This window comes from Ascaphus truei, chromosome 4, assembly GCF_040206685.1.
Source record: "Ascaphus truei isolate aAscTru1 chromosome 4, aAscTru1.hap1, whole genome shotgun sequence".
Taxonomy (NCBI): domain Eukaryota; kingdom Metazoa; phylum Chordata; class Amphibia; order Anura; family Ascaphidae; genus Ascaphus; species Ascaphus truei.
Genome location: NC_134486.1, coordinates 71,179,602 through 71,694,650, shown reverse-complemented (window position 1 = coordinate 71,694,650; position 515,049 = coordinate 71,179,602). Strand labels below are relative to the sequence as shown.

The 515,049-nt window shown below is 42.8% G+C and overlaps 1 protein-coding gene across 5 annotated transcripts; it reads right to left on the bottom strand.

The window, feature by feature from the left end:
- Positions 1-28,689: 28,689 nt before the first annotated feature.
- On the bottom strand, positions 28,690-364,132 carry PLCB4 (phospholipase C beta 4). Of its 5 annotated transcripts, XM_075596022.1 has the most exons (41): positions 363,704-364,131; positions 316,777-316,836; positions 285,628-285,734; positions 233,871-233,933; positions 188,289-188,392; positions 183,140-183,220; positions 180,642-180,701; positions 178,758-178,901; positions 167,140-167,219; positions 160,681-160,734; positions 156,606-156,687; positions 154,885-154,985; positions 154,029-154,086; positions 147,094-147,202; positions 145,411-145,621; positions 144,281-144,374; positions 141,343-141,422; positions 137,677-137,761; positions 126,001-126,091; positions 122,669-122,764; positions 121,434-121,531; positions 120,999-121,037; positions 119,041-119,182; positions 116,969-117,053; positions 114,671-114,795; positions 112,703-112,754; positions 111,557-111,659; positions 105,779-105,943; positions 105,450-105,654; positions 101,668-101,756; positions 95,218-95,368; positions 92,404-92,453; positions 91,835-91,900; positions 76,124-76,239; positions 69,276-69,351; positions 56,203-56,378; positions 49,601-49,702; positions 47,225-47,282; positions 45,808-45,894; positions 34,589-34,625; positions 28,690-32,170 (listed from the first exon to the last, which is right to left on the bottom strand). In XM_075596022.1, exons 5-41 carry the CDS (start codon positions 188,370-188,372, stop codon positions 32,082-32,084), a joined length of 3,621 nt encoding a protein of 1,206 aa, XP_075452137.1. In that variant the 5' UTR covers positions 188,373-188,392; positions 233,871-233,933; positions 285,628-285,734; positions 316,777-316,836; positions 363,704-364,131; the 3' UTR covers positions 28,690-32,081. The 5 variants fall into 5 exon arrangements, with proteins under 5 accessions (XP_075452137.1, XP_075452136.1, XP_075452139.1 ...); XM_075596021.1 differs by lacking the exon at positions 285,628-285,734; XM_075596024.1 differs by lacking the exons at positions 34,589-34,625; positions 285,628-285,734 and having other exon boundaries at positions 363,704-364,132.
- Between the last annotated feature and the right edge of the window lie 150,917 nt (positions 364,133-515,049).

The window sequence follows — 515,049 nt, the reverse complement described above, 5'->3', positions numbered from 1 at the left end:
CTTTAAGTAGAAATAATGTAATCGCAAGCCCGTTGGGAGTTATCAATACACCATCGTCAGAAGGAGAGAGTGCCAATGATCATTTTAAACACGCTGCTAAAGAGTAAATCAAAGTTTTATCCTGGTTGGTGTATGGGAAATTTCCTCGAAATGTTCCAACAGTCTATTCAGGAGGATTTTGAGACAATGATTAGGAAACACAGTAGATTCAATGACAATTTGAGTGTATCCGAAAAAAACTAATTGAAACTCCTCAAAAAGATAAAACAATAGTTTTCAAACAGGCAGACGGGGGGGGGGGGGAGGGGGTAGTTATAATGGATGTTGAATAGTATTTGGGTGAGGCAACAGGATTCAGTATGATCAGGTTACATATGAATGCCTAAAGACAGGTCCCGCATCAAAATACAGAGAGGAACTTTTGCTCTTACTAGATAGAGGTAAATCATTGAATATATTAACAGATAAGGAATATGATTACCTTAACAACAAAAATCCGATGACAGCAGTATTTTATTTCCTTATGAAAATTCACAAAAATCTGGAGACCATGGGGGAGACCGATAATGTCTTGAATCTCTCACATCCAATGTATCTGAATATATACTGTAGATGTTTTCGTACAAAAATATGTGGTTAAAATTAGGTCCTATCTGAGAGATACAATGCAGGTAATAAACATGCTGGCAGAGCTTGATTGGCCGCAGGATTATTTTTTAGTCACGTGCGATGTAACCTCGCTCTACACATCGACTGTTCACATTAAAGCTTGTGAGGCAGTGAGGAGGCCCTGGGGGGGGGGGGGGGGGGGGGGGGGGGGGGGATCCTGAGGTGCTGTGAACAGAGAGCATTTTTTTCTCTCATAAGTTTGTATTGTTTTTCCAACAATTGTGGGAGGAGGGTGGGGGGGGGGGGGTGGAGGAATGGTGCATCATTCTCGACGTAGCAATTTCACATAGTAACATTACTTAATACATGACCACTGGCCCAAATGAATAGTTTTACCCTTATATATACACATTTCAACATCATTTCAGATCAATTTTGTTCATAACCCTCTTTATCTTATGTTTTTGGGATGGCCGACCCCCCGAGCAAACAAGAACAGAGAGGGCCTCATTGGAGGATGTTGGACTGATCTATGGATGGGTGTACCTGCATTTTGAGAGTTTCATATATCAGCCACGGCTGTCATACCTTTTGAAACTTTGAGCAGGAATCCCTCACAATCCCAGTGAGTCTCTCAATTTTGAGAGAGTACCATATTCTTGTTCTTATCTGGTTAAGAACCGGCAGACTTGGGCTCATCCCCACCTGTGCTATGGCATAGCGTGTTGCTGTCATTATATGGCTAATACGTTTATTTTGGTACCTATCCATGTTCTCCTGAGGTTTGTTTAGGAGACATACCCATGGGTCGAGAGGCTCCCAGGTCATTCAAACTGGACATTCATATTATTTATAAAATATTTTACCAGGAAGTAATACATTGAGAGTTACCTCTCGTTTGCAAGTATGTCCTGGGCACAGAGTTAAGACAAATTATACATGTTTACAAATACAGTTACATAATGAGCAGGGTATACATTATATACAAGACATTGCATGCACAATTAAAGATAATTTATATTATGGGTGTATGAAACAGTTACAGACCAGATTAAAATGTGTGACAGCCTTAGATTTGAAAGAACTTAGACTGGTGGTGGATGTAAGAGTCTCTGGTAGGTTGTTCCAGTTTTGGGGTGCACGGTAAGAGAAGGAGGAGCGGCCGGATACTTTGTTGAGCCTTGGGACCATGAACAGTCTTTTGGAGTCTGATCTCAGGTGATAGGTGCTGCATGTGGTAGGGGTGAGGAGCTTGATCAGGTAGCTGGGTAGCTTGCCAATAAAGAATTTGAAGGCAAGACAGGAAAGGTGAACTTTGCGCCTAGACTCGAGTGATGACCAATCTAGTTCTTTGAGCATTTCGCAGTGATGTGATGTGTGTTATAGTTGCATTGGAGAACAAAACGACAAATTGAATGTTTTGTAATATATGGTCAATGGTTAGAATTTACTATCCATTATTTTGACTTTTTTTGTAGCTGCCGGAATACATTTTCTGTCTTCAGCTATTAACCTGTGATTGACTGGAGTTTCAGCTAAGTGTCCCTTCTCCTGTACATGTTTCTGTTTGTAGTATATTAATTTGTATACAGCAGGTTATTGAGATTACAGTGAAATAATACCAAGAACAATTATGAATCTTCCACAACAGTTTGTACTGTCAATTTTTGGAAATAACAGGGATCATACAGTGCTCCTCCACTCCATATTGAGTTTCTATCATTCTATGCTTATGCTATTGGCGGCGAAGGGCACTGCTCTGCCTCTCTCTCACCTTCCCAGGCTCCTCTCTCACCCTCGCCTCTATCTGCAAATTGGTGTGCAGATAAGGGGCAGTGGCATTATATAGGTCCAGTTGTACTTTTTAACAACAGATTAATCCGCCGGTGGCATTTAAAAAAAGGACAATGGCAGATTAATCCATCATACATTTTTCTTACAATAAAATGACGTATTAGAAATAAACACATTCAGCGGGATGGATTTACGTTAAACCCGATGACGGATTATTTAAAATCTGTGCAATTGAGCCTCATGGACGGATTTTAAATAATCTGTGCGGATTATAATTGGAACAATCTGCCAAAGGATTTTGACGTGCGGAACGGATTTTGAATGAAAAACCCGGGAAAAAGATTTGGACTGGTTCATCAAGAATGTGTCTTATTTTCCACGAGAGGGTGATGACTTCTCTTGAGCTCTCAGCATAATTAATTTACTACTATTTGTAGTACATTTGTAAATGTAATGGGGTGATTGAATAGGAAAGCGGAAGGCATACAAATGCAGGCGTGGGAACATTGTCTTTGCTGTAGTTACTTTGTACAAATTCTGAAAAGTCTAATATTAATGTATGAGTTGGTTGTTTCAATACTGCAGCGTATAAAATGATGCTAATTTGGTAAGGAATTAAGGTGTTCTATTCTTTGTTATTTACCTTCATCCGGTTTTCTACTAAACAGTGCTATTTTATTCTTTGGTTTTATCATGGCTTATAACTGTACCCAAAAATACTATATGTCACTGCAATAGAACATAGCAGGCATAAAGAATTCAGAATAGGACAATGGCCAGGATAAAAAAAGGGGGGTTTCATCCTTAAAATATAATGTTAAAAAAAAATAAAAAAATCACACACACACTACTGTATACTCTACGTGTTCAACTTTACTCCCGGCCTACCCATAGCAGTGTTAGGCCTCGTTTGTAGTGCATGCTATAGGTAGACGTGACATCACATCATGCACTGCAGGCATCGGGAGGCTACACGTAGGCGTTACCATGACGTCCCGTGAGCGGTTCGCACTCATTGGCTGAACCGCTCATGTGACAAGGCCCGGAAAAAAACAATTTCTGAAATCTGCACATGCGCGCCGCCATTATTATCACGGACTTAAACAGAAAGAGGCTGCAAAGTAGAGACACTGGTTGTTATTGTGTCAGAAAACATTCCATATTGTATCCAAATTTACCATGTATGTACATTCTTGCTCAGTACAACATAACATGGCAGCACAGTCATTAGTGCTGTTGCACGATCTACATGTACTTAGCTTTGCAGTCTTGTTTTGCATTGCAATTCAGTATATGAAGATGGGTGCTCTAATAGTCCAGACATATTGTTTTATATTCACCAAAAATGAGGAAACACATATGACTCAATTATGGAGTGCGTAACCTACTGGGTGAGTGAAATATGCCACTGGAAGCATAAATATCCTGAAGGCAACAGAAGAATTGATGTAAAACACCCTTCGCTGTACCTCATTGGAAATAGCTATATGATAGAGTCCAGAACTCACCCCAACATGTAGTAATGAAGATGATCCATAATAATAAAATATTTGAAGATCTTACCAACTCCTAGAGCCTGTTGTGATCCTAGTGGCGTGTCCAGCGCACTGCCCAGGGACACAGGTGTACAAAAATGAAAAAATATTTTATTGTCAATCAGACATGACAAACAAGGGGGTAAGCACCCTCCAACGCATTTCACACAACAAGGTGCTTTATCAAGGAGCCAGAGGAGAATGCATGAAAGCTCAGTGTCCAAACCAACAGGTCAAATGTCTCTTATCTCACGTCTCTTCCTCTAACTCCTGCTGCCTCCACGTATAGCTGCTGTGTGACACTGAGCTTGCATGCATTCTCCTCTGGCTGTTTACAGGACTCTGACATTTTGAGCTTAAACTCTGTATAGTGATTTCTGGGTGCTGCTTTGGTGGTTGGGGAGACTAGGGACCAGGGAAGTACCTTGAGGTCCTTTAGACCCGATGGAACGGGCCAGAGGAAGCGGTTATTCCCCGAAACTTTGCCCCCCTGATTACCCTCCCCCCATTGGTTTTATTTTCCCTCCACTGTCTTTGTTTATTGTTCACTCTCTATCCCAGTGTTCCCTATCCCCTACCACCCTCACTGTAGGGTTTTTGTCTACCCAGTAATGCCACATCACTCCAGGTTTAACTTTATTATTTTGTGCATTCATTAAATTATTTACTTTGGCATGTACAGTGTTGAATCTATTATTCTCTAGTCAGCGAGTGCTGGAACCTTAGTTTGTATTTACAAGAAGTGAAGCTGTCCACTAGTTTAACTCGTTTAGTGCCTGGATTGCAATGAGACCTGAGGCAGTATCACTGAGACAATAGAAGTGAACAGGCTTTAAGTTTAAGGGGTTAAACATGTTCATTCAGAGTCAGATCTGACTCAAAATCAATAGGCAGACATGGATCAAACTAGAACCGAACAATGTGAGAATCCAGACAATGCATTAGATCAGTACTTGCTGTTATTATAATTCGCCTAGCTCCATTCGTATTGTTCGATGCAGACTTTGTTATATGATGCAACCGGATACATACCTGTAGCATAGCAATGTCCTGCGGGCGACCACAGTAATGGAAGAGTCACATTATACTGTGTGGTGGCCCATTGTGATGGTCACATTGTGTATCAAGCTAACATTTTGCAATTGTGTGAGTTCAACATGTAACATCGAAATAGGTAATTTTTGAATACGTTTTAACATGTTTGGTTGATAGCGAAGAAACCCCACAGATAATCGGAGAATATATACATGGGATGGCCTCAGCATTGCTGTGACTAATAATTATAAGTTAAACATGTATTAATGGGTGTGGGTGAAGGAAGACTGCTGCTGCTGCTGCCTGTGATATTTACTTTGGAGGTGAGATACACAATACAGAATGTCTTAAAAATATGTATCTGCTTAGCTAAGAAAAATGGCCCTGCAGAGGAACCGCTGTCATGTGCAAAAGGAAAAGCAGAAAAAAGGACAACATACTCTTGATTTGTTATCTTCAATGTTACACAATGCCTCTCGGAAAGAAAATACTGTATATCTGAATTAATGTACTTCCCCCGGCTGCAATGTGACCTAAACTTGTAGATCACCGAGAACCCAGCTGTTTGTAGGCTTAATAAATGAAAGCCTGGGATGCATGTTCACATATAGACCACTTCTGTATTTAAACCAATAAAAATAGAAACATTGTGTGGTGCTAAGAGCCATAAACAGATACTAAAATATTGTGTAAAAACACAGTTCCAATATAGATGACCCTTGGAGCATGAATATATATATATTAAAGTGTGGATAGGTACTGTAGGTGAATTGACATGCTTGCCTGGGAACCTCACAGTCACAGTTGTAAAGGTTTATTACATTGAATGTCCAGAATTAACAGTGTGAAATAAAGATCCAACCATACCTTAGATCAGCAAATATGGGGAATATACCATCATCAAACAAACTCACTTGAATAATGCAGCATCCTGATGCTGTTCTGTGTCCTTGAGTTCTGGGTGTGCCTTCCGTATAGGTAGATAGAAACAGTAGAGGTAGAAAAACAGAGCACTACTGCTGGGACAATTTGAAGAAAAAGTTTGCTTGTGTAATCCATACAAATAATTATTTATTGGTAATGAATTAAAAAAAGAGTGATGGTGTAGCCCCACCAACGCGTTTCATGCCGTAGCGCTTTATCAAGGTATACATAATTGTGTGCCAAGAATACATTTATAGGTCTATACTAATTATCATTAACCTTTCCACAATCATATCTGGGAGCCTCCCCGTCGCCCTCAGCGCCTTCCGTGTGATGTCAACGCGTCCTGCGCATGACCCCGGTGTCCGAGCTGCGTCACTAGGTCAGGCTCCATGCGTGATGCCACGCCGCCCGGCAGAGGACAAATGAGCATGTGCAAATCCTCAGTACCAAAGGCACCTGACACCACTGCACTGGATCAGGCCCCACGAATGACGTCTCCACGCCCCATCCAACCGTGGCCGTGCGCGCGACATGCACACTTCCAGGCGCGTGAACTAAATTTGAATCAAGTAAACTTTATATAGACCAAAAGGTTTCTTGCACAACACAGAAAAAGACCCAATAAAAGACCCACAAAGGGCCACAGGGTAAACTGGGGCACCGTTGTGAATATAAAATCAATAACAAGAAATTTATGTATAATGGACACCTTGCTAGAGCAACATGTGGTATAACCCTCAGTTGACAAGATGTCTAGAAAAAGACCATGTTCTTAGGGGAAAAGTATATAATGTACTATATTGTAAATTAATTCACAGAAAATTCTTTGGATAGTTGTTATCCTATTATCAACCCCTGTGGATCACATTATATTAAATCTGTTTAAAATGATTTAATTTGAAAAAAAAAAAAATGTATATAAGTAAGTTTCCTCTGTTATGTCAGCCCAAATCATACTAAAAAGTACAAATTCACATAAATACTAGATTCCGCATCCAGAAAAATTCAATGTACACTCACATGGCCGCCTAGTGTGTTGTATACACTCAGAAGCCACAGTTTAACATCAAGGTGCTGATCTAGAGTATATACTCACTCTGATATAAAACATTATTACCCCTACGAAGGACATGAACACAAACCGGAACAAAATAATGTATAATAATATATCTACTATATGCTCGCAAAGGAAATTTTAAATATAGTATCTCTGAAACATCATAGGGGTAGGTTTATTGGCTCATCTTCTTTACATAGCAGTTACTGAGCCCTACCAATTTTCCAATTAGTGCAGGTATAATACACCCCCAGTGTCAGTCTGGACATCACCCTCCATTGAATGGTGGGTGAAAGTGTAAGGCTGACAGAGAGAAATATGTGTAAGTTTTATTATATTCACAACAGGGAATTTGTGCACCCAGTTTTCTTCTACAGTAAGGTAACTATGATACTGGCTTTAGCCAGATTTTAATTACACTACTCACATAAGCATATGCTTTATTTAACCCCTTCAGGGCTTTCACACTTTTTTCACCAGTCCATGGGACTACTATTACAAATATATATAGTGTAGGTACCTGCATACAGTTGGGTTAGTGGCTCTCAATGTTCATTTTCAGGGCTCTATGCAGTGGTAGATGGGGACTTTTGCCGCGCCCCTTGCGTCTCCGGATGGGTGACTGTCACACGTTTGTGTCTTCAGACGCACTCGCGTTGCGCGTTCAGGCGTGTTGACGTCAGACACTTGTGCCGCGTGACGTACCCAGAAGTGTTGGCGATTGGCGCATACTGCACCCTGGTCCTATTTAAATAGCACTCCAGAGGGTAAGTAGTTATTCACCTTGCTAAAGGGCTATTTATAGTCCGAAACGCGTTGGTGTGTTTTTTGTTTGTACTTGATCCATTAAATTAACTTTATTTTTCATAGTGGGAACGCATCCTTGTTGTTATTTATTTGGCTTTTTTCTCTTCTGTTTTTTCTCTTCCTTCATCATATTATTTTATTTTAGCCTAATTGGTAGGAGCGCAGGAATCGTTCTTTTTGTTTTTCTATATGTAAGGCCTATCTTTTTACCAGCAGCAAACTTCAATAGGGAGGAGCGCGGTATTATGTACAGTTTTTTTTGCCAATCGATCACAGGAGAACAGATCGATCTGCAACTTAGTTAATTACTTATCATTGTGTGGATTGTACTGACGCACATATTAAAGGGGGGGGGGAAATAAAAACGGCAGCTTGGACTGCTGCTTTAAGCCTTGATCTGCAATAATGTAATGTAATGATGTAATCACACTCCTCCATGCTAATTCTTACAGCAGGTAAGCTAATACTGGTACATTACAAGCCTTTATACATTACAGATAAGGCCACGCGTATGGTGCCCGCGACCGGCAACGCGTGACGTCACCTGTCGCCGCTAGTGAAAGTTATATTTTGCTTTGCAACGGTGTCGCAGGCGTACTGGCATTTGATTTGTTCAGGGGCTGTCACATGAGGCGACAGCCTTTGAAAAATCAAATATTGCCAGCTTCCAAAGTTCGCAACGCTGCTTCGTCGCATTGTCGCCGTCGCGCTTACTATAAGCGCACACGGCGGCGACAATGTATTTGTTTTTGGTCGCGTCGCCGTCGCGGCACTATACGCACGGCCTAAAGCCTGTATACATTACAAAACAAATATAATCACTGCGCTTCTCCATGTAAAGAGCATGCAGCTAGTGAAGGAAATGGCCATACAAATGTGCAAAACAGAAAGTGAATCCCTGCGCTTCTCCCATAGGGATAGCAATCAATGGGGAATATATATATATGTATGGTGTAAATATCTATAAGAAAAAAGGAGACTTTTGGTATACATCCTTTGATCAAATAATGCCAAGCCTGCTAACCACGTCAAGGTAAGTCTCTTGAGCAGGTCCCTACGCTAAATGCATACTAGTGTTATGTGAAATAAGCCCAGAAGGGGTTAAAATATCAAAGCATATGCTTGTATAACCTAGTGCAATTAAAAACTGGTATATACCAGTACAGATACTCACATGTAAGTGAAGTGAAATAAGGGGACCTTGCTAGGAGATTATATACCTAGAAGAGGAGGGGCTGGCCTGCCACAAACTGCTCAATAAGCAGTTGCAGGTGATTGGCTAAATATATTCAATTACACCGTAGTAGTGTTGCCCTCTAGGAGCGTGCTGCAAAGGATTAAAATCGGCCCAACAAATAATGTAAAACAAATATAATCACTGCGCTTCTCCATGTAAAGAGCATGCAGCTAGTGAAGGAAATGGCCATACAAATGTGCAAAACAGAAAGTGAATCCCTGCGCTTCTCCCATAGGGATAGCAATCAATGGGGAATATATATATATGTATGGTGTAAATATCTATAAGAAAAAAGGAGACTTTTGGTATACATCCTTTGATCAAATAATGCCAAGCCTGCTAACCACGTCAAGGTAAGTCTCTTGAGCAGGTCCCTACGCTAAATGCATACTAGTGTTATGTGAAATAAGCCCAGAAGGGGTTAAAATATCAAAGCATATGCTTGTATAACCTAGTGCAATTAAAAACTGGTATATACCAGTACAGATACTCACATGTAAGTGAAGTGAAATAAGGGGACCTTGCTAGGAGATTATATACCTAGAAGAGGAGGGGCTGGCCTGCCACAAACTGCTCAATAAGCAGTTGCAGGTGATTGGCTAAATATATTCAATTACACCGTAGTAGTGTTGCCCTCTAGGAGCGTGCTGCAAAGGATTAAAATCGGCCCAACAAATAATGTAAAACAAATATAATCACTGCGCTTCTCCAAGTAAAGAGCATGCAGCTAGTGAAGGAAATGGCCATACAAATGTGCAAAACAGAAAGTGAATCCCTGCGCTTCTCCCATAGGGATAGCAAGCAATGGGGAATATATATATATGTATGGTGTAAATATCTATAAGAAAAAAGGAGACTTTTGGTATACATCCTTTGATCAAATAATGCCAAGCCTGCTAACCACGTCAAGGTAAGTCTCTTGAGCAGGTCCCTACGCTAAATGCATACTAGTGTTATGCGAAATAAGCCCAGAAGGGGTTAAAATATCAAAGCATATGCTTGTATAACCTAGTGCAATTAAAAACTGGTCTATACCAGTACAGATACTCACATGTAAGTGAAGTGAAATAAGGGGACCTTGCTAGGAGATTATATACCTAGAAGAGGAGGGGCTGGCCTGCCACAAACTGCTCAATAAGCAGTTGCAGGTGATTGGCTAAATATATTCAATTACACCGTAGTAGTGTTGCCCTCTAGGAGCGTGCTGCAAAGGATTAAAATCGGCCCAAAAAATAATGTATAACAAATATAATCACTGCGCTTCTCCATGTAAAGAGCATGCAGCTAGTGAAGGAAATGGCCATACAAATGTGCAAAACAGAAAGTGAATCCCTGCGCTTCTCCCATAGGGATAGCAATCAATGGGGAATATATATATATGTATGGTGTAAATATCTATAAGAAAAAAGGAGACTTTTGGTATACATCCTTTGATCAAATAATGCCAAGCCTGCTAACCACGTCAAGGTAAGTCTCTTGAGCAGGTCCCTACGCTAAATGCATACTAGTGTTATGTGAAATAAGCCCAGAAGGGGTTAAAATATCAAAGCATATGCTTGTATAACCTAGTGCAATTAAAAACTGGTATATACCAGTACAGATACTCACATGTAAGTGAAGTGAAATAAGGGGACCTTGCTAGGAGATTATATACCTAGAAGAGGAGGGGCTGGCCTGCCACAAACTGCTCAATAAGCAGTTGCAGGTGATTGGCTAAATATATTCAATTACACCGTAGTAGTGTTGCCCTCTAGGAGCGTGCTGCAAAGGATTAAAATCGGCCCAACAAATTTTAATCCTTTGCAGCACGCTCCTAGAGGGCAACACTACTACGGTGTAATTGAATATATTTAGCCAATCACCTGCAACTGCTTATTGAGCAGTTTGTGGCAGGCCAGCCCCTCCTCTTCTAGGTATATAATCTCCTAGCAAGGTCCCCTTATTTCACTTCACTTACATGTGAGTATCTGTACTGGTATATACCAGTTTTTAATTGCACTAGGTTATACAAGCATATGCTTTGATATTTTAACCCCTTCTGGGCTTATTTCACATAACACTAGTATGCATTTAGCGTAGGGACCTGCTCAAGAGACTTACCTTGACGTGGTTAGCAGGCTTGGCATTATTTGCTTGTATACATTACAAGCCTTTATACCTTACAAGGCTAAACTATGATGCATATATATATAAAATACATATTTTAATATAAGCAGGTGGATATGCTTCTTGTACTGCTTAGCAAAGTGTCAGTGGAGCCCTTCCAAACATATTTCAATACTGTTCGATCTGTCTATTCAGAGTATCCCAGTGACTCAGGATACATGCCTCGGGTCCATAATTACTTTCCAGTTGGTCTCTGACAACGAGACCAATCATGAACAACTGTGGAGCTGTGAATGGCATCATCTTTTACACGCTCCCGACCTATGGCTGAAACATGGAAGACTGGGTGCTGACCAATAAGGAGCTTAGGGAGTCGAGGTCAATGCTCCAGCTTTGGCGTAAGTACTCTCCCATCAGGCGGGTGTCACACTCGGACTCCCTTAACACTCCATCTGGCCTACACAAAGGCAAGACCTCTAACTCAATGGGTGCCTATCACTCAGAAACCAGTCACTTTGCTATCCACACAATTATGAGGCCCCAATCGGTGTGTGATAAGTTAATACATAAACGCAGCTGCTTGAAAAGCATGTTTGGTGCATGTGATGTTTGAAACACCAGTAATAAGTGAAACATGGCCACAGAACATGTACATGAGTGCTAAACATCTTCTAAAGCTGCATATAAAAATGTGTAAGGAGTAGCTCAGTGGTAAAGTTAATGAATATGAAGCGGGTGATTCTGGTTGGGAACCCAGTATTAGCTTCTTGACCTTGGGCAAGTCCCTGTATCTCACTGTTTAAGGACCAAAATTAGATTGTAAGCTCTACAGGGCAGATATTCATTATGCCTGTAAAAGTCTATGTACAGCACTACATTAAACAAACAAATATTAGAATTTTCACAGTTTGGTTTATTTTTATGGTGTTTTCCCTCACTTATTTTACTTGCTTTGATTGATTACCATAGCAACCTCTGTTGGTAGCTGAATCGGGCTTAGGCCCCCGCCTCCGTGATGTGTCTTGTGACGCCCTGGTGATGCGTCTCACGATAAAGATCATGCGCAGGCACCATCCAATTGTTGTCAGGCGAAGGACTTAACCATGAGTTGAAAATGACAGCAGGATAACTACTTCATCTATTTCACCTGTGGTGCTTACTCCGCCACATGACGATCAAGTGGGCTGATGGCAATCAGCATTTACAGCCGTGCAACACGTACAGCGTGGATTGGCTCTTCAATCAAGAGGCAATCAGTACATTCAGCCTTGTACCTTTCTTCTGATTGGCTAACAATCCTTTATATGTTCACCGATCCCTACTCCAACTCGGTTGAGCATAGTAGTCCTTAACCTGCAACGAAGTGCTGCCCACAAGCACCCCGCTTGCTGTGCCCTGCCTTGTGAAATTCTGCTAACGTTGTCTCCTAGTATCCTCGACCTCGGCTTTGTACCTGGACTCCCACCTTCTCTATATCTCGACCACGCACATCGACTATTCTATATCTCCAACCTTAGACCACGGCGAGTATCAACACTAATCATACTTCTCCTATCCTGACCCGGCTACGAGACTATGGATCTGCACACTAGACGCAGTCTCGTGGCTACAGGTTGGTGTATTCCAATCCCCACCTCAGCCTTGCGATTTTGTCCTGTTTGTGGCGAGCACCTGTTACACAGTGGCTGTCACGGTAGACCAGACTTTTACCAGGGATCGCAAACACCAGGTAGAACAAGAGAGTTAAATAACGCAGGTTTATTCGGGCCAAAGCCAACACAGGGCAGAAACTGGGCTATAGCTTACCATAAACTTGGGGTACAGTGGACTCCTGGCTCCCTAAATGCTGGGCGCTGCAATAACTCAGGATACCCGCCTCTGGTCCAAAGTTCACTTTCCAGTTGGTCTCGACACCGAGACCAACTGTGAACAACTGTTGAGATGTGAGCGACATCAGCTTTCATACTTTCCCGGCCTCCATCTGAAACATGGAAGACCGGGTGTTGACCAATCAGGCGCATGTGGGGTGGAGGACAATGATCCAAGTATTCTCCCAGCAAGCGGTGCATCCCACTCCAACTCCCTTAACCCTCCACCTGGCCTACACAAAGGCCTGACCTCTTACTCACTGTGTCCCCTTCACTCAGCCATTTGTTGCTATCCCAGCCACACTGTGTCACACAGACAAGTGCATTTACATAGTAATGATATCGTACATAATTACATTACTTAACATGCTATGACATGGGTGGAGGCCATTTTTGTCACTGCGATGGCTCAGTTAACCCTTGGTTTGGGTAGCCATCTTGATGGGCAAGGGCAGCAAGCTGGCTGTACCCTTATCTGTCTCTGCTGTACTTACCGTCACAGTGGCATTTAACATTTCCAGCGAGTTCTTTTTTTAATGAAATTATATCTGCAGTTTAATTGTAGAATTTACAATAGGCTCCAGCACCAAAGCCAGCAACATATGGTCTCAGTCGTGGTTTTTGTTTCCAGCAAGAGAGATTAGTGCCTTAACCCATTTGCTACCAGAAAGGCTTTTTAAAAAAAAGTGTTATTTACAGAACTGTCAGCTAGAATAACAAATAGACAATTACGATGTAAACTCTGCACAGAACAGTAGTAATCATTGCAGTTGATCTGTCAAAGAAAACATAATTTTATAGACTGGCAGAATATTGGTTGTCGCATAATGGAGTGTTTGCAATAGCTAAGAAACTCACATATTGCTGTGATCGTACATTATGTTCTCAGATTCTTCAAATCCTTCCTTCCTTCAACGGACATCTAAAAAAATTACTTTTGTGCCAAACATGGGAAACCAAACTAAATAAAAACATAATTTAAGGGGAAGAAAAAATAGCTTGTAAGCATAGTCACATTGTGCGATACATAAAATACAGTGACTTCATATTTTATGCTCAAAAGACTGGTTATATCATATAAGGCAGCAACAGAATAGGAGTAGCTACAGTGGACCTAGGGAAATAATATCACCACAGTCTTGATAAGGGCCTACTGATCTTGTGTCCTCTTTAGAGGAAGAATGTTGATTGTCAAACATGGAAATCCCCCATGTCACCCAGAATACAGTAATTTAGACTTTTTTATGGGAAATAACCCCAGTTATTAAAATATATGTATGCTTGGATCCATGCTCAGCTTCTAGAAACTGTGGGCAGTGCTTGAGTACAGTATAAATATTCATAGGTACATCTAATTGTGAATTTAATTGACGACCTTGATGCAGTGTCTTTTCTGTATATTTGCTATAGGTGGTAGAAACTAAAATAAAGAATGGATGCTCACACAAGAGTCCATAGCAAGAGATTTGGTTATTACAACTGGCTCATCTTTTTACTCTTCATAATGTGGCCTTCTCCGAGTCATACAGTGTAATAGTTACTGTGTTTGTGTCTCTTCTGCATGGCAAGACGAGATGTAGCAGTGAATTTAAGTCTGCTCAATGATACAAAGCTATGAAATGTTATATTTATTTATAAAATGTTTTACCAGGAAGTAATACATTGAGAGTTGCCTCTCGTTTGGAAGTATGTCCTGGGCACAGAGTTATGATGACAATACATGGTTACATTAAATTATCAGAGGTTATACGTTATATTTACAGAAATTTCATGGACAGTTAGACAATATATGTTACGGCGTATGTAACTATGTATATTTACTATGAAATGGTAGTGTGGATGCAACTTTTGCACTGATGGTAAAATAACAGGCACCCACTTCTGCTCTCATATATATATCTTGCCTGCTATGGTTTATTTGGTGCTGTAAAGAATTCTGCACAGTCAACATACTTGATACAGAGAAATCACAAAAAATCTGAAATGTAATTTTCAATCTCATTTTATTAATGATACACTTACTATAAAATGGTAGTAAATAAGCAGAACAATTATATTTCTCTTGCTAACTTATTCATCAAACAAATTAAATATAAAACACCAACATAATTCTCCTTCACCATGTAGAACGGTAAAAAATAAAACACATGTAAGGATTTCCATGAAACAGTGCTATAACAAATCTACACTAGTTATGTCAAAAGGTCTTGTGCCAGTCACCCATCAGATAAATACACAATACAGGAGTGTGAGAGTATTAATAAATAAAAAATAATCTATTAAGTACAGTAGTATGTTGACATTGGAATTTGGTTTATAAATGTGGCCCACTACATATATAAATACACCACAGCTGAGAATTGAAGGATCAAAGCTACTGTTGTAAAACGTGTAATTACTGTACTAAATACAGTAGGATTAGGAGCTCACGGGTACAAATTGTAATAGCAGGAACACGTGAATAGTCTATTCCTAACAAATACTTCAATATTAATGTAGAACATAACTTCTGAGCCCTTTAAGTCCACGATATGCTTTTATAAACACACTTTGTATATAAGAATTACTCTTTTACATACATATATACAAAACACCTTATACTGCAATTGATTCATTTAGTTTAAATATTGTACAAATATATTTTAGAACAATGGTTTTGGCAAGACGGGTATACATTGCAAAGAACTCCAAGATCAGAATATCACAAGGAGATGAACAGTGTACTTATTTGGGAATCCGAACCCTCTCTAATAGTGCGTCTGAGATCAGATGCATTGTAAGAAACCCCAACCCTCTCTAATAGTGCGTCTGAGATCAGATGCATTGTAAGAAACCCCAACCCTCTCTAATAGTGCATCTGAGATTAGATGCATTATAAGGAATCCCAACCCTCTCTTATAGAGTGTCTGAGATCGGATGCATTGTAAGGAACCCCAACCCTCTCTAATAGCGCTTCTGAGATCAGATGTATTGTGTATTCTCCTGTATTTGGTACCATTTTCAAATTACCTGAAAATTGCAGGGAACCCTTTAGGGATCCCGGGGGAACCAACGGCTTACATAGGAACCCTGGTTGATCAACACTGGTCTAATGGGTAAACCACCTGGTAACTTATAAAAAGATTGCTATTTTATACTGTTTGATCATTCAACAAAAACGTCTGTAACAACTTACTGAAGTCCTGCATATTTGCAGTTGTCCCATATTGATTTTAATAGTATTAAAGGAGCAATCCAAGCAGCCTTTTTTCTCTCCCTTTTTTACACAGCATTGAAGCAGGGGGGGTCTCTGGAGCTGAACCCATTAATATTTCAGCTCTGGGGACACCCTGCTTCCCAAGATACTTACCTCTGAAGGGGGTGCAGATGTCTCGGCAAAGTTTAAAGCTCCCGCGTCACGTGGGCCAATCGGAAACCGCATGGGATAACGTCACAGCTTCCTATTGGCCCGCAGGGAGCCATTACATCAACCCAGCTAGTGAGTTGGAGCAGCCAACAGCAACTCCCTATCTAGGTATCTCGGGAACCGGGGGGTGCTTGGGCTGAAATTAATGGGGTTCAGCTCCGGAGAGCCCTCGCTTCAATCCAATGTAAAAAGGAAAATAAAACAGCCGCGTGGATTGCTGCATTAATGTGCAGCCCTCATCACATCATTTTGAATTATTTTTTTGCTGTAGTGAGGCAGATCATTTTTTTCCACCGACTGAGCAGTGCAAATGAACAATATTTTACCCTTTTAAATCTTGGCCAGCATGCAATTCTTTTTTTTGCTATTATATCATTGCCGGCCCTTCCAACTCTGAAAAAGGGAACTGATAATTTCATGCCCAATATGTTCCCTGTTGCTGCCCCTTGCGTTTGCTATTTTAAATAAACAGATCTCGTGTTTCAAATCTGATTCTCTTTAGAATCAGAGAGCTCACTTTAAAACAATGTTTTAATTGTTGAATTCATCACCATTTTTGTGTGTTTTGGTAAAGAAAAAGAAACTAGGACTTTGTGACACAATAGAAATGGTGTAAGAAAGCTATGATCTTATGGACTATGTAAACGTACAGTACAATGGTGCAGCACAATAGCATAGGCCTGCTATGATTACAGTAACTGTTTTCTAAGGCCCATGCTCAATATCCTAAAAACTGTCATTTCTGTGCATGGGAAGATTTAAGCCCCATTCCTTTACAGTATGTGAGGTTTAAATCAGTTTGCCCCGTTTTGCAGCCAGAAGATTTTAGCAAATAAACCCAAAGTGACATTACTGGGCTCAATAGGTAACCCCCCTATTGACAGTTAAACTCTGCACAAAATCTGTCCCCAGAATCCAAATTTTCTATTGCGGTTTGAAAAAGGCAACAAGCTGTTAGCTAGGGGCAGAAACTGAGGACCAAGCACTTATAAAGCTTTGAGAAACTCATAAATGCATTTTGTTTTATCTCCAGTCTCCAGGTACAAGCCTTTTTTAGTTAGAATTGTGAGTGATAGTCTGAATGTGCTGCAATGTAGATCAATATGTATTGTCACTGGGACAGTCCTTAGTGTAAATGCATTTATAAAAACTTGGATACTATACCGAATGAGCTGTTGGATCACTAATACAATGTGCCAATAACCTTGCTTCAATAAAAGTCTGTGTGAAATCGTTGCTGAAATTCCACTGTTGCTTTCAAATAAACAACACGTATTCATGAAGAAAGGTCCTTGGTTAGAAGGACACATTGCAATTGAAAGGTATATTTTCAGATTGAGTTTAATGTCATATCATTGAGCGTTTGTTCCCAGTAAATGTAAAAGTGCACTTTAACAAAGTTTAGTACAGGCATACCCCGGTTTAAGGACACTCACTTTAAGTACACTCGCGAGTAAGGACATATCGCCCAATAGGCAAACGGCAGCTCACGCATGCGCCTGTGAGCATGTCTTGAACAGCAACACCGTCTCCCTACCTGTACCGAAGCTGTGCGCAAGCGGGGAGACTATAGAGCCTGTTACAAATACGTTATTTACATCAGTTATGCACGTATATGACGTTTGCAGTACAGTACATGCATCGATAAGTGGGGGAAAAAGGTAATGCTTCACTTTAAGTACATTTTCGCTTTACATACATGCTCTGGACCTATAGTGTATGTTAATGCGGGGTATGCCTGTATCACTCTTTTTCATGGGAAAATGAAATTATCTTTGCACTGTTTGTAGCTTTAGAATAGTATTTGTTGGCATGTTTGTGATTTTTTGTAACACACACACATATATGTGTATATATATATATATATATATATATATATATATATATATATATATATAATCACTAATTAGTTAATATTTGTTTTCTCACAAATCAGCTTTATCCATTAAACAGAACATGTAGAGGAAGACAGAGGAAACGTATGCCATAGAATTTTAGTTCAAATTAAAGCATTAATTACATTAGCAGCAGAATGAGTGAATTATGTATGGTGATTCCAAGATAAGACAATTAGAAATGTATAATGCACAAGGTTACAGTATACTTATTACCTACAGTATAATCTCCACAAATGCACCATAATTTAGTCCCGTTTAGGTGCTATGATTATGAAAGTAGCATTTGTAAACATACACTGCAGTGTATGATACCGAATATCTATACTCTTAACCTCTTCTCTTTAATTTTAATGCACAAACCTTCGCCGTAAGAATTATGACCCATATTTAGCGAGCTATCTTCTGCCATAAGACAACATACAGCCCATTTAGGCAAATGGGCTTTTAGGAGGTCTTATGGCAGAAGACCCTTTGTAGTAAGAGCAGTAATCAGTGCTAAAGCTGGTTTCCGCATTAATGCCAAGAAAGATTAGGAGGTGCAATGGTCATTGAGGAGGATATGAAAATATTGGACATAGCCAATATTGTTCTTCGGGGCTGTTTTTTTTTATTTTTTTAAAGAAGCCCTGGGAAGTTCAGTTACTAAACAACCGCAGCATGTTACATGTACAAATGGTACCACCGCAGCAGGTTACATGTTCAAATTGTGCAACCGCAGCATGTTACATCTACAAATTGTGCAACCGCAGCATGTTACATGTACAAATGGTGTAACCGCAGCAGGTTACATGTTCAAATTGTGCAACCGCAGCATGTTACATGTACAAATGGTACCACCGCAGCAGGTTACATGTTCAAATTGTGCAACCGCAGCATGTTACATCTACAAATTGTGCAACCGCAGCATGTTACATGTACAAATGGTACCACCGCAGCAGGTTACATGTTCAAATTGTGCAACCGCAGCATGTTACATCTACAAATTGTGCAACCGCAGCATGTTACATGTACAAATGGTGTAACCGCAGCAGGTTACATGTTCAAATTGTGCAACCGCGGCATGTTACATGTACAAATTGTGCAACCGCAGCATGTTACATGTACAAATTGTGCAACCGCAGCATGTTACATGTACAAATTGTGCAACTGCAGCATGTTACACGTACAAATTGTGCAACCGCAGCATGTTACATGTACAAATGGTGCAACTGCAGCAGGTTACATGTTCAAATTGTGCAACCGCAGCATGTTACATGTACAAATTGTGCAACCGCGGCATGTTACATGTACAAATGGTACAACCGCAGCATGTTACATGTTCAAATTATGCAACCGCGGCATGTTACATGTACAAATGGTGCAACCGCGGCATGTTACATGTTCAAATTGTGCAACCGCGGCATGTTACATGTACAAATAGTGCAACCGCAGCATGTTACATGTACAAATTGTGCAACCGCGGCATGTTACATGTTCAAATTGTGCAACCGCAGCATGTTACATGTACAAATTGTGCAACCGCGGCATGTTACATGTACAAATTGTGCAACCGCAGCATGTTACATGTACAAATTGTGCAACCGCGGCATGTTACATGTTCAAATTGTGCAACCGCAGCATGTTACATGTACAAATTGTGCAACCGCAGCATGTTACATGTATAAATTGTGCAACCGCAGCATGTTACATGTACAAATTGTGCAACCGCAGCATGTTACATGTACAAATTGTGCAACCGCGGCATGTTACATGTTCAAATTGTGCAACCGCAGCATGTTACATGTACAAATTGTGCAACCGCAGCATGTTACATGTACAAATTGTGCAACCGCAGCATGTTACATGTACAAATTGTGCAACCGCGGCATGTTACATGTTCAAATTGTGCAACCGCAGCATGTTACATGTACAAATTGTGCAACCGCAGCATGTTACATGTATAAATTGTGCAACCGCAGCATGTTACATGTACAAATTGTGCAACCGCAGCATGTTACATGTATAAATTGTGCAACCGCAGCATGTTACATGTACAAATTGTGCAACCGCAGCATGTTACATGTACAAATTGTGCAACCGCAGCATGTTACATGTACAAATTGTGTAACCGCAGCATGTTACATGTACAAATTGTGCAACCGCGGCATGTTACATGTTCAAATTGTGCAACCGCAGCATGTTACATGTACAAATTGTGCAATCGCAGCATGTTACATGTACAAATTGTGCAACCGCGGCATGTTACATGTACAAATGGTGCAACTGCAGCAGGTTACATGTTCAAATTGTGCAACCGCAGCATGTTACATGTACAAATTGTGCAACCGCGGCATGTTACATGTTCAAATTGTGCAACCGCAGCATGTTACATGTACAAATTGTGCAACCGCAGCATGTTACATGTACAAATTGTGCAACCGCGGCATGTTACATGTTCAAATTGTGCAACCGCAGCATGTTACATGTTCAAATTGTGCAACCGCGGCATGTTACATGTTCAAATTGTGCAACCGCGGCATGTTACATGTTCAAATTGTGCAACCGCAGCATGTTACATGTTCAAATTGTGCAACCGCAGCATGTTACATGTTCAAATTGTGCAACCGCAGCATGTTACATGTACAAATTGTGCAACCGCAGCATGTTACATGTACAAATTGTGCAACCGCGGCATGTTACATGTTCAAATTGTGCAACCGCAGCATGTTACATGTTCAAATTGTGCAACCGCGGCATGTTACATGTATAAATGGTACAACCGCAGCATGTTACATGTTCAAATTGTGCAACCGCAGCATGTTACATGTACAAATTGTGCAACCGCAGCATGTTACATGTATAAATGGTACAACCGCAGCATGTTACATGTACAAATTGTGCAACCGCAGCAGGTTACATGTTCAAATTATGCAACCGCGGCATGTTACATGTTCAAATTGTGCAACCGCAGCATGTTACATGTACAAATTGTGCAACCGCAGCATGTTACATGTACAAATTGTGCAACCGCAGCATGTTACATGTACAAATGGTGCAACCGCGGCATGTTACATGTTCAAATTGTGCAACCACGGCATGTTACATGTACAAATGGTGCAACCGCGGCATGTTACATGTACAAATTGTGCAACCGCAGCATGTTACATGTACAAATTGTGCAATCGCGGCATGTTACATGTACAAATGGTGCAACCGCGGCATGTTACATGTACAAATTGTGCAATCGCGGCATGTTACATGTACAAATGGTGCAACCGCAGCATGTTACATGTACAAATTGTGCAATCGCGGCATGTTACATGTACAAATGGTGCAACCGCGGCATGTTACATGTTCAAATTGTGCAACCGCGGCATGTTACATGTACAAATTGTGCCACCGCAGCATGTTACATGTACAAATGGTGCAACCGCGGCATGTTACATGTACAAATTGTGCAATCGCTGCATGTTACATGTACAAATTGTGCAATCGCGGCATGTTACATGTACAAATTGTGCAATCGCGGCATGTTACATGTACAAATGGTGCAACCGCGGCATGTTTAAATATCAGGAAGTGGCCATGAATACCACAAATCCTCCCAAAATAGGTTCGATGTAGCAACGTGCTGCTGCTGCATTGTTAGGCCGCATCCATACTGCGTGTGGCACGAGCAACAGGCCGCACCTCTATGAGGCAGGCCATAGAGCATGCTACCGCGCGCGCAATGGTGGTCGGGTCATGTGAGCGATTCAGCCAATGAGGGCGAGCCAGTTTCGTGACATCACAGCCATGTGTCAGATCGCTTGGCCGATAGGCGTGCGCAACGCCATGCTCCCCGCTGTAGCACGCGCGCCCGCGATCTATGGTGAGATGCAGAGATTGCGACTAGAGGGGTTGGGGGTCGTGGTGGGTGTTTAGCAGGGGCGTGGTCATGACCTTACGCAGCTGGTTCGCCCTCATTGGCTGAACTGCTGGGGGCAGCAAGTTGTAAATACAATTTTGTTGTATTTGGAAAAACTTGTCGTAGAGCGCGGCAGCTAAATGCGCGCCAAGGTACCTAGTGGGCCCAGCCCCATTGAGGGGCGGTATTTGTTCGTGCAGCGTGCGCAGTAGAATGTACTGGGGACATAGCCTTGTGTGCCTTGCTGCTGCTGCTGCATTGTTATGTGTGCCTTGCTGCTGCTGCATTGTTATGTGTGCCTTGCTGCTGCACTGCGGTGTGCTTTGCTTCTGCTGCATTGCTGTGTGCTTTGCTGCTAAATTATTATATGTGATTTGCTGCTGCTGTGGCATTATACTGTATGCTTTGCTGCTGCATTATGTGCTCAGCACAGTATTTTTTATAAACTATAGAGATGAAGTTGGACACTTTAGGTTTTCTGTAATGTTTCTGCTCCTTGTGGGTAAAGATTAGTTCACTGTGTTAAAGAATATTAGTTTATTCCACTTAATTCTACTCTCCATACGTTTTCATTTATATATACCAGAACTTTTCCATTGAAATAACGTGAACATTTGTAAGGTTATGTCTGAATTAATTAATTAGCCTTCCTGACCCAGTAACCTCACCAGTAACCTCACCAAGACTGAAGAGCACCGGACTCGATAGGCTTGTAGAATTTAAGGTAACACTATACTTACTGCAGCCAGAAAGATGCTATAGGCAAGATTATCCCCATAGGGTAATGCAGGAAACTAGCATCAACAACATTAATACTCATATATTGTACAATACTTTCTCTTTACAATGTACATTTTTGATCCCAAGGTTTTTTTTTTCTCAATTAAACTTCATTGTGTAAAAAAGGGATGCAAATGCCATGTTTGCTATATAATTGACACGTATGAGTCATTTAATTAATGCATAGGTAAGGGTACAATGCTATTTTTCCTCTCTTTTGCACAATGTGCAACAATGTGCAGCAATTCGGTATTCCTAACAAGAGGGGTTTACCTGACACATTATGTGACGGATGTATCAAATTCTCTGTCTGGGTCCATTATCCGTCTTCTTTTATGTCAACAATCCATGGCAAGACACTTGCTTAAGAAGTTTCTTTGATTTACCGCACATGAAAGCCAAAAAATACATACTCTAAATAGAGAACCGGACTCATAAGTTATGGTGAGTAAAAAAGTGACAAGAACCTCCCACCGTATGCTAAGAGATAACGGGGAAAAGCAGGGTTGCAGACCTGTCTGAGACATGTGAATGAGCTCACTAGTAATATTTGTATATAGAAAACAAAATCTGTTGGTATCAATCAGGAGATTGAGACTTCGCTACACAAGGAACACAGAATGACCACATTTCAGTGCCAATAACTATTATTTTCTTTGGTTTAATGTTAACTTTTTGGAATGCAAAAATTGCCATGTTAAAGCACTACCAAAGCACATTTGAAAATGTTTTATATAAGTGTAACAGACAGAGCAGATTTACTTAACACATGGTATATCCTTCATTAGGCAGGAGGATGTACATGTACACATCAGAAACAGTTTATTCTGCTGTCTCAAGTCTGAAAGGCTGACTGTTTATCTGCACTGATTAGCATGGTTAATTGGCATCCGTGCAAAGTGTGGCGTTGTAAGACAAGATGGAGATCAGCTGTATACTTGATCTCGCACTACATTTTAGGACTATGTGCCTCATTCTTTTCTTATACCCTTTATTCACATTGTTGTTTTTTTATTAGGAGCAATTTTGTTGCTTTAACAGCTATAAAATACCTTTCGGTTCTTTACATGAAATAGTAGAAGAGAGAGTACATTTATTTCAAATTGTTATCACTTTTCTTTACATTAAAAATAAATAGGTATTTTAAGTAGAATATATATATATATATATATATATATATATATATATATATATATATACAGACTGTATTTAATATTAGGCGTAAAACCTTGCTAAATCACACTTACTGGGTTTAATATAGATGAGGATCTTCAAGTGTTCATGCTAAATTATTTATACAGTTATGTTTGTGCAGTTTTAATAGTATTTATCCCAACACATCACTTTAACATTACACACAGTACAGTACTTTAGGAGCCAATATAAGGAGTCAACAAGGGTTATACCGTATATTATGTGTCACAAGTGGCTGCTAATACAGTAGATTCAATTTCAAGTTGCATCGCTGAACATTATTACACAAAGATGCCGTGTATCAATGTAAGGCTGCTCATGCAGTGAGCATTTTGTGGTCTGATTACAAGAATGGTTACTGGGTGCAGTATCAGAATGTATATTTCCTGGGTTGCATCTCTTCCTGGTTTGCTTTTTATACTGATTAAACCTGCTACACCTGAGAGAAACCATGGAAGAAACCTGACTCCCAGCTTTTTCACAAATTTCACCCTTTTCATGTATTGAAGAGCACCAACCCGCCTCTGTTGTCAGCTTGCTGCATTGTTACAGATGCAAAGAAGAAGTATGAGAGGAAGAAATCATAGTGTAGTGCAGGGGTGGGCAACTCTAGTCCTCAAGGGCCACCAACAGGTCAGGTTTTCAGGATAACCCAGCTTCAGCACAGGTGGCTCAATCAGTGGCTCATTCAAAGCCTGTGCTGTAGCAGGGATATCCTGGAAACCTGACCTCTTGGTGGCTTTGGAGGACTGGCGTTATCCCACCCCTGTGTAGTGGGAGGTATGTTTAGGCAAGGAGACTACATGTAAGTCCTCGTCCAGGGTGAAAGCGAGCACCACGCCGTGACATCAGGCGCTCATGTTGCTCGGCCGATTCCTAGCCTGCTAGTTGCACATGCCCGTGACGTCACGTGAGTGGTTTGCCCTCATTGGCTGAACCGCGCACGTGACTAGGGCAAGTGTGACAAAGTTAAAAAAAATGTCTCTGCATGCATCGTGCCTCCCCGCGTGCGCACTATGTTAGCTACAATTGAGTTTCATTGTTTTGAACACTCACAAGTGAGTGTGCGAGCGCGCTCTCACCCTGGACGAGGCCTAAAAGCCTTTAGCAAAGAGCTTTGTGTAAAGATTAGTATTAACTGAGAATTTAACAAGAAGCCGCTTTGACAAACTGCTTTCAACTCATACTTGTTTGGATGAGAGCTAGCCTTGTGACCCCTGATATTAACAGAATTTGAGGCAGTCGAGAGCAAACCGTCTTTCAGATGTGGAAGAGGGTGACACCAAAGAGATTGTACATGTTTTCATGTGATGGTGAGAAGTACGAGATTAAAGTTACGATGTAAACGTGGACAAGGGAACATACAGTAAGACCTCCAAAGGATAAAGAATATGACTAAAAGAGATGCAGGTTTTTACTATATTCATGTTCATGTAATATAGAGAGAAAAGTTGACATGCTATCATTCAATATACAGTTACAATAATGAAAAGGGTAGGAGTGCATAGGTTTTTATATGCAAGCATAAAATAGGCTTTTGCTTCTATTGCTGGAAGAAACTGCAGGACTTTGTTAACAGCAAAAGCTAAGGAATGTGCCAAGAGTACAAGTCAAAAAGCTGATATGTACAGTTACAGTAGAGATATGGGACATCAGACCTGCAAAGATTTGGAGACCTGTCTTAGTTTACTTACAGTACCAACATTAGAGACAAACACTAAAAGCATATTGCACTAGAATGTGAAAATATTATTGATTATTAAAATAGTAATAGTTCAGATGTGTCCAGCAATATTGGCAATAACAATGTACCACATATGCACTTCTACAAAGTCCCTGATTTATACTCATACCTATGGCCAACAGAAAAGCATTCCTAATGTCATTTTATTTGTAATTGTAGAGGGAGAAATGATGAGAGAAGGAAAAGTATCCCAACAAAAGCACTCTGGTGTACTAAAGGTATCAGCATTTATTAATATTAACATCACAAACATCAATAGATTAAAACAATCCTCAGTATCCTATAAGTAAGGTGATTATAACTAACACCTATGTAAATTCACTATATAATACAACCTCTGCCAGCCCTCCTCATGAATGATCTAATTAGCACACAGTGAATACAGGGTGTGGAGGCAATCCGCCTCCCACCACACTGACCGGCCCCCGCTCTGACACCAGAACCTTATGGAACAGTAAAGCTCCCTATGTGAAGCAGAGCATTAACACAAAATTCTAAGGGTGAGACCAGATATGAGATAAGATCAAAGTTAAACTGCAAGTCTAAAGCTGTAAGTGTCCTATGATTTATATAGGAATGACGACACTTGAACTAAGGTTCCGTGCCTTAGAACACGTTCGCAATATTAAAAACATTGATCGAGACTTACAGGTGGGTCGTAAACTTACCACTGTCGGAAGACATTCTAAATTACGACATAATTCAGACATCAGTCATTTAAAAAGCAGGTGGCGAAACGTGCGTGTCGGTACTCCTCAGTACCCCCATGGCTGCTACACCCTTTCCTCTGCGAGCTGTCTGGTGAATTGATGTCCCGTGATCCTTGTTACGATAGCTTACAGGGTTATAATATACACCAAATTACTGGGTTGAATTGAATACGACTGTGATATGATAAAGAGATTTTATTCCTTCAAATAAGGTGGACACACAATGTTGGACAAATAACAAACGGAATATTTACACTTACTTGGGATGGGGACCATGAAGTAGCCAGAATTCAGGCTAGCAATTTATTCAGCAATACAAGATACAAAACGAAGACCCTGGGTAGAGGGCTTACAGTCTCTTAAATAGATTTTAGCCTCTACTCCTTAACATTGGGACCCAGGTATTGGAGAACAATTATCTGAACCCAATTAACTTTTGCCAGCTCACGTGGGAAGCAAGCCGGTACATGCCCCCTGGTAGGTGGGACATGCGCACACACTGTCAGTCAGAGTCCCATTTAGTGCACCCCACTCTTAAGCCTGGTGCCTCTGAGTCTACCATCTTTATTTCTTCACAGAGTAAAGGCTGACTGGAAGTGTGATTTGTGGCCCTTAAACATAAACAGCCAGGTCCTGCTATCTCTCCCCCCTGCATCCTCAATCTGGGAGGTGAAGCCTTGATCCGGACAAAGCACGCAGACACACCGGCGCCTGATGGCTCATTACAATTCCACAGGGCAGGAACTTTCGTGGGCTAATTGGGTAGCCCTGACTATACAGAAATACATCACAATTTATATATATATATCAAAAATACTCAGTTCGGTTAATCTGAGAGGGCTGAAATCTGCCATGTAATCCTGACTCAGGGGTTTCTGCCTCGTGGCCAAATTTCAGCCCTCCAGGTATTACCAACCCAGAGATAATGTTTTTAGGTCCGAAACCTCATTTCAAAACCAGCAGTAATTGCAACAGCCCTGTAACCTCTGCAAAGAAATACATGGCATTCTGTATGTCACTGCAAATGGTGGCCAAAAAGGCGGGAAGGGGAACAAACGGCCATAAATATTCAAACACAGTTACCCCCTTCCCTCCCGGCCTGATCCCAGTGTAGATGTTTGGTGCAATCACATCACAGGGCGGGAACACATAAAACAAAGGGGAATACATTTTGTGCTGAAGCAGGGGACTGCAGAAATACATGTATACGATTCCATTAACCCCTCGCATCCTGCACGAGTATAGGGGCTAACAACTGGGGGTTGACCCCTTTATTACACGCCTGGCAAGCCTATCATGACAATCCTGTGTTCCTGTGACCCTTACCAGCATTAGCACATGAGTGTCTGACCTAGCTACTGTGCATCCTAATGCTTGGCTTCGGCTAAGTATCTATTTGATTACTTCAACATTTGGTTTATTTCTGGACTGACACCCTATAGACTCTCACCTATGTGAAATATTGCACCTATGTTTTATAGCAGCCTATAGGAGTTCAAAACTACCTAGTTTAGGATACATTGTTTCTTTGATGATACATCTCAAGCTGTAATGCTATTTGATAATATGCATATCTTCCATTCTCACTAATTTTGTGTTAATGCTCTGCTTCACATAGGGAGCTTTACTGTTCCATCAGGCTCTTGTGTCAGAGCTGCGGCCAGTCAGTGAGGTGGGAGGCGGATTGCATGCCTCCACACCATGTATGCTAATTAGATCATTCTTGAGGAGGGCTGGCAGAGGTTGTATTGTATAGTGCATTTACATACAGTAGGTGTAAATTATAATCACCTTACTTATAGGATTCTGAGGATTGTTTTAATCCATTGATGTTGTCTGTGATGTTAATATTAATACATGTTGATACTTTAGTACACCAGGGTACTTTTGTTGGGATACTTTTCCTTCTCTCTTTGTTTCCATTTGTACATTGTCCCTAGCACCGTCAGCAGTTGTACACTTTATACATATATTTAGCAGACTTTCGTACTTACAATCTCAGGGTCTGTTGCAGTCATCCTTTCGTGTTATACACACACATATATATACTGTACACACAACATGACTTTCTTTCTTTAATATACAACCAAAAAGGATAGTTGTAACTAGTTTATTAGTACAATAAAAATGTACATGAGACGCTGAACATTTGCTATGCCTTTTTATTTTTCTATTATTTCTTAGATTACCTTATATTGGCAACTTTTGGAATTGCAATATTGTGGACATATCTGTGCTAGGAGCAAAAAGGAGTTAATTAGGTTACATAGTTAATGTGTAAATTGAGGGAATAGGAAAATACCAGAATTAGTCTTTCAAGACACCACAGTAAAATGTTTTAATAAGGATCCAGACGGGAGACAATTTTAGATAAGGTAATGTCACAGACATGAGCAGAGTGATTGGGCATCGAAGGCAATAGTGAGCTAGAGGAAGACTATAACTTGTAACCAACAGATTTAGGCACAATAAGGTAAATGATTATCTATTGATGTCATTTCTGCAGTTTGGGCAAAGCAGAGGTGAGAAAGAAGAGAACGAAGGAGAAAGAGGAAAATGCGAAAATCCATAATTTGCTAATAATACCAGTCTTGTTAAATACACAAGAAACTATTTTCTATTATTTGATAGCACAATACTGGTACCATTCTGCCAATGAAAAAGCTGCTTGTGAGTGTTTTATCATAGTGCTTACTGAGGAGTTACAAAATAACTGGGAAATGGGACATGCCACTGTCACTTTTTACGTAACGGTTTATTGTATTTAATTTAATTCCTGTACAAGTATTATAACAAACCCCAAATCACCTGTTTTATATTTCTATATTTAAAATGAATCGTTTCCACCCAACTGCTTAAAGGACATGCAGAAAAAGTGTACTAGAGACCCCGTCAACAGTAAGGGAGCTCATAATAGACAAGAACATACAAAAAACTCAACTGGTGTTCAGGATACCAAAATCAGTAAACCGATTTGTTCTACAACTACTAGTTTCGTAACGCAGTCATTTCTGTACTGACAACATGGATATGTTACTAGTAAATTACTAGTACGTGCACTTGTCTGTAATATAAGTACAGCAGGACCATGCAAATTAACACCCTAGCAAACTGTTTGGACAATTACCAAACATAAAACATTAATCTCTTTAGAAATTCTGCATACATATTTAAAAATAAAGTTAAATGCAGTAAGTACAAAATCACCAAACTAGAATGGTCACATAATTGCAATGTTAAAAATAATTAGGTATTTAAATAATATTCTGTGTCTTACATTAAAACAGCATTTACTGAAATACAGCATGGCTATGGTGTTATGCAAGGGTGGCCAACTCCAGCCCTCAAGGGCCACCAACAGGTCAGGCTTTCAGGATTATCCCTGCCTCAGCACAGGCGGCTCAGTCACGACCGAGCCACTGCTTGAGCTAGCTGTGCTGAAGCAGGGATATCCTGAAATCTTAACCTGCTGGTGGCCCTTGAAGATTGGAGTTGGCTACCCCTGGTCTTAGGCATACAAGTTATAACTGGTGTCTGTATTACATGCAAACATCTTCTAATAATAATGTTTACAAATAGTTTCCCCTGTGTTAACATGAATATTCTACAATATTTCAGTACAAGTATATATAAATACTTTATACATCTTCACAGTTACAAACTTTTGCCATTCCCATTTCACAATATTTTAAATAAAATAAACTAACATCTGGAATCTTCAGCATTAAAATTAAAATGCAATTTCTGTACAAGCATTATTTGATGTAAACTTCTCTTAAAGTGCCTAATGCATGATCCTTTTAACATCTGAGCACTGATTGCATTGGGCAGATTTGTGTATACTTATTGCTTAAAACCCTCTTCTCAACTTCCTACAAAATACATTGTTTTATTATGGATTAAATAGGGAAAAAAGTAATCATATATACTTAATGTCAAAGCATTCAGTTATAGGATTGTAATATCTTTGGTGTCAGTTGGGCTTGTGATACAGGAATCCAAAATATCAGAATAATATCCAAACAGACATGACTTCCCAGGCAATTTTGAGACAATTCGAGATATCTTGATAAAGTCCAAAGTGATCTGAATGTGATAGCTTAAAGTCAGAAATTGCTGCTTGGTCAGCAGAGACTCAACTACAGTAGTTACTCTGAAAATGAGAACGCAAAGTGCCACATATGATCATTTGCATCACATGCACTGGGAATTTGTACTTTACCAACCACATGGACAGCAGTTGAACATATTGGCCAGCCAATACTTTGTAAATTAATTCTTATTTTGAGTATGTGAAAATACATTATTGAGAACCTAAATTCTCAAATTAGCATCAACAAAAAAACTGCAATGTTCTGATCATGATGGTAATCCATGGAAAAAGTCAAGAAAAATATCCTACATATTTTCTTGAAGAAGAAAAAAGAGCTGATTTTCTTGCTACCCACGTCAAACAGAACAAACAAATTGCTTAGATCCAGTGGCTCATTTAGATTTGTGGTGCTTTGCACTTAAGTGATCAACAAACACCCTCTGTCACTGTTACTGTTTTATTCTCTACCTTTTTTCTATCTTCAATATACAATGCAGAGTAAATGCTAATGGTTTCCAGGCACCACTTTATAGAGAGGTATTTGGGGACAGTATCCAGATGAGAACACGTTGTGCCCGCCAGGTAATGCAACACAGGGAAATTTTACTTCCCTCATACAGAGCCCTTCTCTGGGTTCTATCTGTGTACTATATATTTACCTCCTCTGCACCTGCTCTTTAATTAAACATAGGACATAATTACATAGGAGAGAAGTCCTTTTCATCTGTTTTTGTATTCCTTCATATATACTCAGTATACATTTCTGTGTGCTACTTGGTGAAATTAGGACTACTGAATGTAGACGCTGTATGCTACTTTTTGTTACAATGCCAATATTATCTTTTTCCAAGTACTAAACAGCACAAACAGAGACCGGCCCATATTTACTAAGCAGTGCTATTCCACAAGACACCCTCTGGTACTGGGAGATACTGTCTGGCCCATTCTAGTGAATGGTGTCTTATGGAATAGCCCCGCTTAGTAAACATGGCGCATAAAATAAACGTTGGTTGCGTTTACGCGAGATGGAAACATAGGGAAAACATAGCTAGCAGTTTTATAATATATTAAAGTCAAATGTGTGTCTCAGTTTGTTTTGGTATCAGTGAAAAGTTGTAAAAAAATAAATAAAAGGCGTGATTAAAAACAGTGTTAATAGATGGTATGCCCCTATTACAAATATCACTTTATCATTGAATAATTATATTTCTTTAGCATAAATATTTCAGTGCTCACAATGTTAAAGGGAAATATGCCAGTCAAAATCTAAAATCACCTCTATTGTTGTCTTGCTGAGACAGAAGGGTAAAACCTATGAGCACACTTTGAATCTTCAGTGTTTGTGGTCTGTATTTTACAGTGTTCTTTGTTTAAAGGACAGGGGATTTCTCAACTTCAATTTGCATTTTGGTGCTTTACACAACTGTTGCTGGCCTGCGGTCCATCTCTGCTTCCAGCTTGACCATCTGCTGCATCTCCTTTGCCTAAGGCCAAACACAAAGAGAAACATGTGACGTTGGCATACAGTAAATGGCATGTACAGTAGGATGGACTAACGATATGTGCTATTGTCTTTCTTGTTGGAAGAGTCTGCAACATATTGCCCTGCAATGATTTCAGTCTCTTCCAGCAAGAAGCTCATTCACTGACCCCAGTCCTTTTCTATGCAGTTTGTTAAAAAGGAAATAGGACACAAGGAAGAGTTCAAAAGGACCAAAAAACGATGTATTATTTGCAAACGCTTTAACCCATATTTGTCTGCATGACTGTGTCAGGTAACAAGCCAGTGATTTTCTTGGAGAAGCTAGAAGTGACTTTATATTTGCCCATCTCTTTCAAGAATTTACAACTGAATTAGTGTTCAATAATCAGGAGACTGGACAATCTAAAGCGAGCTGTTTGGAACATGACTGACGATTGATTGTTTATGTCATTACTAGAACGTGCACTTGACACATTAGATACTTATTAGACCCACTTGTCCTGGAGAAGTAACTCAATGTATTGCAGACCTGTCTAGCAAAGGGTTTGAAGCTTTCCTTTGAGAGAATATTCATATAAAAATATATTTTATAATAAAATATGCAACAGAAGCTAGTGCCCGACTTAATGATTCAGAGTATTGCTTTGCGTTTTGTTGTGGAATGAAACATACAGTAAAATAATGTATATGGAGAAAATATTACTATTTGTCACTTAACGTGTATGGGCTACCTGGTTACGGTTTGAAACAATGAGCGATACCTTTATTCAGTGGTTTTCAACCTTTTTTGAGCACGGGCACCCCATGAGGATATTTAAAAATCCCCATAGCACACTTATCACCTGTCTCTACACTTTCCACATTCATGGCTGGGAGGTTCCGCAGTTCCTCTCTCTCCCCTGTGCCGGGCTGAGAGAGGAAAGTGAGTAGAGGCGAATCAGAGTCTTTCAGTCGCTAGGCAGTGAAATCGAACATTAAGCCGCTGGTATTTGGCCGCCAAGGGACCCTTCACCGCCGCTGCTGGACATTCAGCCACCGGCCGTTTCGCCAATAAGGTAAGTTAATTTAAGGGGTTTTAGCAGTTTGGGTAGGGGGCTTAGGATAGAGGTTTTAGGATAAAGGTTAGCTTTTTAGGGTAGGGGATTAAAGTAAGGGGTTAATGTTTTTAGGGTAGGGGATTAGGGCAAGGTTTTTAGGGCAGGGTATTGTTAGTATTAGGGGGGTTTAGGGTAAATGGTAAGGGTAAGGGGGAAGAGATGTCCCAGTGGTGAGGTAAGTCGCGGCTAAAAGCCGGTGGCTATCTGGTCACGGCAAAAACGGCCATGACCAAATGTCCTAGACTGGTCGGCAGAGTTTTCCCCCAAGGGCACTGGCAGACTTGGCAGAGGGTGGTTGCACCCTGCACCCTGGTTGAGAAGCACTCCCTTCATTTAATGTGTGTTTACATAAGTGACTATGGTTTTCCAAGGTTATTTTATTATTTATACCATTCGTACCATAATTCCAAGGTCCTGTGCAACAAAACATACTTTCTATTTGTGGTTACATCTCCTTTGAACATTTTAAGTTCAGGGGAAATTATTTATAGTCACCTTTAAGGTGAGATACTGAGAATGTCAAAACACTTCCAGCCACCCACAATCTTCTATTGAAGGGTAACTTACACACATTATAGCCTTACTATGGTAGAAAATGATGCATACATGAAATATGAATTCAGTTTCTACACAGGAGTAAAGAATCAGTCACGTTTTATTTCTGATATCACTTATAGCATGTCTAAGATCTTGTATCTTCTTTCTTCTTAATTTCTTGTTTTACTCTGTAACCAGGTACTCTGAAGTGCCAAGCAGCATGTTTATGAAATAATGGGTGCCATGCAAAAAATGGTGGCATTATTCAATGATTTTTAGCCTCTTTGATCATTCTTGTGTCAAATGTATCACAAATTAAACATAGCCGTATCTGGACTCCAGAAATGAAAATTAATTTTTCGGTTTAGTTTGTCATTTTATTTTTAGGAAACAGTTTGAACCGAATGTAGCGAGGATAGAACAGTACATGCTAGTGATGCTATGTTGTTTATATGCTTTCTTCATTCTAACCCACTGAGACAACAAAGCAGAGTCTTCCCCCACAGTAGCAGACTGCTGATCATTGCCAATGTTACTGAAGGCATCGGTGGATGCATAGAGAGCTGGTAGATTTTGGAGCGATAAGGGCGCAGGGTCCTTGCTTTTGGTCATCGGAAGTGTCTTAGCACACAAAGTATACATTTACTTGGCAACATGATTATTTTCAAGGGGGTACTACACACAATTAGTTTTGACAGTAGCTGCATTAGAATAATTCTGCACTAGTAAAATAATGTTTAAGGACTAGCAAATGATAAGAGGAGATGTGAGAAGACCAATCATACCTTGTGAGTGAGACACTGCATGGCAGGATTTCAAAAGCTGCATGTACAAAAACAACAATGTCAACATTATGCAATATGATATGAAGCAAATAAAACAAAGTAAAAAACAACTGAAGAATGTATGAAATAACAAGGTGTTATAGCAGACAACACTTTATGGACACTTAGCAATGTATTGAGTATTGGTACAATACTAACCAGATGAGTATGACAAGTTACCAACAATACTACGCTGTTTATCACAAAATATCACCCAAGACTTGATCTACAGCTAGATTTAGTTGGGAATTTAATGGCAGGTCATAGAAAAAAATATATTCTCCCAGTTAAAGCTATAAACATGCATCGTTCCTCTGACATTGATCTAAATTTGAGTTTTGTTAAGTGGCACAATAACATGTGTTCCCTCATCCAGTTATAATTCCAATTCAGCATAGAGTTTGCACATGAACTACAAATATAGTGTGAGCTAATCATTTTCTTTGACTTCAATAAGTCTACAGAAGATCCCTTTGTAAAGAAAAAAGCTCAGAGGCAAGTTTGGAGGTACGGAAGAGCCGGGCAATTGGTTTCCTATTTCATATATGCAAATAGGATTACCAGGTGTCCTGTATTGAACCAGACTGTCCTGTATTTGTACACTCTGTCCAGTAAAAAATGAGAGTAAATACTGGACATGTATGTGTCTTGTATTACGTCTCTGGACATAGTTATTTGACCGGCTTGGGGACCCGTGGGATTTCCCCGTGCAGGGAGTGAGTAGGGCTGTTGCTCGGGGGCTGGGCAGCGTCCTCCATCCTGATTGGCTGCATTACCCAGCCACAGCCAATCAGGAGGTGGTGTCAGGAGCTTGGTTGGTGGGGCCAAAGAGAGGAGGAAACAGCATGGAGCGGAGAGATGTGTGTGTGTGTCTTGAGCGTGTTGCATCTTTCACCACTGTGTCCAGTATTTTTGGAGAAGCCATATGGCAATCCTGTATGCAAAACCCCCGAGGATTATCTCAAATAATGTATTTGCTGTTTTTGCTATGGATGTTGTAGAAGTAAAGTAAAACATCTGTGTCTGTGTGTGTGTGTGTGCGCGTATGAATATATATATATATATATAGACCATACATATATATATATATATATATAGACCATACGATAACGGTTGCAACACGACATCAAGGGACAGCACGCAGGTAAGTAAATCATGAATTTTCTATATTTGATAGAAGACACAAAAAACGACAATTCGGTCCCCCAGTGGGACCTTTCTCAAGGTGGTGCACCACCTTGAGAAAGGTCCCACTGGGGGACCGAAACGTCGGTTTTTGTGTCTTCTATCAAATATAGAGCTGGCCTAGCCCGCATGGGTGGCTACAGCTATTGACCGGGGGGTGCGCCCACCCCCCCCCCCACCAGCTAGGCTGGTGGTCGCGTGCGCGATCAGGGAAGGCAGTTGGGGCAGTTGGTTTTTTAAATAGAGCCAAGGAACAAGCAACTGCCACTTGTTCCTTGTCGTTCAAACTGTTTGGACACTCTCCTCTCCTCTCCTACATTTTAGTAGGTTAATCGGTTTAATCGCGCAGTGGGCCCCCCTCCCGGGGTGAGGGACCTCCCTCCCCTCCTCGTGGTGAGGGACCCTCCGCCCCCCCTCTCCCTCCGTGTGTTTTTTGCCGGTTTTGCCGGTGCTCGGGTGGGGCGGGGGGGATGCAGGTAGGGCTGGTGTTTTTTCCTGCCTTTCGTTTTGGCCGCGCTGTTTGTTTGGCGGCAGCGGCGGGGGGGAGGAGGCGAGAGACGAGGAGAGTGACTCCTACCTGGGCTGATGCGTGGAGGAAGGCGCATCGGCTTGGAGGAGGTTTTTTCTGGCGCCGCTTGCGAGGGTGGTCCGGCGCTGTGGGCCCTGTTCCTGTCCTCCTATTGTGGACTCTCCCAACCCACGCTTAGCCGTGCGGTTGGGCTAGTGGCAAGGGAAGGTCTGTGTGGTCACATGTGGGTTTGGGCGGAAGCAGCGCATGGGTTTCATGTGGTCCCGCCTCCTGACGATGATCAGGGGGTGGGGGGTGTCAGGGGGGCTGGGGGCAAGGCTGTTGTTACGGCTGGGGGGGGGCAGTTGGTGATTTGGCTGGAATGGTGGGCTTTTGCCCCCTCCTCCCCCCCCCCCATCCTCCCTCCCCCCCATCCTCCCTCCTCCTCGGGGAGATATTGGCCCTCTTCCTTCCCCCCCCCTTTTTTCTTTTCCACTCTTCTACACAGTGGGAGGTGGTCAGGTGGGGCTGTCCATTAAAAATAAATAAATAAATAAATAAATAATTAATTAAATAAATAAAATTAAAAAAAAAAAAAAAGTTTAAAAAAAAAACAAACAAAAAAAATACGCCTTTTAAGGTTGATCTTGGTTGTGGTTATTGGAAGCCAATCCTAAGGTTATTCGTGTCGTGGGTGACATCATACTTTAAAAAAAAATAAAAAAAATGACAGCAATGGTTGGTTGGATGTTAGGGCGCTAAGGGATGGAGGTGGGGGGCGTTAAGGTGCTAAGGATACAAGCATTAATGCGGAATTTTTTGTGTTATTACAGCTTAAGAGCGGTTCTAAGTCTAATTCAAGTGAACTGGTTTTCGTGGAAAGATCAGCTAGGCAAGAGTTCAAGAGTAGTTTGCTGGCAGGATTTAGGTGGTGAAATTAAACCAGTGTTTGACGAGCCATTGGCTAAATTACAGCGCTAATAGCGATGTCCTTTCAGGTCAGCACCATGCAGCTTTTGGCGGAGGCGCACAACCATGAGGAAGGATGGTTTCAGAAGCAGATGTGTGCACTAGTGCTGAAAGCTGGGAGTGATCAAGGAAGTTTGGGCAGTCGTGAAAACGCGAGAGGACAGGGCGGTTCCCATGCTACCTGCGCTGAGGCGTGGCCATCATCAAGTGATGAAGGGGGTCCTAGTAACGGAGCATGGGAAGCGTTGGTGGTGCAGAAGGGTATGTCACGGCGGAGTTTTTGGAAATCACAGCCTATTTGGTTAAAGGCTGGGGGACTTTTGGGAGGAGCCTGGAGATGGGTCCCCCCCCCAAAAAAACAAACAAACAAAAAAAAAAAACGGGTGTTGGACTTGGGTCCCCACAAAAACAGGCGTGGGACATGGGTCCCTGGGAAAAACAAGGGTGGGACATGGGTCTCTGGAAAAACAGGTGTGGGACATGGGTCCCTGGGAAAAACAAGGGTGGGACATGGGTCCCTGGAAAAACAGGGGTGGGACATGGGTCCCAACCTTATATAAAAAAGGAAGAGCCTGGATGGAGGCGAGCAGTAGGCGGCTAAGGGTTCCCTCCCTCCCCCCACAAAAAAAAAAAAAAGAAGGGGGGGAGGTTGGGAGGGGGTCGACATGCTCGCCATTGCCGGTTACTGGTGAAAGGAAGGCTGGCAAAGGATGGTTGGTAAATAAAAAAATAAAAAAAGAGGTTGGGGGGTTTGGTCCCAGCCTGGAAGGGAACGTAAGGTAAAGGATTGGTCCTTTTTTAAAAAAAATAAAAAATAAAGAGTTTATTCAGGAATAAAGGTTAGCCTAATTGGGGGTTTAATATTTGCTTCCTCATTTACAGGTAAATCTGGAACGGCCGGGACGCGGTCGACCTCGCTTCGTGGCGCTGGTACGTCGTCCACGGCTTGCAAGCGGTCCGGGACTCGGGTTGAGCTTGCTGTCAGAGGCTTGGAGGACAAGAGTCTTGGGGCAGGTCCCGACAGGCGGTTTAAATCACCGCCGGGGACTGGGGCATCGAAGGGTAAGCGTAAAAGAGTTGCTTGTTTGGGAAATAAGGGTGTTACCTTGCCGGGCATTGTTAGCTCTCCTGGGCCACAGGTGTTGGATTTGGGGTTAGCGGGCGATGCCGAGGCAAGAATGATTAGTGCGGTGGTTAAGGGCGTTCAGTTAGCATTATTGCCGATGACAACGTTATTATCCACTAAGCAAGCAGTCGGGGCATGCAAGTCAAGCGAATGGCAGGGTGGGTCAGATTCAGTGCTTGACGGGGGGAGCTACCGTGGAACAGTGGGTGGAGAGGTGGCTCAGTTGTCTTTGGGTATGGAGAGTACCGTAGGTTGTACCCTTAGCACAGTGCCGAAAGTTATTCAAGATGAGTTAGCAACGGCCACAGCATTGCAGGTGCAGGTGGCTGGAAAAGGAGCTGATTCAACGGCAGTTGTTAGTTTGTTAGGTGAGCATCCGGTGGTGAATTCAGGTGCTGGGCAGGGGACAGGGCTCGGAAGGCCATTGGCAGGTTCAAAAAGGCTGCCGGATGCGGCCTATGGGGACTCATGTACGACCATATCACGTTCCTTAGGCGTGCATTTGTCAAAGGAAGTAAAGGAAAAAATTTGGGCGGGTGATTATGTTGAGATTTTGTCATTGCTTCCGGGGTACAATGAAGCGGTAGCTAAATCCGAAAAGAAAGGGGAGGCTAAAAAGGAGGATGTGGAAAAGCGTCTTTTTCCACGCACGTTCAGTAATTGGTCGCAGGCATTTGGGATTTTGGCGGGAGTTGCGGGGGAAAAGGATCCGCAATTATGCTCGGCGCTTTTTAAGTATCAGGATACGATTAGAAAAGCGTTTCAGAAACACGGGGGTATGGGATGGTGGGCCTATGATGTGGAGTTTAGGCAGAGTATGGAAGCTAATAAAGGTGTGGTTACATGGAATTGTAAGGATGTGAATTTGTACTTGGAGCACATTTGAGGGAAGAGGGGGGTCGTCCTTTCGCGGGACAAATAGCCTCAAAGGGGTCTGGCGGGAGCATTTTCAGGTGCGCACATCAGGGAGAGGGCGTGCAGGTGGGAAGCAGTCGGGGGTATGTTGGGGTTACAACGAGTTAAGATGCAGATTTGAGAATTGTAGATTCCAGCACACTTGTGCTGGGTGTGGGGGTCAGCATCCCAAATCAAGGTGCTTTAAGAAAGATAGTAAGGGTTTCAAGGGAGCAGGACAGCAGGCTGTTCAGGAAGGCGGGAACGCCAGTTTCAGCAGAGGCAATGGCGCCTTGGCTGGAAAAATACCCCAATAGACGGGCAGCTAGCTTATTACGAGAGGGGTTTAGGGAAGGATTCGGGATCCCCTTTGAGTATCAGGATGGATCGGGGGGCGAGAGGAATTTGAAGTCGGTCAGGTTGAATGGGGATGTGGCAAAAGAAAAAATTGATAAAGAGATTGAGTTGGGCAGAATGGCGGGTCCTTTCCTTTCCCCGCCCCTGAGAAATCTTAGGGTGTCACCGTTGGGGGTGGTTCCGAAAAAGGAGGCGGGGGCATTCAGGTTAATTCAACATCTGTCTTACCCGAAAGGGTCGTCAGTTAATGACGGGATAGATAGGGACTTATGCTCCGTAAGCTATGCCACTGTTGATCAGGCGGCGGCTTTGGTGGGAAGGATGGGGCAGGGGGCATTGATGGCGAAGGCTGACGTTAAGTCAGCTTTCAGACTCTTGCCGGTACATCCAGATTGTTTTCATTTATTGGGCTGTATGTTGGAAGGGCGTTATTTTGTTCACCTTTATTTACCTATGGGTTGTGCATTGTCTTGTTTTTATTTTGAAACATTCAGCACATTTTTGGAGTGGGTGGTCTGCAAAAGGGTGCAGGCAGCAGGGATCATACATTATTTGGATGATTTCCTTTTCGTTGGTCCACAGGGGTCTGATTTGTGCGCAAGGTGGCTTTTTCAATTTTCAGCCATGGCGCGCGAATTTGGGGTTCCTTTGGCGAATGAAAAAACAGTGGCACCCACAACCACTCTCAGTTTTCTGGGCATAGTAATTGATTCAGTGAACAGGGAGTATAGGTTACCTCCTGAGAAGTTAGTTGTTTTGGAGAGTATGATATAGGATTTCATGCTTCTTAGGAAGGCCTCATTAAGACAGTTTCAGGTTTTGATGGGCCATTTGGTGTTTGCAGCCCGCATTATGCCTGTGGGAAGGGTGTTTTCCAGGCGCTTGTCAGCAGCTACAGTGGGGGTAAGGCGTCTCAACCACTTCATTCGGGTCACAACGGAAATCCGGAAGGATTTGGCGGTGTGGCTAAAATTCTTACAGAGTTACAATGGGAGGACGTTGTGGAGGGGGCGTCCAGCGCGGAACGCTGAGCTGCAGCTATTTACGGATGCGGCTGGGTCAGTAGGGTTTGGTGCATATTTTAATGGAGCTTGGTGTGCGGAGGAATGGCCAGAGGATTGGCGAGGGACTCAGCCTATCAGGAATCTGACATTTTTGGAACTTTTCCCTTTACTAGTGGCTGTACATCTTTGGGGGGACAAGTTTGCTAACAGGGAGGTGACGTTTTGGTCCGACAACTTGGGTGTGGTGGAGGCTGTGAATAATTTTGGTTCACGGTCCCCACCAGTGTTGGTTCTGTTGAGGCATTTTGTGTTACAGTGTTTACAGCTTAATATAGGTTTCAAGGCTAGGCACGTTCCTGGGGTGGAGAACAACATTGCTGATGCATTATCACGTTTGCAGATGGAGCTGTTTCGGAGGTTGGCACTGGGGGCGGAGACCCAGGGCGAACGGTGCCCAGCAGTCTTGTGGGATCTGGTGTTGGAGGTGTGATTGATTTAATCAAGGCTTCACTCGCCCCGGGTACGTGGGGTGCTTATGTGGCTGGTTGGCGAGAATTTCGGGAGGCGGAAAGGATGGCGGGAGGAAAGATCTCGGAGGTAGACATTTTTCTGGGTCACATGATGAGTTTGAGGGACAAGGGTTTAGCTGGTGGATCCATAGGGAGAAAGATGGCGGGTATATCGTTCTTCCTTAGGGTGAATGGTAGGGTTGATGTGTCCAAGTGTTTTGTGGTAAGGAAGGTGCTAGCAGGTTTGGTTAAAGGGATAACTAGCAGGGATGGCAGAAGACCAGTGACGCCGGCAATTTTGGAGGGTTTGTTGCGGGCCACAGACGTGGTATGCTCTTCCAGTTTTGAGGCAGTACTTTTTAAGGCCACATTCATCCTAGCATTTTTTGCAGCTCTGCGAGCAGGTGAATTGGTTTGTGTTTCCAAGAAGGGAGGGGGTGGCTTGCAGCGGGCTGACGTAAGTTTAGGAGAAGGTTTGGTGAGGTTGCTGGTACCGAGGTCTAAAACGGATCAGAAAGGAAAGGGAGTGTGGATCTTGTTGAAGGGCTTACCTGGAAGTGTGGTGTGCCCAGTAAAAGCATTGGAAGATTATTTGGCCATTAGGCCAGAACAAGGGGGTCCACTGTTAGTGCACAAGAACGGGGGGGCATTGTCAAGGTTCCAATATTTGCGGGTCTTTCGGATGTGTCTCAAGCAGCAAGGGTTATAAGGGGGGCAGTATGGAACGCATTCTTTTCGCATTGGTGCAGCGACGGAAGCAGCACGCGTAGGGCTCGCGGTAGCAAAGATACGGAGGATTGGGCGCTGGAAGTCAGACAGTTACCGGACATACATCAGGCCGGATTTGGTAGGGGAGAATGTTGCACTAGAGTAGACACTCTGCCGTTGTTTTTCTTTTTGCCCACCATTTCTTTGCCTCCTCAGATTCTGTGGTAATTTGGATCGTGGGAGACTCAATGGTACACTGGGCGGGGAAGAGGGCGAATTCACGCCCCTACGGAAAGAATTTAGGTTTGAGTATGGATCAGGTGGAGGTAACGTGGTGGGGGATGAGAGGGATGCGGTGGGGACGGCTTTTTCCGCTGCTAATTTCTAGGGCCAGGGGTAGGAGGGCACCGGACATTATCATTATTCATGTTGGGGGTAATGATGGGGCAAAATTGCCGTCGATTGATTTATTCCAGCAGATTAAGCAAGATTTGGCGCGCATGTTAACGTTTTGGCCAGGGGTGCAATTAGTTTGGTCCGAGATAATATGCAGGTTGGTTTGGAAAGGTGCGCGTATCCCGGGGAGAGTTAACAAGATGAGGAAGAGGTTAAACAGAAAGGTGGGACATTTCTTGGTTCAATGTGGGGGTTGGGTCATTCGTCACCCGCAGTTTAGTTTTAAATTGGGTGGATGGTTTAGGGAAGATGGGGTACAGTTGTCGGATGTGGGGGTGGACATGTTTAATAATGATTTACAGGAAGGTTTGGAAGAGGTCATTAGGGGTATGGCGGTACGGGTCTGATTTAAGGGGGTTAAACAGGCCCGTTGGTGGTGGCAGTTGGGGGGGGTAGGTGCTTGTCCCCCCAGAAGTGGCTCGGGGCTGGTAATCGGGGGGTTTGAAGCGAGGGGGCAGGTCACCGGGACGTACTTCCGGGTGCCCCCTTTGCGTTGCCCAGCTCTGAGCATTCTGGCGCGGACAGGTGGTACGCTATCCCCATTTGTGTTAATAAATAAGCCGCGGCCTTTTACCTCCATAAATTTGTCCTCTCGTTATTTGTATGTTTTTATGTAGAGGGTTTATAGGAGAGGGGGGGGGGGGGAAGCTCGCGCCTCCTTGGTCATAGAAAATTCATGATTTACTTACCTGCGTGCTGTCCCTTGATGTCGTGTTGCAACCGGTATCGTATGGTCTGTTATTGCTTTATGGGATAAGCACCAAAACTTATTTACTTGCATATGGTGTGCCGGCTGTGCATTGGATTCTATATATATAAATATTTTATATATATATATATATATATATATATATATAAAATACACTATCATGTTTATTTAAAGCTACTATGCTTTCAAAATAGTTTTGTTCTGAATATACAAAATCAAAGTACAAAACTGTTCTGAAGTTTTTTTTTAATTAATTGTCTTTTCAAAGTGTGATCTGGCAAACATATCAATAGGCAGGAATACTGTCCAATATGCTATGAAATGAGCTAGTGAGAGCAAATACACACAACTTCCTAAAATAAATGAAATACAGTACATGGAAGCTTATTGCTGGAGTGCTACAACTGTAGGAAGCATACCGTTTATTCAAAGATTATATAAATAAAAATTGTTTAGTGATGCAGATTTATGCTTTAAATATTGCTAAACAGTATTTTAATTTCTTATTTGCATTAGATTGTAACCTTTTTATTTTTTATTAAAAACTAGTGCCTGGGTAGGAACTTCTCTACTTTTCCTAGTAACTAGGTCAATATTTTAACTACATTTGCATCATGATCTGAAGCATTCACAACGTGTAAAATAAACTGCTGTTTAAAGAAGTACTTATGTTATGAACTACTTTACTATTTAAATAGATCATACTTTTTTTAATATTACTAATCTTTGTTAAGAAGCGGTGCTAACAATTCATGCTAGACTTCCCGCGCTATATATTTGATTCGATCACCAAATTGTCAACATGTTTGCGCATGCCACAGAATGCTCAGAAACGTGTGTGAGCTGTAAGGAACCAATGTATTTTGTGCTCATCAACCAATACAGCAGACCTTTCTCAAAATGATTTTAAGCCCATTATTAATTAGCGACACCTATAGCGAATCACTTTGCTGAATGGAATGAATGAGACAAAAGGCAATATTTAGTAATCAGTACCACTCCATGAGCCATCTTCTGGCACTTTCAAAGTGTCTTCTGGAAAAGCTTACTAAATATGAGGTGTAATCTATTTTTGGTAGAAAATGTCCTGCTGTCTGAAGATATGAGCAGATTTCCTCCTGGCACCGACTTTCTTCCCTCCAACTTCTACTTAACGGTCTCTCAACAGGTTACTCAACTAAACGAACTTCGCATTGATTCTTGGATTTCTCATATTTCTTTCAGTAACTATCTTGTCTGAGTAGTGAGTTTCATACATGTGCTATAGCCTACAGAGCTGCTTTTACAGCTCACTTTTGCTCTGGTGTCAGATTTTCTTCCTATTCACTGTGATATGTCTTGTTAGGCAACAGGTGACCAGCGTTAAATGCATTGTATTTGGTAACATTTATTTCACATCTACCAGTTTCTCTACCCTTTTTCATACTTATTTCATAATCTTAGACAATTTTGATGCCTAAACCTGTAAAACATAAGAAATATCACAAAATATACAGTACTACATTTATAAGGAGCTCATGCCAAACGAAGGAAGGAAAGTGGCAGAATGTTACAAGGAAGTCCATAGAAAATCATTTTAATGACCCAAGACCAAAAATACCCCAATATTTTTTTAAATCTAAAAAGACTACATCATTTACTAATCAAATATATAATGGGGAAGCAAAGGGAGAGAAAAAAAAAGAATTTTGTTCAAATAAATCAATATAGCCTATAAAGACATTGAACCCATAACTGGAAATGTGTCTTAAGTCACTACTGTCAGAAATGAATTCTTCATGGAGCTCGTTTCCAGAGCTGTAGATTAGGGGTTCCCAACTTTTTTTTTACATTGTTCCCCCCCCCCTCCCTTGCTAAAAAAATATTTGTTCCGCGGACCACTCATTAATAAATCTTATTGCCTACTCATCAGACTTTTGCTAATAAAACCGTTTGACCAATCCCAGGCAGTATTGTGTCCTGAGTTTGTGTGGGAAAACATGCATAATAAACTGCGCCTCAGTGTGTGCAGCATGGGTGGTATAGCTGTCAATCATAGTCAGAGCTTCTAAAGTTATGTCCCAGCATGACCGCTATACCACCCATACAAAGGTGCAGTTTGAGGCTTTAATAAGTCTATACTGCCTGAGATTCGCCTTTACCTATTTTCTTTGGCGAACCCCTTGGAGACACCTTACAACACCCCTAGGAACCGCCTGTTGGGAATCACTGCTGTAGATAAATGTCTCAGTACGGGGCACTTTCTGCAACCTGGATCAGGACTTCTACCGCACATGGGATCCTTTTCAGATGTTCACCCTCTAACGTAGATCATATTACATCCAATAATATGTCTTTAAAAAAAAATAAATGTATTGCATTATAGTAAAATATATGTAGTCCTCGCTTGAACTTCACAGACACCATTTTCAAAAGGAGTACAGTAATTTTTCCTGTACTCCTAAAGCTATACTTCGTGGGTATCCCTGTATGTGGTAAAAGCTCTGATCCAGTGAGCAGAGAGTGCCCTGCGGACCTTTCCCAGTTTGGGGAGAGCATATATGCACCGAGAGGTTTAAATCACTGCTGAACATCTTTCAATTCTTTTGCAAATGCAATTTAATAGTAATGTATATTTTTAAGACATAAAATAAAACAGGTAATCTTTCTAAGAATGGTTATACCAGTATCACTACTGTATAAACTCAAAATACTGGTTCTGATTATAAATCTCTATGGGTTAACATTGCATTCTAACTCCTGATGTCACCTATACCTGCTCATTCTGCTTCTCCAAGACTTCTAGATGTTCTAGTTGCGATTTCTTCAGTTGATCCATTTCTTTTGATTGTTTCATTGCCAGCTGAGAAAAGTAGCAACATTACAGCATTGTTAACAAGTGATTGGTCACAACTCACAAACCAGTCAGAATACCCCATTCAGCATCACATGCAGAGGCTATTATTTTGTAGCTTGAGGTGTCACAGGCAAAAAAATGTCAGAAACAGAACACTTTGATGGGCTCAAGCACTTGTCATGGGTACACAAAACCCGTTACTATACTCTGCTGTCCATTCATTCTCATTCTATGATAGAGCTTCATTTACATTCTGAATGCAAAAAATGCATATGTTGGGGGAGAGGTACCCAGCTCTAGAAAAGTGTACTTTGAAGACCACTGTGGTTTATTACACTCTCTGCTTGCAACAAATGTAAATCAAATTGCTAATTAAGTTTGTCTATATTTAACACTGATCTGTATCGAATTTTTTGCAACATCCGATCTCATCCAGTAAGTTTTCTTAATGAAGCAAAATATAGAAATATGACATACAAATTTAAGAGACATGTCACTGGAGAGTAATTACATAGGGCTATGCAGGCGTTATCATAGTATCGCCAACCACTCACCGACCCAAGGCATAGGACCATATTGACTAAGCTGTATGAAGCCATTAGGGAATTTACGGCTTAGTAGTACATATGGCTTAAAATGCTATAATACATTGAAAGACATGTTTGTGATGCTTCTCAGGGCTCCCTATTCAATATAACGAGAATTATGAAGGTTATTCACAGTCAACAGTTAGCTTTAACCATGACATTCAACCTGATTTGCACATGTTTTTAAATGTGGAAGTTGTTTGTAAACTACAAAGGACATTGCTAGACAATTTGTAGTTAAGAGTAATCTCAGCTAATGTTTGGATAGCTTTAAGAAAAGCACGGTGACAGATGTCATAGCAATGTGCTGCTGCGACCTGCTTAATAGCATAGCTATGAATTTATGCATGCAGTTTATTTAACGTTCCTATCGCTTTATCTAGAAATACAGAACAGACGTGAATGCCAACGGTAAAAGGAATTGCCGAGAAACCTGTGCTAAGACATTATGGCACAGATGGGCTCCCTACCACACTAACACTAAATGCAATTTGTTGTGTTCCAGAGCAGAATGTGTAGGGGGTTAGAGCTATATTGGCACATGCAGGGAACTAACAAAGAGGATAATTGTGCAGCCTGTCCATCCAACTGGAGGTAAAATGTGAGGATGACATTTAGTATGGGAGTGAGGAGGAGGATACAATCAGACTACAAGATGGCTCACGCGATGAGTGGGCAACATGCTGCATACACAGTGCCTTGAAATTCACTGTCACAGTAGGACAAGAAAGTGACTCAGTGCTACTTACTCTTTTCCGCTCTTCCAGGAACTTCTTTGTGTTGCTGCTGTTCAACTCCCTCACTCGCCTGCCAATATCAAAACAGCATATATCTACATTGCAACTCAATGTTATGTCACATTTGAAATCTAGAACAATAAGTAGCAAAGCTGCACACCAATAGCATAGAATAATATACTTGCAACAACCGGAGCTCCTGGTTCAGGGAAATCTGCCTGACAATCCTGTATACGTAGAAAAAATGACGATCCAGGGCACAAACGGAATTACAAAAAAAGAAAAAAGAATTCCAAAAAAGAAAAAAAGAAATGATACATTAAAATTCTATTTTGGAATTCCGTTTGTGCCCTGGATTATCATTTTTTCTACATTTGAAATCTTGCCATCAATGCACTGGAACATACAGAGGATCAATCTTAGCATTATATATATATATATATATATATATTTATATTTATTTTTTATCTGAAAGTACCCGGCGTTGCTTGGGAATTTGAAGAAACCAACCACATCTCTCCCCTCCTCTTCTCACCCCCCTAACCCTTACTCTCTTCCCCCCTCACCTCTCTCCTCCTCATCTCTCTCCCCACCCATCACTTTCCTTTAATACCTTATGATGTCCCAAATTCTTTCCTCCTCTGTCTCCTTCTCCAGCATTCTTAAATTTTCCTCATGCGCCAACTGACTTCCTCTCTTTTTTTCTGTGTAAACTTTATAGCTATCTGACTCTCCTTATCTGCCACCAGGCTATGTGCAATATGATGTCAGCAGTATGATATCCCGTGCCAGATACATAGCCTACCAGGTACATCACCCAGTGGCTGACTTGCTTGAGAAATTGAAATAACTCACAGAATGAAAAATAGAATCTATCCAATTGTATCCAAACACGTGCTCCTTGATCTCAGGAACTATCATGCAAAATGTGGTTCTGATATCTTAAGGAGGTGTCCAAATCCATAGCAAACAGACAAAAATCATTCCAAAATATATAGTAGATTATGGGTTACTGACAGAGAATCAAGACATAAAGTTCTGAGGCTTCTCATCCCCTATTATCCTATAATGTGGAATATATTACATGTTATGTAACAACCTTATAGGGGAGTTACGACCAGCCAGCAAGCTTTATGCATGCAATATTATTTCATTCCATTTTGGTGACCCAAAAGGTTAATGTCGTTTTGCAATTATTTCTCCCTGAGCCTGTGCATCCCTCTTTGCAACAAACTCCATAATTTTCCATCAAGCATCTTAAATATGCGTCTGTGTGTGTGTTTAGGGTTAGTTTGCTGCTTTCTTGCCCTTACTTTGAGATCATAAATTACTTGTATGCAACAACATTGAGGCCTATTCATGAAACTGTGATAAGGTCAGTGCAAAATTGCCTGGTAAAAGAAGAGTGCCAGTAGCATAAAATGTGGAGTTCATGCTGTATTCAATTAGATAAAAAAAAACATAGTTAAGAAACTGGGGTGTCCTCTGGCGCTAAATCGTGTCATTCTCAGCTCTAGGAACCCACTGGTTTTAAAGATACAGTTTTCAGTGCTGGTGATTAATGCTCCCACTGGCATACTAATGTTTCCGTCAAGTCTTTCAGGTCCCATGGGCAAAAAGAATGACGCAAAGTCATCAATGCGGCTTCCTATTGCTCAGCACTGGTGCACACGTTGGACTTTACATGAAAGAGAACCGAGACCTAAACCTGTAAGAATCTTTGGAACTGGGGGCTATCAGCAGCTGAAAATAACAAAGTCCAGCACCGGAGGGTTCCAATGATATATAAACACCCAGGACTGCGGCTTTGAAATGATCTTAACATTAAAATTAACTTGTGATAGATTAACCTTCAAATGTTTGTAAAAAATTATAACTTCAAGTTAATGGTGGGTTACATTGTGTAAATTAATAGAATGTACACTCGTTTTAGACAGGCAAGAAGAATGAATAAATATGGCGGGATCTGTTCCCGAGTGATATCGCCCTTTACCTCTCGAAAAATCAGTTCTTGCAGTTTAATGAATAACCCATTGAGTTTTGACAGTGGAACATTGGTATGTAAAATAAATGCCATGTCAATATCAGAGTAGACTTCACAAGCCTCCACACTTAAAAAATATTTGACATACAAAAAAAAGCATTTTTTATTACAAATTTATAGTCTGAAATGTTTGGACTACAAAAGTTATCAAGCAAAATACTACTGAAGTTTGGGAAAGACTTTGTAGCTGGATTGACTAACATTTAACATACATTTAACAATGCAAAATATTATGCATGTTTCATCCAAAGTTTAGTGAAATAAGGTCTATTTTGTGTACTCAATGATCCCAAATTATGACTTGCCCGAGCAATTTGAAAATGTCAAAAATAATGAGCACTCACCTCTCTCGCTCAGCTTTATTTTTGATCGATTTATCCTGGTTTATAGCTTTGCTGTTTTCCATGGAAATTTTGGCTTGGTTGGCCCGCATCTCCTTACTTTCCCTATGGATAGAAAACACAGATGAGACAAGAGCATCTACTGGCAAATTATTATTCTATTCTTTAGCATCCATGTCAAATGTAAGTCAGAAACCTTTAATGCTGTGTCTTCAGGACTAAATGAGAGAAGAACCACAGAAATTGACATGTACAGTATATGACAAGTAACTTTTACTCAAGTAATGACTTCATATATTGCCTGCTGATGCAACTGGAGGAAGCATAAGCTTCAACATTTAAGGTAACACCTCTCTTCACTCCTATAGGAAGCATGACGTTTTAAACTATTATGTATGGTATATTGAGAACATGTATCCAACTATGGGTTGGCATTTATATTCCAGATGACTGTGACCTTTTCCTGGTGGTTGAAACTCAACTCCCCTACACGCAGATGAGCTAATAATCTACTAACCAGCAGGGAGGGTGTGAAGGTGGGTGTTTAAATATACTGTAGAGGTATAAGAAATTTCCCTGTAAGAAAGACAGAGAAGGTAAAGTTTTAAAGTTAATGTCAGAGCTGTCCTTTACTGTTGCATGGCGGGCAGGATTTTTCATTTTAATGCTAAAATGTAACCATAGAACACAATGTTTGAACTAATGAATATGTAGAAGTTAATGAAATGTAAGCTTAATGTACAATGCTTAGTGAAATTTAGACATGAATATGCAGCATTAAATGAAAGAGATGCAAAGTACACTGGCATTGAAATGCATATGCTAAATGATTGATTATCCACAATAAATGTAAACACACACACACACACACACACACACACACACACACACACACACACACACACACACACACACACACACACACACAATAGAAGAGCACACATAACTCAACCTCATAGTGTAGATATTTTTAATTCTTAAAACACATGAGCAAATAACTTAAAATGAATGCACTCACATTTGCACTCTGATACAGGCACATAAAGTCCGGTCTGGCCTGTGATATATGTCCTCCTTGGACCTCCGAAGAGAAGCTGCGCTCAGTGTCCTCTGTCAGGAAGTCCCTTCCTATAGCCTGCTCTGCCCTCTCCTTCACCCATTTCGGATAGGGGATGGCGTCAGTTCCGGGTGGTCTGTCGGAGGGGGGAGGGAGGGGAGGGCTACGATGACACAGCCTTTGTTGTAAATTGTCCTACGCATTTCCTGAGACTCTCACTTCCCCAGGGGATGCAGAGCTGATGCAGTCAGAGTTCATCAGCTCTGCAGCCCCTGAGGAAGTATGTCTCACAAAGCGCGTAGGGCAATTTACCATGGAGACTGTGTTCCCCCGACGGACCACCCGGATGTGACGTAATCTCCCAGACAAAACACGCAGAGAGGACAGTGCTGGTGCAGTGAGAGACATCCAGACAAAGCACACTGGGCGTGGCTCCTCTTTTGGAGGTCCAAGAAGGATATATATATCACAGGTCCCACAGGGCTTGATGTACCTTTATCAGAGTGCAAACATGAGTGTATTGGTTTTAAGTTATGTGTTCATATGTTTTAAGAATTAAAAATATCTACACTGAGGTTGGGTCCTGTGTGCTATTCTATTTTATAGTACAGTTGGAAGCATACAGGAAGCTGGGGGATTCTCCTTGAAGGAGCTGCACCAGGAAACCTGCACCTGATTCTGGGGTGACTCAGCAGAAGTTAAGCCCTGCACCTGGAGACAGTGACATCAGACTGGGCTATAAATAGAAAGGGGGAAGCTTATGGAACTCAGAGTCCAGGAGGAGTTGAAGAAGAGGGATCTCACTGTATATATGTACAGTGCCAAGAAAACGTTTGTTAACCACAATCATAATTATGAAATTCCATAGTTTTTCCATGCTAACCTTTTTTAATCAAAACCGATCTTTTCTTAAATATCCAATAGGGTTTGTATTTACCAATTCTATGTCTTTTGAAACAAAATGATGTATGAATTAGACAAACAATGAGTAATTAAGAGTCAGGGTATGTGCAGAAGTGTAACGTCTCTGAATAGGAAGCGGACCCGCAGGGCTGATGTAAGGGTATAAGATCACCGACAAGAGCCAGGGAATAGAGTCCTGTTAGAGTAGTCTTGATCCAGGCAGAGGTCAAGGCAGGCAGAAAAGGTGCAAGTCCGGGTACAGGCTGGGATCAAGGCAAGTGGCACAGGAGCAGTGGGCAGGGTAACAGGCCTCAGCCTCTGCAACAGGGAATCCAAAAGAACAGGGAGGTTTCAAGAACAGGGCAGGCTCAGGAATCAGAACACAAGGGGTCAGGCACACAAGGAAATGCATACAATGCTGAGGCAGGTGCTTGGAGTCACTGACTGCTATTTTAAACCTTGCAATAGGTGCAGCCAATTCAGGAAGTTCAGGAAGAAGCTTGCCAGGAACCAAGACGGCCACAACAGCCAAGTAAGGGCAAGCTCCAGCAAAACCCTGGACCGGAACCCTTACAGTATCCCCCCCTTCAGGAGAGATCTCTGGGCGATCAGGACCTGGCTTAATTGGAGATCTTGGTGACCTGGAATTATTCCGGTAATGTCTTAGACGGGTAGCAGGTCTGAGGCAAGACCGATTCTTAGTGAGTACCAGCACACAATGCGAGTCAGAATTCTTGGACATGCAGAGTGGCAGCAAAGCTGGTGACTCAGGCACAGGCTGTATAAGCCTATCAGAAGGCTGAATGAAGAATGCAAATTGCTCCATAGTAGTTCCAGAGAACGGAGTTAGAAGCACAATAGATTGTCAGAATCATTAGGCAAAAGTTCCGGTGGAGCAACTATACCACTCCGACCAGCATGCAAAAGTTCACGAGAATTCTCTGCCACCGGCTGAATCTGGTCATAGGACTGCATGGGCAAAGATTGAGGGGAACCACTGAAAGGCAGAGACACAATCCTCCTGCTAAGGTCCAGTCCAGCCACACACCGCAACCCACCCGCGACAGTCGAGGTGATGAAGCAGCTCTCCGCCATTGGACATGCCGACAGAAGGAGGTCAGTACCCATGGGCGGGTGGGCCTCGGAAAGCATCTGCCCAGATGCCAGAAAATTCGCTTGCAGCAAACCCGTCCTGGACGCGGGAGCCCCAGAATCCATCGTAGACACATCAGGCTCCGCAAGATAATCAATGTGCAGGAAACCCGTCTCTGCAGTGGGAGTCACAGTATCAGCAGAGGAATCATCAGACCCCAAAAGGCAACCAGAAAGAAGTACGCCCGTCTTCACAGCGGGTGTATAGGAAACAGGAACGGGGACATCAGGTACTGCAGGGAAATCTAAGAGGGGTGCGTCTGTCCCTGAAATGGGCACCACAAAATCAGCAAAGAGTACATCAGGCGGTGCACAGGAATCATTGAGCAATAAATCCGTCTTTAATGCGGGAGCTTTTGAATCAGTAAGGACTATAACAGGTACTGTAGGAAAGTCAGTAAGACATAAACCTGTCCTTGGAGTGGGAGTCCCAGACTCATGAAGGGTTATACAAGGTACTCTAGGAAAGCCAGTGAGAGGAAAACCAGTCTTTGATGTAGGAATCTTAAGAGTCAGTACAGGCATACCCCGGTTTAAGGACACTTACGAACAAGGACATATCGCCCAAAAGGCAAACGGCAGCTCACGCATGCGCCTGTCAGTATGTCCTGAACAGCAATACCGGCTGCCTACCTGCACCGAAGCTGTGCGCAAGCGGGGAGACTAAAGAGCCTGTTACACATGCGTTATTTACATCAGTTATGCACGTATATGACGATTGCAGTTCAGTACATGCATCGATAAGTGGGGAAAAGGAGTGCTTCACTTTAAGTACATTTTCACTTTACATACTGTACGTGCTCCGGTCCCATTGCGTACGTTAATGTGGGGTATGCATGTAATAGGAACCTTAGACATGGCAGAAAAATCAGTGATATTTAAACTGGTCTTTGAAATGGGAGTCCTAAAGTCATCAAGGGTTATAACAGGTACTTTAGAGGAATCAGTGAAAGGTATACTTGTCTCTGAAGTGGGAGTTTCAGAATCAACAATAGGTATATCAAACACTGCAGGGGAATCAGAGAAAGGGGAACCTGCTTTTATATCTAGGACTTTATAACTAGCAAGGGTTAAAGCAGGTACTGCAGGAGCGTCAGAGAAAGGGGAACTTGACTTTGAAACAGGATCCTGTCGCCTCCCGATGCCTCCAGTGCAGGTTTCGCACGCGCTGCTGGCTCTAATATAAATGAGGCCTTATGGATGACGATGTGCAAAAGCATCAGGATGTAGGGGTGCAACAGAAGCACTGTTCCAAGGCTAATGGATAGTTTGTCATGTTGGAGAAAATGGAGTATCAATTTGCACGTTATGTTATCAAAGTGATATCCAAGCAGCGCTGGAAATTTAGGTTTCTGGAATGTTTAAATATAAATTGATCTTATAGTTTAATTGACCAGGTAACCCCCCCACCCCCCTCCCCAAACATTTTGCTACATCACACAAAGATCCTTCTCTTGAACATCATTCAGTATGTAGCCTACAGGTCTTAGGCGTCTCGGTGTTCACATTCAAATACAGTATGTGCACTGCACAGGCAACCAATATTAAGTCAGATTTCAACTTTACATTTACACTAAGACATGCATAAATTCCCCTCCCCTTTTTTTTTACATACACCTTTCCTACCTGGAGATGATTAAAATAGAGACATAGAAGGCATAAAGGAGACGTTACAAAACACAAATATTTTAATAAGAAGCTTGTGTGCAGTTTATTTTATTGGTGTACATATCAGATGTACGTTGAATGTAAAAACATGATTAACAAGTTAAACCTGCTGTATTATAATGGTGGTAAAGCTGTCAGTGAGAAAATCTCACTGCATCGTCACAAATAATTGACACTTCACAAATGATATCTCTAATCTAAAGAAAGCACCAAATGGCATATCGTTTTTATTTTAATGCACTTCTATAATTAGTTGTACATGTTGAAGCTGCATTCAAATGTGTATACTGTCTTTTAAAAAAAATATGTGTAAAAATGTGTAACCGCCTGTGTATGGCAAGCAACACATGCACACTGCACCCTAGCAGGTTTCTCTCCAAGGGACATGTGACTGTGATAGCCGGTAGAAAGGCTGGTGAAGGAGGAGGGACTGAGAAGGAGCGTGAGCATTAAAAGGGGGCAGCCTTGACAGTTGCGAGTCAGATCTGCGTTGGCCTGGAGGAGTGAGGCTTGATCAAGATTCACCGGTGTAAATCTTACACGTGTCCCACATATGCGAGACTGCAGATCGGCTGAGAACAGAGAGCAGCCTAAAGATCTGGATAACCCAGCCACCGAGATTTGGAAGCGGTACAGAGGAAGACTGCCGATGGAGGGGATACCCATGGTCATAGGATATAGTGGTACCGAAACAAACCTTTGTGAAGTACAGTCCTTGTTTGTGTGTGGTGAAACCGTGTCTAAGGATCACGAGGTTCCTGTTAACCATTGAATACATACATATTTTTCCTCCGCAATATAACTAAGATACGCCCTTTCCTCTGTTGTTCGACTGCTAAAACTCTGACTCAGGCCCTCATTCTCTCCCGTTTTAATTACTGTAACCTCCTGCTGTCTGGCCTTCCTGCCTCTCACTTGTCTCCCCTACAATCTATCCTAAATGCTGCTGCCAGAATCACTCTACTCTTTCCTAGATCTGTCTCAGCATCTCCCCTCATGAAATCCCTCTCCTGGCTTCCTATCTAATCCCGCATGTCACACTCCATTCTTCTCCTCACTTTTAAAGCTTTGCATTCTTCTGCCCCTCCTTACATCTCATCCCTAATTTCTCGGTATGCACCATCCAGACTCTTGCGTTCTTCTCAAGGATGTCTTCTTTCTACCCCCTTTGTATCTAAAGCCCTCTCCCGCCTCAAACCTTTTTCACTGACTGCCCCACACCTCTGGAATGCCCTTCCCCTCAGTACCCGACTAGCACCCTCTCTATCCACCTTTAAGACCCACCTTAAGACACACTTGCTTAAAGAAGCATATGAATAGCACTGTGGATATTCTGAACACGATACATAAAGCTTGGCCCCCTGCAGACGCACTTACCAGAACTCCCTCCTACTGTCTCTGTCCGTTCTCCCTACCTACCAATTAGACTGTAAGCTCCTCGGGGCAGGGACTCCTCTTCCGAAATGTTACTTTTATGTCTAAAGCACTTATTCCCATGATCTGTTATTTATATTATCTGTTATTTATTTGATTACCACATGTATTACTACTGTGAAGCGCAATGTACATTAATGGCGCTATATAAATAAAGACATACAATACAATACAATATATATAAACCTGTTATATATCCAAGTGTTATGTCTCCTTGTTAGCTCCATGCAAGTGGGGTATTTATCATAGGCATAAGGACTCAGGCCCCGACCTCAACACCAGGCGTATAGTCTGAGTTATACAAATGCTAATTATAACGTTCTCTGTAAAAGGACCCATGTTTATAATTGATGTAATTATGGCTATGGGGTTATGGATCCCATTTGCTCACCTGTCATGAGACAGCTTTAGCTGCTGGCTCTGTTGTTCTTGCACACTGATCAGCAGTTTCTTCAGGAGCTCACACTGCTGGCTTAGATGTAAATCCCGCAGTTCTTGCTCTTCAGCGCTGTGTGTGTTGATCATCTCCGACCACTCTTTTGTTTGCTGAGCCACAATATCTTTCACCTAGCATGAGATAAACACACTGCGCTGTTACATTTAACGTGCTGCACCTACTGTATTTACCATACCTTCAATTAACCTCTTTACACTTTAAATGTAATCCTTTCTCTGCTGAGCAATGCATGCAGTGCAGACTAAAATATCTACTTCGTTCCTACCGTGGCACACATGCTGTGCACTTACTTACAAACCAGTGTGAGGCACCAAGTACAGATGTTGCAGACGTTACTGCGTTAACGCTAGCGCGTTTATGTTACAGTAGTGCTATTGAAAACAATGGTTATGTTGATAGAACATGTTATTTAACACATCATTGTGTGTGCAATCACGTCTGCTACATCTGTAAGTGCAAAGAATTGAGCATGAACATGAATTTAAGTACGGAGTGTTAACAAAGTTGCCCTGAAATGCTAGTTAAACTGCAGCTCAGTGAAATCTCTCTCACTCCAGTACACTGATCTCCATTACTTGTTCTAGGAGTGTTATAAAATAAAAAAATAAAACATTTTGGGCATAAAAAAAAAGTCTGTATATACTGTATAGTATAAAAGTCTGTATAACTAATTACAATGGCATTTGAGCACCTTCTTCTGACAAACGTACAATACACATTATATTTTGCTTGCCGTTAATTTGCTTTGTAATACTCAACATCTAAACAAAAAAAGGCCCTTTCTAAAAGACTACTTGATTATTTATCAACTACAAAACTCCTCATAAGCAATAATAACATTATTATTATTAATAATAATGACTGGGAAAAGGTGGTTCTTTATAGTTGGATAACCTTGTACACTCCCAATACTAGTTCTGTGCACCAAAAAAAATAAAAAAACATTATTACAAGACAAACAAATGAAATATCCCCATTGCTGGCGCATCACTCACACATTCATTCTTTAAATTCGTAATGTGCTCAGAATGATTAGTTCCCCAAAAACTCAAATAAATATCAATGCATATTAGTAAAACTCATTACTCCTAAACTGTGAAAATATGGTATTAACGTTGTGGATCATCATCACTGTACGTAGGTCGGGGTACATGGAGTTTTGCATCCAAGATTTTATCAATTAATAATAACGTTCACCCCAACCGTTCAAGATACAAGTGAATTATTTCTTCATCACTCAGAAGTGTAGGTTGCATTGTCAAAATGTCTTTTGCTCAAAAAGACGATATGATCTACAAATCCTACAATTACAATTTCAATGAGATGGGGCAAAAGGGGTTCATTATAAAATTAGCCATACTTATGGAATATTGATATTACCTAGTAAACTACTGTAAATTGACATGATTAGAAACTTATAGTAGATTTTGTAATCTACTTTGCACACATTTCCTTGGACATTAATAGAAATGAAGTACACTATATTAAAACATATGTATCAAACCATACTGGCATTTAAAGTATGCAGCCACAATGTGTAGTAATTACATTAATATTCCTATATCCAATTACTATTATTTGTACAAACAGTGCGAGCATCAGTTCTGCTGAGAGAAATATGTATTCTTAAAAAGATTATGATATTGTATTATATGCATTAATCCAGATGATAGAAAGTACAATAAAGGACTGTATGAAAGACATCACATCCTGATGTTGAACTTGATGGTTATCGGTGATAAGGTCACTTTACAATGTGACAAATTGGTTGACTGGCTTTTGTCTGAGCTGCTACATTGGGTCTCTTCCCTATTAGAAAATGACGCTCAAATACCAAAGGTAACATATTGAGCCTGATGTAACAAAGTCCCCCGACTCAAAACAGGAGCAAAAAAAATGGCACCACCTTTATCGAGCCAAAAATCCCATTGTTTGCAATTGTTAAATCTGGTGTTGTTGTTTGCACCAGTTTTGAAGCTGGGAGACTTTGATACATCAGTCCCATTGTATTAAAAGTTTTTTTTTTAATTTTCCCTGCTTACTGCTGTGGCTAGTCTAGATCCATATGCATTTATGAATCGTATAATGATATATCACCTTCATTACTGGAGGAGCCTGAACTGCAAAAAAAAAAAAAAAAAAACGGTACATCTTATCGACTGGATTCTTGATACAAAACATCAAATACATTAATTGGAACTTGTACAACATTTTCAGACAATTCGCTTGAACTGTTTCAGAGAAATTAAATATTTAAAATGAAAATAAATTGGTAACCATGATAACAAACAACATGTTACAACAACAACCTGTAGCTTTACTTTGGGTCTGAGGAAGGGACACATTAGTCCTGAAACGTTATCTGTACTAAAGCTCTGATGCTGTGAACACCTTATTGAAGTTTTTCAAAACTCAAATCAAGAGGCTTATGCAGAGAGGTTAGAGAATGGAAATAGCGCCATCTTTTGGCGAAAATACGCAGCCGAAAAGCTTGTCCTGGCGAGATTCACAAAATCCGCCAGAACAGGTTCCGTTATTTAAAAATTCGCCAAACACGTGGCGAGAAGCTTCAATTCGCCATGTTTAGATACGGTGGTATGTCAGTAGCATCGATGTGCTTGAACGCGCCATTCAGAGCCATAATATGGCGAGTTCCAGGTCGCCAGGAAAACTTGGCAATTTGCTGCAGTTCGGCGCCGTTACCATACTTCAGTGACATTACATAGACATTGTAATGTGTGCCCTCGCTGGAGGAGGGGTTCTAACCTGTGAACGGTTAATACGTGGCCTGAAAGCTCCATTATTATGAAAGGTACCTGAAGCTGAATTACTGTACAAAATTTTTAATTTGTGACACGTACTGTTTAATATGTTTCAAAATCTATGTGTAATGCAACAGTGCATATTGTATGGTTGCTGAACGTGTGTTGAGCAAGGATGCGTATGTGGCAGTTGTGCGGGGTGGTACTGTACTTGTTTGTGAAGTGTACATGGGCAGGCTAATATCTGCATGAACAGAACAGGTATTGGCAATAATTGTGATGTCACGAATGTACGTTGCTTTGTAAGGAATAGATGTAGTGCAACATGTATGTAACTGTGCTATTCATATGCATATTTTTTGGATTGCAACAGTACATGTAAACCTCACATGTACATTTCAATTTTTTGCTCATCCACACAGCATGGCGAGTTTAACGAGAATCGGAACTCGCCAACATTGACATCATGTGTAAAAGGAGGTAACGCTGTTTTCTGCATACGCCCATAAATAACGCCAATTCTGTGGCTATTTTCTTGACGTTTTACCATTAACTCACGGTCCTCTCTGCATAAGCCCCCAAGTCTCCTGTGTGCTCCTCCTTTCCTTCATTTGTTTACATTAGAAAAGAGGTGTCTAAGAGGGGATAAGATAACTATGGTCATCCTTTTTGGTGGTAGGAAAAGAGATTTCACCAGCAACAGACGAAAGGGTTCTTTACAATACGGGCAGATAAAATGTGGAATTCATTACCAATTGAGACTGTGATGACAGATGTGGCGATGGTGTTTGGCGGGAGATCTGTGGCGTGCGGTGGCCTTCGGAGGAGCTCCGTGCGGGCCGGTGCCGAAGTGAGTACCTAGCATAGTGTGTGTTTGTTTGTTGGGGTGGTTCCGGCGTGGTAGAGGTGTAGTGGAGGGGTGTTGGCAGTGTAGGCCGCGGCCCGTAGAGGGTCTGCGGTAGCGGGAGGCAGATGTGTGGCGTGCGGTGTCCTCCGGAGGAGGAGCGTGTGGGCCGGTGCCGATGGTGTTTGGCGGGAGATCTGTGACGTGCGGTGGGCTTCGGAGGAGCTCCGTGCAGGCCGGGCCGCGGCCCGTAGAGTGTCTGCGGTAGCGGGAGGGAGATGTGTGGTGTGCGGTGTACTCCGGAGGAGGAGCGTGTGGGCCGGTGCCGATGGTGTTTGGCGCGAGATCTGTGGCGTGCCGTGGCCTTCGGAGGAGGTCCGTGCGGGCCGGTGCCGATTGTGTTTTTGGCGCCTAAAGTGAGTACCTAGCGTTCCGGCGTGGTAGAGTTGAAGTGGAGGGGTGTTGGCAGTGTAGGCCGCGGCCCGTAGAGGGTCTGCGGTAGCGGGAGGGAGATGTGTGGCGTGCGGTGTCCTCCGGAGGAGGACCCTGCGGGCCGGTGCCGATGGTGTTTGGCGGGAGATCTGTGGCGTGGACCGGGGGGGGGGGGGGTCGAGGGTGGTGTTTTGAAGAGGCAGTGTGCAGTGTTTGGTGTTGTGTGAATGTCTGTGATCGGCGGGAGATGTGTGGCGTGGACCGGGGGGGTCGAGGGTGGTGTTTTGAAGAGGCAGTGTGCAGTGTTTGGTGTTGTGTGAATGTCTGTGATCGTGCGGTGTGTGTAGGTGATCGTGCGGTGTTGTGTGTAGCTGATTCTGTACCTGATTCCGCAGTTCTGTGGTAGCAGATGGTGAGTGTTTTGTGGTTTGAGAGCTGTGAAGCGTGGCCCCAGAGCAGTGAGGGTTGAGGATTAGGTGCTGCAAATGCAAAGCGTTCCCAAAGCTCAGTGAGGGGTGGGACAGTGTGGCAGTGGTAGCTCAGTGAGGGGTGGGACAGTGTGGCATTGGTGTTGGACGCAGGCCAATGAGAGTCAGTGAGGGGTGGGACAGTGTGGCATTGGTGTTGGACGCAGGCCAATGAGAGTCAGTGAGGGTGGGACAGTGTGGCATTGGTGTTGGACGCAGGCCAATGAGAGGTGTGTGGGGGCGGGCATGGCCTGAGGCGGAGTGACAGGCCAAAGTTGCAATGCGATTGGCCCTAGGGACGCAGACATACAGTGCTTTCAGAAATATATAGTAGATATATATATAATATATATATAAAGTGAATACTTTACTATCAGTGGTGATGATAAAAATAAAGACAGCACTCAGTAGTAAGGTCCAAAAGACTGTGTTCAGCAAAAAATCACACAAATCCAATGTTTCCATCCGTTAGATTTGTGTGATTTATTGCTGAATACAGTATTGTGGACCTTACAACTGAGTGCTGTCTTTATTTTTATCATCACCACTGATGGTAAAGTATTCACTATTGGCAACGGACTCATACCTATTGCTACTTGGAGTGCCAGTGTTCGCCTTCTCATATATATATATATATATATATATATATATATATATATAGCAAATGGAAATATTACTGTATGTTCATTTGCATGTCTTAGACAGGTCTGAAAGACAGGGTTGCAGACCTTTCCAAGACATGCAAATGAACATACAGTAATATTTCCATTTGCTACAGTATATGCTTTACTGTGGAGGATCTTTGTCACTTTTTTTACCCACCATAACCTTAATAATGTGTGGTGTGTATTTTTTATATATATATATATATATATATATATATATATATATATATCCTGTATATATATATATACACTGGCGACACACTTTATTCGAGCTCGGCTAGTCCCACGAATTCGGGTATACCCGGGTGTATTGAGGTTTGTGACTGTTTTCTGCCCGAGTGCATTGAGGTATTTTCCAGGCAGGGATTGAAGCATTTTATTCCCGCTGGCTGCAATACTGCACAGTATATATATATATATACTGCATTACAATTCATGAATTTATGCCATCTGGTAGACACGCGAAGCATTGCAGCCTATTAAATCCTAATCATTATCATTTAACAGATCAGCCGCCCGTCAGCCAGGCATGAACCCAGGCTGGGAAGGCAAACGCAACGGGGCTTGTCAGAGGTGAGGAGCGGTGCATTCCAGGTATCTGCCAGGTACATACTGGGTATTTGCTCGAATAAAGTGTGTCGGTGCAGTATATATCTCCCCTGTATATAAATCCTAGTTGGCAGAATGTGCCTCCCCTTTTCTAAGCCCATCTTGGCTGCTGGCATCTACCGCCCCCCAAAGCCCCTCTACAATCCCTGACTGATATCACCCAGTTTTATGGCTCCATTTCCTCTCTGAATGAGAAGAGTGAGCTGCAGTTCTTGGGGATTCAACTACAATTGGCTCGACCCTAAAAATCACAAAATCCAGATACAACTCAAGTCACTTAACCTAACGGAACTCCTTTCCCAACCCGCACGGACAAACCTGACATCGCACAACCATTCCTTGCTAGACTGGATTCTCTCCTCAAATCCCATCAGAATCCAATCATCTGGCATCCTTCCTGACATTTTCATTGACCACGCAATAGTGTACTGTGTAAGGAAAATGAAAACACACCAATCAAGCCCTAAAGTTCTCCTCACTAGAACATTTAGAAACTTTAATCCAGAACAGTTTCAGGCTGACCTTACCAACTGCCCTTGGTACAGAATCGACTTTATTCCCAACCCTGATTCTGAGCTCGACTATTTCCAATCCGAGTTCTTAAAACTCTGTGATACCCATGCTCCACTATGCAGAATAAGAGAACGGGGGGCCCACCTTCCGTGGGTTACAACTGACCTTATAGCACTCCATCATCTCAGGGATGCCTTGTGCCAAGGATCTTAATAACTACAGATGCCGGCGGAATATGTGCACAAGGCAAACAAGACATGCAAAAGCACAATATTACTCTGACAATCTTTACCAGAATACATCAAACCCAGCTAACTTCTGGAAGGTTATCAACAATATATTCCAGCCTTCTAGCCATCAACAACCAAGTAAAATCACTATGGGGGATATTACTCTGACAAACCCCACTGACATTGCAAATGCAGTCAATGATTACTTTGTGGGGTGTGCTACTAACTTATTAGCGAAACGCAACCCAAACCACAAACATGAACCTCATTCTGAGTACCCATATAGCCCCACCCTCTCCCAACACTGCTCACAATTTTCAATTTGTCCCAGTATCCGAAGAGGAGATTACACAAGCGCTCCTCAAATTAAAACTAAGCAGCCAATGTGGACATGACTTACTAAGCTTACTTACAATCTAAGTTCCTAAGCCATTGCCAAACCAATTGCTTCCATAGTCAACTCTAGTTTGTCTGCAGGCCATATCCCTAAGACCCGGAAAACTGCCAGAATGTCCCAATCTTCAAAAGTGGGAACAAAAACAGGCCAATTTCTCTTCTCTAAATACTATCCAAAGTCATGGGAAAATGTGTTGACTCCCAATTAAGTGATTACTATACCAAGACAAATTTCCCTAGCCAATTCCAATCTGGCTTTTGCCCCAAACACTCCACGGTAACTACCCTGCTAAAAGTTTGCAATTAAATCTATTGTGGAATGGAACTAGGACAACTCACTGGTGCAATATTCCTAGATTTTGCAAAGGCTTTTGAAACTGTTGATCATGTTATCATGCTTAACAAACTCCAGTGCTCTGCAATATGGAAGCATGATTTAAACTAGTTTCATTCCTACCAATCAGACAGATCCCAACATGTGCCTCTCAGGCTCTAACTCCAACCCCTTGGATATAACCTGTGGTGTCCCACAAGGCTCTGTTCTGGAGCTCTTACTCTTTTCAGTGTTCATCAATGATCTTCCCACAGCATGTAAGGAAGCTTCAATACACATGTATGCAGATTACACAATCTTATATGCACACAGCCATAGCCTCTCCGACCATGAATATATACCGTACTTCAATCTGACTTTTTGAGACTTGAAAATTGGGTTTCCCAAAACAAACTATTTTCAAACACTGACAAGACTGTACAATGGTATTTGGGATCAAAGCTACATTTTTAAAGCTTCCAATGACTGAGCTCCAGATCAGAACCAACGCTAATACCACCCAAACTCCTGTTATTAGTTTTAAATACTTGGGTATATGGTTTGACTCCCATTTAACATTTGGGATGCACATTGATACCCTGACATACAAAACCTATGCCAAACTAGGTGTACTTTACAGGAACAAATTCTCCCTACGTCTGCTGGTCAGAAAGTGTATCGCACAGCAGATGCTAATGCCAATTATCAACTATGGGGACATAGAATATGGCTCAGCACCCCAAGCCCACCTTAGCAAACTTGATACCCTCTACAATTCAATATGCCGTTTTGTTCTCCAATGCAACTACAACACACATCACTGTGAAATGCTCAAAGAACTAGATTTTCATCACTTGAATCTAGGCACAAAGTTCATCTTTCCTGTCTTTCCAGTTTACGGGTTTTGTTGCAATGGTGAAAGCAACTTCATCAGGGGTATATATATATATATATTATATATGTAGAGTGGTATCTGTACCGTGTTAGCCAAATGTAATAATCAAAAACAGATAGTCGATACCGTTCTGTGGCTAACAAAATGCTTTTATTTGAGCGAGCTTTCAAGATACAATGATCTTTTCTTCGAGCGATGTTACAATTGATTAAGCCAATAAAGTTTTTTGTGACATCGCTCGAAGAAGAGATCAGTGTATCTCGAAAGCTCGCACAAATAAAAGCATTTCGTTAGCCACAGAACGGTATCGACTTTCTGTTTTTTTTAATTATATATATATATATATATATATATATATATATATATATACACATACACACTGTATATATATATATATATATATATATATATATATATTATACACACACACACACAAATGAACTTGTTATATAGTTTAGTATTTGCCATGAATTTTTTTCTTATGACCGCTTTTATCAATTTCTATTCTATCTATTCTATCCCTCACAGTACCATTTATTAATGGTAATAACTGGCTAACTTGGCCCCTCACATGGTTGGATGTGATTTAAGTCTTAGGGGCCTATTCTAGTAGCTTCGATAACCTTGCTGCCATCTCGAACGATGTGGCATTACCCCACCGAACGGTTTGTCATTTGTGTTATCACGGTGTTCAGAAAAAATCAGAAACCATTAACAGTCACAAACCGTGAGGTAGGAAAAGGCCAATACCGCTCAGGACAGCAGCAATGGTAACTCAGCCGCTCCCTAAGTTCTCGCCTGTGAGATCTGGCAGTAGACGGTTTAATTGCAAGGTATTTTTAGTGCTTGTTTTTTCATGTTGCCCATTGACTGTCATATTGGCAAACCATGCCCATATTATATGGGCATGGTGTACCACTGTGCCAATCAATTTGTTTATTGGCATTTTTTTAATGACATTTTATGTATTTTATTCAGTGCTTGTTTTTTTGTTGGTAGATTGCCCATTCATTGCCATCGTGGCAAAACGTGTTCATATTATGGGCATAGTTTACCACTGTGCCAATCAATGGGTAGAAGGGGGGGGGAGTTAGTTGCACCAGGGAGGGTGGTTAGACACCCCAGGTGGGTAGCAGTGGAGGGGGTTAACCCCTTAATTACTATAGCAGTTGCTAACTGCTAAGGTGAATAAAGGGTTAGTGGCCATTAGTTTGTTTTTTTATTGTTATGTTGCTGCCCACGGAGGACGGAGAGGATGGGGAGGAAGACCAGGATGGCCTTCATCCTGGCAAGGGTAAATGCAACTTTAGTTTACTTAACGCTTGCTGGTTTATGTTTTATTTTTAATGGGCAAAAGCGTTTTTATCCAGATTTGGATAATAGTAATTTTGCCCATTACTGTACTGTATGTGTTGGGAGGGGGGGGGGGGAGGGGGGTGTTGGACATAGAGGCGGTGCCCATTCATTGCCATTTGTGAAATCTTTGCTCCCATTGAGGGCCTAGGTAACCACACTGGCAATCAATGAGTGTATTAGTTAGTATTGTGTTTGTAATTTGTTTTAATGTTTATTTGGGGTAGTGGGGGGTTGGGGGGGTGAAGGTGGTATGTGGCCCGGGGTGGGTGATTATGTCTACTGGGTGTGTAGCGGGAGGGGCTAACCCCTTCATTACCATATCGGTAATAACCGCTAAGATAATAAAGGGGTTAACTTCTCCCACAACTCACGCACTAAGGGCCAAATACCACCTTCACCCACCCCCACAACCCACAATAACCCGGGCACTGGTGTTTAACCCCTTCATTACATTAGCGGTTAGCCGGTATGGTAATGAAGCTGCCGGTAAATGTATTTTTATTGCAATGGATTGAAGCCGGCGGTCTCCGGAGCTGGTATTAATGAATATCAGCTGCAGAGACACCCGGTACTAGGTACTAGAATAGGGTGATTTAATAAAAAATGCGAGTTAAGCGAGACAGCTCGGAGAGATGCACTTCCCGAACTAGTTTGGCAGGTCCTCGGAGCTTTGTAAATAGCAACCTTGCCAAATCATTCGGGAACTGCTCAAAAACCTCGATGAGTTAGTTATCGAAGTTTATAGAATAGACCCCTAATTCTCTGGCTATTTCTGAATAGTGAATAAAAAGGGAGCCACCTAATTCTCATTAGTGGCCCTGAAGGAACTATTATCAATACAAAATTATGTGTCGTAAATAACTTCACCTTAATGGAATGGTGTAAATGTATCTAGTATCCATGAAGCCCACTCCTAGGCTTTCAGTGTGCCTAGAACTTGTAGTCATGCCTAGCTAAGATTCAAGTAGAAAATGAGCTAAAGAATTCTAAAATGTATTGAAGGCATATTGTTCCTTATTGTATTTTTGTGACAAAGAGGCTTCTGGTACAAACCATTGCATGATTCAGCTCATTGTTAATCTCTTTTGAGAACTGTGTGTGACCAAACATTCTGGCTGTTTGAACGGGACCATAAACTGGTTCATTTATTTTGATAATCTCCTGAACTTTAGTGTTAGTGTAAAGCATTGGAACCCAATATTAGATGTATATACGTGAAAACATTATAGTTATGCAATTAGGAGTATCTCATCTTTTTCACAGCAAAAACTATAACTGCGTACAAACGTGATCTTAAAAATCTTAATAGATAAGGTCGTAGGATTATTGTACATTAACAGCTAACAAATATCTCAAAGATATCTCCTCAGGTGTAACACATTGTTTTTCCATTCAATAGTTAAAAAGCAAAGATTTATACACATGCATCTGTGATTTTAGTTGACTCGTCTTATTGTCCACAATCTTACAATATTTTCAGACTCAGGGTTTATTCTTTCAATAAAGTTTTTGTCTATGTTTAACGTTTCCCAATGTAAATAATACTGTATAATAAACTGAATGGTCCTTTCTGTCTGAATAAGGCTGCGTCCATAGGACTGCAGCCGTGCTGAGGCGCGCGGAGGCTGAGGGAAAGTGGGTGCTTTTGGCCTTGGTCCGCGCGCTGTCCGGGGGCGTGTCGGGGGGGGCTTACTAAGACTTACTTACTAAGACTTACGCTTCTGCACGCTTGCGGTAGCGGAAGCGAGCCCCTGCTAAAGCCGCTCTCATTGCGGCTGCAGGGGCTCACTGGTAAGCACCTCAGCACAGGTCAGCGCCTAAGCGCTGACCATGCCCGAGGCCGTACTGCTGGGAGTGACAAGATTCAGAGATAATGGGGATTATTCATTAAAGTGTGCTAGTCCTGACTGTCCAAACAGAAACTCCCATTGACTTCAAAGGAGTTCTATGCAGTAATGTCCATCTGCACACTGTCAGGGCACTAACAGGCTTTAATGAATAAACCACTATGTTACTACATAACATGTCTGCTCACCTGATTTTTATCATTAAATTAAATACCCATGTGAATATATAAATGACAGGAAATAAAATCAGACTGACATCCCTTGAGATCTTACCCTCCCGGTAATAGACTTTAACAAACTTTACTCAGTGAATGACAAACAACAACAGATGCAATATTTCCGAGAATGATTTTAGACATTGGGAGTGAAAATCAATATGTAAAGAATATGGAAATGTTTAAGTATATTGTTCTAATAACGAATGGATCTAGTGAACTAGTATTGGATGTTGTGTTATTAATCCCATAGTATTGGTTTATGTAGATGATAAGATAACACAGACATAATGAAACCATGGCAACAACACTTCTTTCAAATGTGCAAATGTATTCTCAAAAGTACATGCAAAAACAATGCAAATGCATACATTTGAAGTTAAAGCAACTGAAACATTTTCTTTCAAGCACTCATGAAGGCCACAAAAATAGAACAATTTAAAGCAAACTACACTGTTTACAGTACAGCATGTGTTTTATGAAACATATCCATGTCTAATGTTCAGTAAGGGGACATTATGTAATCTCATATACTGATTATCAATAAAATAATAGTACAGTGCAAGATTATATTTATAAAGCCCCATTTGATACAACATGCTTTCAAATTTTACTTGAGAGGCAATCATGCAGCCATCTCTGGGATGGAACTCTGCAGCATATATCTGTAGCTCTGATCTGTATGCCCAGCTTTCATTAAAGGATATGAGAGACGGAAATGATTACTACTACCAAGTGAAATGTGGTAAAGTTAAGTGAAGTGAAACACAGTCATTGTTTCACCATCATACACAGCGAGACCCCGTAATTGATGCCAAAACCTAATGATATGAAGTCCAAAGACAAACCAATCAAGTCACACGACCACCTCCTTTCTGGTGTTAAACAATATAGCCCGCCCAAGAGTTGATGATAGGATACCTTACAAACAGCTTTCAATAAGCAGTATTAGTCTTTGTACATGTTAGTTCCAAAGGTTTAACATACTGTATCTCCTCAAACTCCGAAGAGCATAATGATAACTCCCCATGAATATACACACTGCTTTCTTTGGGAGCTTGCTGGATGTTGCAGTGATTTAAAGTTGCAAGGCTTTGGAGTCCGAGTTATAAAGCGTTTCTTTATATTTTTATTTTAAGGCTGTCCGCAAACATGTTTGACATCCATAATTCTCTGATATTGAAAACTGCTGGAAGGTTTAAGAGTAAAGTAAGTGGCCATGGTAAAAAAGGAAAAGTAAAGACAATTTGTGACATAAAAATGCACTATATAAGTATCATGGATGTGCCCCCTCTTTGTCCCCTTCAAACTGCTGGTGAAATGTAATTTGTTCTTGAAGACGAGATATTTTTAGTGCAACATGCACAGGTCGCTGTGGACACTTAATAACAAGTGATTAAAGTGATTAACGAGAGTGACGTCCGAATGAAAAGCTATGTGAATGAAGGTGGACATTTTCTTACCTTGGATTTATGATCTGAAGTTAATATCTGAATTTTATTTTCTGTTTCTTTCTTCATTTCAAGACAGTTACTTCCTCTAAACAGCAAAATATGTTCCATGGTTAGATATTTTCTCTTTTACTGAGTCATTCATTTCTTTAATATTGCTGATTTTTGGAAAACACACCAACAACCGTCTTAGATTAAAATGTAACACATTAGCTGCCAGATGGACATTCAGCTTCGTTGTCTTGCAGTCCCTTTCACAGCAGTTCAAACTACCCATAAAAGGCACAAGAATTGTGTATTTTCCATAAATCGGGAACTAAAATGGTTTCACTCCAAGGTGACTTACTGATAATTTTATGATAATTCATATATCTTTGTGGTCAATAAGCTCAGAGGTCCATATTCACTAGGCTCTGTGAACCAATTTAACATGACGTTAATCTAAGTTAACGTCCATTAATCATAACACAGTAATCACTGAAGCAAATAACGTGTGACGTTAACCAGGATCTATCCCATATTCAGTAACGCCGGGTAATAAAGCTAAATTACTTAAAGTCACACTCTGGCATTACTCCAATGCACACACTTATATGGAGCTTTTGCTAGAGGGGTATAGAGAAATGGGGAGACGAGGGGGGTTGGGTGGGGAAGACCAATTTAGGAGGATACCCACTGAGTTATTTGCCTCCAAAGAGATTAACCTATACCCAACATGGAGATATAACTGAACACACCTGAGATACTGTACTTTTCTCTCTCTCACACCTTCTCTGCCCATTCACCCTCTCTCTCTCTCTTTAGCAAAAGCAGTATTTTAGGGTCTGGATGGGAGTAACTCCAAGACTTAAATATCATGTTATTTTAAGATATTGCAGCATTTTCCTGAAACGTTTATCAAATATTTTACTAGCAAAAAAATTACATTGAGTATCCTCTCGTTTTCCAGTATGTCCTAACATTGGGTTATCCCTACGCGAATGAGCTCAATTACTGCCCTTTTAATGCATACAATTACCTTAGGGAATAAAGCTTTAACTCAGGGAAAATAATGGCCATTCCTGTTTTTGGTAATGTCACGTTATTTGCCTTGATACAACGGAGCATAGTGAATTTGAGCCTCAGCGTGTAAATGTGACAGGCAACAGAATATGTGCCCCTTCCGTTAGCTTTCTCCTTTACTGTATGCAGTTTGTGAAGCAGATCAAAGGCGCCTATAACTTTGGGACTCTGTAATAGCTCTCTGTGTGAGGTGATCACACTGTTACTCTTTCAATGTTGCAGAATATTGCAGAACTTGTTACTAGCAATTTTTAGTTTAATTTGACCAAGCGGTGTCAGTGTTACGAAGTTTTGCCACAGCAAGGTCTTTGCAATTGAAAAGCAAGTTCGATATGTAAAATGTGCCGTAAATCAATCAATAGCTCCTCACCGCGACCTGTGAATATACTGCAGAGTGTAGCAATGCTAATTATAACCATACAATCACAACTGCAAAGATCTTTTTCCAGCTTCACACTGCAGCCTGCAGCATCCTGGTTACGCTTCTCCTCCCACGGGAGAAGTCATGGTGAACTAACTCTATTGTAGGACTCTTGGGCGTTTGTGTATTTGATGGAAAGTAAGACAATTGTATGTCTGTTTTCTTGAAAGCAAATTGACTACTATGCAAGTATTTTTACATGAATAAAGATGAGGAATCTTTCACTATAGCACTGCAGTATTCAGTGATTCGTTTTACGGGTATTCCTTTTGGTTGTTTGATGCCCGCAGGCTTGTATCTACAGGGGGTCACCAGTGTTTTTTTTTTATATCATATGAAAGTGCACCAGTCCTCTACTCCATCATTCTGTACATGGTGCATGTAAGTATTTGGTGTGTGTGTGATATATATATATATATATATATATATATATATATATATATATATATCTATATACTGTATATAGATATATATATATATATAATAGTGAATGTATAATATGTGTGTATCGTGCATCTATCTTGTACAGTATGTGCATGGTGTGTATACTGGCCCTTTGTGCATGTGTATATGGAGCGTGTATGTAGTGCGTGTGACTATTTATATATTTGTGTGTGGGCCGTCTGACTCCTGGGCCAGTTGGTTGGGTTTGCCCCCTGGCACAACATTTTCCAGCCATCCCCTTAAACCATGTTTCATTGTGATAGCAACATGACAGATGTGTAGAGGAGATCTACATTGTGCGTACTTTTTAAGATTATATTTTGTGGGAATAGGATTTTGAGGTTTCATGGCAGGTATTATTGTTTTATTGTTCTGCTATAAAAAAAAAATCTGCTTGTAAATCAGGTAAATGAAAAAAAAATGAACAGTGAAAGCTTATCGTTCGGGGTGGTACAAATGTCTAAAGGCCTTATTCAGTATAATCTAAAGTGGAACTCAAGTGGCATTTTAGTCAATGGCAGTTTTCTTTGGACCATACCAAATAAGGCCCTAAGAATCTCTCTATTTCAGACTAGTGTTGCCTAGTTAAAAAAAAACTGAGGAACTTCATTTAGGCTCAAATTTCCTTTATGACAATAGCGTGAGAATAAAGAATACATGGGGAGGGGAGAATGTAAAAAACAAAGTGGCTGCCCCGGTATGTATCTTCTTAGAAAGATTCAGGTTTTCTTATTAGTATTAAGCATTGCAGGTGAAACTGTTTGTCAAACAGTGTTGCTTTATATTGGAGCAGGTTTATGTTTTATGGACTGATGCAATAAACATCTAATGTGCTGTTTAACTTAAAAAAAGATGTAAATTCCCTCTTCTATTCTTACTGTTCTACTAAATGCGCAAACGCCCTCAGCTGATGAAGAAATACAGCACTATTTAGGAGCTAAACAGAATCACAGTGTTATGTTAGTACTAAATTAGCTACTTTATTGATCTTTTTTTTGATGCTTGCTGTTGCTTAATTATAGGACTTCACAAGCTAATCACATTGAGGTCATAACCCCTACAATTCCAGGGAGGTTTTACACACCAAGATGTAATGCATGGCAGACCTTTCTGATGCTGTATGGGTTAACAGATCATCTAAAGAATAATGATTGCATTTAAATGGCTGGCGAACCTAATTAAATATCAAAGGGTAGTAAAATATGTAAATCCGAAGAGAAGTGGTATCCAGGGTTACCAAGAAGCTAAACCTAGTTTTGATATAAGCCAAAGCAAATCTCATACATAACGTTCTTGAAGGGACGGACATTTTAACATTGTAAATAGGATTTAAGATTACTTGGTTCCAAAAATGTAGCTCCTAAACCCTCTATTTTCAATTGATGAAGTAGCTCCTGCATATTACCCCTTTCTGATTATTAGAAGAAAAAAATAGGAGTATACCGTTAGCACCATCTTTGGTACTAGTTGAAGAGCAAAATCAGGAGTTATCGTGTCATCAAGAGAAAGAAAAGTTTGGATCACTCCAAGTTTGGAAAGCCAGTTCTCGTATGGTTTTCAGGAATCACTCTTCTAAAATGACTTTTGGTCTAAATTTAAAACTAGAACTGGACCAAACCATCGTAAAATATATCGTTATGAATATGATTAAATTTCTTAGCAATACCAAATATTTTTATGGCAGTTTCTGAAGCCTGTTACTGTTGCGTGGCGCAATCACGAGAATTAGATACCTGCCACTGGTGTTCAGCAAAGGTGGTCCGGCATCATAGTGGACCCCACCTGCAATCCAGAAGAGTAAGAAGTAGGCACTCAAGTGGTCTTGATGAAAAAAGTATCCAAATGATTTATTTAAAGATAGATTGCTTATATATGACCTTAGATATGTGACCTAAGCAACACTCGCTACAAACCTGGAGACTTGCTACTTGACAGAGACTGATGGGATCTCAGACTAAAATATATCCATGGTGAGCTAGTTATATACAACACAGGTTGATAGGGATTAACCTGATGTTATATGCATCCCATAGATATGAGACCCTATACTGCGATGTGTTTGATTTGGATAAACTACATGAGTTTATCCATATAGTATGTATTAGTCCACATTACAACACTAAAATAAAGATATATTTAGAGCAACACATGTTTTAAATATTGTCCCCACATAGTGTTACTGTATATTCTGATTTGACATACTCTGTCACTACCCAGCTACATAGGGTTGATTGAATTATATACTCCTTATAGTAATCAGAATATTATTGTTCATGGCAGAGATCAATCTATGCCAGTGTACTAGTATCTGTTGGATCAGGTGATGAAATACAAGAGCACCAACCGATTCAAAGATATATTTCTTTTTTTGTACTTTATATGTTTTCTATATATAAGAATGTGATACGGTAGTGTAAATTTAACTATTTTATAATAATTATTAGTATAAGTAAACTTTTATAGTAGTGTATGTTGTGTATGTTTACATTTTGCAACACTTAAGTCACTTTACGTTCATGCTGCTTTTGCAGCACTGACATCATAATGCTCTTGGCGACTTATTTCGCTTTGTGATAACCTGTATGGGTATTTATAGCACAACCTTTTGTCGTTTGTGTATCTTGAGAAAGGCCCGCATGCGGACCGAAACGTCGATCTATCTTTAAATAAATCCTCTGGAAACTTTTTTTATCAAAACCACTTTAGTGCCGACTTCTTACATAACGGGTGTGAAGGCTCTGCTTTTCTGAACTGTAAATTGCTATGGTTTCAATAGAAACCTTTTAGTCTGTAAGAAATTAGAATATCTTTTTTATTTTAGATAATGTTTCCAAATAAAATATAGTAAAATAATGTGCAGGTACAGTAATGTTCTGCATGTCTGAGGTTTAAATGTAGAGGCTATAGCGTTGATCAGCGGTGTCCAATACATTTGCCACTCGCCATGTGGCAAATGGCGAATGGGACACAGTGTTGTGGCGAACAGGGCACCGGCAGGGCCGCCAATAGGGAGGGAGAGTGGTAAATCTGCCCTGCGTCTGCGGGGGGCTCGGCTGGTCGATGCTTTAATTTACAGCACCCCCATCCCCCCTGCGCACCGGAAGTTGGTCCAGCTTCCGCATTGGCCATGTAATGGCCATGCTGCACCAGTTTCCTCCCCCCAGGTAAGGTGTAGGGTGGTTATTATGTGTATGTGAGGGGGGTTATAGTGTATTTGGGGGTGGGGGGTGTGCTGGTGTTGTGTATTTGGGGTATGTGGGGGCTTATTATGTGTATTTGGGGTGGGGAGGGTATGTGTATTTGGGGTGTATGTGTTTTTGAGGTGTGGGGGGGGGGTTATGTGTATTGAGGTGGGGAGCTTAGTGTGTGTATTGGGGAGGGGGGTTTACTGGGTGTATTGGGGGAAAGGGAGAGAAGTGGGGGTGTGGGAGAGGTGGAAGAAGAGGAGGAGGGCGAGGTTGGGGTGTAAGAGAGAGTGGGGGCGCAATGCGGTGGGCATCGTGAGTGCAACACTATTGTGACTGACACAAGAATGTGGCGAATATGGAAAGATGGCAATCACAAGTGTGGCTTGCTTTGAATTCCTATTGGACACCGCTGGCTTAGATTCATCAAGCGCTGGTACAGGTTAGCGCACCCGATCTGGCACTAACTTCAAATCAAGTTAATGGGAGTTCACGCTATACCAGACGCGCTAACCCGTACTGGTACATGAATCTGGCTCTGTGTATCCAAAATGGCTGTTTCAGAATAATTTGCGCAAATCATTTAAATACATTCAGAATAATTTATAACATTCATCTGTTTCCCTTAATGGTCTTATTTATTGAACTGTGACAATGTTCTAAATACTGTAGTTAGTAAGTAGCGCAACTGCTCACTGAATTGCTACATGGTTTACTGGGTGAGGCCAAATATTTTAAGGTACTTTGCCTCACTGTTACTACAAATCTTGTATGAAAGCTGCTAAGCATTTGACAGACATTAAAGTACTATTATTTTTTTTCAACCATGCCAGGCATGGAAAAACACCTATTAATTATACAGGTGGTCCTCACTATCCGTCGGTCTGTTCTCCGTTGAACGGATTATCTGACACTCACCGCCACGGATTAGCATTGGATCCGCAATCCGAAGGCGGTTTGCGGGGCGGATTCCGGTGGGTGACCGAGGACTGCCTGCACTCTGTAGCCGTCTTCCGGTGCTGCTGAATATATTAGTTCTATTTGTTTGAATGTTGCTTCAAGCTTTAATGTACGGGGAAGATGGCTTCACAGCTTATTCATTGGGGGACATCAAAGCAGTTTGACGTATTGGGGTAATATAGGTTTCCCAGCTGCAAAACTGGGGCAAACCCGCTGCCAAATACAGGACCATATTTATCAAATGAAAAGGAAACCAATTGAACACAACTGTAAATGTTCCTTTCAGAAATATGGTTCAGTAATTTTGCAGACAATTTGTTTTTGTAAAATACCCCCAATGTCAATGTCAATACCAACAAGGCAGTTTTACACACAAAACTACAATATACATCATTTAATATGTTATGACAAGGGTTGATAAAGGACCAGTAGTGGTATTTTATTTCATACAGTTTGCCTTATGCCATTCTTTATTTGTACATTATCATATGTCCTTGGAAAGATTTATTGAAAAAAATAACTGCAGTGTTTTTACAAAATTCCCAATTTATTTTTAAGGTCAGGTTGGGCAGAGAAATATTTACCCCTCTGCTTATTCCATTGCTAAGACACTGGGGTTATTTAGTTTATATCAATTTGTTTATGCGGAAATCAGATTAGTTTATGTCACACGTCACAGTACAATACCTTGGAAGGATCTCTAGTAATGATGTGGGCTAATGTAGTTATTAAGTTGTGTAAATATTGGTGTCAATATTTTAATCATGTTGAGCTGGTTTTGGTCTTACCCTTTCTTCTTGATTGCTTTCTCTAAGGTCTTCTCATGAGACAACTTTTCTTTATCAAACTGTGCCACTATTTTGTCAACTTGTGTGCAGTGTAACTTCTGCATAGCGCTGTGCTCCTGGAAAACAGTAGCTCTGTTTGATTAGACATTAAGTAAAATTGCTAGGCTTATCATTTGATACTGCTGAACATTCGGTATTTACTGTTATTTTTCGTGGCTCTTCCAAGATGGACCAAAAATCATAACATCATTATTACCAAGTTGCCCTCACAAATCATTTTTTTTTTTTTAAAGAAAAACACAAATCAGGGGGTCAAGTAATGGAATTAGGTATACAACTAGTCACACTTCGTAAAATACAATGAAGATACAATTACAATTAAAGCCCCACTGTATTATAAATCACAAGGTTTATCTAAAAAATTAAACTCTGTGTTGGCTATAAATATATGGAATAAATGCCTACAAAAAGAGGAACAAAGCTTAAGAGTTTGAACTAAACAAAAAACAAATATGGATTTGATTATCATTCACAGCCAAGATGAAACCGTTACTGGGGCATGTGCTGAGTAATATGAGAAGATTCATGGTCAGTGATCCTATTTTGTACAATTTGATTAATATGGCTTCTGGATATGTTGTTCTGCTTTAAGATGTGGCTTTTCTTGGCATTAGGCTATGATAAATTATGTGATCACATTGGAGTGATGTTTTTTTTTTAAAATAAATGACTACTGTAGTATTCGATAACACTTTTTTATTATTCAACTCTTAATGCCATTTTTAATGAGTCTTAAAATAATTAGCATCCTTTGATTTCTATAGCAGGCTTTCCTGTTTGTTGCCAATATTCACTGCGCTATGAGCTGCAAACTGTAACAACAGATAACGTTTCCTTAGTAATATAAGAATACATTATAGCTGCTGAGTTACACTGACTGAAGGATTAATTGCAACTGAAAAGCAGCCATTTGATGAACCCTGGGAAACAGGATCTGTGCTGATCGATCACAGGAAAAAGAATCGATCGACAGCTTAGGTAATCAGTTTTAAATAAAGGTAATAAATCAACAACGTGCAGCTTGGATGGCCTCTTCAAGGCCCTTACCACTATCAGTTCTACAAGGGCCTATAGTATTTAGAAACAATTAGATTAACATCTAACATTAGTGTACGTCCACATTATAATTTCACTTAATCAAAACCTTAGTTATCTCAAAGACCCTGTCTATACTTTCATACTTCGAGATTAAACAAATTTCAACACAGAAGCCTTTTCAGCTAATAAATAATAACTTAAGGCATCAGATTAATTGTAATGCTTTTTTATTCATAACTTACACCTTTCAGATATTAGCGAAGAACAATGCATAATAACAGTAATATTATGATTAAAGGACTAAGCCTGTGAGGGGAGTCATCCCATCACAACAGAGTTGGAAAGACCAAGGAGAGCACTGTAAAGAGACCAAAGATAACCCGCAGACCACAGGGGTTCTGGATCTGCCAGAATCCAGAGAGGAGACACAGCTAGGGGATCACCCCTACTGCCCAGCTGTATCCTTTTCAGTACACGCGATTTGCACCAAGGTCCTCATGCAGTAAAGTCCGATAGAAAAAATCACCAGGGTTTTTAAATCGCCAGTTTTGACAGTGTTGCTATCACGGTATGCAGAAAGCCCCGAATACCAGTGATTGCAAATGTTGCTAACATGGCGAGTAGCCGGCGCTGAGATGATCGGCCCTCCGAAAAGGGCTCACCCGGCGAGTTGATTCTGCTGCAGAGAGAGAGAGACGACACTCTCTGCGCAAATCTCGGCCGAAATAAAAATATTTTATTTTACATTTTCTTACTAGTGTAGATGAGCAGCGGATCTCCGGGGCAGACCCGCGTTGATTTCAGGTCCGGGGAATGTCCACGTCACGTGACGCGGGACATTTACATGCATAGGAGATACCAGCACCCTATAACGGGGTCAGTATCTCGGGAAGCAGGGGGTCCCCGGACCTGAAATCAACGCGGTTCTGCTCCGGAGATCCCCTGCTCATCTACACTAGTAAGACAAATTAAATTAAAATATGTAGTAAAAACCAATACAAAACCCACTCCCTGTGCCCCCACATAAAACCATTATTTAATTTTTTAGACACAGGATTAAAACCACTGGCAGGCAGGGGTGGTCCCCGCGGGTGTCCGTGGGCCACACAGGGCACCCCAGGGGGTTCCCATGGGTGTCTGGGGGCCCTTGGGTGGTCCCCGCTAGGCTCTGTGGGCCTCCAGGTGTTCCCCGCGGGTGTCCATGGGCCCCAACGTGGTCCACAGGTGGTCCCTGCGGGTGCCTGGGGGTCCCCAGGTCATTCCCATGGGTGTCTGGGGGCCCTCGGGTGGTTCCCATGGGTGTCTGTGGGCCCTCAGGTGGTCCCTGCGGGTGTCCGGTGATCCCTGCAGTTATCCGGAGGTCCTTAGGTGGTCCTCGTGAGTCCTCGGTGGTCCCCGTGGAACCCATTCCTGTATTTAAAAAAACATGGCCTACATTTCAATAAATACACCTCCTCCCCCCCCACTAAACACATACAGTACAGTAATGTGCAAGATAACTACTATCCAGATAGGGATAATAGATTATTTGCCCATTATTAAACAAAACATTAGCCAGCCAGCATAAATAAAGTATTTAAAAACCGTTTTTTAAAGTAGGGGTCTACTTACCCCTGCCAACATGAAGGGGGAGGTGTATTTATTGAATTGTTGGCCATGTTTCTGTTTTTTTAAATACAGGAATGGTACCGCAGGCCAACGGGGACCCACAGGGACCACTTGAGGACCCACGAATGCCCACGGAGATCACCCGAGGAGCCCCGGATGTCCACGGAGACCACCTGAGGACTCCCGGACACCTGCGGGGACCACCCGAGGATCCCCGGACATCCGCAGGGACCACCTGAGGGCGCACAGACACCCATAGGAACCACCTGAGGGCCCCCAGACACCCGTGGGAACCACCCGACGGCCCCAAGACACCTGTGGGGACGCCCCGGGGACCCCCAGACACCACCTGTGGACCCCGTTGGGGCCCATGGACACCCGCAGGGCCTAGCGGGGACCACAAGAGGGACCCCAGATACCTGTGGGAACCCCCCGGGGTGCACTGTGGGCCTGCGGACACCCGTGGGGACCACACGGGGACCCCCGCTGGCCTGTGATATTAATCCAGTGTCTAAAAAAAAAAATAATGGTTTTATGTGGGGGCACAGGGGGTGGGTGGTTGTGTATTGTTGTTTATTAAATATTGTAATAGTTTTGGTGGCTACTATGGCTGTTGTGTGTATTTGTTTGTAGGGTAGCAGTGGTGGGTGAAGGGGGTAGTAGCCCCAAGGATGGGTGTCAGGCCTACCGGGTGGGTAGCGGGAGGGGTTAACCACTTCATTACCTTAGTGGTACAGTATTAACTGCTAAGGGAATGAAGGGGTTAAGTCTACCTCCAAAATCTCAGTTCAAAGTTTATTTTTCCATTCAGTCCTTAAATAGTATAGTATTTTCCTTGGAAGCTTAAATAGTATAGGTCAGCGCTGCGCAAAACTTTTTCAGCTGCGGCCCCCTTCCTGGGAGCCGCAGTGTTCGCGCGCCTCCCTCTCCCAATGGCTCGGCTCAATGACGTCGCGGGTCATGGGACATCACGTCACGTGACCCCACAGCGTCATTTGACTCACGTTGCCATGGCGACGCGCAACATCACAGGACCCCACAGCGTCATTTGACGACGCATTGCCATGGCGTCGCGTCGCCGAAGACCCGGCTGGCAGCAGGTAAGTGAGTTACAGAGGCCTCACGCCTCCCCCGGCATTGAATTTAAATGCCGTGGGGAAGAGCGTGGGGCCTCTGTAACCGCCCGTGCCCTCCCCCAGCAAAATCTCCCACCCCCTAGTTTGCGTACCGCTGAGTCATACCTCTGTTTTCTCAAAATCGCAGTGTATATCTTGGAGAACTCTTATCAAATTAGTGTTACAGATTATAGGTAAAGCAAAGAAAACCCTGAAAAGAGATGTGGGGAGATAGGCAGGAAGGCCCCAGATTATGTGCACTCAGTTACGCAAATTGCAACAGTAGTTTAATCAATTATAGATAGGCTGAGTTAAAATATCAGAAATTAGGCTTTATCATGTATTGGGTTGCCCTAGGGCTTGAAAACAGAGTTTCCTGGTGAATGGATAAATAAACAAATATAAAACCAATATTTAATGGTAATTAAGATTAAAATAAATTGGGGACAATCCACAAGATCAGTTCTGTAGATCAGTGATATCAGTGTGTGTGTACGCCGTCTGTGATCAAATCGCGGAGATAGAAGTCAAAATGTGACTGCTTAATGGGCATCTGTGACAATATCCCAAATAGGAGGTCAATGTAGGACTAATATGAAACAGGACGTGGCCATGGGACAAGGTAGTAGTAAAACTACCTTTACGTGGTATGTTGCCCATGGTGCCAAAGAAGGGAGTCTGTGCAAACGGTCCCTAAAACCAACTAAAGGTACAACATCCTGTGACTGCCACAGAATAGTATCTGCACCAGGGGATTATGCAGAGTCCCGCAGAAAAATATTGCTCGAGAGGCACCAGTAAAGTGAGTAATGTCTTTTATTGACACACACGCTACGGGAGATGAGTCTGCTTAGTACTCAGAACGCTGAGTGACAGAGGGATGCAGGGTGTTCTGTAGCTATATATACTGCTCTGTAGGAGCCCCTCAGGGTGTACAGTACCCTGCGGCAGTCCGTGCTCTAGTGGGGGTACCTCCACATAAAGCAATGTGCCGTAATATAAAACCTCAGGTGAGTGTCAGAGACCGACCAATTAAATAAATATACTCTTGCCCAACATACATAATCCTACATTAAAGTGAAGGGAAGGGTATAAGTAACAGCTTTGGCTGATATTTCCCTGACACCGCTGAGTACCTGGTGCTAAAGATACGTGCAGATGGAAGCCAGAGGTGCTGTAGTGAAGCCTCTGTGTATCAGTTCCAGCTACCTGTGTCTACAATCAACGGAGTACACGTCGCCTAGTGTGTGACGTCATGTGACTCCTACCCTGACGTATGCTTTGTCTATCCTTTTGCAGCTTGCATGTCGCAGACAGAGATCATTACGGAAAGCATTATTCCTGTTTTTCACGCGGCACTAATGCTTTAACATGATTTCTTGAGAAAAGAAGAGCCCACAAGTTGATGCAAATTTTCCTTAATACTCTTATAGAGACAGATGTCATATAGGAAATGTGCAATCTATCCAGTCAAGGTTAGTGAAAACATTCCATTTAAACACCATAGATGTGCCACACTCCCCGTAATCTACTTATAGTGAAACTCATTTCCTACAGAACAAAAAGGAATCTGAGTGCTTATGCACAATAGTAACCCTTATTGTTGTGACAATCCGAGGACGAAACAAACGAGCATCTCATACTGAAAGGAAAAGGTGTCACTAACATTCTCCTATGCAGAAGACCAAATAAATTGATCCTCTGCTGCGACATGCAAGCTGCAAAAGGACAGACATTCTGTGATTTAACATTGACGATATACTGAGGTACAGAGTACCATTACCAATCTGGACCGTATTCAATATCTGCCGAAGTATCTGTTCCAGCTGTTTTCTACCAAAAATTCCCACTGTTTTTATTGGGGATTTTTGGACAAAAACTGCCTGAATGGCCACTTTAGTAGATATAGAATAAGGCCCTATGACCCAGATCTATAAATGGGTGCTATGCTTTAGCATACCTCAGGTGGTAAATTGCCTCAGCATGCTTAGCACCCTTTTGTAAATCTGGGCCTATGTGTTTTTTTTTAAAGAAAAGCAAACAACTCTTGATAAGCATAGTTAAAATGGAGTACCCTTTATTTAATAGAAGAAGCTTTCAACTACATTTAACTGCACTGCAATACATGTTGACGTGACAAGCATAGCAGAGATTTTAGAGAGGGAATGCTGGTATCCATGGGAATCTGTGCCATAATTACAGCTATTTGAAACTACACAAGCTTGCTATGTATGAATACAGAATGCTTTTGCAACATTAGATTTCATCCAAAAACTCGCTGTACTGTATGTACTGTATTTAAAACTATGTTGACATAAAAAAAAGTGTTACTTTAAAACACATTCTAACTTCGTGATTTGCATGTTTTTATAGTATAGTATTTCTTTCTTGATGGAAATAATTTGTACCGCATGATTGTCTCACGCACTGCCCTTCTCTGTGATCTAAAATCACTGAGCTATTTAAAGCAATCCAGTGGATCCTGCAAGCTCCAGTATGTTTTGGATAAATGGATTGCAAATACTGTATTACAACACTCACACTATACAGGCATACCCCGCATTAACGTACGCAATGGGACCGGAGCGTGTATGTAATGCGAAAATGTACTTAAAGTGAAGCACTACTTTTTTTTCCACTTATCGATGCATGTACTGTACTGCAAACGTCATACACGTGCATAACTGATGAAAATAACGCATTTGTAACAGACTCTATAGTCTCCCCGCTTGCGCACAGCTTCGGTACAGGTAGGGAGCCGGTATTGCTGTTCAGGACGTGCTGACAGGCGCATGTGTGAGCTGCTGTTTGCCTATTGGGCGATATGTCCTTACTCGTGAGTGTACGTAAAGTGAGTGTTCTTAAACCGGGGTATGCCTGTACTTCTGGATAACACCATGATGGAGATGGAGAGAGAGGGAGAGCGGGAGAGCAGGAGAGAGGGAGATAGGGAGAGACTGATTGTGAGAGAACGTGATGGAGTGAATGTAAGAGTGCATTCGATATTTTATGTCAGAAATCTTTTTGTGATGCACAAAGCTGCTTTATCTGAGTCTATTGAATAGGGGACTAAGTGCTGATTGTGTACAACTATACTCATTTTAACACCACTGACTAACAGTTATTCATTTGATAATAAAACAACAATTTTCATCCCACTACTAATCCTTCTTCTTCACCCATGTGGAAGTTGTGTTTATCCAGGTGATACAGAATAATGCCATCCTATGTTTCTACAGTTGACATGTCAGCATGGTATGTGTATATGGGGAACTCAAATGGCACTCGTCTTATTTATGAAAGACATTTTTCACTTAAAAAAAATAAAATATTAAAATAATTCTCACAGGTCTTAAATGGAACGTATGTGAAGTGATCTCTCTCTCTATAATCCAAAAGTTCATGACACTTGATATGAAGTGATGAACAAAGGAACATAGGGCACAACGGGTTTAAACCTGTTGTGCCCTATGTTCCTTTGTTCATCTGTTCAGGACTGATTGCAGGCTTTCGTGCAAACACTGGAGCACCGGTAACTGTATCATTATTTTTCTTTTTGAGGTGTGCAGCATTTCTCTTATATGGTCTGGACTTGATATGAAGTGACATCTAAGACATATGACAGATGTAAAAGCTTCCAATGTGACTTAAAGCAGCAATACTACAACCCCCCTCCCTTATGTTTTATTTTTTACATGTAAAGCACGTGACAATGTACAATTCCACATTCTTACCTAAGATGGCAATCGTTTGGTGCTCCTGTTAGAATCCTGTAAAAATCCTTATTGTGTGCCTAACGAAATTGCCGCCTTCTAACTTTGTGCTGTAGTCTGTGAAATGCTACAACTAGTATGCAACATTATATTACTTTGTGGCCAAAAGGCAGAGCACACAACATATAGGATTATTCATGTTTTGCTGCTTTAAAAGTTGTACTGAGCCTCAATAGGTGTATTATAAAAAAAACTAAAATTACATTCTCAACGGTAATTTACTTAGATTATTGGTATTCAATACTAGTGAATAGAAAAAAAAACCTGTAAATAGTTATTGTTTAGATTGAAGACAGTTGACCTATATTTAAAACTAAGCTAACATATCTTTTAGTCCAGTAAGTTCCCTGAAGACAAGAACCTTCGGAACTCTCCAGATCCAGACACGTGCATTTCAAGCATGTGCTCTAAAGAAGGGGTGAGCAAACTTTTTATGCCGAGCCCCCCTACTCAACAATGAAATTTCTTGGGCCCCCCCTGCCTTTAAGTGATCAAAGTCACATGACGTCAGCGCCCGTGAGCTGGTTCAGCCAATGAGGGCGAACCAGCTTTGTGACGCGTCCGCCACGCGTCTACAATTTCCTGCAGCCAAGTTCACAAATCGCTTGGGCTGCAGGCGTGCGCGCCGGCAATATACTAGTATTGGATCACTATTTTATTGTTTGCTGGCATCTGGTAATATGTTTTTTACTGGTGCACAAAGGCAATCCATTGGAGGGGGCATTCATCCACCTTTTTGCTACATCCCTTCACTCTCCCCCCCCTTTTTTCCCCCTTCTCCTCGTTTTTTTCCTTCTCCCATTTGCTTTCCCCAGTGTCATCCCCTCCTACCTACCAGTATTATGTATTATTTATTTATTTCCGTTTTAAATGTTGCCCAGGGATAAGGGATCCCCATAACTAAACTCAAGGGGGGTACTGATGGATCTCCCCTGCTGATCAATACTCCCAAGTGACTCCCCTGACCCAAAGAATAACCACAGTCCCCCAAAAGTCATCCTCCTCCCAAGCCGCTCAATTCTGCTATCTCTGCCTGACCTTCATCCCTCTATTTAGCTGGGGGGTGGGGGGGGGGGTTCTCTCTCTCCGTCCAGCCAGCGTGTCTCTTCCTCCCACCAGTATCTCTCCCTCCCCCCAGTGTCTCTCGCTCTCTGCCTCCAGCCAGAGTGTGTCTCTCCATTCCCTCCAGTGTCTCTCTCACCTTCCCCCAAGGTGTCGCCCCTTCCCCCCAGTGTATCTCTCCCCTCCCCCAATATGTCTCACCTGCATGTTGCACTTTCACCCTCCCTCCCCCTCTCCATGTCACTCACACACTCCCCCTCCCTCCCCCGCCACTCACACACTCACTCACTCTTCTTCCCCCCTCTCCATGTCACTCACACACACTCACCCTCCCTCCCCCTCTCCATGTCACTCACACACTCACACTCCCTCCCCATGTCACTCACACACTCACCCTCCCTCCCCTTTCTCCAAGTCACACACTCACCCCGCTCCATGTCACACACACACACTCATCACGCTGCATGCAGCAAGGCAAACGAGGTGCTGCATGAGCTGTGTAGCACAGCGCCTCCCAATGGATGAATGAGAAATTGCAGCTACCGACTGGTTTTGTCTCTGCTCCTGGCAAAATCACTGCCCGCTGCCTGCGCCCCCCTAAACAATCTTGCGCCCCCCCAGTTTGTGCACCGCTGCTCTAAAGTACTCCTATACTGCAGCAATATATATAATTCAGAGCTGCATTAATATTAGAAAGACTTCAAAGGTTACAAGATAAAAGAAATCAGATGGGCCTTATTAAGCTATAATAATTTCCACCCACCGTGGTGACTCATCCGCATAGCATATTGAAGCCAGCACTTATGTTTCCGCAAAACTGTATACATTTACTGTACTGTATGCTATAGACATATTTTTGAGGCAGATTTTTCTAAGTAGGAGGTTAGAGTATTACCACATATTGGAAGCCTGGTGTATCCTGCTACATCTACTGTACCACGGATCAACTGTTCCATCGAGAGATTTATCTCTTAGTCAGTATTTGAACTGTAGCATGTGAGTGGGATACCTCCAATTTTTGCATCTTTTTTCACTTTAGGGTCTCTTATTTTGGATTCTCTGCAATATTATATATATATATATATACACACTGTATATATTCTTTTTTTTTCCCTGGTAGCCTTGCGCTTTGTTTATTCTAAAACCTGTCCTGTTTGATGCCTGAAAACATCATTGCCTTCAGAGCTGCATCTCTACCAGAGGTCATATACAGGTGTTATTTCTTACCGAGCACTCTCACTACATGTATTTGTATTCACATATCACATTTTCCTGACCTTTTATTGAGGTATTTATTCACTAGTACATTTTTGCACTTGTTTCTCTTTTTTCTTCACTTATTCACATAGTAATATCCGAGTGTTGAACTTTCCTTAAATTAGTGAAGGGAGTCAAGAGGGAGTATTGAAATTCCTCACAAAGTTAGAAATTGAGTGGGAGATAGGACAGAGTAAGGCTAAATATAGTCACTGTACTTGCCCTGACTAAAACTCTATCAAGTCTTCAGTAGTAACAAGTCTCCTAAAGAGAGCTTATATATGGAGCTATTAGATGCCCTCTAAATGAACGAATTGTGAGTTAAGAGGAACGGAATGCAGGGTGCAGGAGGCACCAAAGAGAAACATGTGCTATCCTCCCTCAGCTCAAATTGAACCACTCGCAGCTAAAAAAATTCAACAACAAAAAACCTTAGTGCCTAATGGGGGGAGAAACACAAGGTGTTAGAGACACCATCAAGAAACACGCTCTCCTTTCCTGCACTATAATGTCATCTAGAGCAACTACTGATGCGCGTTTCGCATAATCACGCTTCTCCTTAGTTAAGCCTGTACCCCCTAACAGGGAAAAGAAGGGAGTATATAAAGGGTTGAGCACTTAATGGGATAATTTAATATTAACCCTTTCATATCCTTTCCCTTGTGAAGTTGATTGGAGACATGATTGTTCATTAATATTTAACATTACTATTTCTGCAAAATGTCCAATGTTGACAGTAGTATGAAATAGCCCTTTATTATTCTTTGATTTAATTTTTATTTACATCAATGTTTCTGATTCTTCCTAGACCAATGGCAGTACAGTTAATGGTGCAACAATTGAAAGTTATTCTTCTGGATACCAATATCAATACAACCAGTAGTAGAACAGTAAGAATTGAATATATTAAAATGTATATTTACCAATGATATTCAGATAATATATCCATAAGTCTGTATGAGACATTAGAAAAAAGCTATACAGTATAACTGTTTTATCTGAATATGACCAGTAAAAGGCAAAGGAAATATTGATACAATATAACAATGAATTCCATGTAGCTAAATACCTATATTGTGCAAATTTTAGTAATTGGCAAGACCTCACATGAATGCTGCGGGAACATTATGTTCTTAGTGTAGCCATGGCTTGTCCAGGGCTATATTTTCTGCCTCCTGTCACGTAAGTCTTAATAGCTACAGGCAGTGTCAGGCTATCCTGTGGGGTTATGAAATGGGTGGAGGTGAACTGGGTCTGTCAATAGCCAATCGGTGCAGACCTTGTGCCCTCCCCTTCTATACTGGAGAGGAGGCGTTCTAAATTATAGGCAGTTCTAGTTCCTCCTAGCTGGGACATGCTCTCAGCCCCTTAACGGGGTTGAGGTGAAAAGATCTAATAGACAGCAAGGCCTCAATTGAGAGAAGCCAGATACCATCCAGAGCCTGGGACTGATTCTGAAAACCCTATGTATACGCTGTAATAACAGCTGCAGTGGCTGTCTCAATAAATGATCCTGTTTTATATACCTCTGCCTAAGTTACAGTCTATTGGGTAGAGGTATGAGAGAAGACTGTCATGGTGGGGACTGTCTCCAGTACACCTGGAGCCTGCTATGACTGGAGGTGCTGACATCATGAGAAGAGCCTGAAGGATCAACAAAAGCCTGTCCTGTTTCCCCATACCAATGCAGACACTCAGCATCTCCTGGACCCTCACAGGTATTTAGCACCATGACACCTGTAGCAATAGGAAGATCTCCCAGAGGAGGGGGGCGGGGAGGCGAGAAGTGCTACATTAATAATGCACCTATTTAATGTTATTTGTTATTTATGAACATTTCATAAAGAGGACTGTATTATATTTTTATTCATAATAAAATGAGTCAACAGGTTAGTGTAATAGAGGATTGCGTTGTGTCTTCAATTAATCCAATGCCTTTTAAAAGAAGAACTAAAACGTTGAACTTTCTGTTATAATTTGGATGCTTTTTAGTCCAATATTCCTTTTGTCCGCATTCTCTGTCGAAAAATCTAATTACAAAATCGTCTCTTGGTGGCAACTATAATATTCAATGGGAGTGTAGGATATTTTATATCCGATTGAGAAATCAAATTGTATGTGAGGCTATGATGCTCCCTTAGAGGTTCTAAATTGGTTTTTAAACCATATTCCCATTGCATTTGGGTTGTTTTTTCTTTATCTAAAGTATGAAAACATGAATCCGTCATTTAGTCCCTTGGTATAGAGTTTTTGGTGAGTATATATCCATGTGGGTTCCTTTAATAATTAGCAAAATTTAAGTAACAGCTTCTTAATATTCTTTTAATAAAAATTAGTAGAACATACAGAAATATATTTGGTCATGAATACTGTAGTATTGAAACTGCAAGGGCTTAGGCTGCGCTTATAGTGCCGGTGACAGGACGTCGCGTCAAAACAAATGCATTGTTGCCGTCTACGGTGCTTATAGTGGACACGACGGCGATGGCGCGACGGAGTGACAGCGCTGCCAAAAATCTGGTAGTCACTGGTATTTGATTTTTGAAGAGATGGTCTCCACATGTGACTGGCTAAAAGCCAATCAGGGAGCTTCTCCGCCCGTCTGCCTGCCCCCTTGCTGACGTCACTGGCCTTGTAGCCAGCGATGTTTCCCAAACATTACTTATAACTTTCACACTGGCGACGGCTACGGGTGACGTCATTGGTCGCATCGTCGGCTGTATAAGCGCAGCCATAGAGACTACAGTAGGGCCCATATTTACCAAGCATTCTTCTGCCAAAAGACACTTTCCGGCACTTAATGACATCTCACAGCTCACTGACTTGAGAACAGTGCCTTATGGCAGAAGACTACTTAGTAAATAGGGCCCCTGAGTCCCCTAGAAATGTTGTTATGATAAATAACTTGTCTACTTCACTTTGTGCCTATGGAAGGCTTTCCGAAAGCTTCGTATTACAATCTGAGTCGAGCCTGCACTATGCTCCCTGAAAAGGGATTTTGATTGTTTTCAATGGCCGGTGTCAAAAGTTCCCAATTCACACGACTATATATAGTGATACTTACTTGGCCGCCTATCTACACATTTTAGATATTGATTTAAATTAAAAAGGGAAAAGTAGGTCCCAGTGTGGACTGAAACGCCAATCTCTTTAATAAAATGCCTTGGGTCATTTCCAGGACATGTGCGTGCCAATGCCTTTCTATTACATTGGCCATTATCCTTGATGGTGCACCCTAGTAAGTAACTTCAGATCATTGTGAGAACGCCTTTTTCAATACACGTATGCACTTCTCTAAAAAGGGCAGGTCAAGTGTCACGTCTCCTTTTTATTGGACTGCAGCATCCAGGCCACAAAATGAGTAAGAAAAAAGTAGTCATTTTGTTATCTGGTTTGAGATGTATCCCTCGCTGTGAATACTAATAAGGTGAGCCAGGTAGTCTTTAACTGGTAACTGGAAAGGGAAAAAGAGAAGAGTTATAATAGGACAAGTCTGAAATATTTGTGCTCTTACAGTATCTCTGCAGATTGGAAAATACAGAGGTTCAAAGGGCACCGTTACAATACTCACTGCACGGCACTGCTACGGTAAGTGAAATAGCTGCAGTTTTCAAGTGAGATTTGGGGATATTCTGTTGAACCATTTCCCCAAAACACTGTACTTATGTGTACTGTGCTTATCGCGGACTGACGTTGAACAAATGCTTCACCATATAAATCATCACACTGCATACAGTGCGCTGAATAAAGGTAAGGTTTTTCCTATGTAGCGTCTTCACGTAATAAAAGATAAACCCATTTAAATAACTGCTGCATACACTGTATTTCAGAACAAAGGCAAACTGGATTGCTCCCTCTTCATAATCTACAATGAATTAGTCAGTTCTTGCTTCAGTTTTCCCAGGTTAGACGTTGGTGCATGCATGAAAAAAGTTTGTTTCTTCACTTAGCTTCTTAAAAATTTTTTTTGACCGATTTGTATTATTCAGTTTCCAATCTTAATATCAAGAAAATGTGAGTAACTTGTTTTTAACTGAATCAGTGCTAAAACAAAATCCCTGTTAGACATGTCAATCATACAGTATACTGCAATAATAGCAAGGAGTAAAATACCCAAGTAATAGCCACAGAGTACTTAGCAGTTCTCAATCAGTCATGTGCTCATTGCATAACTGCAGCCAGTTACTTGCTATTTTGACATGTTTATATTTTCCTACATTACAACACACTGCTTTTTATTTTTATGCGCCTCAACCAACATTAGTGCCATAGATTACAGCGAGCTGCATTGGGGGGTTGATTGCGGCTTCGCACTGGACTGCCGTTTGAATGCACAAGAGGAAAACTAGGTACTGTATCTAAACCGGTAAGTGTCTCAGAAACTGGGGGTCCCGGAAATAAAAATAGCATAGTTCAGCTCTGGAGGACCCCTTGGATTCAATTCTGTACAACAATCCATAGCAAAACTGGGCAGCATTCCTGCTTTATGCACGCTCTCCATACATTAATATCTAAGATACAAACTAAATTATGAAAAAACCTAATCACATCCACTAATCACCAAGTGCACTAACCAAACTTAGTTTCTTTACAGCTGTATTCCCAATGCAGTTATACTTAATCCCAAGGTTTCTGCTCGTCTCCAGATTCTGTATTCCACTTACACACATGTAGCAAACATTACTGCACCCGCTGGTGAGCTCATGGGTGAAACAGTGCGTTAAACCCTCCCCTCTCGTACACGGCCGAGTCAAAATAATGGCTGCTGTTCATGCATGTGTATGTCCTGCTGCAACGTGCCAGTGAGAATAATAACGCTGGCAACATCTGCAGATTGAAAGATTTTTTTAGTTGTGGATATTGTATTGATTTATTGTTTATTTTTTACTTTCATACCCTAAATTTGACATGTGCTGCTGATGTTGCCGCGTTTGCTGCACTAGCTCTGCCCCCTTCCCATAAGCTTCTAATTAAAAACAATGGCCGCTTCTCCTGCTGGCGTGTTGTGTAGTACGTCCCGCTGAAACGCGCCAGTAGGAGTCATATAGTTTGCGACATCTGCATATATTCATATTGTAAAGTGCTGCCTAAATTGTCCGTACTATATGCTATCGGAAAGATACTATAACAAGTTTTGGAATTTTTTTTACAACAATTTGTTGTGATACTTATTAATAAATGTACATGACGGCTCTTCTTATGTGCCTATGATCTTCCATGATCTAAATAGCCATTTCTTCTGGTTCTTTACAAAGTTTCACCAATACTGTACTTGCATTCCCTACTACCCCACCCCCCCGACCCCCCCACCCCCCTTACCAAATGCCAAACAGGAACATCCCAACAAATGCCAAATGTTATTCTAAGGCTGTCCATAGGGACTTCAGCCGTGCGGAGGGGCGCGGAGGCTGAGGGAAAGCGGGTGCTTTCTCTGGCCTTAGTCTGCACTCCATCCGGGGGCGTGTCTTGGGGCGGGCCAGTGACGTCACAGAGCTCATTGGGCGAACCGCTCACGTGACCGGCCCTCTGCTCCCCTCAGCGCGCAAATTTAAATCTGTCTCATCAGCCTCCGCACGCCTGCGGAAGCGTGCGCGTGCCCCTGCTAAAGCCGCTCTCATTGCGGCTGCAGGGGCTCACTGGTAAGCGCAAGCGCGGCTCAGCGGGTAAGCACTGACCATGCCCGCGGCCTAAGAACTCCACATTTATAATAAAAAGTGACTCTGCTCACGTTGACATGTTAGGAGCTAGAACATCGGTTAATGAGGAGGAATAGCTTCACAGGCACGGACCACACTTACTTTTGCATGCTTCTTCTTTAAAGCATTGAGCTCTTTCTGTTGCTTCTTCAGCTGCTTGAGGTACGCCTAAAAAAAATCCCACGAAATCGGCTTTTAAAGTTCTGACAGTTTATTACTTTAAAGCAAGCGCAGTATTTAACATATTTCATTTTTGGCCGCTGTGCTCTGCTTTTTTTCGCTCAATTGGATCTACTGCCATGTAAAACATCCCTGTTTCCCACTTTCGAGATTTAAAGGCGCAGTCCAAGTGACCTTTTAATTTCTTATTTTTTTTTTTACAAAGGGTTGTTTAGAAAGGGGTCTTATTTCTGCTTCCCAAGATACTTCCCGTAGGGGAAGCCGGTATCTTGGTGGAGTTTAAAGCCCCTGGTCACGCGGGCCAATAGGAAGTCGCACTGGCTGACGTCATGGCTTCCTATTGGCTCACAGGGTGTGGGACCTTTCAGGGGCGGGTGCGGGAGGGCACAGAAGAGAAAAGAAGGGAGCGAACGATAGCATATTTTTATTGAACACATACATGCAAACCCCATTTGGCAAGCACTCACAGTATACACTATTAAGAAACTCACCTTCATTTGTTTCAAATCTTCAACCCTCACTTGAGGAATAAGATCGATAGCTAGAAAAAATGGCCATAATAAGAAGTGTATAATACAAGTAATTACACAATTATGACTGTAAATCTTAATATCAAATTAAAATGGTAGTTATTTTCAATAACAAGATGTTGGTTTTCACTAGTGCCTTCACTCACTTACAATATAATGGTCATACTACAGTAATTACATATAGGAGGCTGTTGCTTATGGAAAATCAATGTCCTTAATGGGATTTATATAGATAAGTACAAATGTGTTCATGTTGGTGAGGCTGAAGTCATGTGAAACAAAAAAATCTCCAGGAATTTTCATCCCCCAATTTTAAACCGTATGTGTTGCTTATTACCGTATAAGTTTGCACTGCTATCAAACATCTTATGAAAGCCGAGGTCTCAAATGGGTACATGGTTTAGTTTGAAGCGGGCTAATGCACACTTGAAGATTTTCACTTCGTAGGAGAGGACAATACAAATGGATAACTGAGAACAAATCCACATCCTCGTCCATCTTTCAAGCGAGGGTCACTCAGAATTGGACCGGGAGAGCAATGGACATCTATACTGGATATATACTCTGTGAGTGGGTTTACTGGCTTTGCATCTCACCCCAGCCTATGCTTAAAAGCTGTGTTTAAGCATGAATTGGCTTAAGGGTTGCTCGTGTAATATGAGCTTGAGACAAAAGGTGGCACTGTGTGCTCATTTGCATGTCATTTCCCAGAATCCCTTGCTGCAGTGGAAGTGCTGTGTGCTGGGCGATAATGGTGAAAGACAGGGCTGCAGACCTGTCTAAGACATGCAAATGAACATACAGTAATATTTACAGTTGCTATATATATATATATAAATATATATATATATATATATATATTTATTAGTGGCTTGCTCTCCAAAGCAAAACATGAAAATGCCAGGAAGAGTAACAATATAATTGTTCAGCTGCTCAATTAATCAAGATAAACCAGTAGCAGCTCAATGGTTTACAATTGGGTGCTGTTTACAGTTTCTCCATGTAAAAGAAGGAGTTTGTCGACTTGTTCCTCTAACTCTCAATTGGTACTTTTAGTTTAACTTTGGCTCTCAAGGTATATTTGCCTTTATATCTCAACAACTGAAATACTCTGCAGACAAATCTACATACCAAAGTTGTACAAAACCACATTGGTTTCTTAAAATCATTTCCGTAACTTCATTTTGACACTCATCTGACCAAGAGTGAGTCTCCTAAAAATATATTCAGCAAAGTTTACCTGGCAATAGGCAGCTGGCACACAGGAAATCAGGGCCATGTTCACTAATCAGCGCTATTCCATTAGACACCTCTGGATACCGAGAGACAACTTACAGCCTATTCATGTCAATTGGCTGTAAAGTGTCTTCTGGTACTGGAAGGTGTCTTATGGAACAGCACAACTTAGTAAATACTGGCCACAATGCTAGTTACTAAGTTAATAAACACAGAGCAGATGGCTATTTTTATGAGACTAGGAATATAGAAGAATCACAAAACCTGCTTAACATTACCAGTCTTCCCTATAATGAATTTCTGAAACGCATCAAACAGCTCTCAGCTGGCAAGACTTTAGCAGTAGGACCTGAAGGGGACCAGCATTTAAATCCAACACGTTTCCCATCACAACTCTCAAAGTTTGACTTGTTTATGGGATCTAGGCATCTAAAACGTATGTGAATACTATTTAAATTGATTTTAAACAAACACATGGTTTTCGGTCTGCTGCTCCTTTTGGATATCTTTTTCGTTGGAAGGTTACAATATGCAGATACATCTGGAGTACTAATTTAATTTCCAGGTTTTACAAATATTGTAATCAAGAAATCTCAAACAAAAAAAATGCTGTGAATAATTGTAGCTGGAAAAAGACATCAAGCTGTGAATATACTGTATGAAATGTTATACAGTACAAGGCTTAAAAAGCAGTAGGGAAAAGCCAGCAGCATGCTACAGTAGCTGTATAGGGATAGGTATTAGCAGCAGAAAGAGTGATGCCACTGTATAGATCATTGATAAGCCCTCATTTAGACCAGCACAAACTGGGGGGCATGGACTGTCGCAGGGTTTACAGAGGCCCTTCGCGATTCCCAAAGGCACTTAAATTAAGTGCCGGGGAAGCTGCGAAGGCCTCTCTAAACCTCACTTACCTTGGCTTCTTAGACGTGATGTCATGACGCCGACATCGGAGCCAAGGTTAGAGGGGGCGGGGGGGAGGGGGGGGCACGAGAGAGGGGAACTGCCAGTAGGGGGCGCAGGGAAAAAAGTTTGCGCTCCCCTGATCAAGACTACTGTATTTAGTTCTGGCGACCATAACTCCAGAAGGACATAAATAAATTAGAGGTTGTCCAAGGAAGGGCATCAACATTGTTGCATGGTGTATATTGTAAAACTTGTCAGGAAAGACTAAAGGACCGCAATAGGTGCAGCTTGGAGAATTGAAGGAAGATGGTGATGTGATTGAAAGGGTTTGAACAGGTTACAGGAGGGAAGCATATTTCAGAGAAAGCGAAGTGTTGGAACGAGAGGTCATGCACTGAAGCAAGCACAGGGAAAATGTGAGGAGATGGTGCTGGGTTCATGGACTTGCCTCCCAACAGAGGTTGTAGAAGGTAACACAAAAAAGGGAATTCAAACAGATAGGACAATGTGCAGACTAGGTGACCCAAGTGGTTATTTTTTGCCATCAAATTCTAGGTTCCTCGGTTTATCTAACTAATGAAGTGCCCGAGGAACCTGACACCCTTACCTCTGCAGTGAAAAGGGCAAGTTTACCTTTTTTAACTTCAGTCCCTGTGCCAGGAGCCGCGGTTGCGGTTGGCCTCAATTCAGAGCTGCTTTGAGGAGTTACATTTGTTTTGGCATTATTGGCCTTCCCTTTCTTGTCATTCTTCGAGGTGTCATTTGGCACATCTGCTATATCACTCTGAAACAGTAATTGTCATTGTTAGTGACCGCAACGACTAGCTCATCTCTATGTGTTTCCTAAAAATATGGCGTACAGAGGAATATTAATTCATAATTGAAAATTGGAATGCAGTTTGCTGTTTACAAAAAAAAAACCCCATACCACTGGGTAGACAAAGAATCGTGGGTTGCCGTATTGGTCCTTTTTTCCACGCAATAAAATAATAAAGTAGGAGAGGGAGGTAACCGTGTGATACCATTTATTTGGACAAAGAGATAGTAGATAATGTACTATTGGGTTTATTTTTGTGAGATTCCCTCATTTTTTACACAATATGTATACTACATGAATTTGCCCTGCAGGAACAAAGCACATAAGTCCTCTCTGCACAGTTTAAGTATGCAACAACTCTTTAATGAATACGGCAAGACGTGTTATTTTCATAGAGCAAAGCCATTCTTGCGGCTTAGTCAATAGGCCTCAATGTCTCACTTTTACATAAAAATACATATACATTTCTCTAAACTAGTAGAATGTTATGATGTATAAGTAAATATACTCGACATATACATGCACTAATACATTAATAAACATATACATTATTATATTTATACACAAACACAATATAAAGCATAAATATACGAGCTTTGAAAAAGCATACAGAACATTTCTATTGCTAGTACAGTATATATATATATATATATATATATATATATATATAGAAACCCTGTCTTCCCATAAGAAAAGGCACAAAAGCAGCAACACTCAGATAAAGCAAAAAGACATGTATTAGCAGTTACAAAACAGCACACTATAAACCCAACGTTTCGGTCCTAGGCAGGACCTTCCTCAGGGGGGTGCTCAGGGAAGGTCCTGCCTAGGACCGAAACGTTGGGTTTATAGTGTGCTGTTTTGTAACTGCTAATACATGTCTTTTTGCTTTATCTGAGTGTTGCTGCTTTTGTGCCTTTTCTTATGGGAAGACAGGGTTTCTATATTGATTTCTATGGAGCATGCACCTTGACTTTACATTTGTTGCTTGGAGTGCTGGCTGCTGCTTTTTGTTATATATATATATATATATATATATATATATATATATATATATATATATATATATATATATATATATATATATATATATATATATATATATATATATATATATATACACACACACACACAGTGGTCGACAAATCACCAAAAAATCTACTCGCCGAACAAAAAAATCTACTCGCCACCTAGTACCAGACGTGTGCTGCTTGGGCCAATAGGAGCTCGCCACGATGTTAAATCCACTCGCCCGGGGCGTGCAAATGTATGTATAGATATAAATATATATATATATATACAGTGTTCGACAATTGTATACATTTACTCGCCCGGGGCGGGTGGATTTAACCCCCGGGCGAGTAAATATTGGCCCAAGCAGCACACGTGTTTTTTTTTTAAATTCCCCCGTTCGCGCTGAAATTTTCCTGCTCGCGCTGAAAAACAAACAAAAAAAAAAAAACTCCCCTACCTGACTCCTGATTGGCGCGCGCTCCAGGCTTTGTGGGCGCGCGGCCAGGCTCTATATGAGCCCGCCCCCAACGAGCGGCCATTCTGCCTGGAGCTCTGTTGGAGGGTAAGTACTCTCCATGCTGCGGCCCCTCTGCTCCTTCCCTGCGATCCCCCTGGTCCCCACATGGCTCCCTACTCCCCACCGCGGAAGCTCTCCTGTCCCCTGCTCCTGTCCCATTCCCCTCCTCCTGTCCCATTCCCCTCCTCCTGTCCCCTGCTCCTGTCCACTCCTCCTGCTCCTGTCCCCTCCTCCTGCTCCCTTCCCCTCTTCCTGCTCCTGTCCCCTTCCCCTCCTCCTGTCCCCTTCCCCTCCTCCTGTCCCCTTCCCCTCCTCCTGTCCCTTTCCCCTCGATCCACCGATCGATGTCAGGGGCGGGAGGTCCCCGCTGCTGCAGCCCGGTTGGCTTGCGGGGGGGGGGGGGGCTCGGCCCTCACCACGTGCCTCCCATGCGTCCCCCACCTTCATGATGGCGCAGCCGCCGCATGAGGTGGGGGGATGTCGGCCTGGCCCCCCCCCCCACGAGCTTCATGCCGCCGCGGGCTGGGGGGGAAGAAGCAGCCTGCAGCTTGGCCGTGCACTGTGACATGCCGGCGAGGGGAGCAGGGCAGTGGCGGCCACGGCGGGGCTGACTGTCACCTGGGGCGCCCAGTGGGGGATACCTCGCCACGTGCCTCCCACCCACCCTGCTGATTGGTGGGGGGGGGGGATGTCGGCCTGCCCCCCACACGAGCGGAAGATGGGCGCGGGTGGGTGGGGGATTTGCGTGGTGCTGGCCGCGGCCTTTCCTCCCCTGTGTGTGTGAGAATGTGTATGTGTATGTGTGTGTGTGTGTGTGTGGGAGAATGTGTGTGTATGTGTGTGTGAATGAATGTATGTGTGTATGGGAGTATGTGTATGTGTGTGACACTAGAGGTCCCCCCAGTTAGTAACCCCCCCCCCAGTCAGTAACCTTCCCCCCAGTCAGTCACCCCCCCTGTCAGTCACCCCCCAGTCAGTGTCAGTCACCCCCCACCCCCAGTCAGTGTCAGTCACCCCCCCACCCCCAGTCAGTGTCAGTCACCCCCCACCCCCAGTCAGTGTCAGTCACCCCCCCACCCCCAGTCAGTGTCAGTCATCCCCCACCCCCAGTCAGTGTCAGTCACCCCCCACCCCAGTCAGTGTCAGTCACCCCCCCACCCCCAGTCAGTGTCAGTCACCCCCCCACCCCCAGTCAGTGTCAGTCACCCCCCCACCCCCAGTCAGTGTCAGTCACCCCCCCACCCCCAGTCAGTGTCAGTCACCCCCCCACCCCCAGTCAGTGTCAGTCACTCACCCACCCAGTCACCCCTGCCCCACCCAGCCACTCACCCAGCAAACCACTCAACCAGCCAGTCACTCACCCAGCCTCTCTCTCTGTGTATCACCCACCCTCTGTGTGTGTCACCCACCGTTTCTCTCCTCTGTCTCCCCCACACTCTCTCTCCCCCCCACACACTCTCTCTCCCCCCCACACACTCTCTCTCCCCCCCACACTCTCTCTCCCCCCCACACACTCTCTCTCCCCCCCACACTCTCTCTCTCCCCCCCACACTCTCTCTCCCCCCCCACACTCTCTCTCTCCCCCCCACACTCTCTCTCTCCCCCCCACACTCTTTCTCTCTCTCCCCCACTCTCTCTCTCTCTCTCCCCCACACTCTCTCTCTCTCCCCCCCACTCTCTCTCTCGCTCTCCCCCCCACAATCTCTCTCTCCCCCCCACACTCTCTCTCCCTCTCTCCCCCACACTCTCTCTCCCTCTCTCCCCCACACTCTCTCTCCCTCTTTCCCCCACACTCTCTCTCCCTCTCTCCCCCACACTATCTCTCCCTCTCTCCCCCACACTCTCTCTCCCTCTCTCCCCCACACTCTCTCTCCCTCTTCCCCACACTCTCTCTCCCTCTTCCCCTCACTCTCTCTCCCCCACACTCTCTCTCTCCCCCACACTCTCTCTCTCTCCCCCCCCCACTCTCTCTCTCTCCCCCCACTCTCTCTCTCTCTCCCCCACACTCTCTCCCCCACACACTCTCTCTCTCTCCCCCACACTCTCTCTCCCCCACACTCTCTCTCCCTCTCTCCCCCACACTCTCTCTCCCCAACTCTCTCTCTCCCTCTCCCCAACACTCTCTCTCCCTCTCCCCAACACTCTCTCTCCCTCTCCCCCACAATCTCTCTCCCTCTCCCCCACAATCTCTCTCCCTCTTCCCCACACTCTCCCCCCCCACACTCTCTCTCTCCCCCACACTCCCTCTCTCTGTCACTCACACTCTGGATCTCTTATTAACCCTATATATCTTAACTGCCTATACTACACCGAACTACACACACACACACACACACACACACACACACACACACACACACGTAACAAGGACTAATTGTAGTATAATGTAATACAATAAATACATTTGTCAAAAACGAATGTTGTTCTGACTAGGAATTTATTAAATGTATTTTATTTATATATTTTATTTTAAAGCGGGGTTGGGGGCGGGACTAGGTGGCGAGTAGATTTTTTGGTTGGGCGAGTAGATTTTTGGGTGATTTGTCGAACACTGTATATATATATATATATATATATATATATATATATATATATATATATATATATATATACACACACACAGTACTAGCAACAGAAATTGTCTGTATGCTTTTTAAAAAAAAATCTCTAGAAAATTCATTTTCTAAATGGTTACTCAGTTATGGAAGTTATTCAGTCTAATGCACAGGTAATTGATGTAGTAACTTTCACAGAAATGGATGAAGTTACAGTACTACGGCCCATTATATTAAATAGGTTTTGGTAACACAGGAATGTCGTAAAATGCACTTACGGTTTCAATACCCATTGCCCTCATCTGGTCTGCTCTTTTTCAGTGATAGAAAGAAATTGTCTATCTATATATATCAGGGTATACCTCCTGACCTCAGGGGGTGCTTAAGCCGTGTCCCCGGTAGTCACAGCGGTGCACACTGCGGCGTGCGCGCCACACACCACAGCCCTCTATGGGGCAGGCCCCAGTGGCAGTGTGCGTGTGGGCAGGGAAGACAAGAATGCGCAGGGAAGACAAGAATTTTGTCTTCCCGTGCCACGACGAGGTGGCGCGCAGCTAATGGCAGGGCAGATATGCCCTGTCATGGCCCCGCCCCCCCTGCACTCCCCTGGAGCTCTCTATAGACTGCCGATCACGGCTGTAGTCGCTGCACACACCGCCATGCTGCTAGGCGCGCGTGCAGCTGGAAGGACCGGGGCCATAGCCTTACTCTGAGGGGACTGTGGTGGCCATGTTGGAGGAGACAGAGTAAGGAGCTATTTATATTTACACTGTAACGAATCACAGTCAGTGTTGGAGGAGCATGCGGAGCGCACAGACTGTCCTGGGATCCAATGAGTTGTCCCAGGATTAGGACAGCGGTGACCAAGCGGAGCGGGACGGACTACAGTGAGGAACTCCTCACTCTTCAGAGACCACGTGTGCGGCTGCCGGTGGTAAGGAGAGAGGGGAGTTGTGTCGGAGGCCTGGCATCGTGGGACACTGCATCTGCCTCCATACAGGGAGTGAGGCCTACATTGCCCGAGAATTAGAGGGAAGGTACCCAACTGTGCACCAACAACACTAAGTGGGGTAGCGCTACCTTTCACACACTATTGTACTGTGTGGATGACACGGACTATCCCAGGCTGTCTGGGGTAGGACTGGAAGGAGGGAGAAGGGGTATTAGTATTCTCGCTGTAATAGGAGAAGGGAGTGTATGGACTGTTATCATTGCTATTGTTCCTCTGTATATTATGTTTATGCCATACCGGTAAAAGTTACTGTGGTTTATATATATTATTGTGTGAGTGATTATTTACCCAGAGTAAGGTGGAGGCGCTGCACCTTGCACCCCAAGCGCGGAGGCTCAGGCCTTCTGTATACCACACAGGTTAGCACCCTAACACCACATACCTACTCTTATCCCTTATGGGGGGTAGGGAGGGGGGAGGATAGGGGTGTTACATATACATATATAAATAAATATATAAAAAGTGCCTACTAAAATTATCCAACAAAAAACAAAAAAGCCCCAATGAGAAGAATAACAGGTAGTGTTTAACTTAATAAATTGTCATGTTGGCTGTAGCATTATTTTCCTTTTTGTCTTTTGTTGTATAGTATACATTAGGGGTGCGCAAACTGGGGGGCGCAAGATTTTCCGGGGGGTGGGAGGGGGCGCCGGTTACAACGGTCCTGTGCTCTTCCCCAAGGCATTTCACTTAAATGCCGGGGGATCGCATGAGGCCTCCGATGTCTTTTTTTATTATAGTTTGTATTATAATGTGGGAATTTTTGAATTACTGTTACAGCAACAAATCTACAATAATGTATACACACCTCCAGGAGCAGGGGGTCCCATGAGCTGAAATGAATGGGGTTCAGCTCCGGAGACCCCCCGCCTCAATCCTGTGTTAACAAAATGAAGAAGAAGAAAAAAAATGGCTGGGATTGCCTCTTTAAAAAGGTATATCAACACGGTCAGTACGCCCTACTACCAATACGTTTGTTGCAAAATATGCTTACCTATTACAATTAATGTTGTCAATTTCATTTTCTAAATGGTTACTCTGAAGCCAGTCAGTCTAATGCACAGGTAATGATGCAGTAACTTTCACAGAAATGGATGAAGTTACAGTACTACGGCCCATTATATTAAATAGGTTTTGGAAACACAGGAATGTCGTAAAATGCACTTACGGTTTCAATACCCATTGCCCTCATCTGGTCTGCTCTTTTTTCAGTGATAGAAAGAAATTTCTTTGGATCTGACAAAGCATCTACAATATCTGAAAAAGAAAAATTGTATTTATTTTAACCAACAAAATGCATGTGTGGGTTGTGGTTCCAGTATTAGAAAAAGGTTTTTTTATCAATCACGTATTGATCGAGAACATGATGCCTGGAAACAATCTGAGTTGTTGAAAAAAAATCTCATTACACACGTAGGTGAAATGCAACCTCCACAAATGTTTTAAGTTTCACCTGTAATACAAGGCGTTGGATGAGAAATGCGGTGTTCAGGTGAGATTTGTTTAGCAGGTTATATGGATTCCTTTCTGGCATCAAGAAAGAATTACAACTGAAAAGGTTAAACATTAAAGATGCAATCCCACTTAGTTGGCCAGAAAACATACTTTAAACAGTCTAATTGGCTTCCTTAAACAAATGTAACCATGCTAATAGTAAAGGTTTAGCTCAGCGGTTTTCAACTTTTTTTTCTTTTTTAATTAACGAACCCTACTTATATTGTGAGATTTGGCAGAGCCCAAACTCTCTCTAATAGCGTGTCTGAGATCTGATGCATTCTAAATTCTTCTATATTTGATACCTTTTCAAATGACCTGAAAATTGCAGGCAACCCCTTTAGGGATGCCCAGGGAACCCAACGCTTCCTAGGAATCCCTGTTGAAAAACACTGGTTCAGCTACTTTCATTTTTTGGGAAACTTGTAACAAGTTGAACTGTTTTTTCTTCATCCTTATCCCACCCTGTCCTTATCAGAGAGCCAATAGAGTTAAATGTACTGTAGGTGGGGATGGGGGATTTTGGCTGTACAAGCACTTGCTGAGCACACAGTAACATCACACAAAGGGAAGGAGTCACATGACAAACAAACCCCTTACAAGTTTATTTAAAAACATAATTAATACAATTCTTCTAGGTGTCAGATTTGGATAACAAAAAAGTGTCAATCACCCAGATGTGACCCCTTAACCATGTCACTGGAATTAATTCACTTTGGTCCTAGGAGAGACCGAGCCTTTAATGTCTCCTGGCTGCAAAATTGGTGCAAACATTGGTACAAAGTTTTGCACCAGATCGATAAAAGGAAAAAAAAACTTAATTAAAAACAATTAATTCTTTTCACTGAAAACTAGAGTATTTGCCACAGATTTGAAGCCGGCAGGCTTTGGTATATAGCTCCCTATGAGAGCAGATTTACTAAACGCTGCATAATCCTTTCAACAGAACTATAAACACTTTCTTTGCTGCTATTCTGCTACAATATTATGAACAAGCAATACATAAAAAATGAAGGACGATTATATTTTTGCACAGTAGAAAGTCCCACAAAGTGTCCTATAAAAGCTCAGGGGCCTATTCTAGTAGCCTCAATAACCAACTCAACGAGGATTTTGAGCTGTTCTCGCAAGGCAGCTATTCAGAAAGCCTCAATGAGTTGGTTAAATCGTGCGGGGAATGCGTTTTGTTGCAATTTCTGGCTCCCGGCCAAACACTTCGTGCGAGAGCCGGTGATAAGCACAAACTCGCAATTTTGATAAAATCGGGCAATTCTAGTAGCCTCGATAATCTAATCGGGGATCTGGAATTGTGATTTTATCAAAGATTCTTCTCGACAGCAAAAGCTGGAGAGATGGGATGTGAGGGACGCATTTTTCCTGCGTCGGATTGATGCCGGGGTCTCAGGAGCTGACAAACATTAATAGGGAGAAGGAGCGGCTCAGTGAGTAAAGACACTGACTGGCACAGAGTTTGGAGCAGGGGAACCTGGTTCAATTCCCGGTTTCGGCTCCTTGTGACCTTAGGCAAATCCCTTTATCTCTTTGCCTCAGGCACCAAAAAAAAACCCATAGATTGCAAGCTCCATGTATGATTCTTGTATTGTTTTGGTGTTAGATTAATTTTATTGATGTGTTGTTTAGGCTTTTTAGTTCTTTTATTCTTCTGGTGTTTACCACCTTCACCCACCCCCGCTACCAACAATAAACGTGACGGGGACATTTAAACGCATAGGAGATACCGGCACCCCATATCTGGGCCTGTATCTCCGGAAGCAAGGGGTCCCGGGACCTGAAATCAACGCGGTTCTGCTCCGGAGACCCCCTGCTCCCTTAAACTAGCATTAACATTTTTATAAAACCCTGCGATCGCTTGCGAAATATGTGCAGGGAGAGGCGCCTCTCTCTGTGCAGCTCGCAGCCAGATTGTACGGGGGAGAACTTTGAGTGAGGCCGAGATCTCATCGCTTCTGTCCCGTGCAGTTTGGGTATTTTCCTGCCGCGCGGCTTGAGAGGAGTTCAGATTCTTGAATACCGTGATAACGCAACTGACAAACCGTTCGGTGTCAAACCTTGCGAGATAGCAGCAAACTCATCGAGGCTACTAGAATAGGCCCCTCAGTCTTTTAAACAAAGCGTTTTGTTTTACAAAGCAGCTTAAAAAATAAAAATAAAATAATAAACTTTATGGGGGTTATATCTTTCATTGCAATAGTGCAGATCGCAGATCCTATTGACGTTAATATAATTTTCTGTGCAATAGTGCCCCCATCAGCACTATCACAGTTTAATGATTACAGTCAAATTGAGATTAAGGATAATTTCTGATGATTATACTTGTAACACACTCCAGAAATGTGGAATCTTCTATTTTGGTGTATATTTGGTATATATTATTTAGTTATTACACGTTTACTCCATTTGATATTAAAAGTAGTCCTCTCAAAATACGTGCGAGGCCTGCAAAACCCTCCAACATCAATGAATTGTGTCTATCTTGATGGGAAATAAAAGATGGCTGCACAATTACCATTACGCACCATGTATTATTCTCTTTTTCTGTACTGCAGTTTGCATAGTAACATTGTAAGATATCGAAGTATAGTTACAATGGACAGTGAGTGTGCAGCAAACACTTACAAATGGTTAAAAGTGTGTTCAAGGAAGGTTAGGAGGTTTTTTAACTGTTAAGAAAATACTGAATGCCTAAAAGACATTCAATATATAACTTATTTCTTGCATTTTGCTGGTCTCTGAAATCCCCGTATTTTTTCAGGGCTCATTTCCTACATACTGTATGTGCCTAAATTGCATAAATAACCTTTATAACTATTATATATTGGTGAGCTCTGTCACTATTGTAATATAAATTGGTAAAACGTGCTGCCTTCCTGTACAATATGGTCAACAGAGCATTGTTCCTTTTCGCAACACTGCAAATTGCCATGTTATAATCTGAAATAGAGGACACTAATCATATTCCAGTGGGTTTCTTACTGTACACTATTTCTGCATATACAGTACTTAAAATAGTAAATACATTTGATTTAACCCACTGCGAGGTATTAATCCCCAGCAGCGACGGCTTTGAAAATCTGGCGTCCCTAGGCACTTGGCTGTGGTGGCTGCCTCCTTGCCGCTGCCCCCTCCTCCTTCTGAACCGCAGCGTCAAATGATGCTGTGGATGTCACCAACGTGACGTCACACGGCGTCGCGTTGTCATGGTAACGCGATGTCATTACGTCATTTGACGCTGCGGTTCAGAAGGAGAAGCAGGGCGGTAGGTAAGGAGGCGGCCGCAACAGATAAGTGACTTCCTATCAGGCCCGATAGGAGCGCGGCAAAAGTATATGGGGGAGGACATTTTTGCCGCCCCCCAAATTTAAGCCCGGGACTAACAGGCCTAATGGGAAATTCGCCACTGGTCCTGAGTGAACTCAGCCTACGTGTAGCTCTTACCTCCAAAACCATCAGGAACATAAGTCTTCAAGACAATGTTACAAAAAATAGTTGGCAGGGAAACCGGCTTGTTGCCTTCATTGCGGAGTGAAATGTGTCGATATCCAGCCTGAAGACCATCAAGTGGTAAAATCCTCTGACCAATCAACTTGTTGTTGTCATCATACACTGCTATCCTTAGCACAGCAAGGTCAGGTAAGATAACCTAATAGCCACACAAAGAGAGCAACATTATGAATGTTTATAGTTGACTACATGCAACTAGCCCGGAGAGGTAACCCCATTCTCATTGTCACCATCGCAAAAGAAATACAAGAAATAATCCTCACCTTCCGGAACACAAATAATTCTTCATTGTAAACGGGATTCAAGCCATTGTTCATCACCATACGTGTCCGGAATTCCTTCCGTATGGTGTCTGTAGGTAGTCCGTACATATCTACTTCTACATATGTTCCAATTTTTTTGTCTGACAAAAACTGCCCAGATATTACCTAAATAAATATAACAATAGCAGTTCAAGTTATTTTACTTGAAATATAACATAAATGGCTACTTAAGGTCTGGGTTTTCAATAATGCATTCTCATTCAGAGATTATTGCAGTAATATTTTTTCTAACACAATACTATAGTGTATGCAGTGCTGAAATGTAGTTTAAAAGGTGGTATTTGTGTAAAAGTCTCTCGGCTGGAAAACAGAGGCAAAAACCGTTCACATTTATTAAAAAAAAAATATCTATTGAAAGTAATGAGACGTCTGTCTTTGATACACTTTGCATCAACTTCTTCACAGTCACAAAGACCTTACAATCAAATATTAAGGCTCCTTTTTAGTAAGCAGTGCTACGCCACACGACTCCTTTCATTGCTGGGAGATACCTTCAGGCTTACTCAAGTGAATAGAAGAAAGGTGTCGTGGTATAAGACCGATTAGTAACTATAGACGTGTCTAAAGTAGAGTGAATCATAGTAACCTGCAGAAACCCCAAAACGGGGCACTGGTGTTGGTGAAAAATATTACAAAATTTATTATAAATACCATTGGTCGAATAAAGACAAAACAAAGCTAAAATAATTTAAAAAACATGTAAACAGTATTCCAGATCATCTAAATATAGTCATGAATAGTTGCAGCAAGCTGGAAGGCTGTTAACAAGTCACACAGCACAAAACAGCAGTCAGACATTCTAATACTAAATATGTCAGTAAGTGAATGATCACAGGAATCACCTCTCCCAAATGAAGGGATGGCTATCCAGCTGGAAAGTGATCCAACAGATAATATAAAGCTATCAAACCCTAGTGGAACAAAAGCAGTGAATTCATGAATAAACTGAACAAATGCTACAGCTCAACCCCGTTATAGCGCAATCCGCTATAATGCGGATCCGCGTATAACGTGGTTTGAGCGTGGACCCCGAATTTAAAAAAAAATATATATTTTTTGCACACAAACTGCACACACTCACTGCACACTGCATACACTCACAGCACACTGCACATACTGCACACACTCACAGCCCACTGCACACACTCACAGCCCACTGCACACACTCAGCCCACTGCACACACTCACAGCACACTGCACACACTCACAGCACACTGCACACACTCACAGCACACTGCACACACTCACAGCACACTGCACACACTCACAGCACACTGCACACACTCACAGCACACACAGCACACTACACACAGGCCCGCTCCCCCTACCTTTGGTGTCAGCTGCTGGGGCATCGTGGGGCTGCTGGCGGGGATCGGTGCAAGGCTGGGAGGGATCTGTGCAAGGCTGGTAGGGGTCGGTGCGGGGATCGGTGCGAGGCTGGGGGGGGGGGAGGGAATCGGTGCGAGGCTGGGGGAGGGGGGAAATCGGTGCGAGGCATCGGTGCGAGCCTGGGGGATTGGTGCGTTTTTATATCTAAGGTAAGTAATAAGTGTGTGCATTTAAGTTGGTGATTATTTGTGGCTTAGTGTTAATATCAGATACATTGGTATTTACCTAAATGGTACTGATATGTCTTTAACATCACAACACAATAAAACTTTGTGGAGAGGCTCTATCTGCCTACACATGCGCTGTATGTCTACTGATTATGTATTATGTCGCGCATGTGCAGCAGTTGCCTCTGATATCAAGTGCAGGAGTTCTATCTGCCAGGACATGTGCAGTTAGGATACGAATTGCTTACTAGGGGGCGTATGCGCAACAGGCACTAATAGCTCTTGGGGAAGATTCAATCTCCTTGCACATGCGCAGGAGCGCTACATGGGTGACTTTGACCCGGTTACATGCGCCGCAGATTGAGGAGCTTTTGGGCAGAAGGAGTCGGACTCTCCAGCAGGTAATCTTTAATGCTAATGCTGCCTGCTATAAAAATATTTTGCTTTTACTCCCAATAAGAATTATTTTATTTATACACACTAATTTGCCATGCGCAATGACAGTTTTTTTGGACAACTAAGCATGCGCTGGGGGGGGGGGGTGATTGGTGCGGGGATTGGTGGGTGCAGAGCTGCTGAGGGGAGTGCGGGGAATGCTGGGATAATTACAGTGGCTGCTAGGGGACATGTAGGGCTTCCGGCACATCACTCCACCTCTTCCCCCCTCCTCCCGATTGGGTGCGCTGCAGCCATTTAAAAAAAAAATTAGTGCGACCCCGGTTATAGCGCGGACGGATCGGGTGGCCCCCGAGGACCACGCTATAACGGGGTTGAGCTGTACTTAAAAAGGCTGACATAGTAGAATAACAATGTTTTAGCAAATTGTGAACATGCCTCATAACATAGTATCAGATGAAGAGTGTAGCATGTAGCAAAAAAGCTATTCCAATGCTGTGAAAAAGTCCTGTGTATGTGCAACCTGATACAATGAATGTTGGGCTAAATGTCCATATGGCCAGATCTGTATGAGGCCTGTTATAAAACACCCCATACGAGTGAGATAAAGATACATGTAATCCAGCTAATATTATAACTTAGGTTCTGCCGAATTTAAACAAAGTGTACCCCGCAGCAATCTATAATGCTGCACCCACGATGGCATCCGTATAGCAGGGGTTAAAGGGGAGTTCCCAGGTACCTTATGTGACTTAGAATATAGCATGAAAAGATCGGCAGGCCCCTGACGAAGCCTGTTGCCGAAACGCCGCGTTGGGCACCTTCTATCTCTGCTATCCATACCATCAGTCAGCAGCCTGCTGTGTCCACTTGAGATCCGGTGCTTCTGTGCATGCAGCCTCTATAGCATTCTGCTATCACCAGATGCCTGTTTGTGTAAAGCAGCCTAAGAATCTGTGTCAGCAACATGGAGCCGGTTATTTGAGTATACCACCTGCCGATCTTTTCATTCTATATTCTAAGTCACATAAGGTACCCAAAAACTGGACAACCTACCAGAGACTCTCATATCCACCACCAACTTAAGTTCTTTCAAATCTAAGGCTGTCTCACACTTTAATCTGGTCTGTAACTGTTTCATACGCTCATAATATATATTTTCATTAACTGTGCACGCAATGTCTTGTATATAATGTATACCTTGTTCATTTATGTAACTGTATTTGTAACCATGTATTATTTTGTTTTACTCTGTGCCCAGGACATACTTGAAAACGAGAGGTAACTCTCAATGTATTACTTCCTGGTAAAATATTTTATAAATAAATAAATAAATAATCTGCCCTTATATTCATTGTATCAGGTTGCACATACACAGGACTTTTTCACAGCATTGAAATAGCTTTTTTGCTTCATGCTACACTTCATCTGATACTATGTTATGAGGCATGTTCACAATTTGCTAAAACATTGTTATTCTACTATGTCAGACTTTTTAAGTAGCATTTGTTCAGTTTATTCATAAATTCACTGCTTTTGTTCCACCAGGGTTTGATAGCTTTACCGTATATTATCTGTTGGATCACTTTCCAGCTGGATAGCCATCCCTTCATTTGGGAGAGGTTTTTTAACCCCTCCTAGATTCCTGTGATTGCTGTGACCATTCACTTACTGACATATTAGTATTAGAATGTCTGACTGCTGTTTTGTGCTGTGTGACGTGTTAACAGCCTCCCAGCTTACTGCAACTATTCATGACTATATTTAGATAATCTGGAACGCTGTTTACATGTTTTTTAAATTATTTTACATTGTTTTATCTTTAAATCGACCTATGGTATTTATAATACATTTAGTTATATTTTTCATCAACCATGAGTGCCCCGTTTCGGAGTTTCTGCAGGTTCTGTCTTTGGGAACTTGCTTTTCCTTCTTTTTGAGCCTCATAATGTTTTGCTCCAGGGTGCACCGCCTTTAATATTTATTTTTAGGTAGGGTTTGGTTTTTGTTATTTATATTTGGTAGTAGAGCTTCTCTCAGCCCCTTTCTTTCTATACATAGTAACCTGCCAGAAGTCAACGTGCTGGCACTAGGATTCAAACTGGGATTTACTACAGAGTTTTTCAAACAGGTTTCCTAGGCAGCCTTGGGTTCCCCGGGCGTCCCTAAAAGGTTCCTGGCATTTTTCAAGTAATTTGAAAATGTTACCAAATACAGAAGAAATTACAATGCATCTGATCTCAGACGCATTATTAGAGAGGGTTGGGGTTCCTTACAATGCATCTGATCTCAGATATGATTAGATAGGGTTGGGCTTCCTTACAATGCATCTGATCTCAGACGCGCTACTAGAGAGGGTTGGGATTCCTTATACATCATCTAATCTCAGGCACCAATAGAGAGGGTTTGGGTTCCTTCCAATGCACCTGATCTCACCCGCTATTATAGAGGGTTGGGGTTCCCCAGAATTTTGCAATATAATGTTAGGGTTTCTTAAACAAGAAAAGGTTGCAAACCATTTATATACCCCTTCAAATCCAGCGTAGTTACCAGCATATTGAATAGGTGCGCTTATATTGTTATTACATACATTCTATATACTCTGCATGAAAACAGTCCACTGCAGAAAAACATCTGCTGCCAAAGAGTTAATTTCCCTATTGAGGCTCCAGCAGGTAAGGCTCTTAATTGTACAGAATCCTTCAAGCCAACTAGAAAGCTGGGCATTTTCAACTGGCATTATTAGAGCAGAATGCATCAATTATCTTTTACATGACCAATATCTTCATTTGCAGAAACTGGAAAATAATATTTGGTGCTTATTTGCTTGAAAACACCCATGTTTTTTGTAAAAAATAAATAAAAGGGGAGCAACTGAAAGAAAGCTAATTAACGAGCAATCCAAGCAATATCCTACGTGTTTATTAATAATAATAATAATAATAAATATATATATATATATATATATACAGTGGTCGACAAATCACCAAAAAATCTCCTCGCCGAACAAAAAAATCTACTCGCCACCTAGTACCACACGTGTGCTGCTTGGGCCAATAGGAGCTCGCCACGATGTTAAATCCACTCGCCCGGGGCGTGCAAATGTATAGGTTTGTCGAACACTGTATATATATATATATATATTGTATATAAATAAATAAATCAGTTCTGTAGTATTAGATAATACTCAATTTTTTTCAACTCAATGCTATTTTTAATGTGTTTTAATAGAATGAGCATCCTGTGATTTCTATAGCAGGTTTTATCACACTTCCCGAACAGCGCAAGATCTTTGCAACGCTTTCATGTTTATGATAATTTGTTGCCAATATTCCCAGCAGTTTGAGCTGTAAACTGTTACAATAGATACTGTTACCTTAGTAATATAAGAATACGTTGTAGCTGCTGAGTTACACTGACTGAAGGACTGATTGAAACTAGAAGGCAGCCATTTAGTGAACCCTGTAAACAGGATCTTTGCTGATTGATTACAGGAGAACTAATTGATCGACTGCTTATGTAATTAGTTTTCAATAAAAGGTAAACAAAGGCTGCATATAGTAAAAAAAAAAATATATATATAATTTATATATTAAGTGCTGCTTGAATTGCTTCTTTAATGAGGTTTATTAAAGTTGCTCTCTTTTTTTGTCACTATACCTCGCAGTGCACTGTATATTACTAGACTCATCTGAATACTTATCAAACGATCTTGATCTTGCACACATACCCCTTTACTTTTGTGATATACAGGTTTTCCATTTACCTGAACTGAACAAGTTGCTGCAATGACTCCATCCACTGGAGTTTCAGAGAAAGGGTCAAATGTCCTATCAGGACGCCGCATAAAATCTGGTTTCAGGAGGTACCTTGTAAGGGATAAAAATGTCTATGTTTTTAAATGAAAAACCACAGCAGTTTCAGAACACTCTCCTCTGCTATCTACTGTTTGTATACATCAATGATACCACTTTGTGTAGTGATGAGAAACAAATTAGGGATCTGACAACATAAACTGCCTGACCTGGTCACAGCTGTTTAGGCGTCTAGAGGTTTTGATTTTAAATGAGAGAGAAAATGCACAATTGATGATTTCCATGGAATTCCCAGCTGTAGACATCTTTGTTGACTCTTCTATCTCTGTAACAGTCTACAAGGAATTCTGAGTTTGTATATCAAATACATAAAATAAAATCCATAATTACCACCTTGTTTACTTTTTTCAATATCGGTGAATTTTAAATTATATAACATCATTGTGTTCATACAGTCATTTTGCAGCTATAGTTTTGTAATGTATACACTCCACAGCCTTGTTTCTTAATGTGCTTCCCTTGCTCTAGAGAAGATACATTTGGCAACTGTACTTTTCCAGTGTTCGAATACAGTATATATGTAGGGTGAATTATGGTGGCCAAGTCATTCATATTGAGCTCTTCTTACCTACGGTACTGTAGCAATACACGATTATCTCATAGTACAGTATTTTGGTATGTGTTGCTATTATTATGTTATTATAATTTACTCCAATTGCATCCAAAATTTTGTGATAACATTAAATTCTGAGGCGGTGTGACTGAGAAAATGGTGACAATTGTGCAGAGGTCAGAGTGCACACATGCTGAATGCTTAGGAACCAAAAAATGCTGCGGCATGCCAGTCTTAAAAAAAGGTGCATTTATTGAAGTGGAATCAACGTTTTGGTGTCTTTTCTTGCACTTTCATCAGGACCCACTAAATGTTCCCACACCAATGAACACTGGGAGATCTTTAGGAATCTGCAATATGCAGGTAAAAAATCATCAGCTTTGATGCATTTTAGATAGTGTTTAAACTGTTATGGAATGCTACTTTTAAAAGCACCACACTTTAGTAACGTCTTCAACATACGTCTACAAACGGCATTTCTTACCCACAAGATCCATTGTATTCCATTTTTCCCTGATTCAGCTGCATCGCTAAATCTGTCAAAAGACAAAATGAATTTCCCATCTTCATTGTTTGGTTCTAGAAAAGCATTGATGACCTTTTCATTAGACAATAGCAAACCTTACTCACTGTAAAATCACAATACTGCCTTTAAAGATGTCATGGAATTATGTGCACATTTGCTTATGCAAAGAGTTTCACTATTCCTTCTGACATTAACACTGATTAACCAATACCTGCTTTTTGTTTCTTTTTTTATTATAGCTTTGCCTGATTTCAGCAAAGATAAAATAACGTGAGCTACTCTGAATTCTGCATCACAGGAAGAGAGACTTTGCTCGGAACATTGTTCATTCGCAGAAAAGTGCCCCTTATCCTATGACAGGCAACACAGACTGAACACACAATTATACTATTTTTCAAACTATACAGGATGCAAACTACAATAACTATTATAATTACACACAAAAAAAAAAACAATAACTCACAACAACATTAGTGTGAATTCATGGCAATATCGGCATGTAACTAATACATTCGTAAGGTAACATTGCCGATTTCCTGACATTGATTGAATATAGCAACTGTATGTCGTTCTCTCCACTGGGGACCATATGATCAATATACAGTAAATCCTATAATCTGCAGTTTTAGGGCTTGGCTGAACACCCTTGGTTAAAACAGTGCTTTTAACGTGATGTTACCTAAAACTGCAACAAACATTATTTTCCTTGAGGTTAACGCATATCCACAAATGTAATTCCATGCAAGAAAAAGTATGTCTTAGCATTGCTCCCATCCAAACCCTGAAATTGTCCTTTTTGAGGAGGGAGAGGGAGAAATGAGGAAGGGGAGAGAAAGAGGAAATATTTTAGTAAAGTACCCACTAACGTATGTATTTCCAAAACACTTCTCCCAACAACCAACACGTGGAGATATCTGTGAACACACCTGATATACCTGGGAAGTATTTTAAGTATATTCAAATGATTTAAAGTGGCATATTTCCCAGGTATATTCAATGGTTTCTCTCCATGTGTTGTACAGTGGAGTGTTTTGGGAGTTACTTTAATAAAACAAACAGTCACTCTTTTTTCCCTCTTGTTAATGCCCTGCACTAACCTTAACGAATTTGAGTGCATATGAGATGTTATGGTAAACATCTCTTATAACTAACGGCCATTAAAGTTAATGCAATGCTGTTTATGGGGAAAACCTCCCAGGGTAGTCACTGGTCATTGAAGATATGCGGTATGGCTTAATATTACATTAAGTCACTTAATGGAGTTTTGTGGAACTGGACCCTACTGTGTAGTTCAAATATACTGTATAGTCAACTATACCCTACAACTTTCCCTGAATAACTATCTGTCGGTAACACCTAATCCCCTTTCCCCAGAGCTATTAGAACTATGACAACAAAGCTGAAACCAAAAGAGACGCTGTCTTTTGAAGGAGCGTGTCCCATTAAGGCTGAGATTATAGTTACTGCGCGCGACGGAGTGTGTGCACATGGCTTCCGCGCGGTCGTGCACACTATGGGCAACTACATTGGGAGCAAGGTATTTTTTTCGCCGGCGCTGTAATCGCGGCCTAACAGTTTTGTAATAGAATGGAACATTCCATTACAACAAACGTAAAGAACACATTTCATTCATTATAATTGAAATCAATGTTAAAAAGAAAAATCCAGTAATCTGCATTAACATAATTTCTTTCCATCCACTATTAGCACTGGTTCACTTGTTAAGTCCCTAATTAGAATGCTTCGTATATTCCTCTCAATACATTGGACACAAATTCCCAGTTGCCTGTAAACATCTTAACATTATTTAGCCATATCCCTGTTTATACATAACTGAACGCCAAAAGCATTTTTGTAGCATCTGTTTTGAAAGTGACACGGCAAACATGTCCTCGGCATTAAGCTTCGCTGGACATCATGGCCTACCTGGGGTCTGATAGTTCAGAGAGACCATCTGGCAGCCAGCGTTCCAGAAAATCTGAGGCATGTAATTACTGGAATCCACCCTACCCCCCTTGGGGTAGATCCGACTCATCTGACGTTTGTTATAACTATGAAACTCGTTAAGGAAAACAAAGAAACAAGCCAGACAGTGAAAAGGCCCTGCCTGATACAGTATCTTCAGCTTTTAGGATTCATTACAATTATTTTAATGTACAGTATACAATTCTCAATAAACAATAAAAGATTCAACCCATCAACTAAAAAAACGTGGTGATAAATATAGGAAACCAATGCACTTCAACGGTATGCTATTTAACACCATCTTTTTGTAAAAATCTTTATTATTAGATGTTATAGTTGGGGGGAGGGGGATATACAGGTTTTTTTATCCTTTATTTAGAAGAGCATTATTATTGGTCTTTGTTAAATGTTAGGCTTCATTGTGGAAACCAAATTGTTTACACTGCATCTTTTTTGCTTTTTGTATTAGTATGTGCTCACTTAATAATGTTTGTATATCATTGTCATCATGCTTTGTATTTCACTACCATTGTACTGTATGTTGGCGTCGTAAAAAAAACCTGCTAATATTACTTTGTGTGACTGTGAGCCTGATAAAATATGGAACACCGCTGCCAGCAGGAGAGTGTATTGAACATTGGGACAAGGGTAATCAATGACCCAGATTCATCAAGCCACAAGGCTGGGTATCGCACCCTGATCCGGCGGTAAGTGCCACTGATGGCACTTACCGCCGGATCAGGGTGCGATACCCAGCCCTGTGGGTGGAGGAATGGCAGTTAATGCTGGCTCGAAGTGTGATACCTCGCATTGCGGCTTCGTGAATCCCAGCCAACAAAAGGTAATCAATACTATGTGCAACGCCACATGTTGAACGATCTAGGACGTTTGGACACGGCTGCTTCGCTACGACCAAGTGACCATCGGTGCTTGGCCGCAACTTACCTTGCCGCGGGGACACTCTGCCACGACTGCTTCACCGCTAAGTTAAGAAACTAACCTTACCCCTTACCCTAATGTAAACCCCTTAATTGTACTAATGCTAGCCCTTACCCTAAAAACCTTAACCTCTTACCCTAATGTAAACCCCTAATACTAATGCTAGCCCTTACCCTAAAAACCTTAACCCCATACCTAATGTAAACCCCTTAATACTAATGCTAGCCCTAACCCTAAAAACCTTAACCCCTTACCCTAATGTAAACCCCTAATACTAATGCTAGCCCTTACCCTAAAAACCTTAACCCCTTACCCTAATGTAAACCCCTTATACTAATGCTAGTCCTTAACCTAAAAACCTTAACCCCTTACCCTAGTGTAAACCCCTAACACTAATGCTAGTCCTTACCCTAAAAACCTTAACCCCTTACCCTAGTGTAAACCCCTAATACTAATGCTAGTCCTTACCCTAAAAACCTTAATCCCTAAAAACCTTAACCCCTTACCCTAATGTAAACCCCTAATACTAATGCTAGTCCTTACCCTAAAAACCTTAACCCCTTACCCTAGTGTAAACCCTAATACTAATGCTAGTCCTTACCCTAAAAACCTTAATCCCTAAAAACCTTAACCTCTTACCCTAATGTAAACCCCTTAATACTAATAACCTTAATAAAACCTTAACCCCTTACCCTAAAATTCTTAACCCCTTACCCTAAAACCCTTTACACTAAGACCTTACTACTAACTACTAACACCCCTTAAGTTAACCCCTACTCAGCTAACCCCCTATTCTAAAACTAACCCCCTACCCTAAAACGTACTTTTTCGTCGAAGCAGCAGGTCCCCCCGTGGCTAAACACCGGCGGGACAGCCTTTACTAAATGTCCCATTCCCATATTAAACTAATGTAATATAACTATCATATAAACAATTTAAGTGGATCACATACTACATATATTACCACCTATACCACATACTCTGTATATATGTAAGAAGAGTAAAACAGAAATGACATACATATTAAATTCATGCATTTTTCCACCTATTCAGGCAGACAAACCCCAACTTTCTATGTGAGTTCAATGGCAGCTACAGTACAAGCAGATATCACTAGAGAGGAAATAATCTATGACAATAACATACAGTAAATAGGCATTAAAAGACAAAACAAAATATGTTTTTACAATTAAATATAACAGATTGCACCGGTTTTCATTTCTTGTGCCCAAAGGAACGCCCACTACCTTGTGCTAGGAAAACAAAAACACCCAAGGACCTAGACTGCGAATCTGGGAACACATCACATTGAAAGGATACTTCACAAACTCAATTGCATGAGTCTTCAAATATCCCAAGCCGACCGATTCATTGAAAGAGGACATGTTGTAGTGAATGCTACGTTCTAGAAAGGCAAAGGTATACAATATTTCTATAAATATTAAGAAATAGTTGAACCACATACAATACATTTATTTTTATTTTTTTACATAAGTTCACATCTTACATTTACATCAGATATCACAAAACTTTATTATTATTATTATTTTTTTAACTTTGACAGTTTTGGCCTTCAGGTGTCTTATGGCAAAACAGTGCTTTGTAATGATGACCCCGTATCTCTCTTGGCCATGTCTAGGGTTGAAGGTTGCTAGGAGCTGTGATACGCAGTGTGAACACAAATGAGGACTTCCTCTTTGGTTCCTTGCTACTGCGAGTGGGCCAGGACCATGCACTAAATAACTGAAAAAGAATAACGGACAACAAATATCACCTGTACAGATTCTTTACAAAATGAATACATGAATATTCTGTGCTAATATCTCAATTTGAAACTATTTACAACTAATTTGCTGAGCAGAATACTAAGCTTTTTTCAGCGAATTTCACTGCAGTGGTCGATAAGGAATCGAGTGCCCAAGAAAGGTTGCTTTTCTTTCGGAAATGCTAATCTGACGCTATCATTGTTTTGCATTTTTTGTGGCATTTTGCCGGACATAACGAGCAATGAAAACCAGTATCTTAAGGTTCAAAATGGCTGCCATGAATTGCACTAAAAACACTCACAGAAAGAAAAATGATCCATCGCTCTTTAACGTTTAGGGATATTTGAAGAAAATGGTTAATTATTATATGAAGGGGAATTACTGCTTTACACAAGGTTATTACTGTACATTCGGTGCAGATAAAATGGAAAACCAGCACATGGGAAACGTGATGTACCCACACCGTGTATGTTTTATGAAACGGTGGAGAATCCTATGCGATGCTGACAACGTTTATACAGTATGCTATGCTTCGGCACTGGGTGCAGTCTAGACATATCTGCTTTTCCCAACCAAAGGTGTCATGTCATCAAAGGGATCCTCAGATTTACCTAAGGGGTCCCCAATGATTTTTTTTTTTATAACTTCAATTTTATTAGGTGGTTCAGTACAGACATGATAACACAACCCATTGGCTTTATTATATCCACCCGTTTCATCTATCAACTTCAGGGGCTTAACATACAGGATATACCAGACATACCGGGGAACGAGACCACAGGGTAACAGGGGAAGGAGGGGAGGGGAGAAAAGGGGGGGAGGGATGAGTGAGGGGCGATCTAGTCGATGGATGGGGGACAGCCGCATCGCCGTCCCATCTTCCTAGCAGATGTTTGGTTCTTACTGGGCTGGGGAATTTATAGCTTATCAACTCGGGGTTTCCCGGGGTCTCTGAGTTCTTGCCTGCCGTCCCCAATGATTTTAATGTATTGTTGCATTATATTTAAAATGTCAGAATAAATAGGGATTTACAATTTACTAATGATGTCATTCTGATAATACTGTGATTGTAAATGCAGAATAGTAATTAGGTAATTAAGCCCAGCTTTTATATGAACGTTATATAACTTCAATATTGATAAAGAGATGGGTTGTGTTAGCAATTGGATCGTATGTATAGATGTTACTTATATGGAAAAAAAAATGTTTTTAACTTCTTGGAAGACACCTTAGTTTTAAATATTGTGTTCCATAACAGGATTTTCTCCTAGCTATTCAGCGCCTCCGCGTGGTTACTTGGTATATCCCTCACCAAACAGATATTACATGTTAATTAAGGTCAGCTTTCAATGAGCATGGACCAAATCTTTAAATAATCCGATCATATATTGTATTAGTAACCACAGCTTATACAGTACATTCAAACTCAAGACACATGTAGGCATACCAAAACAGGATTTGTTTTGCCAAAAAACACGAGTCAATAGGTTATTCAAATATGAGGTTGGCATTATTTTGCATAGTAAAGTGTTGATTTAAACAAGGAACATTCATTTCTTTATTATTGTATGTACAGTACAGTTAAACAGATAATTACTACAGGGGAAACCATTGTGTTTACTTTACCTTCTGCCACTTTGAAGCCTTGGAATTTTACTGGCTGGGCATAGTTGATCATCGTTGATAAATATGGATGAATATTAGTAGTGGCGCCAACATATTTATAAGAGGACATCCAAGCTTGTTCATCTTCAACAGTTATAACACCCTAAAAACAATACATTAAAAATAAAATTAAAAAAATGCTCAATTTACGAACTGCCAACACTACCGACTATTCCGCAAATTATTATAAACATTGGTTAATAAGTACGCTTGCTCAGATCAAGGACTTTCAATAGTTAGTACAAATATTGTATGTAGCTATGCAAATAGGCTATTCTATTCAAGATCAACTTGGACCCCTAGCGGAGCAGGATGTGCTTGCAATAGCAGTACGAAAGGTACAGTGCCGCCAAAAAGGTTTTTAGAGACACAGAAATGAAATGTACATGAACAGATTTCGGTGTTTGTTGTAGGTTACCCCTAAAATTTGTGATATAAACCTAAAGAATAAAAAGGAAAACATCTTTCATTTCACATGGGAAAAAAAAGACATACATGTTCTTCCCCAGAGTTTTTTCCTGCTGCATTACACAGGTAATCCTGAGACAAGGATGTACAGAATCAGTGGAACTAATCAAAGGCCGCCACTTCTTCAGATTGGTGCTCACTCATTTCTCTGTTCCTAGTAATGTAAGGAATTGGGCTAAAAGCCAGGAATCGTTCGTAGACCCCTAATTATGCACTGACATAATATACTGAGCTAGAATGGAGTTACATGAAAGATGATCCATGGAGAGTAACAATGGCGCATGGATGGAGCCCGTGTTATTACCTGCGTTAACGTGGAATAACACACGAAATAACGCTGTAAATATTGAGCGAGATAAGGAGATACAGTCCATGTTATCTTGTTTTCAATAGTACTCGCTGTAAGTGGTAATAGCGCAGTGGCGTTAATGCATCGCGTTTACGGGAGTAATAATGTCTGCTACATCTGTAGATGGTAGACATTTGAATGTTGGGAAATGTAGAAGAGTAACATACTGCACTGTCTGCTGAGTCAACTAGTTACCCTTAATAAGTCCATAAGTCCCTTAATCAGTCCCTGCTTCCTCACAAGTGGCTTATTCAGAGGCTCAGTCTTCGATTGAGCCACCTGTGCTAAAGCTGGGATATCCTGAAAACCTGACCTGTTGGGGGGGCTTGAGGACTAGAGTTGAGCACCCCTGTCCTGAGACATGTACGTACATACTTCTTACAAAAGCAGCAAGTGTTGTTTTATTCATAGTATTAGCCTTGTAGCCTTTCTAAATAATTGCAGACAAATTAATAAATGCTAAATTACTTTATGTAAACTGGGTGAATCTTTCACATTATTGCAACATGAAAACACCTAGCATTCTCATTTCAGGTGCACAGATTAAGATAATGTACGCATGTAAATAAGGCACATTGAACAGTTTATAGTGTGCCTAAAAAGCTGCCTTTTAAGTTCCTTTTGAAAAGCCTAAGGCTAGGTACCTGCGTGCGCGCCTCTCACCAGACCCTTACCTCCTCCCTAGTAGTCCCCGGTGACTCCTCGCTCCCTGGCTCACTGCATACTGTGATGCGTCAGTCAGCAGGGGATACAACTGAATTGTGTTCCCGTGCGGTGACGTGTCACATGGTGCGCCAGGGAGCCAATGAAGAGGGGAGATCTCTGGCAGAGGGGTGGATCCTTCCTCAAGGTTCTCAGCTGTTTGGGTCAAGGGTTTGCCGTCTGGATGCTTTCACAACAATATACATTGGCTGCACTACGTGTCACTGAAGGATAATGAGTTGTCTGGGTGCAGGCCAGAGGGATTTGGTGGCTTGTGCTGTATATAGCTGGACTTTATGGTGTTTATACATAACCATGCTCTTAAGCAACTGCCAAACACATCATTTACATGCTTATCACAAAGGAGATAAAAAACAAAAGATTAAAAAAATCTAATTACCTTTTTATTGTTATTTTCTTGCTCAGCATCTTCAACTGCCTAAAAGAAAAAAGAAACACAATATTAGGTTATACAGTCGCTGGCAGTATGCATACTTATACTTTACATTAGGCATTCTAATTCTACACATATAGTATTTTGTATGTGAATAAAAGAAAATAATACATCAAATAACTTTAAAATGAGAGGGTTTAACGGGATAATTCTCTTATACAGAACATTTAACACAAACCATTATGTACATTGCTTAATTGGACGTTTCTATCACATGTATATGTTTTTTATTGTTTGTTTTTAACCCCCTCCGTCTCATTTTCCATTTTGAAACTGTTAAAAAAAACAAGATGATATGACAACGTTTGTTTACCTTCTATAGTTTCTATGGGCGACACAAGTAATACAACATGCAGTCTACTTATTGGGGGGAATTCATACCTTTTTTGTACTATTTATAGCTTCTTTTTGACTGAGGTCATCTGCTGATAGTTCCGTTCCAAACTTGAATTCAGGATGTGCTTCCTCTTCTTGATCAGCTGAAGAAAAAGAAAAATATCAAGATGCAAACTTCTATTCTATTGAATGTCCATTCACTGAAGTGCAATAAACATTCAGAGAATTAATGGCTATTTGCTTGATTATACAGTACCTTAATGATTAACAATAGACCATTTGGTCTCCATGCTCCATTGCTAAATGTGATGATGTGTGTTTGTGGATATTGTGCACTTATATACACATTTGGTTTAGGTTGTGATACATTTTAATGGACCAAAATAAGAGATCTTCATAGATGAAGCTCAAGTTCACAGACATTCAAAACATAGCAGGTCTTTTCTTATAGACAGAAAAGCATGCAGAAGAGGGTTGTGAGGCTTTGAATGCTCTGTACACTATAAATTCATATACGAAGAGCACAGCCTACAATAAATCTAAATTTCCCTTGAGTCAATATATACTATAACTATGAACAATATGTTTCTAAGAAAGGACCCACGTGGAGTCACTTCTCACACACGCTAGGAACAGTCATATTAGTGGAGGTATAATCATATTTGTGAAGCAAAATAAAGAGTTGTAGTGGTACAGTAGTTACTGTCAAGCCATCACAGAAAAAAGGGCCAAAAATGCACTCATTGGAGGTGTTAAGCACCAATGTGCTGCCATGCTGCAAACAGACTTTGGGACTCATTTGCTCTTAATGCTGTGCTGGGCAGCAGGACAGAATAATCTATACAGTAATCCGAGCTTTGTGTTGGGGGCAGAAAGAGGGAGGTGTCTTGTGTCTCCTCAATTAGGTTGGCAAACACTTTCTAAACGATGACCTTCCATAGTGGCTTGCTATTCTGCACCTGAACTCAAAAGGGAAACATGAAGAAAAATAGCTGTGTTCAAAACATCCAAAGGCGGACGCCAAAACAATGCAATATTTGATTTGGGTACCACTGTTTTTTTTATTTTAATAGACCACAGATCGATAATAAGGCAAGCACATATTCTTCTGCTTGTGAAATAAAGTGACTTGCCCAAGGTCACAAGGAGCCGACACTGAGATTTGTACCAGAATCCTCTACTTCAACGTCAGCGTCAATAAGTCAGTGCCTTTACTCACTGAGCTGCTCCTTCAGCTCTACTTTCTCATCATACCACAGACATTTTAAACTCATAAATACCATTTTCTATTTCTTCTTCAATGTCATCTTCAAGGATACTGACAGGAGCTACTGTTTCTCCAGCTTCCATCATACTTTTTAAAGCTTCAAGCTGTTCTGTTGATACAAAAAAACATTAGTCGTAAAACATATGCATGAAAATAAAGATTGCATAAAACAATCCTGCAGCATGATCTAAATCCTTGATAATGCCTTGGTACCAGTCGACAATGGACATGTGTTTGAATCAAGGCCTTTAGAACAGACGGAGCTTCTGAAGGAGTCTGATTGACTTGTATCTCAACTCCAAGTAGTAAATCTCAGTCAGCATTAAAGACCCAACCATACAGAACTACCAATACTACCAGTACTACCAGTATCCCAAGGCCTAGGAGTTACAGTTGACTCCTCCCTCCCCTTTCCCCACTCATACATTCATCAAATCTTATTACACTTCTACAATATTGCTACAAATCTCCTACTTTAATTCCATAATCAAACACAATTCTAAACCACTCTCTTGTACTGTTGCACCTCAACTACTGTAATATTCTACCATCTGGTCTTCTTCACTTACATCTGTTTTTCTCCATTTAATATGCTGCATTTTAGGCTCATTTATCTCATACACCTCTCTTCGCCTGCCTACCTACTATGCAAATTCCTATACCACCTCCCCGCATGTAAATTCCTAACCATATAATCCAGGATCTAATTTACAATCCTTTCAAACCTGTCCATACTTGTACCCCTCCATACACAACATTACTCTGACAATCTTCACCAGAATATATCAAACCCAGCTAACTTCTGGAAGGTTATCAACAATATATTCCAGCTTTCTAGCCATCAACAACAAGTAATATCACTAAGGAGGATATTACTCTGACAAATCCCATTGACATTGCAAATGCATTCAATGATTACTTTGTGGGGTGTGCTACTAACTTATTAGCGAAACGCAACGCAACCCAAACCACAAACATGAACCTCATTCTGAGAGTATGCCTATAGCCCCACCCCCTCCCAACACTGCTCAAAATTTTCAATGTGTCCCAGTATCCGAAGAGGTGATTACACAAGCACCCTCAAATTAAAACTAAGCAGCCAATTTGGACTTAACTTACTGCAATCTATGTTCCTAAGAATTGGTGCCCCAGTCATTGCCAAACCAATTGCGTCCATAGACTAGAGTTGACTGCCTGCAGGCCATATGCCTAAGACCTGAAAAACTGCCAGAGTTGTCCCAATCTTCAAAAGTGGGGACAAAAACACTGTCTCAAACTACAGTCCAGTCTCTCTTCTCCAAATACTATCCAAAGTCATGGAAAAATGTGTTCACTCCCAATTAAGCGATTACTATACCAAGACAAATTTCCCTAGCCAATTCTAATCAGGCTTTCGCCCCAAACACTCCACCGTAACTACCCTGCTAAAAATTTGCAATGAAATCCAGTGTGGAATGGAACTGGGACAATTCACTGGTGCAATATTTTTGACAGATTTTGCAAAGGCTTTTTATACTGTTGATCATGTTATCTTGCTTAACAAACTCCAGTGCTCTGGAATAGGGAAGCATGCTTTAAACTGATTTCATTCTACAATGGGCATATGGTTAACATTTGGGATGCACATTGATACTCTGACATCCAAAACCTATGCCAAACTAGGTGTACTTAATAGGAACAAATCCTCCCTGGTCAGAAAGCGTATCGCACAGCAGATGCTAATCCCAATGACCGACTATGGGGACATAGTATACGACTCGGCCCCCCCAAACCCACCTTAGCAAACTTGATACTCTCTACAATTCAATATGCCATTTTGTTCTCCAATGCAACTACAACACACATCACTTCGAAATGCTCAGAGCTAGATTGGCCATCACTTGAGTCTAGGCGCAAAGTTCATCTTTCCTTTCTTGGCTTCAAATACTTTTTGGGCAAGCAACCCATCTATCTGAACAAGCTTCTCACCCCTACCACATGCAGCACTTATCATCTGAGATCTGACTCCAAAAGACTGTTCATGGTCCCAAGGTTCAGCTAAGTATCCGGCCGCTCCTCCTTCTCTTACACTGCACCCTACAACTGGAACAACCTACCAGAGACTCTCACAGTCGCCACCAGTCTAAGTTCTTTCAAAACTAAAGCTGTCTCAAATTTTAATCTGGTCTGTAACTGTTACATATGCCTATAATATATATTGTCTCTAACTGTGCATGAAATGTCTTGTATATAATGTATACCCTGTTCACTTATGTAACTATGTATTTGTAACCATGTATTATTTGTCTTAACCCTATGCCCAGGAAAGACTTGAAAACGAGAGGTAACTCTCAATGTATTGCTTCCTAGTAAAACAGTTTATAAATAAAATAAATACACTCCCTGACACAGCCTCTCTAGTCTGCCCATAACGTCCTCATCTTCTCAATCAAACATCTCATATTTTCCAAATCTGCCCCTCTCAACATCAGGCTCCGCCCATTTAAAATTGCGTCGAAGTATTTCTTCTTCAAGGAATCATATTTAACATCCTCCTCTTACACATGTATTGTCCATTGTTTTACTCTTGCGGCTACAATAACACATCCTATCCTCCAATACAAATCAAGAGGATCTCACCTGAAATCTCAGCTCAGCATCACCGAAGCAGCCTTTACAACTACACCCACCTCTTTCCCTGCTTATACCTTGTGCTTCCACTGTCCCCTTCCTTTGAGATGAAAAGCTGGCTCCCTTAAGCTATGTAAACAATGTATGTTAACGCTTTCATTGTATTGCTGTTGTTTTTCACCCCACTGTACTTAACTGCAGAATATGTTGGCATCTTTTAAATACATTTATAAATAAATAATACAATATATAATTAAACAGAAAAAGTTAAAAACAGCAGTTCTGCTCCAGCCAGTTTTTTCCTGGCCGTTGGATATATTTTACTATTGTAATTGTATAGTTGGGGTCTGGGCTTTGATAATTGCAACCTAAGGTTCTTTTGAATATGTAAAGGAACTTGTTTGAGGGCAGCATGGGGCAAAGGCAGAGTGAATGGGCGTAATCTCTATTGAAATACAATAATAACACACATTATATGTTTTGTCAATGGGATGAAGCATTGGCACCCCCTGTCTCTTGTTGTATGAAATACTATAATGATTTTACTTGACAAAGCATCAATTCTACATGAATGGAAATATAACATGCAAAGTTCAATTGTGAAGTACATCTACATTATTATTCTTTTCTGCAGATAACAAATAGACATTTGAATTTGATTAAAAAAAACAAACACAAAAAAAGAGAGAGAAACATTAATTTATTTAAGAAGGTTTGAACAATGATTTCACATACTTTTCTCCACTTCAGGTTTCAGCCGCTTGTTTTTAATGAGTATTTTCCGTTTGAGATCATTAGGAGAAGGCAATGGTCTGCTGGGTTCCAGCTGTAATACAGAAACGTGAAGTGTGCAAAATAAGACAAAGTAGCTATTATTTGACATTAAACATTATATGATGCTTTACATTGACATTTAACCTAACTTGTGCACACATGCTGCTTGCTATCTGTTCTCGGTGACAATTTAATAGGATTGTAAGTATGTGCAACAAACTTTCAACAACAAAAAATCCAAGTGACAAATACAAACCAATCACAATAAAAAAATCTGTAGTTTTGATGCCCCATCTAAAAACATGTTAATGAAAATGATGCATTTAAATCAGCGACCCCCACTTGTCTTTTCTTTTGTCCTCCATTGTTTACTTGATGGGAAGCTGGGGTCCCCCGAGCTGAACTGTGCTATTTACAGCTCCATGGACCCTTTGGTTCCCAAGAAACATACTGGTAAAGGTACAGATCCATGAGTCTCCACCAGAGAAACACAATGGCGGAGTAAACCTCATGGGTCACGCAGGCCAATAGGAAGCCGCAATAGCATCCAATTTGGCCTCCTATTGGATGGCCACTTAAAATCTAGCATGAAAGCAGTAAAGAACGGCAGTACCGTTACCTGTTAGTATCTCGGGAACTGGGGGATTTCTGGAGCTGATAATGACGCAGTTCAGTTCCGGGGACCCCCTTCTCATTCTGTATAAAGAAATGGGGGCTGCGGTAGGAAATTGCTGCTTCAAGAACTTTTATGTCCAATGTTCACCTTTTTGTAAAACCTTCCATACATCAGATTATACTCTTGTAAAAGGAAATGTGTCTAGATATTCACAAGGCAGGAGACAAATTTACTATAGGTCTCTAAGTGGATCATTTATTAAACTGCGATAGAGCAGATAAGGGCATCACCGCACAAAAACTCCCATTGACCTCCATGGTCATTTTGGTGCGATGGTTTCCCCCTCACCTGCACTATTGCAGTTTAATGAATAACCCCCTAAGCCATTACTGATCTGACATCCTCACAGCTCAAGTCAACTCAGTGTTCTGCCATTTAAAGTATTCCTATCAAGTTTAGTCACGTGTCAGCTGCATCAAGAATAACCTACACAATGTTACTTTCTCTGGGGCACGATAACATTATTTTGCCCATTTCATATAACAGACTTTATGTTTGCTACATTGAATACGTCTTACTATAATTAGAGACAGAAAGCCAGGGGAAGGGAAGGGAAGAGAAGGGGGAAAGGGAAGGGATAAGGAGGGCTCCCGCATCAGCTAAATTAGAGAGAGTAATGGATAAATCGTAAGGATCATATACAGGTGCAAAAGGGGACAGAGAATAATGCATACAAACAAACAAAAGATTCCCCCTTGAATGCACTCTGATAGATCAATGTGTAATGATGAGGTATATTAAAATCATTTTAATCAATAATAAAATAGTAGTTGTAAAGAGGGGTGTGGTGCAAAAGTCCAGGGCCACCCCCTAATGACATACCAAACAGATTTCCTAAATAATTAAGAACGGAAGGTGGCTGAAAGAATCACGACATCAAATCACATCGGCATAAATGCCACGGTATACCTTGTAAGATTCCTGCAGAACAAAGTGCTAACCCATAATAAGGGTGCACTTATATCTAAAAAATCACCAGTCTCTAAAAATAAGGCTGCTGATGCTGAATCTGGAGGAAATAAATACCCTGGCACTAATATAAAGTGCCGAATCAGGCTGACTCAAATGATTAATATGTCAAACCTAGTATGATGATGCAGATCAAAAAGAAACAGCGTGAGTATCACACTACAAACACATTCAGATCACTATATATGATTAACATGCTGAAATGGAGAACAAACACCTAGCGTAAGAGTATCTAGTCCTGTAAAAGGGCTAGCACAAAGTGTGCATACAGTAGCGACATCTTTTATTGCACTAAATGCCGGCGGCATGCTGGGATCTACCCCAGCTGCCGCCAGTAAAAACCGCGCGCCGCCGCGTTTCCCCCACGCACTCCCCCTCCATTTCGCGCGCAATTTACCCCCCCTTCCCGACCCCGAACCCGGCTCCTGCTCTGCCCCTCTGCTTCCCCACATCCCCGCTTACCTTAATTTGATCTTCAGGGGTGTCGGGGAAGCCTGGGGAAGCCGGGGAAGACGGGCGCGCATGTTACTGTGACGTCACAGTGCGCCGCCACGCGCCGCGGCTACCCGCTTCCCAGACGCATGCAGCCGGCGGCTTTTACTCGAATAAAAGCTGCCGCTGCTGTATGTAACGCCCGGAGGCACGGTTCACAGACCGTATCAAGTTATAGCCTCATAAACAGAAAACTATATAGACTCTACATAAACATTAACTTTTGTATGAAAAGAAATGTATCAAATATGAACATATATCAAAAACTAGCTGGTGTCCTCCATAAAACTGAACCACTGAGTATGAGTCTCATAGAGAATATATATGTTGGTGGTACCCAGGAGAATAGCATCAAATACTAATCCTGATGAGTCAAAATCAGACTCATGGTGCAGCAGTTAAAGTCAAAGTACTACCTCACCGCACACATGTATACACACAAAGGTCTCAATATGTAGCAACCGCATAGTGAAACACTTGCAAACACAGAGACACTTAAAGTCATAAGTACCCACCTATGGTGCAGCAGTTAAAGTCAACGCACTACCGCACCACACATATATACACAAAGGTCTCGACATGTAGCAACTGCATGGTGTAACACTTGCAAACATAGAGACACTTAAATTCATAAGTACCCCCTCTCAGGGCAGCGCAGCATAATGTCTGCATGAAAAGCTAGGAAGCAGTACACTTAGCTCAATGTCAGATGTATCGGCAGGTACATAATGCAGCCCAGAGGAGTGGGGAGAGCAGGAGACTCAAAGGTTTGAGAAAGATCGAACCCACGCGAAACGTGCATCAGGTGATCACACGGCGTGACGTCACCCTACAGGACGGACGCTATTGATATGCGCTCCAGCGATTCCAGCTGCTCGAGCTATACCTCTGCTGCCCTGCTATTGTAGTCTCCTGCTCTCCCCACTCCACTGGGCTGCATTATGTACCTGCCAATACATCTGACATTGAGCTAAGTGTATTGCTTCCTAGCTTTTCGTGCAGACATTATGCTGCGCTGCCCTGAGAGGGGGTACTTATGAATTTAAGTGTCTCTATGTTTGCAAGTGTTACACCATGCAGTTGCTACATGTCGAGACCTTTGTGTATATATATATGTGTGGTGCGGTAGTGCGTTGACTTTACCTGCTGCACCATAGGTGGGTACTTATGACTTTAAGTGTCTCTGTGTTTGCAAGTGTTTCACTATGCGGTTGCTACATATTGAGACCTTTGTGTGTATACATGTGTGCGGTGAGGTAGTACTTTGACTTTAACTGCTGCACCATGAGTCTGATTTTGACTCATCAGGATTAGTATTTGATGCTATTCTCCTGGGTACCACCAACATATATATTCTCTATGAGACTCATACTCAGTGGTTCAGTTTTATGGAGGACACCAGCTAGTTTTTGATATATGTTCATATTTGATACATTTCGTTTCATACAAAAGTTAATGTTTATGTAGAGTCTATATAGTTTTCTGTTTATGAGGCTATAACTTGATACGGTCTGTGAACCGTGCCTCAGGGCGTTAAATATGCACACTTTGTGCTAGCCCTTTTACAGGACTATATACTCTTACGCTAGGTGTTTGTTCTCCATTTCAGCATGTTAATCATATATAGTAATCTGAATGTGTTTGTAGTGTGATACTCACGCTGTTTCTTTTTGATCTGCATCATCATACTAGGTTTGACATATTAATCATTTGAGTCAGCCTGATTCGGCACTTTATATTAGTGCCAGGGTATTTATTTCCTCCAGATTCAGCATCAGCAGCCTTATTTTTAGAGACTGGTGATTTTTTAGATATAAGTGCATCCTTATTATGGGTTAGCACTTTGTTCTGCAGGAATCTTACAAGGTATACAGTACGTGGCATTTATGCCGATGTGATTTGATGTCGTGATTCTTTCAGCCACCTTCCGTTCTTAATTATTTAGGAAGTCTGTTTGGTATGTCAACAGGGGGTGGCCCTGGACTTTTGCACCACACCCCTCTATACCTGTACAACTACTATTTTATTATTGATTAAAAGGATTTTAATATACCTTATCATTACACATTGATCTATCAGAGTGCATTCAAGGGGGAATCTTTTGTTTATAATTAGAGACAAACTGTACAGCATTGCTGCAAAAGTACCTGACAGATTTGGCTTTTTTTAACAACTTAAACATCAAAATGCCTAATTACATATGAAGATATTTTAAGCTATTGCCGTTAATGAGGTAAAAACAAAACAATATACATGGCTGGATTACTGTCTGTAAAGAGGAGATACTGAGCAAGCAAACATTATTTTCAGTAGCTTTGAATATATGAGATGCGTAATACGTAATGTAAGTTCTTAATATACAATTAACCACTTTCCTGCAATGCAGATATCTCTGGTATCAAGGTACTAATGATGATTATATCCTATTTATGAAATCACAAGACATGTCTACCAATTATAAGGTTCTGGAACCATGCTCGTAAAGACGTGTATACAAAAATAGATACATATAAAAATGATTATGTTATATATGTATTTAAATAAAAAATAATGTTTTTTCTGTCTTGTATAGAGCAGACAGTGTACATAGCGCTGTATATACAATTTTTGCAGACATGGGTCCCTGCCTGTCGAGCTTACAATCTATGTTTTTGTGCCCGAGGCACAGGGAAGTAAAGTTACTTGTCCAAGGTCACAGGGGGCAGGCACAGGGTTTTGAACCAGGCTCCCAGCTTCAAACTCATTGTTTTCCAAAGTCAGTGTCTTTACTCGCTGAGCTGCTCCGTTAGCCCCATTTAAAGTAATGTGCTTGCCATCAATTTTGTTCAATACGTTATGTCTAAAATAAAAAAATAAAATAAATAAAAAAACTGCTCTCTCACATATTTTGGGGCAGATTTACTAAGTGGCAGTCTAGGCTGCGTCAGAAGACACTTTATGGCAAAATGCTCCAATGGAGTCTGGAAAAAGTTATATACTGCTCTCTTACTAAAAAAATAATGGAAGGCGCCTTCTAGCCTCAGCCGGGCCTGTACCGCCCCCGGGGAGGTATCTTCCTGACTGCTCGTTTTAAATGTGGTCTGCGAGAACTACTTTGACATTAATCTGCATTTAAACCCTATGATGGAGGGGTGTCAAACACATGGCTGCCGTGACTGGGAGTACAGCATGGGGCGGCAAAAGTGGCATTGCAGCCCCCCACGCCTGTCTGTGATGGGAATTGAGGTGAGGTGCTGAGGCATGGGGGAGAGCGGCGTGAGGTGGGGGGAAGAGGGGCGGTGTGAGGGAGGGGCAGGGTAATCCCACCCTGTCTGTACTTGTAGTGAGGTGATGGGAGGCGTGTGAGGGGTGGGTGGTTGGCGGGATGCATGGCGCCGGCCCTCGTAGTGAGGGTATGTAATATTTTTCCCTGTGAAATTAAATTAAGAGATTAAGAGAGAGAGATAAAGAGGATAGAGGAGGAGGGGGTAAGGGGGAGTCAGAGAGAGAGCAGGGGAGAGTGTACAGCAGCAGAGAGAGGGAAGTTGGAGAGGAGGGGAGCATGTGGAGAAAAGCTGTTATCACAGTCACGTTGGAGAGAAACTTGCCAAGGGGCACTGTGACAGTGTGTGAGATCACACACAGGGGGTTGCATATGTAATATATATATATATATATATATATATATATATATATATATATATATATATATACAGTTAGGTCCAGAAATAATTGGACACTGACACAAGCTTTGTTATTTCGGCTGTGTACCAAAATAAATTCAAGTTACAGTTAAATAACGAATCTGGGCTTAAAGTGCAGTCTATCACCTTTAATTTGAGGGTTTTCACATCCAAATTGGAGGAGGGGCTTAGGAATTACATCTCTTTAATATGTAGACCCTCTTTTTCAAGGGACCAAAAGTAATTGGACAATTGACTCAAAAGCTGTTTCATGGACAGGTGTGGGCTATTCCTTTGTTATTTCTTCATCAATTAAGCATGTAAAAGGTCTGGAGTTGATTCCAGGTGTGGCATTCACATTTGGAAGCTGTTGCTGTGAACCCACAACATACGGTCAAAGGAGCTCTCAATGCAAGTGAAACAGGGCACCCTTAGGCTGCAGAAAAAAAAAGAAAATCCATCAGAGAGATAGCAGGAACATTAGGAGTGGCCAAATAAACAGTTTGGTACATTCTGAAAAAAAAAGAACGCACTGGTGAGCTCTGCCACACAAAAAGGCCTGGACGTCCACAGAAGACAACAGTGGTGGATGATCGTAGGATCCTTTCCATGGTAAAGAAAAACCCCTTCACAACATCCAGCCAAGTGAAGAACACTCTCCAGAAGGTAGGCATATCATTATCCAAGTCTACCATAAAGAGAAGACTTCACGAGAGCAAACACAGAGGTTTCACCACAAGGTGCAAACCATTCTTAAGCCTCAAGAATAGAAAGGCCAGATTAGACTTTGCCAAACAATATCTAAAAAGCCAGCACAGTTCTGGAACAGCATTCTATGGACAGAGGAAACTAAGATTAACCTGTACCAAAATGATGGGAAGAAAAAAGTATGGAGAAGGGTTGGAACGGCTCATGATCCGAAGCATACCACATCATCTGTAAAACACGGTGGAGGCAGAGTGATGGCATGGGCATGCATGGCTTACAATGTCACTGGGTCACTAGTGTTTACTGATGATGTGACAGAAGACAGAAGCAGCTGGATGAATTCTGAAGTGTATATGGATATATTGTCTGCTCAGATTCAGCCAAATTCAGCGAAGTTGATTGGACGGTGCTTCACTTTACAGATGGACAATTACCCAAAACATACTGCGAAAGCAACCCAGGAGTTTTTAAGGCAAAGAAGTGGAATATTCTGCAATGGCCGAGTCAATCACCTGATCTCAACCCGATCGAACATGCATTTCACTTGCTGAAGACAAAACTTAAGGCAGAAAGACCCACGAACAAACAACAACTGAAGACAGCTGCAGTAAAGGCCTGGCAAAGCATCAGAAAGGAGGAAACCCAGCATTTGGTGATGTCCATGCATTCCAGACTTGAAGCAGTCGTTGCCTGCAAAGGATTCTCGACAAAGTATTAAAAATGAACATTTTATTTATGATTGTGTTAATTTGTCCAATTACATTTGAGCCCCTGAAATAAGAGGACTGTGTATGAAAATGGTTGCAATTCCTAAACGTTTCATAAAATATTCTTGTTCAACCCCTTGAATTAAAGCTGAAAGTTTGCACTTCTATTGCATTTCGGTTGTTTCATTTCAAATCCATTGTGGTGGCGTACAGAGCCAAAATTATGAAAATTGTGTCAATGTCCAATTATTTCCGGACCTAACTGTATATATACATACACACACATTTGTGTGAAAAAGAAATGACACCCTCATTGAATTCTATGGTTTTACATATCAGGACATAATAACAATCATTTGTTCCTTAGCAGGTCTTAAATTAGGTAAATACAACCTCAGATGAACAACAACACATGACATATTACACCGTGCCATGATTTATTTAACAAAAATAAAGCCAAAATGGAGAAGCCATGTGTAAAAAACTAAGTACATGTTATGATTCAATAGCTTGTAGAACCACCTTTAGCATCAATAACTTGAAGTAATCATTTTCTGTATGACTTTATCAGTCTCTCACATTGTTGTGGAGGAATTTTGGCCCACTCTTCTTTACAACGTTGCTTCAGTTCATTGAGGTTTGCGGGCATTTGTTTATGCACAGCTCTCTAAGGTCCCGCCCCAGCATTTCAATCGGGTTGAGGTCTGGACTTTGACTGGGCCATTGCAACACCATGATTCTTTTCTTTTTCAGCCATTCTGTTGTAGATTTGCTGGTGTGCTTGGGATCATTTGTCCTGTTGCATGACCCAATTTCGGCCAAGCTTTAGCTGTCGGACAGATGGCCACACATTTAACTCTAGAATACTTTGGTATACAGAGGAGTTCATGGTCTACTCAATGACTGCAAGGTTCCCAGGTCGTGTGGCTGCAAAACAAGCCCAAATCATCCCCCCTCCACCACCGTGCTTGACAGTTGGTATAAGGTGTTTGTGCTGATATGCTGCGTTTGGTTTTCGCCAAACTTGGCGCTATGCATTATGGCCAAACATCTCCACTTTGGTCTCGTCTGTCCAAAGGACATTGTTCCAGAAGTCTTGTGGTTTGTTCAGATGCAACTTTGCAAACCTAAGCCGTGCTGCCATGTTCTTTTTGGAGAGAAAAGGCTTTCTCCTGGCAACCCTTCCAAACAAACCATACTTGTTCAGTCTTTTTCTAATTGTACTGTCATGAACCTTAACATTTAACATGCTAACTGAGGCCTGTAGAGTCTGAGATGTAACTTGGGTATTTTGCAATTTCTCTGAGCATTGCACGGTCTGACCTTGGGGTGAATTTGCTGGAACGTCCACTCCTGGGAAGATTGGCAACTGTCTTGAATGTTTCCACTTTTGAATAATCTTTCTCACTGTAGAATGATGGACTTTAAACTGTTTGGAAATGGTCTTATAACCCTTCCCAGATTGATGGGCAGCAACAATTGCTTCTCTAAGATCATTGCAGATGTCTTTCCTCCTTGGCATTGTGTTAACACACACCTGAATGCTCCAGACCAGCAAACTGCTAAAACTTCGGCTTTTATAGAGGTGGCCACACTTGCTGATGATCAATTAATCAAGGGCATTTGATTAGCAGCACCTGTTTGCTACTTAGCATCTTAATTCCTATGGAAGCAGTAAGGGTGTACTTAGTTTTTCACACACGGCTCCTCCTTTTTGGCATTATTTTTGTTAAATAAATCATGACACGTGTAATATGTCATGTGTTGTTGTTCATCTGAGGTTGTATTTACTTAATTTTTGTTATTATGTCCGGATATGTAAAACCATAGAATTCAAAGAGGGTGTACTTTCTTTTTCACACAACTTTATATAATTAAAGCAGAAGAGCCTTATTCAAATCATGGTGTCAGCTCCTTAGGAGAGCCTTGTTATAGTGACTTAGCCCCTAATAAAGAACGCTATACGTGCGAAACACGTTGAGATCTCATCACTCACACGTCATCACGTCGGTGCGTCATCACGTGTAGACGCAGGTAAGCAGTTCAGCTATTTTGCCTCCATGGATCCAGTGCTGCGAGTTTGTATAGGGTCCTTGCAAAATTACAACTACGGAGTTTTCCTACTCTCACTGGGAGAACGTGTAGCGGCAGCCTATTCTAACTATCTGCCATTCACTTCCAGTGTGCTGTGTCTTTTGTTTCGATATATATATATATTCACACACACACACAAACATATATATATACAGTATATAGTTTATTAAAACTGTTTAAGCAGTATTTCACTAGGGGAGTGCGCCTTCTCTCTTTATATATATATATATATATATATATATATATATATATATATATATATATATATTATATATATATATATATATAGTTAGTTAAGTTATGGTGGGTAAAATAAGTGACAAACACCATCCACAGCAAAGCATATAGCAAATGTAAATATTACTATATGCTCATTTGCATGTCTTAGTCAGGTCTGCAACCCCGCCTTTCACCATTATCACCAGCACACAGCACTTCCACTGCAGCAAGGGATTCTGGGAAATTACATGCAAATGAGCACACAGTGCCACCTTTTGCTTCAAAACCAGCTGTGACCACGCAGCAAGCTTAAGCCTTTAGGGGAACCATGTTGAATGGTTTTGAAGCAAAAGGTGGCAGTGTGTGCTCATTTGCATGTCATTTCCCAGAATCCCTTGCTGCAGTGAAAGTGCTGTGTGCTGGGTGATAATGATGAAAGGTGGGGTTGCAGACCTGTCTAAGACATGCAAATGAGCATATAGTTATATTTCCATTTGATATTATATATATATATATATATATTTATTGAAAAAAATCTATATATTGTGGAGCTGGATGGTGTGGTGGTCCTGGCTTCATTGCAAGGACCCTGACACAAGCTAAGTTTGAATATCTTTTCTAATTTTCTCTAATGTTGTATTGAGTGTCCTGGACATCTGTATCTCCACACCTAATGGACTAATGGCCCATCGGATTAACACAGCAGGGGTCCCTGGCAGTCCCATTCAGTTTGAAAGTAAACCTTTCTTACAATGGACCACATCTTCTCAGCCGAGTGCCTTCTACCATCAGTTGCAAGACATCTTCCAGATACTCCGTAAACACGGCAGTAGCCAAAAGACACGGTAAAGCTTAGTAAAGCTCACCTATTGTGTCATAAAACAGACATGAATAAAGATGCCTAACGCTACACACATTTTTGAAGGATAATGACGAAATGTATTGAATTTACTCTCGGGTTTGTTGATTCTATGTATACTGTAGATGCAAGAACGTAGCATTTCTAACAGGGTTCAGTGCAAACATCTTTAATATCTTTGCGGTACACATGACATTGGCCCAACAAGTAATGCAACGTCTGCATTGTTTATAAATGTATGTTTCTATACACAAAAAAATCATCTCCAAATTCCCTATAATTAAAGAAGAAAGCAGTGCTTAAAATATATTCTTTAATCAACTCTCCTTCAATCACACTACCAGTCATAGATAAATCACTTCTCTTTACCGAGAAACTGTATGTGGCACACTCCTTCCAATTTTTTTTTATTTTAAACGAGAAATCTCATATATATGGATGTAGACCCTATTATGAAGAACAACTTAGAAGAAGCATTTTTATTCGTTTCTAAGCACCAGAGTGGCAAATACACTCCAGCAGTCTTCATAATTTAATTTGTAAAGATTCTTTTTGCTCACTAGGTGGCAGTAAACTCCAATATTTATACATTAGGTGCATACAGAGGCGGATTTCCTACAAGGTTGAAATACCTAGAGCAGCAATTGTTGTGGGGGCTGTGATTTTTTAATGAGAGAGCCGGGCTTTTCAATGGATCGCCTGATTTCTAACTGGCTCCCCGGACCAGCATGACCACTTCACTCCCCAAGGGTCCCACCGTGACATCATAACGCCGCTACGCTACAGGAGGATGGCGCTCTTCAAGGAGTCGCCAGGGAGGTGATTACTTGATTACTTCCACGGGGGGAGGGGGAGAGGCGGTGGGGGGGCACAAAGACTAAGATCAGCCCTTTATCATTATATCACCCATAGGCTGCAAGCTTATTGGCGCCCCTGAAACTAGGGACCCCAGTTTGTTTTGTAGTTTCGCAATGCCACTGATTTTATATTAAATCAAAAATGGTTAAATAATAAACTAAGGGGCGGCAATAAACTTAGAGCCTACGGGCGGAAAAATGATAAATCCGTGACTGGTGAATATTTTATGTATTTTGCTCTGCTTGTTAAATTCAGTGAGATGTTCATGTGGAAAATGAACAATATTTGTCTGCTTCAGTGCTGGGGAGACCTGAAATGAAGAGCACAGCATTATGTACCAACAGGATCCTGCCCCATGCAGTATAGTAGGGGTTAAGGCAATGGCATACATACTATATGCGTCTCAAGGGGCTGCTTCAACAAGAGATCTCCAAACATTTCTTCACAGTATTTGGACATTTTGTACTGTTGATATTTGCTAAAAAATAAAGAAACAAAATAGAAGAGTCAGAAGATTACGTTTTGCATTTTCAAAGAAATACATCTCAATGTATTAAAATGTAAGGGTAATAATCCTAGTTCTAAGGGGCACTTAGTTCCGCACAGAGAGGCAGGCCCGTCTCTAGGCATACCTTGGGGAAGGCGCCGCTCAGGGGCGGTAGGTCTTAGAGGGCAGCAAGATAGAAAATGTAGCAGCACTGCTGGTTTCTTTTTATAATTACATTTTTTAAAAATACATGTATGATTGAAGCAGGGGGTCTCTGGAGCTGAACCGCATTAATTTAGACTCTGGGGACCCCCTGCTTCCTGAGATACTAACCTTCTTAGGGAGTGCCGGTATCTCCTGCTCAGGTTTAAAGCCCACGGGCACATTGGCCAATCGGAAGCCGCTTATGACATCAGGGCATCCTATTGGAAGAAGCAGACGATACCGGCACCCCCTTAGGAGGTAAGTATCTCAGAAAGCAGGTGGTCCCCGCAGCCAAAATTAATGCGGTTTAGCTCCAGAACCCCTACTTTTTTTATGGGGGGGGGGGGGGGAAGGGGGCGTCGGCATCCTTATTAGTGCTTGCCTAAGTGCGACACATAACCTAGGGATGGGCCAGCAGAGAGGCAAGATACTGTATGTTTGGTAGCCAAATGTCTGCAGTGTGGAGCCAAAAACTGACTAGCAATGCTGCAATCCTTAACCAATATAACAAGGTTTGGGAGATCATGTTTGTGGATAAATGTTGTACACCGGTGGTCTGCAAAACCATTCACATTGTCAAACTTGTCACAGAGTTTTGTTTTTTTCATCCTGAAGAAGGAAAAAGGTTAGACACCAAAATGTGCTAGGGAAGGAAGAGCGTAGGAAGGTGCGGCAGTTTTACAAGAGGAATCTAGGACGGGAAATCTTTACAATGATTAGTGTGGAGATGCCTATTTCTATCCACTTACAGTAATGGCAAGGTTTGGGTGGGTATGATGCAACTGAGGTATTAAACAAATTATTTGCCTCTGTGTTTACCAGGGAAGAATCAAGTTCAATACTAGTGCTGCAGGAGGAAGCCACAACCTCCATATTAATGAACAATTGGTTAACTGAGGAAGAAGTTCATAAGCGACTTGAAAAAATTAAAGTAAATAAGGCACCTGGCCCCGATGGCATACATCCAAGAGTTCTCAAGGAGTTAAGCTCAGTAATAGCAAAACCATTATATTTAATATTGAAGGACTCCATTTCCACAGGCTCAGTACCACAAGATTGGCATAAAGCAGATGTGGTGCCTATATTTAAAAAGGGAGCTAGATCACAACCGGGAAATTACAGACCTGTAAGCCTGACTTCAATAGTAGGGAAACTACTTGAAGGTTTAATACGGGATAATATTCAGGAATACCTAATGGAAAACAAAATTATTAGTAATAGTCAGCATGGATTTATGAAGGATAGATCTTGCCAAACTAACCTTATTTGTTTCTTTGAGGAGGTAAGTAGGAATTTAGACCAGGGTAATGCAGTTGATGTGGTCTACTTAGATTTTGCAAAGGCTTTTGATACGGTTTCACACAAGAGGTTGGTGTACAAAATAAAGAAAATTGGACTCAGTAATAATATATGCACCTGGATTGAAAACTTTCAGGTTGGGCTAAAGTCGTGAGTGGAGTACCTCAGGGATCGGTACTGGGACCCCTGGTTTTTAGCTTGTTTATTAATGACCTTGAGGTTGGGATCGAGAGCAAAGTCTCCATCTTTGCTGATGATACTAAATTGTGTAGGTAATAGAATCAGAGCAAAATGTAATTTCTCTTCAGAAGGACTTGGAGAGACTGGAAACGTGGGCAGGTAAATGGCAGATGAGGTTTAATACAGATAAATGTAAGGTTATGCATTTGGGATGCAAGAATAAAAAGGCGACTTACAAATTAAATGGAGACATATTGGGGGAATCCTTGATGGAGAAGGATTTAGGAGTGCTTGTAGACAGCAGGCTTAGCAATAGTGCCCAATGTCATGCAGTAGCTGCAAAGGCAAACAAGATCTTATCTTGTATCAAACGGGCAATGGATGGAAGGGAAGTAAACATAATTATGCCCCTTTACAAAACATTAGTAAGACCACACCTTGAATATGGAGTACAATTTTGGGCACCAATCCTAAGAAAAGACATTATGGAACTAGAGAGAGTGCAGAGAAGAGCCACCAAATTAATAAAGGGGATGGACATTCTAACTTATGAGGAGAGGCTAGCTAAATTAGATTTATTTACATTAGAAAAGAGGCGTCTAAGAGGGTATATGATAACTATATACAAATATATTCAGGGACAATACAAGGAGCTTTCAAAAGAAGTACAAAGGACTCGGGCCATCCCTTAAGGTTGGAGGAAAGGAAATTTCACCAGCAACAAAGGAAATGGTTCTTTACCGTAAGGGCAGTTAAAATGTGGAATTCATTACCCATGGAGACTGTGATGGCAGATACAATAGATTTGTTCAAAAAAAAGGTTGGACATCTTTTTAGATGGGAAAGGTATACAGGTATATACCAAATAAGTATACATGGAAGGATGTTGATCCAGGGATTAATCCGATTGCCTATTCTTGGAGTCAGGAAGGAATTAATTTTTCCCCTTAATGGGGTTTTTTGTTTGCCTTCCTCTGGATCAATAAATATAGATATAGGATAAAGTATCTGTTGTCTAAATTTAGCATAGGTTGAACTTGATGGACGTACGTCTTTTTTCAACATCATCTACTATGTAACTATGTAACTATGTAATTATGTAACTTTCTCCATTACAGGAGCAAGCATTTTCATTTGCATCAACTAGCACCAGAGGAAATTTAATGTAATTTATTTCATCTGAAGCTAAACTCTGGAACTTAGAAGTTAGTCACCTCAAACCACGTGGATTTTATTGATGCAAAAAGAAAAACAGCACCATTTGCAGATGTAAACTTTGATGCATTCCTTTTTATATTTTGCACAGTATCTCCAATGATCGCTACAAAAATACTCTCAAGGCCGCTGACTGATACAAGTTTGATGCAAAGCACTCTGACATGTTGAAACAAACAATGCTCTAAGCATCAATTTATCCACATAATTCCCATTTACAACCCTTGATAATTATCCCCCATTAGCCTTTTAATCATCAATACAAACATATTTGCTATGTGCTGTTAGCCTTTCCAGTAGCTTAATGACTTGGGGTTATATGAGTAGAAGTATGCTTCCTTAATGTTCCGTAGAAGGCATATCAGATACCACATTACGGAAACCTGTAGTTATTGGATCAAGAAATCCTGCAACTTTTAATGTTGAGTGCTCTCTTTAAAGATGTAATTATGTTCATATCCAGCGGGGATTCAAATAAAACATGGTCTAGAGATGATGAATATATGTGGTTTACAGCTGTGCCTGCTATTAATAGGGTAATTTGTCAGAGGTATACACACATTTAATGGTTATCTTTTTGTAAGGCTGCAATAAATACTGTGACCGCCCCCTGTATTCCAGGTATTTCAGAAAAGGTTAAGTTCAGCTGTAGTGGAGAGATAATGCAATTGTACCTGCAGTGATTCTCGAATGAAAGAATGACAGGATATTCCGACGTGACAAATGCAGTCTCCTTGATGGCTTGAATTACATCCTTCAAAGAGGAGCAGAGAGTGATGCATGTTAATAATTCATTTAACTGGAACATGATGAGGTGAACATGGAAATTTCTGAAAAGCCTTAACATTGTGCAGGTGAATCCAATTATCAGGACTTTTTTTATCTCTTTAAATGGAAATCAGTGACAAAAACATGCAAATCTGAGTGTACAATGTACATATTCTAGCAAAACAGAGCAAAAACTAAAGTAATGGCATATAATTAAAAGTAAGAAATTACCATGTCGTTTCAAAACATATGAAAATGGGTCATTAAAGGATATATATATATGTATTTATATATATATATGCAATACGGTGGAGGTTTCTTGTTGCCTTTTTCACCCACCATAACTTAAAACGTGATGGTAAACCTTGAAATTTGCAAAGCCAGCAGTACAACCAACTTCACACTGATGATACCCATTAAGGTTGAAACATGTCTGTGAATGGTTTCTCTGGCTTTGCATCTGATTCCCATGCTGTGCTTTTAAAGCTGTGTTAACAGCGAGCATTAGCTTATATGGGCTCCATGTAATAATGGTTTTTCGGGCAAAAGGTGACACAGTGTGCTCATTTGCATGTCATTTCCCAGAATCCCTTGCTGAAGTGGAAGCACTGTATACTGGGGATAATGGTGAAAGGCAGGGTTGCAGACCTGCCTAAGACATGTGAATGTGCTCACAAGTGATATTTTTATTTGATATATATATATATATATATATATATATATATATATATATATATATATATATATATATATATATACGTATATATATATATATATATATATATATATATATATATATATAGCAACTGTAAATATTCCTGTATATTCATTTGCATGTCTTAGACAGGTCTGCAACCCTGCCTTTCACCATTATCGCCCAGCACACAACACTTCCACTGCAGCAAGGGATTCTGGGAAATGACATGCAAATGAGCACACAGTGCCACCTTTTATCTCAAGCTCACGTTACATGAACAACCCTTAGCCAATGCATGCTGCTTTAAACACAGCTTTTAAGCAAGGACTTGGGAGATGCAAAGCCAGTTAACCCACTCACAGACATGTTTCAACCTTGATGGGTATCATCAGTGTGAGGTTGGTTGCTGGCATCTCAAATGAGCAAATGACATGTAAATGAATATACAGGAATATTTACAGTTGCTATATGCTATACTGTGGAGGGTTTTTGTCACTTTTTTTACCCACCATAACCTTAATATATATATATATATATATATATATATATATATATATATATATATATAATAGCAAGATACAAACAGCACAAAATCCAAACACTTAGTTAAATGCAGAGTAAATAACAACCACACCTGGCCAATCAGTCAACCGAGAGGTATTAACCCCTAAAACAACTAACCCTACTCAAATGCTGAAATTACCTAGGCGCAAATAAGCCGGGAAAGATAAAAAGAGAAAAATATCATAGGGCAGTATATCCGTACAATTCAGGGTTTAGGTGGTAAGATATACACTTACAATTAATTCAGCAAATAAAAGCGTTTAATCCCCAATGGGACTCAGGAACTCTGCTTCTGGTGGTCTTTATTTTCTCTGTGTGTCTTTTACACTTTTCCTTCACAGGTTACTCCAGACAGCTGCTGCAGAATCACCATCCGTCAGCTGCTAGATGATACCTTTCAAGGATGAATCTCACAAAGGAATAGTATAAAACCTTTTAATAAAATCTATCTAAAAAACAACAAATGGTATTCCACTCACATGCTGTGAATCGAATTCAGCCAGTTCAGAGTTTAGGTGAGTCACGCACACTCATGTCCGTAAGACGCCGGTTCTCTGCACTGCTGCTGTGTGGAATCACTTCCGCATCAAGTGCTCCGGCTCTCGCGAGACTCTGTCTCCCACTGTAGTCAGTACGCTGCCTCTGCTCCGGTGTATAAGACCTGTCCACAGCGCGTCTCCAACTGCTCTGTCAATGCGTTTGCCCTACGCGTTTCTCCACTTGGGCTTCGTCAGGGGCTAATAGATTTTATTAAAAGGTTTTATACTATTCCTTTTTCTATTATTCCTACCCGCTCCCCCCCCCCCCCCCTCCCTGTGAGATTCATCCCTTGAAAGGTATCATCTAGCAGCAGACGGGTGGTGATGCTGCAGCAGCTGTCTGGAGTAACCTGTAAAGCAGAAGTATAGAAGGTACACAAAGAAAATAAAGACCACCAGAAGCAGAGTTCCTGAGTCCCATTGGGGATTAAAGGCTTTTATTTGCTGAATTAATTGTAAGTGTATATCTTACCACCTAAACCCTGAATTGTACGGATATATTGCCCTATGATATTTTTTTTATCTTTCCCGGCTTATTTGCGCCTAGGTCATTGTCATTCTCTCTCTCTCTCTCTCTCTCTCTCTCTCTCTCTCTCTCTCTCTCTCTCTCTCTCTCTCTCTCTCTCTCTGTCTCTCTCTCTCTCTGTCTCTCTCTCTCTCTCTCTCTCTCTCTCTCTCTCTCTCTCTCTCTCTCCTCAAAACTCCTACATCCACCACATCATGAATATATATTTATGCCAAAATGAGTGCTACATATATATATTTATTTATTTACTACTTTTTGCACATACAGATATTACCACTGGTATTGCAACAACTGGCGCGCTGTAGCGGGAAATACACAAGTCACCCAATAGAGAAACGGCCGTACACTATTTCACATAGATGAGCGTCAGCAGGTGCAATAACGCTGGCTTCATCTATATATAGTCATTGCTAGCAAATATAGTTTTCTAGAAATGTAGAAATTACTATAAATGTATAGAATTCTCAATATGCATGTAATAGAAATGAATATAATGAGAATTTGTTGCACAAACTTACTTTAAAAAGGATATCTGTACACATAGCTTTTCCGTGAGTTATTATTGGTTCTTGATCTTCCCCTTTTCCATCCCAGCAATCTAGTTCAACACACCTTACAACACAAAAGGACGTCAAATATTCAAGTACAAAAAATCAACAAACAAGAAACGCACAGTACAGGGGCGGCCAACCTGTGGCCCTTGTTGAATGAGCTCAAGGAGCAAAACAGAAAAATCTACTGAAAAATCTACTGAAAAATCGATTACGGAAAGGAACAATATGAAATCATGAAAATTAAAAAACATGACGGGGAAAATTTATGAATATTAACGTCCATTTAGAAAATTAACCCAATTTTAATAACTTCTTTAACAATGAAATACATAAGATTAAATGTAAGTTATTCCCCATATTTATTTTGTGAGAAGACGTTTTCGACAATGAACTTTGTTACAAATAAGTACAGCTCTGTATGACGGACGCTTAAGTGGGCGTCGTCTGCTCCTGTTATTCACCTTGTAAATAAATCCTAATATTGAGAAACTGTAACCTGAAATTCAAGCTCAGAAATCACTTTGAGATATTTTACATTCAGGTCTTATATATATTTTTATAGATTTTTTTATATATATATTATTATTAGGATTTCAAGATTTTTCTTATTTTCTCAATAAAAAATGTTTGTAATGTTTTTGTTACCATTGTTTACTTTTGGTGTTATTTAGTTAAGGTTTAGCTAATAATTGAAATCGGATTTAGTGAGCAGTAGGACAGCGGCCCGGCAAAAACTGTGTGCCCATTGCCCATTTATTGGCACACCGGGAAAAAAGGTTTGGCCACCCATGGTATAGTACAATAAAAGTGACAATAAAGTCAATGAGAATCTACAACCTCTACGTGGGGATAATGAATATAAATGTTACATATGTCCAACAATATGCTACTAACCCATTTGAAGATGGTGATTTATGAAACGTTTCCTCCTGACTAACTGAATGTCACATTACTTTACGACAGAAAAAGGCTGAGCAATTCTCCACTTAATCTCTTCATGCTAGAGGAACCGTAAACAAGTTTGAAATCTATTTATCAAATAAATAGTAATGTATCAAATAGTCATTGCAACAAGGAAATTCATGGCTGCCAACCTGCATCCAGCCAGAAGGACTTGTCTGTACATCTCTACGGACGATTTCCCCCCAAACTGTCGCCCAGTTAAGTATGTATTATGAGAGGAACTGATGAAGTAGTGGGCCAACGGATGGTCCATTTCCTGGTACAATTCCAAGCGGTCTAGGAAGACAGGGGCATTTTCATCTGACATCAAATATCTGCAAAACCCATCACTTGATATGTGACCTGCAAAAGGGAAAAAGATTTATAGCGCCTCATCTGCAATTTTAAAGATCTGTCTCCTGCTAGCAACCAGGTGCTTTCAAAGAGTTGTTATTTTTCTTTTGTGATATGTTCATACAGATGTAGCCGACGTTACCGCGCTTTTAGTATGTAAAGTCGTGCAATTTAGCGCGTTACCGCTCCATTTGTTTGTGTTGCTAAAAAAGGACATGCAAATCACACGATAATGCGCTATAACACGTGCTACCGGTAATGTGTTATCGTGTAATAACGTCGGCTACATCTGTAAAGCAGATACATTGTGTGAATATGTGTTTTTAATGACTTTGCTCCCTCTGTGTTACTTAGAAATATAGGAACTTTTGGTATGTAACTACAGGAAGGTCAGTCAGAAAAAAAAGCTTTTCAGTAATCTGAGATGGGACAGATTATTTGATAACACACAGAAAATGAATTGAACCTCACAAATATCAAATATCCCTTTGGAGACTGAGGGCCGTTGGCCTGGAGCACTGATGCTCATAAGGAATTAACGCTGTGTTCTAGAGCAGGGGTGCGCAAACCTTTCAGTCTGCGCGCCGCTGGCTGCTCTTCCCCCTGCTCACGCCCCCTCCTTACCTTGTCTTCGGCGTCATGTGACACCGCATTGCCATGGTGATGCGTCACCGAAGACCAGGTAAGGGATGTTGCAGAGGCCCCTGGCATTTAACTTAAATGTTTTGGGGAAGAGCACGGGGCCTCTGCAACCGCTGCTCTGCCCTGGAAAATCTTTTGCCTCCCCTGGGGGGGCACCCCCCCAGTTTGCTCACCCCTGTTCTAGAGGTTCCCAACTGTAGGCCTAACAGTGCAGGTTTTAAGGCTAACATATCATTAGCACAGGTGGCCCAATCAATCATTTTGGCTGAACCACCTGTGCTCAAGCAGGGTTATAATAATCATAATATAATAATAATAGCATGTTCTTGTATAGCGCTGCTAGTTTTATGTAGCACTTTACATGGACATGTTGCAGAGGCACAGGTCCCTGCCCCGTGGAGCTTACAATCAATGTTTTTGGTGCCTGAGGCACAGGGACATAAAGTGACCTGTCCTAGGTCACAAGGATCCAACACCGGGAACAGGTTCCCCTGCTTCAAACTCCGTGCCAGTCAGTATCTTTCCTCACTGAGCCACTCCTTCTCCCTATGCTTAACACTAGCACTGTTAGTGCTGCTAGTGCTCCTGGAGAACTGGAGTTGCAACCTCTGCTATATTCCATAAAACAGAGAGAAGAAGCTTCGGAACTGAAGGAGATAATGACACCGATGCAAGTTGCGCTGATGTAATACATTAGGAGTGGCCAACTCTAGTCCTCGAAGACTGAGCCACCGGTGCTGAAGCAGGGATATCCTGAAAACCTGACCTGTTGGTGGGTCTTGAGGACTGGAGTTGGTCGCCCCTGTAATACAAGATGCTGTACATTCAAATGCTCCCACCTCTTTTGTTCAGTTCTTCATCTGGTTCATATGTTTCAATTATTTGCATGGCCCTTTTTGCATCAAAGAATGGGAACAAAATTTCATTCAGTCGCGGGTCTCGTTGATGCTATATTTGAAAAAAAAAATACAATTTAACAACACTGATTTACAACACTTTCATTTAGCATTTATATTCGAGTTGGTGTATTTTCTTTTATTGGGTATAAAGGTTAAGTCCATAAATGGCAACTTTAATATACTTCCATATTAGTTGTTCCTCACGTTCCTCCTTCACTAATGACGGAGCATGCAATGCATTGTGACATGCCTCTCAGTGAAGTGTTTAGTAGACATGTTCTGATAGTCGGAGTATCTGCTTCCTCAGAGGAGTACAGTACTAATTCTCACGTTTAAAAAAAAATACTGTACAGGTGAGCTACAGTATTGTGTCATTTAGATATGTAGTGGAACTCCAGATTTTCACAAATATTTAGTAATATTAGTAATATTTAGTCATTTCTATCAGTAAGTCAAGCTAGTATCTCGGACCTATAGTTTCTCCTATTCATTTGTATAATAAATATATAACATATTCTTAAAATAAACATTAAAACAAATGTTTTTCAGTGTTTCCCTCACTGATATGAGCTACCTGTACCTGTATAGGACTATATTTACCAAGCAGTGCTATGCCATAAGAAACCTGCTGTTGCCAGAAGACACCAATCACAGGGGTGGCCAACTCCAGTTCTCAAGGGCCACCAACATGCCAGGTATTAGGGACAAAACTGCTTCAGCGCAAGTGACTCAATCAGTGGCTTAGGCATTCTGCCACCTGTGCTGAAGCAGGGACTGGAGTTGGCCACCCCTGCCATTGAGCCAATTCACTTCAATGGGCTGTAAGGTGTCATGGCATAGCATCGCTTAGTAAATATGGGCCGCAATGAGTAAAGGGATATGGGGTCACGTGTGGAGAACTGAAGAGTAACTTTAAAAAACAAAAAAACAAAACCTGCCTATTCTTATTATACAACAAGGTTGTCACTGTTAACGGCTTGTTTAACTATGTACTTAAACCAAAGGAAAACAGGGAAATTCAACACAACCTAAAAGCCCTGAAACCACACAAAATCCGATACAACATGCAAGTTAATTTTAAACTCTTACATTTTAGGAGCAAAGTTGTATTTGAATTGAGTAATTCATAAAGTTATAAAGATATATTACATACATTCATACAATTAATTGAACCCAGCTAAACTACAAGAAAGTTTTAGTAGTGGAGTAAAATGTCCCTACTGTACAATGTGTAATATATTATTGCTTCAAATATAATTAAAAGAGCTGAAATACACACTAATTAATTATGTATTTATTTTAAAGACGCAAACTAAATTAAGAACACCGTAAGAAAAAGTAACAAAAAAAAGTGATGTACAGTATGTGAAAACTGGGGCAAAAAATACATAACTAACATGATATAAACATACTTTACGTTAGATTTTTATTTCGTGGGAGAGTGACAATGACATTGCACCATTTCCCCTGGATGTTCAAAAGGAAACACACTCGATAACAAACACACTTAACTTACACAGAAACACATGATCAATTTTACATGCAAGAGAGGAGGACTAGGTGAGAAGGATCGGGGCTTGAAGGCCAGTAGGTTTGGGAGTAGGATTGGAGGTGGAAAATACCAAAGGGAAAAGAAGCAAATGGATGTAGATGTAAACGTGATTCTTAGTGGTCTGTATCCTTTGCTTCTTCTGCTTCCTAATATTTATCTGGTGTTACCTAAGGGCAGGGACTGCTGGTTCAAAAATTGACAATAGGGTGAACCACTTGAACAGATGGGGAAAGGGCTTCACTCATTAGTTGTTGTCCTGCAATTCAGAGGGTTTCACATTTAGGTAAAGTATGTAACTGAGATAATCTACAGTACAGGAAGCTTTGTCACTGGTAAGGAAAGATCAAGCTGCAAGTGTTTTGATGCTGTAAACTTGTGCTATTATTCCAACTGCAATGAATGGAGCTGTCGCTGCACAAAAGAATAGCATGAATCACTATTAAAATGAGTGACATATTAAAAGAATACAGAATAAATCAGAAAACTATTTTTTCTTAAATATTCAGTGTCAAATATGTGGCCAGGTCTCCCTCTGGTTTTCCCCTTGGCTGCCCCTTACCTCCGCTGCGGCCGGGAAGCTGCGGGAGCGCTGCGGTCAGTCAGGGTGCCTAGAGGGTCGCCGGAGGTCCGCGGCGGCTCCCTTCACAGAGTGCCGCCTTGTTGCTTATAGCCACGCATGCGAAATGATGATCCCGCGCATGCGCAGTACCACCAGTAGTGCGGCGGCAATTACGGGGAGCCGGGCGCATGCACAGTGTAGCGCGAGTGGCGGCCATGATACGTGTAGGGCTCCGCGGGGACTACATACCCCAGCAGTCACTGGGGCTACCGAACATGTGAGGCACAACAGCCAATAGGGCTGCAGCATTCCCCTTCACTAGAGGTGTTACATTTGGCGCACTCTGCACACAACGCGAGTCGGAAGGGGAGCTGAGAAAGGTAGTGTCCAGGGAGCTGTGCTTCCCTGGACTAGAACTAGCTTGCCCCCTTAGGCCCTGAGTACCCATAAGATTGTGGTTACTTAAGGGACAGCCCCTCTAGATAAGGACATTGCCCCTGTAGTGTGTTTAGTGTCAGGGACACAGAAGCAACACGAGGAGTGATTGCAAGACAAAGAGACTCTCTACATGGTGGGACACTCCAGCCGGAGTCCACCCCACGTAGATGCGGACGCCATCGCTGACGGTGATGGCGTGGGACCAGATGGGCCCCTTTCACCAGTTGAAAGGCAGCACCCGGCAGGTATCCCTATCAACAAGTGCCCCAACTGTAATACACACTTCCTGTGGGTAGCGCTACTGCACACTTGGGGTGGGTTGTGGCTTCTGTGGACACTGGGTGGTTAGGTGCGAAGGACACTTCAGTACATTGGGGGAAAGCTCACCAGGGTGTGGACAAAGTGGTTGGACAGTGGGGCACCGTGTGGGGTTAAGGCCGTGTGAGAACTATATATATATATATATATACACACATTAGAGGGTTATAAGTTGCATGTTCAGTAAAACTGTTATACATATACTGCGTGTGTATTTATTGCATTAGGTCCTGTGAAGGGGTTATCTGGCACTGCCAGGATCCCTCCATGTGGAGGCGCTGTCACCGGAACAAATCAGGTATAACTAACGCTCCCTGCAGCAGAGGTTCAGGCCTCCTGTGAGCCATCAGGTAAAGCACCGCACATAGTCACCCTAGACACGGGGAAAGGGGGCTACAAATATAACACAGAAAAGTACAGGACAGGCAACAAGCACCTGCCTGCATTGAATATTTAACGCCATCCAATTTCTCCCATCAAACCGAAATGAAGTGTAAATATACAAAACCAAATTTACATGTTCCAAAATCTGTAAAAAGAATAATCCATTGCATATTGTTCAGTTTATAAAGGAGGTTCAAAAGAGGCCATTCCACATACAGTTTTGCACATACTCAAAATGCAGGATTTTTTTTTAACTTTAAAGAGATAAAAGGTGTATTTTATATTTTTAAAGTCCACAAATTAAACATTTTGAGGATATTCACGTGTAAAAAAAAAAAATCCCATCTATGTCCAACTTCTCAAACATTATTGATTTAAATATGGCAGGTAACACAATATCCCTCATATTTGACCTTGATTTCACTTGAGTGCTGCACTTGTGCTGCATAACATAACCATTCAGTTATAGAAGGGGGTGGGGGCCTCTATAGCAGCATATCCTTAAATATTGGAATGTTACCGAGGGTGCCTCCCCTTGAAACTTACATGGGGACCACAGCCATTAGATAATGTGTAAGGATGCCCTCTGTGAAATCCCAGAATAAGCTGGTGCCCGTTTGTTTTCCTGGTGCTTATCTCTATGGCAGCAACTGTGGCATCGAGTGACGGTAAGTATATTAACGGAATATTCACTTGACTTTATTACATTTGTTAGCATTTGGACTGACTGTACATGTCTTTAATAGGTGAGAAAATAACATTAACATCATGGGGAAAAGATAAGCACACCCAGCGATGATATCAAGCAGTTTATTTTAATCCAATGTTTCGATCCAACCTAGTAGACCTTTCTCATCTTGACTCATCAACTGATTTAGCCACCTGTGCTGAAGCAGGGATATCCTGAAAATCTGACTTGTTGGGGGGCTTGAGCACCCCCTGATCTGTGCATTTTGTTTTGAATGAATGAGCTGACCCTCTTCAGTGTTACCAGAAATAGTAGTGACGAATATAAAAAAAGTCACTCTGTGGTGCTGTATAAAGCAACAGTTATGTCACAGGAGGGGGATACTCATTTAATGCACCTAAAAAAATATTGAAAAGTATGTTACAAATCGTTGCCTCTTGATAAAACTAAAAGGAGGTCAACATCAGCGTTTAGATACTGGGTCGGGTGTCTCCCAGAATTCCTTGGTGTCTGCTTCTTCTGTGGCCTATAAGTCCCTATTTATAGCAGCAACTGTGTTGGGGGTTAAGTTCCTATTCACTTAACTTCATTCCTTTTATTTAAATGCATTTTTCTTTTTTGTAATATGTGTAATATGTGAGAAAATAACCTTAAACTATGGTTAGCATTTTATAATCTACAAGATCTCCCCGGAAAAAAAAGCACACGTGATTTGTCGAAGGTTCATATTAAGAAAATTGTGGTTATTGAGGCCTGAAGATTGTGAACAACAAAAAACATTTCTTCCCTAAGGGGTAAAAACACCTTCAGCACTCAAAGGGCTAAACTGAAGAGCTGAATCATGTTTTTGACTATGTCATTCTGTCTTATGAATAATAGACTCCTCCGGTTTATTAATAGATTTAATTTACCAGGTGCGTTAATTTATAATAGTTCTTGATTTCTCATCCTACGCTGGTTTTTGTAGATTTATCTCACACTCTGAATGTACACAAAAGGATATTTTAGAAAATCTAGTAAAGAACCATTCAAGTGTTTTTTTTGGAACGTTATAATCTAGTTGTCATAACAATGACTAGACATGGTTTTAATATGTGCCCTAGAGCCTTGTATACATAGAAGCAGCGCTATTCAGAGGTCCTGCATTCTCTTATGCCCAAATGCATGCAGGGCCATATTCACTATAGGGGTAGATCCTCAAAAGTCCGTGAACTACTTAACATCTCGTTAAGTGCTAATCGTGATGTTCAAATCTCATTAACGATGCACTAAGTGCCATGTTACTGCAACGACGGCCCACCATTAACTTTAACAGACATTGGTGCTAATGATATGGAAAACAGGTGTGGACCACCTCAACGCTTATCCTCAGTAGTCCGGTAAATTTAAGGCAGGAATTAACTCATTTTTATTTAGGTGATGTTGGAAGCACCTATCGCCAGATAGCATAACATTATTTGGCCTTGTCCAAGGCACTGAAGTGGACCACTTTGGTTTCCTATATTGCCCATTAGTCTATTGGAGGTCGGGTAGGTTTGTTGGAGTAGAGGGGGTGGTTTATGGGGGTAGTTGCCCTGGGAGGGAGGTTAGGCCGCCCGGGGAGGTTACGGGGGGTGGGTTAACCCCCATGTATGCCATAGCGGTTAGACCGCAATGACATACAATGAGCAAAGGCTAATTAGGATCTTTGTATTAACCCCTTGGTTACTTTAGTGGCCATGAAAGCATGCATAATGCCTTCACAGCAACTATGGCATCCAAGGGATTAATGTATGCATTTGTATTGGGAAGGAAGATGCATTGGGAAGGAAGATCTTCCTTAGCATATGGCTAACGCAAGCCAGTGTTACAGACAGTTGGCGCCGGGTTAGTGCTTATCCTGAAGTTAACCGTATGCAAAAATGAGCAAAAATGCGCAGCCCGACAGGCGTTCATCTTCCATAATCAGCTTTGTGCATACCCATTTAAATTGAGGAGCACTAACGGACGTTACTTATTTAGGTAACGTCACGTTGGTGCCCAGATTTAACAGAGCTTTGAGTATCTACCCCATAGAGTGCAATTTTAACTCCGATTCAAGTGAATGCGATCTACAGCTTAGCACACTTTAGTGAAAATACACCATAGAGGGCTTTCTCCCACTGGTCTTCAGGCTTAAGGTTGCAAAACTGTTATAAAGCTAGTTACTGTATGTTTTCGGGGAAAAGATCAATGAAAACTACAGTAGTTAATCCTGGAGTTGTTATCCACATTTGTGATGGTGAATTTAATGAAAGCTTGAATTAAGCAAAAAGATACACAGAAGTCTTCAACCGAGTCCTTTGCTTAATGTTTTTATGTACAGCACTTTTGTGCACTTATTGCTATATGAGCGTGTTAATTTGCCTTGAATTCTTCAGTTGCGTGTGCCTGATGGTCAGTGAATTACACTCCATATCGCCAGCCTTCAACTGAAGGCCCTGATCTTCAACAGACTTCCCGGTACCTACTTTGTCCTTCATTTCTTTCATAACTGACCACTGCAAGCACACCCTTGATTTTACCTGTAGGTAAGAATAAATCTCTATTTTCAGTACGAGTACACTTTTGGGATATCAATAACCAGACTGGAAATGAAAATTGCAGTACACAATTTTCTGTGACATACCGTACACATTTATAATGCAAAAAAACACAGCTATATAAAATCAACAGCAACACGTTAGCACAAAACAGGGTGTAATCACAAAAGCAATTTGGAAAGCAAACATGGAGAAAGCCAAAAGGAAATATGAAGAAGCATTTGATTTGTTGCATCTGGATGTTGCCATAGTAGGAAGATCAGCAGATCAGAGGCAAAAGCAAACTGATTGTATGACACATGCAATGGAAAGGACTGGAAGAGGCAAGCCACGGCAGACAGACTTTTATAGAAGTTAATGTATGAAAAAGCTTACTTCATTTAGAAAGCTCACTAATTGGTCTACCGTTAAATAATCAGATTTGTCTCCATTGCTGAAAAGAAATTTGTTAGAAAAACGTAAGTTCTCATAGAATGTATTAAGTATAATTTACATGTTGACATCTTCATAACTACATTCAATATATATATATATATATATATATACAGTGGTTGACAAATCACCAAAAAATCTACTCGCCACACAAAAAAATCTACTCGCCACCTAGTACTAAACGTGTGCTGCTTGGGCCAATATTTACTCGCCCAGGGGTTAAATCCACTCGCCCAGGGCGAGCAAATGTATAGGTTTGTCGAACACTGTATATATATATATATATATATATATATATAAATATATATTGTAGCTTTGCTTAGTCTTACAGTGTTTTCCAATATATCTGTGTGTGTGTTATCTGTGGCTGTTTTTCAATATGCTCTATTCTGCTATGCTTTTAATAGACATTTATATAACAGACGTTCTACATATTAAAAGATCTAACTTGAATGTGCTTTAGCAAATTATTACTCAAATCTGTTCTTAACATAGTTAATTTAAGAACTTTGTTAATATCTAACCAAGCAAGTTAATCTGTAGACAGTTAGTAAAAGCCAGTGCAAAACAGGAACATTTATCAGATGTACCTGTATTCTTTCACACTGATGTTTTGAGGTACAGTATAAGTGCAAATTTACCGGAATGCTTAATAAATTTATACAAAGCATCAATTAGTAAAAGAAACATTTAACGCAAATATATGTGTAGATTTACATACATTTACAAAGGAAAGAAATGTTAGGGGAAAAAAGCATTGTAAAAGAGATAAAAGTAAAGAAGCTAAATGTAAACTTACATCTTCTTAAATAGCTCTTCTATATCAGTTCGGGGACAAATCTTTTGTGTAAGTTCATAAAACTTATCAAATGTGAAAGCAAGTGGCTCAATTTCATCGTTCTGCAAAGAAGCATAAAGAATGATGCATATTTGGTTAACCTACAGTACATTTGTACGTAAAACTACCATAGTATAAACACAGTAAGAAGTGACAATAATTGGACCATATATAAATAAAACTCAGAGTCACAGCTGTTAAACTTTTCAATAGTAAAGAGAACAAAGCAATGTGAATAAATAACTCTTATTACATTTGTGCTCGTAGGCCTTATTTTCCCTCACATCAAAAACCTTTCCCACATACATAGCTTTAGAACCTCCAGCCCAACATCTCCAAGTCTTGTTTGTAGCCTATACAGATTATGGCCCATATTAACTAAGTTGTGCTATGCCATAAGTCCCTTTTAGGAGTCGAAAAATACTTTATGGCCCATTCACTTGAACGGACTCTAAGGTGTTTTATGGCATAGCACCGCTTAGTAACAATAGCCCTTATTTCTCTCTTTGTTTTGTAATTGATATATTTGAATAGGCACTTGAAACCTTGACATATATATACCATATTTGGAAAAGGCTGCTGTAGTCGCCTAAGGACAAGTTCCAAACAACTTCTCCAATTTTCATGATCATATATGAATCAGTGAATTAATATTTCATACAATGAATTAATGACCATTTCATGCAAGGACCATAGAAGAAAAATCTGCAGGGCTGAATACATGATCCTTTGAATATATACAGTATGCAGGTTGTTGCATTACTAGGAAAGCAGTTGTACTTTCCTACAGGGTGCCTGCCTGACGCAACCGCCTCACTGCTAGAGCGACACATGCATATAGAGACCATAAGAAGGCAGTCATTGTTGGACAGCTACAAGTATTCTACAGACCTAAAGGAATAATCACGTTTTATGAGAAAATATCTAATACCCCTTGAAAGTGTATGTGTTTTATTCTAGAATATTGTTCTATATTTATGTGTTTCCAGCTGCCCATTGCTTCTTCTAAGGCTGCGCTTATAGTGCCGGCGACGCGACGGTCAGGTGACGGTCTCTGGAAAATCAAATAGAGGTGACTTCCAGGGATCGCGACCAATCCGTTGCGCCATCACGTCGCACTTACTATAAGCGCATGCGACGCCGGCAAGGCATTTGTTTTGCCGCGGCGTCGCTGGCGCCGGCACTATAAGTGCAGTCTAAGAGAAAAACGAATATAAAGTTGCAAAGTCTGAAAATTATACACATCTGAAATGTTTCTTCCATTGCCTGTCCTAACTGACCTTGAACCTGCAACATATCTGTTGTTATCATTTAACGCCTACATACGCATGCTATTTAACAGCTCTGGATGCACTGCTTTATAACGGACTGTTTCTGGCCTTTCTCATCTCTTATTCACTAGAGTGGATGCAGCCAATTCTAATGGAAGAGGACCAAATCCACAGTGCAATGCTGGTGCTTGGTTGGCGGCAAAAGTGCAGAGAATCTATAAAGCCAACGTAGAGGAAGAATGAGAAAGAGAGAGAAAGGACAAAAATAGAGAAATTGGGGCTATTAGAGAACAAGAAACATTATGCAGAGAGAAGAAACAAATAAGCAATAGTTTCATTTCTACATCGTACATATTAATACATATGCATAATATTCACTGGGAAACAATTACTCTTAAATTCAATAAATACCTTTCCACTGGGAAGACCCAATTCCTTCAATACTTGAAATATCACTTTTTCTGTTTTTCCGGATGCAAATGTTCTTGTAATACTATAAGAAACAAGGATAGCAATGTGAATACACCAACGCAATGACAGTAAAGACCTTCAGCGCTGTGAGGCCTGCCCTGCACTAGTGATGTCTTGGGCATGAAGGTCGTCCCTTAGCTCCGTTGTAGTCACAACGTGATGCAGAGTTTAAATCCAATGTTTCTTGCATGATGATCATAACGTTCAATATCTCTCATTGAAGATGCACTTCCAAAGCCACACGCTCATTATATGCCTAACAATACAATGCCAATACAACGCCACTGTGATTTCATCGCTGACCAATAGCTAGAAGATTATTAACATTATTTACCCTGCAAAATCTTGCAAGAATCTTGCATTATGCTAGTTATGAACGTGTATTTTAAATGCATGAAGAAATATATTGTTTGTGCATTTTATGCAGTGGTAAAGCAACAATCCCATCTGTTCATTTTCATTCATTTACTATTTTGAGTCCCAGGGACCTGCCAGTTCATGAGACTCTTCCGGAATTCAAAATGGTTGCCACATCCCGTGGTCCAATTGGAAGCCGCAACATTATCAGGGGGATGTAGTTATGGTTTCCTATTGGACAATACTGACTGCTATATTTTTAAATTCACTGCAAGACACCCGGCAACTAAGAACTGTAAGTTTATTGGGAACTGGGGTGTCCCTGGAGAGGAAAATAGGCAATTTAATTCTGGGGCACCCCTCCTCCCCCTTCCTCCCCTCCCTGGTTATAAAACCCAATGCTGAAAATGGTTGGAAATGCTACTTTAAAATAAGCGTGTATATTACTGCTAGCCACCATGCTGATACAACCTCCAGACACTGGCCTGAATGGAGCAAACTGCATACATTTTGCATCTGTGTTCCTCTTCTACCCATAAAAACTAGCAAAGTTTTTTTTTTTTAAATATATTTTTTATTTTGACTACAACAACTATTTAAGGTCATTAATCCAAGTAGATAGTTATAGCTGGCTGAAAAATGATTTAACTGTTTAAAGCAGACACAAAAAAGAAAGCTGGTCTAACTTTTTTTTTTAAAGGTTTTTATGTGTTTGAAAATAATATGTATGAATATATATAATTTTTTCAAATATAGCACCAGTAGTGTATGCAGCGCTTTACGAAAGTACAATACAGGGAAATAAAGTACAAGCAGCCGGGAGAACAGCAGGAAGTAAATTATAACATAAGGCCTGCGTCGAAGAGCTTACAATCTAAATGGTATAATGGGAAACTTTCAGATGCAGTAGGACTAAAAGTGCATTTATTAAAATAAAGGACAGGGGCATTTAAGCAAGCAGGCGAGGAGAGAGCAGACAGCAGAATATTTTTTTTTCTGGCCAAACTTTAATAACAAATCACGAGGCTCTATCAGGCAGCGAGCATGCTGGGAAATGTAGTCTTTGGGTGTCAAAAGCCATAGGGGAAAGGACAGGCAACAAGAGCCCTATTTAAACAAAACGCACACACACACACCACCCTCGCCCGAAGCTAATGAAGCAGATGCGGATAATTCCTTGCGGAACCCCTGATCGTGGCGGCCATTTTGTTTTTAAAAAATATATTTTTTTTAACGCGATCGCTGTTATAACGCGGTCTCATTATGTGGACCCCGAGTACCGCGTTATAACAGGGTTCAGCTGGATATACAAAAACCGATCAAGAGTGATCAGCACAAAGGGACCCGTATTATTGCACTCAACCAAACATAAGTATTATATATATATATATATATATATATATGTGGAAGATATAATATCTAGGCAATGAAAATGAACACTAAACTCAGTGATACACCATGCTGAGAAGGGTAATTGCAGTTAAAATAATACTGGAAAGGAGAACATTATCTATCATAGACTGCAGATCTCAGCACAACACTTTTGCTGCCATGCTGCCACTACTGTTTTTATTTGCTTTGACCTCACTTCTTTTCAAAATACGCACTTCTTTCTACCAGCGTCATTACAGTATGTCTCTAACTCTATTCATATATCTCTATCTCTCCTTCCTTCACCACTTCTCGATTCACATGAACTCCTTTCTTACCTGCGTCCTCTGACACTACACAGCTATATCCCCTGCACTAAAATACACTCCTACAAATCAGCTTCACACATTCTCTTTCTATCCATGATTCTTCTCCTTGCTTCTGGGGATATCTCTCCCAATCCTGGTCCCTCTCTTATTTCTACATGCGCTCGTCCTTGCCTCCCACATGCAACATCTACTCCTTCTGGTGCCAACCCCTCTAACCTCATACCCATCCCCTGTCACCATCTCTCCTCTCTTCCATTCTCCTGTGCCCTTTGGAATGCTCGCTCCCTTTCTAACAAGTTCCTGTCTGTCCATAACATCTTTTTCTCTCACTCTCTGCTCCTATTTGCTATAACTGAGACTTGGCTCACTCAGTCTGACTCTGCTCTGGAAGCTGCCCTCTCTTATGGTGGCATTTCTTTCTCCCACACTTCGCGCCCTGATGGCAGAGGTGGAGGCTTGGGGCTCCTGCTCTCCTCTCTGCAGTTACTGAACCCTTCCTACTTCTCTCTCTCTTGCTCTTCCCTCCTTTGAAGCTCACACTGTCCAGATTTTCTCTCCTCTCCCTGTCCACGTGGCGGTCATCTATCCCCCACCTACCTCTACTCATTCCCCTTCTATCTTTCTCTCTCACTTTGAATCCTGGCTCTCTTTCTTTCTCTCCTCAGACTCCCCTCTTCTTCTCCATGGGGACTTCAACTGCCATATTGATGACCACTCTCTCCCTTGGACTTCCTGCTTTCTCTCTCTAACCTCTTCTTTTGGCCTTCAACAGTGAACTGCAGCCAGCACCCACAAGGATGGCCACTACCTAGACCTGGTTTTCACTAAAAAATGTTTCTCTCTCCGAATTCTCCATTTCCCGTTTTCCTCTCACTGACCATCACCTCATCTCATTTTCTCTCTGTCCTGTTCTCATCTCCTTTTCCCTACCTCGTCTCTGCAGAAACCTGCACTTTATTAACCTACCAACTTTTGAGTCCACTTTATGCTCCTCCCTCTCCTCTCTCAGCTCTGCTTCAGACCACAACAACCTAGTCAGGAACTACAACTCTGCCCTATCCTCATCTCTTGATCTACATGCCCCGTTTTCTCTCTGCCGCTCTCGCCCAAATTCATTTTTTTGTGCTGATACAAACACGCCATTTGTTAATGTCGTACTTCATTAGTGTGGCAGGTCCATGGCACAATTTTGGCCCAGATCTTTAGTGCGCCGTTATTGATTTAACGATGCGCTAACTTAAGTTTACACATCGTTAAGTGGCAACGGGAATCTTCACAGATCAATAACATGGAGTTAAGTGCTTTATCTCTGTTTTAACTTTGATTAAACACCTATTAAGGGTCTGGATGGAAGTAACGCCACTATTGGAGTAAGACCGACTTAACGCCATGTTATTTCAAGTTAACGCAAGGCAGCAATAACTTAACATATTGTTAAGCCTATACTAAAGAGACGGATAACTATTGTTTTGCATATAATTAGCTTTGTGGATTTGTGTTAACCTCAGGGAACATGATGTCTGTTACAGAGTTTGATAACATGAGCCTGGATTTAACATTGCTTTGTGGATCTGGGCCTTACAAGTCTGAAATCAAATATCAGAAATACAGCTCTAAATGGAATAAAAAAAATATTTGAAAACAAGTTACCTTAAAAGGAAAGCAACCTGTTCTGTGGTGGGGGAGGCACGGTTAAACCACCCACCCCACCCCATCCACATTTTTTGTTTAATATATTATTGTTTTACCAGATTTCCCATTTGTTTGGAGCAAGTTTTTATTTATTTTTTCGTGAAATGCAAAATCAAGAACAGTCATTGTGCACCTACGGGCTCATCACGCTGCATTTATGTGTCCGATTCCTCATTGTGAGGCGAGAAGTGAGTTGCAAAGCCAACAAAATAATCTTATGGACCTTCCCACATTTCCCAGACATTATTTCCTTTCAATATTCTTACCTTCTAACTGGGATCTTTCCATTTACATTTGTGAGAAATGTCAGTTTCATCCAGCTAAAAGAAGGGACAAAAAATACTGCAATCACGTATTTACAAATGTATTTCAGTATCCTGTGACACACATATACATCTACATCTGAACACAGACATTCAATGGTCTTACACGGTCACTGGCAAGTACTGTATGACTGGGAAGATATTTCTTGTTAGTGCAAAAAATGGAGCACACGGCTCCACAAAATTGATTACTTTTGCAGATCTAAACATTCTTTAGTATGCAGTATTGAGATATTTAGCTACAAAAGCTGTTTGTTTATATTTGTTTATATAATTTTTGAGCGCCACTCTTTGATATATTTGTTTTTCACTTATACTTTGAAGCAAAAAAGAAAAGAGAATCAGCACAACCTCCGCATAAACCCGGGCAAATACATTTCTGGAGGTTGTGCTGGTCCTCAAGGGTCACCAACTGTTCAGGTTTTAAGGATATCCCTACTTCGGCACAGATGACTCAATTAGTAGCTCAGTCTTCGACTGACCCAGTTGTGCTGAAGCAGGGGTATCCAGAAAACCTGATCTGCTGGTGGCCCTTGAGGACTTCCGTTGGTTTAGTCATTAGCGCTTTTCCTGTTCCTAGTACTTGGAAGCAAAATGCTGCCTTGTAACGCCAATAAGATGTGTTCCGTGCATTCTAATTTTACAACGATGAGTACTCTTTATTTTCCATCACTAGTGTAACGCACTGCAGCATGTGGATTTATTACATTCCTAATAAAAATGTGTGTGCAAAACATACACAGGGACATTTCCATTGGATTTATTTCAATATTTTTTCATCATCATTGCTAAATCTAATACTATTGGTTTCCACTGCAAGCAGTATGATTAGTTTCAATCAGCACAATTAGTACATTGTGTTGATAAGGCTGAAATACTGACTTTGTTTGTGTGCATATTTCCTTTTTTTTCTTTCTTTTTAATCTAGTCAGAATCAATGTAATTTTACACAAGGAACTCCATGGTTATGGAGATATTAAAATGATGTAGCCCTTGTGTCAGAACAAAATATATGTCTGCACTTTCCTTCACAAGGAGTGAACAGTAATGCTAGTGGATCTCACAGTGTAGGCAATATCTATGCATCTTCCTGATCTCCTAGTGTTATAAGCAATATTCACTGAAACGACAATGCTTCCAATTATGTAAAAAGACAGTGTTATGGAAATAAAGTCACACTGATAGTAAAGGGATTTATCTTGCGTATAGTCCCATTAGATCCTATATGTTATGCATGGCTTGCTCACTGCAACATTTTAATTGGAATTACAGTGAAACAACAAAATGACCACAATGTCAATTGATGCCTGCATTAAGACAAAAATAAACTGCTACCAAAACAGCAAAAATATCATCTTTATCTAATGGTCACCATCTTACAAAGAGATCAGGTCAGTTTCTTGAAGCAATCACTATTAATTGTAATCGCATTTCTTTAGATGACCCAAAGCAATCATGTGATAAAATGTTATACAGTAGCATTTGAAAAATGTTTCAGCTACCGCTGATACATACTGCCCTCTCTCACCCATTATTAAATACTGCCCTCTCTCACAAATTATTACATACTGCCCTCTCTCACACATTATTGCATACTGCCTCTCTCACACATTATTACATACTGCCCTCTCTCACACATTATTACATACTGCCCTTTCTCACACATTATTACATACTGCCCTCTCTCACACATTATTACATACTGCCCTCTCTCACACATTATTACATACTGCCCTCTCTCACACATTGTTACATACTGCCCTCTCACACATTGTTACATACTGCCCTCTCACACATTATTAAACACACGTAATCGCACATTAGGTCGCGCATTTTGCCGCAGCCAAATCAATGCTGGCATTCGGTGGCAGAGGAACCCATCACCGCTACCACTCCGCTACTGGACACTCAGCCGCCGGCAGTTTCGCCAATAAGGTAAGTTAATGGGTTTTAGCAGTTAGTGTAGGGGGTTAAGGATAGGGGTTGTAGGGTAAGGGGTTAGGTTTTAAGGGTAGGGGATTAGGGTATGGGTTTAGGTTTCTACGGGTTGGAGATTAGGGTAAGGAGTTTAGGTTTTTAAGGGTTGGGGATTAGGGCTTAAGGTTTTTAGGGTACGGGTAGCATTAGTATTAGGGGTTAAGATTAGGGGTTTTTAGGGTAAGGGATAAGATTAGGGTCTTACCTTGGTGGCGAAGCGGCCAGCGGAGAGATGTACCAGTGGAGAGGTGCATGGGGGCTAAACACTAGCAGCAGTTTGTCCTAGACCATTAAACACAGGCATACAAGCATATTGTATAATTCATTGCTCACTACCTTTATACAGTTAGGTCCAGAAATAATTGGTCAAGTTTTGTTATTTCGGCTGTGTACCAAAATAAATTCAATTTACAGTTAAATAATGAATATGGGCAAAAAGGGCAGTCTATCAGCTTTAATTTGAGTGTTTTCACATCCAAATTGGAGGAAGGGTTTAGGAATTACATCTCTAATATGTAGACCCCTCTTTTTCAAAGGACCAAAAGTAATTGGACAAGTGACTCAAAAGCTGTTTCATGGACAGGTGTGGGCTATTCCTTCGTTATTTCATAATCAATTAAGCAGGTAAAAGGTCTGGAGTTGAACCCACAACATGCGATCAAAGGAGTTCTGAATGCAAGTGAAACAGGGCATCCTTAGGCTCATAAGCCTCAAGAATAGAAAGGCCAGATTAGACTTTCCCAAACAATATCTAAAAAAGCCAGCCCAGTTCTGGAACAGCATTCTTTGGACAGATGAAACTAAGATCAACCTTTACCAGAATGATGGGAAGAAAAAAGTATGGAGAAGGCTTGGAATGGCTCATGATTCGAAGCATACCACATCATCTGTAAAACACAGAGGAGGCAGAGTGATGGCATGGGCATGCATGGCTTACAATGGCACTGGGTCACTAGTGTTTATTGATGATGTGACAGAAGACAGAAGCAGCCGGATGAATTCTGAAGTGTATAGGGATATATTGTCTGCTCAGATTCAGCCAAATTCAGCGAAGTTGATTGGACGGCGCTTCACTTTACAGATGGACAATGACCCAAAATATACTGCGAAAGCAACCCAGGAGTTTTTAAGGCAAAGAAGTGGAATATTCTGCAATGGCCGAGTCAATCACCTGATCTCAACCCGATCGAACATGCATTTCACTTGCTGAAGACAAAACTTAAGGCAGAAAGACCCACGAACAAACAACAACTGAAGACAGCTGCAGTAAAGGCCTGGCAAAGCATCAGAAAGGAGGAAACCCAGCGTTTGGTGATTCCATGCATTCCAGACATCAAGCAGTCATTGCCTGCAAAGGATTCTCGACAAAGTATTAAAAATGAACATTTTATTTATGATTGTGTTAATTTGTCCAATTACATTTGAGTCCCTGAAATAAGGGGACTGTGTATGAAAATGGTTGCAATTCCTAAACGTTTCATACAATATTTTTGTTCAACCCCTTGAATTAAAGCTGAAAGTCTGCACTTCTATTGCATCTCAGTTGTTTCATTTCAAATCCATTGTGGTGGCGTACAAAGCCAAAATTATGAAAATTGTGTCAGTGTCAAATTATTTCCGGACCTAACTGTATATTGTTCTATAATGCAAACCTCTACATTGTTTTTACCCATTTCTTTCTGTATTTTTCCAGCAATGCATTGGTTTGCCCATCTGGTAGCAAATGGGGTTAACACACACTCACACTTAATATCATACATCAATTACTGTATGTCATTTACACACATTCATGCCCTGACCATCTCAGACACGTTCATTTTCTCCTTTTCTTTTTAGGCAGAATTTGAGCATGTCAACAGATGTGAGTAATGTGCAGTATACCTCCTCAATACACATACTCAAATTCTAACAGTGCCCTTCACACATATCAAAAACCTTCAACTATTACTTTATTTTCAACTGTGTGGCCATAATGCACATGCTGTCTTTTTCAAATTACAAAGTCTACTTATCAACTTTACACTTCATAAAGCTTGAAATGTTTGATGTAAATGACACTTTGTAGGAATATTCATATATACAGTTCCGAGAAAAAGTTTGTGAACTCCAATGATAATTACGGAAATTCCATAGTTTTTCCATGATAACCTTCTTGAATCAAAACCAGTCTTTTCTTAAATAACCAATAGGGTTTATATTAACCAATTCCATGTCTTTGACAAACAATGAGTAATTAAGAGTCAGGGCATATGCAAAAGTGAAACCCTGGTTTTAGCAGCTAAATGAAAGGGGATAATTAGAATAAGGTGTTTAAATAATTATGTAGATCTTAGGTGTGAGTTTGGGAGGCAACATCCTATATAATGATCAGAAACTTTGTGACGTTGGTCTTCACCATACAGGTGCTTGGAAACATATCATGCCACGATCAAAATGAATCTCTGAAAACCTCAGAAAAGCAGTTATTTATGCTCATCAGTCGCGAATGGGTTACAAAACAATTTCTAAGGATTTGGGGCTCCACCAATCCACTGTCAGACAGACAGTCTACAAATGGAGAAAGTTCAAGACCACAGACACTCTACCCAGGAGCTGCCATCCTACTAAAATCTCTCCAAGAAAAAACGGCAAATTATCCAGTAAGTCACAAAGAACCACAGAGTAACATCTAAAGATCTGCAGGCCACTCTCGCCTCGGCTAATGTTAGAGTTCATGACTCCTATCAGAAAAAGACTGAAAAAGAATGGTGTTCATGGAATGATAGCCCGGACAAAATCTCTGCTCTCTTAAAATAACATTGCTGATGTTTGCCAAAGAGCACATAGATGATCCAGAAGACTTCTGGAACAATGTTCTCTGGACAGACGAGTCAAAAGTGGAACTTTTGGCCTCAATGAGAAACGTTATATTTGGCAAAAATCAAACAGTGCGCTCGAACAGAAGAACGTTATCCCAAGCGTCAAGCATGGTGGTGGGAGTGTGATGGACCTGGACAGCTTGCCATCATTGACTGAACCATGAATTCTGCACTGTATCAGAGAATTGTAGATGAAAATATGAGGCCATCTGTCCATGAGCTGAACCTGAACCGAATGTTGGTCATGCAGCAAGAGAATTATCCTAAACATACAAGCAGATCTACAAAAGAATGGGTGCAGAAGAAGAAATTCCGCATTTGGGAATGACCTAGTCAAAGTCAGGATCTAAACATCCATCGAAATGTTGTGGAAGGACCAGAAGCGAGCTCTCCATTCAAGGAAGCCCTCAAATGTCACTGAGTTGAAGCAGTTCTGTAAGGAAGAATGTGCCCAAATTCCTCAAAACCGATGTGAGAGACTGACCAGCAGTCACAGGAAATGGTTAGTTTACGTTATTGCTGCTCAAGGGGGTGCAACCAGGTACTGAATCTAAAGGTTCATATACTTTTTCATACATGGATTCTCACAACATTTCAATAAATGTTGAAAAAGTATCATGTTTGTGTGTCATTTGTTTGATCAGGTTATCTTCATCTATTTTTAGAACTTGGATTCACAATGTTTTTCTTGTCACTGTGTGTGTGTGTGTGTGTGTATGTGTGTGTATGTGTGTATGTGTATGTGTGTGTGTATGTGTGTGTGTATGTGTGCATGTGTATATATATATATATATATATATATATATATATATATATATATATATATCACAAATGTCCGCTCACCTAGTCATGTTACAATATACTTTGACGAAAAACTCTGTGCAAGTAATTTCCAGGAATATTGTTATTTTAATTTTTCAAAACTGTGCCCCTTGAAAACTTGCTGAAACTTTTTTAGTCTCCACTCTCCCATCAATGCACTCTATTTACTCCATTTCCCCCTTCAGAGGTTTTATAAATCAAATCTTACAATTTATAACTGACCCTTAACCACCATGAAATTGTATGATGCACAGACCGTTTGTCATTCATATCACTTGCAGTGTTTCTATATTCCAGGGGTGGGCAACTCCAGTCTTAAAGGGTAACCAACAGGTCAGGTTCTCAAGATATCCCTGCTTCAGCACCGGTGGCTCAATCCGTGGCAAAGACAAAGACTGCACATTCTGTGCTGAAGAAGGGATATCCTAAACCCTGTTGGTTACACTTGAGAACTGAAGTTGACTACCCCTATTCTGTAGGGCTGCTGCACCACAATCATGTCATAACCCGTATCTGAGCATAGCGCATCTCCACCTATGATGCCAATGACTATATTTTTATTTACTTTATTCGGCTTAGTCATTGAAATGCAACTGTGAGTTTAAAAACAAAAACGCAAATATATGTAGCTCTGTGTTACCCATCATGTGAATAAATGTAGAAGCCAGTTTCTAGTTTCTAAATAAGGCACATACATTCACATACAATAAACGGGACAGCAAACAGACACATAAAGGACACTTACTGTTTTTTGAGACATGTCATTGGACTGACGTTGTTGGCTCTAAAGTTATGCGTGATAGATCTTAGCCCTTCTACCCATTGCTGAAAGACATACAAACATAGTACAAATAAGGGGAAAAAGCACTACTTTTAGGACATACAACCAAAGCGAGACTGTTTACAGATTACTATGCGGTGGAAATGTTACAGTACAGTTTGTTCATGTACAGTACAGCTTCTTGGGAATCTTACTTCAACCTCTGAGAAAATGGTGGATGCAAACGTAATACAGACACTTCCCTCCCAAAACACATCCTTAACTCCCTTCTAACAGACAGAACACCCCGGGGGAGTGTAACTAAATTCGTCTAAATTGATCTTTGTCATGTGATGAATGTTGCATTTCTGAGGTAATCCCTCTGATGCCTTTTTGTCCAACATGACAATCTGTTGTGATGTGAGCAGTTGTGTAACCATTACCTCGTGTCATGCAGGCCTCTATGAGACTGTAAGAGGCATTACACATGCACCCGGGACCCTCTTTTAGCTTATTTTGGAGCACTAAGCAGGCAGCTTTAGGATGTGTATCTGATAATGCAAAACCAGAAAATCAGGTCTTTGAAAGATCCAAGCATTTCCATTTTCTAAATGGATGTTGAAAGAAACTAGTCATTTAGATGAGTGTGCAGATAGCAAACTGTATTTAAATCTGCTTTGAGAACTAGCTGTACTTTGCTCTTCTGGGAAACCTGCAGTAAAAAAATGTATTCATGTGGTCAGGAAAGCCAGAATTTTAGCATTGTATTATTTCAATGCTGTTTGTGAGTCCCCCCGGCATGGAAGGGAATTCCTGTTCTCTTGTGAGAATAGCTGGAAGTTTGTGTTACTAATGGAACTCGTTTAAATTACGAATTCAATATTGTTCTATTCAACCTTTGGGTAGTTTCAGGCCCTTATAAAATACAGGTTTATTCCAATCCCCTAATCCCTTCACTGCTGGAAAGATTGCTGTATTGTTGGCCATTCTGGCTGCAAAAGGGTGAGAGCATTTACAGGAAAGCATTTATGAGTCAAGTAAACGTTGTACAATATAAAACACGGTGCAATTAAAAAGAACACAAAGAAAACAGTCAACCAAACAACACTGCCTATTTCTTGGAAGAAAAACATAGATACATAAAATGTATTTATAAGATAAGCACAAACAAACAATGACCAATGTACCTGTTGCAACTATTGGCAACCCAGGCTATTTACACATGTACTGTATGTATGTATGTATGTATGTATGTATGTAAATCTTTATTTATAGAGTGCCATCCAGGTACATAGCGCTACACAGCAGTAATACACGTGACAGAATAATGTAACACATAATGGGAATAAGCGCTTCAGATGAAAGTAACATTAGGAAAGGGATTCCCTGCCCCGAAGAGCTTACAATCTAAGTGGTAAGTAAAGAGAATTTACAGAGACAGTAGGAGGGTGTTATAGTGTGTGTGTCTGCAAGGGGTTGAGGTCACTGCATCTGAGATCTAGAGTATCAGCGGAGCTAATCATATGCTTTGTTAAAGAGGTGTGTTTTAAGAAGGACCTAAAGGTGGAGAGAGAGGTGCCAGTCTGATATTGAGGGGAAGGGCATTCCAGAGGCGAGGTGCAGTGAGTGAGAAATGTTTTAGGCAGGAAAGGGATTTAGATACAAAAGGGGTAGAGAGAAGGCATCCTTGAGCAGAACGCAAAAGTCGGACAGGTGTATAATGAGAAATTAGGGCCGAACTGTAAGGAGGGGCAGAAGAGTGTATATATATATATATATACATATAGACTTAAAAGTCAGGAGGAGCATTTTGTAAGCGAAACTGAGTTTAATTGGAAGCCAGGAGAAGGATTTCAGAAGGAGAGACGCTGAGACAGATTTAGGAGAGAGTAAAGATTCTAGCAGCAGTGGTTAGGATAGATTGTAGAGGAAGACAGGTGAGAGACAGGAAGGCCGGACAGCAGGAGGTTACAATAATCGAGACGGGAGAGAATGAGGGCCAAATTAGGGTTTTAGCAGTAGAGGGATAGAGGGACATTAAAAAGGTCCCTAGTGCACCTTAAAAAGAAAATATATCGGACATTAAATTTATAATCCTCATGCATTTATAACGTTGTAAAACAAAATGGGAAAATCTTGCCCCTATTATTTATTTCATTATTTGCCTTCCTCTTGAATTGATAGAAGTATAACTTTGTGTCAGTCTCATCAACGATTCTAATAATTGTGCTTCTCAGACTTGAGGAAGAGGGTGGGGTAGCCTGTCCTTTCCCCCGTGTGGTAATATAACAAAGGCAGGATAAGGAGTAGGTAGTCTGATAGCTTTTATTGGACCAACAGATAGTTGATGAGTTACAAGCTTTTGACTCTTACAGAGTTCATCATCAAGTTTCTCAGATTTGGTAACATTGTGAGGTTTTGATTGGATTGACATTATGTGAGCCACAATAAAGGTTATTTCACAAATATAATAATCTACGGTATTTATTATTTGAGTGCGGTGCTATTTCTATTTTTTGTTAGAAGAAATACATTTGTATGATTGCACAGAAAACTCAACTTAATGGGAATGCAACAATGAAATTAGGAAGAAGTGTAGAAAAGTAGCAAGAATTTGTGAACACTATTAACTTCTCTCCCCTGGGAGCTACGTGAGGGGCTGTATTAAGATACTCAACACTATTATATAAGGGCACCATGTTCATTTTTAGGAGGTGGTAATTCTTTGCATAAGTGGCCAAGCAGCCACCTTTAATCACAACAAAAACAGTATGCGGAAAAGGATCAATCCTCGTTACTCGCGCTATGCTTTACATTTGTATTACTTGAAATGTGGCACTCTTGAAGGACATTTGTCCCGTTCATAGCCCTGGCGCCCTATTTGTAGGAGACCATAGCCCCTGTTACTTCCGCATGTTAAAGAGAATAATATGATAACTGAAATATGAGAAGAATAGGCTCCGCTACTGAGGAAGTTCTGATTGGGGTGTGCTGTTTTTATCAGCCCTCCCCATCGACGTCACGACATCATGTTAAGGTAACCTGTGCTAACTTAATACACTGCTAGCCCAATTCTTATGAGGTAAGTAACGGCCATTCTTTTTGCATATAATAAGCTTAGTGGATACCTGTTAAACTCAGGGGAAACAACATCTGATACCTATTTAGGTAACGTCATGTAATTTGAGTTAGCTCAGAATTAAGAATAGGTATAATCTGCAGATTTGATTTCAATTATGTTCTAAATTAAATAATTGTTGCATGGAGATAATACACGTTTTTATTTTCATAAAATGGTAAAGTCTTTCTTCTCACTCACACTTTAATAAATGTATTTATTTATAAAATGTTTAACAGGAAGTAATACATTGAGAGTTAGCTCTCGTTTTCAAGTATGTCCTGGGCACAGAGTTATGACAAATACATGGTTACACATACATAGTTACATTAAGTGAGCAGGGTTATACATTATATACAGGACATTCCATGCACAGTAAGAGATAATGTTACAGGTGTATGTAACAGTTACAGACCAGATTAAAATGTGAGACAGCTTCATTTTTTAAAGAAAAAAATGAAAATGAAAAAAAAACCTGTGACGCACCATTGAATCAACAGCAGTAAGACCAACATGTTTCAATCAAACTGAGCTTTCTCAAGGTCCCTAATTTAATTTTCCAATATTGGACACCCCCAGGCTAATACCCTCCCATATTTGAAATACAGGATATACAAACTAGGCACTTGATCGGCTTCTTCATTTTATATACAGGCATACCCCGTTTTACGTACACTCGCAAGTACGTACATTTTTTAAAAAATTGCACCTTACCCCGTGTGCGTACGTGTGCTTCGCGAGTACGGACACCAGGGGGCGGCGTGCGCGTGCTGCAGCAGTGTGCACTCTCTTTCTCTCCCCAGCTCTTCCGTTCCCCCGGCTCCCACAGCTCTTCCTTTCCCCGGCTCATCCTCTCTCGGCTCTTCCGATCACCCCCCTCTCTCCCCGGGGGGGGGGGGGTGATCTGAGGGACATGGGGGGGGGGGTGATGTGAGGGACATGCAGGGAGGGGTGATATGAGGGAGATGCAGGGAGGGGGGGTTGATGTGAGGGACATGCAGAGGGGTGTGATGTGAGGGACATGCAGGGGGGGTGATATGAGGAGATGCAGGGGAGGGTGATATGAGAGACATGCAAGGGGGGTGATATGAGGAGATGCAGGGGAGGGTGATATGAGGGACATGCAGGGGGGGTGATATGAGGAGATGCAGGGGAGGGTGATATGAGGGACATGCAGGGGGGGTGATATGAGGAGATGCAGGGGAGGGTGATATGAGGGACATGCAGGGGAGGGTGATATGAGGGAGATGCAGGGGAGGGTGATATGAGGGAGATGCAGGGGGGGTGATATGAGGGAGATGCAGGGGAGGGTGATATGAGGGAGATGCAGGGGGGGTGATATGAGGGAGATGCAGGGGAGGGTGATATGAGGGCGATGCAGGGGAGGGTGATATGAGGGAGATGCAGGGGGGGTGATATGAGGGAGATGCAGGGGAGGGTGATATGAGGGCGATGCAGGGGAGGGTGATATGAGGGAGATGCAGAGGAGGGTGATATGAGGGAGATGCAGGGGAGGGTGATATGAGGGAGATGCAGGGGAGGGTGATATGAGGGAGATGCAGGGGAGGGTGATATGAGGGAGATGCAGGGGAGGGTGATATGAGGGAGATGCAGGGGAGGTGATATGAGGGAGATGCTGGGGGAGGTGATATGAGGGAGATGCAGGGGAGGGTGATATGAGGGAGATGCAGGGGAGGGTGATATGAGGGAGATGCAGGGGAGGGTGATATGAGGGGTGCTGGAGGAGATATGATTAAGTTTTTACCCGTGCGGCCCGATTTTTTTAAAATATGTATTGGGGGGGGGGGGGCTCTTTTAAAAATGTACTGAGGTGGTGGGGGTCTTTTAAAAATGTTGTGGCGGGGGTATTTTTAATATGTATTGGCGGGGTGGTGTTACATGTATTTAGAGGGATGTTTTTTTGATATGTATTTTGTGGGGGCACTAGTAAGAAAAAATCAGCTGACATTAAAGATTTTCTTTCTATAAAGCCTACTGTATTTATTTTGGTTACAAATGCATTATTTACATCAGTTATGCACGTATATGATGTTTGCAGTACAGTACATGCATCGTAAAGTGGGAAAAAAGTAGTACTTCACTTTAAGTACATTTTCACTTTACATACATGCTCCGGTCCCATTGCGAATGTTCAAGCGGGGTATGCCTGTATATATATATATATATATATATATATATATATATATATATACGCGTTAGGACGTTAGGTTGCGCGTGTTGACACCTCACGGAAGTCCTTTGCATAGCCACGAGGAAGCCCTGCCATCTGTATTGGAAATATAGCTCTTAATACATCCAGCCTAATTCAAGGGGACACTCACTGCAGTGTCAAGTAGGATGCCCCTACAGCCTCTCCAGCCCGGTTAGGGCGGTGTGTGTGGTGGAGGTTTACATCTGATTTTCGTCCAGGCTCCATGCGGTTGGATGCGGTTGGATCCCCAAGTGCTGTGAGTGTATCAGGACATCTGCTTTGTGCAACTTTGTTCCATACTGCATTACTTGGTTGGGGGACACTATCCTTATAGCGATGAGGACTTCTGCTGACTTTTGATAGTGATGTCATTACGGTTGAGATTATATCTCATAAACGCCTTTTTATTCAGTCATCTTGTGAGTGTATGTCCAAGTTGGCTTTTTTTTAAAATTTATTGTATTAAAATACCAACAGTATTATGCTATGGAGCTTGCGCTTGACAGAATCCCTTTCTGCAGTGGAAGTGCTGTGTGATAATGGTGAAAGGTGAGGTTGCAGACCTGTCTATGACATGCAAATGAGCATACACTAATATTTCCATTTGCTATGATCAACAGTATCAAAAGCCTTTGCAAAATCTAGGAATACTGCACCAGTGAGTTGTCCCTGTTCCATTCCACACTGGATTTCATTGCAAACTTTTAGCAACGGTGGAGTGTTTGGGGCGAAAGCCAGATTAGAATTGGCTAGGGAAATTTGTCTTGGTATAGTAATTGCTTATTTGGGAGTGGACACATTTTTCCATGACTTTGGATAGTATTGGGAGAAGAGAGATTGGACTGTAGTTTGAGACAGTGTTTTTGTCCCCACTTTTGAAGATTGGGACAACTCTGGCAGTTTTCCAGGTCTTAGGGATATGGCTTGCAGACAGGATAGAGTTGACTATGGAAGCAATTGGTTTGACAATGGCTGGGGCACCAAGTTTTAGGAACTTAGATTGCAGTAAGTCAGGTCCAAATTGGCTGCTTAGTTTTAATTTGAGGAGCGCTTGTGTAATCTCCTCTTCGGATATTGGGACAAATTGAAATTTTCGAGCAGTGTTGGGAGGAGGTGGGGCTATGGGGATACTCACAGAATGAGGTTCATGTTTGTGGTTTGTGTTGCGTTTCGCTAATAAGTTAGTAGCATTCCCCACAAAGTATTACTTGAATGCATTCCTCCTTAATGATATTACATAGTTGTTGATGGCTAAAAGGCTGGAATATATTGTTGATAACCTTCCAGAAGTTAGCTGGGTTTGATGTATTCTGGAGGAGATTATCAGAGTAATATTGTGCTTTTGCGAGTCTTGTTTGCCTTGTGCACATATTCCGCAGGCATCTGTAGTTATTAAGATCCTTGGTAGTGACAGTTACTTTGTAGCTTTGCATGCAGTGTTCAAGTATATACCAACCTGATATTTGACGTTCATAAAATGTAATAGTGTAAAAAAGTTAAAATTTTATATTCAGTAGATCCCACAGTTAGAACTGAAATATACTGTAAATGTGTCTACAGTACATGTCATAACTTAAAGAACCACTAGGGGTCGGTATATATGCAAAGATACCTTAAGGAAAAATGATCTGTGAGGAATACAACAGAATATCCCTATGTAAGAGATTTTTCTCACTTGACAAAGACAACTTTTAGTGATGTTTTCATCAATAAATTGTATTTTCTTTCTTGCCCGGTCGCAAAGCTTGAGAAAAGTATTTAAGCAAGTCAACTTATAATAAAGCCATAGTCATGGTTTCGGTTTTGCAGAAAGGGTATTACCATTAAAGACTTGTTCCTGCCAATCTTATCCTCCCACTATAAAACCCTACTTTGAGAGAGTCAATAAGTAACATATCATTTTCAATCAATTAGAAAATCGACGTTTTCATTATGGAAATATTCAAGGGAGAGACACTGGTTCCAATTACGCTTCCATTTGGTTAAGATTGCAAAGATGAAACGAACGTGTGTTCGGCGGAGTTCCTGAAGAATGAGTTTGGGGACAGGAGGGTGAGCTGCAGAAAATGACTGCAGACTGGCGCAATGCTTGAAATTTGGTCAACTATGGCAGGGTGCACATCTCCAGTCCTTAACCCCCCCAACAGGTTGGGTTTTCAGGATAATCCTGCGTCAGCACAGGTGGCTCAATCAGGCCCTGCTTCAGCACAGGTGGCATCAATCAGAGGCTCAGTTTTTGACTGAGCCTCTGATTGAACCACCTGTGCTGAAGCTGAGGTATCCGGAAAACCTGACCTGTTGAGAAGGGGGGGGGGAACTTGAGGACTATGGCAGGGGTGCGCAAACTTACCATCATGTGCCCCCCTTCCTCCTCTCCCTTCGGCTCACGCCCCCTACCCCCCCCCCCCTTGCACGGCTCCGGCGTCAAACGACGTAACGGGGCTGTGTGATGCCACGTTACCATGGCAATATGATGTCACGTGACCCTATGGCGTCATTTGACGCTGATTGATATGGAGACGCGTCGTTGGAACCAAGGTCAGTTAAGACGTTATAGAGGCCTCACGATCCCCAGCATTTAATTTAAATGCCTTCAGGTAAGTGCGGGGCCTCTGTAACAGCTGCATCCCCCCAGAAAATCTAGCACCTTCGGGGGGGGGGGGGGCGCCCCTCGAAGCTGTGGTACTGTTCTACAGACTCTGTTTGGTATGCTGTACAACTCTCTATGTCGTGTCATCCTTGTATGTAACAACAGCACCAATCACTGGAATGGTTATCCTGCATCAGGATGGTTTCCCCTGAGTTAGACATGGAGTTTACTTTTTCTGCTTAATATGCTAAGTTGCACAGAACTCAGCCTTTGCTGTGTAAAAGTAAGTTCCAGAAAGTAAACCTGTTTACAGACTACAGAAGAAGTGGGGTGCTCTTTAATTTCATGCAGGTCTCACTTCTGGAATGCTCTCCCAGCTTCACTTGAAGTCCCCAAAAGCCTTCAGCACTAGCACACTACAGAATCTATGTCATTATTCATTCCCTCTACTGTCTTTTTTTTTTTATTATTATTATTGGTATCCCAGGAAATGTTTTAAACACAAAAACTCAATGCATCTTTCCTTTTCCTTTTATGTAACAAATATTTTAGATTGATAAAACAGGTATGTATCTTAAGAGCACAGTATAGCTACAGAAAATGTGTGATGGCAGACACACCATATACTTTATGCAATAAAAATAATATGAAGCAAGAGTGCCACTAATCCTCTAATTACATCAACTTTGTGGCTTACACAAAAAAAATCAAGTGAAACACAACTCTCAACATTCCTACTAATTAACAGTAACACATATCTAAAACAAATACAAAATCATAGCATATTAGGTATATATAAACCATTCATAAGGATGCACAGTAGCACAACTTCCGCTGTTATTTCTTTGGTTTGCTTTCCTCTAGATCAATGTGAGTATGGTACGAGTATGTAAACCAGTTAGCAAATTAGCTTTACAAAAAGCCTGTAAACCAAGGGATAAACAATACATTTCCACTGGTCTGTGGTGACCTATGGTGACCTCAAGTAATTGCAGTGTGGTTCTGCTACATTCTACGGCCATCAGAACTTGCTCATGAAGATCAAGTGTACCCTGTCATTGAATCAAATATATATATACATTTTTTTTAACTTAGAAAGAAGCATGCAAGTAAAGAAGCAAAACTGAAAAGCGAGCCATGAGAGCGTCCGATATAAATATGTTTCAGCCCTATAAATCTGTTCTCAATGCTTACCAGATTTCTCGGTTTCATATGAATCTATTCAGCTCATCTCTAAATAATATGGTCCGTAGATGTGACCAGTCTTTTTACGCTATTTCTACAGAGAGGCGACAAAATACTTTGCAGGCGAGATGTGAAATCATTTGGGCCACAAAATGAAATTTATGTTGGAAGTCTTCCATTTCACTGTGGGAATTAAATAAGCAAGTACAGCTGTTGGCAATTCAGTATTGAAAGACGCCCCTTTGCAGTGACTTTAATGACACACATGTAAGCGAGTTGTTGCAGTTACGAAAGGAATGGTAGAAAAATGATCTGGATTTTCAAACTGAGGTCAGTGGCAAGCAATCATGTGACTGAAAAAAAGTGGTGCCCACGTTACCAGTATCACATATCAATAATAAGTATTATTCTTACCAATCCAGGTGGAATGTAAGTAAATGTCTGGAAGCAATAGTTATCCCTTTATTTCCCTTGCAGAACAGTTTTTTCAAGTTTTTGTTAAAATTGGAGAAATGTCTTATTTATATTTTTCCAATTCTGACCATTTCTTTTTCATTGTAATGTTAACTTGGTGGTCACTTCAGTGAGTAAAAGTAATATACAGTTTGACATAAAATAGTCAGTTCGCGGGCATATATGGGGACATATTCATTAAAGGCCAAACTAGAGAGGGACCCCCGCTACAGCTGTAATGGTAATAAGATAAGTAGAACGTAGAGGGGCTGTTTGGGGCAAGTTCCGACTGCAGCCTTGACAAAGCGTTCAGCGAAACGCGCGCGTCGGCACTCCCCCTAACGTGCACGTGCAAGGCTCATACATTGTGTTCGCCGCATAGGGGGCTCCACACGGGAGCATCTGCGCAGCCCTGCTCGTGGCATATTACTAAAGCTGCGGTATATTCAGACGAGAATACGCTGCCCGTGCTTTCAAAGGGGATACGTTTTATAGCACCAGTCTTTAGCTTTAGACCATATTTACTAGGGACAGAATTACCTATTTGCAGTCCTTTGCTATACTAGGATATAAAGTTACTCTGCTGGCTACAGTTACTGTTACTAAGCATCAAGCACACTACTATTATTCTTAGGTCAATGACCCTATCCTGGGGTCACTTAGGTTTGGACTGTCAACTCATACCCTTTAAGGGGGTTCTCACACTATTGATTACTCCCTAGGTGCTTTACCATAACCTGGGTATAACACTGGTATGCTATTTAGTTTAGTGTTTATCAGATAAACACTTTTCTCACTATATCTAATCTAGTGAATCAGTGTGTTGCTGTTTTCCCCTCTGTGCATGGGAACTGCAACAATGCAACTACTATTTCTCAGCTGTCTTAAGGGTTATACAGTAGTGCACGCTTAAGAGCCTTCTGTGTTGCTCTGAGCTAGCACACTGTATCAGGTACTCTACAAGACCATTTGTCAACAGATTAGTTGATTCTTACATATGCAATAGGTATTGCCACAACAGTGATTCACTATAATATACATCAACTTGGCTTACCTTATATTCTACAGACCCAGGATTCGGTGGTTATTATTATACCTACCTATCAACAGGGACTACGAGTTCTCTAATGGAACTCTGTTATACCAGGCAAGCTTTAGGCATTTTATCCAGGGTGTCTAGTCATACCCATTTGTATTTTGTGCTACCTAGGCAGGTGGTCCATCGAAGCCACCCACCTAGGCACAGTATTTATAATTTATACACTGTCAGAGGGATCTATTTCCCTAACCGGAGTTACTTCACTCCCACTGGTTCTACACAGGTGTCACTGAACTGTTTATTTTAAAGCCCATTATTTTATCAGATGCTCTAATAAAGATTATTTTTAATTATCTCATACACCATCCAAGTTTAGCGTTTCGAGTGCTAATGATATTTCCAATGCAAAATTATCGAAAAAAACATAATGCTATTTCACATGGTAAAAATCTGTGATTTTTTTTACTGTATTTCATTAAGAATTAACTATGTATATAAAAAAATCTATTTGACATCTCATTTTCATGCACTTTTTCACCCGATTTGATACAATATCGCCTGGAAAAGTCAAAGCCTCCCTGAGACATGCAAATGTGGGATTTGCTGCAGACGGAAGGAGAAAGAGGGAGACCAATTTAGGAGTGGCTCAAACATATGTGTAATTATTATCAATATAGAATGTTATATGTTAATGTAGAAATAGGATATCCTATACTATGTAAGTGTCAAAGCAGTTTAAGCACTATCATTGTGCACACATGGTTCTCTGGTGATTTGCAATGTGTTGCAAGGGACATTGTTGACTAAAATCGAAGGGTCTATTTCCTTTTTGTATGTTTTATTTCATGTACTCAGTGTATGTGTTTGTTGTCCCTTTGTGGGTTGTTAATATTACAGTAATCTCTTCCTGCCAAGCCTCTATAAGTCATACTGTATTTGACATGAACAGATCAGGGTAGCCACAGAAACATGTTTGCATCATAAGCAGTGTTTAATTGTAGAATACCTTAGCTACTTCTACACTCTCTGCTACCATGTACGTGAAGCTGATGTTGACCAGATCTGTACCACTGCAGACACACACTATCCGGCCCTCTAGCTCTTGTTCAGCTTTTCCAACAGCTTCAAGCGCAGATAGTATTTTTGGATCCTGCATCGGAGAAGAAAGCATGATTTATTAGAGCGTACAGCATTCCAGTAATAAGTCGCAAGACCATGCCAGCATCAAATAAGCCTTTAAGTAACCATGAAGATGTGGATGTTTCACTGCACAAGTGATACTATGAATGACATACAGTATTCATAGGGTTAGAAAAAATAGAACACATGTATACTGTGTTTAAGTAGATGCAATAATATATTTAGCTGAATCAGACAATTCGCAATCTTAGCATTCCAGGCATGCGGATACTCTTCAGGTTCTGTGTACTTTAGGCTTAGGCCCCGCTCCCTCAGTCAGCGCGACCGCACTGCAGACAGGCGGCGTGCTGAAAGGCACAGACCGCGATATGCGGTCTGTAGGGAGCCGGAGCGGGAGGGTGGGAGTGGGAGGAGGGGGCGTGGTTTGAGAGGAGGGACCCGCTACTCTCCCCCCCTCACTCCACGGGCTCGGGCTCGGTCTCCCGGGCTGCGTCTCCCGGGCTGCAGGAGGGAGCTGCTGCGGGCTGCTGGAAGGTAAGCAGCTCCTGCTCCCTCCCCCGTCCCCCACAAATGCCCTCCTCACACACGCTGATACACACACACACACCCCACCCCCTACCTTGTGCAGGAAGCTGTCTGACAGCTCTAAAGCCACTGATAGGCTCATCAGCGCACCACGTGACGCGTCACCGCTCGGGATCACAATTTTCTTGCATCCCCTGCCGGCTGACGCGTCACAGCGCGTAGTGAGCCGTGCAGCGAGGGGGGACTGGGACCGGCTCAGAAGGATTCCCCTGCTGGTGGGGAACGCTCACGCGGCCGCCCGCGTCGCCGGGCGCAGCGGGTCCCAGCCCTTAGAGCAATAATTCTGCTTTAATATTCTTTCAATGCAACCCTATTTAGGAGGTCTGCCAGTATATGTCCACACAGCTTATAAACCAGTTGTTCTGCATATATCAGAAAACAAGCAAAAAAACAACCTTATTAGTTCTCTAGAGCGCAATCAGTAACTCTGAAAAGACACACTCACACCTCTCCATCTCCAAACACAAACGCACACACACACTGCAGCTCTCCATCCACACACACACACACACACACACACACACACACACACACACACACACACACACACACACACACACACTGCAGCTCCATCTTCACACACACACACCTGAACCACATTATTTTCAGCTCTGGGGATCTCCTTAGGATACTTATCGGTAAAGGTGTTGGTAATTCAGTTCTTTACAGGGGAAACAAAATGGCAGTTGAAATCACCCTGTCAACATCTGTTGCAGCTGTTTAAAGGCCTGCGTGACTTTAAACCTCCGGAAGTAACGCAGGTACATTTATCGGTAAGTATCTCAGGAACCCGTGAGATAAACGGTGCGGAAAGAGCAGCCGTTCAGCTCTCCCCCCTCCCAGGGTTGATTTGGGTGGGATTACGACTTTAATGAAAAAGAGCATTTTAATTGTCTAGAGCAGGGGTGGGCAACTCCAGTCCTCAAGGGACACCAACAGGTCAGGTTTCCAGAATAATCCTGCTTCAGCACAGCTGGCTCAATCAGTTGCTCCGTCTTGACTCAGTCTTTCACTGAGCCACTGATTGAGCCACCTGTGCTGACGCAGGGAAATCCTGAAAACCTGACATGTTCGTGGCCCTTGAGGACTGGAGTTGCCCACCATTGGTCTAAAGACACAGAAACTATACAGAAACTCCCATGGAGGAAATATCAGATGACATTACCTTGGGTACAGCAGCAACACGTATGCTGTTGATCAGAGAGCATTCCAGAACCTGACCCTCCTAAAGTGAGAGAAAATATGAAAGTCTTTAGCTAAATAAAACAGAAAATAATGCTAAAAATGAAACATATTGCTTTTGTATGGTGTGTGTGATATGGTGGTGTTTTAAACTATATAAGGACTATGTAGTAAGATCCATACAAGTGGTTTGTATGGTAATCTAATCATTTGGAGCATGCATCTTATAGTATTATTGTCCATCAATGTACTTTGCTGTTTTTTCCCTCCCTTGCATCACTGGCAGATAAGAGGAGTGGTTATGTGGACCAATAGGACAAGATAAGGACTAATAAATAGGGTTGCTAGACTTCCCATGTATATACACATGATTATCCCTTTTTTCCGTGAACTGTCCCGTTGTCCCTGAAAGGTCTGTTGAAATGCATAATTGTCCTGAATTTCAGGGGCAACAGGACAATTCAGGGATGAAGGACCATCAGGCACTGACAGGAGAAGGATGGTAGCAGCAGCAGAAGGCAATGGTATGACCCGGGAGTAAATTGCAACTTCTGGTGTCTGCCACTAGAACGGCCTCCACTCCACAGGTAAGTGCTGTGCCTTGCGACTGAGCACTTTTAGCGAGGGAGGGGCTGAGAGGTGAAGGGGGGCTGTGAGGAGGAAGAGGGGGCTGACAGGAGGCGGAGGAGGGGGGGGCTGTGAGGAGGAGGAGGACGGGGGGGCTGTGAGGCGGGTGCTGAGAAGAGGAGGAGGGGGGAGCTGAGAGGAGCCGGGGGGGGGGGGGGGGCTGTGAGGAGGCAGAAGGGGGTTTTGAGGAGGAGGGGGGCTGAGAGGAGTGAGAGCGGGCTGTGAGGAGAAGGATTGGGTGGCAGTGAGGAGGAAGGGGGCTAGGAGATGGAGATGGGGGGCTGGGAGGTGAAGCCCTGAAGATGAGAAAGGCCTTCATCCAGAGTGGGGTAAGTAGCCCCATTTTGATTACCGGTTACTATTGATTGCCAATGTGGCTGTCTAGGCTGCTATTGAGAGGGACTCAGTAGCCACAGTAACAATCAATGGGTTCATGTTTTAAATGTAACAGAATTGACCTGAAACATTGCATGCTCTGATGTTTCACCAGTAAACTGCATGATTTGTAAGTAAAGCTCTACAAAGTATGTTATGAAGGGGAAGAAGAAAGTTATGAAGGGGTTACACTTTTTCCTATGTACAATTGATTTTTGTATATTTTTTTGTGGTACATTAGGGTGTTTTGCATGGCTAAAAGGCCTACAAGTCACATCTTGATATCTGGATAATAGGGATCTTGGCCATTAGTCTAGAGGAGGGGGGGGGGGGGCGGATAGATTTGTTGGAGGGGAGGAGATGTGAATAATTGACCTGGGAAGGGGCAGGGGTGGTGGGGGTTAACCCCTTGTTTGCCTTAGAAGTAGCATAGCAATTGTTTACTTGCCTTTGAGGTGGCCAAGGAGGGTAGGTAGTGTAGTGGTAGTGTAGTTTAATGTTAATATTACCTATTTGTAGCCCTTAGTGGCCAGCTAGTCATGGAAATTGACCATTTGAGCTAATAAGGGTTAATAGTACTGTAATGTGTTATGTGTTGTAGTTATCGTGTTATCACCTATTTCAGGCTGGTTTACGATATCTGGCCCATATATATATTGGCCATTATATACATAGGCTAGACAGGGCTAACGCCAGCCTGGAGTAGGTGGTAATAAAATGCTTTATTCTTGGCGTTACTGTGGTTCCGATAAATATTGGGACTTGCTGTATGGCATCAACATGACTCTAACTTCAGTATTCAGTCATGTTAATACCGGTCCCGATATGTTTTATCGGTCGTGGTAAAAAATGTTTTAATTTTAGTGGTTCAATGTTGATGTATTGCACCATAATAAAAATGCTTTTGGGACTTGGGGGGCGGGCAATAACACATTTTAGGCTTAACAATGTTTGATTTATCCAGGCCTTAAATTCCTGAGTAAATCCAAACACTTTGAAATTAGACCCTGCCCTGAAAAACCATTTATTCACAAATCTCCAGTACAGGTTCTGACTTTAGTTCCTTTATCTCCTTCTGAATACAAAAAGAGCATGGCAGGCAGGCAATGCACAAAATGAACAATTTAGTGGTGGCAATATGCAGATTTGGGCAATTTTCTGGTCTAAAAAATGTGAGCTAGTCTTGCAGTGTATAGAGATACTTATTAAAACCATACAGTGCTCCCGTTCATTATCAGTGTTTTCAAAGGAGTGAACTGCTATACAGTACTGTACTTTCCCCCTATCGTTTGCCATGCCACATGGATCACAGGTTACACCTTTACTCTGCAACAATGTCCCCAAAGAGATTACTAGCTGCAAAACTGGCCATTTGTAATTCTTTATCATTGTTGCCTAAAAACCTACTCCATGGGAAATAAATAGAAGGAAAAGAAAAAACTTACAATGCTAAAAATCCTTTGCTACATTACTTCATACCTTTCCTTCACTTTTCCATGTCACGAAGAAACCAAATTCGTCCATTTTAAAGAGGCAATTAGGCTCAAACACAAATGACTCCTAACAAAAAAGAAAGATAACTTGACTTTATATCATGGTTAAGAACAGTGTTCTCAAAAAGCCCAACATACAACATGAATGATATAAACAAATGATAGAGGTCATTCTCTAAAGAGTTGAGTTTCGGAGAATGCCTAAATACACTTGCCACTGGTTATTGTCCCCTTGTCACGTTTTCCTTCACCAAATACTATGGCAGCCAATTTTAGATAACTTCATAATTGGCTTCCCGCTAAAGGCAAACATTTGGCAGTTTTGTTATCTGTGCAAATGAAAATGCTATGCATGTGGAAATGCTTCAAGCAACTACCCGGTCACACTCAATTAAATTATCAGGAGTAAGGGGAGGAGAGCGGCAGGCAATTTGCCTATGGAAGAAAACAAAAGTCTTGCTGGATGTAGAAAAACATAGCACAAAAATTATATATAGATTATTTGTAAAAAAAAAAAAAAGTAATCAATAACCAAGATCTGATTGCTGAAACTAGGTACAGTAGTTATTGAACCACGTTGGAAGGAGGGACTTTATATCTAACAGATATTAGGTCTAAAGAAATGTAGGGGCGGGTGAAATATAAATATAAATATATATATATATATACACACAAAAAAATATTGCTGCACAAAAATCAGTAACCTAACAATGGTAAATAGATAAATGCATCTGTAAACACTAAATTTAAATGCTGCAATAGTGTCTCAGCTCCCACACAAAAAAAACAAGAAAGAACAGATGGACGTATAGACACAAGCGCAAGAAAACAGTCCTGAAAAATTATAAATGAAAAATAATAATGATGGAGCAAGGAAGGTATCCTTGGAAAAATGAAAAAGAAAAACAATAGAAAATAAGAAAGTACAGTTTGAATAGTCCTCTGTGTGATGTAACTGGGGAGTCTCACTGTATCACAGATACTGTTTGCATGTTCAATCCTAGTGGAAGTGTTCCTGCTGCTGCTTCTGGATCGGGGAATCCTCAGAGCCCAAACAGTGAAAGTGGAATATCTAGAATACAGGAGCGCAGACAAACTCCAAAGTCTTCACAAACATTTACGGGGTCTGCAGCTGCTATTCCCTTGTGGAAAGGATTATCCCTGATTACCACAGCAGGCGCTGTATTACCTTGGACTGTTGGATTGCACCCCCTGTGTGGGACTATCATTTATATCAGTATTGGTTGCTGGATAATCCTGGACTGTCCCTTGTACGCGCCCCCTGTTAGGATACATTTATCCCGGTTGCTCGTTGTTTTTGTGCATTTTTCTATAGGGAGATCTGTACAGGGAAAGGGAAGAACCATCAGACATTTTTGTGTCTCGTGGGAACGGGCCTGAAGAAGGGGTTTGTACCCCGAAACGTTGCCGCCCTCCTCTCCCTGTCACTTTTATATTTATGTCTCACCCTATCCTTTTTCCTTCCCCTGTTTTTCTCCCATTATTATTTTGTTTGGATGCATTGTGGTTTTATATTTTTTACTTACATAACATTAGGATTTGTGTTTTTTTTTGCCCATTAAACTTTTTTTTAGCATATTCCTTTCTTTTTTTATTCTTCTGTGTGCTGGGAACATTGGATTCTTTTTTTATTTATTTATTGTTTTGATATATATATATATAATTTTTTTTAATTATTTTTTTCTTATATTTTATTTATTATGTTTATTATGTTTTAATATATATACACACACACTGCGTTTTAAATGATCCAAACAGGAAAAAGTCGGTGCACAGTCTAAAAAGATGACTCTGAACGTGGTGACCAAGTACGATGTTTATTGATTAAAATCCAAAAACATGTGGTGCTTGCAAGTTCTCTAACATGTTTTGCATGTCGTAGGCGCTTTGTCAAAGGGTAACTTGCTGAAACAAAGTGTATCTTGATATACAGTAGGCGGTCTTGATTAAAGAATTGACTGCAGATTGCCTCTGATCAATCGCTTGATCTAGAACTGGTGAGATATGCAAATCATTACAAGGAACCACCAACCATGATACACTGTGTCACCTAGAAGTTATATTAGCAAAAAAACACAAACAAAATGTGTCAAACATCAACCGTATAACAACCTGAAACATAAAAGTGAAAACAATGACCTACATTGGTACTACTGATAAAATACAAGGGTGTATAAAGACAGCCAAACATGTAAAAGTGCTACATATAAAAACACAAAGTACCAAGATATATAAATCTCAACATAGTGGAGACATGCGTATATCATAAAGATATTATAGATAAATATAAAGATATACTGGATGAACTGAATAATGTAATCTAAACTAATCAATATATAATCTCAACCGAGTTGAGCATTACTTTCAATCTTGTAATTGCATGGATGACAATGAGAGATAATGAAAAGTAAAACCATATGTATCCAGAAAATGAGAAATGTATTGGATATTCACTATTGATACTCCCTATCCTAGAGGTATCAATGTTGAATGGGAATTGCAACATTTCCTTCAAGATTGAATATATCTCTCAATTTCTAGTTGCATATGAGATTTTTCATCAATAAATCTATTATATATCAGCGATATGGTTCTCCAATATGGATAGAATTTATGACTTCTCCTTTCTTTAAACCTCAAAAATTCCAAAATGTCTTTACATATGTTTTACATATTGTTATTTTGTACTTCAGCAATTATATAACTGATCCCTTATGGTACAGGCGGTGGTATCTAATTTTTATGCATCAGCATGTTTAATGGTTTATCATTGATAGGCAGTGAATCACAATTCACAACTTTGGATACTGCGACCATTTTCTGGATACATATGGTTTTACTTTTCATTATTGTCATCATGCAATTACAAGATTGAAAGTAATGCTCAACTCGGTTGAGATTATATATTGATTAGTTTAGATTACATTATTCAGTTCATCCAGTATATCTTTACATTTTATCTATAACATCTTTATGATATACGCATGTCTCTACCATGTTGAGATTTAGATATGTTGGTACTTTGTGTTTTTATATGTAGCACTTTTACATGTTTGGCTGTCTTTATACAGCCTTGCATTTTATCAGTAGTACCAATGTAGGTCATTGTTTTCACTTTTATGTTTCAGGTTGTTACACGGTTGATGTTTGACACATTTTGTTTGTGTTTTTTTGCTAATATAACTTCTAGGTGACATGGTGTATCATGGTTGGTGGCTCCTTGTAATGATTTGCATTTCTCACCAGTTCTAGATCAAGCGATTGCCTCTGCTTAACCTGCAGTCAATTCTTTAATCAAGAACGCCTATATCAAGATACACTTTGTCTCAGCGAGTTACCCTATGACAAAGCGCCTACGACATGCGAAACATGTTAGAGAACTTTGGTAGCCTACACCTTGGAAAGGCAGTATTACTGCCGAAACGTTGGATTCCTTGGCACATTAAACCCCTTTTCAATTGATGATTAAGACCGTGTGCCTGATTCTTCTTCTTCAGAGAGCTTGCAAGCATCACGTTTTTGGATTTTAATCAATAAACGGCATTCTTGGTCACCACGTCCAGTGTTATCTTTTTTTGGGTGTGCATTGGCTTTTTCCTGTTTGGATCCTTCCCCCTGCTGCATGCTCAATGCTTGGGAGCACGCCTGGCAGGAACCTCCGTTCGGACTGAGGGTCGTGGAGGACCGTGAATAGTCTGGACTATACTATCCACATTATTGTTATGCTGTTCATCATGCCAGTGGATTCTGCATGTTGCACGTACTCTTGGGGCTGGTGTTGTTGGGTACCGCTGATAGCCCTTCACGGGGGACCCACAACAGCCTCACTCCACCATGCACAGGGTTAAGTTGCATTTTTTACTGACAGGCTCATGGTCATAATCACTTGCCCACACTCACAAAGATTTGCTGATTCCACAAGATTCGTGCTTTACAGTGTTATACACCACTCAGGTGGACTAATTATTGTTATTCATATTGTATTTTTTTGATGCACCGGACTCTGGGACTGAATACTACTCAATTTTTCACATGCATTTTAAAAGATGATACTTATTTGCCACAGATATATACTGGTGGCTTTATGCATGCAGTAATCAGGAAAATCACCATATTTGCGTCTCTGAAAGCCTTATGAATCTATCAAAGACTGATTCCCTGCTTCTAAGAGGTGTGCCGAATTACAACCAGTCAGCATTGGGTGGGGGGAGCCTATGTGCGCTTCATAAACCCATCCGAGTCCTATTGTGGTCACACCCTTGATGAAGCAATAAGTCTATGTTGCAAAACGCGTTGGACAAAGTACCTGAGGGGGTTTGTCCCAGTTGGCAAACCATACTCATACCGGAGTGGGTCATCATAGCTGAAGTCTCTATAGTCGTAGAACGAAGCTATAGGACAACAGTCACTCTAAACAGATAAGCTCTGCTTATCATTGTTATTGCTCATGCATTATTGCACTTTTCCAGTTGTTTATATTCCATTAAATGTGTTTTGATAATCTAAACCACGTGGACTGTGTTTGTATTCTAGATGTTCCACTGTCACTGTATTCTAGATGTTATATCTATAAAACAAAAAGATGTGGATTTCAGACGGCATTTTATTTATCAGGTAACATCAGATATTTGAAATTGAAATAATTTATGTACTGAGTAAGAAGATCTAACCAGGCACAAAAAACAGCGTCAACATGGACAAAAAAGCTCTGCAAAATAGTTTGGAAAATATTTAATTTGTCCTCTTCCCTCTGTTCTTCCAAATGTGACAAACATCAGATGTTTATGTTGAGTGAAATTACCCTTTAATTGATATGGTCTGCTGGTCATAATCAAATTTTTGTTTTTATAATTACTTTGCATACCACACTGCAGGACCTTTTACTCTTTTGTGAAACACAAGGTGTGTTATTGGTACCCCAGGTAAATCTGTACAGGAGTCATGAAAGTAATGCTAGTACTGCCCAAACTACATCTAATTAGAAAGGCATTTAAAAAACCCTATTCATCTCAGGGTGAAGTCTGTTGTAGATTCAGCTTTCTATCCCACAGCAGGAGTCCAATTACTGAACTTGGTAAGAGACATCAACAGAACAATGCCATTCAGTATCTTACTTCTTCATATCTGTCAAAAACTGCCCCATCTTGCATGAAGGAAGAGACAACCTTCTGCCAATTGAATTCATATGGTTTTGCCATGTTGTTTTCTTGGGAAAGGCCTAAAAGACAAAAAAGAAAAGGTAAATATCATAACTGCAACATAATTCAATGCAAGACAATTAAAATAAGACTTTTTAATATTTCCTTTTAAAAACGTAATCTTCTAAAGTTCCTTTGTCCCTTTGTTTTTATGCCCCAACCCTGACTAAATATTCTTGGTTATCTACACTTTTGATGGCACACACATTGTGTAGTCATTTTTTCAGTTTATGACTGAGTAACTGTATTTGTTGTGTAGGGAGTTACTGTGTTAATGCATATTCTTAGTTCTAAAGATGCACAATATGAAATCTATGCTTGCAGAGCTAACTGTCTTGATGGAATGTTTTGAAACTTACAACTGTAAATGTAAGTGCATCAGAATTTAGTGAACAGTATAAAGCGTAAGTGTGTTTGGAGAGGGTTGTGTAGGTATTAAAGTACTTAAAGAAGCAGTTCCCTATGCTCACTATTTTCAGCTCCAGCGACCCCATGATTCTGTACATGCTATATATATATAAGGTAGAGATCAAAAGATACTAAACATTTCCTATAAAGAATGAGTTATATAGTTGTGGGTCCATGCAGCAGAAAATAGCTATCATGTCTTATTTCCACTGTAACCAATTCTTATTCTCAAATCCTTAAACCAAACAACAAGTCATGAAATCACACAAGTGAAGAACTTGTTGTCACACCGATATGAAAACAGGTTTTTTCTTTAGTGATTTTATGTATATATATAAACCATAAAATATCATGTGTAACTTGTAGACAAAATAACTCTTGTAACTTAGGCATAGATAATAACATTTTACCAAGTTTGTCATTCCACAATTCCAAGAAATCCTTATGTTAGAACCTCAACTAACAGCCATCTAACCATTTTCAGATCTTAGGGGAATTACAGGAAGTCCTCTTCTTTTATTACTCATACTGGGTAAATTACCCCCCTCCCCCCCAATATATATATATATTTATTTTTTTCATTATTATTATTATTAAAATATGAAAGTAATCACTAAGGGCCCAATTCAATATGTTTCGAAGGGGAAAGATCTCTTTGCAATCAGAACATATTGAATCACGCTCTAAATCCTTAAATTCACAGAAACTATAGATAGAATATTTCAAAATGTATCTGCCTTATGCATAATAGCTTGGTGATTGAAAGCCTGACCTGGTATTCTCCAGTCAGGCACCAAAGAAGAACATAAAAAGCTCCCTGTGTCAGTAAGGATTTGGAGAACACAAAGGTACTGTAAGTTTGTGTGTGTGTGTGTGTGTGTGCAGTTAGTTTGTACTGGATGTGTAAAGTGGATTTCAGTGTGTTTGTGTATGTGTCGGTGGTGCGTGTGTAGGCGTGTAGGAGGAGACAATGTGTCTGTGAGGGTGCAGGGATCAGTGTGTCTGTGGGCAGATGAAGGAGTCAGTGCAGGGAACTTGTGGAATTAGTTGTCAGACATGGTTATTTTTGTTGCGTAAATGCCGCTTTCATTATGTATTTTTATTAAGGCTGAAATGCAGAAACCTATAACACTGGTGATTTTTGTCTTTGTATTTCCTCCATAATAAAAATGCTTCAACCGTGGATCACTTTCTAGAGATTCCAGCTCCAACTTTATAGACCTGTAATATGCTCTTCTATATGTTTTATAAAGTGTGTGTGTCTTCAAAAGATACTCTACAATTTGCTGCACAACCCTCCAGCAGCACGGAAACTATAATAGATGCATCATTTACACCCCCAATAAACATGTTGGTTAGTTGTTCATTCATTGCCAATTATGGCTCGGTAGTGGCCTATTGTATTTTTTTCATACAAAATCATACTGTGAAGCGTTAGTAACAGGTCATTCAACATATTAAAATATACAAGAAGTGTGTCTAAGTTTAAAATATACAGTGGTAGTGGCTGCTGACTTCATCCATGAGGACAAGCTGAAAAGGCTTTGTTACAATGCTTTCTGCCACTTCCAACCTTATGAAGTAATACAAGTCTATTTCCACTGTAGAAAAACAACATTCACAGCATACTATTTACACATTACAATGAAAGGTTTAGGGCCATATTTACTGAGCAAAGCTATTTGATAAGACACCTTCCGTGCAGAAGTTTTCCCGAAAGGTCTTCTGGAAAAGCACTGCTTAGTAAATATGGGCCACAGTCAAAGTTCTGTTTTTTTTCTCTTTTTTTTACCCATATACAGAGGCCCTGCTCTCTTCCCCATTCATTGCCAGAGAAGAACGTGGGGACTCTGTAAAAGTCTCTTACAGTACCTTCTCCTTCGCGCCTTTCCTCCTTCTGCAGCGTCGCGGTGTGACGCCATGATGACACGTAGCCATAAAAACGTGACATCACATGGTGTTATGTTGTCATGGAAAAGCGTCGTTATGTGACTTGCGGTGTCATTTGATGCCGCAACGCTTCAGAAGGAGGAGGGCGGTGCTGCAGCAGGATGAGGCGCTCCAGGCAGTAAAAAGGTAATTACCTATGGGAGGCAACATTTTTGATTCGAAACTGCCGGTGCCCGAGGATTACACTGTGGGATGACTGATCCGGAAGCATGCAGCCCCTGCAGCGATGTCACGACAGCACTATCCCCAGAGCCGCGGCTTTAAGCTTTTTCGGCCATGGTTCCAGAGACAGTAAGTTGTGCTACTGCACTAAGTGCTTGTACTAATCACTTCATGTTGGGATATGCTGCTGGCAGCACAGTACAGTACTTAGATTTTAATCATGAACACAATACCATCTTATGGATGTTATGAGAAAATCCAGCACAGATGTTTTGATAACCGTCTTTCTCACAAATCAATGTAAAGCTTAATGGTAAATCCTGCTTTAATCATTTTGCAGATGTGTGAGAGATGTACAGTATGCAGCATCCCCTGGAAACAGCTTACTTATTCTTAAACTTGAGCTGATTTATCTTGTATTGAAATAAATTTGCACTGAAAGCTATCAGAATTTAGTTTAAAAAAACAAACAGCATTAGTGAAATATGTGAATATTGTAGGAAATGTGGATAAGAAATCAATCTAAAAATGTAGGAACAATATTTTCATAGATATAACAAACTTAAAAAGATGGAATAAGAGATCACATAAGAAATATCCAAATTAGTTTAACAACTCACTGTGTCTCTAATCACTTTTAAAATCACACATGGGAAGAACTCCCAGGATTTAAAATGTTGCGCTATAGACAAAGTAGACATACAGTAGATAGGAGGGGAGATGCTAGGTATGTAGAAGGAAAGGAGCACACCATCCGCATCAGTGGATCAAAAATAGATAGGGCAGCTCCAGATGTAGGAGAAATTGTGTTTATTGCACAATCAGCTTAGCAATGAAGGTGTAGGAAATACACCAACAACATGTTTCATCCAACAGGACTTTATCAAGGTTTTACCTTATAAAATGTATGCTTATGCTTATTCCCTTACACCTTGATAAAGTCTTGTTGGATGAAACATGTTCATTGCTAAGCTGATTGTGCAGTAAACACAATGTTACTACATCTGGAGTTGCCCTATCTATTTTTGATCCACTGATGCGGATGCTGTGCTCTTTTCCTCCTACATATCCTGATCTCTACCATTGAGGATTGCACGCTGCAGAGTTTTTCCCTGTCTGGATTTCACTGTCAGGTAAAGGGCAACAGCCCCTCTGTATTTACCTTTTCAGTGACTGCTGTTTTATTGATCTAAACCCTATGGGTAGGTAATCACTTACCAGGTGACCAATCTCTGTGGTAGCCAGGTGGGCACCACTAAGTCCCTTAATCTCCCTTGGGTGATTTCTGTTATAATACAGTTATTATGGACATTGGGACTATACTCTGAATATATGGTTCTTATACAATAGAGCACTTACGGTGAAGCACCATCTACCAAATCACCGAGATGCTAGGTAGAATAAACTCTACCAGAGAGAAATAATTTACATTATTCATGAGGCCCCCCCGCCTATGGATAGGGGGGCCGCTGTAAAGAAAAAGCACCTTGCTTGAAAACACGTTTGCCAATGTAAACATTTGGCAACAGCTGACAATGCTGGTGAATTTTCATTTTGCTAGTTTAGGGCACATAGGATGTCAATAGAGCCATATTGGAATCGTTTCTTTCCCAAACTGTATCTCCCTCTATCGTTCTCCTTTAAGTTCACAGAGATTCGATTGGTCCTCAACACTGAGCCTCAGTGACCTAATCTTTCTCCACTGCTTCACCATTTCCATTTTCAGAGTACACAGATTAAAAATGTGAGTAAAACCAGTGACTAAAACCCTCCACCGTACAGCAGATTAAAAAAAAAAAAACTTAAGAGCCCATTCATGTCTCAGACAGGCCCACAAACCTGTCTTTCCCCATAATCACTCAGTATACAATGCTTCCATTGCAGCAAGGGATTCTGGGTAGCACAGCCTGGGTCAAAGAAGTGCATGGTTACAGTAGCCAACCTACTCACCAACAGCTGTTTCAAACTTTTGAGTCTCATCGAGAATACTGAGAGATCACGGACTGTGGTAAACTATCACATCCATGGTTTCCTCCCTTTAAGTTTGCTGTATGGTGAAGGGTTTTTTGTCACTATGTTACTCCCTATAACTTACTTTGTTTCTGCTTGTAGCCACTACATCTTCCCATTGCAGGGCTAGTAACCATCCTCACACCCAGACCCAAAAGATTGAAACACCAGTCTGTGAGTAGATTTACTGGCTATGCTATAGGCATCCATTTTAAAATGGATAAGATGCAAAAAGTGGCACACTGTGAGTGCTTATTTGCATGTCATCACCCAGAATCCCCTTGCTGCAGTGGAACCATTGTACGCTAAGAAAAAATTGTGGAATGCAGGTTTGTGGACCTGTCTGAGACTGGTGAATGTGCTAATAAGTGGTATTTTTTATTTGCTGCTCCCTTTAAGTCAAATTCAGGAACCTCAAAATGGTAACAGATTAGCCCACCTTCAATAGTTCAAACTACTTTTTATGGTGCAAACTATAAGAGCGATGGTTTACATTATATATATTACTTAATAAATCCATCATTATGTGACCATTATCATTTCAAACGTTTTAATGTTCCCCTAGGAGCACATCATATTGTTGTACATGACATCCTTATCAGAGAAAACCACAAGTTAGAAGGAATACGTTGCTTGGTGAATAGGGACATGTAAGCTAGTGACACAAGTCAAAACCTTCTGTGTGCACTGTGTGACTGACACGGGAGACCAGGCCATTTACACCTTTTTACCAGGATCATGCATTGAGCAAAACGAGTTAAATAAATAAATTGTACATTTATTCACAGGAAAAGGCAAACACAAAATGTACAGCAAAAAAGACACACTTATTTGGGAATTGGGGGTTGAAAAACTATGCTTTCCTATGTGTAGGGGCTTATCAATCCAAAGCTTACCCAAAAAAGTCTTGGAACTGAAATCAACCTGAAGTTCCAAATGCCACAGCTCCCCTCTCCCTCCAAAGGGCTGGAATTTACTTGGTGCTTAGACACTTAGAAAACTTTGAGAGAACTTTGATAGCCCTTGGAGAACACTGGAAAACACCTCTATCTCTAATGGGCACAAGGCGTTACTGTATAATACCTCTGACTTTCATTCAAAAAACACTATAGCCCAATCCAAAGCGTGAGAAATGTCTCCGCCGCCAATCAGAGACAAACTGGTAGACACAACAGGGTTACCTGGAAATCTGAATGAACCATGGGGCATGGGCAATTTGGCACCTCTGGCCCTGGTTCTCTCAACGCCACCCGCGGTGACAGGCTCCTGCCAGTCTGGTGGGATCAATGGAAATGCAAAGGGTGTCCATTGATCTCAGGACATGGATACTTGTCCTTCCCTCCTGTCCAATGGTCTTGACACCTCAGACACATCCTCTGTGCTTTCATCTCCACTGATGAGTAGACACAGTGGCACCCAAGTTGGTAGCCCACTGGCTCACTCAGAACACTGGCTCTGAACGTCCCAGCTCATCTCGGTGCACAAACAGATATGTTTTAAAACACACTGTTCCATAAGATATACACTTTAAAAATATCCTAAGTCTTTTGGTTATGGGAAATAGAATAAGAAGCTGCACGTTATTTCTTACTAGCCATATTCCCCACACTCTATACAAAAGACTTAGGACTGGACTTTTAAAAGTCCCCTCACAACCTTGTAGATGATTGGAGTACCCCCAGAAGCCCTATACCGGTTCTGGGTGACCTGGGCATTTACTGGGTGTCCACATCAACCTAGTGATGACTTGACTGTTTCAGGGACACCTCACATTCCTATGCCCCATTTACCTTTCGGGTCTGTGCTGAAGCATGGTTGGAGCACCCCAGAACCCCTATACAGGTTCTGGGTGACCTGGGCATTTACTGGGTATCCTGATTAACCTAGGGACCCCTTGACTGTTTCAGTGACACCTCACATCCCTTTGCCCCCTTTATCTTTCTGGGCTGTGCTTAAGCAGGGACCCCTAGTGGTGAGTCGCGCAACTGTTTTCAAGTGGAGATATTACCGAGACTGTGTCTACATGCATCCAGGCATCCTACCTGATTCCTGGTTACATTTTTAGGGGAAGCAGCAACTCTGGGCCCTGACTAGATAGACACAATCTGACAACACTTTCTCCGCAAAACCCCATCTGAAACTCATACCACAGCACTCCCTGCTTGCTGGCATCCCTGGAAAGGTAAAAACACAATCTTTTAGTTTGATTGCTGAATTCACTTGTTTGTCATAGGAAGAAATCCTAAACATTTATGCTGTGGCAAGGCTGCAATGTAGAAACGTTCGTCTATGATCGAGTCTCATTGCTGAGTATACCTGTGGTGTACATACAACTATATAATTACCTGTCCCTACACTGTGTTAGATGATTTCAGCAAGAAGTCTAACTGCTCGTATATAACAATGAAAACATGTAAATGTATCAACATGTATAAATCCTCTCAATGTATTAGTAGTAGATTACAGTATTTGTGTTGCTTTAGGGCCTGCAGGGCAGGGATGCTTAACTCCAGTCCTTAAGCCCCCCGAACAGGTCAGGTTTTCAGGATATCCATGCTTCAGCACAGTTGGCTAAATCAGTCCCTGCTTCAGCAAAAAGTGGCAAAATCAGAGGGCGGCTTTGAGGACTGGAGTTGAACACCCCTGCTAGGTGATGTATACTGTATGCTTGCTTACTAATATGGAGGGAGAGAACAAGGTGCAACTGATGAGGTTGTTAGGCATCGAAAAATTCACAGTGGTACAAATAATTTGGGGGAATGTCTAATCCTTTCTGTATGACTGACTTTAATCGTTCTGTAGCACTTCATAAACTGCCCTAATTTATATGAAAGTGTAGAAGGGAAAATCAGCGCGGAAATGCTTATATTTGAAGGAGACATCTCACATGTAGCTTTTAGATGCAATTCGCTGGTATAAACAGAAGAGACAGCTGTGCATCACTCAAAGCACCTGCATACTGTACATTTTCTGGACACTTTGGATACTGGATAAAGAAAAGTGAATCATTAATGGATTTATCAGTGGCTACACAGCAATAATCATTAAAAAAAAAAGATAAATGTACTTGTTGTTAGGCAACTATTAGTCACTGTGGGTTTTAATGGTACTTTTAAAGGTGTATTCACTATCATAAAAAAATACATTTTAATGGAAATATAGACCTGAAATTGCTGCACTCAATGTCACACAGCATAAAGTAGTAAGTCACAGTTACTAAAGGAAATAAACAAATACTTGTGATGCAACACGTGGTTACAGTTATGGATGTGCACATCTTTTCCACAAGGTTGCGAATCATACAAAGTTTGCCGTTTTTCAGTCGCAAATAAAATAGCAGGTCAGTCCAGAGTTTGCAAGCGATTTACCAATTCTTTGAAAGAAAATAATCCAGAACTCAAAATAGGGGTTTTGGAGCAGAAGGAAGAGACAGGGAGAAGCCAATATTGAACCCACCGACTACCAGAACTCTCCTGAGACTGACTACCAGAAGTCACCCGAGACTGACTACCAGAAGTCACCCGAGACTGACTACCAGAAGTCACCCGAGTCTGACTACCAGAAGTCACCTGAGACTGACTACCAGAACACACCTGAGACTGACTACCAGAAGTCACCCGAGTCTGACTACCAGAAGACACCAGAGACTGACTACCAGAACACACCCGAGACAGACTACCAGAACACACCTGAGACTGACTACCAGAACACACCTGAACACAGACTACCAGCAAACACCTGAGACGGACTACCGGAACACATCTGATAATATAGGGAAAATGTGGAATAAAGCATTTGAACAAACTCATGCATATTAAAATTAGATTGTTTCCCTGGTATCTCAGGTGCATTCACAAGTATCTCCCCACATGTTGTATAGAGGAGTGTGTTGGGAGACATATACAGTAGTGTTGACAGTCAATGGGTATGGTAGAATTGACATACAGTCAATGGGTATGGTAGAAAATTAGTCTCTTTCACACCTACTTTCCTCTTTAGCAAAAGCCCTATTTTAGGGCCTAGCCTTAAAAAGGCTTTGAAAAACTGCAAATTCATGTTAGAAATGTGTGGTTTTTGCTAAATGTTTAGCCCTTTGAGGTTCAGCTGAACGTTTCAACAGGAATTGAATTTGGGAGCAAAAATGATAAAAAGTTATGACTGCATTTTAGATAGTTTCACACATTTCAAATAACCAGTCTGGATTGTGATTACTTAAATGAACTTACAGTGTGTTTCCTTGCACTCTGCTTATTAAATATATAGTACTTTACATACTAAAATACAACATTATAAAATGTTGTTTTAATGCGTGATGACCCTGTATCTGATAAACTGGTTTCCTCATTTGACATAGAACCTCCTGATCATTCAGTGGCTTTCTTTCATTACTATACATTTAGTACTGATGATGAATCTCAGTTTATTAATAATTTTAAAAAAAAGGATCGTGAAACATTCAATTAATAACTCAGTTTGCTCTAGAAATGTGACTAAGATAAGTTTTTGAGTTACGACTAGAGATCCTCTGAATTAGCGATCTGTCAAAGAAAAAAGAATATAATATGCAAAACAAGTTTATCTGCATAATGCTTTACCTTGCAATATTTTTCCATTTGACTATGGATAAAATGACAATATGCAAGGCTTCAAAGATGAAATTCAGTTAGAGGATAATATGAAAAAGTGGGAAAATAATGCTAATTTACTGCAAGCATTATTAAAAGAGTAAGAGTCAAACATGATACCACTAAAATCGAACAGGCAAGGCAGAACAGGTTGCTGCAATGCAGAATTTTGCTACAATTTGTATTGTAAGACCATCTAAGAAAAAGCACACAATGATGGCAAATTATCCTGAATTTCTACTACATAAGACTGAACTATTTTGCAAGTTTATAACTTACAATACAATTTTTTGATATTATACTGCAGAGTAATTAAATAAGTACCAAATTAACCAGGCAAATTATTTGAGATAAGGAAAAAGCAGAGGTATTGAACAAATTATTTGCCTCTGTGTTTACCAGGGAATAATTAATTGCAATAATAGTGCTGCAGGAGGAAGCCACAACCTCTATATTAACAAACAATTGGTTAACTGAGGAAGACGTTTATACGCGGCTTGATAAAATTTAAGTAAATAAGGCATAAAGCCAAGAGTTCTTAAGGAGCCAAGTTCAGTTATAGCCAAACCATTATATTTAATACTCAAGAACTCAATTTCCACAGGCTCAGTACCACAAGATTGGCGTAAAGCAGATGTGGTGCCTATATTTACAAAGGGAGCTAGATCACAACCCAGGGAACTACAGACCTGTACGCCTAACATCAATAGTGGGGAAACTACTTGAAGGTTTAGTACGATATAATATTCAAGAATACCTAATGGATAACAAAATTATTAGTAATTGTCATCATGAATTTATGAAGGATAGGTTGAGTCAAATTAACCTTATTAGTTTATTTGAGGAGGTAAGTAGGAATTTAGACCAGGGTAATGCCGTTGATGTAGTCTACTTAGATTTTGCAAAGGCTTTTGATACGGTTCCATACAAGAAGTTAGTGTACAAAATAGAGCAAATCGGACTCAGTAAAAATATATGCTCCTGGATTGAAAACTGGTTGAAGGATAGACAACAGAGATTTGTCGTAAATGGAACTTTTTCTGGTTTGGCTAAAGTTGGGAGTGGAGTATCTCAAGGATTGGTACTGTGACCTCTGCTTTTTAACTTGTTTATTAATGACCTTGAGGTTGGCATCGAGAGCAAAGTCTCCATCTTTGCTGATGACACTAAATTGTGTAAGGTAGTAGAATCAGAGCAGGATGTAAGTTCTCTCCAGAAGGATTTGGACGGTAAACTTGGACACGTAAATGGCAGATGAGGTTTAATACAGATAAATGTAAGGCAATGCATTTAGGAAACAAGAATAATCAGGCAACATACACATTAAATGGGGATAAATTAGGAGAATCCTTGATGGAGAAGGATTTAGGAGTGCATGTAGGCAGAAGGTTTACCAATAGTGCCAAATGTCATGCAGGAGCTGCAAAGGCAAACAAGATCTTATCTTGCATTAAACGGGGAATGGATGGAAGGGAAGTAAACAGAATGATGCCCCTTTATAAAGCATTAGTAAGACCACACCTTGTATATGGAGTACAGCTTTGGGCACCACTACATAAAAAAGACATTATGGAACTATAAAAAGTACAGACGAGACACCAAATTAATAAAGGGGATGGGAAATCTGACATGAGGAGAGCTAGCTAAATTAGATTTGTTTACATTAGAAAAGCGGCGTCTAAGAGGGGATATGATAACTATATACAAATATATTCGGATACAATACAAGGAGCTTTCAAAAGAACTATTCATCCCAAGGGCAGTACAAAGGACTCGGGGTCATAGCTTAAGTTTGGAGGAAAGGAGATTTCACCAGCAACAAAGGAAAGGGTTCTTTATATTAGGGGCAGTTAAAATGTGGAATTCATTACCCATAGAGACTGTGATGGCAAACATAATAGATATCTTCAAAAAAAAGGTTGGACTTCTTTTTAGAAAGGAAAAATATACAGGACTATACCAAAAACGTAAACATGGGAAGGATATTGATCCAGGGAGTAATCTGATTGCCAATATTTGGAGTCAGGGAGTGTAAGAGATTTGTGCAGAGGTACATATAATGGAGACCGATTTGGGTGAAAATTATATCTTGGCTTTATAGAGCCTGTTCCTTTTTTCCAGGGAAAACATACAACAACAAAAAAATAACAAACCCCTATCCCTTTGTAAGGCCAACTTACTTCCCCAGACCCTATCTGCAGGACTGGAGAGATATTTCCATTACCAACCTATCACCCCAAATGTCTCAGGAAGCACCTTAAGCAGGTGGCCCTCCATGTCAGTCTCTGGCAGGTTCCTGGGTCCTCTGTATCCAGGAAATATAGGTCTCTGGATGTCTTGATCTCAGCACAGCCTTTGTGCTCAAGACAATGTCTGTGTGCAGGCTACTCTGCTCCAAATGTGAGCTACAGAATCTCTCTCCTGTGTCTCACACAAGGCCTTTCTTACCGACTTAACTGGGCAGGTGGAGTCTAGTTAATTGCCTGCTGCACTTAACCAAATCCCTGCTAGATTTTAGAGATCTTTTCTTCAACAAGGATGTCCCTGTTACAGGGAGGAATTGATTTTTCCCCTTATGAGATATCATTAGATGATATTTAACTGGTGTATTTTGTTTGCCTTTCTCTGGATCAATATACTGTCAATACAAATATAGGATAAGTATCTGTCGTCTAAATTTAATATAGGTTGAACTTGATGGACGTATAGCTTTTTTCAACCTCATCTACTATGTAACCAAAAATAAAATAGAAATAGCTGTGTTAGTCCAGTTGCGATAGTGCAGATTAAATGATTACTTCAGTGATAGGTGATACCTAACTTATTTGGACTAACAATTGATATTATAAGACAAGCTTTCGAGCGTTCTCTCTCTTCCTCGGATCAGCAATACTGATTTACAAAATATTCCAGGAGTTTAACACAGATTAGGGAGAAACATTACAAAAAAATATTATAGTGTGTAAGAAAGCCCATATACCAGTTTAAGTTCTTTCAAAACTAAGGCTATCTCACATTTTAATCTTGTCTGTAACTGTTACATACAGTAAGCCTATAATATACATCTTCTTTAACTGTGCATGCAATGTCTTGTATATAATGTATACCCTGTTCATTTATGTAACTATACTTGTAACCATGTATTATTTGTCATTTTAACTCTATGCCCAGGACATACTTGAAAACGAGAGGTAACTCTCAATGTATTACTTTCTGGTAAAACATTTTATAAATTAAATAAATATCAGTATTAAGTTTTTTAGTGTCAAAGACCATCATGATTTTGAACAATTACTCTGCACTATCGCAACTGGACTAACACGGCTATTTCTACTTAATTCATTTTGAACAAACTTTCAAAATTTGTATCTAAAACGATATTACCTCAAAGAGAATATGTTTTGTATTCTGCTAAATTTAATGCAGGAGGTTTCAAAGACGTATTATGTTCGTGTCTTTTAGCTTTAATTATGTTGGCCTTCAGTTGCTGAAAATTGAGTAAAAATTAGTGAGGCTTATATGGAGAAATGGTTAAAAGCATTGTTCTAAAATAGCATAAAACTTAGGCTCCGGATTAGGGTCACCAGGCATCTAGTTTTAGCCGGACATATCCTCTTTTCAATAGCCTGAAAATCCTGTGAAATTATCCGGCTAGAATTTGGACAACCACACTTTTTGTACATGATTCAGCCAACTCTATCAGCAGAACCAGGCAGAGAAACTGTCCAAAACCATCTAAAAATCTGATTGGTGATGGGCTTTAAGTACAGGAGAGATATAAGACCAGAGCTGTCACCACTAAGAAAGTAGAGCCCTAAAATACAATGCCCTCCACTATGTATCCGTATGGGGCGAATGTATTAAGTGCAGCAGTGACTGACAAGCTGTACAGTATGCATGCTGTGGTTCTGTATCACATCAGTACTCTTCAGCTGTTTCAAGGGGGGGGGGGGGGAGAGAAGTTGTCTCCTATCTATAAATCCCTGGGAACCATATGTTTTCCTGGCTTTCAATTTGTTTGCGAGCTGTTCTTCCGCTCTTCTTTGCATTATATGATGTTTGGTTGAAACATAAGAAAATATTAATTACTTAAAACCCACAAGATGCATATTCATAGAGCTCACATAAAGAATATTGCTTTAATGAATTGTAGCGCTGCTCCACCAACCCACGCCTCCCCCTCTGGGAGATTGGCTGGCTACCAGGTGTGAGTTGGTACATTGTACCTGGAGGCTGCAGGAGACCTGAGGGTCTGCGATGTTGTGGGGATAACAGGACAGGCTTTTGATATCTCAGGCTTCATTCCTCTCTTGGTGCAAGCACCTCCATCCACTGCAGGCTCCAGCTTGGCTGGAGACAGTCCCCGCAGTGGAACCAATCTGTCATAATCTCCCCGGAATAGACTGTAGACTTAGACAGGAGGTATATAAAACAGGGACTTCTTTATTGTAGCCACTGCAGATGGTAATATAGCAGGTACATTCTTTTGTCTCAAGTCCCAGACCTTCTGGATGGTACCTAGGCCTAGGTATCAGACTTGAGGCCTGGTGTTTCTCTTCAGCCCTCTGAGGGGCTGAGGGCACATCTCAAGCCCAAGAGGAAGAGACTCAGACTGACTATATTTAGAACTGCCTCTTCTTTAGTGCAGAAGGGGAGGGCACAAGGTCTGCGTCCGGATTAGGCAACACACAGACCATGTCACACCTCCACTCCTACCACTCAAGGAAGCCCAAGATAGGGGGCCTGACACAGCCTGCATCTATCAGGAATTACGTGACAGGGAGGGCAGACTGGTAGCCACCAGGCATAGCTACAAATAAATATGTTCAATGAAGATTAATGTGTAAGATGCTTTACTGAGGAGTATACATGAAGAATCATATCCGATTACTTTCATTTACTATCATGACAGTCATGCTGTGTTAATCGGCTTTTGTAAATTTCTCATTAAACAGCTTTCACAAATGTTATTTACAGCACTAATGAAGTTTCAAAGTAGGTGGCCTAATTGTGTGACCTTATCAAGTCTCGCTTTAAGAACATTCATCATTTAAAAATACTTACAGGTGTCACATGAAGGTATGAAGGGCATCAGTCACCCAGATATAACACCTTAAACAGGTCACTGGCATTAGTTTATTTTGGTCCTTACAGGGATTTTCCCATTAAGCGTATACCGACTATAAAAGCAAGTGAAATAGGATGTTTACATTTTGTACAGACAATCAGCAAAAGTGTGAGAGCTAAAGGATGAGAAAGTTTAAACAAAACATATTCAACAGGATTATCTGTGAATAAATAATTCTGCTAGATACAAGCTCATAAAATCCCCAGTTTCAGATTTTTTTTTAGATTCAATCCCAGACATTATTACAGCAAATTGTTCAACCACAAAGACTGACATCAGAACAGAGAAAACATAGAGATGCAGTATTTATCTCTGCTATAAATATCTCAAACACCATATGATGACTCATTCTTTCTCCTGAAAATATTGAAAGTACAGGTTGTATTGAGTCACTTGACTTGAAATGGTAGTTTCTCATTCTTAATCTACGATCTGTGAAAGTCTGTGTTACTGAATTTTCTTACACTTTTTCAATAAAATATAATTTAAACGGGATGTTCTAAATCTACTTATGTTTACGTTGTCTTTAAGTCAAGCAACAGTAGATGAAGACCTCTGATGAAGTCGCCATGAGTGCCGAAACGCGTAAGGACTCTTTAAAGCGGCATTACGTCATCACGCGGAGACACAGTCAGGCCGGATCGTGTCCGGGGCTATTATTGAGGCTGCGAGTATTCAGCTCGCTACATAACGGGACTCCATCTCAACCATCCAGGCTTCCCAGCTGTTCATGAGAAAACCCGTGCAGCAGTATCTCCTCGCAGAACTATCATTGTGGCAGTGATATATTCACAAACACTTTTATATTTTGTAAACCTTGTGATTGAACCTTTTCCGTCCCTTGTTCACCCCCTACATTAAATGTACATGTTACACTATGGGGTTTGTACTCTTTTCTTTTATATATATATATATATATATAATCTCATCATCCTCTTCAGCCCTTGTTGATCCACTGGTGGATGAAGACCTCCCTAATGACCAGATAGAGAGGTTGCAAGCCTCTCTTCTCCGTATTGTCCCGCCAAAAAAATCTGATTTCCCCCATCTTACTTCTGGTCGTCTTCTTGGTCTTATATCTCTTAGAATACAGTTGAGTACCATCTTTATCCAACACTGTTAATTTCAACTTGTGATGTGTCCAGCCCACTGTCATTTTAATTTCTTCACCATGTGATGATGTCAAACTTTTGTTTGCTTCTGAACACATTTCAGTAATTTTTATCTCTTCCGGTAATACTCAGCATACATCTTTCTATATTTATAGTCTATTTTGGGAGGTTAGTGGCCCCTCCCCCCAAGGTTTAAGTTCGCCCCTCCCCACTTCCAAGTTGGCAGGTCAGTTTCATTTTGCTGGGTTACGATAGATCCAATGCTGATTATTTTTCCCCTAATTATAGAGGTAAATAAGAATTTTAACTTAGAGTGTTAGGACCTGCTAACGGTCATGCCTTGAAGTGGCAGCAGGCTTACAACGCTTTGGCGAAAGGGTTAAACTAAATGACCCTTTTTCAAGAGAATATATAGGTATTGCACAGTGTATTTTTGTCACATTGGAAGTAGCTTTGGGCATTTTTGTATGTTTTTTGTTGTATACATTTAGCCACACCCACTGGCACTCCTTTTGACACTTATATACATATATATATTATGTGGTAAGGTTTGGGGTTTCTCAGAGCTTGTTGGGTATCTGTGTGTTTATTATCTTTCTATATGTCTTTGAGTTATCTGAAGCTTTTGAATTATCTTTGCATTTAGGATACAAGTTTCACATCCATACATGCGCACAGGCAGAATACACTGATTGAACATTTTACTTATGAGGCACAGTGGAAGGTTCCCTTGCAAGATTGTCTTGTCTCCATTCTCCTATTAATTTCCTTCAAAAGGTTCCCATTCATTGATACTTGCTGGTCAAGGTAGACATAGTTTTTGACTTATTCTAGCTCTATTCCATTTATTTCAATCTTTGTAGAATCAACGCATTTATTGAACATCACTTCGGGCTTTCTGACATTCATATGGAGGCCCACATTCTTACTTGCTTAGGTGAGTTAACCGATTCGTTGCTGGAGGTCTTCTGGAAAAATAACAATGTTGTCTGCAAATTCTAGAGGACTCAATTATCCACCAATGATTTTGATTACTTTTTAATGCCAATGAAATGTCTTTAAATTATTTGGTGACATGGTGTCTCCCTGGCACACACCCTTGATTATCCTTATCTTGTTTGTGTCTTCACGTAATTTAACGGTTGATGTAGCATTCTTGTAATTGTTCTTTATAATTTCAATGTACACTTCTTCAACACTATTAATGCAATTAAAACGCCTGAGGTGTAAACAGAGTCAAATGCTCTTTGGCTATATATGAATCCTAAGTTGAATGGTAGATCGTAATAATTACTTAGGGAAATCACTTCTTGTACAATTTACCGTAGGAGATGTTCCATTGTGTTGTATTCATTGCAAAATTCCCCTTGTTCTCTAGGCTGGGCAAAATCCAGGGTCTTGTTGCAGCCAATTAGTGAGTATCTTCGTAAAATCTTGTAAATGATCCAAAGTAGACCAATTGGTCTATAGTTCTTGACATCTTCTTTTTTGTCAATGAGGATAACTATGGAAATGCTCCATTGTTATGAAGGGTTTTGCAAGGATTGTCTCTACTATTGTTTCAAGATATCAGTTGTAATTTCATCTACTAATTTTGCAATGAATTCAGTTATAATTTTCTCTACTATTGTTTCAAGATTTCAGTTGTAATTTCATCTTCCCTGGGGCACTCCTCATTCTTCGTGGATTGAATTGCCTTTGCCACTTCTTCTGAAAAGGACGCATTGTACATCATTGGTGCTATCTTCAAGCTCTTCCTCTGTGCCCTGTGTTATATGTGGTTTTGTACACTTTCATATAAAAGTCCTCAACTCTCTTTATGAAACTAGATTAGGATATCTGCGCTTGTGCTGTCCCATAAATGTGATGTACAACTTGTCTTCCCCGTGCAACCGTCAGCAGGAGTACTCCAAATTCTCCTATAATGTGAGCTCCCAAAAAGGAACTCAGAGGTGTACAAAGACAAAAAAGCAGAAATCGCATTGAGGAAAAATATATGGTTTGTATTTGTTAAGACAGTCCTGTAAATGACAACATGATAAAAACAATTATAATTGATAACATAGCAAAGTTTACATGTGCTTAGAAATTGGGAGACCGCAGACCGGATGATCCGGGTATGCAGCCAATGGGTTAAATGTAGTGGGTCCGGACCACAAACACCATCAGCTGAATGAAATAACCTCTCTCTCTCTCTACGGGTCTGGAGCTCCACCAATGAGGACGCGCACAGCCCCCTCACGGGACTTCTACGCGTTTTGCACTTCCGTGCTTCATCACAGTCTTTTACTGTTGATCCATCGTCTTGTTTGAGTAAGATGAATTGCTTCTTCCCAATCAGAAGCCACTGCTTCATCTTCTTTAAGCTTTTGTAATCTCTGTCAGTCTTCTTCACCATATTAGTTACAATGACATGTTCTTACATCTTCAGTTATACACTTACAGATTGTCTTGCACAGCTCTGCATATTGCATTATTTTTCTTGCATTTTGGGTTTACTTTATTTTTTGTTGTTTACTCAGTATCTGCATTGTCTTATCTGATATCTTCTTAATGCTGTTATATACAGTAGTGTGTGCGGCCGTGCGCGCGTGCCTGTTCGAAGGCGCGTGCACGTGCCGCATTTTTATTTTGTGTATACTGTGTACTGTGTATGCTGTGAGCTGTGAAGGTACTGTGTTTATGTGTGTGTATGTGTGTTTGTATATGTGTGTGTGTGTGTGTGTGTGTGTGTATGTATGTGTAATTTATTATTTATTAAAAAAAAAACATTGGTAAAAATAAAATATTTATTAAATTTGTGCAGACACACAAATACATACACACAGACACACACACACACACATATACATCCATACACATGCATACATATATATATATATACACACACACACACACACATACAGTAGAGGCAACGTTTATTCTAACATTTGCCGTAAACTAGTCGGGTTACATTCTGGGTATGTGCTGGGTATGTGCTGGGTATGTTCTGGGCTAGTTTGAGGCACGTTTAAGGCATTTCTGCATTGACTAACGACCCATAGGATTAACACAGCAGGGATCCCTGGCAGTCCTATTCAGTTTGAATGGGACTGCCAGGGACCCCCGCTGTTAATCTGATAGGCCATTAATCAATGCAGAAATGCTGGGGCTAGTTTAAGGAAAGTTTAAGGCATGTATTCAGAATGTACCTGGGTGTTTCCTGGGTTTTTTGGGGAATTAACTGCTGTGTTAATCGGCTTTTGTAAATTTCTCATTAAACAGCTTTCACAAATGTTATTTACAGCACTAATGAAGTTTCAAAGTAGGTGGCCTAATTGTGTGACCTTATCAAGTCTCGCTTTAAGAACATTCATCATTTAAAAATACTTACAGGTGTCACATGAAGGTATGAAGGGCATCAGTCACCCAGATATAACACCTTAAACAGGTCACTGGCATTAGTTTATTTTGGTCCTTACAGGGATTTTCCCATTAAGCGTATACCGACTATAAAAGCAAGTGAAATAGGATGTTTACATTTTGTACAGACAATCAGCAAAAGTGTGAGAGCTAAAGGATGAGAAAGTTTAAACAAAACATATTCAACAGGATTATCTGTGAATAAATAATTCTGCTAGATACAAGCTCATAAAATCCCCAGTTTCAGATTTTTTTTTAGATTCAATCCCAGACATTATTACAGCAAATTGTTCAACCACAAAGACTGACATCAGAACAGAGAAAACATAGAGATGCAGTATTTATCTCTGCTATAAATATCTCAAACACCATATGATGACTCATTCTTTCTCCTGAAAATATTGAAAGTACAGGTTGTATTGAGTCACTTGACTTGAAATGGTAGTTTCTCATTCTTAATCTACGATCTGTGAAAGTCTGTGTTACTGAATTTTCTTACACTTTTTCAATAAAATATAATTTAAACGGGATGTTCTAAATCTACTTATGTTTACGTTGTCTTTAAGTCAAGCAACAGTAGATGAAGACCTCTGATGAAGTCGCCATGAGTGCCGAAACGCGTAAGGACTCTTTAAAGCGGCATTACGTCATCACGCGGAGACACAGTCAGGCCGGATCGTGTCCGGGGCTATTATTGAGGCTGCGAGTATTCAGCTCGCTACATAACGGGACTCCATCTCAACCATCCAGGCTTCCCAGCTGTTCATGAGAAAACCCGTGCAGCAGTATCTCCTCGCAGAACTATCATTGTGGCAGTGATATATTCACAAACACTTTTATATTTTGTAAACCTTGTGATTGAACCTTTTCCGTCCCTTGTTCACCCCCTACATTAAATGTACATGTTACACTATGGGGTTTGTACTCTTTTCTTTTATATATATATATATATATATAATCTCATCATCCTCTTCAGCCCTTGTTGATCCACTGGTGGATGAAGACCTCCCTAATGACCAGATAGAGAGGTTGCAAGCCTCTCTTCTCCGTATTGTCCCGCCAAAAAAATCTGATTTCCCCCATCTTACTTCTGGTCGTCTTCTTGGTCTTATATCTCTTAGAATACAGTTGAGTACCATCTTTATCCAACACTGTTAATTTCAACTTGTGATGTGTCCAGCCCACTGTCATTTTAATTTCTTCACCATGTGATGATGTCAAACTTTTGTTTGCTTCTGAACACATTTCAGTAATTTTTATCTCTTCCGGTAATACTCAGCATACATCTTTCTATATTTATAGTCTATTTTGGGAGGTTAGTGGCCCCTCCCCCCAAGGTTTAAGTTCGCCCCTCCCCACTTCCAAGTTGGCAGGTCAGTTTCATTTTGCTGGGTTACGATAGATCCAATGCTGATTATTTTTCCCCTAATTATAGAGGTAAATAAGAATTTTAACTTAGAGTGTTAGGACCTGCTAACGGTCATGCCTTGAAGTGGCAGCAGGCTTACAACGCTTTGGCGAAAGGGTTAAACTAAATGACCCTTTTTCAAGAGAATATATAGGTATTGCACAGTGTATTTTTGTCACATTGGAAGTAGCTTTGGGCATTTTTGTATGTTTTTTGTTGTATACATTTAGCCACACCCACTGGCACTCCTTTTGACACTTATATACATATATATATTATGTGGTAAGGTTTGGGGTTTCTCAGAGCTTGTTGGGTATCTGTGTGTTTATTATCTTTCTATATGTCTTTGAGTTATCTGAAGCTTTTGAATTATCTTTGCATTTAGGATACAAGTTTCACATCCATACATGCGCACAGGCAGAATACACTGATTGAACATTTTACTTATGAGGCACAGTGGAAGGTTCCCTTGCAAGATTGTCTTGTCTCCATTCTCCTATTAATTTCCTTCAAAAGGTTCCCATTCATTGATACTTGCTGGTCAAGGTAGACATAGTTTTTGACTTATTCTAGCTCTATTCCATTTATTTCAATCTTTGTAGAATCAACGCATTTATTGAACATCACTTCGGGCTTTCTGACATTCATATGGAGGCCCACATTCTTACTTGCTTAGGTGAGTTAACCGATTCGTTGCTGGAGGTCTTCTGGAAAAATAACAATGTTGTCTGCAAATTCTAGAGGACTCAATTATCCACCAATGATTTTGATTACTTTTTAATGCCAATGAAATGTCTTTAAATTATTTGGTGACATGGTGTCTCCCTGGCACACACCCTTGATTATCCTTATCTTGTTTGTGTCTTCACGTAATTTAACGGTTGATGTAGCATTCTTGTAATTGTTCTTTATAATTTCAATGTACACTTCTTCAACACTATTAATGCAATTAAAACGCCTGAGGTGTAAACAGAGTCAAATGCTCTTTGGCTATATATGAATCCTAAGTTGAATGGTAGATCGTAATAATTACTTAGGGAAATCACTTCTTGTACAATTTACCGTAGGAGATGTTCCATTGTGTTGTATTCATTGCAAAATTCCCCTTGTTCTCTAGGCTGGGCAAAATCCAGGGTCTTGTTGCAGCCAATTAGTGAGTATCTTCGTAAAATCTTGTAAATGATCCAAAGTAGACCAATTGGTCTATAGTTCTTGACATCTTCTTTTTTGTCAATGAGGATAACTATGGAAATGCTCCATTGTTATGAAGGGTTTTGCAAGGATTGTCTCTACTATTGTTTCAAGATATCAGTTGTAATTTCATCTACTAATTTTGCAATGAATTCAGTTATAATTTTCTCTACTATTGTTTCAAGATTTCAGTTGTAATTTCATCTTCCCTGGGGCACTCCTCATTCTTCGTGGATTGAATTGCCTTTGCCACTTCTTCTGAAAAGGACGCATTGTACATCATTGGTGCTATCTTCAAGCTCTTCCTCTGTGCCCTGTGTTATATGTGGTTTTGTACACTTTCATATAAAAGTCCTCAACTCTCTTTATGAAACTAGATTAGGATATCTGCGCTTGTGCTGTCCCATAAATGTGATGTACAACTTGTCTTCCCCGTGCAACCGTCAGCAGGAGTACTCCAAATTCTCCTATAATGTGAGCTCCCAAAAAGGAACTCAGAGGTGTACAAAGACAAAAAAGCAGAAATCGCATTGAGGAAAAATATATGGTTTGTATTTGTTAAGACAGTCCTGTAAATGACAACATGATAAAAACAATTATAATTGATAACATAGCAAAGTTTACATGTGCTTAGAAATTGGGAGACCGCAGACCGGATGATCCGGGTATGCAGCCAATGGGTTAAATGTAGTGGGTCCGGACCACAAACACCATCAGCTGAATGAAATAACCTCTCTCTCTCTCTACGGGTCTGGAGCTCCACCAATGAGGACGCGCACAGCCCCCTCACGGGACTTCTACGCGTTTTGCACTTCCGTGCTTCATCACAGTCTTTTACTGTTGATCCATCGTCTTGTTTGAGTAAGATGAATTGCTTCTTCCCAATCAGAAGCCACTGCTTCATCTTCTTTAAGCTTTTGTAATCTCTGTCAGTCTTCTTCACCATATTAGTTACAATGACATGTTCTTACATCTTCAGTTATACACTTACAGATTGTCTTGCACAGCTCTGCATATTGCATTATTTTTCTTGCATTTTGGGTTTACTTTATTTTTTGTTGTTTACTCAGTATCTGCATTGTCTTATCTGATATCTTCTTAATGCTGTTATATACAGTAGTGTGTGCGGCCGTGCGCGCGTGCCTGTTCGAAGGCGCGTGCACGTGCCGCATTTTTATTTTGTGTATACTGTGTACTGTGTATGCTGTGAGCTGTGAAGGTACTGTGTTTATGTGTGTGTATGTGTGTTTGTATATGTGTGTGTGTGTGTGTGTGTGTGTGTATGTATGTGTAATTTATTATTTATTAAAAAAAAAACATTGGTAAAAATAAAATATTTATTAAATTTGTGCAGACACACAAATACATACACACAGACACACACACACACACATATACATCCATACACATGCATACATATATATATATATACACACACACACACACACATACAGTAGAGGCAACGTTTATTCTAACATTTGCCGTAAACTAGTCGGGTTACATTCTGGGTATGTGCTGGGTATGTGCTGGGTATGTTCTGGGCTAGTTTGAGGCACGTTTAAGGCATTTCTGCATTGACTAACGACCCATAGGATTAACACAGCAGGGATCCCTGGCAGTCCTATTCAGTTTGAATGGGACTGCCAGGGACCCCCGCTGTTAATCTGATAGGCCATTAATCAATGCAGAAATGCTGGGGCTAGTTTAAGGAAAGTTTAAGGCATGTATTCAGAATGTACCTGGGTGTTTCCTGGGTTTTTTGGGGAATTGACACTGGTTTTTGTTCGAATAAGAGTTGCCTCTACTGTATACATAAATTCAGCGCCGGTAGCAGCGCGAAAAGATGATTTTCCTTCTCTTCCCCGCTGTCTGGCGGCTCCCCGCTGCCTGCCGTGCGCACGCGCGGCCCTTGTATAGAAGGGCTGGCTGACCTCAGCTATCTATAACTGCTGTGCGCGCGCACGGCGTAGTACGCGGCCGCACTATAGAACCAGCCTTATCCTGTTTTTGTTACCAATTCCTCAAGTTTTTTCTGCCATTTCAACTACAATCGTCATAATTGTTAAAGTTTCCCTATGCATTTCAAGCCAGCTGAAGCAATTTTTCAGCTCAAGTTGAAATGATCTGACATTATTCATGAGGTTTTTGATGTGGACTGTTTTTGTCTCCTTGTTAATCAGTTTTCTTCTTTCTACCATCGCATTAGGATGTAATTTGCAGCAAACCAATCAGTAATTACTTCTTGTAACAAAATGGTTAAGGACTGGCAATCTTCAAGGCCAACAATATCCAATGTAATCTTTTCCAACTAATCTTCCAGCTCTTACAGTGCTGCTTCACTGGAGAAAGTGCAGCTTTCACAGTATGTTGCACCTAAAAGCACAAATGCAACAAATACGTCTTTAAGAATATCCATTTCCACATTCCCACCACTTTGAGGCTGTGAGATAAGGACTTAAGGGATACAGGCACATACACACACAAGTGAAAACAAAAACAGGACTTGCGCACATAAGTGATTTGTGATAGGAAAAGTGATTTACACATAAAAAGGTATGTATAAAATATACAATACAACCTTAATGGGTGAGGTTTTGTGCAGCTGGTCTGTGGGAATGGCTCAAACACCAAAGCTACATGGAGAGGGCGCGTTCCTTCATTCTTTTAATTTGTATCCCCATTGCGGTTTTTATTCGAACATTTGTTCTGCTACGGGACGTGTTTGGGACTCTGTGTGCCGCTGGATTGCTGAGTGTGAGGCAGTGACGCATCAAAGACGCGACCGGCCTAGAGACGCCGCCTGATGACGTCACACGCCGGCGTGGAGTAACCCGGAAGTAGCGTGGCGATCAACCCTTAGGAAATTACTGCTGAGAGCCCCGTGACGGCGTGGGAAGGTTCCCCTAAGCTGAGCTGTTTACTCTGGAATCTTATACCAGCATTCTGAGGGTGAACGTCCTGCAACCGGTGATACAAAAAATATGTGCGCAACCCAAAATTCACCTTACAACAAAATCCACACACTATGGTGTTGAAGTGCAATATTATATGTGCATAGGGTGTTCTAATATATAAATTTATATACAAAACCATATAGGAGGCGTATGCTGCTAAACTGAAAGAGTGGCTCGGCACTCAAAACACTAGGAGAAAAAGACAAAAAGAACAGCGCAAAACGCAATAGTGAAGTAAATAGGTACAAATTATATTTGTGAAAAAATGGTGAGTATTAAGCGTACATTTAAGCAGAAGAATAAAAGCATATCTGTGCAAACATCAGCACAATGTTACCACAATGGAAAGCCTCTGGATGGAGTGATGTAGCCCTCTGGTGCAGCAGCTGTCTTCTGGCAAGTCACAGTGATATCTCTCACTTATCCTGGACCCCTGCAAGCGGCAGCTGCAGCCCTTGAGCTGTTCAGAGTTCCCCCACTTGTAGTGGCATCTGCTGGGCTCGTGGCAGTTCGTTTTTGGCTGTCCTTAGGACACAGTAATGCCTCAGGGCTCTCCTCTCACTATACACACTGCGCGGCCCACGTGGGATCTTCTTCCGGCGCTCGCGCACTCCCGTGACGTCACGGATGACGCGCGATGTGGATTTCAATGGAGAAAGTCCCAAAACAAGTTGCACATTCAGAAAATCGCTGAAAATAGGTTAGGGAGGCTAGGATGGGGAACCAGACCCTGCCAATCTCTATCCAACGCGTTTCGAAGCTACCAAAAGAGCTTCTTCATCAGGGATCCCTGATGAAGAAGCTCTTTTGGTAGCTTCGAAACGCGTTGGATAGAGATTGGCAGGGTCTGGTTCCCCATCCTAGCCTCCCTAACCTATTTTCAGCGATTTTCTGAATGTGCAACTTGTTTTGGGACTTTCTCCATTGAAATCCACATCGCGCGTCATCCGTAACGTCACGGGAGTGCGCGAGCGCCGGAAGAAGATCCCACGTGGGCCGCGCGGTGTGTATAGTGAGAGGAGAGCCCTGAGGCATTACTGTGTCCTAAGGACAGCCAAAAACGAACTGCCACAAGCCCAGCAGATGCCACTACAAGTGGGGGAACTCTGAACAGCTCAAGGGCTGCAGCTGCCGCTTGCAGGGGTCCAGGATAAGTGAGAGATATCACTGTAACTTGCCAGAAGACAGCTGCTGCACCAGAGGGCTACATCACTCCATCCAGAGGCTTTCCATTGTGGTAACATTGTGCTGATGTTTGCACAGATATGCTTTTATTCTTCTGCTTAAATGTACGCTTAATACTCACCATTTTTTCACAAATATAATTTGTACCTATTTACTTCACTATTGCGTTTTGCGCTCTTCTTTTTGTCCTGCAACCGGTGTCTGTATCCTGCTGTGCCTACTGAGTGGTAACATGTCCCTAACATGTCATGCTATTAACCCTTATTGTTGATGTACGTGCAATACTCACCTTTATACTATAAATTATTTTTTAATACACTACACAATGGTTTTTTTGCGCTGTTCTTTTTTGTTTCCACATACACACACAAACACACACACATCATCTTCATTATCTACTCATCACTTCTAAACAATAAGATGGTATGCAGATATTGTAAAGAATAAAAGCTATTAATGAAAACGTGTAGGTCAGATTTTATATTATGTAGTGAATATAGAAAAAAACAGTGCCACATCTAGTTAATCAAAAACCTTGCAGTAGTTATACATACATATATATACACACACACACACACACACACACACACACACACACACACACACACACACACACACACACACACACACACGGCTGTTGGTGGAAAGGGTATTCACAGGAATCCTAAGGTTATAAGTGGGTCTATTGAAGACCAGCATCTGTTGTGCCATATATGTGTGGATATGTAGGGTGATATCTGACAAACAAACAGGGGATATGGAGGGAGGTAATGGGGAACCCACCGGCAAGTGAATCCTCTGTACCAACTTCACAACATCATCCCTGAGGGTCCCACAAGAATAAATATCCCACTGGCTCAGTGCTTGACTAAAGTGTATAATGGTAACACTCAGGAATTGAAGTCCTGGTAAGTTATTCCTGGTGTGTGTGCTTCCTGCTGGCAAGCGATGACAGACACAGGACCCAAAGAATGGCGATGCACAGCAAAGGTGAGAAAAAGCTGGGCGTGAGGCTCGAGAATAAAAAAAACTATTTATTTGTCTCTTTGAGCAAACATATATAGTACAGGTAAGTCCTCTGACACGTTTCACACCTATGTAAGTGCTTTATCAATGAACCATACATGTTTGCTCATAGACCCTAATACATTGTTTTTTATTCTACGAGCCTCGCGTCCACCTTTTCCTTACCTTTGCTTTGCACCGCCATTCTTTGGATCCTTTGTCAGATTTTATATTAAACTACAGTACATTCGTTTGGTTAAAATAAAAAAATTAAATGATCAGACCATAACTAAGTCTACCATATTCTGGTTGTGTGATGCCATCTGCCTTATAGCCCTTAGTCATAACAAACAAGATAGTCCTTACATACAGCAGTTTTTCAATTGAAAAGGGTCAGGAAGACCTTGTGGCCTATGTCAGCCATACTGATCCTGGTGTAAACCCTATAAAGTCTGTTCACAGTATATAGTTAGCACAGTATTACAGTAAGTTGCGATTTATCAACCAAAATGTATTTGATGCAGCACAGAGGTTTCATTATATAGGGTAACAAAACATTTCATATTCACAATATGGCTATTAGAAATAATATTACCCTAATAATGTATAGTTACTAGAACTTGTTAGAAATAGAAAATAAACCTAATTCGGTTTTAATTTAAAGTGTATCATTCAGGTGTTTAGAAATGATCTTACTACCTGGGCTCTTAAGTCCTTGGTAAGCAATCAGCAGTCCTAATTTTCAAGAGTCCCAATAGAGTGTTCTAGGTCAGGGGGGCGCAAACTTTTTTCCCTGCGCCCCCCTGCCGGCTGTCCCCTCACTCCCGCGCCCCCCTCCCAACCCCAACTTACCCGCGCTCCGGCGTAATGACGTCACGTTGCCATAGCAACGTGACGTCACATGACCTCGCAGCGTCATTTTGACGCCGCGTTGCCATGGCGACACAGGGAGGAAGCCACCGGAGCCACGGTAAGTTAAGTTTACAGAGGCCCTGCAGCTCCCCCGGCACTTAATTTAAGTGCCTTCAGGAAGCGCGCGGGGCCTCTGTAAACCCCGCGCCCCCCGTCGGCTGTGTCGCGCCCCCCTGGGGGTCGCGCCCCACAGTTTGCGCACCACTGTTCTAGGTAACCGTTTTCTAAGTGGAATAAGCGCTAGGTGTTTCAACATGTTCACAGTGAATTCATATTCTGTATATTTGCACAACATGCACACATTCTTATTGATACACTGTCATCTCAACAAACTTGTGAAAAAGTTTAGAACCATGCAATGGTGTCTGTTTATTTATTAGGAAATCTAAGTAGCAACTTTCCAAATAAAGTAGTTGGTGATCTGCGTTTCTTACTCTTGCTTGATGACTTGCATGCTGTAGTTATCAGCGTGATTCTAAGCAAGATAAATACCATGCAAGCTAAAAAGAAGAAGAACAGCATACTAATAAGGTTAAATTCTTATCCTGCTTCCTACTAATGCTTTCATTGGTCCTTTTGAAGGTCTATAATTTGTATCTGACTGCAAACCTGTTTAATGGAGATAGAGACATTAGTAGCTGCAGTCAATTTCTCATTAGGAATATATTAGATTCACCTTGTATGCGCATAAACATTATAGCTGTGCAAAAGTTGTCTAAATATTTACTACAACAATGGGAAAGGGGGAAAGGAGTGGAAACCCTCGCATCAGCCTCTAATCAAGAAAGAATTAACAACGGTGCAATAAGGGGAAGGAGCAGAATTATAACAATTAAACAAAAGACACCCTATGGGCAGCACTCGTTGTGAGCAAATATGAATTGGTGATAAATTTAAAATTAAAATGCTTTAATCGTATAATTTAAAATAGATGTCAAAATTGTTGAAAAAATGGTCAACTGACTGTGGTGACAAAATACAAAGAAAACAGACAAAAATATATAAAATACTATAACTGAGATCTAGGGGGGGAGGTGGAGAGCACACCTAGCTGCTAACTAGCAGAAATCAACAATCAAGGACTGTAATGTCTGTTTTCTTTGTATTTTGTTACCACAGTCAGTTGACCATTTTTTCAACAATTTTGACATCTATTTTAAATTATACGATTAAAGCATTTTAATTTTAAATTTATCACCAATTCATATTTGCTCACAACGAGTGCTGCCCATAGGGTGTCTTTTGTTTAATTGTTATAAATATTTACTAACAACTAGCAGACCTAACATTTTCATTAACCCCAGGACAACACATTTAAAAAAGTTAATTTCTCATATACCCTACTCAATGGTTCAGTTGAAATCAGAGTAAATTCTGAGACCCAGTGTTAGCACCTTGTGAACTCAGCTAAATGACTATCGTACATTGCCGTAGGCAGTGAAATTGGATTAGGAGTTATTCAGAGCATGGGTATATATATTTTACTAATGAATTATTTGAATATAATTATAAACCCACCTCTATACATAATATCTATTGCATATAGAAGAAAGCGGTTATTAATATTATGGTTTTTTTACTTTTCCTTCTTGTTCTATATCTTTTGATACAGGGATCATTCATTCGGTCACCATAGAAATGGCCAGTCAGTAAACAAGTGGACAAGCAAAGGGAGAGACCCAGAGATACAAGGATATCGTTAACAAGACACAGAGATCTGTGTATCAGATTCGCCTGGCTGCAGAATTGGGACAAAACTAACATTCAAAAAGTGCAGATGTATCAATGGAAAGAATCCCATTGCTTTCAAGCGTATTTATTATCTTTGATATATCTGTTGCTAGTTTTTGCTCTAGTTTTGTAGCTGGGAGACTTCAATAAATAAACCCCAGGGATGCAAAGGAATAGATCCCGAGAAGTCCGTTAATGACTTAACGAGACGTTAATAACTTTAGTAAACATCTCGTTAAGTGCTAACGGGGAGCTTCAAAGCTCACTAACGATGCGTTAAGTGCCGTTATCAGCCGCCATGAGCCCTGGCGTTATTATAATGGACGTTAGAGCGAATGATATGCAAAAGGGGTGTTCCCTCTAACAACGCACATCCACAGAGCTCTGTTATAGGTAACACAGGAATTTAACGGTACGTTAGTTACTGTAGGTCAGAGCTAAAGGTGGCGTTACTCCCATCCAGACCCTGCAATAGGTCTTTTACAGGGTCTGGATAAGTGTAAGACCACAGTTAGGTATGATTTAACTATCATATTGTTATTTACAGGGTTCTTTTCCTCGCCTGTCTTCTCTCTCTTTTCTGTTTTTACTTTAACACCTATTCAGCGTCTGCATGGGAGTAACGCCACCTTTGGTTAAGACAGGCTTAACGCCATGTTATTTTAAGCTGATGCAAGGTAGTGCTAACTCCACAGGCGTTAAGCCTATGCTAATGAGATCACTTACAGCTGTTGGTTTTGCATATATTTAGCTTTGTGGGTTCCAGTTACACTCAGGGAAGCTAACGGATGTTATCTCTTTAGGTAACGTCATATTAGTAGCCCAGATTTAACAGACTTCTGAGGATCTACCCAAATAATTTGAAACTGTGACATACTGTAGAAACACAGATAACTTAAAATACAGTAAAAGATAGTAAAATGGTAAAATAGAAATACCTTGATGGAGAAATAGATAGTGGGGCTGAGAGATTAAGAGACTTAGGGATACATTCTATACATCTGGAAGCGACCAATCATGTTGTTTTTTTTGTCAAATATCCCCATAGAAGTCTATGGGAAGTTTTGATCCATAACGACTCAAAATACTCCGAAGCGACTGACTGAATCATCCAAAAAAAAAAAAAGATTAAATTGAGTTTATTGAATTACACCCTAAAACAAAATAATGAAACAACTGAGACCTAATAATAGAGACACAAATAGCAAAAGAGAGACACAGCCGCAAAAAGACACAGAAAACAATACAGTGACAGTTATGAAGAGACACAAATGATGAGTCACACAAACAAGGAGACAATGTTACTGTGAATTTAAGTTCCCGACATTTGCTAAAGAGACAGATAATAAGAAAGAGAAGTAATGACCAATAGCCACAAGAGAAACGAAGTTATGCCAGGAAAGTTGAGCATAGACAAAGATAAAATACAAAGAAAAAACAGGGAGGCATCAATCTTCTTCACATCCCCTGTTTCAGTGGTCCTGTGCTGGGAAACCCATGCCTCAAGGACTAAAGAAATTTAACTTTTTGGGAAAAAAACACTGGATACTGTGCACTGGAGAAAATCTGTCATGAATTATGCTCATTGTTTCAATAATCTCAGACGCCTGAGAAATGTGAAAGCTTGCAGAAGACACAAAGGAATGCTGTGTGCATCATCTGATTATATCATGTTTTTTTTTTTTTTTTGCAACACGTGGTACATGGAAAGAAGAAACTCTCATATTTTTTTTTTATATGGCCAATTATGGTATGTTTTTTTCCAAATCAACAAAGAATGTGGATCCATGCCTTTTGATTAGGATAACCGAGCTCTGAAGTGGGCAAACGTGAATCTGAATCAGCCAAACGAGCCTGTGTCTCAGTACCTAAAATAAGATTGTCATTTATTCAGAACACCGATTCATTAGTCATGTAATGTTCCACTTATATACACAGCACAGTGCACAGTGGGGCTCTTCAGCTGGCGACGCGCAGAGGACCTCAGTGTGGCCCTTCGACTCTCAGGTGCCCAATCAACAAGTATAAAAATAGCAGGAGCAAAGTGCAAATTTTCTCAATCAAACTTACTTTAACTATATATTGCCATGCCCAGTAGCACTCCGTTTTGACACTCATATGCAAATATATATATTGTGGTTGCTTTGGGGGTATATAAATTAGGAGCTTACTGGTTTTCTCTGTTTTGCAATCTTGTCCAGCTGGTCACAGCTGATTAAGGGAGGGTGGCTCCTCCTTCCCAGGTTCCAAGCTCACCACCATCCCACTATGCTTCCAAATGGTTAAGGATCATTCATTTTCCACACACGCAGGTCCATGCATGCAGTTTGGTTGCGACAAATCTAATTCAGAGTGCTTTTCCTGGTATTATACAGGTAAATAAGAGCTTCAACCAAACTAAGAACTATGCAGCTAATCAGAACAGCCTTATTATAAAGTTTTCTTCCTGGTATTATACAGGTTATTAAGAATTTGATTAGTGTTAGGACCTGCACATATTTGGTCTACCTTGGCGTTTGGTGTGCAGGCTTAAGATACTTTGGCCAAAGAATCAAACTAAATGATCATATGTTTTTAGTTTAGATATATATATATATATATATATATATATATATATATATATATATATATATATATATATATATATGTACGTACGTACGTACGTACGTACATATATATATATATATATATATATATATATATACATACATACATACATACATACACATATATATATATATATATATATATATATATATATATATATATAGCAACTGTAAATATTACTGTATGTTCATTTGCATGTCTTAGACAGGTCTGCAACCCTGTCTTTCCCCATTGTGGCCCTACTACTACCACTAAATCCTTTCAGATCTGGCTCCTTTGGACAACTGGTTGACGAATCCTGGTGTACAATATGACAAAGTCATGTTTTTATGCCAAATGGGTCTCTATAGCAGCGCTTTAAGAACTTAAATGAGTTGTATGGTACTGAAGGGGTTACACAAATATAAATGATAAAGCGCATTATAAATGATCATATGAATAGATAATTACTATACAGAAAATTAAGCATAAGAAATGTTTATCCAAACTGAAAACACTATTAAAGTTTGTATTTCAATAATAAATGGAATTGAAATATACAACATTACATATCTGTGAAATCCTCAGATTATTTCTGAGATTGCAATAATCTTTTAAGTGGTAAAATAAAACCGCCTTAGCTACATTTAATTAAAGTTCACAGCTGGCTTTCCAAAAGCAAAACATTGGCATTAAAAGCAATAAAGAGGAGGCAAATTATACTTTATGCAATGTAAAAATAGAAAGTCCTTTAATTTGATTTCACCGCACTTTCAATCGTCCATAAAAGTAGTGCCATATTTGGTTTTGTAGCACTCACATCTAACACATGGAGTTGCATATCTTATATACACGGCGTTGCCCGGGATTTCATGTTTTATATGTTTATAAATATCCACTCCCCTTCTCTCTCCGCTCACCCTCTCTCTCTCCGCTCCCCCCCTCTCTGTCCCCATTCCCCTCACCTCTCTCTCTCCCCCGTTCACATCAATCCGGTCCCCCCCTTCACATGGATCCAATCCACCCCCCCCCCCCGTTCACAGCTCCGATTCCCCCCCCGTTCTTAGCTACAGTCCCCCCACAGCCCTTGTCCCCCCTGAGTCTCCTGGAGTACCCTTCACTCTCTCCCCCGGCGGGCGGGAGGGTTGCTGGCGGCTCACTGTTGGGGCGGGCGGGAGTGTTGCTCGGAGGCGGGTCACTGCAGGGGGGACGGGAGGGTTGCTTTGCAGCGGTGGCTCACTTCGGGGGGGTGGGGGGGTTGCTCGGCGGCGGTTCAATGGGGGGCGAGTTGCTCGGCGGTGGTTTGGGGGGGCGGGTTGGTTGTCGGCAGGTTACTTACTGGGGCGCGGGCGGGTTGCTCGGCGGCGGCCCACTGCGGGGGTGGGCGGATTGAGTGGCGGCTTGCTCTGGTCCCCCCGTTCACAGCTCCGGTTCCCCTTGAGTCACCTGGAGTACCCCTCGCTCGGTGGGCGGAGGGTTGCTCGGCGGCTCACTGCTGGGGCGGGCGAGAGGGACGTGATGTCACCCCGCCTCGGTGACAGCCAATGAGAGCCAAGGCCCGTCCCGTAGTCAGCTGAGAGCCAAGCCCCACCCCGCACTCAGCCAATGGAAGCGCGCACAAACTCACAGACAAACAGATTTTGCGTTTTATATATATATATATATATAGATGAAATAAGGTGAAAGCGCTAAGCATGCAACACTTTTAGTGTTTTTTTTTCACAACCACGTGAATGTTTAATAGCTTCTAACATTTCGACCAGGAAATGTATTGCCAGAAAGCACAGCACACATAAGAAAAAGTGATATGTACTGCTTCATTTAGTGTGTCGTTAGCGTATTAGTTTTAAAGGACTTAATAATGTTACAGTGAGTCCAAAATTGCAGCAATTTAAATGGAAATTTAAGGAATTATTTACTAAATTGACAATAATGGCCATAATTTAAAGTTCTCACAAAAGTTATTTAGCATCAGTATTTCTCTGGAGTCGAAAACTGATCAAGGATTTGCCAGTATAGTGTATTATCGTAAGGTTAAAAAAAGAAAACTATCTAAAGCCCTTATTCAATATGGTGTGAATCAGCTTTCCCATGTTGGAGACGTTTTTAGTCCTATTTATGTGACTGGAGCTGATCTCTTCTCGAGCGCTGGGAAGTGTTTTCACAGCATCTTGAACAGCGGCATAAGTGGGACCACCGCTTGACAAGTCCTATTTTCTGCAGGATTTACTTAAAACAACCATATTCTTACAGTCTTGGTGCTGTTTCAATAACAAAAACATCAATGTAGACTGTAAAGAACTTGATTTGTGTGTAATGTTCAATAACGTAATTCAAGGACTAGCAGATTTTTGTTTTTACACTTGACTGAAGTTTCTACTGGATTAATTTAATCTTTAAATTACAGTTTAAGTAATACTTTGATGACAGCAACTCCGCCTACTTAAAGGTCAGCAATTGTACGGAGATCTAAAAGATAACCTATTAGGACTATGAAACACCATTCTTTATAAACATAAGAAGCTATGGGATCTCTTTCTCGGAAGGCTTCTTCAAATTGCAGAGCACAAACACTGGAGGGGCCACTAGTTGCAGATGAATTAACGGCATGTCACATGGGATGTCCCAGATGGTTTCCTCATAGAACCAGGGAGAGGGAAAAGCCAGTTGTGTATGTAATTCTTTAATTACAAGAGAATTACCTTCAACCTTATTTTCATTTGACAATGGTAACTTTTACTGATTGGTATTCTTTTGCTTCCTTGCATAAATATTATAAATACTGAGACCTAAAATAGGCACCCAATAACTCACCGCCAATGCCCTGCCAGACAGGGAAAAAGGCTGAAGAAGACTTTTTTTTAATTATCTTTATTTTGCTACACGTCATTTGTATACTCCCTAAACGATCATTTATATCATGATTGAATGCTGCAGGCTAATACCATATTGATCTGAAAGTGTTAGCTAAATGTTGAAAACACACCTAAAACTGTGCTACATTGTGCACTTAAATGAGCAATATATTGTTTGTCTTAGATCTCGCAGGGAAATTGTTATGTGTTGAGCAGTAATATTGTGACACAAAGGGTGTTATTTATTAAAGTGCGATAGTCCTGATCGGCTATTAAAGCCAATCACAGTTTCGTTAGTAATCCTCAAAATATTACAAAATTCCTTCAGTACTTAATGTTATAAACAATCTACGCAGGAAGAGATTAATCCCCACAGAATCCTACACTACACCGATCCGCGTCTGGTCTCGTTACAATCAATGTCAAATCTAATTTAATAACCTTTAGAAAGTACTGTAGCTCAAGGAATTCTGTTGTGAGCTAATAACAGCGTCACTATACCATTTACATGGAAGAATATTCCGTTTGATGTAGAAAGTTTAAAGATTTCTAATCTGCAACATCACAGAACATGTTTGACTGATTGGCAAAAAGCTTATTGCGTGCTGCATATATATTGTCTGTTACACTTTTTATAGAGATAATATCTTTAAATAATCTAAATTGGGGTGACATTATGGATTGAGTGATTAAATATAAAGAAATAACCCATTACAAATATATGATGGCCATACATTATATTCTTTATGTTTGGCTATTCTGTCACAATTGAAAATATATATTACAAAAGTACAAACTCATTTTATTTGTCTACAGCAGTGGTTTACAACCTTTTTTTGGTGATGGATCCCTATAATAATATTGTGAAATTCTGAAGAACCCCAACCCTCTCTAATAGCGCATCTGAGATCATGAAAAAGAGGAGTGAGTGTTTACAGCGCTCATGCTCAAAGTGAATAATGTAATATAAATTATACTACAGTGACTACTATAACTTTTGCTTAAAAGTGAGGCTGCCTAGGCAAAAAAATGACCAACACAGATCAAACAAACCTAACAACAAATACAAACAGCCGGCACCTAAAATAAAATATCCCAGTGAATAAACTCTGACCAAATGAAGAGTCCAATCACGGTGTTCAAACAGTTCCTGAGAAGGATCTTGACTGGAGTCTCACAGCACATACAAACAAACATGAAAGAAACAGGACTGAAATCACAGGCTCATAGGACAAATCTCCTTCTTTTCTTTGTGTTGGACCTCTTAGGGGAACGCCACACGAGTCCTCCGGAGCTCTGATGCTGCTCTGACGCACACCGCCACCGCGCTCGCAGACCCGCTGGTCACGTGGTGAGCGGATGATGTCACTAGCTAGAGCAACAGCACCAAAGGTCCCGGAAGCCAGTAAAGCTCCTGGCACTCATAGATAGGAATCCCCTGGCTGATCACAGCTCTATGGGGGAATGAGCTTGTAATGCCCACATCCTCAAGAATAAATATAACCACCCTGTGCGTTTCGTGACGGAAGTCACTTCGTCAGGGGCATCATTGAGATCAGATGCATTGTAAGGAACCCCAATCCTCTCGAATAGCGTAGCTGAGATCAGATGCATTGTAAGGAACCCCAATCCTCTTTAATAGTGTGTCATCAGATGCATTGTAAGGAACCCCAATCCTCTCTAATAGTGTGTCTGAGATCAGATGCATTGTAAGGAACCCCAACCTTCTCTAATAGTTCGTCTGAGATCAGATGCATTGTAAGGAACCCCAACCATCTTTAATAGTGTGTCATCAGATGCATTGTAAGGAACCCCAATCCTCTCGAATAGCGTAGCTGAGATCAGATGCATTGTAAGGAACCCCAATCCTCTTTAATAGTGTGTCATCAGATGCATTGTAAGGAACCCCAATCCTCTCGAATAGCGTAGCTGAGATCAGATGCATTGTAAGGAACCCCAATCCTCTTTAATAGTGTGTCATCAGATGCATTGTAAGGAACCCCAATCCTCTCTAATAGCGTGTCTGAGATCAGATGCATTGTAAGGCTGCGCTTATAGTGACAGCGACGTCGCTTCAAAACAAATGTGTTGAAGCCGTTGCGTGTATTCATACCAGGAGCGACGTGGAAGCGCAACGGAGTGACGGATTGGTCGCGATTGCTGGAAGTCACTTCAATTTGATTTTTCCAGCAAACGTAGCGTGATGTCAGCGTCGCCGTCGCCGGTACTATAAGCGCAGCCTAAGGAACCCAAACCCTCACTAATAGTGCGTTTGAGATCAGATGCATTGTAAGGAAACCCAACCCTCTCTAATAGCGTCTGAGATCAGATGCATTGTAAGGAACCCCAACCCTCTCTAATAGCGCGTCTGAGATCAGATGCATTGTAAGGAACCCCAACCCTCTCTAATAGCACGTTTAAGATTACGTGCATTGTCAATTTTTCTGTATTTGTATTTTTCTGTATTTGGTAAAAATGTTACCTGAAAATTATAGGGAACCCTTTAGGGAAGCCTGGGGAACCGAAGGCTTCATAGAAACCCTGGTTGAAAAAAACTATTCTACAGACTTAAAGCAGAAAACTGCTGTTGTGGTTTTCTGTCACAGAAAAGTTTTCTTTCCCCAGCTAGTTTGGAGATATCAGCGATAAATAGGAAGAATATTTTTGGTATTTCACAAATCACTGATGGGAGCTGACAACTCTGCACCTACAGTACAAATCTACTTAGTACCTTCAAATCTGCCAGGATTTGACCAGGTAATATTGAATAAGAAAATTGCGGTTCACCAGCAATGCATCTCAATCCATTAGTGAAAACCCGTAGTAGTGGCACACCTGGTGCTGTATTGGCCCACATAATTTTCTTGTAGTCCCTCCCACTCTTCACTATTTTAGAGATATTGCCCAGGCCTCACCTAGTTGTTCACATGCAGGGCCGCCATCAGCTTGTACAGGCCCCAGCACCTTGAGCCCCATGGTTATTAAGCAGGGGGTGCGGAAAGGTTGGGGAGAGAAGGAGGGTAGTGGGCTTTCGGCCCAGCAGTGAAGGAGGGGAGCACTGTCCCAGCCAGTAGGATGATCATGGAAGGTCACGATCAGGGCCCTACGTCTTTTTTAACTAATCAAATAGTAGTGAGATTGGCAGATTCATTGCCATTGTAACTAGTAATGCTGGGGGAGTCATGACAAGATCAATGAAGAATTAATAATTCTCTGTGCTAGCACCACTTTTAACAAAGCTCATTAACACCAATTTAAATATTCCCAAACTGCCACGAATATTGAACATATACCACATATAAAATACAGCAGATAAATAATGCCCACTATCATCTCTTCTTTTATTTTCTTTCTATTGTCAAAGCCAACAAGCCCCAAACACATGAAAAAAAGTAATAAATCCCTCAATTTCCTGATCGCTACCTTGCTTTTAATTCTGGCTGCCCTTAGTGTAGATTGTGATCAGCATTCAGCAAATCAAAACTGGGAGGTTTTGTTGACGATGAACCATTTTCTTTCTTTTCATCTTCTCCAAGACTGTTTCATTTCCCATCAAAACCTAAATGATCTATTTTGTAACGTTAAGCAGTTAATGACATAATCACCTATATAAAGCATCCAAAAGATACAGACGTAGCTAGACTTACAGCCTCGTGCTGCAAAACACCAAGTCTAAACCCCAAGCATTTATTTCCCTGCAGCTCCCTTACAGCTGACAAATATCGTAGGCGCAGATATTCGTGCGCTACCTGCCGGCCACACGTATGAACAGCAGTAACAATTATAATTCTTCTGGCTGACCACAGCCAGACTGCAGACCAGCCTTGGCACGCCCGCAGACGAAGCGCCGACAACAAAGTGTTCATGTGGTTGTCATCTCGCACCTTCTCGCGGTCATAGGTCATGTAAGTCTTACTGCTACATCTGTACGGAGATAATAATTGTTCAAGACCAACAACTAATAGGCTCTGTCTCAAGACCCGCTCTCTCTAGCAGTGAACCAATTGTATCTAGTAACTGCCCAGTCAATCATATTCCAGGAACTACATTGCCCAAAAGGCTGTGCAAGAACTGAATTAAATAGCCCAGTGCAAGAGATTGATTACAAGAGAACAGATCGATCTGCAGCTTAGCTAATCACTTGTCAGTGTGCAGACTGTATTGATGCACATATTGAATGGGATTTTTTTATTTTTTATTTTTTTAAATGGCAACTTAAACTGCAGCTTTAAGCAACCTAAAACTAAAAGTACTCACCAAAATGCACTGTATGTGATGTGCTTATAATAAGGTGTTATCTTTGTATAATATTTTACATTATAAACTTGAAAGCAATTAAAATAAAAGGGATCCATTAAAAATTGAAAATGTTCAAATATATAGAAATTCATGTTTAATCATTCTTCTGAAATATGAGATTGCTGCAAGAGACGTACAGATCTGATCTTTATCATATGTAAAAATGACTAATGATGTATTTAGGTGACTAAAACACCGCAATCTCCTCTGTATTTCTGACGTGCACAGATCCCTGGGCTCTGGGATGAAAATCTAGTTCTAGAAAACGTACAGAAATGCGGTGTGTGGATTTACTGTACGTTCCCAGCATCAAATAGTTTAGCAATAGTCTATGTGAAAGCACATTTCCAGGTGATAACATTGAACCAGTGTTTCAGATAAAAGTAGCAATAATAATTCACACATCAATGTCTGTAAATGACAAATATTAAACAATAGCTTAACAATAGCTTTGGAAAACAAGTACATTAAGAATATACACGTTTTTGGCAAGGCATGTTATATATTTATCATGCATGCATTTTATTTGGTAAAGTAATGAAGACTTTGCTTACTTGGTAGAAAATAATCAACGCTGGCTTTTTAGCAAACAGAACTCAGATGTTGCTTCGTTCTGATGTCATTAATCTCCATGGAAACATTCTAAGAAGGGCTGCAAGTCAGTGATAGGTGCTGTGACCGCACTGCACACCAGCAGAAAGGAAGGAAAGAAAAAGGCCTTGTGCCTGATGTACTATATTCCTGCTGTGTTTTGTTGCCTGGCTCAGGAGAGTAAGTTAGATGTTTTTAACAGTTCTAAAGAAAGATGTGCCTTACATGTAGTCCGCTATCAGTTAGCTCAGAATGCAGCATTAATATTCATGGGTCATCACTGTATAATTAAGGGTTTCTGTCACTTTACAAACCGGGCACACTTGAGTTTTCAAACTTAGGGGCCTATTCTATAGACCTCAATAAGCCACTTATCGAGGTCTTATCAGCCAAAATGCCTACTGCTACTTCAGTAAGCCTCATAAGTGGGCGATAAAGGCATAAATCGCCATTTTTTCAGCCGTCCAAAACAGATCGCCGGGTGAGCGGCGATAAGCCACTTATTGGCAGGTTCTGAAACTCATGCAATTCTAGTAGCCTCGATTAGTTTATCGAGGCGAATCCTCACGCCAAGATAAACGAACCCCACCTATAAAGAACTTTAGGCAAGGAACGTGTGCTCGGAGAGTACGCACGCTGGCTGAAGTAAAGAGCCAGAAACGTTTAGAACTGCCAGAATTTTTTTAAGTAAAAAAGTTTAATTGAGACAGTTAGGAGTCAAAATAGGCAATCAGATAAGTGCACAGGTAAAATAGAAAGGTACGGAAAATAGTACATACAGTACAAAAATCAGTAAATCAGTAAATTGTAGATGAATATAGTATCGGGAGAGCAATAGGCAAGAGAGAGAGCGAAAGAAAGTGGGAAAGAGTGAGAGTAGAAAGGAAAACACACAGAAAAGCCCATGAAAGACACTAGTGACCTAGGTCACAAACAGCATTAGTGAAGTACACAAAATAAAGCCATGGGGCACGCAAGTCAAAGACATTAGTTAGATACAGTAGCGACATACTTTATCGCACTAAATGCCGGCGGCATGCCGGGATCTACCCCAGCTGCCGCCAGTAATAACCGCGCGCCGCCGCGTTTCCCCCACGCACCCCCCCTCCAACTCGCGCGCAACTTATTATGCTTCCGGACCCCGAGCCCGGCTTCTGCTCTGCCCCTCTGCTTCCCCGCACCCCCGCTTACCTTAATTTGATGTCCAAGGGTGTCGGGGAAGCCTGGGGAAGCCGGGGAAGACGGGGAAGCCGGGCGCGCATGTGACTGTGACGTCACAGTGCGCCGCCACGCGCCGCGGCTACCCGCTTCCCAGCCTCATACAGCCAGCGGCATTTGCTCGAATAAGAGCTGCCGCTGCTGTACATTAGCTATTAGTGTCAGAAAAAAAAGTAATGATGGATAACCAAGACCAAAAAGAGTTCACCAACGAGATCCGGTTGTTCCAGGAGCTGGGGAATGTCTCCAGAGAGCTTCCACGAGCTTTGCTTACCCAGCAAAGTTGATCAACAGCCATCAACACATAATTATTACGGTCTCAAACCAGACTGCAAAAGGCTAATGAAGGCCTACTTTGCTGCTCTTCAAGAAACCCTCCAAAAATATCATAATTAGAGTATCTCAAAGAATATAACGCAAATTAAGGTCTGAACAGGTGAATTAGGAAGCTGAACTCCCATTTAAAGTAAAGTAAAGCTCTACTGGGTAACCACTGTGGTGAGGTTAAAACGGTGTGGAGTGAATTACAATGTATTATTTTCAGAAGTCTATTTAAGTTTATTTTAAAAATATATACAAGTACTGTGTGGTTTCCCCACACTCAGAATTGTTTATCTGTTCGGCCTATCTCTTTGGGTGTCTGGTAGATTGCAAGTTCTTTGTGCGGGCTGCTCTGAGGAGGGTTGCTGAGGGAGCCACATAGAAACATAGAATTTGACGTCAGAAGAAACCTAGTCTGTCCATTTTCCCATCTGCTGTAAAACCGCAGACCCTGTTTAATCTTACTTTCTTCCATATGACCTATTGGGTTTGGAGTTATGAATCCTTTTAAAATGTAATGGTGCACTATGTGACTCCAAACCTAATGTGATGTTTCTTATGTGTTCCAGTATCCTCACTCCCAATAGGTCTCATGTATTTAGGATTAGAACAAGTAAACCACAATTGGAGAGGTGGTAACAGAACATTACATCTATCACAACGTTAATCCTTTTGGATACACCAATTAAATACACTACAACCACATGGTTTAAACATGCATTTTGATATTAATGCTTTTCTGTATGATTCATATTCAGCATTTGTCCCTTTCCACCATCATTTTTATATTGAGACACGGTTTTATTAATGTGTAATCACTTTTATATTTATTAATCCCCTAAATTATTGGTCGTTAGTATCGATTATAGATTACACTTTCCTTATAGCTTTCTCTATTTTGCAACACCATTTATAATAGATCTTTTAAGTGGAGCAGGATATATGCTACTTTCCTTTATTCAGGCTAATATTTTTGATACATTAATGTGTATATATATTTATATAAATTGGTATTTTTTCATGGTTTATTCTAATGCATTGATTCTTCTATTTTAGGTTATGTCTGCATGTGGATGTTTGTATTTTTCTTTGGCATTTTTTATTTAATATATGTAATGATTTTATATATTAAGTTTATTAAATGTTAGTTTAAATTTAGATTAAATTTGCTATAGATGGTTTTATGTAAGTCGATGTATAATAAGTTCACCACCCTAGAGTGACACTACTTTTGGTACCTGTGAAGTTCTTTTTGTACTATCAATCATATCCCTGCCTGCAGAGTCCATCGGAAGCAGTGCAGGGTTTCTCTTTGTTTAAATTTTTGTCGGCTTGATCGCCGGTGTGACGCGGGATGTCATGACGTCACTGACGTCATCCGTGATGACGTCAAACACCAGTGATATCGGAGGGAGATTTAAAAGAAGAAGACAGGCACAAGGAAAATTAGAATTTAACTAATGATGAAGCTCTTTGAGTGAAACGCGTTTGGTGAGCGTGCAGAGCTAATTACAGACCCCCAAAGTGTTTGGTTAACTATTCTGAGGATCCTGGGCCAGTCCTTTCCCCTACCTGGATTTGGATATCGTTTTCTGTGGGTGGCAACCACAGATGTTCATACCAGTGTTGCAGTCCTCCACTACCATTTGACCCAGGGTGGTCCAATTGCCTGTACCTACAGCACTTTTGTGGGTATTACCTTTTTTACTATATATAAAAAAACAAATGTCACTATTTGTGTCCTCTCTGTTCTGTTCCTTTATATATTTATTCCTGTTCCTGATTCCTGTAACTCAAAGTTTACTTGAAGAATCTTATCCTGAGTTGGTGACACGGAACAAACACACCGCCTGTATTTATCTTCACATTTGTGAGTGAGAAACCTATGCAGTGTCACTGTAATGGCTAATTAGCTGTACAATATTGCACTATATTCTTTTGGGGGGTTTTTTTCACGTCATTTTGGGAGTATTTGCGCTCTTTTTTTTTATTGCTTTAGTTACCTGTTTTGGACTTTGGATTGAGTCCTTTTTCTGGAGCTGCACTACTTCCAATAGTAATATACTTTTGTCAATATATCTCAAGTGTGCCCACAGGGTTTTTCATTTTTATTTTAAACATTGTGTGCGCTTGAACTCTTTCTTTGCCTCATGTCAGTCAATTGATGTAAAATAGGAAATATTACTTATACAGCTTTACCCCGATATAGTGCGGTCCTCGGGGGCCACCCGCGACCACCGCGTTATAAACGGTCGCGGAAAAAAATGGCCGCCGGTTTAAAAAAAAAAAAAATTGTGGTGGTACCGTGTCCCCCGGAGGGGGAAAGCTGAAAACTCTCCCAGCGTTCCCAGACCCGGTGGGGCAGCAGCAACAGCACACAGCACTTACCCGGCATCTGGCAGCTCTTCTCCCTGTCTCTGCTTCCTGCTTCTGCTTCTGTCTTGCGAGAGCAAGCTCCCTTAAAGAGACAGTGTGTCTCTGTGTGTCTGTGTGTGTGTGTGTGTGTGTGTGTGTGTATTTGACTGTGTGAGACTGTGTGTGCAGTGTGTGCAGTGTGCTGTGTGTGTGTAGTGTGCTGTGAGTGTGTGCAGTGTGCTATGAGTGTATGCAGTGTGCTGTGCAGTGTGCTGTGTGTGTATGCAGTGTGCTGCGTATGTGTGCAGTGTGCTGTGAGTGTGTGCAGTGTGCTGTGAGTGTGTGCAGTGTGCTGTGAGTGTGTGCAGTGTGCTGTGAGTGTGTGCTGTGAATGTATGCAGTGTGCTTTGAGTGTGTGCAGTGTGCTTTGAGTGTATGCAGTATGCTGTGAGTGCATGCAGTGTGCAGTGAGTATATGCAGTGTGTGTGCAAAATAAAATTTTAATTTTTTTTTTAATTCGGGGTCCACGCTCAAACCGCGTTATAGCGGATCGCGCTATAACGGGGTTGAGCTGTATGTGTTAATAACTAGCTTGGATCAGTTTAATCTTTTTTTTTCTTCTGGAACCTGAATTATGCACTAAAACACCCATCTTGCAACATGCACCATAATTGACCAGTGCAGATAAGCACTAATGGCATTTGTATCTACATAATGTATCATCAACCTTGTGTGCAGGATTTTACAGATTTAGCATTAAACAAATAAAAGTACAGGGGGTTGTTGTACAATCAAGGGGTAATAGTGGCAGACATAAACAGTCCACTTTGAGATAAAGGAATCCATACCACTAATAGCTTAAAGACCCAGGTCTTACAATGCTAGACTTACGAAGGTATTTGGAGTATGAGTAAAATGTATTAGGTTTATGCTGCATGTGTATTTAGACAGGTTACCGGCGTGTTTTTCCAGTCTAGTGAAAAGCTTTATTATTTTCAGACAAAATCAGAAGATGGGTGGAAAATAAATTTCACAAGCACTGATTGGAAGGGAATCCTAAGGTATAATTTGGAGTCAGCAGCTAAGCCAAATAGGAGAGAAAGTTGGAGACCTTCCGAGCAGTAGGCTTCACAGCATATTGAAAAGGAGCCACAGGGAATTAGTTGTATAATGTGGAATGAAAGAACCTTCATGGATAGGAAGAATGCATTGTAGATAATATGGAATGCAATTAAAATCTAACAGACTCATTCATAAGTAGGAAAGAAGTAGAGGCTGATCTTCGAAGTGAGATGATTCGAATATCAGCCTTTTGAATAAATTATAGCAATGAAAGCTGCGATACAAAGAGGTACAAAAGGTTATACTAGCCAAGATGGGAGAGAATGGGAGCATGTTACCGCTATCGGGCCAAAACTGAAAGATTTTGTAGCATACATGCTTGGTAGTGACGATTGAGTTGTTCAGCTTTTTTTTTTTTTCAACTTTGGAACATTTTATGTAAAAGATCATCAAAAATACTCAGTTACTGATAATACAAAAAAATCTATTATTTATTCAACTTTGTCAGTTTTCCCCAAAGTCATCTGAAGCCATCCCAATCTTAACAATATAATACATTTACAATAGATATAAAACATGTATTAATCAATGTCATCCTAATAATATAATAATAATAATAATAAAACAATATTCAACAATATAAGAAACATCTATACTGTACTGTCATTATTACAGGCATAAGTCTAATGGCAATTGTAGTCATAATTATTTTGGGGCTTGCCATTTTATCCCAAAAATTAAATGATGACTTTTGGGTAACGGTATTTTCACTCTTATAGTATTTGTCACTGATTTTTTTTTATGATAAAGCTGATACTAAACAATCTTTGATTAGACCTGTTCTTACAACCTAATGGAAGATAAAAAAAAAAACTCGCTCAAATTCCTCCCAGATCCAAATAGGACCCTTCCCATCATATTTGCCAGACTACATCTCATTAAACTGGATTTAGATTTGAAGATAGTGGTTACCATGCACAAACCCTGCTAATTCTTCATTAGATGTAGCCTACAAAAGGTTACCTACCAACTGGAACGTGAGCAGCTTGATAACAGCAGACTACTTAATCAGAGGTGCTTGGTTCTCCAACTGCAAAACAGAAGAAAACATAAACTAAATATTACTAGTCCACTCAATGTTTTAATAGTATTGCCCCGACAGAATATTCACAAAATTCCTAACACCTGAATATTTAACTTGCCTGAAAAAACAGGGTGGTAGGAATAAATGCATTGAAATGAAAGAAGCATTGCCCCAGGATCTCATAGCAAATTGGAAAAGCACTGCGAATCCCAAAAATGACAAAGGACAAGCTATTTCTAAAATACTGAATGTAATAAAAAGAAAGAGCATTTGTGGGGACTTCAATTATAGCACTTTCAGGCCATTTTTTAACCTTAATTTTATTTATCGTAGTGTAAACGTGCAGACTGTTTTTAGTTAAAAGGGCTATTGACTTGGTTTTATTCATATAATTTGAGTTGCACTGAAGTACCTGATGTTCTAATTCAGCCGGAAAGAGCCAAATGAAGTTGACAAGCAAGGAAGATCCTGGGGCAGTGCAGTCGCAGAGGATGTGTGCTTACAAGGGGACCTTTTCAGACTTTGTTTTCTTGAAATTCAAACTAAAGGCATTGCTCTTTTTCAACATATTTCCTCTAGACCCCCCAAGTAAAACAATGCATCCTCAAATAAACCCAGTGAATCACTGTTTGTAGTACGAGCTAAAGCTTTGCATCAGGATAAGGAAAATCAACATACATTAGGTACTTATAGCATCAAGAAATAAAATAGAAATAGTGTTTGTAGTGTACATGCTGAAGATGTACAGTACCCCACTAAGAAAGTTAGATCTCCTATCTGTATCACAGACACCTATATTAAAAGTGATGCTACCAGTACATTGTGTAACTCAGTTGCATACAGATGCCAAACTTTTCTTTGTAGTTCTAAGTATTCGTTTATTCCCAGTTCGTTGGAAACCCCTCCAATTAGATGGTTTCATTTAGAAAATTATGTAGAAATACATTTGCTATCATGGATTTGCTAGTGTGTAAGCATGTTATTGTTAAGCCAGTTTCTTACACCACTACACTGTGCCCTATAATATCTTAGCACCTTCTACAGAAATTATAGTAACAATCTTCTGTTACTACTAACAATGGTTTGATTTTATGCAGTGCAGAAGTCAACTTGGAAACAAGATCATTGTACGTAGCTTCAACCAAAGCCTGATCTATCAAATTGAAAGAGACATTTAGCAAGGACATGTTGACAAATAAAGATGTAGCCAATGTCATTGCACCAGTTATGGTGCGGTAAAGCAACCAAATCGTGCAATTTTCAAACAGCCCAACAGTAATCCTTTTGGACCATCTGCAGGGACAAAATACCACTACTCACCTTTCAGATGATCTGCGCAGCAGTGTCCAGTCCCTGTCTGCAGCCGCCTGGATCCGTATCCCTTGCTCGCTGAAGGTAAGCAGGGCTGTATTTCCCTCCCACTGGATGATGTACTGCACCGACACACTTTATTCGAGCAAATACCCAGTATGTACCTGGCAGATACCTGGAATGCGCCGCTCCTCACCTCTGACAAGCCCCGTTGCATTTGCCTTCCCAGCCTGGGTTCATGCCTGGCTGACGGGCGGCTGATCTGTTAAATGATAATGATTAGGATTTAATAGGCTGCAATGCTTCGCGTGTCTACCAGATGGCATAAATTCATGAATTGTAATGCAGTATATATATATATACTGTGCAGTATTGCAGCCAGCGGGAATAAAATGCTTCAATCCCTGCTTGGAAAATACCTCAATGCACTCGGGCAGAAAACAGTCACAAACCTCAATACACCCGGGTATACCCGAATTCGTGGGACTAGCCGAGCTCGAATAAAGTGTGTCGCCAGTGTACTGTAGATGTCCTTATATTGGGCTCTACAGCATGAGGGGGAGACTATAAAACTATATTTGTTCTTCTACATCACCAAGAGGTCTGGACAGGACTGGGGGGGCACTGTCTAGCCCCCTTGAAGTTGTAGATGACCAGATATGGCCATATAGCTTCCCCCTCATAATGTAGAGCCCCATATAAGGGCATCTACATCATCCAGGGGGAGGGAAATACAGCCCTGCTTACCTTCAGCGAACGGGGGACATGGATCTAGATGCAAAGGTGGCTGCAGACAGGGACCGGACACGGCTGCGCAGATCCTCTGAAATGGCGCTATATGTAGCTATATGTATACATATATACATACATACAAGGTGAGTATTGGTATTTTCTTCTTGCAGATGGCCCAAAAGGATTAATGCTACAGTGTCCCATTCAGAAGCATGGAACCCCGCAGAGTTAATCCTTCGGGCAGTGTACGGTCCTCGGGCTGCGAGATCTGTAGCTGCAATGCAGCCTCATCGGCACAGTGAAAATCGAGGCACAGAGGACAGTTATTCTTGCTACATCTGTACATCTTAAAAGACTTTCAAACCTTGGAAAGTCAGTCAACGCTTCATCAGTGGGAATTTCAAGCACTACTTTTTGCCTTACAGCAGTTAACAGTCAAAAAAAGTTCAATTGCCCTACATTTTTCAGTGCTAGATTGCCCTTGGCATCAGAGTACCACACATTCCAGCAGCAGGGTCATGATATACTAATCACATGGCTCTGAACTAACGGGCAACAACTGCATCAGAAGACGTCCTCCTCTTCCATTATATTCATCAACAAGGTGCACCGATTAGCCACTGTCACGTTACAAAATGCTGTGCCGAGCTTGGAAAAGCATAGGGGTGACGGGCTGATCGCAGAAAGCAATAGGGCACTGAAAGGGTTACAGGAATAACCCTGGTTAAAATAGGCGTGAAGGAGCAGCTCAGTGAGTAAAGGCATGGATTCTGAAAACAATACCACTGTCATTGAAGTAGGTGAGTCTGGGTCAAAACCCAGAGTCAAAACCTTAGATACTGGGCAAGTCCCCTTATTTCCTGGGGCACAAAACCATAGCTTATAAGCTTGTCAGGGCAGGAACTTTACAGATAAAATTCTACTTACAGCGCCGAATACCAAACACTTTACTGTAACTGTGAAGAGCTTTGAGTCCCATTGGGAGAAAAGCACTATATAAAGTTCTAACAATTTCTCCACCTAACAGGAAAAATCTTCAGCACATAGCTCTTTGTTAGCTCACGAGGAAAAACTGCCAACAGCAAAGTTAGGGTATGACATCTTTAGTAATGGTTTTTCAAGCGAGAGTGCAGAACCACCTATACTGTAGGTCCCTTTTCATGTTACCAAGAGTTATCCTTCCTGTCTGAAAGAAAATGTGTCAGAACCTAGTTTTATGTGGTGTGGTTTTCAGCTACAGCTATATAAAAATGTTTGTACACTTCCATAACACTTGATTATGAAATAAATCTACTATAGTCTCTTATTAGAACAGTGTTTTATCGCTACCCATTGCACTTTGCCTAACTAAGATTGAAAGGCCAATTTTCAAAAGGCTGCAATGTGTGAAACAAAAAACTCAATCTGACACTGTGCATCCCTTTCTGTGTTTAATTGGCATGATTTTTAAACAACGTTGATCCAATTTGAAAGAAAAGTCACAAGCATGCCAATTCTTGTTATGGGTATTCATAGATTCTGTTTGTATTTTATTATGATTCAATGCTGTGTTTTGAAACTTTCACTCTGACAGGCAAGCTAATCTTGTCATTTGCCATCTGTTATCCACACGCGAGATAAACCCGCTTCTGCGCTGGAGAGGCAGGCCATGCTTCGCAGGTACCACAAGGGCAGAGGATGTGAAAAGAAATATAAGTACCTATTTAGTAGCAGAACCATAGCAGTTTTCTCTTTTTGATTTAGTTTCAACATTTCACGGAACCAACTGGTGCTCTCAAACATCCATGTCTTCCAAGTTTTACAATATATAAAGTATGTAATAAAGTACTTAACAATTTCCATCAACAAAACAAATGGAAGTGTGAATGGACCTTGCAAAGAAAGAAGTAGCTTTTGCCACAAATGTACTCATGTCAGAGGCACAGCTGTGGTACAACTGAGCTCCTGGAAAAATCATAATGTACGTCACATTTTAAAGACTAACCAATACTTCATATCCCCCTGTGTAGTTCTGCTAAGCGTCATCATCACATTCTTTATGCTAATAATATCTCTTTACATGACCAGAGAGGCTGTGAGGGAGCTCCTCTCCCATAGTTACCCAGTACCTCCATAGACACATACAAATAACGACAGAGACCGGATCTGGAGGTATGAAAGGCTGCAGCTTTTTTTATTTAACATGAACTAATTGAGTAAATGCCAGTCCCTGCCAGAGTGCTCGCGTAACGGGGGAAAGGTCAGATGGTCCTTGAACCGCTAACCCTGTAACATGCTAGCCAGGCCCACGTGACCCGGCAGTTGTCATGAGTGCGCTGCCGAAAGTCACGTTTAGGTGACCCGGCCCACTCCCCACTACCACCGGGCTTTACCAGCATCGGCCCCAGTCTGGCAAGCACAAGCATTTACCCCCTAACTGCCGCCATGACAGAGGTAACATGGTCAAATTTTATTTATTTATAAAATGTTTTACCAGGAAGTAATACATTGAGAGTTACATCTTGTTTTCAAGTATGTCCTGGGAGTTAAGATGACAAACAATACATTGTTACAAATACAGTTACATAAGTGAACAGGGTATACATTATATACAAGGCATTGCATGCACAGTTAAAGATAATATATATTATAGGCGTATGTAACAGTTACAGACCAGATTAAAATGTTAGACAGATTTCACAGGTGGCTGTGAGAGTCTCCGGTAGGTTGTTCCAGTTTTGGGGTGTACGGAGAAGGAGGAGCGGCCGGCTTCTTTGTTGAACCTTGGGACCATGAACAGTCTTTTGGAGTCAGATCTCAGATGATAAGTGCTGCATGTGGTAGAGGTGAGGAGATTGTTCCGATAGATGGGTAGCTTGCCTTGAAAGTATTTGAAGGCAAGACAGGAAAGATGTGCTTTGTGCCTAGACTCAAGTTATGACCAATCTATTTTTTGGAACATTTCGCAGTGATGTCTGTTGTAGTTGCATTGGAGAACAAAACTGAATATTGAATTGTAGAGGGTGTCAAGTTTGCTAAGGTGGGTTTGGGGTGCCGAGCCGTATACTATGTCCCCATAGTCGATAATTGGCATTAGCATCTGCTCTGCGATACGCTTTCTTGCCAGCAGACTTAGGGAGGATTTGTTCCTGTAAAATACACCTAGTTTGGCATAGGATTTGGATGTCAGGGTATCAATGTGCATCCTAAATGTTTAGTGGGAGTCAAACCATATGCCCAAGTATTTAAAACTAGTAACAGGAGTTAGGGTGGTGTAAGCGTTGGTTCTGATCTGAACTTCAGTCACTGGAAGCTTTAAAAATTTAGTCTTGGTCCCAAATACCATTGTTACAGTCTTGTCAGTGTTTAAAAACAGTATGTTTTGGGAAATCCAGTTTTCGAGTCTCAAAAAATCAGATTGAAGTATGTGTTGAAGGTCGGAGAGGCTATGGCTGTGTGCATATAGGATTGTGTCATCTGCATACATGTGTATTGAAGCTCCCTTACAAGCTGTAGGAAGATCATTGATGAACACTGAGAAGAGTAGGGGCCCCAGGACAGAGCCATGCGGGACACCACAGGTGATATCCAAGGGGTTGGAGTTAGAGCCTGAGATGGACACATGTTGGGATCTACCTGATAGGTAGGAATGCAACCAGTTTAAAGCATGTTTCCCTATTCCAGAGCACTGGAGTTTGTTAAGCAGGATAGCATGATCAACAGTATCAAAAGCCTTTGCAAAATCTAGGAATATTGCACCAGTGAGCTGTCCCCGTTCCATTCCACACTGGATATCACTGCAAACTTTTAGCAGGGTAGTTACCGTGGAGTGTTTGGGGCGAAAGCCAGATTGGAATTGGCTAGGGAAATTTGTCTTGGTATAGTAATCACTTAATTGGGAGTGAACACATTTTTCTATGACTTTGGATAGTATTGGGAGAAGAGAGATTGGCCTGTAGTTTAAGACAGTGTTTTTGTCCCCACTTTTGAAGATGGGGACAACTCTGGCAGTTTTCCAGGTCTTAGGGATATGGCCTGCAGACAGAATAGTTGACTATGGAAGCAATTGGTTTGGCAAAGGCTGGGGCACCAAGTCTTAGGAACTTAGCTTGTAGTAAGTCAGGTCCACATTGGCTGCTTAGTTTTAATTTGAGGAGCGCTTGTGTCATCTCCTCTTTGGATACTGAGACAAATTGAAACTTGTGGGCAGTGTTGGGAGAGAGTGGGGCTATATGGGTACTCCCAGGATGAGATTCAGGTTTGTGGTTTGTGTTGCGTTTCGCTAATAAGTTAGTGGCACACCCCACAAAGTAATCATTGAATGCATTTGCAATGTCAGTGGGGTTTATCAGAGTAATATCCTGCTTAGTGATATTACTTGGTTGTTGATGGTTAGAAGGATGGAATATGTTGTTGATAACCTTCCAGAAGTTAGCTGGGTTTGATGTATTCTGGAGGAGATTGTCAGAGTAATATTGTGCTTTTGCGTGTCTTGTTTGCCTTGTGCACATGTTCCGCAGGCATCTGTAGTGATTGAGATCCTTGGTAGTGCCAGTTACTTTGTAGATTTTACAAAAGGCATCCCTGAACTGGTAGAGTGCTATAAGGTCAGTACTCTTATTCTGTGTAATGGAGCATAGGCGTCACAAAGTTTTAAGAACTCGAATTGGAAATAGTGGAGCGCAGAATCAGGGTCGGGAATTAAGTCGATTCTGTACCAAGTGCAGTTGGTAAGGTCATCCAGAAACTGTTGTTGGTTAAAGTTTCTAAATGTTCTAGTGAGGAGAACTTTAGGGCTTGATTTTGGTGGTTTGATTTTCTTTACACAGTACACTGTTGCATGGTCACCGAAAATGTCCGGAAGGATGCCAGAGGAAAGGTTATTTCATTATCCCAGATCCCAGTAAGTGTGTTTTTCATTGCAAATGGTGATCCATTGTGTGTATGTCTTTTTGTGGAATAAATTACAATTTTTTTCCCGCCTTGTCTTGCTCAATCATATGATCCCGGTATAAAATGTGTTAATAACCCTGGTCTCCCGTGACAGACTTATATATTAAAATCGACCCCTCCTTGAGGAACTTCAGTCCTTTTCATTTTCGTTTGCAAAGTTATATCGGAATGGTCGCGCTCCCTCCCGGCTTTGCGTTAAATTCCCCCCAGCTCCTCCCTCCAGTCCTCCCCATCCCGCCCCCACGTCTAGTGATCCCCCACTCGCACCGGTGGGAAGGAGAGCAGCCAGGGATCTAGGGAAGGTGAGGGCCCGTTGCCCACAGATCATGGAGGCCCCCCACCTAAGGAGGCTGTATATTATATATGTATATGTAGGTTATATGTACAGCCCAATAGTTTGCTCACCCTGCTCACTGCCTAGTTATATTGTTAGCTTCTTTAAGTGATTGTATTACTAGTTTAATAACTTTTTATTCAATTCAGATATAGTAAATGAGAAAGCAGGCTCAGTCAGGGAAAAGCAATTCTGATCCACAGAAAATCAGTATAGCTGTATAAAACAAATAATGTTCACAGGCTTTGGGTGTTATAACCTCAGAAATAGTCACAAGGTCTATTCCCCTTCCAGTGTCTCTGTGCTGTCCTGCCTTCCGTACATTGAATCCCGATATTGAATACCGATTTTCTGTGGATCAGAAGTGCTTTTCCCTGACTGAGCTGTTTTCTCACTTACTACTGTATATGTGAGTGGAGTAGTTACACGTTTTTTTTTCACAATTGTTGCACTTCTCAATTTTACATTTTTATTTTTGAGATGTGAAGTGTTTTGGGCCTTGGTATTTTTTCTCCATTTGCTAATATTGTAAGAAAATAATGAACACGTTTGCTTACTTATGCGTAATGAATTTATTGTTATCAACTTTATTTAGACTATGCAAAACATAAACGAGCAATATTCTGACATTGTTTTGTGCCCAGCACTGTTTTGTCTACAATGTGGAGGAACAGTATGACACACCGTTGAGATATTAGGGAGGTCTGATAAGACTTCTAAGCAAAGAAAAACATTCTTTACTACAACTACAAAGGCAAACATCAAAGTTCCTCATGCTGACACACGGAAGAGTTACCTGTCACACACTGCGATTCTTGCTCCCTAGAGAATTATAAGAATTATAATTCTAAAGCTGAAAAAATGTTGTGTACAGCTGCTGTGAACATTTGTTTCTTTTAAAGCTACTTGTGTATATAAACCGTTAACATACTTTGAAGTTGACCTGTGTTGCAAATCAGAGTTAAGTAACCTTGGTAAGCCATACGGGATGCAGGTACATTTTTTTCTGCTGGAAACTCAGAAAATGAATATGGCTCACAGCAGGATGTGGGGATATTTCATGGGTTGAACAAAAATATTAAAAATGTAGGAGCCAGACAGAATATTTAGAAGCCATATTTTTGCTGAGCAGCAGCGGGGGAAAGGGGGTGGGGGCGGGGGGTCAGGAGAAGTCTTGACAGGAATGGGAGAAGCAGAGACATAGGTTATGGGCAAACAGAGGGGGGCATTTAGGGGGGAGTATTTGGAGAAAAGGGTGAAAATGTAAGGGGGAAACATATTTGGGGCTTTGTAGTTCAGTGCTAGGATTCTTTATTAATTTCTAGAGGATGCGGGTGCCAGTATAGAGATTTGCACAGTGGAGCAGCAGATGAAGAATTGCGAGTGAGGTAGCCAAGTCTGGCAGCTGTAGTTTTAATGGGGAATGCCACCTAGGTGAAGGTTGAATTTTTCAAAGCGGGACAAGATGAATGAGTTAATTAGGAATTAAGTTGCATCATGAGTGAGAGAATGGAGTAATACTGTATAGTGGTGACATAAATGTCCTAATAGCAAAAATACGGCTAATACCCAACATGAATAAACATTCCTATCTTACAGACATATCCTGACATACATCATTTGCACTGCAATTTCTAAAAAGCTTTTATTGTGATAAATATGTTATTATATCATATGCCATAGAATTTTAATTTGGAAGATAGGAACCACTTGGCCCACCAGCTCTGCCCATATTCCTCAGACCCTATTTGATCCTTGGCTTTCTTTGGTATTTAGGATAGTGTTACTGTATGTCTAGCCCAAGCATGTTTGAATCCCCTTACTGCATTAGCCCCTACACGTCTGTTGGGGGGCTTTACTACTATCCTATCACCCTTTCCGTAAATAAGTACACCTTTCCACTTAAACTGCCACCCTTCAGAGCATGGCCTCTTGTTCTAGCACTTCTCTTTCTCTGAAATATGCTTCCCTCCTGTACTTTGTTGAATCCCTTTATATATTTGAAAGTTTCTATCATATCCCCCCTCTTAATTCTATCCTCTTTGCTGTACATACTGTACTAAGGTCCTGTAGTCTTTCCTGATAAGTCTTGGGCTGCGTCCCCCGTGCCACTGACCGCGCTCATGCTCGAGTCGTGACGTCACCAACTCTCCAATCATGAGCGTTCGGCTGTCTGGCAACTTTTTTGGTAAGCGCGAGTGGGGGGGCCGTGGCCGGGGTCATGGCCGAGCAGTGACTGGCGCTGATTGGCTGAGGTCATGTGACACAAATGTTATCTGTCTCGGTAAGCGCCTAGTGCCCGTGAGCGTATGTGCCCGCGAATGCACGCGCCACGGGGGCGTGTCCAAACAGAAGAAACAGCATGGAGAGGAGAGAGCTGAGAGGGGTCTCTCAAGCGCGTTGCACCTTTTACTATTGTGTCCAGTATTTTTGGAGAAGCCACTTGCAACCCTAACCACACATTGTCACATATGTATACACTATTGTCAATGCTGCATTCAACTCTTTCTGTGTTCAAACTCCTGCTTGTTTAAAACTCTTAAAAACTCTTGTTTAAGCACTTACAAAACCAGATGGCACTTGGAATAAACAGATGTTAACTGGTATAATGTGCCAAAGTCAAAAAGAATAAAAAGTAAGTACTGTAACTTTTATTTTGAGTAATTGTCTGTGATCTTTCACCACGTCCACAATAGTCTTTCACCAGGAAATCTTTCATCAGGCAGAAATTCAAAGATGGCTACAGGACAGCATCCTGACAGCAAACCAATTAGTAACAGTGGCCTTATAGGTTACAGTTACCAATTGGCTCGCCAGCAACCGCTGCCATGTTTGTCAACTTAATGTGCTCAACATGTGGGATAGCCAAACTTTGGGGATAAAAAGTCTTAAGGTGGCATGGAACAGATAGATCTGAATTAGGTGGCAGTAAAGATGCATGTAGCAAGTAAAACTTTAGTTAGCAGTTTAAAGCACAACAGACGTATTTGCTTTTTATAGAATAGTTGAAAGCTGTTATTTATTTTATGAAGACCAGATGTGTAACTGTTGTCACTGATGTCGTACAATGGTGGAAACTATTGTGCAAGCACAGATATGACATGTGTACCGCAAAAGGGTAGAAAAACATTTCCTGAGTATGTATATGCGCAGTATTCATTTCTTGGATCTAAAAAAGTATGGCCATGTGAATATGTTTCAAAACCAGCAAATTCTATTGAAACTCAAAATATTTTTCTCATATGCCACCTTAAATCTATATATTTTTTTGTTATGAGAAAAGGTTGTTGATAATTGGAAATAATAATGATATATCTACTTTCTTCTGTTTAATATTTTATATTTGGCGTTCATATGGCATTAAATACAGTACAATAAACATTTGTAGCTTCAAAATTACAATCTATGACATGTATTTACAGTATGTATCCAGAAAATAGATAAGAAAAGCACAAGGAAACATACTGTGCTATATTTGAAACCCTTAAATAAAAACAGATGGTAGCTGGATAAAGTGCTCTTGTGGTTAAAGAATTCATTCTTTAAACGTCAGTGTCTCCTCAAAAGGAAATCCATTGTGAGAAGTGCTAACGTTGGGCATGGTTTGGGACCATGCAAAACATCATTTCACTTTACTGTGAACACTCCTTTTTATGTTATTTTATGTAGTGTTATTTTTAGGGTATTTATGGAAAAATTTCGGATTTTTTTTCTTGTTTGTTTTTTGACAAAAGCAATTTTTTAGCTGTCAAAACAAACACATCCACTTAAGGCTCGGTTATCGTCTTCTCTGGGAATAGGATTGAGTTGTCAAAAACATTTGCAAATAAAACTGGTTCTCAGAGCCAACAATTTTTTGTCTATGAGCATATCGCCTGTGTATGTGTTGAAAGGTCATAGCTACAGATCTACAGGTACTTTATTGTAGCTTTCAAAAGTTGACAACATAAAATACACTTTTTTAAACCGGTTATATTTAGAGCTAGTTTCAAAGATATAATCAATGAATATTGAGCCAAAACCAAACTATGATGGGCGTAATGGCTGAGGGTGTTTGGAGTTTCAATTCACTTTTTCTTCTATTTACTTCTCAACCCTGTGCTCTTGTCCATTTACTGTAGAAATAGTCTCCAATGTTTGAATCTATCTGTATAATAATACACGTTAGATAGACTAATAACAAATACAAAAATCATAACTCATAATCATGGGTTATCCTAAAAAGGTAAGTCAGTGAGGTTCCATGAGTAGAGGACAAAGTTGTCTTGAATTCAGTCTTGGATACAGTTTTTTTATGTTCATAGTTTCAAAGGTGCTATTTGTTCCAATGGAACACAAAGATATTTTAACTTTAGTTACAGACTGTCAGGTTTTGTTAAGCACCTGCTACCAGTTTGGCCTGATAGAACTTATGGCCTGAAAGAACCCATTCAATAAATAAAAAATAAGCTTGTCCCAGAGATGCATTACTAGATTTTAAAGAAGGAATCAAGGTGGTGATTATTTTGAGATAGGTGGTAAGAAGGGGGAGGAGTGCTAATGTGTAATAATATATGTATATGTATATGTGTATATGTACAGGCATACCCCGCATTAACGTACGCAATGGGACCGGAGCATGTATGTAAAGCAAAAATGTACTTAAAGTGAAGCACTACCTTTTCCCCCACTTATCGATGCATGTACTGTACTGTAATCGTCATATACGTGCATAACTGATGTAAACAGCATTTGTAACAGGCTCTACAGTCTCCCCGCTTGCGCACAGCTTCGGTACAGGTAGGGAGCCGGTATTGCTGTTCAGGACATGCTGACAGGTGCATGCGCGAGCTGCCGTTTCCCTATTGGGCGATATGTCCTTACTCGCGAATGTACTTAAAGTGAGTGTCCTTAAACCGGGGTATGCCTGTGTGTGTATATATATATATATATATATATATATATATATATATATATATATATATATATAACAAACAGAAAAAGAAAAAAGCTGCGCCTCTGATAGAAGTAAAACAGTGTGGATGTAATTGTTCTAATAAATCTTAATTAAATGTGAACTATTGTGGGGGTATCCCTAAATTACATAAGCAATTAATATAAACACCTACAGATCATAAAATGGGCACATACCAATTATAAAACAACATGAGATTGAAAATAACATATAAAGAAAAAGCAAAAAAGAAAGAAAAACCAGTCCTCAAAATGTTCCAATAAAAATAGATGGGTGATGGTATGCAGGGTCTCCGGCAGCTCTCAATGTGGACAAACCACGTCCACAGGGTATCTAAAAGGAAAAAAAGGAAAAAAAGAGGAGAGAGCGCAATGGGCGTGCGCTCTCTCCTCTTTTTTTCCTTATATATATATATATCCACGCACTCCTATGTGCTATGAATTCACGACGCTGCCAGTCTTCAGGAAAAAAACACCTTCCTCTCAATCTGCAGAACGAAAAGAAAACAGCGCGGCTCCCATAGCATAATACTGTGATTTAATAATAAAATATACGTGCAGATGTATCACGGACACTTACAATGTGCAAGTTAAAATAAGACATAGATGTAAAATCTTTTACAATCACCCGATGGAGCCTCCGTGGATGAGTGACGTGTGTGGTGTCCAACACACTCCTGCCGTGGATGCCAGGAGGGTGCGTGCGCACCCGGTCTCCCCTGGTTGTAAATCCCGTGAGAGTGTGTGTCCTCCAATGTCACAGGATGCTGACGCGGCAGTCAGACTTCCTGCATCAACCGTAATGAAAATGTACCGGCTCCAGAAGCGATCGAGATGCTAATAAGCTCAAGATACTCAAATTATGAGTGGTGTATTAAAAAGTCCAATGCAAGCTCCTTCCCTACGCGTTTCGTCGCGATATGCGACTTCCTGGAGTCGATCGCTTCTGGAGCCGGTACATTTTCATTACGGTTGATGCAGGAAGTCTGACTGCCGCGTCAGCATCCTGTGACATTGGAGGACACACACTCTCGCGGGATTTACAACCAGGGGGAGACCGGGTGCGCATGCGCCCTCCTGGCATCCACAGCAGGAGTGTGTTGGACACCACACACGTCACTCATCCACGGAGGCTCCATCGGGTGATTGTAAAAGATTTTACATCTATGTCTTATTTTAACTTGCACATTGTAAGTGTCCGTGATTCATCTGCACGTATATTTTATTATTAAATCACAGTATTATGCTATGGGAGCCGCGCTGTTTTCTTTTCGTTCTATATATATATATATATATATATATATATATATATATATATATATATATATATATATATATATATATATGTATATATATATATATGTATATATATATATATATATATATATATATATATATATATATATATATATATATATATATATATATATATATATACAGTGTTCGACAAACCTATACATTTGCTCGCCCCGGGCGAGTGGATTTAACCCCCGGGCGAGTAAATATTGGCCCAAGCAGCACACGTTTGGTACTAGGTGGCGAGTAGATTTTTTTGTGTGGCGATTAGATTTTTTGGTGATTTGTCAACCACTGTATATATATATATATACAGGCAGTCCTCGGTAATCCAACGGAATCCGTTCTGGAAGTAGCGTTGGATAGTGAAACCGTTGTAAAGTGAGTCCCATGTTAATCAGTGGCGGGGAGGGTTGGATAACGCATTCAGTCGTCGGATAATGGCCCATAGGGTTGCATTGTAAAGCGTTGGATATGCCATTCGTTGTAAAGTGAAACGTTGGATAACGAGGACGACATGTATATATATATATATATATATATATATATATATATATATATATATGTGTGTGTGTGTGTGTGTGTGTGTGTGTGTGTTTTGGGTGGTAACCAGCTTAGCAAGCCACTCATTTAGAAAGGGCTGGATTAAAGGTTTAGTTATTCTCCAAGTGGAGTAGGCCTTTATTTTGTTTCTTTTTGTATGTTTTGCCTTGTTAAAGGAACTGGAGCAATAAAGCCAAGATTTAATTTCACCCTAATCGGTCTCCATTAAATGTACCTCTGCACACATCTCTTACAATTTGCTTACTATTTTAAGTACGAAATACAGTAAGGAGCTTCATTATAGCTTAACTGATAGAGTATACTCCGGCACTGCCAGTTTTAATGCCTCTGGGTACGTGGTATTGGTGACCTAGAAAGTTAAGAAATCCTTTCTAACTATAAAAGCAAGAGAGATCAAACGGCAAAAGATCTAATTCTTAGCGACATGCAATTTATTCAAGCAAAAAGGGAGGAAAAGAGAAATGCAACACTGTCATTCACTGAAGACATAAAAATTATTCAGATCAGCTATTCCAGAACTCACTTTACAATGTATTTATTGGAGAAGATGTATGCACGCTTGCTCATGTTTAAACCCCTACTATTTTAAACATGAATTAAACTATGACAAAAATGTAATTTCTTTCATTAGAAGTAAAGGACAAAACATTAATAAAGTAGTGAATAAATTATGTTTACCATTGCATTTGGCAGTACACTTGAAGAAAAAGCCTATAAGGTTTTTCGAAGCCATGTACACTATCATTTGCCTTATGTTGGTCTCTTAAATGTTATCACAACCTACAGTATAAGGCTGCGGACAAAGTGCGCGCGCAACAGACCTCAAGGAGGCGTGCGCGCCTGTCACCTGACTGTTCTGTGTCCTCCGTTGATGCGTGCGATGGAGAAGCACGGCCGTGGTGTCACCAGACTGGTTCGCCCTCATTGGTTGAAACGCTCATGTGACGCGGCCATCACGCGAAAAATCAAAAAGATTTGTCTCCTCCAAATCATGCCGCGCCGTCTGGTTGCCACACGCACCACATTGCGCGCAGTATGGCCGGACTGCTTCACAATGTTTTTGTTCGTCCCGGGAGCGATGTCGCACGCGCACTATGGCCGCAGCCTAACGCATCTAATTGTCACTGCACTTAAAGACAGAGGGCATTTTCAGATCTTGTTTTTATCCTCTGACAAATATTCATATCTCTAATTGTATTACTATACTCTGCTCATTACACATACCTATTCACAATAGAGGCTTATACAGTATGGAATGATGCCTTCTTTCAAATAATGTCAACGAAAAGGTTGAGAAATACTATATGAAAGTACTATCAGGGTATGTAATGATCACAGTGAGCATAGAACACACACAACATTCCCAATTCTATTTCCTTTTCATAGAATATGCTGAGTTGAAAGGTCTTCTTACAGTGAAGGTTTATTGTTTAATGTGAACCGGAAAACCCATTGAATGCCTAAACCCCATTAAAAACAAGATATTAAAATAAATAAATAAAGGGAAAGCATGAATACGCTCCCTGCTGTTTTACAAGTGCTAGTCATGCCATTACCTCAAAAGGCATCCCTCAAATGCAATAAAAAAAAGTCAAACATAACACAATGACTAACTAAGAAGCACTAATGAGTTTCAGAGTCTGAAACCCACTTGAAATCTACTTCTGTTTAAAGCAAAAATTCTATTCGTATCAAACAGTGATTTCACCGTAACACTATGGCCCTGTTCAATAGGTTGTGTGAAGCTGCTTCCCGTGTCGGATCTCTTCTGCAGTACTGGATGAAAGTGGCTTCATAGCACTGGCGCCCAAAATGGAAAAACATACTAGCACGCAAACTTGGTGACCCCACAACTATTTATTCATAAACAATATGTGAAACAAATGATTTGTCCTTCAAGTGGCTAAAACCCCTTTGGTAGTTAGTTGTCCAATGTAATATGCCCTGATGCATAATTTGTGATACTTTATATTTTTTGCTAAATAAAATCTTTATTAGGGGAAAAATAAATAAATGAATGGTGGAACTGGTCAGCTGGTAATGAAATTATCCTGGTAGTGTGTTGGTTTGGTTCTAGTGGGCACTAATATCATTGTAGGCTGAATATATTTTCATTAGTTATTACAGTAGAGTCTCGGTTAACTGACAATTTGTTTTATCCGACATGCTCCAACCCTTCTTCTCAGTTACCAGGCTTACCGGCGGCACAGCTGGAGCAGAGCGGCACAGGAGTCAGAAAGCTGATGGCATAAGAAGACCATGTCAGCCGATGGAACAAGTTGAAACAGCGAGCAGCGTTGGCTTGGCAGTGGTAGGAGAAGGCATGCGATTGGAGCAGAAGTTGAGACAGCGGGCGGGGGTGGCTTGGTGGCAGCAGAAGACATGTGATCAAGCATGAGCAGAGCAGCAGGGGAGGAAACGCTTTAACACCAGAAGATGACCATCGTCTGACTTCCGGTACCGGTTTTAAACGCGTTCCTCCCCTACCGTCTCCTGTAATGCTCTGCTCCTGCTCCGATCACGTCTTCTCCTGAGGAGAATTTACACCAATCAGACAGCTTGGTTTCCGAATGTGTATTATAGGAAATGTTGCTTATTACTAATTAGAATGTGCCAGCATATTCCATAGCGCAGTACAATAGAGTAGTGTGGCACCGGCCTTCATTTCAGAAATGATTATACTGCAGCAAACCTTTTGGGATCCTGTTTTAGAAAGGTTTATGCTACAGTTGTGCAATAAAAACAGAAAGAGGGAGAGAGTATTCCTAAAAGAAATAGATTATAGATTGTTATCTGGATTCTTACCTCTATGTTAAGCTCATGGAACCTTCTTAGGCCGCGCTTATAGTGCCGGCGACACGACCGATGATGTCACACTCGCCACTGGCGAAAGTTGCACTTTAGTTTGGAGAGACGTCGCTGGCGACAAGGTTAGTGATGTCACGAAGGGGGCGGGCAGAGTGCAGTAGGCGCTCTGTGATTGGTGTAGACAGTCACATGTGGCGACTGTCTCTCCCAAAATCAAATTTCAATAGCTTCCAAATTTTTTGTAATGTAACTGTTACCTATTGAAGGGCAGAGTTCCTGAGCTCTTGCAATTTGTTTATTGGAAGGGTGGTCTGTGAGGATCCGTGAGTCCCGCTACCCTCAGCGTGCCACTTCCTTACCTCGGCTCGCGATCGGGTGCTCCGCTTCCTCCGCCTCCTGCGCGTCACCTGGGCCATCAGCTGTCGGACTATGGGCATGAGCGGAAGTTTCTACCAAACCCTCCGGGGTTCACTGCTGTCTTGCCTTCACAGTCTTGTTGTGTTTCCAGATCCTTGTTCCTGACCATAGCTTTTCCTCCGGACTCCCCTCTTCTGTTCTCCTGACCTCGGCTACGTACAACCATCCGCACCTCTCCAATACTGACCACGGCAAAGTACCACTACGATCCGCCTCCCTCCAATCCAGACCACGGCTAAGTACCTCCTACGATTCGCTACTCTCCAACACCGACCTAGGCAAGTATTACTGACCATCCAGACCTCTTCTACCCCGACCCGGCTACCTCGACCAATCTACACTCCAGACATGCCAACGCGGCTGTGGGTTGGTGTTATATCAAATCCCCACCTCAGCCTCGTGGTCACGCCTTGTTTGTGGTGAGCACTCCGTTACATGGTCCTCTGCTTGAGGAATCATTATTTCAGTAATATCAGGGTTAAGTTGAAGTAGGTTAGAAGTCATCCATCCAAACATAGACTAACAATATAACATACAAAAATACTACACTCGTACTGATACAATAGATATACAGGCCCCCGACCCAAGGGGGCACATAATCTAAACGGAAGGAGTAATGTGGTAACACAAGGTGTATTATTGGTGCTGTACATCGTACAGAATTTGCTTATGTAAATACTTTCCAGTAGGTGCGCAGATAATACCTGAATACCTGCTCCATCAGTGAGTAGAGAAGAGCTAGGACCGACCTCAGGGGCCCATGCCTGGGGGTTTGAGTCTAGGGACCATCCTAAGGCTGGAGATCAGTGTTAGTGTATGCAGTGCTGACTGTATGCAGTATTCCTGTCTGGAGAGAATAAAGACGGTTCAGGTTACAAAATATACTCCTGCCTGAGTTTGCAGTCTATCTGGGGGAGTATGAGAGAGTTCTTCCGCAGGGACTGCCTTCAGCTCTCCTGGAGCCTGCGGCAGATGGAGGCGCTGACCAAAGCATGAAGGGGAACCAGCTATCACCCCTAAAGCCTGTCGTGTTCTCCCCAATGACAACAGCGGGATCTCAGACCCTCTGTGAGCAACAGGTACTCAGCACCACTATATACCAGGTAGTCGGGGAATCTCCCAGAGGTTGGGGGAAACACCGCTATACAAGCAAACCAGCATATTCTCTATTATTCTACTAACCTAGGTATGAGTCTTTTTGTAGCTCAGCCTCATCACATTTCTGCTAAGGTGTGACAGAGTAACACTACACTTCACAGACTCTTTGCAGTGCTGCCATTATATACTTATTTAACAGAAATGATGTACAGGCATACCCCATTTTAAGGACACTCACTTTAAGTACACTCGCGAGTAAGGACATATCGCCCAATAGGCAAACGGCAGCTCGCGCATGCGCCTGTCAGCACATCCTGAACAACAATACCAGCTCCCTACCTGTACTGCAGCTGTGCACAAGCGGGGAGACTAAAGAGCCTGTTACAAATGTGTTATTTACATCAGTTATCCACGTTTATGACGATTGCAGTACAGTACATGCATCAATAAGTGGGAAAAAGGTAGTGCTTCACTTTAAGTACATTTTCGCTTTACATACATGCTCCGGTCCCATTATGTACGTTAATGCGGGGTAAGCCTGTATAGTATTTACACCATGTATTGTCTTCATATCATATTGTTGTTAACTTTCCTTCTTCATTCATCTTAAAATAATAAATCTTGTTTTTAACATGGGGCTCATAACGTGTACTTAAATATATAGAATGCAAACCTTCCATGAGGATACACATGTAGCAGGCATTACTGCACTCGCTGGCGCCCCGTCTCATGTCCTCGCAAGGCTCATACAGACACAATAGTGTCTGCTGTCACATTGTGTGCGTGTCTCCCTGCAACGCGCCAGCATTCATGCCTGATACGTCTACACACTACGATGTTGCCAGGCTGGCTCTTTTATGCACAACAAGCTCGTTCTAATATTAGAATGAGATTCCTCCCACACGTGGCTGCATGCGGCTACATCGGCAGGAGTAAATAACAATAAAAATAGTAATAATAACTTTATTTAATATGGTGTTTTTCTCCCAATAGGATTCAAATCGCTTCCCAATTACAATATAGCACACAGTACGCAGCACTGTACATAAGAATATTTACAGGCACAGTCCCTGCCCCGTGGAGCTTACAATCTATGTTTTTGGTGCCTGCTGCACAGGGAGATAAAGTGAATTGCCCAAGGTCACAAGGAGCTGACGCAGGGAATTTCCCTTTACAAACTGTTAAATGAATCAACATTCGCAAACTTTTCTTGAACATTTATAGATTATTGTTATTTGTGCAAAATATATAATATATGACATATATACACAGAATGGCATGAGCGCAAAGTTGATTTATATTTTATATACTCACTTTGACAAGGAGTTTTACTCCTTGTGTTTAAGTTTTTCAATTTATTTTATAACCTTTAGCTTTGAATTTACTCCTATCAGCAGGTTTAGTTGATATATATATATAACATACTGGACACCTAACAAGCTCCTATTGAACCCCCAAAATGACCACAACATATATATAAGCATATGAGTGTCACAGAGGAGTGCTACTGAGCATGGCAATATATACTTAAAACCAGAGACAGAACATAAAACACAGACAAAGCTCAGTTTTTAGCACATCCAGTGAGACTCATACACGGTACAGTGCCTAAATATATATGTATAAATATCTAATAAGTAAAATGGTCTTTTAGTTTGACATTTTTGGCCAAAATTGTTGTAAGCCCCTGAGCCAACGCCAAGGCAGACCACATATCAGGGGTCCCTAACGCTAATATAAATTCTTAATAACCTGTGTAATAACAGGAAGAATGATTTATAGTAAACTAGCTGAGAGACCCGGCGTTGCCCGGGATGTAAATGCGTAATAGGTAGTATTATTTATAAATCGTGGAACAATAGGTGACTGTTTGTTGTAAAGGTTGGATAATAATATTGAAAAGAAAGATGGAAGAAAATGTAATACGATGTTGGGGGGGGCGGGGGGAAGGGGCGGTGGGAAGGGGAGGGAAGGGGGGGGGGAGGCAGTGGGAAGGGGGGGGAGGCAGTGGGAAGGGGGGGGAAGGCGGTGGGAAGGGGGGGGAGGCGGTGGGAAGGGGGGGTGGAGGGGAGGTGAAGGGGGGGGTGGAAGGGAGATGAAGGTGGGGGGGGGGGTGGAGGGGGGGGGTGGAGGGGAGGTGAAGGGGGGGTGGAGGGGAGGTGAAGGGGGGGGGTGGAAGGGAGGTGAAGGGGGGGGTGGAAGGGAGGTGAAGGGGGGGGTGGAAGGGAGGTGAAGGGGGGGGGGGGTGGAGGGGAGGTGAAGGGGGGGGTGGAGGGGAGGTGAAGGGGGGGGGGGGTGAATGGGGGGGGTGGAGGGGAGGTGAAGGGGGGGTGGAGGACGGGAGGTAAAGGGGGGTGGAAGGGAGAAGTGGAGTGAGGGGAGGTGAAAGGGGGTGAGGGGAGGTGATGGGTGGGTGAGGGGAGGTGAAGGCCGCTCACTCACCCGTCCGGCAGGTCCCACGTGGATCTGAGGCGGGAGGCAGCGTGTTGTGGCCGCTCTCCCGCTGTGTCCCGGGCGCTCGCTCGCTCCCCCGCTGACTGTAGCGGCGCCGGGGGGGGGGGGTATCGGGGAGACACTGACACTGGAGGGGAGGGGGGGGGGGGTGGAGGGGAGGTGAAGGGTGGCTGGAGGGGCGGTGAAGGCCGCTCACTCACCCATCCGGCAGGTCCCACGTGGATCTGAGGCGGGAGGCAGCGTGTTGTGGCCGCTCCCCCGCTGTGTCCCGGGCGCCGCCATCTTGGGCACTCGGCGCCGCGAGGCAGCCTGCCTGGCCACTGGCTGTTCCCCCGCCGGGGAGGGGTGAGTTGTAGCGCCGGGGAGGGGGTGGCATGTATATGTGTGGGGGGGGAGAGGTGGGAGATATAGAGGGGGGGTCTCGCACGGCCGCTGACACTGGGTGGGGGGGGGGGGGGGGCGCTGAAGGGGTAATAATAGTGTGTGTGTCCTGCTGACTGTAGCGGCGCCGGGGGAGGGGGGGGCAGGGTGAAAGCGCGGGAGACACGGGGAGAGGAGGAGGTGCGCGCGGGTGCTGCTAACACTGTGAGCCCCGCTAATGTATGTAACAGTGTGTGTGTGTGTGTGTGTGTGTGTGTGTGTGTCACTGTGTGTGTGTCTGTCACTGTGTGTGTGTGTCCCTGTGTGTGTGTGTGTGTGTGTGTGTGTGTCCGTGTGTGTGTGTGTGTGTGTGTGTGTGTGTGTGTGTGTGTGTGTGTGTGTCCCTGTGTGTGTGTGTCCCTGTGTTCCCTGTGTGTGTGTGTGTCCCTGTGTTCCCTGTGTGTGTGTGTGTCCCTGTGTGTCCTTTGGCCCGTCACTCCGCCTCAGGCCAATGAGAGGTGTGCGGGGGCGGGCGGGCGGGCCAAGGGACCAATGAGATTTCCCCTAGGGACACCGGACATCCAGGCAGGCAGGCAAACATACAGTGCTTTCACTAATATAGTATAAGATCTGTCAATATTAGTTGCAAAGTTCTAAGTCTGACTGAAGCTTTTATTAACCTGTACATTACCAGGAAAAGCACTCTGTATTAGAGATGTCACAGCCAAACTGCAAGCAGGCGAGTTCCCCTGAGTGGAAGATGCTATGGAGTGAGCCCATAACCATTTAAATGTGGGAGGGGGTGAGCTTAAATTAGGAAGGAGGTTGCCACCCTCCAATCAGCCATGACTAGCTGGACAAGAATTGTAAAACATACTGGACACCTAACAAGCTCCTATTGAACCCCCAAAATGACCACAACAAATATATAAGCATATGAGTGTCACAGAGGAGTGCTACTGAGCATGGCAATATATACTTAAAACCAGAGACAGAACATAAAACACAGACAAAGCTCAGTTTTTAGCACATCCAGTGAGACTCATACACGGTACAGGTCTGCCTTGGCGTTGGCTCAGGGGCTTACAACAATTTTGGCCAAAAATGCCAAACTAAAAGACCATTTTACTTATTAGATATTTATACATATATATTTAGGCACTGTACCGTGTATGAGTCTCACTGGATGTGCTAAAAACTGAGCTTTGTCTGTGTTTTATGTTCTGTCTCTGGTTTTAAGTATATATTGCCATGCTCAGTAGCACTCCTCTGTGACACTCATATGCTTATATATATGTTGTGGTCATTTTGGGGGTCCAATAGGAGCTTGTTAGGTGTCCAGTATGTTTTACAATTCTTGTCCAGCTAGTCATGGCTGATTGGAGGGTGGCAACCTCCTTCCTAATTTAAGCTCACCCCCTCCCACATTTAAATGGTTATGGGCTCACTCCATAGCATCTTCCACTCAGGGGAACTCGCCTGCTTGCAGTTTGGCTGTGACATCTCTAATACAGAGTGCTTTTCCTGGTAATGTACAGGTTAATAAAAGCTTCAGTCAGACTTAGAACTTTGCAACTAATATTGACAGATTTACTATAAATCATTCTTCCTGTTATTACACAGGTTATTAAGAATTTATATTAGCGTTAGGGACCCCTGATATGTGGTCTGCCTTGGCGTTGGCTCAGGGGCTTACAACAATTTTGGCCAAAAATGTCAAACTAAAAGACCATTTTACTTATTAGATATTTATACATATATATTTAGGCACTGTACCGTGTATGAGTCTCACTGGATGTGCTAAAAACTGAGCTTTGTCTGTGTTTTATGTTCTGTCTCTGGTTTTAAGTATATATTGCCATGCTCAGTAGCACTCCTCTGTGACACTCATATGCTTATATATATGTTGTGGTCATTTTGGGGGTTCAATAGGAGCTTGTTAGGTGTCCAGTATGTTTTACAATTCTTGTCCAGCTAGTCATGGCTGATTGGAGGGTGGCAACCTCCTTCCTAATTTAAGCTCACCCCCTCCCACATTTAAATGGTTATGGGCTCACTCCATAGCATCTTCCACTCAGGGGAACTCGCCTGCTTGCAGTTTGGCTGTGACATCTCTAATTCAGAGTGCTTTTCCTGGTAATGTACAGGTTAATAAAAGCTTCAGTCAGACTTAGAACTTTGCAACTAATATTGACAGATTTACTATAAATCATTCTTCCTGTTATTACACAGGTTATTAAGAATTTATATTAGCGTTAGGGACCCCTGATATGTGGTCTGCCTTGGCGTTGGCTCAGGGGCTTACAACAATTTTGGCCAAAAATGTCAAACTAAAAGACCATTTTACTTATTAGATATTTATACATATATATTTAGGCACTGTACCGTGTATGAGTCTCACTGGATGTGCTAAAAACTGAGCTTTGTCTGTGTTTTATGTTCTGTCTCTGATATATATATACACACACATGTTTACAGTATGTATATGTGTGTATACTGTATATAATTTTTCATTTAAACAAGGTAAATGACACTATTTAGCAGGATACAGCCACAATTCAATAGATTTTATAACCAAAATACACTTAGATGGCTCTTCAACACTAACGGTTGAAGACATTCAACAAGGTACAATATGTAATACACCATATTCTCCGTTAGAATTAAAGGGATCAGTAAATTCTACTTAAAAGATAGCACATTAATAAGATCACAAAAAATATACGCATCTGCAATCCTATATGAAAACAGTATTTGGAACAAAGTTAAAGAAGATCTCATTAGGAACAAAGATCTTATACAAAGCATGCCAAGTATAAATGTGAGTGAACCTGCAAGAGAATAGAATGGCTGGCTGCAGGCTGTGAGCACAGATTAGGTCAGAGAGGTAGACAAGAACAGATCTAGGGGGGCAGACCACCGTTATGGAAAATATGTCATACGCGAAGGAAAATTAGATTAGAAACTCCCAAGTGGAAAATCTTAATGTAGTTGGAAAAAAAATTGTTGCAGATATAAGTGCTATTGATGTTTTTCCCTGGATATTCTTAATGGAAGAAGAAAAATGTAAATATACAATACACTTTTCTAGTGTACATTTGACTCGTTAATAATGTAATTACACTAGGGGGGCATTGTATTTTGGATTTTGATGTATTTATAAAAATGTTTTACACAGAAATAATACAATGAAAGTTACCTCTCGTTTTCAAGTACGTCCTTGGCACAGTTATGATAACAATAAATGGTTACATTACATTAACAGAGGTTGTACATTATATTTAAAGACATCCCATGGACAGTTAGAGATAATATATGTTATAGGTGTATGTAAGTTACAGACAATATTAAAATGAGAGACAGGCAGCTTTGAGAGTCTCTGGTAGATTGGTCCAGTTGTGGGGTACACGGTAAGAGATGGAAGAGCGACGGGATTCCGTTTTGAACCTTGGGACCGTGAACAGTCTTTTGGAGTCAGATCTCAGGTGATAAGAGCTTGTCCAGAAAGTATGTGAGGGCACGACAGGAAAAATGTACTTTGCGCCTGGGCACAAGTGATGGCCAATCTAGTTCTCGGAGCATTTCACGGTGATGTGTGTTGTAGTTATATTGTTGGGCAAAGCAGCATATTGAGTTGTAGAGGGTTTTAGTTTGCTAAGGTGAGTTTGGGGTGCTGTACCATATACTATGTCCCCAGAGTCTGTAAGTGGCATAAACATCTGCTGTGCAATGCGCTTTCTGACCAGTGGCCTATGGGAGGATTTGTTCCTATAAAGTACACCTAGTTTGACATAGGTTTTGAATGTCAAAGTATCAATATGCAACCCATATGCTAAATGGAGTCAAACCATCTGCTCAGATATTTAAAACTAGTGACAGGGGCTAGAATAGTGTTCAATCTACAGAAAAAGGATGGAGGCCCTTAAATAATGCTGTAAAAATTGCTAGGTTTTACTGCATAGTAGCGGCAGATCTACAACTGTAGATCTACTACTATGCCGTAAAACCTAGCAATTTTGGCAGCATTACTTGTGTGCCTCCATCCTTTTCTGCTAGATATTACTATAGCCCTCTATTTGGAACATAGGGCAGTGATAGGCTAGCTTGCACCAAGGTTTATTCGCGTTATGTTTTTTGTACTCCACTTGGTATTGGAAGTGCCTCTGTATATCTTTATGTTATAGAGTGGTGTTAGAGATAGTTCTGGTCTATAGCTCTGTAATTAACCGTGGAGGCATCTACGCATGCGCACTGTGCCTGCCCAGCGCTGAGGCCTCTGCACATGTGCGCTGAGGCCTCTGCGCATGTGCGTCATGCGTGCCCTTGGCCTCAGCACATGCGCGCCATGCGTGCCGAGTTCCGGAGGCCTCTGCGCATGTGAGCCATGCGCGGGAGGCCTCGGCGGATGCGCGCCATGAGCGGGAGGCCTGTGTGCATGTGTGCCGAGCTTCCAGCACTGACATCGCCGACTCCCTCTTCTGCCAGCAGTGACGTCACTTCCGGGAGTGCCTTTTCGTCACCAACAACGCAATTTACTCCAAGGGAAATTTTCATATGGTAGGTGTCAGCATAGAAGTTTCACTTCAAAAATTAATTAATGGAGTCAGTAAGGCTGGTACCATTGGGGGGGTGGGGGGAGGGAAGGGTCAAATTTGTTGACCTACAACATGTATGTATGTCTTTATTTGTATAGCGCCATTAATGTACATAGCGCTTCAACATCAACATACGATTCCAACATCAGAGTACTATGTTCAAAGTACTACAGTAAAGTGTATATTATTAGTAAACTTGAAGAAGAAACCTATGAGGTTTTGAAAGCTCTGTGCACTATAATTTCATACAGTGCAGCGTCAATCACTACTTTGTTTGTTCATTGTTGAATAAAATATGAAGCCATCATCAGAGCTAAACAGATAAAAGTATAGAACTATAGGGGGTATATTTACATGAAGTTAATAACCCCCCAAAGAGTTTTGCAAAGCAAATTCACGCTCAAACAGATTGCAATTTGAGAGTCTCCATTATAGTAATCCCCCTCTCACTTCATATACCACAAAAATACTCACCCTATTTAAATTGTGGTGAAATGTTTTCAAAGCAGAATTATAAATGCAATAATACACATTAGATATGCAAAACTATGCAACTACTATACTCCAACTATTTGATTCTCCCTACAAGTTAAATTGGATAAGCATTGTGTAGTATATAAGGAGAGAGGAAGATTACTATATGCTTATGCTCTCTTCTATACTCTAAATGCACAAATCTCATATGACTGTTGGAGACATTCAACAAATAGAAAACATTTTATGTGGAAAGTGCATATAAATTAAACATTTTGGGGGGTGTATTTCAGCATAGACAATTCAAAATGGATATAGCCGAAACTCCAGATTTTGAGTGCATTAATCAGCATTCTGTTTTCGGGCAATTTTGCAAAACTCGCTGTTCAAATAATCCCAAACACAGAAACAACTGATTGAACACTAATATTTATTCCTGAATGGGACTGCACATTTTAATCAGCAGCGTAGTGCTCAATATTTGGGGGGACTGAGGTGTATTTCTTCTTAGCTTAGGGTAGGGGTGGCCAACTCCAGTCCCCAAGGGCCACAAACAGGTCAGGTTTTATGGATATCCCTGCATCAGCACAGGCGGTGCCTGCCGTCTTTGACTGAGCCACTGATTTAGCCACCTGTGCTTAAGCAGAGATATCCTTAAAACCTAACCTGCTGGTGGCCCTTGAGGACTGGAGTTGGCCACTCCTACCTCAGTGGCTGACATGGGTTCCACAGAGATTAACTGTGCTGATCCCATTTCAAGGCCTCTCCCCCCTCCCCTCCCCTGGTTACCAGTAAATTAGCCGTTAGCAAAATGTAAAAGTTAAATATATCAGCAACTGGGGGTCCTCGGAGCGTTTATGGGGAATTGCTGCTTTAACTCCTTAAAGTTAGGAGGTTGAAACATATGGTAAAGCAAGTATAAAACTCAGGCTCAGATTCACAAATGGGTGCTAAGCTTCAGCACACCTCAGCTCCCATTCATGTGAATCAGCAGACAGGCGTGCTAAAGCTTAGCGCCATTTTGTGGATCTGGGCCTTAGTGTAATTCCTCTGCCATTTTCTAGTTTAAAAAAATAAATAAATAAACATTTACTGGTCTATTTCCAATTTCTAGCGCGTAGAGGTACTGAATTATTTAGACTAAAAGCATCCCTTGCTGTTTCAACGCTAAAGTCAAAATGTAATTCTTACCTTTTTATTATTAATACTAATAAACCTTACAAAACAAAAAAAAAAAAAAAACACTTTATGATGATGTTGTGTGGTGTGGTGTGTACAAGATAAAAATTATTCTCGCCTCTCCATTTACCCTTTGAGTGCTTGCAGGGATATCAAATCCAAATACAGACAGGTGCTAAAAATTAGAAATGACCGTTCAGCAAACAGGACACAAAAATGGAAACACAGTTATAGATCCAACAGTGTCTCAAATCAAATTAAAGACAGGCTGGGCAAAATATCAGAGCACCTGCAGTGTCACTAATGGTTCAAGCATGCACACAGCACCATTTTAATCAATCACAATCTGATTGTTCTGAATACAAGCCATTAACGCAGTAGCCCTAAATCTTTCACTAATCAATGTTAAAATACCCATTTTTATGTTTGCTATATGTCCATTATATTGGTGTTATAACAGTAACACTATAAGAAAATCTATAAGTAGCCGTCAGTACTTGATATTACAGCTGCTTACAGATTTTCTTATATTGTAGATAAGAAACAAGTACTGTATGTGTCCTTATAGCTCTATATATCAAGGCAGTGATTAATTGTAAAATTTCAAACTGCATCTATTGGCGTCAATGCATCAAGCTACCTAGCACCTATAATTGAATGCATCCGTGTGATGCCTCTGCGTCACTTCTGGTAGATGGCACCCGGATGCAGGAACCTCCGTAAGATTCACGTAGCTAGTTCCTTCCTCACAGAACGTCTCCAGAAATCACCACTCAACGCGTTTCGCATTCGGCTTTGCCAATAGATTACGGAGGTTTCTGCATCTGGGTACCATATACCGGATGTGACGTGGAGGCATCACGAGGGACGCAGAAAGTGAGGGTGCTGGTGAGATTGTCGAGTTGCTGTCAACCCCCATCTCTCCCTGTTTTCCTTCCCAGACTTATGTCTAAAATACTTTTTTTAACTGTTTAACTGGAGAGTGTGACTGTGCACTCTGATGCTCTATTTTATCTATACATTTACATTTGGACAATCTGCTCTATTGTATGCTCTTTTTCTTCGATTCTGAGATATCCTGAAAGCTTTAGAAGACATTAATAACATGTTCCTTGCCGCGATGGATACATGCTTAGTTGATTAAGTTAAAATGTGAGTGCAATTCCTACACCATATTATTCAACATAACACCATTGAACATACAGTATCTGCGCTGCCCAAGTTTTCTGAAGATTTCTACACCTGGCAAAATTTGGGAACAAATTATGAAAAAGGATTTTGAGCGGAATGTTTTATTTTTATTTTTTATTAATCATTCATTATGCACTTTTATCACTTTATTTTTAATATATCACTATTAATTCACATATTAGTCACTGAGGATTTAGCACTTATTATTATATCGAATTTATTATCTAGGACTTAATATTACATTTAACTAGGAGCACCTTTACACTGTTTTGTCTTGCTTTCACAATATGTATAAAGCAGACTTTGAAAACACTACTGTAGGTTCATATAATCAGTAATATATTCAATCATTTAGCACATTGTGTCATCCCGGGGGTTAACACCTTGTATCTTACATACAGTAACCACTGTCACAAGTACAGTATATTATGAGTGCTTATAGTATGGCTAGTATGTAAGTACAGATGTAGTAAGACTTACTGTCCCCAGCGCCACGGATGAAGAAGCAGGGTCTGGGATAGTGCTTGTTCGCTGCTTGTTCCTTTTCTGCACATCAAAGAGCAGTTAAAGTTTACCTGGAGTCCCGAGTCTCTTCTCAACCTTACACCTACACCCTCCCCGGTCTGCAATCATCACAATATGCTTCATATGGTATGTACAGTACAGGTATGAAACTCATTTATCAAGAAACTTGTTCATCAAGGTTGATACAAGTGACACCCATTTCTATTCCAGTGACTTTTGGAGATTAATCTTACATTTTGTTACAATTCACCAACAAATCATCACTTAAAATCATGGTTTTCTACGTAGATGATTTTTGCATTGAAATATTGTAGTACCCCTTTATAATTCTGTGAAATATTATATTTATTAAGTTTGTTGATTAAAGCAACCCCTCACCCCGCCCCCCAAAAAAGACATATCGTTATATTAAGCATACTTGAAGCAGGGGGCTCCTCTGAATGGCTCCAGACCTCTCTGGTCACCGCAGCTCTGGGTTCTATGTAGCTTTTGTGCTGTTTTTTACATGAGAAAACTACAAATGTGACCACAGGGTCACAAAGAGAAAGTCTCGAAGTCATCTCCCAGTGACGTTGCAACTATCTATTGGATGCTGGCGTGAGCCCTGACCCTGCGGCCAATTTGAGGTCCAAGAATTCTTGCCCAGTGGGCAAAATAGCTGGTCTCTCAGGAACGAGGACCACACATTAGCTCTAGAGCAGGGGTGGCCAACTCCAGTCCTTAACGGCCACCGACAGGTCAGGGTTCAAGGATCGGAATCGGACATTTGGTCGTGGTCGTTTCGCTGTGACCAAGTCTCCACCGTCGTTTGCCCGCAGAGGGACCTTTCGTGGCTTCCACTCTGCCGCTGGCCGACAGATACTCCAATAAGGTAAATTAATTTAAGGGATTTTAGCAATTAGGGTAGGGGAGTAAGGATAGGGGTTTTAGGGTAAGGGGCTAAGGTTTTCAGAGTAGGGGATTAGCGTAAAGGGTTAAGGTTTTTAGAGTAGGGGATTAGCGTAAAGGGTTAAGGTTTTTAGGGTAGGCGATTAGGATAAGGAGCTTAGGGTAAGGGGATATAGGGTGGGAGGTTATAGGGTAAGGGGTTAATATTTTTAGGGTAGGGATAGTGTTAGTATTAGGGGTTAAGATTAGGGGGTTTTAGGGTAAGGGGTAAGGTTGGGGGCTTACCGTGGCCGTGAAGCGGCCGGCAGAGAGATTTCCCGGCGGCGAGGTAAGTGGCGGCTAAATACCGGTGGAGATTCAAATGCACCAGACCAATGGTTTCCAACCTTTTTTTGGTTCAGGAACCCTACGTGAAATTCTGAGGAACCACAACCCTCTCTAATAGCGCGATACTAAAAGAAGAAAAAGCAGGTTCCAAAAGACAGAACCTGCAGAAACTCCAAAACGGGGCACTCATGGTTGTGAAAAATATTACTAAATGTATTATAACTACCATTGGTCGAATAAAGACAAAACAATGCTAAAATAATTTAAAAAACATGTAAACACTACAGCATTCCAGATCATCTAAATATAGTCATGAATAGTTGCAGCAAGCTGGGAGGCTGTTAACACGTCACACAGCACAAAACAGCAGTCAGACATTCTAATACTAAATATGTCAGTAAGTGAATGGTGACAGCAATCACAGGAATCTAGGAGGGGTTAAAAAAACTCTCCCAAATGAAGGGATGGCTATCCAGCTGGAAAGTGATCCAACAGATAATATAAAGCTATCAAACCCTGTTGGAACAAAAGCAGTGAATTTATGAATAAACTGAAAAAATGCTACTTAAAAAGGTTGACATCGTAGAATAACAATGTTTTAGCAAATTGTGAACATGCCTCATAACATAGTATCAGATGAAGTGTAGCATGAAGCAAAAAAGCTATTTCAATGCTGTGAAAAAGTCCTGTGTATGTGCAACCTGATACAATGAATATAAGGGTAAATGTCCAAATGTCTCGATCTGTATGAGCCCTGTTATAAAACACCCCATATGAGTGAGGTATAAACAGGTAAATTGATAAAGATAGATGTAATCCAGCTAATATTATAGCTTAGGTTCTGCCGAATTTAATCAAAGCGTACCCCGTAGCAATCTATAATACAGCACCCACGATGGCATCCGTATAGCAGGGGTTAAAGGGGAGTTCCCCAGGTACCTTATGTGACTTAGAAAATAGCATGAAAAGATCGGCAGGTGGTATACTCAAATAACCGGCTCCATATTGCTGACACAGATTCTTAGGCTGCTTTACACAAACAGGCATCTGTTGATAGCAGAATGCTATAGAGGCTGCATGCACAGAAGCACCGGATCTCAAGTGGACACAGCAGGCTGCTGACTGATGGTCTGGATAGCAGAGATAGGAGGCACCCAAAATGGTACTTATAATACATTTTGTTATATTTTTCACCAACCGTGAGTGCCCCGTTTCGGAGTTTCTGCAGGTTCTCTCTTTTGGAACCTGCTTTTCCTTCTTTTTGTATCTCATCATGTTTTGCTCCAGGGTGCACCGCCTTTAATATTTATTTTTAGGTAGGGTTTGGTTTTTGTTATTTATATTTGGTAGTAGAGCTTTTCTCAGACCCTTTCTCTCTGATAGCGTGTCTGGGATCAGATGCATTGTAAGGAACCCCAACCCTCTCTAATAGCACGTCTGAGATCAGATGCATTGTAAGGAACCCCAACCCTCTCTAATAGTGCGTCTGAGATCAGATGCATTGTAAGGAACCCCAACCCTCTCTAATAGTGCGTCTGAGATCGGATGTATTGTAAATTCTTCTGTATTTAGTACCATTTTTAAATTACCTGAAAATTGCACCGTGCCCTTTAGGGAACATTGGAGAACCCAAGGATTCCTAGAAATCCTAGACCATTAAGGATATCCCTGCTGCAGCACAGGTGGCTCAATCAGTGGCTCAGTCAACAATCTGTGCTGGAGCAGGGATATCCTTAAAACCTGACCTTGAGCAGGGGCTGTTGGTAATGTTTGGCCCTGAGGGCAAGCCCAATCAACCGGCCCAAGATTCAGGCGGTCCACACACCGTACACAGATGCACGCAGACCAGATAAATGCACCATACACAGGTGCACGCACCATACACAGACACCATACACAGATGCACACAGCATACAAAAAAATGCATGTACCATACACACACCATAATTAAGCAAATGGTCTATATGGCGCCAAAGATGACAATTAATAGAAGATGTAGTGTGGCCAACCAAACCCGTAGGTGAATCCAGATGAACTTCGCCAATTTCTAGTGTCCAAAGTTTTCTTGTCACAATCTCACTCGATCATGAACATATGTAAATGACAAGAAAACAACATACAAAACACCAATGGTGCATTACCCTTGATGACAATATCGATATAGCTGGCTAGGATATTGGACAAAAGCTGATCAGTACAACATAACAATGAAAAACTCCTATTGGAATACATTTATTGACTTAAAAAAACAATAAAATGCTGCATAAGCTAAAAAGTCTGGAAGTGGTCTGGGGTAAAATAGCCAAAAAAACGCTGAATTTCCCCATTGCCCCCCTGGCCAGTCTCCCCCTGCCCTTGAGGATTGGAGTTGGCCACCCATGCTCTAGAGCAGGGGTGCGCAAACTTTCCCCCCTGTGCCACCCTGTCTGCACTCCCCCCCTCGTTACCTTGTCTCCGGCGTCAAATGCCGCTGCTGGGTGATGTCACGATGCCATGGCAACGCGTCATCACCCGTGGCGCCATTTTGATGCTGGGTTGCCATGGTGACGCATCGCCGGAGACACGGTAAGCGAAGTTACAGAGGCCTCACACCTCTGAGTGCGGTACCTCTGTAACCGCCGCACCCCCCTGGAGAATCTCGCGCCTGCCCCTCAGTTTGCGCTCCCCTGCTGTAGAGGCTGCTCAGGTTAATTAAAAAAATAGCAGTGCAGACTGTTGCTTTAATATTTATTTCCATATTCAGAATCGTCTCCTAAGCAAAGCAAGCGAAATGCAATCTTCTTCCAAACAGCAACTAAATATGCCTTGCAGCACAACAGCTATAGGAATGCAGAACTTTTGTTTTATACACTTTCTTTTTAAGGAAGATTTAAAAAAAGAAAAAAGAGACCTAAATTGAGGCAATCCCTTAAGCTTGGTAGAGTAGTATTGTCATACTGTTTTCATCACATACCTGCCAAGAATCTATAATAAGGAACCAAGGCAATAAATAATAGCTTTTATTTAATACTTTAATCTGAGCTCCTTTTCATAGTTTGATATTCTGTATTATCTCTGTGTGCTGTATATTTTCCTTTTTAATATACTTCTATGAATAGAAATAATTGCACGACTAATACCTAAACCAGTTATTCTATATTCACAATAGCACAGAAAAACCCACGGAGGCTGTTTGAAGCTGTATTGTACTGTAGGTCAGATTCCAAAGAGAAACACATGGAAGCCACAATAAGCCACTATGCTGGTGCCGACCTGTCTCTTAGCAGAACATTGATGTATATTTGTTTGCAATTCACACTCATAGCACTCTATGTATCATAGCCAGGAGATATTGTAGGCGCTCAATACTCAGTATCATAGAAGTATAAGGCAATATTATTACTACCTTTATTGGCACTTCTGTTAGCTCAAGATCTGGCCTTATTTCACCTGCTTTTGCTGATGCCAAAGTGACATAAGCAAGATGTCCATTATGGCAGGAACCACAAACAGAGTATTGCAGTGATAATGGCTGCAGTTCTAAACGTACTATTAAAGAAAACACAACAATATGTACTCCGGTGTCTTCCACTGGCTCACACAGTTGATTTATAGGTTTATATGCACTCCAAGCCACGTTCCTCACAATCTTTCTTCCTGACAGGCAAAGAAAAGTGAGGTAGAAGAGTGACCTTTAGTAGCCAACTTGCTTCAGCCAGATTGTTTTACGAATAAAAGGAAGAAAGACCTCTTTGGTCCTGAAAGCTTTGCACTCTTTTTGACCACGAGATAGCCCAGTTATTCCCAACCTTTTATGTTTGGAGGAACCCTTTAAGTATTTCGTAAAATTTCGGGGGAACCCCTATCTGGATTACACACATTAGGTTCGACTGGGGTAAATCACAAAATAGACGTGTAAAGCAGTAGGGTTAATAAATAATAATTAACTCATACTTATGAATAAATCACCTTCCTACGCGTTAAAACCTTAATAATTATAATTTTTTTACTCAATTAATCGCGCCCCCACCCTATCTTGCTTTCCGGCGTGCGGAGTCAGGTGATGTCACGCCATGACCCCGCGTTGCCATGGCGACGGGTCATGTAACGTCCCGTCACATGGTCCCGCGGCGTCATTGCATGTCGCGTTGCCAGGGCGACGCGTCACACAGCCGGTTGAATCAAGGTAAGTGGAGTGTTGCAGAGGCCTCACGTGATCCCCTGTATTAAATGCCTTGGGGAAGAGCGTGGGGCCTCTGCAACAGCCCGCGACCCCCAGAAAATTCTCACGTCCCCCAGTTTGCGCACCGCTGTCTTACTGCATGGAAAATGTTACCAGTATCAATTTGGTTATACAGCAGGAGACAATTTTTTTTCTTTCTTGTATTGCACTGACAGTGTATACAGTACAGTGCTGTACATAGATTTCTACTGACAGATCAAGTCTCTGCCCTGCTGAACTTACTATCTATTTTGTGGGGTACCTAAGGCACCAGATAAAGTGACTTGCCAAGAACACAAAGCTCTGACACTGGGATTTGAATCGGCCTCAAAGTGTGTGACCTTGCTTTCAGTCACTGACTTAACTCACTGAGCCGCTGCTTCAGGCCTTTTACTGTATTGTTCAAGAATGTATCCACAGACAGCAACTACTTATGATATGGTTACCATTTTTGGAGTAGCAATAATTTTGCCAGCTAACTGCTAATAAAATAAATCCCTGGCAATAGGTTTCCTTTGAGGAAGTACAATTTCATAATGTTTAAAATATGCAATTGTGTTATGTGTCTTTATGTTTATGGTTTAAGCAAAAAAACTCTTGTGGAATAATAATTGTTTAGCTGGAGAATGTTTAATACTATAAATATGTTGATTTTGGAAGCTAATGAAGTAGAATTTATTACCTTCCTTATATAGAATTGAAATCTCTACAATATACAGCTCAATCCCGTTATAGCGCAATCCGCTATAACGCGGATCCGCTTATAACACTGCATACACTAATAGCACACACTCACAGCACACTGCATACATTCACAGCACACTGCACACACTCAGCACTCAGCACACAGCACACACACCGCACACTGCATACACTCACAGCACACTGCATACACTCACAGCACACTGCACACACTCACAGCACACTGCACACACACACACTGACACACACACAGTCTCACACAGTCAAATACACACCCACACACACACAGAGACACACTGTCTCTTTAAGGGAGCTTGCGCAGAAGCAGGAAGCAGAGACAGGGAGAAGAGCTGTCAGATGCCGGGTAAGTGCTGTGTGCGGTTGCCACTGCCCCACCGGGTCTGGGAATGCTGGGAGAGTTCTCAGCTTTCCCCCTCCAGCGGACACGGTACCACCACAAAAAAAAACCACTCGGCGGCCATTTTTTTTCCGCAACCGTTTATAACGCGGGGGTCGCGGATGGCCCCCGAGGACCGCACTATAACGGGGTTAAGCTGTAATAGGCTCTTTTGTTTTATATTGCAGACTCACCCCCTCTCGCTCATTCAGTGACCTGCTCTCTCTCTCTATCGCCCATCTATCTCTCCCACTCATCCATCTCTCCCTCGCTCTGACTCAACCTTCTCTCACCCACCCCTCTGCCATGCCACCCTCCACCCCCGCAGCGGAAGGAAGCTGGGGCCCCGCGGCCAGGTGCAGAAGTTGGGCCCGAATTCCGGCACTGGCCGGGTGCACTGGGTAGGAAGTGAGGGAGGTTTGGCGAGAGAGGGCAACGCACCTGAAAGCTGGGGTTCCGCAGCACACAGTGGACCAAACTTCCGTCTCTCCCCCCTGTTGTTGGCACTGGTGTGATATGAATAGCAACTCATTACCATTACCTAGTTCATGTATAATCTGGAGGATTTAGCATCAGCAACCTTATTTCATTAGAGACTGGTGATTTTTTAGACATTAGTGCATCCTCACCGTGGGATAGCACTCTGTTCTGCAGGAATTTTACAATGTATACCATGGCATTTTAGCCAATGTGATTGGATGCAGTGATTCTTTCAGCTACCTTCCGTATTCAATTTTGTAGAAAGAGTGTATGGTATGTCATTAGGGGGTGGCCCTGGATTTTTGTACCACACCCGTCTATACAACAACTATTTTATTATTGATTAAAAGGATTTTAATATATTCCTTCATTACATATTGATCTATCCGAGTGCATTCTTTTGTTTGTTTGTTTGCATAATCCCTTGTCCCCTTTTGCACCTGCATATGATACCCACCATTAATTAATTATCTTTTCAACTTTAGCTGATGCGGGAGACTTCCCAACCCCTCCCTTTCCCCCCTCTCCTCCCCCTCCCATGGTTTTCATTACCTAGTCTATTTAGTTAGCCATGGAGTACGCACCCTCCACTATTTTCACTTTCCTGTATATTCCTATTATTATCTATTCTATTTTGACGAGTGTAGGTTCCCAGGGAGTGTGTTAGGAGGAGGAGACGGTATCAGCGAGGATGTACTCATTTCTGCACCTTTGTTAATATGTCCTTTGTTTGTTGTATGGTCATTCTTATCCTATATTTGCTTCCTTGGCAACCTATTTGCTTCCTTGATAAATTTTCCTTGCACACTTGTATTGACCAATCTGATAATCTCTAGTTGTGTTCAGATAAGATAGGCCTCTGACTACCATCATATGTACCGTTTCTGCCTTGTGTATTGATGTGTAACTATTTTGGTCGTATTCACGCCCCACCTTACAGGCACTAGGTACACTACCTGCACGTGTATTCATAGTCCCACACCTACAGGCATCATTGAATAGAGGTATCATGGACTCTCTCCAATAATCTAAGGTTTTATCTCAACATTGAGCACCCGCTGTGTATATATTGTGACGCTCACACTACATTGCAGTCTCTTTAAGTCCCAATTTAAGGAAGGAAACACTGTATTTCTTATATGGGTTTATTTGCAGGGATTAAATCATATGATAACAGGCCCACCGTCCCTTTAAGTCAAACAAATCATAAATTAAAATACCTATTCCCTTTAGGAAAAACTAACTAAACATCAGTTGCAGCCCTCACACATGGCTTCTCCATTTTGGCTTTATTTTTGTTAAATAAATCATGACATGGTGTAATATGTCATGTGTTGTTGTTCATCTGAGCAATTTCTATTTACCTAATTTTAAGACCTGCTAAGGAACAGATGATTGTTATTATGTCCTGATATGTAAAACCATAGAATTCAAAGAGGGTGTACTTTCTTTTTCACACCACTGTATATACAGGACAACCCTGTATATTCGGCCAGACGATAGGGCATTAGCTGTGCTTCACTTTGAGTATAAGAGCCTCATTGCCCATATGTCACACATGGAATAGATATACTGTATGCTCTTGGAATGCAGAGAGTGGCTGACTAATTACTGCAGTGAAGTATAATTGCTTTAGAAGGTTGAAATCAAGCTAAAGGACCCTCACATTTTACGGATACTAAAATGGCAACACTTAAAACAGGAATAACTGGGCCATTTTCAGCAGAACTACTGTAGAAGCGTGACTGGATATGAACTAGGCCAGTTTGGCAAGTTGAAAGGTATGATGCACACGATTGTGAGAAAACAGCCATTTAAATGATTACTCATCTGTTTACTTTCATGAATAGACTGATTTAAAAAATAAAAAAACACAAAAGCTGCTCATATTTCCTACTAGGTTTGTGTTCTGATATGTTATTCTTTCTAGGTGATTTTTATTGCTGATCTGATTTTATAATTATTCCAACAAAAAACTAAACATATTAATATCTACTACACGTTTACCCTCCCATAACCCCCACCCCCCACCCCATATATTATCATAAGAATCTTGTAAGAAAACTAGACATTGCCACAAAACAAAATACATCTTCATATCCGAGACCTCTTTATTTCAGAACAAATAAATCTATGCATTTATACGAAGCAAAGAAAAAATAATAATAATTGATATTCTATATACTATAACTCCCTGCATCATCTGGTCTCGTTATGATAGAGTTATGCATTTGCAAATAAGATAAGAAAGTAAACCAGATATCTGTAAAGTTAGAGCGTTTTTGTTGTAAGGAAAAATGCTCTCTAAAGCATATATCTCCCATACATAGTCCAGGGGTGCGTAAACTTTCCCCCCTGCGCCCCCCTGTCTGCACTGCCCCCTGCTTGCGCCTCCCTGCTTACTATGTCTTCAGTGTCAAATTACGCCACAGTGACACGTGACATCATGTTGCCATGGCGACACGTTGCCGGAGACAAGGTAAGTGAAGTTACAGAGACCTCAAGCGATTCCCCGGCATTTCATTTAAATGCCTCGTGGAACAGCGCGTGGGCCTCTGGAACTGCCGCGCCCCCCCCCCCCCCCTCCTGAAAAATCTCGCCGTCTCCCAGTTTGCGCACCCTGCTCAAGCCAACCATTGTGTCATATTTGGTGCCGATACATTCTTCCAGTTAGAAGCAATGCACAATCTGTCGGCTAATAGTAAATGTGTGATTAGAAAACTGGAGTTAGATTTAAGGACATACTTTTCATCCAAAATCTGCTGCGCCCAACAAAACCAGTAAAGCATCCAACTGGAGACCAAAACCAGTCATTACCTTTATGATTTCTAAAACTTGTATCCAAAAGGTTTGTGTTTTAGAGCAAGACCACCATATATGAAAAAAAGAACCTTCCATGGAACAGTTACGCCAACATCTGTCTGAGGCTATAGGATATATTTGTTTTAATCTGGAAGGTACCAAATGCCAACGAAAGAGAACATTATAGGAATTGTCCCTATGAAGAGTAATAGGTGATCCTTTATAATATGGAAGGATAGATGGCTTAGGAACTGATTGCATATAGGTAAGTATATATAAGCATACACTATACAGCTATGAATGACACCACCTTGAAGGTATATAAGTGGGGGGGTGGGGGAGGGGTAGTCAGTAGTATGTTAGAGAAATCTTTTTTTTATGAGAGATTCTCTATTTGCCTCTTCAGGCATGTGTCAGAGTTTGATCCATTTTCTCTTATCTTCTCTTTTGAGGATAGAGATAGCTGCTACTGGGGGTTCATGTAGTCATTTCTTTTATTGTTATTGGGTTTGCTCTAAAAAAAAAAACTTTGTGAATTGTTCCCGGTATAGACACCTTTTATATTTTTCAGACTGCTTTAAAAATCTAATGTATTTTAATTTATATCTAAGATAACATCCTTTATTGTTATAAAGCCTCAATAGTCCCAGAAAAAGGAATGTTTATGATGTTATTTTTGGATTGAAATCAGATATAGTATGCTTACAGGAAACTCATTTTACTTCTAAAGAAGAACATTTTCTTAATAACAAGAAATATCCCGCTCAATATTTCTCATCTGCGTCAACTAAAAGAATAGTAGCTATTTTGCTTTAAAAAAATAAATCCCATTCAATTTAAAAAAGAAGAAAAAGGATAAGGAGGGGAGATATTTAATGATTAAGGAACATGTGTTTGGGGAAATTATTACTATAATGAATATTTACGCTCCCAACACTAATCAGTAGAATTTTTTTCATCACTTATCTCCCATTATGGCACAATGTATGGAAGGGAACACTATCTGTTGTGGGGACTTTAATTTCGCTTTTGATGCATTAATGGATAGATCTCTGTTGAATGACACATTATAATACATTAAAAATAGCAAGATTTTTTTTGTTTCTGTAACAACCATTTACAAAGTCACATCCCCTTCCTTTACTGAAACAGGATCTGGCACACATTAAGGATATCCCTGCTTCAGCACAGGTGGCTCAATCAGTGGCTCAGTCTTCGACTGACCCAACTGTGCTGAAGCAGGGATATTCTGAAACACTGACGTGGCCTTTGAAGACTGGAGTTGCTTGTTTGTATAAATACTTTGAAGCAAAATGCTGTCTGGTAAGACCACTAAGGCCTGGTCCATACGTAGCGCGAACGCGCACGAGATTAACTTTGAGGCTGGAGCCCTGCATAATCCGGATGGTTTGTCATAAAATGAGTCGTCACATTCCAAAATTATTGTCCACTAATAGCAACAAATAAAAGCAAACCCCAATTCTAACAATACATGTGACATAACTCTTCTACTAGATACGTTTTGGAGATGTGTCGCTGGCCCCTCTGATTGCAAAGGTGTCAGGACATTACAGACAAATACTCCAGGAATAGTACCTGTACAAAGTAAGTTTAATACACTGCTCAGGACTTCTCTGTACTGACACATTATTACACATTATAACCGCCTCTAGTGCTGCAGTAGTTAATGACTATTGAGAGATTGTCAAACACTTTGTTTATCTTGTCCTGCCATTTTCCATTTCCTCCCATATTTTCCTGCTTCCACTGCACTCAGGGCTGCTGACAAAGCAGAGAAGTTATAAAGAAGGAGTTAGCATAAACATCTTCTCCCCTGGATCTGGCTTGTTCTTTCTGCATATGAAAGAGGATGGATGAGGAAGCTAAAGTCTGCTATTAGGCACAGAACACATGGAGTACAAACAGCTGCAATGCAACCAACCTAATTTGCCTGGAAATGTACTGGAACAAAGTGAACAATACTGTACATGTGTGCTCATATAGCCCATTGGAGTTCCTTTTGAAGGGGAAATACCTCCAGGGTCAACATGTACTAATGGCAGGGAAATGTTTAGGGGCTATCTGGATAATTTATGCCTTTTAAACCCAAATCTAACACCTGTAAGAATTTTTAAATCCTTTTATTTTTTTAAACTTAACTTTGAAGCATGATAAGGGGTGGGGGGGCTTTCCTCTGGTTACTCAATTTTTTGTAACGTGTGTGTTCAACAAGAGATTGCATACGCATACGTTCCCCTCCGCTTCCCTGTTTATCTTCATTGGCTCTCTGATATTATAATATTAAGTGAAGAGGGATGTCTGATATTAATGTTAATTAAAAAATTGGTCTAAAAAATGTCAGTCAGATATATTATTGGATATAGGTTGGTCATGTTCTGGGTCCAGAACTTGCAGCTGTTTTTAATTTAAACCTTGTAGTGCCAGGGACCCTCCGGCACTAGTGACCGCGTGACCGCTCTCCTGAGCGGCCGCGTGACCACTGTCCTGAGCGACCGCGTGACCGCTCTCCTGAGCGACCGCGTGACCCCTCTCCTGAGCGATCACGTGACCCTTCTCCTAGGTGACCGCTCTCCAAAGCAACCGCGTGACCGCTCTCCTGAGCGACTGTGACCGCTCTCCAGACCAACTGCGTGACCGCTCTCCTCAACGACCGCGTGACCAATCCTGAATGACCGCGTGACCGCTCTCCTCAGCGACTGCTCTCCTGAGCGACCGCTCTCCTGCGTGACCGTTTGACCACTCCTGAATGACCGCACTCCTGAGCGACCACGTGACCCTTCTCCTAGGTGACCGCTCTCCAGAGCAACCGCGTGACCGCTCTCCTGAGCAACTGTGTGACCGCTCTCCAGACCAACTGTGTGACCGCTCTCCTCAACGACCGCGTGACCAATCCTGAATGACCGCGTGACCGCTCTCCTCAGCGACTGCGTGACCACTCTCCTGAGCGATCGCGTGACCGATCCTGAATGACCGCGTGACCGCTCTCCTCAGCGACCGCTCTCCTGAGCGACCGTGTGACCGCTCTCCTGAGCGACCGCTCTCCTGCGTGACCGTTTGACCACTCCTGAATGACCGCACTCCTTAGCGACCACGTGAACACTCCTGAGCCACCGCATGACAACTCCTGAGCGACCACTCTCCTGTGCGACCGCACTCGAGTGACTGCGTTATCACTCTCCAGAGCAATCGCAAGACCGTTCTCCTGAGTTACCACGTGACCACTCTCTTGAGCGACCGCACTCCTTTGTGACTGCGTGATCACTCTCCTAAGCAATCGCGTGACCGCTCTTCTTTGTGACCACGTGACCACTCTCCTAAGCAACCACTTCCTGGTTCTGGCGACCAGGACGAAAGGGCCCTCCCATTCAGTTTAGTTCGTGGTCAGCACTTCTCCAAGAAAATGAGTAATGAATAACAGGGCACTGAAGGGGCGAAGAAGCGGCCATTTAGCATGGCACAAATGCTTGCTAAAAAGCTTAGAACATTCACAAAAATGTGTCACCGGTTAGAATTCATATCACACATCTGCAAAAACACAAATCTGCAAGATAATTATTGTATTACTGTATGGATAATCATTTATGGTGAAATAATTAACATACAAAAAGAAATAATATGCTGGCCTATATACAGATGTTGCAGGCGTTATTACCCCTGTTAACACATGTTAGAGTACATATTAACGCATTAAAAACAAGTTTCTTTCTCCTTAACCATTGTTTTCAACAGCCCATATGTTAAATAATATACCAACATTAATGCAATGCATTGTGTCAATGCTGGCGTAATACAGGCATTCTATACCTGTACTTTCATTATACTATTTCTACAGCACTATTTTTATTATTGTGAATTATGTTTTTATGACAGCATGTTAATGTATATGAAGCAAGTATGCAGGGCACTTCAGCAGCAGTATATGCCAGACCAGGGGTTCTGAACCATCTCCTTTCTCCAGACCACGTTAAGGTTAATAATCTTGTGGCGGACCACCATACTTAACTCTGTTCTTCAATAAATCTTTAGAACAATAAATATATATAAATCACATTCTAAAAATATTGGCGCTGGATCTAAAAAAAAAAAAAAAACACAAAGCCTGCAGCATTGACATGCTGCCAGTGTTAGCAAAATCCCCAGATTGCAGGAGAGAGCACGAAGACAATTATTAAGTAATACAGGGACAGCCAATACATTCTTCAGAGATCACTGGTGTTCCAGGGACCACAGTCAGAGAGCCACTGTGTTAGGCATATATTGAGTTGTGTTTAATAAAATGGTGTTCCATTTAATTGAAGGGGAAAAAAAACAATAGGGAAATTGCCATAGTTATGGTATTTCAGTATTACAGTTTGATAAATAACAAACATTCAAGACAGAAGTATTTGATCTCAAAATATAGGCACACAATAAATATCCTTTATTTGAGATCCTGCATATTCTCATCATATCTTTTCCACCAGTTTACCTCTTGACCCAACAGACTTAATGAGCCATCAAAGAATCTATTTTAAACAGTGGAAAATATTATTTTCACACCGTTAATAATCTGCTGGCCAGACCAGCAACCTTGCCTCTGGCCTATCACATGTCTGGACTGCTGTTTTACTTGTAATGTGTGTTCTTCCTTATTCTTCAGAACTTAGTTTAAAGGAGCAGCACTTCATACTGTATGACCGAAAATTAACATAAAACAATATACTTCGTTCTTAAAATTCTGAGGTGCAATCTCTCCAAGGTGTGTGTGTGTGTGTGTGTGTGCATATATATTGTGATAGAGTCACTGTCTCTATCTGCTGGAGTAGTACAGCTAGTGTAGTTCCAGCATGCAGGAGGTTAAATTCCTCCTGGAAAGGCTAGCTACAGGTGTAGCTAATTACCTGGCACAGTCCTCTATTCTTGCCGGACATTGGTCATTGGTCGCAGAGCCTGCTGGGACTGCCTGGGTTGCACACCCAGGAAGTAAGGACATGCCTACAGTGGAAGCAGGGCTGTCCTGTAGAGTACATTGGATCCAGAGGGGTTTCCTGGACTCTCTGCCCCACAGCGACCACTCAAAATCAACTAGCTGCAAAAAATAATCTATAGACTATGGACTACTAAATTCATAAAGTCCGTCACCTACTGAGAGCATGCGGAGAGGGGGCACGGGTGTGATGCAGGGCTGTGCAGGCATGGTCTGAAGCTGCTTCACTCCCAGGGGACCCACGTGAGTGTTTCATCGCAATGAGAAGCTCCTAAAGCAAACCCAAAATACAAAGCTACACTAGAGGAATAACCAGCACCCATAATCATGCCTCCTCCAAAAATGAAAAAAAAAAAAAAAGGACGTCAAAGACATCTTTGAAAATAAACGCGCAACCGCACGAGCACAACTGGACGAGGACCCCGTATCTGCGCAACCAGAGTCAGACCAAGAAGAAGACCTGGACCCAAGAATTTCCAAGAAAAAAAGAAATACAGCAATTATATACGAACTTGACAAATGCTTTCCAAGATGAGGTCCAAAAGGTTGTGAAAGAGCTGAAAGGAGATACTGGAAGACTAGAGGAGCGTACCAATGCAGCCGCACAAGAGGATCTCGCTCAGGAACTGCTCCGAGTTAAGGAAAAGGTTGAGGAATTAACAGAACAACAAGAAGATCAAGAGAACAGGTCACACAGAAATAACCTGCGCCTGCGAGGAATACCAGAAACAATAGCAGACCTCGCAGACTATGTGACCCGACTCTTCCTCATGTTGTGTCCTGATACCCCTCAGCCACGGCTGCTTCTTGACAGGGTGCACAGAGCCATACATCCGAGACAGCTCAATCCTGATGTCCCACGAGATGCAATCCTCAGACTACATAATTTTGGTATCAAAGAAGTCATCATGACAGCAGCCAGGAACAAAGAAGCACTTGAAATGAAAGAAATCAGGATCCAAATCTTTGCAGATCTATCGCCAGCAACACTACAGAGAAGCAGAAACCTCAAAGCAGCACGGAAACCTTCCGTGAACACAAGGTGAAATACAAATGGGTTTTACTTTCTGTCCTATTGTGCTCAAAAATGGTCAACAACATGCCATAAAATAAATGGCAGAGGCACTCAAGCTGATGAAGAAACTGGATATCCAGACTACAACATTTCAGCGACCCTCGGACGAATCTGCGAAGAGGGAATGAAGCAAGAGCCCTGGACAACAGTAGGTCCGAGGGGTACGAGAGCAAGGGTTTATATAGAGAACCATAACTGTTCCCCGGCAGATCTAGACACTTTGTCATGGCTGAACTGCCCAGATAGACCACCAGGAGGAATAGCAAACCCAATGATTAAGCCTTCACTGTTACTTTGGGATCGGCTTAAATTTAAGTACAGATTTACGAACAAAAACTCTAGTATGATCCCGCTTTTCAATAACCCCCAATTTTCCCCGGGGATGGAGGAAGGCAGGTTTGCAGCCTGGAATAGAGGTGGCATAACTAGGATCAAGCACATGATATCTGATTAAAAAAATTAAGGGTTTCTCGGAACTTCAAGAGAAGGCTAATTTACGGCCTGGAGAGGTGTTCAGATATCTCCAGCTAAAACAATTTAATCACAAAAAAGCACACAAACACATCTGAGGCGGTTGAAACCTATTTCGAAATGCTATATACCTCAAGATAGTTGGGTAAGGGTTTAATCTCAACCATCTATCAGCTTCTGCTAGATGTGGATTTTACTAAAAAGACTATCTTTATGCAGCGATTGGAAGAAGAGGTAGGGGAAGTCCTTAAGGCTGAGGTATGGTCCGATATAAATGTGAGGTGGCAGCTTCCAGTTCCATATGCACAACCATAAAAGAAAATACATATAAGATGCTGTGTTGCTGGTACAGTACCTTACACCAACAAGATTACATGCTATTAATAGCAGTATATCTGCCTTATGTTTCCGAGGCTGTGGGCAAAGAGGATCCCTCTTACACATCTGGTGGTCCTGTCCAGTTCTAATCCCCCTGTGGCGGCAAATTTTCGACCTCATCAACTCCCTAGGAGGCACAACGATGGTCCCTGACCCATGGCTAGACCTATTAGGCAGACCCCCACCCAATGTTCCCAGGCACAGATATAAATGAATACTACATATCATGCTGGCCGCTAGGTGCTCTATTGCTGCATGCTGAAATAAGCAGACTAGCCCAGTGATGCCATCCATCAAAAGCAGGATATGACATATCCTGAAAATGGAGCGGATAACGGCATACCTAAGAGAGAAATCTCATAAATTTGCTCAGGTGTGGGAACCATGGTTGTCGCAGGTGGGCGGCACGGGCTTGACCCAGAGCAAGCAATGCTATCAAAACTGAGCTGATGCTTTGGAAAGATCTAAACGGAGAGGAGATTCAGGATATAGGAATGAGACGAGCTGCTGTGATGTAATTCCTAGAATACTGTGATAATTTCCTCCCACTACGTTAATTGTTGAGTTCTATCCCTCATGGATGTCTCCCCAACCTCCATTCCCTGAGTGACTAACGTATATGATTTTTGTACAGCACTATGACTATGAATGTTCAGTAAGGTGAGCTCCCTATGTGAATAAACGAATGTCAATGTATTGTAATGCTTAACAACTTTCTCTACCCTTTTTCCCTTCTGTACCCCTAGTTTTACAAAAAAAATGTATGTTTAAAAAAAAAGAAAGGGCTGGAGTGGAGTAGTTAGTCTCCTAAGGCCGTGATTATACCAAAAATCGCGCACAGCGGCGCACGCTTGAAAAACAACATTAAAAAAAACAATAGAAGCGCTAATACCTGTTGCGGCGTGCGCGCCATGTGGAACTGCAGGGCGGATGTCTCCTGAGCGATCCTCAGATTTGTTCTTGGCTGGCAACGGCCGTGTCACGTAGCGGTTCCAGCCAATGAGGGCGAACCGCTCACGGCCACGCCTCCGTCACGCCTCCCTGTCTCCGCTTTTCAGTTTCCCTGGTATAATCAAGATGCCGCTCTGCGGCAGCATGAGGGTCACATCACCGGAGTGCGCTGCCGCTCAGCGGCATCTGGCATAATCGAGCCCTAGGAGGAGTAGGAGTTTATTTTATGATTTATTTTGCCTTAAAGGGATGGTATGTTTATTATGTAATTATTATTGTGCAGTAATAAAAACCCTGTTAAACAAACCCAAAGGTTTTCTACCTTAATCTGGGACAAAACCCTGCAACATGATGGAGGAATCACAATACAAATATATATATATATATATATATATATATATATATATATATATATATATATACATACATACACACACCCAATAAATATATATATATATACACACACACACACACACACACACACACACACACACACACACACACACACACACACACACACACACTAGATAAATCACAACATAGTGTAACTATTAAAAAAAACAATATGTATGAAATGATTAGTATATAAACTAACATGTGCCATGTGGTGTTCAGGCTTTTCATGCAGTTTGGCTTTTTATATGTCTGAGAACTTCTTCCAATCAACTCTTCAAAGAGATCAAAACAAGAGAATATAGTGTAATATCATTCACTCAATAGATATGCGCAAATGGGGATTAAAATCCACTCACAAAACTGACTTTTGCTGTTTAACAGATCTTATTTATTTATAAAATGTTTTACCAGCAAGTAATACATTGAGAGTTGCCTCTCGTTTTCACATATGTATGTGCATACTGTACATATTTATACACCCATACCCAGTCTCAGGCATCCGGTGGCTCAACCGGTCGCTCTGTCTGGGACTCGCATGCGCACTGCGCTATCTGGGACCTGCTCAGTTTCCGGATTGAATAGGGTTTCCAAAATGGCCTTCAATGCCTTATGCAGTGTCTTCCACATTCCACAAAGAATCAGACCACAATGTACATAAACTCAACCACCAAAGTGTTGGTTCTACCTAATGGAAGTTGCCATGATTTGGTGGAAGGTTTTCCATTATTGGGTCAACATATGCAATTGAAACAAACTCTTTAATGATGAATCAACAATTGAGAGGCAGTGTGTAATGATAACACCTTTACTGACAGATGGAAACAACTTTGGAAACTACTGTAATTAAAAAGCTGCCGTTTTTAATGCAGTTGTGATGTAGAATATTACATTAACCTTAAGTTCTTGCTTTTGCAGGCATGGTCATACCCCACATCAGCATTCCAGTAAATCTGTAATATGTGCATTGGGTAAGCTTTGTAAAGAATTAAAGACTCTAAAGAATATTTATGGGATTCATTGAATATGGATCACTGGTTTACTTCCCAAGATCTGCTTTATTAGTGGCCAAATTGAAACTTAATGGGAAACAGTCCAGCATTTACCTTCTGTACCACCAGTAAAAGAAATACAGACAGCATTATCCCAAGTATTCACTATTAAGAAGTATGGACTTTGGCTTTTAGGGTTCAATTATCAAAGTTATTAAAAATATCCAAAAATAACAAACAATTAGGATCTTATAAGTTTTTACACTTCACTGCAATTCAAATATTCTTGCTATGCTATAAATAGATTATTACATTAGACTTTTTTGCATTATCTTAAATTGTGTCAATGTATTTAAGTGTAGCCCCGGTCCCCTGTGGCTCCTAGAGATCCCCCTCCTTTGTGGCAGCGCAGCCGCGGGTGCCGCTGGAGCCAGCGACGGACCCGACAGCTGCTTCCAAAGGTGGGGGCCGGAGAAGGGAGCGTTGCGAGCCCTAGGAGGCTCTGCGGCGCACCCGGCTAGCGGGGGCCGCCATTGTGGTTGCGCGCGCATGCGCCGTGATCGCGCATGCGCGGATGAGGCATGGGAGTTGTGGCGGCCATTAGGGAGTCGCGCATGCACAGTAGAATCACGCACGCGGCCCCAATATAGGAATAGCCTCCACGGGACTACAATTCCCAGGAGGCTAAGGGTGGAAGGCACCAGGTGTCTCAGAGTGGCCAATAGGGCTGGAGGATTGCCCTGCAAGGGAACGAGATACATTTTGCGGGGTTTTGAGGAGAGAGTCAGTCGGCGCCAGGAGAAGCTAGGGGAAGGAGGTAGGGTGCAGGAGTCAGTGACTCCCTGCACTAGGCCAGCAGCCCCCGAGGCCCCAAATAGCCCTGAGCCACCCAGTAGTGTGAGTTGTGTCAGGGACAGGCCCCAGGTTAGGGACCCTGCCCCTTACTATCAAGAGCAAGTTAGGGACCCAGAGGTTTGGGCTCAGACCTTCGCTGTCGCTGCAGCAGCCATCCGGGTGGGATCGCCCCGGACGGTAGTTCCTGTATTCAGTCGTCATCAGGATCCTTTGTGAAGTTCCTTGGCAGGCCCGGGCACTGGAGTGCTCGGCAGGTAACAATCACCAAGTGCACCAACGATATCATATTCACACGGGACATAGTGGCTGCGCAGTCACACATATCTATCTCACTTGAGGGTGGGGGAACACTGTGTGTGGTTATTGGACACGGAGTGGGATCACCCGGTGAAAGGGGGTAGCGTCCTGAGAGACGCAGTAGATAGTGTCTCCTCAAGGGAGGGACACCTGTTGATATATATTGCCTATGCTAGTTCAGTAAAGTCATTACAGGCATACCCCGCATTAACGTACGCAATGGGACCGGGGCATGTATGTAAAGCGAAAATGTACTTAAAGTGAAGCACTACCTTTTCCCCACTTATTGATGCATGTACTGTACGGCAATAGTCATATACGTGCAGAACTGATGTAAATAAAGGCATTTGTAACAGGCTCTATAGTCTCCCCGCTTGCGCACACCTTCGGTACAGGTAGGGAGCTGGTATTGCTCTTCAGGACGCGCTGACAGGCGCATGCGTGAGCTGCCGTTTGCCTATTGAGCGAGATGTACTTAGTCGCGACTGTACTTAAAGTGAGTGTACTTAAACCGGGGTATGCCTGTAGTTTGTTTTACATGCTGTGTGTGTGTGGAGTGATATACAATTGTCCTGCGAGGAACCACTCCCCCTCTGGTGGGAGCCATCGCAGGTGGAGGCGCTGCACCAAGTACGAGGTATACATATTGTTATACGTGCCCCAGACTCTCCATGGCGGAGGCTCAGGCCTCCTGTGAGCCTAACAGGTAAAGCCCCACACTGGGTAATGCATATAGATCCCCTCACATACACCCTATCTGCGGTGGGGGGGGGGAATATGGATTACATAAGCAAATACATAAATATTAAGAACAGAACCCCATTATTGTCAGCATATTCATCTATAAATACAATGTTAATGTAGAAATGCAGTGAACAGTAACAGGAAAGTAAATAATTAAGAGAAGGGACAGAGGCTAAAGTAAGGGAACACACTTTGAGACCCTCTGGTACAGTAGCTATTTATTACCATTGGCATATCACGCTTGCCTGTGCCTCATTATAAAGTCTGAATCATGGCAATTAAAGCTGTGCTTTCAATGTGCAATAGTATGTACATTGCAGTTCAGAATACAAATAAACTGCACTTTTACAGTGAAGACATAACACAACACCCCATAGCAACATGCATTAACTCTAAGTTAGAGACATTTAGCTATGCAAACCTTTCAGAGGCCCCTAACTATATTCCATAAACTATTACATGTAGCTGCAATATCTTTTAAGTAATGTAATAACCAAATAAAATAATTGGTAATTTCTTACTATTCAAATTGTGCGTTTTGGACGGCAGTCCCTACCAGCCATCTTTTTGGGAACCCCATACGCACAAGATTTTAGGAATGGCAAAGACATGAACGTACATTAAAATGTAGTGAGGTTTCAACTGAATAGAGCAAGAGTGGTCAACTCCAGTCCTCAAGGGCCACAACAGGTCAGGTTTTCAGGATATCGCTGCTTCAGCACATGTAGTAATCAGCCACTGATTGAGCCACCTGTGCTGAAGCAGAGATATCCCTAAAATCTGACCTTTTGGTGGCTCTAAGGACTAGAGTTGGCAACCCCTGGAATAGAATATTACTTGATTATCCCCAAAACATGCCTGGCTGGGGTTCCCTCGGGTATGAGTTATAAAGGCACAGAAAATACATGCATTTATGATTTGCCTGGTCACATTTCTTCTTGGTGAGATTGAATGGAAAGTTGGAGTAATTCCATATGTCTACATCCCTACTAAGCCCCGCTGAGAAGACACAACCTGAAGAACGATAGAAATGTGTGTCTTACTATTTTAAAGCATGGTTTCATGTCTCATAAAGGTGATTTCTACAGAGAAAAAAAAGTGAAGATCCTTTTATGTAAAGGGACACCCTGCAGAGTCACACAGACTTGGCGGTAAGTGTCAAATTATGCCTATTAAGCATTGCAGATTTATAAAATAAAAGCTGTGTGTGGCTATGGTTATCTTCCACGCTTCCACACAATTACTACTGAGAAGTACAACAGTGAATGCTTACATTGCCAATATGTCATGCTTCGCTTGTTCAGCTTTCTACTGAAAGGTTTTCAGTGGGGTTTTTTATGCCAAACACATCATATAAACTTACAACATTTTAACCAAAAAGTCAGTGTGTGCCTCTGTTCCCATTCCTCACCAGATATAATAAAAAAGAATTCCCATTATCAGACGAGTAAGGCAGCTCCTACCAAACTCTGCTTATAATTGGGTAGGATCAGCGGGCAGTATCAGCACTTAATAGACGGGTCAGAGAAGCACTTACCTACTGTGATCTACATTAACTGGAGGTGCTCAGAGTGCCTAATGTCCAACTGGGAACCCGTGCACGCCGACCAGGGCCATCCTTCCGCTGACTTCTTTATACCACCACTGCAGAATAATAGAAAAGGCCGCTGCACACAAAACGTATTCACCACTTTAGCAGTAGCATACCGCGCTTTGATCCATCAGTGCAGAAAATAAGTGAGCACGACATTTTTTGGGGGGAGGGGGTGGAGGGAAGGGAGGGGGTGGAGGGAAGGGAGGGGGGGGGGAAGGAAGGGCGTTAACTCTGGAGAAATAATACCCGTTCCCGTTTTAGGTAACGTCATGTTATTTGTTATATTATAGTTTTAATAGTAATATAACAACTTTTTCTAAGATAAGTTCTAGTGTTCCCTCTTTTCGTCTCATTCTTCTTTTAGCTTTATTAATACTTTTATTGAGGCTGGAGTATGACTGCAACATTGGTTTTGTAGAATTCCCGAAATGATTAGGATGTTTTTAAGTGGAACCCATTGTTTGTGCTTAAACGTCATGTTGTTTGCCCTAATTTAATGGGGTTTAGTGAATCTAGCCCTAAGAAAGCATTCATTTTCTTTTTTTTAAGCGTTGAACTAAATTGAATAAAGCCTCACTTGATTTTATGTGGCAATTGTCTCCACTCTAAATAGTTTGAAAAATGTTCTCTTTGTTTATGGAGCCATTAAATAAACTACTTAAATCCCATTAAACATTCAAGTGCCAAAACAATAGGGCACCTAAAACGATTGAAGTGAAAGCCATGAATATAAAGATACACAGCACCCATTCATAGTTGAGATATTGTTGTTGTCAATACAGATGGGGGAAAAAATCAATGCATTATAAAGTTAAAGAGACAATGATTTATGAATCTCAGAAAGATGACAAGAAAAGCATAACAGAGTAATTGTCCTAACACCGAGCTGTTAATGAGGCTTTTAAAGAATGTTTTTGTTGATTTCAGTATTTGTTTTCTCTCTTTGTAATGCAACAAAATGAACCACAGGCATGTCACAGCTTGACATGATACACATTTCCATTACCAGTGCCAATAGTGGTTTACATAATGTCTCTTTAATTCTCTTCTCGAAGCAACATGCTAGGCAACAAAGAATGTTATGAGCTTTCATAGGCTGAAAATAAAACATTAAACCACCATATTCATACAATAGGCATCACCAGGCAGGTTTTAACCACCGAAGTGCCTTGCATGCCACCCTTCAACTCCCCAAAACAGGCACGTCTCTAATCTTTACAAAACAAACAATGTTCTTTGTGTGTTTGGTGGGTGTGTTTAGTATTTGGCACATCAAATAAAATAATAAAGGTCAACTACTCAATATTGGAAAACCAATACCAAGAAAAGTAAAATCAACTGACAGCTGCGAAATTAATCTGTGATTTCTGTCTGACTTCCAAAGGACGGGTGTCAACGTTTCATAATGCTTGATCGGACTGAATAATGAAGAATGAAGAAGTGAACTGCAATACCCTCTCTCTCACAAACACACATACTGTACTGTACACACACACACACACACACACACACACACACACACACACACACACACACACACACACACACACACACACACACACACACCAGTGAAGTTCAATTGGAGTGTCCCAGACCCCCAAGATGAACATTCAGAAGAGTCGTACTCACATGAAGCTACACTGAATTACTAGGTAAAAAAATCAACAATTACAATTTGCAACTAAGAACTGCTCCCCTCTGCACAGGACCAGTGTGCTAAGGGTTCATATTTGCTTGTACTTTGTGGAACGTAAACCCTACCCACTGGAATGTTAATGAGCCAAGAGGGCACAAAGAACTGTTTGTTCACAGCTGCAACAGATTCAACCTCAACCACCCCAGTGTACGTCTGCTTTGCCCCAAAGGCGGACAGCCTTTGTCACAGCCGAAGGGCAGCCAAAGGTGTGAGATGTTTGGTGATGTTAAAGCTGCTCTATTTCAATCTGAAACTCACAAGCCCTTTATCCCCTGTACACAATTTTCCAACTTTATCTGTCCATGAAATGTCTGTGAATTCATAACCCTGTTCTTTTAATGTAACCATGTATTTTTTATAACTCTGTGCCCAGGACATACTTGAAAACGAGAGGTAACTCTTAATGTATTACTTCCTGGTAAAACATTTTTATAAATAAATAAAAAACGACTAGATAAGTGTTTTTCAACCTTTTCTTGGTTAGGGAACCCCAGAATTTGATTTTGAAATCCTGGGGAACCCCAAACCTTGCCCCCTGTCTCTTGTCTCCCTGTTGCTCCATCTCTACCCCCTTCCCCCCCCCATCGCCCCGTCTCTTCCCCATCTCTCTCCTCCTTCACTCTCCTTCTGCCCCTCACTCTCCCTCTTGCGCTTGCACACACTCTCCCTCTTACACACATACACATACACTCTCCCACTTACACACATACACATACACACACTCTCCCACTTACACACATACACATACACACACACTCTACCACTTACACACATACACATACACACACACTCTACCACATACACACATACACACACTACCACATACACACACTACCACATACACACATACACACACACACTACCACATTCACACATGCACACACACACACACATACACATACACACACACTACCACATACACACACTCTACCACATACACACACACACACTCTCCCACTCCCACACTCCAATTCACACACTCCAACTCACACACTCCAACTCACACACTCCAACTCACACACTCCAACCCACACACTCCAACCCACACACTCCAACCCACACACTCCAACCCACACTCCAATCGCACACTCCAACTCACACACTCCAACTCGCACACTCCCACACTTACACGCACACACACACTCTCCCACTTACTTTCACACACACACACACTCTGACCTTCTGTTCTGACCCGTTCAGGAGTGAAGCACTTGGAATGTGTTCCCCCTTCTCTCCCCCCACTCCATCCCTGCGAGCGGAGTAGGCAGAGAGATGAATATGACTGAGCTGCTGCTTAGCTCAGGAGCCACCAGGTCACTGCTGCTTGGGCTTGCCGCCACGCCGCCCGGCCTGGATCAGCATGGGAGTGTTCTCCCTGCTCTCCCACTCTGGCGACCGTGGAACCCCGGTTGAAAACCACTGTACTAGATACTGTTACTTTAGCACAGTGTTTTTCAACCAGGGTTCCTAGGAAGACTTTGGTTCCCCGGGCATCCCTAAAGTGTTGCCTGCAATTTTCTGTTCATTTGAAAATTGTACCAAATATAGAAGAATTTACAATGCACCTGATCACAGAGTTGCTATTAGAGATGGTTAGAGATGGCTTCACTCAGGATTCCTTAACCAAAGAAAGGTTTGAAACCACTGATTTATCATCTTCTGAGTGTCTCCTATTTAATGTTTAGAGATACTTGGGAGTCGGAATGGGACATTTGGTTGCGGCTATTTCGCCCGCGACCAAATGGCCGGTGGCGCTTTGCCATAACTCGCCCTGCTACCGCAGCTGAACCACAGCTTGAATCCCCACCACCGGCTGCTTGTATGGTAAGTTTACTTACTGGTCAGGGTAGGAGTTTCATTTAAGGGGTTTTAGCACTTGAGGCAGGGGGTTAATTTAAGGGTTTTAGTGGTTTGGGGTAGAAATTAATTCAAGGGGTTAAAGTGGTTAGGGTAGGGGGAAAATTTATGGGGTTTACCGGGTAGGGTAGGGGGTTAATTTAAGTTTTTTAGCGGTTATGGTAGGGGGTTAATTTAAGGGGTTTTTAGGTAATGGTAAGGGCTAAGGGTATGGGTTTTTGTGGTAATGGTTTAGGGTAGGCGGTTGTTGGATGGGGTTTAGAGTTGGGCTTAGTAGGATAAAGGACAAACCTTAGCAATGAACTGGCCAGCGGCAGCAGCTTCAGGCGTCGGGATGAGTCGCAGCGAAGCGCCAACAGCCACGTGGTCGCTGCAAAACAACCACGGCCAAATGTCCTAGACTGCTTAGAGTCATCCGTTGTGCACATCGTACATCGAAATAATTAAACTGATCCCTATGGATTGGTATAATGTTCCACATTAATGGAATAGTACAGAGTGCTCCCAATTTGGGGTACAAAAACATAAAGCAACATTGTTAATATAAATATTAAAGTGTGTTACATGCCAAAAGCATGATGTTTGTTTGAGAACCTTTTCTTAGTTCTTACAATTACATTGATTATATTAAATTAAACATTAAGGAGATCCCATATCTATAATCAGTGGTTGACAAATCACCAAAAAATCTACTCGCCACACAAAAAAATCTACTCGCCACCTAGTACCAAACGTGTGCTGCTTGGGCCAATATTTACTCGCCCGGGGGTTAAATCCACTCGCCCGGGGCGAGCAAATGTATAGGTTTGTCGAACACTGTCTATAATAATAAAAGAGCCAGTGTGTCATGGAAGCTAGAGACCTGAAACTTTGCATGCACACTAATGGGACCTTAGAGGTATCCACCCGGGTTATTTTTTATTCTTGGATTACACTTTTTATTTTAATTTTTTTCTCTCTCGTCTTTTTAACTTCCCTGACTCTGATTGGTTGTTCCCTCTCCATGAGGGTGCTGATTGGTCGGTTTCCTTTGCAGGGAAGTATGTGATTGGTGGCTTCGCTTAGCTGGAAGCCTTCCAGACATTCCTTAGGGTGAGCGTAGATCATGGGGGTGGGGTTGTAACAGAGGGAGGGGGAGAAGTGGGGGTGTAAGGGAGGGCGGAGGGGAGTTGGAGGTGTAAGAGAGGGAGGGCAATGATGGGGTGTGAGTGTCACTGAGGAGGAAGGTTACTGAGGGAGTGTGTTAGTAATGAGGGTGGATGTCACTATAATTTGGGGTGGGATTCTCAGCGAGTGGGGGTTGGGGGGTGAGCCTCGCTCACTAGAAGGTAGAATTATTGATCGGGCTAAAGTGAGCGCCATTATCGATTTATACATGTAAGGATTCTGTTCGATCGGTGCCGAGTTTTGCTGCCAGTTCGGCTTTCCAGGTTGCCTGCCCTTTCTGCTCAATTTGGCCATTTGGTTACTGGCAGCCTGCTATATAAGGCTGTACTTCCTGGTTCTAGTCGCCGAGCAAGGTTCTAACGTTTGCAGTTCCTGTTCTCTACGCTGTCACGCTCAACCCTTTTGTCTGTTTGGATTTCCCTGTTGCTGACCCCGGACCGTGACCCCGACCTCACTGCATTCTGCCTGCCGTAACCTTTTGCCTTTTCACTGGACTTTGCACCACTGACGCCAGCCCTGACTTCTGTCTGTTTACCGACTACGAATTGTCTAACAGGACTCTGTCCCTGGGCTCTGTTCGGTTATTCTGCATCCCTAACTCAGCCTTACGGGTCCGCCTCTTGATTAAAGACGAGCACTGTCACAATGCACAGATTCAAGTCTGCAAAGATGATGACTCCAAAGCACTACAATCTATACAAAGCCACCTACTTTAGTTAGCAATTCATAAAATGTAATATTTTAACTTTCTTACATTGTTTTTTAGAGAACGGAGAAGAGCAAATAATTGTGTAATATGGTCAGCAATTCCAAATATGTAGACACTGGACATTCCTGTAGATTTGGGGGGAAAGCACAACTTGTTCTGTTGACTATGTGATTCTCATCAATAATTCAGACTTTTTAATTAAAAGTAAGATGCAAATCAAATTTTTGAGGTCACTCATCAGAGGGATACCAAAAAGGACAATTCCTCCGCCTTAAACAGCTTGGCTCAAGTGAAGAATCCTTTGAACGACAATCTTTAGATTTGGCTGATAGATTTTCATCTAGGGGTTACAGCACAGATACAGTAACAAAGCATAAATATAGCATGTTTATGCCTACAATACTTAACAGCTATATGCTATGATATATTTTTTGTGTTCTTCTTTTTTCCACATGTTGTGAGACTTTTCGTGTGGCTTATCTATAGATTACCGGATCATCTATACTGGACATTGTAATTCCAATTTTGTTGTGTATTACTTGACCTGTGGCTGTGGTCAGCGATATGTCGGTCAGACTATTTGGACCTCTTAAGGTCAGAATTATGGAACACATTCGTTCAATTAAGAAACAAGATATTATGCGTCCAGTCTCGACATTTTGTAAACTGTCCATTTGGAAAACTGACTCATTTTCATTTTTCTGCTATTGATTTTATATCAGCCCCTATACGAGGGGGCGATAGGATTAAACAGCTGAATAAGCGTGAGATGTTTTGGATTCATTCTCTTAACACCCTGTCCCCTTCTGGGATACATGTAGAATGCGATCTCAAGCATTTCTTATGAATCTTTATTTTTGATCTGGACGCATGAGATTACTGTTCCTTTATGTCTGAACAACATCCCTTGCACATCCCCAATCCAATGTTACATTTGTATATAGATATTCATGTGATACAAGTTCATGATGCACTGGTTTCTGTTTTGTCTTTGAAAATTGTCTCTTTGCATTGGGGCTTTTTCTCTAGATAATAGGTTATCTGATTAATTTCCCTTAGCTCACATTTATTTTTATGGAATTAGATATATTATTGCCAGGGAGTTTCTACTGAATGACACATGATACATTAGTTTATTTTCTTATCAGGTTTCATACAATTATAATTGATCTATACTTACATTTATGTGACATTATTATTGTCATAATTGATCAATGCTACATTATCATAATTGTTTATGTGTTTATTCTTTAGACATCCTGTTTACTTATTTCATTTATTTTTCATATTAACAGAGTAAATTTAATTTACTGTCTTTATGATTATGTCCTAATTTTTGATTATTCAGCTAGTGTCCTTTTTGTGGGTGCATCTCTGACTGTTCGATTGTCAGCTCTCCAGTGTATCATCCACTCTGGAGAGCTTATGTTCCCTGGGGTTCTTTACCTGGGAACACAGGTGGCAATTCTTCCAGTGGGGGAGTGCCTATAAAGAGGCACCATTTTGACTCTTGAAACACTCTTTGATAAAGCACCGACTGGCGTGAAACGCGTTAGAGGTTTCTCCTCTTTTTATATTTTTAGGCTATATCCTTCAATAAAGTTTTGTTATTTTTCAATTGCCCTCCAGTTTTCTCCTTTTGCAGTGCTCCTTTTTACCAGCTTCATCTACTCCAGATACTCTAACAGGACTCTGTCCCTGGGCTCTGGTTGGTTATTCTGCATCCCTACCTCAGCCCAGCGGGTCCGCTTCCTGATTGAAGACGAGCACCGTCACAATGCACAGATTCACGTCTGCAAAGATGATGACTCCAAAGCACTACAATCTATACAAAGCCGGGAACTTTAGCTAGTAATTCATAAAATGTAATATTTTAACTTTCTTACAATTGTTTTTTAGAGAACAGAGAAGAGCAAATAATTGTGTAATATGGTCAGCAATTCCAAATATGCATACACTGGACATTCCTGTAGATTTGGGGGCAAAGCACAACTTGTTCTGTTGACTATGTGATTCTCATGAATAATTCAGCCTTTTCAATTAAAAGTAAGATGCAAATCAAATTTCGCCCAGAAAACAGATGGGAAGGAAAAGATAGACGGTCCTGAGTGTTAGTGATATAAAAAAAAAAGCACCCAACGATGCATCATATGGCTACATTAATATCTATGAATGCTTCCTTCTTCCCTTTGACATATCTAACTCAAACTAAAAATATCACACCTCCTACTTATTAACATTCAAGTAAACAAACCAGCATATAAATTTACATATTTTACAGTATATAACAGTCTGACATTTCCGATAAAAAATAATTAAAAATTGCTATTGCACGCACTGTGCATGAACATTTCAATTAAATGTAGATTTCCTATCACTGCATATCTTATTTTTTATATGTGTTACAAATGTATCAATTATTTGTATTTATTTTAGCAACTCTACAATTTCCTACCAAAATATATGTACAATGATATTTCTGTTAGTAAAAAGTATCCGAACACTTGCCTAAGACTATGGATATAAGCATCAACAATAATCTCTCAAATACTGAGCTTTTCTAACCTTGCAATAGTTTACATTAACTTCAAGGTCTCACCGAGGTCATGCTTTACTCCTATGCATTGCAATTGGATTAAGTTTGCAATCATCTTGTTGTTCCATATTAGTGCATATCAGATTCTCTCATCTCTATCTGAAACCATAATATAGCTTTGGGTCACTGTATTGGGGTTGGGAGCTAACGACAGCTCCATGAGAGCTTAGGCAAATCACGTTATCTCTTTGTACATCCAGTACCCCATGACATTACTGTAAGCCAGGGGTCTCAAACTCAGTTCTCAAGGGCCACCAACAGGCCAACTTTTATGGATATCCCTGCTTCAGCACAGGTGGCTCAATCAATGGCTCAGGAGCCCCAAGGAGCTTACAATCTATAAAGTCATACAATTAGATATTATTATTAATAATAAATACCTGAAATATTCTGCAGACAAAATGATGCAACTAGTGACTTAAAATGCTTGACAAATTAGCTCTGTAAATCACCTTATAAAGCTTTCACTGCGTTTGTAGTTCCCATTTTGAGCTACTGAAATGTAAATCCCACACCAGGGACCAGGGAACGCAGTGTGTTGGCATACTTCAAGTATATTTGATGTGCCAATGTCTTCAGTTATCTGGCGTCGATTATCATAGGTTTCATTGTGCAAGTCAAAACAGGTGCAACCAACTTTAGCAGTGATATCACACTAAATTAGCAGTTTGCTCCTGTGTAAGGTGCATTAATTAATTTAATGAACTTTATATACTGTAATTGTTCAACACGTTAAACACCAAAGTAATACCACCTTCAAGGATAAGATCTGATAATATCGAATGTGAGAGTGTGACAAAATATTATCAGTGTAAAAGGTGATCTTTAAAGATCTGAATTCTAAAAACAACAATTACTGTACAAAGAACAACTTTGCAAAAGAAATCTGAACAGAGAGAGAGAGAGAGAGAGAGAGAGAGAGAGAGAGAGAGAGAGAGAGAGAGAGAGAGAGAGAGAATAATATAGAATAGTAATTTAAAAAGAAGAATTTTATAAAATTAAACAAAACTTTTACTGACTTATGAATAGTTAACTCATACCAATTAATTACATGAATCCCAGGTTTTTTCCCCTTTTCTCCACACCTTTTGCCATTTCCTTTTCACTCTTTATAAAAACACTAAAAGGTTATCAATATAAATGCTTCTTCATTTAGTTTGTTATTGATCACGTATTAAAAAAAGAATCCAAGTAAAATAAAGAAACTGTGTTTGTTCAGTTAGGAACCTGAAAAAAATTGGTGATGACTTTTTACCAGGGGTGGCCAAACCTTTTTTCCCGGCGTGCCAATAAATGGGCACACCGTTTTTGCCGAGCCGCTGTCCTACTGCTCCCCAGCATCTGGTTTCAATTTAAGTTTATATAAGGTTTAAACCGTAACTAAATAACGCCAAAAGTAAACAAGGATAAAGAAAGCATTAAAATATTACACACATTTGTTATTGAATAGAGAAGAAAAAACTTGAAACCCTAACTAAATAAAAAAGAAGAACCTGAATGTAAAATATCTCAAAGTGATTTCTGAGCTTGAATTTCAGGTAACCGTTTTTCAATATTAGGATTTATTTACGAGGTGGATAACAGGAGCAGACGGCGCCCACATGAATGTCCGTCACTACAGATCTGTACTTATTCGTAACAAAGTTCATTGTCAAAAACGTCTTTTCACAAAATAAATAGGGGGAATAAGTTAAATTTTATTTTAATTCAACTGATTTGATATATTATTAAGTTTTTAATTGTTAAAGAAGTTATTAAAATTGTGTATTACAGAGACATTTTGCAGGCACAGGTCCCTGCCCCATGGAGCTTACAATCTATGGGGGGTTTGTTTGTGCCTGAGGCACAGGGAGATAAAGTGACTTGCTCAAGGTCACAAGGAGCCGACTCCAGGAATTGAACCAGGTTCCCCTGCTTCAAACTCAGTGTCTTTATTCACTGCGCTGCTCCTTCTCCCATCTGTGCTTATCCCACCTTACAGAATAACCCCCTAAATATATTTAAACATGTGACTGCACCTTCAGTGGCTTCAAAACTTTCACTTAGAGTTGAAGTAGAGATAATATTATCATGGGCACCGTCAAAGGTGTTCAATTATTTTATTTCTACTGTACGGAGACCTGGTAATTGCTCCAAGATGAGAAAACTGGATCACAATGTTCTTAGTGGTCTAGCAACACCACCAGGAGACATGGCTGACTCACTGGATAAGGTGACAAGAAGAGTGACTGATGGTGAGGGCTTAACAAGTCTTAAAAAGAACTGGGCCAGTTAGAAACAAACCCTTGACAATTTCCTAAAAATACACGTAATTTAGCAGACATGCATATGGTTTAACCCTTTAGTGTTCTATGAATGTACAGTGTAGGTTAGGAGGGCCGGCATGCCAGATTCCCTTATAATATACCCTGTACGTTTTGCCACTTTGCAATCTACCTTTTAGAAATGAGCAATCAGCACTAGGCCGAGGTCGGCACGGAAGGGGAGGACGCTTCCCTTGGGTCAACATCCCCAGAATGATGTGGAGATCATGTGATCACTTAGGAGCCATCACATGATCAGGAAGTGGTGTCTGAGGGGGCCTTGGCCACAGAGGTGGTTGGAACCTTCCGGCACTGAAGGGGTAAAGGCAGCAATCATGCCCATTTTTACTATTGATTTCATTTACAGCATTTAAACCAGTGTGTTCCTCCTGAGCTGAACTGCACTATTTTTTAGCTCAGGTGCCCCCCTTTCCCTCACCCCTGATTCCCAAGAACGTACTTGTCTAGTTGCTGGTGCTCTTTCCTGGACATTTACCGTTGCTATCTTTAATCATCCAAGAGGTGAAGTATTTCCCCAATGACATCACTGCTTCCTATTGGCCAGCAAGAGTTTCTCTAAAAGGGAGCTAAAACACCGACAACTAAACCAGGTAAGTACCTAAAGAACAAGGAGTTAGGTGGGAAGGGTGGAGCTAAAAACCAGGTGGGTCTGCTCCGGTAACCCCACTTGTTTGAATATATATATATATATATATATATATTTATTTATTTTTTTAAACGAGCAGGGGGGATTTCTGCTTTAAAATTATGGGTAGATATGAGTAGGAGTTGAGAAGTTTTACTACTAATGGCTTTACTAATCAAATTATATTACATTATACAGGTCTAAATATACCATTTATATACTGCACACACACACATTATACATACAAAATATATATATATATATATATATATATATATATATATATATATATATATATATATATATATATACTGTAGCACATGATATACAGGCAATGATAAACACTGATGAGCACAGACATGCCTTATCCCATAGCCACACAGCATACAGTGCTTCCACTGCAGCCAGGGATTTCAGCCAGCGAAGCAGTTCTTAAAGTGCCTCACTTTTTGCTTCTTATCCACTAGATGCCTTTAGGGTTATAGCTGCTGTTTCACACCGCTTTTAAATCAAAGCCGGAGTAAAAGCAGTGCACGGATATACTAATATCAAACGGGAACTAAAAAGGAGACAACATTCAATAACAGATTGCTGTGTCTTAACCCCTTTGCAGCTGGAAGATTTCAAAACGTTACTCATCCAAGTATTGCAAGCCTCTCCTGCACTGATGTACTGAGCTATAGGGGCATATTCATCATGAGTTGACGCAGGATACGGCACCTGAATTGGTATTGCCTGCCACTGATTTCAGTGGCGTTGTTGCATCGCCATGATGAATCCTAGAAAGTGGCAGATTTCCCATTAGAACAGGGCTTAGGGCGGCAAAATTTTGGGCCGTCAAAAATGCCTCCTTCATATATATTTGCCGCACTCTCGGGTCTGATAGGAAGGCAATTACATGTAGCGGCCGCCCTCCTTCTCCCTTCGAACACCACGGATGTCACCAACCTGATGTCACATGGCGTCTTGTTGCCATGGCAATGTGGCTCTGCGCTAGGCATTACACCCCCTCCCCCTGAGAAGAAGCGCGTTGATCGCGCAAAACGATCGTCGGGTCTAGTGACGTCACTACATTGACGGTCATGTGGGAACGCGACGGAACATACATGCAGCTCCCTTTTTTGACTTACACGGAAGAAACGCTACACACACAGGACGTCTACCAGATTGCTGTTCCTGCAGTATCAGACATCAGCTTGTATATTTCCTGCTTCACTGCAGGCTACTCAGTTCTATACAGCCGGTTAAACCCATTAATATCTATATGGATATGTGTTTAGCTTACTATACACTAAACCTACTGTATCCACTCTATACGATCATCATGGTGGTTACTATTTCAGTGTGACATATTAATGTTTTTCCTGGGTATGCTTGGTTTTTAGCACTGTGGAACTATCCTGTGTTGTAATGTTGTTACTCTGCATTATGTTATGGTGAGGCTATTTAGCTGTGCTAGTATACTTTGGACATTGTCTCCTTATATTTCTATGGGGCCTTGAGCATAGGTTCAAACTAAGCACCTATATTCACCTTATATTTTCTGTTTCACCCACTAGGGGATATTTTTAGTTTTTTTGTCATTTAGTTGTCATTTTATGCATTTCGTCATATTTTAGTATGTAATAAAATTGTATATTATTCTGTTGTGCTATAGTTTTGGTTGTGTGGGTATTTCCCATTTGGTCCGTAACATATTCAACTTAGTGGTACTAGTTACTAAACTGGTACTTTATGTATATTAGATTATATTTAATAATGAGTGCAATTTATAAGAACCTAGTGACCCTCTTTGGTCACTTATCTGTGTTTTGCATATTTTATAAACTGGCAGCTCTTAAGTAAAATACAATAAAATACTTACAAAAAAAGGCTAACACCATAGTATTAGGATGGAAGACATACAGTAGAGGGACAGTTGTACAGTATAATATATGTGTATGTATATGAATGCATGTATTTAGTACATCAAAACAATTCCATAGTAGAAAACATAATATTTTTAATGTATCCAAACAAGAGCTAGTATCTGCTGTCATACAGACTAAGGGCCTCATGCAGAGAGCAGCGCTAATAGCAATCTCGCCATTTTCCGGCGAAAATCGAGCTAAAAGCAGCAGAAAAATGCAAGTTTCAAAAAAAGCGCCATTTTTTTTTTTCCCCTTGAAACTCGCCGCGCGGCTGAAGAGAACAGAAATCTCTCCAGTGTTTTTTTCTGCCGTATGCAGAGAGCCGCGAACGCCATCTAGTGGCTGTTCGCGCCAAAAAATGGCGCGATTTTCAACATTTTTCCTCTCCACCAAGCAGCTGGCGCTCCGCGGCTGGTGGAGGAGAAAAAAAAAATCGATTTCTTTCCCACTAGTTTCAACAGTGCTCATAGCGCTGGTTGAAACTCTCCATATGCAGAGAGGCAGTTTTATGCCCTTTCTGCATATGGAGAAAAAAACTCTCCATTACTGCTACTTTTTTTTAAACTCTCCAATTTATTCTAGCGCTGCTTTCTGCATAGGCCCCTAGGGGTGAATGCACTATTACTATCAAACTCACAAACTTTATGCAATACATAAACCTTTAAAAAATAAATCAAATTTTCACAGAAATCAAGAACTTTTTTTGTAACAATTTACTTTTAGCTGGCTGTGTATCCGATGCTGTGCAGCAGAAATGTACAAACACAGTGATGTAGGGGAAGTCCAAAGTCCATTCTGCGATAAGCATACCCTACATGAAAGCAAGCAGAGCAAGACAAGTATTCCTTACCCATAAAGCTCACAATAAAAAAAACTGTCTGCTTTCTGTTTAATATTCCTGCACATGCCATTGTACTGTTCTCAACAAAAGATCATCTGTTCACCTTGTTACTTCCAGCCAAATATTAGGGGGCAAAAACAGGTGCAATACTGAAATACTGTGGAAGTCACAAAGGTTCAGAAGCGCTCAAAATGTGAGTAAAGAAAAAGGGGCCCTGTGGTGGGGTGATCAGAGGCAAGACGCCAGGCTTGGATCAAACCAAAAGAGCACAATAGAAAAAAATGACAAAAAGTCTATATAGTACAGCTGCAGGGTTACAAAGATTGTCTCTGGTCCTTTAAAGGAGCAATCCATGCAGTACCCTACATGTGTATATTTTTTTTATTAAATCAATGTATTAGATAATACTTAAAAATGTAATTCAACACTTAATGCCATTTTTAATGAGCTTTAATATAATGAGCATTCTTTAATTTCTATAGCAGAGTTTAAAGGGGAAATCCAAGCAATATCCTACATGTTTGGTTTATTAATTTATAAATCAGTTCTGCAGTATTGGATAATACTTATTACCTTTTTTATTTTAAAGTTGCAGTTCATGTCGCCGTTTAAAAAATATATATTTTTTTTCCCATCCAATATGTGCATCAATACAATCTGCACACTGATAAGTGATTAGCTAAGTTGCAGATCGATCCGTTCTCTTGTAATTGATCGCTTGCTCGGGTTATTTATTTCAGTTCGTGCACAGAACGGTGGGTAATATAGTCCAGCAATATTATGCGACTGGGCAGTTACTAGATACAATTGGCGCACTGCTAGAGAGAGGGCGTGACTCAAGAGCCAGAGCCTATCAGAAGAGGAAGGGACTGTCACTTTGGAAATGCTTCCTACATTAAAAACAATAAAAATGTCTTTAAAACATTTTTTTTTTAATGCTACAAGTATTTTCTCATAGTACAGAACTGATTTATTTAAAAAGAAAAATACACACGTAAAATATTGCAAGGGATGTGTAGAGGGAAAGGAGCACAGCATCCGCATCAGTGGATCAAAAATAGATAGGGCAGCTCCAGATATAGTAAAATTGTGTTTATTGCACAAATCAGCTTAGCAATGAAGGTGTAGGAAATACACCAACATGTTTCATCCAAAAGGACTTTATCAAGGTTGATATCATTGCTAAGCTGATTGTGCAATAAACACAATGTTACTGCATCTGGAGTTGCCCTATCTATTTTTGATCCACTGATGCAGATCCCTCTACATATCCTGATCTCTACCTTTGAGGATTGCACGCTGCAGAGTTTTTCCCTGTCTGGATTTCACTGTCAGGTAAAGGGCAACAGCCCCTCTGTATTTACCTTTTTTTCAGTGCCTGGTGTTTTATTGATCTAAACCCTATGGGTAGGTAATCACTTACCAGGTGACCAATCTCTGTTGTAGCCAGGTGGGCACCACTAGGTCCCTTAATCTCCCTTGGGTGATCTCTGTTATTATACAGTTATTATGGACATTGGTATTATAGTCTGAATATATTGTTCTTATAGAATACAGTAGAGCACTTACTGGTGAAGCACCATCTACCAAATCACAAATACTCTGTCTACGATATTGCTTGAACAGCTGCTTTAAAAGTCAACTCTCAATGCCATTTTGAAGGAGTTTTAATATACGGAAAATCCTTTGTTACAAACTGTAACAATAAATAATGTTACCTTAGTAATATAAGAATACATTGTAGCTGCTGAGTGCCGACTGAAGGATTGCTTGAAACAGAAAGGCAGCCTTTTAGTGAACCCTGGAAAGCAGGAACTTTGCTGATCGATTACGAGAGAACGAATCGATTGGAAGCTTAGGTAATTCGTTTTCAATAAAGGTAATTAAAGGCTGCATATATTAAAAAAATATATATATTTTGTTTTAAGTGCGCCTTTAAGAATATACTGTTAGGCTGCGCTTATAGTGCCGGCGCCGGCGACCTCCCCTTCCTTACAAGTCAAAGTCAGTTAATGCAGGATTGCACTGTGAATTTCCACCATTGTGTGTGTGCTCAGCCGCAACAACTCAACAAACAAAACCACTTAACGTGTGTTTTTCAGGAACATAATGAACGGCATGTTTTGCGTACACAAAAACAATGGTACAATAATGGGGGGAAATCTGCAGTGGGGACCAATTCCCCATTGTCGATCAAACAGCAAATCGGTAATGAAATACCAAAAACAGTTTGATCCATGACAGTGAGAGAAGTTCAGTTATGTTGAAAACCGTTGGGCAACAAATACCCTTCAAAGACATCACTACCTAGCGATGTGCTGCTCTTTCTGCAGCTTATGGTATGGTATGGTATGGTATGTCTTTAATTATATAGCGCCATTAATGTACATAGCGCTTCACAGTAGTAATACATGTGGTAATCGAATAAATAACAGATAATATAAATAACAGATCATGGGAATAAGTGCTTTAGACAAACATAACATTAAGAAAGAGGAGTCCCTGCCCCGAGGAGCTTACAGTCTAATTGGTAGGTAGAGAGAACATACAGAGACAGTAGGAGGGAGTTCTGGTAAGTGCGTCTGCAGGGGGCCAAGCTTTATGTGCCATGTGTTCAGAATATCCACAGTGCTATTCGTATGCTTCTTTAAGCAAGTGTGTCTTAAGGTGGGTCTTAAGGTGGGTCTTAAGGTGGGTCTTAAAGGTGGATAGAGAGGGTGCTAGTCGGGTACTGAGGGGAAGGGCATTCCAGAGGTGTGGGGCAGTCAGTGAAAAAGGTTTAAGGCGGGAGTGGGCTTTAGATAAAAAGGGGGTAGAAAGAAGACATCCTTGAGCAGAACGCAAGAGTCGGGATGGTGCATAGCGAGAAATTAGGGCTGAGATGTAAGGAGGGGCAGAAGAGTGTAAAGCTTTAAAAGTGAGGAGAAGAATGGAGTGTGAGATGCGGGATTTGATTGGAAGCCAGGAGAGGGATTTCAGGAGGGGAGATGCTGAGACAGATCTAGGAAAGAGTAGAGTGATTCTGGCAGCAGCATTTAGGATAGATTGTAGGGGAGACAGGTGAGAGGCAGGAAGGCCGGACAGCAGGAGGTTACAGTAATCAAGACGGGAGAGAATGAGGGCCTGAGTCAGAGTTTTAGCAGTCGAGCAACAGAGGAAAGGGCGTATCTTTGTTATATTGCGGAGGAAAAAGCGACAAGTTTTAGAAATGTTTTGAATGTGAGGGGCGAATGTGAGAGAGGAGTCGAGTGTGACCCCTAGGCAGCGTGCTTGGGCTACTGGGTGGATGATCGTAGTTCCAACAGTAATGTGGAAGGAGGTAGTAGGGCCAGGTTTGGGAGGAAGTATGAGGAGCTCTGTTTTAGCCATGTTGAGTTTAAGGCGACGGAGGGCCATCCAGGATGATATAGCAGAGAGACATTCAGAAACTTTGGTCTGTATAGCAGGTGTAAGGTCAGGTGTTGAAAAGTATATTTGTGTGTCGTCAGCATAGAGGTGATATTTAAACCCAAAATATGTTATTAGGTCACCTAGAGAGAGTGTGTACAGAGAAAAGAGAAGAGGTCCCAGGACAGAGCCCTGGGGTACCCCCACAGAGAGATTATCACAAGTTCTCAATACAGGCAGTCCTCAGTTATCCAACAGAACCCGTTCTGGAAGTTGCGTTGGATAGTGAAACCGTTGTAACATGAGTCCCATATTAATCAGTGACTGTGAGCGTTGGATAATGCATTCAGGCGTTGGATAATGCATTGCGGCGTCGAAAAACGGCCCCTAGGGTTGTATTGTAAAGCGTTGCATATGCCATTCGTTGGAAAGTGAAACGTTGGATAATGAGGACTACCTGTACTCCCATAGCTTCTGCTGGAGAAGAGGGCACAAGTCTCCAAAGCTTGAGCACAATAACGTGAAAGAAGAACTTTCATCAGTACTTATTTTACCAATGTTTGCATTTGCATTACTACTGAGCTCGCAACGCTGGCGCCCATCTCACTTCTACCCATGTACAGCAAAGCAAATAATATCAAACATAAAGATTATTAAAATTTATTAGGGATTCAAGGCATTGTTGCATGGTGCTATTGATGCATTACAGACCATTGAAAAGTAAACGTATTAACAAAAAATGCTTTCCATTTACTGTCTAAAATCAACAAGGGTCCCGGGGCACGTACATATTGTCTTTTATTTATGTTAGGCCAGCGTTTCCCAAATGGTGGGTCGCGAAACCGTGATACACACACACTGATACACACACAGAGACACTGCTACACACACAGAGACACTGCTACACACACACCGGGCACCGGGCCACGGAACCAAAATTGCCAGGTCGCAGCGAGGCTAGCCGCGCGGTGTCTCCCGTCCCCCCCACTCAAGTTGAAAAAAATGGCGGCGATTCCCCCCACGGTCCCGCGCGCTTGCGCAGGGCAAGCAGGGCCCGCTCCCTTCCTCCCCCCCGCTCCCAACGTGGGACGGAGGAGGAAGTACCAGCTCCTCTGTGGCCCGCACGTTACGTGGAACGGAGGGGCAAGTACAAGCTCCTACTGCGGCCCGCTTCCCCCCGCGGCCAGCTTCCCGAGCTAACCTCCCGTGGCACCCCCTCCCGAGCCCACCTCCCATGCCCCCAAGCCCACCTCCCGTCCCGGGCAGCAGGGGATATCGGGTGCAGCAGGGGAAAGCGTCCGGCGGCAAGGTAAATTACTCCACCCAGTCACTGTCACCCACCCAGTCACTCTCTCCCACCCAGTCACTGTCTCCAACCCACCCAGTCACTGTCACCCACACAGTCACTCACCCACCCAGTCACTCACCCACCGTCTCCCACACACCCACCCAGTCACTGTCCCCCCCTTCCCACCCAAGTGTCCCTGTCCCTGTGTGTGTGTTTATCAGTGTCTGTGTGTGTATCAGTGTCTATGTGTGTGTGTATCAGTGTCTGTGTGTGTATCAGTGTGTGTGTATCAGTATCAGTGTATGAATGTGTGTATGTGTCTGTGTGTGTATCAGTGTTTGTGTGTGTGTGTGTATCAGTGGCTCTGTGTGTAGCAGTGTCTCTGTGTGTGTAGCAGTGTCTCTGTGTGTGTAGCAGTGTCTATGTGTGTGTAGCAGTGTCTCTGTGTGTGTAGCAGTGTCTTTGTGTGTGTAGCAGTGTCTCTGTGTGTGTAGCAGTGTCTCTGTGTGTGTATCAGTGTGTGTGTATCAGTGTGTGTGTGTATCAGTGTCTGTGTGTGTGTATCAGTGTCTCTGTGTGGCTGCGTGTGTGTGTCAGTGGCTGCGTATGTGTATCAGTATGTGTGTCAGTGGCTGCGTGTGTGTGTGTGTGTGTGTGTGTGTGTGTCAGTGGCTGCGTGTGTCAGTGGCTGTGTGTGTATCAGTGGCTGTATGTGAGTGTATATCAGTGGCTGCGTGTGTGTGTGTGTGTGTATCAGTGGCTGTGTGTGTGTGTGTGTGTGCGTGTGTGTGTGTGTGTGTGTGTATCAGTGGCTGTGTGTGTGTCTGTGCAGGCCCTATAGGCCAGTACAGGCGATAAAATTTTTAGTGGGTCACGAAGGAGAAGTTCAAAAATAACCGGGTCACGGAAAAAAAAGTTTGGGAAACCCTGTGTTAGGCTATTGTTTTTTAATGTAAGTAGCAGTACATATATCTGTGTTATTCGTGGAAACTTCAGCATTTTATCTTTTGTATATATCATTTTTTATTACTAAAATATCAAACGTGAATTTATAATTAATCTACCCTTATCTGTGGTAAAGTGCGGCGCGTCACGCAGTTCTAAGGCTAAATGCCTGTGATTATGGGGTTGGCCCAAATCACTTTAAATATCCCCATAATTCTCTCTTCCCTGTGTTTGCTGTTTCAGTGACCTCCACCCTCTTGTCCCTCCTCCATACTGCACAATCTGTACCCTACGGTTGGACCTCTTTCAGTGGTCTCGGACATTTGGTCCCCGGCACTTCGCCGAAACTCACCCGCCAGGGGGGCGTGGCCGGCGCTCCATCGCCAATTCTAAAGACAGTTTTACCGTCTTCAGAAAAATCTGGCCGCGCAGCCGGCCAATGTAAGTAGCGGGCCCGGCCCAATTGAGGGGCGTTTCTTGTCCCTGCAGCGCACCAGCAGGCAGCGGGGACCTAGCCTTAAAGGTAACCCCCTACCCTAAGCAGATCGGCTGCGACAGAGGGTCCCTCTGCGGCCAAACACAGACAGTCATTTGGTTGTGGAGAAATGGCCACAAGCAAAAGTCCTATTCTGTCTTTCAGGCCTAACGTACATGTACACCGAGGCCAAAGTCTACTCCTATCATCTTGTCCTCGTCAGTCTGCCATCGGCAGCAAACACAATGAAACGTGCAGTATGGCAGGATGGTTACAATCGCAATACAGAATGTGAGCTGCAGCACACTGGCCATCATTATATAGTTACACACTGAAACTTGGACGTCCTACTAACACAGCAAAGTGAGCGATCAAAGGTTTAGGATTTATCTAAACACTTAAACTCCGTGTCAGAATAGGCAACACATGCTTGGCTTTTACAAAGTGTTTATTTCATGTCATGCTTATATTAGTGATCAACTGCCAAGTCAATCTCTCTTTTATTTTTTTAACAATATTAATTTCTGTTAGTAAATTACGAATTATCGCGGGGAGAAACACAAAGAGGGCAGTACAGTAATACCTATTAGAAATTGCTTAATTTTACCTGTTTCTTTCTCTCAGGTAGGGAAGAGGTTAATAAACCGCTTCAAATAGTAAGGAGTAATCAGTGACATTATTATTCTATAACATAGGGGGCTCAACTCCAGTCCTGAGCCCCCCCCCCCAACAGGTCAGGTTTTCAGGATATCCCTGCTTCAGCAAAGGTGGCTCAATCAGAGGCTCAGTCTTTGACTCTGATCGAGCCACTGATTGAGACACCTGTGCTGAAGCAGGGATATCCTGAAAACCTGACCTGTTGGGGGGAGGGGCTTGAGAACTGGAGTTGAGCACCCCTCCTATAACAGTTGCAGTAAACTGACCAAAAAGACATTGTACAGAATGTCACCCGCAAAAGAAACAAACACACATCCATATGTTTTATTTTTTCTCTATTTTTTTTTTTATAACAATAAAATAGCTTTTTGAAAAAAAAAAAAAGGAAACTCAACATTCTGGTTTGACTGCCTCCTTGTCGGGTCACTTATTTACTGATAATAAATATTTGACTAGTGTTCAAACACGCACTAATGCTTGGTGAACAATCACCGCTTACTGGCAGGAACCCAACACCTGATCTGAATAAAAGTTCAACTGCTTGGCTCTACATTAAGAGACGTATTTATCTGCGAATATCATGAGGCAAAAAAAAAAAAAAACAACTATATGTTCTTGACGTTCAAGGAAAATGGATTGCTAATTAGATCAAGACTTGTTTCCAAATGTTTTTATAGATACTGTAAATCAACTTCCGCAGCCCTTTTCCAAGGCTAAAGGTTCACTTGCAGCAGGAGACTTCATGCAGGAAGAGTGCTGGCTTTGAATAAAGACTTGGAAACTGCCAGCCCCACCTGCCTGGACTATTTCTTTCTTTGTTTTTACCACAAACATATTACCTTTGCCATCCAATTGCATAATACATTGTGAGATTATTCTGTACGTATATACAGATGCAGCGGCCATTATTTTAAGGCATCACGGCGCAGTTTTCGTGTGCGCTGCTTTACTCCACGCAGCATGAACGCGGCTAATCGCCCCAGGCACACGTGTTTATCGCGGTTGCTTTGTTTTAATTTTATGGATTGTGTGCAATTAAATGCAATGAAATGCAATATAATGAATGAATTGTAATGTGTACAGTACAGTGCTACTGTGCAACTGTGTCAATTTCAGGTGTTTAAAAGCCAGAACACTAAAATGCCCTTTTATGTACTTGCCTACACTCGTGTCTTAAGGCGGTACAGTTGGAAGTAATCCAGCGCCATTACATGGGTATTCCGAGGTATAAACCGCGTGATTTTGTAAAATTATGGCCGCTGCATCTGTATACACACAAATATATACAGGCATACCCCGCATTAACATACGCAATGGGACCGGAGCATGTAAGTAAAGCGAAAATGTACTTAAAGTGAAGCAGTACCTTTTTTCCACTTATCGATGCATGTACTGTACTGCAATCGTCATATACGTGCATTACTGATGTAAATAACACATTTGTAACATGCTCTATAGTCTCCCCGCTTGCGCACAGCTTCGGTACAGGTAGGGAGCCGGTATTGCAGTTCAGGACGTGCTGACAGGCGCATGCGTGAGCTGCCGTTTGCCTATTGGGCGACATGTACTTACTCGCGAGTGTACTTAAAGTGAGTGTCCTTAAAGCGGGGTATGCCTGTATGTCATTTGCATGTAATTTCCCTTAATCCCTTGCTGCAGTGGAAGCACTGTACAGTATGCTAGGTGAAAATGATGAAAGGCAGGGTTGCAGACCTGTCTAAGGATGAGCCTCGCTGGCGCTGACCGCGCTCATGCTTGAGATTGGTGATGTAACCAACTCTTTAAGCATGAGTGTTCTGCTGTCCTGCAATAATTTTAGAGCAGGAGCGGGGGCATGGCTATGAAGGGATAGGGCGTGTTCTCTCTCTCCCTCTCCCTCCTCTCCACCTTCCTACTCTCTCTCCCTTCCCCCATCCTTCCCCCCCTCACACCCCTCTCCTCCCCCCCCCTGGCATTTCTCCGCTTCCCCCCCCTTTTGCATCTCTCCGTGCTTCCCCCCCTTGCATCGCTCTGATCAATCCCCCACCCCCTTTGCACAATACACATTGTAATCTCCCTACAAACCGGGCACTAAAAAAAATGAGCAGCACGATTTGCTTCTATAAAACAGTGTATAAAACAATTGAGGTTATTCATTAAGATACTGTAATGGTGCCAATCGAGGCACTATCACACGGGAACTCCCACTCTCAAGTCAATTGTCGTTTCTCTGTGACAGTGCCCCGATCAGCACTATCGTAGATCAATTAATAACCCCAATAATGTCACTTACTATGTCATTATTAGCAGTGTAGTGATTTATATCAACACAGAACACTTCTATTCCCTGTAATTACTAGGAAGCAATATAAATTCATAGCCAAACATTTACGTAGCAACTACGATTCCTGTAATAATATTATCTTGCATCATTGTTAGAATGTGGTTCCAGTTAAAGAGTAGCAAGTCCTTGGAAATTAACAAACTTTTCAAGGTGTTTATAAAAGAACAACATTTTCTTTCACTCTGTGTAAACAAATTAAGTATTTTTAAGTTTCATATGGATTAACTGCACATTAGGAAAAAATGGAACCAAATGATCTGGCTATACAGTTTGTGAACGCAAGATAAGGATAGGAATTACATGGCACTCTTGTACACACATCATGTTTACCACAAAGCGCTATGAATGCAAATAGGATTTGAATATACAAATCAAAATCACTCATTTAAAACCGTTTGGAGATTTGCATTAAGCAGTGCAGTATTCTCAAGAGGGCTAGATTATGTTTTCATTTATCCACAGAACTGTTTCTCATGTAATGAAAATGTCCCCACGATGTCTCTAATTACACTATTTTGTACAAGAGGGGCCTTTAAAGCATTGTTCTGCCATGCGATTAAACATTTCATGAAGCGAATTCCTTTTTTTTCCCATAACCTTCTTTAATGCACGTAGAAATAGTGGCACCATAGCACGATGTAACTAAACCTGCCTCCAATTTGGATTATGACTAAGGGCCTCATGCAGAGAGCAGCGCTATTTAAAATCTCGCTATTTTCCGGAGAAAATCGCGCAAAAAACAGCTGAAAATGGAGAGGTAGGAAAAACGCGCCATTTTTTTTTTCTATTTGAAAATCTCGCCGCGCGTCTGGCGAGAAACTACATCTCGCCAGTCTGAAAAATATCCGAATTCAGAAAGGCGCGCTCGCCATCTAGCGGCTGTTTTTGGCGCGATTTTCTTCAATTTTCTCCGCCAACTAAAGTTGGCAAGAAGCAGGAGCTCACCGGCTATAGGGAAAAAAAATACGCAATTTTTTTTTCCCTTTCAGCTGCGCGCATCTCCTCATTTACAATTCTCCACATGCAGTAATGCTAAAAATAGCGGATTTCGCCCATTTCTGCATATGGAGAATAAAACTCTCCATTAAACCTACTTTTTATTCCCCTCTCCAATTTTAAATAGCGCTGCTCTCTGCATGAGGCCCTAATTCTCTATGTGGCCACGGCCCCGCTGCCTGCGCTGCACGTGTGCCTGCGAGGCTGGCCGCGCATGCAGCCGATTTCCCCGGTCTGCAGAGAGCTGCATGGGGAAAGAAAGGGGGGGCGTGACTGGGGCGCGGCCATGACGTCACCTGGCTGGTTCGCCCTCATTGGCTGAACTGCCAGGGGGCGTGGCCTAGCGCTCCGTCGCCCGTGTCCATCTCAATTTTTGAGTCTGGAAGAAAAACTTGCCGTGCGGCCACCCCTTGCGGCGGGCCTGGCCCCACTGAGAGGCAGCTCTTGTCCCCGCAGCACCCGTCATAGCGAGCGCTGCAGCAGCCAGTGGGGACCAAGCCTAACAGTGATTCGGGAACCCTTAGGGGTTCTTGAGGTGTCTCCAATGGGTTAGCCAAAACAAATGATAATAGCAGACCCCGGCACTAGAGTGGGATCCTGAGTCTGTGTGGGGACTGCGCACTTAGTATTGCCCCAAACCGCCTTTAACATGGGTGGTATAGTCTCAATAACAGCAGGAGCTTCCAAAGTGGCTCCCCACAATGCTTTGCATTGACAGTGCCAAGGCATTGTGAGATGCGACTTTGGAAGCTCCCGCAGTAATTTACAGCTCTACCACCCATGATGTCTGCACCCACTGAGGTGCAGCTTGGGGCCTTATTAACTGTGTGATACCCACACAACCTCAGGATACTATACTGCCTGCGATCGGTCAAACAGTTTTGTTAGCAATAGTCTGAGGAGTAGACCATAATATTTATAAATTAGGAGTTTGTGGAACAAATATTTTCTAGCAGGGGATGCACAATTAAAAAAAGTTGGGAACCACTGCTCTATAGTTTGGAATAGCTAAAATAAGTCTCCTTCCATACTAGATGCACCTAAAGTGATTCCATATACAGTATGTTCTCTATGCTCCCTTCAATTCATTAATTGTACTGATAACGGCACCTTTCCTAACTAATATGACTGGGACAATGACGTTCACAATGACTGTCTGCTATACTGAGTGGGCACTCACAGGACATTCAATAGCAATGTCAATGTTTGATTATCTGGATATCGAGTTGCTATTGGAAGTCTTGTGAGTGCCCCATGGTACAGTGGACGTAGACAGTGGGCGTAGATGATACATGCAGAGGTTATGCTAGATATTTCTGTATGGAGTAAAATAAAAAACCTCTGACAATTTTTAAGGAGTATTTTGTTTTAAGAGTAGTATACCATCATAATGGCAGCTCCGACGCCTACCTGGAGATACTGCGTGCGCTAGGCCGCATCTGAGGCAGAGCTAGCAATCTTCATTTCTCTGAAATCTAAGTTGAACTTCATTTCCACTCACAGACTCTTGTCAGTCTATCATGTTGACGTTTTCTGGTGCTGACCTCCTATTCTTCCAACAGGAGAGTGGCTCTACCACACTCGTTCTTCTATACATATTAATTGTGTTAGAGAACAAAGGGTAAGTACAGTAAACAGCTGCAGTGGTTGAAAAGCTTCAGAAATGGTTTTCAAGAACATGTTTAATGAGAAACATTTTACAAAGTCAAGTTTTGACTTAAATCCGTATAGTTAAATATGTCAAATTATATATTTTTTTTGGGAGGGTCCAGCGCTGGAAAGGTAGAGCTGTTACCGCATTTTGGGGCGTTACTTTGGCAAGCAGAGCAGTGATTAACAGCTCAGCTTCCCCTGCAGCTCGTTCGTGTAGTACAGTGAACGAGTGCGCAGAAATACGCACTTTCTTTATTTTGATGCGTGGCTGACATATTTTAGGCATATTACAGCAGATGCACAAACACGACCTCTGGATACAGGAGTGCCCTTGGTTTTATGCTGTAATAAGACGTAAAGGTGATTTTCTTGCTACTCCGTACTAAATGGCTTATTGGTTCAGTAATAACATGGATATTATTAAAAGTAAAATTTCTTTGCATATATAGCGCTGACATATAGTCCCTGCCCCATAGAGATTACAATCTAATTTTTGTTGCCTGGGGCACAAAGAGATAGTGACTTACCCAAGGTCACAAAGATCCTACACTGGGATTTGAACCAGGCTCCCCTGTTATAATCACTAAAATGTATTTACTTTACATTGTAATATATAGGGGGATATGACCATATACGCTAAGTATACTGTATACTGGATGTTTGCTTGGTTTTGAACCTGGCAAAGGATATAAATCCACGAAAAAATATTAAACACTAGAATCAAATCATAAATGAAGCCATGTGTTGTGACTGGGGGTTAGGTGAGGAAGACGAAAGGTTACTGTGGGTACAAGGGATGGGGGGGTCATTTTTAGGTATGCCATTTGGTACAACAGTCAATGTGAGAGATGTCCGGAGTCCACAAATATTACTGTACTCACACTGTAGATCAACTAAGGAAATAACCAAGACAAAAAAAGCCATACATAGTGTAGTAGGCTCTGCTGTATTAATAATGTGATTTCAATAGCGATTATGCACTCAGAAACTATGAGGGATGAAAAGGCTTTGGTCTATTATCTGCTGAGAGAACCTCAAGGATGTGATTTGTAACGTGATCAACATCCTTGAGGTTCTCTCAGCAAATAATAGACCAAAGCCTTTTCACCTCCTTGTTTGTGAGTGCATAATCTCAATTGAAATCCCATAATTAATACGGCAGAGCCTATTACACTATGGGGCTAATTCTACAGTATAGTGAATGTGCAGAAGCGGACAATCGGACCATTTCCAGACGAAATTCCTCATTGGCTCCAAAAATCAGCCTCTACGTATGGCTTTTTTTGTCTTCCACATGATTTACTATCCCTTACTGTATGTGTGCTGTCATATTTGTGGACTGTGAACTGTTTAGACTTTTAGGAAAGTATCTGCAGGACTAAGAAGTACCTTCCTGTACTGAGACTTGGGACTTGGCATCTACTAATATTCTGTCATTATTATTTTTTTTACTAATTTCCTGGACTTCTTTTGTACCCAAACTTTATTTTTCAGGTTATAAATTATATACTAATTATTTATTTATATTTTGTATTTGTAATTAGAAAGATTTCTTTTTTAATTTTCAGTAATACCATTCTCATTAATTTTTTAATGTGCACAGGTATTATTTTGTCACAGTCATTGATGGCTATCAGTGGTTTTTTTTTAGTGCTCTACATACAGTACCCACTGTTCTAAAGTGACAAACTTGTTGGTGTGAACTTGGGTTAAACACCTGCCTTCCCTCCTTTGTTCCTTATAATACATTTACCAATGGACTTATTAATACATTGTATAGGTTTTTGTTTTTCAGGATACCTTTTGTCACAGCAATGGTGGCAGTGACTTCCCAGCAGTATGTAGATAATACAGGGGTTTTTGGTCTGTTGTGCCACCAATTTTGGGGTTTGGTTGGAGGGCAACAACAAACCTCAGATGGAGTGTGACATTTTCGTCCAAGGAGAAAGGTGGCTTATAGCCAGATTCCCCTTTGGCTTGACAGTGAAGGTCATTGTGGTCTAAGGTGACAATACGACATGGTCCTGGTTACATTATGTATGTTGTACTTATTTTGAAAATGTCTGTTTTTCCCTTTGTGTTCATTGGCTTATAAAATAAATTGCTTTGTAGCCAGTTCATATTCCAATAAGGCTAATGTCTTCTGTCTGTATTTCCATGAAAGGGAAGCGGTCATGGTGAATGTGTTGGCTTCAGCAAGAGGACATCATCAGGGTTTACAATGTGCATTAATGAAACCAGTTTCAACATGCATTACACACGAGGGAATGCCTCCTTGGTTGAGGATCTTTGTGATGCTTCCTTTCTGATAACTTGCCAATTTAATCAAATGCTCCTAATAATAAAGACAGTAGTTTCTCAGTCTCTTTTATATTGCCTTTTAAGCTCTTATCTGCTAACATGGCCAGCAAAGTATTACTGTGCAATGCACCACCTGCCCTTTAAATAGCAGAGGGATCTGTTTTAATGTTTTCTTGCAGATCGTAACCATATACAAAAAGGGGACAATGCCACTGCTGGTAACTTGACAATAATTTCCAATCAAAATACAAATTTAGCTGAGAATTTTTATTTATTTTTTTAAATAAAATTTGTGTTGTATTGGATTTTCAAATAATAAAGGGAACAATAATGAAAACGGGGAGGTGTGGGTGGGGGTTACAGGTACAGAAATAAGTTATCAGAGATTTTAAACAACAATACTCTTCATTACCCTGAAATACCTCCCTAATTCGGTTCTAAAAGATCTGTTAAAAAAAAAAAAAAGTATAAAACCTTACAAAATAATACTTAAAAGTAGGAGATAACCCACCTAAATTCCTTTAAACTGCTAACTAACCTGCAGCGTTTTGAAAGGACCCTTTCCCAATTAAAGTTCTCAAGGTCTAACACAAATGAAGGTACTAACTGAAAAGGATATAAAAGGCCTTATATTTTATAGCGGTGTCTCTTCCATGTTATCATTCAGCCTCTGAAATCATCAACAATGTGGTTCAATCATAAATGAGGCATTCCACTAATTGGTAGATCATGCTGAAATCAAACTTACTTCCTGTCCAAATCATAAGTGGCAACCCCATTCATTTCAGGTAAGAATACAGAAACATTAGTTTCGCTTATCATTTTATAGTAATAACGTCATCTGTGTTGGAATATATACTGTAAAAAAAAAAGAAGGTGGTTTTTCTCTTGATTTGGAAAATGCCGTTATCCGTGCACGACTTACTCCTAAATGCCTGAAACATTAGATGTAAAAAAAAGTAGTTTTCCATTAGAACAAAAAAGATAATATCTTATTATCTTGCATATAGTCTTCTAGAATTATGACTAATGAGTCCATAATAAGGGTCTTCATAGAGAAAATAACTTCACTCAAAAGTCCCACAAGCACTTTTGTTTCTCCTTGTCATCTTTCCTACCGTTTATCTAACTTCCATCTCAGATAATGGCAGTGAAATATTCCTTCCAGCAAGGTTATCTGTGCTTCCCAGAAACTCAATGTTCTGATAAAAGCAACATTATTTCCTCATCTCACCATGTTGCTTTATACAACAAAACCTACTGTGCAGATGTATGTTCGTGGGAGAGCTCTGTACGTTTCCAAGGCTGGTGCATTGCTATTTCTAACATTATCCAAGAAACACAAAGTGTATGCAGAAATTGTGGGCTTGTGTTCAGATATCATCAACATATGTTGCAACATCAAGCCTATTTAAGTTAACTGCAACATATCTATATTATAGAGAAAACAGGTACAGTATACAAACATAATTACATGCGCAGTAGTCCTTCCTTGCATATTATGATTTAAGATTGTTTTTACATATGGAACACATAGGAAACTGGAAGATCAATATACTGTACATTGGATAAAATGCCATTCCATCAGCAGCCCCAAAAATTAAAGGTTTCATTTAGTTGTTAAGCGAAACCCCCAACCACCCCCCCACCCCCTCTAAAAAAGAACTAGTAATCATGGCAACATTTTGGAAAGTTGTCGAAGTCTTTAAACTTTGAATTAAAAAGGTGGTTATATTATAATGTTTTTCACAATTTCCCCTGCTTAAGGCAGAATGGCATATGTGAAACATGTAGTCAAAATTGGCGTTTCACCAGTCATGCATTAGAGCTTGAGAGAACATATTTTCCACTGTAAGCAGGCCAAATATTGTCCTGTCACAATGTGAAGACTAAGGCAAGTTAATTCTCTGCATATTTTCCTTTCACCTGACAAAGTTATTCCATGATGCATGTGCAACACAATTTTGCTTGACTTCTATATATGAGGGTATTTTAAAATATGGCTTGTTATTTGATTATATTGGCATGTTTGTCTTATTGTGGATGTTCTAGTACACAAACTGTGAACATCATTCGATATAGCCTGTACTAGATTATCACAGATTTATGAAACACCTCAATGGTGACAGACCAAGCAAAGCTGCTGGCACAGCTTAATGCATATGCCTGAAAGAGTGTGTATGTAATTAACTGCATACATTAATCTGTTGAGACTACAGTAGACTTTATAGACTACAGTTATATTAAGTAAATCATTCCAGTAGTGAGTGGCCCAGTGCGAAAATGAAGAAGCTTTTAATGTAATAGGTAAGTTGCTCACAGCTAACTGGATACATTTAACCAGGATGTACAGGTATTTGTTCATGCATCAGAAAAGTTAACATTATGACTGGACTACAAGAGTAAACATCTCACTTCAGCAAATATACTAAAGTGATGGGTGTTGTACAGGTAGTTACAAAAAAGCACGCATTAACTTATGGGAATGACTATCAGGATCAATATACACAGTATCATTACAGTCAATAACGGACTACAATATGTTCAACAATGTGTCTTGTAGCTCAGTCACTTTTGCTAAAATCTTAACAGCTGTAAAAGTAGCACATGTTGTTAGCATTGGTTTATAAGCATGTAAACCAATTTAAAACTTTTAATATGCTCTATAGACTGCATCAACTTCGACGAGTAAGGTTGTCTTGGGCCCCACAAAGGTTCAGGCCAGCCCTGATTTTAGAGTATCTGTGTGAGTGTGTGTAAGTGTGAGAGTGCCTGCCAGTGTGTGTGTCAAGATTGCCTGCCAGTGTGTGTGTGTGTGTGTGTGTGTGTATGTGTGTGTGTGTGTGTGTGTGTGTGTGTGTGTGTGTGTGTGTGTGTGTGTGTGTGTGTGTGTGTGTGTGTGTGTGTGTGTGTGTGTGTGTGTGTATCAGAGTGCATGCATGTGTGTGTGTATCAGAGTGCATGTGTGTGTGTATCAGAATGCATGCGTGTGTGTGTATCAGAGTGCATGCGTGTGTGTGTATCAGAGTGCATGCGGGTGTATGTTAAATGAACACATTTGATGTGCTGAAACTAAAAAAAAATGATAGTGAGCTCAGCAGAATAGAAATTAATTGTGCCTGTATTATACTGTATTTTGCCATCCAGAGGTAACGAATACTGTGCACATCACGGTGACTCCTTTATTTATCTATAAATTCTTTTACCATGAAAAAATATATTGAGAGAACCTCTCGTTTTCCAGTATATCCAGGCTCCTGTAAATACAGCTTTCACCAATAGGCCACTCTACTGCTACTACTAGTCTTGTATTATCATATGGGAGCAAAACCATGTACCTACCTTGTCTATACGAGCAATATATTTTCTGTAATGTTCATTGTAGAAAATCCATTTCTTCCCCTAAAAGAGAGAGTAATTTATTTTTACTAAATATAATACATCTAACACGTTGATAAGCATCAGAAGGAATGATTGTCTAACCGTGGGCAGGACAAGTGTCACGTTAGATTAGAACAACATGAATAGGCTCCTAGCCCTGTGCGGCTGATTCTGCCAGTCCAAACAAGCTGAACTGATTTTTATTCCTACAATTGAGAAACAAAAGATCATATACAGCTAATATAACAGAAGGCTCACTGTATTTCCTGTGTGAATGTGATCTATCTGAACAAAAGGTGAGCAATATCATTCTGAAACATTTATTGCCTTAAGGTGGCTTCATTAAGGTGCTGCACAACAGAAGATATTGGTGTTGAATACATTTACATTTCTACTATTGTTACCATACTTGCTCCAACTAACAATGAATAGCAAGTGTAACGTGGTTTCATTAGAACAGTGATTCCCAACAGGGAGTTTGTGAGGTGTCTCCAAGGGGTTTTGCCCCACAAATCTGTAATGCAGATCCCAGGCAGTGTAGTGGGTTCCTGGGCCTGTGTGAGTCTACGCACTTAGTAAGGCCCCAAACTGCACCTTAGCGTGGGTGGTATAACTGTCAATTACAGCAAGAGCTTCCAATGACTCTCCCTACAATGCGTTGCATCCACAGCAGCAAGGCATGGTGGGACGTGACTTTGGAAGCTCCCTCAGTAATTGACAGCTATACCACCCATGCTACCCACACTGAGGTGTAGTTTGGGGCCTTATAAAGTGTGTGTTCCCCCTCTAGCTCAGAACACTATACAGTTCTGTTAGCAATAGCCTTGAGTAGGCAATAAAATTAATTAGGGGTTCGCAGAACACATATTTTCTAGCAGGGTGTGCATAATGTAAAAAAAGTTGGGAGCCCCTGCTTTAAAACAACAAAATAAAAAAAAATACTTTTCGATTAAGAGCAGAAGTACTCCTTAACGATTTAGACCCAGATTTTTACAAATCAGTGCGAAGTCATGAGGCATTTCACAGCACATTCAAATGAATGAGCCATAAGATGTCTTGAGGTTAAACACAGCTTAGCAAGTATGGCCAACACTAACAAGACTGTAACAATTGTATTTGGCTAAATTCCTAAAGCTACCAATGATGAAGCTTCAGCTCAGAACCAACTCTAATAAGATTCTAGCCCCGTCACTAGTTTTAAATGTTTGGGCATATTGTTTGACCTCCATTTTACATGTGGGTTGCACATTGATACACTGACATCCAAAACCTATGCCAAACTAGGAACAAATCCTCCATAAGCCAGCTGGTCAGAAAGCGCATTGCACAGCAGATGCTAATGCCAATTTTAGACTATGGGGATATAGTACCTCAAACATACTTCAGCAAACTAGACACCATCTCCAACTCAATATGCCACTTTGTCCTCTAATGTAACTTCAACACACATCACCCCAAAATGCTCAAAGAACTACTGTAGCTTGGCCATCACTTGAGTCTAGGCGTAAAATTGCAAAATTCATCTTTCCTGCCTTGCCTTAAAATAATTACTTCAAATACAATGCAAACCACCTGCCTATCTGAACAAACTCCTCACAAATACCACACCCAGTACTTATCACCTGAGATCTGACGCCAAAAGCCTGTTCACAGTCCCAAGGTTCAACAAAGAATCCGGCCGCTCCTTCTTCCCTTACCGTGCACCTAACACCTGGAACAATCTGCCGGCGACTCTCACAGCCACCACCAGTTTCAAAACTAAAGCGGTCTCATTTTAATCTGGACTGCAACTGTTACATACGCCTATAACATATATTATCTTCAACTGTTCATGCAATGTCTTTTTATATAATGTATACACCTGTTCATTTCATGTAACCATGTATTTGTCATCATATCTCTGCACCAGGACATAATTGAAACGAGAGTTAACTCTCAATGTATTACTTCCTGGTAATACATTTTATAATTGAAATGTCCATGTCTCATTGACTAATGATGTGGTGATTAATCAGGTGTGGCTCAAGAAAGTACACTGCATAATAATACAGGGATTGTGAATGTCTTCGCTAAATTCGTCCCAATTATTTCATTTCTGCCACCAAGCCACATGCATATAATGTGACTGACTGCACTCTACACATAAAGAACACAATCTGAGTCAACGTTAACATGCTGAAAAGTTGCCATCTGCATTCTTGTACAATAGTCTGAGTGACCATCTACACAGCATGAGGCTAAAATAGGTTCAATGAAAATTTGATGAGGATATTTCTTCAGAGATACTTTGCAGCCAAGTCTTTTACATGCTTGCATTTAAAATTGCATACAAAGGAGTGTCAAAACGCAGCCACAAAACATGCAGAAAGCAGCTTACATAACAAACAATGAATGCCAAGCTGATGAAGCTGCTTCTATAGCACCGAAACGTTGATGCAGAATTGAAATGGAGTGGACCACTATTCATTGTTTGTTTTATTTGTATCTAGAGAATGTTTTTTTATTCAAATGCATGTTCTTTCTAACCACTGTGAGCACAGGATGACAACAGCAAGTGGTCAATCCCCCCTGGTACGTTTAGGAGAACACAAATCGAGCTAGACATACGAGTATAAATCTTAAATAAATTAATTATATATCATTACTATGATATCTGCAGAACTTGCCATATTAACACGCATTTTAAAACCAATGCAATGAATGTGCAAATTAATCTGGAGAAATATATTGAGCCCAATTCACTGAACATGTAAAAGTTAAGTACAGTAGCAAGTAGTAACAACAGACACATTTTTCTACTAGTTGCCCATTTGAAGTGAAATCTTTTTTTCCTATATACAGTACAGTCAAGCCATTGCTAAGGTAAGCAATAAAAAAAATATATGTTTGCACTGTAATTACCGCAAGATCCGGGAGAGTTGTTTGTTTTGTATTTCAACCAGTTTTGCGCTTCTAAACTACACGTTAAAATAAATGTTTGCATTCAATTTCTATGCATTAGGCGTGCCAAAAACGAGCAACAAACACCAGGAGTGGCCAACTCCAGTCCTCAAGGGCCCCCAACAGGATATCCCTGCTTCAGCATAGGTGGCTCAGTCAACGATATGCTGAAAACCTGACCTCTTGGTGGCCCTTGAGGGCTGGAGTTGGCCACTCCTGATCTACACTCTATAGCCAACATATAAGAAAATATATGGCAAAATGTAGAGGTCAATGCTTAACCATGGGATAGTGTTCTACTAATACAATTTATTCGCAACAAGGCAACTGATGTTTGAAAAAGGAACCAACATCTCAAATGATGTGTTAGATTTTGTTATAAGAAGCGTGGCTCAGTGAAATTTATTTCTCTGAAGAGAACATATGAGGTATCCATTATCTTTCTTGAGAAGTGGATTTGCACAGCCTCTAAAAAGAGTGCAATTTAAGAAAGTATCTGTTTTCTACATACAGATGTTTAAAGAAAGCTAATGCTAGCCTGGAAATAAAAATGGCTTTTAAAGCCACGGTGCCACTGACCTAGGATGTTGCTGTGGTGGGATAAATGACACACTTTGTAAAAGTGAATCCTCGTCTCGCTAACCATAAATCAGATGTTAGTAAGTGTGCAATCAGATAACATATTCTTTATTTCATTGCTCCTGTTTTTAGTGTTTTGGAACATGTTGCCCACCATAAGGGTTAGGTATATTCTACTCAATCACGGAGAAACGTGGGATTGTGAAATGTGAGACTGAAGAAAAGTTAAAATCTTTTTGAAGTGAAACTTCCTTAGTGGCACCTCATTCGTGATGGGGCAAAAATGGATTGTGGAGACAGAAATGAAACGGATGTGACGTCAGTGCTGGCAGTTGAGGCCGGGCTGTGTTCTGGCTCAGCCCGACCCCAACACTGACATCACACCCGCTCCACAAATCAGATGCGGCGGCGGCGGCGATAGCCGCCGGCGCCGCTCCTAACGGGCGCTGCTCCCCCCACATGGCTAATGACATATGCGGCGGCGGCGATAGCCGCCGGCGCCGCTCCTAACGGCCGCCATTCCCCCCGCACATCCGCTGCCAAGCCGCGCATGCTCAGTAATCATGGGGACTGGAGGAAAGCCACGCATGCGCAGAAGCGGTTGGCAGCGGCGCCGTTCCCCGCCCGCTGCCACGGCTGTAAACATGTGTTGCCGTTCCCCGTCTGCTGCCCGGGACAGCAGAGACCGCCTGACCGGGACAGCAGAGACCGCCCGACCGGGACAGCCCCCCCCCCCTTTCCTAACCCGAATGGGACCTCCCTCCCAGCCCACACATGTGCCCGCCTAACTTCCACTACCGCTGCCATGCCGCGCATGCGCAGAAGCGGCTGGCAGCGGCGCCATTCAGCCCTCCAGTGACTCGGGCGTTTGCGGGCCCCCCAGGAAGCGGTGTTACAAAAACCCGGGCGCAACCCGCGCGGACCCCCCCCCCCAGACCCCCCACACACTGACGGACCCCCCCGGACCCCCCACACACTGACGGACCCCCCCACATACTGACTGACCCCCCCCGGACCCCCCCACACACTGACAGATCCCCTCAGACCTCCACACACACTGACTGACCCCCCCAGACCCCCACACACACTGACTGACCCCCCCCAGACCCCCACACACACTGACTGACCCCCCCAGACCCCCACACACACTGACTGACCCCCCCAGACCCCCACACATACTGACTGACCCCCCAGACCACCAAACACACTGACTGACCACCCCAGACCCCCACACACACTGACTGACCCCCCCAGACCCCCACACACACTGACTGACCCCCCAGAGACCCACACACACTGACTGAACCCCCCAGACCCCCACACACACTGACTGACCCCCCCAGACCCCCACACACATTGACTGACCCCCCCAGACCCCCACACACACTGACTGACCCCCCCAGACCCCCACACACACTGACTGACCCCCCCAGACCCCCACACACACTGACTAACCCCCCAGACCCCCACACACACTGACTGAACCCCCCAGACCCCCACACACACTGACTGAACCCCCCAGACCCCCACACACACTGACTGAACCCCCCAGACCCCCACACACACTGACAGACCCCCACACACACTGCCTGACCCCCCCAGACCCCCACACACACTGACTGACCCCCCCAGACCCCCAAACACACTGACTGACCACCCCAGACCCCCACACACTGACTGACCCCCCAGAGACCCACACACACTGACTGACCCCCACACACACTGACTGAACCCCCCAGACCCCCACACACACTGACAGACCCCCACACACACTGCCTGACCCCCCAGACCCCCACACACACTGCCTGACCCCCCCAGACCCCCACACACACTGCCTGACCCCCCCAGACCCCCACACACACTGACCCCCCAGAGCCCCACACACACTGACTGACCCCCCCAGACCCCCACACACTGACCCCCACGACCCCCACACACACTCACAGTCACACGCACACTTAGTCACACTCACACGCACACTCACAGTCACACGTACACTCAGTCACACTCACAGTCAGACGCACTCAGTCACACTCACAGTCAGACGCACACGTACAGTCACACGCACACGCATAGTCACACGCACAGTCACACGCACACGCATAGTCACACGCACAGTCACACGCACAGTCACACGCACACTCTCAGTCACACGCACACTCTCAGTCACACGCACACTCTGTCACACGCACACTCTGTCACACGCACACTCTGTCACCCGCACACTCTGTCACACGCACACTCTGTCACACGCACACTCTCAGTCACGCGCACTCTCAGTCACACGCGCACTCTGTCACACGCGCACTCTGTCACACGCACACTCTGTCACACGCACACTCTGTCACACGCACACTCTGTCACACGCGCACACTCTGTCACACGCGCACTCTCAGTCACGCGCACTCTCAGTCACACGCGCACTCTCAGTCACACGCGCACTCTCAGTCACACGCGCACTCTCAGTCACACGCGCACTCTGTCACACGCGCACTCTGTCACACGCGCACTCTGTCACACGCGCACTCAGTCACACGCGCACACTCTCAGTCACACGCGCACACTCTCAGTCACACGCGCACACTCTCAGTCACACGCGCACACTCTCAGTCACACGCGCACACTCTCAGTCACACGCGCACACTCTCAGTCACACGCGCACACTCTCAGTCACACGCACACTCTCAGTCACACGCACACTCTCAGTCACGCACACTCTCAGTCACACGCACACTCTCAGTCACACGCGCACTCTCTCAGTCACACGCGCACACTCTCAGTCACACGCGCACACTCTCAGTCACACACGCACACTCTCAGTCACACGCACACTCTCAGTCACACGCACACTCTCAGTCACACGCACACTCTCAGTCACACGCACACTCTCAGTCACACGCACACTCTCAGTCACATGCACAGTCACACGCACAGTCACACGCGGAATTCACACTTAGTGCAAATAGCTAATACAGGGGATGTGTGCCGAGCACGCGCATTCTAAGTCAAATTTATTTGCATTTTGTCATTGAGATTGTATTTTGATTTTTAATTAAAACATCACCAACACCAACACAAATACAATTTCTGTGACAAAAGTCAAAGAAGTTTCACTTACTATGCGCGTGCTCAGCACACACAGCTTTTTTTTTTTTAATTGTATTGCAATGAAGTAAATGGCTTTTTTTATAATGTGGAGCCAAAGTGATACAACTGCATTCTGCATGTCCTGTATATTTACTGTCTGCAGGTGGGCAAAAGGTACTTGGAAAATCTAAGCATGAGCTACCTAAATTGTTACTGTCACCATACAGCCCCGTCACCCACAGCCCCCCAAATGTTTTGTTTTTTTGTTAGGAATGCACTTTTCTTGGCTTACTAGGGTCACATTCAGAATTTTAAATGTTCTTCCCTCTATTATATGGGTCTAACTATTCCCTTTCAAAAATAGTACAGATTGGAATCAATATGAATGTAGCAAGATTTACTGTGCTGCTGACCGCAACACTGAAGGGTTAACACTGCAGAAGGTCCCATTCAGAAGCAGCTCCATCTCAGCAGACAATGTCCCCATCTTTACTTGTTTTTCCTGGCTTTTAAGGCCTTTTTGACAAGCTACTGAACACATTAAGAATGATTAAACAAGTGTTAAGTGTGCGGAGAAGGTGTTATGTCACTGATTGTTTTATCTTTACTGCAACTAATTTTGTTGAAAGCTGTGAATGTGTGTTTGAAACAGAAAATCATATTCAGGCTCCTTGTAACCGTTGGGAAATCTCTGCTGGTTATGTAAGCAATACAACACTTCCAGTGTGTTATAGGCATATACAACAAACACGTGCATCACAAAACACAATGGTATTATTACATTCTGTCTGAATGTAATTAGAAGTTGAAGATGTAATCATGTGCTTAAGTACCTGGCACTGAATATTGATACACCCAAATCTTTCTATATATCTTCCTCAAACCACTGAAATCTTCACTCCTCCAAGTTCATCTAAATGCAAAATCTGGCACTTCATTACATCATTTATATTGAGTGTTCTCTATTAAGTCCCGAGATGCAAAATATCAGTGAACATGATACAAGGATGTGACAGCATAATAAGCATGTAACTCACTTTTTACCAACAGAAGAGACTTTAGCAGACTCCAAGCATTGCTACCCACTCATTATCTATAACGGATGATTGCTTGGCAGCAATTTCACTTTAAAACACTAAAGCAATCAAAGAGGAAGTAAAACATTAAAATCTGCATCGGAATTCCCATTCCCAAGAGTTTTTCCACGTAAGAAACTCCTCAATGATAAACCAGAAACATTGGAAAGTAGCAATACCAGTTAACTATTAAAGATATATACTGTGTATATTGTTATAGGATTCAAGTAGGGGGTCTCTGGAGCTGAACCCCGTTCATTTCAGATCCGGCCCCCCCTGCTTCCACAGATACTGACCTCCGTAGGGGGTGCCGGTATCTCTGTGGAGTTCAACGGCCCAGATCACGCGGGCCAATAGGAAGCCGCACCGGATGATGTCACGGGTTCCTATTGGCCCATGTGATGTGGGACATTTAAGCTGTTATTAGATTAAGGAACACAGTTTCCTGCCTGCAGGAGATACCAGCACCACTATGGAGTAAGTATTTCTGGAAGCAGGGGGTCACAGTGCTGAAATGTTTGGGGTTCAGCTTCGGAGACCCCCTGCTTCAATCCTGAAATAAAAAATAAATATATATTATAATTTTTTAAGTTAACCAGTATTGCAGCTTAACATGTTTTAGCCGCATACTAATAATGTGTCTGCTGAGAAGATTTGATCTTTGATCTCAGAGAAATTGGCACATGCAATAGGACAATGTTTGATATTCTACCATGTTCTCTTTAAGTTTATTACAGATGCTTCTTTAAATGTATCTAAACGTGCTGCCACAAATATACGACTGGAAGAATATTCCCATTATGGAATAAAAGCTGACAGTATTGCTTTGTAACTTGGTCAAGGGACTGACTCAATGTCTCAGTGTCCCAATGCTAAAAAGCAGCAAATCTTCACAAACCTCACTTGAGCCCATAAAACAAACTTGGAACATTTGCACTTTGTACACCTGATAAGAAACAGATATACCCTTTTAAAGGAGCAGTCCACAATAACTAACCTTAGTTTTCATTACAGGATTAGACCCATGTGGTCCCCCAGATAGGGCCGCAGACAGCTTTCCCGGGGCCCAGGACTAGCGTTTCCACCGGGGCCCCCCACCCACGTGTTGGCGGCCGTGCAAGAACCATCCCCCTCCCCCTTCACACACTCCTCCTCACTCTCATCCCCCCTCTTACACTCCTCCATCACCCTTTCCTTCCCCCCTCCTCTCTCTTACCCCCCACCCCCATGTATTTTCCCCCCTCCCCACACAATAACCTCCCTCCCCAGTATACGCGCACACACAGTGACACACAGACAATGACACACAGTGACACATAAACACAGGGACACTCTCAGTGACACAAACACACACACAGTGACACACAAAGTGACACACACAGTGACACACACAGTAACATACACAGTGACACACACACACACGCCTTGAGCTTTATGGCTGGTGCACTGGAGAGCCCAGCAAGCCCGCGGAGCCCAAGGCTGAGGCGTCGGTGTAGGTGCTGCAGGCTGGCGGCGCGTGCAGCTGAGATCCCTGATCTGCGGTGAGCTGCAGGGGGAAAGATGGAGGCACTAAAACGGTGGTCAATGAATGTAGCGGGCCCGGCCCCATTGACGGGCAGCTCTTGTCCCTGCAGCGCATGCCATAGCGGGCGCTGCTGCAGGCAGCGGGGACCTAGCCTAAGAAAGAGAGGGATAGAGGACGATGCTGAGGGAAGGGAAAGGCTCTGCAGTACTGGAGAAGGGAGGGGGGCGGTACTGAGGAAGGGGAGGGCGGTGCTGAGGGAAGGGGAGGGCCCTGCAGTCCTGCAGGAGAGAAGGGAGGGGCACAGCATCCAGGAAAGGGGAGGGCTCGGTTTGCCTGCACAGAGGAAACTGTAGTGTTGCAGACAGGGAGGGTGGGCCCCTTGAATGGGCGGGCCCGGGACAGCAATACTGGCTGCCTCCCCTGTTGGCGGCCCTGCTCCCAGAACTGGACTGCACTATTTTCAGCTCTAGGGACTCCCTAGCCCCAGAGATATTTACTGGTGAAGTTACCGGTTGTCAGGTCGAGCTCACCACAAACGAGGCGGGACCGCGGTGCTGAGGTGGGATAGGATATAACGCCACCCACAGCCACGAGGGCACGTCTTGAGAGTAGAGTGGTCTGGGAGTTCGAGTCGGGGCAGGAGAGGTATGGATGGTAGTGGGTGCTGTTAGCCAAGTCCGGGTTTAGAGAGAGAGAGACGTAATTGTTTTACCGTTTGCCGAGTTCGGGGTGCCAGAGGTGCGGAGAGTCGTATTGCCGTATGCCAAGTTTGGGGTGCCAGAGGTGCAGAGTCGTATTGCCGTATGCCAAGTTCGGGGTGCCAGAGGTGCGGAGAGTCATAGAGGAAGCCGGTTCGGTACACGAGGAAGACTGCAAAACAAGACAAGACATGACAGGACTAGGGAGGCAGAGAGTGATGAGAACAACTGGTTCTAAGCTGAGCCGACGAGTTAGTGAAACTGTAGGGTATATGTAGGAGAGAGGGTCCAATGGCAGCGCAGCAAGGTGAGGGTGTGTGGAAGGGCCAGGCTGCGGCAGGGATAGGTCCAGCATGAGTCCCAGGGGAGGAGCAATAAAGCCCAGTAGTTAAGCTGCATTTGATTGCAGCAATGGTTTGAGGTGCTGTGCCTTTAAGGGGTTGGTGCACCTCCGTGTGGCCACGCCTCTGTGTAGCTGCGCTTGCGGGCGCGTGACCGGGCATACCCGCAGGACCAACATTAGAAGAGGAGCATTGGTGTGAGCGCTCGCGCCCACGTGGAGCTGCGATCGACGTCCTGGAGGGAGGCTGCCTGCGTGCCGCGGGAGGACCCGGCGGAGCTGCAGGTGAGTGGGGAGCACGCCGAGGGCGGCGTGACTCCCCGGTTGTCACAGTACCCCCCCCTTCAGGGGCGACCTCCGGGCGTCCATGGTACGGTTTGGAAGGATTCCTATGATGGAATGCTTGGACGAGTCGAGCAGCGTGGAGATCTCAGTGGGGAATCCATGAGCGTTCCTCAGGTCCGAACCCCCTCCAGTGGACCAGGTATTGTACTCCTCCTCTGGAGATCCTTGAATCCAGGATAGACTGGACCTCGTATTCCTGTTGCCCTTGGATCAGAAGGGGGAGTGGAGGAGAAGTGGTCTTGGAGAAACGAGGACTCTGAAATGCAAGTTTTAGCAAGGATACATGAAAAACCGGAGGAATCCTCATTGAGGGTGGAAGACGCAGGCGATATGCCACCGGATTGATCTTCCTAAGCACGGGAAAGGGACCGAGAAACTTGGGTGCCAGCTTCATGGTGGGGACTTTTAGACGAATATTCCTGGATGATAGCCACACCCTGTCTCTCTGAGAAAATTCTGAGACCAAGCGTCGATGGCGATCTGCCTGGAGCTTCTGTCTTCCAGTAGCCACTTTTAGGTTCTCCTGAATCTTCCTCCACAAGTCTTTCACTCCGGGTGATACGTTTGTCAACCGCTGGTACCCCAGAGGATAGGGGGGAGGAGGGTAAGCGGGATGGGTGAAACCCGAAATTTAAAAAAAAGGGAGATTCTTGAGTGGAGTCATTACGTAGGGAGTTGAGGGCAAACTCGGCCTAAGGTAGCAGATCCACCCAATCGTCCTGTGTATCGGTTATGAAGCAACGAAGATACTGTTCTAGGTTTTGATTGGCTCTCTCCGTCTGCCCATTGGTCTATGGGTGGTATCCTGAGGAGAATTGTAATGAAATACTCATCTTTAGTGAAAAGGCTTGCCAAAATTTTGAAATGAATTGGTACCCCCTGTCCGAGACGATGGTCGATGGCACTCCATGGAGACGAAAGATTTCTTGGATGAAAACATCTGCGAGCCTGGGGGAATTCGGAAGACCTCTCAAAGGAACAAGGTGAGTCTGCTTGGAAAAGCGATCAATGACAACGAGGATAGTATTCATCCCTTTGGAAGTGGGAAGATCCACGATAAAATCCATAGAAATATGGTTCCAGGGGCGATCTGGGATGGGTAATGGAAGAAGGAGGCCTTCTGGTTTAACCCGAGGTACTTTGTTGCAGGCACATGTGCCACATGCCTTCACAAACTCCTCCACATCTTTAGACATCCATGGCCACCAGAAGGTTCGTTGGATGACGTCATTGGTCTTCCGTATCCCAGGGTGCCCTGCGGATTTAGAGGAATGGCACCACTCGAGGACTCTCTTGCGATGTTGCAGTGTGGTGTAGAGTCTTCCCTCCGGGACCTTAAGCCCCATAGGAGCTTGAGATTGCTCGGATCGGATCTTGTCCATGACGTCATAGGAGTTGGCAGATACGATAAATTTGGGAGGGATTATCGTCTCAAGTCGTTCTTCCGACCTATCCTCTGCAAGGAACTGTCGTGACAAGGCATCTGCTTTCAGGTTCTTGGAGCCAGGAATGAAAGAGATTAAATAATTGAAGCGGGAGAAGAATAACGCCCAGCGGGCTTGATGGGCGCTCAGTCGACGTGCCACCCTCTAATTAGAGCAGGTTTTTATGGTCTGTGAGGATGGTTATGGGAGTTTCCGTGCCTTCTAAGAGGTGTCTCCATTCCTCTAACACCAACTTGATGGCCAAGAGCTCCAGGTTACCAACATCATAATTCCGTTCTATGGACGAAAATTTCTTAGAAAAGAAGGCACATGGGTGTAATCTTGCTAAGGAGGAAGTCCTTTGGGACAAGATGGCGCCAGCCCCGACGTCAGAGGCATCCACTTCCAGGGTAAATGGGAGATTAGGATCTGGGTGGGTGAGGATCGGGGCAGACACGAAGGCCTTCTTGAGAAAATTAAATGCCTGAATGGCGGATTCGGACCATGGACAGGGATCTGCACCTTTTTTGGTCAGAGCAGTGATGGGAGATACCGTTTTGGAAAAATTGCGAATGAAGCGACGGTAGTAGTTTGCAAAACCAAGAAAGCGTTGCACGGCTTTAAGGGTGGTCAGACGGGGCCAGTCCAGGATGGCCTTTAGTTTCGCTGGATCCATAGTGAACCCGGAGTCAGAGATAATGTCTCCCAGGAACGCCACGGACGTCAGATGGAATTGGCATTTCTCCAATTTCGCAAAGACATGGTTCTCCTGGAGGCGTAACAGCACCTGCTGAACGTGTTTAATGTGTTCTTGGACGGACTTAGAAAAGATTAGGATGTCATCTAAGTAAACAATGAGAAACTTGTTAAGAATGTCACGGAAAATCTCATTGACGACGTCCTGAAAGACTGCTGGCGCATTGCACAGGCCAAACGGCATGACCAGGTATTCATAATGGCCGTCATGGGTGTTAAATGCAGTCTTCAACTCGTCCCCCTCACGTATCCTTACCAAATTGTAAGCGCCCCTTAAGTCCAGTTTAGAAAAAATGGTTGCTCCTTGAAGGCGGTCGAAAAGCTCCGGAATTAAAGGCAACGGGTAGCGGTTCTTGCACGTGATGTTATTCAAGCCCTGGTAATCAATGCATGGACGAAGTGATCCGTCCTTTTTCTTTACAAAGAAGAAGCCCGCTCCAACTGGGGAAGAAGATTTTTGGATGAAACCCCTCTCCAAATTCTCCGCAATGTAAGTGTTCATGGCTTTAGTCTCAGGGAGGGAGAGTGAGTAGGATCGCCCCCTGGGAAGAACTGCCCCGTGCAGCAGGTCGATCGGACAGTCGAAAGGTCGGTGCGGGGGTAGAGCCTCGAATCGTGCTTTGTCGAAGACATCGCGGAATTCCACATATACAGTAGGCAAGGAGTTGACCTCTTCTGGCAAGGTACACAAACCTCCAACCCTCTGGGACAGCCTGGTACAGGTGTTGGCACATTGAGCACCCCACTGGATGGGTTCCCGGTTGGTCCAGTCGATGTGAGGGTTATGAAGTTGGAGCCAAGGAAGACCCAGAATCAACTCGACGGAGGGAGTGTGGATGACTTCGAGGGTAATGGTCTCTATATGAGCCCCGACGAACTGCAGTAGGAGAGGCACCGTCTGTAGCGTGATGAAGGCCGGCTGTAGAGGTCGACCATCAATGGCCTCCAGGCCCACTGGAATCCTTTTGCTGGAAAGTTGAATCTTATTTTGGTTAGCAAAGGCTTGATCGATGAAATTGCCTGCGGAGCCGGAGTCCACGAATGCCAGTGCTTGAGTATGAAACCCCTCTCCAGACAGCGTCACTGGCAGCAGGATCCTGGTGGGAAGGACATCCTTGATGATGGGGGAGAGAGGCAGTGTTCCCAATGAGACTCCCCGGGATCTCATTGGAATTTGGCGTTTCCCGGCTTGTGGGGACACTGGAGCACCAAGTGACCGGAATTGCCACAGTACATACAGAGACCTGCACTGCGCCGGCGTTGTTTCTCGGCAGAGGACAGCTAATGTCCTCCCAATTGCATTGGTTCCGGGACGTCAAAAGACGGGGGTGCTGGAGACCCGAACGATGGAACGGGAGACCTTGAAACCTGTTGACAGTGACGAGAACGTTCAGTCCTCCACTCCTGCAGACGCTGGTCCACCCGAATGCAAAGGGCGATCAAATCCTCTAGGTCAGTAGGACGTTCCCGCGCCGCAAGCTCATCCTTTAGGGACTCCGACAGGCTCTGCCAAAACGCCAAATATAGTGCTTCATTGTTCCACCCTGTCTCGGCAGCAAGGGTGCGGAACTCCACAGCGTACCGGGCGACGGGACGATCTGCCTGGGTTATGTGGTGGAGAGAGGAAGCTGCCGTTAACTGTCGTCTACGTGTGTCAAAGACTCTTCGGAACTCCCGGGCGAAGAGGTCGATGTCCTGTGTGATGGGAGATTTTTATTCCCAAATGGGGGAGGCCCAGGCCAGCGCCTCGTCGGAGAGAAGAGCCACGATATAGGCGACCTTGGAGGTTGAGGAGACAAAACGAGAGGATGAGAGTTGGAATTGGATAAAACATTGATTAAGGAAGCCCCTACGTCCTTGGAGGTCCCCAGCATAGCGGTTGGGGGTCGGAATTCGGGGTTCCATAGCAGATGGAGGAGATGCAAAGACCGTTGCGGAGGACGTTGAGGCCATTGGTGAATTTCCCAGACTGGAAGCTCGGGCTTGAACAGTAAGGGAATGAAGGCTCTGCTGAAGCAAATCCATCCGCCTATCATTTTGATCCAGATTAAGTCTCTAGCCTGGTGAAGAGATTCGAGTGGGAAGTTAAAGTACGCTCCACCTCAGCGGGGTCCATGTTTGTTGGGCTGAGCATAATGTCAGGTTGAGCTCACCACAAACGAGGCGGGACCGCGGTGCTGAGGTGTGATAGAATATAACGCTCCCCACAGCCACGAGGGCACGTCTTCAGAGTAGAGTGGTCTGGGAATCCGAGTCGGGGCAGGAGAGGTACGGATGGTAGTGGGTGCTGTTAGCCAAGTCCGGGGTTAGAGAGAGAGACGTAATCGTTTTACCGTTTGCCAAGTTCGGAGTGCCAAGGGGCGGAGAGTCGTATTGCCGTATGCCAAGTTCGGGGTGCCAGAGTTACGGATAGTTGTATTGCCGTACAGTATGCCAAGTTCGGGGTGCCAGAGGTGCGGAGAGTCGTAGAGGAAGCCGGTTCGGTACACGAGGAAGACTGCAAAACAAGACAGGACAAGACAGGACTAGGGAGGCAGAGAGTGATGAGAACAACTGGTTCTATGCTCAGCCGACGAGTTAGTGAAACTGTAGGGTATATGTAGGAGAGAGGGTCCAATGGCAGCGCAGCAAGGTGGGGGGGTGTGGAAGGGCCAGGCTGCGGCAGGGATAGGTCCAGCATGAGTCCCAGGGGAGGAGCAATAAAGCCCAGTAGTTAGGCTGCATTTGATTGCAGCAATGGTTTGAGGTGCTGTGCCTTTAAGGGGTTGGTGCGTCTCCATGTAGCCGCGCCTCCGTGTAGCTGCGCTTGCAGGCGCGTGACCGGGCATACCCGCAGGGCCAGCAATAGAAGAGGAGCATTGGCGTGCGCGCGTGCGCCCACGTGGAGCTGCGATCGACGTCCTGGAGGGATGCTGCCTGCGTGCCGCGGGAGGACCCGGCGGAGCTGCAGGTGAGTGGGGAGCACGCCGAGGGCGGCGTGACTCCCCGGTTGTCACCCCAGTATTACGTCCGGGTTTATAAAGGGGATTTAAATGACCATCCAATAGGAAGTCATAATCGATAACTCAGTAACTATCTCAGGAACTGGGGGGTTCCCAAAACTAAAAATAGACGCTATGGGGATCCCTAGTTCCCACCCTACAAAAAAAACGGGGCATAAAAAAAAAAATGAGTTGGAGGAACTGCTCCTTTAAGAAACAGGGTCCTTGTTAATTTATGGCTAAACCTCCAAGTGAGACATTGACCCATATTGTACTATTCTGCTTAGAATTGTGTTCATCTTCTTTTTCTTTGCTATAATCTGTAATAATATAATTGTTTGGTTTTATAGCAAAGTGAATAATGTTCCATGATAACTAAGGGTAAGGCTGAGTCCATGGTAACTGCAGCCGTGCGGAAGCGCGCTGAGGCTGAGGGAAAGCGGGTGCTTTCCCTGGCCTTAATTCGTGCGCTGTCCGAGGGCGTGTCGGGGGGCGAGCCAGTGACGTCACGGAGCTGATTCGACCTCATTGGGCGAACCGCTCACGTGACCGGCCCTGAGCTCCCGTGAGCGCCAAAACCAAAATTGGATTGATGGCTAACGCTTCCGCACGCCTGCGGAAGCGTGCATGAGCCCCTGCTAAAACCGCTTTCATTGCAGCTGCAGGGGCTCACTGCCGAGCGTCAGCGCGGTTCAGCGCCTAAGCGCTGACCATGCCCGCGGCCTAACAGAATGAGACCGACAGTGAAATATATGTGTTGGCAAATATTGTTTAATACTGGTTAGGCACAGAAGGTGGTAGGATGGGAACACACTACTCCGTGAATGCTAAATAGTGAAGTCTTCAAATTCCTATCTTTAACGTATTAAATGCTCGAATTTGTACAAATTTCCCGAAATACAGAAAAATAGATACTGTATTTGAAATAATTTTACAAATTGCTGAGGTATCGTATATTTATATGAATCAAATGTTGAAAATAGTCACCCTATATACTGCATTTGAAATTGCACCTACTGTACAGACAAAATATAGCTTGACACTTTGAATTGATCAGAGATTAGGGAGTGTCTACACTGTACTTTGGTAGTAACTGAAATTGCCTATAGTGCAAGCTTTTCCAAGTCAGTAAGAAACTAGAAATAGAGACAGTTTTGCGACTACACACAACTTTATTTTTAAACACCCAAGGGAAGGATACGTTTTTTAAACAAACAAACAAACAAACAAACTATACTCCCTACCCAACCGCTTTGTCAGAAGAAATCTACCGTGGTTTTTACTCAATTAATAAATAGACACACAAGCTGTATTACGTTAAGTCATTTTTTTAAATTCTTTTTATCTCCCTCTGAAAATATTTTATTTCCAAATGAGAGATAAGCAAAACTAGTAACTAAATAAAAGTTAGTAAAAGAGTCAAGTTGCAGTAAACTAGTTGATCATTTTATGATGTATAGCAAGATACAAAAGGCACACAAAGAAAAAAAAAGTAGTGGCATAGGGAATAAACCCTGCGTAGCTTTGTAAATTGTGAAAATATTGCTTGGAGACGAAAAAATATATATATGCAGTTGGCAGTCATCCATTCATCGCCAGAAATCACAGCACAGGGTAATCTCATAATGTTTTCTCATCAAATTCAATATATGCATAATAACCTGACCTTATATGGTGATGACAGCCTGAAATAGTAAGAGCTAGTTGACACAGAAAAATGGGAAGGATTGAGAGCACTGCTGTACTATATTAACACAAACAGAAGCGCTTTGCCACACTGCAACTTTCTCTTGGTTTTTTTTAGAAATGTGTTAAATATAAAAATACAAATAACATTTTACTTTTGACATTGGCCCATTAATGTTTCTTAAGGCTTAGCATGCGTTCAAGTGCCAGCTTATCGTGTTTAGACACAGTACTTACTCTGGCGATATACAGAAGTTAAACATACTTACAGATGTAAGACATTGTTAAAAGGCATTAATTACTCAGATTGAATCCCAGGAATATGGCACTTTTATTGGACCATTTTGTTTTTAGGAGAGATTGTACCCTTAATCACAGCTACTAAAAAGGATCAGGGCAGACCCATATTTACTAAGCTGCTATTCCAGTAGACATATTACAACCCATTCACTTGAGCTATAAAGTGTCTTCCAGTAAATATGGCCCACAGTACCATGCAGACCAAATTTATTTAGGATTTAAAGTTATATACTTAACCGCGAAGCTGCATTAAGTGACTTAACGCAACATTAACCTACGTTAAAGTCATGTTAACCCTGACCGTGTATCTTTAAAGGCCACTAACGTAACATTAAGGTTTCTCGGGTATAGAGCATTGAGTTAACTATAACGCCTGTTGGTAATAATTACATGCGAAGGCTATGCAAATAAGGTTACCGTAAGGCTTTGTCCGTAGTGAAAGCGAGCGCGAGCGCTACATTGCTACTTGCCTCGCGTGAGCTTTCCTTTCTCGCGATGTGTGGACTTTAGGTTTTTGGAAAGCGTGCGGGGGGTGGGCGCAGTCATGACGGGGGGGCGTGTCAAGGAAATGTCATGCATGGGAACACGCCTTTAGCAAATAATAAAATGCATAATGATATGCAATTTACAGAAGTATTCTGCAAACATATATGTACACTATGTTATGCATAATAACATGTTAAAAACTTGTTTAATAGAATCTGATGCATTGAAATAAGCATTGTACACTACAATTTTTTTTAATAATTTAACAATTATATACAGGTAATGGACAATACATAAGACATTTCTCTCCATAAACTATCATTGATATTTCTGTCATGGTATGAATTAAAGGTTCACGTTTGTAAACCTCAGAAATCTAATTTTCAATAGTTGAGTTGTCCATATTCTCACAGCAAGCAAGCACAACTCAACTGACAAAAAGTAATTTGAACAGTATCCAGGCAGAATAGCTTACTAAATTTTCATTGGCTATTAGCCGCTCACATGACAGGCTGTCTCACTGCAATAGCAAACAAGTTTGCCTCCTCTGCGCATGGTATCATTGTATCGCACGTGCAAGTGCAAGCTCACGCTCACTATGGCCATGCGCTTTGGAATACACACGTTTGTTTGTTGCGCGAGCTATGTAACTCGCTCCGTATCTTGCACTATGGACGAGGCCTAACATTGCGTTAGTTAGGTCAGGGGAGCGCAAACTTTTGGAACTGCACCCCCCTGCCTGCCTCCCCCCTTACCATCTTTGTCAGCGTCAAATAACGCTGCAGGGTCATGCGATGTCACGTGGCGTCAATTGATGTCACGTGATGCCACGTTGCCACGGCAATGAGTCACACCATCTCTTCTGAATCCCGCTAAGTGAGTAACAGAGGCCTCATGCAGTCCCCCGGCATTTACATTAAATGCCTTGAGGAAGAGCGCGGGGCCTCTATAACTGCCGCACCCCATCAAACAAATTCCATGCTCCCCTGGGTGCGCCCCTCAGTTAGGTCATGCTTAAAGTTGGAGTTACTCCCATCCAAGCCATGAAATAGGGCTTTTACAAGGTCTGGATGGGTGTAACAGTTAGGCATCAGTTAACCAACATAGCGTTATTTCTCTGCGTTATTTCCCTATCCTCTCTCTTAACTTGAGCTAAACGCCTATTTCAGAGACTGGATCAGAGAAACACCAAGACTCTCTGAACGTCAAGTTATTGGCAGAAAAAAAGCATATTCACATATTTCCATCATATTGTCAGTTCTGCACAAAAGGAAAATGTTTGCATATGTCATAGAAAAAATAAACATTCCCCCAAGGAGGGATTGCTAATTTAAGTTTAGCATACAGAAAAAAAAATAATTAGCATACCTACTTGCATGAGTAGATATAATGGGCCATATTTACTAAGAAGTACTACACCATAAGACGACTTCTGTGCCAGAAGACACATTACTGTCACAGTGATCACTGGGACCGCAGCATTATGCTACATTAACGTGCTGCTAAGCCAATGCTAATTACATGTAAAATGGGCGTTGTTTTTGCAGATAATTCGCTTTGAGGATACACATTCACCCGAGGTTTCCCGTTTTAGGTAACATCCCGTTATGAGCCCTGATTTAACAGAGCATTGTGTGTCTAGCTCCTAGTAGGGTAAAACTACGGGATTTGAGTCACACAAATCATTTTTTTAAATTGTGTATTAAATTTGTTTTTTAACCTTTCAAATATTTTTTTTTGTACACATTCACAATAGGAGTTCTGAATGGGGAAAGTTAGCTTGCTGGCTTCATGCAAATGATAAATGAATCCGATTTATACCTGTCCTTTCTCAGGATAGGATACGGTAAAAGGATCATAAGACAAACCCTAAACTTCAGGTTACAGCGTTAAACATTTCCAGGATAAAACTATTTTAAAATTGGTATATTGTAAAGCAGCAGTCCAAGCTGCTGTCCCCCCACCCCCGTTTAATATGTGCATCAATACAATCCACACAATAAGTAATTAGCCAAATTGCCGATCGGTCCGTTCTTCTGTGATCGGTCGGTGAAGATTTGGATCAGGGGTTCACTAAATGGCTGTCAGTGCAGCAAGAAATGACCAAAGATGCAAAGTTCTGTGGGGGAGATCATGTGACCAGGCAGTCACTAGATACAATTGGTGCACTGCTAGAGATTTGCAGATGCAGCCACCAGTATTAGAACTCTTCCCTGGGAAATTCTGGGGCAGTCTCACAGTAAATGCCTCAACATTGCCGCAACATTTCTGTGAGATTCTTAATGGCCCGTCGTATTAACACAGCAGGGGGATCCCTGCAGTCCCATTCAAACTGAATGGCAGGGACCCCCCGCTGTGTTAATCCGATAAACGCCACCCGGAAAATAATGTGCTATGGGCTATATTGACTAAGCGATGCTATGTCATACGATACCTTACAGACCATGTTTTTCATCATAAGTGAACAAATGAATGATATGTTAAACACAATTTTTTGCAAGAAGTCATATGTGAACGGTATTTATTATTTAGAAATGCCCGGTGCATTGCCACAGGGAAATGTTTTTGATGAACCGATAACGCAGAATGTTCTTGCAACCTCTACCGCTTGTCTACAAGGCCTCCTGCAAATATGAGCCTTGAATACCTACAGTATGTACGTAAACATTTCTCAAGAAACTGCACCAACTGTGAACACACTGAAGGAAATGTGGTAAAGCACATAATAAAAACAAAACCTCTCAAAGGAAGATTTCAAACCTGATTCCCCAAAAATGTGAGTGGCTGGTGGTACAATAACAGGACTTTCATGTTAAAAACGGGTTCCTTTAAAAAAAATTTAAAAAAAAGCTTGTTCCATTTCTTCCAGTGAATTCCAATTACAGCCCGAGACAGAAATAGTCTGAGCAGTTTAGCTGTGCTTCACCGCTGTCGCTAAGGTCACACTCTTCACTATCATTTTTCATGTCTGTTTACTGCTACTTACTGCAAACCAAATGCAACTGAAACATATAAAATGTAAGTAAAAAAAAAAAAAGCCCCCCAATCCCCCCAAAAAATAAAGAAACTAATTACATGAAGAATTTTACCTTAAAGCAGCAATCACTGCTATTTTTTTTTTCAAATATAATTATTAGAATTTTGTTTACAGAATTGAACCAGGGGGTCCCCTGCGCTGTTTTCAGTTGTGGGGATGCCGTTTCCCCGGATACTTGGAGTTTTCCTGCAGAAACAAAATGGCTTCCAAAGCGCCAGCCAATAGGAAAGCTGTAACGGAGGCAGCTTCCTATTGGATGATTACAGGCGATATATATAAAAAGGAAGTGCACGACACCAAAAACAGTCCAAGTATCCTGGGAACTGGGGCGTCCCCAGAGCTCAATATAACACCATTCAGCTCCTCAAAATACTGTCAAAAAATACCTACATCTGGCGGGATTGCTGCTTTAAAATGGCATTTGAGAATATCAGATTTTCAAGAGTAGGTCAACACTCATGTAGTAAAGTGCAGGCTCACGTAGAGGCCAAAATGAACTAAAGGCAGCGGTAGAGGTCATATATGTTAAATCAAGGTATTCGATCTCTTATTTTAAAAAAAAGACAATTATACTTCTTTTAAAATAATATGCAAAGGGCTGTAATGATTCCTTTATTTTCAGTTAAAAAAGGAACTTTCAACAGGTGGAAGGAAAGATTATCTATCGTGTTTGCTTCAGTTCTTTGATAAGGCGTTTAGATTTATAGATAACACCTATTATCATCATACGAGCCAATTAAAGGTGCCGTCCCTCCTAGTACCAAAATGAACCAATGGCAGTGACATGCTTAATGAGTTAAAGCTAGCTCATTTGCATTTGGTTTTACAAACATCAGACACCTATACTGTAGTTTTTTTTTTTTAATAAATTTTTGTTTGCTTGATGGACAAGCACTTCTGCATTCAGAGTCGCCCTCTAATGAAAATAACAATCTTTGTAATCTCCAAGGAAAACCAAAACATTTGTTTTAAAAATGCTTACATTTCCAGTAATAATAATAATAATAATAATTAATTTTATAATTTTGTTTTGTGCAACTTAACAGGGATTGGACCTTAAAAAAAAAAAAAAAAAGGACAGAGATAAGACAAAATAATAGAAGTAAAAAAAAAAACTAAACTAAAACTTCAGGTTATAAATTTGACAAGTTTCAAATTGACTTTGTATTGCTTGATCCTCTCTGAGACTATACGGTACCTTTAAAGCACTATAACAAAGAGGCCACTGTTAAATGATAATGCACATGCTTCCCACACTTCACTATATCACAGGCACATCTTTGTTTCTGCTTTGTTTTTCTTCCTTAAAGCCATTTGTTCATCTGCTGTTAAATGGCAAAGAACATAATCAAAGCCTGGCCTCTGTCATTATAGGCTAATTTGTGTTATCTGAGGGTCCAATGAAATAACAACCTCTCACCTGTGTTGTGTTATATCCAGAACAGTGACTCATTTGCCCTGAAATCCTGATCCAGCATGATATTTAGACCGACTGCATTTTTTATTGTATTACATTAGATTGGAAGCCGATTTGAAATCCCAGAGCTTCAAAAGAGACTATTGTAGAGAAGAAATCAAAGGAGGAGAGTAGTGCTAACGTCACTGCCCTTAACACGGGTGAAGCTGGTTCAAATGCCAATGCCGTCAGCTTCTTGTGTTCTTGTGAAAGTCACAACTATTTGTGCCCCACGGTAAGCTCCATGTTAACACAATTCTATGTAAAGTGCTGGTTACACTGTTGGGCTACACAAGAAAAAAATATTATTAGAAGAAAATTGATTATTTCTATTATCATGGAGGTTTGAAGTGGATCACAGGAAGCTCAACATACTGATGAGGAAGGCAGAAGCTATTCACCAAGCCTTTGTACAGTCATTAAGTTGCCATTATGTGTGTCAGTAAAGACAGCAAATTATCATCAAATGCGTTCCTGAGTGTTTTGGCTTAGACTTTGCTACTGTCATTAATACCATCTGTGCTTTTAGATGACCTATTATATGAACTCAAAGCACTTGCATTTATGGCACCCATGGGTCATTTATGCAGTCATTGGCACTAGATTGAGGGTGCATGGCAGGACAATGATTTTACTTGCAGCCTAGGAACACTTTCCACCTCCAAGTTATGTTCAGCCACAGACGCTGCCAGGGCCCAGGAAACAAGGGTTATGTTAGATTTGATGGTGTTTGACAGAACTGCAGATGCGAGCTCCAGAGATGAAAGCGCATGAGCCTCAGGACAGGCCCCAGTGCACAACCTCAGCCACTTAATGCCTCATTCTACCTTCCTGGGCACCGTTGCAGGAAGTGAGGACCACCTGAAGAGTGTAAGAGGTTGATACCTTAAACTTTAATTTTCATTTGCTTTTAACATAAGTTAATCAACTAAACAATTAAGAAAAATATTGAAATCAAAATATAGGATATAAAAAAAAAGCTGTTAGGAGACAACATTTTAAACCAGCCAAATATAAGTGGTGGGCTATTAAAACGGATATTTCAGGCCCTGTAGATTTCTAAGCATGCACATTATACTGTACAGTAACTTAATGCTAAGACCACAACATTACTGCTAACATCCCCATTATAACCAGCAAGGTCAGAGCTTCATCAACAGCATGGACATACTACACCTTTTCTGTGTAAAATACAATTCTGATATATTTTAAAAGCTGTGTGTTTGGAAGTAGTGCTTTCAAATGAACCAACCATCCAGGGCAGCTTCAACCCCGGGTATTCTCATACAAACGCTCCATATTCCCGCTTCTTTACAGCACATTACTATTTATCATTAATAATATATACCTCACAGCATGATTACAGCAATGGTATCCATCTTGTGGTATTTGTCATCTTAACTCTATGCTCAGGACATACTTGAAAACGAGAGGTAACTTTCAATGTATTACTTAAGTAATAATCCCCGAAGAACAGGGCATTACTGGCCAATAATGCCCTGGCTGGAAGAGTTGAAGGCCCGAGGCGAAACTGAGGGATTTTAACCCAGCCAGGGCATTATTGGCCAGTAATGCCCTGTTCTGAGGGGATTATTACTATTATATGCTAAATGTACCAGTAGGCTTATTTTTATTTATTTTTCATAAAGAAGATACATTGTTGTAGTCATTGATTATTATCAGTGTATATACCTGTGTAGGAAAAATAAATAAAATAGAAGATGAGATGTTTGGGGGGGGGGGGGAGAGGTGTAGGGGGGGGAGAGAGGTGAAGGAGGGGGGGGGGTGGAAGAGAGAGGTGGAGGGGGGAAAGAGAGAAGTGAAGGAGGGGGAAAGAGAGGTGGTGAGGGGGGAGAGAGGTGAGGAGTAAGAGAGAGATGAGGTGGGCAAGAGTGGTGAGGTGGGGGAGAGAGGTGAGGGGGGGAGACGGTGAGGGGGGGAGAGAGGTGAAGGGGGGAAGAGGTGAGGGGGGAGAGAGGTGAGGGGGGAGAGAGGTGAGGGGGGAGAGAGGTGAGGAGAGAAAAGAGAGTGAGGGGAGAAAAGGGGTGAGGGGGAGAATGGAGGGGGAGAGGTGGGTGAAGGGGAGATGTGGGAGAGAAGGGGGAGAGAAGTGGGGGGACTGTGATATTAACTACAACTAAATAGAAAGAAATACAAATGACCTTACAGTAGCACAGGCAATAGATGTGGTGAGAAATATTACTTTGTTGCAAGCAACAAAGTTACCAGTTGGGACACAGCAGCTTCTGACAGCACTAGCAGCTGTCAGAGAGGGAGGGGGAGAGAGGCTGCTTGTGCTGCCGTGTTCAGTGTGCTCTGAGGAGAGGAGCGGAGGTGCTGCAGTTAAGTTTTAAACTTGACGTTTTTTTTCTCAGCGAGAGCCCCTGCATCTCTGCTTTGAGGTGAGAGTTACTAAATGACTAATGCCCGGAATTCTGACTAATCAGAGAGCAGGGATTTCAGTAATGCCCAGAATTTTACTGCTTTAGCCTATAATTCCTGGTAAAACATTTTATAAATAAATAAATGTCCAATAAATGAACAGTTTAGGAAGTAGCTAATTGCACTTTCAGACTGGAATGCCTGAGACCTGCACATAGTAACATACAGTACAGTATCATTGCACTGACCAGTTGCTTGCCTTGTTGTTCAAGCTCGTAAACAGTATACAGTACATGTCTGAACCAAAGTAGTTGAAAGTGATAGTGTTATGAAATGCTGATTTTCCATATCTTCATGTTTATCAGGAATATTTACATTTAAGAGTACAGTTCCACTTTAACTTAACTTCCATTGTATCCTTGTATCATTTGATACAAATCGCCTTTGCTCTGCCTTTAATCACCTTGCCAAATACTTTTTTTTTTTTTAATGAAAGCATCCAGGATTTTCCTATTTAGGAGAAATATAAATGTAGAAAACATGTTTTTAGGATAGGCCTGATTTTTCAAGACCTGCTTTATGACTCTGTGTTCATGCAAAAGGGAAACAAGGATTTAATCTGCATTATATATTTTGTTCCTTCAACAACAAAACAGTAAACAGTATGCGAAAAAACAAAGGAATAAAGTTGATCCATTTGCTGCCACAGATATAGTGAATGTAGTAATAACAATAATGATGTGGGTGCAATGCGTGATTATATAAGTATAACAAATTACAGATTGGAGGGCAGATGTCCCTCTTTGTGTATATTTCCAACACCTCTTATCTCGTTTCATCTATCACAGCCTTGCATGTGTACCCTGCTCACCGTGTTTATTGTTGGGACACAAATATTTATTGTTGGAGCTAATTCAGCCATTATTTTGCTATTTGTGTCTCCTCATATTCTGTGTGAATCAACATTATCTGTACTCATTTTAGATATTTGATTCTATAATTAATATATTTGATTAACAGTTATATTTTAGCATGGTGGTGTGCATACAAGTAATTTTCTTTTGGGGGACATCTCGTTGGCCTCCAATCTGTAACTTGTTTTAAAAAATACAGTATACACGTAAAATGATGTAAAACGCAATCATAAACTGGTGCATTATGGTGGCATTGCTGAGACGCCGTTTATACTTTAATGTAGTTCATCTAGTTATAACATAGAACGACTACGCCCATTGTTTTGTGCTTACAATGCCAAAATGTCGCCCTTTTAAGTTACCGTTCCAAAAAAAAAAGAAACCAACAACATTGGTTAACAATTAACTATTTCAAATTATTTGTCATTTGAAGATTTGGTCATGTGTGAACTATCACACATTACCAGAGATAACCGGCACCTTGCTGAATCTTCTATGTATTGAACGAAAGCTAAGAGCCAACACTAAAAATAAACCACACTGTGACCTCTATTGAGAATACCTCAAACTAACTCTACATCACAAAAGAAATGTGCCATAATATTCATCTCAGCATATGACTTATTGCTTGATTAACTCCTCCGCCGTTTTCCACATCATCAACTTCAACCTGCAAAGTGTTGATTCAGATCACATTCTGGATGAAACACTGATTCCGAGCAGCATACCGCACTTAGATCTGCTGCTTTGCAATCATGTACAGCACTGTGGAAGTAATGGGCTAGGCACCAGTTATCTCGCAGGGCGTTTCGCTCACTAACCTGGACTAAATGAGAACTTTGATGTATATTTTTGATCGTAAAGGTATGTTCAAATTTAGTAGGAATAATAAAGAATGGGTGGGTACACGTCATGATGTCTACTACCACTTTGCTGCAAAAATGTATGATTTCCTCTTAAATGCATGGGTTGGAGGGACATTACAAAAAAAGTACTGTACCTTTTTAAGCTCTTAGGGCATGGGGTGCTCAACTCCAGACGCCCCCAACAGGTCAGGTTTTCAGGATATGCCTGAATCAGTCCCTGCTTCAGCACAGGTGGGCCACTTAGCCCCTAATTGGGCCACATGTGTCAATCTTGGATATCCTTAAAACCTGGCCGATTGAGAGGTCTTAAGGACTGGAGTTGAGAACCTCTGTATTAGGCCAAGTCCCCGCTGGAGGCTGCTGCATGCTGGCGTCCTGGCGGCGCGTGCACAGCTCAAAATTGCCATCTGCGATCTGTAGGCAGCAGTCGGAGGCACGGGGGAGCGTGGCCAAAACGGGGCAGGTGGGATTGGCGATGATGGGGGCGGGGCCATGACACAACCACAAAGCAAAGCCCAGCAGCTCACAGCACTGCAGCCGCCCCACAGGCACAGCACCCACAATGTTTTAGTTACGAATATGACAAATGGAGACAATTGTGGCCTGGTGATCCTTGCATGGTCTCTGGAATGGTTCCAACACTGTAGATCCTTGTGACCTTTAAATAAGCCACTTGCCTCCCTTTGCCTCAAGTACCAACATTTGATTATAAGCTATTTGGGGTAGAGAATGGTGGTGACTGCAAAATTATTACAGTACGTACTGGTCTGCAGAGTAAAAATATTCTATATATTTTAACCACAATACATCATAGAGTCAGTGCTTTGCCTGCTCAGGATAATAAAAGACCTGTTCTTTGCATTATTACATTTTAATATAATACATTAATGTATTTTTAAGACTATTCAGGATATACCATGACTTATTTAAAGTCCTGTCGGTAAAATACGGGCAACCTTGTATAATATGTTGTAATTTTATTGCGGTTCATAGACTGCTCTATATTTATGAAAGTTTAAAATTAGAACGCAAACACACCTATTACAGCCCTGCAGGGTAAAATAAGTAATCTTCGGTGATTTACATTACCAGTACTGCCAGAGGCAAAAATATCCATACGTAAGCCTCTTAGATGTCCATCTTAAATGAACATATTCTAATTGAACCTTCTTGGTTACATCTATGTCAATGTGTATACATCAATAAAGTATGTTCAATGTTTCAGGATTTGCATATTCATGTCCCTTCACAAATTATGCATCCTCTCTGCCTCTGATTTGCTCCCGGCGCACCATGTGACCGCGTCGCCGCACGGGAGCACAATCCAGTTGTATCCCTTGCTGGCTGATGCACCACAGCACAAAAAGGGCCAGGAAGCGAGGGACACCGGGGCCTGCTAGTGAGGAGGTAAGGGATTGGTGTGAGGTGCGCACACCGCCGTTGTCACCAGCGGGGACCTCGCCTGAGGGTACTCACTTAGATATTCACTAAGATCCATCAGGTGCACTACACCCACAATGTACCTAAGTGAATCTCCCTCACACAATATCACACAATAAATGCACTAAACACTGTTATTTATGGCTTTGATTGCAGTCCATGTTGAGTTCAAACACTGCAAATTGCAGCAAGGCTCCAATATACACACTTGTGCTATTTATCATTCTGTATAAGAAATGTATATTATACAAAAAAAGAACACAACTACTTCAGCTTCCACAAGGAAATGTACCTACAACTAATTGGGACTGCAATGGGCACCAGGATGGCACCATAATATGCCAATTTTTCTAATGGAAAATTTGGAACAGCAATTCCTAACCTTGTGTCTCCACAACCCTTACAAATATTAGATACATTGATGATCTCTTCATAATATGGACAGAGGGTGTAGACAATCTAAAACAATTTAACTAGTCCTTCAATTCACTCCATGCATTAATTAAATTCAAAACCGATTATTCGGCAAACCTAGAGAACTTTTTGGATACAACAGTAACAATGAATGGCAAGCTACACACATCTGTATACAAGAAACCCACAGATAGATATAGTTATCTTCATAACTCCAGCTTCAATCCCACTCATACAAAACGAGGCATCATACACAGCCAGGCTATAAGATATCACCGCATATGCTCTGATACTAAAGATAGAAACAGACATCTCACAACCCTGACTAAAATCATTCAGACAGAATGGACTATTGCCACAAAAATCATAACTGCACTTAAAGGTTCACGAGAACACCTGCTCCAAAACAAAAAGAAACAGCCACATGAATACCATTAGTGGCTACATACAACCCTGCCCTTGAGGGTAGAGAAAATAGAATCTAAGATCTGTAACATATGCTGATAGAGGATGACACATTAAAATAACATTTCCCCAAACCTCCCATCCTTGCATGACTGTAACCGCCACTCCTCAGACAGAAGTTCATCCACAGAAAACGTCAAAACGAACTCAAGAACACTGAGAATGGCACAAAACCGTGCAACATCACACGCTGAAAACTCTGCTAACATACATGCCAAGAACCCTCAGCCAGTCACAAACATCGAACACTCGATGTAAAGGCTCAAACTACTGCACATCCAGGAATGTGCTATACATTATATGATTACATTCAGCAAATGTGACCATGGATGCTACATCGGTGAAACCAGCCTAAAACGTCAGACCAAAATGAACCTACACAGACACACAATAACACATCATGAAGATATTGCACTCCAGTTGGACATCACTTCTCACAGCCAGATCCTTATATAAATTACTTAAAAATCCAAATCCTCAACAGAATGTTTAACCGCACTCAAGAACAGTAAACATTTGAATTCAAAATGATAATGCTCTTGGACACTAAAAAAAGAAATTAATGCTGATATGGGCTTTATTACACACTATCATCATTTGTTGTAATGTTTCTAGCTGCTTCTCTGTTAATTTTCCAATTCAATCCCTTTCCCCTCCGCCCTGTACCTCCACCGCCCCCCACACTGCTGATGGATATATGGTCCTACATCCATTTATTGCCCTCTCTGTTTATTTACCATCCCCTTTGCCATTAATTCTCCACATCTTCTGCCTTAGATCGTGATCTTGGTTTTTTTACATCTGTGTTAAACTCCTGAAATATTTTGTAAATCAGTATTGCTGACCTGAGCAAGAGAGAGACGCTCGAAAGCTTGTCTTATAATATTTATTGTTCGTCCAAATAAGACAGGTATAACCTAATATTGAAGAACTCATTTACTCTGCACAATAAAGACCAAAGGAAGCATAGCGATACATTGTATATCAAGCCATTACAAAATATAAGGCAACAATAGCAATGATATAACTAAAAATGCCCATTTGTAGTACAGCCTAAGGCTGTGTCCCCGCTAGCGCTGAGCGGGCACCCTCCCCCCCGCGCGCATAAATGCAAGGACACCCAGCGCTCATGCTTGGAGCGCTCTTCAAGCATGAGCGCGCACAGCGCCAGCGGGGACTCAGCCTAAGGCCTCAATTGCAGCTCTGCAGTTTTTGGCATAATTGAAGCCTACTGCCACAATTGAATAGTATGAAGTGTTCCTCTATGTCAGGGAAGCTCTTTAAATGAATGCATAGTGAGTAGGGGGCTAAGTCTACTAATAAGTATTACATAAGCTAATAAGTATAAAGTGTCTGTATCTTGCTCAAGAGGATTTTAATTCAGCTGCAATCTTCCCGAGCAAGGGGAAGACACATTTACAGCACAGACAAATCAGTCTACAGTACTTCCAACCACATATAAGATTTCTGTGAAGATATTGGCTAATCGGCTGCAACAGTCCACGGATTTCGCCCAGTCTAGAGAACAAGTGGGATTTCGCTGTGGATATAAAACAATGGACCATATCCAAGACATACAAGAAGTGATTTCTAAATGTAATTAATACGATCTAACACGCAGCTTAAGATTTGTAGATTAAGAAGATAAAGTGTTAAAGAAGCGTACATTCATATTGTAAGGAACATTTTTTTACCATGCCACATCAACTATTGGATAACATGAAGAAATAAGCAAGATAAAAGGTCAGCAAGGGAGTGCAACAGGGACACCATGTCACCAAGGTTTTTCACAACAACACTTGAACAATTGTTCAAGACATTAAATTGGGAGAAAAAGGAATGAAAATTAACAGTGAATACTTGAGTCACATATGATTTGCAGATGACATTGTTCTTTTTGCCACAAGTCCTGAAGTCCTCCAGCAACAAACCAGAGAATTCGACGAAACAAGTAAAAAATTGAGCCTCCATATGAATCACAAGACCAAAGTAATGTCTAACAAATGTGTAAACTCTGCAAAAGATCGAAATAAATAGAATAGAACAAGAAGAACTTGGCCACCAAGCAACAATGGATGGGAACCTTTTAAATGAAGATGGGATGAAGAGTATTTGGAAAAAAAAGACCATCTTTCAAGGGAACCTTCCACCGTGCCTCAAGAGGAACGTTTTTTAGCAGTGTACACTGTCACTTTGTACTACAATGTAATTACAACACACATCACTGCAACATGCTCCAAGAACTAGATTTGGTATCCATTGAGTCCAAACGCAAAGTACATTTTTCCTGTCTTGCCATCAAGTACTCTCTGGACAAGTCACCCGCCTATCTGATTAAGCTCCTCACCCCTACCACACGCAGCTCTTATCACCTGAGATCAGGCTTTAAAAGACTGTTCACGGTTCCAAGGTTCAACAAGGAATCTGGTCGCTCCTCCTGTTACCGTGCACCGCACGTGTGGAACAACCTACCAGAGACTCTCAAAACTGCCTCCAGTATAAGTAATTTCAAGACTTCATTCAGCTGTCTTATTTTAATCTTGTCTGTAACTGTTACATACACTCATAATCATTCATTATCTCTAACTGTCCATGAAATGTCTGTAACTTGAATGTATAACTTTTGTTCATTTAATCTAACCATGTAATGTCATCATAACTCTGTACCCAGGACAAACTTGAAAATGAGGTACTGTAACTCCCAATGTATTATTTCCTGTTAAAACATTAAAAAGTATGAATCTTCAGACAACCCAAATAAGTGTGGAAAGATGTATGCTGAGTATTACCCAAAGATAAAGAATGAATGTGTTTGAAAACCAAGCAAAAATATGTGACATCATCACACGGGTGAAGAAATTAAAATGGCAGTGGGCTGGACATAACGCAAGAAGAAATGACAAACTTGGACAAAGATGGTACTCAACTGGATTCAGAAGAAAATTAAAAGACCAACACAACGACCAAAAGTAAGATAGGAGGATGACAGAAAATGTATTGGAGCAACATGGAGAAGAGAGGCTTGCAATTACAGTACTTGGAAGATTATTGGGGAGGCAAGGTCTAATTCAATATGGCGGATGATTGTACTGCAATCTGACGAACAAGTCAATATTCAAAACTGTGGCAGTTTTCGGTTGAACGCAATGCGATTAGAGCTCCCATTGTTGTATATCAAGCAAAAGAAGCATCCATTTTCTCTCACTACTTTCCCGCATAATTGTCTAATAGACAGATGTGTGTATATTATTCGTCTAAAACAGTATAGGTAATAGTTAAATTGCACTATGATGGATTACAAAAAGTCAACATTAGCAGCTTTAACTCCTTTTTTGGGTGAAAATAATTAAGCTAAAATAAGACATGGAAAGGGCAATTCTTGCCTATTGACAATGCTATTTTAAAAAAAATACCTTCAAAGCTGGATTTTTCCATGTTTTATCCAGCTGGAATGTTATGCCTGAAAGTGCAATGTTTCCAAACATTTGCAATAAAAAATATTTGTACCACTACTCAAAGAAAGTCTGCAAGATCTACTATGTGCTAAGGCAGAGGAGCACAATCTTTTTCCCCTGTGCCCCCTTCCCTTCCTCCTCCTTACCTTGGTTCCCGGCATCTGGGCGTCATGACATCACGTTGCCATAGCAACACAACGTTACATGACTCCCCGTTGTCATTTGACGCCGTGTTGCCATGGCGACGCGTCTCCAGAAGCCGGGTGAACCACGGTAAGTGAGGTTTACAGAGGCCTTCGCCGCTTCCCCGGCATTTAATTTAAGTGCCTTCAGGAAGCGCGCGGGGCCTCTGTAAACTCCGCGCCCCCGCAGATAATCTCGTGCCTCCCCAGTTTGTGCAGCCCTGGGCTACGGCAATATTGGAGTAAAAGTGCAGCAAAGGGCATCATTTTCCCTCTGCACCTCCTAGCGTTAATGTATGAACGTCTTTGCTCCATTTCTGCCCCGTGTACGTCAGCGCGATTTGGGAATTTGTTATAAACTGTTACGGAGACGACACAAGATGCACAGATTATAATGAGATCTATCAAATTCGGCGCCTCAGTCAGATACTTTTTCCCCTTTTAATTTGTGTCAAGAAATTCAATTTAGGTGACAGGACTGTCTGCTTCTTACAGTCTGCACCAAATGTGACAAACGGTTTCTGCATTTAATACAACTCTGCTCCAAAAATGTCAAATCCCACGTTTTCTGCTCCATAATTACCTTAATACATAGACCTTTTTTACTCTCCAACTTTTAAGCAATTATTCAACCATAGGAATCTCCTCGCCCTTCTTTAGGACAAAATTATTTTTCATTGTTTAATAATGAAAATAAATCAAATTAACAAATATACATATACCTATAGTACTGGAGACTATGTTAAAAAAAAAATCAAATAGTGGGTTTATTTTTTAAAACATCAAATGACATTAAAAACGGCTTCATAGAGGGGCAGAGCAGGCACCACTCTGGCCGGAGGCGTTGCTGGAGGACCGTGAAGGTGAGGTCTGCCGGGCTGGCTGGCCCATGCTCATCACCCCCAGCCCCATGCCTTAAAATGGCTGCCACCCACACAAGAGAGGAGATAGGGCCGTTCTATACTGTTTGCGGCCGTGCGCACACGTGTGCATGTGCGAACGCGCGTGCCGCATGCTTTTCGTGTGTATGCTGTGAGTGAAGGTACTGTGTGTGTTTGTGTGTGTTTGTGTGTGTGTGTGTATATGTGTGTGTATGTGTGTGTATGTGTGTGTATGTGTGTGTAGAGATTGTGAATTATGTATGAAATAATATTTTTTAAATAAAAAAAAGTTGTAATAAAATATTTTTTATTTATTTAACTTTGACACACACACACACACACACACACACACATTACAGCGCCAGTAGCGGCGCAAAATCCTTAATTTCTTCATGTTCTCCCTCGTCGGTCCGCTCCAAGCCCCCTGCCGTGCGCACGGCGCCATTATAGAAAGGTTGACTAACGTCAGCCAACTAAAATTTTGTGCGTGCGCGCGGCGTAGTATGCACCCGGCACTATAGAACGGGCCTAAGGGAGATCTGGCAGGCAATGGACGGGACACCTGCCTAAATGAGGTACTGTGACCACAAGGAAGCACTACATGAGCCAAACAAAATAAATACATAGCTGTACACTATCTGCAACAACTAAATCTGCCCAAAAACGAAATAAAACAGAACAGACATGCAAGGCAGCAGTAGAACTGTAAAGAATGCCCACTACAAAAAAAAGCTGCAGCAGCTGAAAGCACACTCCAGATGTTCCGGCGGCCGGAGGCAGCGCCCAAGCACATGGGCACGGTGGACTCACAAGCGCCATCCGGCTCTCCACAAGGCTCACAGGGGCAAGGGAAAGAAAGAGAACCCGAAAAAACTGAAGGCCAGGTAGACTATGCTACAAAAGCAGACCAGACGAACTTAGCGACAAAAGAAGATATACAAAAGCTGCTGACAGACCTGACGCTAATGCTTATAACCGAACTGTCTGAGATTAAAAAGGACATTACTATTTTGGAAGACAGGGTGGATGAGCTGGAAAAAGAATCCGGAATGGCCTCAACAGGTCAGGAGTATGTAACCCATAAAGTATAGGAGAAGGAAGAGACTATGCAAAATATGCTCCTGTATATAGAGGACCTGTATAATAGAGGGAGACGTTCTAACATAAAAATTAAGGGTATACCCGAAACTGTAAAACCCCAAGAGCTGATCCCATACCTACAAAAGCTATTCTCCCATGTGACTGACAAATCACAGGAACGGACGTAGACGATGGACAGAGCACACAGAGCGCTTAGACTCAGACCCATATCATCAGATCCCCTGAGAGACACTTATTAATATGCAAGACTTTACTGACAAGGAGGTCATTATGCAAAAGGCCAAAGGCATTAACAATATAGAGTTTGAAGGGGCCAAGATCCAGCTGTATAACGATCTCTCCACGTTAACCCTGCAGCAGAGAAAAAGAGGGAAATTACTGTCCACTTTCAAAAAGCCAACGTGAGATACAAATGGGATTTCCCACCAAACTGGAAACTTTCGAAGGTGAAACGCGTAGAGTGACGCTGTTCGCCCCAACCGGAACCTCTGGATGCGGATGTCGTCACTTCCGGCTGCCGGTGACACGCATTCGTGGAACGCACGCTAGCACAGAGGGAAACCCAAGAGAAGTCCCATCCGGTTGCAGTGGTTGCAGAGATCCATGCGTGATCTAAATGCTTTTTTATTACACACATCATGTGAGTTGATTGGATTTGTTTTTATCTCGTATTAAATGTGTTATACAGTCTACACTATGTCCAGTATCGTCTTACCTTAAGGTCCTCTGTGGAGACTACCGGTCTGGTGATATCCCGTTTGCACGGATTACAGCCACCCCTTAAAGATACCTTTATGTGCCAGCATCTATCTCACGTTTGTGAGTATTCTGTACATTCATTCAAGCTAGCAGTTTAACATCACAGCATTGACTTTACTTTATTGCACTAGAAGCATTTGTCTTTTGTTTTAACATGGTATGCGCTTCCCGATGACCCCCTTCTCCACATAGGATAGGCACTCTGGATGTAAAGGGGTTAAACTCACTGGTAAAAAAGGAGACGGGCCCTTGAAGAGATAATACATTTGAAGAACGATGTAATGTTTATACAGGAAGCGCATTTTAAAAGAGATAAAGAACCGAGAACGATCAATAAAGACATAGTTCAAAATGTCTATAGCTCATCAACAGATAAGAAAAACGGGGTGGGTATTCCTGTTTAGCAAGAATTATATGCTGCACGATATCACCACGAAGAAAGATATAGAAGGTAATGATCAAAGGAAAACATACAATACAATAAAGGTTAAAGAAGGTTACCTTAGCAAATATATATGCCCCCAACGTTGGGTAGTGTAACGCATTGCTCACCACAAACGAAACGCGACCGCAGTGCTGAGGTAGGGAATTGAGAAACGCCAACCCACAGCCACGCGGGCGCGTCTAGGATGTAGATTGGTCGTGCAAGCCGGATCAGGGTTATAGAGTGCAGAGTAGTCGTATATACTTGCCAGGTCAGGATTGGAGAATAGCGGATCGTTAGGGTACTTTGCCAAGGTCAGGATTGTAGAAGAGCGGATCGTCAGAGTACTTTGCCAAGGTCTGGAGCGGAGAGAAGCGGAGTTCAAGAAACTAGCAGGGTTCAGGCAACAAAGGGTTAATCAGGCAGACAAGGCAAAACAAGGTATCAGGAACAGAATGCAGCAAGGCACAGCGTCACACTGACTATGCTCAGCAAAGGTAAGCTGAAAGTGCAGGGTATATAAGGAAGGAGACTCCAATAGCAAGCATGGTTGGAAAAGGAAGTGAATCGTCATAGGCTGCTGGTACACACAGGTGTGACCAATGATGCAGCCGATCAGGTAGGAGGTTGCTTGCAGCCTGCACGTGTCACAGGATTCAGAGGGCGGGACTTGGAGTGTGTGATACTCCCACGCCGGTTCCTAGAGACATCAGAGCGGGGGCGGAGCCTGGAACGTGCGTCACTGCCATGCTGGTGTTGTTTAACAACAAAGCGGGGACGGAGCCTACCGCGTGCATCAGCGGGGAGACTAGATGAGCGCCCACGACGTACAGCCAGGTGAGGGATGGGATTAGAGGCCGCAGAGGGCGGAACAGACTGCGCAGGGTCCGCGCACGTGTGCGTCACAGGACCGGAGGGCTGCGCTATTTGAGTGTCTGTGACCGAAGGGCCAGGATGAGGAGATGATCCCTGAATGCCGGAACGGCGAATCCTCACAGTACCCCCCCCTCTAGGAGCGACCTCCGGGCGACTCCATGAAGGCTTATCTGGAAATTTGGAATGGAAGTTACGTAACATCCTGGAAGCATGAACATGATGACTAGGAACCCAGGATCTTTCCTCTGGGCCGTAACCCTTCCAGTGTACCAAATACTGTAATGAGCCTCTTGAGAACTTTGAGTCCAGAATGGATTGTATTTCATACTCAGGTTGGACTTGTACCATATGAGACAAAGTAGGAAGCGAATGAACCGAATGAGTATTCTGGACCACTGGCTTAAGCAACGAGACGTGAAAAATGGATGGAATCCGCATAGAAGGAGGTAACATCAGACGATACGCCACAGGATTAATCCTTTCTGAGATAGAAAAAGGACCGAGAAATCTGGGTGCAAACTTCATAGTTGGTACCTTCAGCCTGATGTTCTTGGATGAGAGCCAAACCTTGTCGCCAATCTTGAATTCTTGAGCAGGTCTACGGTGGCGATCAGCCTGGGTCTTCTGCCTATTGGTAGCTGTCTTGATGTTTGCCTGAACCTTTTTCCAAAGATCTTGCAATGCTTTAATCCTGTCGTCTGCCGCGGAAACCCCTGATGAAGATACAGAGAGAGGGAGTGTAGAAGGATGGAACCCGTAATTTACAAAAAATGGGGATTCCAGAGTAGATCCACTTTGTGCGTTGTTATGGGTGAATTCTGCCCAGGGCAAACGTTCGGACCAGTCATCTTGGGAATCTGAAACAAAACATCTTATGTATTGTTCTAGGGACTGATTGGTCCTTTCAGTCTGACCATTCGTCTGTGGGTGGTACCCGGAGGAGAAATGTAGAGAAATGCCTAGTTGTAGGCAAAAAGAACGCCAAAAGCGAGACACAAACTGAGAACCCCTATCAGACACGATAACCAGGGGTACTCCGTGAAGTCGAAAGATCTCTCTGATGAATACATTGGACAGTTTGGAAGAATTGGGAAGACCTTTGAGAGGTATAATGTGGGACTGTTTAGAAAATCGATCCACGACCACCAGGATTGTATTCATACCCTTGGATACCGGTAAATCCACAATGAAATCCATGAACAGGTGTGTCCATGTCGGTTGGGAACAGGAAGGGGCTGGAGAAGTCCTGAAGGAAGATTCCTGGGAGTCTTAGTCCTGGCACAAGTTGGGCACGCGGCTACGAAGTCCTTGACATCTTTCTGAATCCTGGGCCACCAAAAAGTTCTGGAAATCAGATCTAAAGTTCTCCTGGTACCTGGGTGACCAGCGGCTCTGGAGGAATGACTCCATTGGAGAACTTTCCTGTGGTGCGTAGGAGAAGTATACAGACGACCCTCAGGAATATTGAGATCTGCAGGGGTGTGATCTTGTTGTCGTACAATATCTTTGAGAACGTTGAAGGTGGTTGCAGAAAGAATACACTTAGCAGGGAGAATAGGCCTTTGTTGGTCCTCAGATTTATCGTCCGAAGAGAATTGTCGGGAAAGGGTGTCAGCCTTGACATTTTTTGTTCCAGTCAGATATGATATTATGAAATTGAACCTTGAAAAGAATAATGACCATCTGGCTTGACGGGCTCCAAGACGACGTGCCCCTTCGATGTATAACAGATTTTTATGATCTGTTAAGATAGTTAGGGGATTCTCAGTGCCCTCCAGAAATGTCTCCATTCTTCTAATGCTAATTTCACAGCCAGGAGTTCCCGATTCCCGATATCGTAATTGCACTCAGCGGAAGAATTGTTTTTTGAGAAAAATGCACAGGGATGCAATCTGGATTGAGGATTCTTCCTCTGGGAAAGGACAGTACCAACACCGACGTCTGATGCATCTACTTCAAGGGTTAAAGGCAATTTAGGATCAGGATGAGTAAAAATAGGTGCGGAGACAAATGCACTCTTAAGACGAGAGAAGGACTGAATGGCCATGGGAGGCCAAGAAGTAGGGTCAGCTCCATTCTTGATCAAGGCAGTAATAGGAGCTACCAATGAAGAAAAGTTCTGGATAAATCTACGATAATAGTTCGAAAATCCGAAGAACCGTTGAATGGCTTTGAGAGTGGTGGGTTGAGGCCAATCCAGTACCGCTTTGACCTTAGCAGGATCCATAGTAAGTCCAGTGTTGGAGATAATGTATCCAAAGAAAACGGTGGAAGCTTGGTGAAATTGACACTTCTCGAGTTTGGCGAAGAGTTGGTTTTCTCGTAGGCGAAGAAGTACCTGCTTTACATGGGACACATGTTCTTGTTTGGATTTGGAGAAAATCAGAATGTCATCTAAATAAATGATCACAAAAAAATTGAGAAGGTCCCGAAAGATTTAGTTGACAAAATCCTGAAACACAGCAGGGGCATTACACAGACCGAATGGCATGACTATGTACTCGTAATGTCCATCTCTGGTGTTAAAAGCCGTTTTCAAATCATCACCCTTGCGAATCCTGATGAGGTTGTAGGCTCCACGTAGATCCAACTTAAATGCAGCAAGATGTGCCATCGCTGCCAACTGGAAAAAAGCTGGAAGCGCCCACTATGGACAATGGGAGTCGAGAGTATGGGAGGTCATGAAAATGGAACAACTATCAAAAATAACCACTGACACTAGGTTAAAATGTGAACGCCTTTGGGTGCCATGGTCTGAGTTTACTGCTAATAGAACACTGTGAGAGGATTTGGAAGGGGACACACGCCATAGTGAGGATAATAATAATAACCCAGACTACTATTTATGGGATTGTCTTGTTTCTAGTTTTTATCTGTTTTTTCCCCATTGTTTAATTACAATAATTGTTTATTTATGTCAGATTGATGGTTTTGTGTTTGTTTTTATTATTATTAATGTTGTCAGTTAATGTGTTATTGTATATCCGGTACTCTAATATATAATTTATTTTTGACGATATTATACAATGTGTTTGAGTACGTTGACTGCAGACTGCAGAGTGAAAAAGTGTAAAAACACTGATATGTCTTAAGTTGTGCTGTATTCTTATGTATATGTTAAATGTTATAAAAAAAAAAATGTGGACTATAAATCAAAGAATTTACAAAAAATAAACTGCTTCATAAAAATTTCTGTCTAAACATTTTCCTTTTATCTGTTTTCAATTAAACACAATTCCTTTGCCTTTCTGAATTCCTAGCAAACATCCAGCAAACAAAAGAATGCACTGTGTGGTTACAGAAAATAAAAAGGTTACTCATTATGGGAGGCCGTGCTTACTGAATGCGTACAACCAGTTGTGCATTGAGTTTTGACATTCGGCAGTTCAGTATTTTGTACCTAACTCCTAAATGTGAAACGATGGTACAAAACTGTATTGCTTCCGCATTCATTTCTATATACAGTACAATATATGTATGCACGGGAATTATTATTTGAAAGTAAATGATGACGGAAAGTATTCTGTGTCCAGTCCTGTAGCGTTGGGTATAAATTGGAACAAACAACTTGAGAAGATTAGTTTCAGTTTTTGTTATTCCCTTAACTCATTCGCATTCCCAAATTTAAACTTGGGTTCTGCTACTGGTGAATCTGTAGTACTTCATCTCTTCATTATCAGCATCCCGTTTCCTAATTGGTTCTCAATCAATATGCTATGAAACCGCTTCCCTGTGCGGGAGAAGAATTGAGTTGAATTGACTGAAATGGAGCAGATCTCACCACCAGCACTGGGAGACATACAGTAGCATACAGAATAAGGGTTGCCTATAAATCTGATACATTATTATTGGGGCAAAGCAGATCATGTTGATTTTAACCCCATCACTAACCGCTCAAAGCCCCTGTTGCAGCTTAAAACAAATATGTGCAGACTTTCAGAAATACTTATTCAGTACGTATCTGATTTGTTAGTCAAAGAAGCAGTCACCTAGTTTATATTAAATGTATCACTACTATAAGTCACTGCCTGCATTTCGGGAAAACTTTGGCAAATCCACTCATCTCCTCATACCTGTCAGACTGACCCTGAAATCAAGGTGTATATCTCAAATGTGGACAATGTTAATTTCCCAGTTGACATATTTGAATACAGCAGTTTTCCCCCTCCCCCCCCCCCTTACACCGGGTAAATAACAACATTTGGCATTTAGTATACATGGAAAAACTCTATGCCTATTTAAATGGTCCCACCATATGATTTCGGAAACCTTAGCGTCTTGGTTCCTGTATGCTGGTATACGAGTACTTAGATTAAAAATATTTTTCATGCTATACAGTATCTACTATGTTAAAAAAAATGATATATCAACTAATGTGTATGTACAAATGCTATGCCCCCTCACCTCCCTAAAATGTATGAATTTGTGTATCTGAGCATGTGTGATAAGCAGTACCATAGCACAGGGGAGCTCAACTCCAGTCCTCGAAGTGCCCAACAGATCAGGTTTTCAGGATACCCCAGCTTCAGCACAGGTGGCTCAAACAGAGGCTCAGTCGAAGACTGAGTGTGCCACCTGTGCTGAAGCTGGGACTGATTGAGCCACCTGTGCTGAAGTGCACTCCCGTATTCGGGCAGAGTATGCTCATGCCGAGTCCACTGGGACGGTGTCAGAATTTGCCTCCAAGTGGGCATTAGATGGAGTGCTGTGCTCGGTGCCCCCTAACTTGGATTTATTTAAACTCACCTCCCCAATTTAGTGCACTTTATTTATTTTACAGTGCACTTTGACAAGGTTTATTTTATATTTTAGTTTCATCGGTTTTTCTTTTTACTCATTGGATCACCAACGAGTAAGTTTGTTCCTCTGATTGGCCGTAAACCGGTCGAAAATAGGCTGAAGTAGGGGTATCCTGAAAACCTGACCTGTTTGGGGAGGGAAGAGGCTTAAGGACAGGAGTTGGGCACCCTGCCATAGCAGACAGCATGTTCAGTGCATGTAATGTAGCATCCATGTATCAAGGTGTTTTTGGGTCAGTTATACGTGCTTTATCATTCTCTATATAAGTTTACATTTTACATGTAACTTTGCTCAATCACCTTCACATTGTAGATGTTACTCTTTACCAATTTGGAAAACCCCTGCTTTACTAAAAGGAAAGAAGTCTTGAAAGTTATTCTAGTAATGAGTGAAGATGCTTGCTGGTAGCGCCACTGACGGCTGGCAGCATGTCAGTAATAGATGCCAATTCCATCCCTGCTTTATCTGAAAGAACTGCTGAGGTTTTAATATCAGAATAAAGAGTATATTCTATATACTTCGAAGAGGCCACGCTGGAGTTTTTGGCTGAAAAGCCACATTGACGGCAGCTTGGGGGTATATAAAATGTACCCCTAAACCATTTAGTTGCTTAGCAACCACTCTTGATGCCAGGAGTGATAAACCCAAAGCACGTTTGCCGTAGGGTAGAATGCCATGTCCATTATACTAACAAGTAATTCCTATTGTATTTGGCCCTTACAGCAAAATAAACTGCAGTGTATTTCAGAGTCCGGAGATACAGTATGTATGTACTGAAGAATCCTGTCAAACACACTAATAATAGCGGTGACTTTATTGAATAATTGTGGCGGGTGGATTATTTTATCTTCAAAATTTCAAGCAGTTCTGCAATTATTTTTATTTTGCAACATTTCTTAGAAATAAAAAAATAGATATGAGAATACAAATATGTAGCATGGGCAATTGGGAAGCTAGGGAGCAAAATATGAAGGCACTATTGCACATCATGTTGAATTTCTTTTTTCTTACATAAATCGGGTTATTTTTTTACGACTTACAGTTTTGAATATGAGAATATGAGACTTTAATTAACTGCTCCTACTCCCACTCATACTGAAACGACACCCTACATTGCATATTACCAAGTCTAGAACTAATATACAGGAGGACTACATAGTTGCTCTGAGCTGTGTAACACCTGCTCTGCCTTTTGTGACATGTATTCAATAACTACATAATATATTTCCCTTTGTAAAATCAGCCCACAAATAATGCTTTTATCATTAGGAGATGTTAGGGACTCCTATCGTAGATACTGTAACTTTAGGAAAGAATGTCAAAACAGATGCAATAAGTGTTTACAGTAGTTATAAAGCAGCTCTTCTTACACAGTTCACAAAGGTCCATAATATAGTGGATACATATTTATTTGCAATAGAGTTACAGATGTAATCAGGGTGTATTGACATTGATTATTTAAGACTGATTGATTTTTGTTGAAGAATAAATGAGACTGCAAGACATAGTAACCAGTACTGGGAGCTTCCCAACCACAGCTGCCTGAATAAATGATTACTTGGAAGTTGTTGCGGTAAATACAGTAATTATTTAATGTGCATATAGAGGAACAATAATCCTTCCGATTTCTAAAGACAACCAGCGTTGGAGTGCTACTAGTGTCGCTAGTTGTGTTTTTAACAATGTACAGTATAAGCAGAAAAGGTTCTTTACTGACCAAGCAATCACAAGAACTTCTACTGGGTTAAAAACAGCCTGTTTTCTTTAAAAACTAAGAGGATTTTTTTTTTTGCTTGAGTTCCATTTCAAAGCAGAAATTAGGTGGGTGGGGAATATCTAAGGATTCCTATGATGGAGCAGCAGTAGCAGAATAATGTGTCAGGGTGCACATGCTCCACACTTTTACAGCCAAATGAATTAATGATACCATTTTAATTATTAAAGCTTGCAATGTAGTATGATTTAACCTACTGTAGGTATTTTATCGGGAGTACCTGAAAGCACAGCTATCAATAATCTGCTACCTGGGAATAACATTAGCAGTAACAGTAGTTGCCTAAAGATAATAAGATTCTTGAGAAGGAAAAAAATACTTTCAACTTTGGATATCAGAAGAAGGAACTAATGAGATTTAAAAAAAACTCCTGAATAACCTTCGCCTACACTATAGTATCAAATCTCAACTCAGTCTAATTTTCAACAGATGCCTTTTGCAGAAATCAGGACGGTTTTGCCATCGAGCACATAAAGTATTAGATAAACCACAAATTATTTATTAGCAGTGAGTTATTTTGTGTATCTGAGTTTGGAACCATCATATAACACGCGTCTTTTAAAAAAAGGCAATGTTAGTCAAAATATTGTATATGTATTTCATAATTCTTATGACTGTAGTTATGCAAGACAGACATCTTGTATCTACAAAACCGGATTGCAGAATTGATATAAAAATGCAAACTGCTTTTACACTGACTACAACAGCGTGGTACATTTTGTAATTAGTATCAAATGAGTACATTAAATAAGCATGTAGAAAATTGTCAGCCTGATGTATAAGTGGAGCATAGTATACAGGTATATATACTGTATACCTTACCAAGGCAAAGGACAGACTGCTAGGTGTCAATACACTGCTAAAATGATAATGGGAGTAAGGACTGGAAATAAACACAGAAAGAATAAATCAAGCAACCAGATTACTTTTCATAAAGCAAAATGAGTATACCAATGTTTTGCAAAAGTGATTTTATCCCAACAAAAAAACTCATAAAATGAGACCTTATAGGATGAAGGCTAGGAGAGGCGACTTCCCAAGACAAACAGTACTTACAGTACATGAATAGTGTGAGCATGATGAGCACACATTATACCCATGGAAATAACTGAATATTTTAGAAACATATTACATACAGTCTGTATTCTTTAGTTAAAGTCACGTGTGAAATCTATTTTTACCTAATTGCATGTACCTCTAGCAATCAATTACCTTTAAAGTGGCCCTAGCCTCCTCTCCATTTCCAAAGTCTTGATAAAAACCCTACCTCCTTAGCAAATACAGAGCAGTAGCACAGCAAACATATGACAACCCCAGGTCATAACATATGACGAAGACACTTATGGAGTCTAGAAAACCTATATTCAAGTATATTTCTGAAACCTGGTCATATTGGACCATAGGAAGGAATGACAACCTACAATGAACCTACACCTCTCCAGAATCAACCCGCATGTTATAACTCTACTACAGCCCCCTCATCTCACACACACACACACACACACACACACACACACACACACACACACACACACACACACACACACACACACACCACACACACACACACACACACACACACACACTATGCAATGCACTTATTTCATTAATGTCTTCCATTCCACTAGATTGTAAATGTTCCCTTTTATGCCTTTGCATCATGTTAAAAATCAGCATGCATAAAACTGTTAATATGGGGATACTATACATAACGGTACACATGGTCATGACAGATATAAGAGGCAATATTACCCCTATTAACGCAGAATAATGCCAGAAATAACACAATAAATATTACATGGTTAAACCAGATAAAACACACCCATTGTCGTTGTTTTCAATGGCGCTGGCGGTAATAATGCAGGAGCGTTAACACATTGTATAGCAATAACGGAAGCAATAACGTCTGCTACATCTGTATGTCAGAATAAGCGTCATTTCAGATCTTTCAGGAACCCAGATTATTCCCGTGGCGGGTTTCAAATGGAGACTGAAATAATGAGATGAAGATGCAATATCACAGTATGTTGCTTTAAATAACTTAAGGGTTTCTGTAAGTCAGCACTTAAGTTATTCAAATAAAACCGTCTATTTATTTCATTGTGATTTCTAAAACCTATTTAGCGTGAATTATTTGACATTTATTAGCTGAACATGTTCCAGTGTGTTTTTCATCTAGTGGCTCTGGAGTGAATGTTCTGTAAAACAACACAGTGACAATCAAAGGCAAGAAAGACAGCTAACAGGTGCCATGTGCGCACTAAATACTGTGAGTCATTCAGCAGTCATTTCCATACAATAATCATCATAATAGGGATATCCCAACAGCAAATACATAATACTATGTGTCATTTTAAAAATACGTATATGTACTGCTTGACACATACTGCACTGTATTGTGAGGATCTACCTAGGATCACAACGTCATACACTGATGAAAAGCAGATTGGTATAATATGCATGAAATAAAACACTCAAAATCAAGTTACCTGGGCTTCTCACATACAATTGGATAATGGGTATAGCAAACATATAAGATGTATCAAAGGTAAACCCTGTCAGTTTCATTTATACACCAAATATAGGCAATCCCACGTCCGCCTCCTACATTAACATGAATAAGTGCAATGTACAGTATGTTGGAGAAGCAGAGCACACAGAGTGAGGTTGATAGGGAATCCCTGTCTTAACTTTAACGCATGCTCCTGATGAGAATACAATTGAGCCCACGTAATGGGACCTATTCTCATATAGATAAATACACTGGGACCGTCAGGGACCTTCCTCAAGGGAAGGCTCTCCCATGAGATAACAACAAAGTTATCGCAGGTCAAGGCTACAATACAAAGCTCACATGGGCATGGAGTTAACACTTTCCTTCCCCTCTGGCAGCCATGGGGTTAATAATAGACATTCAGGGCTGCAGTGGGCATGGGGGAAGTGGTGCACAGCTAATGATAAAGCGAGGGTCGTGCCTTTCTATCAACACAGCATAGGGGGATACGGACAAAGGCAATCAGTGATAGTGCAGATTAACCCATGTCATGCCAGAAGGGCCTTCAACGCGCTGCAAAGCAAGCGGCGCTGGGATCTGCCATACGGGAAATGCCAATACCCGAGAGCAGAAAGACAAGAGACCCTCCTCGTCCCTGTGATCCCCTGCAGTGACAACAGATCAGATGTCAATCGCACAGGTGCACTCTGGATTTTTTTAATTATATATATATATATATATATATATACATACACACAGTATATAGGATGGAAATAATGGCTTTGCTGCAAATAAACCCAGTGCGGACCTGCTATCCCAAGGCAAGCCTGGCACAGACAGAAAGCCATATCCCCCCTGCCTGGGCTCTATGTACTGACACTAAATGGTGCCAGCAAATACATGGATTAGTAAGAGAAAGGCATTCCCCCGGTGTGCCCCACTCACAGATATGGAAGAGACCCCTGCGCTCAGCACCCTGCGATCCCCGGCGCGGCTCTGGGTCCTCGCATCAGCGGGTGCAGCCGGGCGCACTGGGTGGGATTCGGTGCTTCGCGCACCAGACGATCGCCTTTGTCAAATGCAAAAATAAATAAACATACAGCGGCTTCCAGCCTCCTGCCAGCCGCTCCGCGAACCTGTCACTGATCTCGCAGCCGGCCCCTTACTCCCCCTTTTTATCCCCCCCCCCCTCTTCTCCTAATTATGACTTGTCAGGTCCGGGAGAGAGCGCGAGACACCCGTCCCTGGAGGGGCGTGTGCGCGCGGCGATGCTCCTGCTGCTGCTGGGTGCGTGCCCTGGAAGTGGCTCGCGCGCTCAGTCTCGCGCTTCCAACCCGCACCCTACAGTATATATGACACACACACACACACACACATACACATACACACACACACACACACATACACATACACACACACACACACAAACTCCTCCAGCTGCTTGCTGGTGGACAACGGCGACGCGCATGCGCGTGCACACAAGTACACAAGCGCCGTGTGACAGTGTCCCCAGCGCAGGTCCCACGGGTGTCTCTCCTCCCTCGCTGCCCGCAGTTTGTCACTGGGTGCTCTCGTTGCCAGAGGTGCCTGTTCAAGGAGGTGGCAACTGCCCAGGGAATTGCAAATGTACAGGGATCCCCAGTTTGTTATATTTCCCTGGTAGCAAAGCCTGTGTTTTAAATAAAAATGTAACCAAACACGTGAGAACTTGGAAATCAGCAGCAAATTGCTGTGTATGCAGGAACCAGCATAACCAGCACTGTATAACTAAACATGTGCACCACGGTGGATATAATAGGGGCTATGTATAAAGGTGCTTTTGTCATAAAACAGTTGCACAGGCGCAAGTTAGTGCATCTCCGTGCGTCAATGAATAAAAACTATTTTTGTTTGTGTGTGTCAACTTCTATTACACAGAGAAACAAATTAAGTACGTATGTGGCACATGTAGTTGTAGAGGTAAAAGTCATTAACTACATTCTTTGAGTACTAAGGCCTCGGCCAGGGTGGCACTGAGCTGGCGGGCGTTCTCACGCTGGCCGCGATGAAACACATTGATGCAATGTGTGTGGCCAACGTGAGCAAGCACCTGCGCATGCGCGGCGCTTATCTGCTTGGCGAGACAACCAAATTTGATTTGGCTGCTCGCTGATGCGTCACGTGAGCGGTTCTCCCAATGAGGGCTAACCCGTGACGTGAAGGCCGTGCCCCCTGGCACACCCCCTCAAGCGTGCAACTGGCTGGCCATGAAACACCCAGCGCCTGCCGTCACGGCACTCGAGCGCCAGCCAGTGCTCTCCCACCCTGTTCACAGCCTTAGGAAAAAGATATTACATTTCCTTTTTGACGGGAAAAATTTTGTATTTAAAAAGGAAGGTATTTTCATATGACAAGTTCTGAAGGCTAGGTATCTTTAATGAGTTTTTCAATAGAAATATCAAGAAATTATTTTTTTGCCCAAAGTGCACGCAAATGAGTTTTACCTCTACAACAATATGTAAATTATATTAGCATGCGCCAATTTTTTGTGCGCCTATAAATGCGTCGAAATTGTCAGTCACATAATTCTAGGCGTAAAAGTCAAATGCTAGTGGACACAAACAATTCAAAATGCATTTACATATATGAACATGAATCAGAAAAGGTGCTTCAAATGTAAGAGCAGGAATAAATTCATGCCACCAACATACATTATGCCACTAATGATTTTCAGGCAAGAAATAGATTTTTGGAAGCACTGCACGCTCAATTTGTTTTCAAAAACATTTCTTTCCAAATATATATTCATATCCCCTCATCAAGGTCATGAAGGAATCAAGCAAACAATTATTCTAGACGCAGGGCTCCAAGACATGGTTATTTTCTTTTTTTGGTTGCCTCTTAAATTAGGTAAAGAAGTGTGTAACATTTGTCATTATTATGAGCAGTTTATTCCAAGTCAGACGCGACGGAGAAATTTGATGCACATTTGACGGGTTAAAGTGACACATGAATGCAGAATTTTATACTTACAGTATCATTGTGCTATGTGCATCTGGTGACGTATGTTATAGTCACTGCCCCAAATCACAAATTGAAACACGGGGATAAAGGAAGGGGATAGTACAGGGGCGACCAACTACAGTCCTCAAGGGCCACCAACAGGCCAGATTTTCAGGATATCCGTGCTTCAGCACAGGTAGCTCAGTCGTTGACTGAGGCACGGATTGAGACACCTGTGCTGAAGCAGGGATATCCTGAGAACCTGACCTGTTGGTGTAGCCTTGATGACTGGAGTTGGCCACCCCTGGGGATAGTAAACTTAACAAACTGACACTTAAATGCCTCACTAGGCATCAGTTGTACGGCAAAACGTCCATTGCATCTCTTTATAATGTACGTAGGCCCCAACACGGAGCAATATTGTATGTATCAAGCTGGATCGCGTGGCTCAACAGGAATTTCCTATAGTGTTCAGTAAAGTAAGAGACTTGTCAAACAAGATCTTTTACATTTGACGCACAAGAACTTGCAAGACAGGTTTATACCACTTGGATTTTAATTTCTCCTTCACTCAAATTACTTTTGATCTGTGCATACTGTAGTTAAGTCCTCCTACAGAAACTATTGTTGCTCCATGTATGTGACCAGTTGCAAAAAATTCTTGCTGCCTCAAAAGGAGAAAAATGGGTGGAAAAAAAAGAGTGAATTTATTAGGGTAAGATTGAAATAGTTTTCATTGAAAAGTGCAGTTTTGTACTTTCAGTAACAAATTGATTTTATTGTAATTATTCCTGGTTTCTCACAAAACTACAAATAGAGCCCCTGAGATCCTGAGATCCCCGGATCTGGCAGCATAGTGGTTGAGCTCTGTGGAAACTCCTGATCAATGAGGGTGCGGCTCTGATAAATCTCTCTCTATACAGGGCCGCCAAGAGAAATCCTGGGGCCCAGGACAAATATTTTAAGCAGGGACATACCCCCCACCCCCCCCCGTGTCGGCAGTATTGCGATCTGCCCCCCCCCCCCCATTTCACACCTCACGAGCCCCCTCTCTTCCCCCCTCTTCCCATGTATTTCTCTCCCTTTTATCTCACACCCTCTCACTCTGCCGCCTCACATGTATTTCTCTCCCCTGCGTCTCACTCTTACTCCCTTTTTTCCTCACTCACCCCCTCTCTCCTCTTCATCTGTCAAGTCAATTACCCCACGCTCACTCATTCCCTTCCCCTCACACAATTCCCCCCACAAGATATCAAAAAACTTCCCACCCCAATGCAAAAAACTTCTCACCCCCAAATACATACAAAAAAAATACATATTAAAAAAAAACAATACAGGCATACCCCGCTTTAAGGACACTCACTTTAAGTACACTCGTGAGTAAGTACATATCGCCCAATAGGTAAACGGCAGCTCACGCATGCGCCTGTCAGCACGTCCTGAACAGCAATACCGGCTCCCTACCTGCACCGAAGCTGTGCGCAAGCAGGGAGACTATAGAGCCTGTTACACATGCGTTATTTACATCAGTTATGCACGTATATAACGATTGCAGTACAGTACATGCATCGATAAGTGGGAAATAGGTAGTGCTTCCCTTTAAGTACATTTTCGCTTTAAATACATGCTCTGGTCCCATTGCGTACGTTAATGCGGGGTATGCCTGTACATATAACCAGTGTTCGACAAATCCAGTCACTTACAGGCCCTGGGCGACTGGAATTGACCCCGTGGCGACCTCCTCATGGCCGCCCAAGCAGCGCACGCGGTGCTTGCGCTGAATTTTTTTTATTTTATTTCGAAATCCACCAGTCTGATTGGCTAACAGGACTTGGCGGGCTGCCAAGATTTTTTCCCCTCAAGGCCACGCATGCGCATCCTTTTCCTTTCCTGCCTGCTGCTTGAAGAGGTTAGTAGATGGTAGCAGGGTGTTCCCCCCCCCCCTTCCCCCCAGTCCCAGCTTCCTCCCAGTCCCCATGTCTACCCATGGGGCGGGAGGTGGTAGCGGGGTGTCCCCCCCCCTCCCCCACAGTCTCCGCTTCCCCCCTGGTCGCCGTGTCTGCCCGCTGCCGGTGGTCCCCCCCTGCTGCCGATATTCCCCCCGCCTAACATGGCCCCCCCCTGCTGCCGACAGTTCCCCCTGCCGCCGATAGTTATCCCCCCTGCCGCCGATGGGCGTCCCCCCGCCTCACATGGCCCCCCCTGCTGCGATGGTCCCCACCTGCCGGCGTCGGTCCCCCTCTGCAGCTGACGGTCGCCCCCGCTACCGACAGTCCCCCCCTGCTGCCGATAGTCCCCCCCTGCCGCCGATGGTCGTCCCCCCACCTCACATGGCCCCCCTGCCGCCGATGGTCCCCCCTGCTGCCGATGGTCCTCCCCTGCCGCCGACGGTCCCCCCTACCGCGGACGGTCCCCCTCTGCCACAGACGGTCCCCCTCTGCCGCCGACGGTCCCCCTCTGCCACAGACGGTCCCCCTCTGCCGCCGACGGTCCCCCCCTACCGCCGACAGTCCCCCTCTGCCACAGACGGTCCCCCCCTACCGCCGACGGTCCCCCTCTGCCACAGACGGTCCCCCTCTGCCACAGACGGTCCCCCTCTGCCGCCGACGGTCCCCCTCTGCCGCCGACAGTCCCCCTCTGCCGCCGACGGTCCCCCCCGCTGCTGACAGTCCCCCCCATGCCACAACAGTCCCCCCCATGCCGCTGATAGTCCCCCCCGACTCACATGGCCCCCCGGCTGCCCACCCTGCTACCCACCCTGCTACCCACCCAGTGTCCCTGTATCTCACCCACCCACCTTGTGTCTCTGTGTCTCACCCACCCAGTGTCCCGTGTCTCACTCATCCACCAAGTGTCCCTGTGTCTCACCCACCCAGTGTCCCTGTGTCCCACACAGTGTCCCTGTGTCCCGTCTCACCCATCCTCCCTCCCTGTGTCTCAACCTTGTCTCAAAGGTGTCTCAACCTTGTATCTCTGTGTCTCACCCATCCACCCTGTGTCTCACCCACACACCCAGTATCCCAGTGTCTCAATGGTCCCTGTGTCTCACCCACTCACCCACCCTGTGTCTCACCCACCCACCCAGTGTCCCTGTTTCTCATCCACTCACCCACCCTGTGTCTCAACCATCTCACCCACCCACCCACCATCTCACCCACCCTCCCTGTGTCTCAACCTTGTCTCACCCAATGTGTCTCAACCTTGTCTCACCCACCCTCCCTGTGTCTCAACCTTGTCTCACCCACCCAACCTCCCTGTGTCTCAACCTTGTCTCACCCAACCATCCTCCCTGTGTGTCAACCTTGTTTCACCCACCCACCCTCCCTGTGTCTCAACCTTGTTTCACCCACCCACCCTCCCTGTGTCTCAACCTTGTTTCACCCACCCACCCTCCCTGTGTCTCAACCTTGTTTCACCCACCCACCCTCCCTGTGTCTCAACCTTGTTTCACCCACCCACCCTCCCTGTGTCTCAACCACCCACCCTCCCTGTGTCTCAACCTTGTTTCATACAACCCCACCTCAGCCACGCAGTCCGACCCAGGTTTGTGGCGAGCACAACCGTGACAGTATCCTCGGCCCCACAAACTCGGACCGCCCTGTGGTGAGGCACGCGGTGCTTGCGCTGATTTTTTTTTATTTTTTTTCGAAATCCACCAGTCTGATTGGCTAACAGGACTTGGCGGGCTGCCAAGATTTTTTCCCCTCAAGGCCACGCATGCGCATCCTTTTCCTTTAATGCCTGCTGCTTGAAGAGGTTAGTAGATGGTAGTAGGGTGTTCCCCCCCCTTCCCCCCAGTCCCAGCTTCCTCCCAGTCCCCATGTCTACCCATGGGGCGGGAGGTGGTAGCGGGGTGTCCCCCCCCCTCCCCACAGTCTCCGCTTCCCCCCTGGTCGCCGTGTCTGCCCGCTGTCGGTGGTCCCCCCCCTGCTGCCGATATTCCCCCCCGCCTAACATGGCCTCCCCCTGCCGCCGACAGTCCCCCCTGCCGCCGATAGTTGTCCCCCCTGCCGCCGATGGGCGTCCCCCCGCCTCACATGGCCCCCCTGCCGCCGATGGTCATCCCCCCGCCTCACATGGCCCCCCCTGCCACGATGGTCCCCCCCTGCCGCCGACGGTCCCCCTCTGCCGCTGACGGTCCCCCTGGGTACCGACAGTCCCCCCCTGCCGCCGATAGTCCCCCCCTGCCACCGATGGTCGTCCCCCCACCTCACATGGCCCCCCTGCCGCCGATGGTGCCCCCTGCTGCCGATGGTCCTCCCCTGCCGCCGATAGTCCCCCCCTGCCACCGATGGTCGTCCCCCCACCTCACATGGCCCCCCTGCCGCCGATGGTGCCCCCTGCTGCCGATGGTCCCCCCCTACCGCCGACGGTCCCCCCTCTGCCACAGACGGTCCCCCTCTGCCGCCGACGGTCCCCCTCTGCCGCCGACGGTCCCTCTCTGCCGCCGACGGTCCCCCTCTGCCGCCGACGGTCCCCCTCTGCCGCCGACGGTCCCCCTCTGCCGCCGACGGTCCCTCTCTGCCGCCGACGGTCCCTCTCTGCCGCCGACGGTCCCCCTCTGCCGCCGACGGTCCCCCTCTGCCGCCGACGGTCCCCCTCTGCCGCCGACGGTCCCCCTCTGCCGCCGACGGTCCCCCTCTGCCGCCGACGGTCCCTCTCTGCCGCCGACGGTCCCCCCCGCTGCTGACAGTCCCCCCCATGCCACGACAGTCCCCCCCATGCCGCTGATAGTCCCCCCCGACTCACATGGCCCCCCGGCTGCCCACCCTGCTACCCACCCTGCTACCCACCCAGTGTCCCTGTATCTCACCCACCCACCTTGTGTCTCTGTGTCTCACCCACCCAGTGTCCCGTGTCTCACCCACCCACCAAGTGTCCCTGTGTCTCACCCACACACCCAGTGTCCCTGTGTCTCACCCACCCAGTGTCCCTGTGTCCCACACAGTGTCCATGTGTCCCGTCTCACCCATCCTCCCTCCCTGTGTCTCAACCTTGTCTCAAAGGTGTCTCAACCTTGTATCAATCCCTGTGTCTCTGTGTCTCACCCATCCACCCTGTGTCTCACCCACCCACCCAGTATCCCAGTGTCTCAATGGTCCCTGTGTCTCACCCACTCACCCACCCTGTGTCTCACCCACCCACCCAGTGTCCCTGTTTCTCACCCACTCACCCACCCTGTGTCTCAGCCATCTCACCCACCCACCCACCATCTCACCCACCCACCCTCCCTGTGTCTCAACCTTGTCTCACCCAATGTGTCTCAACCTTGTCTCACCCACCCTCCCTGTGTTTCAACCTTGTCTCACCCACCCAACCTCCCTGTGTCTCAACCTTGTCTCACCCAACCACCCTCCCTGTGTGTCAACCTTGTTTCACCCACCCATCCTCCCTGTGTCTCAACCTTGTTTTACCCACCCACCCTCCCTGTGTCTCAACCTTGTTTCACCCACCCACCCTCCCTGTGTCTCAACCTTGTTTCACCCACCCACCCTCCCTGTGTCTCAACCTTGTTTCACCCACCCACCCTCCCTGTGTCTCAACCTTATCTCACCCACCCACCCTCCCTGTTTCTCAACCTTGTCTCACCCACCCACCCTTCCTGTGTCTCAACCACCCACCCTCCATGTGTCTCAACCTTGTCTAACCCACCCTCCCTGTGTCTCAATCACTCACCCACACCCTCACCCACTCCCACACCCACACCCACTCCCACATCAAGTCCCACACCCACTCAAACACACATTCCCACACTCTCACTGTCTCGCTCACACTCTCAAACTCTGTGTCTCGCTCACACTCACACTCTCTCTGTGTCTCGCTCACACTTTCTCTGTGTCTCGCTCACACTTTCTCTGTCTCGCTCACACTTTCTCTGTCTCTCTCACACCCTCTCTCTCTCTCACACCCTCTCTCTTTCACACCCTCCCTCTTGCTCACACCCTCTCTCTCACACCCTCTCTCTCTCACACCCTCTCTCTCTCTCTCACACCCTTCTCTCATGCCCTCTCTCCCTCTCTCACACCCTCTCTCTCTCTCACACACCCTCTCTCTCTCACACCCTCTCTCTCTCTCTCTCTCACACACACCCTCTCTCTCTCACACCCTCTCTCTCTCTCACTCTCCCCCTACCCCTCCTAAGATGAAGCGGGGAACTCCTGACTACCTGTTGCCGAACTCCTGCTTGAACAACGTTTACCCTGATGTCTCCAGTCCTGACCCTGGCTTGTCCACTGACGATGCTGCCTTCTCCAGTCCTGACCCTGCTACGTACGACTACGAACTGCGCAATCCGGATCAGCCTGCGCGGTCTAAGGTCAGTGCTTTTACAACCCCACCTCAGCCACGCAGTCCGACCCAGGTTTGTGGCGAGCACAACCGTGACAGTATGCTCGGCCCCACAAACTCGGACCGCCCTGTGGTGAGGGTTGGTATATTTCTGTCTGAAATCCTGTCCCGGCCTGTAGACCAGTCCCAGTTTGAAAACCAGTATCTGTGCGAAATACTACCCCTGATTGAAGATCAGATTATGTATGAAGGTTTAACCCCTTTAACCTGGGATAAATGTGAATCCTGTGAAACTGGCCAATGCCCGAAATTCACTCTACGCCCTGGCCTTATCATTGGACATTCACGTAGTACAACAGGACCCTCTCTTCATGCTGGCTCACGCACAAAACACACTCTGTGTACTTTCCCTAACTTTGGACATTTGCATAAAGAAACAGGACCCTCTCCTCGCCAGCTACGCTGCCGCTTGGCAGTCCCCCTGTGCTGCCAGTCCTGTCACTAAACCTGGGGACGTATCTCCCTCTCCAGGAAATGACCAAACTGTCCCACTATCACTGCCCCCTAACGTAGAAGCTTCCACGGTCCTTAGCCCTGATTGTACCCCTGGTTACTCTGACCCCAATGATATGTCTACGTTAACCCTTGCCGATCAGCCCTGTGAGGTTCCCCTGGAGTATACGTATATGTCTCTAGCCCACACTAAGGCCCTAGTATCCGAGAAGGAATCCCTCCTACCTCCACATACTAAGTTTGAATTCCTAAGTGCTGTTCCCAAGGTCATTCCTGTATTAACCCCTGCAGGTCACCCCTATGAGCCTCCTTTGGTAACTCCCTGTTCTTCGCCAGCCAAGGTCACGTCCCTAGCTCCAGAAGAGAAATCCCTTGTGTCTCCCATTACAGAGGAAAAGCTCCCTATTTTTTACTCTCAGGTACTATCTGCATTAACCCCTGTAAATTCGTGCTGCCTCCAAGTTAATGTCTCCTTTCTAACCTCAGAGAATGATTCCCCAAGTCCGACAGCAGAGGTTGCATTGAATGACTTACCCTAACGTTGCGGAGTCCTTAGTTATCTTTGCTTTAAACCCCAACGATCCGCTACTCTATACTCAAGATCCGGCATGTACCTCATTTACGCTGTCTTCTATTACCCTGATCCAGCCTGCAAGACTATCCTACTCTCTAGACGCACCATCACGGTTGTGGTCGAAGTTTTGTATGAATCCCTACATCAGCCCCGCGGTTGCACCTCGTTTGTGGTGAGCTACGCGTTACAGTATGCTCGGCCAAACAAACTTCGACCTCGTTGAGGTAGGAAGAGTCCTGAGCACGCACACCAACACCTTGTGTAGTCTTGAAAATAAATGGGAATCTAATTACCAAAACTTGAGAACCCTCCGAGTGGACTTTAGGACCTTATCTCTCCACCTCCAAGACCCTTGTCCGGATTCCATGCCATCGGTCACCAGTACCCCACCATGCCTGCTTATCTGTCCGAACCCTGACTTCCCACACCCAATCGGTATGGGGAAAATCCTCATGAGTGTCGGGGCTTCCTTAACCAATGTTTCATTCAGTTTGAGATTAATTCTTCCCGCTACTCTTCTTCCCGTTCCAAGGTTGCCTATATAATTTCTCTCCTTGTTGATGATGTCCTTGCCTGGGCCTTTCCCATCTGGCAGTGAAGATCCGACCTCACCTAAAGCATCGGAGCCTTTACTAAGGAGTTCCGCAGGGTGTTTGATACACCAGGTCGAAAGGTTCTACTCTATTCTTTATTTCTCAGGGTAACCGCTCTGTTGCCCGTTACGCACTCGAGTTTAGGACTATTGCCGCAGAGACGGATTGGAACGGAGAATCTTTGTCTGCTGCCTTCTGCCAGGGATTGTCTGAGACTGTGAAAGATGAACTTGCGACTCATGATCGGCCTACCGACCTGGAGGATTTCATTGCGGTCTCATCAGGGTGGACCATCACCTCCAGGAGAGAAGGACTGAGAGACGACTTCATCGCACGGTTACCTCCAGGGTCAACCCCAATCAGGTCGATCAGTTTGAATTTCCTGTCCCAGATTCTTCTGAACCTATGCAATTCGGAGTCACTTCGCTCCCACGCACTGAGAAGCAACGCCGCATAGATGCTGGACTTTGTCTGTATTGTGGGGGTTCTGGACATTTCGCTTTCTCTTGCCCCAACAAGGAGGGAAATGCAAGGTTCCCATGAGACCCAGGGGAGTCTCATTGGGAACGATCTCTGTTTCCTCTATCGCTACTTCTAATCCCACAAAGATCCTTGTACCTATCTCCTTGTCCGGTAAGGGATTCTCTGTCTCCACTTTGGCCTTTCTTGATTCAGGTGCCGGGGGCAACTTATGATCAGAGTTTTGCAGAACATCACAAGATCCCTTTAGTGTTCAAGAAGAACCCCATCGCCTTGGAGGCCATTGCTGGTAGACCACTTCAGCCTGCATTCATTTCTTTGGAGACCCACATTATTTAGTTAAGGTCACTAAATAATCACGTGGAAGATATTTCTTTGAATGCCATTCACACCCCTTCTATTGTAGTAATCTTGGGCTTACCCTGGTTACAACTTCATAATCCACAGATTGACTGGTTGAGCAAGGAACCTTTTCAGTGGACTTCACACTGCGTTCTGAACTGTCTTGAAGGCTCAAGTAGCGTTTGTGCAACCACTGTTTCTGAAGAAAATGAAAGGGTACAACTGCCGGAGGAATATATCGACTTCAAGGATGTCTTCGACAAAGTCAAGTCTGAAATACTTCCTCCACATCGTCCCTACGATTGCCCCATCAAATTACTTCCAGGTACGACACCGCCCAGAGGGGCCTCTTATCCCTTGTCTATGTCAGAGACTAAATCCATGAAAGAATACATCGCTGAGAACCTGCTGAGGGGCTTCATCCGCAAATCCACATCTCCCACTGGGGCCGGGTTTTTCTTATTTAAGAAAAAAGATGGGACCTTGCGGCCATGCATTGATTATCGTGGACTCAACAAAATTACTATTAAAAATAGCTATCCTCTTCCTCTCATTTCTGAACTTTTCAATCGTCTTCAAGGAGCAAAAAAGTCTCCAAATTGAATCTACGGGGTGCGCATAATCTTATCAGAATCCGTCAAGGCGACGAATGGAAAACTGAATTTAATACCCGGGATGGACACTACGAGTACCTGGTTATGCCTTTTGGTCTTTGTAATGCTCCAGCTGTGTTCCAAGATTTTGTCAATGAGATATTCAGAGATCTTCTCAATTCCTTTGTAATTGTGTACTTGGACGATATTCTAATTTTTTCTAAGTCTCTTGAGGAACATGTAGGACACGTCAAACAAGTACTGTTCTTGTACTTACTCTGTAAGCAGAGTGGGGGTGCGCGCATGAGCTGGTGCCAGAGTAGAGGTCTGTGTGATGGCGGGTAGGGAGGGAACACGTCGCAAAAGGACGTGTTCCCTGATTCCTTACACTACCCCAATGTGGCTAAGAACATGCAGTGGCAATTTTTTAAATGAAACAACAATCCCCCCTGTTCCTTTTGTTACAACCAATTACAGCTGATTGTCGCAATTTTGTTGCTGGTGAAGTTACCGGGTTTGACTTTCCCTTCAGGCCTGATCTCGGGCCAAAAGGAAATCACAACATTGTTTGCGTCTTCCAATTGGATGGCCATTTAAATCTCCTTAAAAATAATGGAAGAAATTATAGTAACTTCAACGGTAGATATTTCGGGATATGTGGAATCCCTAGAGCTGAAAATAGCACAGTTGAGCTCTTGAAAAACCTCTGGTTCCACTCTTGTATAAGGGGGATTGCTGTGCATTTTTTTTTTTACCTTATTTCAAACGAGCGGTCTGGAGCTGAAATGCGGCCCCCCAAGCTGCATGGAGCTCCCTGGTTCCCCAAGGTATTTAATTTTTAAATTCACCTACACACATTCTTGTTTGGGAGAAACAGTATATGGCCAATTTGGTCATCCTCCCGCTGGTGACAAGTATAAATCCAGGACATCTTCTTGAAATGTTATTGCAGCTTCCGATTGGGTTACTACATAAATAGGCATCATTGTTTTTCCTTGCACATTCTGGCAACAATCAAAATGGTTACATGTATATCGCACATTGAAGAACTCTTGGTCCATGTAAGGTAAAAGAGATAAATAACACAAACTATTTGGAGGGGATTTGCCCATTCAATGTAATGCTGCACAAAAAAATCAACACTCACCTTTGTAACAACTCGGCACCTAATCTTATTTAGGTGATTACATCTTGTGTCAACAGCATTTGACACTGTGGGCAGTGTATATACAGTACTAGCATATTGTATCTTTATAATACATAGAATTAAGAAATAGAGCAGCTTTCTGGGCCTATAGAAATAAATAAAAAACTATTTCAGAAGTGTTTTCTCATACAGTAGTAACATTCAAGTAGATTTTTTTCAACCTGGCAAGTCAATTTAATAGTCAGAATCAATTTGTGAAAGAAGCACTCCAGATCTGTCAAAAAAAGCTGACTTTTAGTATCGGCAGTCTCATAGAGGGCTCTTATTTAAACTGCAATAGTGCCGATTGGGGTTGTGTGCGGCTCTTCAAATTTGCAATGCTAAATTATCGTAAAAGTTCCAATTGCACAAGAATGCACGAAAATAGACTTGTGTGCAACAATTTCACCAGATTTCTGCAAAATGTTGTGACTTTTGCCAGAATTTTGCCACAGTGGTAGTTTATAAAGCTACCATGTGACCTGATGAGATCTTCTTTTGTAATGAAATCTATCATGCGGATTGACCTAGAAAATGTAGCAGATTTTTTGCCAAGTTTGCCATTGACACATTATTTTATAATAGGGCTATATCTCCCACAATCCAATGGGTCCTTCCCAGGCTTATGAATCTACAGTAGGATATTGTTGCCAAAGTCATAGACTTCAGAGAGAAATCTTATTCTAACAAACTGTTAACAAGATCCACTAAATGAGGGATAAGAATAGACTTAATTTTTTACAATAAGAAATAGTGCATTTCTTTTATACGAATCAATTGGTTTCGTTTTCTAGTCTGACAGTTCAGGGAGGTAATTTACATCTGGACATATAATTCATCTTTCTCCTTTTATCCACCTTGGAAAGATTAGGCTCATATAAAGTAGTTTACCGAAAAAGCTATTCAATTCTAGAAATATTTCCTGGGTATTATATGTGAGTTGTCCAGTTTGTTTCTTGATTTCTCCTGAGTTCTTCTCCAAAAATGATTGCAGCGTACAGTATGTCATCTCTGGAGGTCAAGCATAACTGATTTGATGATTGGGCTATGATTAATTCACATATTTGACTTATGTGTGGACATAAATGGAGCCCTAAGATTTTAATTTGTCTATGAAATGATTTAGAGATGCAATCCCACATAGCTGGACAATTGAATTTCATAGGGGCTCTGGTTGTGAAAGTGTTTGTCAATAAAGTGTTTTTTTTACCCTTGTCCCACACTATCCATATCTGACAACCAATAATGTTAAGGGGAGGCAAGGAGTGGGGACTCTGGCTGTACAAGTATTAGCTCAACACACAATGGTATCACACAAAAGAGGGCAAATCAACCCCCTCTCAAGTCTAACTTCAAAAAATAAATTACAAATACTTATAGTTGTCTAATTTAGGTAAAAAAAAAAAAGGTATCAGTCACCAAGAAGAGAGCCCTTAAACATGTCATTGGAATTGGTTCACTTTGGTCCTAGGAGTTTTGTTTATTAGAAATGGATACAAGTGGACTTACATCACAAATGTATACGGTGGTAACCTGTTCGGGTCCCGACTATGCCCAAAAGCTTAGCAATATGTCCCAATGGGAATCAGACCTGGGTGAGGTGCTGGAAGATGAAGACTGGGATGAGATTTTTGTATCGACAGCCAAAAGCTCAATCTGTACCACGTTATGGGAGAATGCACATATAGGGCCTCATGCACTAAAGGTTCATTAAAAAAAATCACCGGGCCATTTAAATCACCATTTTTATGGGCGTTGGTATTACAGTATTCAGAAAGCCTTCATTACTTGTCATAGCAAAATTCACCAAACGGGCGATTAGCCGGTGATCTGATGAATGACCCTCTGAAAAGGCCTTACCCGGCGAGTTGTATCTGCTGCAGAGAGAGCTGCTCTGAGAGAGCTGTCTCTCCCTGTGCAAATCTCGCCCGAAATGCATGTGTATAAATTTTAATTTTGATAATAGTTTAGATGAGCAGTGAGCCTTCTGAGCTGAACTGCATTGGTTTCAGCCTCAGGGACCCCCTACTTCTCGAGATACAGGCCCCGTTATGGGGTGCTGGTATCTTCTATGCATTTTATTCCCATGGTCATGTGACGTGGAAATTTAAATGCATAAGAGATACTGGCACCCCATAAAGGGGCCTGTATCTCGGGAAGTAGGGTGTCCCTGAGGCTACCCGCTATGGTAATGAAGTTTACTGTAAATGCATTTTTATTGCATAGGGTTCATGCCAGGGTCTCTGGTGCTAATATTAATGTATATCAGCTCCAGAGATTCCCGGCATCAATCACATGCAGGAAATTGAATTTTTTTTCTAAGTCCCTGCAGGTTTCCAACACCTTTACACCAACTTTTTCTGGCGTGAGGATTTTGTGATAAAATCACCATTCTAGAGCGGTGATAGGCGTTCATAGCCTAATCACTGCTACTAGAATTGCGTGAGTTTATGAACATGCCGAAAAGCGGTGATAAGTGGCTTATCACCGCTGCCTCTGTGATTTTTTTTTATGACCAATTTTTTTGGAGCGATTCAGTCTTTTATCACCCACTTATCACCGCTTACTGAATAGCAGTAGGCATTTTGGGCGATAAGTGGTTGATAAGTGGCTTATGAACGCTTACTGCATAGGCCCCATAGTGTTAATGAGATGATAACTCACTCCACTAAAATTATCCAGATATGTCCCAGGATACTCCCCAATGTGTCCGAAACAATGTGGAGAATCAGCTGATCTAGTGCATATGCTGTGGTCTTGCCCTCGGATCACCCCCTTGTGGGAGGCAATTAAGTATTGGCTTCAGAGGATTTTGGACCTCACAATTCCATTGGATCCATTGCTGTTCCTACTAAATAGACCAGCAAGAGGTCTAGCCAGGGTAGAAAGTAAATTGGTTGCTCATTTTGCAAAATCGCAGCATTGTGGAAACAATTCCAACAATTGTTCCAACGATTCCTAAAATCCAGAATAGAATTTGTTATGTTTGCCAGATGGAGAAATTAACAAGTTAGTTAATGATACTGGCGTCAAATTCCAAAAAGTCTGGCTACTGTGGCTGGCTCAGACAGACATCCAAGGAGTGAACGGTACCATGATCCTGCTGTGATAGTTAGAGGTGCGTTCTTGGCTGACGGCTGGTAAAATACTACAGCACAGGCTGGGCTGGACGGGTTCGGGAAGTGAACGTAGGTCGGGCCGCACGGGGAGTGGGAACAGGAAGTACGATCAATTTACAGGGATTTGCAACACAAGGGAAGGAGCCACATCCCCCCTCTCTCCCATGGATTTATATTCTTAGTTATGATTTTATTTGGATGTTAATTGAAACAATAGAAGGATTGTGTATTATGATTTGTCTTGAAAATCAATACAATTTTAAGTTACAAAAAAAAAAAGAAAAATGGAATTCATTCTTCAAGTCCTAGCTGGCGCCTGGGTGAATTTCTGCCTTATCCTGACTTTTCTCCAACATTTTTTATTTTGTCCAATATACATGGGATTCTTTTGTTGATGCTTGATATAAAGAGTAACACTGCAAAAGCTGTTATTTTTTAAATCATTTTGCCCGTTGTCTATACCTTTAAATTGTTTTTGATTTTTAAGATGCCTTAATAATGGATGAAGGGCCAAATGAAATAGCAATGGTGATAAATGGCAACCCTGTCTGGTTCTGTTGCCAAAATTAAACGGGTCTGAAATGACTCCGTTTGTGGTGACAATAGCTTTAGGGTGGCTATAAATTGACTACAAGAGAGACAGAGTTGTAATTTAAATATTCTTAATACATGTGGCCAAGTAATTTTATCAGATGCCTTTTACTAATATTTGTTTTATTTTGTATTGATGTGTTGTTAAGATTGCAGTAATGGCTGATCTTATACTTGTTACTGAATGTCTATTTGGAAATGGGATCAACAGGGTTTGTTCTTTTGCAATTAGATTAGGTATTATTTTCTGAATTCTATTTGAGAATATTTTACTTTTGATCTCAATATCGTGATTAATGAGATGAGCCTGTATGAGTGACTAATTTGGATTTCAACCTAATTAGTGTAAAATTATACAGTAATTTAATATATAACGTGTTTAGGAATTTCTTGAACAGCAAGCTCAATTTTTTATAAATCGCCCACCTGCACGAAAACCCGTTAAAGATTTTTGTCCTGCAACAGCCACTGGAATCTTGCAAGTGCCAATAAATTATTTTCAACAAGAATTGCATTGTTTTCATTTGCAGAGCTGTACATCTCCATGTTTTGATTTTATCCTACAGTAACTCTGTGGTTGTATTAGATTCCATCAGAAGCGCATGCACATGGAGTATGATGGACTGAAGAGATACTGTCAGTAAAACAATTTTTTCCAGTTTATTATGGGTGATACTCAATCAAGGAATGAAGAAATATTACTCCCTCAGGATAGAGGGTTCACGGCAAGTGCTATAAAGTGTGGGATTTAGGGGTTTATTGATGGATTGTCAGAGGTGTAGAGCTGTTTGGGATTTCAGAGATCTATCCCTCCCTCACCCTTGAGGCGACAAATGTATCCAGCAGATTGGGGCATATCAAGTCAGGGAACACTATACTCTGATTTACACGTCGTACACAATTACTCTATACGGATCCCAGCATATCATTGGAAATTGTTATACTTTCTACATGCTACAACTTTTTGTATCTGTACATATATATATACGGTATATATATATATTTATATATATATAAGCAATACAATACCGTTTGGAAACGAAATCAGCAGGCAGCACTCCAGAATTGAACAAACAAGTTTATTGAAAAAATAAACACAAAACCAACAAATGGGACCTTTGTCAAGCACCACCTTGACAAAGGTCCCATTCGTGGACCGAAACATTGGTTTTGTGTTTATTTTTTCAATACACTTGTTTGTTCAATTCTGGAGTGCTGCCTGCTGATTTCGTTTCCAAACCGTATCGTATTGCTTACTCTTCATTATAGGATCTGCACCCACACCAGTGACTATTATTACGGAGTGCTTTTTGTTCCTTTTCTATGTGATATATATATATATATATATAGGCAATGCGATACCGTGTTGAGACGAATATCAAAGGCGGCACTCCAAATGGTAGTCAAAAAATATATTGTGGTTAACAAGACATCATTCCAACGTTTCCCGACGGGTCAGGGGCTAAACAAGAGAATGAACCTGCATCGCCACAGCATCACAAGAGACAATCCTGTCGGCGAACATTTCTCTGACTCTGGCCATAAGATGAACGATCTGAGGGTTGCCATACTCAAAGGTAATCTTAAAACACCGAAAGAGAGACGGCTGCATGAATACAAATTTATGCAACTGTTCGGGACACTTAGCGGTGGCCTAAACAGAGATCGAAATTTTATGAGTCATTACTGACACAAGTGAACTCTCTTCCCATGAGCGCTAAAGGCCATGTCTGTACATACTGTGCTATATGTATGCACACACAGCTGTCTCTTACACATACAATTACTTCTTGTTTTTCCATCCCTATACACCAATAGGGACCATATAGTATCTACACACACTTTTAGTTTTGCTACAATCTCTCACATTTCCACACCTACCCACACCGTTTACATTAACTCCCACTCCACACACACCTTTTGTAAAGCACTGTATACACTGTGGGCTCTCCATTCATATATTCACACAGATACACACACACACTGTTACATCACTAACTTTCAGGAACCATTTAACACCTCTAACCATAAATCACATCCATACACGGGGGAGGGACGAACACAGATAACATTCCAAGTGACACTGTTTTTAAGTATACCCTTTGCTTGCTTCATTCATTATAACATCGCCGGAAGAAGAGATCAGTGTATCTCGAAAGTTCGCACAAATAAAAGCATTTCGTTAGCCACAGAACGGTATCATCTATTTATTTTTTTGATTATATATATATATATATATATATATATATATATATATACAGTGTTCGACAATTGTATACATTTACACGCCCGGGGCGGGTGGATTTAACCCCCAGGCGAGTAAACATTGGCCCAAGCAGTACACGTGTTTTATTTGAAAATTTCCCCTGCTCGCGCTAAAAAAAAAAAACTCCCTACCTGACAGCTGATTGGCGCGCGCTCCCATGCTTTGTGGGCGCGCGGCCAGGCTCTATATGAGCCCTCCCCCAATGAGCAGCCATTCTTTCCGGCCGGAGCTCTTGGAGAGTAAGTAGTCTCCAATCCTCCGTCTTGCGGCCCTGCTGCTGCTTCCCTGCAAGCCCCCTTACTCCTTCCCTGCAAGCCCCCTTACTCCCCTTCCCTGCAAGCCCCCTTACTCTTCTTCCCTGCAAGCCCCCTTACTCCCCTTCCCTGCAAGCCCCCTTACTCCCCTTCCCTGCAAGCCCCCTTACTCTCCTTCCCTGCAAGCCCCCTTACTCACCTTCCCTGCAAGCCCCCTTACTCCCCGCGCGAGGCAGGTGTTCCCCCTTCCCCCTTCTCTCCCTGTCCCCACTTAACTTGACTAGGAGATTGCATTGGGGGTGTCCCCCCCTTCTTGGCCTGTCACGGCATCCCGCGCGGGGCTGCAGATTGCAGTGGGGGTGTCTCCCCCCTTCTCGGCCTGTCACGGTGTCCCGCCCGGGGCTGCAGATTGCAGTGGGGGTGTCCCCCCCCTTCTCGGCCTGTCACGGCGTCCCGCGCAGGGCTGCAGATTGCAGTGGGGGTGTTCCCCCCTTCTCACCCTGTCCCGGCATCTCCGGGCTGGAGATGGTCAGGGGGGCAGGGGGAGTGGGAGGGGGAGGAGAGGGGTGTCGAGCGGGGCCGTGGTGGTGCTCGGTCCCGCTGTCTTTCCTCTTCCCCCTGTTGTGTGTGTGTGTGTGTATTCATGTGTGTGTGTGTGTATACATGTGGGAGTGTGTGTATATATGTGGGAGTGTGTGTATATATGTGGGAGTGTGTGTATATATGTGGGAGTATGTGTATATATGTGGGAGTGTGTGTATATATGTGGGAGTGTGTGTATATATGTGGGAGTGTGTGTATATATGTGGGAGTGTGTGTATATATATGTGGGAGTGTGTGTACTGTATATATATGTGGGAGTGTGTGTATATATATATGTGGGAGTGTGTGTATATATATATATATATGTGGGAGTGTGTGTGTATATATGTGGGAGTGTGTGTATATATATATGTGGGAGTGTGTATATATATGTGGGAGTGTGTATATATATGTGGGAGTGTGTGTATATATATGTGGGAGTGTGTGTATATATATGTGGGAGTGTGTGTGTATATATGTGGGAGTGTGTGTGTGTGTGTGTATATATGGGAGAATGTGTATGTGTGTATGGGAGTATGTGTGTGACACCAGAGGTACCCCCCCCCCCCAGTCAGTCACCCCTGTCCTGGTCAGTCAGTCACCCCTGCCCCCCTCTCTCTGGTCTCCCCCCGTCTCCCCTCTCTCTGGTCTCCCCCCTCCCCCCTCTCTCTGGTCTCCCCTCTCCCTCCTCTCTCTGGTCTCCCCCCTCTCTCTGGTCTCCCCTCTCTCTGGTCTCCCCTCTCTCTGGTCTCCCCCTCTCTGGTCTCCCCCACTCTCTGGTCTTCCCTCTCTCTGGTCTCCCCCGTCTCCCCTCCCTCCTCTGTCTCTTTTTGTCTCTCCCTCCTCTGTCTCTTTTTTCTCTCTCCTCTCTCTGTTTCTTCTCTCTCTCTCTCTCTCCTCTCTCTGTTTCTTCTCTCTCTCTCTCCTCTCTCTGTTTCTTCTCTCTCTCTCCTCTCTCTGTTTCTTCTCTCTCTCTCTCTCTCTCTCTCTCTCTCTCTCTCTCTCTCTCTCTCTCTCTCTCTCTCTCTCTCTCTTCCTCTCTCTCTTCCTCTCTCTCTTCCTCTCTCTCTTCCTCTCTCTTCCTCTCTCTCTCTCTCTCTCTCTCTCTCTTCCTCTCTCTCTCTTCCTCTCTCTCTCTCTCTCTTCCTCTCTCTCTCTCTCTCTCTCTCTCTCTCTCTCTCTCTCTCTCTCTCTCTCTCTCTCTCTCTCTCTCTCTCTCTCTCTCTCTCTCTCTCTCTCTCTCTCTCTCTCTCTCTCTCTCTCTTCCTCTCTCTCTTCCTCTCTCTCTTCCTCTCTCTTCCTCTCTCTTCCTCTCTCTTCCTCTCTCTTCCTCTCTGTTCCTCTCTCTTCCTCTCCCTCCCTCTCTCTTCCTCTCTCTCCCTCCCTCTCTCTCCCTCCCTCTCTCTCTCTTCCTCTCTCTCTCTTCCTCTCTCTCCCTCTCTCTCCCTCCCTCCCTCTCTCTCTCTCCCTCCCTCTCTCTCTCTCCCTCTCCCTCCCCCTCCCCCTCCCCCCTCCCTCTCCCTCCCTCTCCCTCTCCCTCTCCCTCCCTCTCCCCCTCTCTGTATCTGGATATCTTATTTACCCTATATATCTTAACTGTCCTATACTACACCAAAATAACTTATACTGCTTTCTTCCAGATCTGACTCAAACTTCACACGGAAGACATTGGAATCCCCCTAACCCAGAAGACAGGTAGGGAACACATCCCCTCCAACTTATAACATTGCGGGAATGAGGTACCTGGACATTGAGGGACTGCGGATCAGGTAAGATTCCAGGCGGGATTGCTGCTTTAGATATTGTGAAGCGGGGACGTCCAGACACTGGTTAAGGGGTTCAGAAAACTAGTCATTCACCTGTGGCTTTTATTTCTAGATCTGACATTTACACACTTACACACACACACACACGCACGCACGCATTTATATATTTTATTTTAAAGCGGGTTTGGGGGCGGGACTGGGGGCGGGACTGGGGGCGGGACTAGGGGCGGGGATGGGGGCAGGACTAGGTGGCGAGTAGATTTTTGGGTGATTTGTCGAACACTGTATATATATATATATATATATAATAATTGTGGTGAATACCTAGTCTAGTCTCAAACCAGCTTAGCCAGCAACCAACCTCACACTGATGATACCCATCAAGGTTGAAACATGTCTGTGAGTGGGTTTACTGGCTTTGTATCTCATCCCAGCCTCTGTCTAAAAGCTGTGTTAAAACAATAGGGAAAAACCTGGCGCTTACCTTGAGTTTAATACAAATGTGTGCTTACAATCTGGCAGATGCTTTGAGCCAACCTTAAGAATCCCTTCTGCTTCGACCCCAGAAAAGGGTTAATCCAGAGCCCTTACAAAGATATAGAAACAGACAAGCAATGGGGGAGCATGGGATTAGAGAAATATGAAAAAACACAAAAAACACAAAATAATATAGTAATATCTGTGATTTCAAAGATGGGTTAGGGGGTGTGATGAGAATGCTAAAGCACTTACACGGCCATGTGTAAGCAGACACAGGGCCTCATGCAGTAAGCCCCGATAAGGCTTTTTCGGCATTTTATAGCCGTTTTTTGCCCTCCTGATTCAGTAAGCCCCGATAAGTGGGAATTATCGGCAACTTTTCTTCCGAAAAAAAATTTTTCGCCACCCGGCTGCCGATAAGCCACTTATCGGGACTTTTTTTTCCCGCCTGAATTCAGTAAGCCCCGATCAGCTTTTTGGTGCTGATCGGCAGGCCAGATTGGAGATTTTATGGCCAATCCAGCCCGCCAACTAAAGTTGGCAACTTGCTGAAGGAGAAGCATCGGCAAGGGCGACACTTAGGAAAAATCAGCCCTTTTTCCTGCCTGTGATTGATGCCGGGGGTCTCCGGAGCTGATACCCGCACCGGAGCCCCCCGGCATGCATCCGAGGCAGGAAAAAGGCATTTAAAAGCCACTTCATTACCTTAGCGGCTAACCGCTAAGGCAATGAAGGGGTTAACCCACCGTGCCAGCGTTATTGTGGGTAGCGGGGATGGGTGAGGGGGGTATTTGGCCCTGGGTGTGAGTTTAGGACTTGCGGGGGGATGCGGGGGCACTTAACCCCTTCACGACCGTAGCGGTTAATACCGCTACGGTCCTGAAGGGGTTAAGGCCTCCCGCTACCCACCCGCAAGCCCTAAACAACCACCGTTGGGGCTAATGCCCCCTTCACACACCCCCACTACCCACAATAATAAAAAAAAAACACCCCAGCCCCACAATAACGAATTAAATAAATAATTAAATATATATATATATATATATATATATATATATATATATACCCAACAACACCTATACCCCCCTAACATACAGTATAGTAATGGGCAGAATGACTATTATCCACAAATGGATAATAGTGCAGTTGTCCATTTACAATACATACACAACAATAAAGACTTTAAATACATATAGCACTCACCCATGTCCCACTGCCACGATGAAGGCCATCCTCATCTTCATCCTGCCCATGCCCCATCCGCTTCTGCAAAACAAACACAAGAATTACAACATCCAAATTAATGTCCCCTAACCCCTTAATCACCATAGCGGTTATTAACCGCTACAGTTATTAAGGGGTTAAGCCACCATCACCCACATACCCTCCCCCACAAAGCCCCCCAACCACCCTCACCCAATACCCACAGGGGAGTCCTACCAAATACCCTTGGGCCTAATACCCCCTCCCCCAGCACATACAGTACAATAATGTGCCAAATAACTATTATCCACATAGGGATAATACATTATTTGGCCATTATTAAACACATTCAATAACGTTAAAATGTAAAGAAACTTGTACTAACCTCATCAATAAGAAGTCTCCGTCGCCAGCATCATCCTTGGGGTCCGTTGCCAACATTAGAAATAGCCACAACATTTCAATATCATTAACATAACACTGAACCCCTTAATCACCTTATCGGGTACTAACCTGAAAGGTAATTAAGGGGTGAAGCCATCCTGCAATGCCTACAACAGTTATGCATAACATCCTTAAACATCCTTACATCCTTACATCCCTAAACAATTAAAATACCATCCATACCAATTACACAATGAACTAAAGCTATCCTAACAGAGAACAACTTCAAAACATAGTCAAAAGTACACCAACAATTACAATATAATAAAGCAAGGCTTTCCATATCCTACTGTACGGCCTGGAAGCCCAAAACTTACATCTGTCTAAAAATAAAATACATTTAGCACACATCAATGCATAGCCACAATGATTAACAATACAGAATTAGAAGCTTTAACAACACTATCATTTCTTACCCTGTATATATATCTGTACACATACATACAGACATACATACAGTGGGAAGAAATGATATGCATTGTAAAAAATGAAAACATGAAAAAGCAACACAAAAAACAGTTACATTAAGTACATTTCTTTATTTAACTTACCATTACTTGCCCCCACCGACTCCCGTTGATCAGCTTACTCACGAACCAATCCACGACACCATCCACGACACCATCCAGGAACAAATCCACGACACAATCCAGGAACAAATCCACGAACCAAACCAGGAACCAATCCAAGAACAAGTGCAGGAACCAATCCAGGAAGCAAGCCACGAAGAAATCCAAGAAACAATCCACGACACGATCCAGGAACAGGAACCCATAAAAGAAAAAAAAACATAACAAATTAAACATTAAAATAATAAAACATGACAATCAAGGGTTGTACTAGTTTTATTCTTAGTGAATCTGTATTACAATACCTTGTTCCGGGGTCTTCTTGACGTCCGGTGCCACGCCCTGGTCTTCAATCTTCAGGAGGAGGTCCGTCCTCCTCGGCATCTGCCTTCAAAATGAGACGACATAGGCTTTTATAGGCCTATGACGTCACATTTGTCGTCATATGGTTCCCACGGCCCTGATTGGGCCGTGAAAACCATGTGTTTTGGCCGATGTAAAAAAATTGATGACGTCACTTAAAGGCAATGCCAGCACAGCCAATCAGAATGGCTTTGCTGCTATTGCCTTTAAGAAAACATCATGAAATGACACATGGCTGGACTCACATGGTACTTGAACCAATCAGAGTAGGGATGGAGTTCCCACGCTCTGATTGGCTGGCTTACCATGTGAGTCCGGCCATGTGTCATTTCATGACGTTTTCTTAAAGGCAATAGCAGCAAAGCCATTCTGATTGGCTGTGCTGGGCATTGCCTTTAAGTGACGTCATCAATTTTTTTACATCGGCCAAAACACATGGTTTTCACGGCCCAATCAGGGCCGTGGGAACCATATGACGACAAATGTGACGTCATAGGCCTATAAAAGCCTATGTCGTCTCATTTTGAAGGCAGATGCCGAGGAGGACGGACCTCCTCCTGAAGATTGAAGACCAGGGCGTGGCACCGGACGTCAAGAAGACCCCGAAACAAGGTATTGTAATACAGATTCACTAAGAATAAAACTAGTACAACCCTTGATTGTCATGTTTTATTATTTTAATGTTTAATTTGTTATGTTTTTTTTTCTTTTATGGGTTCCTGTTCCTGGATCGTGTCGTGGATTGTTTCTTGGATTTCTTCGTGGCTTGCTTCCTGGATTGGTTCCTGCACTTGTTCTTGGATTGGTTCCTGGTTTGGTTCGTGGATTTGTTCCTGGATTGTGTCGTGGATTTGTTCCTGGATGGTGTCGTGGATGGTGTCGTGGATTGGTTCGTGAGTAAGCTGATCAACGGGAGTCGGTGGGGGCAAGTAATGGTAAGTTAAATAAAGAAATGTACTTAATGTAACTGTTTTTTGTGTTGCTTTTTCATGTTTTCATTTTTTACAATGCATATCATTTCTTCCCACTGTATGTATGTCTGTATGTATGTGTACAGATATATATACAGGGTAAGAAATGATAGTGTTGTTAAAGCTTCTAATTCTGTATTGTTAATCATTGTGGCTATGCATTGATGTGTGCTAAATGTATTTTATTTTTAGACAGATGTAAGTTTTGGGCTTCCAGGCCGTACAGTAGGATATGGAAAGCCTTGCTTTATTATATTGTAATTGTTGGTGTACTTTTGACTATGTTTTGAAGTTGTTCTCTGTTAGGATAGCTTTAGTTCATTGTGTAATTGGTATGGATGGTATTTTAATTGTTTAGGGATGTAATTGATGTGTGGTAATTCATTGATGGTGAGTTTATTGTATTAAATAATATACTTCTTGTGATGTATGGCGATTTGAGTGGCATTATTGTATTGTTAACATTGATTTGCAGCGTGTACATGCAGTTTACATGTTATGCTACATGTATACACTGTAAATGCAATGTTTTATGAGGCATGTGAGCCTACAGATTGAATGATTAAATGGAATTTGGTTAGGCAATTGGTTTTTATTTCACTGAGGATGTTATGCATAACTGTTGTAGGCATTGCAGGATGGCTTCACCCCTTAATTACCTTTCAGGTTAGTACCCGATAAGGTGATTAAGGGGTTCAGTGTTATGTTAATGATATTGAAATGTTGTGGCTATTTCTAATGTTGGCAACGGACCCCAAGGATGATGCTGGCGACGGAGGACTTCTTATTGATGAGGTTAGTACAAGTTTCTTTACATTTTAACGTTATTGAATGTGTTTAATAATGGCCAAATAATGTATTATCCCTATGTGGATAATAGTTATTTGGCACATTATTGTACTGTATGTGCTGGGGGAGGGGGTATTAGGCCCAAGGGTATTTGGTAGGACTCCCCTGTGGGTATTGGGTGAGGGTGGTTGGGGGGCTTTGTGGGGAGGGTATGTGGGTGATGGTGGCTTAACCCCTTAATAACTGTAGCGGTTAATAACCGCTATGGTGATTAAGGGGTTAGGGGACATTAATTTGGATGTTGTAATTCTTGTGTTTGTTTTGCAGAAGCGGATGGGGCATGGGCAGGATGAAGATGAGGATGGCCTTCATCGTGGCAGTGGGACATGGGTGAGTGCTATATGTATTTAAAGTCTTTATTGTTGTGTATGTATTGTAAATGGACAACTGCACTATTATCCATTTGTGGATAATAGTCATTCTGCCCATTACTATACTGTATGTTGTGTATTGATGCTATGTTTATTGGGGGCATTTGTCCCCAATAAACATGCTACTATGCGTTAACCCCTTCATTGCCTTAGCGGCTATCCGCTATGGTAATGAAGCAGCATTAATGTATTTTAATAATATTGTGCGGAAGCAGGAGGCCCCCTGAGCTGAAGCGCATTTATTTGTGGCTCAGAGACCCCCTGCCTCCCGAGTTACAGGCCCCGGTTTGGGCCATCGGTTACAGTGTGGACGCCATGTTTATTGCGGGGACGCTATAAACATGGCGGCGACACTGCCACCCGATGACACATACCGGGGCCTGTAACTCGGGAAGCAGGGGGTCCCTGCTCCACAAAGCAATGCGGTTCAGCTCAGGGGACCCCCTGCTCACTGTACAGTATAATTAAAAAGACATTCATGCTGCTTCATTACCGTTGCACATAGCCGCCAAGGTAAGGAACGAGTCTTTATTGATGTGTGTGTGTTTTATTTATACTGTACATGTGCAGAGGGTCTCCGGAGCAGAACAGCGTTGGTTTGAGGTCCGGGGACCCCCTGCCCCCCGAGATACAGGCCCCTTTATGGGGTGCCGGTATCCCTCTGGTTTGTTTACAGGTCGCGGTCACGTGATCGGGACCTTTAAACGCCGAGGGATACCGGCACCTCATAAAAGGGCCTGTATCTCGGGGGGCAGGGGGTCCCCGGACCTCAAACCAACGCGGTTCAGCTCCGAAGACCCCCTGCACATGTACACTATGAATAAAAGTTGTTTTTAAATAATTTTTTTGGTGCCGAAGTTTGCGCTGAGAGAGCGGCTTGTCTCTCTCAGCTGCAAACATCTATCGGCACCAAAGGCTTATCGGGAGCCTTATCGGGAGCCAGGCTGTATCGCCACAGCTCATCGGCAGCTTTGCTTTCGCAGTGCTTCAGCAGGGATCGGAAGGATTCGGCCCTTACTGAATACTGCGAGGGCAAATCGCCCCAAAAAAACATTTTCGCAATTCGTGCCGAAAATTTTGTATCGGGGCTTACTGCATGAGGCCCACAGTCTTTGGTATGTTTCTTTAGGCAGTTCCAATCCCTCCCAACAACGAGTAAATGGTGGTTTGTAGGGTTGTGAAATAAATATATAGATATATCTGTACTCACACGGCTGAGTGTGAGTCCTTGCAGAAAATTGGTAACTTTGGGGTAAAACAGTATGCATTGGCTTGAGGATTTGCTTGTGTAATACGAGCTTGAGACAAAAGGTGGCACTGTGTGCTCATTTGCATGTCATTTCCCAGAATCCCTTGCTGCAGTGGAAACGCTGTGTGCTGGGCGATAATGGGGAAAGACAGGGTTGCAGACCTGTCTAAGACATGCAAATGAACATAGTAATATTTACAGTTGCTATATATATATATATATATATATATATATATATATATATATATATGCAAATACAACTGTATGCTCATCTGCATGTCTTAGGCAGGTCTGCAACCCCGCCTTTCCCCATTATCACCCAGCATACAGCACTTCCACTGCAGCAAGGGATTCTGGGAAATGACATGCAAATGAGCACACAGTGTCACTTTTTGCCTCAAAAACCATTTTTAACATGGTTCCCTATAGGCTTAAGCTTGCTGCATGGTCACAGCTTTGAGCACAGCCAATGTCAAAACAGCTGTCTGTGGGTGGTTTTCTGGGTATGCACCTTAACCCTGGCTGTGCTCAAAGCTGTGACCATGCAGCAAGCTTAAGCCTATAGGGAACCATGTTAAAAATGGTTTTTGAGGCAAAAAGTGACACTGTGTGCTCATTTGCATGTCATTTCCCAGAATCCTTTGCTGCAGTGGAAGTGCTGTATGCTGGGTGATAATGGGGAAAGGCGGGGTTGCAGACCTGCCTAAGACATGCAGATGAGCATACAGTTGTATTTGCATATTTGCTTTCCTGTGGAGGGTTTTTGTCACTTTTTTTACTCACCATAACTTAACTCAGTATTATGGTATATATATATATATATATATATATATATATATATATATATATATATATATAATGCAGTGGGTTTGGGGTTTGAGTTTGCTAAGACTGTATATGTCTAAATTTAAATTGTAAACACTTAAAAAAAAAAATTAAGCTCACCCATCCCACTTTTAATTAGTAGGTCCTGGAACACACATGTGAATGAGCAGGCCATTGACAGATTTCTCCTCCAGAAGAGAGGTGGAGAGAACATTTGTTCTTTCCACAGGCATGAGAAATATATATTTTTTCTTGCACTTGATTTTTTCGATTTTCTTCACCATATTCATTAGGCACCTTTTCCCCACCCTAAGTGAGATCCTATGGCTACCGGTGTATTCTGGTACTGGTGCATACCTGTGATGTAGAACAGAAGGCCTGAGATCTCCACGGTGGAAAGGGAAACATCAGGACAGGCTATCAATTCAATGGTAGTTCGTCTGTCAGTGGCAGCGCCTCCAGCCCAGGAGGATCCTGGTGCAGCGAGTATGGGCCTCATGGGCAACTCTTCTTGGTTGTTCAAACTCCAGACATCACACCAGAGAGGGTATAGCTTGAGTTTATTGAATACAGCATAGCAGTACAGGTCACATTCCTTGAAGACAGTACCCCAGGCTTGAGGCCTTGAGCACTCCGCCTCAGCATACCTTACCCCCTATCAGGGTAAGGCCTCAGCCCACTCCTGTCCAGGAAAGGCTCACTGCTGCGTCCTCATAGCAGGGAGGGCAGCACAGAACAAACTCCCAGAATCCTTGCCCTAACCACTAGAGGGAAACCCCCACCTTCCCAGGGGAGTGGCTTATAAGCTGGCATCCTATCAGTAATAGGCCCCCCCTATAATAAGGGGGGTAATACCAGGCTACTCCTGAACTTTATTGGTAACACACACATAACATAACCAGGCCCTGCAGGATTTGTTTCCAACCTTGCCCACTCTTTACTGGGACTCAGGGCCGCCAACGAGCCCTGTAAGTCCTAACTTCCTCCATCCTTCCTACCTCCCCCACCGGCATCCATCCTCCGCATGGACCTTAACGTGCCCAGTGCCCTCCGCAGCCAAGGTCCAGACGGCTCCTGTACAGACCCCCCATGGGCCCCACCCCAGTAGCAGGCCCTACTCCCCCCCCATACCGGTTACCGGTTACCGTACCGCTGTCCCTTCCCCACCTGGCATCCACATTCCTGGTCTGACATCCATCTCACCGCCCCCCCTACCGGCATCCACCTGCCCGCCCCCCTATCGGCATCCACCTCCCCTCCCACCTTTACCAGCATCCACCTTCCCCTCCCCCCCACCCCTACCGGCATCCACCTTCCCCTCCCCACCCTTACCGGCATCCAACTCCCCTTCCTACCGGCATCCACCTTCCCCTCCCCCACTATGGTTATCCACCTATTACCAGCATCCACCTCCCCTTCCCCCCACCCCTACCAGCATCCCCCTCCCCCCCACCCCTACCGGCATCTACCTTCCCCTCCCCCCACTGGCATCCACCTTCCCCTCCCCCTATGGCATTCTCCTTCCTCTCTCCCCGCTACTGGCATCCACCTCCTCCCCACCCCTACTGGCATCCACCTTCCCCCCCCCACCGGCAGCCACCTTCCCCTCCCCCCTACCGGTATCCTCCTTCCTCTCCCCCCTCTACCGGCATCCACCTTCCCCACCTTCCCCTCCCCCCCCCACCGGCATCCACCTCACCGCCCCCTGTACCGGAATCCACCTCCTCGTGCCCCTTACAGACATAACACTACCGGCATCCATCTTCCCCTGCCCCCCACCCATACCAGCAACCAACTCCCCCTCCTAACGGCAGCCACCTTCCCCACCCCTACCAGCATCCACCTTATCCTCCCCCCCACCCCTAACGGCATCCACCTTCCCCTTCCCCCCACTGGCATCCACCTTTCCCTCCCCCTATGGCATCCTCCTTCCTCTCCCCCCGCTACCGGCATCCACCTCCCCCCCCACCCCTACTGGCATCCATCTTCCCCCCCCACTGGCAGCCACCTTCCCCTCCCCCTACTGCATCCTCCTTCCTCTCCCCCCCCTACCGGCATCCACCTTCCCCCCTCCCCCACCAGCATCCACCTTCTCAGCAGACCAGCACCTTCCTCCGTGCCCGTCGTGCGCTGTCTCCAGTCCTAGTGACTCTAGGCCCAGCGTACATGGCCCTCCCCAGCCTGACCCAGATGGCTCCTACCCCCCACTACCTGCATCCACCTCCCCCCCACCCCTACCGGCATCCAACTCCCCCCACCCCTACCGGCATCCACCTTCCCCTCCCCCTACCGGCATCCACATTCCCCTCCCCCTACCGGCATCCTCCTTCCTCTCCTCCCCCTACCAACATCTTCCTTCCCCTCCCCCCTACCGACATCCTCCTTCCCCTCCCCCCCACCCCTACCAGCATCCACCTTCCCCTCCCCCAACACCATTACCGGCATCCACCTTCCTCTCCCCCTCTTACTGGCATCCACCTCTTCTCCACCTACCGGCATCCACCTTCCCCTCCCCCCCACCCCTACCAGAAGCCACCTTCCCCACCCCCCATCCCTACCGGCATCCACCTCCCCCCACCCCTACCGGCATTCACCTTGCCCACCCCACCTTCCCCCCCTACCAGCATCCTCCTTCCTCTCCCCCTCTTACCGGCATCCACATTCCCTCCCCCCCCACCCCTACCGGCATGCACCTTCCCCTCCCTCCCTCCCTGACTGGCATCCTACTTCCACTCCCTGCAAACCGACATCCTCCTTCCCCTCCCCCCCACCCCTACCAGCATCCACCTTCCCCTCCCCCAACACCACTACCGGCATCCACCTTCCCCTCCCCCTCTTACCGGCATCCACATTCCCTCCCCCCCCACCCCTACCGGCATGCACCTTCCCCTCCCTCCCTCCCTGACTGGCATCCTACTTCCCCTCCCTGCAAACCGACATCCTCCTTCCCCTCCCCCCCACCCCTACCAGCATCCACCTTCCCCTCCCCCAACACCACTACCGGCATCCACCTTCCTCTCCCCCTCTTACTGGCATCCACCTCTTCTCCACCTACCGGCATCCACCTTCCCCTCCCCCCCACCCCTACCAGAAGCCACCTTCCCCACCCCCCATCCCTACCGGCATCCACCTCCCCCCACCCCTACCGGCATTCACCTTGCCCACCCCACCTTCCCCCCCTACCAGCATCCTCCTTCCTCTCCCCCTCCACCCCTACCGACATCCACCTTCCCAGCAGACCAGCACCTTCCTGCGAGCCGGCCTTGCGCTGTCTCCAGTTCTAGCAGCTCTAGAGTTCTGGGCCCAGCGCACGCGGCCCTCCTCAGCCTGAGCCAGACGGCTCCTCTTCCCCACTACTGGCATCCTCCTCCCCATCCCCCCTACGACATCCACCTTCCCCCACCCCTACCGGCATCCACCGGTGTATTTTTATATGTGTTGGGGGGTTGGGGTGCTCATTTCTTTATGCAGTGGCCAAAATACAACAGACTATAAATAATATGGCAGTGAAGGACCTGTTGAGGGGTCTACTGGGACGTGGTATCAGGCTTGAAATGTTTTGGCAAAAGGATTTAACTAAATTGCCTATACATATGAGAACAACAAACAGATAGTCTTGAACTAAATAATTTGTCATATTGGATGTAGCATTGGGGCCTTTTGTATATTGTTGTTAAGTATACACTGGCGACACACTTTATTGAAGTGTGGCCAGTTCCGCAAGCCGGGATATTTCCCGGCTTGCAAGTGGCAGCCCCTCGGCGTGCCGCGCGTCTCCGATGCGCGGTCACGCGTCATCGGGTGCCTGCGCCCCCTGCACGCGCGTCCAGGGCTCCCCGAGGGAGCCCTGGTGTCCCGCGATGTGGGGGATGGCGGCAGGGGGTTCCGGGGGACCCGGCGGACCCGGAGAGGAGAGGGGGAAGCCGCGATCGGCGGGCCTCTCCTCCGCTGCTTCGGCGCGCGCCCGGCACCATCCGGCGCGCGCCAGGTAACTGCTGCGGCCGAGAACGGGCAAATGCTCGAATAAACTCGGCCGCAGCAGTATGGTTATAGAATGTTGTTGATGAAGTTGTCTCTGAATTGAAAATCATAGAATATTCATCTAAGAGTCCACCTGGACCTAGAGCTTTATTATTATTATTGTTTTTTTAATGACCCTGGATACTTTTGATCCTGATAGTGAATGTCCTAGATAGCATGTCCTTATCTGCTTTGTATGAGTATAAGAAGATTAGCCTATTGTAGGAATTAAAAAGTTCCACATTATCTGGTTCCCCTAAAGAGCCTCATAGAATTCTTTGAACACCTGACATATTTATATTGGGTCATTTACTCTTTTACCGCCATGTTATAGAATTGACAACATCTGATTATAATTCCTAGAATCTTTTGTTAAATTTGCCAAAAGATTCCCTATCTAAAGAAAACATTTTTATGAGTTAATTGCATGTGGGCCTTCTCTGTTCGCAAAGCTTCATATATTTATTTTTTTATCATTATATGCTTTCCTCATATCCTCTGTATTAAGTGTTTTAGGATTTTTAGGGCTTGTTTGTCATTGAAGTTTTTGATTTTCTCATTGAGGATGTTTTTCTTCTCAGCAAAATAAGAGATATGACCTCTAATGACTGCTTTTGATGTTTCCCAGAATAGAGCTGGGTTATCTTTATGATGTTATCATTTGAGTAAAGTTAAGGTTTTTCCCTTTAGAGAAATCATTGCATGCATTTTTAATGTTGCAAACATGTTCAAGGACGCTGCAGTATAAGTCTCTTGACGTCGTATATACATAAATTCAATTAGACTCACAAATAAGTGCATGAATTACTCCCTTAAGATAGTTCATAAAATCCTGTATCACAAATGTAGTAATATTAGAACTATCATTAAATATCTTTGTGGTTTCATGAATTAACAATAACATTTACAGCCTCAGCTGTATAGGTAAAACCATAATGAGTGTAGCCAGACATTTCTTTAAAATACACAAGGGTTCTCCTAATTGTTTTATAACTTTCGGGATTGAAAAAGTGACTCTCGGTATTAGGAATGGCAATTCTGAGAAACAGGTGTTACAAAGAGAGTATATGTGTATTCGGTTTAAATTCAGTGACCCCGAATGGTCTAAATGTGGAATTGAAAATCATAGTTTTTTAAAAATATATATTATTTGTGTGAATATTTACCCTGTGTTTGTTTACTTTTGCAGTTTCTGTTATTAGACTACACTCCTATAAATACTGGTGCCAGGTGGGTTAAGACAAACTCCATATATAGCCACAAGAAGCGAAATGCACGTTGGGTGTTTTTGTACTGTTATTGGCCATGGGGGAAGCTACCTGGAGCCTGTGCAAGCAGCCATTGGAGTGGAGCGAGTGCTATTGAGTGCAGTAATCTACAGTGAGAACTGTGTACTGTGACAAAATACAATTTTTTTTCTGAAGGGTTCTTGTCTGTGAACCTTAAAACCCACTGTCTTTTAGGGTAAAGCACAGCCACAGGTCCATCCAGCTCTGGTTCAAGTGCTTTATTTTCTTTGTCACTCCAGCAGACAAAATCAAGACAAACAAAATAACCAAAATAAATCCTAGCTCTATCTGAGCATTAACTAGACAGCAATTCTCTAACTATCTTTGGGTGGCTTCCCCACTTACCAAACAATAAAACACATATATCACCAACCAGGTCTGTTGCAGGCCAGTGTCTCTGTAGCATCCAACTCTCTTAGCTGGTGTAAGGGGAAAGGGGAAAGGGGAGAACTGAGCCAGCCTGGCCTTTTATACTCTGTTAATCAAGACCTGGTGATCTGCACCTGGCTTAATTTGCAAAACCTTCTCTGGGCCTTTAACTCTTAGTAGGGATAGGTATAATTTGCAAATGCAGGGAGGGCTTATGTATATCCCATCCACAACTTCACCACCTGTCCTCTCACTGTACGTATTCAGAGTAACAGAGTACCAAAGACATCCGCGACAAGATTGAGCTGCAAGTATGCTGTGAGATGTGAGAATCTGTTCTTAATTACAATGGACACAGTTCTTACATACCCTTCTTAGGTTAATATGTTTTTTGTCATTGTAGCCCTTTTTGTGAATCCCTGCACTAAAGGAACTACTGGTGTTGTGTATACCTGCGGCTTCAGGAGCTCTAAGCCTCCGCTGTTGGGGAGCCTGGGGTCATACCCTTACTTATCATGGTGCAGCGCCTCCACTTACCCAGGATCCCCATAGTAGAGGATCTACCCTGAGCAAGAAAACATAACAATGGTATTGTGCAACAGGCAACCTTTTACTTTTGAGATTAACTAATGGAATCTTGCAGAGTATACATAACATGTGTAAGACCCTTATACTCTACAAATCACAACATAACACACTGTGGCTCGGCCACACCTTGATAGGGATAATGTTCTGTACACAGGTGGCTCTGCCACTCTCCCAAGGAGTATGTCCTGTAACTATTATCTGTATAGAATAGTCTGATGGCACACTGGTGCCCCCAATTAGTTAGTGGGAGGCGGGATCAGCGCCGGGTGACCGGTGTAGGTGCACTTGTTGACTAACGATACCTTCCGGTCACTACGGTGACCACACCACTTCACAAAGGGTCCCTAGTGTTGCTCCAGCCTTGCGCCGACACTCCGCTATGCTGTGCGGTCTGTTCTCCAGACCAAGATGGCGTCCGCAACTCCGCAGCTGAACCTGCACTAAAGGGATACGTCCCTAACTGCTACGGCCGTCCCTACAAAAGCGGCACCCTAGGATGACAGGGGTAATGCTCCTCGGGGCTGGGGGATGTCTCTCACCTAAGCGGAAGGGTCACTGACCCTCCGCTCACGCACACGAGGTTCCGCCACCTTCCTCCTTCACCTCTCACTCGTGTCTCCCACCGCCCACACGCATCCTGTCTCTCTATCCAGAGTCTCGCACCCTATTGGTCCTCAGCCTCAGCTGACTCTCCCACAGTTCAGAGTTCAGAGTGCAATCCCCAAAGTCCCTCCAGACTGGTTGCCTTTCGCGCGCTTCCCTCGCGCATGCGCAGCCTGACTAATCACACAGTGACCTTACTGGCAAAAGAACAGTATGGCGCTTCCTTTATTAGTGACAGCGCGGAACCCTCATATATATGTATACACATCCTTACATCATTAAAACATTTTTTTGCTGTATATATTTCTCTTGGTGGACTACATGCAATAGACAATGTCATGTACAGTCAATTTATAAGTACTCAGGTACTTTCGGGTTAAAAGAGGATTTCTATTGGATATCCAGTTGACCTAGTCTGCTATTATATTTGACAGGCTCTATTTTGTTCTTTACATGATTGCCCTTCACAAACAATTGCATATACAGTACTGTATGTATTTCAACACATGCAATTTGTGACTCCCTTCTCTATTTAATTATTTACTGGTTTGGTCAGGACTAACTGTTACCCTCGCTATTTGGGTAGTTAGTGTTGTGTGCTTTATTTGTATATGAATTTGTTGATGTTATTTTCTCTGTATGATTCTGATTAAAGGTTGGTGGTGGAGGATTAGTTTAACTTTCTGCTTTTATTGCCATCATTGTATTTTTTAGAGCTTTGGTTTTTGTCTAGAAAATTCTCCCTGAATGATTTGCCGAAAATTAAGTTAGGTCGCCAAGTTATTCAAATAAAATTGTAGTTGCAACATTGAGTCAGGCAGCATATACCATTGTTGTGCTGGTGTCTCAGCACTAGAGATAAAAATAAATCAGTTATTTGTTTGTATTATACAGTATATGGGATGTAATTAGTTTAGCTGTGTAGCTCCAGTTTTGGTGTTGGTGCATAAACCTGTATCCGCAGAACCCTTGCAGTACTTCCTTTAATAACAGCGTCCCCCATTTTGTTTTATTCATGAGCCTCTCTCTGGCTGGCAGCTGCAGGCCCAGCTAGTTCACAATGCTGTTGTCTTGACTGGTGCCCTAGCCTCTCTCTCTCTAACTCTCAACAGGACTCATTGCAGACTCCAATTCATGGCCCACTTCAAAGAATTGGCTCCTGGCCGGACCAGATACCGCTGCCCACACACCTAACGCTACTGTCGGACCATCACCTTCAGTGAAGTCAGATGCTTCGTGCTATCACTTCTAGGCCCTGCAGTTTGTCACCGCAAGTACTTTTCACTGAAATGGACTTGGATCACTGTCTGCCAGATTACCTTTGGCTGCCTCGGGGCAGGGTCTGCACAGAACACACACAAGTTCATCTTCTGCCTGAAGATGTTAGGGGAAAGTTTAGGTTTGTATCTTTAGTGCAGCTGCCCTTTCAGATTTGTTTTGCTGGTCTCCAACTTTGTGGATCGCCCTTGCGGTATAGAATAATAAGGCAGAAAGCCAGCTAAATATGCTTATATCATTGCATGCCTGCCAGTTTAACCCATGGATAAATGTACCCCTAACAAAGCTTGTCTGCCATCTATACCAGGTGGGTGGCCCTAGGTTTAATTATGGATCAGTGGAGCTCTGTTAAAATGCTGCAGTTTTCGATAGCTGCCTCCTGCATATCCCAGAAACCATATTATAACATGGTGAGAGTCTAATAAGAAAGACTTAAACTAGTAAGTGATACTGTAGCTTTTCAATGGAGTAGAAATGATATGATACCCATTAGTGTCGTAGCCAATGCATATTGAATCTTAAGGAAAAGTATAGCAACATGTCATTGTAAAATCCCCAACCAGCTTGGCTAAAATCCAGCTTGCCAGTCAAGTACAATCTGCTTGTAAACAGGCGCAGGGAAACCCTTAAATCTGAAATACATTTTAAGAAAGACATTCATAATTATCAAATGAAATTCAGGGGGAAGGTTGGTGTACTGAAGACCTGTGCTTTGATCTTCTCTTGATAGGAACCACACTCTAATCTGGTTGGAGTAACTGCATCAGTGGCTGCTCTCCTCCACCACTTCCCCCCCCCCCCCCCAAAAAAAAACGTTGTGGAAAGTTTGATTGCACAGCTGCAAAGCACATCTTTACAGGTTTGGACAGCTGTAGTTCTTTTGTCTCTGCCTTCTTGCAAATTTTCCTCACATGTTGCAGGCAGTACAGGTGGATTCTGTGCAGGAATCTGTAAGAATCATGAGATGGTCCAGGAAATATGGCCACTATTGTACATCTAGTTATATTCATGTTGGCTTCCCAGATTACATGAACATTAATAAATACTCTTTATTGGATTGGAGAGATAGGACAACATGAGTACAATCTACCATTATAATAACATTCGCAAAGCCAGCAATGAAGAACAATGTATCTTTCCTACTGGTATATTGAAGGTTGTGTGTTAAATGATGGTATTTTATATTGAAGTTAGTAGTTCATTCAAATCTTGATTAAAACATCTACAAAATGCAGATTGAGTAATACCACTGACAGCTGCGACTGTTGTTTGGATTGACCCTGAAGCAAAGTAGTGCGTTCAATAATTTTACTATTCCTGGTATTGCTCTATTTCTGGCATTTATTAGATCCATATGATCTTTAATATGCTCATATAAATCAATAATAGCATGTGTATGTAAGCATTCATTTTGAATTACGGCTTCATTACTTAACCCCATGCAATTGATGCATGCACAAAATATTCACCCTTTGTGATGTACCTTTTTTGGCTTGTTTATATATTCCCTGTGTAGATGATATAGAGACCTGGAATGTTGTAAAGCAGATCCCATTTCATACCTCTGTCAAATACAATCGAATTATTTTACACATTGTAGCATACTGTATATGCATTGCATTGTCCATGATTTTTTATTTTTTTTTGCAAATTGTACAAAATTAAGTTTCTGGCAAAATGCGCGGCAACATCCATGCTACTTGTAGTCTGTAGAAGCCAATTATTTTGACACGTGTCGGATTATTGCCCTTCAATGCATTAAATTAAAAAATCTAATGTCGTCACTAATGGACAATGGGTGTCAACGGTTGTTGACAGAAGGAAGCATAGCATGCCTCCCTTCTTTCGCAGATAGCTGCACATGCTGGTCTGAGAAATGGATCTGCATTTACCCACTTCACTGGAAAGATTGCAAGCTGTTAACGATATAGAAAAAAAAAGTCTGCATGGTATAAAACACACCTCTCGTCAAATCCTCAGATGGTGGTCTGTTGGGGGAAACCACGGCTCTTGACAAAAAGATCATGGAATGCCTAAGAAGAAATAAGTAAAATATCTCATGCAATTTCTGACATTTCTTCAACACACGATTGCAATTATTGGAGTTCTGAGCATTTCAAACCTGCAACCCTGTCAAGGTAGACCCTATCAGAAGTTCCTCTACTACACATTTTATGCTGTCTTGTATTTTTTTTCACAGCATAGAGAAAAGAGGAAACAAAACAATAATATAGCCAACAGCATGGGATGGGTGACCTGCATATAGGGTCTATCTTGGTGTGGTTGCAGGCTTTAAATATTTTGGCCAAAGGATTGAACCAAATGACCCATACTTATGTAACAGGTTTTCCTCCACCCTCTGGGAGATTACACTATTACAATGTGTCATGTGCTGGGTACCTGCTGGTTCACTGAAGCTCTGAGGTTCTGCCGATGTATTGGGGAAGACAGGACAGGCTTTTGGGGTGATGGCAGCTGATTCTCTCTCATGGGTTCGGCGCCTCCATCTCTTGCAGGAGGCAATCCCTGCAGGAGAACCCTCTGATACGATTGATTGCAGACTCAGGCAGGAGTTTATTATAAACAGGAACAATTTATTCTTCTCACTCATAGAATAAAACATACAACTGATTCTGGCTGTTCCCTCCTCCGGATGGTCCTTGGACTCAACCCCCAGCAAAGGCCCGAGAGTCTATCCTAGCTCTTCCCCTACTCCCTGGTGGAGTGGGAGGTATAGTCCCCACTCCCACTCCCCTATGGAAGGGGATGGAAGGTGGTCAGAGCCCTTCACACATGCTTCCTGGGACAGTCTCTACAGGGGAGAGAACACTGACTAAATGTTGCTGTGCAGCTCCCTTTGTATACAGGAGGAGGGTCCAAGGTCTGAGCCCCTGATTGGGCAGAATACAGTCCTTAGTCCCGGCCCTCCTGTCTCATGGGAGCTGCTCACTGCAGGGGAAAACCCAGATTGGGCCTAACACTGCCTGCACTGATACCAGGGCTTACATGTTAGGCAGGGCAGATTAGTAGCCAAAAAAAAATACCTGCTACACTTATGAAAAGATAAAATGAAATAATTTGCCATATTGTATGTGTATTGGGGATCTTTTGTTTACTGCTGTATATTTGAGGTCACATTCCTAGTCGCACTCCAATTGACACAAATTAATATATACATATAATATTCTTTGTCCGGGTTTTGAGCTTGCTAAGACTGTGTATGTAACCTGTGTCGCATGAATCTTTGACATTTATACATATTACTAGCCAATATGAACACAGAAACATTAAACATTTATAGTTAATTGTAATTAACCCCATCTCATATGCGTCAGACACAGACACACAGACACCCCCCTCCTCCTCCTCACTCACCTTATTGGATGCCCACACTGTCCCCTGCTGCTTGCTGCCCCCTGCCACCCTCTCCTCACACAGGCAACTGCACAGCATGTTTAGAGAGAATTCAAACATTGTTGCCGCGCTGTGCAGTTGCTTGCAGTCCCCACCCATTCAGACGTCTCCTCCAATCCTGGATTGGGGGAGGCGGAGCCTGAGGACTGTGATGTCATGAAGATGCACTGAAAATCTGCCGCCCCCAAATTCTGCCGCCCTAGGCCTGGGTCTAATGGCCTAACAGCAAATCTGCCACTGACTACCCTGTTTAGTGAATAAAGCAGGTGTGGTTCATAAAATTGAAGTGAAGCACCACTAAATGATCGCTTTTTTCAGTGTGGTATTGTGATGGTGCTTGTCTCGAATCAGGAGGTGGACCGCAGGGCTGAGGTAGGAATGCAGAATAACTGACCAGAGCCCAGGGACAGAGTCCTGTAAGAGTATTTGTAGTCGGTAAGCAGGCAGGGGTCATGGATGGCGGCAGTGGTGTAGAGTCCAGGCAAAAAGCAAAAGGTCGGGAGCGCATGCGCGAGGTTGGAGAGCATGGTTGCATAATCCTATAGCTCTGTGCCCCTCTCCAACAGAAATAAACAGATAGAACGCAATAGTGCACCAAATTCGAAAAAAAATACCTCACAAGCTGCAAGGAGACCCCAGGATGTCGAAGAAGTCGACGAAAACCCCCGGAAAACGGGGGCTGACAGAATATTTTAAAGCAGGGAGAGCCCGCAGGGCAGCGACAGCAATGGCCCCCGCATCAAGAACAGGCTCCGAGTCGGAGGGTGAGGGAAACCCGGACGACCAAGGGCTCCTGCCGGTCAGGCGATGCGACATTGAAAGGCTATATCAGGACTTAAAAGATGTATTACAAGCCGAAATAAGAGCCTTAGCTAAAGAAGTGGGAGGCCTGGGGACCCGCACACAAGAACTAGAAGTGCGGGTCGACAAGAACTCTAAGGCCATTCAAAAAAGCTCCAAAGTAACGGCAGATCTGCAGTCCCAGATAAATGAACTCCGCGACCGGCAAGAGGACGCGGAGAATAGGGATCGCCGTAACAATGTGCGTCTCCGCGGGATCCCAGAAGATATAGTGGACTGCGAGGAGTTCGTGGAGCGGTGGTTGGCGCACGTTTGCCCGGAGGCCCCTAAGGATAAATTACTAATGGTGTCATCGGGCGCTGCATTCTAAACCCCAACCCAATGAGTTACCAAGGGACATCATAGTGCGTTTACACTATTACCGCACCCGGGAAGAGATCCTGCAGAAATCTAGAAATACGCCTGTCATGGAGTTTGAAGGGGCTAAAATCGCGGTGTTTCAAGACATTTCGCCCATCACGCTGGCTCGCCGAAGAGACCTGTGGCCCATCACCAGGGTACTGCGGGACAAGGCGGTCAGATACCGCTGGACTTTTCCCTTCGGTCTCATGGTAATTCGCAATGGCCGACCTATTCATCTAAAAGCCCCTGAGGAGGGAAATAAATTCCTTCAGAAGCTGGGGCTGGGGCCTGCTCCTGGTGCCACAACTGCAGAACCAGACCCCCCAGTGATGGGCCCAGCGTGGACCCCAGTGGGAAGCCCACCCAGAGGAGAGACCGAGTGAGGCGGACACTACTACCCCACCAGGTTACATCAAAACCCCGAAGTTGCAAAGTTATAATAAAAAAAAGGTTTTTTTCTTCTGTTACCCCGTTTAAGCTGCATCAGCCCCGGCATTGGCACGGAAAAACTCTGTATGCCAGGACCCCCCTGCGCTAGAGAAACTCGTAAGGACCGTCACCGGGGTAAAAGCAAAGTTGCAAAGTACCCTGAAAATGAAAAATCAATAAGACTTATTACTCACCTCGTGGTCCAGTCATGGCGCCTAAACCAGCGATGGAAGGTCCCCCAGCGTGAAACGCAGAAGGCGGTTGAGGAGAAGGCGGGAATCCCTCTCCAGGCGGGAAATCGGATCAAGCTGGAGGAGCGGCTTCGGATGCGTCCGCCTCGAAGGTCAGCCCAATCCAAGATGGCGGAGGAGGAACACCGTCACCGGAAGAGGCGGGATTAGAGGCGGCCATCTTACGAGAGGCGGAATTTGCGCGGCCAATACAGAGGGACGGCGCATGGATGCCATCACAGCCCCTGAGGAGATAGCCACGCGAGAGCAGGAATCACAGGCGCACGAGCGCAATAGACGTCAGGAGAACGTAACACAGACGCTGAGAGACAGCCCGCCTACAGCCCCATGAATAGGGAGCTGGCATAGAGACACGGAGATAGCAAGGAGGGAAGGAGCAGCTGCAGGCTGCGCCGTCCAATATAGTGAATTGGGGGAGGGCTACGAGGGCCAGGCGTAAGTGGCAGATGAAGGGCTGATAGATGTGTAGGAGACAGGATAAGAAGGGGCGGAGGGGAAAAAGAGTAGGAGCAGGATCTTTGGAAGTAAAACGATGGAAGGGGGATGTGATTAGTAGCGGAGAATAAGGACAAGAAGGGCGAAAGCATGTAGCGTGAAAAGAAGGGGGACGTGTATACAGAGCAAGACAAGAGCGAGGTAGAAGATGAGAGGAATGCAGAGGGATCGAAGGAGCGGAGGTAGTAGTCGAGAAGGGCTAGCAAGAAAAGAGAGAAAGGACATTGCAGAAAGTGTAGTAGGTAGAAGGAAGTGGTAAGTTAAGGAAGGAAGGGGGTCGCAAGGGAGCACAGAGAAGAGGAGCCCACAGACGAAAAAGGATAAAAGTAGCCGGGGAAACGAAGCAACAAGAAGGGAGGTAGGTGGCGAAAGGGAGCAGATATTGGGGATCTTCCCCAGGCAAGGAGGATGTCAAAAGGAGGGGGGTAGCGCAAACCTATAGCGAAGATCATGAAAGAAGGGGAGGAGGGAGCTGCGATGGCTGAATAGTGGTAAGAAGCCCTAAAAGATAGGGAAACAGGGGAGATGAGCAGGGGCCAGTGCCCGAGACTAGGGGCAAGATGCAACTAAGGGGTACTGTTAAAGTTAAAGTTCTAGTTGATGTTATACGTTCTGTCTATAGCTTCTGTCAGCTAACCGGAGAGGGGCAGGGGGTTATAAACCTGCCTTGACCTCCGCATGTACTCCAAGTCGGGACTAGCCAGGATTAGGCTAGTGGTTACCGACGAAGCCCCTTGGGAGGGGGAGGCGGCATGGGAAGGGGAGGGATGCCAAGAGGGATGGCGGAAGAGCTCCCCGCCGTTTACCCAAGGGCTAGGATCACAGGACTACGGTACTGGTACCTAAGTCATGTGACCATTGTTCTAATATCTGTCTTTTTGTGTGTGTATACGTTCCCCTCCCCACCCCCCTTGTGTGTCAGTCCCCCTCTCCCCTCAGCCACCAATACAGCTCCGTTGACACTGGAAGGGAAGATGCGAGCAGATGGCCGGAGACAGAACCAGCAGGCGCAAAGAACCCACCAGGGACATCGACCGTTACACAGCGCACCCACAACACACAGCTCAGATGAGTAATGATATCACAATGATTTCCCATAACGTGAAGGGGTTTAATAGTCCTACTAAACGGAGAATTGCTTTCAGGGACTATAATCGGCGGAAAGCCGACATTATCTTCCTACAAGAAACGCATTTTTCCCGTCTAAACCACCCAAAGTTCCTTGATAAAAGTTATAGAACATATTATCTTGCATCCGCAGATGTCAAAAAAAGAGGGGTGGCAATTATTATACATAATAGGCTCGCCTTTACCTTAGAGAAACAACATGCTGACGTACAGGGTAGATTCCTGATCTTGACGGGCACTATACAAGGCCAGCAAATCACATTAACGTCCGTCTACGCTCCCTGTGAACAAGACCCTGCTTTCTTTGAGCAATTTTTTGCTAAACTACATAAATTAGCCAAAGGCAGTATATTCCTCGCGGGAGATCTAAATCGGACACTGGACCCTGACTTGGACAGATGCACCCAAACTAACGCGGCCCACAGACAGGACTTACTAACAATACGCGACGGCCTCCAGGTTTGCCAGTTGACAGATATGTGGAGGGAACAACATCCAACCGCCAGGGAATACACTTTTTACTCGCACCCCCACGACAGATATAGCCGCATAGACTACTTCCTAGTATCAAACAGAGTGGTTCCAGTGGTGGGCCATACAGAGATCCACGAGATCTCGTGGTCCGACCACGCGCCTATTGAGCTGAGGTGCACACTGATAGGGCTGGACAGACCCGGAGCAAACTGGAAGCTCAACGAGCTTCTTCTCAAGGCCCCCGCTACCGAAAGGGCGATACGGGACCGGATAAAAGATTTCTTTAGAGAAAACATAGGAAGCGTACAATCGCAAGCCACACTCTGGGAAGCCCATAAGGCTACTCTCAGAGGATTTCTTATGAATGTAGCTGGCAAGCGGAAGCGGGAGAAAACAATTAAAATAAAAGAGCTGCAGGCGAAACTAACACTCCTCACTGCACAGCATTCCGCGGATAAAAACCAGCACACGTGGCAGGAATTGATAGATACTAAGGCGGCCCTTAATCTAGTGTTATCATCCCAGGCCGAGAGGGAGTTGACCTGGTCCAAGCGCAGATTTTATGAAAAAGCCAACAAGCCAGATACCTTACTAGCCAATAAGCTCCGAAACAAGCTTCCAAATTTTAGGATAGCGGCAATTAAAACTCAGCGGGGTGACCTTACCTCCGATCCGAGACAAATAGTGGAAGCGTTTCGACAATACTATGCTACACTGTACGATGGAGATAAGGTCACCCACAACCAAAAAACATCAGCTACGTTACAGAGGTTTCTAGCTGAGGCACAGCTCCCGACCCTGGGCAGGGTTGAAAGGGCGGCCCTACAGGGTGATTTCACCCTGGAAGAGATAACGGAGGTAATTAAGTCCCTCAAACCAGCTAAGGCTCCAGGCCCTGATGGCTACTCCAATTTGTACTATAAAAATTTTTGTAAAACGCTAGCCCCACACCTATTGAAATTATTTAATGGGATCCTGGAGGGAGAGCCCTTCCCGACCCAGATGCTCCAGGCGTCCATGTTAGTGATCCACAAACCCGGTAAGGACCCGGCAGACTGCAAGAGCTACCGGCCAATCTCCCTGATCAATTCGGACCTAAAAATCTTCTCCAATCTGCTAGCAAACAGGGTGGGTAGTGTCCTTCCGGGCTTGATCCACCCGGATCAAGTGGGCTTTATCGCAGGCAGACAGGCAGCAGATAACACCAGGCGGGTAATTGATCTGATAGATTTGGCGAAAAAGAAAAGCATACCGTCGATGGTGTTGAGCCTGGATGCCGAAAAGGCATTCGATCGTATTGATTGGTCCTACTTACGAGAGACGCTTGGAGTGTTTGGGTTCGGGGGCCGCCTCCTAGAGGCAATAATGGCACTCTACGCAGGACCCACAGCTAGGGTAAGACATCAGGGTTTCCCTTCAGAAATATTCAATATACGCAGTGGGACCCGTCAGGGTTGCCCGCTGTCCCCATTACTTTTTGCTCTCTGTATTGAACCCCTCGCAGCCCATATCAGACTAAGCCCCAATATAACAGGAATCCAACTGGGAGAGCAACATCACAAGGCTGCGTTATATGCAGACGACGTGATCCTAACTATCTCTAAACCGTTGACGTCCCTGCCCAATGTCTTTGAGATCCTGAGCACCTTTGGCATGGTCTCAGGGTTCAAAATTAACCAGGCTAAGTCAGAGGCGCTCAATATCAACTTGCCAAAACCACCGAAAAACTATTGGAACTTAACTTTAATTTTCAATGGCAACCTCCGCAATCAAATACTTAGGGGTATATATCACCAGGGATTACAATACCTTGTATAAGGCAAATTTCCCCAAGATGATGAAGAAGTTAAAGGAGGATCTCAGGGTTTGGGCGGGTTACTGGATACCTTGGTTCGGCAGGATTAACAGCGTAAAGATGAACCTGTTGCCCAAGCTATTATATCTGTTTCAAACCCTACCAATCCCGGTAATTAAATCAGAGATCCAAGCCCTTCAAACTCACATCATACAATTTATTTGGAATAAAAAACGCCCACGAATTGCAAAAAGTCTACTGACAAAACCAGTGACAAAGGGAGGACTATCGATACCTTGCTTGATGGCGTACTATAAAGCGGCACAATTGACCCAAATCATTCTGTGGCATGCGGACCCCACAAATAGAAGATGGACAGAATTGGAGGGAGAATGCTGTGCGCCAGTTGCACTCCATAACTTGATCTGGCTACCAAAACGATGCAAAAAAGACATTGGAATGCCGCTCTGCGCAGTGGTGAACTCCTTAGCGGTCTGGGAGACATCTAAATTTAAAGCTAACTTAACCACCCCCCACACACTAATGACCCCCCTATGGGGCAACCCGGACTTTGCTCCGGGGCTGTTGAGCGATAAATTTGTAAAGTGGACGCAGGCAGGGTACAACCGATTAAAGGACCTGGGGGGTAAGGGATCTATCAAGACGTTCGATTGGTTCAAAGAGGCATCAAATTTCCCAAATTCAGAATTATTTAGATTCCTCCAGGTCAGGGCATTTTATAACAAATTTCCTGTTCGTCCTGCACGAACTAATTTCGAACAGCTGTGTTCCAGACCAACGGACACACGGGGACTGACATCTCGGATGTACAGGGAGGTAGTCTGTCCGGCTCATATAGACCGCCCCGACTGCGATACATGCGACAATGGGAGACAGATCTAGGGGATAGTTTAGAGGACGAAGACTGGGACCACATATTGCAAGCTGCCGCAAAGAGCTCAATATGTGTCACGTTGAAGGAGAACGCATATAAGGTCCTAATGCGGTGGTACCATACCCCAGTGAAATTAGCTAAATTTGTCAGAGGTTATTCGCCGCTCTGCCCAAAACAGTGCGGGGAATTGGCTGACCTTAAACACATGCTGTGGTCTTGCCCAAGGGTGGCCCCGATTTGGGAAGCAATTCGAGACTGGCTGCAAGGAATTCTCGAATTAGAGATCCCCCTGGACCCGTGGCTGTTCCTAGTGGGCAGGCGGCCTCAGGAAATGTCTAGAACGACACACAAACTGGTCACGCACTTCGCGACCGCCACCCGGTGTGAGATCGCAGCACTGTGGAAGCAGAATGAGATTCCATCTATCCCCAAAATTAGGAACCGAATTTGGCAAGTTTGCCAGATGGAACAGTTGACGAGTTGGGTCAACGACTCTGGCACCAAATTTCTAAAAGTCTGGAGCCCGTGGCTAGACCAATCCAACATCCCAGGGGTGGACGCCGCTACAATTCTGCATTAATATTCACAAATGCGTTCTCCTTGGATGGGACAGACAGGACATTGACGTAGGGATACACTAGGTAGTGCCAGCCAGCAGTTACTATAGGCAGTAAGGTCAGCAGTGCCATGAAGCTGTCGCATCGGATCGCAGGAACCCTTCTCCAGAATCCGGCAAGAGCACCCCCCCCCCTCCCCCTCCTACCCTCTGTGCCACCCCACCAGTCCAGTGAGTCCAGTATGTCTTGTCCTGCTTCCCTTTATGTCGTTCGTCTGATGCTGTCATTGTTGACGGTTGTTAAAAGTGGAATATCTGTAATGTACGCCTATGGGAGGTGTGTTTCTGTATACCTGATATCCACAAATAAAAAATGAAAGTTGAAAAAAAAAAAAAAAAAAGCAAAAGGTCAGGGCAGGTGGCAGAGGTACAGAGTCCAGGTGACAAGCAAAGGTCGGTGCAGGCGTAAGGCAGCGAGGTCGGGGTCACGGTCCGGGTTTTCTTCAGTCCCCTAACTTTGAATTTGAACAGATTAGATTTTCTTTTTATATACTAATGCATTATGCACCGTATATCTTTTTTTTTTTATAGGTGCATCGAGTCCCTGTACTAACGAGTTCGCAATCTTACTTTAGGTAATTTAAGCACAAGGAGAAACCCCTGAATTAAGACTCACATTAATCAGGTACTGTGAAATTCAGTCCCACTTCAAGCATATCCTAACATTATTTAACAACTGAACTGTCAAAGTGAGCAGTGACACGGGTCCCTTCATAATAAAGACAGTTTACAGTATGTATTTCTCATTACAAATATGCAATATCTTTAATATGAATCAACTGCATGAACACGGACATTACCATTCTCAGCCTATGCCACTTCAATAGCATACATGGATCACACACGTAAAGCGGTTTTATCTATGCCCTTTTAGGGACTAGGAGCCCTTTTGGAATGCCCAGGGCCAATTTATTATTTTACTTTATGTAATCATTAATTAAATTCAGGCTGGAAAGAAAATACTGTAAGTGAGATTAGCTATTCACTGCCAGAAGGGCATGTAAAGCATTGCTTAATGTAACAAAAAGTTTTTTTTTTTTAATGAATCTAGTTTGAAACTTGATTTGAGAAACAAAAAGAGATCCATTTCAAATTTGGACACATACTGGAGAGGGGTGAAAAAAGGCACCCTAACGCCGAAATCTGCTCTATTTCATAAGGAATTGTCTCTTGGTGCTGGGCCCTTTGTTTTACAAAAGGGGACCCTGCTGGCACTAGAAATATTGTGATTTTAAACTGACCACCGCAAAGGTTGTGGAAAAGGCAATAATTACCTCCAGGTAATCTCCGGTCTGTGAACCAAATCAATAACTGAAGGCACTTGTCACGTACGGCACACCTGTGAGCACGTGACCTGTATATGGGACAAGGGTTCATACACACAGCTATCCGGTTGATTCATTTTTTCCCCTCAAATGAATAATATCCCCTCAATCTGTCCCAATATACCACCTGTCATGAACAACACACGTCTGAGCACGTGACTGATATATGCAACCAGGGTTAATACACACAGCGAACTCGCTGCCCACTTTTCTCCTTCACATGGTACCTCAAATTAGTTAATATTTATCTTTACTCCGTTACAATGTATATATTTATTCACTGCCACCACCAAAGATATTATTAAAAGATGCATGTACAGAGCCTCTGGTCTCTGTTTATTAAAAAACAACTATACACTTAACACACACAAATCTGGTGTAGCAAAATGTGTCAGAAAATTTAAATTACTCTATAAAGCGTGCAAAAGTTCAATCAGAGCCCAAAGTATTACTTATTAAATAGTAGATATAATATACAATAATACAGTGCTTATTATTACAAGACCATACAGTTATAATAAATGCAGACAGTTTATTAAAACCAAAGGATAAAAACAAACAGAACCTAATTATGTTATCATCTAACAAACATTGAATGTATGTTATTTTTCTTTTACAGTTTTTTTCATTGTATTTTTATTTTATTGTAATTTTTTTATTGCCCATTGATTGCAAATGTATTAATGTATGCCCCTTTAGGGCTATACATACATACAGTGCCAAGCAATGGTTGTTTTGGCAAATGCTTGCTTTTATGTATTTTTTTTTTTATAACTTCAAGTTTATTGGAATATTTTCAATATAAATAGCATTGCAATACAAATAACACGAACATTCACAGTATTACAGTCATGTACGATACTGCTACATTCTCCTTCTGGAGCCACAAGTGTTCATGCATTGCACATGATATCTCTAAAACCAGTTGGGATATTTATGTAGATTAAACTTGGGGGAACAACAAAAAAAAAAGTAAATTAAGGCGGGGGAGGGTGGGAAGGAGGAAAGGGGAGGGGGGGGGCACGGGCACGCTGCATTGCCACTTTCCCATAGGTGGCTGGTAGATTTACCATACACCGTTTGTTTGCCGACTTCTAGGGCCGCCCAAAGTGTTCACATGGTGTGTCCTCAACTAGGTCTCGTAGTCCGTTCCGCTTACTTTGTACGAGAATGCACTTGGAATAATCACTGCCATATCGTGGCTACCTCAACCCCCGGGATGTCTGTCTGTTCCAGCCAAGGCGTCCAGACTTTTAGATATTTTTCGCCAGTGTCATTGACCAGACTCGTCAATTTCTCCATCTGGCATATGTACCATAATCGATTCCGAATTTTTGGGATATTTGGGATCTCTGGTTGTTTCCACATAGCTGCGATCTCGCACCTCGTTGCTGTTGCAAAATGTGCAACTAGTTTATTACCTGATTTTGAAAGACCCTTCCATGGTCTGTTCAATAGGAACAGCCACGGATCAGGGGGAATTGTGAGGTCAAAAATCCTCTGGATCCAATGTCTAATCTCATCCCACAGGAATGAGATCCGAGGGCAGGACCACAGCATGTGCAACAGGTCCGCCGATTCTCCGCACTGTTTGGGACACAGCGGGGAGTATCCTGTGACAAACCTTGATAATTTTAATGGGGTGAGGTACCACCTCATCAATACTTTATATGCATTCTCCTTCAAAGTAGTGCATATGGAGCTCTTGGCAGTAGCCTCTATTATAGCAGTCCAGTCGTCCTCCTCCAATTCCTCCCCAATATCTGTTTCCCATCTAAGTTGGTACGTCAGTTTTTGTCGTTGCTGTGAGCTCCCAGAACCGACCACTTCTCTATAGATCTGCGATGTAAGTCCCTGTGTGTCTGTTTTCGTCAGACAGAGCTTTTCGAATGTGGTTAATGGTGGGAAGGGGGAGTTTTTGGCGAAGAACGCTCGTATCTGGAGGTAGCGAAAAAATTCGGAATGTGGGATGTTTTTTTCAGATCTAATTTGTTCGAATGATTTAACTCTGTTCGGTATACCCTCCAGATCTCTTAACCTAAGATATCCATATTTTTTTCAGGGCCCTGCGGCGTTTGCCACTAGTCCCGGTGCAAAGTAAGGGTTGCCCCACAAAGGGGCCATCATAGAGCGCCTTGTGGTCAGGGTATGTTTATATTTTGTGGTCTCCCATACCGACAGTGAGTTGGCCACCGATGAGAGCGGTCGTTCAGCCCATTTAATAGCTGTTTTGGGTAACCATAGCAAATTCTCTATCTCTAGTGGGGCACAAGCCCTCTTTTCCAGATCCACCCATCTTTTCAGATCGGGGTTGGTCTGCCATTGTGTTAGTTGACACAATTGCGCCGCTTTGTAGTAGGAGACCAGGCAAGGTACCGCTAGGCCTCCTGTCCGCGTGGTTTTTTTCATAATTGTCTTATTTACTCTCGGTTTTTTCCCTCCCCAGATAAACTCGGAGATATCAGACTGAAGTGAGAGTATATCCTTCAGTCTAAGTGGCACTGGTAGAGTCTGAAACAAATATAGGATACGGGGAGGAGATTCATCTTGACACTATGTATCCTTCCTATCCAGGAGATCTTGTAGGGCGTCCATTTTTTAAAATCTGCTTTTAGTGTCTTGATTAGTTTGGGGTAATTAGCATCATAGACGCCCCTGTAATCGTTAGTGATGTAGACCCCTAGATATTTAATATGTTTTGGTTGCCAATTGAAATTAAAGTTCAGACTCAGTAGTTTTTCAGTTTCCTTTGGGAGGCTGATATTCAGGGCCTCTGATTTGGTTTGATTTATTTTGAATCCTGATATTCTATTAAATTTATCCAACAGGTCAAATAGGTTCGGCAGGGAGGTTAGAGGCCTGGAGATCAGCAGCAGTATATCGTCTGCATACAGGGCAATCTTATGTGATTGTGAATGCACCGTAATCCCTGAAATATAGGGCGAATAACAGGGGGGATAACGGGCACCCCTGACGTGTGCCGCTTTTAATTTGAAATAAATTAGAGGGGAAACCCTGATATATGACCTTGGCTGAGGGGCCCGAGTATAGCGACATTATCGCCCCACTCACCCTTTCCCCATGCCAAATGCCCCAAGCGTCTGTTTTAAGTAGGGCCAGTCAATCCTGTCAAACGCTTTTTCAGCATCCAGACTCAACATCATAACGCTTAATTTCTGATTAGTGGCTATTTCTAGCAGATCAATGATTCGTCGGGTATTGTCCGCAGCTTGTCTACCCATTATAAAGCCGACTTGATCTGGATGTATGAGTCTGGGCAGGATAAGACTTAATCTATTGGCCAGTAGTTTGGCGTATATTTTAACATCTGTATTAATTAGGGAAATTGGTCTATAACTTTTACAGTCCTGCGCATCTTTTCCAGGTTTATAAATAACTGAGACTGACGCCTGGAGCATCTGCTCCGGGAACGGGGCTCCTGCTAATACAGCATTATACATTCGGAGCAGCCATGGGGCTAGGTTCTCTGCGAACGCCTTATAATACTGCCCCGAAAACCCATCTGGCCCCGGGGCCTTTGAGGGTTTAAGGTCCGTGATGACCTGGGTAAGTTCTTCTAATGTGAAATCAGCCTCCAACCCCTCCCTGTCCTGCTCGCTCAGCCCTGTTAGGTTGGACCGTGCTAGAAAATCTTCCGTGGCCCTTGCCGTTTTGGAATTATGTGCCACTTTCCCTCCATTATATAAATTTTCGTAGAATGATTTAAATTCCTCGACTATGCTTTTTGGGTTGGATGTGGAGGAGCCGTCCTTCAGACGCACCTCCTGTATGTTATAATTAGGCTGTCTAGTGTTTAGTTTGCGCGCTAGCATGGTATCCGGCCTGTTCGCCTTTTCGTAAAATTTCCTCCGTGACCAACTCAGAGACTTATCAGCCTGGGAGACCAATAGTAGGTTTAGTTCGATTTTGATGTTCTTTAACTCCAATAGGACCCTCGGATCTTGCGTCAGTTTGTGTCTTGATGTGAGGGAATTTAATGGCCGGAGGAGTACCCATGGCCGGCCATTTTAACACGAGGGAGGGAGACATGAATCAGGTCCCTTTAAGAGCTCTACCAGTCCGGCGGAGTTGTGTAAAACTCGTGGTCCCACTCCGTTCCGGGACGTCGACGGGGTCGGATCAGCCTCGGATTCCAGGTGAGGTGCATGAGAGGGGCCACGGCTGGGGGGGCTTTGCTGTAGTCCCAGCTTCTTAAGGAAGCTGTTGCCATCCTCGGCCCTCCGTAGGGTATTCGCCACCCCATTCTTCACCACTAGCAGGGCAAAGGGAAACAGCCATCTATATCTGACCCCCTTGTCCTGCAGGGTTTTGGTTACCGATCCCAGGCTGCGTCGTCTTAGGAGGGTAGCCGGGGATAGATCCTGAAAGATCTGAAGCTTGACACCCTCATACTCCATGGACCTGGCCTCCCAGGCCATCCGGCAAACTGCATCTTTTATTTTATAAAAATGAAAGCGTACTATGATATCCCGAGGGGGGGCTCCTGTCTGTGGTCTTGAATGGAGGGCTCTATGGCACCTATCAAGGTGCAAGTCCTGGGCAGATTTATCAGGCAGTATATGCTCCAGCCACTGCTGAACAAATTCCTCAGCGTCTGTTACTGTTTCAGGCACCCCACGGATACGGACATTATTTTGTCTGTCCCGATTTTCGGTGTCCTCTTGTTTGTCTGAGAGGTCACGGATCTTATCCTGTAACTGGGCTACTGTTTTGTTTGTCTGTTGGATGGCCCTCGTGTTAGCGTCCATTTTGGTCTCTAGGGACCCGGTCATCTCCCCCAGTCCATCGAGGTCCCTCCGCAGATTCCACAGCTCTCTGTTGAAGAACTGTTCCATCTCTGCGCAGAACTCCCTGAGGTCTTTTCTAGTTACTGGTTCGTTGTCATCCGCTCTTGCAGCCGGCCTGCAAACCTCAGCCTCTGCTGCCATCCCTGCTGTAGGGGGATCAGGGCTGTCTCCTGCTGCAGGTTTTTTTTTATTGAAATAAGTCGTGACCGAGGGGTCTTTCTGCTTTGCTTTTCCCCGTGCCGGCATCACCAGGTATTCCCCTACTTGAACTCACTGGACTGATTCGTGGGGGTCACTTTGATTGCTGCTTTTGGTAGATTATTGTGCCGATGCGAGCAGAGCTAGAAGCCTAAGCTTCCATCTACTCTGGCTTCGCGCATGCGCCTCCGCTTTTATGTATTTTAAATGTATTTTGGTTCTTTGTTTTTAAATTTATATGCTATTTATTTTGAGTTTTTATGTAGTATTATGGCATTTTTTGTGGTGTTTTCAATAGTTTATTTCTGGTTTTTTTTTTGGTGTTTGATTTGTAATAGTGGTTTATTTATGGTATTTGGATTTTGAATGATGGTGTTTCTTTGGTGCTTTCTTTTATTTATTGATGGTTTTGTTTTGGTGTTTTAATAGTTAATGCTGGTGTTTATTTGGTATTTGCTTAATTGATTGCTGGTAATTTTCTTGTGTTTGAGCATGATGTACCCACTGTACCAATGAATGGGTGGAGGGTGGGGGTAGTTGCCTGTGGAGGGTGGTTAGGCCTCCTGGGTGGGTAATTGTGGAGGGTGGGTTAACCCCTTAATTACAATAGTGGTTATTAACTGCTAAGGTGATTAAGGGGTTAGGGACCATTAGATTGTATTTTTTATTGCATTGTTTATGGCAACGGAGGACATGGACAGTGATGAGGATTAGGACGGCCTTCATCGTGGCAGGCTGGCAGGGGTATGTATACAAAGAAAAGAACAAACAGCGCACAACTCATAGTGAAATCAATTAAATATATTGAAATAAAGTGAAGGTGGTGATAAATGCACGTACAAAATAGTAAAGTTGTTTAGGCAATACATGAATTTTACCAACTGAAGTCAGCATTCACCCGAACTGCAGCAAGATTCAGCATCCGCCGGTAATCAGGGGGCCCGTCAAAACCCGAGTACCGTCTCAGCCTCCTGACACGATCCTAGTTCCAGGAGGAAAGTCCCGATCAAACGTTCGGTATACAGCTCAACCGCTGTTTGGGTTCATTCCCCTTCGGTCTCTTTGTAGGGATCAGCGTTACTCCCTTGCTTCGGTACTGAGTCTCGCACAGACTCCTCTTGTCACCTGGTCTACGTCACCAGACCTACGTCATCTAGTGCGCCAAAAGTCCTCGGCAACAAAGTAGGCAAAAAGTATAAACAAAGTCCCACTGGCTCCAGCCGCTTGTAGATGTGCTCGCATAAATAGATAGAGGTAAATACCCCTTGGAGAAACACAAATCCTACGTGTTTCGTTACAAACGTCTACAGGGATAAAAGTGCAAGTGATCAAACCCTACATATATACCATATAAGGCTGTATGATTGTCCAGACCGGGGGTGGTCTCCACCAACCACGGAGCCCTACAATGGTGTAGCTAATCACTAATCCCAATATAGCAATTGATGAGATTAATAAACAGACCATGAACAGATATGGACTAAGAGGAGATTCCTGGTCATATTATTTAAAATATAACTATAAATATAAGTGTGATACCTAATTAATTTAAATTATTAAAAAAATTAATTAAATCAAAAATTATATTTATTTAACAATAATGGCAAATAAATATTTCTATATAATGATGATGGAAATTTAAATTGGCTATAAAAAACATAGTGTGTCACGCCATTTTAAAACCCACCATAATAGTGATCCATTATTAATGAATTACAAAGGCATTCAGATTCTAGTCCCAAGTCGTAGAGGTGGGGATAGATTCAAAACAAGAGAGCTTTTGGATCTTCAATATGCATACACTATCAGCTGAAGGTTTAAATGACGAGCTAGACGTATTGTCTCTTTATTGATTTAGAATTATGTTTACATTTAAATTTCCATCTTCATTATATAGAGATATTTCCTCCTGGAACTAGGATCTTGCCGGGAGGTTGAGACGGTACTCTGGTTTTTTTACGGGCCCCCTGATTACCAGCGGATGCTGAATCTTGCTGCAGTTCGGGTGAATGCTGACTCCAGTTGGTAACATGTTCCAAAATTCCTGTATTGCCTAAACAACGTAACTATTTTGTACGTGCATTTATTACCACCTTCACTTTATTTCAATATATTTAATTGATTTCACTATGATTTGTGCGCTGTTTGTTCTTTTCTTTGTATACTAGCTTCGTTGGATGCTGAGCCATCTGAAATAACACAGCAGCAGACTCTAATATCATAATTAAGGTTTTTTCTTTATCTGACATAACTATTCACTTTATGGTTTTATATATGTATTTACTGTTATAACACTGTATTTTCACATTATACGTTACATTGAGTAATCACACATTATTTAATGGTTAGTTGAAGGATATTTTTTATTCACATTAATTATAAATAGTAGCGCAGATTGTTTCACGTTTTACTTCTGGCAGAGGTAAGTGCAAGTTTTATTTACTTTATTTCTGCTGGTTAATGTTTTATATTAAATGAGCAAATGCACTATTATCCATATCTGAATAATAGTAATTTTGCCCATTACTGTACTGCATGTGTTAGGGGGGGGGTGTATTTATTTCACAGAATTGGACATTTTTTGGGGGTCACAGGATTGGTACCGCAGGTCAGCGGGGGCACCCGGACACCCATGGAGACCACCCGAGGACCCTCAGACACCCACGGGGACCACCTGGAGGCCCACGGGGATGCGCGGGGACCACCCGAGAGCCACGGACACCTGCGGGGACCACCTGGAGGCCGCGGATACCCACGGGAACCACCTGAGGGCCCACGGACACCCATGGGGACCACACGAGGACCCCCAGACACCCGCGGGAACCACACAGACACCCCCGCCGGCCTCTTGTATTAATGCTGTGCCAAAAAAAACCAAATAATGCTTTTATGCATGGCTCAATCTCTTTTGCACCAGCCTTTGGCAGGTGAAAAGAAATGTGAGCTTTTACAGTGCGATTCAGTTATCACAGCTTTGTGAATCTCGCAGACTGGCAAAAAATGTCGGGTTTGCCATTTTTTGGCCGATCGTGGGACTTTTTTTTTTATCACTGACTTTTTTTGGTGATAAAAAGCCTTTAAAGAGCGATAAGGCAGTGTTATCACTACTTTGTGAATCGCGCAGCAGGCAGTATCGCACTATAAAGGCATTTATTGCACTTAAAAACACTTATCACTGCTTTGTGAATAGGCCCCCATGTCTCTGTGTGTATGGGCCTCATTCAGAAAGCATTCATAAGCCACTTATCAAGCACTTATCACCCAAAATGCCTACTGCTATTCAGTAAGTGGTGATAAGTGGGTGATAAAAGGCTGAATCGCTCCAAAAAAATTGGTCATAAAAAGAATCACGAGGCAGCGGTGATAAGCCACTTAACACCACTTTTCGGCATGTTCATAAACTTGTGCAATTCTAGTAGCAGTGATTTGGCTATGAACGCCTATCACCGTTCTAGAATGGTGATTTTATCACAAAATCCTCACGCCAGAAAAAGTTGGCTTAAAGGTGTTGGAAACCTACAGAGATGGGACTTAGAAAAAAAAATGCATTTTCCTGCATAGGATTGATGCCGGGAATCTCTGGAGCTAATATCTATTAATATTAGCACCAGAGAACCCTGGCATGAATCCTGTGCAATAAAAATGCATTTACAGTAAACTTCATTACCATAGCGGATAACCTCAGGGACCCCCTACTTCCCGAGATACAGGCCCCGTTATGGGGTGCCGGTATCTCCTATGCATTTAAATGTCCACGTCACGTGACCATGGGAATAAAATGCATAGGAGATACCGGCACCCCATAACGGGGCTGTATCTCGGGAAGTAGGGGGTCCCGGAGGCTGAAACCAATGCGGTTCAGCTCAGGATATCCCCTGCTCATCTAAACTATTAACAAAATTAAAATTTATACACATACATTTCGGGCGAGATTTGCACAGAGAGAGACGGCTCTCTCAGAGCAGCTCTCTCTGCAGCAGATACAACTCGCCGGGTTAGGCCTTTTCAGAGGGTCGTTCATCAGATCACCGGCTTATCACCCGTTTTGTGAATTTTGCTATGACAGGTAATGAAGGCTTTCTGAATACCGTGATAGCAACGCTCAAAAAAAGGGTGATTTAAATGGTCCGGTGATTTTTTTAATGAACTTTCTCTGAATGAGGCCCTATGTCTCTGTGTGTGTCTGTGTGTGTGATCCCCCTGAACAGAGCATGTCAGAGTGACGCATCGCCATGGTAACCGACGTCAAATGATGCCATGGTGTCACGTGATGTAATTTGATGCCGAAGCCGAGGAGGAGGGGGGGACGCAGGCAGCCAGCTCCCTGCCATATGAGACACGACAAGCCCTGGTCACCGCACCAGGGCACAGGAGAAGCAAGAAAACGGCATGGTAGGAGATCCGCACCATGGTACTGCATATTATTGGGAGCCATGCTCACATCACATTATAAGCGGATTCGCATTGTAACGGATTGCGCTATTATGGTGTTGAGCTTTACATACATAGAAAACCATGCAAGTAAATCCATCTGCTCTTTATATGACAATAAGGACTTCAATATATGTGTACTGTACACTCATCGTCCATTATTCCTCCTAATAAATTCATAAGTTCACAAGATCAGCTGTAAACCTGCAGCTGGTTCTGGGTCAGCATTCAAGTACCTCACTGCCTAACCCTATGAGCTTATATCATGTTATTTTCGGTTCCTGCTATTATACCAGTCATGTGGGCTAATCTCAATTTAGATGGGACGGTGCACTTCGTCAACACACTGTCTGAAGCAGCTTCAGAAAGCTTCAGAAAGCCACACAGATATTTGGTAGGCCAACTCATCACTCCTACATGGTTTCACCGAATAAATCGTTTTTCACACAGTGTCATGATTTGTGTATTCAGTGCACAAATTGAGCTTACATGTGGAGATACGGGAAGGTATTAGCACGCGCATTTCGCTTCGTAGTCACATGGACCTTTTCCGGGTTAACATGGCAGGTACAGGTTCCAACAGACCTTTAAAAATAAATAAATTAAATTTAGTGACATTTATTATCTCTGTGGGTGACAACAGTTTTTATAATGAAATAATAAAATATATGAATTAACACTTTCAGTTCCTGAGACACCATGTAACACTTTGCTCTGGAGGTTAATAAATGTTCTATAAAAAAGTAGTGAATATTTAATAAAGCTCTCCCTCTGACGTTAATTCCAAGTCTCAGGATTATGCGCTGCTAGACTGCATTTAATCAGAATCATGATCAAAATTCAGATGTATTCAGCATCAGTTTTTATTCATCAAAAGCAAAGCCTGAAGGAGCATATGTATAGGTAAGAAACATTGAACACGATTTCCAAGGAATTATTCATCTCTTGGGCTTTTGTCCCCAGATATACTGTAGATCTTATTGCACCTACTGACATGGTTTTGCACACTATATATCACATTTAGCTCTACGTTTACTAGACTTTTCACAGATGAAAGGGGATTATCATTAATGAGTATATTTGATTTTTTATTTCATCCAATCTAAATTCAGTTCTTTTTTATCTGGATTTAAGTTTCTGTGTTTGTAAAAGCTCATGGAAGAAGATCCCTTTTTAATGAGAGCTTTGACCCAGACAGTTATTTCACTTTACGGATGTAGCCAGCTTCATTGTTACCCCAGATAACACAATATTCTCAGTGAAAACTAGGAATATTACAGAGTTTTTACAGAATTCAATGGCAGTGATAACGCAGAATATTATGCATCATTTTATTTATATAGTGCGAACAATGTACGCAGAGCTTTACAAAATTATAAGATATATGCCAGACATGCAGCATGCAGACAGAGTAGGAGTGAATGTGCATTATTAAAAGTGCAGTAAGGGAGGTCAAGGACATCTGGAGTTTGTAGTAAAGACAAACAATGTATGGAGATGCTTCTTTTAGGAGATTCATTTTCTGCTGGGATTTGAATGTGGAAATTGAAGGTGCTTTAGTAGTATTAAGTGGAAGAGCGTTTCATAGGCAGAGAGATTAGTGAAAAATGTTTAAGATGACTGTACAGGTAAAAGATCAAAGATGAAAACTTGAGGCTACGGCCCCGCTGTCTGCACTGCATGCGCGCCTGCCGGCGCATGCAGCCGAATTCCCCGGTCTGCAGTGAGCTGCAGTAGAATAGACAGAGGGAGTGATGTGGGCACGGCCATGTCATCACCCGGCAGGTTCGCCTTCATTGGCTGAACCGCCGTGGGGCGTGGCCTAGCGCTCCGTCGCCAGTGTTAATCTCAATTTTTGTGTCTGCAAGAAAAACGTGCAGGAATCAAGGTAGGATAAAGTTACAGAGGTCTTGCGCGGTCCCCGGGCATTTAATTTAAATGCCTTGGGGGAGATCGCGGGACCACTGTAACGGCCACGCCCTCCCCCCCCTTGAAAATCTCGCGCCCCACAGTTTGCCCACCCCTGGCGTAAGAGATGAGTAGGTGTAACGAGAGATCAGAGTTGAGATATTTTAAGTACAGGGGTGTGTAGAGCCTTAAAAGTAACAAGTATAATTTTGTATCCTATATCAAATTAATAGGAAGCCAGTAGAAAGAGTTCAGGAAGTCTGAAGGAGATGTATGCCTGAAGAACAGAAGATGGTTGAGGCAGCAGCATTTTGAATGGATTGTAAAGGTGAAAGGAATATCCTGACACTTTAGGAGTTCTCCCTTTTCTGTTCCTTGTCTGTCCACCGGGTGTGCTGCTGTTTCTGCCTGCTCTGGGTTTTCCTCTTTGTCTCCTCTTGGGTGCTCCTGTCTTCTCTCTCTGCCTGCCTTATAGTTTCCTGTTTCATGCACCTCTTTGCCTTTGCTTTGTTTGTGTCCAGACCTGCTTCTGCCCGATTTGCTTCTGTTTCATTCCTGTTTGAGTACTGTTACTGTAACATTATTAAAAGGCACTTGCTTATGAACTAGCTTGTCCCCGTCTTTGTCCTTATGCCTAGTCCTGCTCCGTGGACTCAGTTTCTGCTTCCATGCCCTTTTCCTGCCTTCCTGCTGCAAACCCCGCCTGGACCTCGACGATCCGGCTTGCCGCCTGCCACCGACCCCTGCCTGTGATCCTGACGATCCTTGCCCGTCCCTGCTATTCTGGTCATCGAGGTCCTTTATTGCTCCTGGAGTGCCGTGACAGGTGTGAGGCAGGGAGGCCAGACAAAACAATGCTATAGTAATCAATACCGGAGAGAACAAGAGTAAGCATTGGTATTTTAGTGGTAGTGGAATATACAGTAGGAAGTGACATATCTTAGCAATGTTGCAAAGGAATAAACCTCAAGATTTAGTAACAGGGTTTATATATGGGGGGAAGGCAATGGAAGAGTTAAATATAACCCCTAGGCATCGTGCTTGTGGGACCGGGTGTATAGTAGTGTTATTGACTGTAATGGAGAAGGAAACAATGTGACCCTGTTTGGGGGGGAATATGAGAAGCTCTGTCTTTGCTATGGTAACCTTGAAACGAGGAAGGGCCACCTAGGCTGAGGTTGCTAATAGGCACTCTGCAATTTTTTACTGGACGGCAAGTGTAAGGTCAGGTATACAGAATAGAGCTGATATGTGAATTCAAAGGAGTCAATGAGGTGACGCAACAAGTGTGCAGTATAAAGAGAGAAGTGTAAAGGGCCTAAAACAGAGCCTTGAGAGATTTCCATGGAGTAAATGAAGAGTTGGCGTAAGAGACACTAAAGGAATGATGAAAGAGGAAGGAGGAGTGGGAGTGGCTCAGTGAGTAACGACACTGACTAGCACTGAGAGTCTGAAGCAAGGGAACCTGGTTCAATTCTCGTGTCGGCTCCTTGTGACCTTGGGCAAGTCACTTTTTCTCCCTGTGCATCAGGCACCAAAAACATAGATTGTAAGCTCCACTGGGCAGGGACCTGGGCCTGCAAAATGTCTCTGTAAAAGCACTGCGTACAACTAGCTGCTATACAAGAACATGTTATTATTATTATTATTATTATTATTAATAATAATAAGGAGGAAAACCAGGAGAGAGCAGTACCATGGATGCCAACAGAGTGAAGAATGGGTAGGAGAAGAGGTTGGTCAACAATATTGGAGCTGAGAAAAGGTCAAGAAGAATCCGAATGGAGTGGTTTCCCCAGCTAGCTCCCCTTCCCAAAAGAGGAGTATTGTAGGGCTGGCCGGTAGTTAGGGACTTACCCCTTTAGTTCGCAGGCGAGGAGCAACGGAGCAGAAGGAACCGCGACAGAGGATTCCCCAGGCCTGGCAGAATGGCCGCACGGTGTTACAGGAAGTATAGAGAGAGGGGATTGTATCAGAGACAATCCGTGGGATCCGTGCATCGTGGGATCACGGATGCGGCCTATCTCTGGAAAGGAATACCCTAGTGTACCGGAGTACCCAGGAAGGTATCACGTGCATCATCACAGCACGTGGGAGGGTAGTGCTGCCCTCACACTTGCAATTGGTTCTGCCTCGGGGGGAAGGGTGTTACACTACTATATATGTGTATCTTAATTGTTAATGTTGCAATGTTATTGTTATTGTCCTTCAAAACCCCATTATTCTCCAATGTGAAACGCATTAGTGCCTTGTAAATAAATAAATACTACTACTAATAATAACAATAATGCTAAGAATAAGAGAAATAAGAGGTTCCTTAACCTATCCTATAACACACACACAAAAAAGTCACATATCTTCATGCAGCTGTAAAAAAAGTACAACACTTCTTTTATCAGATTTTAGTTTCGTTGTAACTCTATTGTGCAAGTTAGAAGCGTTTATTTACTCTGTACATGGACTGTAATAAGCGCATCACTCTGCACTGAGGAAAGCAGACCATGAGGGAAAACACAACATAGAGCTTTTAATGACATCTGAAGCAGAGTACTCCCACTCCTACATATAGTATAGAAGCTGCATGTTTCACACGTGCAAGAAATAAATTGGAGGTTTGCATGCTATTGACAAAAAGGAACACTACAATTTAAAAATAATTTCCATGCCGGTTGTCCCCACACATATCCCTAAACAATCTTATTAATGGTCTTTCTTAATTTATGATAATGTGGCGCCAAATTAGGGAATATTTTCTGTGTGTTCATCACCTTTTGTGTATTGGCCAATTTGATCTGTAATTATCACATCTAAGAAAGTCACCTGATGTCAGCACATGCATTGCAAAAATTCAGAGCTGCTTCAATGTAACAATTAGCTTCCAGCAGCTTAGTTTCTACAACAATACTTGCAGATGGCTTCCTGTTGAGAATTCTATTCAGCATCCACTCCTGTCTTTAATTATTTATATGTGTAGCCCATTTTCCTGTATGTAAAGGAACCACTAGTACTGCTGTTACGTGTTTGGCTAGCAGAAGGCCAGAGCCTCCGCCACTGGGAGCCTGGGGTGGTCTCTTGCTCGCCTCGGTGCAGCGCCTCCACCAGAGAGGGATCCCAGCATAATCCCCACACAGGAACCCAAATAGTAAATACACACACACAGGTATATAATAACGCTTTACTGAACAATAGCATACGACCTGGACCTCACAGTATATCACCAATACCACTGATGTCCTTTTCCCCCCAATGTCAGGACCCACCCAAAAGTGTGTGGAATAGCGCTATCCGGTGAACTGTTGGTGCACTTGTTGGGATACCTGCCCAGGGGCCCAGCACCAAGGTACTGCTGAATAACAAACGGGGATCCGCTGATCCAGCAACGTTGTCATCTGCGATGGCATCCACCTCTGTGTTGGGTGAACTCCCGCTGGAGGGTCTTACCTTTAAGAATCTCTGATAATACAGTGGTGTCTGGTCCTGGACCACAGGCTGTAATTCACTGTGCGGTGTCCTGTTGCTGATGCCTATCACTGACAAGCTACGGGGGAATTCTCCCTATCTAAGGGCCTATCCCTGTAGCAGCCACAATCTATACGTGAGTGGGGCCTATCTGTGACCTAGGGGGCAATCTGGGCCTAGTTTTGGAGTCACTGACACCCAGACCCTACCTTCCCCTTCTGTGTTCTGGCTCCAACTTCCAGCGCGCGGTCTAAGCATGCCAAATGTAGCAAAACTCTCCTCAGAGGATCCGGGGAGCTCTACTGCTATGGTGCGTCATGTGTAGCTATCTCCCAGAGCATGCTCAGATATTTAGTTCCCCTGCAGAGCAATGTAGAAGATGGCCGCCGCTGATGCTATATCAATGCGCATGCGCACCACTCTCTAATGGCCGCCGGGGTGTCTGAACTCTTCCGCGCATGCGCCAAGCGCTACTGTGCATGCGCAAGCTTCCCTCGTGGCCGTTGGGACCTATTTCTCTCTGCACTGCGTGGCAAATTAAAGATGGCGGTGCCCTTACCGGCGTCCCGTTGAGGAACTCCGGAGCGTCGAAGCAGCCCCCTCACTGGCCACAGCCCCCACTGGAGTCGCCCCCTTCCGCCAGAGCAGCCACTGTAGCCGTCCCCCTCCCACAAGCCAGGAAGTATGAGGGGACCTGGCTATATCCTCCCCCTGGTGGAGACTCCAACGACCACACTTGGGAACAACATAACACAACAATTTTGGGAACGATGTAACACAACAATTTTATATAATGGAAAATGCAGGGATATATATATATATATCACTTAACACATGTATAACTTTAAACAATATTATACATTTCTACAAACATGTTTATAACAGACATGTTATTTGCTCCTAGCTAGATGCTGAGACTCATAATGGGGTGCCGCTAATGAATCGTACACCATTCTAGGAGGGTGTCTCACTCACTGGCTCCTGCGAGGCTCTTCTTCAGTAAATCCCACTGGGGAAAGTCTATCATAGTCCTGGGGCCTTGGCCCATCTGCAAGTGTCAATTCAATCTCTGTAAAGTCTCTATTGGGCACAAAACTTGGACTTCTTGTTGAAGCCACGGGTGAGGGTACAGGAGGGGCATGCCCATTACCTGGTGCTCCTTCGGGAGGTGCCCACCAGTCTCCATTGAAGTTGGTGAATGGGCCTTCCAAAGGATCTTGGTTGAGTTCGGTTACTGAAGTGGGAGTCTCGTGGACTCTTCTGGCTCTGGGGCAGTTACTGGGGTCTCTGATTCAAAGTCACTTTCTCCCACTTGTGGAATGGGCAACAAGTGGTTTCTGTGCCAAACCTTTACCTGCCCATCCGCATCTCCTATGCGGTAGACCGGGAGGCCTGGCACTACTTTGGGACTCTACTTTGAAGACCCCATCGCGCCAGTGGTCGGCCAGCTTGTATTTGGCAGGGATCCCTAAATTGCATAGGAGAACAGTGTCCCCAGGATGAAGTTCCCGATATCGGACCTTGTGGTCATACCTTCACTTGTTGCCGGTGCTCAGATGGCCCGAGGCATTTTCCGCTAGCTGATAGGCGCAGTGCAGGCTATCCTGAAGTCGCTTCACGTATCAGTCGTGAGCCATATCGGGTATCCCATCTGTAGATACCCTGAGACTGATGTCTACAGGCAGTCATGCCTCTCGCCCTAACATCATGAAGTATGGCGTGTACCCCATAGATTCATGTCTGTGCAGTTGTACGCATGTACCAGTGCTTCAATGTGCTTTCTCCATTCGGCTTTCTGAGAGCCCTTTATGGTGCCTAGCATGTCTAGAAATGTTCGGTAGAATCTGTCTGGCAGAGCGTCTCCCTCTGGATGATACGGAGTGGTCTTAGACTTCTGAATATTTAGCAATATTTAAATATATTTAGCTCCTTGATGAGCTTGCTCTCGAAGTCCCTTCCCGGGTTGGAGTGCATCCGATTCGGCAGACCGTAATGTTTGAAATACTTCTCCCACAGTACTATAGCGACTGTGAGAGCTTTCTGATCTTTTGTCGGGAACGTTTGAGAGTAGCAAGTGTAGTGATCTGTCACTACCAGGACATTCCCGATACCTCTTGCATCTGGCTCTATACACAAGAAGTCCATGCAGACTAGATCCATGGGGCCAGAGCTTTTCAGATGGCCCATTGGGGCTGCATGGGTAGGCAGTGTTTGCTGGATACACCTTAGGCATTTCTGGCAATGCCGTTCTACGGACTCCCGCATCGTGGGCCAGAAGAATCGGTCCCTTACTACCCCCAGGTGACCATGGTTGTCATGCAGGGAGCACAATTCATGGTACTGCAGGCTTCGGGGCAGAATCAGCTCTCTCCTGTCAGGGTGATTGTGGTAGGGGACGATCCAGTAGAGGAGGCCACACTCTATTTGGAATTTGTCCCATTCTCACATGATGACCGCGACGGTACCGGCAGCGGCACGTCTCACCAAAGAGGGATTATCCTGGTGAATGACCTTGCGTATAGCACTGGCCACAGGATCATGCATCTGGGTTTGTACTAACTCCTTTCACTCTAGGATGGTGTCCTGGGTGATAGCCATGCCGTCGGGATGACAGTAGGCAGCGGGGAGCGCCTTTAGGTGACATCCGAGTGAATCGGCAACTCTCAACTTGGAGAATGTGACTTTGTCCTCCACTATTGCAGCAGTGGAGCACATTGATCGCATCCCAGGTCCCGGGATTTCTATCTACCCAGGGGCCGTCGTACTCAGTCCAGCTCTCTTGGATATTGCATCAGCTCCTATGTTTAGGAGTATTGTATTGTATTTCAAGGTGAACGGATAATTGGAGAGGACCGCTAGCCACCTGTGACTGGTGGTGTCCAATTTGCTGGACGTAAAGATATACGTCAGAGGGTGGTTGTCCGTTAAGGCTTCGAAAGTAATGTTGTCCAGATAATTGTGGAGTTTCTCCACTACTGCCCACTTGAGGGCGAGGAACTCAGGTTTATGAACCGGATAGTTCTGTTCACTGGGTGTCAGACTTCGGCTCACTTACACCACTGGGCCAGCAGGATACTTCTGGTGTAGTACAGCTCCCAGCCAGTTGAAACTGGCATCCACATACAGGATGTATGTTTTCTCCGGATCGGCGTAAGCCAGGATCGCGGGCTTCCGTGAGGCTTCTCTTCAGTCCTGTGAATGCCTTTTCACAGGCAGACGTCCACTTGTCTCTGAAGGGTGCTCATGGAGAAGCAGCCTTCTGCCAAGGTTCTTCTGGGTAGATTTTTAGTAGGTTGATGAGGACCTTGGCATTACTAGAGTACTCTTCTGCGTAGCGGCGGTAGTATCCGCATAACCCTAGGAAGGATCGTAACTCCATCACGTTGTCTGGTCTCAGCCAGTTCACCACGGCTTCGACCTTGGCGGGGTCGGTAGCACTCTGTCGGTGGACACTATGTGACCCACGTAGGTGACTTACGTGCGACAGTACCGGCACTTGTCCAGGGACAACTTCAGGCCTTCCTTACCCAGTCTATCTAGCACCTTCAGGATTCGTTCCTCTTGCTCTTCGAGAGTTCTTCCGAACACGACGATGTCATCAAGGTAGACCAAACACTCACCGGGATTCATATCCCCAATGGTCTTCTCCATCAGCCTCTGTAAAGTCGCTGGGGCACTGCAAATGCCTTGGGGCATTCGGGTAAACTGATAGAAGCCGAGGGGGCAGAAGAACGCCATCTTCTCCTGGTCCTCAAGGCTCATGGGTACGTGGAAGTACCCAGATCTCAGGTCTAGCACGCTGAACCACTGTCTCCCTGTCAACGCGTTAAGGATCTCTTCTATTCACAGCAGAGTGTACTGGTCGGGTACGGTATGCCTGTTCAGGGTCCGATAGTCTACGCACAGGTGAACTGACCCATTTTTCTTGCGCACCACCACAATCGGAGAGGCGTTGGGACTTCTGGATTTGGTCACCATGCCCGCTGTCTCCATCTCCTTCAGGACGTCTCTCATGTCCTCCACATCAATGGGAGCAATACGTCTTGAACGCTCCCGGAATGGCGTGGTATCACTCTGCCGGATCATGTGCTGGGTTTTCTTTCTGCATCCCACATCCATCTCACTAGTGGAGAAAACCTCCCGGTGTTACTCCAGCTTGTCACTTTGCCGTCTCTTCCAGTCTTCTGACAGGGTCGATTCCCCAAACTCAAACTGTAACCCAGCAGGCTCATCTCGCACAGCAGCAGTGTTTACGTGTGCCATAGTTTCTACGGTGGTGACCGGGTAAATCCGACCCAGCCTCTGACCGACATCCAACTGTACCGTGTATGGTTAGATGTTTTGAATGGTCACCGTAATTTTCTTGGGAATGGAGGATCTCCATGTCACGGTAGGTCAGTTTTTTTATATTTAAGGGATAAATCACAAGGCAAAACAAGGCAATGAAATAAATTGACATTTATTTGGATAAGACCTCGGAAACACCCAGAAATACAAAATACAGAGAATATACAGTATCGACACAGCCTATTCTAACAAAAGCCGCCGGTTGACCGGGGCTTACTCCGGCTGGCGCCGGGGCTAGACCGCGCGCCGCTGCATCTCCTCCGTGCACCCCCTCCGCTCGTGCATGCTTTTTGCTCCCCCTTCCCGACCCCCTAGCTGCTCCTGTTGTGCCCCTCTGCTTCCCCGCACCCCTGCTTACCTCACTTCAAACCTTCAGGGGTGTCGGGGAAGCCGGGGAAGCCGGGAGCGCACGTGACAGTGACGTCACAGTGACGCGCGGACCGGCCGCGTCTCCACGCTGCCCGCACGCATCCTGCCATGCGGGAAGTGTGAGAATACGCTGTGTCGGGGCTGTACACACTTACTGGGGTCTGTGGGTTGAGATTTAGCCCTTTCCTTGTTGCAGGGCTCCTGATTCAGCAAAAGGCGTTACCTGTCTGCTTCGGTTGGTTCCAGCCTACTGGCTGGGCCTCTCCATGCTTCTCTGGGGGGGTAGGGGGGTGAATAGGTCTTTCACCCAGAAGCACATTTGAGAAGCCTGCCAGCAGCTGCTTGTTTCTTCAAATCTCAAACAGAAAAGAGAGTTATCTGCTACACTGCTCTCCCTTATATAGGGTTTCCTGCATCTCTATTACACTGAGGGGCTTGGCAGCCAATTAGAGCGTGGATTGTGGTTGTACATTCAATGAAAGGAAGGGAAAATTCAAAACTTGCCAATGGAAATGGTGCCTATGTTGGACATCCAGCAACCGTTTTCCTGGCCAGCCCCATACCCCCTTGGTCTATGTGAAACAAAGGCTTTTACTCCAGATATCCTGTTTACAGCCCTTTCCCCTCACCATATGCAACAAACCTGCATTTCGTTTGCTATGCTAATCTACCTCTGGCTGCCTTTTGTCACCAAACTGTTTTTTTCTCACAGGAGAAACACTCAAGGCTGAACACTCAACACTGAAACTTGATCCCTGGAGCTAGCACTCTACAATTTGGACCTAAAACGTGGGTTTTAGGCCCCCCTCCCTTTTTTCCACAATCGTACGCAAGGACAGACTTGGTCCCAAGAATGATTGGAGAACTCGAGTGTTCCCGAGGCTCGGGACATATCAGGCCCTCCACTTCAATGGGATGGGTCTTGTTGGTGTTCTGTTGCTGTATATCTAACCGTACCATCAACACACCGTCGATGGGGTAGTCTTCATTGCTGAGACCCCACAGCTTCATCTTCTCTGCTGACTGCAAGGGCATATGTTTTAGGTGCCGGTGAAAGAAAGGCCGGTAGATAATGGTCACCTGGGACCCGGTATCCAGCAAGCCCAAGGAATATATGCCTTCGACGAGGACTCATGATCGCGGCTGGCCCCACCCTACTGTATGCATCCTTTTGGGGAGCTTCATCAGGGCTGGGCTCGGATCGCATTCGCTCTCCTCGGGTATTGTGGGGATTGACGAAGGGCGCGACTGCCCCTCACTGGCTGCAGCCCCCACTGGAGTCGCCCCCTTAAGCTGAATCAGCCCCTGTAGCTGTCCCCCTCCCACAAGCCAGGAGGTAAGAGAGGTACCTGGCTACATATGTAATGCCACATCTTTGACATCATGCTATAAATAGTGTTAGCCAGTCACAGAAAGTATAAAAGGATATATTGGGTCCTATATCGCAAGATTATATTTTAAAAGAAAAACACTGGTCAACATTTTTGTGCTATAAAGTGATACAAACTATTATAATAGTGCGTCGCAGGCACGAAGACTTCATACATATGTAGCCAGGTCCCCTCGGGCTACTAATTATCTGGCCTCTCTAGCACTGTAAGTCCCACTAAAAAGTGGGCAGTGTTGAAAGCAATCCCTGCAGGGCCTGGTTATGTTGTTATGCGTGTGCTAATACAGATTAGGAGTAGCCTGGTATTACAAGGGGGGCCTATGACTGATAGGAGGCCGGCTTAAAAGCCACTCCCCTGTGAAAGAGGTTTCCCTCTAGAGTTTAGACAAAGGATTCAGAGAGTGAGTTTGGTGCTGATCTCCCTGTGTGGATGAAGCACAAGCAGGGCTGCCAACAGGGTGGGTCTGCTGGGGTTGGTGTCCCCGGCCCGGTGAGTCATGGGGCCCCAACTGGCCGACACTGCAAGTTGGGCCCGACTTCTGGCCAGGCCTGGCTGCCGGTCCTCTCACGGCCGGGTCCCGGCTCTCCCTTAGCAGCAGCCTGCATGACTCTATCCCTCTGTCCCACGCTGACAGGCCTCTCTGATGTCAGCATGACGGAAACGCTCTGACATCAGCACTCTCTGCTTCCGGCGCACAACGGCATGAGAGGGAGGCCTGTTGGAAGCTCGGCGTGGGACAGAGGGATAGAGGCATGCAGTCTGCTGCTGAGGGGAGAGTCGGGGTCTGGCTGCAAGGTCACTGGCAGTCGGGCCTGGCCAGAGGTCGAGCCCAACTTGCAGTGCCAGCCACCGGGCCCCCACATCCACTGGACCCGGTCTGATCATCCACAAGGTAAGTCTTTTTTTTATATGTATTGTGGCGGTCTTTTTTAATATGTATTGGAGGGGGGGGTTGGAGTCTTTCTTTTATATGTATTGGGGAGTTGTTTTAAAAAATATATTTATTGGGGTGGGGGTCTTTTGATATGTATGGGGCTCTTTTTTATATGTATTGGGGGGCTTGGGGGAATTTTTATATGTATTGGGGAGCTTGGGGGAATTTTTATATGTATTGGGGGCTTGGGGTATTTTTATATGTATTGGGGGGTTGGGGGTATTTTTGAGACACAGGGGAGAGAAATACATGCAAGGCGGAGAGTGAGAGGGGTTGAGATGGAAGGGAGAGAAATACATGGGTAGAGGGGGGGGGAAAGAGAGGGGGTTCGTGAGATGTAAAATGGGGGCAGCTCGCATTACCGTCGACACGGGGGGAGGGGAACGGGGGCCCTGCTTAAAATGTTTGTCCTGGGCCCCACGATTTCTGTTGGTGGCCCTGAGCACAAGACAGTCTCTTTTGGATAGATGTGAGCTGAGGCCTTGCCCTGTTAGGGGGTAAGATATGCTAGGAGTGCTCAGGGCCTCAAGCCCTGGGTACTGTCTTCAGGGAATGGAGCCTGTAATGCTATACTGAATCAAATAAACCCCAGTTATATAATCTCTGGTGTGATGTTTGAAGTGTGAGCACATAAGAAGAGTCACCTGTGAGGACCATCCTGCCTGCCCCAGGATCCTCATGGGCTGGAGGCGCTGCGCTGGCAGAAGAACCATTACTGAGAGCCTGTCCTGATGCCTTCCTATACCATCTCAGAGATCTCAGGCCTTCAGTTCTAACTCACAGGTATGCACCAGCACCAGAATACACTGGTAGCTATATGATCTCACTTAGGGTGGGGGAAAAGGTGCTACACATATAATGCATCTTTTGTTGTTTGAAATGATGTTTGACACATTGTGTCATGTTAAATACCTGATTGATACAATTTTAATAAAAACAGAATGATGTGTAGTTTTTTTATTTGTAACTTGTGCCAACGGTGGGCCCCTAAACTGTTGCTCCAAAGCAGGATTGGACATAGCACTGCCAGAGCTGCGTTTATACAAATAGAACTTGGTAATATACTGTCAAATCTTTTTATATGATTTATTAGAATTTTAAATGTATGAAGAACTGTGGGAGCAATTCTTATATAATGGAGCTAAGAGAAATCTTAGGTGAGCACCATTTTATCTTTCCTAGAAAAATGATATACCAATTTAAGCTTAAGGTAGTCCTGATTAATTATATTATCATGTATTAAGAATTTTCCAACAATATATCCTGCAACTTTATTATCTAAATCACAGATGGCTATTATAAATACCATTCAAAACCCTAGAATGGAATTACAGTACTTTCTAAATAGAAACCATGTTCTTTGATCTTCTGTAGCTTGTGGACTGAGACTCCTAGGTAAGTGTTCAAACAGTGGTAATACGGTGACAGACAGTGTGTCATTAGCGTGGAAGCAGGAGGAGATGAAATAATGCTATTTACGTGTGTCAGTGAGCCAGCTTTGAGGTATCTTGAACACTGTAGAAACTGTTCATACCTGCAGTCAAAATACTGTATGGCATTTGCAAGATAGAAAAGTTAGGAAGAGTAGAGGCTCCATGGATTTCAACGATGCAAATATTTATTGAAGCCAAATAAAGTGTCCAACGTTTCGGCTGTCACAGCAGCCTTTGTCAAGGAGAGGAATGTCTCTGGACCATAAGGGAACACTTTATATAGTCAGTGCATTACCAGGGGTGCGCAAACTGGGGGCGTGAGATTTTCTAGGGGTGGGGGGGGGGCACGGCGGTTATAGATGTTCCGCACTCTCCCCCAAGGCATTTAAATTAAATGCCGGGGGGCCGCGCAAGGCCTCTGTAACAACTTAGGTTGAAGCAATGCACAGCAAGAAGGGGGTGACAGCAGGTCTGGCAAAAATCTTTTTTATTGTGGAAGCATTAAAAATGTGGAAGGCTGCAACCTTCTACGCGTTTCGTGCAATGAAAGTTGCACTTTATCAAGAAGTCAGTTTGAACATGGTATGACACGCTATATATAGGGACAGTCTGCCGTTTTGGAGCCAAAAAAACACACTCTTTGGAATTTGCATAAGGATTGTATTACACACAGCTGTGTCAGCGCTATGCCAGAAGCGACTAATTACCTGTTCAGCCCCATGAGACATCCGCCTGCCAAACACTCCTGCTCTGTGAAACGCACAGCAGGGCAATGGAGGGCGAAATCTCGCGAGATGCGTTCCAGGGTAGTCCCGACTGCTCGCGCATGCGCAGTGTGCCTGTAAAATTGAAAAAGAAATCCCGGTCCCTTTAAAGGGAACAGCTACTGTCCTATAAGTGCGCGCATGCGCATGAGTGGCTCTGTGTGTGTAAATAATGCAAGAACGGCAGAATATTGGTGTAAACCACCACCACAGGAGAGACAATGATGGTAATGCCCCATAAACCTATGGAGACACCCATAACATGTACCAAACTGATGGGGGAAGTAATACACCAACTGTGAGGCACATAAATAGTTCTGAATTGTATAAACTTATTAGGCAGACTGTACCCCATACATACAAAATGTGTAATAATCATCAAATTAAAAACAAAAATGTAATCAAATAATATAAAAATATATACATAACTTTTATCCTAACTTATACCTATATTAAAAACATTTAAACAGCCATCCAGAAGAACAGAGGAGAAAACTAAACAGAAAAAAGAAAAAAGAAAAAGTATTCAATAATTCCTTATCCACTATATTACAGAAAATCAAATCAAATCAAAAGAACAATTCAGAAAAAACAATCATAAGTGTCTACAGCAATTCTCCTTTGTTAACTTTTTTACAACCGTCATGAATCAATAAAGTTGTCTCCATTGAGTGAAATGTCTTGCCCAACCTAATGATATTAGAATTAACATTGTATATTGTTTTACAATTTTGGTACAAAGTTGCTAACTTTTCATAAATAAACATTTTTTTATTTATTTTTTTATTATATATTAGCTACATGATTGTGCTGCTTTATTTGGAACACTAGAACCATATTGTGTAGTCATGACAATATGATCCTCAGCCAGACATATTTGTTATGCTTTTATTAGATAAAAATTGAAAATGTCTATCTATTGATGTTTTATTTCAGAAAATGATTAATACTCCATTCAATATTTATTCCATCAGGAAAACGGGTTTTTAGCGTGAAGATCCAGTAGGACTCTCTACAGTCTAACCTTTTTACCAAATCTCCTCCCCTCATTTTAGGTAAAATTCTCTCCATTCCCAAGAATGAGAAATTCTCAATACCCCCCTTCTCACACTCAGAAAAATGTTTGGACACCGGGTGCCCCAGGTCTCCTTTTTTAATTAATCTAAAGTGTTCTTGCATTCTAATTTTGAGGGACCTCGTTGTTCTTCCGACGTATCTTTTCCCACAGCCACAATTGATTACGTAAACTACAAAGGATGTATTGCAATTAATGAAATCTCTGATTTCGAAACGTCTGTGGGGGCTGTGGGAAAGGACATATCTAGAAGGTTTCATGTACCTACACATATTACAATTATTGCATCTGAATGAACCTTTCGTGCTGAAGTTGTCACTAGCAATATTTACATCTGGAATTACACTAGGAGATAGATAGTTGGAAATAGTCTTGGCCTTCCTATAAACAATTTTAGGACCCATTTTGGTATACTCTCCCAGGATAGGATCCATGCGTAGTAGGCCCCAATGTTTATTGATTATCCTATTCACTTGGCCACTGGCTTGACTATATTGTGTGATAAACAATGGGGGAGTGCTTCCTAGTCTATTTTTATCACTTTTCTGCCCAACCTCCCTCACCCTTGACTCTCTGGTGGGGAGTAATGTACTTCTTTCTTTTTTAGTTATTTCCTCCACTATGGGTTGGAGGGTCTCCCGGTGACCAAACATTTTTCTGAGTGTGAGAAGGGGGGTATTGAGAATTTCTCATTCTTGGGAATGGAGAGAATTTTACCTAAAATGAGGGGAGGAGATTTGGTAAAAAGGTTAGACTGTAGAGAGTCCTACTGGATCTTCACGCTAAAAACCCGTTTTCCTGATGGAATAAATATTGAATGGAGTATTAATCATTTTCTGAAATAAAACATCAATAGATAGACATTTTCAATTTTTATCTAATAAAAGCATAACAAATATGTCTGGCTGAGGATCATATTGTCATGACTACACAATATGGTTCTAGTGTTCCAAATAAAGCAGCACAATCATGTAGCTAATATATAATAAAATAAAAATAAAAATGTTTATTTATGAAAAGTTAGCAACTTTGTACCAAAATTGTAAAACAATATACAATGTTAATTCTAATATCATTAGGTTGGGCAAGACATTTCACTCAATGGAAACAACTTTATTGATTCATGACGGTTGTAAAAAAGTTAACAAAGGAGAATTGCTGTAGACACTTATGATTGTTTTTTTCTGAATTGTTCTTTTGATTTGATTTGATTTTCTGTAATATAGTGGATAAGGAATTATTGAATACTTTTTCTTTTTTCTTTTTTCTGTTTAGTTTTCTCCTCTGTTCTTCTGGATGGCTGTTTAAATGTTTTTAATATAGGTATAAGTTAGGATAAAAGTTATGTATATATTTTTATATTATTTGATTACATTTTTGTTTTTAATTTGATGATTATTACACATTTTGTATGTATGGGGTACAGTCTGCCTAATAAGTTTATACAATTCAGAACTATTTATGTGCCTCACAGTTGGTGTATTACTTCCCCCATCAGTTTGGTACATGTTATGGGTGTCTCCATAGGTTTATGGGGCATTACCATCATTGTCTCTCCTGTGGTGGTGGTTTACACCAATATTCTGCCGTTCTTGCTTTATTTACACACACAGAGCCACTCATGCGCATGCGCGCACTTATAGGACAGTAGCTGTTCCTTTTAAAGGGACCGGGATTTCTTTTTCAATTTTACAGGCACACTGCGCATGCTCGAGCAGTCGGGACTACCCTGGAACGCATCTCGCGAGATTTCGCCCTCCATTGCCCTGCTGTGCGTTTCACAGAGCAGGAGTGTTTGGCAGGCGGATGTCTCATGGGGCTGAACAGGTAATTAGTCGCTTCTGGCATAGCGCTGACACAGCTGTGTGTAATACAATCCTTATGCAAATTCCAAAGAGTGTGTTTTTTTGGCGCCAAAACGGCAGACTGTCCCTATATATAGCGTGTCATACCATGTTCAAACTGACTTCTTGATAAAGTGCAACTTTCATTGCACGAAACGCGTAGAAGGTTGCAGCCTTCCACATTTTTAATGCTTCCACAATAAAAAAGATTTTTGCCAGACCTGCTGTCACCCCCTTCTTGCTGTGCGTTGCTTCAACCTACTCTGTATTGGATTCTACCCTCTGGCGACAGCACGCAGATTGTGAGTAACCCTGGTGATTTACACATTCAATTGTTAGTACTACTGGGGGCCAGCCCAATGAGGTTAGGGGTGGGTGTTTTCATGCAACTATCCCTGCCTTCAGGGTAACTGGAGCCCTTCTTATAGTTGTACTGTATTCAAGTCCCAGGAGGTTACTTCATTAATGACTTTAACAATCACAAGTAATGGGACTACATACTTGAGCACCATATTACCCTCTCTGTAACAACTTACCTTGGCAACCATGGCAATGACGCCGGAGCCGAGCAGGGGTCGTGGGGGAGGGCGGGGGGTGCGAGCAGGGGAGTAGAACAGGCAGGGGAGCACTTGGGGAAATGTTTGCACACCCCTGCATTATCTAACAGTCCAGGTGAGTCCCATATTCTGTCAGGTGTCTTCACTCACATCGTCACTGTTGTGACATCACTAGGACCGCGTCATTCTTCCATATGTGCATCCATAGTCCCTGCAGTATGCTGTGTATTGCAACCTGCGTATGTGCAGAAGGAAATTCTGTCCTCCCAAGAGTCCAGGCGTCACATGCCTGAAATGGATAACACCGCTGGACTCTCGTGAGTACGGGATTTCCTTCTGCACATGCGCAGGTGGCAATACACAGCATACTGCAGGGACTATGGAAGGACATAAGGGGTAGCCCTACGAAAGCGGTCCTAGTGATGTCACAACATTGACGATGTGATTGAAGACACCCGACACGGAATATGGGATTCACCTGACTGTTAGTTTAATCACCTGGACTGTTAGCTAATGCACTGACTATATAAAGTGTTCCCTAATGGTCCAGACACACCTTACCTTAATAAAGGCTACCGTGACAGCTGAAACGTTGGACACTTTATTTGGCGTCAATAAATATTTGCATCTATGAAATTCCTTTCTTTTGTATCCTGGATAACATCGGGTCTTCCCCCATCAAGTTAGAGAGCACTGCTATAAGTATCTTTCATATTCTAATTATTGGTGTACAACATTTTTTCATATTATATTTGCAAGTGTAGCCCCCTTTCCCCCGTGTCTAGGGAAACTATCTGTGCTGCTGTTACCTTAGTGGCTAACAGAAGGTCTGATCCTCCGCTGAAGGAAGCCTGGGGTGACCTTATTCACTAACACACAGTGCCTCCACCTGAGAAGGATGCTCACACAGTAGGATAGCCCCCCCTCCCAAGACAATACAGCAGTAAATACACACACTTGGCACGTGGCAGTAATAAAATATCAAAACAGGTTAAAAATGAACCATTCATATAATAAAACATCATATTGAATTATATAACCCAATGGTGATAAATTCTATATTGTGTGGTGATACCAGTGAAAATGATGGTGAAATCTATAAACTAAATCAATTAAATGTGCGTTACCTATAATTAATTTAAACTTATATAATACATGAATCTAAATATAAACTGTGTGATGCACAATAAGTAATGAGCGATTAAATAGTTTATACTAAATCAAATTATGTGTATAATTAACCGTGAATAAGTGCAAATGCATGTGTAAACAGAATTATAATCAATAGATATGTGTTAAAAATGTAAAATGTTAAATATTTATATGTTAAAATCAATGTAAATGTTAAACTAAATATACATGTACATATTAAAAATGAAGACCTGATGAACAAGTGATACGGAGACAAAAGAGATTGGATGACTACAAACCACCAGAGTATAAATTAAGGACAAATACTGATGTAGATATTGAACCAATACTCTGATGGGTTCAGAGGCAAGGGATCAGGGAGACTCTAAAACATGGACCTAGACAAATGTACTAGTGTCTATACAATCATTGAACCCCCCAGGAGATATGGTACCCAATATAGAAATCCAAAGCACTAAATGGAGTAATATAGCACCTGGATGTAATGTCTCATAGAAGGGAAATCTCTCCAGATGGATATGAGTCCAAGGATGTAACCACCATTACTGTGCTCGTGGACGCCTCCCATATGGATTTCCATTCCCGCCTCTGCGTGACTAGTCGCTGACTCCAACGTCACTGCTTGTCTTGTATCTCTCTGGTGTGGAGAGCTACTGATAGGCTAAGCAAATTATCCAATGGGAGACTGTCCCTATGTGTTTCATCGCAAAACTGCAGTGGAACTCGGCGTAATAACATATTTACAATACACTTTAAGGAATTAATTGTTCGTGAGTGTTTTTAATCCTACTACCTATTTATCACTTTTATATTGAATTGATCTGTACTATGGAGCACGCATTTCTTTTTTGATTACCTTTGGAACTAGTCGTTTCCTTGAAAGCTTCTATGTCTCCACCAATATCCTTTTGAGCTGGCTATATACTCATTTTGCTGGTTATCAGGAAAGATCTTTTGTTGCATTCCCTTTTTTTTCCAAGAAATGTTATTGCATTTTTTCAGCCAGCACTTTTGCACATTTGCACATATATGTGTGTAATGCATAAATATATCTTCTGTATTAAATATATTTAGAGTGAACATTGATCTGCAGCCTTGTAACCAGGTATCACAGTGAGATTCTGTAGGACCTACCTTACCATTATCTAACTTGTGAGCACTGTAGTGCTGATATACTTGCTTGTGTGTGTGTGTATGTGTATTTATATATATATATATATATATATATATATATATATATATATATATATATATATATATATATACACACACACATTATATGGGTTATGGTGGGTTAAAAGGTGACTAAAAACCCTCCTTCCTATAGCATATACCCTATAGCATATAAAAACATTACTTGTGAGCACATTCACGTGTCTTAGCCAGGTCTGCAATCCTGCTTTTCACCATTCTCACCTAGCATACAGTGCTTCCACTACAGCAAGGGATTCTGGGAAATGATATGCAAATGAGCACATAGTGCCACCTTTAGCCGTACATCCATATTACATGGAACTCTTAAGCCAATGCTCACTGTTTTAAACACAGCTTTCAAAACTTGGGCAGGTAAATGGCAGATGAGGTTTAATACAGATAAATGTAAGGTTATGCATTTGGGAAGGAAGAATAAACAGGCGACTTACAGATTAAACAGGGATAAATTGGGGAATCCTTGATCGAGAAGTATTTAGGAGTGCTTGTTGACGGCAGGCTTAGCAATAGTGCCGAAAGTCATGCAGTAGCTGCAAAGGCAAACAAGATCTTATCTTGCATTAAACGGGCAATGGATGGAAGGGAAGTAAACATAATTATGCCCCTTTACAAAGCATTAGTAAGACCAAACCTTGACTATGGATTACAATTTTGGGCACCACTCCTTAGAAAAGTCATTATGGAACTAGAGAGAGTGCAGAGAAAAGCCACCAAATTAATAAAGAGGATGGACAATCTGGCTTATGAGGAGAGGCTAGCTAAATTAGATTTATTTACATTAGAAAAGAGGCGTCTAAGAGGGGATATGATAACTATATACAAATATATTTGGGGACAGTACAAAGAGCTTTCAAAAGAACTATTCATCCCAAGGGCAGTACAAAGGACACGGGGTCATCCCTTTAGGCTGGAGGAAAGGAGATTTCACCAGCAACAAAGGAAAGGGTTTTTTTTTACAGTAAGGGCAGTTAAAATATGGAATTCATTATCCATGGAGACTGTGATGGCAGATACAATAGATTTGTTAAAAAAAAAAGCTGGACATCTTTTTAGAAAGCAAAGGTATACAGGGATAAACCAAATAAGTAAACACAGGAAGAATGTTGATCCAGGGAATAATCCGATTGCCAATTCTTGGAGTCAGGAAAGAATTTATTTTTCCCCTTACGTGATATCATTGGATGATATGACACTGGAGTTTTTTGTTTGCCTGCCTCTCAATCAATAAGTAAGTTTAGATATAAGATAAAGTATCTGTTGTCTAAATTTAGCATAGGTTGAACTTGATGGACGTATGTCTTTTTTCAACCTCATCTACTATGTAATTATGTAACTATTTAAACATAGCCTGGGATGAGATACAAAGCCAGTAAACCCACTCACAGACAGACTGTTTCGACCTTGTGGGTCTCATCAGTGTGAGGTTGGTTGTATTGGCTTTGCAATTTAAGACTTGGGTAGGTTTTCACCATACATTATTTAGGTTATGGTGGGTGAAAAGGTGACTAAAAACCCTCCACCGTATAGCATATAGCATATAAAAATATTACTTGTGACCACATTCACATGTCTTAGACATCCCAGAATCGTTGCTGCAGTGAAAGCACTGTATGCGAGGTGATAATGGCGAAAAGCAGGGTTGCAGACCTGTCTAAGACATGTGAATGTGCTCACAAGTAATATGTAATCACACACACACATATACTATACATACATAAAAAAAGGATAAAGGTGCGCAAATGATCAATGTAAGACAATAAAATCAATGTCCCAAAGTGCTGCCACAGTGTCTTAGGTCTCACACAAAGACCTAACTGAAATATAAGAAATGAACAGTTAGACATAGGGTGCAGCCATGTAGACAAACAGTGGATGGTAGTCACTGTGGATACAAACTGTCGTAGATGTTCCTGATAGGATGTATATGTAAAGTCCCAACTCAGAATGATCCTGTAAATGATGGAAAAAGAACCAATATGGTGAAGTACAGTGAGATGAGGTTTATAACGCAAAAGACAAATGGCTACTTACAATATTGGTTCTTTTTCCATCATTTACAGGATCATTCTGAGTTGGGACTTTACATAAAAATCCCATCAAGAACATCTACGATAGTTTGTATCCACAGTGACAACAATCCACTGTTTGTCTACATTGCTGCGCCCTATGTCTAACTGTTTATTCTATCTATCTATCTATCTATCTATCTATCTATCTATCTATCTATCTATCTATCTATCTATCTATTTATCTATCTATCTATCTATCTATCTATCTATCTATCTATCGATCTATCCCAATCCCTGTAGTGGGGCAATCAGTGGCTGGACCGTGAATAAAATGAATAGCTTCACGTCAGTATAACAGGCAAAACAATAAAAAGTCCATATATCAAAGAAATATGATTAGAGCAGATTACGTTTGGTTGTGATACCTTTTAGCAGACCAGCATTAGAACTCTTCACAGATGAAATGATAGTACAGTATACAGAGTTTCCGAAAGCTCATAGGTTTCTTCTTTAAGTTTACATGGTCTTTTCTCCGTGTTACAGGACTAACACAGTAAGGCAGCAATATACGTACTGTGGCAGCCAGGGCCTTGAGCTCACTGCAGCTTAATAGAAAAGCAGGCAGTTTTAGCAGCCCTGCCCTTGAGCTATCTTCCTTATCCCTGATTTAGAGCTAGCAACCCAGTAAATTAACTCTGCAGCTCCAGGTACTGTACACTGAAAACCAAGAACAGGCTCAGGCAGGGGCAGTCTGCACATGGAGAAGGGGCATGGTGTCTCTTCCTGTTACAACTCAAATTAAAGTCATGTTTTTTCCCCTTTGTTATATGTGGTCTCTCTTTCTATTAACAATGAAGCCATCACTTTGCATGATGCTCACTGCTTCATGCTGTTAACATGCTATAGGTCACATTTTACATTACCCCAATTAAATCAATACCTTTCCATTAACATGAAATAGTGCAGTAAATAAAGCATAAATAAGGCATGCGTTATCTCCCTTGTCATTGTGTTCATTAGTGCTACTGCTCAATAGCGAGCCAGTGGGAAAGCATTATGTTAATGGGAGCAGTAACGTCTTATACATCTGTATTTCTGAAAACCTAATTGTATAATCTTAGCAATTATGACACTCAATGCTGACAGAATCGGGGGTCATCATTATATATTCATTTTTTATTTCACTCTCTCCTATTCACAGTTTGTTTGAAAGAAAAAGCGATCAGAAAAAAAGAGCAGAAAAATACGGCCCACCTTACTCTGCATTCTGAAAGCAGGAGAACGTTAAATTAAATGTTGATTCCCTGATTGTATTGTCACAATTTTCACTTTTGCAGGATCAGTAAGTGTTTGGTTGACTTATCAATGAACAGAAATAATATTTGATTGCAATCTTTGACAATCAAAAATATACTTTTCATATTTCAAGTTGAAATGTTTGTTTCTTGCTTGTAGCTTTAATGCTTGACATTTTTGCGACAGCTTGTCAATGCTCACCAATCAACACACAGTATTGCAACCGGACTTTTCTTTGTCTCTAGTGCAGGGTGTCAAACTCAGAATACAGTAGCTTGGGGGCTGATTCTTAAATTTGACTCGGATTTGGACTGCACCAGAATTTTTGGGAATGAACAGTCATTATAACCTATGCGTACACTTTTTTCTCACGTGTTCCTTTTTAAAAAACACGTAAACATCACTGGTATCTCTCTCCCCTCCCCCCATCCCATCTGTACCTCTCTCTTTCTCATCCCTTCCTTATCTCTTTCCCCCCATCCCTTCCTTACCTCTTTCCCCCCATCCCTTCCTTACCTCTTTCCCCCCATCCCTTCCTTACCTCTTTCCCCCCATCCCTTCCTTATCTCTTTCCCCTATCCCTTCCTTTTCTCTTCCCCCCATCTCTTCCTTATCTCTTTCCTCCCTACCCCTTCCTTCTCTCTCCCTCATCTCTCCCTCCCCAATCCATTCCTTCTCTATCTTCCTCCCCAATCCCTTCTCTATCTCTCTCCCCAATCCCTTCCTTATCTATCTCTCCCAAATCCCTTCCTTCTCTCTCCCCAGACCCTTCATCTCTCTCCCCAGACCCTTCATCTCTCTCCCCAATCCCTTCCTTCTCTCTCCCCAATCCCTTCATCTCTCTCTCCAATCCCTTCCTTCTCTCTCCCCAATCCCTTCATCTCCCTCTCCAATCCCTTCATCTCCCCCCCTCTATCACTTTTACCACCTCCCCCACAATACACCAAATCCCCCCTCCTCACAATACACACACAAACAATACACCCCCTGCCCTACAATACACCCACGCACACACACACACACACACACACCCACACCCACACACCCACACACCCAATACCCCCTGACCCATAACACATACACTCACACAATACCCCCATAATATCACCTCCCCCACAATAGCACCATCTCTGCCACAATACCCGCCTGCCTCACATAAGCCCCATAATTACCCCTGTCCTGCACCAGTCCCCTCCTCCACAATAGCCCCACACCAGCCCCCTCCTTCAAAATAGCTCCACACCTTCCCTCTCTCCACAATAACCCCCTAATCCCACAATAGCCTCCCACCTGCCCCCCCCACAATAGCCCACATTTTCCCCCTCCCCCTCAATAGCCTCCCTCCCCTACAATAGAGCCAGACCTGCCCACCCCCCAACAATAGCCCTACACTCCCACAATAGCCCCACTCCCCCAAATCTTACCTTGAGGGTGCCACCCGGCCTTCTTCTGGCATGCACCAATGGAGGAACATGCGGGGAGGAGAACAGGCGGAGGAGGTGAATAAGTGGGGGAGATGGTGCAAGCGCACACCAGTGGGGGAGAAGGTGGCACCTTCCAGTGCGCGCCGTGCCCCTGCCCCCGCAGTCACTATGTAGGGGACTCCTGTCCCAGCTCTCTCCCGTGTTGGCTCGCAGTCACAGCCCGCATGGCAATACCTTGTGGGCTGCATGCGCAGGCAAAGAGTTTGACAGCCCTGCTCTAGTGTGTGTACAGTATGTGGGGGCCCTCACAGTCCAAGACTTACGACATCTGACTGGCAATACCAGTTACATGAAAGACTCTACCCACAAGGTCACTCACACACTGATGCTTCCTGGGACACACTGGTTAAAACAGATGAGATCTCTGTTAAAACATACAGTAAGACAGGAACACATCACCTGGAATGGACTGCCACCCAGGCTAAATAACATTTGGAGCTTCCTTGAGGGAGATATAGGCTGCAAATATACTGCAGGAGTTTTCTAAACTGACTTTCATTGTGATGAACAAATTATTTTCAGGGAGATGGCAGAAAAATGACAAATGTTTCAGCTAAAAATCAGGGAGTCTCCTTCATACATAGGAAGAGTTGGTCAGTATGCTGTCAGCATAAGGCATGGTGCCTCGGGCCGCGCTGAGCCGTGCTCCTGCTCTGCCTCGCCTGCTCAAACTGCAGCTTTTTTGTGTCCTGGCAGGCGAGGCAGTGAGCACGCTTTTGGGGCGGGGCGGAGGCGTGGCGAAGGCGGAACGGAGGCGTGGCGGGAGGCGGGGCTAGTCCCACGCTCCCATTGGATGTGAGCGGTCACGTGACCGCTACTCCGCTCCCCTGAGCGGCAAATTTTAAACTTGCCTGTCTCCTCAGAATTTCTCAGCCTCTGCACGCATGCGGAACCAAACCAAACGGACAGAGGGGGAGGCAAACGGACAGAGGGGGGGAAAACGGACAGAGGGGGGGAAAACGGACAGAGGGGGGGAAAACGGACAGAGGGGGGGGCAAACGGACAGAGGGGGGCAAACAGACAGAGGGGGGGCAAATGGACAGAGGGGGGGCAAATGGACAGATGGGGGGCAAACGGACAGAGGGGGGGCAAACGGACAGAGCGGGGGCAAACGGACAGAGGGGGGGGCAAACGGACAGAGGGGGGGCAAACGGACAGAGGGGGGGGCAAACGGACAGAGGGGGGGGCAAACGGACAGAGGGGGGGCAAACGGACAGAGGGGGGGAAAATGGACAGAGGGGGGCAAACGGACAGAGGGGGGGGCAAACGGACAGAGGGGGGCAAACGGACAGAGGGGGGGCAAATGGACAGAGGGGGGGCAAATGGACAGATGGGGAGCAAACGGACAGAGGGAGGGCAAACGGACAGAGCGGGGGCAAACGGACAGATGGGGGGCAAACGGACAGGGGGGGCAAACGGACAGAGGGGGGCAAATGGACAGAGGGGGGGCAAACGGACAGAGGAGTGGGCAAACAGACAGAGGGGGCAAATGGACAGAGGGGGCAAACGGAGTGCTGCTGTGTGTTGGGGAGGGCAAACGGAGTAGTGTGGCGGGGGAGAAGGGAGAGAGAGAGGGGGGCCAGGAGAGATAGCGTGGGGGCAGGGGAGAGAGAGCACGGGGGCAGGGGAGAGTGAGCGCGGGGGCAGGGAGAGAGAATGCGGGGCAGGGGAGAGAGAGTGCAGGGGGCGGGCAAGAGAGAGCACAGGGGTGACGGGGGAGAGCACGGTGGGCAGGAGAGAGAGCAATGGGGGGAGAGAGAGAAAGCAAGGAGGGAGAGAAGGTGGATGGCCGAAAGAGAGACGGGGGCCAGGAGAAAGAGCGCGGTGGGGAGGCAGGGGAAAGAGAGCGCGGGTTGGGGAGAGAGAGAGAGCAATGGGGGGGAGAGAGAGAGAAAGAGCAATGGGGGGAGAGAGTGCAATGGGGGGGGGAGAGAGCGCGATGGGGGAGAGAGATGAGGGAAGGGGGGAGATAGAGCGCGATAGGGGAGAGAGATGAGGGAAGGGGGGGGGAGAGAGAGGGAGAGAGAGAGAGATACACAGACAGCCCCTATTCAGCCAATGACACGCCCCCTCCCCTAATAGCCACGGCCCCCACTCCTGCTCTAAAAATGTTGCAGGACAGCGATCGCTCATTCTTAAGACCTGGTGACATCACCGCTCTCCAAGCATGAGCGAGCTCAGCGGCAGCGTGGACTCAGCCTTACCCACAACCATCGCACATTACTTGATAGGTCTCTCAGCAAGCATAAATTAAGCTTGGGGTAGAACTATTAATACGTTTGTGGAAGGTACTGTAGTTTAATCAGAAAACCCAATTCAGAAGGTGGTTTAGTCAACAACCAGAAACCTTATCCTTCTGCCCTTTCTTGGACAAATTTGATGGTCCTGTAGTAAAGCTTTTACCCATTATAGCTTCTAAAATCTAGAAACAGGAGTGCAGCTGCAGCAACAGCAACAACTGACCTTCCAAAGCACTCCCCTTAAGTACCCCTCTACTGGAAGGTTTCAGCCAGTGCTGCAACCCTCCAGCCTTCTCTGGGAGCTTCTTGGCTGCTGTGGACAACACTCAACTTTTACACAGTTACAGTACAACTTCTAACAATAAACTAATATTCATTATCCTAAGATCACTCCCCAGACCGTATCTTCATAGGTCTCTTAGCAACTAGCTACCATATTATGGGCCATTTAACCCCTCGTGTTCATAGCACTCAAAACATGATTTTATCTGTACTACACCTACAACCAGGGACATTTCCTAGACTGGCAGTGCGCTGTTTTCTCTCTTTTTCTCTATCATTGGATTGCTGCATCTACAGCCTGGCACGCCATCCTGGACCCTTCATGACCAGGGAGGCTGCGAGGGACCCCCTCCCCCTCCCACTTGGAACCGGTACCCACATATAACAGACAAGTAATGACAGACTCAGTTTGGAGGTATAAAAGGCCGCGGCTTTGTTTATTAACAATCATAATACTGGAGTAAGCGCTAGTCCAAGCCAGAGTGGGGTCAGGGGGTCAGCCAGGCTTTGTCCTGCTGCCCCCGTACCCGGCTGACCCCTAAAGAGCCGGCCATTGTCGTGAGTGTGTTCCCGGGTGTCACGTTAGCTTGACCCCGCCCAATCGCTCCTACCCCCGGGCGACGCCCGCCCCGAGCCCATCTGGCAAGGACAAGCACTTACCCCCGAACTGCCGCCGCGACAGTGGCAAAACGACCAACTGAAGCCTCCTGAATGAACTTCAGTCCTTTGTTTCTCGGGAGGTCTTCGGACACTGCCCTGTAAAATATGATGGTACACTACCGACACACTTTATTGAAGTGTGGTCGGTACCGCAAGCCGGGAAATCTCCCGGCTTGCTAGTGGCCGCCCCTCGGCATGCCGCGCGTCATAGACGCGCGGTCACGCGTCATCGGGAGCGTGCGCCCCTTGCACGCATGTCCAGGGGCTCCCCGAGGGAGCCCTGGTGTCCCGCGATCGCGGGACAGCGGCAGGGGGTTCCGGGGGACCCGGCGGACCCGGCAGCGGTAGGGAGAGCGCCCCGATCGGAGGGCGCTCTTCCGCTGCTTCGGCGCGCGCCCGTCACACTCGGGCGCGCGCCAGGCTACTGCTGCGGCACAGAACGGGCAAATGCTCGAATAAACTGTGCCGCAGCAGTACATGTTACAGCTTACAGGTAGTACAGACAGCTTATCACCAAGGAATTGTAAATGCCCCACGGAGTGGCCGGGGGCAAGCATCTGCCCCCGACTGTCTTGCTAATGGGGTGGGTGGGTGGGAACTTCGCAGCAGACCGGGAGCAGAATGGGAGATTCAGCTCCCGACTGCCTCTTTTGTAATGCCCTGGGCCTGCCCCCTCCCCCCAGGGAGGGGGGGGGGGCCGCGACGACGGCCCAGAGGTCCCAGCGAGGCGAGGGGGAGGGGGCTTGCCCCCTGGTCATGGGCTTCCCTCGCCTAATTGGCTGGAGGGATTGCTTGACCAGGGAGGCTGCGAGGGACCCCCTCCCCCTCCCACTTGGAACCGGTACCCACATATAACAGACAAGTAATGACAGACTCAGTTTGGAGGTATAAAAGGCCGCGGCTTTGTTTATTAACAATCATAATACTGGAGTAAGCGCTAGTCCAAGCCAGAGTGGGGTCAGGGGGTCAGCCAGGCTTTGGCCTGCTGCCCCCGTACCCGGCCGACCCCTAAAGAGCCGGCCGTTGTCGCGAGTGGGTTCCCGGGTGTCACGTTAGCTTGACCCCGCCCAATCGCTCCTACCCCCGGGCGACGCCCGCCCCGAGCCCATCTGGCAAGGACAAGCACTTACCCCCGAACTGCCGCCACACACGGCTCTATTTAACCCTCCTTAAATTAGACCGTGCCGCCAACCCCGCAAGGACCCTCTCCAGCCCCTCCTGCAAATCGTTATTGAACAAGTCCGCCCCTATCTCGGATAAGTGTGTGCCGTCGGCCCGGAACAGACCGGTTGACTTGTAGTCGAACTCGGGATGGGTGATCTGCCATCCCCCACACTGTGTCACAAACTTTCCCACCATCTTGTTCAGTTTGACCCGCGCTCGGTCGATGGCGCCCGGAGCCCTTGCGCCCCTCCACATTCCCCTGCACAATATGTCCGACCAGACTATCTGTACACCTGGCCAATTGGCGAGTATGAGGGCCAGGTCGTGTTTTATTGAGTTAACCAGCTCGAAGTAGCGTCGAGCGGCCAGGTCGTTGCCCCCGACGTGGAGGAGCAAGATCTGCGGCGCCCTCCTATCCCTACCCGTCACCATTAGCCGCGGGAGCAACTGAGCCCACCGCAGCCCCCTGCCTCCCCCCCATACCACATTTGCCTCCTCCGTTCGCAACCCGAGGTTAGCCCCGCATGGGCGTTTGACAGCCCGCTTCTCTGCCCAGTGTATAAGCGAGTCCCCGATTATCCAAGTGGGTACGGCGTCTGTGAAGGCATAAAGAGGATGGGGGGGGTTTAACCTAGCACGCTATACGCCAGATAATGCGGGCCTGATATAGGACCGGTATCTGTTAGACTTCCATCGCCCTATCTTTTGTATCGCAGCTAATGACAGCCCTGCGCGTGATGCCTCCGTTGCCGCCCCAATCCGGAACGAATGTGTCCCGAATTGTGCCTCGTCGAGGCCCTGGTGTTTTAGGCACATGCGGAAAACCCGCAGGTACTGGAATCTAGATACCGGTACCCCCATCCGCGTGAAGGAGCAGGGGACCCTTCCCGTCTGGCCTGCATGCCAAGTATTCCCTGAGCGTGCTCACTGGGCAAAATTTGGTCCCTGGTAGCCCTAGCAAAGATATCCACGCTCCCCTTCCCCGCTGGTCTGTTTTTGACCTTCTTAAGTGTAGTTTGACCCACCCTTCCCCTAAGACTATGTCCTCAAACTGCATCCCTCCCTCGCCCTTGCGCGACGCGCACACCAGCTCCCCGGCTCGCAACGCTGCGAAGAAAGCCAATGCAAACGCCAGCCGGAAAAGTTTTGCCTCGAACCCCGATAGGCACACTCTGTCTGTGGCCTGCATTAAACCTTCTAATATCGCTGGTGTTACTGGCCTTCTGCTGTCATTTGTCGCCGTCCCCTTTGTTAACCCCGCTAGGACCCTTTTGACGATAAATGCCTTCGTTGGGTCCCCCTTGCCCTCTAGCTGCAAAAAGAAGGAGACTCCTGTCACTTTTTTACCTATGGATCCTCCCGCTAAACCCCTTCCCCTTAAGCTTAGGACAAATGATAGCAAGGTCCCGACTCCCAATACGTCGAGGCCCAATTCCCCTGCCAGACTTTGATAATCGCGCCACGCCGCCGAATAGGCCCGCCACGTACCCGGAGCCAGCGATGATCGTACCAACGAGGTTACTGAGTCGTTGCCAGCACCCAAAGGTCTGCAGGGCATGGACTGCCGATTAGGTCCGCCTCGGGGGCCAATCTCCGAAACAACGCCATCTGTAACCGGGATAAGGCATCAGCAATGTTATTCTCCACCCCCGGGACATGTCGAGCCTTGAACGCAATGTTCAATTGCAAGCATGCCAGTACGAAGCAGCGCAGAAGGGACAGAACTGGCGGGGAGCGTGAGCCGAAATTGTTCACGGCTTCCACTACCCCCATGTTGTCTGACCAAAAAATTACTTGCTTATTCGCGAATAAGTGACCCCACAGGCGCACTGCGAGGAGCAAGGGAAAAAGTTCCAGGAACGCCAAGTTCTTGATTAGCGGCGTCCCCCGCCAGTGGGGAGGCCACCGCTCCGCGCACCATGCCCCACCGAAGTAGGCCCCAAAACCGACTGACCCTGAGGCGTCTGTAAACAGCTGCAACTCTGTGTTGTTAGATGGGGGACCTCGCCACAAGGTTCTGCCGTTATAGTCCTTTAAAAAACGCAGCTATACCGTCAAGTCCTTTCGGATTTCGGCGGTGATGCGGATGAAGTGGTTGGGTCGTCTCGCCCCGACCGTTGCTGCAGAGAGGCGCCTGGTGAAAACCCTCCCGGCCGGCATTACGCGCGCCGCAAATACTAAGTGGCCTAGCAGCGCCTGAAAGTGCCTCAAAGATGTTTTCTTGAGAGCTATGAACTCGCGGAGAAGCTTGCTTAGGGTGACCAGCTTCTCCGGAGGGAGCCTGTACTCCATCGCCTCGGAGTCAATTTCTATACCCAAAAAGGTAAGAGTGGTTGTTGGCCGCACTGTCTTCTCGTCGGCCAAAGGAACCCCGAACTCGCGCGCCAGGGCTGAAAATTCGAACAGCCACCTAGCGCATAAGTCCGAACCCCTGGGGCCCACAAAAAGGAAGTCGTCCAAGTAGTGCATGATCCCCGCTGCCTGCACCCTCTTCCGGGCCACCCATTCTAGGAAGGTGCTAAATGTCTCAAAATAAAAACAAGAAAGCGCACATCCCATCGGTAAGCATAAGTCTATGTAGTACTGACCTTCGAGCATGCAACCTAGCAAATGAAAGCACTCGGGGTGGACTGGCAAGAGTCTGAAGGCTGATTTGATGTCAGCTTTTGACAATAGAGCCCCTGCTCCCATCCTTTCCACCAGCACTGCGGCTTGATCGAAGTTCGCGTAAGACACAGAACACAACTCCCTGTCAATGCCGTCGTTTACCGACGACCCCTCGGGGTAGGATAGGTGTTGTATCAACCTATACTCCCCGGCCTCTTTCTTGGGGACCACTCCCAATGGGGAAATCCTGAGATTAGGCAAGGGAGGGGACTCGAAGGGGCCAGCCATCCTCCCCAATTCGACTTCCTTCCAGACCTTTTTCCTAGCTACGTCGCCGTGTGTCCTGACCGATTTCAAGTTCCGGCTAAACCCTGATCCCGCTTGATATTCAAACGGGATCCTAAACCCCTCCTTAAACCCAGCTAAGAGTAGCTGGGCCGCTTCCCTATTGGGATACCTTGCTAGCCACGGTGCTAAATTGGCGACGATTATTGGTGTCGCTGCCCTCGCGTTCAAATTTCCACCCTGCGCCCCTCCCCCTGCGACCGCCCTTCTTAAAACACTTTGCCTGGGCGTGGCGGCCGCCGCAAAAGGAGCAGATGTGTTGGAAACGGCAGTTGTCGTACGTGCAGTTGGACTGGTTAAACGGCCAACAGACGCCCGAGTTGGTGCGCAGCGACTGGCTAGTCCCTGGCACGTTATTCCGCCATGTCCCCCTACCTTCGGTGCCACTCCCTCGAAAGGAATCTGCCCCACCCCCGGACACAAACTGCAGGTACAGGTTGACGTCCTTGACGTTCCATGGTATCACCTCCTCCTGGGCCTTCATTGATTGCCTAAAGCACTGGTCATATGTCCACCAACCCGTTCCCCCGTACGTGTGGTGTGCTTCCTCGATCATGTCGTGATACGTAAAGAGCGATGCGCACGCCTGGGGATCCTTCTCCCCAATTACTCCAGCCAGGATAACAAATGCCTTCGACCAATTGCGAAAGGTGTGCGGGAAAAGCCTCTTTTCCACATCCACCTTCTTCGCTTCCCCCGTCTTTGAGGATGCGGCCAACGCCTCCCTGTAGCCTGGTAGTAAAGATAATATATCTACGTACTCCCCGGCCCATATCTTGTCCTTTACCTATTTTAGCAAGTGCAAGCCCACTGAGCTAGGTCTAGATATACAAGAGACCTTATATGCCGCATCGGGCATCCTCTCATCCTTGGCAAGCTTGGCTAGCTCCTCTGAGGCGGGTGCCGCCTGAGGGAGGGTGAGAGTGGGGGCTGGTGATTCCACTGGCCCAACCTGCCCACCGGCCCCTAGAGGTGTGTTGTTAACCGGTTGCGGGGGAACTGCGGCCATTGCCGCTGCTGGAACTATAGGTGTCGCTACCGCTGGCGCCGCCCCCAATGCTGGCGCTACGACTGCCGCTATAGCTGGAGCTATCGCCGCTGCTGGTGCGATTAGCGTTGCTAGAACCGGCACTGCGCTTATCGCTGGTGTCACTACCGCTGGTGACTCTGCCGGTGCGGGTGTCGTCACCCCAATGTGACCCCCTGCGCTCGTTGACACCTCTGGCCCAGCATCAAGGTGCGCCACTAGCGGGGATAGGGCTTGCCTTATGCCCAACAACGCTGCCTCCATGAGCTGCGCACCAGTACACCGGGGAGACTCGCCCACTATCGCTTGAGGGGGAGTGCAAACCGCTAGTCTCTTGTGCGGGGGACTCCCGCTGGCTACCCCTTTGTCAGTTTTCGCTGGCCGTTTACCTTTTTTTGACCGCTTTTTCGCCAGGCTGAGGGTTGACCCGGGTGGCGTTGTTGGCCGCCTATCGGGAACCGCGCTGGCTGCTTCTTCCTCCCGGTCTCTGTTATCGAGTCTCCCCTTGTGACCACGTGCTGTCGGCGCCCCATCTCCCACCCTGCATGGTGATGGTGCCCGCGCCTCAGCCGCCTGCTGCTGAGCCGACCCTGTGCCGACCGCCGGTTCCCTGGTGCCTGAAATGAGAGAATGGGGACACCTGCCTGCTGGCTTGTCCGTGACCGGCGATGGTCTCCTAAACCTCCGTGTTGACATGCCCCCTGGCACCGATGACCTGGGTCGCCGCCCTGCTTGCGGACTTACGCCCTGCCATTGCGGCGTGTCCCTTCCGTTTCCTTGTCCTGCCGCATGGCGCTTATTGATTGTTCCCTTCAGGAGAAGTGATTCTGTATCTGTATTGGTCACTCACAGATCGCATATCAGTTTATACCCACTCCATAGTATAGTCTGTTATAGGAGTCCTACATTTGTATTTATGGATGTTATTGCGTGAAAGTTTCACCATCTTTGGAGCACCTATCTTTCATATATTGGTGGGCCACTCAGATACTGCAGCAGGGAACTATTTTTAGTTTTTATTTTATTCTATATTTGTATTCCCTAATTTGCATTACAGTAGTAATCACTCATCTAAAATAATTGCTGCTCCCTAGAGAGCCTGAGAGTGATGAAAGAAGCCACAAGACTAATAATTTACACGTGGGTGTCACGCTGATTTCGTGGGCAGGTCTTTCTCTGGCTTGGCAGTGATTGGCAGTTTTAAGCACTGTCAGGTAAAGTCAGCACAATCTTTGGCTATGGCTCTTAAACGGACTGAGCAGTGGCATGGTAGGGAAGACCATATTCATTTTTTTTACTGAACTTTGTCTAATCAAGACTACCCTATCTAAGCCTGGACGTAAGAGAGCGTGATGGCAAGCAGCAGCTTCGGCAGTGTTGTCAGAGGGGGAAGGTGTGAAAGAAGTTTGGAGACAAGAGCGTCTACCCTACTGACGTGATTGCCACATCTGTGTGCTTGAGTTCCAGCACCTTACATGTGAGTGTGAATACTACATTGCTTTTAATTGTTTAAATAAATGTATCTGCACCATAGAGTGGTGTGTTTGTGCTCTTCCATTCCACTGTCTACAATATGGCTCCATCCTTGTAATATGTTTAATCTCTGAGCCTCCATAGCCTTCATGACCCCTAATCCTATACATGCCCATTAGGCTGCGCCCACGCTGCCGCTGCCCGCGCCTGGCGCAATCAGCACAATCAATTTAAATCTGGCCGGCCATGCTCATGCTGCTCGCGCGCCCGTGACTGTGCATGTACGCTCACGGGCACTGGCTGCTTTCCGAGACAGATTAAATTGAGTTTGAGGCGCGCTGAGGGGTCACATGACCTCAGCCAATCAGCGCCAGTCACTGTTAAGCCACGCCCCCCCTACGGTGTGCGCTTACAGAAAAAATTGCCAGACAACCTGTGCTCATGCTTGGAGAGTTGGTGACGTCACCACTCTCAAGCATGAGTGCAGTCAGCGGCACGGGGGACGCATCCTCAGGCTTTACACAGCTTTTCACTTTTAGAGCCCCCATCAATGCTTATCTTTTCCTAATCTGCTAAAATTAACATGACTAGCAAAAGGCCAATATTACTTTGACAATCTTCATCAAAATACATAAAATCCAGCAAACTTCTAGAAGGTCATTAATAGTATACTCCAGACATCTAGCCATCAACAACCATGTAATATCAACAAGGATGATACTACTCTGACAAATACCACTAACATAGCAAACACATTCAATTAATATTTTGTAGGGTGTGCTACTTCCCTACTATTAAAGTGCAAACCAAACTATAATCATGAAGCTCTGCCTGAGAGAAACCCTATAGCCCCACCCCCTTTCAACAGTGCCTTCAACAACTAAAAATATTATTTGTGAGCAAATTCACATCTCAGACAGGTCTGCAACCCTGTGTTTCACCATTATCTCCTAGCGTACAATGCTTCCATTCTGGGAAATGATGTGCAAATGAGCACAAATCCATTTCAATATGGACCCCTATGAGCTTATGCCTGCCACATTATCCATCTTTTCAGCACAGCCTGGGTTAAAGAAGTACATAGCCAGTAAACCTACTCATTAAACTAACATTTAAGTTGCATATTGATACTCTGACATCCAAAACCTATGCTAAACTAGGTGTACTTTATAGGAACAAATCCTCTCTAAACCTGCTTGTTAGAAAATGCATGGCACAGCAGATGCTAATGTAAATTATAGACTATGGGGACATAGTACAGCACCCCAAACTCACCATAGCAAACTAGAAACCCTCTACAACTCAATATGCCACGGTATCCTACAATGTAACTACAACACACATCACTGCAAAATGCTCTAAGAACTAGATTTGCTATCATTTGAGTCGAGGGGCAAAGTACACTATTCCTGTATTGCCTTCAAATGTTTTCTGGACAAGCTACTCACCTATCTGAACAAACTCCTCATTCCTACCACACGCAGCTCTTATCACCCAAGATCAGACTCCAAAAGTCTGTCAACGATTCCAAGGTTCAACACAGAATCCGATTGCTCCTCCTTCTGTTACCGTGCACCTCACGTCTGGAACAACCTACCAGAAACTCTCAAAGCCGCCTCCAGTATAAGTAATTTCAAGACTTCAGCTGTCTCTCATTTGAATCTAGTCTGTAACTGTTAAATAAGCCCATAACATATTATCTTTAACTGTTCATGAAATTTAACGTATAACCTCTGTTTGTTTAATGTAACCATGTATAGTTATAATAACTATGCCTAGGAAATACTTGAACACGGGAGGTAACTCTCAATGTATGAATTCATGTTAAAACGTTTTTATAAATACAACGTTCAGTCTACCATAAAGTAATTCTAGCGACCTACAATTTTAACTATCGCAGGGCTACTGCTGTAATTCTAAACAAAACTAAGCCATTAACATTATAATTAAGGGTCCTTCCCCAAAGATCCATTACAATATGTATAAATGAAGAAAAAAATGTATTTAAGTAACTAACTGTCACTCTGTTTGTTACTTTATTTAAGTACATTTTTAATTTTACATTTAAGTACATAATTCTTTTAGTTTTGGCTGTAACCCCCTGTGTGATGCACACTCAAACTGCCCCCTGGCAGGTTCCTCTGCAGTGTGCTCTGGATATGTGACTGTAATGGACATGAGAGCAACCAATCGTAACGGCTGGGACTATAAGGGAGAGGAGCCTTTAAAAAGGGATGCAGCCATGTTGAGTTAGAGTTACACGGACCTGAGTGCTATCAGGTTCGGTTGAGGGTCGCAGAGAGTGCACGTGGCAGTAGGAGCAGAGAGCTACAGTGCCAGACGTGGACGAGAGTTCAAACACTGTCGGAGGGGACCCTCTCCGGCTACAAAGCACAGTGGTACCGAAGCACCCTTTTGAAGCACAGGCCTGCAACAGTTAGTACTGTACACAATGAGCTCCCACGGTGTGCCGGCACCATCAAAAGCCAACATACCCAGGATTGGGTGGCTAATACTAGAGATGGGCACATGTTTTTCGTGGATTTGGATCTGCCTTGAATCAGGCCTTTCGTTTGCTCCTGCGGATTTCCGCAAATCCGTTTCAAAAAGGGCAATACGTCTTTCAAGATTTGTTTTATCTATGACAATTCAATCCTCCAACGGATTGCAGAATATGCAGATTGGATTGTTAAAAATCCATGTGAACTGTATCCAATGGCGGTTTTGGATTCATCCGTACGGATTGAAACTGGAGCAATCCGTCTATGGATTTTACACCACGGAATGGATTTTGAATGGAATGCCCGGGAATAGATTTTTACAGTTTCGCCCATCTCTAGCTAATACAGCACTGACACTGACTCACACCCACGCAGCGTTATTTGGGATTGTGTTGTATTTGTGTACTCTGTGTAGTGATCCTCGGCTGAAGATCACAAGGTCCCAGAGTAAGAAAAGCAGAAGTAAACTAGTTGTGTCACCCCTACTGTGTCTGTGTTCTTCCTGCCATTTGACCGTAGGCCACGTGTGGCCCATTAAGATAGAAATAGGCTTAGGCCCCCGCCTCAGCAATAGTCATAAAACTGAGAACTACAAGTAGAGGGGTTACACACGTGTTACTAACAGTATGTGAAGTCTATTCTTTATACTTCACATTAGTTATTACCTGAATGTATAGAAGTAAGATATAATTAACAATCTGTCTGGCTTAAAATAGGTCTACTGCAACTCCTCATATCAAGTGGGTGGGTTGCTTCTAATCTCCTATGCACATGTAAATAAAACCTAAAGGCTCTTTATTGATATCAATCCTTATCGCCAGATGGTATAACAATGTGAGATACAATCTTTAATTAATTATGTACCCCACTAACAGCATTACCATGTATCATTTTTTCAAAATACCATGTAATTTCTTAATTGTTTTCTATTGTACATCTATTTAAAAAAAAAGATGAAGATGTTCAAGTTTCACATAAATTGCTATACCAGGTATTCTTTGCTTCTTTAGAGGGGGATCAGTTAATTAAAGTGACTTTCTTTAATGTGTTTTTCACATATGTAAAAAACAGGAGACCGAGCACCTAGATACTTGGCCATCATCTCCGATCTCACCTCTGTCAAACAAATGTTCTAGTTTTTTCTCATAGCTTTCTCTATGAGAAATAAAACTAGAAGGAACGTCCTTAGCTTATTGCAAGATAATGCACGAAACAGTTGACCACTCAACCTAATTGCTTTATCGGCAAAGTTAAAGTAATAACGATGTAAATATAAACTCGGGACTGAGACTAACATTACACATACATCATAAAATATAATGCAAAAGTAATACAAAATAATAAAAATATATTATGGGGCAAAACAATTAAAATGGCAATTTGGGCCTCTTCAAGCATGAGATGGGCAAACACATTGAAATAATGAGAGAGCAGAGGTCCTGAATACATCACTCAATATATAGTATGCTAAAACGAACGTACTAAGAGATTAAGGTAGCAACCAGCTCAATATTAACTCACATTTGTGTAACTGATAATGCATTTAAGGCACTGATTGAAAAGAAGTATTTACTCCTGGTAGTGTTCACCTAACCTACAGTAAGAGTGATTATGTTGCTCAGTTCACAGCTAAAAAATGACAAATGTTATTTTTTTTCCCCACTACAGATGTAGTGCTACAATATTACGTGAACCAAGTGTGGTGTTTTTATTTTAAAAGGAATATTGCCTGCAACCAGGTAATTACATACTGTAACAGTAAGCTTAACAACTAACTCAAGGGAAGCTTGTTGGATCTTCAAGAGACAGAAATGAAGCACAGAATGGTCATAAAATAGAGAAGACAAGATTGGATAGATGGCTGCATTTGTTGTGGAATATGATGACGTTCAGTGCTTAAAATTGTTCACGAACGCTTTATACAGGAGATAAAAAAAGAGAAAGAGAAAGGTTCCTTTTTTATAATGACACTGAACTGTCGATAGTTGTTAAATCAGACCTGGACAATATTAACATGATGCGCTAAATAGCAGTTAAGGTTTAATATAGAATAGAGTAATGTGCAGTTATGCATTTTGGATACCAATAATAAGCAAGCTACATACAAAACATAAATGGACAATGTTGAGCAATTTTTGGAGAAGGATTTAGGAGAGATTTTAGATAGCAGGCTATGCGTGTGTGTATAATATTGAGCATACAGGACACCAGAAAGCTCATATTGAACCCCCAAAATAACCACAACATATATATAAGCATATAAGTGTCACAGAGGAGTGCCACTGAGCATGGCAATATATATTTAAAACCAGAGACAGAACATGAAACACAGATAGAGCTCAGTGCACATCCAGTGAAACTTATACACGGTACAGTGGCTAAATATATATATGTATAGATATCTATTAAATACAATGGTCTTTTAGTTTAACATTTTGGCCAAAGTGTTGTAAGCCCCTGAGCCACTACACGGCAGACCACATCTCAAGGGTCCCTAACACTACTATAAATTCTTAATAACCTGTGCATTACCAGGAAGAATGATTTATAATAAATCTGTCAAAATTAGTTGCATAGTTCTAAGTCTGATTGAAGCTTTTATTAACCTGTACATTACCAGGAAAAGCACTCTGTATTATCTTTGTCACAATCATACTGCAAGCAAGCAAGTTCCCCTGAGAGTGGGAGATGCTATGGAGTGAGCTTTTAACCACTTAAATGTGGTAGGGGGTGAGCTTCGACAAGATAGGAAGAGCCACCCTCCAATCAGCTAAGACTAGCTGAACAAGAATTGTAAAACATACAGGACACCTACAAGCTCATATTGAACCCCCAAAATAACCACAGCATATATATAAGCATATAAGTGTCACAGAGGAGTGCTACTGAGCATGGCAATATATATTTAAAACCAGAGACAGAACATGAAACACAGACAGAGCTCAGTGCACATCCAGTGAAACTTATACACGGTACAGTGCCTAAATATATATGTATAGATATCTATTAAATAAAATGGTCTTTTAGTTTAACATTTTATAATGTATAATATTGAGCAACACCAATGTAGGATATATCGCTCACTGATATGTATAAATTGTAAGTATATGAGAGTCTGATATTGCCTAAAGTATCAAGGTAGATACCGGGGGCTACCTATGTGCTCATTTGAAATGTATTTTCAAAATAGAGAGAGGCTTTATATTGAAAAGCCTTTCTCCAGCACGAAGCACATTTATGGTGCACACACAAATGTGCTTCTTGCTGGAGAAAGGCTTTTCAATATAAAGCCTCTCTCTATTTTGAAAATATATAATATTGAGCAAGCAGAAGCAGCAAAAAGGCGAAAGATACATACAGTATTGTAGTCATTTCTAGGAAGCGAAAAGAAAGTGTAATTTGCTGCAAAGGAAATTATCATTTTTTTACAAACTGCGTATTATTGATTTTGCTAGTTATAGAACAGTAATGGCACATATGGGAATACTGTATGTGAAAGAGATTGAATATCCTCTTATAAATAAAAGATAGGTATGTTGAACCGTTTAAAACATAAGGCAGATTATTGATCGATGGAGAAACTGGATTCCTTTATCTGGAATCAGAATGAACTATTTTACCAATAAGAAATGTCTAGAAAAATCTTATATTATAAAATTCCACTAGACTCCATATTTAATATATTATTCATTATACAGTACAGTAATATAGTTTAATATACCAAAATATATATATATATATATATATATATATATATATATATATATATGAAATGAAAAGCGCATGCTTCAAGATAAAAATAACAAAAGTTTTGTTCTTTAATCCATAAAAATACAATGCTCACTTAATCAGACAAGACTAAATGACTCTGATTTTGTCAAAGCAACGGGTTCAATCTCACATAAGATGATTGTAAAGGCTTTATAAATTGTTTAGCCATATTTGGGGTTTACATGTTGACTTGCAAATGTGTTCACCAATATATAGGTCGCACTACACATCCATTGTGCACTAGGTTTCAGGAACACAGGCGAAATATAAACAATGGAATTATGACCCACAATGTTCTGAAACATTTTGCCACCTGTCAAAAAAAGAATCCAGATGATCTTAAATGGATGGGTTTAGAGGGTTTTTCAAAATGAAAATAGTTTATTTCCCAATAGTCTCATTAAAAATATTGACATAAATACTGTACCATTGCATAATAGAAAATGTCTCTTCTCCTTTTTAATTCTTGTTCATTCTGTATCGCTGTGTCTTTTACAATTATTGTGTAATTTTCTTCTTTCTCTAAATAGGGATTTATTTATGAATTTTTGTAATGTACTAGTATTACAAAATCTATGGGGAGTTACTATATGGCGCTTTCTTTATATGTGTTCGCTCTATTTACTATATATAATATAAAAATATTTTTTTCCATCTTTTCCTGGTTGGTTCCTCCCCAGTGCTTCCCCTTACCTCCTATGCAGCGGGAAAGAGCGCAACTGGCTGAGGCGGTTGCGGCAGGCGAGTGAGTCGCCGGGAGGCCCGCGGCGTACCTGACAGCAGGGGCCGCCATGTTGAGAATGGCACACACACGCATACAGCACTTTGCGCAAGCGCAGAGTGGTTTCCCATGTACGGCGGCCATATTGCTACACCCTATGCATGCACAGTAGCAAGGACATGTGCCGGCCATTACACCCATATGCTCCGCGGGGACTACAAGTCCCACAATGCACAGGGGCAGATAGCACATGGACTAAACAGCTCTACACATGCTATACTAGCAGTGGTGTAGTATCACGGACTGTATATATATTTTTCTATTCACTGCTTGTGGACACCAGCATTTAGTTGTTCACTTTAAGAGAATGATTTTGCTCACCGTATGTGGACTTTAATGTGCTCATCAGTAAACAAGCTGCAACAATTGTTATTATGGTTACTATTGGATTAGTGCCTCAATGTCTATGTTAGACTACCATTTGCTATTCATTGAGAGCCACTTTCCATGCCTTAAACACTTTCTTTTGTGTCTGTTATCTTGCAACAATATTATTGCGTGCAGTTATTTGTTTCCATTTACCCCCCTTTAGGCTATTGTGCCTTATAGGGTATTTTTTTCACGGTTATCATTACCGTTTGTACTGTTTCATGCTGCTACATTGATACCATATTGCTACATGGAAGGTGATATCCATCTATTATATACATTTTTGTCACGAGGGGCGCAATATGTAATTGCTACCTCTGCCGACATAGATACAATTTGTATCAGGAGCCTAAACTGGGGCTTTAACTGGATACGGCCGCCGAGCCGTGCAGCCAGGATAATAGCACATTTTGTGCACCTGCTCCTTGTATGACTGACATGTGTTTATAAATATTTGTATATAGTAGCTCCAATGAGCAATTCTTTGCTTTTTACACACAGGGGTTTGTATATCTGAACACTGCTCTGGCCTAACTGCATACGAGTTCTGAGCAGGCACTGGGAATAGTGGATTCAGGGAAGTGATGAATATAATTATGTGTAGGCTAATGTTGTTTCATCAAGTTCTGCAATTTAACAATTTGCAGTTATCAACTATATCATGTTTACTACCCTGACCCCCACCAGGTAATACCATAGCCTGTAGTTCTCATATATCTGAGCATCGTCACCTTATATGGGTTTTATGTTTTTTTAAACTTATATATGCGCATTAGTGTAAATATGTATATAAGTGCTCAACTACTGTATCTGTTTGACTGTATCCCTATTGTGATATTCACCATTATTTGACCATATAAAAGAGGATTTTTGTGCTCCACTCTCAACTTGTGAGTGTGGAGTTTATATAAGTAAAATACTGGTGTGTAATATACTAATAACACCAGTCTAATTAAATGTGATTAATATACCAACATTTAAATATAGCAGTTCAACACTATATTGTATATCACTTATTTACTTTTGAATCTCTGTATGTATATTAATTAATTGGCCGTAGATTTAAATACTAATTTATCATATTATTAATCCATTAATAAATTATTTTAAATTCATTTAACCATTACACACTACAGCACTGAGTGCATTCATTAGGGATTTCTTTTTCTTTTATGTGTGTATCAATTCTCTGTCCTTCCTTAATTGCACCGTGTTTACTATCTTCATATCATAAGCTGATGCGAGAGTTCCCCTTCCCTCATTTCCCTGTGTATTTATAAAGTCCTAATCATCTCAGCTCGTGAGTAGTAGCAGAATTGTTCATACAGTCCTACAGCATTTGCTTATCCATGATAATTTATGGTTAGGAGCCCCCCTCAGTTTACCATTTTCTTCACATTTTTAATGGTACATTAATAAATATTTTTGCTTATCTTCATTTGTATACTCGTGTGCTCTTTCAGGAAAATATTTTTCATTGTTGTTCATGTTCTCTCCTTTTCCTGGGCAACGCTTGAACTCGTTTATGAAGAGTGATAACTAGCTTTTGGGTTCTATATTATCTATTAGTGGCTTGGATGCTGTATCTCTCTGTGTGTTGTATATACAGTATCTATATATGCATGTTATATTAAAATATATATTTTTAGTGATACCTTATGATATTCATATATTGGATTTAACATTTTATTAATAGATCTCCACATTCATATTCATATTCTTTTGTTATATTATATTTATTCATTGTTATATTAGATATAGTTTAGTCACATTCTTCAATTTCTATTTATTCAGTTGGGTTATCATTAGATATTTCATTGTCCAATTATTCATAGAATATTTTTCTCATTGGTTTATTGATATTTTTTATATGATTTAGATTATATATATATATATTTGCTGAAAATTTCTTTACACATTACTGAGTCTTTTGGTTTTATCATTAATGTGATGCTCATCTATATGTCACGATATAGGGGCCTAAGCAGAGAGCAGCGAGAAGCCCTATCTCGCCAGGTTCTCACCAAATATGCCTATAGCAATTTAGTAAATGGCGAGAAACTGGCGAGATGAGTAAAAACCGCCAGTTTTTTTTTTTGTTTTAAAAACTCGCCGCGTGGGTGGCGAGAAGCCATATCTCGCCAGTTTTAAAACCTGCCGTATGCAGGAAGCCCCGATCACCATCTCGCCGCTGATCGCGCCATTAAAATGGAGAGATGTTCTCCAAATAGCTCCGCCAACAAAAGTTGGCAAGAAGCTGGAGCTGAGCGGCGAGAGGGGACATAAAAAAAAAATCATCCCTTTTCCTGGCTCGGATTGATGCCGGGGGTCGCCAGAGCTGATACCAAGGAATATCAGCACTGAAGGCCCCCGGCTTGCATCCGAGGCAGGAAAAATGCATGTACAGCCCACTTCATTACCTTAGCGGCTAACCGCTAAGGCAATGAAGGGGTTAACCCACCGTGCCAGCTTTATTGTGGGTAGCGGGTGTGGGTGAAGGGGGTATTTGGCCCCTGGTGTGAGTATAGGGCTTGCAGGGGGGTTGCGGGTGCACTTAACCCCTTCACGACCGTAGCAGTTAATACCGCTACGGTCATGAAGGGGTTCACCCCTCCCGCTACCCCCCCCGCAAGCTCTAAACAACCACCGTTGGGCTAATACCCCCTTCACCCACCCCCACTACCCACAATGAAAAATAATCACACACAGCAGCCCCACACTAAATAAATACATGTAAAAGAATAAATAAATGAATATATAAATATATATATATATATAAATATATATATATATATATATATATATATATATATATCAACAACACCTATAACCCCTAACATACACATATATGCACATCAATGATACTATAGACCGGTGGGGGCCCTCGGGTATTACCCGCAGGCCTGCAGTACCAATTATGTGCCCCCCCAAATTAATGAATAAACACACACATACTTTTAAAGAAATAACCCCCCCCCCTAACACATAGAAGTATAGTTATGGCCACAATTACTATTATCCACAAAGGGATAATAGTGAATGTGCCCATTTTAAATACATTAACAGCAATAAATACATTAAATACATATAGCACTCACCCATGTCCGGCTGCAACGATGAAGGCCATCCTCATCTTCATCCTACCCATGCCCCCTCCGGTGCTGCAAAACAGACACAACAATGAAAACATCCAAAGTAATGTCCCCTAACCCCTTAATCACCATAGCGGTTATTAACCGCTACAGTCATTAAGGGGTTAACCCACCCTCACCCACCACTCAGGATGCCTACATACCCTCCCACAGTAACCCCCCAACCCGTGAGGCCTAACCACCCTCACCACTACCCACAAGGGAGGCCTATCCACATACCGTTGGGGAACATCCCCCCTCCCCCCAACACCTACACTACAATAATGTCCAAAATAACTATTATCCAGATAGGGATAATAGATTATTTGGCCATTATTAAAAACATTAACTAGCATATTCAAATAAATTAAGTACTACTGACCTTATCAACAAGAAGTCTCATTCGCCAGCAACATCCTCTTGCCCACAAAAAACATAGCCAATACAATGCCAATACATTGCAATTACATTTAGATATCAATTAACCCCTTAAATACCATATCGGATAATAACCACAAAGGTAATTATGGGGTTAAGCCATACTGGCCCGATACCCACCCTTCATCATGCAAATATATATATATATTCTGATTGGCTGTGCTTTCATTGCCTTTAAGTGACGTCATCAGTTTTTTTTTATCGGCCAAAACACATGGTTTTCACGGCCCAATCAGGGCCGTGGGAACCATATGACGAAAATGTGATGTAATAGGCCTTTAAAAGCCTATGTCGTCTCATTTTGAAGCCATGCAGATATGGGAAATGAATCCCTGTAGGTGCTACAAATGTCTTTGCAGTATTGTGCAATATAGCATTGAAGTCCAGGAAAGAGTTAACTTCATGTGCAGTATACAGGCATTGAATGCTCACTTGATAGCCATAATATAGGATATATAAAGAGTGGTATGCAGGCACCACAGTGGGTGTGTGAAATGTACACTCACTGAAGAGAGCACACCCCACACCCACTTATGGGACAGCACCCCTCAACCCATAGGCATGAGACAATATGTAGCCATGAATGATGGAACTGCAATAAACAGAAATTAATAACTCACGAATCCTTCCTGGACAGGTATAGCGTGCCTCCTTCCGGTATGATGAATCCAAGTTGAGAAAAAGAGTGGTGGAGCACTGCTGTAAAAATAAAGGGCTGGAGGCTGCTAGCAAGTAAAAATGCTTTAATTTAAGGCATGAGTAGACCGGGCTACAAACAAAAAAGGTATCTCTAACGCGTTTCGCGCTGTAGTAGCGCTTTGTCAAAGAGTAACCTTAGTGTGGGTAAATATCTCATTTATATATGCAGGAGTGAGGAAGAAAGTTTGCGCCAAAACAGACCCCCCCCCCGATCACGTGGTCGGGTGTAATTACGGGCGTCTCCAAGGTTTGGACAACCTCCCCCACACATGCACTAATAAAGGTAATTAACTATGAATAAAACCCTAATAATCACCACCTTACCGAGTCTCCATCTGCACAGCCGTTTCCCTGTCCCTCCCGGTCTCCTTCCAAATACCAAGATGGCGATCGGAACTAAAACTACGGAGGCCCTGGATAGACAAAAAAGCACGCTGTGCAAAATAGTGACTTCAAAGCAAAGACAACTTTATCAACACAAGAACAATATTATAAAAAATTAATAAAAAACGTAAAAAATAAAAAGAAAGAAAATTGAAAACAAAACATATGATAAAACATGAATAGGCTAAATATAAATAATAACAAAAGCAATATAATTATTATAATATATAAAGAAACACACTTATTTTAACCCCTAATAGTGAGAAATATATAAATAATGTGGTGACATAAACAGAATAGATCTAATTGGAATACCACTGTTCCACTAATTGTGAACAACAATAAATCATATATATTTATGTATATTATCCTAGATATAAACATATACATTATTAAATTATACTAACTATATAAAATGAATTTACATAATAGATCTAAACACATATAAATGATAACCTAACTACATTGCTACATATTGTTGAATACCGATATGAAGTGATATTAAATACAAAATCTATTGAATATATATATAAATACATCCATATATAAAGAAGAAATTAAATTTTTATAAGAATCTAATTTAGTACTAATATACTGCACAAAAATTAAAAAATATAATTAAATAAGCAATACAAAAATAATAACAGTTAGATGATAACTAATGATAAAAAATAATTTATATTTAAAGAAAATGAACCAATTCCCAATCTTGGTTGATTCCAGATGGAAAAAGTGTATCCATACTGAATATCCAGAACATCTCTCGTCTGTTGAGCATGTTCAATATGTCACCGCCCCGTGGGGGCATGGGAACATGCTCAACAGCCGAAAAAGAGAAGCCCTGGATACCTCCCTGTGGACAATCAACAAAGTGTCTAGCTAAGGGATGGATGATGTTGCCTTTCTTGATGGCCCTCACGTGTTCCATTATTCTTAATTTTAAAGACCTGATAGTACGGCCTAGGTAGTGTTTCCCACAACCACAATGAATAATGTAGACTATGTAACTCGTGTTACAATTAATGAATGATGCTATCTTAATATTCCTAGTTGGTTTTACTGTGGTAATATTTGAAATGGGGGTCGCATACTGACAAATCACACAGTGACCACATTTGTGAAAACCCCTCAGGATACTAGTAATACATGATTGGTGGTGTGATTTAAACATACTGGGGGAGAGAAAGCTGGCCAATGATTTAGCCTTTTTAAATACAAATCTCTGTCCCTCACTCACTATGGGCTTCAGGTCTTTATCTAATTTTAGCATATGCCAGTGCTTTCTGACAATCCGTCTCATGGAATCTGCCTGCCTAGATTGCTGAGTGATGAAAAATGGCCCTAATTGGCTTTTATTTTGAAAACAATCCACTTTATTACCTCTATTCTTGTGTGTTTTTTTGTTAGCTTCAATTGAGAGAAGGTCTGTCCTATTGGTGTTCCTGACCGTATCTAATGCTTCCTGAATATGTAAATGTTGGTAACCCCTTTCTACGAATCTGTTGAACAATTCTCTAGACTGGTTCTCAAAAGACTCCTCTGTCGAACACAGTCTTTTTAACCGTAAAAATTGACCTTTCAAAATGCCCTTCTTTAATGGCCTAGAATGGTCACTATTGGCCATAAGGAATGCATTACGGGAATTGGGCTTCCTGTACATGTCTGTTTGTATATTTTTATTGGTATCGACATACAACATTAGGTCCAAATAACAAATCTGTTGAGTGTGAAAATCATAAGTGAAAGTTAAATTATACTTGTTAGTGTTTAAAGTGTTAAAAAAGGATTCAAAGGAAAGAAAGTCACCATCCCAAATAAAAGTAAATCATCTATGTACCGCTTATAGTATTTAATGTGTTTTCTAAAGTGATTAGAAGCACCATAAATAAAAGTGGATTCCCAAAGTCCCATAAATAAATTGGCATATGAGGGTGCAAATGAGGTCCCCATATCCGTGCCCTTAAGTTGTAAATAAAAATGTGAATCAAAACTAAAATAATTGTGTGTCAATAGAAAAGTGATGGCATCAATCAAAAAAGTGCAAAGTGTAGTGGGTAAATCAGATAAGTGGAGAAAATGTTGTATGGCCGATAGACCTTGATCATGTATGATATTACTGTACAAGGCCCAACAGTATGTCGTTTCCCATTTAACATGTTGTAAATCAGTTAACAGATGATTGGAATCCTTAAGAAAGGAGGGTAAGGATTGAACAATAGGTTGTAAGAACCCATCCACATAACGTGACACACCATCTCCCAAAGATCCAATACTCGCCACTATAGGCCTGCCAGGTGGGCAGGTCAGTGACTTATGGATCTTTGGGAGATGGTGAAAGATGGTCACTATAGGGCATTGACAAAACAGGAAGCCCAATTCTTTGTCATTTAAGACACACAACAACTTGCCCGTATCAAGAAGTGATTGTAACCTTCTGGTTACAAACAGGAAGCTCTTAGACAATTAGGAGACGCAAGTGCCTATAAAAAGCTTACGGGGGACCCAACAGCTATGTTCAATAAGGAACTACAATCACTTCTTGATACGGGCAAGTTGTTGTGTGTCTTAAATGACAAAGAATTGGGCTTCCTGTTTTGTCAATGCCCTATAGTGCCCATCTTTCACCATCTCCCAAAGATCCATAAATCACTGACCTGTCCACCTGGCAGGCCTATAGTGGCGAGTATTGGATCTTTGGGAGATGGTGTGTCACGTTATGTGGATGGGTTCTTACAACCTATTGTTCAATCCTTACCCTCCTTTCTTAAGGATTCCAATCATCTGTTAACTGATTTACAACATGTTAAAGGGGAAACGACATACTGTTGGGCCACCATGGACGTTATGTCCTTGTACAGTAATATCATACTTGATCAAGGTCTATCGGCCATACAACATTTTCTCCACTTATCTGATTTACCCACTACACTTTGCACTTTTTTGATTGATGCCATCACTTTTCTATTGACACACAATTATTTTAGTTTTGATTCACATTTTTATTTACAACTTAAGGGCACGGCTATGGGGACCTCAGTTGCACCCTCATATGCCAATTTATTTATGGGACTTTGGGAATCCACTTTTATTTATGGTGCTTCTAATCACTTTAGAAAACACATTAAATACTATAATGATTTACTTTTTATTTGGAATGGTGACTTTCTTTCCTTTGAATCCTTTTTTAACACTTTAAACATTAACGAGTATAATTTAACTTTCACTTATGATTTTCACACTCAACAGATTTGTTATTTGGACCTAATGTTGTATGTCGATACCAATAAAAATATACAAACAGACATGTACAGGAAGCCCAATTCCCGTAATGCATTCCTTATGGCCAATAGTGACCATTCTAGGCCATTAAAGAAGGGCATTTTGAAAGGTCAATTTTTACGGTTAAAAAGACTGTGTTCGACAGAGGAGTCTTTTGAGAACCAGTCTAGAGAATTGTTCAACAGATTCGTAGAAAGGGGTTACCAACATTTACATATTCAGGAAGCATTGGATACGGTCAGGAACACCAATAGGACAGACCTTCTCTCAATTGAAGCTAACAAAAAAACACGCAAGAATAGAGGTAATAAAGTGGATTGTTTTCAAAATAAAAGTCAATTAGTGCAATTTTTCATCACTCAGCAATCTAGGCAGGCAGATTCCATGAGACGGATTGTCAGAAAGCACTGGGATATGCTAAAATTAGATAAAGACCTGAAGCCCATAGTGAGTGAGGGACCGAGATTTGTATTTAAAAAGGCTAAATCATTGGCCAGCTTTCTCTCCCCCAGTATGTTTAAATCACACCACCAATCATGTATTACTAGTATCCCGAGGGGTTTTCACAAATGTGGTCACTGTGTGATTTCTCAGTATGCGACCCCCATTTCAAATATTACCACAGTGAAACCAACTAGGAATATTAAGATAGCATCATTCATTAATTGTAACACGAGTTACGTAGTCTACATTATTCATTGTGGTTGTGGGAAACACTACATAGGCCTTACTATCAGGTCTTTAAAATTAAGAATAATGGAACACGTGAGGGCCATCAAGAAAGGCAACATCATCCATCCCTTAGCTAGACACTTTGTTGATTGTCCACAGGGAGGTATCCAGGGCTTCTCTTTTTCGGCTGTTGAGCATGTTCCCATGCCCCCACGGGGCGGTGACAGATTGAACATGCTCAACAGACGAGAGATGTTCTGGATATTCAGTATGGATACACTTTCTCCATCTGGAATCAACCAAGATTGGGAATTGGTTCATTTTCTTTAAATATAAATTATTTTTTATCATTAGTTATCATCTAACTGTTATTATTTTTGTATTGCTTATTTAATTATATTTTTTAATTTTTGTGCAGTATATTAGTACTGAATTAGATTCTTATAAAAATTAAATTTCTTCTTTATATATGGATGTATTTATATATATATATTCAATAGATTTTGTATTTAATATCACTTCATATCGGTATTCAACAATATGTAGCAATGTAGTTAGGTTATCTTTTATATGTGTTTAGATCTATTATGTAAATTCATTTTATATAGTTAGTATCATTTAATAATGTATATGTTCATATCTAGGATAATATACATAAATATATATGATTTATTGTTGTTCACAATTAGTGGAACAGTGGTATTCCAATCAGATCTATTCCGTTTATGTCACCACATTATTTATATATTTCTCACTATTAGGGGTTAAAATAAGTGTGTTTATTTATATATTATAATAATGATATTGCTTTTGTTATTATTTATATTTAGCCTATTCATTTTTATCATATGTTTTGTTTTCAATTTTCTTTCTTTGTATTTTTTTCGTTTTTTATTAATTTTTTTAAATATTGTTCTTGTGTTGATAAAGTTGTCTTTGCTTTGAAGTCACTATTTTGCACAGCGTGCTTTTTTGTCTATCCAGGGCCTCCGCAGTTTTAGTTCGGATTGCAATCTTGGTATTTGGAAGGAGACCGGGAGGGACAGGGAAACGGCTGTGCAGATGGAGACTCGGTAAGGTGGTGATTATTAGGGTTTTATTCATAGTTAATTACCTTTATTAGTGCATGTGTGGGGGAGGTTGTCCAAACCTTGCAGGCGCCCGTAATTACACCCGACCACGTGATCGTGGGGGGTCCGTTTTGGCGCGAACTTACTTCCTCACTCCTGCATATATAAATGAGATATTTACCCACACTAAGGTTACTCTTTGACAAAGCGCGTCTACAGCGCGAAACGCGTTAGAGATACCTTTTTTGTTTGTAGCCCGGTCTACTCATGCCTTAAATTAAAGCATTTTTACTTGCTAGCAGCCTCCAGCCCTTTATTTTTACAGCAGTGCTCCACCACTCTTTTTCTCAACTTGGATTCATTTTGAAGCCAGACGCCGAGGAGGAAGGACCGCCGGAGAAGAAAGAAGACCAGGGCGTGGCCGAAGATGGGAAGAAGAGCCCGGAAGAAGGTAAAAGAAAGAAGAATACAGATGAAGATGGATTACAAGTAGAAGACCCGTGGATTTATTTGGATTTTTAGTTTAATGTTTATTTTTTTATGGTTTGTTATTTTATGGGTTCCTGCGCCTGGTGGTTTTGATCGTGAGTAACCAGTTCAACGGGAGTCGGTGGGGGCAAGTAATGGTAAGTGAAGTACAGAAATGTGTTTAATTGAACTAGTTAATTTTTTTAAATTCTTTTCTTTACATGTTTATTTAATTATCTGTGGTATATCATTTCTTGCCACTGTATGTATGTATGTATGTATGTATGTCTGTCTAGAGAGATATATACATACAGGATAAGAAATGATACTGTTTTAAAAGCTTGATTTGATGTGTTTTTAATTATTTTGACTATGCATCTATGCTTCAATGTGTGTTTAAAGTATGTTAAAATTAGATAGATGTAATCGTTGCTATTGTATGTTGTCTTAGAGGTCAGGGTTAGCCTTGGTTGTCAATTTTTTATGCTTGTTGGTACAGCTAAACCCCGTTATAACGCGGGTCTCGGGGTCCACCCCGAGACCACCGCGTTACTAACGGGGTCGCGAGAAAAAAAAAATGGCCGCCGCGCTTTAGCGCATATTCATCCCGCGGGACAGGAGATGGGAGCGGGCATGTCCCTCCGCTCCCCGCTTCCCCCTGTCACCGCGGGACAGCCCGCGGGGCAGGAGATGGGAGCGGGGATGTCCCTCCTGTCCCCGCTTCCCCCTGTCACCGCGGGAACTGGCAGGCAACATCCACTCCTCACGAGCCGCACGGCGCATGCGCATGCGCACGGCGAACGTGAGGGGTGCCTGCATAAGTGTGCTGCTTTTGGAGACAGGTAAGCAGTCTCCGGAAGACCGCTAACCCCCCCCCCCCCCCCGCCGCAGCACAGGGCCCTCGCGTGTGTGTAAGTGTCTGTGAGTGTGTGTAAGTGTCTGAGTGTGTGTGTAAGTAAGTGTAAGAGCCGGAGCGGGAGGTGGGAAGTTTGACAGGGAGGGGGGGTGTGGCTTGAGCGGAGGGACCCGCTACTCTCCCCCCCCTCCCCGGACTGCAGGAGGGAGCTGCTACTCTCCCCCCCCTCCCCGGACTGCAGGAGGGAGCTGCTACTCTCCCCCCACTCCCTCCACTGGCTGCAGGAGGGACCCGCTACTCTCCCCCCCCCTCCCTCCACGGACTCGGGCTGGAGCACTCATACACACACACACACACACACACACACACACACACACACACACACACACACACACACACACACACACACACACACACACACACACACACACACACACACAGGCACTCACGCACTCATACACACACACGCACGCACACACATGCAGGCACTCACGCACTCACACACACACACACAGACAGGCACTCGCACTCACACACACAGACCGCTAACCCCCCCCCCCGCCGCAGTACAGGGCCCGCCGTAGCCGCAGCGCAGGGCCCCGCCACCCCCCCAACCCCCACAGCACAATGACTTCCCACCCCCTTAACTTTGTGAAACAAAAGTCACAAGACGTTGTACAGGCAAAATACATCTGTTAAAGTGCAGTTGTCTGTTTATTTCTATATAATAATTGTGTGCAGTGTGCAGTGTGTGTGCAGTGTGTGTGCAGTGTGTCAGTGTGTGCAGTGTGAGCAATGAGGAGTGTGTGTGCAGTGTACAGTGTGTGTGCAGTGTGTCAGTGTGTCAGTGTGTCAGTGTGTGCAGTGTGTGCAGTGTGAGCAATGAGCAGTGTGTGTGCAGTGTGTCAGTGTGTGTGCAGTGTGAGCAATGAGCAGTGTGTGTGCAGTGTGCAGTGTGTGTGCAGTGTGTGCAGTGTGAGCAATGAGCAGTGTGTGTGCAGTGTGTCAGTGTGTGCAGTGTGAGAAATGAGCAGTGTGTGTGCAGTGTGCAGTGTGTGTGCAGTGTGTCAGTGTGTGCAGTGTGAGCAATGAGCAGTGTGTGTGCAGTGTGTGTGCAGTGTGCAGTGTGTGTGCAGTGTGTGCAGTATGAGCAATGAGCAGTGTGTGTGCAGTGTGTGTGACAGTGTGCAGTGTGTGTGCAGTGTGTGTGCAGTGTGTCAGTGTGTGCAGTGTGAGCAATGAGCAGTGTGTGTGCAGTGTGCAGTGTGCAGTGTGTGTGCAGTGTGTGTGCAGTGTGTCAGTGTGTGCAGTGTGAGCAATGAGGAGTGTGTGTGCAGTGTACAGTGTGTGTGCAGTGTGTCAGTGTGTGCAGTGTGTGCAGTGTGAGCAATGAGCAGTGTGTGTGCAGTGTGTCAGTGTGTGTGCAGTGTGAGCAATGAGCAGTGTGTGTGCAGTGTGCAGTGTGTGTGCAGTATGTGCAGTGTGAGCAATGAGCAGTGTGTGTGCAGTGTGTCAGTGTGTGCAGTGTGAGAAATGAGCAGTGTGTGTGCAGTGTGCAGTGTGTGTGCAGTGTGTCAGTGTGTGCAGTGTGAGCAATGAGCAGTGTGTGTGCAGTGTGTGTGCAGTGTGTGTGCAGTGTGTGTGCAGTGTGTCGGTGTGTGCAGTGTGAGCAATGAACAGTGTGTGTGCAGTGTGTGTGCAGTGTGCAGTGTGTGTGCAGTGTGTGTGCAGTGTGTCAGTGTGTGCAGTGTGAGCAATGAGCAGTGTGTGTGCAGTGTGCAGTGTGTGTGCAGTGTGCAGTGTGTGTGCAGTGTGTCAGTGTGAGCAATGAGCAGTGTGTGTGCAGTGTGCAGTGTGTGTGCAGTGTGGCAGTGTGAGCAATGAGCAGTGTGTGTGCAGTGAGTGTGTGCAGTGTGCAAAAAAAAAATGTAAAAAAAAATTTTTTTTTTAATTTTTTTTTTTTTTTTTTTTTAAACGGGAGCCACGGGAAAACCGCGTTATAACCGAATCGCGGTATAACGAGGTGCGTTATAACGGGGTTTAGCTGTAGTTATATATTTTCACAGTCTACCTTGTTCAGTTGCAAGTTTCATTTAGTATATTGTTTAATTGTTAGGGATGGAATGTAAATTGTTTAGGGATGGAATGCAAATTGTTTAGGGATGTCATTAATGAATGGTAATTTATTTATGTTTACCGGATTGGTTACAATAGTATATTTGTTTGGACTTCTCTGTATTTTGCTTGTAAACATTGATTTGCAGAATGTATATGGTGCTTAGATTATATGCATCATATATACAATGTTAATGCAATGTGTTGATTGGGATTTGAGGTTTTTGATTGGCATTTGATCTTTTTGATTGTAATATCAGTTAGGATTATTAAAGGAAATTAATTGTATTATAGTGTGTATTTATGGAGAACTGTTATTTTGAGTACAGCATGTTTTTGATAACCCTTCTACATTTATTTGTATATTGGTTCATCATGTGTGTATATATATATTTATCTCTCTCTGTATATATATATATATATATATATATATATATCTCTGTATATATATATATATATATATATATATATATATACTAGCTGAGAGCCCCGGCGTTGCCCGGGATGTTTGTGGTGTGGGGGTGGCATTTGGGTGGGGAGTGGTCCACGCGGCCCATGGCGGTGTGCGGTGGTACTGCTGCTGTGGCTGTACTAATGGTGATTGTATCGGTGTGCTGATTTGGGAGGGTTTGTTGCTGATGTAGGGGTGCGGATGTGGGTGTGCCGATGGGGGAGGTGCGAAGGTGCCAATGTGTGGGTGCTGATGGTGTTGATGGGGGCTGGGAATGGTGGGGAGCCGAGAATGCCAGTGTGCTGGGGGGGCATGGGATACCGGTGTGCTGATGTGGTGGTGCTGGGGATAGTGTGTGTATACGTGTGTGTGTGTGTATACACACGTGTGTGTGTATACACGTGTGTGTGTATACATGTGTGTATACATGTTTGTGTGTGTGTATACATTGTATGTGTGTGTATAAGTGTGTGTGTGTACGTGTACGTGTGTGTGTACGTGTGTGTACGTGTACGTGTGTGTGTACGTGTACGTGTGTGTGTACGTGTACGTGTACGTATACATGTGTGTATACATGTGTGTGTATACATGTGTGTGTGTGTATACATGTGTGTGTGTATACATGTGTGTGTGTATACATGTGTGTGTGTATACATGTATGTGTGTGTGTATACATGTGTGTGTGTGTGTATACATGTGTGTGTGTGTATGCATGTGTGTGTATACATGATGTGTATGTATGTGTGTGTGTGTGTGTATACGTGTGTGTGTGTGTATGTCTACATGTGTGTGTGTATGACTCCATGTGTGTGAATATGACTCCATGTGTGTGTGTACGGGTACATGTGTGTGAGTATACGTGTACATGTGTGTGTACGTGTGTACGTGTCTACGTGCGTGCGCATGTCTACGTGCGTGCGCGTGTCTACGTGCGTGCGCGTGTCTACGTGCGTGCGCGTGTCTACGTGCATGCGCGTGTCTACGTGCGTGCGCGTGTCTCCGTGCGTGCGCGTGTCTATGTGCGTGTGCGTGTGTGCGTGTCTACGTGCTTGTCTACGTGCGTGTGCGTGTCTACGTGCGTGTGCGTGTCTACGTGCGTGTGCGTGTCTACGTGCGTGTGCGTGTCTACGTGCGTGTGCACGTGCGTGTCTACGTGCGTGTGCATGTCTACGTGCGTGTGCGTGTCTACGTGCGTGTGCGTGTCTACGTGCTTGTGCGTGTCTCCGTGCGTGTCTACGTGCGTGTGCGTGTCTACGTGCATGTGCGTGTCTACGTGCATGTCTACGTGCGTGTCTACGTGCGTGTGCGTGTCTACGTGCGTGTGCGTGTGTACGTGCGTGTGCGTGTACGTGCGTGTGCGTGTGCGTGTCTACGTGCGTGTGCGTGTGCGTGTCTACGTGCGCCTGCGTGTATACGTGTGCCTGCGTGTATACGTGTGTCTGCGTGTATACGTGTGTGTGTCTGCGTGTATACGTGTGTGTACACGTGTGTGTACGTGTGTGTGTGTGTATATGTGTGTCTACGTGTGTGTGTGTATACGTGTGCCTACGTGTGTGTGTGTGTATACGTGTGCCTACGTGTGTGTGTGTATACGTGTGTGTGTATATACGTGTGTGTGTATACATGTGTATACGTGTGTCTGTGTGTATACGTGTGTCTGTGGGTATACGTGTGTCTGTGTGTATACGCGTGTCTGTGTGTATACGTGTGTCTGCTGTGTGTATACGTGTGTCTGCTGTGTGTATACGTGTGTCTGCTGTGTGTATACGTGTGTCTGCTGTGTGTATACGTGTGTCTGCTGTGTGTATACGTGTGTCTGCTGTGTGTATACGTGTGTCTGCTGTGTGTATACGTGTGTCTGCTGTGTGTATACGTGTGTCTGCTGTGTGTATACGTGTGTCTGCTGTGTGTATACATGTGTCTGTATTGGTGTGTGTGTGTGTGTGTGTGTACGTGTGTGTGTCTGTGTACGTGTGTGTGTGTATGTCTACGTGTGTGTGTGTGTGCCTACATGTGTGTGTCTACATCTGTGTGTGTGTGTCTACATGTGTGTGTGTCTACATGTGTGTGTGTCTACATGTGTGTGTGTCTACATGTGTGTGTGTCTACATGTGTGTGTGTCTTATGTATAGAGATATATATAGTGTGTGTGTGTGTGTGTGTGTGTACGGAGGGATCAGGCTGGAGATGAAGGAATGTGTGGGGGGGGAGGTGATTACCTTACAGTCGGCAGCATCTTCCTCGTGCAGGCCGGGAGACGGACCCTGCAGTCATCTGGTACGGAGAGGCAGGGATCGGACGGGAGCCGGACAGAGGGCATGTGGAGGGAGGGGGGGGGGGGAAGCTGCAGGGAGAGCAGCACGGGGAATGTGGAGGGGGGAGAGCAGCACAGGGCATGTGGAGGGGGGGAGAGCAGCACGGGGCATGTGGAGGGGGGGAGAGCAGCACGGAGCATGTGGAGGGGGGGAGAGCAGCACGGGGCATGTGGAGGGGGGGAGAGCAGCACGGGGCATGTGGAGGGGGGAGAGCAGCACGGGGCATGTGGAGGGGGGGAGAGCAGCATGGGGCATGTGGAGGGGGGGAGAGCAGCATGGGGCATGTGGAGGGGGGGAGAGCAGGACGGGGCATGTGGAGGGGGGGAGAGCAGCACGGGGCATGTGGAGGGGGGAGGGGGGAGAGCAGCACGGGGCATGTGGAGGGGGGAGGGGGGAGAGCAGCACGGGGCATGTGGAGGGGGGAGGGGGGAGAGCAGCACGGGGCATGTGGAGGGGGGAGGGGGGAGAGCAGCACGGGGCATGTGGAGGGGGGGGAGAGCAGCACGGGGCATGTGGAGGGGGGGAGAGCAGCACGGGGCATGTGGGGGGGGTGAGCAGCATGGGGCATGTGGAGGGGGGGTGAGCAGCACGGGGCATGTGGAGGGTCCCTCCTGCAAGGCTGGCGGGAGCCCCTCCGCTGGCCTCCGCCTCGAGGTGAGGCAGCGGTGCCGAGGAGTGTTGCAGGCGGCGCCGGGTAGGCTGGGCTTTGCTGTGAGGGGGGGTGGGAGAGGTGAGGCGGTGCCGAGGGGGCCGGAGGGGGTGAAGGGCAGGGCCGGGGGGGAAGGGCATGCCTGAGGGGGGTGGGGGGGGAAGGGCATGGCTGGGGGGGGGGGGGGAAGGGCATGGCTGGGGGGGGGGGAAGGGCATGGCTGGGGGGGGGGTGAAGGGCATGGCTGGGGGGGGTGAAGGGCATGGCTGGGGGGGGGGGTGAAGGGCATGGCTGGGGGGGGGTGAAGGGCATGGCTGGGGGGGGGGGTGAAGGGCATGGCTGGGGGGGGGTGAAGGGCATGGCTGGGGGGGGGTGAAGGGCATGGCTGGGGGGGGTGAAGGGCATGGCTGGGGGGGGTGACGGGCATGGCTGGGGGGGGGTGAAGGGCATGGCTGGGGGGGGGGGATGAAGGGCATGGCTGGGGGGGGGTGAAGGGCATGGCTGGGGGTGGGGTGAAGGGCATGGCTGGGGGGGGTGAAGGGCATGGCTGGGGGGGGGGTGAAGGGCATGGCTGGGGGGGGTGAAGGGCATGGCTGGGGGGGGGGGTGAAGGGCATGGCTGGGGGGGGTGAAGGGCATGGCTGGGGGGGGGTGAAGGGCATGGCTGGGGGGGGGTGAAGGGCATGGCTGGGGGGGGGGTGAATGGCATGGCGGGGGGGGGGGGTGAATGGCATGGCGGGGGGGGGGTGAAGGGCATGGCCGGGGGGGGGGGGGGTGAAGGGCATGGCCGGGGGGTGAAGGGCATAGCTGGGGGGGGGTGAAGGGCATGGCCGGGGGGGGGTGAAGGGCATGGCTGGGGGGGGGGTGAAGGGCATGGGTGGGGGGTGGGGGATGAAGGGCTTGGCCAGGGGGGGGGTGAAGGGCATGGCCAGGGGGGGGTGAAGGGCATGGCCAGGGGGGGGTGTGAAGGGCCTGGCCAGGGGGGGGGTGAAGGGCCTGGCTGGGGGGGGGTGAAGGGCCAGGCCGGGTCAGGTGAAGGGCCAGGCCGGGGGGGTGAAGCGCTGGGCTGGGTGAAGCACCGGGCCGGGGGGGGGGGGTGGTGAAGGACCGGGCCGGGTGAAGGGCCGGGCCGGTGGGGGTGAAGGGCCGGGCCGGGGGTGAAAGATCCCTTCCCCTGCGGTTACTTACCTCGCACCGGGCCGCGCTCCTCCTCGGGTTCCTCGGCGGTCTCCGTTCCTCCCGGCGAGGCGGAGCTGAGACGCTCAGGTGAGGGGGGGGGGGTGTGGGCCGCGGCCCGTGCAGCTCCCGACAGAGACAGCTAGGCCTGAGAGAGCCGGAGCAGCGCGCGCGGGGATGGGGAGCTGGGGGCGCGGCCTCTAGGCCTGAAGGCGAGAGCGTGCTCTGCGGGGGGGGGAGAGAGGGAGCACTGGGAGAGAGGGGGAGCACCGGGAGAGAGGGGGAGCACCGGGAGAGAGAGGGAGCACCAGGAGAGAGGGGGAGCACCGGGAGAGAGGGGGAGCACCGGGAGAGAGGGTGATGTTGAGGTCCCGCAGAGTGGTGATAGGGGGGGTTCCGTTGTTGCGGGCCAGCCGCCAGGAAGGGCGGGGGGGGTCAAGGTCAGGCAGCCGTTAAGGAGGGTGGAGTGTGTGTGTGTGTTGAGGAGGGTGGAGTGTGTGTGTGTTGAGGAGGGTGGAGTGTGTGTGTGTTGAGGAGGGTGGGGGTGTGTGTGTGTGTGTGTGTGTGTGTGTGTGTGTGTGTGTGTGTGTGTGTGTGTGTGTGTGTGTGTGTGTGTGTGTGTGTGTGTGTGTGTGTGTGTGTGTGTGTGTGTGTGTGTGTGTGTGTGTGTGTGCGTTGAGGAGTGTGTGTGTGCGCGTTGAGGAGTGTGTGTGTGTGTGTGTCCGCCCCTTTGGCCCGTCACTCCGCCTCAGGCCAATGAGAAGTGTGCGGGGGCGGCCCAAGGGACCAATGAGATTTCCCCTAGGGACACCGGACAGGCAGGCAGGCAGGCAGGCAGGCAGGCATACAGTGCTTTCACTAATATAGTATAAGATATATATATATATATTTATATTTATATATTTGCATGATGAAGCCAATGTACTAATTCATGGGTGAAGGGTGGGTATCGGGCCAGGTGTGGCTTAACCCCTTAATTATCTTTGATGTTATTATCCAATATGGTATTAAGGGGTTAATTGATATTTGAATGCAATTGCTATGTATTGGCTTTGTATTGGCTATGTTTTTTGTGGGCAAGACAAGGATGTTGCTGGCGTCTGAGACTTCTTATTGATAAGGTCAGTAGTATTTAATTTATTTGAATATGCTAGTTAATGTTTTTAATAACGGGCAAATAATCTATTATCCCTATCTGGATAATAGTTATTTTGCACATTATTGTACTGTAGGTGTTGGGGGGGGGGGAGAGGAATGTATTGAATGTATAGGCCAGGTTTATTTTTTTACATTTAGGGTTTGTTCCGTGGTTGTGCGTGGGACCTCTGGAGACCACCTGCGGGTCTCCTCGGGTATCTTACTGGTAACAGGCTGGCGGTTCCACGGGTGACACATGCGGGGATGAAGCGGTGGCCTCACATCTGTGGGGGCACCGTGGACCCGTAGTCTGCGGGGATGAAGCGGTGGCCTCACATCTGTGGGGGCACTGCCGACCCATAGGTGCGAGAATGAAGATGTGTCGTCCCACTTCTGTGGGGGCACCGCGGACCTGTGGTGAGCACTCGTGAGTTCCCCAGACCCCCGTGGGAACCACCCGAGGCCCCGCAGACACCTGTGGGTCTGACCCGGGGCTCCCAGACATCCTTGGGCCTACCGTGGGGACCCAATTGTGGACCACCACCCAAGGAGACCACCTGGGGGCCATGGTGCTGGCGGGACCCACCAGCAGGCCTCCAGAACCTTTTTGAAAAGGGCTGCTGGTACCCTGTAGGTCTGTCAGGTGCCCCGCCAGCCCACCGGGGACTCGCGTGGGGCTGCATTATGAACCCTGTATGTAAAAGGATAAATCTTGTATTTATGGGGGGGGCACAGGGGGTGGGTAATGTATTTATTCAATATAATGATGTTTATTGTGGGTCACTGTATTGTTTTTATTGCGGGTACTGGGGGTGGGGAGGGGGTGATCCCCAACGGTATGTGGGTAGGCCTCCCTTGTGGGTAGTGGGTGAGGGTGGTTAGGCCTCACGGGGTGGGGGGTTAGTGTGGGAGGGTATGTAGGCGTCCCGAGTGGTGGGTGAGGGTGGGTTAACCCCTTAATGACTGTAGCTGTTTATAACCGCTATGGTGATTAAGGGGTTAGGGGACATTACTTTGGATGTTTTCATTCTTGTGTCTGTTTTTCAGCAGCGGAGGGGCCATGGGCAGGATGAAGATGAGGATGGCCTTCATCGTGGCAACCGGTAATGGGTAAGTGCTATATGTATTTAATGTATTTATTCTTGTTTTTGTATTTTAAATACACAGGGGGTGTATGTTGTTTATTTCCATGTTTATTGGGGGCAATTGTCCCAAATAAACATGCTATTCTGCCTTAACCCTTCATTGCCTTAGCGGCTATACGCTATGTAAGGAAGCAGCATTTCTGTATTTTAATAATATTGTGCAGGAGCAGGGGGTCCCCTGAGCTTTGATTTGTGACTCAGAGACCCCTTGCTCACTGTACAATATTATTAAAAATACATTCATGCTGCTTCGTTACCGTAGCACATAGCCGCTAAGGTAAGGAATGATTGTGTATTGATATGTGTGTTTTATTTATACTGTAGATGTGCAGAGGGTCTCCGGAGATGACGCGCTTTAGTTTTAGGTCTGGGGACCCCCTGCTTCCCGAGATACAGGCCCCTTTATGGGGTGCCGGTATCCCTCTGCTTTCTTTACATTCCGCGGTCACGTGATCGGGACCTTTAAATGCAGAGGGATACCGGCACCCCATAAAGGGGCCTGTATCTCGGTAAGCAGGGGGTTCCCGGACCTGAAACCAATGCGGTTCAGCTTCTGAGACCCACTGCACATGTACACTATCAATAAAAATGGTTTTTAAATAATTTTTAATGTGCCAATGTTTGCGCAGAGAGAGCAGCGGATCTCTCTCTGCTGCAAACACATCTCGCCAGGGGACGGCTTCTCGGCAGTTTCTCGCCAGGCAGCCGTCTCGCCACTGCTTAACAGCCATTATTTCAAATGGTGGTGGCGCATTCATTCGCCAGGGATTCGGCCCTCCCTGCATACAGCGAGGTTAACACGCCAAAAACCTGGCGAATTGAAACCCTGGCGAATGCATTTCTTTGGCCCTTTCTGAATAGGCCCCTTAGTGAGGATGTTGGACATTATATATATATATATATATATATATATATATATATATATATATATATATATATATATATATATATATATATACATGATATATATGGTAAGTCAGCAAAATAATGTATTGAAACAGACACAAAAGTCACCCAATGCCCAAGCAACATCACACACCAAGCAACCTTAACAAATCTTCTATCGTTCATGTAAGGATTTGTCTATATTTATTATACCTGGCCATTAAGAATTAACCCCCATTCATTCCTGCTAGAACTGCCTGCATGTGTAAAATACATTAAGACTGTGCAGCAAATAAACCATTCCTGCATTCATTTATTTGCCTGCCTTCACCACACCACATGAAAAGTTAGTAAAGTTAAGGGAAAAATAGAGAAAAGATTGCTGGGCCAAGCAAAAAGAAAACAGAAAAGACAGACACAAGTGGTGCACTGGTTGCAAGAAAACAAAATATGCACTTTACTTTACAAACAGCCCTGTCACACTAATTATTCATAGAATAATTTTCTCATTGGTTTATTTATATATTTTTATGATTTAGTTTATATTAATATTTGCTGCCTATTTATTTACACATTTCTGAGTCTTTTGGTTTTATTATTAATGTGATGTTCATCTATATGTCACTATTTAGTGATGTTGGATATATATATATATATATATATATATATATATATATATATATACATACAGTATATATATATATATATATATATATATATATATATATATAAAAGAAAAGGGGGAAGAGAGAGCGCACACCCATAGCGTAAAATTGTAAAATTTAATGAGGGGAAGGGAGGGAGGGGAATAAGAATTGCACTTACAAAGGTACAATATAAAAGAGCATTCTGTGATATATAATCACCACCATCCGGTTTAAAACTGCAGCCTCATGGTCTGTGCAGTCCCAGGGTGACGTCCCAATCCAAAGCCAGGATAGTACTTCTTCTCTGCATCAATGGGGGGAGTCCTGTGGAGTAGTTCCAAGCTGGGAAGCCTCTGCAACAATCGCGCGGGTCAGTGAGTCCCAGCGCGCGGTGATGACGTCAGTGTCATGCGTCTGACGTAATGACGCTCCCTGACGCGTTTCGTCACACCACGGGTGACTTTCTCAAAGGGAAGTCAGGAGAGGGGAAAGGTCCGGTATTATATACCCTGTCCATGAATAAATTGACTAATTCCAAACCCCTCTCAGCTGTAGCGGTGCTTGTTTCAGTGGAGACAATCGTAATGGACAGGGTATATAATACCGGACCTTTCCCCTCTCCTGACCCGCGCGATTGTTGCAGAGGCTTCCCAGCTTGGAACTACTCCACAGGACTCCCCCCATTGATGCAGAGAAGAAGTACTATCCTGGCTTTGGATTGGGACGTCACCCTGGGACTGCACAGACCATGAGGCTGCAGTTTTAAACCGGATGGTGGTGATTATATATCACAGAATGCTTTTTTATATTGTACCTTTGTAAGTGCAATTCTTATTCCCCTCCCTCCCTTCCCCTCATTAAATTTTACAATTTTACGCTATGGGTGTGCGCTCTCTCTTCCCCCTTTTCTTCTAGATTCCCTGTGGATGTGGTTTGTCCACTTTGAGAGCAGCCGGAGACCCTCTATACCAGAACTGATTGGATTCATTGGACTATTTGAGGACTGGTTTCTATACCTCCTTTTTTCCCTATTTGTGGAGATATTTATTTGCTGTATGAGTATTTATATTTGGTTTTTATTGTAAGCTTGGTTTTAGGTTTTGTTCTATTATAATTGATTTATCATTCATTTTTATTTTCATATATATTTTTCATTTTTATACTTTTTTTATTTTTATTGTCATAATTCAATTTGTTTATATATACACCTAATTCACAGAGTTTTTACTCATAGTGAGTCACACTATATATCTATAACCATTTGCAGAGGCGCAGCTCAGTCCTTTTTCTTTGTGTTCGTCCTATATATATATATATATATATATATATATATACACACATACAGTATATATACAGTATATATTCATTTGTATTGCATAAACTCTTTGTTATTGTTTTGTTTTTATGTGTGATTGTTGTTTACATGTTTTTTCAGTTCCCGGGTAATCTTTATGTATAGCACACTCCCCTTTCCACCTTCTTAACTAGAGTTGTAGTTCCACTCAGTATTCAACAGGTGTGCACTATAGGATACACCTGTAATTATGTGATTACCTCAGAGGCAGGTAGATGCTATATAAGATTGCCTGGGCACTCTATCAGACACTGTTTGACAAAGTTCCTTCCTGGAACGAAACGTGTCAGAGGTTTTTGCTCACGTTATGTGTTTCTCCTATCTTGCTTATTAACTCAATTTTTCATTGATTGAGCTTGAGGATTTAATTTTTTTCACCAACAGCAGTGCACCGCCTTCCTACATCTCTAAAGTGCAGGCTGGCATTATGTTGATCTTTCATATGTATATAATAGCCACTATGGCCATAGCCAATGTAAGACAAGCCAACCTAGAATAGATTATACAAATTCATATTATTAACAATATTTAACGTATTGTTTTTCTCCCAAACTTTTTAAGAGGTAAAAAAATCCAATTCCAATTGAACTTTTAAACTGCAAATTTCTAGTGAATTTGTCCAATTTAGCCAACCTATTGTTGAAAATTTATTAGGCCTTTTTTTAGTTGAAGAATTGCTAAAAAGTGCTCCAATGTATAGTCTATAAGAACATTTTTATAATGTATTTTTTAGATTTTGTTTCACTGTTTTCCCAAACCATTTGACATTTTCATTTATAAAAGGGAACTTTGGTAATTTTGTAAGTATTACAAATTATGGCAAATTTTAATGTTGGCAATAAATTTACCCATATTTGGGAAAGACATTTGTAGTTTAGATCCTATAGCAGATTATGCTCTATTTAATTCAGCATGGATCTCTCTGTATTTCTTTTCTTGCTTTCTGTTCTATACATCAATGAATTTACTTTTTTTTCTAGCACATACAGCCTCCGTCAACTCCCTTCTGAATTATTTTTCTAAAATAAGTGGTTTATGAAACAATTTGCTTATTGCTTTCCAAATTCCCCCAAGTGAAACAATAATAGACCATATGCTACATTTTATAATTACCCTTAGTCAAGCACATGCAGCATTCCTCAGTAAAATAAATGAGCAAAGAATTTTGCCTCTTTGAGAAAAAGAGCCCATATGAATGCTCCTCTCATCCATCATTTTACGGGTGGTAATCTCCACAGACATGCTTTTTGTAGACTGGTTATGTATGTATGTTTGTCTTTCTTTATATAGCACCCACAGCTATGCTTGGCTCTTTACAACAGATATAATACAGTACAGGGAATCATAGGAAATAAGTGCTACAAATAAGATTAGACAAAAGGAAAGGAAATCCCTGCCCCAGAGAGCTTACAATCTAAAGTATGATGGGAAACGTACAGCAGACAAGGGAATAAGTGCAGTAGATGGCAGTAATTAGTAGGAAAGAATGTGGGTGTTGACAGTAGCCATGAGTCTAGGCCAGAGGTCGGCAACCTGTGGCTCCTAAGTCGCATGCGACTCCTTGCGCAACTACTTGCAGCTCTCCTCTGTCCACAGCGTCGCCGCTCCCCAGCTGCTGCCTCTCTCCCTCACTTTCCTGCCGTGGCTTTGAGAGGGCACGGTTGGCCAGCGCTGGAGTCGGGCCTCTTGTTGCCATCTGGCCCTGCGTCTCCCCAGATTCTGGCCTGCCTTTCTCCTGCACTGTCCCACGCCGGGCTCTCTCATACTGGTGTGTGCCGGAAGCACATGCTGCAACTTCCAGAGCGCGCCAACATCATAGAGAGGTTCAGCATGGGACAGTGCAGGAGAGAGGCATGACAGAAGCTGGGGAGAAGCCAGAACCAATAGCAACAAGAGGCACGACTCCAGCAATAGCCGGGGCCCCCTGCAGCCACCGACAGGACAGTGAGGGAGAGAGGCAGGGCTAGGTGTGTGTATTTATATACATATATATGGAAAAAAAAACAGAAGCGCATGCCCCATATTTTATTACAGTTTAATACAATAGTTACAGAGGCGGCACATTTTATTTGAGTGCGGCTAGCTCCGCAAGCCGGGGGATGCCCCGGCATGCCAGCCGCACTCCCTCGGCGTGCCGCGCGTCATCGACGCGCGGTCACGCGTCATTGGGTGCCTGCGCCCCCTGCATGCGCGTCCAGGGCTCCCCGAGGGAGCCCTGGTGTCCCGCGATGTGGGGGACGGCGGCAGGGGGTTCCGGGGGACCCGGCGGACCCGGCAGCGGGAGGGAGAAAGCCCCGATCGGAGGGCGCTCCTCCGCGGCTTCGGCGCGCGCCCGGCACCCTCTGGCGCGCGCCAGGTTACTGCTGCGGCCGAGAACGGGCAAATGCTCAAATAAACTCGGCCGCAGCAGTAGGTTTGAATAAACTTAAAAATGCACACTCACAAACGTTTCTTGAAAAAAATCACAGTATTGAAAACCTATCAACAGGTAGGACTGGCTGCTGAGCGATGAAGCAGGAGCGCAGATGGAACACCTCACCACCACTGCTACACGCAAGGAACACCTCCGTCAAGTCCAATCCGGATCTGAATTTTAGAATAATCTATAAATATTAAGAGGTCCAAAAAGACAATAGATTTTGGATTCATGGTATAAGTGAATGTCAAACCGATAGAATTTAAATGTAATACTGAAAGAAAATGTAAGAGACTATTATCCCCATCCCAAATAATAAGTAAGTCATCTATGAAATGGCAATAATATACCAGGCTTGCCCCCCATGCTGTGTTGTACCAGATTTTGGCGTCTTTCCAACAACCCATAAATAGGTTAGCATAACTGGGGGTAAACCTGGTCCCCATGGCCGTTCCGCAGATCTGTAAATAAAATAATTAAACAAATGAAAAATAATTGTGTTTGCGTTTAAGAGCTACGCAGAGAGACCAGAGAGAAGCAGCCCCTCTCTCTGTCTCCCATCACAGCTCTTACAGCTGATCTCACTATTTTAATGATTATTTTTAGTAAGCAGTATGGAAGTACTCCAGAGCTGAACCGCATTCATTTCAGGTTCGGGGACCCCCTGTATCTCTTGCAAGTTTAAATCTCCTGCGTCATGGCCCCAAGATACCAACAACCATATAGAGGCCTATATCTCAGGAAGCAGGGGTCCCCAGACCTGAAATTAATTATAAACTGGTGCGAACAGGAGTCCCTTTCTAGATTCCCCCAATGTGAACCCAAGGAAGGTGAGCGACCTGAGCTCTTTGGCAGTATAAAAAGGATACTTGTCATGGGTTAAATAGTTACATAGTTGATGAGGTTGAAAAAAGACGTATGTCCATCAAGTTCAACCTACAGTATGCTAAATTTAGACAACAGATACTTGATCCTATATCTATACTTACTTATTGATACAGAGGAAGGCAAACAAAAAAAAACATTAAGGGGAAAATTAATTTCCTTCCTGACTCCAAGAATTGGCAATCGGATTATTCCTTGGATCAACATTCTTCCCATGTTAATTTATTTGGTATATCCCTGTATACCTTTCCTTCCTAAAAAGATGTACAATCTTTTTTTTAACATATTTATTGTATCTGCCATCACAATCTCCATGGGTAATGAATTCCACATTTTAACTGCCCTTATAGTAAACAACCCTTTCCTTTGTTGCTGGTGAAATCTCCTTGCCTCCAACCTAAAGGGATGCCCCAGAGTCATTTGTACTGCCCTTGGGATGAATAGTTCATGCATAGAACATAGAATGTAGAATATACCGGAGGTGACCAGCTCCATGACAGCTGGGTTGGGAACGGAATAAGTCAGAGAGGGGGTTTTGGCCTGGACAGCAAATGGACAATAAGACCAGCACCTGTACCTCAGTGGAAATACCTGTAACCTTAATATACTTAAATATTCACAATTCCCTCACTAGAATAACGTAATCCTGACACTGAGAACAATTCAACAAAAAAACAAACAAAGATGCCCAAAGCTATTTTCAATGTGACAAAAATACACAGTGCAATACCTATATATTCTCTTGAAAAAGGGTCATTTAGTTTAACCCTTTGGCCAAAGTGTCTTAAGCCTGATGCCATTTCAAGGCATGACCGTTAGCAGGTCCTAACACTACCTGAGTTAAAATTCGTATTTACCTGTATAATTACAGGAAGAATGATCTGCATTAGATCTGTCGTAACCCAGAAAAATGAAACAAATGAATGAAAATGATCAAGAGAATATATAGGTATTGCACTGTGTATTTTTGTCACATTGGAAGTAGCTTTGGGCATCTTTGTATGTTTTTTGTTGTATACATTTAACCATGCCCACTAGCACTCCTTTTGACACTTATATACATATATATATTATGTGGTTATGTTTGGCGTTTCTCAGAGCTTGTTGGGTATCTGTGTGTTTATTGACACTGAGAACAATAACAGGTAGTTTACTGGATAAAAGGGTAAGGAACATGTAAACAATAAGTTGCACCCCACCTCCTCCCAAGGTACCTTTTCCCAACACAATCCATTCCATTGGAGCTATTGGTGTTGTAGTGTGTAGGTGTTACTTGATTAGAACCACATGGACAGGGTCCACCTAAAATCCCTGATTAATAAGAACAGTGGTAGTCACAAACCACATCTGGACCAGTCAGAATGGTTCTTGCTTGGTGCACATGGGGAAGATAACCTCAAAAGAAGGAAACCAGACCTCTGTATGGTGCATAACCTCTAAGGAAGGAATCCAGACCTCTGTATAGTGCCGGGTACTGCAGAACTGGTACAGCTATTGCTGCACATTGGCAGAGACATCCTGTCACAGGAACTAAAGTTTCAGTGAAGGTTTTTCACCTGGGGTTCTCTAAACAGTATGTGGCAATACTGAGCAGCTTGACTGGAAACTGCAGTTTTGCACAGATATAAAAGTATATTTAGCCGGTATCTCCTGCATTGTTTAAATGTCACGTAACGCAGGAGATTTAAACAATGCAGGGAGATACCGGCACCCCATACCGGGGCCTGTAACCCGGGAAGCAGGGGTCCTGGAGGCTGAAACGAATGCACTTCTGCTCCGGAGACCCCCTGCTTCAATACTGTGCTATTAAAATTAAATAAAAACAGTGCAATCGCCTGTAAAAGCTGTGCAGGGAGATGCCGCTCTCTCTGTGCAGGTCTTACAGGCTGCAGGTAGATTGCACGGGCAGAACTTAGAAAAAGACACCGATAAAGGCACTGCTATCCCGAGTGGTATGGCATTTTCCTACCTCACGGTTTCTGACTTGCGATAAGTCTTTGTAAATACTATGATAACACAAATGTCAGACAGTGAGGTAGGGTCATGCCAAACCATTGGATTTGGCAGTGATAGCATCGAAGCTACTAGTATAAGCCTCATAGTGTCTATGATAACATCTTCCTGTTCAGTGCTTGCATTATTGTGTTTGTCCAGGAAGAACCTACTCGCTGAAACTCCTTTGGCATGTGGAATGCACGTATACAGGGATTTCACGTCACAAGTAACCCAAAGGAAAGTGTCTTCCCATGTAATGGTTTTAATACAGTAATATCCAAAATATGTGGGGTGTCTCTGAGGTGAGATTCTAGATTAAGTACTAATGGCTACAGATAATGATCCACATATTGTGCAAACAAGTAACAATATCTTGTAATTATACAAATGATTTAAAATTCCATCATAAATGTCTTCTCTACAGGTAAAACTGTGTACAGTATATACAGAACACATAAATGCACAAACATTTGTCTTTCCATGTAAGGAGCATGCTGCTGAAGAAAGGATTGGCCATACATATGTGACAAAACAGAAAGTGAATCCCTGCGCTTCTCAAATTTGTCTTTCGATGCATAATCAACTCAAATACACATGAATACACAATATAAATGTTCTACTTCAATTAGAACATTTACATTCATATTATGTATTCAAGTGTATTTGAAATGACTATGATTATTCTTGTGGTTGAAACGCATAGACTTCCATATATCCTTTCTCTATAAGAAGTTTCACTTATTAATATTTTTTATGCCCATGCAATATCAAATCTATTGTATTATATATATGCTATGTCTAAAAAGGAAGCACACAAGAGAATTGCCTCATGTAGAAAAGCATTTATTGCTGATGTAAAGCGAACAATTAAAAGTAAAACAGTCAATATGGAGGTGTATATATCTGGGCTGGAACTGTGAAGTTCTTATGAACGCTGTATCCTCTGAAATGCCTCTCTCCTATGCTCCAAAAAGCACAAGCTGATGGTATGTGTGGGGCTCAGAGTAGAGTAGTAAAGCAGCTAGATCAGGTGTTCCTGAAAGAGGTGTCCTCCGTAGTGCCCAGGGCCACCAACAGGGGGGGACAGCCGGGACAGGTGTCCCCAGGCTTGGTGTCTGTGGGGGGCCTGACCGGTGCTGAAATTTGGGCCTGACCTCTGGCCAGGCCCGGCTGCTTGTCCTCTCGCCGTCAGGCCCCGGCTCCCAATCAGCTGCAAGCCTCTTACTTCTCTGTCCCACGCCGAGCTTCCAATGCTGGTGTGCGATTGGCCTCTCTGATGTCAGCGTGCCGGAAGTATGCTTGGCCCTGCTTGTGGCACGTGGCAGTAGATTGAGGGCCGGTAGGCGCCAGCATTGGAAGCACATGGGACAGAGTGGAAGAGGCCTGCAACTGATGGAGAGCCAGGGCCCAGACACGAGAGAACCGGCAGATGGGCCTGGCCAGAGGTCAGCCCCAACTTGCAGTGCCAGCCGGCCAGGTCTCCCGCAGTCACCGGGCACGGCCTGACTATCCACAAGGTAAGTCTGTTCTTTTTAAATATTTTTTTTGTATTTTTTATATGTGTAGCCCCGAGGTAAAATTTGACTCCCTGACCCCCCTCCGCGCTTACCAGGTGGTCGCGGGTGCCGCCTGAGGCAGCAGTGGACCCGCCGGGAGAACGCGAGGGTGGGGGCCAGTGAAGGGAGCGCTCGGCATCCCTAGAGGTTCGGGCGGCTCCGAGAGCAGGGCGCCGCCATCAGCCGTTAGGTCGCGCATGCGCGGTAGCAGGCAGGTGCAGGGAAGGCCCCAGATAGGTCGCGCATGCGCAGAGAGGGGTAGAAAGCTAAGGAAGCCCCAGAGAGATCGCGCGAGGGCAGGACAGGGAAAAGAGGAGTTGAGGCGGCCATTGGGCGTTCGCGCATGCGCGGGAGAAGCGCGCATGCGGCCCCAGTGTTTAGGCAGCCCCCTGGGAACTACAATTCCCAGGAGGCATAGGGAGACAGAGGTCAGGTGTTCCATTGCAGTCAATAGGGCTGGAGGAAGCTCAGCCCGGGAATATAGATACATTTCCCGGGCTTTGCACGCGTCAGTCAGGCTGAGGAGGAGGAAGGAGAAGGAAGGGTGCAGGGAGCGAGTGGCTCCTGTACCAGGTAAGGGTTCTCCTTAGGTCCCCAGGCAGGCCCCAGTTCCCGGTAAGGGCAGGGGGTAACTGAAAAGGGACGGCCCTAGATAAGGAGGTTACCCTTAGGTGCGGAAGGTGCAGTTTGGCAGTGCCACAGCGGATAGTGCTGTGCGCACTGGCAAATAGGCACAGCGTGAGTGCAGTGGATTTGCTGCGGGATTCAGGTGGCTGTGTGTGAGTGCAGCTGTGTGTGTGTGTGTCGCTGCATGTGCTGGGCGCAGTGTGTGCAGCGTGTGTGAATACCTGCAGGCTGACAGTGTGAGCTGTGTGTCTGCTGCAGGTGTTAGGAGTAGCGAGTAGCTAGAGAATTACAGATAGGACTGGGTAGCTAGGTGAGGGGGCAGGTTATTGTTCCACAGGCCCTAGGAGTTTTCCCCAAGCCATCCCAGGTTGCGGTTCATCAGGGACAGGCCCTAGGTTAGGGTCCCTGTCACGTTAGGGATAGATAGGGATAGCGGCGGTTGCTGTTCCCGTGCGACGGTGGTGTGACCGAGAGACGGTTGAGTTCCCGGGAAGCGGTGGGACCCTCATTGGGGTCCACGGAGAGAAGTACCTGGATAGGATCAGACGGACGTCTGACCCTTTTAGAAGAGAGTTGCAGGCCCGAGCATCGGAGTGCTCGGAAGGTACCTCTGAAGTATATAAGTGCACCAACTGGGCCCTAGCTTAATTTAGTGACTGCGCAGTCACCCACGACCTCCGTAGGAGTACGGGACATTGGGTGTGGGGGATCACAGGACACTGGGTGGGAACACCAGACATTGGGCCGAGGTAATGCGGATAGAGCATAAGGTTATGATGCTGTGTACTGCTTTGTTTGTGTGTTAGTAATGTTAGTATTATATCTATGAGTGTTATTGTATTTCTTACCCAGGGCTATCTTTCATAACGGGGATCCTGGGTAAGTGGAGGCGCTGCACCAGGTAAATGGTAAGGGTTTCCCCAGGCTCCCAGCTAGCGGAGGCTCAGATCTCCTGGAACCACAGGTGTTACGCAGTTACCAGTAGTCCCTTAGAGCAGGTGTGTTGCGGGGAAAGGAACCGGTTAGACCACGAGGGGCCAATGTGAGATTGGGTGGGTAGGCGGTTCACAAAAAGGGCTACATATGTATAGTTTTTTTTTATATTCATTAGGGTCTTTTTTATATGTATTGTTTAATTAATATGTATTGAGATCTTTTTTATATGTATTTGTATTGTTTTTTTTTATATGTATTGTTTTTTTTTAATGTATTGGCTGCTTTTTTATATGCACTGGGGTTCTTTTATATGCATTTTTTTATATGCATTGGGACTTTTTATATGTATTTTTAATTTTTATATGTACTGTTTTTTTAATATGTATTTGCATTGTTTTTTAAATATTTATTGTTTTTTTTAATTTATTTTTTAAAATATGTATTGGGGGCTTTTTTATATGCATTGAGGTCTTTTTTATATGCATTGTTGTCATTTTTAATATGCATTCTGTTTTTTATTTATATACACTGGGTCTTTTTTTTATATACATTGGGGTCTTTTTTATATGCATTGGGTTCTTTTTTAGTATGTATTGAGTTCTTTTTTTATATGCATTGGGGTATTTTTTATATATATTGGGGTTTTTATATGTATTTGGGTGGGTATTATATGTATTGAGGTTTTTTTCCCCATATGTATTGTTTTTTTTTAAATATGTATGGGGGTTTATATATGTATTGTTTTAATATGTATTGGGGAGGTGGGATTTTTTTGTATGTATTTTGGGGGGTTTGTATATATTTGGGGTTGTATATATTTTGGGGTGGGGTTTTTTTGTGTGTATTTGGGGATGGGAAGTTTTTTGAATTGGGGGTGGGGTTTTTGGTGTATATTTTGTGGGGGAATTGTGTGAGGGGGAGGAAAGGAGTGTGAGGAGGAGGATTGAGTGAGTGTGGGGTAATTGACTGAGGGAAGGAGAGGGGTGAGTGAGGAAAAGAGGGAGTAAGAGTGAGAAGCAGGGGAGAGAAATACATGTGAGGCGGAGGAGCAGGGATTGAGTGATAGTGGGGTAATTGATGGAGGGGGGAGAGTGAGAGGTGAGACAGAGGGGAAAGAAATACATGGGAGGAGGGAGGGAAATAGAGGGAGTTTGTGAGGTGTGAAATGGGGGGTTAGCAAGGTGTGAAATGAGGCTTGGAACACTGCTGACTGGTGTGGCATCTCGGTGGGGTGGGGGGAGCCTGGTCAGAACTGTAGTCCTGGGCCCTGGAAAATCTGTTGGCAGCCAGGGTAGTCCCTCCCTCCCGTGCTCCGTAAATCGCTGACCAACGATAGGCGTGGGGCTTAGAGTATGATGGTAAACCAATGGAAAAGGCTCAAACTTCTGTTCCTAAAGCCAATAATCAGCATCGGGCTTGGATTAGGATAGTGTAACGATTGTATCAGCTGTTCAAATAAGTCCTGGTGCTCTGATCACCCAGAATGATGGCACTATGAGGAAATCTCTCAGAATAAACTCCAAGCAGCCTCATAAGCATAAAACACAATTGACAAAGTCTCAAAAAGTTACAAAAAAGGTTCTCAATGCTCCGCATGAATCAACTGACATTACCGGTATGTCTAGCAGTGCGGGGGAACCTCCATTCAACGTCCTACGTGTTTTGTAATGTCAGTCACTTCATCAAGATCCCATTTAAATCTCACTTCCTTGACTCTTTTTTTCAGAGGATATGTCGGCTGTTTTCTATGTTGTGTGGATTATAATAATATGTTTTATGACTAGGTTATATATATATATATATATATATATATATATATATATATATATATATATAACAAAAAGCAGCAGCCAGCACTCCAAGCAACAAATGTAAAGTCAAGGTGCATGCTCCATAGAAATCAATATAGAAACCCTGTCTTCCCATAAGAGAAGGCACAAAAGCAGCAACACTCAGATAAAGCAAAAAGACATGTATTAGCAGTTACAAAACAGCACACTATAAACCCAACGTTTCGGTCCTAGGCAGGACCTTCCTCAGGGGGGTGCTACCAGACAATGACACCCAGAGAACATATATACCCCATAGTTCACCATGTGAGGACAATTAGAGGCAGCTAATTGTACAATCCTGGAGCTCCACGAGTGCAATCAGTGTATGAGGTAGTACGGCGGCCATCTTGGAAAGCAGGAGACAGAGCAATGTATGCTATCTCACATGGGCAGATGAGTACAGGCTCCCCCGGTGGACAAAAAAATCCTAGCGTCCAATGTTGCTAGGAAACGCATGTGTGGCGTCTTAAAGTCCTGGGAAGTCAGCTCAAAGTAAAGTTGCGCATGTGCAAGGCTCTCTGACAGCACCAGAACGTCACGCCGATCTGGTACCCCATTCAGTGTCAATTGCATCAGTGTGGCAGCTCCCTAAAGAAAATGACAGTGAAGGAACAAGTGAATCAACACATAAGGGGAATAAAAACAATTTCCAGAGCTGAGGGTGACTGTTTAGATGGCAAGGGGAGGGAGGGCAAGGGGAGGGAGGGAGGGCAAGGGGAGGGAGGGATAACAAGGGAAAGGAGGAGGTAGAGCAAAAACATGCATATAAATTAGGCAATTGTAAATGGCATACTGGTTAAATATTAATATTCAGTACTGCACCATTGGGTAACAATATTGCAAAGTCCTGGCGATGGAAACCTAATTAAGAGCATCTATGCATTACTGAAGAGAAAAGGACACAGAACAAAAATTCAAAAGATGCAATCACAAAAAACATCCTAATTTGAAATCTTCATTTAGTCCTCGCGGAGCCATTGTGTTCAGTTCAAAAATCATGCGAGTTTCAAGTTGTAACAGCAATTTGCCCCTGTCTCCTCCACGGGGGCCAGCATGTGCTTGCATGATGGGCATGCATCGTAGCGTTGCCAAGCTATGCTTGTGATCTTTAAAATGTCTCGCTACCGGTTGCAGTTTGAGATCCTCATTATTCGTACTGTCAAGTAATGCCTTCCTGATGGAGGAGCGGTGCAAACTCATACGCTCCTTCAACATACGTGTGGTTTTACCAATATAATACAGGTCACATGGACACCGGATGATGTATACAACGAATTTACTCTCACAGTTCATGTAATCCTTTATTTTAATGGCTTTTCCACTGTGTGGATGGACAAAGCTTTTCCCCAATATCATGTGTTGACAGTTTATACAGCCATGACATTTGTGTACACCGGGAGTTTTGGAGAGCCAATTCGTAGGGCTGGCATACTTGGATACCGGATCTGCCTGTGTCAATAGGTCACCTATGTTTCGGCCCCTGCGGTAACAGAATAATGGTGGTTTGGTGAAGGTTTTCCCAATTCTTTTGTCGTTTTCCAAGATGTGCCAGTGTTTCGTGATACTTCTACGAATAGTACATGATGAAGTACTAAAAGTGGTATTAATCCCAAAACGATCTGAAGTGCTGGTTTGGATGGTTGGTTTGAGGAGTTGATCACGGGAAAACCTTCTTGCCTTGGCTAAGGCCTCTTTGACCTCTTTGTGGTTATAACCTCTTGCAAGGAACCTGTGTGTCATACACTGTAGCGCTTCCTCACACTCGTCACTCCTACTGGTGATCCTCAAGACCCTAAGAAATTGAGAATACGGCAACCCCTTCTTCAGAGCAACAGGGTGGTGACTACTGGCCAGAAGTAGGGTATTTCTGTCCGTTGCTTTATGATGAATCTTCGTCAGCAGCCGGGTAGGTCCCTTGTAAACAACAGTGTCAAGAAAGACGATCTGCTCATTGCTGTAGTTGAGGGTAAATCTTATGTTTGATGGAATAGAATTCAGGTATTCCAAAAATTGCAACAGGTCTGCTTCAGAGCCATCCCATATCAGGAACAGATCGTCAATATATCTCATATATGTCCTGATATTATTAGCATATGGGGAATCATACAGGATATGGGTTTGTTCATATTGGGACATAAACAGATTGGCATACGATGGGGCCATGTTAGACCCCATCGCTGTGCCCATACATTGTAGAAAGAATTTTTTCTCGAATTTGAAAAAATTCTTATGGAGCACAATGTCTATAAGCAGAAGTAAAAATTCTATTGGCGGACCAGTATAGCCAATGAATTTGTCTAGATGATCCTTTACTGCTTCCATACCCTCAGCATGCCCAATATTCGTATAAAGGCTCGAAACGTCCAATGTGACCAGGAGGCAGTTAGTAAGGTCAAAATCCAAGGCGTCCAATTTATTGATAAAGTCAGTGGTGTCTTTTATATAGCTTGGCGTACTGACCACAATCGGCTGTAGATGAAAGTCAATATACTGAGAGAGGGGGTGACATAGGGAGCCCATCGCCGCAATGATGGGTCTCCCTGGTGGAGAGGTCAAAGATTTATGCACTTTGGGTAAAATGTACATCACTGGAGTGATCGGGAATTCCTGTGTTAAGAATTTCCCTGTTTCCTCCGATATCCACCTATTGTTAATGCCAAGTTGTATTATGGTATCAATCTCTTTTTTATAAATGTGGGTGGGATCACCTTTCAGTGCTTTGTAATGCAAGCATACATTAAGTTGCCGCATTATTTCTGCTCTATATTGTTCATAGTCCATCACAACTATGCCCCCCCCTTTGTCCGCTGACTTGATAATGATTGCTGTATTATCCTTAAGTGACTTGATTGCAAGGTGCTCCTCTTTGGTGAGGTTAAAAAAGCTTCTTTTTTGATTTTTAACAGCATCCCTGGTATCCGCTTCCACCAGACTAATGAATGTCGTGATGTTTGGATTATGAACCTGGGGGTCAAAAGAGCTCACCTGTTTGAAAGGTTGTGATGTCCGATTTTCTTCATTAAGCGTAGAGTCGTCTCGCTGATATCTGCAGAAGAAGTCCTTCAAGCGAAGGCGTCTATTGAGCCTGTATAGATCTACCTCCCAGTCAAATGGGTCCAGTGTATGTGTTGGCACAAATGATAAGCCCTTTTCAAGGACACTCTTTTCCGATGGTGTTAACATGTAGGATGAGATGTTATACACTACGTCCTTCACTTCTTGGCCTTCTGGACCCCTCTGTCCTTTGATTGCCTTGGAAGAAATCTTGTTGCTGCGGCCGCCGCCCCTGCGGGTCTTACGCCAGCGTCTGGGTCGTGGGGTGGGGATTTCTGATGTATTACACCCCCTTGTCCTAAAAAAGGATCCGTGCGAGCAGTATCTTGGTTGTCCGAGTGATCAGTATCACTAGTGTTGTACGCACTCCCCGTGGTGCCTGCGCGTCTTCCCCTTGTGTTCTTCCGTCTTTGGCCTGGTCTCCCTGGAATCGTCTCACTGATGCCCAACAACCATTTATAGACGTGCCGTTCCTTATAGTCTGTGGTAACTTGTTTCAGTTTCTCACGTTTGTATGTAATGAGGCTTTCTCTATAGGCGTCGACTGCTACTTGTAGTTTGTCAGTCCAATTAACCTCTTTGTCAGCGGTCAGGACACGGTCATTTTTTGTTTTAATGGTGGCAATCTCAGCTCTAATCCGATTCAATTCTTTAGTAGATTGTTCAATGACCAATATTATCAGATCCAATGAGCATTTATTGAGAATACTGATCCAGCGTTTACAAAATTCTGGATCAGAACGTCCAATAGTTGGCTGATTCTTAATGCGGAACCCTCTTGGTAACAGTTTCTCACGGTGATAGTGAGAGAGGGTTGCACCATGAAGGAAAAAATCAACTTCCCTCTTGCTCAGTTTAAGCAAATCATTAAAAATATCAGAAACTTTTTCTGTGCCAAAAATTTCCTCTATCAAATCTGTATACCTGATCCTAGAAATATCAGTCTCACTATAACACAAAGTATCTGATATAGATGAAAACAGACCCCCCACATCTGGAAATTCTTCCATAACATACAATCTCTATGATATCTATCTAGAAATATATTAAGCAGTAGGAACCACAATATAGTCACTGAGTCAGACTGCACCACAACTCAGTGAGCAAAACACAAATCAGGGTGCTCAGCTCATATATATATGTACAACAAAAAGCAGCAGCCAGCACTCCAAGCAACAAATGTAAAGTCAAGGTGCATGCTCCATAGAAATCAATATAGAAACCCTGTCTTCCCATAAGAGAAGGCACAAAAGCAGCAACACTCAGATAAAGCAAAAAGACATGTATTAGCAGTTACAAAACAGCACACTATAAACCCAACGTTTCGGTCCTAGGCAGGACCTTCCTCAGGGGGGTGCTACCAGACAATGACACCCAGAGAACATATATACCCCATAGTTCACCATGTGAGGACAATTAGAGGCAGCTAATTGTACAATCCTGGAGCTCCACGAGTGCAATCAGTGTATGAGGTAGTACGGCGGCCATCTTGGAAAGCAGGAGACAGAGCAATGTATGCTATCTCACATGGGCAGATGAGTACAGGCTCCCCCGGTGGACAAAAAAATCCTAGCGTCCAATGTTGCTAGGAAACGCATGTGTGGCGTCATAAAGTCCTGGGAAGTCAGCTCAAAGTAAAGTTGCGCATGTGCAAGGCTCTCTGACAGCACCAGAACGTCACGCCGATCTGGTACCCCATTCAGTGTCAATTGCATCAGTGTGGCAGCTCCCTAAAGAAAATGACAGTGAAGGAACAAGTGAATCAACACATAAGGGGAATAAAAACAATTTCCAGAGCTGAGGGTGACTGTTTAGATGGCAAGGGGAGGGAGGGCAAGGGGAGGGAGGGAGGGCAAGGGGAGGGAGGGATAACAAGGGAAAGGAGGAGGTAGAGCATTGTTACCCAATGGTGCAGTACTGAATATTAATATTTAACCAGTATGCCATTTACAATTGCCTAATTTATATGCATGTTTTTGCTCTACCTGTTGATTAAGTGTTGATTCACTTGTTCCTTCACTGTCATTTTCTTTAGGGAGCTGCCACACTGATGCAATTGACACTGAATGGGGTACCAGATCGGCGTGACGTTCTGGTGCTGTCAGAGAGCCTTGCACATGCGCAACTTTACTTTGAGCTGACTTCCCAGGACTTTATGACGCCACACATGCGTTTCCTAGCAACATTGGACGCTAGGATTTTTTTGTCCACCGGGGGAGCCTGTACTCATCTGCCCATGTGAGATAGCATACATTGCTCTGTCTCCTGCTTTCCAAGATGGCCGCCGTACTACCTCATACACTGATTGCACTCGTGGAGCTCCAGGATTGTACAATTAGCTGCCTCTAATTGTCCTCACATGGTGAACTATGGGGTATATATGTTCTCTGGGTGTCATTGTCTGGTAGCACCCCCCTGAGGAAGGTCCTGCCTAGGACCGAAACGTTGGGTTTATAGTGTGCTGTTTTGTAACTGCTAATACATGTCTTTTTGCTTTATCTGAGTGTTGCTGCTTTTGTGCCTTCTCTTATGGGAAGACAGGGTTTCTATATTGATTTCTATGGAGCATGCACCTTGACTTTACATTTGTTGCTTGGAGTGCTGGCTGCTGCTTTTTGTTGTACATATATATATGAGCTGAGCACCCTGATTTGTGTTTTGCTCACTGAGTTGTGGTGCAGTCTGACTCAGTGACTATATTGTGGTTCCTACTGCTTAATATATTTCTAGATAGATATCATAGAGATTGTATGTTATGGAAGAATTTCCAGATGTGGGGGGTCTGTTTTCATCTATATCAGATACTTTGTGTTATAGTGAGACTGATATTTCTAGGATCAGGTATACAGATTTGATAGAGGAAATTTTTGGCACAGAAAAAGTTTCTGATATTTTTAATGATTTGCTTAAACTGAGCAAGAGGGAAGTTGATTTTTTCCTTCATGGTGCAACCCTCTCTCACTATCACCGTGAGAAACTGTTACCAAGAGGGTTCCGCATTAAGAATCAGCCAACTATTGGACGTTCTGATCCAGAATTTTGTAAACGCTGGATCAGTATTCTCAATAAATGCTCATTGGATCTGATAATATTGGTCATTGAACAATCTACTAAAGAATTGAATCGGATTAGAGCTGAGATTGCCACCATTAAAACAAAAAATGACCGTGCCCTGACCGCTGACAAAGAGGTTAATTGGACTGACAAACTACAAGTAGCAGTCGACGCCTATAGAGAAAGCCTCATTACATACAAACGTGAGAAACTGAAACAAGTTACCACAGACTATAAGGAACGGCACGTCTATAAATGGTTGTTGGGCATCAGTGAGACGATTCCAGGGAGACCAGGCCAAAGACGGAAGAACACAAGGGGAAGACGCGCAGGCACCACGGGGAGTGCGTACAACACTAGTGATACTGATCACTCGGACAACCAAGATACTGCTCGCACGGATCCTTTTTTAGGACAAGGGGGTGTAATACATCAGAAACCCCCACCCCACGACCCAGACGCTGGCGTAAGACCCGCAGGGGCGGCGGCCGCAGCAACAAGATTTCTTCCAAGGCAATCAAAGGACAGAGGGGTCCAGAAGGCCAAGAAGTGAAGGACGTAGTGTATAACATCTCATCCTACATGTTAACACCATCGGAAAAGAGTGTCCTTGAAAAGGGCTTATCATTTGTGCCAACACATACACTGGACCCATTTGACTGGGAGGTAGATCTATACAGGCTCAATAGACGCCTTCGCTTGAAGGACTTCTTCTGCAGATATCAGCGAGACGACTCTACGCTTAATGAAGAAAATCGGACATCACAACCTTTCAAACAGGTGAGCTCTTTTGACCCCCAGGTTCATAATCCAAACATCACGACATTCATTAGTCTGGTGGAAGCGGATACCAGGGATGCTGTTAAAAATCAAAAAAGAAGCTTTTTTAACCTCACCAAAGAGGAGCACCTTGCAATCAAGTCACTTAAGGATAATACAGCAATCATTATCAAGTCAGCGGACAAAGGGGGGGGCATAGTTGTGATGGACTATGAACAATATAGAGCAGAAATAATGCGGCAACTTAATGTATGCTTGCATTACAAAGCACTGAAAGGTGATCCCACCCACATTTATAAAAAAGAGATTGATACCATAATACAACTTGGCATTAACAATAGGTGGATATCGGAGGAAACAGGGAAATTCTTAACACAGGAATTCCCGATCACTCCAGTGATGTACATTTTACCCAAAGTGCATAAATCTTTGACCTCTCCACCAGGGAGACCCATCATTGCGGCGATGGGCTCCCTATGTCACCCCCTCTCTCAGTATATTGACTTTCATCTACAGCCGATTGTGGTCAGTACGCCAAGCTATATAAAAGACACCACTGACTTTATCAATAAATTGGACGCCTTGGATTTTGACCTTACTAACTGCCTCCTGGTCACATTGGACGTTGCGAGCCTTTATACGAATATTGGGCATGCTGAGGGTATGGAAGCAGTAAAGGATCATCTAGACAAATTCATTGGCTATACTGGTCCGCCAATAGAATTTTTACTTCTGCTTATAGACATTGTGCTCCATAAGAATTTTTTCAAATTCGAGAAAAAATTCTTTCTACAATGTATGGGCACAGCGATGGGGTCTAACATGGCCCCATCGTATGCCAATCTGTTTATGTCCCAATATGAACAAACCCATATCCTGTATGATTCCCCATATGCTAATAATATCAGGACATATATGAGATATATTGACGATCTGTTCCTGATATGGGATGGCTCTGAAGCAGACCTGTTGCAATTTTTGGAATACCTGAATTCTATTCCATCAAACATAAGATTTACCCTCAACTACAGCAATGAGCAGATCGTCTTTCTTGACACTGTTGTTTACAAGGGACCTACCCGGCTGCTGACGAAGATTCATCATAAAGCAACGGACAGAAATACCCTACTTCTGGCCAGTAGTCACCACCCTGTTGCTCTGAAGAAGGGGTTGCCGTATTCTCAATTTCTTAGGGTCTTGAGGATCACCAGTAGGAGTGACGAGTGTGAGGAAGCGCTACAGTGTATGACACACAGGTTCCTTGCAAGAGGTTATAACCACAAAGAGGTCAAAGAGGCCTTAGCCAAGGCAAGAAGGTTTTCCCGTGATCAACTCCTCAAACCAACCATCCAAACCAGCACTTCAGATCGTTTTGGGATTAATACCACTTTTAGTACTTCATCATGTACTATTCGTAGAAGTATCACGAAACACTGGCACATCTTGGAAAACGACAAAAGAATTGGGAAAACCTTCACCAAACCACCATTATTCTGTTACCGCAGGGGCCGAAACATAGGTGACCTATTGACACAGGCAGATCCGGTATCCAAGTATGCCAGCCCTACGAATTGGCTCTCCAAAACTCCCGGTGTACACAAATGTCATGGCTGTATAAACTGTCAACACATGATATTGGGGAAAAGCTTTGTCCATCCACACAGTGGAAAAGCCATTAAAATAAAGGATTACATGAACTGTGAGAGTAAATTCGTTGTATACATCATCCGGTGTCCATGTGACCTGTATTATATTGGTAAAACCACACGTATGTTGAAGGAGCGTATGAGCTTGCACCGCTCCTCCATCAGGAAGGCATTACTTGACAGTACGAATAATGAGGATCTCAAACTGCAACCGGTAGCGAGACATTTTAAAGATCACAAGCATAGCTTGGCAACGCTACGATGCATGCCCATCATGCAAGCACATGCTGGCCCCCGTGGAGGAGACAGGGGCAAATTGCTGTTACAACTTGAAACTCGCATGATTTTTGAACTGAACACAATGGCTCCGCGAGGACTAAATGAAGATTTCAAATTAGGATGTTTTTTGTGATTGCATCTTTTGAATTTTTGTTCTGTGTCCTTTTCTCTTCAGTAATGCATAGATGCTCTTAATTAGGTTTCCATCGCCAGGACTTTGCAATATTGTTACCCAATGGTGCAGTACTGAATATTAATATTTAACCAGTATGCCATTTACAATTGCCTAATTTATATGCATGTTTTTGCTCTACCTCCTCCTTTCCCTTGTTATCCCTCCCTCCCCTTGCCCTCCCTCCCTCCCCTTGCCCTCCCTCCCCTTGCCATCTAAACAGTCACCCTCAGCTCTGGAAATTGTTTTTATTCCCCTTATGTGTTGATTCACTTGTTCCTTCACTGTCATTTTCTTTAGGGAGCTGCCACACTGATGCAATTGACACTGAATGGGGTACCAGATCGGCGTGACGTTCTGGTGCTGTCAGAGAGCCTTGCACATGCGCAACTTTACTTTGAGCTGACTTCCCAGGACTTTATGACGCCACACATGCGTTTCCTAGCAACATTGGACGCTAGGATTTTTTTGTCCACCGGGGGAGCCTGTACTCATCTGCCCATGTGAGATAGCATACATTGCTCTGTCTCCTGCTTTCCAAGATGGCCGCCGTACTACCTCATACACTGATTGCACTCGTGGAGCTCCAGGATTGTACAATTAGCTGCCTCTAATTGTCCTCACATGGTGAACTATGGGGTATATATGTTCTCTGGGTGTCATTGTCTGGTAGCACCCCCCTGAGGAAGGTCCTGCCTAGGACCGAAACGTTGGGTTTATAGTGTGCTGTTTTGTAACTGCTAATACATGTCTTTTTGCTTTATCTGAGTGTTGCTGCTTTTGTGCCTTCTCTTATGGGAAGACAGGGTTTCTATATATATATATATATATATATATATATATATATATATATATTATAATTGTTATAATATTTGCTTGACTATATTTGTTTCCTATTTGTATTGAAGTGTGAGGGTCTTGTTAGCAGAAATCTTTATTTCCAGTAAAAAACAGAAATCACCTAACTTGAGAGAGATCGCCAGGTATGTGAATACTTTGGAGATCTTTCCCAGCATTGATATTAACCAGCTTAAAAAAGAAAAATGGACAAGCACAGACAGATTTTACTGTAGTATAAGACCATGCTTTAAAGTAGATAGTAGTACACAATTCTCACTTACTGTACATACTGTATAAAAATGTAACAATGAACAGCTCCAATCAACAAGACGCTGTATGATGTCTAGGACACAGTCACCGGAATCTTGTCACCTGATAGTGAGAAAGCTCTGGAGTCTTCTTTTCTTTGGGTTCTGTTAAGCAGCCGGCAAATAGGTTATCCATCACATCCACGTGTGCGTTGCTCCCATTTGACTCCACTGTTTGTTTTTGCGTTTGCATCTCTCAAGTGTCAATCTGACATCACTGTGTTCTTTTGGAGATTTGCAACCAGTTAACCCTATGCATTTCGTTAGTGATAGCTTTCTCACGGGGTGAACCTGCTTAACCTTAAGGAGGTCAATAAAAAGAACCTGTAATGCATTCTGTGGTAATCAGAAGGCTTAGGTGAGTGACCAGGTTAGAGGATGTACATATGACACAGCTTGAGGAGACAGTGATGAGAACCATGTTCTGTAAGAACTATCTTTGTTTTTTGAGATCATATGGAAAATAGGGCAGATTATGAATTGTTACTACAATAGGTTAAAAAAATGCATCATGTGCTTTAGTCTTACTAACTGGGAACAAAATTATGCCCTTAAAAATCCTGTTAGGCACCTAAATTGCTCCTTTCGATTAATTGTTATACTTCCACATAAAGCAAAATGGAAACCTGCGCCTTAGGAATGGAAACCTGCGCCTTAGATCTTAAAATCTGTCCATGACTCAGTTTGGATAACATCAGACACTTATGAACTGAGCTATTAACATTTTAAAGCATAAGAATCTATGGAGAACTTGTCCTAGATGTACTACTGTAGGTGTATTGGAATCATGAACAAGTTCTGGAAGCTCAGACATATAATGCTGTAATGGAAAGCAACAGCACTGCTTCTATGAGACCATTTAAATGTATGCTATAAAATCTTTATATGTATTCTGCAGTGTACAGTGTTGTAATATGTTTCCATGCATTAAAACACAATATGCCACCCCCTTATTTATCATCCTCTCCATTATAAAACTCACTCCTCATATATGGCTCTACATTTTAGTTGTTCTCCAACATTTGCAAGTTTTTAAATGAAAACATTACTACCTGGCACTCTGTATGCCAATATTTACTGTGCAACCGCATAATTGAAAGCATCACTATCTGTATCTCTCTATAAATACATGTGTTAATTACCCACGTGTGACATACATACTTAGAAAACACATTACGATACCTGATGTTGAGAGAGACAGTTTGAACATCTACCCTTTTACATCAATTTCGATTGCATTAGGATCATAAAAGGCGATGACCTATTTGCTAATTATACATCAGTATTTAATGCATAAAGGTTTTACATTGTAGGCACTCGTAAGAAAAATAATATGGTATTATTCAAGATGCACATCTTGATATTTTTTTGTTGCAGTCCCCATTTCATTCAGAAAAAAAGAATCCGTAAATGAAGACAACTTGTAACAGCGTAAAGTTAATTCCTTCCGCAAACCATAAAGATACTTGAGAGGCTTTAGAGGATGGTACCATGTTAGCCAGTAGAACAGACAATACCAAAGTAAGGTGTTAGTGATGGCTTTCTTTATTGGTTAACTAATGATTAAAGAGAGTGCAAGCTTTCAGGACCACTAAGGTTCTTTCTTGAAACTCAACATGTTCATCTTTTTTTTTAGTCTATAATGTTCAAAGTATAATAGGGGCTATAAATTACATATGTGCTGTATGCAATTAGATTATTTTGTGACCTAATGTAAGGAATGTATTACTTTCTTTAAAATATTTATTTATTTTCTATTTCAAAATAATAGCTTGGAGTAAGATTTGAAGGAATTGAAATGAATCTGTTTGTTAGAAATAAACCTCTTTGACAACTGCCAAGTATGTGCGTGCATAGGTGTAGATACCTGAAGCTTAGTTAAATCTGGGCTACTAACCAAATTAGGTAATGGGTGTTGGTTTCCCTGGATGTAACCGGTATCCTCAAAGCTAATTTTAAGCAATTTTAAGATAACGTTGCGTAATCCTGATAACGTTGGGATAAATGCTAACACAGTGATAACGCTGGCTCACGTTAGCCATATGCTAAGGAAGATGTCAAGAATATATTGCAATGCAATATAGTCCAGGCATCTTCATTCCATATAACAATACATCATTTAACACCTTGGAAGCCATAGTGGCCACGAAGGCATGCATTGTGCATTCTTTCATGGCCACTAAGGTAACCAAGGGGTTAATAAAAATACCCTAACTAGGCTACTACATATTGTACGTCATAGCGGTACAACCGCGATGGCATACAAAGGGTTAACTCCCCCCCCCCCCAGACTCCATAACCTCATACCCCGGGCAGCATAACTTCTCTCCCCAAGGCACCTACCCTCAATAAGCCACTGCTCCAACAAATCTGCCCCACCGCTAGGTGGGATGAGGTTTATGAAGGGAATGATGAAAATGTAGAGACTTTGTGGATAGAAATTAACAGTGGAGGTAAAAGTATAAAGAAAATGTTTGTGGGATATGCTATAAACCACCAAATATCTGTGAGATTGAGGAAGATAAAATACTTTTGCAAATGGAGAAGGCATCAAAACTGGGTCATGTTTGCATAATGGGGAATTTTAATTATCCAGACATAGAGTGGGGCAATGAGATTAGCATTACAACAAAAGGAAACAGGTTTTGGGGGTTCTTAAAGATAATTATATGACCCAAATTATTGAGGAACCAACAAGGAAAGGGGCAATACTGGATTTGGTTATATCAAACAATGTAGAAGTAATAACAAATATTAAAGTCGTGGAACATTTGGGTAACAGTGATCATAACATGGTCTCATTTGAAATAAATGATCAATAAACAGATTACTTGGGTTCAACAAAGACCTTAAACTTCAGAAAGGCAGATTTTAATAAACTGAGGTCTTATCTACAAGTAATACACTGGGATGATGTTTTTGCAGGGAAATATTTAGAAGATAAATGGGCAGTCTTTAAAACACTGTTAGAAAAGCACACTTATCATTGTATACCCTTGGGTAACAAGTATAAAAGAAATAACTCAAAACCAATGTGGCTAAATAAACAGGTAGGGGAGGAAATGGAAAAGAAGAGGCAGGTGTTAAGATTCTTTGGGGGCTATGCACTACAGGTTTGTTAAAAAGTGAGGCCGGGGACGTGATGCACTAAGGCCTTGGGGCCATTTTTTAACGTACCTGCTCAAAATAGCTCAAAACAGCCACAGCGTACGTGTTGCTTTTTTTCCCCCTACTAGCGTTCTGAACCTCTCCGTACGCTAGCTGATAGAAGAAAAAGCCGCCTGTAACATCTGCATGGAGATTTGCTATCTCCATGCAAGTCTGTTACAGGCAATCATACACTAATTAAAAACATTTTAATAATAGTGTACATGAGCAGTGGGTCTCCCGAGCTGAACCGCATTGGTTTCAGGTCCGAGGACCCCCTACTTCAGGAGATACAGGCTCCGTTATGGGGTGCCGGTATCCCCTGCAGTTTAAAGCTCCCGCGTCACGTGACGGGGTTATTTACATTCTGCAGGGGATACCGGCACCCCATAAAGGGGCCTGTATCTCCTGAACTAGGGGGTCCTCGGACCTGAAACCAATGCGGTTCTGCTCAGGAGACCCCCTGCACATCTACACTAGTATTAAAACATACATAACAATAAACAATAATTCATTACCGTAGCGGCTATCCGCTATGGTAATGAAGCTGCTTTAATGTATTTTAAATAATAGTGTGCGGGAGCAGGTGGTCCCCTGAGCTGAACCGCATTGATTTCTGCCTCAGAGACCCCCTGCTTCCTGAGTTACAGGCCCCGGTATGGGGCATCGGGTGCCAGTGCCGCCGCCATCTTTATAGCGTCCAAGACGCGACGTGGGCTCTATAAAGATGGCATCCGCACTGGCACCGATGCCCCAAATTGTGGCCTGTAACTCAGGAAGCAGGGAGTCTCTGAGGCAGAAATCAATGTTGTTCAGCTCAGGTGACCCCCTGCTCCCGCACACTATTAATAAAAATACATTAATGCAGCTTCATTAACTTAGCGGATAGCCGCAAAGGCAATGAAGGGGTTAAGGCACATTAGCATGTTTATTGGGGACAATTGCCCCCAATAAACAACACACATCCCCCCCGCCCCTTAACATATACAGTACTGTAATGGGCAAAATTACTATTATCCACATATGGATAATAATGCATTTGCCCATTTAAAATACATATAAATGACAATAAATACATTTAACACTTACGTTTTACAGGCACCCACGATGAAGGCCGTCTTCATCCTCATCTTCATTCTGCCCATGCCCCTACGGTGCTGCAAAACATACACAACAATTACAATAGCCAATGTAATGTCCCCTAACCCCTTAATCACCATAGCGGTTATTAACTGCTACAGTCATTAGGGGTTAACCCACCCTCACCCACCACTCGGGAGGCCTACATACCCTCCAACTCTAACCCCCCACCCCGTGAGGCCTAACCACCCTCACCCACTACCCACAAGGGAGGCCTACCCACATACCCTTGGGGTCAATACACCCCCTCCCCCCAACACATACAGTACAATAATGTGCAAAATAACTATTATCCAGATATGGATAATATATTATTTGCCCATTATGAAACACATAAAACATCCACAAATCAAAACATGAATTTTTAATCTTAAAACCACCACATTGCATGTTAAAATTAATACAGCAGCCATTGCAAATATAAAAAAACCAAACTGCAGCTACACAAATGTCTATGAAATGACACACAATTGCATTGAGTGTGTACATGATGCAATTAATCAGTGCATCATATAACACTATGCAAAATATATGTAACAATAAAATACACTATGAACAATGTCCCCTAACCACCAATGCCATCCTGAAAATCAATTAGAAACTAACCAACATCAATACAATTACCATAAATCAATTACTCCATTTCCTCAAACAATTAAAATACAATACAAATCAATTATACAATTCCCTATTCAATTGCTAAAGCCAAACTATTGCCAAAACAATTCTAATTTAAAGTAACCACCACCATTCTAATCTTACTACCATAAAGAAGCCTTTAGCTAAATACAAATTACATTATTCACAACAATGACAAAATAAAGATGCTAAATACATTATCCATAAATGAAAAGAACCTAAACATGAGCCAAACAATCAATTATTATCCCTGTATGTCTATCTATACAGATAGATTAACATAACATACAGGGGCAATAATACAGCATCAAATACAATGCATTTACATACAAAATTCACATACAATACACCCATTCAGTGTCCGTGAATGTATTATATACATAGATACATTAACGGGCATTAAATGGGAGTGAAAAAATAAAAGACATGCATGAAAAATCATAAAAACCTGTAAAAGTAAAAATAATAAACTTTTCTTTTGTTTACTCACCATTAGATGTCCACTCTCCGAAATCCAAGCGACTCGGAAGCACAGGAACCAATCCACAGGTAAGCCATAATATAAAAAAAATCATAACAAATCCACATCTGTGTCTTCTTTCTTCTTTGGGGTCTTCTGGGGTCTTCTTCCATCTTCTTCTGGCTTCTTCCGTCTTCTTAGGCCATGCCCTTCTTCTCTTCTTAGGAGGGGAGATGTTCCCTCCTCGGCGACTAGCTTCAAAATGAGGCGACATAGGCTTTTATAGGCCTATGACGTCACATTTTGGTCAAATGTTTCCCACGGTCCTGATTGGGCCGTGAAAAATATGTGATTTGGCCGATGGAAAAAAAAATGATGACGTCATTTAAAGGCAATGAAAGCACAGCCAATCAGAATGGCTTTGCTTCAATTGCCTTTAAGATGACGTCATTAAAAGAAACATGGCCGGTCTCACATGGTACCGTAGCCAATCAGAGCGTGGGAAATACACCCCAACTCTGATTGGCTCTAGTACCATGTGACAGGCTTTCAAAGATGTCACATCTGTTCTCCCCCAAGCCTCTGTCACATGGTCTACTAGAGCCAGTCAGAGATGGGATGGAGTTCCCACGCTCTGATTGGCTACGGTACCATGTGAGACCGGCTATGTTTCTTTTAATGACGTTATCTTAAAGGCAATGAAAGCAAAGCCATTCTGATTGGCTGTGCTTTCATTGCCTTTAAATTACGTCATCATTTTTTTTTCATCGGCCAAATCACATGTTTTTCATGGCCCAAGCAGGACCGTGGGAAACATTTGACCAAAATGTGACGTCATAGGCCTATAAAAGCCTATGTCGCCTCATTTTGAAGCTAGTCGCCGAGGAGGGAACATCTCCCCTCCTAAGAAGAGAAGAAGGGCGTAGCCTAAGAAGACGGAAGAAGCCGGAAGAAGATGGAAGAAGATGGAAGAAGACCCCAGAAGACCCCAAAGAAGAAACAAGACACAGACATGGATTTGTTATGGTCTTTTATTTTATGGCTTACCTGTGGATTGGTTCCTGTGCTTCGGGTTGCTTGGATTTCGGAGAGTGGACATCTAATGGTGAGTAAACAAAAGAAAAGTTTATTATTTTTACTTTTACAGGTTTTTATGATTTTTCATGCATGTCTTTTATTTTTTCACTCCCATTTAATACCCGTTAATGTATCTATGTATACATGTATAAAAAAAAAAAGGAAGGCTTTGTGGACATTGGACTGAATGGGTGTATTGTATGTGAATTTTGTATGTAAATGCATTGTATTTGATGCTGTATTATTGCCCCTGTATGTTATGTTTATCTATCTGTATGGATAGACATACAGGGATAATAATTGATTGTTTGGCTCATGTTTAGGTTCTTTTCATGTATGGATAATGTATTTAGCATCTTTATTTTGTCATTGTTGTGAATAATGTAATTTGTATTTAGCTAAAGGCTTCTTTATGGTAGTAAGATTAGAATGATGGTGGTTACTTTAAATTACAATTGTTTTGGCAATGGTTTGGCTTTAGCAATTGAATAGGGAACCGTATAATTGATTTGTATTGTATTTTAATTGTTTGAGGAAATGGAGTAATTGATTTATGGTAATTGTATTGATGTTGGTTAGTTTCTAATTGATTGTCAGGATGGCATTGGTGGTTAAGGGACATTGTTCATAGTGTATTTTATTGTTACATATATTTTGCATAGTGTTATATGATGCACAGATTAATTGCATCATGTACACACTCAATGCAATTGTGTGACATTTCATAGACATTTGTGTAGCTGCAGTTTGTTTTTTTTATATTTGCAATGGCTGCTGTATTTATTTTAAAATGCAATGTGGTGATTTTAAGATTAAAAATTCATGTTTTGATTTGTGGCTGTTTTATGTGTTTCATAATGGGCAAATAATATATTATCCATATCTGGATAATAGTTATTTGGCACATTATTGTACTGCAGGTGTTGGGGGGGGGGGGGATGTATGTATTGAATGTATAGGCCAGGTTTATGTATTTTACATTCAGGGTTGGTTCCTTGGTTCTGCGTGAAACCTCTGGAGACCACCTGCGGTCTCCTCGGGTATCTCACGGGTATCAGGCTG

Excerpts from the sequence above, each read along its gene's own strand:
- PLCB4 (XM_075596022.1), bottom strand. The coding sequence starts at position 188,372 with ATGGCAAAACCATATGAATTCAATTGGCAGAAGGTTGTCTCTTCCTTC. Across the intron at positions 126,092-137,676 it reads AGCCCCTTGAGACGCATATA|CTGGAACCCAGCAGACCATT; the intron begins GTATGTATGCCA and ends TCTGTATTACAG. Across the intron at positions 95,369-101,667 it reads GGGCAATGGGTATTGAAACC|AGTGATATAGCAGATGTGCC; the intron begins GTAAGTGCATTT and ends TTACTGTTTCAG.